Source organism: Homo sapiens, chromosome 3, assembly GCF_000001405.40.
Source record: "Homo sapiens chromosome 3, GRCh38.p14 Primary Assembly".
Lineage (NCBI taxonomy): Eukaryota > Metazoa > Chordata > Mammalia > Primates > Hominidae > Homo > Homo sapiens.
In genome coordinates, this window is record NC_000003.12 from 144069935 (window position 1) to 144646650 (window position 576716).

Here is a 576716-nt window from a genome sequence, read left to right on the forward strand (position 1 = left end):
TGTTGTGTAATCATTACTGCTATCCATCTCCAGAACACTTTCACCTTCCCAAACTAAAACTCTGCACCTATTAAACAATAACATCCCATTCCCCCTTCCACCAAGCCCCTTTGTAACCACCACTCTACTTTCTGGCTCTATAAATTTGACTATTGTAGGAACCTTGCAGAAGTGGAATGATACAATATTTGTTCTTTTGTGTCTGGCTTGTTTCACTTAGGAAAATATCTTCAAGGTTCATCTATATGGTAGCATGTGTCAGCATTTCCTTTTATTTTTAAGGCTAAATAATATTGCACTGTATGTATGTTCCATATTTTATCTGGTCACCTATTGACGAATATTTGCGTTGTTTTTACCTTTTGGCTATTGTGAATAATTCTGCTATGGACACTGGTGTACAAACACTTTTTAAAGTCCCTGATTTCAGTTACTTTGGGTTTATGCCCAGAGGTGAAATTGGTGCATCACATCGCTATTTTATGTGTAATTTTTGAGACACCACTGTACCCTTCTACAGAGGCTGCCCCATTTTACATTCCCACCAACATTGCACAAGGGTTAAAATTTTTTTAACATCCTTGCCAATACTACTTAGTATTATCTATTTTTTATGGTAATCATTTCAATGGATGTCAGGTAGTATTTCATTATGGTTTTGATTTGTAATTTCGTTAGTGATCTGTGATGTTAAATATTGTTTCATGTGCTTACTGGCCAATAAAAATTTCTCCAGAATTTTGGAGATATTTCTATTGTAGTCATTTGTCCATTTTTTAAATTTTTTTGTTGTTGTTTTTGAATGAAAATTACTTTTAACAGTTCTTTAAATAAATAATTTTCATTTTTTCTGACACCAAGGGTGGGGTGCTTTTCTGATAAAGTACAACATTTTCATGCTCCTTCATTATGGTACTTAACACAAGCTGGCTGGTACTATGATTAATTGTCTTCACTTGAATAACTGGAGGGCAGGAAAAAGTCATCTTATGGGTTCATACCTGATAAATCTGAGGTCCTTGGGAAGACAGGCAGGGTGTCAGAGTCCAAGGGAAGAAATTAGAGGTGTATGGGTATTTCAGAAAAGCTCTCTGGTATTTTAGGTATCTTTCTCTGTGTAATGAACTACCCAAACAGTGGTTTAAAACAACGACCATTTATTTTCTCATGATTCTTTGGGTTGGCACAGGGGTTCTTTTGCTGGTCTTCCCTGGCTAACTCAGGAAGTTGCAGTCATCTAGCAGCTGGGCTGAGGAGGAAGGTTCAAGATAGCCCCACCTATGGCCACATGTTGGGTCCTTGATGGCTATGTCTGAAGGCTGGGAGCATTCTCAGTCCCAGAATGATGGTCATTCATCATTCAGTAGTCTAGCCCCAGATTCTCTACATGATCTCTGGCTTCCAAGGTGATACAAACAGAAGCTTTAAAACTCTTAAGATCTAGGTCCAAAACTCAAATAGCACCAAAATTAAAGTAAGGCACAGAGCTAACTCAGCTTCTAATAGAGTGGAAGTATGTACAACCTCTTGATGAAAGGAGGGTACAGTCACATTTCTGAAAGGACATGGGAATGCCAGGGTTTGTTGCTGCCATTTTGGGACATAATCTACCACACCACATGGTTCTGATGTCTCCCTAGATATCAGGGGAACCAGCCCCCAGTATTTCAATGTAGGTCCTTTCTATTTTCCCTGAGTTTCGGCTGGTCTGAGAAATAAAGAGAAAGAGTACAAAGAGAGGACTTTTACAGCTGGGCCTCTGGGGATGACATCACATATAAGTCGGTCTGTGATGTCTGCCTGAGCTGCAAAACTAGCAGGTTTTTATTAAGGACTTTAAAAGGGGAGGGGGTTGTACAAACAGGAAGTAGGTCACAAAGATCACATGCTTTAGAGGGCAATAAAGATCACAAGGCAAAGGGCAAAGCAAAGATCACAAGGCAAAGGGCAAAATTAGAATTACTGATGAGGGTCTATGTTCGGCTCTGCATGTATTGTCTTGATAAACGTCTTAAACAACAGAAAACAGGGTTCAAGAGCAGAGAACCTGTCTGACCTCAAATTTACCAGGGTGGGATCTTTTCCCTACCCTAATAAGCCTGAGGGTACTGCAGGAGACCAGGGAGTATTTTAGTCCTTATCTCAACTGCATAAGACAGACACTCCCAGAGCAGATGTTTATAGACCTCCCCCCAGGAATGCATTCCTTCCCCAGGGTATTAATTATTAATATTCCTTGCTGGGAAAAGAATTCAGTGATATCTCTCCTACTTGCATGTCTGTTTATAGACTCTGCAAGAAGAAAAATATGACTCTATTCTGCCTGACCCCACAGACAGTCAGACCTTTGCTTGTCTTCCCTTGTTCCCTAAAATCACTGTTATTCTGTGCTTTTTCAAGGTGCACTGATTTCATATTGTTCAAACACACGTTTTACAATCAATTTGTACAATAGTGGTCCTGAGGTGACGTACATTCTCAGCTTAGGAAGATAATAGGATTAAGAGATTAAAGACAGGCATAAGAGATTATAAGAGTATTATTTGGGAACTGATAAATGTCCATGAAATCTTCACAATTTACCTTCAGAGATTGCAGTAAAGACAAGTGTAAGAAATTATAATAGTATTAATTTTGGGAACTGATAAATGTCCATGAAATCTTCACAATTTATGTTCCTCTGCCATGGCTCCAGCCGGTCTCTTTGTTTGGAGTCCCTGACTCCCCGCAACACCCTAGAACCGTGACCACTCTGCTTTGAGAGTCACCAGCATGAAAGCTCAACTCTAAACACTGTTCTACTGCATTTATCTCCCTCTTCTGCAACAACTGTCCTGGTTCTGTGCCTGCTCTTTACAATCTATAAGGAACAGACCTATGCAAATTGGAACTTATTGTGGGAATGCATGGAACCATGGCAACAGATTTGTAAACTTTGTATCAGGGCTTTGGGGATAGAGATAGCTCCAAAGAACGCCAGTTTTTAAGTTGGCTGTCTGTAATATAATTTATAAGCATATTTTTCATGGAAGAAGATAGGTAGATAGCTCCTGGACCAGAATTGGTAGAACATTCATTTTGAGTTGTTTTTACTGATTCACCCACAATCTTTCACTGATAGACTTGTGGCCCACAAAACACATTTATGAGACTGCTTCCTGGCTCAGGTGCAGATTGACTGAAAAACTGCACAAAGCAAACTTATTCACTCAAGGATTGCATTGCTTACCTTGACTTTATGACAAGCAGATCAGTGTGGATAAGGAGAAAGAACTCAAGATCATGTCCTATGTTTACTGCCAAGTTGTGGTGTGACCTTGGCAGGTTAGCTAAGGTACCCTGGGCTTCAGCATCCTCATTTCAAAATTTTCAATACATCTCTCTGGGTTGTGAAAACCAAATAAAACAACTTATGTGACAGCTGGTAGTTGCATTACATACTAGCACAAATATAGCAATTAGCATTCTGAGCAAGGAAACCAGGCATAAAAGTCCTGTTAATATATTATTGTACACTGAGCTCTGATACTGGCCTATAATACCCAAAAGCAATTTCCAGGTGGATTTTATGTTTGCACTCGGCCTCTACTCACCCTTATTAAGTCATGGCTGAAATTTGCTGCTGTGGTTGCTCAAACAAATCCAATTTGTTTGCACTGGTAAATACATAATTAAAAAGGAAATGAAAGAATGTAATTTGACTTACAAAATTTTATCTTAGAATTTGTCACAAGCACATTGTACTGCTATATGTCTTGTGTTTGTGCCCAGTTTCTTTCTTAGATTGGTTAGTTTTTGAGGAGAGAAACTGATTCCTTATGATCTTTGGTTCTCCTGTGTTTGCACCAGCCTCTTCTTAAAATTTGGTGATGATTAAAATCAATAGCTTACTTCATAAAATGTGGCATCATTCTCCAAATGCCATGAAAATTTATGCTTGAGCTGGGTAAGGACATGTTGAGTGAGATGAGTGTATGTGAAACCTCCTGAGGCTACTTTCATTATCAAATTTGGAGTCTAATTACCAGTCTATTTATGTTTAAAGTCCTGTATTTTTTCTGCATAATTCTAAAGTGTCGCTTTACTCACTAGTTTTTAAGGAAAGAAAATTGTGAGAAATTCAAAGCTTGTAAAGTTCCAGAGAAAATTACTCAAATTCTTCATGCCTGGGCTTGCATAATCATCTTGCTTTAGTAAGGAAAGACATATTATTGTAGCTTTTCTAATAAATAAATAAGTAAATAAATAAATGGACATGTGTGTACACATACATGTGTATGCATTATATGCCGTGGGGATGATGGAGAAATTCACTTGATTATGATTCTAAAATCTGTCCCAATTTTCTTTGAGGAAAGTGAGGAAAAAGGGGTGAGCAGGCATTAATATCAGAATGGAAAGAGCCATTTCTTAGTGAAAGGTCACTAGATTGTAGGTACAGGTTAGAATTATTCTTACTAGAACATACACTTTTTGTCCTCACTTCAGTTTTGTTTTTATTTAGGAAAAGCCATTGCTGTAGCTAAGACAATGACATTAATCTTTCCTCCTGTTGTAGCTTCTTTGGATGAACTAGCTTAGAAATGACAATCTTTGGAGCCTATGACTAATCATGAGGTGTGGCAATTAGATTTTATAGAAAGATGTTGTAAAGAATGAAATCAAAGATATGAAAACATAAAATTGTAAGGAGAATCCTATTACTATAGTAGGTTTCTTTATAAATCTGAGTACCTCACTTTTCCTGGTTTTAAACTTTATGAATATACCTGATTAGTGAAGGAACTGTGGATTTGTTTTTAGAGAAAAAACGTTGTGTTCAATTTTAAATATTAAAAAATGCTCATGATATAAAGTCAAGTTAATAGTAGGGGTTACTCTTGTGTAAGATAACAAGAGTACCTGGAAGAATTTATATCTTATTCCACCATTGCTGAGGTGAAAATCAAACTGGAACATCAGCAGTTTCTTCACGTATTAATGTGGTATAGTCAGCTTTGGTGTAAACGAAACTCTGCCATTTGCCAGCTGTCTGGTTTTGCAAGTCATTTAAATTTTCTGGGCCTCAATTTCCTCAGCTTTTTAAAAAAGGATAATAATTATCTGCTATGGTTTGAATGTTTTCCCTCTCCAAACCTCATGTGGAAACTTAATCCCCATGTAGCAGTATTGAGAGGTAGGATCTTTAAGAGGTGGTTGGGTCATGAGGGCTCTGGATTGGAATTGATTAATATACATTCATGGGTTAATGGATTAATGCATTATCATTGGAATGGGACTGGTGGCTTTATAAGAAAAGGAAGAGAGACTTGAGCTAGCACATTCAGCCCCCTTGCCATGTGATGCCCTGTGCCACCTCAGGACTCTGCAGAGTCCTCACAGCAAGCAGGTCCTCACCACATGTGGCCCCTTGACCTTGGACTTTCCAGCTTCTAGAACTGTAAGAAATGTATATTTTTCTTTATAAATTATCCAGTTTCAGATATTCTGTTATAAACAACGGAAAACAGACTAAGACACTATTCTATCCAAACTCAAGTGACATACTGACAGCATTTGTTCAAATCTTGGATTTGGGGACTCCTTGCTCTAGGTCCCATGTCTGTGAGGGGAAGTACTTGACTAGAATTAGAAAAAAAAAAAAAAAAAAAAAAAGCAAAAGAACTGTTTCTGTTAATGATGCAACATTTAAACCAGGAGAAACTTCTCCTAATCCACTTTATTCCTCAGGAGGTTGTCCAGACAGTAGCACTTCTCACACAGAACATTTGATTGTGGAATTTCCTTAAGGAAACCATTTCAAGGAGGAGAAAAAAATTAAGGGTTCTATTTTAGTCCTGCTGAATGCACATTAAAATTTGCCCTCTTTGATTTTGTCTGTATTCTGTACGTGACTTTACTTTCCTCAAAGCAAGAAATATAGGGAGATCAGAATCTTGCTTTATGAAACTTTAGAGTATTTAAGCTTTCTCTTTTGTATTGTGACTGCTTCAATAGCTGATAAGAATGCTTATTTCCAGAAAGACAAATAAATCTAACTCAAGAGATAAAAGGCGGATCTCTGATGGAAAATTGCCATTTGGTGGCTGAATTTTTCATTGATATAGCATAACTTATTTCAATCATTCACATTAGTGTAGTCTTTGAAATATCAAAATTTAATAATATCCCAAGAGATAATTTTTAGATACAATGTATGACTGGCAGAATGATTTATATGGTATATATAATTATATAAACAAATGCTAATTTTTCTAAAATGAAAATTTTCAGCTATTCTAAGAAAATCTCTCTACCCCGACCATCACCCTCTTTCTTGGTCTTTTCCTATAATGGTATTTCTACAAACTTAATCAAGTTGCATCCATTTCCTGAACAGAAAGTAACAGACTAGTGCAAGTAACTGTATGACTGTAGTCCTTATTGCATCACATATTGGCCTTAATTTACTTGCCTTTATCTCTCCTTAGGTTCCACCAAAAGTGTAGGCCTCATAGGGGCACAGAGTTTGGAATTTATAGGCTTGGGTTTATGTGGGAGGAACTAAAGGATGGCGTACCTTACAAAGATTACTATGCTTGGATCCAGTAGAACATCAAACCAAGCTGAATCCTTACTCACCTCTGGACATCATTTGATTATTTACTTAGGTACATGAAGTAGAAAGAATAGTTTATAATTTTTTTCCTCAGTATGATATTGGACTGACTCAGTAATTATTTTTTTCAGGATGTTTACATAAGTCTTAAAATATATAAAATATAAATGTTTGAATAAAAAATCACAAGCATTCTCTTATTTAGATTGGGATAGTTTGAGGGATATTCATAATGATCTATCCAAACCTTTTCTAATAGATGATAAGAAAGGTGCTGAAAGAGCTGCAGTAACTTGCACAAGGGCATGAAGTTAGCCAGTGACAGTGCTGAAATTCAAATCAGGAGGTCTGACTTCAGTGCTCTTCCCTATGAACCATTCCATCTTAGAGCTACGGTTTGAGTATTGTGGCATGAAAGTAGCTTCTTTTAATGGGAAAATTCACGTTATTTGAGTCTGGAATGTAAATTATCTTGTGTCCTTGGAAAAAGATATTATTCTGGAGTTAAAGAAATACAACAAAAGCTTGACTCTGATTTTTTCTAAAAAAGTCAGTTCCATTATTCATTCATAATCTATCTAATAAGCCTCATTTACATTTCTAGCAGTTCCAGGTCTGTGCTAGGTCTTCAAGAGTCAAATAAGACATTGTTGAGGACTTCAAGGAGCTCATAATTTAGCACTAACTACCTTTCTCCCCACATTGAGGTGGAGGAAAAGATATGAAAACTTCTGATTTTGTTTGTTTCCTAATAAGTGAAAAGAACATTAGCTTTATGAGAAATTTAGTACACAGATCAAAGTAGTTTATGTAAATGATTTACAAATCAATGTACTTACATTAGAGATGCAAATGCAAAAATTTTTACTAATGGGGATGTATAATCAAAAACATTCGATGACTATATAGTGAGAGAAATAGATTAGCCTATTGATTTTGAACATCTGTATGGAGAAACTATTTTTCTTCAACTGATTTTAATGTTATAAAGGATTGATTCTCAAAATGAGAGGAAAAAACTCTCAGCTTAGACTATGTCTTTTTTTTAATTTGAGAAAAGAGAGTATAGTTTGAAAAAAGTGGTATTTTGTCTGCTTGCTTTAATTCATTTTTGGAATGTGATACTTAAATCTGAATATTGCTATGGGATGCATTTTGTAATCAACCATTAGAAGATTCATATCTTTGCTCTATTTTTTGGTTCCTGGTAATGCTGGTCAAGTTCTTTAAATTCATTTAACCTCAGCTTTTTTTATCTATAAAGTAGTGGTGTTGCCTAGAAAGGGCAAATTATTAGTGTTCTTCTCTTGAAATAAGACATCTTAAGAGTTAAAACCATATCCTGATGTTAAACAATGGCTTCTAAGGATTAAAATTCCATAGGAACCTTTCAGTTCTCTATGACTGACTTTCACATTGCCTCAAGATATTAACTGTCACTGTTGCCATCATGATAAAATCTTCATATATTTGTTCCATAAAGAAGTACCCAAAGTCAATGCCGCCATTGTGGTAAGATGTAAAATTCTATTATAGATTTAAGAATGAGTTGAAAGATTGGTAAAGCAAGGAAGAGAAGGTAAGTCACAGCATGAAAATAAATTGATTGTACAACATCTTCACCTTCTCCATTGGGATTTGAAATGTTCATATTTTTAAAGAGCTCTCTGACAAGCAGGGCTGAATGGCATGTCAGTTAACATATTTGATGATAAATTATTTAGTCAGGGCAAAGATGAGAAAGGCTCTTTAAAGACTCCCGGAACATAATAAATTGGTTAGATAAGTGTGGAACAAACCTAGCCAGTTGAGAAAAATAATAGCAGGTGAAATTTGACGTAGGCAGGTGTGAAGTAGGGCACGTGGAAGAACATGATGTACATTTCTTAAACACACTGTATGTGTCTAATTGATTGTAAAACTCTTAGGCAAGTGAAATAACAGATATGGTGGATCAATTAAAATAGCAGCTTGCCTGGTACATAAAACCTTTGACAGAGTGAAAGAGCATTTTCTTATTTAAAGCACTATCTTAAATCTTAAAAAATATTATATTTATATTCTGTGTGGAATATAGTAAAGAAAAATGGAAAAATCCTTGGAAAATGGCAAGTGGAACTGGGGTAGGGGAGTGGGAAAGCACACAAATAAAATTTTTTGAATATCTAAACTGTGTCAGCCACTGATTACCATAGTGAATTGCATTACTGGTCCTAATTTTTGCCATTTTCTGTATCCAAGCCCTTTGTTCTATGACTTTTTGGTTTCTCCTACTATAGGAGGATATATTTCCATGCTTTTTTAATATTCAGAGTGCCATGTCGCTTGCTTTAGCTAACTAGATGTTAGCAGACATGATGTGAGCAGGTGCTTGAAATGGGCTTGTGCAGTTGGGCATGTTCTCTTGTGTTTCTGCAATTTGTGTGAGATCGTGCCTCAGCTAGCCAGTGGTCTGAGGAGGATGAATGCTCCTTGCAAAGCACTGAGGTTTTGCAGTTGTGGTGGTTAATTTTATGTGTCAGGTTGACTTGGCCACAGGGTGCCCCGATAGTTGGTCAAACATTCTGGGTGTGTCTGTGAGGGTGCTTTTGAATGAGATTAACATTTGATTCAGGAGTCTGAGTAAAGCAGATTTTCCTCCCTAATGTGGGTGACCCCCACCCAATCAGTTGAAGGCTTGAATAGAACAAAAAGGCTGACCCTCCTATGAGTAAGATAGGAACCCCCAACCCCACCCACCTAAGTGCTTGAACTGAGACACTAGTGTTTTTAGGCCTTTGGACTTGAAGTGAAACGTGGGCTCTTTTGAGGTCTCAAGCCAACCAGGTCTTGAACAAGAACTTAGATCATTATGTATCTCCTGGGTTTTCAGCTTGTTGACTGCAAATTCTGGTACTTTTCAGTCTTTATAATTGTGTAAGCTAATCCTTTATTATTAAATCTCTGTCTCTGTTTCTCTCTCTACACACACACACACACACACACACACCCACACCCACACACCCTGTTGGTTCTGTTTCTCTGGAGAAACTAATACAGTACTTTTTTGTTACATAGCAATTTGCTAAAATAACATTGATTTGATATAGTTACAATATTTGTATGTTGTTATATCACTTAATTTTCACAATTATCCCCTGTGTTATTTTTCTCCTGTGACATTTTTTCCCCTCTTTAACAGATGCAAAAACTCAGATTCTAAGTAATTAAATGCCTAGTCTAAGGTTGTAGGGTGATAACACAGGGTGGCACTAGGGTTTAAATCCTGCCCTGTCTAGTTCCAAAACCTGTGTTCTGTCCAAAATGCTACGTGCCTTCCCGAATGCATGAGAAATTACAGAGAGGAGATTAGAAAGTCAACTATGGTGCAATGGTTCCTTTTGAAGAATTGTTCTAAACTAGTTTTACTATCAAGCTGGATATCACTTGTTGGTGCTGCAGATGTGGGGCCAGTAGTCTAAGCTGATACAGTGATTGTTATAATTGGGTTAAAAAAATGTATAGATGCCTGAGCTACTTCCCATACAAATGTTATACAAGATAGATCTCTCCTTCGTCCCTATCACTATGTATTCTCTGTATCATAACATGGGTTACTTATGGTTTTATTATATTCAGGTGGCTCTGAGAGGGTTCTCATTAGGAATGAATGTCTCAGGTCACTTGGTGTAACTCAAACAGCTTCTTTTCAAGCAGCTGGGAAAGAAAAATACTAACCAATTACAGTGGAATCCTGGGATCTCGTATTTGATGGATTATCCACTATATTTTACTCCAGCCTAATTATAGTTAATGTCAGCATAAATAAGAGTCTCATAGACACAACCAATTTACTTACCTTTTCTTTATATTTTGGTGACATTTGACTTAAAAAATTAGTTTGCTTAATTCTAGATTGAATAAAAAAGTGTATCATTTCCCCTGTTAGACTTCTCTTATATTTGATATAGCTTTTGTTTTCAGGGGTTAAGGGATAAGATACTGCCAACATGTATTAAAACATTATATTAATACTGAAGTCTCAGTTCTAATGCTTAGTGATAGAGTTAGTTAATAGGGTAATCCTGTATTGTTGAAGCTCATGTTTTCTATCTTGACACTTACGTTTTCTCCTCAAAGATTTTCTCCATGTCCAAATGTATTTCCCTATCTTCTTTAAGTATACAGAAACCTTTTATGGAAGGAGACAGGTAGAATGTGCTTGATTCAACCAGGAATGTGAGAATAAATGTCTAAATGTTTTTATCTGGAACTATGTAGACTTGAAATAGTTAATTCTTGCATTGTGCCTCATGAAGCTTTGTGAGTTGTGATTTTTTTAGTATGAGAACTTCTGAAACAGACCTGGTTTTTAGAGATATTTATGTTTAAAAAGCCTTATTAAGGTTTAATAGCAACTTTTTTATTACCAATTTATTTTTGTATTTCCTTTTAACTGTTTTTATTTCTACTTATAAAAGTTACCTAGACTCAATTTTCTGCATATGGCTAGCCAGTTCTCCCATTACTTATTAAATAGGGAATCCTTTCTCCCTTGCTTTTTTTTTTGTCAGGTTTGTTGAAGATCAGATGGTTGTAGGTGTGCAGTCTTATTTCTGAGTTCTCTATTCTGTTTCATTGATCTATATGTCTGTTCCTGTGCCAGTATCATGCTGTTTTGGTTACTGCAGCCTTCTAGTATTGTTTGAAGTTGGGTAGCATGATGTCTCTAGCTTTATTCTTTTTGCTTAGGATTGTCTTAGATATTTGGGCTCTTTTTTTGGTTCCATATGAATTTTAAAATAGTTTCTTTCTAATTCTTGGAAGAATATCAATGGTGGTTTAGTGGGAATAGCATTGAATCTATAAATTACTTTGGGCAGTATGGCTATTTTCACAATATTGATTCTTCTTATCCATGAGCATGGAATATTTTTCCATTTGTTTGTATCTTCTCTGATTTCTTTGAGAACTGGTTTGTAGTTGTCCTTGAAGAGGTCTTCCATGTTCATTGTTAGATGTATTCCTAAGTATTTTATTCTTTTTTTAGCAGTTGTGAATGGGAGTTCATTCACGATTTGGCTCTTTGCTTGCCTGTTGTTGGTGTAAAGGAATACTAGCAGATTTTGCAAATGAATTTTGTATCCTGAGACTTTGCTGAAGTTGCTTATCAGTTTCAGAAGCTTTTGGGCTGAGACAATGCCCCTTCCTTACACCATATACAAAAATTAACACAAGATGGATTAAAGACTTAAATGTAAAACCTAAAACTATAAAAAAACCTAAAAGAAAATCTAGGCAATATGATTCAAGACATAAGCATGGACAAAGATTTCATGACAAAGACACCAAAAGCAATTACAACTAATGCAAAAATTGACAAATGGGATCAAATTAAACTAAAAAGCTTCTGCACAGCAAGAGAAACTATCATCAGAATGAAAAGACAACCTACAGAATTGGAGAAAATTTTTGAAATCTACCCATCTGACAAAGGTCTAATATCCAATCTACAAGAAAACTTAAACAAATTTATAAGAAAAAACCAAACAACCCCATTAAAAAGTAGGCAAAGGACATGAACAGACACTTCTCAAAAGAAGACATACATGTGGCCAACAAACATATTTTTAAAAGATCAATATCACTGATTATTAGAAAAATGCAAATCAAAACCACAATGAGGTACCATCTCATGCCAATCAATGGCTATTACTAAAATGTCAAAAAAAAAAAAAAAAACAGATGCTAGTGAGGTTGCAGAGAAAAAGGAACACTTCTACATTGTTATTGGGGGTGTAAATTAGTTTAACCATTGTGGAAGACAGTGTGGCAATTCCTCAAAGACCTAAAAGCAGAAATACTGTTTGACCCAGCAATCTCGTTACTGGGTATATACCCAAATGAATATAAATCACTGTATTATAAAGATACATGCATGCCTATGTTCATTCCAGCACTATTCACAATAGCGAAGACATGGAATCAATCCAAATGTCCATCAATGATAAACTGGGTAAAGAAAATGTGGTACATATACACCATAGAATACTGTGCAGCCACGTAAAGGAATGAGATCATGTCCTTTGCAGGGGACATGGATGGAGTTGGAAGCCATTATCCTTAGCAAACTAATGTCGGAACAGAAAACCAAACACCACATGTTTTCACTTATAACTGGGAGCTGAATGATGAGAACACATGGACACAGGGAGGGGAACCACACACACTAGGGCCTGTTGAAGGCCGGTGTGAGGAGAGGGAGAGCATCAGGAGGAATAACTAATGGACGCTGTTCTTAATACATAGGTGATGGGATGATCTGTGCAGCAAGCCATTGTGGCATAAGTTTACCTACATAACAAATGTGCACATCGTGTACATGTACCTCTGAACTTAAAAGGTAAAATAAAATTAATATGCTAAAAAATAAATAACTAAATTCATGTGTTATATTCTCTGTTAAAAAAAGTTATGTATGCTCATAGAAAAATGAAAGAGTATAAACAGTATAAAGATTCATTTGTTCATATATAGTCAAAATGTAGACTGAATAAGTGAAATTTTGATTATTTTGTTCTTACTTTTTTTCTATGGACATATAGATGCATGCATACTTTCTGACATATATCTATGTATATAATGTACACACACACACACACACACACACACACACACACACACACACACCCCTTATTGTGTTTCTGCCTGAAAACATTTCCAGAGTACTTTCCTATGTCTTTATATACATTTTGAAAACATTTATTAATCTTTAATTTTCCCTTCATAAAGGATGATGCTCAAACTTAGTTTTAAGTTATCAACTCCTTGCTGGACATTTCGACCTTGACAATCTTCTTCCACCCACTTTAATTTAATAGGTCCCAAACTGTTCTCACCTCCTTCTGGAATATTTTTATTTTACTATCCCAATCTCCCTGTTAATGGTACTGAAATTCTTTGGGTAATGTAGTTTAACAATTTTAGAATTATCTTGCATTTTTCTCACGCCTTTACCCTGTTTCCAATTGCTCATTATGCCCCAGTGGTATGATCTTGCCAATGCAATCATTTCATCTTTCTACACAATTGCCTTTGAACAAACCTATAAGATAGAGCCTGTATCAGAAAAGTACTTATTCTGTTACTGTGGACACCACTTCCACCTTCCATTGTCACCTCCCTAGTTTAGGCAACCATAATCCTCCTTGGGATTATGAAGATATTCTTTTAAACAGACTCCAACTTAAACCAAGGCGAGCTGAAAAGTCCGTGAGGAGCTATAGAATATCAGCAGTGAAGAAAGCTTTCATCTGAGAAAGAAAATGAGGCTTAGGGAGACTGAGTAATTTTCCCCAAATCAAGTAAGTATAAGTAGCACTAGAACCCAGGTGTCCTAACTCCTAGAGTTCTTTCAATTCCATTATATCTTCTCCAGAGCTTTCTTGGTGTGTGCCAAGTAAACACCCAAAGCTTTAGCTAGCAATTCAAATCCTTCCATAGCCTGACTCCCAGTTTACACTTCCAGCTGACCTCTCATTGTCCTTTGAACAAGGACTTAATTCTACCTGTATGGCTCCTGCCACTCTACCTGCCTGGAATGGCATCTTGGCCTCACCATCCCCTGCCCATGGCCACCTCTGTTGGTTGAAAGGCTTCTCATGAGGCAAAACCAAGATGTACCCTAGCTATTTCAATCAAGCTTTTCTTGAAGCTTCCTGTCGAGATGACATATGTTCTATCCTCTAAACTCCAAAGCACTGGAGTGTACTGTAGTTATCGCGTCATAATAATATATCTTTTCCATAAAAGTATAGATTTCAACATCCCTACTAAGTTCTAGGCTCCCTAAGGGCAGTGATAGCTAGTTCTTAATCCTTTTTTCATTCAAAGCAAGCAAAACACAGCCTTATGTGTAGTTCAGGATTGTGAAATATCTTTTAGATCAATGAAATTATCTTATCTAAGTCATTTTATCTGTTTAGATAAAGGTACTAATTATAAATATTATCACAAATAAAAAAGTCTAATTGTATGAAAATTATGACAAAATTACTAAGTTAACTAATTTTTGATATTCCATGTTAGGGTGTGCACACCACAGAGAAGGCATAACATTGGAGGTGAGAAGTAAATATTAGAATTTTTACTTATATTTATTTTTCTCTTTATATTTTAAAAGTTGATATTTCTTATGCAAAATGTATAGTGCATATAAGTTATTACTAAACAACTACATGTAGGTAGATAACTACAAATGAATAAATATGCATATATATTAGAATATGAAGTCAAAAATTGTATTGTTGGGTTGAGATACAATCAAGATGTACAGAGAGGAGTTCCATTTCTGGCAATGGTTAATTAAACTGTTCTGGACAACCCTCTTGTTGTCCCCAGATTATAACCTAAACTGTTATTGTTTTCCCAAAATAGCTTGCTGTAACTAAAATCAGAGAAGTTTTCTTGTTGTCTGGTATTCAAAATAAATATTATGTGTACTTGCCTAAATTGTGATATTGATTTCCATCTTTAAGAAAAAAAACAAACTCCATAATGATATGAAGCTTTGAGCTGATCTTTATCGTGGGTCTAATCATATTTTGCTGGTTTGTGCCAGATGAACCAGGAAATTGGGAAATGTATTGGCTCCTTTCCTGACCTGAAGGTGCTTCTTGTGAGTGGACGACATGGCTGCCTCAGCCAAATATAGGGCACTAAAATTTTATTTCTATACATAATCAGTTTCCAGATGCACACTGTTGTGAGCCAATATCATCACCCCCTATGCATCATAATTAGGGATAGTCAATAATTAGTGAGCAAAAACTGTCAAAAATCTACTTGTACATTCTTAAAAATTGTTTAAGGTGTTTTTTTCCTGGATAGAAATATATATGTAGATTTTTTCAACTGATGATTAATGTTACATTTTATGAGATAGATATTGAAGCAACCTGTTTATTTTATGTCATCTATTATAACAATGTAAATTTGCCTTTAACTTTGAATGAGCAATACATTCATATAGTTAAATACTTAAAATGTAGAAGAATTTACAGTGAAAAAAAAATCTTTCTTCCAACTCTGACCCCAGTTTTCAAGTTTCCTTTCCGACTAGGAATCAATATAATTAGTTTTTAAGGCATCCTTCATGAGATATTTTATGCAAATATGGGAAATGTTAGTATATATATTTTTGCTTTTCTTGAGCAAATAGTATCATATTATGTGCGTTTGTTTAGACTGTGCTTTTTTGAGATATTTTTACGTCACTACATATATGAGCAGCTCAGTCTTTCCTTTTTCTTTGCTTTTCCTCAGATTTATATTATTTATCTATATGAATTCAGTACACTATTTTTTAACCAATATTTTGTTGATGAACACTTAGACATCTATAGTCTTTTGTTTTAAAAAATAAATTTGCAGTAAATTATCTTGTTACCAGAGGTACATCTGCAGGATAATTTCTTAAAAGTTGCTTTCTTGGGTCAGACGGCAGGTACATTTGTGATACAGAAAGCCATAGGCAGTTTACCCTCCATTGTGGCCTCCCCTATTTCCAGTCCTATAAGCAACATATGTAGTTCCTGCTTTCTTGAAGTTTTGTCCCTAGAGGACATTACCAAACATTTGGATGTTTGCCAGTGTTACGTGTAAAAACTGGTATCGCAGCCTAGCTTTAATGCACATTGCTCTTCTTTTGACTGAGGTTGAGTCATTCTTATGTATTTAAGAATCATTTGTATTTTTTCCTTCAGGACCTGTCTCTTCATAAACTGCCCATTTTTAATTGAATTTTTTCCTAATTGTAGATGTCCTTTTTCTTCTCTTTTTTGTGTATATGAGTGTGTGTATATGAAATAAATCCTTTTTCTGTGTATGAATTGCAATTTTTTTCTAGTTTTATTTCTGTTTATTTCATCTGAAACAGTGCAATTTTAAGCCACCACCTTCCTAAATTTCAGTCAATCTAAAAATGAGAAATTCAACTAAAGGGAAGAAAAATTTGAAATAATTTTTTGAAAGATTTTTTTTCACTGTAAATTCTTCTACATATTGAAGAGAATGATACATTTTCATAAAGAGTAAGTTAAAAATGACATGGAGTTTATGAAATTTCTTATTTAACAGATGAGGACATTATGAAATAATATAAATCTGAGGAAAAGCGAAAAAAGAAAGACTGAGCTGCTCCTATATGTACTGATGTAAAAATATCTCAAAAATGCACAGTCTAAACGAACGCACATAATATGATACTATTTTCTCAAGAAAAGCAAAAATATATATACTAACATTTGCCCGTATTTGCATAAAATATCTCATGAAGGATGCCTTAAAAACTAATTATATTGATTCCTAGTCGGAAAGGAAACTTGAAAACTGGGGTCAGAGTTGGAAGAAAGATTTTTTTTCATTGTAAATTCTTCTACATATTGAAGAGAATGATAAATTTTCATAAAGAATAAGTTAAAAATGACATGGAGTTTATGAAATTTCTTATTTAACATATGAGGACATTATGGCTCAAAGATATTAAGTGTCATACACAGTCATACAAAGTGGTGAGATATTATGCAGCAGGCATTGTTAGTCACCAACACAAGGCCATTCCACTTAAATTTTTGGGTGTCCCCCTCTACCTCACTGACTCAGAGCTAATCTAGACTGGCTTCAGCCAATCATGCAACCCCAATCCCTTTGCCAGTGATCAGTTTAAGAAGGGGTATGTGAATTGATGTAGTAACTGACTAATGAAATGGGAGGCAAAGTCTGCTGAAGGGGTTCTTCTAAAGGATCTCTGGCTCATGAAAACAGAGACACAGGACAGACACCCTCCTTTTTTTGGTCTGCACATTCCTTTGGGATTTGATGCCTTAAACTGAGGCAGCCACCTTGTCACCATGAGGAGCACTAGACTGAAGGGAAACCAGGATGATAAGAGTGGCAGAGCAGAAAGGTGGAAATCGCTGGAGTTCTTGTTAATGTTACTGAGCTGCTGAATTAACCAATTTTGGAAACTTCCTGGCCTGGATGTCTAGTTATGTGAGATGATAATTCCTCATTATTTTGGCTAGTTGAGTTGATGTTTTCTATCACTTGGAGCTTAAAGCTTTCTGACACAACCCAGAACTTAAATCTCCCATTCCATGCCAAGTGAAGTTTTTAATATGCCATGGTCTTTGCACGTAAATATCAGATACTTATTTTGATGGTGAAATGTGTTGAAGCAGTATAAAAGCAGTATCAAATGTAGAAATACATATTTAAAAAGTTAAAGAAAATGCAAAGTACTTTTCCATGATCTCTCTTCAGGTTGACTAAGTCACTTGTTCTTTATTGTAATTATTTTTCAAATGTATAGAAAAGTTTTGCTTGTTTATCAGAGGTATTTGTGACATTGAAGTCAAAGATGGTCCTGATGTTTTAATTTGTGCTCACTTACAGTAAAAGAGCATGCCTGTGCATTTTTCATCATTCCCTTCTTCTTTTCTGAACCTCCTTGAATTCATTTATTAATTTCTAACAGGTGTGCGTGTGTGTGTGTGTGTGTGTGTGTATCTTTAGGGTTTTCTATATGTGAGATTATATCATCCACAAACAGAGATAATTTTACTTATTTCTTTCTAGTTTGAATGCATTTTATTTACTTATTTTGCCTAATTGTTGTAGCTTACATTTTCAGTCCAGTGTTGAATGGAAGTAGCAAAGCAAATATTCTTGCCTTTTCCCTGATCTTAAAGAAAATGCTTTCAGCATTTTATCATTGAGTATGTTCACTGTGGGTGTTTCATATATGGGTTTTTTGTTTACATGATATTCTTCTATTCCCAGTTTGTTTATTGTTTTTCTATCATAAAAAGGTGTTGAATTTTGTCAAATGCTTTTTTTTCTGCATCAATTGAGATGATGATTTTTTGCCTTCATTCTGTAATGTGGTATAGTACATTGATTGGTTTTCATATGGGGTATATAAAGTAAGACCTCTCTGTGTAGCACTCAAAGCCCTCCAAATCCAGCTCAACTTAACTCTCCAACCGTATTTCTCATATATCTCTTGATTCATTCTTTATGCCAGCACACCTGAGGTAATGCCCCTCCTCCTCTCAAGACCTCACCTATCCTTGCCATTGTGCTCTCCTCTCCTTGTTACTTTCTTTCCGGGCGGGGCACAGCTTTGAGCCTGTGCTTAAGTCCAAATCCCATCCCTCCTATCTCCAATTCCACCTCCTTTATGAAATCTTCTGTAATATCCCCTTTTTCTGCTCTCAACCCAGGAGAGGTATTGCTCCTTATTCCGGACTGCCATAGCATTTTGTTTTAGCCTCTTTAACACATTGATGCCTTGCATTTATCTTTATTGTTTTAATCTGCTTCTCTTCTGGCTACTTTCTTCTGATTTTTAAATATTTCTAATTTGCAAGTATGACTTTAAAATGGAAATATCCAAATAATCTTGAATTCCTTGACTAGACTCTAAGTTCCTTGAGAGACTATTCATATTTCTTTTAATGTTATAACTTTCCAGTAGTGCTAGGCACTTCCAGTGAGATTTGCCCACAAGGCATAGCAAATATTTGTAAAATAAATAAATATGTTGGATACATTGTCATTCATCTCCTCGAATACTACTTTTCTGCTTGTATGTCTATGTGTCAATTCAACTAGTCAATAAATCTCAAGAATGGTTCCTCAGAGTTCAGAAGCAAGGAGTCAATCATACTTCATAATTCCTCAAAAAGAAAAAGGTTTCAATAGTGTTGGGTAATGTTAGTTGGAGTAACTACAGCTACCATTCTTGTTAGCCATAGTGAAATCTGATCGTTAAAGTTGAAATTTTTTTCATAACCACTGCCCTACATCTGTCCTATTTGTTCCTGGGAGATTATAGCAGAACATATACCTACATATCTATAAAGTCACTGCGTCTTATTAGCTTTTAGGGTGGAAGGTAGGTTTACAATTATTTTGCTTTCAATGGACTGATCATAATGTGCTTAAAATGTACCTACTGTCATAGTAATATAATTAATTTCTATTATAGATTATATTACAATTTATATTCAATTCTAGATTCTAAGTTTCTTTTGGGCAAGAATATTTATTTTCCCTGTGTCAATTCAGGGACTCCAGGAAACAGAAGCTAAGAACAGAAGCAAGTGCTGGAGATTTACTGAGAGGTTACACTTGTGGAAGATGAAGTGTAGCAGGCACAAGAGTTGGCAGGAAAGCCTTCAGATCAGGATGTACTACTTCTATAGCAAGTACTATGACTTGAGAGTGGGTAGGAGCAGGGATTGAGTGTGAAGAGCCTTATGCTATGATACAGCTGCACGTCTTGCTCTCAAACTAATGAGAAGCTCTGGTGCAAAGATGTCCCGTAGAGAAGGTATATATTTTGCAGAAATGGCTGGGCCCTAGCACCGCCACCACACTTATTCATTGGCTGGAAACTTCCCGGTGAGAGCAGCTGTGGCTTGAAGACTGTAGTAGGTCAAAAAGGTACTGCATTAGGGTGCTGTCAGCTACCTGTACTTCTTGCAGCAAGTTCTTTCTTGAAGGAAAAGCCAAGCAGCTCCACTCATGGCTGCCACAGCAAGCATGATACAACATATGAACTTGTAAAGAGTAGAACTGTGTTTAATAAAATGAGTGTATACATTTAAAGCAGTTTTTTTTTCTGTGCTTCTATCAATGTACATGCTATGGCCCATTTATAGATGAGCATGTCTTTCCATGAATAAATATTGCCTTAGACCATTCCTGCTGCTATAACAAAATACCACAGACTGGGTATTATAAGCAGCAGAAATTTATTCCTCACTATTCTGGAGGCTGGAAAGCCCATGATCATGGTGTCAGCAGATTTGGTGTCTGGTGAGAGCCTGTTCTATGGATGGCGTTTTCTCCCAGTATCCTGACATGGTGGGAAAGGTGGGAGAGCAGAACGGGACAAAGGTTATGTCTTTGCATGGCAGAAGAGATGGAAGGGCCAGGCAGGTCTTTAAACCCTCTTCTAGAAGAGCACTGATGGCATTCATGGGCGTAGAGCCTTCATGACTTAATGGCCCCACCTCTTATTACCATCAAGTTGGCGTTTAAGTTTCAACATGAATTTTAAAGGGGCACAAACATTCAAACCATAGCAAGTATTGCTCAAAATCCAAAAATTACCATAGGCAGTGATACATTTTCCCCAAGATTTTCAAGTGCCTTTAAAGTTTGATTGCAAATCATTGACTTTGAATGACTGAATAATTTTCTTCATTCAGACTGCACCATTATGGAATTTGATTGAAGCTATTCCTAAATTGAAATATGAGCTGAAATGTACACTCTCTTACCTAAAGGCTGGTAATAATAGCTCCAACTTGCTGGCATGTATTGTATGACTGCTGTTTACACTTTATGTATGAGTGTATTCATTGAGCTTTCACCCTGAAAGGTGGGTAATGTTATCTAGATTTTATAGGAAAAAAGCTGAAGCTCAATATGGGGAAAACTCTCAAGTCAAGTCACATGTTTAGAAAGTGGCAAAACTTGTGATGGAACCAAATCTCTCTTACTCCTTAGCCTGTGGTTTTTCCATTGGCTGAGATGCCACATGGTTTTCACAAAACTAATTATATACACTGGATACAACTTAAGGTCCATGCAAGAAAGGAAAAGAGGAGAGTGAAGTTTTGTTGCACCTTTCTTTATTACTGTATAACTTCAAATATTCTAAAGTTGAAGGCAGCAATCTTTAATTTCTAGTACATAGGATTTAACTGAAGAATATTAGCAAGGTTTTATTACATATCATGCCAAGTAGAGTAATGTGTACACAAATATAATGAATGCATATTACAAATTGTTGTTAAAAGAACTAGTTATATCTTTTTCTTCTGTTTGGATTAACACTTTAAATATTTATGTTTTCCTTTAACAATTTACTATGTTTCTGCTCACCAGTGGGTCCTTAATATCAGTGGAAAAATTTACTAAGAATGTACAAACGTGTTGTAGATTGTACTTAATGGAATTTAAGGAAATTAAGGATGTTGTGTATAGAGGGGAACAACACACACTGGGGCCTTTCAGAGGGTAGAGGGTGGGAGAAGAGAGAGGATCGGGAAAAATGACTAATGACTACCAGGCTTAATACCTGGGTGATGAAATAATCTGTACAACAAACCCCTGGGACACAAGTTTACTTATGTAACAACACTGTACTTTTACTGCTGAACTTAAAATAAAAGGTTTAAAAAAAGAATGTTCTGTAGAGTATGTTGAATGGAACCACGTCAGGAAATCACTTTACATTTTTAATAATCTGTTAAAAATTATGTCTTTGGAACAGATATTAGCCTTTTTGTGACCAAGGCAGTTTTAAAAAGTTTTGTGACAAAGGCAGTTTAAAAAAGGGTTGATTACTAGTCAACTCTTAGTATTTTTTATTTTGAAATATTATTTGAATTTTTATTTGAAACATTAAACCATGACAGGCAAGTACATTGAATAATATAAGGAACATCTGATACCCACAACAGTGCTCTGTCATATTCAGAGCAATTTAAAAAAAATTTTAACTATTACAAATGATGCCACCATGTTCATTCCTTCTTGTTTCTTGTTCATAGATAGGAGGGTTTCTCAAGGAGATATATGAAGAATCAACCGCTGATTTGAAATGAGTGTGCGTATTTAATTTCACTAAATAATACCAAATTTTTCTTTAAAGTAATTTCATTATGCAGGGCATGAGTTACCTGTTTTCACATTTTTGTTACCACAAAATGGAATTATTAGACTTTCTCTTTCTAATATAACGGATGTGAAATAGCAAAACATTTTCTTACTTTCTTTTCCTGATTACCAAAGAGGTTGAACAAGTTTTACATTTTTATTGGCCACTCAAGTTTCCTCTTCTGTGAATTGCCTTCTGATGTCCTTTGCCTACTTTTTCATTTGCTTATTTGTCTTTTCGTTACCAATTTGAAGACATTTAAAAAATATAGATACTATGACTTTGTTATTTCTACCATAACAAATATTTTTCTAGTTTGTCATTGTCTAGGGACTTTGTTTACAGTTTCTTTTTGAAGGAACAGTTTCTACCTTTAGGTAACTGAATTTATCAATTTTCCTTTATAGTTTGTGTTTTTGTTGTGTTTAATAAATTCATTTTTTACTCTGGGACAACAAAAATAGCCTGCACTCTTTTCTAAATGTTTGAAAGTTACATTTCACATTGAAGGCTTTAATTCATCTAGGCTTTAATTCATCTAGGCTTTAATTCATCTAGGATTAATTTTTGAAGTGAAGGGACTGGGAATCTATTACTTTTTTGTACATGGATAAATATTTGTCCCAGCATCACATTTAATAAAGCTCTATCTTGCTACACTGCAGTGGTTAACTTTATGTGTCAACTTGACCAAGCCATGGCACTCAGATATTTAGTCACAGTATTCTAGAGGTTTCCATGAAGGTATTTGTTTTTTTGGATGTGATTAACATTTAAGTCATTAGAATATAATTAAAGCAGATTACTTTCCATAATGTGGGTGGGCCTCATCCAGTTAGCTGAAGGCCTGAATAGAAAGATTGACCTCCCCTGAAGAAGGGGCAATTCTGCCAACAGAATTCCATCAGACTTACACTGCAACTTTAACTCTTCCCTGGGTCTCAGGCCCACTGATTATCCTGAAGATTTTGACCTTGCCAGCCTTTACGTCTGTGTAAGCAAATTCTATATATACAGATAGATAGATAAATGATAGATAGATAGATAAATCTCTAATACACTCATTGATTTGTATGCTACATGATATGGTTTAGCTGTGTCCCCATCCAAATCTCATCTTGAATTGTAACTCCCACAATTCCCACGTCATGGGAGGAACCTGATGGGAGGTGATTGCATTATGGGGGCAGGTTTTTCCTGCGCTGTTCTCATGATAGCGAATGAGTCTCATGAGATCTGATGGTTTTAAAAACAGGAGTTTCCCTGCACAAGCTCTCTTCTCTTGTCTGCCACCATGTGAGATGGCCTTTCACCTTCCACTGTGATTGTGAGGCCTCCCCAGCCACATGGAACTGTAAGTCCAATAAATCTCTTTCTTTTGTAAATTGCCCAGTTTTGGGTATGTCTTTATCAGCAGCATGAAACTGGACTCATACACTACATATTTTCCTCATTGTCAGATATCAAGTTTCTGTGTATGCTTGAGTATTTTTATGCCTCTATTTTGTTTGATTTGTCTGTTTTTCTACTCCTATGCCAATACCTTTCCTACATCATTATTATTTAATATCTGGTAGGGTAAGTCTTGCCATTTGATTCTTCTTCAAAATTACTTGTTGACCTCTTGTGAATTTTATGATTAGCTTGACAATTTCATTAAAAATCCAGCTGAGATTTTTATTGAAATTGCTTTGAATCCACTGCTTAATTTGATGAAAATAAAGTCTTTATACTATTGAGTCTTTTTATCCATGAGCATGCTATATCCCTTATTAAGATTCAGATCTACTATTATATTATTAAGATAATCTATTACAATTTTTTTAGTCATCTTTAATAATTTTCTCCATCTTTTGTCACATATTCTTTGGCTTTTGGTTGCTGTTTTTTAAATTTGTTCCTATATATCATGTAATATTGTTATTATAACGCTTTTTAAATTAAAATCGAGTGGCTATCCATTCTCTATTTATTTATTTATTTAGTATGAGACCTGCTAATTTTAATTGGGAACATGGTTTTCTGGAACAACAACCACACTTCCTAGTTGAACTTGAAACAAGAAGGAGACATTTCTCTATGTTCCAAACAACAGGTCATGGTATGGAAGTGAATGTGTTCTGTGATACTGTGAGGAAGTGTCCCTAAACGGGGGGTGATGCTCTTCTTCCTCCATTCTTCCTTCTTATTGGCTGGAATAAGAACATGGTAACTGAAGCATTAGGCAAATGGTTTTAAGGTCCTCTTTAAATGCACTGTATACATTTTCTGGATCTTAGCTTCATGGAATGGAGCTTCGAGGTAGTTTTGCAAAAACTCAGTGTTCTGATTTTCAAAGAATTTATAGTTGTTTCCTTTTGCCAATAACCCAAAACGTTAAGGCCGAGATGAGCCTTCTCATTCATTTCTAAAAGTATGCTATTGAATTTTATGTACTATTATTATTTAGTATTTTTGAATTTATGTTCATAAGCAACACAGATATAAATTTTCTTTTATGGTACTCTTATTATGCACTTGTGGTATCTAGGTTATATTGACATTCCAAAATGAGTTAAGTAGCTTTCTCACTTTTTCAGGTAACTGAAATGATTTCTGTAAAATTAATAGTTACTTGAAGTTTTGGTAGAACTGCCTACGTTTGGTAAAATTGTCTTAGTCTAGTGTCTTTTTGTTGGGGAAATTTTCTCTCACTGATTCAATTTTTTTTTGAGACAGAGTCTCACTGTGTCCCCCAGGCTGGAGTGCAGGGACGTGTACTCTGCTCACTGCAACCTCCGCCGCCTGGGTTCACACCATTCTCCTGCCTCAGCCTCCTGAGTATCTGGGACTACAGGTGCCTGCTACCACGACCGGCTAATTTTTTGTATTTTTTAGTGGAGATGGGGTTTCATCGTGTTAGCCAGGATGGTCTCGATCTCCTGACCTCGTGATCTGCCCGCCTGGGCCTCCCAAAGTGCTGGGATTACAGGCATGAGCCACAGCGCCCAGCCTGATTCAATTTTTTTAATGGTTATTGTTTGATCTCAGCTTTCCTCACTGTGTCTAGCTCCCCTCCCTGACCCCTTACCCCTAGTCTATCTGTCCTGGCACTTCTGGATTTGCTGACCCCACTAACCTGAAGTACTGATCTCTGACTATAACTCAAGATGCAGTGCAACTGAGACATGATGCATGTTGCATGTTTGGAGCTGCCTCTTCACTGTGCCTGGAAAGGGAGAGGACCAAACAGGCCCCCTTTCTTCCCCTTTCACCCTGTATCATTAGTCTCACCAAGATTGGCACTCCAAGATGGGCTGGTATAAGTAATTTTCTTTACTGGAAGGCTAGTCTAGCTATTTTGGACTCTCCACTGGGTCTCAGGGAAATCCTGGTAAAGTCTGAGGGACTTTACAACATATTTCAGGGAAGGTTCCTGGTGAGACTTGCCTTTTCATATGACCTAACAGAGAGTGAGCCAGAGTTAGTCTTGGGCTTCGACTTTGAATCTCCCTGCTCTCACATTCTCCATTCCCATCCCCAGACATCCCTGTCCTTTTCTCCTCATCTGAAAACACTCTGTCTCAAAGGAAGAGGTCTGGGCCCCTGGATCATTTCTCTCTTCTCTCATTTGGTGAATCTTGCTGTCTTGAGTAAGGGAGAGGAGAGGTTTCCATCCCATGAATGGAGATGTAGCTTTCCTAGTTTAAGTTTTCCTTTTGATAGTTCCTCATTATGAGACTCTTAATTTACATACCTAATAAAAGAACCTTGTTCTCTAAAAGTAAGCTTTAATGTTGGTGAATGGTCATTTGTTTTTCATTTTTTTTCTGAAAATTTGGTCATTATCGAGGCCTTAGTTCTGCCCTATGAGGCACAAGTCAATATTACGCTGGTGAGAAGCGTTTGGTTTCTTCCTGCTCATCTCAGAAGCCAATTTGCCTTAACAAAAAGCTTCACTAACTTCCAGTAATGGTTCACTTCCACCCTGGAATGTTTGGCCTGTCTATATATTTGGAGTCAGCAATCCACTTATGACAGGAGAGAGAAGTAGGAGAAAGGGGAATTAGTAATTCCTTCCATCCTACATTTTTTTTTTTTGACTAAGAGTATCACCATTTTTCTCCACATTTCTGGAAAGCATGAGGAGTAATAATAATGATCATAATAGTGATAATGATAAATATGTATTAAACCCTTAATGATTCTTTGCCAAGAACTTTACATGCCTAACTTTATTTAACCCTTACAAAACCTTATAAATTAAAATTGTTATCTCCATTTTATAGATGAGAAAACTGGTTTAGATGAGTAAGAGGCTTATTCTTAGGTGCTGCAAATTCAATCCTAGGTTTAAATCTAGAGACCACATCCTTGGCCACCAAAACTTCTTCCCTATCCAAAAAACAACTTGTTATCCCTTTTGAGAGGAAAATTCACCTCCTAAAATTAAGATTTACTGGCTTCCTGGTGGAAAACACCTAACTAAGCAGCTGTGACTACATCCACCCTGAGTCTCTCTCTCCTTGGGAGTGATGGCTGCCACCACAGGCTGCTTTTGGTTGGGGGAGTCCTCTTTTCTCTGGAAAGTTTCACCCTGGGTTAGGCTGGCATGCAAAACAAAAAATATAATTTAGTCAATACTGAGGGAGAACATGAGAAAAGCAAACTAAGAAAAAACACAAAACACAGAAACCATCCAGCTGGCAGTTTTATGATCCACCCTTTGCTTGCTTTCCCCTGGGCTTGTGAGCCTGGCCCCCTTCTCCATCCTGCAGGGCGTTAACAAAGGAATAGGACATATTTCTGCTCACCTTATAGGTGCCTTTTAGGAAGTTGATTTTTCCAGTCCATGAAGTTCCTCTTCCTCCAGCAGTTGGCAAGATTTTCTGGTGATTAACAGAATGTTCTGTCCCTGCACGTATAGACACTTGTCCTGAGCCTGAAGGCCATGATATAAAAATGCCTCCAAAAAATCAAAGCAGAACTGTCGGGGGGGTGGGGACTGGGGTCTCTACTGACATACTCTGCTGTTCATTATCTGTGGTAAAGTAGTTGGCAGAGGAAGCTCACAGCAGCTTGTTTGTTTTACAAAGGAGGTTGTTCTATAGAGGGCTGAATGCAGCACCTGGCCACTGGCCACAACCCCAGTGGAGCCCAGTGTTCCCAGCAGGCCTGAGTGGATTTTGCTGGTTCACTCCTGCTGATCTTCTGTCTACTCATTTCATAGGGCCCACCCCTACTGAGTGTGGGGAAGACAGAGATCAAGAGGTAGGAAGGGGTGAGAAATGGAGTTTCTAATGGTGCCTCTGCCTATTTCAAGAAAAAAAACCGGCATCCTATAAATTATTTCTAACCTTACTCTTTTCTGTTCCTGATAGCTCTCGCTACCCTGACCTTCTTCCCAGAAAAGAAATTTAGCTGCAGTGTGAATCCTCTTTCTCAAGGCAATTGTCCCACATAAGCATCTATTGACCTATTTATTTTGGGTTCAGCTTTGGCCTTTAGAAATTTCTTGGTGGTGATTGTTATTTGAGGAGAAGATTTTGCTAAATTTGTGTAATTCCAGCATTTATCTGAGCAAAGCACTCATGATGCTGTGGAACTGCGTTTTACAGCTTCTAGTCTATAATCAAAAATTCCCATTTTGCAGTAGAGAATGAGGTTCACAAAGAATGAGTAATTTACAAAGTGGGATCTGCTGTTTGCTTTCAAAGTGAGGCCTCTTTGTTTGTTTCTTTTTCACCTTTACTATCCAGCATTTTTGGAGTTCTTTATTTAACAATGCATCAGTAGACTTTAAATGAATAGAAAAAATTTAGATTACCTTCCAAAAGTGTACATGGAAAAGAGAAGCAACGATGTGAGGTCAGGAATTCTGTATGTAGAGAACCATGTTTCCCAGGTCACAAATTATATACGTCTATTTTTTCTTTTTCTTGGGTTTCAAGAGCATCTTAAGATGCTCCAGATTTTTTCTCACATTTGATTCTTGGTTAGTTGTAATGACCCAGGTTGCTGAATGTCAGGAAGAACTTTGCTCAAGGAAGCTTTCTGTTCAAGGAATTTGAATGACATCTGGGGAGAATCTGGTTCCAACTTGCATTTTGGAGCCAACCTACAGCCTGAATGAAGGAAGCTAAAGAAAAAATTTTACTTATATTGCACTTCCCTGAGTTTTCAGATACTTTGTTATGCAGCATAATTGCAACAACAGCTGGCGAATATACCATCCTTCTCTCTTAGTTCTACTTTCTTATGAGAAGCAACACAATTTCTTCACCTTTGGCTCTGCCTCCATTTCACTGGATCACTTGGGTCACAAAAAGGAGTCTAATATCTCTTTCTCTCTAGGACTTCTGTCTTGAAGTTGCAGCTGGGAAACAACACAATGTATTTTAGGATGTAAAATATTGTGAGCCTGAGGATATAGGAAACTGAATGTTGTCTGTGTGTGATCTCAGATGTCAAGTTATAAAGCTAAAAATGTTGCCTTGTGCTCTGGGAAGAATGTAATCATTCCTTTTGATGGTGGAGTTGGCCTGTCTGGGGCAGCCACCGTGGGACGTCGGCTGCAGCAGGGGAGGCTCATCCAGGGCTGCTGGCTCTATGGAGCTGGCAGGGGCCAGGAATAGGCAGGAGCCCCACCCTCCTACTGGGCTGGTGAGGCAGGAGCCCAGTGCTCCTGGGAGCAGCTGCAGCCGCGGAACCACGGCTCTCGACCTGGGCATCCTGGTGCTCCTAGGGGCCTGAGAAGCCCTCCTGTCCCTGCAGACTCAGGAGTGCCTGCTCTTGCTCCCTGGCTTCACCCTGTTCCCAGTGCCCACTTTAATTTTGGAGCAAAGTTGAAGCCAAGCCTGGGTACTGTCTTGACCTGACCAGGTATATGCGTGTTTGGGGCAGCATTGACATGCCAGACCCCCTCCAAAACTTTGGCACTGATGAGCTCAGGGAGGGAGGCCAAGTAGGGCTGAGGGTGGCTCAGGGCAGGCCTGCAGGCACCCCTCGGTGCGAACAGCCTGGGTGCCATGAATTACATGTTGATGGCAGTGGGAGGCAGACAATTTCCTAGGCAGGAAGGGGCGGGTCCCCAGTGAAGCCCCACTTTCAAGCCAGGGACAGTCTGAAGCCTTCGACTGGGCTGCCAGTTCTGGGTAAGGTCGACAGCCCAGAGTGAGAACTCATGGTGCTTTTTCTGGGCCCACCCATGGCCACCCGTGGACCAATCAGTACTCACTTCTTCCCTTCTAAGCCCATTAAAAACTCCTGACTCAGCCAGACTCAGACAGATGTTAGGACTACCAGCTGCAGGAAGGAGCTACCCATTGCCAGTCTCCAGTCTGCTGAGGATGACCTGGCTGCAGAAAGGAGCGACCCACTTTGGGTCCTCTGAGAACTGTTCTGTTGCTGAATGAAGCTCCTCTCTGCTGTGCTTACCCTCCAGTTGTCCACATACCTCATTCTTCCTGGGCATGGGACAAGAACTTGGGACTCGCCAAATGGCAGGACTGAAAGAGCTGTAACACAAATAGGGCTGAAAAACGCCCCCTTGCTCACCACATTGCAGATGATGAGAGGAGAGAAGGCTGTGGCCTTACGGGAAGCCCAGATCTAGGAGCTCCCCAAGCCAGGGCTGTGATACCCTCTTTGGGGTTCTGTGGTTTCTGGCATCTCCAAACTTCTGGGCACCACTGTGTTCCCCTCATCTAGACGCAGGTGCCCACAGTGGAAGCCATGTGTGGTACATCTGGTCCAGCCACAGCTTTGCATGGAGTTGGCACCTGTGCTGATGCCTGGAGCTGCCTGCCCCACCACAGCAGCTGGCATGCCTGGTTGTGCAGAATGGACAGACCCTGTGCTTGTTCACCCACACACCCTTTGTCACTCCGTGTCTGGCTTGCCCTTGCAGTTGTGGGATCTGGGCTGGTAGCACAACCCGAGCACAACCTGCCAGGTTGAGTGGGCAGAATGAGCTCAGTGGGTGCAAGCAATTCTCAGGCAGAAGGCGCCACCAGCCACAGAGGATTCTGGCTGGCAAAGCGTCACCCCAAGGATCCTGTGACACTTTTACCATTGTTTCATGTTCTTTGGAAAAGCAGAAATAATCACTGGTACTTCTCAGGATGTATGATACAATAAATAGACAGATTAATATAGTGGCTCATTGTGGTTCCGTGGAGTGCTACCTTTGTGCCTCTCCAGAGGGCTAACCACTCCAGACATGGCAGGATCCATTTAACCGGATTCTGCTACAAAGAATCTTTGTGTGTGTGTGTGTGTGTGTGTGTGTATGTGTGTGTGTGTGTGTGTGTGTGTGTGTATGTGTGTGTGTATGTGTGGTTTTGAGTAGTTATTAAAATCAATGTGTGGCATTTTATAGTTTTCACTTTAGAATTTCTCTACTAGTAAGAATAAAAGAATGTGTTACAGATGACCTCGCCTAATCCATACATATCTACTGTGAATTACCTAAGGACCTAGAAACATTGTGTTGGAAAAATAGCAATTTAAAATAACTTTCATGATACCTTTGGCCAAGAAATTATGAGGAACAATTCCATTCTAAGCAGGTATTTGCATGACTGTGTTAGATTATGAAAATAGAAAGGCATGAAAACAGTAGAGTTTCAACAGGCATTACTCCTGATGGAAACCCCAAATTCAAAATTCATGCCTGCATCTGAGTCTTAACTCCATGTGCCCTGTGCTAGGAAGGGTCTCATCCTCCTCTTTCAATCTACATTCTCCTAGTATTTTTGCCTATCCAAAGTCCCATAATCTCCCATTTTTTCCTGACTCATTTTGGTGTTTTTCCTTAAAGCATGCAGATTCTACACCCACAAAGAGTTGCATTCTGATTCCAAGGTGTTTTTCAATCCATCTATACATATATGTATAATCTCAATCATAGAGATTAAAAGTATAATTATAGTAAGATACCTTCTCCTGTGCTGTGTGTGTATGTGTGTGTATATATATGTATATCTGTTTTAAATATCATAGACATGTACATATGTGGGTATATATAGTATATATCTATATATCTATAATATTTTAAACCTTTAAAACATATTTATATGTACTATTTAAAAATGATACTACAGGGCTTCTGTATATAACTACATAGCTTGTGCACAGTAAACTGTACTTAGCCCTGGATCCTCATACCAAGTGGGATGGGAGCTACTTGTCTATAGTACACACTTGAACACTGTGTTAGTAGTATTCTCTAATTATTTTATACATTATATATATAAGGCTTGTTTTCTTGACAGTACAAACTTTGAAAAAAATACCTTTTTTTCTTATAGCGACTAGAGTTAGACACATTATAACAGAAATGAAGTGAGCATGTCTTGATGTCTTTACTTTATTAAGCATCCCACCCTTTCACTCTACACCTGCACAGCCACTCTATTCAGGCGTCATGTTCTTCATCTCCTTCAGGAAGCCTGTTTTAAAGGAAGTTGGGAAGACAAACAGTACCGTCTTCGAAATTATTTGGCTGTGTCCCCCGCTAGATCTCATCTTGAATTATGACCCCCATAATCCCCACATGTCTAGGGAGAAACCTGGTGGGAGGTGATTGGATCATGAGTGTGGTTTCCCCCATACTGTTTTTGTGATAGTGAGTGAGTTCTCATGAGATCTGATGGTTTTTATAAGGGGCTCTTCCCCCTTCGCTCCTCATTTCTTCTCTCTCCAGCCACTCTGTGAAGAGGTGCCTTCTGCCATGTGAAACTGTGAATCAATTAAACCTCTTTCCTTTATAAATTACCCAGTCTCCAGCAGTTCTTTATAGCAGTATGAAAATGAACTAATACAGTGAATCATCAGAGTAATTATTACACGTTTTATTTCAGTAATCAAAAATAAAACTCTGTCATAACTTCATACAAGTAAAATGTGTGTGTATGTGTGTTCATACTTAGTTTTAAAATATAAAAGTCCAGAAAGACAAGGATGTAAATTATCTACTTTTATTAAAACTCAATTACTCCCACCCCTTCAACATCATCACTTATAGCAGGAATAATACGGACTAACAGGATGGTAGGGAAGTCCTGGGATCTACAGAACGGCTTTTCAGTTCTGCTTCTGCCACATATACAGGGAGGCAGATGATCACAGAGGACAAGCCCATGTGCTCTGTCTCTGGTCTTGCTGGGTTTGCATCCCCACTTTTCTACTGCTTCTCCTGTTCTTGTGAGATCTTGACTAGGCTATGAGACCTCTCATTGCTCCATGTCCTCACTGGGTAATATCTTTACCTTCCTTCTAGTGTTGCTGTGAGTACTGAATGAGTTCACATAACTAACAACCAAGATCAGTGCTTGGCATAGTATAAACACTCAACTCAGTGTTAAATATTTTCATTATTTCCCTTCTACGAGCTTCAGCTTCCAGATGTTAATATCTGTAAGATAAAAATAGATCAGATGAGGTAAGCATGGGACAGTGCTTTGTAATGCATAAGAACTATTCAAATAAGGGGCATTATTTCTTTTAAAATGCTGCTTTAAAACATAGTGCTGATTTCTTTGCTTTATCTTGTAAATTTCTCTCTAAATGCTGAGTTCTTTGCTTGTGCTATTCGATAGCAGAATCATGTTGGATATTACTTTAGATGCTATTGTTAACATTTAATCCTGATATCTCATAATATACCTATTTTAAGGATGTATTCTTTTATTAAATGAAGGTGAGAGTCATGGTGGTGGGAATTGTATAGTGGTGAGTAAAAGCTAACCTGCTTTTTGAAAGTTCAGTGGACAGCTTAATGCTCTCTGTTTATTCTACATATAGTGCAGACATTTACAGCTCAAGCCCTTAGGGGGGATTTCTGAGAGAACAGACTTTGCTTTAATATGGGAGTGGGTTTAGGAAAATTTTGACTCTGTCTCTGCTATAGAAGCCAGCAGAAAACTGCCATATGTCCAAGTGGTCCTCCACATTCTCCCATTTGCTAGAGTAGGGGTCCTCTTCCTTCTCAACACTCTCCCCAAGCCATCAGCCAGTTGTTCTTTAGTTGACTGAGTATCCAATTTACCTGGAGAGGTTTTTAAAACCTAGGTTACTGGGCCTACCCCTAGAGTTTCTAGTTCAGCAGGTGTGGGGTGGGGCCTGAGAGTTCACATTTCTAGTAAGTTTCCAGATGATGCTGACACTGCTGGTCCAGGGCCAACACTTTGATAACCACTGCCTTGGACAAATCACCAACTCCCTGTACCTACAACTCACCTCTTATTATCATTATTATTTTTGTTAGTCATTATTGCTTTTCCTGGATACCATTCCTTAGCATCCTTATCTATCAAAGCTCAATACTCTTTTTCCTCCGTAGCTTATTTCAAATGTACTTCATTTATAAAGCTTTCTCCAACCCACTCCCAATCACACATGCTCCATCCTTCCCTGAGCCCCCATTACTGCTGTGGTCATGGAATGTGCTCTCTGTATTACCCTACCAAACAACATGTTCCTTAATGACAATTGACTGAATTTTAATTTTTTTCTTTGATCCTTTCAAATTGGTTCTATAAGAGCATGCAGCAGATTTCTTAAGTGGGATTCAAGTATACAATTATAGTTATGGTACTGTTGGCTCTGTCTTCTGCCCTTATTTGTATAAAATCTGATATTGACTATGGTTAGACCCAGTATGTACATTTCCCAGATTTTTCCATACTGGGAGCCAGGCTCATATTTGATCTATTATATAAAAAGGGTGCTATTTGTTGAATGAGCTGTGAATCTCTTTCTTAGCTTCCTGTTTAATCTTTTTAAAAACAGTTTGTGACAGGAAAGGGAATGGCTTTTAAATAATCCAAATTTAATTAGAAATGTTGGATGCTAAAATTCAATTTATTTTTCCTTTTTATGAGAGAAGCTCTGTCTCATTCTGTCTGCAACTCATTCTACCCTTTCCTCAAACCCCTTTTTCTTTTTGCCATTTTTCTCTGTCAACAAGTAAATCCAGGGGCTGAATTCCCAGGCATTTTATTTCTCATGGTAGCAGGTGGCTTTGGGCAGTTACACAGACATCCAATTACCAGAGACGTCTAATAAGCTAATAATGACTGCCTGAGGCATTCACTCAGGAGGGGCTTTGGAGACTCTCTCAAAGCTCTTTCTGCTTGCCACCTGCCCAGACACGGAGCGAGTCTTGTATTCACACATTTTCCCCAAAGAAGGGTAAACATGGGGGTTTCCTTGGAGATGGCTTTTCCCAGAGTTTGAATACTTGGCTTTTCTCACCCTTGTCCAGAGAGGCAAATTGCCAGGATGTTATACAGGGTTAGTTTCTTGGTTATCTAATACAAGAAAAAATGTTATCCAGACTGTTACTGTGGGAAAGAATTAGAAATAATATTTTTCAAATGCTGCTTTAAAATTCTGTCATTCATATTGTTGTTAACTTCCTTAAGGCCAGCAAAATATACATTTTATTTAGAAGTCAGCTGCACAGTTTTTCAATAAAGAAAAAAATGCTTAAAATTGTTTCATAGTTTATTTGCAGAAAGATTAGCAACCTTTATAAATTAATCCTTCCCACAACAAGTCATCCCAAATAGCAGACCTTCTTCTTTGTTGTGTACACTTGAGTTGGTACACTGCACATCAGTAAACTTTGGCCATGAACTGTGGCCGCAGAAGACTTTCCCAGAATCTGGGAGCCCAATTGGCAGGGCCTGGCATGCCCTCTCAGTGTACTCAGGCTATTTCTACCTATATTTGTGCCAGATATTTTTCAACCAAGATCTTACTCTGTTTTTCAATGAGTTGGGGTTTGTATATGGAAATAAAATAAGAAAATTACATGATAAGAAGACTTAAAAAGTTGATTTATATACTATGTAGTGCTTGTTTACAAGGAAATAATGAAAAATATCTACACATAAAAGTGACTAATCAAATAATGACAAAACGAATTATTTGGGGGGAAAAAAGGGATTTGAAAGAATGCAATCTCACAGTGAAAAAAATAGCATGAGGTACATCATAGATCTGATCATTAAACTTTCCAGAATACACAATTAAATGTTGTAGGCTATATGATTCCCAATACAATGCTCAGATCAGGACTTGAAAGCATGATTATAACAGAAGACCAGGTAAAGAGGCTAAAAGAAAAAAATATATTTAAATAAGATTCCTACAGTTCAAAAAAACCAGCGTGAGTTATTTATCCAAGAAGAAGATATAAACTTCAACAAAAGCAATATGGAGGAGAAATGTTTAAAGACAAAGGTGACCAGTCACTGAGTCAATGTCTGGATACTTAGGTTTTTGGGTGACAAGGTAACCTAGAACCACATGATGTGTCTATTGGGAACAGGCTGGGGAGGTGGGAGTGGGGTTGTGTGGAAGGTAATGTAGCCCTCGTATGGGCAGTGTATGTGCTATGCTGGCTTATGTTTTTATTGCACATCAAGCCATTTCCTGGTGCACACTGTGATGCTCTGTTTAACTAGATGCCTTTTGGTCTTTCCAGAGTGGCAGCTTGTTCGGAACAGCCTTATGAGCTATGTTCCAGTTCTTTGCTTTGATGAGGTCACACCAAAGTTCTATCAGCAGTTTACTCATTAACTTGGAATAGAAACTGGTTTCCCTGGAAGCTAAGTGAACATAAAGAAGCAGCAACAGTCCTTTTTAGGGGGCAGATTAAATGTGAGATATTGTCGCTGGGATGCCAATTAAAGTTCTAGAAATAGTTCAGCTATAGGTACCTTGATTGGAATCAATGTCTTTATCATTTCCTCAGCTTTGCAGCTGTTTTTGTTTGTGATGTTTCCATTATGACCACTAAAAGAATAATAATAAACTCGAATATAAGGCTCCCTTCTCCATCCAATTTTTAAATTATTTAATGGGTATTTGCTAGAAAAATTCAGGAAATTTAGGACTAGGATTTACGAGCAGAGTAGGAATGAACTTTAATTAGAAGCAGCATTGGGTAAATGTAAGGACTCAGGACGTAGACAGTCCCAGGCTTCTAATCTGGCTTGAGACCTGTGTGACCTTGGGCAAGGTAACTAAACTTGATGGTCTTTACCTTCCTCATTTGTAAAGCTGAAATAATCACCTCTACCTCACAGAGTGGTTTCACAGATGAAATCTGGCATGAATGCCTGGCACATAACACAGAGCCTGGTCCATAAACAGCCTGCAGTCAATATTAGTTGCTTTGCCCCTTCCTTTATTTTCCAGTTGTATCAGTGGCAAAGCTAAATACTTTTTTTCAACTTTGGAAATTGAGACCTCTTTTAGTTGGTTCCTGTATCCCTTTGACATATACCATATACCCAACATTATGGACTTTTCTTTTTCCTTTTTTTTTTTTTTTTGAGCACATTCTTACTTTCTGACACTACAGGATTCTCCAGGTTTCATTTCCTGACCTAGTCCAAGAATCAGCAATTTCTTCCAGGAATCTTTGGTGTTAGAAACCAAAATCCAGGTTCTAGGTGTACTCACATGTATCATTGTTATTATTAATATTATTTATATACTTTATTCTTTATAAATGTTATAGATTTACAGCAAAATTGAAAAACTAGTCTAGAGAGAACCCATGTACCCCATAATTTCCCCTAGTAGTAGCATATTATATTAGTATGGTAGATTCATTACAATTAATGAAATGTATTAATATTAATATATTATTGACTAAAGTCCATACTTTACTCTGGTTTCCTTGGTTTTTACTTAATGTTCTTTCTCTGTTCTAGGATTCCATCCAGAATACCACATTACATGTAGTCGTCATTTGTCTTTAGGGTTCTATTGGCTATGACAGTTTCTCAGAATTTCATTGTTTTGATGAACTTAATAGTTTTGAGGACTACTGGTCAGGCATTTTTGTAGGACGCCCTTCTGTTGGAATTTGGTGTTTTTCTCATGATTAGGCTGTGGTTATGGGTTTTAGATAAGAATGTCCAGGGATGAAGTGCCATTCTTATCACACCATGCCAAGGGTCCATACTGTCAACATGATTTATGACTTGACCTTGATTATCTGGCTAAGATGTTATATGTGTGATTTCTTCAGTGTAAAATTAACCTCTTTTCCCCTTTTCCACATTGTACTCTTCGGAAGGAAGTCACAATGTGTAGCCCATACTTAAGTAGTTGTGTTCCCCTTTTTGAGGGTAAAGTGTCTATATAAGTTATTTAAAATTTATTGCATGGGGTCTTTAGTCAATTTTTTGTTTTCTTATATCTATTTTTACATGCTAGAAATGAAGTGCTTGTTTATACTGGGCAAATTTTAATTAAGCAAATATGTATTCCTTGTTAGATATTCAGAGCCGTGATAGTTGATAGGCATATTTTTAACCTAATGTTAAAATACTTACTTCTCAGTTATTAAATTGATGGTAATGTAGTAAGCCTGGTTCTGTTTCTTTTACTTGATCACCTGTTCCTTAAATATCACTATTTCAGCTTCAATATACCAGAAATATAACTACTAATTAAATTATTTTTCATTTTGAATATATCTCCTAACTTCTACATGGTGAAAATTTTCTGAGTTTTCTGATGATTGACCAGGAAAAATTAGACTGTGATCTTATTTTACATAATAATTGACCACTAAACACACAAAGCAAAGATAAACGTACAGTGAGGAGCACATTTCCCACAATAATTACTGGGTCGTTTCCTTATAAATAGCAGAGTTGTACAGCATCATGTTAAGTATGAGAATGCGTAGATGCTGAGAGGAGTTTAAAGTTAAAAGGAAAACAAATACTCCTGGGGTTTTAATCACTAATTACAGGTATATAAATAACCATTTCTTGGATTTGGAAGGCATTTGGTCTCCTGGATATGATCTAGTTTGGCATATGGGCTTGCCAGGGTTTTTTCTTCCTCCCTTTGTGATCTGCTTGAAACTGGAGAGGTCAGGCATGAAGACAGGTGGTGAAAATATTCAGGAGAAAAATACAAAAAGTTATTGTCTGGATTTGCCAGCAGTTCTATTTAATGACCTAAAGGAGTTGACCCAGAACTATATTTAGATTTTGCAAGATGGCATGCCACAACACACTGTTTATAGATACTCATTTTCTGAGAAACTATAAGTGTTTCATTGAAAAGATTTATACTGATTAGTTGCACCATCTGGTCCATGCAATATATAAGAAAATCTCAAATAGTGAGAAATACCCAATGAAAACAATTTCAACCCAGAGAGGAGTATAGCTGTTTTTTTCTCTTTTTGAACAAAGATTTCTATACATTTTGTAAGTCAGCAAAACTTTAATATATTTATGATAATAACCATGGATTATTTTGAGAAAAGTGCTATTTTGAAATCAATTTTGCATAACCTGAACAAACCTTATATGTTTATGTGCCAATGTTTGTACTCCTTGCTTTTTATATCATTGTTTTGTGTAATTTAGGATTTTGTCTATTTTGAAGGCCCTGCTGGCTCTGGGATTATTATTTATTTCCTACTATTTAAAGATAAATTAACAAACACCCAGATTCTAGTTCTGTCACCTATTTTGAGAGAGTCTAAATTCATGTAAAACATAATTAAGGGGCCGGGCGTGGTGTCTCACGCCTGTAATCCCAGAACTTTGGGAGGCTGAGGTGGGCGGATCACCTGAGGTTGGGAGTTCGAGACCAGCCTGACAAACATGGAGAAACCCTGTCTCTACTAAAAATACAAAATTAGCTGTGCGTGTTGGCACATGCCTGTAATCCTAGCTACTTGGGAGGCTGAAGCAGGAGACTCACTTTAAACTGTGAGGCGGAGGTTGCGGTGAGCCGAGATCACACTATTGCACTCCAGCCTGGGCAACAAGAGTGAAACTCTGTCTCAAAAAAAAAAAAACAAAAAACAAAAGACAATAACAACAACAATAACAACAAAAACATAATTAGGTTGGTTTCAAGGCACTTCCTGAGGAATCAGAAAAATCTCTTCATCTTGTACTTCAAAGGAGAGATGGTTGAATGTCTGTGAGTTAAAATTTCAACTCCTGGGCCGGGCGCGGTGGCTCATGCCTGTAATCCCAGCACTTTGGGAGGCCAAGGCGGGTGGATCACGAGGTCAGGAGATCGAGACCATCCTGGCTAACACGGTGAAACCCTGTCTGTACTAAAAATACAAAAAATTAGGCGGAGCTTGCAGTGAGTCGAGATCACGCCACTGCACTCCAGCCTGGGAGACAGAGCGAGACTCCGTCTCAAACAAAAAAAAAAAAAAAAAAAAAAAAGTTCCACTCCAATCAGAAAATAATGCAGTTCCTTTACTTCATAAAGTTCAATTTTTCCCTTAAGGTACTCGATGTTTTACATATATTACTTCATATTTTTTTGAATGTGGACCAGAGTTTAATTTTTCTTTTTTACATTATTTAGTAGAGCTTGAGGCACCGAGAAGTTTAAGTCAATGGGTTTGCCAGAGATCAAGTTTTTGAATTTTAATCCAGAGTTCATTCTACCAGGATCTCATACTAAGATTCTGAAATCTTTAGGATGACAGAGGTAGGGTAGTAATTTCCAGAAGACTCTTTGCTTCTCTCTTGATCTCTTCCTACACACTCTTCAACATGATCAACTCTGCAAAAGACAACAAAGAAAATCCGTTGATCAAGCAAGGCTAAGTTTTTTAGACCTTCTGTGGGTAAAGGAAAAAAATCACCTTAATCCTTAGCAGTATTTCAGAAGGAGAAGTCAGGGAGGATATTTACAGGGCTTTAGAGACTGGACTGAGTGATTTTATGGTGGTTCTTACAAGGCAAGAAACATGTTGGGATTGGACAGAGTGTGTGACACAATAACCATAATTATGGTTCAAGGCCCATTCTTATGCAGCCAAGAGGGGATTGAAGCATTTCTAGCCTGAGACTGCCTTTCCCAACAGTGTGCAGAATGAAACCGAAACTTCTCACATTGACGTAGAAAGTCTCTGCATAGTCTGGCCCCTCCTGTTCTCTCTGACTTCAACTTGAATTATTCTCCATATTGGTCCAGTACAGTGCTCTCGTAATAGAGGCCTTGCCTCTGTTCCTGCATTAAGGCCTCTGTATGATTCCCTCAAACTTTTCTGGTAGGTCTGTGCCCCCAGACTTGGATAGTTGTCTTCTTCTTGTAATTGTGATCCTATTTCAAAGATATTTCATCAGAGAGAACTTCCTCAACTACTGAATCCAAAGTAGCCCCCTTTGCCCCTACATATTATGTGATCGAATTCTACTTTCTTTATATGATTAGCCATTATTTGAAATTATTTTGTTCGCTTGCTTATTATTTTATTGCTGCCTTCCTTTTCATAGAGTGTAAGTAGGGATCTCTTTCTTGTTTAATGCTGTATCTGCAGTGCCTACAGCATTGCCTTATACAAAGTAAACATTTAAAAGTATTTGTCTCACTCTGTGGGAATTTAGCAGAACACTCTCATACCTTGCTGGTGTACACTTTGGCAATGTCTATTAATAATAGAAACGTTCATGCCCTTTGATGCAGCATTTCTACATCTAGGTATCCTGCAGATATACTTGCACATGTGAAAAATTAGGTATATACAATAATATTTCTTATTCAGAAAAGAGTTAACATGGCAAGCCTGAAGGTTGGTTCTTGGCTGGCATCTGGGATTTGGCTGGTAAATAGTTCCCTGCACTGACATGAAACTTTCCCTAAGTGATAAAGCTGTTTTACTCACTTGAGGACTGAACATCCGCGTTTCTTCTGGAAATGTGGAGTGCTTGTAGTTGGTAGGCAGGGTGTGTCTATATGACCAGTCCCCAGTGAAAACGTTGGTTTTGAGCCTCTAATGTGTTTTCTTGGACAAACTTTGCATGTTACTGCACTTTTTTTTTTCCTGCTGAAGTAAGGAACACACTCAGTGTGTCATCCCATGGGACAAAGACAACATAGGAAGCCTATGCATGAATTTCTCCAGATTCCTCTTGGATCTTTTCCCCTTGTTGCTCCTGCTACGTATCCATTGCTGTAATAAACCTTAGCAGTTAGTACAACTATATTCTGAGGCTGTGAGTCCTTCTAGTGAATCATGGAATTTGTGAACAGTCTTGGAGAGCCTGGAAACATTCATTGTCATTGTAATTTTTTCCCCTCCAAAACTTAAGACAAGCAAAATGTTCACCTACAGAGGACAAATTATGACACATACATTAAAAGGAATACTATATTATATTCCTATATGAGGCAAGCCTACACACTGATATGATAATATTAAACACATATCTTTATAAAGGAATTAAACAGGGTTCAAAGTGTTCTGTGTAATTTGGATGCTACTCATTGTGCACATTCACATATAAATATGTTTGCAAATGCATAGAAGATCACTAGAAATATGTTCAAGAGTCTGATAATAATGGTTACGTCTGAGGAGAGAAACTTGGTGGCTGAGAGAAACAAGGGCAAGAGAAGTTTTACTGTTTATGCTGCACTATTATGTTTGCTACTAGCCATGTGTGGCTATTTAAATTAAACTAATTCAAATTAAATTAAATAAAAAATTTCATTTTTCAATATCATTAGCTACCTTTCAAGGCATAATAAGCACATATGTGGATAGGGCTACCACATTGAAAAGCACAGCTATAGAACATTTCCTTCATTGCAGAATAATGTTTTAGACAGCACTGATCTACATGCTTTTTTACTGTTGACTATTTATCCTACGTACATGTTTTATTATTCAAAAATTGTTTTAAACAAAACAAAGTATTAGTTGAATGGATGAACAATAAATATTGACTAAATAGTCTCTGCTAACAGACTATTCTGAGAATCTCAACATGTGAGACCAAATCACCTGTTTTTATGGTGGAAATTTACATCTAGTTAAGATAGGTAAGATAAATAGCAGCTTAAATTCTCAGTACCTTTTTATAAAAGCAAATCTTCAGCTTAGGGGTTGGAGCCAATTCCAGATCTTGGAAGCCCTAGCAAATTTGCCAGAGAGAGTGCCAAGGAGCACAGAGTGGGAGTATTGTCTCCTCCTCTTCACCAGCTCCAGCAACGTATGCCGCAGGCATTTGGCTAGCTTTAACATACTGGTATGCAGAGTAAAACAGACCTCTTTGCTTCTTTGTCCCTCCTTTTTTCCCTCCCATAATAAATAGCTCTTATAACTTCTGTCCAGAAGAAATTATAACCAATTTTGTATGCTTGAGTTGGGAGATGTCAGTAATGGTATTATTAGTGTTTTTACAGTTCAGTTTGGTGTTTATTAAGTGCTAACCGAATAATAAAAGATCTTTGTTTTTGAGATCCTCATGGTTCAGTATGGAAGACGGGAAAAGGGAACAGATTGTGTTGACATAATAGCATTAAGTGGTGCCAATGTAAAGGTTTGCTCAAGGTGCAATGAAACATGGAGAAAGGCTACCTGACCCAGTTGTGAAGGATGTGTAAGACATTTTAGGCAGAGAGGATGAGAAGAGCGCTCCAGGTGGGGGCAGGTAATTATGGCAAAGAGAAGAGGTTGTGCAAGAGAATGGCTTGTTGGGAACACTGCAGTAGTTGAATATTAGAACCTAAAACTGCAGGTGGAAATGAGGGCAAGAAGTGAAAGAAAGGCAAAGGAGGCTTAAGTGGTGGGAGGCTTTGTGTTAAATGCTAAGAAGGCTGGATTTTATTTGGCAGGGTTTGGGAGCCTGAAAAGACTTTGATGAGAAGGGTATCATATTTGTGTATATTTTTCTCAATCCATGTTGAGGAAGGGATTTAGTGAGATAAAACCCAGGCAAGATGACCTGTTAGGGAATTGTTACAATCGAGAAAAAAGCTGGTAAGGGCATTTTTGAAATTATGCCTTCTATTAGTATTTTTCTCTTTCTTTTCCCACTTTTTTCTACTTCTCCACTTCAGTTTCTTGAGATTATCTTTCAAGTCAACTACTTGAACCCAGGTCCTTGTTGCAGGGTCTGCTAGTGGGAGAATCTACAGTAAGAAAAGAAGTGAGCAGTCAGTAGAGCCAAACACTGCCCAGAAGGCCAGTCAGGTAACAACTGAGAGTCTCCCCTGGCTTCCTCACTATGGAAGCCATGGGTTATTTTTATACAAGCAGTTTCAATGAAGCTGTGGGAGGAGAATCCAGATTGCTCAGATTGCAGGAAACTATGAATGGTTTTGACGGTGAGGAAGAAGAAAAATGGGTGTAGACACAGCTTCTAAAACATTTGGCAAGTGATATGATGATAGCCAGAATGGCAGACAAATCCAAGAGTAGAATTTTTCCAGAATAGGAGAGGATTCTATAATGGACATGACAGACAGCACTACAATCCTCCCCCTCACACAGTCGCTTCTCAAATAATCTTACCATGGATTAAAGGACACCAACATATTAGAAAAACGGCAGAGAGATGGAAAAAAGTAGATTATTGATAGTCATTTTAGCTTCCAAATCTAATCATGCTTGAAGTTTCTAGATTTTCCACTGTGCAGCCAGACTTTTGAGTTAAGTGAATAGATTCTCTATCTCACTTGAGTCAAATTGAGTTAGGCTTCTTTAACTTGCAAATTGTGAGTAGTACAAACCCTTCTCTAAACCTCATTGGAATACATTTTTGTTTTTACAAAGCGCACACACACACACACACACACACACACACGCACACACACACACACACATTCTATTAAACTGCTAAAAGGAGAAAAGAACCAGTACTGAGAAAGTGGTATAATACACAAATAAAGGTGGATAATTGATAAAACAAGGCTCTTTTGAGGATGGTAGATGATGAAAACAAGAACTTTAGTGGAATGACTACTCATAAGTATTTTTTTTACATTTTATTATGGAATGTTTAATATATGCAGAAAAGTTGAAGAATTGTGAAGGTAGCAATCGTGTATATGCCATCTAAATCCTACCATTAACACTTTGCTACATTTCATATTCTTGCTTTTTTTCATTTATCCATCTTTTCATCTGTCATCAAGGCATCTTCTTTTTGTACGTATTTCAAAATAGTTTGCAGATGTTAGTATACTTCATTACTAAATACTTCAGCATGCATATGATTACTTGATTTCCAAATTTGTTTAACATTATAAATATGTAATATATTGAAAAAATTACCTATGATATCTCTGTTATTCTAATGACATATCTTATTGATCTTTTAAAATTTCAGCACCGTTAATGTTTTTATGCTGTTATTATAATTTTAAAGGATGTTTTTCACTTTCCCTTATATCCAGAACATAGTCCTTTAGAAAATTTTTGAAAATGATAAATCTAGCTTATTCATGTTGCTTTTTAATACATTGCCTGATGGAGAAGTTAGAAATAATCATGCATAAGGTTTGACATATGTCTACTGTTGTCTTGAAAATCAGTTGTATACCACTGACTCTTACATTGCTACATTGCCCACAGCCTTATAAATGGCCACACCTGAGATTCAATTAATATCTTCTCTGATAGATGTTGATCCTAGAGGGGAAGGCATTATGAGCCTAGGCGTACTAAGAGCTTTAGCTTTGTAGCAGAGCCTGGAAAAATATTTTTTGAGAAAATATAGTTTATTTCATATAGGTAAATATTTTTATAAGAATCCACCTTGGACCTTGTCCTATTCTTTCATTGTATCTAAATGCATTGTTCTCTTTATAGTGTAAATCCTTGCTCTCTGAGTTTAATTTCTAGAGATCTGTATATTTCTTGGTCTGGTACCATATGCTAAATTTCTGCTGAGTCATCCTGGTTGCTAAACATAATCTATCATTGCCCCCTCCCTGTAATCCCTGCTTCCTGACCACACAGAATTCTTTGAACAGTGGCCGAAAGTGACTATGCCAGTGACATCCAGAGGAGCAGGATACAGGGTTATAATGTGGGGCAGAAAATAAATTACAAACGTAGATCATTCACTGTGCTCACATGTATGTGTTTTTTTTAGTTAAGTCATATGCATCATGTGTCTTAGTGTCCTCTTTTCTGTGATAAGGTTGAGCAAAATATTCCATTGATTGAAAATGCACAAACAATTTGCCTGAAAAAGGGTATAGAAAAGGCATTTCCAGAATCTGAGAGCTGACCTTGTCTTTCCTCTTGGCTCACTCCTGCAGCTGTGCTCTGGATCCCTGTTTCTCTTTTCTTGAAGCACAAGTAACATCTCATCCTTTAAATAAAGAAAAAACAAGTTCTTTGGTCCAATATTTTCCTCTGAGAATGATCTTGCCTCTTTACCTCCTTCCTTAACCACATATGCACACCTGCCATCTCTCCTTTATCTTTTTAACTCCTTAGATTACTGTGATATGACTTTAATTGTCACCTTCCAATGACAGAGTTATTTTTCACAAAGTCACTAAATTAATGGACAGTTTATAATCATAATCCTACTTAATTGTATCTAATTTTCTTTGCAACCTAAAGCTAATATTTATTGAGGGCTTATATGTCAGGCCTCAATCAAAATGCTAACCTCAAAACAACCTATAAAGTAAGTACTAATTTTATCCTTATCTGTTACACGAGAAAACTAAAGCAAAAGAGATTGAGAAAGTTCCTCAAGGTCACCCATTAGGTGCTGGAGCCAGGATCCCAAGCCATAAGTGACTGCTATGCTTTGAATGTGTCTTTTAGAATTCTTGTGTTGGAAATTTACTCTCCAATGCAACAGTGTTAGGAGGTGGGGTCTTTTGGGAGATATTTAGCTCATGAGGGCTCTGCCCTTATGAATGGATTAATGGCACTACAGACAGGGCTTGTGGGAGTGGGCTTTCTCCCTTTCGCTCTTCTGCAACACGAGGCTACAGTGTCTATTCCTGTTTGCCTTTGTGCCTTTTACCATGTGTGGATGCAGCAAGAAGGTCCTCGGTGGACATCAGATACCAGTGCCTTGATCTTAGACTTCTCCACCTCCAGAATTGGGAGAAATAAATTTCTCTCATTATAAGTTACCCTGTGTGTTGTATTCTGTTGTATCAGCGCACATAGACTAAGGCAGTGACCTGAGAGCTGCTGGATGTGGGATGCTATTGACCATTTTTCCCATTCTCTGACCAATAAACATCCTTTTTACTCCATTTTTCTTCTCTCAAATCTATCCAATTTTCTCTACCTTGCTGTCACTATCCTAGTTAGGAGGACACTTATCTTTCACCAGGATTACTTAAAATGCTTCCCAATCAGCCACTCTGCTTCCAGGCTTTCCCCATCCAGTCCATTTCTAGACCATGGTCAGGGTGACCTCCTTGAAGCTCAAATCTGATCACATCAATCTCTCTGCTTAAAATATTTCAATGCCTGCCTGATTTTCAGCTGAAAATAGAAGTCCCTTTATATCATCTCAGAGGAACTTCAAGATGTGAATCCTGTCAAATTTAACTCTTTGGTTTCATCTCTGGACATGCTTAGTTTGCCTTGTGGACTCTAATCTACCAGCCTTGCTCAAGCTACCTAGAGGCAGGATTTTAAATGTTCTCACCACAAAGAAATGATAAATATATGAGGTGATAGGCCCTTTTAAAAGTCTCTCTTTTTTGCTCTTATTGGAGAGCTCTTGTCCTCGGTGCTCTTTAGTCTGGTCTCCTTTAAGACATCCTTCCTGGGAATCCTTCTCTTGGCCCCTTAGAGCTGGGCTATGTGGTCCTTTGTGTGCCCTCATAGCTCCCTCCCTAAATGTCAAGCCTAGAGCTTACAATTCTGATTTTTAATTACTCATTGAATATTACCTTCTCCATTACAGTATGTCTTGTTGACTTAGCCCAGTGTCTGCTACATAGTAGGGCTTATTAAATAGTTGTTGAATGAATGAATGAATGTCAATTTTAGAAACTGAGTAAATCTAAAATACAGAGTAAATCTAAAATGCATGTTAGTTGGTTTCATGATGCTTCTGCCCAGAAGCATCCCTTTCCTCACTTATGAAATGGGAGTACCATAGTTCTAATATACTTTTATGCTAAATACATGATGTTAAAGTAGCACCAAGTTTCCTCTCAAAATCTGTAGAGAATTTTTATTATTAACTAATAAGGAAAAACTGGATTAAATGTTTCATGGAGATTTATATTCACTACCCACCCCCTCATTCTTACTTTACTTTTTAATCTCATTTTTTTTTGTGAAGTGGATTGGTTTAGGATGAAAGCTTAATGAACTGAAAGTATTTTTTTGTCTGTATAATAAAACTATGATCCCATAGTTTTCAATTGGTAATTCAAAGGGAATAATGACAGTAGTGTCAGAAAAGTAGAATCATACATTTTATGTATAGAACAATGTGTCAAAAATGAGGAACTTATACCAATGTGCTTATAAAGATAAATTATTCTATGAACTATTTTTACCTTGCTTAAAGAACTCTAGAAAACATAAGGAAGTTTATTTATTTATTTATTGGATTTATGCTTATAGCTCTTGATTCACTCCTTTCCTCTTCCAGCAGATTTTTTTACCCTGAAATTCACAAGTTTAAGGATGCTTTTCTTTTCTTTTTACATTGTTCACTTTTAACTATTCTAGGATTCTTAAAATAATTTTTGCCTTTTTTTGACTTTTGTAATTTGTAAATGGTTTCCTGAATGGTCACAAAAGCTTTATCATTAGGCTGTATTCATTTGGAAGTCACTATATGTATCAGTTAGAATATTGGATTATGTTGAGGTAGCAAACAACTCCAAATATCTGTGGCCTCAAATAACAGTTTCATTTTGAATTTAGTAATATGTATTGTGGGTCTACTAGGGGTGGGGCTCATCATAACACTTTAGGAGTCCAGGTTGACAGAGTAACTATCCATCTTGAATGTGGTCAGCCACCATGTCAGAAAGAATAAAGAAATCTTGAATGTCTCCTTCTGGTCATTAAATGCTCCAGAAACACTTCATTTGAGCTTGCAGCTCATTGAACAGGAACAGTTACATGGCTGCAGCCATGGGGATGCTTTAAGTTTCCGAGAAGATGGAAAACTGGATATACTTGGCAAGCTATGCTGACTACATCAATATGACCCTGATATCTTCATTTTCTTGATAACTTGACTTCCAACAGTTCTTTCTAATAACTTCTTAGTATTTTCAGGAGTAATCCTTATTAGTATCATGCTAGGATTCAAGACAGCCTGTATATCTTATCCTAACTCTGTCTAATGCTCCTATTCAAAGGCATGAGGTCATAGTGCTGTAGCATTACCATGTTCTGATTGTTGTCTGACTCCTGTGGTGTCACTGCCACACTGTCCTGCAGTTCTGACCTGGGACTTGTTTTTCTGTTCTGAGAATCAAACCATCACTTCTGCATTACACTCACTTCCTTTGCTCTCTCAAGGGCATCAGCATCCAAAGGAATGGTGATATAGCTTGACTGTGTCTCAACCCAAATCCCATCTTGAACTGTACTCCCATAATTCCCGCTTGTTGTGGTGGGAGATAATTTGAATCACGAGGGCAGATTCCCCCATACTGTTCTCATGGTAGTGAATAAGTCCCACAAGATCTGATGGTTTTATCAGGGGTTTCCGCTTTTGCATCTTCCTCATTTTCTCTTGCTGCCACCATGTAAGAAGTGCCTCTCACCTCCTGCCATGATTCTAAGGCCTCCCCAGCCATGTAGAACTGTAAGTTTAATTAAACCTCTTTTTCATCCCAGTCTCAGATATGTCTTTATCAGCGTATGAAAATGGTCTAATACAAATAGGAAGCAGTTATTTCCTGGGTCTAAATTTGGACCCTGGTAAAAAAGCTTTTGGATCACAGAATCATAAGATTGCTTATATTACTTTTAAAAATGTCTTTTGAACCTGGCTCCCCAAATCTTAGTATTCTATTAATAACTAGAAGGCAGCAAATGCTGTGGAGCACAAAAGGTATGATGCAATAATTAGAATAGGACTTTACCCCAGGAGGCGAAGGGCCATCTATAACATACAACACTCCCACAGTACACTGGGTCCATCTGGTTTCTTTCTTTCTTTTAAATTCACAAGTTGTGCTGTATCATCTGTGACCACCCTTTCATTAACAGGAATTGTAAGGGGGCTTTTTTGGTGTCATTGTCATGTGTGTGTGTGTGTGTATATATATATATATATATATATTTTTTTTTTTTTTTTTTTTTTTTGGCAGTCTTCAACATTGAGAGTGGAAACATGAATTTATAGTTTGTAATTTGGTTACCTAATCTCCAAATGTGAACGTCAATTGATGTATTACAGGTGTTTTTTCAATAGCATCCTTAACTAATAGGCCCTAGGTAAACCATGGCTTTAGACAGTTTTGTACACATGCTTGATTGCAGGCACAATGCTCAAAGGTGAAAAGAGGAAAACCAACTTTTCTAATTTTTTTCATGCTGCTTTGGGGTTCTTTCTTACAACACAATAGTCTTTTCAAGTTCTTCCCCCGCCCTGTTTTATAATCATGACTGAGTTTTTAAAATGTTTAATATCTCCCTGAGCTACATACTATTGTTCTACAAGTTCTTTGCTTTCATCAAATAGTCAATTATATTATCTGTGAATACAGGGAGGCAATGATAGAAAAAAGTGACTCCAGGAAGAGGCAGCTATGGGTAAAATCTTCACCAGGATTCTTTCCAAACAAAATCTTAAAATAAATTTGGAGTGTGGAGCAGAGTATAATAGTGACAGCAGGGTGCCTGCTGCCTACTGAAAGTTGAATTCTGTGTCAGGAATGATAATTACCAGCTCTGAGGCAGAAAAAAACCATCAACTCTGTCCTGATTACTAATTAATCAAGTGCTAAAGGCATTTAAACCAGTGACCCTGTTTCAGAGATCGAAGTTACAAAGTGATGCTTAAGATTTAAAGGAACACTGGGTCCATTTCCAACCCCCTCAAAAAAAATTAAACACAATATTAAAATAATTCTATTAGGTTTGTTTTGTTTTATTTTGCTTTTTAGTTATGTGTCTTGTCTTTATAGAAGCAGAATTCAACAGAGAGAGAGTGTGGCTATCTGAAGTCTTGGATTTGAACTACAGAGTGATATCCTTGGGAAGGTTCCTAGAGATTATAAAATCCCACCTCCACATTGATAAGCAAGTCAGATTTATTTTAATCAATGTTAAGTAGTCTTTTACATTGTTTAGCTTTCAAGTCAGATTTATTTTAATCAATGTTCAGTTGTCTTTTACATTGTTTAGGTTCTGTCTTTAGGTAATATATATTCTTTGGTAGAGTTTTAAAAATACAGAAAATAATAAAGAAATTTTTCATAATGCTACTACTGCCTTACATTTTAATATCTATCTTCCATATATTTTATTGTTTTATTGATAGATCAACTTATTAAATTAGTATACCTTCCTTTCATAATCTAATATTTTTATAAACATTTTTTGACATTAAATTTATTTTGTCACATGACTTATTACTGGGTAGTGTTTAATTAAATACATGCATAAAAACATATTTACTCAATTCCTACTATTGGATATTTAGATTGACTCCAATTCTTCACTTCTATAACATTGTAGTAAACATCTTTTTATATAAATATTGGTGTACAACTCTAATTCTTTAGGGTAAGTAGTTAGATATTGAGTCAAAGGAAATAAATATTTTTAAGGCTTTTGGCACATTGCTAAATTGCTGTTCAGAAAGATGTACCAGTTTATATGAATACCAGCTGCATATTTATATTTTTTATTTGTTTATATATTTTTTGAGATGGAGTCTCACTTTGTCACCTAGGCTGGAGTGCAGTGGTGCGATCTCGGCTCACTGCAACCTCCGCCCCCCAGGTTCAACTGATTCTCCTGCCTCAGACTCCTGAGTAGCTGGGATTACAGGCGCCCACCACTACACCCGGCTAACTTTTATATTTTTAGTAGAGACAGGGTTTCACCATGTTGGTCAGGCTGGTCTCGAACTCCTGACCTCAAGTGATCCATCTTCCTCAGCCTCCCAAAGTGCTGGGATTACAGGCATGAGCCACCGCGCCCGGCCGAGCTGCATATAAAAGCACTCCTTTCCCTAATCCTCAGCAATACTGAATATTAACCTTTTAACAAGTCTTGAGCAATGAATGAGTGAACATGGAAATTTTGTCTCAATTTACATTTATTTGCTTTCTATTAAGATTGAACATTTATGTAGACTTCCATGAATTCTTTTTAAAATTGTAAATAACTGTTTTTTCCCTATTTTCTCTTTGGCACGCTTGAATTTTTTTATTGATTAGTATGACATTCTCTATATGTTAAAGATATTAGTTCCTTCATCTTATATAATGCAAATTTGTGTTATATTTTGTTGTTTACACTGGAATTTCTTTTGTCATTTTTGATGCTTTGAAGTGAGAAATGACTTTCAATTATAATATTAAATATGTAACATAGAGAAAATAATTTAATTTTTCTTGGACTTAGTTGCCTCACTTGTAAAATATATATTAGGAGGGGGATAGAGATGGTTGGGAGGAAGAAACCAGATTGGATGGAGTATCTGTTGCAAGCTTTTCAGATCTAAACTTCTATGATTCCATTACTTTCCCATTCTGTCCTAATTGCTGAATATAATCAAGCCTTTTTATGGAAATGTTTTTGATCTTGTATGTTTTGGGCAAGCATTACCATTGCTTATTAAGTTACTGTGCTACAAATTCAGGGTTAATTTTCTTTTAATGAAGAAACTTCTGCATACCCCCAGGGCTTTTTCTGTTAAATTGTTGTAAACCATTTCCATTTAAAAAACACCAATGGCTTTAATGAGTTAGGCCTGCCACTTTCATGGAATAACAGCTAATGAATGACCTTGCAGACAGAAATGTGCAACACAATTAGGACTACCAAAGTTTTCTTCCCAACTCTGAGCCTATTTAACATTTTCATCATATGCATGGACACACACACAGCACCTCAGAAATATAAAATAATGTTCTTGTGGCTATACTGTTAATACAAGAGATACTGCAGTTTACACCTGAAGCCATCAGCAGTGACGTCTGGTTGTTAAGAGACACTTCAGTTTGTTGACAGGTGGTTCTTATGGTGGGGTATAGCTATTGAGTTTACAGATATCTGATTTCTAAATTTATGTAGTCTATGGAATAGTCTCTATTTTTATATTAATATTTTAGGGAGAATAGCCTGAGAAAGTCCCAAAGCATTTCCCTTGTATCAGAACAATAGGTTTCGCTTCATGGTATTGGCAGTGTTGAATAGGAAGATCTTGAACTTGTATGTGTGTATGGCCTACCTTGATAAATTACAGGAAACCTCTCCAAGGAGCTAAGTGATTTTCTTTTTTGCCCTTTTTTTGCATTATTTAATGAAAAATACTTATTGATCACAAACTCTAGAAACTGACATTTCCTGCAGAGAAAGTCTGTAAGGAACCCTGACTCCAGGCTGTTTCTCGTTAAGGTGCTGTGCTTCCTGTTTTGTTCATTATAGTTTTGAAAGATTCATATTATAGCCAATTTTCCCAGAAAAGTTTAGTTTATAATAACCTAGAATCAGCAATTTATTTCTAGTTAAAATGTTACTGCCTTCCACAGTCTCACTGGGAGAGGGTCTGGATCATTTCTCCTCAGGAAATCACTGCCTTGAGCTGAAATATACTGGAATCCTGCTACTTCCCTTAATTCCAGCCTTCCAACCCAGTATAGTTGTTTTGACTTTTTGCCTTCCATCACTGAGTACTTGAGGATGGTTCTTGCTGTTTTGGGGTATAAACTAGTGCATTGAGTATGATATTTTTGAAAGCTTTCTAATTTAGGTCTTCTTTTTTGGTAAATTCTCTTCTACCTTGTCCACCATTTGTGGCACAACCATCAAAGCTAAGTCTGATAAGGATTTCATACAAGGGAAGGAAGACAGGAAGAAAAAGTAAAGAAAAGCTCCTTATAGCAGCTTCAGTAGGATTGGGGAAGGAGGAAGAGTGAGAGGTAAGAGAGACAAGAGTGGACAGAGGAAGCCCCATTTCCTTTCTCTGGCTTGGCCTGTGCATGGTAATTATGCAAACCGAAGGGAATGCTGTGGACAGAGTTCTCCTTTGATTTTTTTTTTTTTTTTTGGATGCTATGAGAAGACTATCTTGCAGCCTGCCCTCCTGTTAACCTGGAACAAGTCACAACTGGGAAACTCCATGGCATAGCCTGAGAGGAAGATCTAAGTTTGGATCTCTGAGCTTCTGAGCTTCATTTGGCTGGTGTGTGATCTGAATAGAATCCAGACACTCTTACAAGGTCCTGTGGGAGGTGTGGAGGTTAGCTGGCTCTCTGGCTGCTCACCTTCCTATTGCAACAATAACAATAGTGATCAATACTTATATAGTGCTTACATGTGACAGATACCGCTTCAAGTATTTTATGTTGATTAATTAATCCTCGTAGCAACTCTGAGAGGTAGATACTGTTATTATTACCCCCTCCTGATTTTATAGACGAGGAAACCCAGTCACAGAGATTTTATTGTCTCATCCAAGGTCACTGTTAGTAAGTGGTGATGTAAAAACAGGCAGTTTGATGTCAGAATCTGAGAGATGGCCATTGTTAAGAGGGAAGTGACCTATAAACCAGGGCTGCAGGGCAAACTGCCTGGGCCAGATCTAGGATGCCTATAGCAGCGGCAAAGGTTAGCTAGAGAGGACTGTGAAATCTTGACTGAATGAAGAGGTAGAGAAGTGATGAACTATATTATTTAATAGCAAATGATAGAACACAAATCCATATAAGCTACCCTCTTCACCCGCTGCTCCAAGAGCATGTTAGTCTCCATCTATACCCACTGCCAACTTGAGAAGTAAGGGAGAGAAGGAGATGTTGAAGACCTCCATGGCAGCTTTTATCACAATAAGACTGCATGACCCAATTAATGGTTCAAATGATGGGTTTGGAGTGAGAATTTTCTGTTGGCTAAATTGTAGTTTTGTGTCTCTGCCACCCTGTGGGTGGGGCTCAGGAAGAAACCTGAATCTCTTACAGACAAGTTAAGGGAGCAACATTTTCTCTGGATATCTGGATGTTCCAGCAACAGTATCCAAAAGACTGGAAGTTATTTTCTTTTTCTGTGCACACTAAAGTACTAGAGTACAGTTTTGTCATCATCCATAGGGAGATGAAATTAACCTTTGATGTATTATTATTATTGTCCACAAACCAGAGTGAAGTATAACTCAACCAAAAGTATGTAAGTATTTTTTGTTTTGTTTTCTAGGTAAAAACAATTTCTACAAAGAAACTATTATTCCATGACTCCTGAATTATTTAAGATTACTGAACTGCATTTTTTTTTTTTTTTTGGTAAAGTAACAATTAGAACACAAGTCCCTTCAGCCCCACACAATTTATTCTGGTGGTTAATAGAGGAGCCAATTACCTTTTTATTTCCAGAAGGGTAGGGAATAGTCATGTCATATGGGAAAATTGCTTAATTTAAGAATTATATCTGTTTGCCCTTGACAAGGACTTTCTTGACTGTTCGGTATGGAGAAGGTCCAGGGAGTGGGTGGACAGTGCAGTTCAGACGTTCCCAAGCCTGTCTCAGCGGGATAGTGTGAATGCCTGGGGTGCTTCTCGGGTTGACAGAGGTCCTCAATCACACACCGGGATTCTCAAGCAGAATCTACCTGAACTACTTGAGGGCAGTTTGGGACCTAAACAAGCCTAGAATCAAAGTTTTGATGTTATGTGGCTTATGTTCTGGGAAATATGGGGGTTGGATAAAATCTTTCATAGACTTCCTAGAGGTTTCTGTCTTCTTAGGGTAGAACGTCCCAAACCTTAAGCATTTCAGGACTATCTTCATTATGACTACCTGTGGTATTATTTATTTAATATATATTTAAAAAATGGATTCACTATGTCAACATAAATACATTTGTTAAAGTATGCAGATGTGTATGATTATCATCAATGATTAAGAAAAAGAAATCTTTGCCATAAATAGGAGGTCATAATCAATATAAATACAGAAACCAAAGCAAAATAGTAGTATAAAAATCTATTTAACTGCTATTTCCTGCCTGCAAAAGGCTCTGAACTTGTAGCCTGGCCTTTTGTTTTTGTGAAGGGAGATCAGCAAGTGTCTAAAAAGTGTTAAAGGACTATTTAGTACCAATTTAGACTTTTTCCTTGATGTAAATATGTTTGAAAGACAATTGTAAAGGCAATGCATATTGCTTTTTATTTATTTTTTTATTATACTTTAAGTTCTAGGGTACATGTGCGCAATGTGCAGGTTTGTTACATATGTATACATGTGCTATGTTGGTTTGTTGCACCCATTAAGTTGTCATTTACATTAGGTATATCTCCTAATGCTATCCCTCCCCCAGGCCCCCCACCCCATGACAGGCCCCGGTGTGTGATGTTCCTCACCCTGCGTCCAAGTGTTCTCATTGTTCAATTCCCACCTATGACTGAGAACATGTGGTGTTTGGTTTTCTGTCCTTGTGATAATTTGCTCAGAATGATGGTATAAATCATGCTACTATAAAGGGACCTGCACACGTATGTTTATTGTGGCACTATTCACAATAGCAAAGACTTGGAACCAACCCAAATGTCCATCAATGATAGACTGGATTAAGAAAATGTGGCACATATACACCATGGAATACTATGCAGCCATAAAAAAGCATGAGTTCATGTCCTTTGTAGGGACGTGGATGAAGCTGCCAATGTGTATTACTTAAAATTGTCTGGGTAAATTTTTGTGAGAATGGAAATATTGATTTAGGAGAAACTACATATTTTTTCCCTAAGACAGCAGTTTTCCTCACCCAGTCAGGGGCTCTGGAACTTTGCTGGAACTACTGAAGTGATGGGAGAGCTTGGGAGCAAAAAAATGGGGGGGCCTTCAATTGGAATCCAGTCATGTAGTGGACCCTACTGCCTCCCAACCAATGTGATCCATAGTGTAGTATATCACAAACTCCCCAGCATTTTCTCTTTATTTTGAGATAGAAAACATGCAATTAAAGGGGAAAACAGACACTTCTCATTTGGGTGCTCCAACCACAGTACATTTCTTGACACATATAAGATGGTTGTCTTTGTGGACACTGAAAAAAATTGCTGATTGACTTTGAAAGGAGGTTAGTCAATATCTGGTACTGCAATGTGTGGCACTGAGAAAGTTAGAGACTGTATTAATTTCCTGTGGGTTCTATAAAAAATTGCCACAAATTTATTGGCTTAATATAACAGATATTTGTTTTCTCACAGCCCTGGAGTCCAATGTGGATACCCAGATTTCACTGGGCCAAAATCTAGGTATCCACTGGGCTGTGCTCCCTTCAGAGGCTCTAGGGGAGAATCCACTCCTTGACTCTTTCAGCTTTTGGTGGTTGTCAGCATCCCTTGGCTTGTGGCTGCATTACTCTAGTCTCTGCCTCTATGGTCATTGTAACCTCCCATATTGTGTGTGTATTCTCCTTCTGCCTCTGTCATGGTTAGTTGGGACTAAGTTGACACAGCTATAACAAATTTAAGCCACACACTAGATGACTTAAACAACAGTTATCTATGATAGTGTTGAGAAGTCTAAGATCAAGGTGCTAGCCGACCTGGTATCTGGTAAGAGCTCTCTTCCTTGTATGGAGATGGCTGTCCTCTCAATATATCCTCACGTGGCTTACAGAAAAATAATCTCTCTTGTGTTTCTTCTTCTGAGGACACTAATTCTGTTGGTGAGGGCTCCACACCATGATGTAATTACCTTCCAAAGGCCCCACCTCCTAATACCATCACCTTGGGGATTAGGATTTCAATATATACATTCAGAGGATCACAAAATTCAGTCCTTAACATTCTGTCTTGTAAGAATATTTGCGATTAGACTTAGGATCTACCAAATAACTCAGGATAATCTCATCTCGAAGTCCCTAACTTAATCATATTTTTAAGAACACTTTTAGCAAATACATTAACCTTTTCAGGTTCCAGGGATTAGGATGTGGATGTATTTTGAAGGGTTCATTCTTCAGCCTGCCACAGGCAGGGAGAGTTATCTTGTTAGAAAAGGGAGGTAAGGTTTGTAAAACTCCCTCTATGAACCAGACACTGCGTTGCATATTTTGTCTGTTAGCTTATTCACTCCTGGCAACAATTTCATGAGATATTGTCCACATTTCACAGATAAGAAAACTGTAACAGAGAGCTTAAAAACTTGTCCAAGATAACAGAACTAGCAAGTGGCAGATGCTTTAACAATCACAGTTTTTCAGCAGCCAAGTCACATTATATCGCCACCTCACTGATCTTATGTTACCAGGTGAACATACTCTGCTTTCCAGAGTGTATTGGATCTGGATGGGATCTGCTCAAGCTCCTTGTTTTCTGCTGAAGTCACCTTTAATATAAACTTGCCATGACAGGCCAGAGTGAAGGCACGCTTCTAGACAATGTCCTGTAGCCCTGACTGTACTGAATTCATGAGTGAATTTAGACATGTAAACTTTTTTAAATAAAATGCAAAGAAGCCGTAGTGACTACAGCACATCACATATCCTTATTTCATATCCAAACCGCTTCAGAGTTAATCAAGTGTTCAGTCGTTTTGTTGAATTAATCAACCACAATGATAAGCTGTTTATCTTGCCTATAGGAGGCAGAAACATTCAAACTGTTCACCTTCATGCACACTTTCTGTGTGTCTCTGTAAATTATTTTTAGTAGGTGCTGTAATTGCTGCTAAGATGGAGCTTCCTAAGGCTCTTAAACATGAACCTGTCCAACAGCTTTGCTTTGACAGAAGTTTTGCAAGGGTAATGAAACATTCAGGCAGGAACAAACTTGCCTAAGACACTTCATTCAAGGTCTAGTCTTGGGGAAATATTAACAATGACCTTCATGTGTCCCCCTTCAATCCAATTGAAATTAGAAAGCACATTACGATGAAATCTTTTTAGCACCATCTGGTTAAATGGGGTTTTCTAATTGTCTGTGTCATGGGCTAAGCCTAAAAAGGAAGAGTGGCAAGAAACTAATTCCCTACAGACAAAAGATGTGTTGATGCTATTTAAAACGCCTGTCAGGGCCTGGTTTCTGAATCCCAAACATAATGCTGCTTTACACGTAGAGTGGAGTAGAAGTAACCAAGAGATGCAGGGGGCTTTCTGTTGACACAAAACATGAATAAACAGATCTCAGGCAGGCTTTTCTAAGAGCATTCAGTATTTTGCCCCAAATGTAAACCTTTAACAGCTACATGTTTATTTTTGCAGAGGTGAGTCTAAAACACAAGCAGATTTTGGCGATCATTTGCATAGGAAGAAACAGACTTCACACTTGTGAGTCAGAGGTGTTTGCTTTGGAGGGTTGCATTTTCGCTTTCTATGCTGGGTGAAGTGAGGGTGTTGTCTTTCTGTGTCCCCTTCCTCCTATCTCCCAAACATCACCTACAGGCTTTCCCATGAGAATTCAACAGCTGTTCCTTTCCAATTCCTAAAGGTTTATGCTGTAGCTCTCCATTTATCTTGGACGTTCCCCCTGGGTTGAGCTTATTAACTTATTGCTTTGCCACTGCAGAATTTATTGCATAAAAGGGCTGGCTGCTGGCTGTGAGCTACGAGTAGTAAGTCCAGAGTTTAAGCCCTTATGAATTAGGGTACCAGATGCATAAGTAAGATAAACCTGTTCTCCTTCTAGCCCTTGGGATGAGATTTCTCCCTTCTGAACTCACCCTCCACAGAGTTAACAATTTAGATTAAATTAGTTCAGAACACAAGAAAGTAATTTTCATTTGTAAAGGGATTAGTTATTTTTCTTCTTCTTAGGCAAGAACAGCAATCTAAATACAAAGATATATTAAAATGGGATTTCATTTTTTTAAATGGCTTTCACTAATACAAATAATAACGTGAAAAGAAAGCTATTTGGGTAATGTTGAATAGCATCTGGCCATGGCATTTTAATAACTGTAGGTAATAAATTTAAGGTTTTAATTACCTATGCTAGTATTTTAATTGCTTTACTGAAGTATACCAATGTGGACTAATGATGCTTGTCAGGACCCTTCCTCCAGGAGGCTCACAGAGGTATTGATCTATCTGGTCCTAGGGTAATGTCCTAGGGCCACACAGAAGGGAACCAGAAAGGAAATAGTTTTTGGCTTAGAATAATTTATATTTCAAATGCATCTTAATCTGTAACAAATTTGGTTGAATGCTTTATACTGGGGAAACTCTTATTCCTGCTATAAAATTTAATCAAATGCATTTCATGGTAAATGAACTACTCAGGTTTAATGAATTTTTCTTTAAATGTGGAGTTAATATTCTATTTTCAAATTACTTTTGTCCAGTGAGTGTTTAAGTGAGTGATTACTCAAAAATTCTATGGAGTTGTTCGTAGACACTAGGAAAATGGAGATAAAATGTGAGTTCCTCATTTCCATTTGCTTAAAAAGTACAACTATTAAAAATAATCACTATGGAGATTCTAAAATGTTGGGACAATTCACACTTTTCTGTAGATCTGGTGACTTTTGAAGGAAATCGTGCGGTCTCTGCTTGCCACCTGCTCCTTTGGTCATAGATTAATAACATCTGACCAAGCATGAAGGCATGCTGGGGCCATCTGCCATTACACATAGCAGGATGTGTTTCAGCTTTCCCAAGTAGAATCCTGATTAACTACATGATGCCACTCTTAGTCGATGGTTATCCTATTGAGCTGCATGACCCAGTTATTTTGATAACAGGAATTTAGTACTCATCTTGGTCAAACCAGAACTACTTAATCTTTTTGGTGGTGGTTCAAGCAGTAGGCCATCTATATAATTTCCATGATAATTATGAGCTTTCTTTTCTATTTATGTAGTAATAGGATGTCAAATCAGACCTTTACGTTTGTCTCTATGCTTTGATGTGGTCTGCAAATTTGAGAAAAATAGATACCGAGAACCTCCACATTCTAAATGAATTGAATTCTCTTCCTTTCACGCCAACCCCTCACCTCCCACTGTCTTCCCCAAAAAGCACCCCCACCTTCACTGCCACAGTCATCATGACTGTGACCACTGTTCTCTCCACCAAGATTTCTTTATGCTCTGGCTTTTTATTGCCAAGGAGCCTTGAGACTATGGATGATAGAGAAGTATGCCCTACTTGCTAGGTATTCATGCTATAAAGGTTCTTATGAGGCAGAGACCCAACCTTTTCCCAGGCTCTTCTTTGGAATACGGAGGAGTCCCAGTGCTATCATTATTGACACTCCAAAGGAAGCCCACCCAGCTGCCTGAAAGTGGTGAGCTTAATGGAAATGACATCAGCCCAAGGACTAAGAGGACTTGAGCAAACTGTAACTAGCTGAGCCACGTGGGGCAAGCCATTTGACCTCAAAATGTTTTAGTTTTCTTTTAGTCAAAAATTAAGGACTAGAATCAATGCTTTTAAATTGTGTCATAAAATGTCACAGTTACGTAGAGCAAATGGCTAGTATTCACACCTCCCTTCCTTCTTTCTCCCACATGGAACGAGACTGATTGCTGGCAGTGCAGCAGCTATCTTGTGACTTTAAGGCAACTAGTGTGAGGATAAAGGCTGGCCCAATTCAGATTGTGGAATTGGCCCCAATGGCATCATTTAGGTGCCATCCCTCCCCTGGACTGCCTTTTCTCAGCTTCTTGCTGTGCAAAACAATAAACTCTTATACAGTGAATCTACTCTTAGTTGTTTACAGTTGCAAACAACTGAATGCTGTTCTAATGAAGGCAGCCTTAAACTAGCGCTGTTCAGACAGTTCTGAGATCAGTAACTATGCTTAGCTTACAATTACTATTTTGTAACCATCTGTTGTTAAAAATGCTGTCTCTGTTAGATACTTGAAGGTTTTTAATTTCTTTTAATTGGGGAATATTTTGCATCCCTGCGGATAATATTCCTTTAATGTTCTTTTATAAATTTCTTGTCTTCAGATGGCAAATCTGAGCACCATATTTATAATTTACCTTTTCCTTTTATATTGAAAATAAAAGGTGATTCAGAAATCAAAAATGAAGTATTAAATTGGGGAAACTACTCCATTATTGACAACTAGTATAGTTAATTGTGGTGATTTTTCAGACTAAAAGAGAGGTTTGTTCTCTTATGCCCTAAAAAACCTTGCTAATTTTTAGATAAGGAGACACTCATTTCTTTTTGCCTTTAATAAGGCAAATACAATTATTGCTTACAAAACTGGCTAGGCACGGTGGCTCATGCCTGTTGTATTAGGCTGTTTTTCCACTGCTATAAAGAAATACCTAAAACTGGGTAATTTATTTCAAAAAGTGGTTTAACTGGCTCATGGTTCTGCAGGCTTAATAGGAAGCATAGTGCTGGCATTGGCTTGTCTTCTAGACAGGCCACAGGAAGATTACAATGATGGTGGAAGGCAAAAGGGGGAGCACACATGTCACATGGCAAGAACAGGAACAAGAGAGAGAAAGAGAGAGTTGGGGAGATAAGGTGCCACACACTTTCCTTTTTTTTCTTTTTTTGAGACGGAGTCTCGCTCTGTTGCCCAGGCTAGAGTGCAGTGGCGCTATCTGGGCTCACTGCAAGCTCCGCCTCCCAGGTATAGGCCATTCTCCTGCCTCAGCCTCCCGAGTAGCTGGCACTACAGGCACCCACCACCAAACCCAGCTAACTGGGCTTTTTTTTTTTTTTTCAGTAGAGATAGGGTTTCACCGTGTTAGCCAGGATGGTCTCGATCTCCTGACCTTGTAATCCACCCACCTCGGCCTCCCAAAGTGCTGGGATTTCAGGTGTGAGGCGCCATGCCCGGCCAGTGCCACACACTTTCAAATGACCAGATCTCCTGTGAACTCAGAGAAGAGCTCACTTATCTCCAAGAGTATGGCCTAAGCCATTCGTGAGGAATCTGCCCCCATGATTCAAACACCTCCCACTAGGCCCCACCTGGTGGGGGACTACATTTCAACATAAGATTTGGGTGGGGACAAATATCCTATTTATATTGCCTGAAATCCCAGCACTTTGGGAGGCCAACGTGAGAAGATTGCTTAAGCCCAGGAGTTCGAGACCAGCCTGGGCAAGATGGCAAGATCCCATCTCTATTTAAATAAACAAACCCTGAATACTGAATGACTGGCAATTTTAACTTTGGAATAAAACTTGGATCTGAATTGCATTTTAATAAGTTGAATTAATAAGTAGATACTTAAAATCTTTAAAAAATTAAATTGAAATATTTTAACATTTTATGTATTTACATCTTGATAACTGTCTGTGGATTGCTAAAATAAATTGAAATTCAACTCTAGTCTTTAAGCAAACACAAAAAGCCTTTGGAACAGGATTCTGGCTTGAAATTTGAAAATGTTGAAGAAATGTTTGGTTGAAAGATGTAGTGGAAACATGTTACCTAGGTTACATGAATTTATGATCAAAAATATAAAATGGATCTTTTAAAGCATATAATCCACCCCCCTGCAATTTAAATATATCTGAAATCTGTTGCCAATTTGATGACTCCTGCTTTATAATGCCACTCATATTCTTTATATTGAAGGCAAAACATCTTTCCAAGAGAGTTAATATCCCTATTTGATAAACACAATAGTTTATTTATAACATGCCATTTCTATCATAGGTCACTGGAGACAGAAATCAGATTTTATTTGAAAGAGTTCAGAATGGTAATGAAAACCTTAGTTTAGATTTTTTACTAATATGTTAAATTTCTATAAAATAATTTACATTCCTACAACAAAAGAGGAAGTATAGAGTAATAAAAAGGATGTGGCCTTTATAATCAAACAATTTGTATAAGAATTCCTGTTCTCCCAAGTCTACCTGTGGAGGATAGTTGTTTGGCTAATCTAACACCCATTCCCAGCCTCCTTTTCTTTGTTCATGAGAAGTTGAGAAATTAAGATTCCAACTTCCCTAGCCTCCCTTCCAATGAGATTGTGTGACTCAGTACTGTCCAATAAACTGTAAGGGGATGCTGCCAGGACATTTCTAGGAAATCTTTTCATTAAAAAGAGAGAAAAACATGAGGAGAAAGTAATTCTCTTTTTGCCATCACCCTTACTCCCTTTTGTGTTGGATCTGCACATGGATAAAATGGCCGCAGTCATCTTAGGACCAAGAGGGTGAGGGCAAGATGATACCAGTGACCCTGACCTAGTGCCCCTACCTTGTTGAATCACTGGCCCAACCATGGGGTTACCAGCTTTCTGATTCCTTATTAGATTATTTAAAAAATACTTTCTTTGCTTGTAGCCATAAGCATTTCTTTCTGATGTATGACCTTTACTATCATTTGCAAACATTTTGACTTTTCTGAGCTTCAATTCCCTTTTCTGTACAATAGAAATGACAGTACTTAATTCACAGTTTGTAGCTATCATTGTGTAAGGATTTGTTGAATAATGTATTTGAGTAGACTAATACAGTAGAAGTTCACTGATAAACACAGTTTGATCATAAATACTTTGGATTGTTGTGTGTGTGTGTGTGTGTTTTTTTTTTTTTCAGGTTTTGGGATGTTTGCATTATACTGATTGAGCATCCCTAGTCTAAAAAGCTGAAATCTGAAATGTTCCAATGAGCATTTCATTTCAATGTCATGTCAGTGCTCAAAAAGTTTCCGATTTTAGAGTATTTCAGATTTCAGCTTTTCAGATTAGAGATACTCAACTTGTAGCTCTTTTTGGTTACATTAATGGAGCCGTGTTGCCTTAACCAACTTCAGAAAGATAGAATTTAATAACATTCTACTGGTTTAACAACACTACATGATATGTTTTAACTTATTTACTTCTCATTTAAATCTTCCAATAAATCTATAGGGAAGATATAATGCTCCATTTACAGATGAGGAAACTGAGGCTTAGAAACAGAAAATGTTCCAAGGTCAAACAGTTTGAATGTGTCAGAGCTGGTGATTGTGCCCTAATGATTACCTTCTAAGCCATGGGGGTTAGGAAAACCCTGAATAGGGAACATGAGAAAGCACCAAGCCAGAGAAGCAGCAGATTTCACCTGCAGCCAGAGAGGCCCAAGGTGAGTGCCACTGAGAGATACTGAGAGCTCTGTAATGTGCATGTATGTATCTATGAATGTGGGGCGGGGGGTGCAGAGGGGAGGACTTGGGAAGCAACTGTGACAGAGGACAAGAGCTGGCTTAGAAACAGGAGCCAAAGATCGAGTCCAGAAGAGCTGATAAAGTTAGTGGTGAACTCACACGCCTTCATGAGTCAAAATGGTAACATGAATTTGTGAATCTGGTGGAAGGAAGACAAAAAAGGATGGAAGGGACTGGCAACTGGAGAGAGGGTACATGCCCCCTGTAAACATATCATTAAAAATGTAAAACACCGTGCTAACAAAATAAGACATGTACATGGAGAGTACTTGATTCCTGGCCACTGGTTTGTAACCTGGAAAGTAATGCAGCAGAAAATAGAAGCCCATTTTGCAAATGACTTCTTAGTCCAAGCTTTTTTCTTTAAAACATGTTATCTGGCATGCATTTACTCTTTCATTTAACCATAGGTTTTAGCAATCAACATCATTTGGCATCTTTGGACCAGGTACTGTGCTAGGGTTGGGGTTATTAAGACTCCAGAATGGAACAAGACACAGTCCTGTCCTTAATAGAAAGAATATCATATTTATAAATTGTAGTAGTACATGAAAGGCCTGAAAATAGCTCTCTTGCAGAGTGCATTGGAGCACAAAGGACAAGGCAACTTATCTTCAAGGAGTGATTATGGGAGGCTGCCCAGAGAAGTGAGACTTTACTGAGTTTATACCAAAAAGAATAGGGGGAGGATTTTGCTTTTGCTTTATAGAGTGTGCGTGAAATGGAGGGCAGTGGTCAGAGAGGGGAAGATTAAGGAAAAGTAGCTCTGCTTTAGGCAATAGATGAGAATGATTTTATATATATATATATATGTGTATGTCAAAGTTTCTGGTTTAAATAATTCATTTCAGGCAGAAGGATCAGCATATGCAAAGGCCAAGAGACAACAGAATAAGGGAAGGTGTATTGCTTATCAATACATAAAGCCTTAAAGGAAGGCCAGATAATGAAAAGCTTTTATGACAAGAATTTAGGGTCTTTGGATTTCATCTTGCAGGCATTTGAAGGATTTTAATTGGAAAAATCAAGGGTAAATTAGCATACAGAAGGATAACTCTGGGCTCTCTGAGGAGGGTGGATGTGGAATGAGCAAGATTAGAGAGATGGGAGCCATACAGAGGCTTCTTTCATAGCATGGATAAAATATGATAAAGGATTTGACTGGGATATGAGAAAGGAGGGAACTGGTAGGAGAAATAGGACTTATGATACTAGGATGTGCTTGTTGCTTAGAAAATGCAGAAGAGAGAGAGAAGCCTAGAGTAGTGGCTCTCAAACTCTAGCAAGCAACAGAACCACCTGAAAGGCTCCTAGTAGTCCTTGGCTGGGAACTTGTTTGCATTTCCAAGAAACTCCTAGGGCATGCTGATGCTGACATTGCTGGTCTGGGAGACACACTTTGAGAACCACTGGTCCAGGTAACTTGCAGGACTTTGCCCTGGGTAGGTGACCATTTAAATCTACTCTTCCATAAACTTTAGAAGTTAGTGCAAGTATTGAATTGGCAGACCATCTTATTAACAAGTTATAAATAGTTTGTATCAAATAAGTGGTCAGATGAGAAGTTCATAATTTGCAAAGCCTCTGATTTGTTTTTTTTTTTTTTTTTTTTTGAGACCGACTCACCCTGTCACCCATGCTGGAATGCAGTGGTGCGATCAGGAATCACTGCAGCCTTGACCTCCTGGGCTCAAGAAATCCTCCCATTTATCAGTCACCCAAGTAGCTGGGACTAAAGGCACAAAGCCTCTGATTCTAAGAAAGACTGAAGTGAAAAGGTTTCTAAACACCAACAGTTTTATTTTCCATGAATGATAAAGTAATTGAGATAGGGAAACAGAGGGAATCTTATTAATTTAGATTTCTATAATTGGCAACGTAGAATAATTTGGAGAGATTATCAATGGAGTTTCTTTGTAGTAAATATTATAAGAACTTATAAGCAAGCAAATAACAGAAGGATTGAAATAATAATTCATACCATGTAGAAAGTAATTTTACTAGGAAATATAGAAAATGTTATTTTCTCAGATGAGCATCCAGAGATGAGCATTATCTTTGGCTGGAAGATAATAAATAAGCCTATTATTTCCTGAGGCTTTTTATAGATTCCTACTGTCTTCTGATTCCACTTTTCTATGGATTCATCCAGCCATTGCAAACATATTTGGGTGTTTGATGGTACAGCTGTGGCTGCTGCGAGCACATTTTAAAAATGTGGTCCTAGGACCTCCACCAAAGACTGCCTGAAGTCAGAATCTCAAGGGATGGAGCTTTGAATCTATATTATTAGCAGCCTCACCAAGTAATTCACACTCACACTGAAGTTTGACAACCCCTAGCATAGATATTTGGCTTTCAGGGATAAAAGGTTTTCTTCTCTCAAGAGAATAAATTTACATCACTTACATTTGTAGTGACCTAGCTTGCTGTGACTACACTTTTGTCTCTTAACAAGCAATTGTAATAGGTATTCATCTCAGTCCACAAAATGATGCATAACAAATCAAATCTCTCTCCACTTCCTTCCCTCCCTTTCTCTCTTCCTTCCCTCCCGTGCTGCCTTTCTGTCCAACTCAACTCAGTGTTTATTGTGAGCTCTCATAGCTTTAGAAAATTAGGTTTTAATTTTTTTGTGCTATGGAACCCTCTGGCAGTCTGGCAAAGTCCAGGGCCTCTTTTTGGAATACTTTTTTTAAATGCACAAAATACAATACATAGAAGTACAAAGAAAATGCATTAATTAAATCTTAGATATTGACTGAAAATTTTAAAATCTACTTCCAATAGTAAGAACTCCAGTTGTATTCGAGAAATGGATATATTTTTTAAAAATTATTAAAAATAAGACCCATGGGTATTCTAAAAATTGCCACAATTTTGTAGTGATGAGCATAAATAATATTCTGAGATATCAGCAACAACTCTGATGTCATGTATTGGGGAAAATTCAGCCAGATATAGGGCAAAATTCACCCCTGATATTTCATGTAGGTTCTTTTGTATTTTCCCTAAGCATTGGCTGGTTTGAGAAATAAAGGGACAGAGTACAAAAGAGAGATATTTTAAAGCTGAGCATCCAGGGGATACATCACATGATGGTAGGTTCCATGATGCCCCCTGAGCCGTAAAACCAGCAAGTTTTTATTAGTGATTTTCAAAAGGGAAGGGAGTGTACGAGTAGGGTGTGGGTCACAGAGATCATGTGCTTCACAAGGTAATAGAATGTCACAAGGCAAATGGAGGCAGGGTGAGATCACAGGACCACAGGACCTGGGCGAAATTAAAATTGCTAATGAAGTTTCAGGCACCATTGTCATTGATAACATCTTATCAGGAGACAGGGTTTGAGAGCAACCGGTCTGACCAAAATTTGTTAGGTGGGAATTTCCTCGCCCTAATAAGCCTGGGAGCGCTATGGGAGACTGGGTCTTATTTCATCCCTACAGTTTCAACCATAGAAGACAGCCACACCCAAGGGGGCCATTTTAGAGGCCCACCCTCAGGGGCGCATTCTTTTTCTCAGGGATGTTCCTTGATGAGAAAAAGAATTCAGCAATATTTCTCCCGTTTGCTTTTGAAAGAGGAGAAATATGGCTCTGTTCTGCCCAGCTCACTGGCAGTCAGAGTTTAAGGTTATCTCTCTTGTTCCCTGAACATTGCTGTTATCCTATTCTTTTTTCAAGGTGCCCAGATTTCATATTGTTCAAACACATATGTTCTTCAATTTGTGCAGTTAACACAATCATCACAGGGTCCTGAGGCGACATACATCCTCCTCAGTTTATGAGATGACAGGATTAAGAGATTAAAGTAAAGACAGGCATAGGAAATCACAAGGGTATTGACTGGGGAAGTGATAAGTGTCCATGAAATCTTCACAATTTATGTTCAGAGATTACAGTAAAGACAGGCATAAGAAATTATAAAAGTATTAATTTGGGGATCTAATAAATGTCCATGAAATCTTCAAAATTTATGTTCTTCCACCATAGCTTCAGCCAGTCCCTCCATTCGGGGTCCCTGACTTCCCGCAACAGTCACATAAAAGTGTGACTTCATTGGTGACAGATTTTGCCTAACTACTTGCTCTGCAGACTCATTTTGTAATCGAAAAAGATACCAAATATTATTCAGAAGTTAGTGGAAATGAAGATATTGTTTGTCCTCCTTCTAAGTTCTAGACACCAGGTTAAAGCGCTCTAGTAAGTTAGAAACTTAATCAGCTTGCTAAAGATCATCTCTACCTTCGTGCCTTTGCATATAGGTTCTAGGGGCTTACCTGGAGCTAGTGTTTGTGTTGGAGTGCTGCAGTTTTCCACTGTCATCTTTTCCTGCTGGTTGGTATTGGCTAAGATGTCCACAAGTCCCTCCTCAGATGTCAGTGTATGCAGGCTGCTGCTCTTTCCATCTTAATTCCTTTTCAGAAATCTCCGTTTGCTCCATTGGCTCCTTCTGTCTTCCTCTGTGGCACTCTGGGATCCAGCAAAGTCCTGCTGTTCTTAAGTCATGATGGGGCATGGAGACTGTTGTCAGACATTCTCATACCTAGGTACGTAGTGCCGCCATTTTTTCTCTGGGTAGTTATCACCTCCCCAGGGCTCTACCTGGAAGAATTCCTGCTACTCTGGGGTTGTACAAACCTATTTGAGTATTCTATGCACTCTCCCTCTTTCTTAGCATAGGAGAGGGGTTAGGGTGGGTGCTCAGGAAGAGGGCACCATTCTCACAGCTCACATAGCACCTACACCATTAACGCCTTCTCTGTGACTTTTCTTTCTCATCGCATCTTTGAATTAGAATCCCTTTCTAATCTTGTGGACAGATAGGGAAGAAAGAGTCTTTTCTTACTGAACAAATACTATTCTAAACATGGTATCCATGAGTTCTTTCTAACACCCTTTTCCTTTGAAACACTTTTGTTCTCCTCTTTCTGCTGTAACATGACTCCATGAGGTAATGGCCCTTATATTAGGGAGAAGACCCAAGAGTGAGCATCTCCAGTATGAGTTAGGGTACAGTTTTGTTACTGTAGCAAGGAGGTCCTAAATCATATGGCTTAAATGAAAGAGAAGTCTGTTTCTTCTTGTGTGTTGAAGGAAATGGCCAGCATGTAGGAGTGCCATTGTCCTATGTGGTCACTCAAGGCTTCAGGTTTTTTCTACAGTTTAGCTTCATTTATCCCTTTGGTGTCTTCTATGTGAAGCTTGGGTAGTCTCAGTGGGAAGTGAGGAAAGGGGAAGCATAGATTTCATTTTAAGTAAATGGAACAAGAGTTGCTCAGAACACTTTCACTCATATTCTATTCATGAGGACTCAGCTACAAGGTGACTCCTGAGTAAAAGAGAGGCTGGGCAATGTTGTCCTACCAGGGCAACTAAATGCCTAGTGAAACTCTCATATTTCGGAAAAAGGTTAGCGGGAATGGATTTTGGAGGAAAAACTAGCAGTCTGTCACAATTATTTTACATACCCCCCTCCCCCAGCTATTTTTGGCTAGCCACTTCTCTAGATGTTAACCTAAAGATTTGGCTTATATCGTAGAGTTTCCCTTAATGCTTGAGCGATATTATTCCAACCCTGTTTCCTCGAGGATGGAGGAGATGTCTAGGCGAGGACATCTGTGTGTCTTCTGCTGTGTTCACTGCTGAATTTAAGAAGCCTCTGGGCACATATGGAAACTGGTAAATGTCCTGACAAAGGACTGCAGGCAGGGAGAGGAGCTCTGCTGGGGAGTCCTCATCCTAAGGAAGGAAGCCTGCTGAGGTCAGCAGAGCCTGAGGATGAGGCCTTTCACACTGGAAGGGAGGAGTGCAGCTGGTACAGGGTGGTGTCGCTTAACCACTGATAGCACATTTGGGTCCTTGGGAGGAAATATAATATGTAACTAACACTCAAAAGACTATTACCAAACTTAGTAATATATTCGGACCAACAATGCTGCTTTTGAGGACCATTCCAGTGAATTTTTTTTTTTTTTTTTTGAGATGGAGTCTTGCTCTGTCGCTCAAGCTGGAATGCAGTGGTGCAATCTTGGCTCACTGCCACCTTTGCCTCCCAGGTCCAAGTGATCCTCCCACCTTAGCCTTCTGAGTAGATGGGTCTACTGGTGTGCACCACCACGCCTGGCTAATTTTTTGTATTTTTAGTAGAGACAGGGTTTCACCATGTTGGCCAGACTAGTCTTAAACTCCTGACCTCAGGTGATCCACCCACCTGGGCCTCTCAGAGTGCTGGGATTACAGGCGTGAGCCACCATGTCTGGCCTCATTCCAGTGATTTTTAACACACCTAGGAGAGCTGATTTCCTCCCATTGTGCTCTAATGATGACACAGCCTGACCCCTTGCAGACCCAAGAGTATATCTCTGCGGGACTGTGGAGCCTGAGAGTGCTCTAAGGGAGGGGGACCCTCCAGGTAGGAGCAACACAAAGTAGCCTTAAGTGCTTGGTGGAACTGGTATTAGCAATGGAGTGAGCATTATGCCTTGAAGAGTGCTGGTTCCAACTAACAAGGATATTTCTGTATCCACATGATGACTGCAGAGGTTCTGAGGAGCAAAGCAGAGCAGATTAACAGTAATGCTTGGGGAGCAGCTTAGACAGTGGTGAGTAGGCTTGTGGTTGAGCACATGTGAGATTCCTTCTGGACCCCCTGACACAGACAGTTTGCAGTGGGCTAGAGGTCTTGCTTAAGTTGGTGTGAGCTGGAACCAGGGCAATTGAGGTATATAACATAGAGAGCTGTATTGCTTAGGCAAGATGCAAATAATTCTCCTTTATTGTTAAAAAATACTTCTATTTAATAAACTCCATACCTCAAAACTCCGTAATTGAAACACATACATGCCTTTGATAAAGTTTAATTTATAAATTAGGAACAGTAAGATATTAACAATAACTAACAATAAAATAAGAACAATTAAGTAAAATAGTGTTACTTGAATACAAGCCCTGAGATACCATGATATTTGGTCTGATAACCCAGATGGCTACTAAGCATACATCGTGTGAATACACTAGACAAAGGAAAGATTTATGTCCCTGGCAGGATGGGGTAGGATGGTGTGAGATTTCATCTTGCAACTCAGAACAGCAAGCAATTTAAAACCATGAATTGTTTATTTCTGGAATTTTCCATGTAATATTTTCAGACCACAGTTGACTTCAGGTAACTGAAACCATGAAAAGTGAAGCTGTGGGAAAGCGAGAACTATGGTATTAGAAAATAGAAATAGTACTAAATTCTTGGGAGAAGCTATACTTGAATTTAGAAGCTCATTTTTATGTAAGAAACTAGGACTTGGGTGAATCCTCTGTTGGGTAAAACCTAAGCAAAAAATGTACTTAACAAACATTTATGTAGATTTTACCATGTGCCAGGAATTGTTCCAAGTACTTTACAAATTTTTACTCTGTTAGTTTTCATGATAAGCCTAAGAATTATGTTGCCTCATCCTCAGTTTGTAGATAGGGAAGTAAATCATGAAGAGACAAGTAACTTACTGCAGATCACACAGCAACACAATGGCAGAGCTGGGATTCAAACCCAGTCAGCCTGGTTCCCACTGCTTCTCCAAAGGTGCAGACTATGTAAGGAGTTCTGGGTAATGTCTCTCTCTCTCTCCGTCTGTCTCTCTCTGTGTGTATGTGTCTGTCTGTCTCTCTCTTCCTCTCTCTCTCTTGCTCTCTCTCCCTCCTTTCGTCCCTCTTCTTTTTCCTTACCTAGCTCCCCCATCACCCCCACTTCTCTGTCTCTCTCTCTCTCTGTGTCTGTCTGTCTCTCTCTTCTTCTCTCTCTTGCTCCCTCTCCCTCCTTTCCTTCCTCTTCTCTTTCCTTCACTAGCTCCCCCCTCATCCCTGCCTCTCTCTCTCTGTCTCTCTGTCTCTCTCTGTCTCTGTCTCTCTATCATTGCTGAGGTGCAGTGCTTCCATTGGTGATTTCTGCAGCCTGGTCACAATTACCCTGTGGCACTCCAAGAAGCCAGCACTGGCACAGCTGACACATCTTCAAGTCTGTGTCAGCACAGGACCCACCACAATCAAACATGACACAACTGAGGAGGGCCTCGGACTCTTGCCTTAGCAGAATCACCAGGCAGAGTCATAGAGATAGAGGCTTGCGTGGCTTTGCTGACACAGCTTGCTTGCCTCAAGAGGCTTCTGTGGGGGCCAGGGTGGAATGGAAGGGAGTTAAGATTCCCTCTCAGCAAGACATCAGGGGTTGTAACTTTCTCTCTGCACCTTGCAGAGGTTGTAATTTATGCTGGGGAAAGTGATGGAACTTCACGCATTAGATCTATGTCCTTGAATAACTTTCCTGATCCAAGATTTGAACAAAGTACAGAAGTGTTTAAGTTGTTGTTTAGACTTGCCAGAGAACAGAGAAGTGACTGGAACGAGTTGCCATAAAAGGAAAACTACTCATTTCCAAAGCCTTTGCTGAAATGACTGCTGTACTCAAATTTCAGATTTTCCCTGTAACGTACAAAACTAGGCAGATACTTTTGGTTCAAGCTGTGCTTGTTTTATCTTAATGACATAGGAGGATTCAACAGCAGAAAACCAGGGATATTTTATTTCTCAGATGTAACCTAGAATGGTATTTAGTGGGATAGTGAAATAGATTGAGAATAACTTGTGGGTGGAGAGCAAAACTTAAACAAAACAAAACAAAACAAACTTTGAAATGTTCCTTCTTGTGATTGTCATGATACACCAGCTTTCAATTCTCTTATTTTAGCCCTTGAACTCCTAGGTGCTGTGATTTGGTTGGAGTAGACAAAGGGGTACTTCATTAATGTGTAGTAATTTCCCAGCCAAAGCCCCATCTTGGGACAGACTGCTTGTCATCTGCCTAGTTGTTTCACTGAGATTCAAAAAAGGGAGCATCTTTTCTGTTATAAAAAGGCAATTCCATTTTTAAAGGCTGGATAATTGTATACAGTTTAAATCAACCCTGAAATAATACTGGAGCCTGATCAGATTCTGATGTTAAAATAGATATCTTGGGATGTTTCAACAGTTTGATGACAAAAGCTCACCTCCTGGGATTTATAGCCTGAGAGGCTTTCATTCAATTTGGAAACAAATTAAATGGAAATACTTGAGCAGAAAAGTGCAGCTGCAAACAACACGTGGGGCTCAACATTTACCATAAATATTTTAAGATCAAAATATATATTGATCAGCTGTGGATGAGTTTAATAAAAAAATGTATATTGAATTCTAACTAGATGCATGGTAGTGTTTTACAGTGTGAATGAGAGATAGTTCTGACCTCAAGAGGTTTACAAATTAGATCAATTTAAGAAAGCATCATGGTTTTTAATCTTTTTGGGATCATGACCCTGGATTGATTAGGTTTAGATTAAGCTGGAAGTGGCAGAAGCCCCCCTGCTAACTGTGACTGAAACAAGGTAGTAATTTATTTTCTTTTCTTTCAAACACAAGCAATTCCATAACTGGAATGTAACCTCCATGATCATCAAGGATGCATCTTGTGGGTGTTATTTCACTATTGTAAAATTGTACCTTTGTGTTAACACTGAAATTCTTGGAGATTTTCCCCCATTTGTTTCTCTTGCATATCAAGTTCATGATAAAGCCATTTAACAAGGCCCCTTGACTCAATCACTTTGGCTGCTTTTAATGACTAGCTCAAGGAGCTAGATGGCATCACCTTAGAATAAAGAAGGAGGAGCTTCAATACCAGAGTCGTCTGTGTTTAAAACGTCATCTCCACTATTATGCACTAACCTGAAAGAGGCAAAAGCCGGTAAACAGTTTAGTTGTGCATATGCCCCATTATCTAAGAGTAGATTCAGTGGTAATAATTGTTCATCAGACTAACATGTGATACGCCAGTGCTCTATGTTTACATTCAGGGAGGAAGAATGTAGATTCTACATGAAAAATGGTGACAAAATAGCTTAGTTATTTAAAATGATCTAAATTGAGCTTGGTTACTGTTGTAGAGGTTCAGCTTACCACCTGTCATAAGTTCTTGATTATTCATAACTTAAAGCTTAGGAGTTGTATCAGAATTAGAAAGTCAGAAAAATGCTGCACAACTTATGTACAAATGATGAGGTTGCTCAGTGCTGAGAAAACCTCCAACATGATAATACATCAACTGTCCAGTGAAAATGTGAATTTAATATATCCAATTCCATTTTATCTTTCTTTTTTGAATTATTGAACAGTAAGTGCTGAGAGTTAATTTAATTATACTCTTAATGACATACTATATATATATATATTGTACCATATAAGGCTTCAATCTTAATTTAATTTTATTTTCCCTCTGTTATCCCCAATCCCATTCTTCTCCCTTATATAAAATTTACTTTAATGTGTTTGATAAATATCCTTCAATAGGTCTAAATTCTTGTAAAATGTGTAGGGTTGTTTTGCATGTATCTGTATTTTAAATTTCTTTAAACATAACTCTGTAGATCTAGTTATACTCATGTTGCTGTACATCCATCTAGCTCTTCATTTCTAACTGTTGCCTTGGATTCCATGGCATGCAACAACACTACTTTACTGACCCCTTCCCTATTGAGCTTTAAGGTTGCCTCCAACTCCCCGATGTCCCCATCAATACTTTTGATAGTCACATTACCTGAGACAAGACATGGGAAATATAAGCAAAAATTGTCAGTACGAAAGTTTCAAGCCCCTCTGGGCTATTGATTTCTTTCTTTTTATTTTTTATTTCATTTTTATTTTTTTTGAGAAAGGGTCTCACTTAGTCACCCAGGCTGGAGTGCAGTGGCATGATCTTGGCTCACTGCAACCTCCACTTCTGGGCTCAAGCAGTTCTCCAGCCTCAGGTCCTGAGTAGCTGGGACTACAAGCGTGAGTCAAAAAATGCCTAGCTAATTTTTGTATTTTTTGTAGAGATGGGGTTTTGCCATATTTCCCAGGCTGGTCTTGAACTCCTGAGCTCAAAGCAATTTACCTGCCTCAGCCTCCTTAAGTGCTGAGATTACAAGTTTGAGCCACCATGCCCATCTGGGCTATTGGTTTCTATTCTTGTCATTTTCCATAGAAGCTGGTCAATGCTTTTAAGGCATTCTCAGAGTTGGAACTGTAAAACCTGCTAGAATGTCAACAAAGCTTGACAACAGTGGTCCTCAACTGTGGGTAATTTTGCTTGAGGTTAAGGGACATTAGGCAATATCTGGAAACATTTGGTTGTCATAACTGGGGAACATATAACTGAAAATTGGTGAATAGTAGAGACATAGCTAACATCCCACAATGTAGGACAGCCCTCCACAACAAATAATTATTTAGTCTAAAATGTCAATAGTGCTGAAGTTGAGAAACTTTGTTATGCAGAATTATTTTTAGCTCTGCAAGTATTCCCTTCATACATCCTTTGAGTTTTGGTCTGGTTTGCTTGCTTGCTCTGGCTTCCTTGCTATACTGTTATACTGATGTCTCTTTTCTTATTTGTCCTCCTTTATTTATTGGCTTTTGACTTGTGCTTTGTTTTGCTTCTCTAACTGTGGTTACCTGTTTTGATTAGGTTCATAATATTCTTGGCAACTTCCATCTGCATACCTGCAGATAGGTTTTACTTAAGGGGTTAATTTGATTTTCCATCTCAATTCTTCCTACCCCTCAATATAAGACCACAATATTTCTTGCTGTAAATTAATAACTTGACATTCTGATTCATACATGCTTTCATCTGTGGAAAAAATACTGCTTACCGAATAATCTCCCTTCTCTACTTCTGCTTTACTAACAGAATCTATATTTTATTCCGGGTGAAATAAGTATTATGTTGGTGCAAAAGTAGTTATGGTTTTGCACCATGAATTTTAAATCAGTATAACTAGGCTCAAACACATCCTTATTAATCAAAAATGACAATCGACACATTTTTACCAATGAGAAATAAGTTTGTTTATTCCAGTAGAATAAAAAATTCATGCTTTGGGATTTGACGAACTCTTGGAAAGCATTTTCTGCATCCTGCTGGTTGTGGAAGCAATGCCTCATGGTATGGAAAAGATACTGACCTTCAAATCTAGAGCAAACACCAAATTTCCAAGTTGATCAAGAAAATAGTGAAGAATTATTATTGATTTTAGAAGTCTATTTCAGGAAAAAAATATTTTCTTTTTTCTTAGATGCCATCTCTAAATGGTTTGCATTTTTTATGGAACTTAAGAAACATGTGGACTTTATTTAAGGAAGCCAAAAGCCAGTGTTGAGAGGACCTGTGCTATGTCTTTCATTAAAGGCTTGCTGAGTGATTGATGGGTTAACATTGTAAGACTTTAGTTAGCTGTCTCCATTCTGTCCTAGAAAAAGGTATTTCATATTGCTAAGGATGTATTATGGTGTTACTGTATTTATATCTGCTCTTTACACATTGAAAGGAGGTTGTGCCATTATAGCTAAGGTCATAGAGGGCTACTATAAAGGTGATAGTGATCTCTTCCTCAATTGTGATGTTCTTTTGTGAGACTGGCTGAACAATAGCATTGTCAGTATCCCTTTCATTCACAGGTTTCAAGGGTTGATATTTTGACTGTAAGACTAACCTCCTAAGGATGTTTCAGAAACTACAAAATAAAAGTGAGAATAATCCTTCTTAGAACACTGCAGTTGTTGAAGTAGAATGAACTTCATGGACGTGGAAATACCAATTTTACCACCTCAGAATAGAATATGTACTTAACCATGTAAAGATCTTGCCAGATCAAGGTATAGAGGTGTTACAGGAGCTGAAGGAGACTGGGATTCACTGTTCCTAGTCCTTGAAGGTTTCTAGGCTACAGTCTGAAGCCTGGGGGAGGCCCTTTCATTTCTCTGTGTACCCGAAGTACTAAGGCAGGCCCAATGCTTGGGGCATACTCTACAGAGATTGTTGTCTGAATAAATGAATACCGAGTCACTTGCATTTACTCAGGGGGGCTTTATGAAAGCCTGACCAGTGTCTAGCTTTGATTCTCTCTCTTCCTCTCTTTCTATTTATCTATCTGTCTTACAGCTACTGACATAATCTTGCTGAGGGCATGAAAGACATTAGTTAATTCCTGGGACATGGCTTGAAAATGGGAACCATCAGCACATAACCAGTAATTAAATGGATGACCTTAAATCTTTATTTGTTTGTTTTGTTTGAGACAGGGTCTCACTCTGTCACCCAGGCTGGAGTTCAGTGGCAAAATCTTGGCTCACTGCAGCCTCGACTTCCCAGGTTCAAGTGATCCTCCTGCCTCAGCCCCCAAAGTAGCTGCAACTACAGGCGTGCGCCACCACACTGGGCAATTTTTTGTATTTTTAGTAGAGTTGGGGTTTTGCCATGTTGCCCAGGCTGGTCTCAAATTTCTGAGCTCAAGTGATCTACCTTCCTTTGCCTCCAGAGTGCTAGCATTACAGGCATGATCCACTGTGCCCTGCACACCTTAAACCTTTAAGTCTCTTGAGACAAACTTATTCTTCAAGATTTTAATGAGATTGTTTTGAACTCCAAGCCTGTTGCTTTTCTCAACATCTCCAGAGATCTCGGAGCTTAGTTTTTCTTGAATCACTTTAGTTTTGAGTCCCCACTTCTGAACTGTCCCTTTTCTGCTGTAAATTTCACGTGCAGTCTGTTTGCACTCAACATCATCACGCTGAACATTATCTCCAGCCCTTTATTTTCCAAAGCAGAAGGAAGTATGCCTTAAGTAGCAGCCTTCCTGTGGGGAAACTGAGGTACAAAGTGATGAAATCATTTGCCCAAATTCACACACTAGTAAGTTAGAAGACTACAATGTGTGCCATGTTATCAGAGACCTTGCAGTCTGTGACAAGGCAAACTATGACCATGCAAACTGATGAAAAGTGCTGCAATGATGGAGAATGGAGGGTGGTGGCAAGTCACTCTCCCTGGCAGAGCAAGAACGCCTTCTGGCAGGGAAGATCATTTCACATTTGATTCAAGATTTGAAGGACAAACCGGTACTTAAATGTTGGCGGGTGGAGGTGGTACTGGAACATGGTGGTATCCTGAAGCACCAAATATGGAAAGAGGGAATGATAAATAGAAGGCCACTTAGATAAAAGTGTGCTATGCTGAGGAGTTTGGGTTTTATTCTATGGGCATCAGGAGACCATGGAAGGATTTTGAATGGGGGTGTGGCATGATTCGACTTGCAGGTTGTACTATTTTATGAGTCCCCTGCTCTGTGGTAGTATTCTTCCTTCTGCAGCCTGTTACTGATGCAAATATATAACCTGGTTCTATGCACTCAGGAACTGTTTAGCGCAAGGTGAATCACTGTGAAGTAAGCACTGTATCTAGCATGCCATCATTTCCTCCTCAATTATAAGGAAACCACTTTCTTCTCCTTCAGATCTCTGGGTGTTTGGCTATTCCAACCCACAGAAGACAGCTTCAGAGCATTGAGCCACATTCTTTCCAACTTTATCCCCAATCTTCCTTTGGAAACAGAATCACAGCTCATGGAAAAGAAAGATCACCTCATCCAAACCACAGGCCACTCATTATATGTGACCTGGTCTCAGTCAAGCCTCTATGACCTACCCAATCAAAATCTCTACTCTTCTTCATTAGAGATCTTAGGGACCCAAACCAGAAGCCACTTCCCTTCTTTGCAAGTATCTCAGGAATGAGGTTACCTGTTTCACACTATGGCTGTTGAAGGCATAAAGTGTGCTCAAGAGAGACTTTCACTGGTTCTGAGAAACAACGCTCTTTTAAATATGGTGAAAGTGCTCTCTTATAATTTTTTTAAGATGTCATAAAGTTTCTGCCAACTCTGCCGTTTCAAACCTCAACCTCAAATTCTAAACTGGAGCATCGAGCAGCAATTATCCTAAAATCCTCCTAATCATTTGGCCATAAGTAACCTTTCCCCAGACAGCCTAATAACAAGAGAGTTTTCCTTCAAAGGAAATGTTCCAAACTTTCATTTATAATATTTTTTCCCAGGGCAGTTGAAACTGCCTGTAATATTTACAAGGTTTATAAAATGGAAATAAAATTATCTTAGTAGTCTTAACATTCATACTGAATTTCTGAAGTCACAGTTCTCTTCCAAGATTGGTGTGAAGCAAAATGATATCGTAGGAAATATTTACTCATACCGTTTTCAAAATTTCTATCTCCCTTGATGTTTGCTTTGGGATTTTATATCTTTTGGTGACTGTACAGACATGCATTACCTCTCCCAGAGTCATTTTCATTTTGAAACTAATTGCTACTTCACAGGGTTCAGATTTACCCTGAGACCTGGATGAACACAAGCGGGTGGGTTTGGGTGAACTCTGCTCTTCTTTAATGAATATCCATAGGTATTCATTAATTAACCTAGGGAGTGATAAATAAATAGGGAAATAAAGTCCTGATCTGTGTTTGTGATTTACTTTTGGACTTCTATAGACATTCTCAATGGATGTGGGGGCCAGGGAGCCTGACATGAATAATCGTAGGATTCTATATGTATATGATTATTTGATTTCTGTTTACCTTTCCCATAGGACTGTTAGCTACATGAGGGTGAGGACTATGTCTGTTTTTTTCTCATTATATTTCCAAACACAGCATAGGGGACATATGTATAAATCAATATTTGTGGGGAGAATAAAATGGCCTAGAAACCACTTCACACACACAGACACCCCCCTGCCCCCCACAACACACATACACACACACATTGATCTAAAGGGAAGAGTAGAGTTCAGAGACCGAAAATCTGTGGCAAATTAATAATTTAGTTATCATCCATATAGTCTTAGATAGTTTAAAGGTTCTAAGACTTAGCTTCCTTATATGAAAATGAAGATAATAATACCTGTCCGCAGGCTCATAAGACTAATTAATATAAACACAACAATTGACACAGAGCTTGCCCATAGCAGGAGCTCAATAAACAATCAGCTCTCTTTATTGTCCTGTGGTGCTATCTTGGGACTGTCTTCAGATGAGACTGAGACACATCTGATAAACACTGGTTGGGTGGGATGCTCAGAAGGTTCTTCTCCATGGGAGCCTCAGTGGTGGAAGAATCTGGGTATGAGAAAAGGGACTTGACGGTATGGAGTAAAATCCTGGCAGGAAAGAACACATTACAATTTGTGTCCAGGTAGGAGTAGAAATTTTCCAGAGCATGTCTCCAAGAAATATTTTTTTTTTCTTTTCCAGTGGCTGGTGTCCAATATGAGCAGTAAAGGGCCAAGGGATGGAGAGATTTGGATAATGAGTGTTAATACAGCTTCTTTGAGGCTGGTCAGTTAGTTTGGAGGTATATAACCAGCTGGTGTTTTTACTGTCTATTTAATGAAGTATAAAGGAAAGAAAGCTGGATCTGCAACCAGAAGCCTCACTTGAAGTAAACTTAGTTCTCTCAGTTCTGTTACTTACCAGGTATATAAATACCTTTCCCCGCCTCCGAAGTTTAGCTTTCTTATATGGTTAGATGGTGATCATATATTACCCTAAAGAATGAGAATGATCTTAAAGATCAAATGAGATAAAGTGTGAAGTACCTGGCACATACTGGGCAGTGAGCATGTTGACTGAATTGAATTTTAGGGGCAGCAGGTCTCATAGAATTTTGCACTCTACCATCAGCTAGCTGTGTCCACTTAAGCAAGTCTTTAATAATTGTTGTCTTACTAGATTTTGCCTTGAAACAACTTATCAATCCTACAGATTTCTTAGATCAATTTCTACCTTGCCTAAGCGACCAAATGTTCTGTTTTTTTTTCATTTGGTTTTTAATTATTTGCTAATAGTGGTTACTGGTGTGACAGCAACTTCATTCCTGAGAAAGAATTTTGAAGGAATCCCTATGATGGTCCCAAAAAGGCAAGATCTCATTGGACTTATGCTAGATCAAACCAGTGAGGCCATTTCCTAAGTGATGTTTTTCAGAGGAACTCTGGCTTCGTTATATCTAGAACAACTTTGGGACTAGGTTTGGCCATTTATACTCTTTTTGGACAATTTCCTAATTTATAAAATAGAAGATGTTATGTTGGAGGAGATGAGTTAAAAACAATAGTAACTCAGTGCTAAGATCAATCAGTCCTGAAGATAACTTAGCTACTTTACTCTGAGTTAGACCCTCCAGCTTTAGCAAATGTTAAGCTTATAATAGAATAAGTAATGAGAAATTAATTAGCACCTTGTATTATTTTTCTCTATTGTATGTTCTTGCTAAAGAAACGAGAGGACTTAGTTGGGCTTCTTTCCAAGGTCTGAGCTCTCCTTGTCAATGGAGAATTAGCAGACTTTTTTGAAAACAAAGAAAACTAAAAAGTTTTAGTCATAGCAGAAATTACTTAAAGAGCAGGAGACAATTCTGATGGTGCTTTGTGTTTCCAATGTGGCAACTCTAACCAGCAGGTTGGTTTCACAAACATCCAGTAGGAAAGCAGGAGGGATGTTAGGTTACCCAACAAGGGTCTGCCAAACAGCACCCTGGGGGCCTTGAAGGGAATGCCTGCCTGCCTGTGAGTGCAGGGGGCTGGTCACCAGACTCAGTGAAGTTGCCTCTCATGAAGCTTGATGGAGATGCAGTGGAATTACAGGCCTTTGAAGGCGTTTCATAGGTCTAGTCTGTGAACATCCTCATCGTCAACATGGCGGACTGAGAATTAAATGCCTCATTCTTATCTTTGTGGGCTAAGGTCCTAGTGTAATGGATATAGAGGCGGGGGAACCAAGTAAATTTATAAAATTGGACACCTTGTTGACCATGGTCAGCAGATGCAGGATTTTAGTTAATATAGTAAAAGTAAGAAAATGTAGCATGTCTTTAAAATTAAGTGCTGTTGAGCAATTTCTATTAAATTGGTGCAAAAGTAATTGCAGTTCCTGCCATTACTTCCACTGGCCAAAAAACCCGCAATTACTTTTGCACCAACGTAATGCATGTTACTAGCCTGCCTCATCCTGGAATAAAGAACCACTCCCTCAGTAAGTCATTTACATGACTAAATGAGGCTGTTCATGAAATGATATTTTTTTGTTTAGTGTATGGCAAATTTTCTTAAAAACAAAAGCAAAACAAAGCATCAAATTAGCATATTAAAAATTTAGAAACAGTCTAAATATTCATTAGTGGAAATAAAGTGTGAAATTGTAATGCAATGAAATTCGATGCCAATATTTCTCAAACATTAGTGTGCATCTAAATCATACAGGGACCTTGTTAAAATGTAGATTTTGATGCTGTTGGTCTAGGGTCAGTTCTGAGATCCTGCATTTCTAGCCGACTCCCAGGGCCCCTGATGCTGCTGAGCCACAGGCACCACCTCCAGTAGAAAAGTATTATCCAACAGTTAACATGGACCAGAGCTACATTTGCCAAGATGAATACATCTCAAAAATATAATGGTGTGGTAAAGAAACAAATTGCAGAATGATATGTAGATTATAATACTATTCACATAACATTTAAATGATTCAAAAAATGTTGCATATTGTTTCCTGAAACTAGAATGAAATAAAAGCATAGTGAAATAAAGTACAGTGAAATGAAAGTATGAAAACAAGCACAAGAATGAGAAACATGAAGTTTATAATAGTGGCTAACTTTGGGTACGGGAGAGAGGAAAGTAACTGGAGAGATTACATAATGCTTTAAATGATCTGTTATGTTTATTTCTTAAACTTGGTGGTGAGTACAAAGGTGTTCAGAATATTATTTTCTATATTTTTGTATGTCAACATTAAGACTTAAAGGGGTATATTTGTGTGTGTGTGAGTTAATGCAGTAATCCAGTAGAGATTCTGTATGAAAATTTGGGCCTTTTCTTCCCCCTTATCACTTGTTTCTTAGTTGAACAATTGCAGCTTAATTTACTCTATGGAGATGTGGAAGATGGTTAAAATACAATCAACAGTGTTTTATTTGTAAAAAAGAATAAAAAATTTATTTAATCAGAAATATGGCATTTTCTAAAGTAATTTTAGCAGTTTTTTGTTTTTTCCATGATAGGTAATTCTACACATACTTAATTGCTAACATTTAAAATTTTCCAAAGAATAAATGTTGACATTCCGGTAAAAGAAGAGCTCATAACACATTGGAAGTGTGCTATTTTAAAAAAGCTCATACTGTATCATTAGTCACAGGTAACTTTGATGTACTTAAAATGAAACTATTTCTGTTTAAAATTAGTTTTAATTTTTTTTCTAAAGGAAATTAAAGAAGGACTAGATACTTTAATGAATAAAATGCATGGCGCAAATGGAAAGAAAAGGTAGGACCTACAAGATATAAATGGACAAAAGATACCAATAGAATTCTCACAAAGAAGGAATACAATTAATATACAAATATCTAGACTTAAGTTCAAGTTCACGAGGTTCAAAAAAGTGCATAATAAAACAGCTATAAATTATCAGTTTACCCTTTTACTTAGCAAAAAGCTTTTACTTTTTAAATTATAATATTCTGTGGAGAATTTGGCAATATAAGTACTTTAATTTGTTATTGGTGTTAGAGTAAATTGTAACAATTTGAAACACCATTTGGCAATACATGCCAAGAGTTCTAAAAATGCTCATATTGCCTAGTGAAGAATCTCTTTTAAGAATTTTATTGAAAGTCCAGAAAAATATATATAAATATTTTTCTTTCTAAATATCCTTCCTTTCTTTTCTTTTTCTTTCTTTCTTTCTTTCTTTCTTTCTTTCTTTCTTTCTTTCTTTCTTTCTTTCTTTCTGTCTGTCTGTCTCACTCTGTTACTCAGGCTGGAGTGCAGTGGCACAATCATGGCTCACTGCAACTTAGAACTCCTGGGCTCAAGCAATCCTCCTCTCTCAGATTCCTGAGTAGCTGGGACTGAAGGTGGGCAACACCTTGCCTGGTTAATTTTATATTTTTCTGTTTTTTTTTTTTTTTTTTTTTTTTTTTTTTGTAGAGATGGGGTCTCATTATGTTATGAACAGGATGGTCTTGAATTCTTGGGCTCCATCAGTCATCCTACCTTGGCCTCCCAAAGAGCTGGGATTACAGGCATGAGCCATCACATCTAGCCCGCATAAATATTTTCATCACAATATTGTTTAAATAGTGAAAATTTTGAAATAATTATATTGGTTTGGACACCAAAGGAAGAGGATGGGAAGATGGGATTATACATTTAAGAAATTTAATAGTCAAAATGTGTGTAAAAGATAAAGAAGAGAAACAGGAGTTTGGCAAGAACCTTCAGACTAAGATGCAGGCCTGACGCCAGTAAAAGTCAAGTAAAAAAGTAAATCATTTTAACAATTTGTCTTTTTTCAATATTTTTTCTTGTATTTCTGTATATTGTTTTATATTTTATAAACAATGTATAGTGGGAAATGTAAAGGAATTAACTTCAGTCTGTTAATATTAATTACCTAATGATTAGGATAGGAATGGGGAAGGGTGAGCTGAGTAAAAGGAAAAGGAAACAAAAATATTACAGCAAAAGAAATATCAAAGTAAAATCCCTCCAGATATTTAGTACTGAAATTTAGCAGAAATTCGCATTTAATTTTAAATTTCAGGATGTAATATTATTTACCTTTGGTAAACAAATTTTATATCACCTTACAAATTAAAATTAAATTATGGATTATTATATATATGTAAACTCTCAAAATTTAAGGAATTTCAATAATATTAACATGGGCTAATTTTTAACATAAGCCTTTTGGATGACTATACCCTGCCCTTCTTTCACTGCCCTGACTGACCTGCCTCTACTCTCAATAACACAGCTGCTAGGAATTCTGTGGCCTTCTCCAATGCCACAATCTCTCCCTGTAGGTTAGTGCTATTTAACTAAATGACAGCTTTAATATCAGCTACTACGGCAGCCTTTAAGCCATTCCTGATTAATTAGGACTCATACCACACATGTAGTTTAAAGCAATACTTTAGACTTAAACATAAAACCCAAAACTATAAATACCCTGGAAGAAAACCTAGGCAATGCCATTCAGGACATAGGAACAGGCAAAGATTTCATGACAGAGATGCCAAAAACAATTGCAACAAAAGCAAAAATTGACAAATGGGATCTAATTAAACTCAAGAGTTTCTGCGTACCAAAGGAAACTATCAGCAGACTAAACAGACAACCTATAGGATGAGAGAAAATTTTTGCAAGCTATACATCTGACAAAGGTCTAATATCTACCGTAAGGAAGTTAAAACAGATTTACAAGAAAAAAACAATAACCCATTAAAAAGTGTGCAAAGGACGTGAACAGATAGTTTCAAAGGAAGACATACATGTAGCCAACAATCATATGAAAAAAAGCTCAGCATCACTGATCATTAGAGAAATGCAAATAAAAATTACAATGAGATATTATCTCACACTAGTCAGATTGACTATTATTAAAAAGTCAAAACAATAACATGCTGGTGAGGTTGCAGAGAAAAAGGAAAGCTTTTACACATTGGTGGGAGTGTAAATTAGTTTAACCATTGGAAAGACAGTATGGCAATCCTCAAAGACCTAAAAGCAGAAATCTCATTTGACCCAGCAATGTCATTACTGGGTATATACCCAAAGGGATACAAATCATTCTATTATAAAGATACATGCACACCTATGTTCACTGCAGCACTATTTACAATAGCAAAGACATGGAATCAAACTAAATTGTCATCAGTGATAGACTGGATAAAGAAAATGTGATACATATACACCATGGAATACTATGCAGCCATAAACAAGAATGAAACCATGTCCTTCACAGAAACATGGATGGAGCTGGAGGCCATTATCCTTAGCAAACTAGTGGAGGAAGAGAAAACCAAATACCACTTGTTTTCACTTGAGAGCTTAATGATGAGAAAACATGGACACATAAAGGGGAACAACACACACTGGGGCCTATTGGAGGGTGGAGGGTAGGAAGAGGGAGAGGATCAGGAAAAATAACTAGTGGGTACTAGGCATAATACTTGTGTGATGAAATAATCTTTACAAAAACCCCATGACACAAGTTTACCTATATAACAAACCTGCACGTGTACCCCTGAACTTAAAATAAATAAAAATTTTTAAAAACCTCAAAACTAGTACTTCAAAATACAGCAACATGCACACAATCTATAAAATATACAGCAGTTGACACATTTAAGAGTAAAAAAAAAATCTGCTTAAACATCTTGATATGAAGTGAACAAATGATAAAAGCAGTTCTCTTTTCAAAACCAATCTGCCATTTCCAAAATGAATTATTCAGACTCTAGGGGTCTCTGTCCCATGGTGATATTTACTTGTATGCATTGGCTACAATCTTGGAATCCCGATAGGATTAAACTTTCTGGTTGGTTTAAGGTTGCTGTAACAGCCTGGAATTGATCTTTGGGCAACTTAATTGGTGTGATTTCTGCCTCCTAAATGAAGAGGCTCACTTATCCTCAACCCTAAATCTCTAAATCTGTTTATTTCTTATATGCAAATATAAGTCGCAAGTTGGCATAGAATTTTAACCACTGCTATTTATTTGATGAACCCTCACTACAATCATACTTATCTGGGCCAATTTTGTACTAATTACTGGACTGGGTTCTGACTTAGAATATTTTTCAAAGAAATTATAGGTGACCCATTTGCTTGAAATAGCTATATACTAGCTTGTTTCATAATATTTGGTTTGATTTCATTGTGATGTAAAGGAAATATTCTAGATTCCCTCAGAATGTTGTAGAAATACTGAAAATGGCCAATAGATAGATGTCTCTGGAATGAACCTTGATATTTCTTTATGTGAAATTTTATCAATAAAATTGCTGTTGACAAGTTAAATATGCTGAAACATCTTTGCTTTGATGTAAAACAAAGTTGATTTAAGTCAACATCATGATTATGAAAATTTGCGGGGAGGACTGTTGGCTTAAAACAAAACTAAATCCAATCAAACTCACACAAAGCAAACCAAACCATCCAAATAATGACATTCTTACTAATGGCCAATACATCTTATTTTGTCACTAAATATGAGACAATGTTTTATGCTTAATATTATTGGTTCTGAGGTTTCAGACCTGGGTTAAAGTTCTAACTTTGCCAATTACTAGTTGCGAAATATTGTGAAGCTATTTAAACTTCTTAGGCCTCAGTTTTCTCATCTGTAAAATGAGATGTTAGAAGGACTAAGTATAATAATATGCTTATAAAATAGTGACCAATTCAAAATAAGTGCTCCTTAAATATTGGGACTTATGAGTCATAAAATACTGACAGGCAGTGTGTACCAGTATCTCATTTATAAAAACCTGTGACCTGTGACTAGCATCTGGACTGACTGGTTGATGTCTGTGCCTATTTGGTGTCCTTGGTGTATTAGTAATTAAACATTTGTTAATATTATCCTTAGGTAGTTGTATGTCATGAGACTATTTCAATGCTAGGAAAAAAAGTGAACTGAGTAGCCTCTTCATTTTCTAACTTCTACTGCTTCAAATTCTGCTCCTCTTACTTTTTAGATATATCTTCAAAAAACAAATAAATAAATAAATAAGCCAAAACCAAAAACAAACAAAACCAGAAAATCAAATCCAAACCACAAAATACTTCCTTTGGAGACCAATGTATTGATATTTGTCTAAAGACAACTGTAAAATGTAACAAACAAACAAGAATAGCAAAACACTAAATATCTACTGTTGTTTTCAGAAAATCTTCCCTAAGCTGTTGAACTTTTAGGTACTGCATATATTTGGCTGTCAGGGCAGTGTCTTCCTTTGCATGTAATCTATTGGTTGAACTGTTTGTAGAGCAGACTTTCTTTCTTCCCTTCCATTGTTTTCCTACCTTTCTTCCTTCCCTCTGTTCTTCCTCCCTCCCTTCTTTCCTCCTCACACTTTCTCTTTCTCCGATTTTTTTTTTTTTTTGAGACGGAGTCTTGCTCTGTCGCCCAGGCTGGAGTGCAGTGGCGCGATCTCGGCTCACTGCAAGCTCTGCCTCCCGGGTTCACGCCATTCTCCTGCCTCAGCCTCCCAAGTAGCTGGGACTACAGGGGCCCGCCACCATGCCCGGCTAATTTTTTGTATTTTTAGTAGAGACGGGGTTTCACCTTGTTAGCCAGGATGGTCTCAATCTCCTGACCTCGTGATCTGCCCGCCTGGGCCTCCCAAAGTGCTGGGATTACAGGCGTGAGCCACCGCGCCTGCTCTCTTTCTCTGATTGTCCATGGAAGAGGTGACATAGTCTTTGCTGAGTTCTAAATTAGGAGACCTTGGTTCCAGTTCTAACTTGGCCGTTAACTTTCTGTGTGACTCTGGCCTCCCCACGTAGCTTGCCTGGTCCTCAGTTTTCTTTTGGCAGTATGGTGTGTGTAAATGATCACTATTGTGTTTTAATAATGATGTTATTTTGACTGAAGGTATAGGAATTCTTAAATCTAAACCATTTTCTCTCCTTAATAGCTCTACATTTGAAACAAACAGAAGGTAAACCAAGAATAAAATGGCAAACATAGATAAAATTAGCAATGGCTTTGGTCGCCAAATTTAGACAGTTCTTATGAGAATTTGGTTGACTCCTGAGAAAGACTCTTTTTTTTTCTCATTTTTGTTTTTTGTTTTGTTTTAACATGAAATAGGTCAAAGGAATTTTAAAACAGAACTGGCTTTGCCTATTTTTTCCACTAAGCATTGCCCTGCTTCTCTTACCCAACAGAGCTGAGGATAAGGAGTAAAAGAGAAATCCAACAAACACTCAGCAGCTGGGCCATCTGCCTCAGTGAGACAGCAGGAGAGAGAGAAGGAGGAAAGGAGGGAGGGGGACTGAGAGGAGAGAGACTAAGAATCTGACAACACTGGTACCATTGACCATTCAGAAATGATAGTGGGAAGGAACAATCTTAAAGTCTTTCATTACTGACCTCTACCTGGATCCAGTAATGACATTGGTACAGTGTGCAATGTAACCTCTTCTGCATGTGCCTGGTGCATGGTGGATGTCCAACATTTGTAGTGGTAATTGACAAACCTGGGGTGCTGTGTCATTTCAGCTGAAAAAAGTCATCTTTGGCTGTTTCCCTAATCAGGGAATTAGAAAATTGAAACCAAGGATTATATTGTAATAACCTGAGTTGAATAAGGCTTTGTTTGAAAGGAACTGATGACTTGGTTTGAGAATAACAGTAGCTGGAGAATCAATCAATTTTGGGACTCAGTCCTAGATCTCTCTGTAAATCAAATCTGGCGCAGTTTAGTGATTAAAAGCACAGGCTCTGAATTTGAATCTCAGCTCTGCTACTGACTAGTTATACAACCATGGAGAAGTCATTTGACTTTGTACCTCAGGGTTATTTTCAACTTTAAAATGAGAACAACTACTGTTACCTATCTGTGCAATAAATTATTTAACCTTGCCCAAAGGGAAGTCTGGACTTTGATCTTAGCTACTGGAGATTATCTCTAGGCCCTTGGAATGTCCTGCCTGTTAAGAGTGTCTTTGTTTACCTGGGGGCATTGACTATGCCAGAAAGTCTAACAATGTGATTTATGGTGAGGCTTTGAGTCATTTGGTATTAGCTTGACCTATAAAGGGGCTGGAAATTGAGATTGGTTGCATAGGTAGTTGACAATGGAGCCCAAAAAAAAGACTCTGGACACCAGAGCTCAGGTGAGCTTCCCCATCCAGCAATGCTCTCTGTGTATTGTCACATATGATTGCCAGGATTTACACTGTCCACAACACTGTGCCTCTCCCCTTGGCTGCTTTTAATCTCTATTCTTTAGCTATAATAAACTGTAACTGTAAGTATAAAAAGTTTCAGTGAGTTCCGTGGGTCCTTCTAGTGAATTAGTGATCCTAAGGGTAATCTTGAGGACTGGTGAATTCAACTGATGTCAGAGATGAGAGCAGTCTTGTGAACTGTTGTATTAGTCTATTCTCACACTGCTATGAAGAATTACCCGAGATTGGGTAATTTACAAAGGAAAGAGGTTTAATTGACCCACAGTTCCACATGGCTGGGGAGGCCTCAGGAAACTTACAATCATGGTAGAAGGCAAAGGAGAAGCACAGACCTTCTTCACAGAGTGGCAGGACAGAGTGAGCACAAGCAGGGGAAATGCCACACGCTTATAAAACCATCAGATTTGAATCATGGGGTGGTTTCTCCCATGCTGTTCTTGTGATAATGAGATTCAAATACCTCCACCTGGTCCTGCCCTTTACAGGTGGGGTTTATGGGTATTACAATTCAAGGTGAGATTTGGGTGGGGACACAGAGCTAAATCACATTAACTGTGTTCTAAATTCATGCTATCTTGTAGGAGTTGTAGAAGATTAACTTAGATAATATATGTTGGGGCACTGATAATAGTGCCTGGCTCAGAGTAAATCTTAAATAATTCAACTATTGTGATTGTTATTGTTAGTTGTATCTTCTGAAGTAAGACCATGCTGAGATTGAGGGGCCTGAGAATTCATTCAGCTAGCATTGCCAAATTTCTCAGATAGAAATACAGAAAATATTTATACTATAAAAATTTTGTTCATCTGAAATTCAGATTTCACTGGGCTTCCTGTATTTGATCTGGCAACCCTAAACATTGCCTAACTACTTTGTAGGTGAAGAGGCTAGTATCTGCAGAGGTTAAACATGCCTGTATCCACAGTTAGAATGTGGTTGGCCTAGAATAAGAATGAAGATCTTTTGATTCTCAGGCACTTAGAAAAAAGAAACAAAACACTAAAGTATGCCACAGAGGAGAATTCCCTTGGGTGGAAGACTAATAAGGGAATGTAAAATCTGGTGATATATAATGAAGGATTTTAACTTTGTACACCTACAGTCGCTCAATCAGGAAACCCTGGGAAGTCTGCTGAGTCTATCTAGGGAGTCATCACTTGACAGTGAAATTTAATTTTATATGCTAGGACAGGCCATTTGAAATCTATTCTGAGTAGAAATCTATTTCAGAAATCTATTCTGAGTAGATTTTATTTCTACCCAATGTCTTGATACCATAAATATTTTTCTTGCCTGTTTAAAAGAAATTGGTATTTTCTAGGTACCTGTCATATATAGAGAGTATTGCTGGTGATATTTCCCTACACTTGTTTAGTCCTTTACAGTTATAAAACATCTGTACTTCTCTCTCCACTATAACTTAGAGGAGTAGATCAAGAAGATAGTAGAATCTCTATTTTACATATGAGGAAACTGGGGCTCAAAGAACTTTTGGCATGCCCACAATTGCTGTTATGCTGAGCAGAAAGTATTAGATCTTCCAACTCCCAGTCCAGAGATTTTTTTCACTATACAGCAATTCATGATTCCAGACATATATAGGCTAGATTAGAAATGAATTACAGAGCCACTTCTTTTAATTAGGGCTCATTTGTTTGGTAATTCCACTGTTAATGCTGAGTGATGTAATGGGAAGGAGTAAGATTTCTACACCAGACTGACAAGATCTACTCCCACCTTCACCATGTAGGGGCTGAGCTACTGGGCAATTTAACCTCCATGAGCCTCAATTATAATAGCATATGTCTGAGGTGGCTGCTGTGTGCATGAAAATAAAACGATGACAGTAAACTGTCTCACATATGTAGAAGAAACTGTTCAGATGTTAATATCCTTTCCTTCGATATCACTTAAATAGTGTTTATTTAAGCAATAAAGTGAAGTATTCATCTTGATCACTACATTTTGATTTTGGAAGAGAAGATTGAGAATTTGTTCACCAATCAAATTTTTAGACAATATTTCTTCTAAATTGTTCCCACAGGTTGCTAGTTTTTAAATAGCATTTGGTTTTAAATTATACTTTTATAGTTTAAACATTCATGTTTAGCTTGAAGGTTCCATGTAAAGTTATTTTTCATGTGTGGCCTAAAGCTGACTGTTTTAAATGAAACTGTTTATTTTGCAGATAATTCAGTAACAATCCTGTTTGGACTTTCATACCCTGAATAGTATCAGGTTTTACAAACATATGAGTGAAACATGCTTATGTAAACAACAGAGGTGCTTTCATCCAAAACAAACATAGCCTTCCCAAGAATCATGAGGATCAACTGCAGACTTGTCTACACAACCTGCCTGACTAATGTCTGTAGCATATTTGGCCACAAAAATTGTTTGAATCATCAACATACGCATATATAAGCTGACTTCACAATGTGCTACAATCTAATTGTTGTGTTTGGGAAGGAATTGCAGGACCACTCTGACCTCATTAAAAGCAAAGCCAGTTGATTTAGATTCATGATTTTGAAAGACTTCAACTTGATTTTGGACATAAAAAACATTGAAGGATGAGAAAATGTTGATTTATCCTCTTAATTTTCTGTGATTTTATTAAATCCTTTGCCCTATCTCCCTGGAATATTTAAAAGGAGAAGCTTTTAGCTCTTTGCTGTTCTCTTAGAACATTGAGTGCAGATTGAATTCATTTGGGTAGTTTTTACTTCCCTGATACCCAGTCTTCACTTAGAACAAATAAATTACAACTTCTGGGAATGGGGCACGGGCCTCGGTATTGTTTTAAAGCTCTCCAAGTGCTTTCAATCAAGATTCAACATCTACCTCAGAATAAAAAAGACAAATCTTTTTGGTCAGAACAGTAGTTTCACCCAGCTGAATGTTATTGTCACCTGGGGGACTTTGAAGACACTGTCAGTGCTCAGAGCCCCCATCCTAAGGTCCTCTGATTTTGCTGGTCTGGAATTTTTCACTATTAGATAGCAGTTTCCCCTTAATTCATATCTACAGCTAAAACCACAGCTTTGATCCCCCAGAGCAAATGCAGTAAACTCCTTTCTTGCCTCTGCAAATGTCTGGATGGTGCTCAGATATACAGTTCACGGGTTTCATTGTATTTTATTGGATATTATTACTTTCCACTTCCATACATGTGCTCACATGATTAAAACAAAAGAAAAAGATGAGTAAGTATTTCCAAAAAGACAAATTGTGCAGATAAGAGGAAAAAATTTTTTAAAGGTCAGAAATGTTAAACCAACACCAACAAAAACTCAACAGTTCACTTGATTTTGAGTGTTTACAGTCAGAAACTATGCCACATTTCTTGTGCATTCTCTTGTTTAAACGTCACAATTTTGTGAGGTAAAGATGATTGTCAACCTCAGTTTTTAGATGTGAACACTAAAGTTATACTGAGATTTATTTATTTCCAAGGTCACATACCTATTAAGTGGCAAGGTGTCCAGTCTGAGATTTTACCCTACTCATAAGCTAACATGTTAGCTTCTCCCAGTTTTATGAATGCTGGCAAAATATATGAGACTCCTGGTCCCAAAGGTGTCAAAAGACAACAGGCAGCACGAGTTTCATGTTCCTATTGTTACTCCTGCCCCCAAAGTGTCAAAGAGGTAAATTAGAGGTAGATCCAGATGGATGCTGTGCATGCAATGGGGTTTGCATCATAGCTGAGCAACCCCAAGCTTAGGAAATTGCTAAGCTATAGTATGAATGTGTCCGCTCCAAACTTCAGGTGTTGTCACTATGATAGTATTGAAAATGGAAGTCTTTAAGAAGTGATTAGGCCATGTGTACTCCTTCCTCACGAATGGGATCAGGTACCCTTATAAAGGGGCTTGATGAAGAGCAATTGCTTCCTTTTGTCCTCTACCTCTCACTGTGGAGGATGCAGCAAGAAGATCCTCAGGTTCTGGTGCTTTGATCTTGGACTTTGCAGTCTCCAGAACTTTGAGAAATACATTTCCGTTCTTTACAAATGATCCAGTCTATGGTATTCTCTTATAGTAGCACAAATGGACTAAGAGAAACCCCAAGCTTAGGAAATTTCAAACTTTTAATGAGCTATGTACAAACTTATTCAACATTTGTCTTGGATGGAGGCATCATCTTAATTATACTAGACAGCAAATCAACATGCTCTCTTGGAATATCTCTGTTGTCCAGGATTATTCACTATAGAAATATCTTTGGCAGGATATTCCAAAATAAAGGCTATATGTGCTTCTGCTGGCAGGTTGTGCAGAAATATGAGCTATCCATGGAAAAAGTTTTCCAACATGGAGTCATAATTTGAGCTCAGATGGTTTGACTTTAGTCTCTGTGCTTTTAACCTCAGTACAGCCTCTCCTTGATAAACTAAAATGAGCACTCAGCAAAGACTGGAGGATGCGGCTCAAGGGGTGTATTTGCTCATTTTTACCCTACTATAAAGAACTACCTGAAACTGGGTAATTTATGAAGAAGAATGTTTAATTGACTCACAGTTCTGCATGGCTGGGGAGGCCTCAGGAAATTTACAACCATGGCAGAAGGCAAAGGGGAAGCAAGAAACTTCTTCACATGGCAGGAGGTGAGAGAGGAGAGAGAGGAAAGAGATAGGGGAAGTGCCACACTTCAAAACCATCAACTCTCATGAGAACTCACTCACTATCATGAGAACAGCAAGAGAAAAACCACCCCCATGATCCAGTCACCTCCCACCAGGTCCCTCCCTAAACATGTGGGATTGCATTTTGAGATGAGATTTGGATGGGGACACAAAGCCAAACCATATCAAGGGGATTGAGTGGGAAACTGAAATAAGTGTTAAAGTTAAGAGATAAATTAAGTAGTTACATGCCGTTTCCATTTTTCCTGTAATGATCACTGATATTTGATATGAATTACCTTTACCAGTAGATAGCCTCCATCTTATTTCTATTTAGCTTGAGTTTCTGGGGATAACTGAGATTCTTTACTCTCTATACTACTGCTGGCACCTCCAGAAGTCAATGAAGGTGTAGAAATAGAATATTTTTCATGTTAGAACATCATGCCAGGGGATGAGGTCTTGGAGCTTTCTCCAGGATAGAATGACTTTCTTCATAGCACCAACATTGTAAATAAGACATTATTATCAATACAGTATTAAACGATCACCAGATTGTGGGTCCACAATTATATTGTTTCTATGTGAAATATCATTTTAGGCAAGCAGCCTATGAATGAACTTTGGAATGCAATTCACTATAAATATAAATGATATTTTAGTAATATCAGTTATTATATATATATATATTTTTTAAAGGCAAATTTTACAGCCTAATTTGTTATTTAATGTAACATTATCAGGTGCAATATATTATCTAATAAATTATTCCATGAAAAAATTCAGCAAATCGCTGAGAGAAAACATCTTCGATACAACAAGGTTGAGTGTATTCTAATATCATGTGGATAAATTACTCAAATATATAATCTACGAGTAGGATAATAGAATATAAACTGAAATGGTGCATACATTAACATGACATGAATTATATTGTTTTTAGATATAGAGTGTCTGTTTCTTAATTTATAGATGGATACAGAGGTTCAGTGAGTGCTTTCCTGGCTTCCTACTATTATGAAAACAGCCAATAATTATCTTAATACTTCCTGAAATGATCTACAAGTAACTCAAATTGATGACAACTTGATTGGTGCCAAACGACTTGGCAAAGAGTCAGAGACTTCTTTGAACACGGCCATTTGTGCTGACCTGCTCTGTAACTCAATATAATGTGATCTGACTGATGCTGCATAATGTTAGGCATCTAGTACAAAATTGGGAAGCATTGCTCTCTCATTCTCATCAACATGAGAAAAAAATATGGCTCTGAACTATTTGTGTTGTAAGGGCTTAATTTTCTTCTAGCTATTTGCTGGTTTAACATGAGACCATTGAGCCTGGGACAACTGGCCTATGTAAATGAGCTAGATATGCCCAGAGGGACTGTTGATGCTTCGCCAACCAGAGGTAATGAACTGGCCGATAAGTGACAGAGAGTTGAAAACAGAGACAAGATTTTTTCGCAGTGTAATTTTCCTGTGAAGTGATAGCTTAGCAAAATCTACTCCTGTATTCTAAATATCACTGTTTTTTAAGGCTCTTTAGTCTCAACTCTTTCCATTCCTACCTGTTACTGAGGATGAAAATATAATCCACTTATTTACTTAAAATTATCCTTATGAGGCTGGGCATGGTGTCTCACACCTGTAACCCAAGCACTTTGGGATGCTGAGGCAGGAGGATTGCTTGAGGCCAGAAGTTCAAGACCAGCCTGTGCAACTGAACATTTTTAAAAATTAGCTTGGCATGGTGGGACACCTATAGTCCTAGCTACTCAGGAGGCTATGGCAGGAGAATAGCTTGAACCTAACCATTCACAGTTGCAGTGCACTAGAATCACACCACAGCACTTTAGCCTGGGCAACAGAGTGAGGGGTCTCTAAAAAAAAATCCCAATGACATTTATGGAAATAGATTATTTCCTTAAATATGCCAATCTAATAATCTTTGCCAAGGAGTAAACCGACATGGTGGTGGGATTTGGGACAGCATGGCATGACTTCTAGTTGTTATCATGGTGACATTTTTGTGAACTTTCCATTTCAATATGTATTACATGGATCAATTTTTTTCTATTTTGTTACAGTCTTCTTTTCATTACCACATGATGAACTTATTTTTCTGAAAAATATTTTGTTTTTAGCTGCTTAAAAAGATCATATTGGCCGGGAGCGGTGGCTCATGCCTGTAATTCCAGCACTTTGGGAGGCCGAGTCAAGTGGATCAACTAAGGTCAGGAGTTCAAGACCAGCCTGGCCAACATGGTGAAACCCTGTCTCTACTAAAAATACAAAAAACAAACAAACAAAAATAGCCAGGCATGGTGGCAGACACCTGTAATCCCAGCTACTCGCGAGGCTGAGGCAGGAGAATCTCTTGAACCCAGGAGGTGGAAGTTGCAGTGAGCTGAGATCATGCCATTGCACTCCAGCCTGGGCAACAAGAGCGAAACTCTGTCTCAAAAAAAAAAATTTCATGTCAATTTTGGGGTTAAATTTTAAGTAGAAGCTATTTCTTAAAACCTATTCATTAATATCACTTAATTATTAAACAAATATTAAACGTGAATCCACAATGAACCAAGTAGAAGGCTATATGTTGCAGACAAAGAGATTAATTATTAATAGTCTCAACAATAAGGAGTTTATAGCCTTGCCTATCAGAAGAAGCTTCGGTTCTTCTTGCTATGTAAATCACTTGGAATTCTAACTAGCTGGTGTAGGTATGAGTTTTCTAAAATTGGGGATACAACTAGATGAAATGTGTTAGATTAAATATGTTCATTTATTTCTGGTCTTTCCTGAAACCCTACTAAAATTACACCAAAGGAATTTTAGAAAGTTAGAAACCCACAGAAAAGAAAGAAAAATGAGAAGATTACAGCAGACTAAAAATATAAACCAATTTTTTTAAGTGCCGGAAAGGTAGTGGATAAGTCATAATTGACTTATCAGATTATGTAACTCTTACATCTAAGCCTGCTGATATGAGAGCAAAGAACCAAGCCAGTTTGTCCTATAGATACCTAAAAAGGCTGAGGAGTTGGTGATACCAGGTACCTCAGGATGAAGAACATAGGCTTGGACAGAAAGCAGGAAGATCAGCTAAAAGTCTTGAAAGTATCAGAACACCAGATCCCCCTCCCTGACTCCAAGTGATTTTCTTTCTCTAACCCATTAAGAAGACCGAAGTAAAGTTTTCTCTCTGCAGGTGCTGAATCAGACAAGTTCTGATCTTGAGAATACTGAACACACCTCTGATTTGGGGGGGTGGCTGTGATGAGCTATATTGAAACCACAGAATTTAAGTGAAAGGTACATACTATATTGTGAGATCCTTATACCATCTTTTCCCTGTTTGGTTCCTAGAATGATCTCAGCTGCATGATGTCTCTAGGAAGGAGATGGAAAATTGCTTTTTTGGGGGAAAACTAACTAGCCTAATAGAAAATTTCTACACACTAATTTTGCGATCCCCAATGAAATGCCTAGTTTTTTTTTTTTTTTTTTTTTTTTTGAGACAGAGTCTCGCTCTGTCACCCAGGCTGGAGTGCAGTGGCACGATCTTGGCTCACTGCAACCTCCACCTCCCAGGTTCAAGTGATTCTCCTGCATCAGCCTCCTGAGTAGCTGGGACTACAGGCATGCGCCACCATGCCTGGCTAATTTTTGTATTTTTAGTAGAGACAGGGTTTCACTATGTTGGCCAGGCTGGTCTTGAACTACTGACCTTGTGATCCGCCTGCCTCGGCCTCCCAAAGTGCTGGGATTGCAGGTGTGAGCCACCACACCCACCCCTAGGTTTTAATTTGATCATGTTATAGTAAAGCTCACCAGTTGTCAAACTCAACCATGTACTGTATATAGAGCTTCTAGTCATCACTTCAGTGCCTTGTTCTCAAAAGTTAAAGAATAGTTAAAAATCACATTTCAGAGAAACTTCCATAAGAAAGAAAGGCAGAAAAGTGGAAGAGAGGGAAAAGAGGGAGGAAGAGAGAGCAGGATAAAAAAGTCAGATGAAACAGGCAATTAGCTAGCAGGCAAAACCACATACACAGACACATAGACACCTGCACACACAGACATCCCTCCCACACATATGGTAATTAAAGTTCTCATAGAGATTGAATACATAAAATAAAAATGAGGGAACATAAAATAAAGAGCAGTCAGATAACAAGAGCTCTTAGACATTAAAAAAGAAAATGGTAACATAAATTAAAATAGAAGGCTGGAAGATAAATTGTAAAAGACCTTCCAAAAAGTAGAAGTTAAAAAATCATAAACTCAGAAGGCCCAACTTTCAACTGGAAATCTCCTTCTGGAATATTAGTTCCAGAAGGAGAGAACAGAGAAAGGAAAGGAGAAGAAATTATCAAATTATAAGAACATTTCCCAGTTTGAAGAGCCCACCAATATTCTGTCAAGAAACATTAAGTTCCTACTAATGTATGTCATCTGGATATTTCAGAATGTCATGGTCAAAGTGAATAACATTAAAAAAGATTCTAAAATGAAAAAAAGGTCACATATAAATGGATTATAAATCATAATGTCATTACAGTAATGTGAGAACCTAGAGCAGGGATTGGGAAGCTGTATTTGCCAATAAAGTTTTACTGGAGGACAGCCATGCTTATTTGTTTACAAGTTGTCTATGGTTGCTTTGGAGCCAAAACAGCAGAATTGAGTCGTTTCAACAATGAGCAGATGGCCCACAAATCCTAAAAGTTTGATATCTTCCTCTTTATAGAAAAAAATTGCCATTTCCTAAATAAGAAGATAACTGAGTGATGCTTTCAAAATTATGAGAAAATACGGTTTACAACTGATAATTTGTTACCACCCACACTAAAAATTAATTATGAATGTAAAATAATGGCCTTTTCAGACATGTAAAATTTTGAACACTTACCTCTTGAACATTGTTTCTCATAAAGCTACTAAAAGAGATGGAGAGGATTTGCAGGGAAATTGATTAAAACAAATTTCAAGATGAAATCTGTAGAGCAAACAATATAATTTGAGACTAGCAGATGGAAGGTTTAGTAGGGATATTCTGATGGATAAATAATATTGCTAGAATAGTTGAAAAATACATTTAGAGTTGAAGCCCTTGAGATGACTTAGTGGTAGGTACACACACATTTTAAATCAAATACAAAATAGAAGGCAAGTATACCATCAGAGAAGCAAAGGTTTATATAAGAGAGAAAATATGAGAGCATACTTAGTGGTTTAACTGGAAACAATATTACCTGGCCTCCCAAAAGATGGTATAACCATATTTGGAAGATGGGGATGAGGAAGTATGTACAGCTATGTGTGTGTTTGTGTATGGGGAACAGCACATACAGAAGCTAATCTTCCTCTTCTGTGTGAGAATTAGTTACTAGCAATTTAATTATGTTATTATGACATATAGATGTAAACACCCTAAGAAAAAACTAAAAGAGATGACGGTGTTGATATAGTTTGGATATTTGTTTATTCCATATCTCATGTTGAATCCCCAGTGTTGGAGGTGGGCTTAGTGGGAGGTATTTGTGTCATGGGAGCAGATCCCTCATGAATGGCTTAGTGCCTTCCCCATGGTAATGACTTGACATGACAGCTGATTATTAAAAGGAGCCTGGCACCTCCTCCTCTCTTCTCTTGCTCCTTTTCTCTCCACGTGGCATGCTGGCTCCCTTTGCCTTCCACCATCAGTAAAAGTTTCCTGAGGCCTCACTAGAAGCTGAGCAGATGCCAGCACCAAGTTTTCTGTGCAGCCTGCAGAACTGCCAGCCAAGTAAATATCTTTTCTTTATAAATCACCCAGCCTCAGGTATTCCTTCATAGCGATGCAAAATGGACTAACACTAATAAGAAGCAGTGATTGCTTCTCTTTTTTTCTTTCTTTTTTTTTTTTTTTTGAAATGGAGTTTTGCTCTTGATGCCCAGGCTGGAGTGCAATGGCACTATCTTGGCTCACTGCAACCTCCACCTCCCCGGTTCAAGTGATTCTCCTGCTTCAGCCTCCCAAGTAGCTGGGATTACAGTCACCTGCCACCACACCCGTTAATTTTTTTGTATTTTTAGTAGAGACGGGGTTTCACCATGTTGGCCAGGCTGGTCTCAAACTCCTGACCTCAGGTGATCCACCTGCCTCTGCCACTCAAAGTCCTGGGGATTACAGGCTTGAGCCACCGTGCCTGGCCCAGTGGTTGCTTCTTAGAAGTGAGAATCAGTTGTTGGCAGAATTGGGAGAGGGAAGAAATAAGGGAGAAGACAACTTTTTTTTCATTATAAATCTGGTATATTCTTTGTTTCTTAACCTGAGAACTTCTATGACTCTCATTAAAGTGTAAATTAAATCTTAATTTAAAAAGGGAGATCTAAAGGTTGGCCATTTACTAATTTGAGCCTATCTGAAAATTTTAAATTGTCAGCGTTCATGTACAAAATCAGATGTTCATGCATGCTAAAATTTTTTCAGGGTTAAGTGCTACCATTTTGCAGGTTTAAAATTTCTCCATTTTTATTACCCACAGCTATTTCAGAATGAAGGAATAAATCTAAATCACTGAGAATTTGAAAATGGTTCACCTTTCTAGAAACGGGTCAAATCTTAAAAGGAAAAGGAGTGAAAATATAATTTCTTTTTAGCAGTTCCAGCAATATATAATAAAGACAGTCATTGCAAGATTTTTAGAATGTAAAACTAACTTTAAGGTAGATGGTTTAATGCCAGAAGAAAGTTAATATTACATAATTATAAAAGATGAGGATAAATATAAAAATGACAGATACAAAAATCTGTTCATTAGACTGAAAGATTATATGTGTGATTTGGAAATTTCAACTACGTTCTTACAGAAAGGACTGAATGCACAGTAGCCATAATAACTGCTGCATCTTTTATGCAGGATTAATAATACACTCTCATTGGTAATCATGATTTATAATGCAGTGCATATTTTATAAAGGTTCAATCACTTATCTTCCCAAAGAAACTTTTTCTCTCAAGTGCACTGTTGGAACTAGAAACTAAAAGTTCACTAATGCTCTTACTAAAATTCACAGAAACATGGTAGTGCTCTTAGAACAACTAGAAACATAATTTACTTGAATGTCAAAGAAGAATAGAAATTTATGCATAAATTTCTGGAAATATAAGAAAACTATGAGAACTGTGAAATTTTCAAGACATTTTTTTGTTGAGACGAGGTCTCACTCTGTCACCCATGCTGGAATTCAAGACTTTTTATTCCCATCTTCAAGAAAATAATTAAAGTGATAAAGCATAAAAATATGCAAAATAGTGGACAAAGGTAGTTAAGAATCAACATCATACTGTAGAAAAGGCAGTTATTTTTGTAATCTGGTTGTTAGCAAATTCTCAGATTTTAGAGTTCCATTCTCCTGATTTTGTCTAATTTAAGGTTATTTTTGTAAAGTAGGTGTGGTACAACTGCCAATTGCTATTCTTGAATTTCTTAGTAAAATACAGGAGATGCTGTAGTCAAATACACACTCTTCATTTCTGATTTGAGCTTCTCCATCAAATTAACATGCACTCTCTTACCAAAACAAGCTAGATGGGAAATAGAAAATTGCAAGGCTACTACCATATCTTTCTTGCTCTTTTGCTTTAAAATTTAATTTTAAAAAGTTTATTTCAAATAATTCAATTGGAACTAGCTCCTCAAGGAGATTTTTGGGGTGATACTAGAAAGGGAGTTAAATACAGAAAGGAAAAAAAGCTCAGCAAATACTTACCACAACCCTTTGGCTCTTGTGGCTGCCTGACAATCATCTCTTCCCAGAAATAACCAGCTTACCATTGAACAGTTATTCTTTATGCAACCAGCATCACAGTGCTCTACTTTGCTTGGAAGGAATGATGGCATAATGTAGGGATTTATATAAATATTAAGCATTAGCTAATGGTTTCACCACGTGTTTGGAAAATTGAAAGGAGTATCAATGGGGGATAGTGGCAAGAAGATCTAGAATAAAAATCTAGATGAATCTCTCAAAATTAGCCCCCCAGTGCTCACCTCAGTCATTGTAAAGACTATTCTTAATAATCAAGTGGGTAGGATGTTTACTCTGATTTTGTAGTCATTTACCAAGGCTATCCTAGTGCTTTTTAAAGGAGTTCTTAAAGAAAGTGGTTATATTTGTGGGATATACTTCATCGTAGGCTCAAGAACACACACTTCTCGCCAATGCTGTCCCTATTTCTACTATTGAGACTCCCATTTACCAGAGAGCAGCTACTAACCTAGAGCATTCATACAGTTTTATACTTCTGTGACCATCCAGCTATCTGGTAGCAGATTGATTACAATGGAACTTCTTTTCTTCTAAAGAATGCATTTTTAATTGCCGTCGCCAATTGGCTTATTAAGGCAAAAATGATGGATATAACAGTACAATAGAAATATCAGTGTGGAAATTAGAAAACCTGGAGTCAAAGCTCAGCTTTACAATATTTATTTATTTACAATAAGCCCTCTCAGTCACAATGTTCTTCACTTTTACAATAAGAAAAATAATCCCTATCTCCAGTGTTGCTATGATCATTAAATGAGATTTTTTAAATGAAAATATTTACAAAATGTAAAGCAGCATAAGTAAGTGAGCAATTACTATTAATAATTAATGGACCTTTGAGTATATTTCAGCTTGTTTTTCAGAAAACCAATCAAAGAAAGACAGCATTTATTCTTTAATCCAATAAACATTTATTAAATTATTACTCTGTGTCTGGAAATATTTTAGGTAATAAAAATAAAACAGTAAACAAAACAAAATTTCTACTCTCATAAAGCTCATGCTAGTGGTCACATAGAAAATAAACAAAATGCAAGTAAATGTAAAAAATTAAGGTTACTTCAGAATTTTTTTAATGTTGGTAATACAGTAAATGAAAGTGATGTGGAATAGGGTCACTGGGAGAGTTCCTTTACTTTGCATCTGCAAGGAATGGCTGTTAGAATTAATAAGGAGCCAACAGTAGAAATGAAGAATTTGCCTATGAATGTAGTCAAGTAGGTATGTCAGATAAGAACATGGTGTTCAAAAGAGGAGTTTAGGCTCAGACATAAATTTGGGAGTTTTCAGCATCTGGAAGCTGTCTAAGGCCATTGAAAAGCATGAAATAAACTAATGAGAAAATGCTTTACAAAAATTAGAAATAATCTCATGTGTGAGTCATGGGAAATTCATGTATTTATAGATTAGATGGAAGAGAAGAAATTGCAAAAGAGAGTAAGATTAAATGGCTAGAGAGGTAGGGGGAAAAAACGCAAAGTATGAAGTCATGGGGCAAAAGAACAGAGTGTTTCTGGAACAAATAAGTGATCAGTTATGTTAAATACTGCTAAAATTTTCAGAATTATGAAGAAATAAATGTAATTTTTGGATTTGGCAATACACAGGATATTGGTGACCTCAAGAAAAGCAATTGTATGGAGTTTAAGTGGTGCAAGATAGATTAGCTGTCTGAGGAATCAGTGGGAGTTGAAGAAAGGTGGATTCCATGTCGAAAAGATTACAAAGACAGATCCAGTAGGTCCCATATCCATGAAACAGGAATTCCAAAAGGCAAGAACTAAGATGACAGAATAGGAAAAAATAAACGTGTAACAGATTAGTCGACTTCAAATACAAATTTGAATCTTCAGAATTATAGGACTCATTAAGTTGCAGATACTTTTTTCAACTTTTTATTATAAAAAAGTAAACCTAAATAAAGGAAGACAGAATAGGTTAATGAGTCCTCATGTACTATGTACCCCCATCATCCAGCTATAATTATTAGCCTTTAACCAATCTGATCTACATCTTAACCAATTTTCTTCTCCCAAATTGTTTTGAATTAAATTCCAGGTACCCTGTTATTTCCTCTGTATATATTTTAGTATTTATTTCTAAGACAAATAAAAACTTTAAAAAAGCATAACCATTATGATTTGCAAAAAATGAATTGATAATATTCCTTCTTATCGTCAAATATTAAGTCTATTGCTTGAATTTCTAATGGTCTCATCAATGTTATATATTTTTTTCAATATGTTTGAACCAAGATCCAAATATGGCCCTTGCATAGAAATTGGTTGATAAGTGTCTTAAGTGCCTTTTATAGGTTTCCTCTCTGTTTCTTTGTTTTTACAATTATTTGTTGGAGAAACTGTGCTTTTTAATTCTGGAGTTTTTCATTATGAAGTCTGTCAATTGCCTCCCTGACGTGTTGAATAAAAAGATCTTATAATCTTTGTATTTCTTAAAGGTTAATATGGACCTGAAGGCTTGACCAGAAAAAGATTGATGCATTTTTGTTTGTTTGTTTTGCCAATGCTGCTTCATAAATGCTCCTATTAGAAAGCATACAATGTCTGGGTTTTTGTCTTTTTGTGATATAAAATACAATTGATCATCAATGCCTAGATTCATTATGGTTTGAAAAATGGTGGTATTCTGATTCTATCACTCATTCGTTATTATCTAGAATCCTTCTCTAAAAGAAAATTTCCTTCATTGTTATCTGGTTACCTGGTGGTACAGTTATATAGGAAATGCAGAGTAGATGCATGAGTCTTTTCCCTATTTACTAGTTTTCAAAATTATGAGTTGGTTCACTAATATTCCATATACTTATTTTTACGTCATACAGACTTATAGATCTAAGCATTTATCTTATTTATCTTATTAATGCTCAAAATTTTTATCATTGATGTACATCGCCTCTTTGGGTTGACCCCTAAGTTCTTTTGAACCCTAGTAGTATTAGAGAGTTTCCTTGCCACATGGTATGGCAAAGTACACTGGATTACCTTATATAATTTCTTCTCCGGACCTGAAGCCAGCCATTTCTCCAGGGCCTCTGATTCCTTTCAGTGGATAATAGCATGTGGTGACCACCAGCTGGATGCTAAGAGCCCTAGAGCTTAAAGTATACATTTAAAAAAAAAAAAAAAGTAGGAACCAAAAAAAAAAAAAAAAAAAGAGTGTACACTATGAATGGGTTGGTCGTTTTCTTCCTGGCTTTTTTTCTTTTTATTCAGAGTTAGGAAATACTTTTATTTTTTAAAGGAAAATTCATCATAAATTTGCGCTGGTACTTTTTGACACAGGATTCTTTCAGTGAAGCTTTGCCGGCCGGAAATCTCCATGGCCGGCCTTGCCTCTGCCCGGTCTTCACTGAAGCCTGCTGGGCTCTCTCCACCTACTTGGTCCATCAGTCTGTGCTTGGCTCATCCTAGCAACCTGGATCCCGCACCCGCTATGGCACCGTGCTTGGCTGGAGGCTGGTCCGAGCGTCCGTGACTAGCTTCCACCTTCGGCGCCAGCTTTTGGACAAGGGGAACGCAGTGGCACCCAAAAACTCGGAGACATCAGCAACCACGGAGGCCCAAAGAGGTGTTACAGCTTCTGCTCAGGGAGTCCCAGCTAGGGAATGAAACAGTTCTGTCTCTTATTCCCGCCGCTTGCAACTTGGTGAACAGGGGCATGTTATAGCTTGTCCATTCTCTCCTCCCATGGCTTGGCAAACAGGGGCGTGTTACAGCTCTGGCTTGAGGAGTCCTGAGGTCTGAGCCCCCAGAAGGGTTGCAGCTCTTCACTCCCATGTGTGGCAAATGGGAGCAGGTTACAGCTCTTTGCATTCACACCGCAGGCAGCTCCGTGAGCTGGCCAGGAGCATGTTACAGCCCCTTTTTGCTTCCACTGTTGGATGGGTTCTGGATTCTTGTCCCATGACCAAGAACAATGAGGTATGCAGACACTGGAGAGTGAGAAAGGCAGAGAAGAATTTTACTGAGCAATACAAAAGCCCTTGACAGTGAGAGGGGACCTTAAGTGGGTAGCCCCCTGTGTGAGAAGGGGCCTGAAAGCAGGTAGCTCGTCTGTGTGGCTGAGTCAAGAGTTTTTATAGGTTTGAAATGAGGAGGCGCAGGTTGTAGGTAGCTTTGGAAGAGGCAACATTTGATTGGTTAAAAAACATTATTCAAAAAGAACCAATGAGGAAGGAGTGGGAAAAAAGTTCTCACTCCAATCACGGACTCTATCCGGAACTGCAGCTTGATTTTCAGGCTTTAATTTTTTTTTGGTTTGAAGGTTGGGTTTCACTGGGGACTCACCTCTGTCTGCCTAGGAATTTGTCTGTCTCCTGCCACTATCGCTTTCAATTCAAATGAAAGATTACGAGGGATTTTACTTAACCATTTCATTGTTACAATTGCATCTCCTTTTACTTATTCTGAGAATTCTCATTCTCAAAAACATAAGGGAATTATAGAATTAGAATATCACATAGTATTCATAATTTTTGCCCAAAAATATACCCACAACAGATTCAGACTAATAATACCAACAATTCACTTATAATTACTAAAAATGTTTTTAAAATTTATTTTAACTTTTGGGTATATCCTTCTAGGGAGCTACAATCAAATTACTGTTCCTTAAAATTACTTGGAACAACATTGTGCCATCAACTAAATGTACAGTAAGTTTACTTTAAAGCTTTTATTTTCATTTTTTAAGGATTGCTTTAAAATCATTTTATTTAGATTCATGTAAAATTTAAATAAACAAGATATATCCAAAGAAATTTAGATTCTATTCCTTCCTGTTTCTTTATATTCTTTTTCTCCTTTTAAAGGAAATTACTCTGTTTATTATGGTTATTTTTCTATTGTTTGCTTTTTAAGACAAAAAATAGGTATTTGTCTTCATATCTTTCCATTCTGTGCTAATTGATAGCATTCCATGTGCAATTTTCTTCACCTTGCTTTTTCTGTTTTTGCTTTTTTAACTTAACAATTTATCTTGGACATCATTCCGTATTAGTAAGCAGAAATATTTCTCATTTTATTTTATTTATTTATTTATGTTGAGATGGAATCTTGCTCTGTCCCCCAGGCTGGAGTGCAGTGGCACGATCTCGGTTCACTGCAACCTCCACCTACCGGGTTCAAGTGATCCTCCTACCTCAGCCTCCCGAGTACCTGGGACTACAGGCATGCACCACCATGCCCAGCCACTTTTTGTATTATTAGTAGAGACAGGGTTTCACCATGTTGGCCAGGCTAGTCTCGAACTCCTGACCTCAAGTGATCCGGCCTCCCAAAGTGCTGGCATTACAGGCGTGAAACACTGCACTTGGCCCTCATCCCATTTTAGACTTGCCTAACACTCTACTTTGTGGGTGTACCCATAGTTAATATAATTAGCTCAAATGAAGGACATTTGGGTTTCTACCAGGTCATAATCTAGCAATAAATAGCTTTGTGTAAATGACCTCATATTTTTGCCAGCATATCTTTGGGAAAATTCTTAGAAGTGAATTGCTGGTTAAAAGGTAATGTATAAATAATTTCACTAGATAGGAACAAATTACCTGCCATAGAAGTTATATATTATGTATTCATATGAACAATGTATGAGAGAGCCTGGTTTCCCATTGGCCTCATTGATAGATAATCTTGTCAAAGTTCAGATTTTAATAGCAGGCAAAACTAACAACCATGACACATCTAGAATATATCTTAGCAAAATTTGGGTTTTTAGGACAGAAAGAAAATCTGCACACATTTTTTGCAGGTGGGAAACTTTCTCCCTCTTGGACTTATCAATCTAAAATAGGTTACCTACCAGGGAGTTAGGAAACACACACACACACACACACACACACACACACACACACACACGACTACTAAAGATTCTCAGTAACATTAAATGCAAGACATATTGGAATAGTTTTTTTTCAAAGTTTTAAGGAGATTATTGCCACCAAAGCATTCTATAATCTATGTAATTATATTTATTAAAGCTTTATAAATAAATTTTAGACAGGCAATAATTTGGAAAGTAGACAAACCAAATAGCTTTCCTGAAAAAATTGCTGACAAATCTTCTCTAGCTACTTAATAAATGAAGCCAGATAAATATCTACATTATATAAGAAAATTGAGTAGCAGAAAATAATTATGAAATATGTGGTAAATGTTAATTTTAAAGAGAGAACACAATTAGAACACAAAAACCATGAGTCGAGTGTGGAATAAAAGAAACAAATACACATAAGCTAACTTTCTTATCCTGCTGATGGGAAATTCACGAGTTTCTTTTCCATTTTTTATTTTAATAGAGAAATAAAAGCTCAATTTAAAAAAGTTAATTTAACTTAAAGGTAAACATTGAAAATAACTGTGGGTACATCCACAATGTAGAGTGTTACGCAATTCTAAAAGGGAATGAGGGCTGGGCAGGGTGTCTCACACCTCTCATCTCAGCACTTTGGGAGTCCAAGGCAGGTGGATCACTTGAGAAAAAAATGTTGAGACAACTTGAGTCATATAGCAATATTAGAGAAGAGAAATAAAGCAAGAAAGCAAAAGAAAAAAGAAAAAAACCCAAACCCAAGTAAGAACAACAGCAACATCAACAAAAGAAAACTATGCTATTTGCATCCAACACACCTAAGACGAAGTGATTCACAGGGAAATATTAAAAATAAAGGAGTACACATCAGGAATAGTGAATATCTGTTATATTTTCTTGTTATCTATTTTTGAAAACTTTTCTATGCTTGGAGAATTTTCTACTTACATGTTTGGCCTCCTCAAAGTAGAAACTAAAATACTCCTTTTGTCAGTGTCTCTTGCAGTAAGGCAAAAACACGTGACTAGGCAAAATTGATTAAACTCATTGGTGCCAGACTGTGGCCCAGAAGTGAACAGTATTAGAAAGGAGGTTCCATGAAGAATCCATTTTATTAACCATGCTAACCAGTATAGTACTTAAGCAGTTTGCTGTCAGGGGTGGATTGCCTCCAAGACTGAATTCCTGGCACAGAATTATTATCAGTATTAGATGCAAATGAAGTCTTATCACTGGCAGTCCTGTAAATTCTACTCCAAAGTGCTCAGTATTGGTAGCAATGGCTATTCCCTCACTGGGCCAGTACTACGATGTGCCTGTGGGCATTAATTCTGGAATCTTAACCTTTAGCCTGTTCCTCCATCCCTCTCAAAATTTTTCCAGCTCTCCATATCTTTATAATAAACTCATTTTCTGCTCAAATCATCAAACTTAGCTTCTTTTGTTGCTGTCTGATTGATATCGACACTGATTCCCAAAATCATTTTAGAAAACAGAAGCTCAGGCAAATAGGAGGTATCTGAAATTGGTTATCTGATCTGATTCAGGCTGAAGGCTCTGAAATTCAACCAGTATAAAGCCTCTTGGCAAGCAATGTGAAACAGTCTTCTAATTCTCATCTGTGGTCACCTGCAATGAATACACAAGGCAAGTCTTTCAGGGAAACAGCACCACAGCCAGAGCCCTATGTAGGGACATAAGAAATTCAGACTATAGAGTGAGTGCTTACTTCTAAAGAGATTTAGGAACTTAAAAAGATTCACATACTCAAACTCTGAGGTTCTGGGTTCAATATATAGAAAGAAAACCATAGAATTGCTCTGTATTAAAAAAAAGTTAGCTCAATTGTGTCGTACAGCTGAAATACATAAAAATCAAATTCAAATTTTGATCCTGAAGCTGCCACTATTTCTCAGTTAAATTCACTGCCTTGTCAGGTCTCTTATGTGAAAGTTAGGACTTTGGAAAGAAATCTAGATTTAGGGACATATAAACTTGAAATGGATTGCTCACATATAGCGTGTTCATTTACCCCCTGTGTTTCCCAAAAGGGCCCTCAAAAAAGACTCTCTTCAATAATGCTTAGATGATAGCAGCCCCATCATCTTTGAAAAGTGCTCTACAACTGTTCTCTGTTCATTTGGGATGCTGGCAGGAGACGCTGCTGTTGAAATGGGATGTTTCATTTTTAAATGCAAGGACCAGGTACTGGAGTGGTCAGTTCCCCAGAGCAGCCCTTAAATGCAAAGGCATGGCCTGGCACGGTAGCTTACACCTGTAATCCCAGCACTTTGGGAGGCTGAGGCGGGCGGATCATGAGGTCAGGAGATCGAGACCATCCTGGCTAACACGCTGAAACCCCGTCTCTACTAAAAATACAAAAAATTAGCCGGGTGCGGTGGCGGGCGCCTGTAGATCCAGCTACTTGGGAGGCTGAGGCAGGAGAATGGTGTGAACCTGGGAGTTGGAGCCTGCGGTGAGCCGAGATCATGCCACTGCACTCCAGCCTGGGTGACCGAGCGAGACTCCATCTCAAAAAAAAAAAAAAAAAAAATGCAAAGGCATGACCTAAGTGTGGCAATTGGTAAAAGGGTAGGTGTGGTCATTATAATGGTTTAACCCACAGGTATTTATGGTTATGGGTAATTGGTCATTGCTTCTTAGGCTGTAAAAAGATGAGAAATCCACCAGGATCCTATTTGACTTTTCTAATTTAAAAAACAAAATCTGGTGAACTGAAGTCTGACTTGAGAGTCTTAGCTTTCTATTTAAATCTCAAACCTTCATCTATTTCCACATCTAGAGTTACTAAAAAGAGAGAAGGCTTTTTTGAGGAAAGATCAGGTGAAAAATCTCACAAACATGTACAGAAAACCACTTAAGTCTCTCCCAAAATGTTATGTGGCCATTTGCCAGAGTAACTAGGTGCTAGGGAAAGAGAACTAGTGAAAAAAAAATGTTGAAAATTGCTTTGAACAGACATAAATCCTTAGTCCTAGAACATAACCTTTGTTCATTAATCAAGTGCTTACGTAGTGCAATGAAAGGGATTTTTACCCAATTTGACTTCATGGGTAGGTCAGTGGCACTGTGAAACCATTTTATCTGGCTATATTCCAAGTTCCTTCTGTCTATTTAGTTAATATACTTAGCAAATGGTAGAATTTTTACCGTGAGTTTCTTCCTAAGCTTTTGAGTGAGAGATATTATGATACAAAAACAGCAATAACAGAAACATGTAGAAGTCTCTCTAGTTTCCCCTTTCACTAACTGAAAACCAAAAGCAAATTTTTTACCAAGTTATATCAGTAAGACAAAATACATGTCAAAAGACAGGAGATCAATTTCATGGAAACAGAAAGGCTTACTCCCTTATTGAAATTTGAGTTCCAGCAGTAAGCAGCTTCCAAGAAAAATCTCTGTAAAGGTAAAGGGAAAGTTACTGTAACTTGGATTTTGAAAGTAACGTATATTACAATTGAGAGTGAGGACTAAGCTCTGATTTTTTATCTTGCCCAAATTCCTGCCTAAGATGTCTAGAGAGCCATGCCCTAGAAACCATAAATTCTCATCAGATGGGTTTTATTTGGCCTTATATATTGTGACTTACTTTTCAGTCTAACTCTAGAATAACATTATGAGACAAGGAAAAAATATTTAACCCCAAAATATATTTCCTTGCCATACATCGAAATTGCCCTGCAAAGTCTCTTGTGGTAAAAATCCACATTCTATAGAGAATCCGCTTCTCCCTTTGTTTTCCGTCCTTTCTTTCCAGATCCAGGAGATAATCAACTAAGAGCCAGGCACCCTTTTAGGTCTGATAAGAAATATTTTAGAACCTGCTCTCTCTCTGAAGTCTCCTATCTGAGAGATTTCTCTGCACAATAAAACTTGGTCCTCTAAATCCTTTTTCTTAACCCGAACATTCATTTCCATTAATCCCAGGTCTTCAGATAAACTCAACCAATTGTCAACCAAAAAATGTTTAAATTTACCTATAGCCTGGAAGCCCCCGCTTTGAGTTGTCCCACGTTTCTGAACCAAATCAATGTATTTCTTAAATGTATTTGATTGATGTCTCATGCCTCCCTAAAATATATAAAACCATGCTGAACCCTGACCACCGTGGACACATGTTCTCAGGACCTCCTGAGGGCTGTGTCATGGGCCATGGTCGCTCATATTTGTCTCAGAATAAATCTCTTGAAATATTTTACAGAGTTTGACTCTTTCCTTCAACAAGAGTATAACTTAATTTACTATTGCTATGTACTGAATGTCCCTGAAAAGTTGTGTGTTGAAACTTAATTGCCAATGTCATAGTAATAAGAAGTGGAGCTTTTGGGAGGTAATGAAGTCATCACAGTGGAGGCTTCACAAATGGGATTAGGGTCTGTATAAAACTCACTTCAGGACATGGATTTGTTCTCTTCTGCTCTTTCCTGACATGTGAGGATACAGCATATGTCCCCTTTGGAGGATACAACAGGGTATCTTGGAAGCAGAAAGCAGCTCTCCCCAGGTACCAAATGTTCTGGTGCCTTGGTCTCAGAATTCTCAGCCTCAAGAACTGTGAGAAAATACTTGTATGTTCTTTATAAATTATTCAGGCCGTGGTATTATGTTAGAGCAGCACAAACAGGCTACTACATCTATTGTTTCTTTTTGGGTAAATTTCTAGAAAATCCTGTATTGAGGAAAAAGAAGCTGGCACCAGATCGGGACTTGCAGTGGTACATTTGAGCTTGAAGAAAAATCAACCAACTTTAGAAGCACATCTTAGAATGGGGGCAGTTTGACAGTAGAGGCAGGCTCAAAGAGTGTGTCAATCTTGTATGTGATTCAGGACAGTATTGTGAGAGCCAATTTGATTGCAACAAGCAATTTAGTTAGCACTGACATTCTATAATTAATTTGTCAATAAATTTTCCTTCATATGTTTTGCCATAAACAAAATAAACTGTGCAAATAAAGTCTCAGGAACAAGGGCCATGAGAGGTTCATAAGTGAGAGCAAGTCAGCTGGTGGCTCTCTGACAGCCAAAAAAAAAAAACTATTTTACTATATTCTAGAGAAATTGTTAACTTATTGTGGATATAAAGATTCATGAAACTTTTGCACCTCCATTCTTAGATAGGTTTTCTGCAGAAGTGCCATAAACTTTCAGCAATACTTCAGATAAAAACATCTAGCATTATGAGACACAGTCAGATTAGATAACTCCTTTTCTTAGGACTATTTTCTTATCACTTGTGCTGTTATATTATATGGCCTATTCATGAATATACATACAATTCAGCTTCTTCTGCTGATCCTTACTTTAATATGATTCCTTTTATTTTAGAGTTGCGATAATTAGAATATGGAACAGAATGAGAGTTATTATTAAGACATACCTTTAATTATTTAAAAATGTAAATATAAAGAACATTAGAAAAATAATAAAACACTCAAATTTCATTTAAGATTAAGTAAATTAATATTTCATTAATTGTTCCAGATTTTTAAAATATGACATATATATCCAATGCCATTTCTATATTCCTTCAGCCTACTCCCTCTCCTGAGAACACTAACCTGACATTTTGGGGTATTTACTTCCTATAATATGTGTCAATATACAATATGTTATATTATTATGTATACTTGAATATATGCATGCCTCCTTGCAAATATAAATCTAGAGTTGGATCCTACTTCCATCTTCCTCACCACAACAATTGTCCATAAATTTACCTATAAATTAGCAATAATATTTCTCCTATTTTTTTCCTGAGATTTATCTATAATATATGCATCTAGTTCACTCATTAATACTAAGGTATGGGATTTCATTATGTAAATAAACTATGGTTATTTATCTTTCTCTAACAACTAAGAAACAGATTATATTTCCCTTTTCCACTATTCCTAAGTGTTGTAGTATCAGCTTCAAACTTGTATCCTTGTGTATGTGTGATATTATCTCTACAGTGGACACCAAGAAATGGTATTGTCAGATAGTCTCCAAAGTAACTAAAATTCTACATGTTCACCAGAAGTGTGTAAAAGTTTCCTTTCTGCTATTTTTTCACTAATACTTGCTGATAACTGACATATACATTTTTTTCTAATTTGTTGTATAATAGCATTTTTTCATTTTAAATTTTGTTTTACTCCAGTGATAGGCAGGCCAATGGTTCCCTGACATTGTCCATATTCTAATTCCAGGAACCTGTAAATATGTTATCTTATATTGCAAAAGGGACCTTGCAGATATGATTAAAACTTTTCAAATAGGAAGATTATTCTGGATCGTCTAAGTGAAGCCAATAAAATCACGGGTCCTTATAAAATGGAAGACAGAGGCGGAAGAGTCAGAGGAGATGTGATGACAGAAGCAGATGTGAGAATGATTCAATTGCTTGTTTCAAACATGAAGAAGGGCCACAAACCAAGGAATGAGGGCAGCCTCTAAAAGCTAGAAAAGTCATTGTTTTTTATTGAATGGTGGACATCATGCATATCAAATTGTAGAGGTCAGATGATATGATATTCCTCCAGAGAGGATTAACTCCTATGTGAATCAGTTGAGGTGAAGGATGTTAACGTGATCAGAACGCTAGTCCTTGTCTTCTTGGCATGGTGGTTTCCAGAAAATTCTACTCTGCTTTTCTGAGCCCTTCATTTCCTCACTTGGCAGACCTTCAGCATCCTTGCCTGCATAGCTTCAGAACTTTGCAAATGTCTTGAGGAGAAAACCGTCAAGTCTCCAGCTGAAACCATTCCTATAAAATTTATAAAATTAATCAGGGAAGAAGAGAAGGGGAGAAATGAAAATCAACAAAGCTTACAGCATGTTTGGCATTAATCATTAGTTTATCTTGCTCTCTGATCTGCTTTCTCATAGTTGTACACTGCTTCTTGCCCCAGAATCACATAGGCCATGTCACTCCTTAACTGCTCTATAGGTAATAACTTGAACATGGTGAAATATTAGTTTTTCATTTGAGATATTCTTTTAGGTGGTATATACCAGTGAAATTACTGATGTCAGCTAGTCTGAAGGACCCCAAGAGAAGCTGACTCACCAAATAATGCAGTTTCTACATCCCGTTGATTTCATCCCCTTTACCACAACCAATCAATCACCCCAGTTTTCCAGCCCCTTTATGATCCTTTTAAAAACTCCAGCCCAGAACTCCTCAAGGAGATAGATTTGGGGGTCTCCTCCCATCTCCTCTCTCAGTGCCCTGTGATCATTAAACTCTGCTGCAAATCCTGCTGTCTCAGTGTATTGGTATGTTATGACTCAGTGGGCATATGAACATGTTAGTCATGAAACACAACTACAGAAACATTATGCCTTCAGTTTTATTTTTACGTCTTTTTAGACCACCAAAAATTTATGCTGGATTTTCTATTCTTAGAAGGATTTTTCTTTCTGTGTAAAAATACCAATTCTTAGCCGTTTGCCCTGTTTCCTAAATCAGCAATTGGACTAAGAAGAAAGTAGTGCATGCTGGGCACAGTGGATCATGCCTATACTCCCAGCGCTTTAGGAGGGTAAGGCAGGGGAATCACTTGAAGCTGGGAGTTTGAAACCAGCCTGGGCAACACAGTGAGAATTTGTCTTGAAAGAAAGACAGAAAGAAGGAAAGAAAGAAGTAGCTGCAAAATGTCAGCTCATGGCTCCACTGTCTCCAAACTCCAGACCCCTTGGATTTTATTGCCTCTGTTGTCCTCCAGTAACACCTCCAAACATGTAATTCTTGTTTTTATTCAGCTTTTCCTATTGTCTTCACAAGGAATATTAGTCTGCTACAAACTACTCTAGCTTACCTATAATTAGGTTATTGTCCTATTACATAAAATTCTTGTTTGTCATATCTCCTGAATCAACAGGTACTCCTGTTTGTCATGTCTCCTGAATCTTGCTTAGGTACATCTTTTTTTTCCATGTATTTTGTTAACTTTTATTGCAAACTAACTTTTAGCAAGGTTTGCTTTCTCTATTAGTCTTGTGTGGCGTGAGTTGAAATCAGGTCTCTCCTTAGGCACAGCCATTCAAGTATTATGGAATTTTTCTGGGGTCTCAAGTGGTATGGTTCCAATGCTACTTTTCAGTCCCTACATGAACATTAAAACCCAAGTCTCTAGATTAATAGTACTGATTCTTTCTCTCTGGGTACCTTCAGTGTTCTTTCATATGCACATAAGATTGTTTTTCAGAATCATCTTGATGTTTAACATCTGAGATTTCTCCCACTTCCCACCTTCTTCTCAGGTTAAATTATGTGTCAAAAACAAAATATGTTATATTTTATCTAGTTTTTCTAAATGTTGGAAGTTTTTAATGTAATAGTCTACCAGTTTGGTTTTTCTATGGATTATTAAAAAAAGGATTAGAAAAGCTAATTTGTTAAAAAAAAAAGTCTTTGTAATCCAGTAAACCATTTTAGGCAATTGAAAATAAGTATATTTGTTATACAAATTAGAAAATAATTTTATTTTTCATATTTATTGAATAGATTGTTAGAAATATTTTTGGTCTGATTTCAGTTATTTCATATGCTTGAAAGAAAGATGCCAAGATGCAAGAAACAAAGCAAGGTAAAACAAATATTCCATAATTATGATTTATCACCCATCCAAATCACTGAAGTTATACAAAGTTTTAGTTATACCAAGAACATAATTTTATTTATTAAGTGTACAGCCCTCGGTACCCAAGGTGATCTCTCATCTAAGTAACAATGAGGCCAGATTGCTTAGCTTCTGAGATTAGAGAAGATTGAGTGCATTCAGGGTGGTGTTGCCATAGACAGGAAAATAATTTTAAAATGATTTGAACTTCAACACTTGAAACAACTTGGCTAGTGTAGTGGTTTGAATATTTACTCCCTTCAAAACTCATGTTAACATTTGATCTCCAGTTGAGAGGAGGGGCCTTGAAGAGGTGATTGGGTCATGAGGGCTCTGTCTTCATGGATGGATCAATCCATTCCTGAATTAATGGACCAGTGGATTAATGAGTTAACATGATGACAGGACTGCTGGCCTTGTAAAAGTAAGAAGAGAGTCCTGAGCTAGCAGGTTCAATCCCCTCTGTCATGTGGTGCCCTACACTGACACCAAACTCTGCAGAGTCCTTATCAGCAAGAAGGCCTTCACCAGATGTGGCCCCCTGACCTTGGACTTAGTTTTCATAACTGTAAAAAAAAAATTTCTTTTCTTTATAAGTTACCCAGTTTCAGGTATTCTGTTATAAGCAATAACAAATGGACTAAGACAGCTGTTAAAATCTATTTTATCCTAAAATTTTTTCCAATGCTGCCTCTCGCTACCAATGAACAGAATAGAAACAGTCCTTTGCAAACATAGTAGTATTTGAATATATCATCTATTTTCATGCAGCTGTATCCTCCTTTGTCCTTTACTAAATTCAATGCTAAGATATCTTTTTTTTGTATATGATGAAATACTTAGTAATATTTGGAGGAAAATAGGCAGTTAAGACAGGAATAAGGTTTTTTGATTACAACAGGCATTTGAAAACCTTTATTGTTGCACAATGTTAAGCCATACCTAACAAACTATACTGAAATTGATGGGTAGATTTTACATTCCTTGATGAAATTGTCACCAAGTGGGCTTTTCCCTAAAAGTCAGAATTGAAGTCATTTTATGATCCAGTAGCAAACATCATTAGTAGAGATGGTGGAGACTTCCTGAGTGTTTAATGCATTCTGGGAAACCACCACAACTTGGCAAAGTCTCTCTGTGGTTGCTTTATAGTGCAGAACCTCACTCTGCGTAGTAAAAATAAAACCAAATTCATTTGGGCACAGTCTTTTTGTTGCTTTATTTAATTTTCACTTTGGCATATGGCCCTTAAAGCTTTAATAGGGCAGATGTGGCTTTGGAAGGGCTTACTAATCCAACTTGGTTAATGACTTTCATGGTAGAAACCAGCTCAGCAGTTTTTTCTCAGTCCACAGTTAGTACCTATTCTCTTTGATTTTTCCTTTGGTGGAAAACCTCTCCATGGGGCAACCTATTATCAGTAGACATTTTCCTGAATTTTGAGGTAACTACCTTCAAGTTTCTGGGTTGCAAAGATACAGGTAGAGGAAATGCTACTAAAACTGAGCTACTGATACCTAGAGAGAAAAATAAAGAATTGTGTTTGTATTTGCAACTTCTTTCACGATGCACAGCATGATGGCTCCAGATTGCTCTGTGGGATAGAGTTGATTATGTTAGGTTAGCATTCGAGAAAATCCTAAATGGATTAGCATTTTTGATGATCATTGGTGTTTCTGATGTCAGTGAGGGACCATAGAAAGAATATGGGCTGTGGAGCCAGGCAGTCCGTTCTTCAGGTCCTGAGGGCCTAGTCTAGATTTTTCTCAGTCCACTTTCTGATAGTAATATATATTACTACTTACCTCACAGGATTTTGTGGGGATTCAGTGGCAGGAAGTGGTGTTTCCTGAACTACAGTTATTTGCATACCATATGAGGATTTTTAAAAATCCTATATGTGGGTTTATTTGTATTATTATTTACATAATATTTTAACAATCAACACTCTTTCCCTCATGTTTTAAAAAATTTATGCTCTTTAGCCTTATTAAAAGCAATACTTGCAAAAATTTAATCCACAAGTTATATTGCTTCATTACACATTAAAATAAATGTAAAGTTATCTTTTGTGCATTATATTAATAAACAGCCGTGGTATTATGCTCAGATAATATTTAATACAATGGCCTTACTTATATTAGTCTCAATCTCCCACTAGACTGTAAGTTAGCTGATAGCAGGGGCTTTTATTCAATTTATTTACTCTGATGTCTTTGATACCTAGCACAATGTCTGGCACACAGAAGTCCTCAAATTGTCTGAAAATTACCCTGGGATTTATTTCTTGTTTACTTAGAAAAAGTGTCAGACTGGAGAAGGGATGACTTCTCCCCATAGGCATGCCTGCACCCAAACTCAGCATTCCACAACACTGGAGGCTTCCTTCCTCTGGCAGGAGGACCTATGCTTGAATCAAATTACCCATGAGCTCTAAGAGCTGAACAATTGGCTTTCCCAGGTTACTGCGGAAACCTCTAAAACTTCGCCTGGTTTGCCTGATTCCCAGTATTCTGATGATCACCACAATTTCACTTTGGCCAAACTCTTTCTTCTTTCCCTATCACCACTCTCTCTCTTCCTCTCTCTCTTTCTCAATCTCTCTCTCTCACACACACACACACACCCACACCCACACACAGACACACCACACACACACACACACACACACACACTCTGACTGGTTGTTTGCATGTTTGCCTTATAAAAAGGTTAATCAACAGAATGGCAGGGAGTCTCCTCTGGAACCATCATGCGTGGTGTGTCCAGCAGAGTGCCTTGGCCTGGACACATCTGCCTGTGTGAAGATGAAAGAATAGAGTCCCTATGGCTTTTTGTTTCTTGTAACCCCAGGCTTGGCTTATAAGTTTCCTCACTGAAACCTTTTCCTCAGTCCATTCTGTGTGAAGTTGTGGAAATCTTTTCAAGCCCTTCTTCATGACAGCTGGCACGCAAAAGGGAACGCACCCTGTATGACCAAAAGATGGCAGGATATATATGTAATCTCATGTTCTGTCAAACAAAACATTCTGAAACCAGAACATATTCCACTCAGTGCCCAGTCCCTGGCACATAGTAGTATATAATAAATATTTCTTGGCCCCATGATGAATGGATGCATGAATACTTATAGTTGGTGAAAGCATAAATGGCTGAAAAAACTTTACAAGTTTTTTCATGTTTAATAAAGTGCAGAAATATTAGAAGAGCAATAAACAACATAAGTTGGCTGGCATTTATAAGGTATGGTCTATTCTAGGCAATCACATTTTCTTAAAAAGTGAAGCTTATTCTTCAAAGCATATATTTGCTTTTTGAGTAAGCTCTCTTTAAAAAGTTGCCTTACTTATCTGAATTATATATTACACATAATTTAACCTTGTCCTGAATATTTATAAGTAAAAACAGGATTTTATAAACAATTAAAGGAGATATATATCTAGCAATTTCAGGGGTATTATTCTGAGTAATTTTTGCTTGGCTACAAAAATAACATATGTAACCAAAAGACACAGACACGAAATGTATAGAATGTGAATGGTGCTTGGTAGGATTCTCTCCCTATCTATTTCCACAATATTTATCTTCCATGGATACCTCCTTAAAGAAAGAAATTTGGAAAGATTATATACTATATTTAATCAAATATCTTTTCCAGTGTTTGTGTTAACATTGAATTTTATTTTTTCTTTTTAATTTTTGTGGTTACATAGTCAGTATATATAGTTATAAGGTACATATGATATTTTGATACAGGCATACAATGTGTAATAATCATAAGAGGGTAGTTGGGGTATCCATGACCTCAAGCATTTATTCTTTCTTTGTGTTACAAACAAACCAATTATGCTATTTTAGTTAATTAAAAGTGTACAATAATTATTTAATTATTTGGCAGTCATCCTGTTCTTCTACCAAATATTAGATCGTATTCATTCTATCTGACTATATTTTTGTACCTATTCGCCATCCCCGTTTCTATTGCCTCACCCCACCACTACCCTTCCAGCCTTTGGTAACCATCATTCTATTCTTCTGTCTCTATTTGTTCAATTATTTTAAATTTTTTAGCTCCCACAAATGAGTAAGAATATGCGAAGTTTGTCTTTCTGAACTTGGCTTACTTCACTTAACATAATTACCTCCAGTTCCATCCATGTTGTTGCAGAGGACAAGATCTTATTCTTTTTTAATGGCTGAACAGTACTCCACTGTGTATACGTACCACTGTTTCTTCATCTACTTATCTGTTGATTGAAACTAGGTTGCTTCTAAATATTGGCAATTGTGAATAGTGCTGCAATAAACATGCAAGGGCAGATATCTCTTTGATATACTGATTTCCTTTTTTTCTGGGTATAAACCTAGCAGTGGGGTTGCTGGATCCTATGGTAGCTCGATTTTTAGTTTTTTTGTTCCAAACTGTTGTCCATGGTGATTGTACTAATTTGCATTCCCACCAACAGTGTATAGGGGTTCCCTTTTCTCTTCATCCTCTCCAGCATTTGTTATTACCTGTCTTTTGGATAAAAGCCATTTTAACTAGGGTGAGATGATATCTTATTGTGGTTTTGATTTGCATTTCACTAATGATTGATGATGTTGAGCACATTTTCATATACCTGTTTTCCATATGTATATCTTCTTTTGAGAAATGTCTATTTAGATCTTTTACCAATTTTTAAATTGGATTATTTGTTTTATCCCTATTGAAGTGTTTGATCTCCTTGTATATTCTGGCTATTAATCTCTTCTCAGATGTGTAGTTTGCAAATATTTTCTCCCATATGGTGGGTTGTCTCTTTGCTTTGCTGATTGTTGCTTTGCTGTGCAGGAGCTTTTTAACTTGGTATGATTCCCTTTGTCCATTTTTTCCTTTGCTTGCCAGTGCTTGTGGGATATTACTCAAGAAATCTTTGCCTAGTTGAATGTCCTGAAGATTCCCAATGTTTTCTTTTAGGAATTTCACAGTTGGGGGACTTACATTTAAGTTTTTAATCCATTTTGATTTGATCTTTGTATATGGTGAGAGATAGGGGTCTATTTTCATTCTTCTGCATATAGATATACAGTTTTCCCTGGAACATTTATTTAAGCAACTGTCCTTTCCTTAATGTATGTTCTTGGCATCTTTGTCAAAAATGAGTTCACTGTAGATGTGTGAATTTACTTCTGGGTTCTTTGGTCCATTGGGCTATGTGTATGTTTTTAGGCCAGTATCATGCTGTTTTGCTTACTATGGCTCTGTAGTATAATTTGAAGTTAGGTGACATGATTCATCCACTTTTTTTGTTGTTGTTAGGGTAACTTTGTTCTGGGTCTTTGTGGTTCCATATAAATTTTAGGATAATTTTTTCTATTTATGGAAAGAATGTCATTGGTATTTTGATAAAGATTACATTGAATGTATAAATTTTTATGTGTAGTATAGAAATTTTAACAATATTAATTCTCTCAATTCTTGAACATGAAATATGATTCAGTTTTTCTGTGTGTCCTCTTGCATCAATGTTTTATAGTTTCATTGTGGAGATCTTTCACTTTTTTGCTAAAGTGTATTCCTAAATATTTTACTATTTTATTTTACTTGTGGTATTGTACTTGGTATGTTTTTATTTTATTTTTATTTTATTTTATTTATTGTATTTCTGGTATTGTATATGTTATATTTTTCATATTGTTTGCTGTTGCCATATAGAAATGCTAATAAATTGGTATGTTGGCTTTGTATTCTGTATCTTTAATGAATTTAACAGTTCTAATAGTTTAATTGTGGAGTCTTTATGTCTTTACAAATATAAGATTATACCATCTGCCAACAAGAATAGTTTGACTTCTTCCTTTACAATTTCTTTCTTTGTCTGGTTGTTCTAGCTAGAACATCCAGTATCAGTGGAAAACAGTAGTGAAAGTGGGAATCTTTGTCTTGTTCCAGCTCTTAGAAGAAAGGCTTTCAGATATTCCCCATTCAGTGATACTACTGTGGGTCTGTTGTACATGACTTTTATTGTGTTGAAGTATATTCTTTGTATAACCAGTTTTTTTGAAGGTTTTTTTAAATCATGAAAGAATGTTGAATTTTATCAAATGCTTTTTCAATGTCAGTTGAAATTATGTGTTGATCATTCTGTTGATATGATATATCACATTGATTGATTTGTGTATGCTGAACCTTCCTTGCATTCCTGAGATAACTTCCACTTGGGCATGATGAATAATTTTTTAATGTATTGTTGAATTCAATTTGCTAGCATTTTGCTGAGAATTTTTTTTTTTTTGAGAAGGAGTCTCACTCTTTCACCCAGACCAGAGTGCAGTGGCGCTATCTCGGCTCACTGCAAACTCTGCCTCCCGGGTTCACACCATTCTCCTGCCTCAGCCTCCCGAGTACCTGGGACTACAGGTGCCCACCACTGTGCCCGGATAATTTTTTGTATTTTTAATAGAGACGGGGTTTCACCATGTTAGCCAGGATGGTCTCAATCTCCTGACCTTGTGATCTGCCCACCTTGGCCTCTCAAAGTGCTGGGATTACAGGCATGAGCCACCGTGCCCAGCCTTGCTGAGAATTTTTGCATCAATGGTCATTAGGCATATTGGCCTATAGTTTTCTTTTTTGATGTGTCATTTTCTGGTTTTGATATCAGTGTAATTCTGGCCTCTTAAAATGAGTTTGAAAGTATTCCCTCCTCTTCTGTTTTTCAAAATAGTTTGAGTAGAATTGGTATTACTTTCTCTTTAAATGTTTGGTGAAATTCAGCAGTCAAGCCATTGTGCCCTGGATTTTCTTTGCGAAACTTTTTATTACAGCTTTGATCTCATTACTTATTATTGGTCTGCCCAGGTTTTGGATTTCTTCATGGTTCAATCTTGGTAGGCTGTATGTGTCTAGGAATGTATCTATTTTTTCTAGGTTTTCCAATTTACTGGCTTATAGTTGCTCATAGTAGCCACTAATGATCCTTTGAATTTCTGCAGTATCAGTTATAATGTCTCCTTGTTCATCTCTTATTTTACTTATTTCAGTGATATCTTCTTTTTTCTTAGTCTGGCTAAAGGTTTGTCAATTAAGTTTGTCTGGTTAAAGGTTTGTCAATTTTTCTTAGTCTGGTTGAAAGTTTGTCAGTTAAGTTTGCCTGGTTAAAGATTTGTCAATTTTTCTTAGTCTGGTTAAAGGTTTGTCAATTTTCCTTATCTTTTGATGAACCAACTTTTTGTCTCATTAATTTTTCGGGTTTTTTGTTCTAATTTCTACTCTGATCTTTATTGTTTCTTTACTTCTACTAATTTTTGGTTTGGTTTGCCTTTGCTTATCTAGTTATTTAAGATGCATCATAAGATTGTTTATTTGAAGTTTTTTTCCTTTTTTGAGGTAGATGTTTATTGCTATAAACTTTCCTCTTAGAACTGCTTTCACCATATCCTATATGTTTTGGTATGTTGTGTTTTCATTTCATTTTTTTGTGAGAATTTTTTAAATTTCCTTTTTAATTCCTTAATTGATCCATTGATCAGTCAGGAACATATTATTTAATTTCCATGTATTTGTATCATCTTCAAAATTCCTTGTTATTGATTTCTAGTTTTATTCCATTTTGATAAGAGAAGATGCTTGATATTATTTCAGTTTTTTCGAATGTTGTAAGACTTGTTTTTTGTCCTAACATATGGTCTATCTTTGAGAATAATCCATGTGCTGAGGAGAAGAATGTGCATTTTGCAGCCATGGATGAAATATTCAGTAAATATTCATTTGGTCTACAGTACAGATTAAGTCTGATAATTATTTGTGGATTTTCTGTCTGGATGATCTGTTCAATGTTAAAAGTAAGGTGACAGAGTTTCCAACTATTATTGTATTGGGGTTTATCTCTCTCTTTACCTCAACCAATATTTGCTTTATATATCCAAATGCTTCAGTGTTGGGTGCATACATATTTACCACTGTTGTATCCTTTTGTAGAATTTACCACTTTATCATCGTGCAATGACCTTCTTTGTGTCTTTATAATTTTTGTGTTGAAATCTATTTTGTCTGCTATAAGTATAGCTACACTTGCTCTTTTTTGGTGTCCATTTGCACGGAATGTCTTTTTCCATCTCTTTATTTTCAGTCTATGTGTGTCTTCATAGGTTTTAGTGTGTTTCTTGTAGGCAACATATTATCAATCTTATTTTTTCATTCATTCAGCCATTTCATGACTTTTGATTGAAGAGTTTAGTCCATTTACATTTAATGTTATGTTTGACAAATAAGGATTTACTCCTGACTTTTTGTTACTTGTTTTCTTGTTGCTTTGGGTTCTTTTCTTCCTTCTTTCCTTTCTTTCTCACTTCCTTTTAGTGAAGGTGATTTTCTCAGGAGGTATGTTTCAATTTCTTGCTTTGTATTGGTTGTATCTGTATTTGCAGCGTATTGGTTGCATGTTTCTTGTATTGCATTTGCAGGGTATTGTTTGCATGTTTCTTTTTTTTTTTTTGAGATGGAGTCTTGCTCTGTTGCCCAGGCTGGAGTGCAACACCATAGTCTTGGCTCACTGCAACCTCTGCCTCCCGAGTTCAAGTGATTCTCCTGCCTCAGCCTCCAGAGTAGCTGGGATTACAGATGTGAGCCACCACATCTGGCTAATTTTTGTATTTTGAGTAGTGATGGGGTTTCACTATGTTGGCTAGGCTGGTTTTGAACTTCTGACCTCATGATCTGCCCACCTTGGCTTCCCAAAGTGCTGGAATTACAGGCATGGGCGACCATGCCTAGCCTGGTTGCATGTTCCTTAATTTGAGGTTGCTATAAGGCCTGTGAATAGTATCTTATAACCTATTGTATTAAACTGATGACAACACTGATTACATAAACAAAGTAACTGATGAGTAAAGAGAAAACTAATGAAAATTCTACACTTTAACTTCATCCTCCTGCATTTTAACTTTTTGTTGTTTGTATTCATATCTTATTATACTATGTCTTGAAAACTTGTAGTTATTATTTTTCATAGGTTCATCTCTTAGTCTTTCTACTCAAAATATGAGTAGCTGACATACCATAATAATATGTGTAATATATTCTGTATTTTTTGTGTACTTTGTTTTGCCAGTGAGTTTTGTACCTTCAGATGATTTCCTCCTGCACATTAAAATCCTTTCTTTCATATTAAATCCCTTTAGCATTTCTTGTAGGACAGGTCTGGTGTTGATGAAATCCCTCAGTTTTTTTTAATGTATGGGAAAGTCTTTATTTCTCCTTAACATTTGAAGGATATTTTTGCTGAATATACAGCAGCACTTAAGCACTTTATTCCTTCAGCACTTTGTGTCATGCCACTGTCTCCTGGCCTGTAAGGTTTCCACTGAGAAACCTATGGCCAGATGCATTGGAACTCCATCGAATGTTATTTGTTTCTTTTTTTTTTGCTGCTTTTAGAATCCTTTATTCTTGAACTTTGGGAGTTGGATTATCACATGTCTTAAGGTAGTCTTCTCCGGGTTAAATCTACTTGGTTTTCTATAATCTTCTTGCACTTGAATACTGATATCTTTCTCTAGGTTTGGAAAGTTCTCTGTTATTTCCCTTTCAATAAACTTTCCACCCTAATCTCTCTGTCTCTCTCTCTGTCTCTCTCTTTCTCTCTATCTCCTCTTTCGAGCCAATAACTCTTAAATTTGTCCTTTTGAGGCTATTTTCTAGATCTTGTAGGTGTGCTTAATTTTTTTATTATTCTTTTTTCCTTTTTTCTCTGTGTATTTTCAAATAGCCTGTCTTTGAGCTCACTAATTGTTACTTCTGCTTGATCATTTCTGCTGTTTAAGATAATTATGCATTTTCAGTATGTCAATTCCATTTTTCAGCTCCAGAATTTCTGCTTGACCCTTTTCAATTATTTCATCTCTTTGTTAAATTTATTTAATAAGATTCTGAATTTCTTCTCTGTGTTATCTTGGATTTTATTGAGCTTTCTCAAAAAAGTTATTTCAAATTCTCTGTCTGAATTTATATCTCTGTCTTTGGGATTGGTCACTGCTGCCTTATTTAGTTCATTTGGTGATGTCATGTTTTCCTGAAAGATCTTGATGCTTGTGGATGTCCTTGGTGTCTGAGCATTGAAGAGTTAGATATTTATTACAGACTTCACAGTCTAGGTTTGTTTGTACTTCTCCTTCTTGGGAAGGCTTTCCAGATATTCAAAGAAACTTGGGTATTGTGATCTAGTATTTGGTCATTGCAGCCTTGCTGCCTTAGGAGGCACCCTAAGCCCAGTAAGGCTATGGATTTTGCAGACTGGCTGAAGCACCTCCTAGGTGGTCTTGGATAAGACCCAGGAGAATTCCCTGGATTACCAGGCAGACTCTTATTCTCTTCTCTTACTTTTCCACAGACAAATGGAGTCTCTCTTTCTGTGCTGAACTCTCTGGAGCTAGAGGAGGATTGATATAAGCACCCCTGTGGCTACCATGACTAATACTGCACTGGGTTAGGACTGAAGCCAGCACAGCAATGGGTTTCACCCAAAGCCCACTTTGACAACTGCCTGGCTACCACTTATGTTCACTCAAGGCCCAAGGGCTCTACAATCAGCTGAGTGTCCTCCACTTTAAGGCAAGTTCTTCTTGGCCTCGGGCAGGTCTGGAGATGTTGTCTAGGAGCCAGAGCCTAGAGTCCGAAACCTTAGTAATGTACCTGGTACTCTGTTCTACTGCAACTGAGCTGGTACCCAAGCCACAGAAAAGTCTTTCCTACTTTTTCCTCCTTTTATTCTAAGCAGAGGAGTCTCTACCCATGGCTACCACCCACCCTAGGCTCATGGTGTGTACTTCCTGGCTACCACTGATATTCACTCAAGTGCTCTTGGTCAAAGTCCAAGTGCTCTTCAGTCAGCTTATGGTGAATGCTACCACTCCTGAATCTCTCTCTTCAGGGCAGTTGGCTTCCCTCTGCCCGAGGGCAGGTCCAGGAATGCTGTCCTTGAGCCAAGGCCTGGAGTCAGGAACCCCAGGAGCCCACTTGTTACTCTACTCTACTGTGGCAGAGCTGGTACCTAGGCTTCAATACAAAGTCCCCTTTACTCTTCCCTCTCCTTTCCTGAAGTAGAAGTGGTCTCTCCCTATAGCCACCACAGCTGGGAATGTGCTGGGTCACACCTGAAGCCAGCATGGCTCTGAGTCCTACCGAAGGCCTACAGTGAGTATAGCTTGTATTCTTGACCTTCCATTTCAGCGTCTATCTGCAGAACAATACAATGCTGATTTTATTCCGATCTGAAATTCTTTTGGTAACTTTCACTGGGACTCCATTCAATCATGGATGTGTAGAAGATTCATGTGTATAGACTTGAATAGTTAATGTTTATGAAGCACATTCTATTGCCAGCTGTCTTCTAAACACTTAAACTTTACGTTGATTCACTCACTCACTTAATCTCCATTGCAACTATATGAAATAGTGACAACATTACCACCATTTTATAGATGAAAACTGAGGCTCAGAATGTTTTGGTACTTTCTCAAGATCTTACTGCTAGAAAAGATGTACAGTCTCCTCAATGGTTGGAACTTGCTTCATCCTTGCTACCTTAGTGTGGTGTATTTATAAATATCTTTGACTTTACTGTGTTGATCATTTTTGGTGACCTGCTTTTCTTCAAACTAGACATCTATCTTCCTCCATTCTCTTAAGTTATCATTGATGCACATTTTTTGTTTGGAGATAATTAAGTCTAATCATTACTGGAAAGCATAGTATAGTGTTGGAAACAGTTTTAATATTAATGTCAAACTTTACTATGGCTAGAAAATTATTTAGCAGATTTCTTACTGGCATGTCCTCCATAGAGCCTCTGCACATGTCACACCATTCTAACTATGGGGCCTCTCTTCTCTCGCTTCTCTCCATTCCCACGGCTTCACATACTCTACTCTGGCAACCTAGGGAAAAACAAAATTCCTTTCACTTTACGATGCAGGGAAGTTCACGTTTCTCTTTTTAATTTCCTCTTGTTTCAAGTCACACGTGAACTCTTAGTTTTCATGTCCAAAGAAGCTGTTCTAAATATTTTCCTAAATAAAAAACCACCTTCACTAATATATGTAAATATAACTATACTTATTTTTTAAATTTTAAATACTGATATTTTTCTTTTTTACTACATCTATTAATAGCAAAAAAGTAAAAAAGAACTTAAATGTGTGATTATAAGAAATTTAACAAATAAAAGACATTTCCATAGGACGAATTATGTGTTTAGTTATACAGGAAAATGTTCACTAAACAGTAAGTTAAGAAAACAGATTATAAAAGATTACACACAACACTATGTGCAGCTTGCTACCTTATTTTTAAACAAAAGATATCAGGACCCCTATTATATATACCAACTATTATTTGTCACACACTATAACTAAGTGATCTTCTCATGGCCTATTCTAATATGTAAGATCATTTGCTTTTACTCAAATACTGCTAGCCACTGTGATTCCCTAATACTACCTTTACAAATGGAAAATAATTACTAAGGGCTTTCTCTGTGCTTAATGTAGTTCTAGGTACTTCACAGGTATGAACTCACTTAAAGTCATTCACAACAACCCAGTAAGGCACATCTCACTACAGTCCTCACTTTATAGCTGAATAAACTGAAGTACAGATAAGTTAAATATCTTTTGAATTCATAAAGCAGCAGTAGCAAAGCCAGATTTGAACCCAGGAAGTCTGGTTCTGGATCCTACACTCCTATCTACTAAGCTTGAGTGTTTTTCTTCTTGCCTCTAGTTCTCAGATAACATTTTTTCCTACTTCAATTGGTTCTGCTTCAGTCAACCTTGGCCATTTCTAATGTGTGCTTCTCTGTTAGGGTGGATAGAATAGGAGTGCTTAGAATAAACATCTAACATCTTAAATGAATAACCTTAATTTTCTGCAAAATATTAAATCAGTCATTTCTAATCAAAGGAACATTTATAATAGCTTCACTGCCTCTCCCATATAGAAAGGAATTGAGCCTTTTCTTCATTTGTAAACCTCTTATTGTTTCATACAGGTATAGAGTTTTTTCCAATAACTGAGTGGCTGGAATTCTGGTTGTCAGAGGCTTGAGATGGTGATTATATACTTTTATATACTTTATGTTACTTGCTGGTCAGCCGCTTCATTGTCTGTGGAAGAGCACAGAGATAAGAGGGTTTAGTAAGCATCTGGTGCCTCCATTGATAAACTTGGAGAAACCCACACATGTAAATAATAGATTGTAGCTGAAATGTTCTTGTATTTATGCCTAATGAGTCTTGGGTTAAGAATGATGGGTAGGGGATTTCCATATAGCCTAGTGACACTGATAACAGGTTTGGCAATAGGCAAAGCATTTTCTTCCCTGATCTGGTTTAGTCAGGCCCTTGACTGGCCCTGGAACATCCTTGGCTCCCAGGATCCTCAGTGGGGAGAAGGTAACAGCCAAGCTGGCAGGAGAACAGTAGGTCTCACAGTACTTTATTGTAAGGTTATGTTTTCATCTTGTTGCAATCTCTGGTTGACTGGACAGGAGTTTCTTCTTCATGAGGGTATATCATAAATGAGTTACCACACAAATTCTCTGTAAAAACTGGCGGTTCTTCTTATCTGCCTTCAAATAGTTTAGTAATCAATTTCTCTAAAGTTTCCTGCTTAAGAATTATTTTTTTTTCATGAAGATCAAAGCCAGCTTCATAAGTGAAGGTGCTAAAAAGGGTGAAAATGACACTGATTTCCAGCAGATAAGATTAATACTTGTTGTTTCACCATGGTTTCCAAAACAAAACAAATGATAATCACTAAACATGAAGCTCCTGGGCAAGGAGTTTGCTGGCACATAAACTGATTTTCCTTGCAGATGTGGCTGTCTGCTTCCTGTGGCTGCAGTGGGAGGGAAGGTTTTGGAGGACAGTGTGAGATGATTGAGGAGCAAATGCCTTTGCCCTGAATTTTTTACCTAGTCTTTCCAGTTGTTTGACATAGAATTCTGCTCTCCTCCCCTCCTCCTGTTCTTCCAATTCTTATTTTATACAATTAAAGGTATCCTTTAAATAAGTACACATAAAAAATTGCAATGTAAGACCATCACATAATCTCCCTTTAAAAACCGTGGGTTCATTTTGACACGTAAGAATTGGCTTGTGCTACTGTGTGATACCATCTTTTGGGTGTTAGAGTACTGCCCTGTGGCCCTTTGACTGGGTTGCTTTTGTTATCACAGTATGTCAACCATGATTTGCCCTGTTGTGCAGTTGTGCTGTCAGTAGCTTTGTTTTGACAGTTTTAGTTATGTTTCTCCTTATAGCATATTGTCACACATACACTGGCAAGAAGAAATGTAGTTTGCTAAATAAAAATCCTCCAGGAAAAGGAGAGAAGTCTAATAGCTCTTTGGACAACTATAAATGATTTTTGAGTTAATGTGTTTCATGTCGGGACAAGACCCACTTCTAGATAATGTAAAAAATGTTTTAATATATAATTTATGAGAAACTAGGGGTTTTAAAGAAAAAATTAATGGATTATTTTATCCATTAAAATATTTTAATTTTGCACAGATTTATATGAAATATTGGTGAAAATAATGATGTGTTAAAACCTATCTCAATTATGGAATAAGAGTTTGCACATGCTGTGCTTTACCAAAAGAAATTATTTCTCTTTGTGTTTCTGTTTGCTTGTACTCTCAGAAGGCCTATGACTCTAGAAAGGTTAAGAACCATAGTGTGCTGCTGGTACAGACATACGCTGATTATCTGGCACACCAAAGAGCTAGGTTACCTTGGACACATCTGATGGCAAGCACAGGACAATTATACCCAGAAGGCTCTGTCACAGGGTATCTTGATGTCCAGTCAGTATTTCTCTTTTAATTCTATAGGAATCTGGAATATTTCCATGATTGGGACAGATGGAAAGGGGCCACATAATGGCCCAGAAGACAAAGACCCTCAGTTTGCCAGCTATTTAAGCATTTCTGTATCCATCTTTGATTGGGAGGGTCTGAACTAATTCTATCCCTCAAAACCAGCCCTTACAATTTCATATGCCCTCCTCTTTCATGATAGTCCCTGAGCCTAGAAAGTGGGTGCTTGTGTAGTTTTAGCAGAGTGTTGGCAACAAAAAGCAGATTGGGTTCAATGGGATCCAAATGAGGAACATTCGCAGGCTTTTTCAAATCATCTGTAGTTTTCAGAATACCATGATTCTGATTTTCTTGGAAGAAGTAAAGCAACAAGAGATAACTAACATTAATGATTTGACAATCAAAAGATAAGTTGTGTGTCAGAACAGAAAAAAGAAGCTGTTGTATTAGGGAACTCAAAAGGAAAGGTCAGGTCTGGATTCTAGTAATAGATATGTTATAATTTTACTTTGAAACATAATTTCTACTCTGTATTCCCCCCTTTTATATAATATAAAGATAAATTATATTCTCTTTTATATTCTTTTTATATTCTCTTTTATACAATATAAATACAAATTATATTCTCTTTTATAAAGAGAAATTATAGTAAGGCCAATCTATGTGCAAAATAAGTTTTAGTCTTATTATATTTGGCCAGATTATTTGCATAAAGTGCAGCAAGGAGATTGGCCATATACGCTCCTTTTAAGTTGGCTTTGCTAGAACTTAATTTTTTTTTATTATACTTTAAGTTCTAGGGTAAATGTGCACAACGTGTAGGTTTGTTACATACGTATACATGTGCCATGTTGGTGTGCTGCACCCCTTAACACGTCATTTACATTAGGTATTTCTCCTAATGCTATCCCTCCCCACTCCCTCCACCCCACGACGGGCCCCAGTGTGTGATGTGTTCCCTACCCTGTGTTGAAGTGTTCTCATTGTTCAGTTCCCACCTGTGAGTGAGAACGTGCGGTGTTTGGTTTTGCTAGAACTTAATTTTAAAATATGTTACTCCAGTCAAAGCCTTGGTAAAATAACCAGTGTCTCCAATTGTGTCCTTGTGTCCTGTTACAAAAGAAAAAATATTCTTACTGAACTGATGCAAATAATTATATTACCATAAAATAAGAATTCTCATGAATAGTTTCCAAATTTTGGAGAACTCAGGTAGAGAAAATGGTAAACTGCTCACAAAAGTGTACTTTACAATCAGAGTAGCAGCCTTTCAAATATGATGTTGTCCTTTCACCTTGAAACTGCCATCCACAAGTAAAGCAGCTCTTTGACAGTAAAGTGAGAGTTGTTTATCTGGCACTTCAAAATCCAGCAGCTCTTCACAATTCCAGAGTCAGTCCTGTCTTCCTCCTAGTGTGGATGAGGAAACAGTTGAGCTGTGGACATCGGTGCATTGACTTTTGATCATGCCGTGGAACCTGGGGTTCTCCAGGTATCCTGTCCTTATAGACCAATCATATCAACTGAAGAATAATGAGGGTCATAAATTTGGAAAGGAGAGCCTTATTTCTCATAAAGGGTTGTAGCCTGCAGGGTAGCCATTCTGACAAGTTGGGAAGTGTAGCCTCTGGCCAGAAGCCAGAAACTTGGCACTTCCTAGGTCATTTTTAAAATACAAATTTCAGCTGGTTAGCCCAAGAGAGCATGAAATTATTCAACTCTTGGTTGAACTATTCAACTCTTGCTCTTGACGATAGCAACAATAGCAGGTTTTAGTTTTTAAGCCTGTAAGTACATTTTCTTTATCTCTAATCTCAAAACTCCTAGCTTGAGTTTCTTCAAAATGAATTTTTTTAAATTTGAGGAGCACTTGAAATAAAAGCTTAGCCTTATGAGTAAAGTGTTTATTATCTGATATGTATATGGGTGTGTATATATATCTGTGTGTGTGTGTATATGTGTGTGTGTGTATATATATATCTTATATATATATGTGTGTGTATATATATATCTTATATATATATGTGTGTGTGTATATATATATATATAAAGATATATATATATATCTTTTTTTTTTGAGACTGATGCTCACTATATCTTCTAGGCTGGTCTCAAGCTCCTGGGCTCAAGTGATCCTCCTACTTCAGCTATCTGATATGTCTTAAGTCAGGAATCCGTTACGTGGCTTCCCAAATAGATCAATCTTCTAACAAATTCTAACAAGTCAAGATTTTCCTAATTGGCTTTCAACAAAAGATGAACCTTTGATTGTCTTTCAAACAAAAGATGAACCTTTATGCACTGTATTAGTCAAGGGTCTCTAGAGGAACAGAAATAATGGAATACATATTCTTTTATATATATATATAAACATACATATATAAACATAAATATAGATAAACATATATATATAAACATATATATATATATATAAAGTTTATTCATTATTAACTCACATGATCACAAGGTCCCACAGTAGGCCATCTGCAGGCTGAGGAGCAAGGAGAGCCAGTCCAAGTTCCAAAACTGAAGAAGTTGGAGTCCAATGTTTGAGGGCAGGAAGCATCCAGCATTGGAGAAAGATGTAGGTTGGGAGGCTAAGCCAGCCTCTCTATTCATATTTTTCTGCCTGCTTATATTCCAGCTACACTGGCAGCTGGTTAGATTGTGCCCACCCAGATGAAGGGTGGGTCTGCCTTTCCCAGCCCACTGACTCAAATGTAAATCTCCTTTAGCAACTCCCTCACAGACACACCAAGGATCAATGCTTTGTGTTCCTCAACCCAATCAAGTTGACATTCCGTATTAACCATCACAAGTCCACCCCTTGTCAACTTGATCCCACACACATCTCCTCAGATCATACATAATCTTCAAATAAACACAATAATAAGGTCATAATTACACCTAACATAACACAACTATCCTTCGTACAACCAGAAACACACCAATCCCCAACTCAAATACGATTACATAAAGTTAGCAATACTTAAATACTGATGTGAAGTCAATAAATTTTATGTCACATGATAAAGGAGCAATGAAATAAAATGAAGATATTTCCTTAGTACAAGTGAATACAAGCACAAACATGTTTTTAACAAAAGAAGAAAATACTCATGACAATTACAGTCCTCATTTCTGCAGCTGGTCATGTGGTTGTAACTGGTATTGATGACTACCTTCTTCTACTACCCATTCTGTATTCCCTTTGCCTTCAGCAAGCACCTCAGCAGGTCGTGTTTTTTTTCCTGGTTGGGTGACCCAAACCTTCATTCCTAAAGGGTCTTGGTCATTTGGGGTCCTGCCTGGATTGGGCTGTTGCACTTTCCCACTGACCTTAAATACAGGGCATGGTAATACTAAGCTAAGAGATGCTCTAATGGATCTCCTGGATTCCATGCATACTCTTCCTTACCTCTGTTGTGGAGTAGTAGACTTATTTCTTCTTGATAGCCTGGGTCAATCAACCCAGCCAACACCGTCACTCCCTTCTAAGTCTATTGACTTAAAGGTAGGAGGAACCTAAAGTGTCCAGGTGACAATCTTAACTTCCAGTCTAATGGAATCATTGTTCTACTGGACACACTCCCAGTGGAAGTGTTTCTCCCTCTGGAACTAAGACCTCTAGGCCAGCAGAACGTAATGTCACAGGAACAGGAAGCAAAACTTTTGCTAGTGGATCACTAGGGGTGATGGTGAGTGGTGCCACTTCCACTTCCATCCCTTGATTCCTGGACCCATGAATCCTGGCTATGGGAGAAACAGTACCATATATTGGACACTGATTCAGAGCCTACACAGTCTTCTGGAGAGCTTTGCCCCAGCCCTTCAATGTATGGTCACCTAATTGGCCTTGTAATTGTGACTTCAAAAGGCCATTCCACCGTTCTGTCAATCCAGCTGCTTCAGGATGATGGGGAACATGGTAAGACCAGTGAATTCCATGAGCATGAGCCGACTGCTACACTTCTTTAACCATAAAGTGAGTGCTTTGGTCAGGGGCAATGCTGTGTGGAATACCCTGATGGTGGATATAGTATTCCGTGAGTCCGTGGATGATAGTCTTGGCAGAAGTATTGTCTGAAGGATAGGCAAACCCATATCTGGAGTGCCTATTCAAGTGAGGACAAACCCCTGCCCTTTCTATGATCGAGAAGTCCGATATAATCAGCCTGCCACCAGGTTGCTGGCTGATCACCCCGAGGAATTGTGCCATATCGTGGGCTCAGTGTTGGTCTCTGCTGCTGGCAAATTGGGCACTCAGCAGTGGCCGTAGCCAGGTCAGCCTTGGTGAGTGGAAGTCCATGTTGCTGAGCCCATGTGTAATATTCATCCCTGCCACCATAGCCACTTTGTTTATGGGCCCATTGGCCAATGACAGGGGTGGCTGGGGAAAGAGGCTGAATGGTGTCCACAGAACAGGTCATCCTATCCGCTTGATTATTAAAATCCTTCTCTGCTGAGGTCATGTGTTGGTAAGCACACACATGGGATACAAATATCTTCACAGTTTTTGACTACTCAGAGAGGTTCATCCACATACCTCTTCCCCAAATTTCTTTGTCACCAGTTTTCCAATCATGCTTCTTCCAAGTCCCTGACCATCCAGCCAAACCATTGGCCACAGCCTATTAATCAGTATATAATCGCACATCTGGCCATTTCTCCTTCCATGCAAAGTGTACAACCAGGTGCACTGCTTGAAGTTCTGCCCACTGGGAAAATTTACCTTCACTGCTGTCCTTCAGGGATGTCCTAGAAAGGGGCTGTAGTGCTGCAGCTGTCCACTTTTTGTTGGTGTCTGCATATTGTACAAAGCCATCTGTGAACCAGGCCCTAGTCTTCTCTTCCTCTGTGAACTGATCATAGGGAACTCCCCATGAGGCCATGGGTGCGAAGAGAAGGCACCATGGCAGGAGTGGAGACCATGGGCATTTGAGCCACTTCCTCATGTAACTTACTTGTGCCCTGAGGATCTGCTTGAGCCTGATCCCGTGTGTACCACTTCCATTTGATGATGGAATGCTGCTGTGCAGGACCACTTTATGACTAGATGGATCAGACAGCACCCAGTTCATGATGGGCAGTTCAGGTCACATGGTGACTTGATGACCCATAGTCAAACATTCAGTTTCCACCAAAGCCCAGAAATGGGCCAAGAGCTGTTTCTCAGGAGCAAAGTACTTATCTTCTGAAGATGGCAAGGCTTTGCTCCAAAATCCTAGAGGCCTCTGCTGTGGTTCACCTGTGGGGGCCTACCAAAGGCTCAAAATAGCATCCCTATCTGCCACTAACACCTCAAGCACCATTGGATCTGTTGGGTCATATGGCCCAAGTGGCAGAGCAGCTTGCACAGCAGTTCTGGACCCCACTCAAAACTGGTAGCCTTTTGAGTCACTAGATAAATGGGCTGGAGTGACACACCCAAATGAGGAATGTGTTGCCTCCAAAATCCAAATAGGCCCACTAGGCGTTGTGCCTCTTTCTTGGTTGTAGGAGGGGTCAAACGCAGCAACTCGTCCTTCACGTTAGAAGGAATATCTCGACAGGTCCCACACCACTGGACCCCTGGAAATTTTACTGAGGTAGAAGGTCCCTGAATTTTAGTTGGATTCATTTCCCATCCTCTGGCATGCAAATGTCTCACCAATAAGTCCAGTGTGTTTGCTATTTCTTGCTCACTGGATCCAATCAACATAATGTCATCAATGTAATGGACCAGTGTGATACCTTGTGGAAGCAAAAAGTGATCAAGGTCTCTTCAAGTAAGATTATGACACAAAGCCAGAGACTTGATATACCCCTGGGGTAGAACAGTAAAGATCTATTGCTGGCTTTGCCAGCTGAAGGTAAATTGCTTCTGGTGGACCTTATGTATAGGAATGGAGAAAAAGGCATGTGTCAAGCAACAGCTGCATGCCAGGTACCAGGAGATGTGTTAATTTGCTCAAGCAATGAAACCACATCTGGTACAGGAGCTGCAATTGGAGTCACCATTTGGTTAAGCTCACAATAATTAACTGTCATTCTCCCAAGATCCATCTGTTTTCCTCACAGGCTATATGGGAGAGTTGAATCGGGATGGGGTGGGCATCACCACCCCTGTGTCTTTCAAGCCCTTGATGGTAGCACTAATCTCTGCAATCCCTTTAGAGATGTGATATTGTTTTTGAAGTACTATTTTTCTAGGTAGAGGCAGCTCTAATGGCTTCCATTTGTCCTTTCCTACCATAATAGCTCTCACCCTACCAGGTAGGGGGCCAATGTGGAGGTTCTGTCAGCTGCTAAGTATGTCTGTGCCAATTATGCATTCTGGCACTGGGGAAATGACCACGGGATTAGTCCAGGGACCCACTGGACCCACTGTAAGTTGGACATGAGCTAAAACTCCTTGAATTACCTAACTTCCATAAGCTCCTACTTTAACTGGAGGACCACGGTGATGTTTTGGGTCCCTTGGAGTCAACATCAGCGCAGAGCTAGTGTCCAGTAGTCCCCAGAAAGTCTGATCATTTTCCTTTCCTCAATGCACAGTTATCCTGGTAAAAGGATGGAGGTCTCCTTGGGGAAAGATGGGAGAAAGATTCACTACATAAATTGATGGTAATGTGGTGGGGTCCTTCGTCAAGGGGACCCAGCCTTTCCTTCATTCAAGGGGTTCTGGTTCTTTAAACTGTCTCAAGTCTGGAAATTGATTGAGGGGCCATGATTCTCTGTTTTTATAATTCAAATTAGTATTTTATTCATTTGACCTAGAAATTCTCTGCTTGTGTAAATTAAGTAGGAATGCAGTAGGCTTCTTATCAATTTCACTTCTAGGAACACAGTGATTAATTAGCCAGTGCCAGAGCTCTACATGTGTCAAACTATTCTGATTGCCACTTTGCCTCTGCTGTTCATTATGGCAGCTACGCCCACCTTGCCTTTCATGGTTGAATGCCGCCACTTGGATCCTGCCACCTTGGGATTCAATTATTCCCATTGTATTTAAATTTTGTAGCTGAGTGACTGTGGTTCCCACTGTTAAATCTGACATACAGAGAAGAGCAATTACAGGGCTCTTCAAAGATGCAGGTGCTGCCTTCACAAATGTATTTTGTAAGGCACTGGTCAAGGGTATATCTTCTGGACCCTCCCAGCTAGGATGAGTATGTCTAAAGTGATGAACCCACTCTACCATCCAATCTCCCTAAGCCTTTGGATCCCTTCCTCTGCATTAAACCAAGGGAGATCAGGCATTTCCAGCTCACTCACAGTGGGCCATCTTTTAATCCATATTTCAGCTTACCAAACAAATAAACTATTAGAACCTTTTTTAACTCCCCAAGCTGCAACATTAAATGTAGAGTCCCTACTCATTGGGCCCAAATCAATAAATTCAGCCTGATCCAACTCTTTGTTCCTTCCACCGTTATCCCACACCCTTAATATCCATCCCATGTCTGTTCTCCAGATTTATGTTTATATAAATTAGAAAACTCAAGCAGTTCTTTTCGAGTGTAGTGCACCTCCTCATGGGTCATGCTGTCAATGTCACCTCTAGGGACCTGCCAGGACTTTAGTTATAGGTCTAGAAGCAAACAGGGGTGTTTGGGTGGCTCTTAAGGAGAATCAACATTATCTTGCCCGGCAACTGCCTCAGGGGAGACCATCACTATTGCCTCAGGCAACACAGGGTTTATCTCCTCAGACAAAGATGGAAAGGTGGATGGCAGCGTGGGTTGGGGAGGGGCTGTTGCCACTACTCAGGTTGGGGAAACTGTTTCTTCTGGCAAGAAAGGTTCATCAGAGTTTACAAATTCAGTCTCCCCAGCTTCATCAGGGTCCTCCCACACATCCCCATTCCAAGTTGCAGGGTCCCATTCTTTTCCAATCAATGCTCTCACTTTAACAGTACACACCTGGTTAAGCTGTGCATGCACCTTTCCTTGCAGGTCAGCCACTTGCATGATTAGAGCTTGTGTCTGTTTTTCACAATTGCAGCTCTTTCTATACAGGAGATAAGACTCTCATTCAGGGCAATCTTAGCAGATTTGAGGATCAGTATCTGCTTCTGAAGCTGGGAGATAGAATCCCTGGGTTCATCATTTTCTTTCATCACTTTGTCCACTGAACTTAGGAGTAACCAACCAGCTTCTTTATGTTCCTTGTTTTTTCACATATGGTCAAAGTTATTAGGTATAGAGTCACTAAACTCTTTGCCTCTCACGAGTGATTAATCAGGAGTGGTTAAATGCATTTATTTTGCATAACTTTCTAAACAGTTCATGCCAAGGACTATCAGTGTTCTCCATATTATTAGGAGTAAAGTCCTTAGCATTTTTGGGCCTAATCATATTAAGCAGCCAACTCCAGAAACCCCCAAATCAATGAAAGAACTCCATCCTTAATATTCTGTTTCCCTAGAACCACTTCTGGTACCAAAATCTGTATTAGGGTTCTCTAGAGGGACAGAGCTAATGGAATATATATATATATATGATATATATATATATTATACATATTCCAAAAATGGAATATATATATATATATGTAAATGGGAGCTTATTAAGTATTAACTGATATGAGCACAAGGTCCCACAATAGGCCATCTGCAGGCTTAGGAGCAAGGAGAGCCAGTCCAAGTTCCAAAACTGAAGAACTTGGAGTCTGATGTTTGAGGGCAGGAAGCATCCAGCATGGGAGAAAGATGTAGCCTGGGAGGTTAGACCAGACTTTCTTTTCAAATTTTTCTGCCTGCTTATATTCTAGCCACGCTGGCAGCTGATTAGATTGTGCACACCCAGATGAAGGTTGGGTCTGCTTTTCCCAGCCCACTGACTCAAATGTTAATCTCCCTTGGCAACACCCTCACAGACACACCCAGGATGTATTATTCCATCCAATCAACTTGACACTCACTATTAACGGTCACTTGCACCCACCTCTTTGCTCATGTTGTTCCTTTTGCTGGAGATTCCTGATGTCCTTTTGAAATTTTCAAACTATTCATCCTTCCTGGCCAAATTCAAGTAACATTTCCTTATTTTTTCTCTAAGACACCACTACTTATCCTTTATTTTATCTTAAAAATGTGCTTATGTTCCTAGAGCTTATTTTGTTCTTATATTCTTGCTACCTGACTTTATGCCTGTATTTCTCAATGACTGTAAATTACTCAAGTGCAGGGAACGTTTTTTTCTTTACTTCAATTTCTTATGTAAAGAGTGAATGCTCAGTAATTGTAAACTTGATTAAAAGACCCTGAAATAGGTCCAGGTACATGGAGCACATGGTAGAGTCTATAAGCCTCTTGTTTTAGTGACGTTTCAGCTTATGGTGCCTCAACATTTTTGGCTGATGTATCAGTGAAGTGGATGAGCCTGAAAATATTTTTCTGCTTTCATGGTGGACTTCACTGTTATGTTTTGATTATTCTACTCAAGAGGAATTTGAGTATATTCACTATAAATGGCACCGATACAATAGAAAATTTAAAAACAACATCAATCAACTAACTTGAAAAGTAACATGAAACAAAAGGCCAGAATAACAAAAAATGAGCAGGGGAAAATTTAGCTAGAAAGCATAGCTTAGCTAAGGCAATCTTTTGCACATTTACTATATGGGAACATTGAAAACCTTTGCATACGGCATCTCTGACGTAGATAAACTAGAGGTTGCTAAGGCACTAGATGATTGATTAGCATATTTCATAAGCATTAATAGGATAAGTTGGATTTTTCAAGATCTGTATAGAAAATAAATATTGAGATTTCTACTAAATATCTCAAGCAGAGATATTCTGAGCTGTTGATACAACTTTCCAATCTAGGACCTCTTCTACCTGATTACCTGCTGCAGGGCTGATAGCATCAAATTTGAGTGGAAAGGAGACATTAAACAATAAGTTCATGATCCTTGGGAGCTAAGCAATCCATTGGCAGCCACCTTCAGGTGTATAAAAATTTCAGTAATATTTCCATGCAAAGACTGCCACCAGTAAGAACCAAGGGTCACTAAGAGGTGTAGCTTACAAGCAGCTGACAGATACACCATCCCCAAGCAAAGGTTTCTTCAACTTTATCCTATCCTAACTAGCTTAAGTAAAAGCAGGATGAAAGTGGGGGTTGTTTACAAAGAACCAGTGGAGTTCCATTGAACTGAAAGGCAGATGATGGATCCAGGTGGAAAGGTCAGAGACAGGGGTCCCTCTTCTTCTCTTGGCCTGTCTGCTTCACCTTATATTTAGTTGACAGACGCTTTTCTCTGCTTCTTTGTGCAAGGACTAGATATATCACCATGAGGCATGACTCCGCAGTCCTCAAATTTAGATGTCCTTAAAAGTTAAATGTCATAAGATAAGTGAGTAGAGTCACTGAATCTTAACTGTAACCTCATAGGAGGGAGGATCTGATTAATCCGGCTTAGGTCAGTATCCACCCTAATTGAACTAAGAGCGGCAAAAGGGACAGAGAGTTTTAGAAGTTTACTGCTGAAGAGGGTTTAGGGGAAAGGATAGAACCTGGACAGCCACTCACAAATGTCTCATTTAATGAATATAGCAGTGGTTCCCAACCTTTTTGGCACTAGGGACTAGTTTCGTGTAAGATAACTTTTTCATGGATCGGGCTAGGGTGGGTGGGAGGATATGGTTTCAGGACGATTCAAGCCCACTTAATTTGTTGTGCACTTTATTTCTATTATTTTTACCTTGTAACAGGTAATGAAATAATTATACAACTCACCTTAATGTAGGATCAGTGGGAATCCTGAGCATGTCTTCCTGCAACTAGACAGTCCCATCTGGGGCTGACAGGACACAGTGACACCCAAAGTGTGTTGCTTATGTCCAGGCTACTCATAATCTCATTTTGATTGCTGTCACTGCAGAAAACCCTGCTTCACAAAGATAGGATGTTGGAAATGGGAGCAGGCTTTTCAGTGCTTTTTGGCAATCTCAGGATATTCCACCTTGACTTTAATCCAGAATGTATTAAACACACTGTCTCAAACACACTTTTAAGGCCACTTTCATTTTTGATCCCAAGCAGTTGATCCTCTTCTAGCACAGATAAAGTCAACTTCCCTGGCATATTCATAAATAGGCCAAGGATCCAATCCTTGCCAATTAGGGAGTCTTGTGTGGTTAGGAAGTAATGCTCAAACTCTTTTGAAAGCTGAGATAGGTGATCACGCAGCAGCTGGGAGAAAGAAGGCCCCAACTCAGTCTCTTTCTGTATTACTTTTATGCTATGTTTCTCTTTACAAATGGAATGCTTTTAACAGCAGCAAAGTCACCTCTTGTGTCCTCGCTACTTAGGAATTTCTTTTGCCAGATACCCTAAATCATCTCTCTCAAGTTCAAAGTTCCATAAATCTCTAGGGAAGGGACAAAATGCCACCAGTCTATTGCTAAAATATAACAAGAGTCACCTTTGCTCCAGTTCCCAACAAGTTCCTCATCTCCAGGCTGAGACCATCTCAGCCTGACCCTTATTGTTCATATCACTATCAACAATTTTGTCAAAGCCATTCAACAAATCTCTAGGAGGTCCCAATCTGTCCCACATTTTCCTGTCTTCTTCTGAACACTCCAATCCAAATTGTTCCAACCTCTGCCTGTTACCCAGTTCCAAAGTCACTTCCACATTTTCGGGTATGTTTTCAGCAACGCCTCACTCTCCTGATATCAATTTATTGTATTAGTCAGTTTTCACACTGCTGATAAAGACATACCTGAGGCTGGGAAAAAGAGGTTTAATTGAACTTACAGTTCCACATGCCCAGGGAGGCCTCAGAATCATGGTGGAAGGTGAAAGGCACTTCTTAAACGGTGGTGGCAAGAGAAAATGAGGAAGATGCAAAAGCAGAAACCCCTGATAAAACCATCAGATCTCATGAGTCTTATTCACTACCATGAGAACAGCATGGTGGAAACCACTCCCATGATTCAAATTACCTCCCATTGGGTCCCTCCCACAACACATGGGCATTCTGGGAGTACAATTCAAGTGAGATTTGGGTGGGGACACAGAGCCAAACCATATCACTTTCAAAATCTCTGCTAATGTTTGAAACGTGTCAAACAATCCCAATGTTCACTCCTTGACCCCATAATTTCAGTTTGGCTTTGAATGCAGCCACTTTATCTGCCAACTTGAACACATCTGTCCTTCTCCTCTTAAGTGACAAATTGAGTTTGCTGAGGAGGTTGAATATGTCACACAAGCAAGTTTTGAGATTCATCTGTGTCACTGAAATGTGCTGCCAGTGGTGAATGTTTCTCCAAAAGAAGTATCGGCCCTCATAACTGAAAAACTCTGGCCAGTGATCTATCTTTAGAAAGTCTTCTCACTTCTGTGTATGAGAGAAGACGTGTATGCTGTGTCCATCTCCTCACAGAGCTGCAAGAACAGACACGAGTGAAGGGCATGTACCTTAATGTGGTTGATAATTTTAATCACATTCTGCAAAACATTGTTAACTTCACATGACGTTTTTGACTAGCCAGCATTTCTTTATGAATGACACAGTGCATAGACTCACAGTGACTTCTTTGACCCAACTAGTCTTTGACCTGGACAGAAAGCTGTCCAGTCATGGCAGCCGCTCTGTCCATGCATGTACTGACACAAAACAACCAATTCAGTTTTCCTGATATGTAATCATTCAAATACTTGAATAGTTTTGCAGCTGTGGTGTTGGTTGGCAACAAAAGTGCACATTACATATCTCTGTGCACATCCATCTGAAAAATATATTGTACAGAAGCAAGCATTGTTGCCTTGTTTTCAACATTTTAAATTATGTTTAAAATATAAATTGCATTCCTGAGTCAGCCTAATCTAATACTCGTCAACCTGGATTGTGCACCATGGTGACTCATTAATCCTCTCTAACAATTGTGCCTCAGTATCCTCTATTTTATCAATTCATCTAGTTATGGTGCTAGCTGAAAGAGAAACATGTGCCACATTTTGAACTGCAGACTGAAGCATCTCCTAAAAGTTCACGACAAATGTCCTTAGCAGCAAATGGGATCATCTCTTCACCAATAGTAAAGGGCTTCTTAGCTTTAGCAGTGCAGTTAGCCACTAAGAATGATACTCTCTGTGCAGGCACATTTAGTGAAGTGGTTGCCTTCAATAATTGTGTCTGTTCTTCATGTTCACATTGTTTTTTTTTTTTTTTAGAAATTCCAAAGGCTTGTCTTTATTTTATTTTATTTTATTTTATTTTATTTATTTATTTAGATGGAGTCTTGCTCTGTTGCCTGGCTGGAGTGAAGTGGCACAATCTTGGCTCACTGCAACCTCCGCCTCCAGGTTCAAGTGATTCTCCTGCCTCAGCCTCCCGAGTAGCTGGGACTACAGGTGCAAGCCACCACACTCAGCTAATTTTTGTATTTTTAGTAGAAACTGGGTTTCACATTATTGGCCAGGATGGTCTCGATCTCTTGACCTCATGATCCGCCCACCTCAGCCTTCCAAAGTGCTGGGATTACAGGTGTGAGCCACTGCACCCGGCCAAAGCTTGTCTTTTAATGCAGGGTTCTTGTTCTCTTTGTGAAGCAGTTTTGAAGGTTTCATGGCTTTGTTGGATAACCGGTTGCCACATATTATACAGAATGGGATTGAAGAATGTGAATCAACTGTTGCAATGAAACTGTAATTTAAGTGGAACCTTTGTTATTTTCTTTTAAATGCAGTTTTCTTTTTATTGGCAGTCTTAGAGTCTTCTACTGTCTCATCATTGAGTCTTTTCCGCTTTTCAAATAAGCTCTCCAGTGATGTTTATTTTTAACTCATTTTGGCTAGGGTTAGCTTGTGGGCTTACCAAAACCATGACTGAGACAAGTGTGCAGTATGGGAATGAGGCGCGGATGGAAGTGGTAAATAAAATAATGGGTGGGCCATGCATGGACTAAAATGTATCAGATTCTGACTTAAAGCCTGCCACTGGATGCAGCTGTACAACTGAAGTATATCAACTGATTTTCCATATAAAGCCTGCCACCAGATGCAACTTAATTGTCACTTGCCGCTCACTGCTAGGATTTTGATATGAGTCTGCAAGCAATTTATTTATTATTGTCTCTGTGCAGTCAAACCTCTCTACTAATGTTAATCTGTATTTTCAGTCACTCCACAGGGCTAGCAACACCTTCTCAGCTCCACCTCAGATCATCAGGCATTAGATTCTCATAAAGGGCATGCATCCTAGATCCCCTGCATGTGCAGTTTACAATAGGGTTCACATCCTTATGAGAATCCAATGTTGCGGCTAATCTGATGGGAGGTGGAGCTCTGGTGGTAATGCAAGCAATGGGGAGCAGCTATAGATACAGATGAAGCTTCGCTTGTTCACCTGCTGCTCACCTCCTGCTGTGTGACCTGGTTCCTAACAGGCCAGGGACTGGTACCAGTCTGTGGCCTGAGGGTTGGGGGCCCCTGGAATATAGGACCACGTTTGCAGTGTAGAGAACAACCAGGACATTCAGTAAATAGCTTTTATTTCTTAGGTTGTATAAATAAATATTTTGTACCTTAATAAAGGCTGTGCCTTGATCACAAATGACATTACATGGAAGTACTGAGTCTCAATCACTGTTGTAGAAGGCAAAAGAATGAAGTTCAAACACACTTGTTGAACCAAAGGAATGAATAATTGCTTCCATCACCATTTCTGCACTTCTATCTTGACAAAAGAAGTATCTGAAAACAGCAATTACTGATTTTAACAATAGTTGACATTTCTTGCTGTGCACATTAGTCAGTATTTACCCTTCAGGTATGACATTAATATAACCCACGCCTAACACTTTTTTAGATACAAATGATTATTGGTTCCCTTTGAGCCATCAAGAATGATGACAGTTGTGGAGACAGTAGCAAATGGCAGCAACTACCTCCTTTTTTCACCACTCCTATAGGGCTTCCCAACAGGACTGTTGTCTTCTTGGGTTACACTGGCTCCTGGTCTTTTCTTCTCCCCATGGGTGCTTGTTCTGGTTTTTAATACTCCTGTAGGGTCCTCATGGTTCCACAGTCATAACATCCACACTCTGATCCAGAACATGAAGGCATGCTTTATGCTTTACACATTTAAAGTGAAATGTAGACCTCTATGAAAATTATGTTTAAAATATAAATTGCATTCCTGAGTCAGACTAACCTATGGCAAACTCTTTTTAAATTTTACTCTGCAGTACATTTCTTTCTTCTTTTATTTTTTTAACTGATGATTTTTTTTTGCATTATGCTGTGAGGCTACTATGTGTTAACCCTGATGACAGTGATATCAAAATTATGATAGTGTATGCTCCAGTAATTTAACAGAATGAAACTTAGCATCATCCATTCTGAATCATTAATAGAAAGCTCGATGCTGGGTGAGCTTCAGTGAAGTAGGAAGGAAAGGCATAGACATCATGTGTAGAAAGGTTATGTCAAAGCAAACTATTATGACCGTTTGAGACTATAATAGTTATGTATCTTTCAATTTATGTTTCTATTGCTATAGAAAATATAGTGGACTTTTACTATTCTACTTTTTCTTCAATTTACAATCTAATTTCAAGTAGCTATATTACAGGAACTTTTTCATTCTTCTCTCATATCACTGAGCACATAGCAGGTGTTCAATAAATGCTTGTTGATTAATTGATATGAACAAATAAATACCATACTTGCAAAAAGTGTACTTGGGTTTTTAATAATGCTTATAAAGGCTCAATGTAGTATAGAATACCATACAACACCGTTTTTCTGCTTTCTTTTTATTCCTAAATAAATCAGATGGGGTTGATAATGTTAGGTGTTCATGTCACTGTGAGTCTGGTGTGAACTGGCAGTTAGAAGGCTAGCAGGGTGAGGAGGACATCTGCCTATAAGGGTGACCCGGCATGAGGCAGAACCTGAGCAGAGTAAGGGAGAGACCCATGTGACCTTGGTGGGGTGTCATTGTCTGAGCAAGTTGAGGAGGATGTTCACGTGGGGTAGGGGCTAAGATGAAGAGTTAGAGTCTGAGTAGGGTAAGGGGGACATGCAAACTGGCTTTTGAGTCCTTGGATGGGGAATAGGTGATGACAGAGATGGAAATCTGGCTACATACAGAGGAATTGGTTAAATAGATAAATAAATATATGAAAGACAATGGGAGTTAGTTTCTTACTATTGTAAAAAGGGTTGTAAATATAGCAAAGGAGAAGAGTAGATGAACCATGAAGATTGGGTTCAACACTACTGGTATGAACTCATGATTTTTAATATAAATAGATAAAGATAGATAAAAAATATAGTTGTGTATTTATAAACACTCTGAACGTGTGTTTTTGTATGTGTTATGTACATACACATATATATCCACTTGCTCTGTCCACTGAGAAGACTTTGGAGCAGCTATTCTCCACAAGAATGGACCCAAGGGTTCTTTGAGAAACACTGCTTTCAGGTCTGGAGCAGGGGAAGTTTGGTGGGTCTAGGTCATCTTGTGGCAAAATAAATAACTCAGACCTTCTTGGAGGTGTTTCCACTGGCTGAACCATGTTATCCTTGCATATTAAAATAACTATGATTTTAATAGATTATAACCCACTGATAAAACAAGAAAGCAGGAGTCCATGGTGATATAATTAACAAGATAATTATATCACAGGATATTTAAATAGTTTAGAAGTATATCATCACAAAATATTAGTTAGAAAGGAATTTCACAGTGGAGAAAGATGGGTGGTAGGTCTCATGTTAATCTAGTGATCAAAGTGAATGCCATTATCAATGAGACAAATTAAAATTATGTCCCAATTTTAATACCAGAAATGTATAAGATCAGGTAAATCCAGATTGGAGAACATTACAAAATAACTGGCCTATGATTGGCAAAGCATCAAGGTCCTCAAAGTCAAGGAGAAAGTGAAAACCTCTTGCAGCCTAAAGGGGACTAGAAATTCATAAAAGTAAACACAACACGTGAATCTGAATGCTTAGATCACTTTGCTATAAGGACACTACTAGGACAACTGGAGAAACTTACTGTTGTCTACAGATTAGAGAATTTTATTAGTGTTAATTTCCTGATGTTGATAGTTATATGATTATATAAAATAATGTCCTTTTTTTGCTGGAAACAGAAAATTTGGGATTGAGGGACAATGGGACATGATATCAGCAATTTATTCTCAAGTGGTTTAGGAAAATAAAAGATTTTGTGCTGTACTTCTACATTTTTTCTTAGTTTATGATTATTTTTAAAATATTACAAGAAATGCCTCTTGAATTCAGTGTAAGAAAGTGTGAACAAATTACTTAAAATAAATTTCAGAAGTTATTCCTATCATTTTATCTAATGATTAATTAATGCATCTACAAGTGTTGTCTTCATACAAATTTTATTAAGTTATCCTCTTGTATAAACCTAGAAAGAGCAAATTGGAAATGTTCCTCTTGAATATTTTTAGAACTGGCAAGAATATTTCTTCAGGTGATAGAGAATCAGAACTATCTGAAATTCTCTGGAAGCACATTTTTAAAAATGTTTACATCACATTTTGATTGGCCATATTTTAAATAAGAATTCTCATTAGTATTCTTATTTTCTGATCATAATTGATCCCACTCTTGATTAGTTAATATAATTCTTTTAAACATCAACTATTTTTCTGTGCTGTGATAACAAGTGATAGCTTCAGGATATATATATATATATATATATATATATAGGAATACAGGACTTTTAATTTATTACTAAATGGTCCTAAGATTCTTATTCTTTTCCTCCCTCCCTTTCCCACACCTTTGCCTCTCCTCGTCATCCCCCTTCTTTTCCTCTCCTACTCTCTTTTTCTCATTCAGGAATAAGAAAATGCTAATTATTGCTACAAATCTTCAATACTGTGCTAGAGGACTAACCCCAAATAATAATTTTGATGAGAAAAAAGAAAGAAGAATCGTTGGAAATGAAGAGTCATCTGTCATTATCTGTAGATGACAAGATGATGTAAATGGAAAAATCATGGAATTTAATGAACAAGTGTATAAGAGCAAGAGACTTAAACTATTACAAATAAAGGATTTAGTTTTATGAGAAGGGCCACTGTGAATGATGCCACTCTAGTTTTAGTCTCTTCTTATCCAGGTGGAAAAATTAATTTTATATTGAAAAGCCTGGTTGTTTTCATAAGAAGTCACCTTGTTTTCTTTAGAAATAAAGCTTCTATGGATTTATGTCATTATTTGGAAGAAGTGTCATTACAGAAAATAGAATTGGGCTGGGAGACAATCAATTTGCTGTTCCCCCAAACATCAATTTTCAGATATTCACTTCACTTTTCATCTTCTTATGCAAAATCGTAACACCAGCAGATTCACATATTCAAATACATAAAAATTTATATTCTATATTTGCAATGGAGTTCCATTCTTTTTTTATTTGTATGACCTTCTGACTTATTGAAATTATTATTATTGTCTTCATTACTTTCATGCATCATTGAATGCTTTTTGAACCATTGGTCCAAATTTTCAACTAGGAGTATTAGCTCAGCATGATACTTAAAATAGAAAATACTAAATTCACAATTATAAGAAATATGTTGCAAATGGTGACAAATTCATCAGCAGAGACAAAAATACATTATGTTAACTGAAGAATAGGCAAGAAGAATGGCCTGCAACAACTTTTCAGAAGGTGATGATTATTAAACATGTAACAAGGCTTCCATGCAAATCACATCATTTGATATTATAAGTTTCTGAAATGTTTGTTAACATAATCACTTCATTAATTTTTTCTTTTGAAGCTTCCATGTTCTTTGCAGGCCCGTTGAATAACCACTGTGGACCACCAGATGTCTGTAAATGTCACTTGAGGAAGCCCTGATCTATAATACATATTGAGAAAGGAGAATTGAGGCAGCATTTGGGTTAATTAAAATTACACTGAAGTGAAATAGCTAAGCTAAGAGAAGCCACTCACCACTGTCCTGTCTTCATGCATATACTTCTTTCTGCATATTATTATTATTATTATTTGAAACAGAATCTCACTCAGGGTAGAGTGCAGTGGCACAGTCTCGGCTCACTGCAACCTCTGCCTCCTGGGTTCAAGCGATTCTCGTGCCTCAGCCTCCTGAGTAGCATGGATTACAGGCACCTGCCACCATAACTGGCTAATTTTTGTATTTTTAGTAGAAACAGGGTTTCACCATGTTGGCTAGGCTGGTCTGGAGCTTCTAACTTCAAGTGTTCTGCCCACCTCAGTCTCCCAGCGTGATGGGATTATAGGTGTGGGCCACCATGCCGGTCCCATGTATTTCTGTCTGAGTAGATGCTCAGTGCCATTTCCTAGCACTGACCTTGGACTTGATACTTTCTTCTACATTATATTTAGGGCCTTTTTATATGGTGTCAAAGTGTGAAAACATCCATGATGATGATGGTGCTTTAGAAATCATTGGGTTGTTGGTCCTGACCCTCATGGGACTTTTTCCCAATAAAGTCCCTTAGATTTTGTCTGTTTCTCTATTTTCAAAAGGACACATTAATCCTCAGTTTAAGGGAAATTTTTTAAAAATATTTTCCAAAAAAATTAACTGTTAACTTTTTTGGTTATTATAAGAAAGGAATCTTTCTGAATTCATTTATTATGATATTTGATGCTTTTAGATAAAGAAAGCCAACAAAAAACTTCAAATTGCATAGAGACATATTCAAACATGGTGGAGTCCTTAGAACATTTATATAGGCATGTGGCTTTTGATTTCTGCATATTGAAGGCATTGGACACTTTAACAGTATATTTATTTGGGTATGAAAAAAATCACATAAAAATGTATGTATGTATATGAGTGGAGGGAGAGAAACAGGTAGAGACCTGAGAAACTCCTACTTCATGATACTCCAAGGAGGATTCTCTTTGCTCACCTTATGTTTTCTTGGCTTTGAAATGGAAATATCTGGTATTTCCAGCTTGGATGAAATCACACAATTCTAATGAGTTTTCTTGATACTTGCTCTAACCTGATTCAGGTCAGCTTATTGCTTCTTTCTTGTAGTCAAAAAGCAGAGGAACAGGAGGTAAACCTTCCCTTTTTCATTAATGTTTCAGTGAGTGATCTTAACTCAAGCACTTCTAATTAAAATGTAAAGATCATTAGCATGCCCCGTTAATAGAGGTTTTTCTTTCAACTCAGAATGCTCCGGATGGAGGTGCCAGGCACACTCCTACACCCACCGGTGCTGAACAATTGCTGCTCTTGGCAAGGTTTCAGAACAGCTGGGGGTTTCTGTCTGTTACCTGAGCTGCTGGTGACAACTGCAACTTATGTCAGGCTCAGGGGCAAGGAAACAGGAGGCAGGGCTGGAGGAGCCAGGAGGAGAAAAAAAAACTGCAAAGGCAGCTTTTCCCTTCTTACTGCTATCAGTCTCTCAGGGTTGGCATTGCTGAATGAGAAAGAGGGAGATATATGCTAATGCTAATAAGAAAGGCATTAAATAATATTTTAAAATTATTTACTCAAAAAGAAAAATAAATTGAGATGTATACTCATATGGTACAGATCATATTTTTCCTTTTGGGGTTGAAGAATTCAAATATCTATGTAATCCCCAATCATGCAAAACATTTCAATTTGTGATATCTTTTCCTGAAGATTCATATTACTTTTGATTGATATTTAAATTGAGATATTAACTGCTATTTGATGGTAAGAAATTTTAATTGTAATGGCTACATTATTTCATTTTGAATATGAGAATTTTGATTAGTTGAATCTTTAAAGGCCTATGATATATGTATGAGAATTAAATGGAGATTTAACCCAACAGCTTGTAATACTTATGGCTTATTTTATATGTATTGGGCTAATAAGACTAAATTGAAGAGATATAATAAAGAACAAGTTAAAACGTAGACAGCTAAGCCAATGTCCTATTACATGGCCTTAATCTTAGGGACATTAATGTGGGGATTTAAGATAAATCAGAAATAAGAATTATGTCCATTGTGTCCTAGTCACTCTAGTAATTATAGAAAACTTTTGTTAATTTCTTGTTTTTATTTGCTTCTCTATGCCATCATCTCAACTTCTAACCCATTTCAATTAAGTTACAATATAATTAGTGTTTCTATTAAAATATTTGGAGGTAATAGAATAAAAATAGTTTCTTCTATAATCAGAGTTATTGTGTTGCCTTCATTTGGGTTATTTGTGATTTCAAATTTAGTTAGACTCAGTGGCAAGTGCTCATCATATGCACATTTATTTTTATGCCTTTCATCTTCTTGATTAATCATGTTTGAACTATTTGAGGAAGATATTTGAGCGTTGACTTTATACTGTGATTTTATAGAAAACTCATCTTAGATTTAGAAGGTTCGAAGACTTTGAAAACTCAACTATACAGTGATGGGAAGTAGACGACTATTATACGCTAGCATACCTGCAAGAAGAAGGTGCTGGGTTTTAGTCTGCATCATAAATTTAATTTTCAATCCACACATGAATTGTTATAACTTAAAGCCATCAATAGATTCATCTACTTACTTTGGCAGAAAGACCGAGTGGTAGAAGTAGAGTTGAAGTCAAGGAAGAAACATTATGAATGACTGTCTTTTATAATAAATACAGATACTGCTCAGCTTTTCCTTTAGATAAAATTATTGGAATATATTGGGATAGGCCCAATTGTTACTTTTTTTTCCCTAATAGAGATTATTTGTTACCTATAAATCAATGGATTCAATAGTCATAGTTTTATAATAGTTTATGATTTTCATGTAAGCATTTACAAATAAAAAATAGATCATATGTTTCATTGTTAAAATGTCTCATATACAAATACTTACTCATTTAAAAATTATGTGAGCATCTAAAATGACCAAGGAATTAACTCTTAGATATTGAGAATTCACCCAGTAAGCCAAACGTAAATGTTCTGTGAAAGAAGAGTGATATGGTTTGGTTCTGTGTCCCTACCCAAATCTCATATTGTAGCCTCCATAATTCCCACATGTTGTAGGAGAGACCTGGTAGGAGATAACTGAATCATGGGGGGCAGATCTTTCCTGTGCTGTTTTTGTGGTAGTGAATAAGTCTCATGAGACCTGATGGTTTTATAAGAAGGAGTTTTCCCACACAAGTTCTTTTTGCCTGTGGCCATCCATGTAAGACGTCACTTGCTCCTCCTTGCTTTCCACCATGATTGTGAGGCCTTCCCAGTCATGTGGAACTGTAAGTTTATTAAACCTCTTTCCCTTGTAAATTGCCCAGTCTCAGGTATGTCTCTATCAGCAGTGTGAAAACGGACTAACACAAAAACCTTGGGAAAAACAAATTGTCAATACATTCCAAGTTGAGCTTATCAGAGCCCACAAAACTATAACCCATTAGAACAGTGATTTGGAAACTTGAGTGGGCATCAGAATCACCTGGACAGCTCATTGAATTCATATTGCTGCACTCCACCCTCAGAGTTTCTAACAAGTTCCCAGGTGATGCTTATGCCGCTGTATTGGGACCACATTTTTGAGAACCACTGCATTAGATGATGTCAATAAAAATGTTTTAAACAATTTCTTTGCCTTATTTTAGATTCCAATTGGGCTAAGATTTTAATTTTTTCCTGTGATGCTCACCAGAAAAAATGACCTTAACATTTTGTAATGTCACTACAAGATGCTGTCTACAATTATTTTCACACTTATTTGGGTTATAGATACATGTCAACCAACATGCATGACATATATCTGATACATATATTTTTATAATGATGTAGTATCTATATCTATATCTATCATCTATCTAAGTACATGTTTATCTCTATCATCTATCAAAATATTAATTTATGCTGGATTTGTTTGAATTCCATTAAACTCCTAAATAGCTTAGTAATTTTGAATTTGAAGTTGGGGATGGTGGTTTGGAAAAGGTTACAAGTTGGTGGAAAATCTCTAAGGATTTAATACCACAGTTCTCTCAAATTGACCTTAGTGACTCATCATTGTCTTTGCAGAGAAAATTAGTAAAAAAAAAAAATCATAGGAGATCTTAAAATATCAAATGTCTTAAACGATTCTATCATTTTATGAAAGTGCTTCATCAGTGAGATATTCTAATCTCTGAGATTAATGATATTGTAAAAATATAAAACTGCAAGTATATGTGAATAGTTACTTTGGATTGACTTATGTATATATTTTGTTTCCTTTCCTTTAGATTACATACTTTCTCATCTCCTCAATCCTAACAGAATTTTAAACATATAGTCAATAGCATAATCCTAATGTCTGTAAAACTCTGCCTGGCAACTAGGTTGATGGGAGCAGATGTTAGGCAAATAACTGTGGAGCATCTATGTGAACTGCCCGCTGTTCCTTGCTTGAGCTCATACAAGAACTTGTACTCTTTCTCCTTCTTCAGCTCCCACTTGCCTGCACTTGATGAGAGATTTAAAAATCAGGGAGCATTATAAGGGGCAGGCTTTTTAGTGGAGGTGTTCCCCTCCCTCCCCTCAGGAGTCTGAGTGACTGCTCTCAGTGGGTGGAGAATGCCCTGAATGTGGCCATACCACCTGCCTCTATTGCCTTACCTCCACATCTCCTGTTATCTTCAGACAAGTTAGGTAAATAGTTGAGGCTCCAAGTATTTTTTGGAAGGTTTCCTCTGATATTTTTCCAACACAGTTTTGACATTTGGGGTGTGGCAGATTAGCATGTATTTCTGAAAGTTTAGCAGTTATGTCTACTAATAAATTTTAAAATCTTTATTTGATTGGAAACTACAAGGGTATTATGGAAGTGGAATTATAGTTGTATACATAAAGTGTTGAAGTATATTAAGAGGTGGAGGTCATATTCACAGGGACTCCAAAAAAGAGTCAAAACAAAAGGTGACACATGAGCAGGTTGAAACATCCATGGGTAATTACATATAGCTATACATGTAAAACTTTCAAACAGTAACATTATGTAATTGTATATGAAGGCATTCAGTATATATTTCTCTGAAACTTTCTTTTTTGACTTAAAATTTTATCCTGAACATTTGTCCATTTTGGTACATACAGATGTACTTTGTTCATTTTAACAGTGATCTGATTATCTGTTTCATGGTTAAATTCTGATTGATTTAACCAATATCCTGTTAATGGACTTCTACCTCTCCGTTTTACTGCTCTAGCCAATGATATTGCAATGAAAATGTGTGTGTGTGTGTGTGTGTGTGTGTTTGTGAATATGTGTGTATACATGTAGGAGTGTTTTTATAAGATGGATCCTCAAAACTAAAATTTCTCCGTTGATATGTATGCATGCATATTTGAAATTTTGAGTTATTGTTCTAATTGTCCTTTAAAATCTTTTTACCAGTCTCACCAACATTGAAAGTGAATTTTTTACAACATCAAGAATAATTTTTTTCACTCCCTCAGCTGTTAATAAGATATTATGATAAATGATGACTGGTATAGAATAGCTATTCCAGTTTATATTCATCTGATCAATATTGAGGTTTTCATCTCATGTTTATTAGTTACTTGCTTTTCGTCCATAAATTTCCTCCTTGTACCTGTTGATTATAACAATTCTTTTCCTAAATAGTATTCTAACACTTGTATGGTTTTATTTTACGCATTCACATCACTAAACCCCTGGAATCTTGGTTTGAATAAGGGAGGAAGCAGGAATCTAAGTTTATTTATTTTCAAAAAAAATAGCAAATTCTTCAAATACTATTTATGGACTAAATAATTAGCGTAATGATTTGAATTGCTACTTTCACAACATAAAATATTATCTTATGCCTGGGAAGTATCTGAACAAGAAACTTCATTGTTGGCCAATCTTTTTCCTGCCATGTATTGTAAGGAATGCAAATAACCTACAGAAGAAACAGCATGTGCAAAGACCTAGAGGCATCAGTAATGTGCTTTGGAAAATTTGGAATTTTTAGCGTAGCTGGAACTTTAAGTTTAGGAAAAAGATTACAAACATTATTAGAAAGTCCATAACAAAATCAATGAAAAACATACCGTAATTAAAATACAACTCTGCAACAGAAGCATGACATTTATTTATTCTGATTTGTTTTAGATAATCTATACCAGGGACCTATTTCAGCCCTTTCTTATTTTTTATAGAAGGTCAATATGTTTAAGTACAGTGCTTTAAGAAGCCTTTCCCTTTTACTCATTATTATTATTAGCATTTTAAAGTAAGCAATGTTATCATTTATATTTCTATAGTTTCCATCTTTCTTCTGGGAAGAGGAAATGCTGAGGGAAAAAAATGCACTGAGAGCTCAGTATTTGCATCAACTCTTCCCAAATTTCTGTTTTAATTTTCTGCTGAGAAAACTCTTTTCAAACTTCTCTTTTCCTCTCTCTCTCTCTCTCTCTTTTTTTTTTTTTTTTTTTTTGTCCAAACAGAACCTAAACATAAGATTACGTGACAGTGGGAGGTAGGGCATACAAGCAGACAGACTGTGTATATTAGAGTTTTTGTTACTATTTTTTTCATCTTCAATGTTGATTTTTTTGTAAGGCAAATACAGTGTCCTCTGTGCTGAAACATATCCAAATGTTGCCTATTTTTATTAGATCTTTCAATTATGGTTATGAACTCTAATTCAAGGTAAATAAACACCCATAAATAAATCTAGGCACTTATAGTCAACTCATTTTCACAAAGGCCTCAAGAACATACACTGGGGGAAAGGACAATATATTAAATAAATGGTGCAGGAAAAATTGGTTATTCATCTGTAGAAGAACAAAAGTACATCCGTATCTTTCACCATATGCAAAAGTTAAGTGAAAATGGACTAAAGTCTTAAATCTAAGACCTGAAACTATGAAAATACTAGAAGAAAACACTGGGGAAGCACTCCAGGACATTAGTTTGGGCAGAGATTTCTTGCATAAGACCTCAAAAATACAGGCAACCAAAGCAAAAATGGACAAATGGGATCACAACAAGTTAAAAAGCTTTTGCACAAAAAAGGAAACAATCAACGAAATGAAGAGACAACTTACCGAATGGGATAAAATGTTTTCAAACTATTCATATGACAAGGGATTAATAACCAGAATACACAAGGAGCTTGAACTCCTCAATCAGAAAAAAACACAAATAATTCAATTAAAATAGGGGCGAAAGATCTAAGTAGACATTTCTCAAAAGAAGTTATACAAATGGCATATAGGTATATAAAAAATTATCAGCATCACTAATCATCAGAGAATACAAATGAAAACTACAATGAACTATCATCTTACTCCAGTTGAAATGACTTTTATCCAAAAGACAGACAATAAGAAATGCTGGTAAGGATGTGAAGCAAAGGAAACCCCTGTACATTGTTGGTGGGAATGTACATAGAACAGCCATTATGGAAAACAATATGGAGGGTCCTCACAAAAACTAAAAATAGAAATACCATGTGATCCAGCAATCCCACTGCTGGGTATATATCTAAAAGAAAGAAAATCAAGACATTGAAGCGATATCTATGTGCCCATGTTTATTGTAGTGCCATTTACAATAGCCAAGATATGGAATTCACCTAAGTGTCCGTTAACAGATAAGTGAATGAAGAAAATGTGATATATATACACACAATGGAATATTATCCAGCTATAAAAAGAATGAAATCCTATCATTTGCCACAATGTGGATGGAACTGGGGGATATTATGTTAAGTGAAATAAGCCAGACACAGAAAGACAAATATTGCATATTCTTACTCATATGTGGGAGCTAAATAAAAAGAGAAAAAAAATATCATGGAGACAGAGAGTAGAATGATGTTTACCAGAAGCTGGGAAGGAGGGAATAGAGAGAGACTGGTTAATGGGTACAAAAATATAGTTAGATAGAAGGAATAAGATTCAGTATTTGGTACCACAATAAGGTGACTATAGTTAACAATAATGTATGTGTATTTCAAAATAACCAGAAGAGTGGAATTGGAATGTTCCTAACACAAAGAAATAATACATGCTTGACATGATGGATACTGTAATTACCCTGATTTGATCATTACACATTGTATGCTTGTATCAAAATATTGCATTTGCCGTATAAATATGTACAACTATTATTTAATTAAAAAAAAACAAAAAACCCAATTACACTTTTATGTGGTTAGAATACTGTCTCTTTTTATTCTCTTTTCCCATTTCCTGCCTATCATGTATTCAGATAGCTGCAGGCAAGAAAAACATCTTCAAAAGTTATTTTGACTGAAATTAGCATCATTTTTAAGATTTAATCATTAAGATGTAATTAAAGTGCCATCATGTGTACTTTTAAATTGCTGATTGAAATCCACGTCTCAATGTAACCTTTTTCTAAACATCATACCTCTCTATACCAAACCCAAAAGCCCCACATTGTTTTAGATTTACTAATACAATCAACATACTATTCTACAACTCCAAAATATTCATTGAAAGCAATTTAATCCTTGTTGTTGTTGTTGTTGAATGGTTGCATGTTTAAGGGTATTTCTTTTCTAATATTGCGTGCAGATATTGTACTGAAACTATGAGAAAATAGGGCAAGGAGTGTAAGAGAATGCTGTTTATAATGATTTGTGGCACTCAGAGCCTTACATTGGGATATAATGCTAAATTGACTTTTGCAGAAATACACAACTTGTTGTGAAGCTTTGGACATTTTCCATAACCAGTGGTGCCAGATCCTGGAGGGGCTGGGCAGTCTGGGCAAAGACAAAGTAAACAAGTCAGTAGAAAAAACAATGATTAGAAAGACTGACCTCTGAACCATAACATCTCTGAGCTCCCAAAAAGGTCAACCTAAGTTTGGCAAATACTTCAATCCTCCTGGTGACATATAACCTTGGATGTTGATCACTCAAACTTTTATTGTTGTTTATATCTAGAAGCGCAAGTTCTGGGAGGATGCCAAAAGTTTTGTGGTTATGATGTGTGGGGTATATTAGTTGGCATTGCTGGCTTGGGAAATCTATTGTTCTGAAGTGGAAAACCTGCTTGTTTAACATTCTCTCTTCCCATTCTGGAAAAAAAAGTGTGACTAATTTTTTTCCAGAAACTATATATATATATATTTTTTTTTTTTTCTAGTAGACTTGGAAAGGAAATCAGAGAGTGGTTCTCTCAGTACTGAGGTGCCCAGACAAGACAATGGCACAGTTGAAATAAAAAACTGCAGAAAGACTGATGACAATCACTTACTTAAGCACCGAATACTGGAGTTGTAGCTTAGGTTGAAGGTTTGAAGGTGTCTGACACTGCCTTTTTTACCTTTATTTTTATTAAGAGAAGGCAAATAGGCTGTGATGTTTCTTTTTTTCTAAAGAAGTATTAGAACCTTGTTAATTATGGTAGAGTGAACATGGGCAGGAAAAGGAAAATATAATTTTAAGTATAATGGTGCATGCTGGAAACACAGATTGGCAAGCATATGGGATTCTGGCATCTGGACAGAAGCCTTCATTACCACCTGCTTCTCAGAGGTTACTTTGGCAATTTTTGCAGCAATTCCAGTGATTCACAGGTCTGGGCTAACAATTTTTAGCAAGCAGCTAAAGAGGGCACAGGAACATAGAGGCAGTTACTCAGAGCTTCTGTCCACACATTGGTTTCATCTTCCTGGGTATTATGTCACTTTAAGATAATCTATGTGCCACTATTTCATTGTGATAGCAGCAGATGTTACTTCATGCTAATATTTTTTACCTGCTTTATTCACCAGGTGACACTCAGTTTTACCTTGGGAATGAATTATCTCTTCTGGTTCCATGAGATGTGAGGAATATGTGAAAAGACTTGAGTTCTTGTGTGTTCTGAAGTGTGAAGACCTAACTGGTTACCTCCAGCTCTCCTTGACTTTCTCATTCTTCCTAATGTTCCTGGGAATTTTAGAAATTCCTGCATGTTTTCAATTCTGAATAGTGCCGCAATAAACATATGTGTGCATGTGTCTTTATAGCAGCATGATTTATAATCCTTTGGGTATATACCCAGTAATGGGATGGCTGGGTCAAATAGTATTTCTAGTTCTAGATCCTTGAGGAATCGCCACACTGTCTTCCACAATGGTTGAACTAGTTTACAGTCCCACCAACAGTGTAAAAGTGTTCCTATTTCTCCACATCCTCTCCAGCACCTGTTGTTCCCTGACTTTTTAATGATCGCCATTCTAACTGGTGTGAGATGGTATCTCATTGTGGTTTTGATTTGCATTTCTCTGATGGCCAGTGATGATGAGCATTTTTTCATGTGTCTTTTGGCTACATAAATGTCTTCTTTTGAGAAGTGTCTGTTCATATCCTTTGCCCACTTGTTGATAGGGCTGTTTGTTTTTTTCTTGTAAATTTGTTTGAGTTCTTTGTAGATTCTGGATATTAGCCCTTTGTCAGATGAGTAGATTGCAAAAATTTTCTCCCATTCTGTAGGTTGCCTGTTCACTCTGATGGTAGTTTCTTTTGCAACCCAAATGTCCAACAATGATAGACTGGATTAAGAAAATGTGGCACATATGCACCATGGAATACTATGCAGCCATAAAGAATGATGAGTTCGTGTCCTTTGTAGGGACATGGATGAAGCTGGAAACCATCATTCTCAGCAAACTATTGCAAGGACAAAAAAACCAAACACCGCATGTTCTCACTCATAGGTGGGAATTGAACAATGAGAACACATGGACACAGGAAGGGGAACATCACACACTGGAGCCTGTTGTGGGGTGGGGGGAGCGGGTAGAGATAGCATTAGGAGATATACCTAATGTAAATGATGAGTTAATGGGTGCAGCATACCAACATGGCACATGTATACATATGTAACAAACCTGCACATTGTGCACATGTACCCTAAAACTTAAAGTATAATAAAAAAGTTTTAAAAAAAGAAATTTATAAATGTGACTAAATCCAGCTAATGGATTGAAAAAAAGAATAAGGTTTCAAAAAAAAAAAAAAGAAAGATATTCCTGCATGTTTTCTAGTAACTAGGGTGGTGTCATATAATATTCTACTAAAAACTCATGTGAACAGTCATTTAACTCAGGACCACTATGGTTAATTATAAAGTAAAATATTGACTAGCATAATGCATTTTAGATTAAAACTTTATAACAAATTTTTATTATCAAATACTACTTGTTGAGTATTTATAATGGGTCAGATAATGGAATAAACATTTTAAATGTAAAAGATTGTTAATACAAAGATGTAAATGGAAGAGCTTGTGGGTGAGAATAAAAATGGTACAGTCCTCTCAGAAGGGCCATTTGTTGGTGTTATCAGCATCCTAAATGCATGTGTCCTGTAATGGCTCACCTCTTCCTTGTTGCTTTACTAGAACTACATTCTATCTATGCTGTAGAAATATTACCATATACACATAAGGCTGTATATGGTAATTGTAAGATTGTTTGTAATAAATAAAAATCAAAAGCAACCTAAATGTCAATTAATAGGAAAACTGTTATGTATGTTTTGGAAATGCCATACATTTCCAAAATATCATATGGATATGATATGGAATATCATAGAACGATTTTGAAATGTGAGACAGATCTCTAAGGACTGATGCGGAAAAATGTTCATGGCCAACTTTTTAAGTTTAAAAAACACACCCTTATTTTTGAAGTGTATGTAGAGCATATTCCTATGTTTTTGTTAAAGAAACCCTCATATATATATATATATATATATATATATATATATATATATATATATAAAATTAAATCTGTAAGTGCATGTAAGTCATGTATTATGAACTGAGTGAATATTTGTGTCTCTCCAAAATTTATATGTTGAAGACCTAACCCCCTTTGGGAGATAATTAGGGTTAGATGAGATCATGAGGATGGAGTCCCTTGATGGGATTAGGGCCCCTATAAGAAAAGGATGAGACTAGAGCTCTCTCTTTCTATCATATGAGGGAAGCAAGAAGGCAGCCTTCTGCAAGCCAGGAAGAGAGCCTTTATCAGAATTCAACCATGCTGGCACCCTGCCTTCAGAACTGTGAGAAATAAATGAGTGTTGTTTAAGCTACCCAGTCTATAGTTTTTTTTAATAGCAACCTGAGCTGATGAAGACAATATAGGATTCCGGATAGACTCTATTGCATGACTATCTGTAAGATGAGGTGGGAAGAGGGAGAAATTCTCCCTTTTCCAGCATACACTTCTTTATTGTTTGAATATTTGTCAAGTACACATTACTTTTATAGTTGAAGATTGGGAGGAGGGAAGGAGGGGAGGAAAGAAGGAAGGAAGAAAGGAAGAAAGAAAAAAGGAAAACTACCACTCTGAAGGCCCAAAGTCCACATTGCTTTTTCATGAATTATTCTGTTTACCATTTGCAGAATATTAAGTTACCAATTCTAAAGCCACTTCCTCCTTGGATGACCTTAAGGGGAAAAAAGAAAAAAGATACCCTCACATCCTCAGCTCCTCCTATAAAATAAATGGGCTTTACAGAAGAGACTATTATGTTTTGTGAAGTATTTTCAAATATATCGTTGAAGGAAACTTAAACAGAATATTAAGTTGGAATTGGATTGCATTCCCCTTTGAAGGATTAGGTTCTAAAGTCATGCCTTTCCTGTCTACTATGTCCTTTTTTGTTTTCTTCTACATTAGAACCTAGTTGGAGTCCTCTAACGTGCTTATTTTTCTATTAAGCAGAGCCATCAGAGTTCACCTGTTCCCTATTGTCTCAAAGTGTTTGCCCTTCATTTTTCCTTTAGACTATATATAGACTGTTTAATTTTGGTTTGGATCTTTAGAGAAATTCCAAGAGACACTCTTGGTTCTAAAACATATAGAGAGGCTGGGTCTTCAGAAGTTTTCTCGTGGTTTTGGTGAAGGCTATAAATGAATGATTTATTTATAGATAAATAAATCCATCCAAGATGGTTTGCAGATTGATCACATGAAAAGTTGAAAGAAAGAAAAACAAATCACAATATCAGACCTTAACTAACTCAAGTCCACAAATTGCAATTTTGAGGGGATCGTGTATAAAAATCTCTTTTAAGCAAAATTGCTCAAGTAATTCTTGTGTATCTTACTGAAGACTAATAGTTGGAAATAAATTATCTGGTATTGATCACAAAAGCCCATGAATGAGACCACAAAGGCAAATATTTCTGACTTTCTGGTGAAGCTCATATTGGCATGCAAGCTTTGTCCATAAAATGTGTCCCTTGCTTATGATAGGATGTAGGGGTTATGAGTAAGACAAATGCCAGATGTGGGGAAGGATGTTCAAGTGTTGCAATGGGAGAGAAAGTTTTGGCTTAAGAAAATCTATAGAGTACCCTTCTCTCAAACAGAGGTACCAATATTATCTGTTCTCATACTTTGGTGAGCATCATAAGACTAATCACATTTTATAAATTCTGTGAGTCAGATGTGCCCCTTTCTTTGGGCTCTCAGAGATCTCAGGCTGTTGCAGGGATTTCTGTTAGTGGTTTTGAACAGCTCTTAAACAAAAATCAGGTTCCCTGATTCTAAGTAATTTTTATCTGTAATGGATTATTAGAGCTACAAAGAAATGCTCAACAAAACCTCCTATCCTTAGGGATTTACAAATAGTGGAAGTGGTATAAGATGGTGAATGTCAGAAAAAGAAATTGTGGTTTATTTATTACAGTAAACCTCAAATTCATTTTCAGTTATCAAAAAACTACAGAGGAAGAGTCTATGTCATATAAACAGATATTTATTTTTCTATTTTAAAAAGTTGTTTTAGGGAAAATTCCAAACATACTCAAAAGTTGAGAGAATAATGCCATGAAGTTGAGTACCTGTTACCCAACTTCATTAATTAACAACACTCTGTCATTTGTTTCCATTTTTGCCCAATTTTTTTTTTTGGAGTATTTTAAGGAAACCCCAACATAATATTGCCTTACCCATAAATATTTCACTGTAAAAAAGACATTGAAAACAAAGATTAACCAAAAAATATGACTGTATATACATAACAAAGTTTCATCTACTGACTTATTATTTGAAACCTCAAATTGTTTTATATTTTATATGTTGCCTCTACTTTAAAGTGAACAACATAAGATTATCATAAGAACCATTAATAAAATAAGCTCTAAGATAATTTGTAAACTAATAGATGTTAAAGCCTCTTAAAAAGCAAAATTATACTCTATAAATGTTTACTTTTTAAACAGTTGTTTGTTTTTAAAAAAATAATACAGTCATGACACAACATACACATTTTTAAATTACTGCTGTTCATTAGCCAAGAAATAGTCAAGAACATTCAAAATAATTTTAAATATTTGCTTATACTATCCATAATCAAGAAAAATATAGAGTTATCCATAAGATAATTACATTCATTTATTTTTTGTAATTCTCTTACCCAGTAAAGTCCTCAAAAATATGAAAGGTGCTTATTGGGTTTCATCCACTGAATTGTAGTTCTAATTAATAATGCATTAACAATCAGTTCAGTACTGAAAACTCTGTTTCAAAGTAGATGCTGACTATTGTGTTTCTCATTCATCTACTCATTTAGTTTAGAGAAGACTGACAGACTCAGCAACCCACTTGCAAATATTGGTACTTTCTTGTTTTTTCCCATACTTAAATGCAGTTCTCAAATGCTGACTTGTTCCAAGTCTTCTAGCCTGCAGTGATGACTTTGACCATTTGGATTTAAATAAAGCTGCTTCAACTCCCATAATGAGACTAGGAAACCCTGTGAGAAATTCCTTTTCCATCTCAATATTTCAGGGGATCTTTGTGGGATTAAAATTCATTATTATGTCCTCTTGTTCTACTTCTCTGTGTCTACTGAGCTCCCAACTTTTGAGCATTCTGTTATTTTGCTGCCTACCATTATCCCATACTGGATACTGTCCAGATCGTTTCACCTTCCAAAGGACCATTCTCACAAGACTGCATGATCAGGCAACTTTTACTGGTGTTTTGGGAGTAATTCAAGAATAATTATTTTATAACTGCCATGATTGCCTTTGGCACATCCCTGTCCCCTGCACACCTACAGATGGCCAGCTCCACCCACAGATGGCCGTGGCATTCAGTTACTTTGCTGGGCATTTCCCTCTCCCTCTCTTGCCTAGATCCTTTATTGTGTCCCTGCCCTTGAAACTTAAATTTCTTACCTTCTCTGCTGAATCATTCAGTTCTCTTTGACTAACTTATCTGATTGAGAGACTGTGCCTGAGTGCTTCACCTTTCGTATTTGGAAAACAGTTTTTCTAAACCCACAGCATATCATAGGGAGAAAAACATGTCATTCTCCCAGGAGATGGGGACTCTAGTCAGGTGCAGCTCAGGTGCACCTTTACATGGCAGTTTTTGCCTTCTTGGCTACAGATATTCTCATCTTTATTTTTCTCTCTTCTCTCTCCCTTCTTTATTCATCTCTCTCTTTATCAAACCACTCATCCATATACACAGTATAACTATATGTTTGAGTAAGGGCAAACTCACATACACATAACCCTTCCTTGACTGTTCCTGAGCTCGCTTCTCCAGAAAGCACATAGGAAAATATGGTGTGGGCAAGTTAGGCTTCCTTGTAAATGTGGGAAAATTCTTGTATGGGTTGCTTCCCACATATGCCCCTCTGGATGATAAAGTAGATGGATTCTATGAAAATTGTTTCATTGCTGGGAAGCCAGTAAATTTTCAGAAGCCTTCACAGGATGATAGAGTCTGGAGACAGAGCAACAGAGAGAACCCAAAACAGACATCCCTTTACAACATGACCACTTTACTTTTGCTTTGTTTACATATTCTAAGACTGTAAGCTTATGTTTTTGTTAGCGAGCCAACTTAATTTTTTAATAGTCTTATCAAAATTTGATTCTACAGCATCCACTCATTGGCTTTGGGTCTATTCTCTGGAGTCTTACAAAATAAGTTTATTCATTCTTTCAAAGAACAGCCTTTCAAATATTTGAAAACAATTCTAATTTCCCCATAAAGTCATCTCTTCTCAGGCTAAATATCTTTTGTTTCTTCAACAATTCCTTCTATTTTGTATCTTCCAGACCCCTTACCTTCCCTATTGTATTACTTTGGAGTCATTCCATTTTGTCACTATACACTCTCAAAATGCCTTATCTAGCAGAATAACTTGTACAAAACAGATGGATAAATGCCGAGAGAATTTAATTTAACCAAACATCATACTATATCCAGTGCTGGGTCCATCTTTCATCTGGACATTACACTTTTATTAATACAACATAAGATTGCATTAGCTTTATTATAAATCACATTGACTTATAATGTAATATCTCCTGACATTTTTCTTATAATCTTACATTCCTTCGTTTGCATTTGGTTATCTGATTTCCTGAATCTAAATGCAAAAATTTAAGTTTATGCTTATATATTTCATTTTGTTGGCTTTATCCCATCTTTTCACCCTTTCAAAACCTCAGAATTTCAATCTCATTATCAAAAATATCAGCTTTTCCAACATTAATTGAGTCATATATAAATGCATTGGGTTTAGGTTTACCTTTTGTCTCTATCCAAGGGTTTGATTGTTAAGGTAAAAGTTCATTGCAGTTATGGACTTGTTACTCTTTCTTTGCTTCTGGCTCTGGCTGGCATTTTAGGACCACATGCCTTTTGGGAAGATTGCAGGATATGTATCAGATCTGATCATACACAAGCATCGTCAGCCACCATGTGGCATCCGTGGAGTTGTCCTCCCAGCTTCCCACCTCTGTGTGTCTTTTAAGCATCCACATACACAGATTCTCACTTCTTCTGTCACTCAGTACCCCGAAGAGCACGGCCACTGCCATCTGTTTCCAGGCACCAGGCCTGGATGTTGCTGTGGTTGAAGCCTATAATTTTCCCATGCTGTGGTCTCTCCCAGGCTCTCCTGCTACTGCTATTTCCCTGAATCACCCAGGGTGCCAAAGCTCTGAGTGTTCAGCAGCAAAGTAGAGGGAGAATATCGGCTTCTAATTTGAGTGTTTTGTGTACCCTCTCATTTGACAATATTTTTGTAAAAATTGCTTGTATTAGTTTTTGTTTTTCATTGTGATAATGCTGTCCCACAGACAATACCAACATATGTGTGTTTTACAAAAATCAGCATTTAATTTTGACGATGGATTTATGGATTGGCTATGGCTCTGCTGGACTCGGGTGGATGGACTGAGCTTGTAGGCTGCAGGTTGCATTCAGATTAATCCATAAATCATCTACTTCGGCTTCAACAGTTACTTGGGGTAAGTGCTTCTGACAAATGGCAGTTCAAGAGTACTGAGTGGAAACAGATAATACCCCTTAAGACTTCAGAATGCACTGCAACTTATGCTCACATACTATTAGCTCAAGCAAGTCACATGGCCAAGAAGTGTATACTCTAGTCATAGTCAGCCATGGCAAGGACAGGGAAAAATACATTTTGGAGACAAATCTTTCATTTTTATGTCTTTCCTTCACTTTCTTTTTATATGCTACATGAGTCTAGAGAAGGCAGGAGAAAATCCCTTTGATAAACACCATATTAGAATTACCTCTTTACTGTGAGATACAGAGCTTTGCATTGGCTCTATTTTTCCTCTACCTTTACGATTTTTTTTTTTTTTGAGATGGAGTCTTGCTTTATAGCCCAGGCTGGAATGAGTGGCACGATTTCAGCTCACTGCAATTTCCATCTCCCGGGTTCAAGTGATTCTAGTGCCCCAGCCTCCCGAGTAGCTGGGATTACAGGTGTGACCACCATGCCTGCCATATATATATATATGTGTGTGTGTGTGTATATATATATATATGTATATATATATGTGTGTATATATATATATGTATATATATATGTGTGTATATATATATATGTATATATATATGTGTATATATGTATATATATGTGTATATATATGTATATATGTATATATATATGTATATATGTATATATATGTATATATATATACGTGTATATATACATATATATATATATATATATATTTTTTTTTTTTAATAGAGATGAGGTTTCACCATGTTGGCCAGGCTGGTCTCAAGCTGCTGGTCGCAAGTGATCTGCCTGCCTCAGCCTCCCAAAGTACTCGGATTACAAGCATGAGCCACTGTGCCTGGCCTTTTTCCTCTTCCTTTAAAATGTTTTCTCTTCCTGAGAGCATCCTAGCAGAGACCACAGCAGGGCCACCTCACCAGTTTACCAGGGATGCCCAAACCAGTTTGAAACTAGCATTAGGCATATTTATGCTCAAGTTGAGGAGGTTTTGTGTCCCTTTGATACATTCCGAATCAATCTATTTATGGGAAGAGGTGAGACTCTATACAGTACAACTGTAAAGCAACTTCATTTTCTCTCTATCTGCCTCTTTTAACCTGCTCAGGGCAATAGTTCTTTTCCACTCTTTCCTCTAGGTTGCCAGCAGGTAGGGAGGAGAGGTAAGGGCTGAGAAAGTTTGTTTTTGGCTGGTACTAAGGAAATCTGGTATTTGTTTCTCTTGACCTTGGCAGGTATTTAAAGCTGAAATTTTGTCTTGCAGGAGCACCTGTGGGCATCTTTCCTCAACGCCCGGACTACAAATCTCTAACACGGTGAGAACCTCTCCTGCGAATGGTTGTTTACTTATGCCCTGTGTTCCTTCTGCCAAAATAGCCCTACTTCTGGCTTGGTGCCCAAGGAGCCAGCCCTTTAGTGGGTTCCACATTTGGATTTGGACACAAACACACACACACACACACACACACACACACACACGCACCGCTTTGATCTGCTGTCAGTGTTTTGTTGGAAATCAGAAAATAATACCCCCAGATGAGGGCCTTAGAAACAGCCTCAGAAGCAAAATATTTTCTCTGATCTCCTTCTGTTCATCTGCCTCTCAGTCCCATTCTCCCATGAAACGAGCTGTAGAAGCTAGAACCTGTCTTCCTCAAGGCTAGTCATAGAAACTAGAACTCCTTTTCCCCCAAATCAGTCATAAAACCTAAAAATATCACCCTAACTTCCCTTCTACGTTTCTGTGTAAAAACTGGCCATAAAGAAAATTATCTGACTTACCTTATTTGATTTTAGATCATAAGACCCTCATTCCAGAGAAAATGCTGCCCCATTCCCAGAAGGCCAAGAAGAATCTAGCCAGACAGGCCATCCTGGGTTTCCCCACTCAATCTGTTAGATCTTACTCTTTTTATCCAATCATATTTCTACATGGCTGTCCATACTTTGTTGTACCTAAGTATAAAAATGGACAATTTCCCCTGCAACTTTGGGACTTCATTTTGAAGGCTGCTGTACACACATTAATTATAATTTTTATGCCTTTTTTTTCCAATTAATCTGCCTTCATGAGTTGATTTTTCAGCAAACCTTTTGAGGGAAAAGGAGAAGCTTTCCCTTCACCCCTACAGTTCCCAGTTACTGCCTCTTTATTATTGTCACAGAGGGTTTTAGCTAGTACCATTTCAAAACTGAGACACCATTTTACTGTAAAACCTAAATTCCGAAGGGCTACTTTGAATAGTCCCCAGGAAGTGCCTCTTCTCATGTGACTGAGGCCAGAGAAAAAGATTCTACTCTCTTCCCCTCTTGTTCCCTCCACAAGGTGGGCAATGGTATAGGTAGAATGGAAAGGATATGTGAGGGAAACTGCTGCAGCATATTGATGATTTTCTCCACTGAGACTCTTCTGTATTCTTGTAATCCCTCAAAGTGTGTTTGGCTGGCAATTGCAGAGCATGTTTTTGGGCTCTCCTTTTTCAAGCCTTTCATAAATGGTCTAGTGCCCTTATATTTTTGGAATGTGGAGATACCTGCAATGTACTGTTGGCATCTCTTATTGTTAAATCTAGAATTTTAGGCTCTTTGAAGTGAGAGATCTGAATGTCTCACTCATTTCAAAAATGAGAAAGTCAAGTCTGAGAGAAGCAAAACAAATTTTCCAAGATCATGTACAGCTTTTTGCTATAAAAACCCTAAAGCTATGTACAATATGTGCTAATAACCTATATTTTCTCAAATTTACCAACTTTAAAATGGCATAATTAAAAATAGAAGGTCAAGGGTTACTGTAAAGGTTAAAAAAGTTAATGTGTGAAAAACTTTTAGCAGAACTTGGCACAGAGAGAACACTCTTCTACCTCTCCTTCTTTCTCCAAAGGTCTGTGTGGCCAATATTGAGAATACAAGCAAACAGAACTAAAAGTACCATCCATCACCAATCAATTTGGCAAAAATTATCTTTAAAGTTATAAGTCCTCATATTTTCAAAGAATGAGTTGTAGAAACCTTCCTTCCCTGCTGGTGGACGTCCAAATGGCAGCCTGATTTCTGCTCTGTCTATAACATCAAACAATTTAAGAAAAAGTTATATGTTCTAAAATAAGGGAAGGTTTTAAGGTAAAATTGACCATCCGTACAATGAAACATTATATGACCACTAAAAATGCATGGACAAATATAAAAAAATCATTAAATGAACAAAAGCAATTTTCAAAACTGTGGTATAGTATGGCATTAATTTTGAAAACAAAAAAAAAGAGATTTTGTATATTTTATTGCTGGAAGGATAAACCTAAGGTTATGAACTCCAGAGGTCATCTTCAGGTAGCAGGCTATTAGTGACTTTTATTTTTATTCTTATCTGTGCTTCTCAAACTTTGTACAATAAACATTTTTTTCTTAAAATGAAAAAAAGTATTGAGTGGAAGGTGATTGTGAAGTTGAAGAATAGTGCTAAACTTTAGCATGGCTCTTTCATCAGAATTATGCTCTGTTGGCCAGAGGAAGGCCTAACTCCACGGATGTGTGGAAGGCTATGCTCACTGTGTGATACTCTGCCCGGGAGCAATGGTGAAAATGTTGAGAATAAGAGATTCTTTTCAGCAGGAGCAGCTGTTCCGTCTGAGCATGAGCCTCCAGGGCTTCATAACATGCTCTGGAAACTGTTGTGTAAAGACAATAAATCTGACAAGAGAAATAAAGGAATGCTTTAAGTCAGTGAAACAGTTGGCAATGGTTGCTTATCTGGAGAGGTTGATGAGAAATAATAGACTCTCCACTCATTTTATTTTTCTTTAAAGATAGTAGGATAGAAAATGAGTTATGATGTTACAGGAAAATTGATGGGCGAGTGGACCAAGTCCATGCACTGTTTCCTTGATCTATAAGGGTAGAGAATGTCTCTCTCATGGGGGAGAACTTTCCCCTTGTTTTATTAGAAAAGCATGCAAACTATATAACCAGCAAATGTTCAAATATTCACATAATGGCTGTCAGATGAGTTCAGTGAGCTATCTAACAATTTAGCAAGTTTGGTACTTCACTTTACTGAAGGCAGGGATAAAATTTCTATATTATATTGAATTTAAACATTGCTCACACTAAGAAAATAATGAAGGATCAATGACAATTGAATTTCAAGGTATTTCTTTCAAACAAACAGTAGTTGAAAAGTTGAATTTGTAATTAAAATAAATATTCAAAACTCAGTACAAAAATTAAAGCTATTTACATACAGAAATAATTTATTTTTATTTGGCCTTTACATATGTGTGTGGGGGGATGTTCTTTTGGGGAGAAAAGGGAAGATGGTTATCTGCTGTTTCATATAATCCTATGGAAATAAAAAATGACACACTATATTTAAGCTCTGGTTATAATAAAATATAACTCTAGATATCACTTAGATGAATATGCTCTTCCAAATATGAAAACACTTGGCTCAAAAACTAGATTGTCAGATGGCTTCAATTGAGAGAAATCATGTCAGACATGTAATGTTTTATTAGGGTGTTTGGGGTAACCCCTGTGGTTATGACCTATGAATTGAGGTGATCACAGGTCTTGCAGACATGAAAGATTGGTATATTGGATCATTATGAGAGAGGTTTAGACTTCAGCTCTCTTGCAATATATTCTTATTTATAATGACTTAAATTGAGTAATTGTATCTACAGTATACAGATCTCTCATTTGTTAAAAGATTCATCACACAAAGGTTCCTGTTGAGTTCTGTTGCAAGAACCAATGTTTTACCAGTGCAGAGACAAGTGTATGCTCAATATTTTCTGTCTTGACCATGGCAATTAACTGCTGGTCTGTTGTCAAGTATAGGTCATAGCAGTGTCAGTATAAAGCAAGATTGTAACATGAATTCTACCCTGGAAAAAGCAATCCAAACAGGAAAAGGACATAGCAATGAGAAAGGCAGTGGAGAAATCCACATCTTTGCCAAGGGCAGTGTTTTTCTCAACCAGAGAAAAGATCCAGAACAATTGTCAAAGGAACACTATGGTTGGGAAGGAGAAAAGCAATAGAACAACTTGGCAGGCAATGATCACAATTGATTTGATGATATTTAAGTGGACACGTAACTATTAAAATGACACCTCATTCAGAAACTTATCGAGATTCAGGCTTAAAGGCCAGGAAACTGCAAAGCTGTGATAAAGCTTTCACTACCAATAATTGCCCTGCTTTCAGCTAAAAGGCTGAAAGTGCATCAACATTTCAGTTATTGGGTTTAATTTGTTAATATGCTTTCCAGACAAAAAGGCTTTTAAAGAATTCAGAACAATCTACAAGTTTTCTTCTTATAATACCTTGCTTTAACCAATTTCAGATATAGAAAATTGAAATAATGTCCCCCATTAAATTCTCATTAATATTATCCTGACTTAGGGCATTCTATTGTTTTGGACACTTGGCACAGGAAATAAATGTGTTGACCACTGACCTATTACAATGAGGGTCAGATATACTTAAAGTTGACAATACTTTAGTTCCTATAGATTTATGTTCACATTTAGGGTGATGAAATATTAATTAGACCCCCTTATCTCATGAAATGCTAGAGGAAAAATAGTAATTTTAAATGGTATTCATAGCTTCAACCGCGATGTAACTTATCAAAGACATCAATAATATATCAAAGAATTGAATATTAAAATAGTATTTTGTCCCTACAGAAAAGAAAACCTGTATTAAAAGCTTTGTAAATGTTTTAATTCTGCAAAAAAAAAATTCTTTGAGCCCTCAAGGAGAAAGAAGTTACAAAAAGACAAAGTATTTTTGATAACCATAGCCCATTTAAGGTCTATTAATGTACACCTGGTTAGTAATAAAATGTAAAAGTATTAATTTTGGTGAACTGCATGAGTTTTTGATATATCCTTAAGACTTTTTCCTTTGGTTATAAAAAGTGTGTTTGATAGTGGAAGAAAATTTTCTGCCACAATATATTCCTATCACTGAGACATAAATGGATGTTTTCAAGGTTTGAATTGAAAAATATGTTAATTCTCCAAGCTTTCAGATTTCAGGGAAGATTGTTATTGCCCAGAGAAGAACAAAGAAACTATTAGATTTTTTACACTCTTAAAAACTCAAAACTGTTCCATCATTCAGATAAAGTCAGGGACTTCATATTCTCTGATGGAATGTTTTCACAGATAGATTATTCGTTTTTTTTAAAAAGCCTTACCAGGTGCTATGTTTTATAGTATTGTATGTGTTTTGACATGTGGTTAAGCTAATAAAGGGAGTTAAGGTGAGATGTAAATTTTCTCATTAATTTTTAAAATATAATTTCAGCACATTATTTCTTTAAATTTGAACACTCCCAAGTGATTTACAATGTCCTGGCATATTAAGATTATTATGCTTTCAAAACATAATACATAGGCTGTGTAATAACATCAGATATGAAGGGCTTATTGACATTGATGTATCTGTGTTTCATAGTAAACAGTGGGTAAAATAATACCTGGAGGCTTGTAAATCTGTGTTTTTGTTCTCATGAGAAGCAGATTGTGAGGTGGAGAATTGTGTGCAGGAAGTTTAACAGGGAGTGAGTTCAAAAACAATACTTGTGGAAGAAGAAGGAAGCAGGATTGTCAGCATGAGAAAATGGGCTTCAAGGTAGATACATCAAAGCTCTCAGATGATTCCACAACTCTGCAGGAGGAAAGGAATGGATCTACCAGGGTTATCCTGAATTGGGACAATGGGACTGGTCCCTCGTATCCAGACATCAGCCAGGTAGAGGATGTAGGCCCAGAAGCGGAGGTGCAATTGTTCATGAAGTGGCTCTTTTCAGCCCAGGGCAAGCTCCAGAAGAAATCTAGGTTGGGAGCAATCTTTCTTGCAGGTTCTGGGGTAATTAGTGCTTCAGTCGTGAAGGGGGTGCTGGGGGCAGTGTGCTGCAAGGATAGTCTAACTCTTGTGTTATTTGGTGTGACTTACTTGGCAACAGAATGGGAACAGCTCCTTCAAGACAATGGGGTAAGCCTCTTTCACTCAGGGGAAGCTTACAAGAAGAAGGTTAGAAAATTAAGCTTCAGGCCCATTGCCATCCTTTTCTACTATCAGCTAACACTTCTGCTCTTCTAGGTGGCTTACTGGGTGGGGTAGTCTAGACCCTTATCTTTGAGTCCTTAGTTATGCTGCTTTTAGGCATGGTTGTTGCACTTGTTTATTTACTGTCAAAATTTCAGAAGAGAGTACAGAGACTATCCAGTGAATCTGTGTGGCCGAATATGTTTTTCTGACCCTATTATAGCAGCTTTAACCCCTTTGGATCATTTGAATTAATTACTCTTGCCAGTAAGGAGCTCTTTTCATTGCCTGCTGGTCTCTTGGCACATGATACTTGAAGTGACTGAGCAAAAGCTGTAGTTAAAACTTGAATGTCCTTTTACCGTGTTCCTGGTGAAAATGTTACTCCACTGGGAACCAGAAATTTTTTTCCCAATATATACCTTAGCTATGCTTTCATTAGGCTCTTCCATTGCTCTATCAGACTGACAGCTTCTAGGTGGTACCAGTAGGTCCCCTGATTTTACGTCTATTGCTACACCTCCTTTGCTACAGAACTGGTTCCTCTGATCTGAGGTGATATGTGTGAGTCCAGGGTCAATGAACCAAATATTTTAAGCTTTAGATAGTGATGCCAAATGAAGCCTTGAGGACAGAAGAGGCAAACCCATACCCAAAATATGTATTGATTCCAGTCAAGCTGGATGATTCATTGCCTTTTACAGAGTAGAATGTGGTCCGTGTAGTACAGTTGTTACTAAATGGCCGATTGGGATAAAGGGATGATGTCTTTTTGTGGACCCAGTTTGGGTCTCTGTTGCCAACATGTTGGACATTCAGGAGGGAAAATAGCTAGACAAGCCTTGGTGAGCTGGGCTCCATGCTGTTGGGCCTATCCATAACTTCCTTTCTTGCCACTCTGACTTACTGAACATATTTTTTTGAGCTATGTCTGTACACTTATCATCCCAGAGGCAGGCACTTTTCAGTTGACCAAACCATTCCGTCTGTTTTGTTATTTATTGCCTCTTCCAAGGAGGTTAATTTTGATGAGCACTAGCATGTAATACAAAAATATAAGGATCTTCACATAGGCTCATTCACATTCCTTTTTCCTAGAATTACTTGTCTTTGATACTTCAGTATTTCTCTTTTTCAGACTTCTGACCAACCAACTGAGCTGTTTGCCTCTTTCAGTGAATTTGTAAATATTCTGACCTTGGCACATTCATTTTTCAATAAAAGTAGATAATCACTAAATGCACTGTCCTAATTCTGTACTTTAGGAAGATTTACGCCACTGCTGTCTGGCTAGCCTGATGAGGACTGATGTGTAGTTACAGTTTATGAAAATACTCTACATGTCTACATGATGGTTCACCTATTGGGAATTGCTACAATCTCTAAATTGGTTCTTTTCCCATTACAGATATTTTTAGTATCATAGGGCACTCCAGATTGTGTGGTCCAATTGATAAAGCCACTGGTAGCATCACCTACAAGTCTTTTCCTGCTCCGAGCCCCATTAAAGGCTGGCAGCCTTCATTTCAACTGGTAAATGGATCAGAGGTGCTTCCAGGTGTAGATTATGTTGCCTCCAGAATGTGAAGATTTCTATCAGATGTTGTGGGGTTTTTTTTTGGTGGGAGTTGAAAGATGTTATAATTTATTCTTACTTTGTAAGAAACATCACAGAATATCCCAGAGCACAGGAAACAAAAACTTTATTAATGAGGCAGAGTTCTGCAACTTTGTACAGTCCATCTCCAATCTTCTGGACGATGTGTGTCTTACTAAGGCCACCAATTCAGTTGCTATTTCCTGCTCATTAGTCTAAGTAGCATGATGTCATCTATAGAGTAGACTAATAAGTTCTTTACAGTATTACAATGGTTCAGGTGTCTTTGGACTATATTATGTCAGATGAGAAAAGGATTAACATATTCCTGAAGCAAGCATATAAATATATACTGTTGTCACTATCACATGAATGTTTCTAATCTTCCATTCTTATAGCAATGAAAAAGAATATATTTATCAAATCAATGGTTGAGTATTATGTACCCAAGCATGCACTGATCCTCTCTAGAAAAGATTACATATTTGTCACAGCACCCTCCAGTTATTCTACAACTAGGTTGAGTTTTTGGTAGGGTGGGGTAGTGTCATTCAGGATCTATGTGGGCCAGATAATAGCCCAGAGAGTTATGAGAGGGATGAGCACACTGAATTTTTTAGGTCATTAAGTGTGGCACTAATCTTTCTCCCTAGAATGTGATAGTCTTCTTGATTTATAGTAGGAAGTTTCAGAGATTTCCACCTCGTATTTTTCATTATAAGAGTTTATCTCAATATCCAGAAACCAATATCGGGGTTCTGACAATTACTAAGTATGTATATTCCAATCATACTCTGTTGATCATTGAAGTCACCACTGGGTATGTTCATGAACACTATGGACCCAAAGGGAACTTACCTAGGGGCAGTGTCTCATTTGCTAAGTAGTCCCCATAAGTCTTATTATAACAGAGATTAGAAAAGTACCTAGTTGAGATTTAATCCTCACAAAAAAATTATTGAAAGAATGAATGGACTTCTTTTTATCTGCTTCATATTTCCATAATCGTCTGTATTATATGTTTATCATTTTGCTTCTCTGTTTGTCTATATGCACTGCTTGAGTGTAAGCTCCATGAAGATATAAAATTTATGTTATCATTATTGTATTCCAGCTTTTAAGAATAGTACCAATCACATGTTGGGCACTTAATATCTGGTAAATAAATAAATGAGTTGAACATATGGAATTCCATTATACACATAATTTTTGAATCCTAATTGTGATATTTTATTATAAGGCATCATAAAGTTTTAAAATAGCTGCATAATATTCAATTGTAAACATGTATAACAATTAAGGACTCTGTTTCCTTATTTCTATAGTTTTCTTTTGTTGATAGAGAAACTACTGTACTGAGAAATTTGCTGAGAATCTGAAACTACCAAAGGAATTAATGGCAGCCAGAAAAAAAATCATATTTTATTGGGACTAATGAACCATTTACTTAGAATTATAGGCTCAGAGAAAGGTAAAACTGGAAAGGAACATAACAGTTAGTACTTTCCCCTTCTCATTTTATATATGAAACCAATATGCATGATTGACTTTCCCAAGGAGAATCAATGAAGACTGCCTGAAAAGCTACATACATATTTCATAGATAAACTCAAAACCATGTGACTTCAAACTCAGCTACAAATTTATCCAATGACTAACAGTAGGATAATTCATGATAAATATTTTAGCCACACTCTATACAATTCAAGCCATTTGACTCCCAGGAATGCTGTCTTAATTAAAATTGTTTTGATTGGAAGCAAAAGAAATTAACTTGAGCTACCTTAAACACAAACAATATGAAAGAAAAGAGTTTATAAATGGAAAGAAACCAGGAATGTTGACTGGCTGTAGCTATTGTTTTGGGCTGCCCAGCAAGAATTCTTCCACTCTCCATTTTCAAGTTATAAGTTTTCTGTCTCACTCTTCCACTCAGGACTATGAGGTGGATACAGAATTCATTCTTGGCCAGTCAGTGACTATTCTCCTAAACACATTTATTGGTTCAGTGTCTATCAAATGATCTTAGCAGGTCAATCAGAATACTCATCTTAAACTGATAACCCAGATGTCAGAAAAGAGGTTCCGTTGTTGCTAAGGTTGCTCAGCTAGAAGGGTTTATATCTGGTACCATCAACAGCCATTTTCCCCATCAGACAGAAGGAGCCAGGCAGCAGAATAAAACCAGGCAGAGATGAAAGCAGAAACAGAGAGGGCATCTTTGCCATTACTAGGTTCTAAATTCTAGTCCTCCTAGGCATTGGTTCCTACTGTCCTTCAATTTCCTTCCTTCTTTCTTTCCTTCCTTCCTTCCTTCCTTCCTTCCTTCCTTCCTTCCTTCCTTCCCCCTCCCTCCCTCCCTTCCTTCCTTTCTCTCTCTCTCATTCTTTCTCTCTCTCTTTCTTTCTTTCTTCTTTCTCTCCTTCTCTCTCTCTTTCTCTCTCTCCTTCCTTCCTTCCTTCCTCTCTCTCTCTTTCTTTCTCTCTTTCTTTCTTTCTTCTCTCTTTCTCTCCTTCTCTCTCTCTCTTTCTCTCTTTCTCTCCTTCCTTCCTTCCTTCCTTCCCTCCTTCTTTCTTTTCTTGTCATTTTTTTTTATACAGAATCTCACACTGCCACTGAGACTTGAGTACATTCCATTAACACGGCTCACTGAAACCTTAACCTCCTGGGCTCAAGCAATCTTTCTGCCTCAGCCTCCCTAGTAGCTGGGACTACAGGTGTGTGCCACCATGCCCAGCTAATTTGTCATTTTTTTGGAGAGATGGGGTTTCACCATGTTGCCCAGTCTTATTCTCTATGTTTCTCTCAAATATATGAACCAACACTTTTTTTGCTTAAGCTAATTTTTGTTGTTTCAATTATTTGCAACCTAAAGAATTCTGACTGTGGTTAAATACAGTAAGGAAGGAAAAAAAGGAATACTAACTATTAAACTGAGGTAAGTTACAGAACCCAAGTGCTACTGCACTCCAGCCTGGTGACAGAGCGAGATTCTGTCAAAAAAAAAAAAAGAAAAAAAAAAAAAGATAACCCAAAAGTAAATAGGTATTTCAAGGATCTGAAATCTGCACATGGACAGCTTCAGAAATTTAAAGAGTATTGTATATTTCTCTCTGTATTCCTTTCAAGTATTTTCTTCAGTCTTTGTATGTTTTCATTCTTCTTTTTCAAGATATTGTTTACTTCCTTTCCCATGCACATGTCAGGTGGAGATGAGTGGTTCACTTCTCTTAAATTTATATCACCTTTGTACAAATTTTGGGGGAAGAGAGAATTAGGCCTAGCTGGGATCAGGGGCTTATCTAATTCCAATCATCTGTGACCAGGGTTGCAGGGTCTCATATTATAAGCGTGACTAGTGAAGTCCTTCCCTCATGGATGGAACTAGTTTCCAGAAGGAGAAATCTACTGTAGGCTGACAGCACCCAAACACTGACTGTAGCTATTTTATTCAGGTGTCCTTAGTCTCTCTTCTGAGTATAGATCTTGAATATTATAGGAAATTATGAATTGAAATTTTTCTTAATATTTTTCAGGTTTACCAACTTGGATACAGAAAGTTGGAGTATAAATATGAATCCTATTTTACTTAAATAGTATTCTAATCACTTTGTGTGCAGCAATGTCTTATGTCATTATGGAAAAAAAATTTGTTGATTCTTCAGTTCTTTTCATAAAGCGATGCTCAAAGTGGATTCTCTCTTGTAAATGAAAGAAAAATACACTAAAGTTTATCTATGTAGTGATTAAGCTAGTATATTTAGCCGGTATGATGGAAAATACTCTTCAAAATTCTTGACACTCAGTTTTTCATCCTGAAAACCATACCATTCTGAATAAACCAGGGAGCCTTTTACCTAAGGTTTCCTTCATGAACAATTCCTATTTTTTCTCTAAGCTACTCACTATTTTCTCTCTAAGCTACTCCAATCTTTGCTATCAGTAATGGGTTTAAGTGAAAACAGAAAGAAACATGTAAGCTGGGCCAGCAGTTTACAGAGTGTCACTATATTCTGTTTTCTGTTTTTCATTTTTCCTTTGGCCTAACATTTACTCTTACCTTATCCTAACTTCCAGTCCTTATCCCTGCAGTAAAAGTAAGATACCAAACATGACTGTGGACAATTTCTTTTTCCAAAAGAGAGTAAAACACCCTGATTTTGTCAAACAAAAGCCCTAAGCATTGAGCTGGCCAGTTATTTAGCTGCTCTAGTACTGGATTCATATGTGTGGAGAATATCAGTGCAGCTCCCTGTGAAGGGATGGGAATGAGTCTCCATGAGAGTAGAAGAGATGACAAATTTCTGTGCTAATTACTTTCCATTCGATTCTTACCCTACCTCACATCATTTTAAAAGAAAATCTTATGATGCTAACCCTGGTGTTGGAGCCACAGCTGAAGCTTGACAAGAACAGTGTGGTATTTTCTAACATGGATCAACATGGTTTGCAGAATAAAGAACATTTGTAAAACATACTGGAGTGTGTAGAGCACACCATCACATGGGGGCTAGGGGAGGGAAGTAGAAGTCTGGGGAGTTGGGGAAATGGAATCATCTAGCTGCTTAAGGTAAGGTCACAGGTGACATTTCTTGTACAAAATGTATCTCGTATTAAAGGAAGGAGAGAACAAAAATGTAATAGGGAGAAGAGATGCTGCTGGTAGGAATGGTTGCAGTTGGCCAGTCTGTTCTGTCTAAATTGTGGGACAGAGTAATGAATCCAATTGCAAGAATGAAGAAGTGTTGATTTTTCTTTCTAGGAAAACAGTCTCCCGTTTTTATGGCCATGATATATCACTGAATTTTCAAAGTGGAACTTAGATGACTATGGAAAGAAGAAAATAGGAAGATCAATGTTGGAAACCTACTTTGAGATGTTTCCTGTTCTGGTAGCATTCCACTTTATACATGTCATAGCAAATTATTTTCTCTCAAGATTTTCCTTTCAGTGTGAGATCACTCTCTTTACCCAGACTTTCTAGAATTTGACTGAAGCTGACTGGAATATACCAAATTATAGCCTTCTACGGTTTTTTTTCATTTTGTATTAGATTATTTTGCCTATCATTTCTGCCATTCCTAGGTATATTCCTTTTGTGTCTCATGAAATATTCTTCTAGTCACAAATTTTATTTTTGTTGAAATATTTGAATGTGAATTTTGTGAATTCTTGATAACTTACACTAAGGCTTTACCTATATACTTTTTCATGCTTCTATACTTTATTCAATCTCCCCTTTTAATAAGTCCCCAAATTGGATTATTAGTATTCTTTTCATGCTTTTCTTCACATAACACAGTAACCTTTCCTGGTATAATTTAAGCTAATATAATAACCACAAATATCAATGATATGAATGGATTTTACTCTTACCTGATAAACAGACATTGCTCAAAGGGTTTTATAGTTATTCCTTGGTGATTTCACTTAAGGATAATGGTTTAATTAATGACGCTTCATTATTAGTATTTATTTACATTTCCCATGTATTTTAAAAATTTTTTTCAGCTTGATTCTGAGAATTATGTTACACATCTTATGGTTAGAGAAACTGAGACAAGTTCATAATTAGTAAAGATTCTCGTTTCTCATAAAACTGCTAGTACGATTGCAGAGATATGGCTTTTCCAAGCCTATTCTATTGTGACCGAACTTTCTACTCACCTGAAGAGACCCCAGTGAGTACTCCACAACTTTTGGCATTGCTTTAAATCGATTGCCTTTATGAACAAGGTTGTCCTTACTTCTCATCCCTGTGGCATAATTAAAACAAACTGTGTACATACTTAATATTACTATATTATGTATTATGCATATATCATATATACTTCTGTTTACTATATTAAAACCAACTCAGAATTTTAAAAATGCTTTCATATTATTAACTGATTGAGAATTTAAAATCAAATGCATCTGCAACTAACTTATGTATTTGTGTGGAAAGACATCACCACAAGCAAAGGCTTTCCCATTTGCCATCCACACTCATCTGACCAGTCATTATGGTCTTGTTTTGTCATCTGGAATTTAAAGAGAACTGCTGCACCTGTAACTCTTCTAGGCAACCTAGTTGACAAAAGCCATAAGAGCTAAGGAACTCGGGCAGTTGTAAAGCAAGCAACTTCTTCCAGCCACCTCAGTAGTGCATCCCATTTCTTTTCCCTCACACTGACCTAAAATCAGTGAGCCTCCTGCTAGATCATTCTGGTAGTGCATACATTTCAAGGTCTCTGTTTCCTACAATGCAGAAGCCCTATAAAGCTACAGAGCCATTTCCCCCAGGGAGGCCTAGAGAAGGAGACCCAATCAGGGGGACCTAATATAAATAGCTGGAGTCCTAGGTTTGTTTATTTCCCGACTACCTCTCTGAATTTCTCCTTTAATATCCACTGACCTCAATAAGAACTTGCACAATTGGAATTTTGATAAGATCTCACCACTTCAAATCCTGCTGTAGGGAAAAAAAGAGTCCAGATCAATCGTGCTGGGGCAGTTTGGGGCTATAAATCGTACCAGACATGTCAGTTGTATCATCACCCATTATTCTGTTCCTGCTTTTGCCAGAAAACCTGGTTGTTTTCTAAGTGGCTTGCTTTATCATAAATATTCTGATTTTATGTAGGATTTTTGTTTGTGGCAATATTTTCTTTTCATGTAGGAAATAGTAACATAACAAAGATAACACTGTATTCTATGAGGGATGTTTTAGAAAAGATAACCTGTCTGTGTGTGCACATTCATGCAAATTTTCTTCCCTGGAGGAGCCATTCAAACATAGGATTTTGGATAGATTATTTTGTCATTTCCTTATTCTCTAGGATCATACTAATTATAATTTAAGCTTCTTCATGTTTGTTTACTTTTATATTTTTAATGTGATGTTTCTGGTTTTGAGGGGCATGGCATTGGATCATTAGAAATTATTGCAAAACTTCAGGAAGCAAATAATTTTTTTCTTTCTTTCTACCCTTAGAATATATTTACCTTTAAGTAGATTTAAGAGAGAGTTTTATTTATCTCTAGTAAATCAACTTTATCTTCTTAATCTAAGTCTATATTTTTTATCTATTTGATTCATCAATTTCTTTTAAAAAATTTTTATGTGTACATAGTAGGTGTATATGTTTATGGAGTACATGAGATATTTTGATACAGGCACAATTTTTTTGTGCCCATTAACCATGCCCACCTTCCCCACCCCTACTATCCTTCCCAGCCTCCAGTAACCATTCTTCTACTCTCTATGTCCATGAGTTCAATTGTTTTGAGTTTCAGATCCCACAAATAAGTGAGAACATGCAAAGTTTGTCCTTCTGTGCCTAGCTTGTTTCACCTAACACAATGACCTCTGGTTCCATCCATATTGTTGCAAATGACTGGATTTCATTATTTTTTTATGTCTAAATAGCACTCCGTTGTGTATACATACCACATTTCTTTATCCATTTGTCCATTGATGGACACTTAGGTTGCTTCCAAATCTTGGCTATTGTGAACAGTGCTGCAACAAACATGGGAGTGCAGATATCTCTTTGATATACTGATTTCCTTTATTTTTGGTATATACTTAGCAGTGGGATTGTTGAATTATATGGTAGTTCTATTTTTAGTTTTTCAAGGAACCTCCAAAGTGTTCTCCATAGTGGTTTTGCTAGTGTAGATTTCCACCAAGAGTGTATGAGAATTCGCTTTTCTCCACATCTTCAGCATCATTAGTTATTGTCTGTCTTCAGGATAAAAGTCATTTTAGATGAGTGAGATTTTATCTCATTTTAGTTTTGATTTGCATTTCTCTGGTGATCAGTAACATTGAGCACCTTTTCATATACCTGCTTGCCATTTGTGTGTCTTGTTTTGAGAAATGTCTGTCAGACCTTTTACCCATTTTTTTTTTCATTCAGTTGTTAGATTTTTTTTCCTACTGAGTTGTTTGAGCCTCTTACATATTCAGGTTATGATCCCCTTGTCAGATGCATAGTTTGCAAATATTTTCTCCCATTCTGTGGACTGTCTCTTTACTTCATTGATTGTTACTTTGCTATGCAGAAACTTTTAAGCTTGATATGATTCCCTTTGTCCATTTTTGCTGTGGTTGCCTGTGCTTGTGGGTTATTACACAAAAAAACTTTGCCAAGTCCAGTGTTCTAGGGAGTTTCTCCAATGTTTTCTTGTAGTAGTTTCATAGTTTCAGGTCTTAGATTTAAGTCTTTAATCCATTTTGATTTTACTTTTTGCATATGTTGAGAGATAGGGGTCTAGGTTCATTCTTCTGCATATGCATATCTATTTTTTCTCAGCACCATTTATTGAAAGGACTGCCCTTTCCCCAGTTTATGTTTATTTTATGGAAAATGAGTTCACTGTAGATTTATAGATCTGTTTCTGGGTTCTCTACTCTGTTCCATTTGTCTGTGTGCCTGTTTTTATGCTGGTATTGTTTCATTTTGGTTACCACAGCTCTGTAGTATAATTTGAAGTCAGGTAATTTGATTCCTTCAGTTTTGTTCTTTTTGCTGAGGACAGCTTTGGCTATTCTGGGTCTTTTGTGGTTCCATATAAATTTTCAGATTTTTTTTTTATTTCTAGAAAGAATGTCATTGGTATTTTGATAGAGACTACTTGGAATCTGTAGCTTGCTTTCGTTAGTATGGAAATTTTAACAATATTAAATCTTCCAATCCATGAACATAAAATAGCTTTCAATTTTTTGTATCCTTTAAAATTTCTTTCATCAATGTTTTATAGTTTTTAGCTTTCCATTTATGATTTTGTTCTATTCTGCTCTTTAGTCCATTTGCTAATTTCACTTTTGATAAATATACTTTAAAAATTTAACATTTCTAATTGTTCTCTTTTCTTGAGTACACTATCTTCTCAACTCTCTCTGAAGATATCAATTACCTTTTTCTTTTTTTTAAAGTATTCTGTTGTTATGTATCTTTGCAACTTTTCAGGGAGCAGTGTTCTTGTGTCTGCTGTTTTGTTTGCGCTTGTCTTTCATTGTGTTATTTTTCCTGAGCCACGTGGTGACTCTCAATCGCCTGTTTCTTTTTGTATTTGAGACCCTCTATTCCTCAGCTGATGGAAGCTCTTCTGATTCCCAGTGGTTGTCTACAGTGAATGTGGTGTTTGTCAGGTGAGAGCTATGATGTGTGGGTTTTACCCATAGCTTGCCTTCTGGTAGTTTAAAACTAAGTGTGATACTCTCATCCTTACTGCTTTGCTTTATGAACATGTGCTTTTGCTACCTGTTGCTCAACACAAATGTGGAAGGAGAGAGATGCCAAGCAGCACATTTACTTCTATACTTCCCATTTCCAATAATTGTCCTGCATCCCTCTTAAGAATCCCTGACAATAGTACCACAAAGTCTGAGATATCCTTGGGGCCAGCCTCACAGTCCCCATCTGCATGTGGTTGAGCCGTGGTTTCTTTCCCCAACTTTATCTTGTTTTCTATTTTTCACAGATTTATCCAAATTTCTGATTCACTATTGACAATATTTCTTGTTTAGTCATGCTATTATGGATTTTTGAAATATGAGCTTATTTAAGTATGTAGCTAGTTATATATTCAGAGGAAGTTGAATAGGCTCAGTCAGCAACTTTAATCGTTTCCTTCTCTTTTAGTATTACTGTAATGTTCAGAGATATAAAAGATTGTGGTTACAGATAGTATCCTTTGTCTATCCTTCTTCTTTTAAGGATTCTGGTCTATTTTGACTAATCTTTAATTAAGATTTATTTTAGGACACTAATGGAAATATAGTTCATTATAAAGAATTACTATTGAATTAAACAGAGCTGTTCTCCATTCAAATAAGAGTAACTTCTAATTTTCTTAAGAAACTTCTAATTTTCTTAAGGATTTCTTCAAATCCTCAAACAATATTTTAGAATGCAGCACAAGCAAATTTAAGAAGCCAAATCTCAGTTTCATTAACAATTGACAAAATACCCACAATTACTAGCAATAGGAGAAAAAATATAGGCTATAGTAATTTCTCACCTAATTGACCTAAATTGACCATCTCTTTGATAAGTGATTTTCCTCTTTGGAGTTAAGCAGTGAAACAGTTTTCCCTTTTATCTCATCCTGATAAAGCAGAGTGACATGCAATTTAGTAGAACCAGTTCTAAGTTACACTGGCACTATGGAAGGCTGGTGGGCTGGCTCCCGTGATGTTTCTGGTAGCTAGACTTACAGAAGATTAAAATGAACATGGCTCTAAAAATATTGTGCTGATACTTTCAGTTTCTCTAATGCTGTATTCAGAAATTCAGTCCATTCTTGGATCCAAATATTTTGTTGAGAGACAAGGTATTTTTGACTTTTTTGTATTAATCTTCAAAAAATCCAGTCCAGGTGGAAATACTTAAGAAATTAAGCAGGGAAATACAGCAACTTAATCCTTGGGTTTCCTGCCAGAAATAACATACTAATGCAAAGAAAAGATGATTAAGTAGAAGGAAATGCCTCTGTTAGTGAATGTCCTTAATCAAAGCTATTGGGATTATTAACTGTATTAATTTATCTCACAACTTGATAATTTTTGTTTCTGAGGTGATGAAGCACACTGTGATTTTCTTAGTTCTATGAGGTATATGAACACAATTAGCTGTATTAGTAGCTTCTTTCTTGACTCAAAACAACTGGCAAATTTCAAAGAAAGGAAAGTAGGGAAGGGGAAAATAATATTAATAGACCTTGGATGCTGAAGGACCATTCAGTCATTGTCAGGCCAAAGCATCACAGGAGGGACCTGCACTGGAGGTTATCAGTAGGGATCTGGCCACAGAGAACAGAATCCAGAAGAGAGAGCTTTGGCAGGCCTTACAAATAAAAGGTGGCTCTTTGAAAAATAGACAAAAAGGAATATACAGTCACTGTGGAGGAATCTGGACTCAAATATTTGATGAATATGATGACGATCCCACATAAAAGGAAACCAAAAAGACTAATTAGTTCCAAGATGATGGGAGCTGGTCCAATTCCATTCCAAGCTTGCATTTACAAAACAAGCGCAGTCATAAAATTATGACTTCTGCCTTCTACTTCCTTAAACCCAAAAAGAGCAGAAAAAGACAATATCACAAAAACTGTTTTATCATACTTTCACTTTCCTGATACATCATTCTTTTTATTCTATGTGTCCTGCAGCTTAGCTGGGCTGCAAGCAAAGCGTCTAGGAATTAAGACATCCTGGGCTGAAAAATTCAGGTTAAGTTTGAGCTGATTCTCTCCTTCCTCTCTCTCCTTCCTTCTTCCAAAAGTCTTCCCACTATGTGCTGATCCTCTGTCTTGCTACCAAAGATGTAAAAGAAATAGAGATTAAACAGAGTGAAAGGGAGAGACAGATACCAAGGGAAGACACAGTGAATGGGAAAGAAGGGGAAGGACAAAGAAGTGGAAAGTTAAGAAAGAGCAAAAAAAAGCAAGAGAAGAGGCAGTTGGTGAGCATAACATTTTGGTCTAATGAAATTAAATATTGGGCAAAAGCTTTAGAGGAAACATATTTATTAAAGAAAGGATAAATAAGTATTTGGTGAAGAGTGGGTAATATATATAATGAGAAAATCAGGTAAGATGAGGAGACTACAAAAGGAAAAAGCCTATTTTGAAACATTTTCCAATGTCGATCCCATTTTTGGGTCATTCCCACCTTTTACTGCAGAATGTACAACATCTCCAAACCATTTTCTTGAGTTTGTATGCCTTGTTCTTGATAAATGTTTGATGAATGAATGGAGCATTAGAAAAAGTTGATATTCTCTAAATTCAGGTTTAAAATTTAAGCCTCCAAAGTTAATATCTATGTCTTAGTCATATTAGTAGATGAGTGAAGGGATAGAAATGGGGAGAGAGGGAAGATGTGAAAAGTATCCAGAATGTTTCTGTGTCTACATGCAGATATTGAATCTCTTAGTGTATGAAATCTATGATAATATTAAAATGTTTATGAGTAACCCAGAGTTAGTTCTACATGCTTCCAAGTATTTCAGAGCTTTGAAATCCATTTGTTCTCTCATCAGTGGAGATAATATCTCCTCCTCATCTCAGAGATACACAAGAGTAGTTTGGAACAGATGAAAACCAATCCCAGCCTAATGATAAGCATGTGAGATGGATTATATCTGTCTTCTATGCTCCAAGATGGTTACTGATTAGACATAATCTTTGGAAATGAAAATGAAACGAAGATTTTAATATATATTGAAAAAAAGTAGATGAGCAGATCTCTGCTTGGACAGCAACTGTCTAAGCAATAAAGATTATAGCCTAACTCAGCAGTTTTTTAAGTGTGTTTTCTCCTTTTTTGGAATGATAATAATCACCAGTGCGATGTTTTTGACTTTTTTCCCTAGAGTAATGATGTAGTCGCTAATCATCCCATTAACTGAAATTACTTTTAGTATTGGCTGGAAGGTAGCAAGATGCTCAAATGGTTAAAAATAAATATTTTTTAAAAGAATAAATGAAGAAGAAAGGGGAAAATGTGAACAAGGAGCTGTTTGTAATAAGGAATACAGTAAAAATACATTCTGAGAGCGAGATTTTGAATTTTCTTCAAGGGAATAATAGATAGTTTTTGTTTTTTTTTTGTCTAAAACACTGCTCTGTTTAGCTTTCTTCATTTTGCCAAAATGCTTTGAGGGGATCACCTATTTGTTAGCCTCAGGAATCTTCTGCTTTTCATAGTAACATCCAATAACAGAGCAACGTCTAGACAACATATTATGCACAGAATGTTGAAAGTGAGGAGAATCAGTCTTGAGTGTACTCAGGTTAGGAGAGGAAACTGGATTTAGTTGCTAGGATAACAAACCACACAGGCCTCTGAGGGTCAGTGCATTCATGAGTGTGTTCATGTGATGCGAGTGGGTTTATGTGCTCAACTTGCACAGGATTAACCACACATCAATTCAGAGTATGACCTGAAGGTAAACATTGACATTGGCTTTTTTTGAATGTGTGAGATCATTCACTTCATCCATACTACATGTGTTCTGTTTCAAGTTAATTTGGTTTGCTGATGAAAGGTCATTGAAGTCAGAAATATATGTGCAACACGATTGGAAAGATCTGCTGCTGGATTTCTTTAAGACTAAAAATTACTGGAATGATGAAATTTGTTTCAAGTAACAACACAACTCTCACTTATATAGGCCACACAACATCTCACTTATATCCAAGTTGCTTAAATGACACATTCTACTGATCAAGGAATAGTCAATAAGCTAAAGGTAAGGGTTACAAAGTCTTCTGATCAACCAAAATATTATGGTCTTTGACAAAACAAAAAACTAACAGACAAAAAAACCTTCTTATATAGCATCTATTTATTCTTTAAGTTTACTTTTACCAGTTTTTTTTTAATCTGGTTTCTTAGATTACAGCAGATCAAAAGTAACCAATTAGAAAGAGAATGGTTTGTTATACTTTAACAGAGTCAAGAAAGATGCCCATATAGTAAAGGAAATATTACAACTTGGCCTGTATGGTGATTTGAAAAAAAAAAAAACTACTATTAGAGAAGGCCTGAAATTTTCTTTTTTTGTTGTGTCTCTGCGCGTTTTGGTATCAGGATGATGCTCGCCTCATAAAATGAGTTAGGGAGGAGTCCTTCTTTTTCTATTTTTGGAATAGTTTCAGAAGGAATGGTACCAGCTCCTCTTTGTACCTCTGGTAGAATTCGGCTGTGAATCCGTCTGGTCCTGGGGTTTTTTTGGTTGTTAGGCTATTTATTGCTGCCTCAATTTCAGAACTTGTTATTGGTCTATTCAGGGATTTGACTTCTTCCTTGTTTAGCCATGGGAGGTGTATGTGTCCAGGAATATATCCATTTCTTCTAGATTTTCTAGTTTATTTGCGTAGAGGTGTTTATAGTATTCTCTGATGGTAGTTTGTATTTTTGTGGGATCAGTGGTGATATCCCCTTTATCGTTTTTTATCGTGTCTATTTGATTTTTCTCTCTTTTCTTCTTCTTAGTCTGGCTAGTGGTCTATCTATTTTGTTAATTTTTTCAAAAAACCAGCTCCTGGATTCATCGATTTTTTGAAGGATTTTTTGTGTCTCTATCTCCTTCAGTTCTGCTCTGATCTTAGTTATTTCTTGTCTTCTGCTAGCTTTCGAATTTGTTTGCTCATGTTTCTCTAGTGTTTTAATTGTGATGTTAGGGTATCGATTTTCAATCTTTCCCACTTTCTCCTGTGGGTATTTAGTGCTGTAAATTTCCCTCTAAACACTGCTTTAGCTGTGTCCCAGAGATTCTGGTATGTTGTGTCTTTGTTCTCATTGGTTTCAAAGAACTTACTTATTTCTGCCTTAATTTCGTTATTTACCCAGTAGTCATTCAGGAGCAGGTTGTTCAGTTTCCATGTAGTTGTGCTGTTTTGAGTGCGAAAATCCTTAAAACAACATTGCTTTGCTTTCCAGGGATATATAGTGTAAAGGCATCTAACTCTACTCTCTTCAATGGCCTCTAACATGTCAATGTAGAAAAATTGATGACAAAGACCTTAAAAAATAAAAAGACAAGAAAATTTATGTTTTAGAAGGTAGGAAAGTGTGTAATATAAACATATTACACATTTAGCTATTTAAACAAATGGCTGAAAAAGCATTGGTGCTTATTGGGGTCAGACTCTGTATAAGAAATATGACAGATTACCTCTTAATGTTGAGTAAATAAGGATTTGCTACATATATGTATGACTTACTGTGTCTTTATGAAAATATATATCCTGAGGGAGGAGCTGTTTACATTAAATATTAAATTCATTCTCTTTACAACAATTTTTCTGCTTTCCAGAGCTAAGAATTTTGGAAATAATCTTTCTGGGTCGTATGCTTGGGAAGGTAAATTTGTCTTTAGAGCAGAGCCAATTACACCTTTGTATGTGGGTTTGCAGTTTCTAAAACACAAGCCAGGAAGTTCTATGAGGCAGAAGCCAAACTGGTGAGAATTTTCTGTATCACATTTCCCTTGACTTCCTTGCTCATATAATTTCTTTTCCAAATATGAAACTCAGTTGCACATTCCAAATTCTTCTCAAGGCAATAAACAATTGATCTTTGGCCAGTGACAAGGGAACAATGAAGTTAAAGTAATGGGACAAAGATAATGGGAAGAAGGTTGAAAAAGTTTCATGTAGCTATAAAATTGTTCAAGAATATAATCACTTTTTGGCTATCCCAGAACACAAAAACCCTTCCTGCCAGTTTGGTCTGGCTCTTTTGTACCTGGCTGGTCCTTTCTGAAAGGGCAAGATTTCTCTTAAGACATTGGAATGACTCCCTTTATTCCATGATCATATTTGTTAGTATTGCTCTTAGTTTTCCATGTCTAACTTCAAGAACACATTTCCAGAAAAATTTGATGAGTTCTCTTTTTTCTTAAATGAAAATATAATTTTTCTGCAAGTATTATGTTGGTCGATAAATAAAATAAAAAATCGATATGTACTTAAGAAAGAGTTTCATGGCACTATCATTCCCTGGGGTCTCTGGCCTACCTCCTCTACACAGGGCCTATGTGGGAAACACTATTGACAGATTCTCCAAACAGAGAAGGTGATTAGGTTGGGCAGTTCAAAATTCTTTAAACTGAATAACTAATTGCAGTTATCAAGCATTCTCATAATATATATCTGCTGAAAGGCAGACGTAACCTGAGCCAGGTTTCTATCTCTTCTAAGTTGTAAGTAATCACATGTATTTCACTATTGGCAATAGTTTATCTTTCATTAAAGGTCACATGTTGCGCTAATTTATTTGAAGAACCTTAATAGGCTTATTTTTTATTCATTCTGAAAGATCTTTGGTTTTAAGTAGCCACTTTGGTTTCAAGTAGCTTCAAAAGATAGACGTGTAAATTGTACCTCCACCTTTGCTCGTGTGTAGCATGCAAAATAATATTGCTTACTTTAACATGCTTAACAAAGAAATATTTTTGACTCAGACTTGGTTTGGTGATGATGCTTGATATCCAAATTCCTGCTTATGAAAATTAACTTTTAGCTTTTGAAGTTCTTGAGTGATGAGCACTTCTTGAAGTTATTACAATCTTCTGGAATTCTAAGGCTACTTAGGTTATATCTTTCTCCTCAATCCACTAGTGTAATAATGCAGGTGATGATATGAGACCCTAACATGCCTGCCCCTCAAAGCCTTTGCATCGAAGAGGTGGGGAATCATCTTATAATTTTATAGCTGATTATATTCTCCATGTAATAATCATGAGAGAGGCAGATATGAATGTGAATAAGTTGACCTTTTGGCTAGAACCCGTGATATTATAGCATTTTATTTTTTAATCTTTTTCCTATAAAATGACAACTTTCTGTGTTACTCAGACTAAAATGTAGATTTTATTCACTGAGTGAAAATAAGACCTAAGAAAGGGAGAACCTAAACTGAACCCCATAAATAATTGCACAGTTAAAATGGACCTCATAAAAGCTGGCAATATTTTGACATGGTGATAACTATTCATGCATACATCATGTCTCGTGATAACAAAACTAAATTTCAATAAAAACCTTATAATTTAAATACATTCGCCTTTCCACACACAATGTTACTGAAGTCTTATTGTATTTCATAACTAAGCTCCTAGACATTTCAAAGATGCTCAAGAAGCTTGTGTGTCTGGCCCAAGTCAAACGTTAGTGGAACCTGATTCATCAATTATTTAGGTATCTTTGAAGGATTCCTCTTGAAAGGAAACATTTTTGTAAACAGATGTTAATAATAGCACAATTTATTTAAGATGTTTTGGTAAAAACAACAAATAATATGATCCTGGGAATTGACAGGCTTGTATTGAACAGTGTGTTTACTTTGGAAAGCTCACAATGGATACACAAGCATTTAACACGACACTTTAGCATGTTTTCAATATTTGTTTATTTTATATTCTAAGCCATTTTACTGACTATCCTAGAAAGGCTTACGTGAAGTTTTAGCTTTTATTTATTTTCTCCTTTGGGGCAAAGCTTCCTGGTAAAACTAGCTGGAATAATTCTTCAACTAAAAGAAAGGAAGAATGTTGCATTCAAATATTATGCCATTCTGTCATCTGTTCCATCATTTCCATTGCTGTTGTTTGAGTTTGTTGTCTATGGCTGCTTAAAAGAAAAAGGAAAAAGAAAAAAGAGAGAAAGAAAAAAAAAGCAAAAAAAAAAAGAGTTTACTGTATGTTTCTGCCTGTAGCCTTAAACAGACATCTGGTTTACATTTTCTGTGTGTTTCAGAATGTTACTGGCTCTTGAAAACATGGCAGAAGAAATAAACCTGGAAAAAAAAATTAGAAAGGCTGTTTCAGAATGAGACTAAGGAGGAATAATGAGGCTGCAACAAGATCAGAAACTAGAATGACCTACTTCTTTCAAGGAGATAAGAAAGTCTAACTTTCCCCTCCCCAAAGGAACCTATGCATGTAAGCAACATGTTCTTCAGGGGCAGGGCCCACACATGTGCCATTCTCCTGCATCAGAATGAATCCATCAGGACAAACACCTTCTGTTTTGTCAGCCACTCCTATTCTGGTATGCTATTTTCTCACTGCCTTCTATAGTTAGCCCTAAGAAGAAGAGAGGACGATCTGGAGAAACCTGAGGCATATATAAGTTTAAGGAAAAACAAAACCAGAAAACGGTGTTTACTCTTTAAAAAAAATCTTCTTACCTTACTTAACCTCTTTACCTTTCTAATCATCCCCAAATCTAGTTAATGCTGTGATGTTGTGCTATTAGGAAGTAGTAGAAAAGCATTTCCAATTTAGAAGGCATAGGTCTGGGCGGGAAAAAGTCAGTGGAAAACAGTACTTTTGGAGAAAAAAGTGTGTTGACACTGGGTGAGGGCTGGAAGAATCAAACCATGACAAGGAGAAAACATGTAGCATCTGCTGTTTCTGAACAAAAATCTCTTTTTGCGAAGGACCTGATAATGCTCTAAATTGCTTTAATGAGTCATACTATTCATTTATCCCAAATTTTGAGCAGCACGCAACTCAGTAAAATCTCAACACAGGGCTACATTGCTTATTTATTTTCTTTCAAGAAGTGCTTCTACTCAGCAATGCACTCAAGTTCCCAAAGGTTAGCTATATTTGGCTTAGCATAATCTATATAATTTCAGCGCCACAATTAATGAGCAGTCTTTTGCAGTCTCCTCCAGGAATTTGAATGTAGACATAATAACTTGTCTGATATTTTTTAAATAATGACTTATTTTGTTCTGTTTCCTGACCTGAAAAACATGACTGGTCAAGAAAATAAGTTTTGTCCATCAGAGCTTTAAGTGATTTAGTCTGCCCACTTTGAGCCATAAATTGGTGGAGACAGAGAAATGAAACCGGTCCCTTTATATGCTGGGGCTCCTAAAATGATTCATTCTGATGAAAAGATCTTGAGTCCAGTAGGTCTGGTTTTCTTTTTTACAAGGCTTATGAATAATGCTTTAGAAACTGGTTAAGCAGTGCCTTCAGTTCCAGTTTGGACCATGTTATTTTAATTTTCTTTATATCTTTATAAGAACAATAAATACAAACCTTACTTTCATTATCTCATTTTGCACTATCAGGATTGTTCATTCTGTATTTGGGAATAGCATCTCTGTTTCCCCCCATATTCTGCCTTCTTCCTCTTCCTTGCTCCAGTTTCTTCTTATTTTTTGTTACGATGATGACTGAAAACCTCGGTTCATATTTCAATTCTACTACTTTCTATGTGTTCTCAGGCAAAGATATGCCTCCATTTCCTCATCTGTACAAAGGAAATAACAATAGGATCTCTTCTTAAAAGGTTATTATGGGGTTAAAGAATTTGACACACATATAGGACTTAGAATAACGTGTGACCCATTGTAAAGTTTGGCGGTTATCAGTGGGAATGTGTAGGTGGAAAGTATTCGTGGAGCTTTTAAATGATGGGGTTAAATGAAAGAGCCCTACCAATTTTATTTTTACAATACCAAAATTTTATTCATGGGAAGAGATTTTTAGGTGCTCTTATTGAGCTACTCAAGGCTTCTTTTGTGGAAGTACAGAATACAAGATGCTTTGGCCAAGGAAAATCCACCAGTAGCCAAATAAACAGTGTGCAATAACAATAAAAGGGGAAGTGGTGTGCTCATGAGTTGAAGACCAGCCAGTAATTTAGTACAATCTTTCTTGAGGCCAATTTGGCAAAATGTCTCAAAAGACTTCAAATTTGCATGCTTTTTGACATAGTAATTTCACCTTCGGGTATTTTTCCCGAGGACATAACTAAGGATGTGGGAAAGACTGTGCTCCAAGAATACTCACTAGAGCACTCTTTGAAAAAATAAAATTTGGGAATTACCTAACACTCAGTTGGTTGTGCTTTCAAACAACGAACCACTGTGCTGGGGGAAAACAAGCATATTTTTTAACATGGAAACATGATCATAATATCTTAGTAAATAACTACAACTTCAAATACATAACAGTTTAGTCTCATGTAGTATGATGGAGAGGGGAGTTTAAGGGATTGATTATTCCCCCAGTTGTTAGAGTGGTCCTCTTTGGGTGGGTAGAATTGGGTATGGTTTTAATTTTTTTCAATAATAGGTATTCATTATTTAATTATTTTTCCAATAATAGACAGATATTGTTTTTTCAGTTTTAACTGAGCTGTCAAATGTAAAGTGAAATGCTCAAAGAGATTTAATCTGACATTTGATTTTTAAAAGTTCTAAGAAACACTCTCTCTGAGTACACATTGTACGCATGTATTGGCTTTCAGAGACCTAAGTTTCATCCTTCGTTCTACAACTGACTGTTGAACAAAATTTTATTATAAAATTACAAGCAGTTCAATTCTTTGTTTTCTTAGCTGTGAGATAGCTAGAGTGATGATAAAGCCATAAGGCTGTATGGATCACATAAAATCATGGATTTGAAAGTAATTTGAAGATTGTAGAAGTATCGTTTGAAACTAATTAATCTGGAAGAGCAATTAACTCTGCTGAAGAGAGGGATAAATTATTATTGAACAGACAAAATAATGTGATTCCTTTGCAGTTCATCTTCTGCAGGACTATCACTTCCCAGGATTCTTCACAGAATACCTGATCAGTGCTTGAAATAGGTACTGAAGTGTCCAATTATTTAATAAACTGTTAACTGTTGGCTAACAGTAAAGTCAATGTTTAGTTTTTTTAAAATACAAAAATAATCAGGGCAAGGAAAAAGTCAAGAATTCTCTAAGTATAGGTTTAGCAACTTACTCATATACTATTGAAAAAAATATGTCATAAGAGAAAACTCTTATCAGTGAAACCTCCTACATGCCTTGACATGGAGCTGTAATTACATTATGAAAGATAACTGGCTAACTTCAGGGCAAACCCTCTGCCAGAATTAAAGATGATATAATAGATGCTTTATTAAAAAACTAAAATATAATTATTTTTTGCATTAAGAATAAGTGAAAATGTAGCTTAATAATAACAGCTAAAATATATTTACTACTTGCTTCTCAGTACTTCTATTTTCAAGTAAATTCTTCTATTCCCAAGTAAATTCTTCTATGTAACAAGAATTATGCCAAGTAACTTGCTTGTGTTATCTTAATCAGTGGTTCTCAAAGTCTGTTTTTTAGACCAGCAGCATCAGCATCACCTGGGAAACTGATAAAGACACAAATCCTAGGGCCCACCCACAGCCCTCCTGCATCAGAAACTCTAGAGGTGGGACCCAGTAATCAGTGGTTCAACTATCCCTTCAGGAAATCCTTATGTGTGCTCAGTTTGAAAACCACTGATCTAAATTAATCCTCATTATAATCTAATAAGGCTATTGTTACGATCCCTATTTGATGAAATTAAAGCTTATAGAGAAACTACCTCCACACAGTCCTAAGCTTAAACCATTTCTATTAGCACCAAAAGTTCAATACCCTCTACCCTTCCTTTAATTTGACACCTTTTTAAAACATCGGTTTTCCCTGGGCATGATAGGGATTGCGAAGGGGAAACTTGAGCTACCCATAGAGATCACCAAAATGGTGGCCATAGGTCATCTACTAGTGTTGCCAGAAGCAGATATCAAAAATATTGTTAAATATTTAAAGGTTTGATTTTATTTGGGGGGAAGGGCAGATTAGATTTTTTTTTTTTTTTTTTTTTTTTTGAGATGGAGTCTCACTCTGTCACCCAGGCTGAACTGCACTGGCACGATCTCAGCTCACTGCAACCTCTGCCTCCTGGGTTCAAACGATTGTCCTGCGTCAGCCTCCTGAGTAGCTGCGATTACAGACATGTGCCACCACACCTGGCTAATTTTTGCATTTTTGGTAGAGATGAGGTTTCACCATGTTGGTCAGGCTGGTCTCGAACTCATGACCTCGTGATCTGCGTGCTTTGGCCTCCCAACGTGCTGGGATTACAGGTTTGAGCCACCGTGCCTGGCCCAATATTTTTATTTGAAAAAGGCTTCATTGAGGAGGCTATATTCATTTCATGATGGGTGTCTTTCAGTTATTAGAAATGTAAAAAGCTTGAAATCGAATGGAAAAAAATCCTTTATCTTTTAGAATTAAAAAAAATCAGTTTCTCATCTCTCTCATGGTCCTTTTTACAAAGAACAACTCAGAATGCCTTTGGTATTTCTTGTGGCCCACCTAATAGCCATTTTTTTTCTTTCTCTTTCTTAACACAGCTTTGCTTTTATTCAGTTACTTTCTCTGTGCGGGCAGCTGTTTGAGGTATCACAAGCCTTAATTCCAGAGGTTAATCATGATTGATACAGCACTAACTATGGCCTAGGGTCACCTGGGGAACTCAGGCACATCTAGAACCCAAGCCCCATGCTATTTTAACTAAATTAGAATCTTTGGTGATTGGCACCCTAGTCAGGATTGAGCAGTCAGGATTGGCTGTACCAGTCATGGGGCCTCTTCCCTTACCAGTACTGTGGGTGTACTTGTGCTACAATGCCAGCAATGAGACATTAAGGCATATGTGGTAGAGGGCTTGTTGAATGATTTTTCTCAGTGACATTTCTTAAAAAGAAGTCCATAAGGAGAAATAGTTTGCTTCCTTAGGATGATATTACATTTGCATGTGGTACCTGCAATTGTCACAGTTGTCTTGAAACCATGAAGATGAGTTGATGTGCTATGGATGGCTTAGATGAAGGTTAAGAGTCTGCATTCTTGATGCTGTTGGCCTAGAACCACTTTATCTTCAGATTTATTTTAATGTGTAATAGTTAATACCCTTTGATTTTAAGGTATTTTCAATTTTGCTTTCTGTTACTTGCAGCCAGAAACATGCTCAACTCACCTGCCCTTCAAGTGTATACTAATGGTACCAATTCTGGTTTACTATATGGTTTTATTCAAAGCCTGGGCTGAGGCAACTGATGTTAGAAAGCAATTAGTGGCCAGGCATGGTAGCTCATGCCTGTAATCCTAGCATTTTGGGAGGCCAAGGTGGGTGAATCACTTGAGGTCAGGAGTTCAAAACTAACCTGGCCAACATCGTGAAACTCCGTCTCTACTAAAAATACTATTACTAATACTAATCATCATCATCATAATAATACAAAAAAAATAGCCAGGCATGGTGGTAGGCACCTGTAATCCCAGCTACTCAGGAGGCTGAGGCAGGAGAACTGCATGAACCCAGAGAGTGGAGGTTGCAATGAGCCGAGATTGTGCCACTGCCCTCCAGCCTAAGGAACAGAGCGAGACTTAGTCAAAAACAAAAACAAAAACAAAAACAAGCAAGCAAGCAATTAGGGCAGTTCTCAATTCAGGAGATGGGTGGCGATGGGGTAAATGTATAGTTAGAATCACCTAGGTAGATATTACAAACACACAAATATCCTATCTCAGCGCTTTGGGAAGGGAAGTATATTGGAATCATGAGGTTTGAGAATTGTAGACAAAAGGAGAACTGAGGAAATGTATTTTGAAAAAGCTCCCTAGGTGATTTAGATATATCTCCATAGATTCGCCATTCACTGAGAAATACTAATTTAAGAAGTCAAAATGTAATTTAAACTCCAAATTTCAACTCTTTATTAAGCTAGAACACAAGAAATATCTCGTATATGTTATAGCCTAGGAATAACTATATTGTGTTAAACTGACTTTTCCTTCTGTCAGTCTCCTTTACAGAACCGTGTAAAGGTTATCTTCAATGTGAATATTATCTTCGATATTCACAAATTTGTATGTACTTGGATATAAAGACATACTTTGCATAGCTTTCTCCCTCCTAAAATTTCTGGGATTTTTTGGAAGACTCAAAAATACCTTTACAAGTTCAGTACTCCTGTTGTTTGCTGTGGCACCCAGCAAGCCAGGTCTCCATCGCCAATGCCCTGATAGCAGGGTTGTCACCATTGCTGGGCTGGAGCTCAGTTCCAACTAACTAAGTTACTTCTGGTTCTACTAGAGTGTCACTGTGGCCCACTGCTATTCTTAATCTTTATAATACTGTTGCAGCTCCCCTAGCTTTCACAAATGTAGAGAAGAAGTTTCTGCTCTTTGTTATACTGTTAGGATTTGCCATATCTGAGTGTTTTGGTCACAAAATGCAGAATTCAGTGAAAGAGTCCTTTCAGCTCATATGTATAACACTTCCTTTTGTGTGTCCCTAGAGTTGTTGGCTGAGGACAGATTCTCATGGCCGGAAACCACCACTTCCCTTGGACATGCATGCGTTGGCTGGGTACTGGGAGCCATAATTCGTTTCCTCTTAGAGTAAGTTCTCTTTCAAAGCTCTCATGGCTCTTTCTACAGTCTGGCTTAGGTTGGGCCCTTCTGGCCCATTAGATTGGCTGGTATGTCTGAACATCTGTGGTGTTTGTGGTGGAATGCTTTTTTTGTTTTCCCTCCAGAAGGTTTTCTCATCCCCAATACACATCAGTAGATGCAATCATCCAAATGATAGTAGATGTAAATGTAGGAAATGTAGGATGAACGTATCTAACTTGGGGCACCCAAGACCATTACCGACTCTGTCCTGCCAAGATACCCCACACTCTTACATTTGTAGAATTAGAATATTGTATGCCCATTTCAATGTTGAATGTTTCATATATAGACACTCATGTACATTTTTTCATAAGGCTAGGAATATTTTTGTCATTTTTCTTTTAGCAAGCATTTTTGAATGTTAGCTTACAAGGTACTAGGGTATATGCTGGTGGTGCAAAGATGAATAAGGCACGGGCCATGCCCACAAAAAATTCAGTCTGTAATTAGGGAGGCAGTTAGAGTACTGTTTGAGAAACGTTGTGATAGAGCACTTGAACTTGCTTTTCCTATTGTTTGAAAACCAACTTTCCATTTTCTTTGAGGGGGGGAGGTGGGCAGGGGGAAAGCTCCTGTAGTTCACAGCTCAGCTGAATTTTCATTTCCCTGAAAAGTATTCCAGGAGAAACAAGCCACCACTACCTCTTGCCCTCCATTTTTTTTCCCTCCACATTTTAAACCTTGGATTATATCGTCTTGTTTTATTTTTCTAACAGGACTTGTGTCTGCAATTATCTTGTCTGCATATTTGTAGTATAAACAAATAAACTGTCTTGCGCACTGCTGAGCCCACAGTGTTTGTAAATGTGTTTTGAAGAAAATCATGAATAAAATAACACAGATACCTAGACACCTAGACCCCCCGCCCCCCAGAGGAATTAGAACAGCCTTGATAAAGCTGGAGATGTGGTTTAAACACTGAGATGGAAACAGAAGGGTCTAGGAGTACACGCAGGTAGATAACAGTATATAAAATGCTCTCTGGGGAATCAGGAGGTTCAGTGTTGCAGGCACTGGGACATACGGTGGCTAGCGAAGGGCAGGAGGCTGGCCAAGCATCCAGGAGATGTATTACCACGGAGTGAGGGCTTATGCATGAGCTGAAAGTGGCTACATTTATACTTTAGGAAAGCCAAAAGTTATTTCTCCAACTGAGATTCACAGCATATGGATCAGGAATTGCTTTCTGGGCTGGTTAGGGAAGGAATAAATAGAGATTTGACTCTTAGGGGCAGTTTCGTCTTGTTGCAGGCTGGCATCCAGTGCCACATTTTTGAAGATGTGCTTCATTACTAGCTTGTACTTTGCATCCTTCTCCTCTTTTATGCTGCTTTGGATCCACCCAGAAGCTTGAACATGAGGTTGTCACCATGTCTTACAACTTGATATTTTCACAAGGGTACAGTGCCTGCTTGTTCACCTTTTGGGGAGCAGGGCTGTAGGGGCAGGAAGAGTGCAGGTGAGGGGTTCTTCTTGAGAAATTGAAAACTATACCAGTTATATTTTTCTCTGGTTTGGTTCTTTTCCACCATCCACCGAACTCAAGCAGTGCAGGGGCTATACCCTATTCATCTTCATTCCACCCACATTTAAGAGTGCTTTGCAAATCAGCTCAATAAAGCCGTGTAAATAAATGTTGTGTTTAGAGTTAAGTTTTGCCTTCACCTGTGATAGACTTCTGCATCTGTGTTCTTCCAGGTGTTAGCTAGATTGATTGTCTTTCGTTTGTATAATAGTTGTAGTTTTATTGGATTTGTGCAAACTGCCTTGTCTCTAAAATGAAATCTTAAAAAAAAAAGTTGGTTGACATTTTATTTTCCTTTAGTTCTCTCCTAGATTTTCTCTCCTCAGCATAGGACAGGTGAAAGTAACACTGCCTTCAAAGACAGTCCTGGGGTTGAGTCATGATTCTTGCACATGCTTATGATGGAAAATGGCAAATAATTGCCCCACACTGAACCTTAGTTTTGTCTTCTATAAAATGAGACAATTAACCTGTTGTAGGGGGTTGTGAAGATTTTAAAAAGGTAATATATGAAGAAAGCTTTGCACCCTGTCACATGATAAGCATTCATTAATGTCAGTTTCTAAACTCGGCTTTCTTCCATGAAAATCAAGTTAAAATATCACCTGCAAGTAGTGTGCCAAGTAAAGACTTCATCCTATGGATAACTCTTGCTCTGTGCTTTGGGTATTTTTACTAGAAAGTCCCCCAAAGCTACTTTGATTTCTTTCTTGTTTCAACACTTTGGTGAGTTATGACCATGCCAAATGTCACTGCTGAGAAAGATGAGGCGCATAGAGAGCATAATACCCTCTGAATCTTAAGAACCAAATGTGAGCTGTTGCCTCCAACTTGGTATTTCTACATTGCACATGATCATTAGGTAGGAAAACAGGCATTTTGCTTAAGACTGCAGAAGTTGCAGTGTTTGCTTAATGATTACTACAGCTTGCTTTGTAATTATGATTGCATGGGCAATCCTGTACAATCCCGGGAACTTTTGGAAAGTAATGACAGTAATTTACAGCCATGTGGTTTTGTGTGGATGCTTAAGTACTTGGTCTGTGGCCTGCCTGCATGCTCCATTGACTGCTTGATGGACCCATTCCCCACCTGCGCTACTTCCCCGCCCTCTTTATGGAAACACTGGAAGTGAACACTGAGTTTGTATGAAAGACAAAGGAAAGAGAATGTGTGTTGGGAAAGGGAGACCGAATCTGTAAGACATTCTTTTCACTGTATTCTTACCTTTTCAATTGGCGAAAACAATTCACAGCTTTTATTTTTTTTTTAAAGAAAACTATAGAATATAAAATTAATGCAAGTTAGGCACTTTAGTGGATATCTAGAGTTTCAAATAAACTTGGAAAATTCCTGTAGACTTCAGGTAAACTCCTGTGAATGTTCCCTTTCAACTGTGTATTTTTAGATAATTGACAACTAATTTAAGTAAATTTCCATGGCTTATGGTTACTTATAAGTATGTTTTATTCATGATGACAAGCTCCTTCAAAAATAAAAGCACCGTTCTTGAGTCAAATTCAGATTTTTGAGGAAACACAGGAATGATAAAGGGAAAAGAGGAATTGAGCCTCCAATTTCTGTCTGTTGCTTTTGAAAATGTGCCACATCCTGAAAGAAAATTCTGCTTATGTGTGCCACAGTCTCCAAAAGGAAAATGAAGATGTTGGTTAAATTTTCAATAAGCCAGCCCTAAAGAATTTCCTTTGAAGTTGTTTTATATGCTTCTCCACTGAAAAACTTTAAGATAAGTTATAACTCTGCTTTGTGCTTTGAAAATAAATTCAGCACATTAATTGTATTTATGGGGGAAAGTAGTAAATGTCCCAGAATGAATACACAGCCATAATTTACTCAGATGGAACTGCTACTGCCCATAAACTTCTCCTCCTCGCCTCTTCTGGTTTATGACATCAGCCAGCCTTGCAAATGAATCACTGCTTTGTGCACCCTCATATCCTTGTGGTATGTAAATTTCCACTGAATGCTTATCAAATAGTATTATTACATATTACATATTTTCTTTGCTAATTTTCCAGAAGATTAAATGTAATCTGTATTTTGTAAGGACGGCCTCAGTTATCTGAGCTGCAAATCCATGTAGATTCAGAACTATCTGGGCACCACTGGAAGAATGAGATGGCTGCCAGGGATATCTTTGCATTAGGAATTGAGGGGCCTTATGGGAAAACTTCAACCTGGCAAGAGAGAATTGAGTATGTGGGCTTGGTCTAATACATAGCTATGTCTTTGCTGTCAGATAGGAGAGGTGACTAACGCATTAATTGTGTGTAATGCTAGTCCAATGATCACGTGTCCACTGTTGAGTTTTAGTGGGGATATTGCATCATAAATTAAACAATAAATAATTATATTTTTACACAAAATCTCTTCAACATGTTAGGAGCAAAAGGCATCTTTTCTTTGGGATTAGGATAATAGACATAGCAGTAAAGGATGAGGGAGAGAAACCCTCCACCTTGGCAAGGGAAACGTTTTGGCTTGGGAGAACTGAAGCTCCAGATAACTCATGTGAGGTGCAGTGAGGACTCCAGCACAACAGTGGTGGCAGAGGCTCTTAGCCACATCAGATCAGTATCAGGAGAAAACCAGGGGCTTGAAGGGATGAGAGGAACTCAGCCTTTGGTGTGATCTGCTGGCTTTCCTCCTTCCTGAATAACAGGTGAGGCTACTTCTTGTAACACTAGGAGCAGCTGAGGCCTGAAGAATTAGTGGCTACTGAGAGAAGGGACTGTAAGCCTTCTTGTGCTGGTCCTTAGAGACTTGGAAAGAGAGCAAGTGACTGCAAGTTCTGAAAGGTATCTTCACAAGGCTGGGGATCGAACGACAGAATAATGCTGGTTGTTACTAATCCTAACACTCTTTTTCTGTCTTCAGGCTTGTGTGGTCTGAGAAAATGGAAATAACTTCTTTGTGTACTTCAAAGTAATTGATTTTCCTCCTTATTCAATTAATGTTGTTGATATAAATATATTAGTGAGTAAAAAAGAAAAATCACCAATCCATTATAAAGCCTTCTCTATCCCATTTTGGGGAAATATTTGGTGATAACTTAATTATGTGCTACCAAATAATGTGCATGGTTTTCCAAAGAAATATCATGTGATTGACACATATTCTATATGATCCCCCAAATTTGCATGGATTCTGTCTTCTATGACAAAAGTGTCCACTTTTCTAATGCTTCCTGTGCCACCAGACCTAGAAGATATGGTAAGAAATAAGATCATGTGAATTTTCACCAGCAAAGACAAAATAAACCAAAACAGAAAATCAAAACCACAGATAAAAGAAAAAAAGAGAAACCACAAGAATCTTGTTCACATCTATTTGAAGAGGGTGGAGGCTACAATAACAACACATTTAAAATGCTTTTCAGGCACTTTTTCTGATTTCTCATTGTTTATGCTATTTGACTTCCCATGAGATTATCCTAATTTTTTCTGTCATAAGAATATCAAACAAGGTTGTTTCTGTTTTTGGTGTCACTTACCTGTTTTTTGCATTGAGTGACTCTGAGATATTTGCATCTAACCCACATTGTATTTTTAAATACATAAGATGTTATCTATCGGTTTGAATATTTTCCAAACAAAATTTTAATAAAAGAAAGATTTAAAAAGCAGAAGCCATGTAAACTGTTTTATAAAAGTTAAAAAAATAGCAAAGGAAACACATACACACAAACATGCCATCAAGTGCCACCACTAGCCAGTTCTTATCCCATTAACATAGTTCTTTAATAATTTAAAAATAAATGATGATAAAGGAAGCATAAAACCTGTGAGAAGAGGTTACAGTGAATCTACAGAGATTCCTAATATACATATTAGGAAAATGAATAAAAAATGCTCAATTCAAGAAGGTATAACAGCAAAATAAATTCAAGGAAGGTAGAAAGAAATTATTAAACCTAAAAGTTTAAGTTAAAGAAACAGAAAACTTTTTAGAAATGTTAAAAATCAGAACCTGGCCCTTTAAAAGTAATTGATTTATGACAAGTTTGATAGAAAAATTAGAGAATGAGCAATAGCTGCAGAAACTGAAGCAATTAAATATTATAAAATAATTATATGAAATGCTTTATGCAGGAAATTTGAAAACTTAAATTAAACAATTTAGTTAACATTAACTGAAAAACGTCAAAACATCCAGATAGACTAATACTATTGAAAATTATTGTTGATGCTAGTGCAAATTAATACTCCTAGAAAGGTCTAACAAAACTGTAAGGGCTATACCATTTCCATATTAGATAAAAATTTTCAGAAATAAAAATAATGAAAAATTCCAAACTCAACCAACTCAACCAATGAGTTTTGACTTATCTGGATACCAAATCCTAATGAAAATAATATAGAAAGGATACTATCTTTAGGTATTCAAATTGTTATTTTTTTTAATTTAGTTTGTACTTAAAAACTAATTACCCAGTTTGCAAGATACTATGAAATGCTAAATTTACCTGTTATACTTAAAATGTGATTTAGTTTTCAAAAACCTTATGTGCATACTTTTCCAAAATATGCCTGATTTGGAAACATGTTTTATTAAGGAAAAATATCTAGTGGGGGAAGGGGAACTTGAAAGCAAACAAGGATTGAGTTCAAATTACCATACTGAGAAATATATTACATAAAATTACAAAAAAATTTTTAATTATATGCAAGCATAGGATAACAAGAGAGTGCCATACACAAGCTATAAGTTTCTGAAAGAGAAAACATAAGATCAGATCTATGGACAAAAATATATAAGATAAAATACATCCAAAACACATATAAGAATATTGTTATGAGAATAGAATATGTAGCTATTTCGTTACTACGAACCATGAATAAGTTAATATAAAAATAGGATGATTGGGTACTTTTTTTGAGGGTAAATAATTAGAGATCGACATTTAGAGCTTTTGGATAATAATATCTCCCCCTCTGCTATTCCAGTTTTGCTAAGTAGAAATTGAAAGCAGTATTTAACCACTAAAGCAGAGGAAACGATCTGTGAAGTTTCATATATAAAATAGTATGGTATATAAAAACATACGATAATATTATAGGTAGTTTCTGAGTCTGAAGAGGCTCACAAAGCCTCTCTATCCAGAGGACTGGCACATCCTGCCTACCACCCAAGTCAAGCTCTTATTCATAGGATGGAAAGTGGACTATAGTAAACCACGTGCACAAGCAAACAGTAATTTTGAAATACAGACTCAATAAGCATTTGTGACAAAGCGACAAGATGAAAGAAGTATCACATTCAATTAAATAATGAATATCCAAGGAAGCAAAGTTGATAAAGAAAATAAAGTTTATAGTAAATATATGGATATTGTCAGTCTTTTCATTATACAGAAAAAAATTAAACTTTTGGCTTTGAATAAAATTTAAAAATAATTCTCAAGGAAGGAACATAGCTGAAAAGTAATGTGGTGATACAGAAGACAGAGGTGATGAGTTCTACATAAAATAAAGCCATGAGATCAAATATATGAAACAAAGGTTAAGAGACATAAGGAATGGATTCAGAAGTTTCAACAGCCATATGAAATAAAACTTTCAGAGGACACTAAACAATCAAAGAAATAATAAGAAAACTTAAGAGCTAAAGAAAGAAATTAGTGAAGTACTGTCTTCAAAGCTAAGATCCTCTACTCAACACCCTTGAAGAAGGAAAGCAGAGTGAAAATACCTTCAAATGGAAATCAGTTTATCACCTGTAATCCTTTTCTGAAATAATTACCTAAAGAAGGTATTCAGTAAATGTAATCATAAGTACAAAAAGGAGAAAGACTTCACATACAAAGTGATAAGAAATAAAATTTATACAATTAATTCTAAATCTGAGTACTCTTGATGCCTAATATAAAAATAAAATATCCCAAACAACTTGGGAGGCTTCAGAGAACAACACAGGTTTGAACTGGACAGATCCGCTTCTATGTGTATTTTTTGTCAATAAATACATTGGAAAAATCTTTTGGAGGTTCGCAACAATTTGAAAAACCTCAGATGAACCATATAGCCTTGAAAATATAAAAAAATTAAGAAAATGGTGTTTCATAAATGCATAAAATATATGTAAATACCAGTCTATTTTATCATTTACTACCATAAAATATACATAAATCTATTTAAAATATTAAAATGTATCAAAACTTATGCACACAAACTGCATAAAACTGTATATAATGCCATTCCCACTCAACAGAAATGTAAACAAACATAAAGGTGAAGTTTTAAGTCATAACTACATTAACATTATAGCACATACTCTACTACCTTAATTCCATAGCTACACCTGTTGGTTGGAATTGCATTGTGCTCAATTGTTGCAATTATCCACTCAAAATGGCGTGAGCCGCTAATCATTTCTGCTTGAGTATTTCATCTTTCTAGTAAATTGTGTACCACAGTAAGAAGTGATCTCTCACAGTTTTTGCATACTTTTCATTGTGTTTAGTGCAATACCATAAACCTTTAATAACATCACAGGCCCCATAAGAAGTGCCACTAGTGATGCTAGAGGTGCTCCCAAGAAGCAGAGAGAAGTCATGACATTACAAGAAAAAATGGAATACTTCAGTATGTACTATAGATTGAGGCATGCAGCTGTGGTTGCCTGCCATTTCAGAAAGACCATTTATCTTGCCAGCAGATAACATAAACTTATGGTATTGATACATACAGTACAGTACTGCACATGTGTTTTCTCTTCCTTATGATTTTCTTAAAACATTTTCTTTAGCTTACTTTATTGTAAGAATACAGTACATAATACATATAACATACAAAATACATGTTAATCAATTGTTTGCATTATTGGTAAGCCTTCTAATCAATTGTTTATGTTATTGGTAAGGCTTCTGGTCAATAGTAGGCTATTACTAGCCGTTACATTTTGGGCGAGTGAAAAGTTATATATGGATTTTAGATTGAACATGGAGTTGGTACCCCTATGTCTGCATTGTTTAAGGAGCAACTGTATTTTTAAATGTCTAAATCTTTAGATATAGAAAAATGACCAGTACATTTACAATTATTAGATTTAAAAAATTGATTAAAGAAAACTGATCATAACCAAAGTCAATGACAAACAGCTCAGTGTCTACTAAAAAACCTTGTGTTCTCCCTTTTATTACATAAAACTTTGCCAACATCTATATTTCTCATCTCGCCTCTCTGTGGTTTCAGTGATGGAAAGCTAATGGAAATGATGGGTGACGCTTTCGTGGTAAGAGAGTAAGTAAGAGTCCAATGTGCTGTCCCTAATGGTTTAATTCCACTTCTGCCTGGCTGCAAAAGACTCTGAGTATCTATGAATTGGCAGACCAACAAGACAGAAGAAATTTGGGTTTCTTAAATATCCTATGGAGTAAAGCTACTCAACAACCAGGAAATTCTGAGTTGTACTGTTACATGAGCAAGAAGTGAACTTTTATTGTATTAATTCCTTAAAACTTTGGATTATTTCCAAACCAAAGCTTTTTTTTTTTCCTGTGGCTTTGTAACCCTATCTGTGAAAGAAACTATCACCTTTAACTGGAACATTTCTGTTACAAACACTTTAAAATATGTAGCAGAGGGTTGAAAATTAATGAGTGGGCGGTGAGTAAACAGGTATTAGTCAATGAAAAGATGGATGAAGACTTATAGTATGTAGTATGGAAACATGTGACAAAACAGTTGCCTGCAATAATTCAAATGAAAGGCAAAGTGTCCACAGACCCAGGCCTCTAGCTCTATGGGAAGAGGTTGGAAAAGAGATTGTTAGTAAGGTGTGGTGGTTATCCCTTTTAAGGTATCATGAGAAAGAGGTGAGCTCAGGCAAAAATTGACTGGTTTGAGAACAGATACTAAATAAACAAACAAACAAAAAATACCTAGACAGCTAAAAATTTGGGGCCTTTTAGAGTTGGATGAGCTTATTGCTTTTTAACCCCATATATTAAGAGTTAACACTTTTTAAAAGGCACAGAGCAAGAGAAGCCTATTAAAACTTCACGGTTAAACAAATGAACTAAGATCTAAATTAATATAGTTTCCTTCCCTTCCAAACCTATTATTTAGATGACCTTTAGGGAACTGCCTTTTTGTTGAGAGAGAAAGGCCTAAAAAAAGAATAAAGAGATTAAATTTGTAAATTATGCCTCAGAAAAACATTTGAATGTAGTTATAGATACGTAAAATTGGCTAGATGCAACAATTCACAATATTTGAGGAGATTGTAAAACATCCTTAGGAACTCAAACTCACATCAAAAAGAGTTGTGCAGTGATACCTATACAGCATGTAATGAGATCATGTTCCACAATGTCTACTCTATCCATGGAGAATAATGAACAATGAAGAAACTTGTGCACAGTTGAGCTAGGGGGTCACATACAGTAATGGATAAGAGAAGAATCAGGTTCTAATCAAGGAAATACTACCAGGATATAGAGTTTTCAAAATGCTTGCCTACTGGCTAATGTGTAATAACTACTGTGTGTCATCTCCCTTTTCACCTGTCTCATAGTGGGAATTTTTACTTCAGAATAGAGTTGGTCAAACAACAAAAAGAAGACTCGGATGAGCAACTTAAAGAATGGAAGATAACTAAATTTACTGAGGTGATTAAAATTATTACAAAATTATAAGTACAAATGTATGCGAGGACTCTTGAAAATCTGCATAAAATGGCTAATTTCCTAAGGAAATGTAAATTACCAAAAATAATTCAAGAAGTAGTAGAATATCTGACTAAATCAATACTATTTAGAACATTTTTAAGAATACCTGACTAAATCAATACTATTTAGAACATTTTTACTAGTAGTCAAAATTCTACTCCTAATAACTGTATCAGTGCAACATGAATTTACTATCAAAGTCTATCAGATTTTCAAGGAAGATATAACTTCTATTTTTGAGAAAGTGTTCTAGAGCAGAGGTCCCCAACCCCTTGGAACCTATAGGTCTGTGGCTTGTTGGGAACTAGCAGGAGGTGAGCTGCAGGCAAGTGAGCATTACCTCCTGAGCATCGCCTCCTGTCAGATCAGCAACGGAATTAGATTCTCAGAGGAGCAGGAACCCTATTGTGAACTGCACATGCGGGGATCTAGGACGTGCGCTCCTTATGAGAATCTACCTAATGCCTGATCTGAGGGGGACAGTTGCATGCTGAAACCACCTCCGCTCCAGTTCGTGGAAAAGTTGTCTTCCACGAAACGTGTCCCTGGTGCCAAAAGGCTGGAGGCCATTGTTATAGAGCTTAGTAATATACAGAAAACTTTCCAACTCAATGAGGCTAGCATTACCCAAATTCCAAAGTCTAACGAGGTTCTCATCCTTCCCCCGTGTACACATAGAAATACTGTGAGACAATAGCACTAATGAATAATACTGGAACACCCTAAATATTAGCAGAACAAATTCAAAGTTATATTAAAGAAAAATTGAACATGACCAATTAGGTTGTATTTCAGGAATGTAAAGATAGTACATTATTTAAAAATATGTTAATCTCCTCTCCTGAAAGATTAATAAAGGAAAATAAATAATATTATCTTATTATGTGACAAATAAGATTAAATACTCATTCCAGATTAAAAAACAAAAACAACAAACATCAATCTCCTGGGAATAGAAAGAAATCTTTTTCATCTGGTGTAGAGTATAAATCTACAAAAAGTTAGAAAGAGGACAAAGATGCCTGCTATTAATTGCTAATATTTGAAATTATGTAACAATTTGTAATTAATGTAAAAAGTTAATTGTTGTTATTGAAAAGAGAGAAAAAACTGTCACTACTTACAGTGATTATGATCATTAGACTAGAAAATTCAAGAGAATCAACTGAAGCACTTAGATTAAAAATGCAATAAGTTTACTGAGTCAATTTACAACAATCATTCATTTTCTTATACACCAGTGACAACAACTGAAAGCTATAAGAAAATAAAATGCAGCTAAGAACAGCAAAATAACAATAATAAAAATTCTAAAATACCAAGAAACAAATCTTTTAAAATATATTTAAGAATACGATTTTCCAAATGAAACTTTACTGAGTTATATAAAAGGAAATCTTAATTAATAAGTAATATATACATAAGTAGAAAAATTAAAATAATATTGCAGAATTTTGAAAGGATATGGAAAGCTAGAAAAAAGTCTCTCTCATCCTAAGAACAAGAAAAAGCCAGAAAATCTACAAAATCATAATTTTTCTCAAAACCATGAGTTCAAGAATGAGACTCAAATGAGATTCAGGACAGCTAGCAAGCCAGAAATCTAAGGAAAGAAAGGCATCTCCAGGAAACATGAAGATGTCACCACTGTCTCACTTGTAGAACAAGGAAAACAGGTCCACCATAAAAAATAGGTAAGATGTTTTCAGCTAAGCTTTCAAAAAATTCCCACGCATTAAGTATGAGTTTGCATGCATTTGGAGGCTCTTCTTAGATTATTTCACAGGGTTTTCAAGAGGAACAGTACTTCTAGGGTAGGAGACTAGAGAAAGCTTACTTTAGCGGGGGCAGGTTTGTATAAAGGTAGTGGCTGCTGCTGTGAGAAAAGCATGAAGCAATTCATTGTCCTTTTCTCCTAGGGAACAAAAGCCTTAAGCCCCTAGAGAAGGGTGGCAAACAAAGATGACCCCAGGCACAAGTGAAATCTCACTGTTGTTTGGGAATAATAATGATTATTATTAATCCTCCCCCTTTAAGGGAGGGGCAGAAAAATGTCTTGGGCCTATAAATAGCCTATCACTAGGGAAAGAACAAGATCACTTAGAAAACCTCATCCTTAAGACCCAGAATATAAGTCAGAAAACAAACAAATGAAGACAATTTTTAAAATATTAGACTATACAGAGACACCAGGGATATGTGTACACAGAGGAAACAGCATCTTCCCACATGGTGAGAAGATGACTATCTGCAAGCCCAGAAGACAGGCCTTAGGGGAAAAACACCCTGTTAACACCTTGATCTTGACCTCTAGCCTGCAAATCTGTGAGAAAATACATTTTTGTTATTAAAGCCCATCTAGCCTATGGTATTTTGTTATGGCAGCCATAGCAAACTAATATAATTCATAATTCAAAATATATCATAGACCTAAATATAAAGCCTATACTGGAGAACTTCTAAAAGAAAATATAGTAGAAAATATATATGACTCTGAGTTAGGCAAAAATTTCTTAGAGAAGACACCAAAAGCATGATTCATAAAAGAACATATTGATAAATTGGACTTCACAAAGTTAAGAACCTGAGAGGTCTTTGATAGACACTGTTAAGAAAGTGCAAAGGTAAGCCACAGACTGGAGAAAATATACACATCTGATAGATAACTGTATCCAGAATATGGAAATAATTTTCAAAACCAAATTTAAAAAGCCAATGAAAATGGACAAATTATTTGAACAGATATTTTTCCCAAGGAGATATGTGAATGGCAAATAAACACATAAAACATGCTTAACATCATTAGCCACAAAGGGAATTGAAACCACAATGTGCTATCACTACACACTTATTAGAATAGCTAAAGCAACAAAACAAATCAAAAAACCAAATCAACAATTCCAAGAGTTGGCAAAGACGCAGAGCTACTAGAACTTTCATAAGCTGCTGGTGAGGATGCAAAATAATATAGTCCCTTTGAAAAACAGTTTAGCATTTTTAAAAAAGTTAAACATACATTTACCATATAATTTAGCATTCCCACTCCTAGATATTTACCTAAAATAAATAAAAACTTGTATTTACATGAAAATCTTATAGAGAATATTTTTAGCAGTTTTGTTTCTCATCCAAAGTGAAGACAACTCAAGTGTCTTTCAACTGGTAAGTGGCAAACTGTAATGTATCCACATAACAGAATACTACTCAGCAGTAAAAAAGGATCCATGTTCTAGTACCTTCATCCTCAATCAGATGAATCTCAAGTACCTTATGCTAAGTGAAAGACGCCAGCCTCTAAAGGCTACATAGTGTATGATTCCATTTATTTGACTCTATGGAGGAGGCAAAACTATGGAAACAGAAGGGAAGATCAGTAGTTGCCAGAGCCAGGGTTCTGGGGCAAGGGTTGACTATGAAATGACAGGAGGGATGTTTTCCGTGGTGATGGATCCATTCTGGATCTTGATTATTGTAGTGGTACCATGACTGCATACATTTGTCAAAACCTGTGCACTAACAACATAAATTTTACTTCTTGTAAATAATACCTCATTAACTTGGCTTCAAAAGATAGGATTTGAAGAAAGAATAAGATAATAATTGAGTTAGCTTGGAGAGGGGCAATTTTTTCCAAAGCGGGACACAAAGATAGCAACCATATAGAAAAAGGGCTGATTTGAATACATAAAATTTAAACTTCTGCATTACAAAATACACTAAATATAAAGTTAATATGTTTTATTATACTGGAAATATATTTACAACATATTCAACTGCCAACACGTTGCTATCCAGAATATCTACAGTTGCTATAAAATAGTAAGAAAAATAAAAATTATGCAGTTGAAAAATGTCACAAACATACATTTCAGTTCATCAAAATAGATAATAAAAACAAGCTAATATAGTTGATTAGAAAAAAGTAAATTAAAAATGAGATATCTTTACACATTAGATTGGCACAAGCTGTTGATGTTGCCAGGCAAGTAGTCTCTCTCATACACTCTGTAGGAGTGCAATATGGTGGAGCCTATTAGGAAAGCAATTTTACAATATCTATCAAAAGTTTAGCATTAACTATTAAAGTTTAGCATAATCTATTAAAAGTTTAGCATTTAACAAGTTCACTACCAAAATTTTACCTTATAGATGTTTTTATTTTTAACTTTTGTGGGTACATAGTAGCAGTATATAGTTATGGGATACTTGAGATATTTTGATACAGACATGCAGTGCATAATATCACATCATGGAAAATTGGGTATCCGTAACCTCAAGCATTTATCCTTTGTGTTACAAACACTCCAATTATACTCTTAGTTATTTTTAAATGTATGATTAAATTATTATTGACTACAGTCACTCTGTGTGCTATCAAATACTAGATCTTATTCATTCATTCAAAAGCTATGTTTTTGTATCAATTAATCATCCTCACCACCCTGCCCATTACCTTTCCCAGACTTGTAACCATCCCTCTGTTATCTATCTCCATGAGTTCAATCGTTTTGATTTTTGGATTCCACAAATAAGTGAGAATGTATAATGTTTGTCTTTCTGTGCCTGGCTTACTTAACATAATGACCTCTAGTTCCATCCACGTGGTTGCAAATGACAGAAACTCATCCTTTTTTTCTGGTTAAATAGTACTCCATTGCGCATATGTACCACATTTTCTTTATCCATGCATCTGTTGGTGGACACTTAGGTTGCTTCTAAATCTAAGCTATTGTGAACAGTACTGCAACAGACATGGGAGTGCAGATATCTCTTCAATATACTGATTTTTCTTTCTTTTACATATGTACCTAGCAATGGGATTGCTGGATCGTATAGCAGCTCTATTTTTAGTTTTTTGAGGAAACTTCAAACTGTTCTTCTTCATAGTTGCACTAATTTACATTCCCACCAACAGTATATGAAGGGTCCCTTTTCTCCATATCCTCACCAACCTTTGTTATTGCCCGTCTTTTGGATAAAAGCCATTTTAGCCTTACAGATTTTCTTCTAATATTGTACCATATGTTCAATAATAAATATTTTTTAAATGAACTAAACAACTGTCAACAGGGGAAATGTTAAGTAAATAAATATGTATAACTATTTTGTACAACCAGTTAAAATATAGAATAAAGGTATATGTATTTACATGGAAATTTTGGTGAATCACATTATTAAGGGAAAAATAAATTATATTTTAATATATAGATTTTCATCTCTTTCGTGTTAAAAATTAATCAAATGTGTGTGTATTATCATATAAATCAAACGATTTTTGTCAACTTAGTGGTTACCACCTCCTGTCGGGATAGGGTGAATGAAGAGGAATGTTGAGGTTTTGTCCTATAAATTTTTCTATTGCTTGAACTGTTACATTGAGAAATTACTTATAACCTATATAGTTGAAAAAAGAGAACAGAAAATGGGGAAAATAAATTGTAAAATATATATTGTGCTATGCTGCATAATGCCTGTGTTTTGAAATGCTTTTTTAAAAAATTTATAATTGTCCAAATATTTTGTTCAAATATTTTGGTCTGGTAGAGTTTGAGTTGTGATCACTGAAAGCATCACAACTTATTACTAACAATGTGTGCTTCAGTGTGTCATTATTTACAGCCTTTACATAGGAAATCGTTTGTCTCTACAGGAATTATTTCTGCTTCCTTCTCTTGGGACTCTTTACTAGGTAATGCAAACATTCTCATTGGGATATGTGATAAATATAATATTATGTAGCTAGTTCCTGATAATGCCTGTTTTACCACAGGGAAAATTCAGAGCCAGATTTGAGTGTATGGGTTTTCTTTTTCCATCAATGTGAAACCAAGAAGGAAATATGACATGCTCATATATAATAACTCTTTACAATATAGACAGCCCGTCACATAGGATTTGAAGCACTTTGCATGTCAGTGTTTTGTTTCTTCAGTGTCAGTCACTCAGCAGTTTAGGCTTCCATCTGATGGGAAGGTTTCACTATTAATCTCAATCACATCCTTACTCTGCTCAGAAATGTTCCACCATCAATCACTCATTACGTCTCCTTATTTTCTTGAAAGATGGTGTTATTACACAACTTGCCGCAGGCCATAGAAGAGATCAGATGTAATGCCTAGAGAGAAATACCAATTCCTACCAAACTTGTTGATACGAGCGCCAAACTATTTATAGTTTGCTCCCTCTAAGGAATCTCTGTCTTTTGCAGATCTAAGTTCAGATTTGCTACTTAAAGTATGGATGTGTCTTCTAATTCTAGAAAAATTGTCTGTATGTTTTATAAGGACCATTGAGGGTTGAGGGATTCTTCCTATTTAAGGAGTCAAAGAAACTGGGTACTGAACTCTGAAGTTGGATCTCAAGAGTGATAGATACCAGGGCTGTTCATAAATATTCAATTTCTTTCCTCTTCCCAGCATATGAAAGGGTTACATGATCTAATCCAATTGCAATTATATGTGACTAAACAACTCGTGTTAATCTTTGATATGTGAAGAAAGTGATGAGTATCTCTTCCAGGGGGCAGTTTTAAGGAGCTATTATGTACTTTGCTGTATTTCCCACCCCCAGCTCCCATAAGAGTTATGGGCACTGTTCCAGACAGTGGCTCCTTCATCAGCCTGTGTCCTAGAGTCAAAGCAGCATGAGGCAGAGCCACATGTGTGATGACATGTGACAGGGTGAGGAAAATCTTCACAAACTGATGTTGTAAGCCTTTGAAATTTTTGGATTGTTTATAGCATAAACTAGCCCATTGTAACTAATAACATTTTCCTAATGTCATTTTCCCCTGGTCTGAAATCCCAAAATTTCATAATGAACATTCTAAGCTCAAAAACTGTATAATTGCCTTTAACAATTTTTGTTTTATAAGTTGGTGTAATGTAACATTGATATTCTTAAAATTTGTGTGTTTAGAATCTTCTGTCTAAGATGACATTTAGTATTTCAGTTTTCTGACTAGGGGATTTTCATACTGAGAAATAAAATTAGTTATTATTTTATTCATGCATATTTCTCTTAAAAGTTAAACTGTGACTTTTTATTTTTTACCCACTCCTGGGAAACCTAACTAGGAATCACTGCAGGCATTATCTTTGTTATTCCTTCAATGAAAATTCTAATTGTTTCCCCATATCATGTTTGCTATTACTAAAAGTAATAACTATTATTCATTGAATGTCTGTGTTCTAAGCTTAATTTTTGGTTGTTTACACATGTTATTTAATTCAATCCTCATAACATCTATGCATGGTAGATGACAAACAGGCTCAGAGAGATTAAGTAACTGTAGTGTCCAGGAATGTTAGGAGAAGACAGCTAAAAATCTGAGAAAGAATGTTGAGGTAAAACAGAGACCAGGAGAGTGGTATTTAGAAATCCAGTGGAAGGAATCCATTTTAGGAAGTGCTCCAGTGTGCAAAATGTTGCTGATAGTTGCAGAAAGGTGAGGAATAAAAATTGACCAATGACAACATGGGAGCCATTTTGACCTTGACAAGAAAAGCCTTGGGGTAATGGTGGGACAAATCTGCCTGGAGAGAATAGGAGGGAGATGAATTAAAGATGGCAAGAGTAGACAGTTCTTTCAAGGAGTTTTGCTATAACCAAAAATAGAGAAATAGGACAGCAGCCGGAGAGAGAAATTATGCAGGGAATTTTTTATTTCAAAACATACACAGGAGAAATAATAACATAAGTGTATTTTCAAGAATGATCCAGCAGTATTTTGTAATTCTCACTGCAGAGATCTTTCACCTCCCTGCTTAGCTGTATTCCTAGGTATTTTATTCTTTGTGGCCTATTATGAATGGGATTGCATTCCTGATTTGGCTCTCAGCTTTGATGTTGTTAGTGTATAGAAATGCTACTTATTTTTGCCTATTAATTTTGTATCCTGAAACTTTGTTGAAGTTGTTTATCAGATCTAGGAGCTTTGGGGCAAAGACTATGGAGTTTTCTAGGTATAGAATCATATTGTCTGCAAAAGAGGTAGTTTGAATTCCTCTCTTCCTATTTTGATGGCTTTTATTTCTTTCTCTTGCCTGATTGCTCTGGGTAGGACTTCCAGTACTATGTTGAACAGGAGTGGTGAGAGTGGGCATTCTTGTCTTATTCCAGTTTTCAAAAGCGAATTCTTCCAGCTTTTGCCTATTTAGTATGATGTTGGCTGTGAGTTTGTTATAGATTGGCTCTTATTATTTTGAAGGAAGTTCTTTCAGTGCTAGTTTGTTGAGGGTTTTTAACATGAAGAGATGTTGTGAGAGCTGCAGGGGAAGTTATGTCTTCTGAAGGATCCCAGGGTTCAATTAGAGCTAGAAGATGAGGAACACACTGAGAGATGAGATTTAAGATAGACATAGGAATTTTTCTGATGACCTACTGTGAATCCTGGAGATCAGAGAGTAAGAATTTCAGGTCCTGGGGCAGGACGGGAGATGAGAGCACAATGCAGAGCCATTGGGAATTAGAGTCTGGCCTAAATGGGAATAACAGCATAATGAGATTAGACTTGGTGGGCATACCAAGGGGTAGCAATGGCTAGGAGAGGGACATTGCAATTTTGAACACACTGGCCTTCTTTTGACCCCTACAGGAGAAAGTTAGGAGGCCTTGACAGGCGTGTTCTTAGTGCATGGGACTCACTCAGCACTTCCGCTTGCTCTTGACCTTTGCTGAAAGGGAAACCCAAATGACTAAGTGTGTGGTAAAAAAAGGTTCAGATTCACTTTACACTTTGGAGAAATTAAAACATGAGAATAAATTCTTCTCTATCCCATTAGACTTACAAAAATTAGAAGTTAGATAATATTCGATATTTAAGAAAATGGGAAGAAATAGGACATTTCGTGTCCTCATGGTCAGAAGGCAAACTGTTGGAGACATTCTGAAGAGCAACCTGGCTGTAATTAGACAAATTAATATGCTTATACCCTACCCTACCAATCCAATTCCAGGGCATATCTGTCAGAGGAAAAGTTTGGCTGATCTATGAGTTTAGCTGGCCTGTGAAAAGATATTCACTATAGCAGTCACTTGTAGTAGTAAAAGTTGGAGGCACCCTAGACATTCAGTAGGGGTGAGAATAAAAAAATATTGTGTACGCACATGATGGAACGCAACATGTTTGTATCAGAAGAAATGAGCAAGATTTAGACACAGCACATGAATATGTTTTAAAGATGCAGTGCCGGGTGTGCAAAAAATGAACTGATATTTAGAATACAATTTGGTGTAAATTAAATGTCACCTATAAGAATACCATATATTTCAGGAGATGCGCATACAATAAAGATGTGAGTTAAATATATTACAGTGGTCCAAGGGGGAGAATGGGGCTGGAGGGAGGGATGAAAGTGAAAACAAGCACATTCAAATAAAATAGAAGAGGGATTTATAAAGATGATAATAGCCCAGGAAAGAAGGACTCTGGTTAACTCAACTATACACCTGAAGTTTTAAAAAGAAAAAGAAATTCTTAATGATCCACTTTTTGCTTATTAAACTAGTTTTAAATTATGCATTTTGTTAGCCAATAGATTAACTTAATAGATTTAAATAAAGAACAAAAATTTAAAAGTTAGCTGGTTGAAACTAAGCATTTCTTGTTACCGTTCTACTTCCACCTAAATTATTTTTGCATTAAGTGTTTATATCAACATCATAAAAGTGTAAGCAATGAGCTTCTGTAAAACAGTGAGCAATTCAAGAATGAGGACCATGTTAACCATCAGTGGATCTTTAATGCTAATGAAGGTACGTCCATAATAAGTTTTGCTGATCAAAATTAATTTTACACATAGAGGAAATAAGAGGCAAAGCAATCTTTATTAAATGGCAGAGAATTAAATCCTTTGAATGATGTTACAGAGGCTGCCAAGGTAGCATGAGCAATCACTAAGTTGTATGATTATTGGTTTCTTGGGCAAGAGGAGTGTGTCCCATGGAGTTCCTATCTGTAGTTAATACTGCAATCTTATACCGACTGTAAAACTTGAGTAGGGTCTGTTTAGTAATTTACATAGTAGTAGATTACATAGGCAAACGTGTATCATAGTGGTTTGCTGCACAGACCATCCTATCACCTAGGTATTAAGCCCGGCATCCATTAGCTATTCTTCCTGACACTCTCCCTTCCCCTACCTATCTCCAACATGCCCCAGTGTGTGTTGTTGCACCTATGCGTCCATGTGTTCTCATTGTTCTGCTCCCACTTATACGTGAGAACATGCAGTGTTTGGCTTTGTTCCTGCATTAGTTTGCTGAGGATAATGACTTCCAAGTCCATCCATGATCCTGCAAAGAACATGATCTCTTTCCTTTTTATGGCTGCATAGTGTTCCATAGTATATATGTACCACATTTTCTTTATCCAGTCTATCATTGATAGGTATTTAGGTTGATTCCATGTCTTTGCTGTTGTGAATAGAGTTGCAATGAACATACACATGCATGTATCTTTATAATAGTATGATTTATATTCCTTTGGGTATATACTCAGTAATGGAATTGCTGGGTCAAATGGTATTTCTACTTCTAAGTATTTGAGGAATGGCTACACTGTCTTCCACATGGTTGAACTAATTTACATTCCCACCAACCGTGTAGAAACGTTCCTTTTTCTCTGCAACTTTGCCAGCATCTGTTGTTTGCTGACTTTTTAATAGTAGCTATTCTGACTGGCATGAGATGATATCTCATTGTGGTTTTGATTTGCATTTCTCTAACGATCAGTGATGTTGAGCTTTTTTTCATATGTTTGTTGGTCACATAAATGTCTTCTTTTGAGAAGTGTCTGCTCATATCCTTTGCCCATTTTTAATGGGCTTGTTTGTTTTTTGCTTGTAAATTTGTTTAAGTTCCTTGTAGACTCTTGATATTAGACCGTTGTCAGATGGATAGATTGCAAAAAGTTTCTCCCATTCTGTAGGTTGTGTGTTCACTCTGATGATAGTTTCTTTTGCTGTGCAGAAACTCTTTAGTTTAATTGGATCCCATTTGTCAATTTTGGCTTTTGCTGAAATTGCTTTTGGCGTTTTTGTCATGAAATCTTTGTCCATGCCTATGTCCTTAATGGTATTATCTAGATTTTCTTCAAGGGTTTTTATAGCTTTGGGTTTTACATTTAAGTCTTCAATCCATCTTGAGTTAATTTTTGTATAAGTCATAAGGAAGGGGTCCAGTTTCAATTTTATGCATATGGCTAGCCAGGTCTTGCAGCACCGTTTATTAAATAGAGGGTCCTTTCTCCATTGGTTGTTTTGTCAGTTTGTCGAAGATCAGATGGTTGCAAGTGTGTGGTCTTATTTCTGAGTTCTGTATTCTGTTCCATTGGTCTATGTGTCTCTGTATCATGTACCATGTACTATGTACCAGGACCATGCTGTTTAGGTTACTGTAGCTTTGGAGTATAGTTTGAAGTCATGTAGCATGATGCCTCTAGCTTTGTTCTTTTTGCTTAGAATTGTCTTGGCTATTAGGGCTCTTTTTTGGTTCATATAAATTTTAAAATAGTTTTTTCTAATTCTGTGAAGAATGTCAATGGTAATTTAATGGGAATAGCAATTAATCTATAAACCACTTTGGGCAGTATGGCCATTTTCATGGTATTGATTCTTCCTATCCTGGAGCATGGAATGTTTTTTCATTTGTTGGTGTCTGCTCTGATTTTTTTGAGCAGTGGTTTGTAGTTCTCCTTGAAGAGGTCCTTCACTTCCCTTGTTAGCTGTATTGCTAGGTTTTTTTTTTTTTTTAACTATTTTTATGTCAAATGTGAAGATTTGGCTCTCTGCTTACCTGTTGTTGGTGTATAGGAATGCTAGCAATTTTTGCACATTAATTTTATATACTGAGCCTTTGCTGAAATTGCTTAAGCTTAAGAAGCTTTTGGGCTGAGGTGATGGGGTTTACTAGATATAGTATTATGTCACCTGCAAACAAAGATAATTTTACTTCCTCTTTCCTATTTGAATACCCTTGATTTTTTTCTCTTGCCTGATTGCCCTGGCCAGAACTTCCAACACTTTGTTGAACAGAAGTGATGGGAGAGTACATCCTTGTCTTCTGCCAGTTTTCAAGGGGAATGCTTCCAGCATTTGACCATTCAGTGTGATATTGATTTTGCCATTTTTATAGTTTTGTTCGCATATTGCATCTTTATTATTATCTCTGCTAACTACAGCTTAAAAATGCAGTACATCATATTTTGCAAATGGTGTGTCATTATTTCTCTTCTATTTTATTTATGATAGTTCTTTGAATGAATTTATTTTATCATGTTTTTCACATGTTCCTATGACAATTCAAATAATGTAGAGATCTCTGTTCCCATCCATACACTTCCATGCCACCAACTCAAAATATAACCAATATTAACAATTTGTTGCATAGTCTTCTATATTTTATATTTTTATATGAGTATTTACACAGATGTAGGTATTTTTCTTTTTAAAAATAAAATGTAATCATGTAATCATAAAAATAATTTATGCTTATTTTGAAAAACATACTAAGAAATAATCACTGTTAAAATTTTCTGTATTTTATTTTTTATCCTTAACCTTTTATGTTCTAGAAATGCTGAACAATAGAACAATAAGATACATGATATTGCATTTTTAAAATGGAATATCGTGAAATATTAAAAAGTCATGCAGATATTTCCTTTTTAATTATTTAAAACACAATTTTAGATAGTTATTTCATATATATACAAATACATGCATTTTTAACCAATTTCCTATCATCAGACATCTTATTCATCCTAGAATAACATTAAGTAACAAATGTGATAGAAGCATTTGTATTTTATTATTGCTTTTAATGAGAAGACCTCTAGTGCTTTATTATTGGTATACTATTAACTAGTGGGTTTAGATGTTCTTTATCATGCTCCATAATTACTTTCTATTTCCACTTTGCTAAGTTCTTGATGTCCAGTTTGTTAAAATAAAAGATTTATTTGAGAATTTTAAAATGTTATTTCTATTTGTGCTGAACTGATCAATTGCTTTATTTTAAAAAATGATTTGTTGTCTCTAATAGATTTTCTACTTGTAAACTTATTTGTATTTGAAAGTCTTACCAAGTTCAAATTCTTCTGCCACAACACATCATCTGAAGAATTTAGATTCCCATTAGATTATATTAAAAGTTAAAAATTTAACTGTTGGCATGAAATAGTGATTCAGCTATTAGACTTTGTATTTACCATGAACTGGAAAAGCCTACTGTGCTTCATTTGGAATAACCCCTCTCTGAACTGCAGTCAGAAAGTGCCACCAGGCAAAAACCTCATTCTTTTTTCTTCTCTCAGGAATAACATTCCTACCTTGTATGTTTTCTAATATCTGTAGGATTATTTGGTATAATTTTGTCTAAATTTTTAGTTGGTTTTGGTGGGAAGCAAGCTGATTTGAATTACTACCTTGTGGCCAGAGTGGAAATCTAACAGATATATTCCTTAAGTAAAATGTAGACAAACTTTATCACAATACTGTTCATTTCATTCATGTTTAGTGGATAGCTATTGTATTTGGGCACTTGTTAGGAGTTCTTGGTGCAGGTTCTATTATATTGTATACAAAATGAAAACATTCTCATAGTTCTAGATTATTCATTTTACTATTTTTATCAGAAAAGATCTTAAAAGAAAGATTACAGCTAATTTTTACATAAAGAAAAAACTCAGCATCAATTAAATATTAATATAAGTTGAAATAATCTGTTGTATACTCATCAATATTTAATCAAGATTAACCCAACTAATAGGTAGAGCTTAGGTAGTTATATAAGGGTGCATTTTTCAGCTCACTTATGCTAATGATGTCTTTGGGTTGGTGTTATTATTAATATTTAATCTTTTTTACATTAAAATGGAGACATTTATTGATTTGTTTTTAAGATAGTAAGCAGCATTAAAGAAAGTACAGCTTAAAATAGTTAAAATGACCCAAAAATTTTAATGACAATTTTACATTTATGGCTAAATGAAAATGAATAGTTTTTAATAATTAATTCACTTAAAAATGTTTGCTTAATAATTCATCAAAATTAAACAGATACAAGGCTAACTGGGATCTGGGAACCTTGTAAAATAAAGTAATGCCCCTTTATCCTTCTCGAAAAAGTTGTGATCCTAATAAAACAGTGGTTTTGTTCTTCCCACACAGGCCACCTTTCCATTCTGTCACTTCTCAGTGACAATGTGTCAATTCTCAGTATTACTGGTTTGTGTGAATTCAAATTTTGGTTCCACTAAAAATATTTTCAATAGACAGTCAGAGAAATATGACCTATTTACCTTCTACTTAGAGAGGGGAAATATGACCTATTTACCCTCTACTTAGAGAGGGTAAATATGACCTATTTATCATCTACTCAGAATCAGTATCGTAACATATTTTGGTGAGGTCAAATGTTCTCACATAATTATAAATATTAAAAGGTAAAATTTTTAATATTTCAACTTTAAGAGACATTACATTAAAGCCCTTCTATGGATAAGAATAACCAATCACACACAAAAAAAATCAAACACAAATAATTTATGCTTCAAAGACAATTCTTTTAGAGTACATTCTTTTTCCCTACATTAGAAGTTATAGATGATAGAGTCTTCTCTGAGAACCTGTACAGGGCCAATCATAAGAAAAACAGTTTTCTTAGGCTGGCATCTTTCCTGCAGTAAGACCACTTGTTTGTGATGAGAACAAATGTGGTTGACAAAAGTGACAGGTCCTGACTAATAACTAAAGCAAGGAAGTTTCATTTTAACTGACAACTCAGAATATTTATACTGCAGTTTCTTGTGAGATTTAATCATGAACTGACAAAAATTTAGCCTCTGCCAGTGTAACCTAAGGAATCTGACATTTGAAAGAATCTAACTGATAAGTTCAATATCTCACTATTTAAAATGATCCCCTATCTTAATTCAGATCCTGTGAATGTCAGTCTTTAGACCCCCTTGTCTTATTTTCCCCAACCAACTGCTTTCGTTAAATTTTGCTTTAACCTTATGCTTGCTGTTTTTATAAAGGGTGGTCTGAATGGAATTTTTGTGTTTTCTAATCACATAATTGAAGCGATGTGTTCTGATGTGCCTTCTGCGTGTTTTCATGTCATAAATTCCTGCTTGAGTTTAGTTCCAGGAAGTAACAAAGACTGTAGAGACAAATCTGTGTACTTTTGTTTGTTAGATAATGAAAAGAATGTGGTTCAACATGTTATTCTTTGTGTTCTAACTGGCAGAAAATTTGGGGCTCAGTTCAGTGTCCAACCAAACTGTCACCCATTGCAAGAAAAGAGTAATATCTACTTGCCTTTGGCCCATTTGTATGATTAAAACTATGTTGTATTCCTAATTGGTCTGCCACTGCAGTCTTCATTTTTGACATCATCTCATTTTTTTTTTTCTTAAATCAAGCTATCCATTTGTAAGCTACTAATTTCTTTCAGTCATTTTCCCCATAAACTTTTTGTAAAGCATCAGTGATTTCACCATTCTTCCACCCAAGATTCACTATAAATTTGGTGATTTCTCTTACTTCAACTTTAGTAAAATTCATAATGTTCTGATAAGAGCTTTTTTCAAATTGATGTCTTATTCTTGTTAGTACTCCAAACTAGATCCTGTTATAATATGGTAATATTAGCTGGGTGCGGTGGTTCACACCAGTAATCCCAGCACTTTGTAGGACCAAGGTGGGTGGATCACTTGAGCCCAGGAGTCCGAGACCAGCCTGGGTAACATTGCTAAACCCCATGTCTATAAAAAAATACAAAAATAAGCCAGGCCTGGTAGTGCATGTATGTAGTCCTAGCTACTTGGGAGGCCGAGGTGGGAGGATCACCTGAACCTGGATAGTTTAGGCTGCAGTGAGCCGTGATCATGCCACTGTACTGCAGCCCGGATGACAGTGAGAGAGACTTAGTCTCAAAGAAATGAAAATAGAAAAATAAAAACATGTTAATACAAGTTTATTTTGGTGCAAAAATATTTTGATGCAAACAATTTTGAAGTCCATGTATAGTTTTTTCATAATATACATTTTTCATGAACTTTTTGAAGACTCCTTGTGTATGTGTATGTGTATGTGTTTGTGTATGTGTGTGTGTGTGTGTATTTGATTCCAAATATTGGCTACCATAAATGCTGCAAGGAATCTGGAAGTGCAGATACCCTTTATATACTCACTTTATTTTCAGTGGAAATATACTCAGAAATGAGATTGTTAGGTCTTATGATAGTTTCATTTTTAATTTTTTCAAAAACATTCACACTGTTTTCCATAATGGTTATTCTAATTTACATTCTCACCAGCAATATATGCAATATATAAGGGCTTTCTTTTCTCCATCTCCTTGCCAAACTTGTTACTTTTTGTCATATTGATAGTTGCTATTTTAACAGGTGTGAAATGAAAATTCATTGTGGTTTTAAATTGTATTTCCCTAATTACTAATGATCTTGGGCATTTTTTCATATACCTGTTGGCTCTTTGTCTTTTGAGAAATTTGTCTTTAGATTCTTTGCCCATTTTTAAATCAGATTATTTGTTTTCTTATCATTGAGTTGTTTGCATTATTTGTATATTTTGGATATTAACTCCTTATCAGATGTTTGACTTGCAAATATTTTCTCTTACTCTGTAGGTTGTCTCTTCATTCTGTTTATTATTTCCTTTGCTGTGCAGAATTGTTTTTGTTTGAAGCAATCCCATTTTTTAAGTTTTATTTTTGTTGCCAATGTGTTTGGAGACATACCCCCAAAAATCATTACCCAGAACAATGTCAAGAATCTTTTCCCCTGTTTTCTTCTAGTAGTTTTACAGTTACAGGACTTACATATAGCTATCCAGTCATCTCAGCATCAGTTAAGTTTTTAACACATTTTGAGTTGATTTTTGTATATGGTGTTATATAAGGGTCAAATTTTATTTGTCTACATATAGCTATCCAGCCATCTCAGCATCATTTATTGAAGAAACTTTCTCATTGTGTGTTCTTCACCCCGTTGTCAAAGATCAATTAGCTGTAAATGCCTAGATTTATTTACAGGCTCTCTATTCCACCTGTTGGTCCACATGTGTGTTTTTTATGCCAGTAACATGCTGTTTTGGTTACTATTGCTTTGTGTACTATATTTTGAAGTCAGGTAGTGAGAAGCCTCTAGCTTTGTTCTTTTTATTAAAGATTGCATTAGCAATTCAGGGTATTTTGTGATTCCACACAAATTTTAGGATTTTTTTCTACTTTTGATATTGGTATTTTGATAGGGATTGCACTGAATCTGTAGATCACTTTGGGAATTATGAACATTTTAACGATATTAATTCTTCCAATACATGAACATAGGATATCTTTCAACTTGTTTGTATCCTCTTCAATTTATTTTATCAGTGTTTTGTATTTTGTATTGTAAAGATTTTCACCTTCTGGTAAAGTATATTCCTAAGTATTTTATTTTTTTGATAGCTATTGTAAATGGCATTGCTTTCTTAATTTCTAGTTCAGATAGTTCACTATTATTGGCATATAGAAATGCTACTGATTTGTGTGTTGATTTTTGTATTCTGAAAATTTACGAAATTCATTTATTCAAATAAGTTTTTATAGTCTATTAGGTTTTCCATATATAAGATCATGTTGTCTGACAATAGGGAAAATTTGACTTTTGTGTTTCCAGTTTAGATGCTCCTTATTTCTTTCTCTTGCCTAATTGACTAGGACCTCCAGTACTATGTTAAATAACATTGGTGAAAGTGGCCATCCTTGTCTTTTTCAACTTTTCCCCATTCAGTATTGAACTGTGAGTTTGTCAAATATCTCCTTTACTGTGTTGAGATGTGTTTCTTTTATACATAATTTGTTGAGAGTTTCTAGCATGAAGGGATATTAAATTTTATCAAATATTTTTATTTCTGTGTATTGAGATAGGTTTTTGTCCTTCACTCCATTGATGTGATGTATCATGTTCATTGATTTGCATGTGTTCAACCATCCTTATATCCCCAGGATGAACCCCACTTGATCATGGTAAACAATCTTTTCTGATGAGCTGTTGGATTCGGTTTTCTAGTATTTTGTTGAGGATTTTTGCACCTATGTTTATCAGGCATATTGGCCAGTATTTTTCATCTTCTATGTTTTATTCTGCTTTTGGTATCAGGGTAATGCTGGCCACATATAATGAGTTTAGAAGAATTCCCTCCACCTTAATTTTTGGAATAATTCAATAAAAATTGATGTTAGTTATTCTTTAAATGTTTTCTAAAATTCAATCATCGAGATCCTGGGTTTTTCTTTGATAGGAGATGTTTCATTACTTAATCTTATTGCTTTTTATTGATCCTTTCAGGTTTTGTTTTTCTTCATGATTCAAGAAGTATGAATCTGGTGGTTGTATGTTTACAGGAATTTATTTCTCATAGGTTTTTCAGTTTGTTTGTATATAGTTGTTACAAATAGTCTTTAGTGATTCTTAATATTTCTGTGGTATCAGTTGTAATGTTTCCATTTTAATCTTTGATTTTATTTGAGTCTTCTCATTTTTTCTTAATCTGGCTAAATGTCTGATGATTTTGTTAAACCCAACTTTTTGTTATATCTTTTTTGTATTATTGTAGTCTTTATTTTATTTATTTCTGCTCTGAACATTATTTCTTTACTTTTACTATTTCTATTTTACTATTTTATATTGCTTATTTCCTTAGGTTCAACATTAGGCTGTTTATTTGAGCTCTTTCTACTTCTTTTTTTTAAATTTAGCCATTTATTGCCATAAACTTTTCCCTTAGAACTGCTTATGCTGTATCCCATAGGTTTTGGTATGTTGTATTTCCATTTTTACTTGTCTTGAGATATTTAAAATATTTAAAACTTTTCTTCTCTTTTTTTTTAATGGCCTATTTGTTGTTTCAAAGCATGTTGCTTAATTTATATGTATTTTTACAGTTTACAAAGTTTCTTTTATTATTGATTTCTAATTTTAGGCCATTGTCAGAAAACGTACTTGATATAATTTTGATTTTAAAAATTTGTTACAACTTGTTTTGTAGCCTCACATATGGTCTGTCCTGAAGAATGTTCCCTGTGCTGTTGAAAAAAAAAGTGTATTCTTCAGATGTTGAAAAGACTTTTCTGTAGGTAACTGTTAGGACCATTTGATCCAGAGTGCAGTTTAACTCCAATGTTTCTTTGTTGATTTTCTATTTGGATGATCTGTATGTTGCTGAAAGTGGGATGTTAAAATCACTTACGATTATAATATCGCAGTCTATCTCTCCCTTTAGGTCTATTTCTATTTGCTTTATATGTTTAGGTGCTCCAGTGTTGAGTACATATATAATTGTTATACCTTCTTGCTGTATTACCTCCTTAATTATTATATTATGGCCTTCTTTGACTCTTCTAACAGTTTTTAGACGTCCTCACTTGGTCTAATTTTGTTTTTACAGGTGAAGTGAGTTTCTTGTAGACAGCATATAGTTGCATCTTGCTTTTCTTTTTTTTCATTCAGCCATTTTATGAATTTTACTGGACAATTTAATCCATTTACATTCAAGGTAATTATTTTTGGGTAAAAATTTATTCCTGTCATTTTGTGACTTGTTTTTTAGATCTTTTCTTTCCTTCCTTTCCTTCCTTCCTTCTCTCTCTCTTTCTCTTTCTTTCTTTCTTTGTTTCTTTCTTTCTTTGTGTCTTTCTCTCTTTCACCGTCTTTGTGGCTAAGTGATTCTCCAATAGTATGTTTTGATTTATTGCTTTTTACTTTTAGTGGATTTATTATAACTTTTGCCTTGTAGTTACCACGGGGATTACAAAAAGACCTTATAGTTAAAATAAGTTATTTTAATTTGGTAATGACCTAACTTTCATTACACAAGAAAAGATAAAAATTCTACACTTTAACTCCATTCCACTTCATTTTGTATATTTGATGTCACATTTTACATCTTTTCATATTGGCTATCCATTAACGAGTTAATATAATTGTATCTAATAGTTTTGCCTGTTAGGGTTCATACTAAGATATAAGTGGTTTATGCAGTACAATTACAGTATTAGAGTATTAAATTAAGTATAACTTGTTTGTGTACCTATTTTCCCAATGAGTTTTTAACTTTCGGATGTTTCCCTGTTACATATTAGAATCTTTTTCTTTTCATTAGTTTGAAAAACTTCCTTTAGCATTCCTTGTAGGACAAGTCTTGTTGAAATTAATTTCATCTGCTTCTGTCTCCTTGGGAAAGTATTGAACTTGCTTTTATCTCCAGAGGACAGCTTTTTTAGGTACAACATTCTTAATTGGCAGTATTTTTGTCTTTTTCTTCCCATTCAGTATGCTGAATATATTCTCCCACTCCCTCTTGCCTGCAGTGTTTCTTCTGAGAAGTCTGCTGCCAGGAGTATGGAAGTCCCTTATATGTTATTTGCTTCTTTTCTCTCACTGCTTTCAGAATCCTTTGTCTTTGACCTTTGAGCAATTCATTGCAATCTGTGATCAGGTAGTCTTATTTGGGTTGAATTTGTTTATTTTTTTAAACCTTTGTTTAAAAAGTTTAACCTTCCTGTACTTAAGAATTTATATCTTTCTCTTTGTTTGAAGGAAGTTTCTGTTATTGTTTCTTTGAATTAGTTTCGTACACCTTTGTTTTTCTGAACTCTCTTCTCTTTATTTTTGGAGACAGGTCTTACTGTGTTGCCTAATCTGGCCTTAAATTCCTGGGTTCAAGTGATTCATTTACCTCAGCCTCATGAGTAGCTGTCATTACATATGCATGCCACTATGGCTGAAATCTCTCTTGAACTCCAATAACCCATATATTTTCTCTTTTGATGTTGTTTTGTAGATCCCATAGGCTTTTTGTTTCTTTATTTTTTCTCTTATTTTCTAACAGTTTGTCTTCAAGCTCACTTATTCTAACTTCTGTTTGATCAGCTCTGCTGTTAATGCTCTCTCACATTTTTCATTTCATTCATCAAATATTTCAGGTCCAGGACTTATTATTATTATTTTGATGTGTTAAATTTCTCCAAGTTTCAGAATTCTTTCTGTATGTTTTCTTGAAATTTGTTGAGCTTCTTTAAAACAGCTATTTTGAATTTTTGTCTGATAGATTACACATCTCCATCACTTTATAGTCAGCCTCTGAAGGCTTATTCTGTCCATTTGGTAAGGTCATATTTCTCTGAATGTTCATGATGCTTTTGGATATGTAGTGTTGTTTGTGCATTGATCAATTAGGTATTTATTCCAGTCTTCACAGTCTAGCTTTGTTTGTGCCTGTCCTTCTTCAGAGGACCTTCTAGAGATTCTAAGCAGACTAGCTGTTATGTTCCCTGAGTTTGTGACCACTACAGCTGTCTCAGAGCTAGAGGAGGCTTTAAGCCCAGGAGTGACATGAGTCTCTGGGGATTCTGAGGTTGACATGGCTTTTTAGCTCATATAGACCTGAGAGAGACCTAAGGACAGTACCTTGGCTGTGTGAGAAAGCTGGTCTGGGACCTGACCAGTTGGTCCCAGTGTCCCAAATGGGCATGCATCTCAGTAGCACCCTGTATTAGTCCGATTTCATGCTGCTGATAACAACATACCCAAGACTGGGAAATTCATAAAAGAAAGAGATTTAGTGGACTTACAGTTCCATGTGGTTGGGGAAGCCTCACAATCATGGTGAAAGTCAAGGAGGGGAAAGTCATGTCTTACATGGATGGCAGCATGTGAAGAGAGAGAGAGAGCTTGTGCAGGGGAACTCCTCTTTATAAAACCATCAGATCTTGTGAGACTTATTCACTATCATGAGAACAGCATGGGAATGACTTATCCGCATGATTCAATTACCTCTCACTGGGTCCCTCCTACAACATGTGGGGATTCAAGATAAGATTTGGGTGGGGACACAGCCAAACCATATCATTCCACCCCAGCCTCTCCCATATCTTATGTCCTCACATTTCAAAACCAATCATGCCTTCCCAACAGTCCCCCAAAGTCTTAACTCAATTTCAGCATTAACTCAAAACTCCACAGTCCAAAGTCTCATCTGAGACAAGGAAAGTCCCTTCCATCTATGAACCTGTAAAATCAAAAGCAAGTAGTTACTTCCTAGATACAATGAAGGTACAGGCATTGGATAAATGCACCCACTGCAAATGGGAGAAATTGGCCAAAACGAAGGGGCTACAGGCCCCAAGTCAGTCCAAAATCCAGAGGGGGAGTCAAATTTTAAAGTTCCAAAATCATCTCCTTTTATTTCACGTCTCACATTCGGATCACAATGATGCAAGGGGTGGGCTCCCATGGTTTCAGGCAGCTCTACCCCTGTGATTTTGCAGGGTACAGCCTCCTTCCCAGCTGCTATCATGGGCTGGCATTGAGTTTCTGTAGCTTTTTCAGGTGCATGGTGCAAACTGTCGGTGGATCTACCATTCTGGGGTCTGAAGGACAATGGCTGTCTCCTCACAGCTCCACTAGGTGGTGCCCCAGCAGAGACTCCGTATGGGGGCTCTGACCTCGAATTTCTCTTCCACACTGCCCTAGCAGAGGTTCTCCATGAGAGCCCCACCCCTGCAGCAAACTCCTGCGCGAACATCGCAGCATCTCCATACATCCTCTGAAATCCAGAGAGAGGTTCCCAAACCTCAATTCTTGACCTCTGTGCACCTGTAGGCTCAACACCATGTGGAGCCTGCCAAGGCTTGGGGCTTGCACCCTCTGAAGCCACAGCCTGAGCTGTTTGTTGGCCCCTTTTAGCTATGGCTGGAGTGGCTGAGATGCAGGGCACCAAGTCCTTAGGCTACACACAGCAGGGGGACCCTGGGCCCAGCCCACAAAACCATCTTTTCCTCCTAGGCCTCCAGGCCTGTGATGGCAGGGGCTGCCATGAAGACCTCTGACATGCCCTAGAGACATTTTTCCCATTTTTCTTGGGGATTAATATTGGGCTTCTTGTTACTTACACAAATTTCTGCAGCTGGCATAAATTTCTCATCAGAAAAAGGAATTTTCTTTTCTATTGAATTGTCAAGTTGCAAATTATCCAATCTTTCATGCTCTGCTTCCCTTATAAAGCTGAATGCCTTTAACAGCACCAAGTCACATCTTGAATGCTTTGCTGCTTAGAAATTTCTTCTGCCAGATACCCTAAATCATCTCTCTCAAGTTCAAAGTCCCACAGATCTCTAGGGCACGGGCAAAATGCCACCAGTCTCTTTGGTAAAACATAGCAAGAGTTATCTTTGCTCCAGTTCCCAACAAGTTCCTCATCTCCATCTGAGACCACCTCAACCTGGATTTCATTGTCCATATCACTGTCAGCATTTTGGGGAAAGTCATTCAACAAGTCTCTAGGAAGTTCCAAACTTTCCCACATTTTCCTGTCTTCTTCTGAGCCCTCCAAACTGTTCCAACCCCTGCCTGTTACCCAGTTCCAAAGTTGCTTCCACTCTTTTGGGTATCTTTTCAGAAGCACCCCACTCTTCTGGTGCCAATTTACTGTATCAGTCCATTGTCACACTGCTGATAAACACATACCTGAGACTGGGAAATGTACAAAAGAAAGAGGTTTAATGGACTTACAGTTCCACGTGGCTGGGGAAGCCTCACAATCATGGTGAAAGGAAAGGAGGAACAAGTCATGCCTTACATGTATGGCAGCAGGCAAAGAGAGAGAGAGCTTGTATAGTGGAACTCCTCTTTTTTAAACCATCAGATCTTGTGAGACTTATTCACTATCATGAGAACAGCATGGGAAAGACTTACCCCATGATTCAATTACTTCCCACTGGATCCCTCCCACAACATGTAAGAGTTCAAGAAACCATATCACACCCTGCATGGTTCCTCAACTGCAGCAAGAAGGGCTGGAGCCAATACTGGGCCCCCTCAGGGTATACTATGAGACAGAAGCTGGTTAGTCTGTCTCATTTGTTTTGCGGGTAGACATCTCCCTACAGGTTCCTGTACATAAAGGATAGTTTCCTGACTGCAATGAGAATGGGGAGAGCTGAGAACTCGGCTCCCTCCGGATCTTCTGTGGGATGGAGGCTGGTGATCCTGTCTCACTGGTTCAGCAGGTACTTCTCTCTTCGCAGGTCCTTACATAAGAGTCCTCAACTACAGTGAGAGGGGCCAGAGCTGAGACTGGGCATCTTGGGATCTGTTGTGGAATGGACACTGGTGAGCCTACCTCATTAGCTCAAATGGGAGTGCCCCTTCAAGCATGTTTCTGCACAGGCAAGATAGGTCTCTGACTGTAGCATGAAGGGCTGGAGCTATGACTGGCCCCCCTTGAGAACTGCTCTGGGACAGAGGTTAATGAACCCATCCCCTCTCTCAAATGGGTACACATCTCTCAGTATGTCCCTGCACAGGTGGGGCAGGTCTCTGACTGCAGTAAGACTGGCCAGAGCTGAGATTGGATCCCCTAAGGATATGCTGTGGAATGGAGATATGTGAGCCTGTCACAGAGGTTCAGACCCTCAGGCATTGAGATATGGTCAAGTTTACCTATGGGTCCTTTGGCAAGCAGTTCTAAGCTAGGACCTCAACTGAGAGGTCTGGAGCCATGCTACAGGAAAACTTTCAGGCCTCTGCTGAGACAAATGTCAGTAGGCACCTGAAATTCTCCACTGAGGCACTAGTGTTTGTGATTACTGCTGGACCTCTTGGCAGATGGTTTTGATTATAGGCTTGAGGACAAATGGGGTTGTAGCCAAGCTATTTTAGAAATGGGACTGTTTCTGGGTTTGAGCCTGGAAGAATGATCAGTGGGTCTGCTAGTTGGATGCTGCTCTTGCATTCCAAATGTCCTTCATAGGTCTTGGGTGTCACTGGAATTTCACAACTTCCTACCTGAATCCTGAAACTCCCACAGAGAGACTTTTGTCTGTGGATGGGTACAGAATTCTTGTTGTGGGGAAATAACCAGGTTGCCTCCCATTTCAACTTGCTGGCATCATTCCAGCTTTATTCTTTATGCTCACGATTTTTCTGCTACTTGGGATCTTTTGTGAGCTTTTATGGTTTTATACAAATTAAAAAATGTTTTTTCTATTTCTGTGAAAAATGCTATGGGAATTTTGGTGGAGATTACTTTGACTCTATATATTGCTTTGGGTAGTATGGATTTCTTAATAATATTCTGATATCTTTCCATTTGTGTCATCTTCAGTTTCTTTCATCAGTGTTTTATAGTTTTCAGTGTGTAGACATTTTACCTCCTTGATTAAATTTTCTTTAGTATTTCATTTGTTTATTTGATGCTATTATAAATGGGTTTGTTTTTATATTTCTTTTTTGCATAGTTTGTTGTTATTGTACAGAAATGCTGCTGATTGTTGTATGTTGATTTTATATCTTATAACTTTACTAAAATAGTTTATTAGTTCTAACAATTTTGGGGAGAAATCTTTAGGGTTTTCTATGATTTCTAAACTCATTGCCATCTGGAAACAGGATGTTTTTACTACTTTCTTTTTAATTTGGATGTCTTTTGTTTCTTTTTCTTGTCTAATTGCTCTGGCTAGGACTTCTAGTACTATATTGGTAGAAGTGGTAAGAGGGAGCACCCTTGTAATAGTTCTTAAATGTTGTGGTGGTATAACTTTAGGACTATTAGTTTCAAGATCATGTCCTGTTTTAAACTGAGATATTCCTGCCTCTGCCACTAGACACAGGATTATTTTAGAGATAAGACATGCTTGGAGGTGCATCTTCTATATGTTTTAACTAGTAGGCTTGGCATCTCCTCAAAGTGATTCACATTTGGGAAGCTGAGAGAATGCAGCATCTGTCATGAATTAGAAAAGAAGTGGTCTTCTCAGTATATGCTGCTTATGAAACAAGCAAATGACTGGTCTACTGTATATTAGAGATCCTGGGCTCTAGCCTCACATCTGCTTCACTCACAGCTGATTGCCCTTTAGCAAATCACTCCAGCTTTCTGAGCTTCAACATGGTATTCTACTAAAATGAGGAGTTTGCTTTTCTAATGTGTTTGTTATCTCCCAAGTTGCATGATTCTATTTTAGGGGTCAGGCCTGCAGTATTTTAGATATTCACAAAGGCAGAAGCCGCTCATTTCTTGCTGAACTGAGAAACCATCTACAGTTGTCCCACAGTATCTGCAAGGGGAATTGGTGTCAGGGCCCCCTGCAGGTACCAAAATCCATTAATGACCAAGTTTCTTGTATAAAATGGTATAGTATTTGCATATAACCTATGCACATCCTCCTGTATACTTTAAATTATCTTTAGATTACTTATAATACTTAATAAAATGTAAATGTTATGTATGTTATCTAAATAGTTGTTACACTGTATTATTTTTATTTGTATTATTTCTAATGGTTGTATTGTTATTTTTAATTTTTTTTAAAAAAACTTTTGATCCACAGTTGGTTAAACCACAGAGGCAGAACCCACAGATACAGAGAGTTTGCTGCATTGTTAGTCACTTTTTTCTTTTTGGTGAATTAGGTTAAATAAGGTCCCTGTTTGTCTTTTGTCCTTATTTGAGGGCACACATTCTCAGAAAATCTGCAGTGCTTTAGGTTTAAGGGCTGGCAGTATTGAGACTTCCATTCACAGCCAGGTAGTTTTTGTGAGTTTATAACTTAGTTTGCTGAGACAAGTGACATGCATAATAGAATTGCCACATATTTGTATATGAGATCACTGTGTCTGCCAGCTGAGTTCAAAATGAAGAGAGCAAGACTGCATTTCACCACCTCTGCAAAACAGAGGGTGATTTTGTTGCTTTTAAAGTTTACTGTGTACTGACATACAAGTGTGAGATAGAGCAACATTTTATGCACAACCAGTAATATATCTGGGTTTAAAAAAACAAAACAAAAGGAATAACTGTCTTGTTCTTGATGGTGCCTGACAGATAAAGTGTTAGATATTTTGGAATGAATTAAGAAAGCTGTTTTCTTTTTCTGGTCTTTAATAACATTCTTTTTGCAGTAATCAAATGAAAGAATGAATTTAAACTAAAAGAACAAATTCCCAAACCAACTTTATTTTCATTTCCTGCCTTCAATGTCTAATCAACTCCACTTGCTTCTCTTTCTACCTCTTTCTAGTTTCTCCCCTCCAGTGAGTATATTTAAAAGGATACCATTTTCTTTTTGGGGAGAGGGAAGAATGATGAATGCAAGACTGGAGTCAGGGTGGTCAATTAAGAAATGACTGTGGTTACAATAACCCAGGTAAGAAGTGATGAGAACCTCAATGAGGACAGGGTCAGTAGGAATGAGGAGGGAGCAGTCTTGAGAAATACCAATGAAGCAGAAGGTCTAAACTAAGTGACTAGGAGAAATCCAGCAAGGTTTTTATCTTCTGACTTGAAGGATTAAGGATTTGTGGTAGCATCATCAACCTGCAGAGGACAGCAGGCTTGGGGAAAGATTGTGAAGTCTGTTAAGAAAACATGATTTGAGCGGCCTGAGGCCTCTTTAAGTTGTGATGTCAAAGAAATAGTCGAATACGTAGGTCTGTTGCTTAACAGAAATTTGCAATACTATGAGCTTGATAATATTTCTATTTTTAAAGCCAGGAGAGTGAGTCAAAGAGGTCATTTACTTAGGAAAGTAAATTTACAGTAGATGGCAGATTGGGCACTAAAAGTCATATGCATTTTGTCCTTTCTTTAAACAGCTGCAGTGAGTCTTTAAAACAAATGCCTAGAAAGCTGTCTGAGCATTCAAAGCTTTTTCTGTGAAAAATCTATATTAGAGTATCTTCCTGTCATCAAAGAAAACCATGCATGAGAAAAAGAAGAGTCTGGAAGAAGTTTCAATGTTAATATATAATGACATTTCACCTACGTCTCATCTATTCTCTTTCAAAATGTGGACTCCTTGCCCTAGAATCAGCACACATGCTAAAAACATAGGCTTTGGATGGGATCTGGGAGGCACGCAGACCTTGACAATTCTGGCGTCTGCTGATTCTACTTCCTATCAAATAAACCATGTTTGTTTGATGCTGTGGTTCCTGTGGTTATCACTCAGATAGGGGGCCAGAGAGTTTATAAGCAGAGGAACTGGACTCTTCTATTCTAGCACTGTTGGTGACCAGATGGCTTCACTTTCTTCTTTTTCTTTCCTCTCCAGACTCCTTCCTCATCAACTTTTTTATTTTTCTTTCTCCCAAAAGCAAATCTGCCTCAACCCCAGCACTGATTGCTAGTTTCCTCCTCGGCTAAAAGCTTTTAACCTGTTTACTCTTTGCTCCAGCTAACCCAGAGAAAGTGAGAACCCTGTGCCAGGTAATCCCTGATCTTGACCAAGAAGCTAACAGCTGTGAGAGGAAAATATCTTTGGGCGCCTTTAACCTGGAAACTGCTTGGGGCAAATATGCCTCCCATTCCATTCAAAATCATCAGCTATAGGCAGAGAGGGTCCAACAAAAAGTCCTTATTCCCACCCGAGAAAAATTCTATGCCCTCCCCTGGTTACACAAGGACTTGCATATCAGGACTGCCACGTGTTTAATAGAACATTAGATCACTGCCATTATACTTGAAGAGATGGTTACAGAAACTTTTAAAAAGTATTTTCCTTCCTTGATTCTTAGCTCTTTGCTCTAAATTTTACTTGTGCCATCGGCATAATCTCAACAACTGTTTTACATTTCAAGCCATTTCATTCCATTACCTAGAGTTGAGTGCTTTGAAGCTGCCATGAAATTTTTATAGACTAATTTTTTAAAGTACCACAAATGTGAATGAGAGGAACTATATGTTATAATATCAGAATGCAAAAATACCACTTTATATTTTCAGATTGCTTTGAATGTGATGATTCTGTGGGGCTTTACAGAATACACAGTAAATGTAGCATGATTAGAAAGTTTGCATCCCCAAGCTGGCACTTCCTGTTAGCCCTTACTAAGGGCTTTGGTAACTATATAAAACGGGATGCTCAGTAATGCATAAAATAAGTTTAAAATGCCTATTTTAAATTCAATAAGTTTAAGTACAGTTTTCCCTTGGTATATGTGAAGGATTGCTTCCAGGATTGCCCACATTTACAAAAATCCACACAAACTCAAGTCCCATAGTTGGTCTCGTGGAACCCATGTATATTCGGGTTTTGTATCTGTAACTACTGTATTTTCCGTCCATGTTCGATTGAAAAAAAGCCACATGTAAGTTGACCCATACAGTTCAAATGTGTTGTTCAAGGGTCAACTTAGGGAACATGTGAAGAGCATACCACTGATTGAGGTGAATAAAGACAAGCTTTATACCAATAATGCAAAATTTGTCAGGTGGCAATGAGTGAGGCAAGATAGGCAGAAAAATTCACTCCAATGCCCTTCTAGTAGTGTCTTTTCTTTCAAGATAATTATCAGGCTTTTGTTGATTTGCTTTGTTCTTAAATTTACTTCCTCTATGGGACTTTTCTGATAATGCTAGTCTTTTGCAGTAATTAGAGCTGTTACAAGACTTCACTCTTTATACTGCATTGTCCTGTTTGTCTGCGATTAACTGGGCTTTGGCAAATAATATCATTCAGTGATGTGGGTAGAAACGATCTGGCAGGAGCTAGTGGTGATATGGAAGATTTTATCTAGGACACTTCATCCCCAGTTCATTCTGCGACCCATCAAGTGCCATTTTCTTTCCACTTAACAAATACTGTTCTGTATTGTTCTAATCTTGTTATTTATTCCATTGGCCTTAATATGCCTATTCTTCTGTGAATTTCATGCATGGCATTAAAATGACTATGAATAAAAATTAACCTTCATTTTTACTATAAATCAGTTAATCCCGGAGTTGCAAATTACTTAAATACGTCTGTCTTAGTCTTTTAGCCCTTGTGCCCCACCTTTCTTTACTTTTTGGTTCAATGGGGTAAGATGTAAGAAGAAATTGTAAACTGTAATAAAAAGTAAAAAGGATGATGAGAAAACTTCTCTAATTTGGTGAGTCTCACAATTTATAATCGACAATGTCACTCAGAGGTGACAGATTGCTAAAGCCACCGCTACCGTCCCCCAACCCCCAAGATTTCTGATTCAATAGTCTGGAGTGAGCAGATAATTTGCATTTCTATCAAGGTCCCAGGTAAACTGATATTGCTGGTCTGCAGATCACATTTTGAGATCTGTTTAAGTCCAATGAAGCGTTGAATGAATTAAAATTACTCTTAATCTTTCATTTTCTATTCCATGAAATAAATCTTTTCTCTTTCCTTCCTGCCTTCTTTTTTCTTCTTTTCTTTCTTTCTTTCTTCTTTCTTTCCTCTTTCTTCTTTCTTTCTTTATCTCTGTCTTTCTCTTCTCTCTCTCTCTTTCTTTCTTTCTCTCCTTCCTTCCTCTCTTTCTTTCTTTCTCCTTCCTTCCTTCCTTTCTTCCTTCCTCCTCTCCTCTCCTCTCCTCTCCTCTCCTCTCCTCTCCTTTTTTTTCAAATGCTCACTCTGTTGCCCAGGCTGGAGTGCAGTGGCATGATCATGGCTCACTACAGCCTTGACCACCTGGGATCAAGCAATCCTCCCACCTCTGCCTCCCAAGTAGCTGGGACCACAAGTGTGCATCACCATGCCCAACAATTTTTTCTTTTATTTCTTGTAGAGACAGGGTATCCTTATATTGCCCAGGCTAGTCTTGAACTCCTGGGCTCAAATGATCCTCCAGCTTTGGCTTCTCAAAGTGCTGGGATTGCAGGCATGAGCCACTGCACCTGGCCATTTATCTTTTTCTACTCACTCAGTTCAATCACTTTAAATAAATAGTGGTGTCCTTTAGCAAGACATCAAAGCCTCATCAATTTTTGCCACCTTAGCTCTTCACAGATTCTTTCTCCATCCCTTCAACATGCATCCACCTACCCCTTTGGCTATATAGTTGGGCTTCCCCAATGTTTCTCAATCCTGCAGCGTCTTAATGATATCTTTGAGAATAATTATCCTGGGTTTACCCAGGAACTCTCTTTAGGTCAAAATCTAATGTTTTCACAAAATAGTGGATAAGACACTTGGCTATTTCCTGGTTCTTCCTCTTGACTATAACACATGGGTTGGGAATGACCAATGAACAAGATGAAGCCCCTGGGTGAACATACATCTTCTTTCCCAGGGAAAGGTTATTAATTTTTGATCTATCCCTTTAGTTACTTCATCCCCACACTCCCTGTTAGTCAAACAGCTAAATAGAAAGCAAATATATGGAAATAAAATGAAACAAACCTATGGCTCAGGGGCAGCAATCTTGCTGACATTTGGGCTCTTTCTCCACATTCTGCAGTTTATAGGAACTAAAAAACATTCCAAACTTACAATAATATAAGATGTAATAAATATTCCTGATTGCTGCCATTTACTGAAGGTTTTAATAAGTGCCAGTAGACTACTGTTTTTCCATGCATTCTCCTTTAAACTACAAAACAGCTCCACAAGGCAATTATTACATCTTTTCACTGAGAAAAGTGAACCTTAGAAATTTGAATAGTTTGCTCAAGATCCCTCAGTTAATATTTGGTAGCACTGACCTTTGTGCTCAGATCTATCTGATTTCAAAGTCTATCATGTTCTCAACTCTATCATGTGAAGGTCACCAGGACACTTGAAAAATATATAACCACTCTGATGAAAGGGAAGCATAATTTTGCTATGAGAAGCCAGCTGCAGCAAATGTTAAGTGACTAGTAACTAATGATAATAAAAGTAATAATCACAATAACATTTATTGTAGGCTAACTCTCTTTCAGGCCATATGCTTCACATGATTTTTCTTATTCAATCCTCTGAACAACAGTATGATATAGGTATTGTTACTATCATTCCATAGACGTGAAGACTCAGAAAGATTAAGTAAGTTACTCAGGGTTCTATGCCCCCTTACTCTCATACCCCAGTAAGTCAAAATGGTATATCATAGTCAGTTCAGATGGTCTGCTTTAACAAAATACATTACAAAATACATTAGGCTGGGCTATTTATAAACAACAGAAATTTATTTCTCACAGTTCTGTAGACTGGGAAGTCTGAGATAAAGGCTCCAGCAGATTTGGTATTTGGTGAGGAGGGCTTGCTCTCTGCTTCAAGATGGTGCTTTGTTGCTGTGTCATTGCATGGCAGAAGCAGTGAAAGGGCGAAAGGAACTAAAGCTGTGTCCTAAAATCCTATTATAAGGGCACTAATCTCATTCATAAGAGCCCCACCTTATAGCCTAATCATCTTCCAAAGAACCAACCTCTTAATCAGTTCTAGGTTTGGCTCTGGCATCAATCACATCAAAGCTTGCATTTGTACAGTGCTTTAGAGTTTCAATGGATTTTCAGTGCATTTTAATTAGTTTACTTTCTGACTCTATGCAAGTTTCATAGAGTCAGATGATCTGTGAAATTTGTAAAATAGGGTGGTGAGATAATAAGTTTTTTCAGGCTACTTTCCCGACATGCTCTAATTACGTGAGTCATTCTCATAAATTTTGTCCACAATTCTGCTTTCATTTCTAGATAAGCAGAAGATGAGAGACATTCTTTTCATGTTTTATAATAAACTTTTACTTACACAAATCTTACGTAAGCATTTAAGAGAATAAAACGTGCTCATATGAAAGCAAACAGTACAGAATTCTAAAAGGTAAACACTACCTTTGTATCCTGATTCTCATCTTCCCCATCTCATATCCAGAAGAAAGAACTCTTAGGTTTATTTAGATTCTTTAAAATATATTCTGTATAACAAAATCAATTTCCAAACCTTCTTTCCTGTAGACACCCAGACTTCCTCCTGAGGGGTAAGTAAAAACAAAAACAAAAACAAAAACAAAACAAAACAAAATTAGAATAATGGTATAATGCATTTTGTTGATGTGTTTGCCCATATTTGAAAGAAATAAGAAGACAACAAGACCTAATCAAGTCTAGTCCGTGGGAACATGTTAAATTTGTCAAAATTTGACTTCATTGTCTTCTACTAGTTTATGGAATTTCTTAGAGTCTTCTGAGAGTAAGGCTGTGTTAAGCACCTTATTAGCCAGGTAGCCCAGCACCACCCCATGGGAGCAGGGGAAGGCAGCAGCCATAGTGGCCCAGAGCACAGACCTTCCACCTGGACCATGTGGATTTAGATCTCAGTGCTGATCCTCACTACTTGTGTGCTTTTGAGCAAGTTACCTTTTTGCCTCAGTTTCCCCATTTGTAAGGTTGTTATGGGTATTACATAAATTAACATTCAAGAATTTCAAGTGCCTAGAAAACAGTAAGCACTGAATAAGGGTCTATTAAATAAAGAATGAAGAATCTCCTTCTGAAATAATTTCTGATAGATCATCTTGTTCACAGTTGTTCCTGAATGCCTAACATGAATCTAGGACAATTTTAGTTGCTCAATTAACTTTTTTATAAATGAACTATATTTGGATATTTTCAGAGTTAGGAATCAGAACTCCATGAATAAACTCATTTCATAGTTGGATAGTTCTAGATAACAGAAAATATTTTCTTCTAGTAAGTCAAAAGTTGCCACCCTTATTTCTACTCATTACTCCTAGTTCCAAATGCTGCAACACCTCACGACTACTGCAGACCATTAAATTGGTGGCAGCTGTTTATACATTTTGAAGTTTGCTTTCCATTCTTTCTCTTTTTAGGGCTAAACATTCCTGAAGAATTATATTATAATCTAGCATCCGGATACCTTGTCTCCTGGACTACCAACATTTTCTTCTCAGAACTTTCCTCCTTCTAGCTTTACTCTACTCACAAAATTTTTTAGCTATTTGAGAATCCTTAATATGGCTGAGTAGTGATTTTTTAAAATTTATCAAATGAAGCTTTATCTGACTGTGATTCATTTGTTAAAACTCATTTCTATGATAATTTGATGAATTAACTCAAGTTATTTACGCTTTATAGAAGTTTCATTTGGTATCAAGAAATAAACTGAATAAACAATTACAAAAATATGTTACTTTAGGCTTTTGATATATTTGATTTTTGTTTTCATTGTTCTGTAACTTGGTAAGCAAGACACAAGAGTAAAAAAAGCTTTGGGCTTTGGAGTCAGGCTGACTTGTTTTCACTTCTATCTGTGTTATCATGGACAGTGTGCTATTCATAAAGCATTTGGAAGAATTAGATGCAATAGTGGATGTGAGATCAATTAGCTCAGGTTTTGCCACATAGCAGGGCACTTAAGAATTTTAGTTGTCTTTCAAATGTGTCTCTAGTTTTTTGGATTCCATAGAACTTGGATCAGACCCCAATTATGTTTTTACCTTGCTAGTTGTTTGTTTCTCTCCTTCTAATCCTTATTATTACCGGAATTATATTTCTAAAATACAGATTTTGTCATATCACTGGCCATTGTAGAAACTTCTGGTGACATCTATTGCTTAAATGAGAAAGCCTTTCTTGCTGAACAAGACATCGTAATCTATTTCCCTAGCTTTACATCTGGCCATTTCCCCCTTTTCCTAGTCACATCGTGCAGGCAAGACTGACATGTGGCAGACATTTTTACATCTTTGGACCTTTGCACATGTAGTTATTTTTAACCTAGAATGCTTTCCACCTTCTGCTTTACAATAACCTGTTACCTTATTAAATCCTTCCTGTTCTTCTGTGTTCAATTCAGATGCCATCTTTTCAATAAAGACGTCCTTCCTGGATCTCCTAGACACAATCATTTGCCTTTTTTTACTGGCTTAACATTGCTTACACCTGTTTTATAATTCATTGTATTTTAGATATTTGTTCATGTGTAATTATAGTTGTAATCACATTTCAGGTAGTACCTTATAGTTGTAAAATATTTCCACTTGCATTTGATCTTTATAATCATTCTGCAAATCAGGACTCTCATTTCATGTATGAATCAAGTTGGAAACAATAGAGTCTCTGTTGAATAAGGTAGAATTTCAATAATGTATATAGCATTTATATAAACTTCCTGTGTGTGAGGCACGAGTTTAAATGCCTTGCAGGTATTAATTCCCTACTGTAGCTAGTAGTAATATCGTAAGTTAGATATTACTACTGTATTTCACTTATTTAAAGATATATCTTGTTCCAGTAACCTATTATTGCATATAAAACTCCCCCAAATGTAGTACCCTAAAATAACAAGCATTTATTCTTTCCATGAGGCTAGAGGGTGGTTCTGTTGATTTGGATAGGCTCGGGTGTTCATAGATGAGCTTGATCATATAACTGTGGTTAGCTATCTGTAGGCTGGGGAATAGGCCATCCTAGCAAGACCTTGGTTAGGATTAATTGGCTCTATTCCACATGGTCTCTCATCTTTCCAGCAAGCTAGCTGGCGTTTATCTTCCTGGAGGCAGCAGAGTTCTAATACTGCAAGCAGAACCGTGAAAGACCTCTTAAGCCTAGTTTTGGAATGGGTGAACAATGAAGCTTGCACATTGTATTGTCACAAAAAAGTCATGAAACAAGCAGAGATTCAAGCGTTGGAGAAGTAGATGTCTTGATGGGAGGAGCTGCACATCATCTGGCGAAATCTATGGATTCGGGGACAGGAAGAATTGGGGCCATGATTGCAATTCATCTACCACACACCTTTTTTCCTCCCATTGTAGCATCTCTAAAATTGGTCTTATGATTAATATTGTCTTGGAGTGGCTTCAGCCTGGATTTTCATCTAATTCTTCCAGAGGCAATTGGGATTTGCTTTTGCCAGTCACCTGTAGCATGATCAACCTCAATTTTCTTTTGAGGTTTTTCAGACCACACTAGCAGTGTTAATTTAGCCTGCAGAACTACATGGCTACTGGCTGTTGTTCATGTCATCAGGGAACATAAATTTTCCCTTTCGCCATTCTGGGCCAAAGTGGAGGCATGTAAGTTTTCTGGTAACATTTTCTGTGGGTCAGATCTTTTTCTCATTTTCCATGCATTGAGGACATCGTCCTTTGGTATATGTACTTTATGAAGGGTTTGCCCTTTATCTCCCCGTTTTTGGTGATTTTTCTTTTGCAGTAGTAGAAAAATAATGGTGTGTCTTACAATCAAAGGCGCCTTAGATAAAATATAGTATATCTTTACTTTAAAGAAGAGAAATTTGACCCAAGGTGAGTTTAATTAAACTGACAAAGACATAACAGACACAGCTATTAAGTACTAGAAGAAGAAGAATGTAAGTCCAAATAGTCTATAGCCACTGCCATTAGTGAATTTATGAAACTAAATATTTAGTCTTAAAAATTACATTATAACTTAGAAATATCCTTATATTATGCTTTTTTTAAATTTTTTATTTATTTAATTTTTTTTATTATTATACTTTAAGTTTTAGGGTACATGTGCACATTGTGCAGGTTAGTTACATACGTATACATGTGCCATGCTGGTGCGCTGCACCCACTAACTCGTCATCTAGCATTAGGTATATCTCCCAGTGCTATCCCTCCCCCCTCCGCCCACCTCACAACAGTCCCCAGAGTGTGATGTTCCCCTTCCTGTATCCATGTGATCTCATTGTTCAGTTCCCACCTATGAGTGAGAATATGCGGTGTTTGGTTTATTATGCTTTTTATCACCTGTTGTTTGGATAATCTTTTTTTCTGATAGTAGATGGGGATTACAGTATAAATAATTTAATATATAACACATACATATGGGATGTAAAGTAAATAATATGCTTCATCTTCCAAGAAAGACATACTATTAATGACCTAACTTAACGAAGTTAATAATATATGTGATTCAAATTGTGTGGTAAGGCCATTAAGAGAGACTTCCCTGCATTTTTTTTAACACTTCTATGATCATCCCAGTGTAGTTATCACTGTCTCCATCATTGTATAATGCTGAATTCCCCATTAGGCCTATCACTTTATCTTTTGACTAACAGCATTGTTTATCTACAAAATTATTCACTGTTAACTACAGAGGCCACATAATTATTTGACTCACCCAAACTCTTTAATTCAAATAATTAATATACAATGAGCAATCAATAACTATTACTTAGAAGGTAATTAATTAAACCCCCAATAACAAGAACATTTTTATATAGCTGTACAGTTTTCTGATGTAAACATTTTAATATTAAGTTTTTTAATTTTGCAAAGAAAGAACTATATTTTTGCCCTACGTTGTTTTTTTTCCACCTAGCTTTAGAGTTTAGGAATATTAAAGATTTTGTTTTTAATTCCATACATGTTGAGATAAGCTCTGAAATATTTTCCAATAAAGAAGCACAAGTTTTCCTTAAGCTGTAAAGCAACAGTGGGATATTAAATATTTAAAACCCCCACAAAGTTTTCTCTCTTAGCTGCCAACCCTCTCTAAAAAAAATGCATTAAAAGAATTCCCTCCAGTCTCCATAAGAGCCTCACATTTCATTAATAAAGGTAATACCTTTTCCTCTATGCTGTAAATAAATCTAAAATTTCTTCTTACTGAAAACTCCTCAGAGTAAACATATACAATTTTTTTTTTCTTATCAAGCTGTAAGGAGGCCCCCAAATAGATTTTTCCCACCTACAAATAACCAGGCAGTAGTTATTGGGAAGTGCCATATGTTTCTCGGTCTGGCACCTTGGTAAGTGGCTTTTTAATTTTCTTCCAGTTGGAGATGTGCCACGTCAAACTGTAATACTAATAAATAAGACAAATAGTTCAGCATCTTTTTAATTTCTTAAGTATATTTTTGGGCATATTTAACTCACCAGAATTGGGAGTTGACATATGTAATATCCATATTTCTTTTGGGTAAATAAAACAGTGATTTACTAATGAATAAACATTCTTCAATTATTTTTTGACGCTTAAGATTTTCTCTGAAATGCTGTATTTTAAAATTTTGGCCTCATTTTTTTTTCTGCTAGCCTTTTACTTGGTAGTTCTCTCTTCTTGCTTTTTGCACCGCGTTATGTTAGCTCAAAGAGACATTTCTTTCAGTCTCAAAGTGTGACTAAAACATAAAATATTAAGCTGCAACTTTTGATAATCACATAGTGACTATGGTAATATGTAAATGTTTCTCTTTCAGAGTCAACATTTCAGGTAATTTTGTTCCCTTTAAAATTCATTTTTCAGTCTAAATTCATTTATGTTCAGCATAAATCTTTAAAAGTTATTTTTGCTCAACGTATTATTGGTGGGTGATATAGTAACATTAAGAATAAAAGTAGTAAATAACATCACACTAGGAAATGTTTTAAATGATTTATTTGCCACAAAATAATACAGTTAAATCAAAGAAAATGTGTAATGCTTTTTAGTTTCAAAAACTAAATGAAAAGACTGCTTAATACATACGTACACAAACTGCATAAGGAGTAGATGTGTTGTATTGATTTGAAATTTACAGAACTACCATAGTGTAGAGAAATTCTGAAAGCTTTTCTGTTTTTTCTTAACCTGTTGAGAAGTGGAATGAAATTAAGCCTGGGTGGTAGCCTCCGAAGATGACTGCCATCACTTCTGTCTGTGTCTGTGCATGAAAACCACTCCTCCTTCCAAAGGTACTACCAGCTGAATTCTCCCTGCAATTCTGAGCTGGTTCTGCAACTGCTCCAATTAACAAAGTGTCGTGGAAGTAGCATTCCAGAGGCTTTAAGAGGACAGAGAGCTTCCTATTCCTTCCTTTTGCAGCATTCCCTTTTGTAACCCAGGTGCCTTGCTATGAGGAAACCCTAATAGTTGCATTGGATAGCTCCACATAGAAAAGAACTGGGTGCTCTGGCTGACAGCCCCAACTGAGCTCTCATCTGGTAGCCAGCATCAATTTTCAGCTATATGATTAAGACTATTTGGACCTTGCAGCCACCTCAGCATCCCACTTGTGTCACAGGAAGCATACACACACACACACACACACACACACACACCAAGCAACCCAAATGTATGGACATGTGACTGGTGTAAGCATGTGATTCTGAGTAAGGGAAAAGACAAGACTAGGTCAGATAATTGCAGTGATCTCTGAGGGATCAGGGAAACCAAGGGACAAGGGAGTGTGCAAAGCAAGTTTAGCATTCTCAACTCTTCACTTGTTTAGTTTCTCATAATGAATCTGAGGTGAAGTAATGTCCTTATCAAGTGCTCGGGATTAACGAGAAAGGACTAGATAATTATCTAAAAAGTCTGTCTTACTTTTAGCCAATCAATATGCAGCAAAGCTCTTCTTAATTTAATAATAAATATATATCCGAAGTACATCTGGAGTTGGTCAAGGGTCAGGTCTCCTTCATCCCATCCACTGACCCAATGTCTTCTCAAAGAGTGCTGATCTTGTCTTCTTTCCTCCTTTAGAACAAATTCTGTGCTATCAGTTTGTGTTCTTCCCCTCTACAACCCCCTTCTTGTTGTTCTCGAGAGAGCTCCTAATCCTCTCATTTGGAGAAGGTATTTTGAGGGAACCTCCCTTTAAGAGTGTATCCTCAAAGTCTGCTGTTTCCAAGACAATCCTACATTTCACTGCTGGTTTTAATGCCAGTTTTTCTTAGCGTTATTAAGGATGGTTACGCTAAAATGGTTCCAGTCTCTCTTTTCTGTTCTCAGTTGCTTTATAGAAGCCTATCTTGTTTTTCTTTGCACTTTGTATTCTGTATCTTAGGCAACCTCTCTTGCCCCCCACCCCACAAACCTTCACAAAAAAACAGCCTCAGATTCAAAATCAGTGTTTTATTTTTTTAAATTGAGTTTTATAAGAATAGTTTTGGGCCCTCAACTCTTTTGATGAAATTAGTCTACTTATGTAGATAAAAACAATTTTTCTCCCCCAGAAATGAAAAATGCCTTCGCTTTTGTTACTGAGAGACCAACAAGACCTTGTTAAATTTAAATTTAAATTCTGTGTAGTTCAGAACGACTCATCTGAGTGGCCTACAGATTTTCTGGATTAATGAATCTTTTCCTTTATTAATATCTCTTCACAGGCTGAGCATGGTGGCTCATGCCTAAAGTTTCAGTGTTTTGGGAGGCTGAGGCAGGAGGATTGCTTGAGGTCAGGGGTTTGAAACAGGCCTGGGCAACATAGCAAGAAATTTAAAAAATTAGCTGGATATGGTGTTGCATGCCTGTAGTCCCAGCTACGTGGGAGGCTGAGGTGAGAGGATTGCTTGAGCCCAATAGTTCGAGGTTCCAATGAGCTATTGATACAGGAGATAGAAACAAATTATTTAGGCAGATAATGAGGGCAAAAGATTCCTTAGCAGAACTTCCTTTCTAACAAACAGCAGCGCCCAAAATTATTTTTTTCTAACAAAATCATCTTGAAAGATTGAGCTGCAAACATAGATCAGGAAGCTGGAATCTCGCATGGGGAATGTTGGCAGCTGCATCAATAGAAAAGCATTACCTGGGGGCCAGGCATGTCTACCATGGAAGCTCCATTTTCCCTTTTTCATTAGCACATGTACAGTAAGACAAATGGGCAACATGGCGCAGCTCAGGCTGAAAACCCGCCTGCATAATAAAAGACTGTGGTGGCGGCTGCCAGAAATTCTCACCCTATGCAAATGACACACCTGTTTCTAACCAGTTTTTAATGCCCTGTGTAGATCAGACACTGCCTCCCCACCAGCTCATCTATTAAGCCCCCTGCATTTCATGGCAGATCCACAATTGTTTTTCCAGGACCCCTGTCTGTACCAGAGAGCTATTCTCTCTCTTTCACCTATTAGACTTCTGCTCTTAACCTCACTCTTTGTGTGTCCATGTCCTTGATCCTCGTGGCCATGAGACAATGAACTTCAGGTGTCACTCCAGACAGTGAGACTGGTTTACTATGATAGTGCCACTGCATTCCAGCCTGGGTGACAGAGAACTTGTCAAAAAAAAAAAAAGAGAGAGAAAATATCTCACCACAAATTTTTGGGATGCCAAAGCCTCTGAAAGAGAATATTCAGGGACAAGAGACTAGATATTAAGGTATTCTTTTCACATCATGGTAAAACTTCTCCTTGCCCAACCATGTGAGTGACTGCTTTGCTTATGTATCCCTGACTCCATGGTCTTTCCTGGCTTCTCACTGGTCTGGTTTCTGAACTTGGTGGCAGTGTGAGGCTGTTCATTTAGTTCTTTTGTTAACTGCTGCTACTGGCTACTTTAAATGATTTGGTGAAGTATACTTGTCCCTGAAGGTATTGAGACTGTAGGAAGTAATTTTTAAGAATTTTAAAGTTGATTAAAACACACACAGAGGCATGACTTAAAAACAACTATGAAACAAACAAAAAAAACTAAAATAAGGACATTATAGCAGGAAGAAAATACTTTTCTATAACAAAAGCAAGATGAAGTCAAAGCTCAAAAATCATTGAAGTCCATTAAGTCATCCAAAGTAGTTTATGCATTATTGGTATGAGACAAAAATGTAGACAGTTAATGGCAGGTACTGACGCCAACACAGTAACACCAGGATCAATATTAACTGTATGAAAGGTTTTGTAAATGGAATCTAATAGCAAATCAATCTATTTGAAACAAATTAAAACATATTATGAAATTATACACTCTAAAATAACCAATTATGACTTAGTTATTAGACTGTACTGATTTTTTGATAGGGTGTTCAGAAATATAGGGGTCATGTAAAAGTAATTGCTTAAAAATTCAGAGGAACTGTGAAGTATCACTCTTTTTCTGAAGAAAAAAAGAAATAAAATTACATTTCAAACACTTAAAAATAAAAGCAAAGCTGGCAGATAATAATTCAGGGCAATTTAAACATAGATTAAATCAATTTCTTAATTTGATAAAATGCCCAGCTCTCAAGCATGGAGAGAAGCTTATTTGAAGAACTGGGACCCTTGGGTATATAGAGGTCATTTCTGTATTAAAGAGGGCAATACATTATTTGCAAAATGCCACTCTTTGTACACATTTGTGATGAGTTTCTTGAAAATTAGTAATAGTCTTCAGAAATAGCTACTGTCAGTCTCTGTGGATTCTCACAATGTATATTGTACCATAAATACCACATTCATTACTAGTAAGATTAAAATGATATATTAGTAGGATGAAAATGGCTGATGACAGATGGTCTAACCCTATATTGGCATGCACCAATGGGGAAAAAAAGGTATTTTATTTAGACAAAGAAATACAATAAAGGATGATAGGAAAAATAATTTATTAAAAGTTTAAATAATCTTAGTTGCAGTTCATCTTATATCTCAAAAAACTCCAATTTTTTGGGAAGCAGAGCAAGATGACAGAATAGAAGTCTTCACCAATTTTCTCCCCACACTCCCACAAGGACACCAATTTAATAACTATCTACATAGAAAAATAACATTTATTAGAACCAAAAGTCAGGTATGAGGACTCATAGCACTTGATTTTAATTCTGTATCTCTGAAGGAGGTGCTGAAGAGGTAGATAAAACAGTCTTGAATTGCTGACACCACCCCTACCACCCCCTGACAAGGGTGGCAGGTTGCAGAGAGCATCTCTGGGCTCTGGGGGAGGTAAAACACAGCAATTGTGAGGCATTGAACTCAGCGCTATCCTATTAGGGCAGAAAGGAAAACCAGACCTAACTCAGCTGATGCCTGCCCATGGAGAGAGCATTTAAACCAGCCCTAGCCAGAGGGGAATCACCAGTGCCAGCAGGCTGAACTTTAGTTTCTACAAACCTTGTCGCCATGGGCTATAGTGATCTGTGCTCCAAATAACTTTGAAAGCCAGCATAGGCCATAAGGACTGCAACTCATAGGCAAGTCCTAGGGCTGAACTGAGCCCAGAGACAGTGGACTGGGATAGAGCGTGTGATCTGCTGAGGCACTAGGTAGGGTGGCTAAGAGAGTGCTGGCATCACCCCTCCTCTAACCCCAGGCTGTACAGCATGCAGCTCCCAAAGAGATCCCTTCTTTTCACTTGAGGAGAGGAGAAGAAAGACAGGGGAGAACTTTGTCTTACATCGTGGATACCAACATAGCTACAGCAGGATAGGGCACCAGTCGAGTCATGAGGCCCCTGTCCCAGGCCATAGCTTCTGGATGACATTTCTAGATACACTGTAGGCCAGAAAGGAACCCACTGCCTCAAAGGAAAGGACCCAGTCCTGGCAGCATTTATCATCTGTTAACTGAAGAGCCCTTGGACCCTGAATAACAAGTAGTGATACCCAGGTGCTACTTCAAGGGCCTTGAGCGAGCCTCTGAGAATTGCTGGATTTAGGAACCACCATGGCTACAGAGAAGTGTAGCTCCAAATGGGCTCTTAGTGTCCCCAAATCCAGGACTAGACTCTTAGATGGCATCTCTGGACCTGCCCTGGGCCAGAAGAGAGCCCACTCCCTGAAGGGTGAGTCCCAAGTCAGGAAACATTCACCACAAGCTGACTTAAGAGCCCTTGGGCCTTAAGGGAAAGTTGGTGGTAGTCTGGCAGCACTCTTCATAACCTGTAGTGGTGGAGGCTATGGGGTGAGTCTCCTCTACCTTTGGAGAGGGGAGGGAAGACTGGAAAGGACTGTGCTTTGTGGTATGCATGCCAGCTCAGTCACAGTAAAATAAAACACCAGGCAGATTTCTAAGGCTTTGGACCATAGTCCCTAACTCCCAGATGGCACCTCTGGACCCACCGGGGAGCTGGGGGCCCTCACCACCCTAAAGGGAAAGACACAGACCTGACTGGCTTTGCTACCTGCTCATTTTACATCCCCAGGGCCTTGAGCAAACAAAGGGAGTAGCCAGGGAGTGGTTATAGCAGGCATTGGGCAACACCCAGTATTGTGTCAGCTTCAGGTCTGACCCTGCACAGTCATAGTGGTGGTGGCAAAAGGGGTGATTCTGTCACTCCACCCACCCCTAGTTTAGGTCACAACACAGAGACACTTTGCTTGTTTGAGAGAAAGTAAGGGAAGAGAACGAGTCTCTGCCTGGTAATCTACACAATTTTCTCAGATTTTGTCCAAGATCATCAAGGCGTACCTCTATGAGTCTGCAAGAACCATGGCATTACTGGGCTAAGTGTGCCTCCTAAAGCAGATACAGCTTAGATCACAACCCTCAAATTCTTTTAAATATCTGGGAAGTCTTCCCAAGAAGAATTGGTACAAACAAGCTCAAACAGTGAAGACTGCAATTAATGCCTAACTCTTCTGTGCCCAGACACCAAAGAACATCTACTAGCATCAACACCATCCAGGAAAATGTGACTTCACCAAATGAACTGAATAAGTCATGAGGGACCGATCCTGGAGGAAAAAAACAAAAAATATGTGACTTTTCAGATGGAGAATTCAAAATAGCTGTGTTGAGGAAGCTCAAAGAAATTCAAGATAACAAAGAGAAGGATTTCAGAATTCTATCAGATAAATTTAATGAAGAGATTGAAATAATTAAAAAGAATCAATCAGAAATTCAGGGGCTGAAAAATGCAATTCACATACTGACGAATGCATCAGAGTCTTTTAACAGCAGAATTGATCAAGCAGAAGAAATAATTGGTGAGTTTGAAGCCAGGCTATTTGAAAATACACAGTCAGAGGAGAAAAAGGGAAAAAATTATTAAAAAAACAATGAAGCACACATACAGGATCTAGAAAATAGCCTCGAAAGGGCAAATCTAACAGTTATTGTCCTTAAAGAGGAGGTAGAGAAAGCAATAGGGGTGGAAAGTTTATTCAGAGGGATAAAAATAGAAAACCTCCCCAACTTAGAGAAAGATATCTATATATTCAAGTACAAGAAGATTGTAGAACACAAAGCAGATTTAACCCAAAGAAGACTACCTCAAGGCATTTAATAGTGAAACTCCCAAAGGTCAAAGATAAAGAAAGGATCCTAAAGCAGCAAGAGAAAAGAAACAAATAACATACAATGGAGCAGCTGACTTCTCTGTGGAAACCTTACGGGCCATGAGACAGTGGCATGACATATTTAAAGTGCTGAAGGAAAGAAACTTTTACCCTAGAATAGTATATTTGTTGAAAATATTCTTCAAACGTGAAGGAGAAATAAAGACTTTCCCAGACAAACAAAAGCTGAGGTATTTAATCAACACCAGACCTGTCTTACAAGTAATGCTAAAGGGAGTACTTCAGTCAGAAAGAAAAGGACTTTAATGAGAAGTGATCACCTGAAGGTATAAAACTCACTGGTAACAGTACACAGAAAAACCCAGAAAATTGTAACACTGTAATTGTGATGTGTAAACTACTTTTATTCCAAATGAAAAGACTAGCCAATGAACCAATATAAAATAATAACAATTGTCAAGACATTGACAGTACAATGAGATTTAAATAGAAACAACACAAAGTTAAAAAGTGGGGGAATAAAGTTAAGGCATAGAGTTTTTATTGATTTTCTTTTTCTTATTTATTTGATTGTTTATGTAAACTGTTACGTAGTTATCAAGTTGAAGTAATGGGTTATAAGATAGTATTTTCAAGCCTCATGGTAGCCTCAAGAAACATGCAACTAATACACAAAAAATAAAAAGCAAGAAACTAAATCATATCACCAGAGAAAATTACCTTCACTAAAGGAAGACATGAAGGAAAGAAAGAAGGAAAAGACCACAATCAGCAAGCAAATAACAAGGCTGGGCGTGGTGGCTCAGGCCTGTAATCCCAGCACTTTGGGAGGCTGAGGCAGGTGGATCACAAGGTCAGGAGATCGAAAACATCCTGGCTAACATGGTGAAACCCCGTCTCTACTAAAACTACAACAAATTAGCCAGGCATGGTGGTGGGTGCCTGTAGCCCCAGCTACTTGGGAGGCTGATCCCAGCTACTCAGGAGGCTGAAGCAGGAGAATGGCATGAACCCAGGAGGCGTAGCTTGCAGTGAGCTGAGATCGTGCCACTGCACTGCAGCCTGGGCGACAGAGCAAGACTACATAAAAAAAAAAAAAAAAAAAAAAAGCAAATAACAAAATGGCAGGATTAAGTCCTTATTTAGCAATAATAAGCTTGAATATAAGGGGGTGAAACTCTCCAATCAAAAGATATAAGAGTAGCTGAATGGATGAATAAACAAGACACATTGATCTGTATTTACAAGAAACATACTTCACCTATAGAAACACACATAGACTGAAAACAAAGAGATGGAAAAAGATAATCCATGCCAATGGAAACCACAAAAGGGCCGGAGTAGCTATACTTATGTCAGACAAAATAGATTTCAAGACAAAAACTGTAAGAAGAGACAAAGAAGTTCACTGTATAATGATAAAGAGATCAATTCAGCCATATATTGGCTCCCAGTAAATATATATGCACCCAACACTGGAGCACCCAGATATATAAAGCAAATATAATTAGAGCTAAAGTGACAGATATGTCCAAGACAATAATAACTGGGGACTTTAACAAAGAAACTTCAGGCTTAATCTGCACTATTGGCCAATGGGATCTAATAGATATTTACAGAACATTTCATCCAGCAGCTGCAGAATACACATTCTTTTTCTCAACACATGGATTATTCTCAAGGATAAACCATATGTTGGGTCACAAAACAAGTCTGAAATCATTGGAAAAAATTGAAATAATATCAACCATCTTTTCTGACCATGATGGAATAAAACTAGAAATTAATTACAAGAGGAATTTTGGAAAATATAAAAATACATGGAAATTAGGCAATATGCTCCTGAATGACCAGTAGATCAATGAAGAAATCAAGAAGAAAATTTTAAAATTTCTTGAAACACATGATAATGGAAATACATCCCACCAAAACCTACGGGAAACAGCAGAAGTAGTACTAAGAGGGAAACTTATAGGTACAAGTGCCTACATCAAAAAAGTAGAAAAACCAAATAAGCAATCAAATGATGCATCTTAAAGAACTAGAAAACCAAAAGCAAACCAAACCTAAAATTAGTAGAAGAAAAGAAATAATAAAGATCAAAGCAAAAATAAATACAATTGAAATGAAGAAAACAATACACAAAAATCAATGGAATGAAAAGTTGAATAAAAATTGACAAACCTTTAGCCAGACTAACTAAGAAAAGAGAGAAGATACAAATAAATAAAATCAGTAATAATAAAACAAGACGCAACTAGTACTGCACAAATTTAAAGGAACATTAGAGGCTACTATGAGAAACTATATGCCAATGAATTGGAAAATCTAGAATAGACAAATTCCTATACACATACAACCTATTGAGATTGAACCAGGAAGAAGTCCAAAACTTGCATAGACCAATAACAAATTAAGAGATCAAAGTATTCCAGTAAAGAAAAGCCTGCAGCCCAATGGCTTCACTGCTGAATTCTACAAAACCTTTAAGGAAGAGCAAACAGCAATCCTACTAAAACTATTACAAAAAACAGAGGAGGAGGGAATACTTTCAAATTCATTATATGAGGCCAATATTACCCTGATACTGAAATCAAAGACACATCAAAAAAGAAAAAAAGGAAAACTGTAGGCCAATATCTCTGATAAAAATTGATGCAAAAATCCTCAACAAAATCCTAGCAGACTGAATTTAACGATACATTAGAATGATCATTCAACATGACCAAGTGAGATGTATTCCTGGGATGCAAGGATGGTTCAACATATGCAAATCAAACAATGTAATACATTGTATCAACATAATTAAGGATAAAAGTCATATAATCATTTCATCTGATGCTGAAAAAGCATTTGATAAAAGTCAACATCACTTCATGATAAAAACGCTTGAGAAACTGATGTAGAAGTAACATAACTCAAAATAATAAAAACCATGTATAACAGACCTATAGCTAGTATCATACTGAATGGGGGAAAATTGAAAGCCTTTCCTACAAGATCTGAAACATGACAAGATGTCCACTTTCACAACTGTTATTCAGCATGGTACTGAAAGTCCTAGCTAGAAAAGTCAGACAAGAGAAAGAAATAAAAGTAATCCAAGCTGGAATGGAAGGAGTCAAATCATCCTTGTTTGCAGATAATATAACCTACTTTTGGAAAAATCTAAAGGCTCCACAGTTTGTTTGAACTGATAAACAAATTCAGTAAAGTTGCAGGATATGAAATCAATATACAAATATCAGTAGCATTTATATATGCCAATAGTGCAAAATCTGAAAATAAATAAAAAAGTAATCCCATTTACAATAGACACACATAAAATTAAATTCCTAAGAATTAACCAAAGAGGTGAAATATTTCTATAATGAAAACTACAGAACACTGATGAAAAATACAGGACACTAAAAAAATGGAAAAGCATTCCATGTTCATGGATTGGAAGAATCAATATTGTTAAAATGTCCATACTACCCAAAGCAATCTACAGATTCAATTCAATTCCTATCAAAATACCATTGATATTCTTTAAAGAAATAGAAAAAAGAATTCCGAAATGTATCTAGAACAACAAAAGACCCCCAAACAGCCTAATTTATCCTAAGCAAAAATAACTAAACTGGAGAAATCACATTACTTGACTTCAGATTATACTACAGAGCTATTGTAATTGAACCAGCATGATATTGGCATAAAAACAGACATGTTGATCAATGGAACAGAATAGGGAACCCAGAAACAAATCCACATATGTACAGTTAATTTATTTTTCACAAAGTTACCAAGAACAAAAACTGTGGGAAAGACAGTCTCTTCAATCAATAGTGCTGGGAAAACTGAATATCCATAAGCAGAAGAATGAAACGAGACCCCTATCTCTCACCATATACAAAAATTACGTCAAAGGGGATTAAAAACTTACATCTAAGACCTCAAAGTATGAAACTGTTATAAGAAAACATTGGGGAAAATCTCCAGGACATTGGTCTGGGCAAATATTTCTTGAGCAATACCCACAAGCACAGGCAACCAAAACCAAAGTGGACAAATGGGATCACATCATGTTAAGAAGCTTCTGCATAGCAAAGGAGACAATCAACAAAGTGAAGAGACAATTCACAGAATGGGGGTAAATATTTGTAAACTGTCTATCTGAGAAGGGAATAATAACTAGGATGTATGAGTGGCTCAAACAACTCTAATTTGTTGTTAGAACATCTAGGAAAAAATCTAATAATTCAATCAAAAATGAGCAAAAAATTTGAACAGACATTTCTCAAAAAAGACATACAAATGGAAAACAGGCATATGAAAAGGTACTCAATATCATTGATCATCAGAGAAATGCAAATCAGAACTGCAATGAGATATCATCTCATCCCAGTTAAAATGGCTTATATCCAAAAGACAGACAATAACAAATGATTGTGAGGATGTGGAGAAAAGAGAACCTTCATACATTGTGGGAATGTAAATTAGTACAACTACTAAGGATAACAGTTTGGTGGTTCCTCAAAATGCAAAAGATAGAGCTACTATATGATCCAGCATTCCCACTGGTGAGTATATATCTACAAGAAAGGAAATCAGTATATTGAAGAGATATCTGCACTCCCATGTTTGTTACAACACTATTCTCAATAGCTAAGATTTGGAAACAACCTAGTGTCCATTAACAGATAAACGGATAAAGAAAATGTGGTACATATACACAATGGAGTGCTGCTCAGCCAGAAAAAAAGAATGAGATCCTGTTATTTGCAACCACCGAGATGGAACGGAAGATCATTAGGCTACTTGAAATAAGCCAGGTACAGGCCGGGGACGGTGGCTCACACCTGTAATCCCAGCACTCTGGGAGGCCGAGGTGGGTGGATCACCTGAGGTCAGGCATTCAAGACCAGCCTGGCTAACATGGCGAAACCCCATCTCTACTAAAAATACACAAGTTAGCCAGGCATGGTGGTGCACACCTGTAATCCCAGCTACTCAGGAGGCTGGGGCAGGAGAATTGCTCCAACCCAGGAGGCAGAGGTTGCAGTGAGCCAAGATTGCACCACTGCACTCCAGCCTGGGCAACGGAGTGAGAGACCGTCTCAAAAAAAAAAAAAAAGAAAAGAAAAGAAATAAAGAAATAAGCCAGGTACAGAAATACAAACTTCACATTTTCTCACTGATTTGTGGGTTCTAAAAATCAAAACAATTGAACTCATGAACATAGGGAGTAGAAGGATGGTTACCAGAGGCTGGGAAGGACACAGCAGAAGTACAGAGAAATGTGCTAGGAATACGTTTTTGAAAAAGAAGACATTGTTATTGGAGTTCTGAATGTAACTTTAAGACAACTAATCAAATAAACAGTTAAAATCAGTGAAACTTAGAATTCATTCCGAGAAGCAAGACTTATAAAATATGCATAACAGAAGTTATCTTATTCATAATTTGGGAAAGTGTACATACCATGTTCTCCTTTGGAAGATTCACAATGTGAATTTAACTAAAGCATCTGCAAAGTCCTGTAACAAAGATAACATCTATCAGTGTTTTTGAAAACATATTATTTTTGTCCAAAATGTGTGTTCCTCAGTCCCGACAGGTTCATAAGACACTGTATAAAATTCTTTCAGTGAGACTAACTTTGTCAGAGTCCTTAAAAAAGAATTATTGTAGTAGGAATGATCAAAAGGAGAAGGAAAGGTACATTTAGTCTAATTGAAAGTACAGAGGAAAAACAAAAAAAAATAGTTATGGTCTATAACTATATAACTAAAATATGGTCTCAAGGATCCTAGCTGCCAGTAAGGGTCCCTCCTCAACAGAGATGGCTGAGAGGCCCTGCAGCATGTGGGACTTACTACTGGGCTTGGAGTCGAGGTGTCCCAGGTCAGCTTAATTTTGGGAAAAGCTGGTGAGAAGCTTGGTCCAAATCACCTGAAAAGAAAATCACTTGCATAGTTCACCTGAAGAACGGATCTCTATAATGGAAGCAAAACACAATGCTGGACAAAAATCAAATAAACAAAAGCAACAAACTGAAAAGGAAATGCGGAGTAAAAAAGAACTTAAAAATTAGAAAAATAAAAGAAAAAAGAGCAAGAAGAACCAGTAACCTCAGCCAAGCCAGGGACTTATATATGTGCTTGGAATTCCAAAGTAGAGGTTCCTTATGAGGAAGAACTAAGCCTAGTAACAAGGCTGAGGATAATCTATGTGGCTTTCTCATGCTTTGGTCTCAAGAACTCTTTACTCTTAAAGAAAATATTTTGAGGACCACAAAGAGGATTTTTTATTCATATGGGTTACAGTTATCAATATTTACCTTATTAGAAGTTAAAACCTCTAGGATGCTTCAAAAAAAAAAAAGAAATTATGGAGGAAAAAAAGTACAGTATCATGCAAGACAAGAATAGTAAAGAGGGGGACAATTAAAACTCATCAAATAAATGGGCTTACTGGAGAATGAACAAATTTGACAAGGGTCGCTACCAGAAATTAAAGACTTTTTCAAATTAACATATTCATTGAACTTAAATGCACCTTTGTGCACCTGTGTGTTTTAGGTTCTATGCTGAATACTAAGGATATCCAAATGAATTAATGCTGATCTGTTTACAAACTAGCAAGGGATAAATAAACTGACATTTATAATGATGATCCAAGAAGATAAGAGTGCAACAGAGGTATAAACCAAGTGTCTCAGGATCACAGTGAATATTTAATATGTTTGTATTATGTGGTTCAGAGTTATCCTGGAGGAATGTTATGACCAATATTCAAATCTTAAAGGCAGGAGTATGTCAAGCAAAGTTAAGAAGACTGACTTTTGTGATATAATCTTAGAGTTATTTGATATATTATCTGAGGGACAACTTTGAAGGCCAACTGGCAGAATATGAACATTAAATATTTTAATACGAAAGCTTTTCTTTCCTTTCTTTGCTGTGTTAGCTAAAACCCCAACATCTGGAGATTATACCTCCCTGCTCTTTTGAGTTTCCAATAATTTGGGATCTGGCATTATTGGGCCATCAACTCCTACTGTGAAAGAACTAGAAAAGCATAGACCTAAGAAGATAAAAGAAAGAAAGAACTACTTTCTCAAGAAAAGAAAGGGAAATAATTTTCTACATAGAAGTCCTAGGGAGGAGAGCTACACTAGGTGGACCCTGGTCTCCTGGGAGCTGTTTTTCAAGGAGCTTCCAAGATAGGAAAGGGACCCAAGGAAAACTAGTTGGATGAGCTGTGGGAAGAAAAGTTCTGGGGTATATTGTTCAAGTTCCCTACAGCTTAGTAGGACTGAGACATAACCTCCAGATTACTAGCCTTCACTAAAGCAAACACTTTACAGAGTTTGAGCCCTTCTTATTATTGTTCATTAAAAACTTCACTTAGCATATGGCACTTTACTTCCTGAATTTCTAGGATGAAGGATACCCATCCATACTATATTATTTAGCTATTGCTGTAATAGTGCTGCCTAACAAATCATCCCTAAACTTGATGATTTACAACAACCATTGCTTATTATTTTTCAGGAGTGTGTAGGTTGGCTGGGCTTCGGTTTTCTGCTGGTCTCCTTCATGGACTTGCAGTGGGTTGGTAGGTCAACTGAGGGATGGCTGATCTAGAGTGGCCTCAGCTTTGATAAATCAGATATTTTCCATGTGGTCTCTCATCTTCTAATGAGCTAACCCATGCTTGTATTCACAGCAATGTCAGGAAGCTGAAAAAGAGGAAGTGCACAAGGCGTTTTGAGGTCCAGACTCCTATTCTGTCACATTCTATTGGTTGAAGCAACTCAGAAGTTCGGCCCAGATTCAGTAAGTGGAGAAATAGATGCCACTTGATGGGAAGAGCTGCAAAATTAAGAGCTAGTTTAAAGGAGGGGGAAAACTGGGGCCATTTTTATTAGCACTCCACTACATAGACTTTTTGACTTGGCCCAGTTCCTATCTGCTTACTTCTCAGTCAGTTCAAGGGCACCAATAAATCGAAGGAAAATGGAGTGGTGGCCTGGCTTCCTAGTGATAAGTGGAGCATCATTCTTCTTGCACTTGGGTGAGATCAGTTGACTGAGCTCAGACCCCTTGACTCTGGACAGAGACTAGTGGCATCTTATTTTAAATTTTAAAAGCAGTAATCAACATTTAAAAGGGAAAGCAACCTAAACTGCAATGTGGTGCACACATAAGACAGAAATTTAGGACAAAGTAATGGCCACATTTGTAGGAAAATAAGTTTTAAAGCTAACGGCAGAATTTGGAAGTAGAGAGAGGAATAACAGAGAGCAAAACCTAAAAAAGAATTAGACACATTATCCTTTAGGCACAAACAAATTAAAAAGTTGGTTGAAAAGTAGATGAAGCTCATTACAGATTCTGTGCTGCAGCCTATGAGTGAAGGTGTTGCTCTGACAATGCATGCAACTTCAGCAAAACATTCTCTAGATTCAGCTGAGTGCTCTTTGTCCTCTTAGTGTTGCTGTCTTCCCTTCATCACTGAAATCCTTAAAAACCCCACACAGAATATTAAAGTGTTGGTGGTTGTATAGAGTAACTATGTAATATATTATTTCTATTCATGATTAATCAGAATGAATACCATAGGCTTCATCTGCATTTAATCAATATGTGCATGTGTTAGCAAGATTTCCGACTTTCTCTACTTTTTTTTAATAGTGATCAGGAAACCAAAAAGGTTTTTTTTTTTAACCTAATTTCTGATTAGGCAAATTATAAAGACCATAGAATGTTGTATTATGAGAAAAGACTAAAGAGACTAGAGTAATTGAGACTTTGAAGCATAAGGTTATTAATAAAGTTATTAAAAAATGAGATAGCTTATTATACAGAAAATGATAACCACTTGCAACTTGTTGGAAGTGAGAAAATTGGAAAGTGGATAAAAACTGTAGCATTAGGGAATCTGTATATAAGGAAGACCCTTCTGGTTGTGAGAATAAATCTACTATAAACATTTTTGAATGTGAGGGATAGTGAATCACAGTATTTCTAAAAATTTGAGATTTATTTCTTTTATTTTTTATTTTTTATTTTTTACTTTTCAGTACTGTTTCTTTCCATTTGGCCCATAATAAAAATGGCATACAAAATACCCTTCTGTGGAGTCTCACTGCTTATAAATTTGTTTTACATAATATTTTTGCATATCTTATTTCATATATTTTCCACATTTTCTTTCCTAGAATGTGAGGGATAGACTTTGTCATTCTTTGTGTATGTGTGTTTGAGTGTGTGCATGTTTAAGATGTGGAGATGTGAACATCAGCATCTTAATTATGTGTCCTACCTTATGTTAAATACGTAGTAATTAAATATGATGTTCTTTAAATGTAAAGTTTTGATCTAATTTGCTATTCAACTATAATATTGGATTGCAACAAAAATAGACTATTTATTTTTATTCATGGCTACCTGGAGAATTGTGGCATCTCTTTAGGATAATGTTACCATCCTGCAGAATATATTGGATATTTCCCGGTTGCCTATCAAACAAATTCCAGACTGTTCAGCCTGGGACTAAAAAGCTACTCCTTCTCTCCAGAACCTCCCCCTCCTAATCTTCCATGTACCTAGTTCCCTAGCATCTCTGTGACATTCTCTTCTTCACTTCCTGGAAACAGCCTGAAAACAGGGTAGATGATATAGAATGTTAGGAATTGGAGACCCTTAATCCATATGTGGACTTCCTCTTTTAAAATGATAAGAAATCCTCAATAAGAAAGAAAAAAATTGCCTACATGTTTGTAAGGGGCACTGATTTGGAAATAGTAGAGATGTCATTTCTCCAAGCAGCTTCTACTGTTCTTCTGGAGAAGTGGTCATCAGCTGGCAGCTGGGAAGCCACACTTTCTTTTGTCTAGACGTAAATCCTGGAGTGGTAGGTGACAAGGTGAAAGTCTTTGTGCTTGAAAAAGATAATGGCTGGTTTCCTTTCCTACACGAAAAGGATAACAGAGGCTAGTATTTCATTCTCTAATTTTTATATGTATTCTCCATTTTAAAAGTCTATTCTCTCCTATATTTCTAAATCCTGTCTAATTAGGCAGAAAAAATAACACCATACTTAGAGTGAGACAAACCTTGAGATGTATCTTGGTCCTACCATCTACCAGTGGACAGTCTTGGGCAAGTCAGATAGCTTTTCTTGAAGTCATTTTCTTTGCTCTAAAATGTAGCTAGTTAATTACCTACCTAGCATGGTGGTTGTGAAGACTGAATAGGGGACGGTGTGATCATTTAATCAGTGTGTGTCCATTGACTCAGTGTGTTTCTTACACATACTAGGTACTTAGCCAAAATATAATTGGAAAAATGTAAATGTTCTTTGCTTCACTTTCAAAAGAATTTCAGTTTTGTAAACACTCATTAATCTTCTTCATTTCTACCTGTACTTCAGGCCTCGACTTTAGTATATATTAGAGCACTTTTGGTATTAATAGATTAATGATTTAAGCATAGATTTAGTGACTTCTACATATTGAACTGGCTACTGTGTGGGTGGATATCAATATACAGGCAAAAATTACAGTAAGAACATATATTAAGTGCTAAGTGGACAGGTTTAGACTGTAATTACAGTTGAATCCCAGTAAAGAGACAGACTCTAAGAAGTAATGATAATCTAAGAAAAAAATAGATGCAAGGTGACTTAAGCAGAAGCTAGTTGAATGAGTTGGTGTACTAGGTGGCATAAAGAGTAAGCCTTTCCAGGTGGGGAATGGCATGAGTCAAAGCACAGATATCAACAGGTATGTGGTTTTGCTATGATAAGATTGTTTTTCTCGAGCCTAGGATGCATTTAGATGACAAGGATATGGAGAGCACTTGTATTTTTGATAGGAAGGGGAGATGCAGTTTGTAAAGAGCTTCAAAACCAAGCGAGATTTAACTTTGGTTCAAAAGCAGCAGGGAGGTGGTATGGACCTATGAACAAAAATGTGATATAAACAAGACCTTTTGTTTACTGGCCATGTGTAGAATAAATTGGATGAGGAAAACAAAGATTATTTAGCAGCTTTTGACACAATGCATGCTGTGATAGTGCAAGTCTGTACTTAGTTGTCCTGGGGATGAGCTGAGAAAGACCTTAAAAATTAGAAAGAGGCTGGGCTCATACCTGGATTTCTAGCACTTTGGGAGTCTGAGGTGGGAGAATCACTTGAGCCCAGGAATTCAAGGCCAGCCTTGGCAACACAGCGAGACCTTGTCTCTACAGAAAAATAAACAAAAATTAGCTGGGCATAGTGGCACACACCTGTGGTCCCAGCTACTCAGGAAGCTGAGATGGGAGGATCACTTGAGCCCCAGAGGCAGAGGCTGCAGTGAGCCCTGATCACACCACTGCACTCCAGCCTGGGTGACAGAGTGAGATTTTATCTCAAAAAAAAAAAAAAAATTGATGGTATGGATATGACTAGGAAATTTTCAGACAAACTACTGACAGGATTTAGAGACAAATTTTGGAGGGAGATAAGACAACTGGTGTTTATAAGTTGGAAGACAAAGTAATGGTGAAATTCTTATGTAAAGTTGGAAGAAGGGTCTGTGTTTCAGGAAGATCATGGGTTAGGCTTTGAGAATGCTGAGGTAGTAGAAGGACACCCACATGAAAATGTCCTATAGGCACTTGTAGATATTGAAATCAATATAAGTTTAAGGTAAGTTTCTTGCCACTATTCTGATCCCGAACTCAAACTCTAACCTCAACCCTAATTCTTACCATTGTACCAATATCATTCATTAGTGATGACAAGAAACAACTGGCACAAGAAAAAGAAAACAATAGAGAAAGCCTGTCTCTTAAGGCAAAGTAGATTGACTGCATTCTCTCTCTGCTTCTAGGCAGCTCTTTCATTAATGGATTGGATAATTACTACAATTTTGATGAAGGAAGAGTCTTCCTTGTGTCTCCTTTTCAGATATATTGAGTGATATTTCTTCATGTAGCCATGCATTTTGTAGGATCCAGGCATCCCAAATCTTTTAAAACCATAAATTTAAAAAGAGCACAGCTTTCCAGTTTCTGGTTCACTGAGGCCCTAAGTAGAAAAATCCATGTTATATCAAGATTCAAGATTTATTTTCCTTCTCTCTCTCTCTCTCACCCTGTTCCCTCCCTCTCCTTCTCCTTCCCCCTCCTTCCTCTCATGCTTCGTATTAACTGAGATGAGTCAATTGAAAATAAGTGAATAGTTGAATTAGTCAAAATCTAATCAAATGCATCATTACACTGTTCTAAACCTTCAATATATAGATTATTCAGCATATTCCTGAAGAATTCAAGGCAAACTGAGTCTTGAATTTTGTGTTGCCTACAGCAGCATCCAACAACTTTTTTTTTTAATTTTAATTTCATTTTATTTATTTATTTATTTTTGAGACGGAGTTTTGTTCTTGTCTCCCAGGCTGGAGTGCAATGGCACGATCTTGGCTCACTGCAACCTCTGCTTCCTGGGTTCAAGTGATTCTGCTGTCTCAGCCTCCTGAGTAGCTGGGATTACAGGCACCTGTCACCATGCCCAGCTAATTTTTTTTTCTTTGTATTTTTAGTAGAGATGGAGTTTCACCATGTTGGTCAAGCTGGTCTTGAACTCCTGACCTCAGGTGACCAACTCACCTTGGCCTCCCAAAGTGCTGGGATTACAGGTGTGAGCCACCACACCTGGCCCCAACAACTTTTATTTCTTCTTCATAACACAGTTATGTAGAAATACCAAGTTATCTGGTCTTCACCTTCATCCTTTAAAAATAAGTGCTGGGAAATGTGCCTTCATCACTTTTTGGTCTTTTTTTTTTTTTCCTTTTCAATAAATAGTCCATATCACAGATGCCATTTACTAATCATTAAATTTGTTTTGGAATATTGTCTTTGTTTTCTTAAAGCTCAACTCAACTCTGTCAAAGCCTATATGTGCTTTTTGAAGGATAAATATCTCCAGATTCCTGCTAAAGATGCTGCATATTGACGAAAATGTGGTAGGTAGCCTGAAGGCCATTATCCAGAGAATCCTCAAAGGGAATGTAATTAAAAAGGATTAGATGAGGCTGGTTCCTCTCCTGCTTCTAATGGGAAGGCTGTGAACCCCTCATGTTACGTTATTACAGTGGATTCCATCATTTCCCAATGCTACCGACTCCCTCCCGCAGGACACCTGCCCCACAGTCACTAAGCACAATATTTGTATAAATGGAAAAACGGATGCTTCAGTTCACTGATGGTCTCAGCAGAGGAGGGGAGAATGATGTAGCAAACAAGTAAGTCTCCAATTCCATTTCATGGGCAAATGAAATAGTCTCTGTTGTAGTAACTTATAGAGCATCACAGGTAACCTTTCTTTTTCCGAGAGAGAGAGTGAGAGACCAAGATAAAACTTTTATTCCATTTGCTGAACTGGGAAGCACATTGTGTGGTAACTCACTTACTCAGCTACTGCATTTGATTGTACTGACTCTTACTGTTCAGGACTTTAGTATATTATTTCTAGAAAACCATATGCAGAGATTGCTTCTATTTATGAATTCTTGATGGTTTCTGCTTCCTCATATGCTGTATTTCTCCTTCTGATTGATGGCAGTGGAATAATTCCAGGGTGAAAGTGATATAAGGCTAAGAGATCAACATTATTTCCATGGTGAATTGATTACTTTCCTCTGAGTTTATAGTACCTACCAGCATTGCAAATTAATATGGTTGATGCACTTAGTTATTCTGATTGTGTCTTCTATTGAAATGCAGACAGCTTTGACTTTAAATATTGCAGGTTTACAACTCATAATAAGATGGTAGGTCCTGTGAACAAGAAGAGGTATTTGTATCATGTCTGAATAGAAAATGTTTTTGAAATAGTTGTGGGTCACTACCTTGGATACTATATTCTGCAACATGAAATATATGCCTAGCAGCCATCTATTATTCATTAGATAAACATGCATTCAATTTTAACGTCTGACTTTAGGTTCATATGTAGGAGAAATGAACAAATGTGCCAATAACATGGGATAGTTATACATAATGTATATACACGTAACTAACAAATTATATATGCAAATATGTCAAACTACTATGTAGTTTTAATGTGATTTAAAAATTGTTCTTATGCATATGTTATAAATTTAGATGTAATTAAAACTTATAGGTTTGATTTTTTGTTTTTAGATGTGCAGCCTTCCTATTTTTGAAGGTGAGTTACTGAGAGAGGAATCATCAATTGTAAAGGTTTTGATTTTTGGAGGAAATGGGGTTGTTGCTACTTTGCCACTTATAACTTAACATACCTCCATATAAGACTTTAGAACTATGAAGACTTTTGGAGTTACCTCTTTTAACAACCTCAGATTCCAAGCGTGGTAGTGCATTTTGCACTGCTGTAATGGCATACCAGATGCAGAGTAATTTATAAAGAACAGAGGTTTATTTTGCCTCATGGTTCTGTAGACTATACAAGAGGTGTGGTGCCAGCTTCTGCTTCCAGTGAGGCCTCAGAAAGCGTACAATCATGGCAGGCAGAGAAGGGAGAGAAGACATATCATACAGCCAGAGAAAGAGTAGAAGAGATGTCAGGCTCTTATAAACAACGAGCTCTCATGTGAACTAACTGAATGAGAATTCACTCATCAGCAAGGGAATGACACCAGTTCATTCATGAGGGATTTACCCCATGAAACCAAACATCTGCCACTAGGCAGCACCTCCAACATTGGAGATCACATTTCAACATGAGATTTGGATGGGATAAACATCCAAATTATATTTCCAGGTCGCTAAACAGAGGTTCCAAGCATCAAGTGACACACAGCAGGTCAGGCCACTCTTCACTGGCAGTGCTGGCATTCTGACCCAGCTCATTGCTCTTCCTACCTTGTTATGTTTTATAGATGCTTTAACTGCCTGCAAAGTGGAGTCTCAATTTCCATATTCTGTAGCTATTTTTATTATGATTGTCTTCAGGATGTTTCATCCTAAGCTTGATCCCTTCACAAGAACAAAAGAAGATGTCATTATAAATACAAAGTGTCATTGTTGTGGAAAAAAAAAAAACATGTTTGCTTTAGGTTTATGGATATTAGTATGAACAAATGTTTGGTCAAACATATCTTTAATAAATATTGATCATCAAGATTGTGAAAAATAAAATTCTACATTAATCTTGCTGTGCAGTAAAAACCTTTGTTTCCTCAGTTGAATTCGGAGGACACATTCAAGTCAGGATCTGGAAGCTGTCTTGTTAAATGGCTAAAATCCTAGTGCTGCTCTGAGGCATCGTTAATACACATGAGGGTTTGTTAAAAACAAAATTTACTCTGGGTTATTTTTTGTAGGAGTGTGAAGAAATGACCTTCGATTCTTAATATAATTGATGTCACCTGGGTAAATATAATTGTAACAGAAATCCGTGTAGATATATTTAGGTAGAACCCGATCATTGGCAACTTTACTCGTACAGACATTACAGGTTGGAATTTATCACTTTCATATTACTTTGTTTTATGTCAAAAATGTAGAAACTGCTAGATACTATGTGGACATTTAAAAAAATGTTGATTAGCTGCTCTTTAAGTAATTTGCGTAGTCATCCTCCAAAGCTGAAAAGCTTGCTCCATAGCATAGAGCTGGCACCTTGAACACCACATAACACACATTTGAGTAAGTGGCACATTCACTGTTATCCAAAAGTATAAACAGCAGTTATAAATCTGCAATGTGCTTATTATCTGATACATTATTTTGGGTTTACCTTTCAGGATATTATATTTCTCAGGACTGTACAGGAAAGGTCTGGAGAAACTAATTTAACACAGTGAATTACTTAATGGTCAAAAATTAATGTTTGCTGCTTATAGGATTACATATGTTGGTTTTTGTTCTTTTTTGCTGTTCAGTTTTTACTTAACAAGCTACAGAATATCTTCTTATGCAATGAAATATTTGAATTCAAATCATTTTTTTTCTAAAATGTATCTCAAAAAAACAAGATATTTTGTTACAATCTTTGGAAACTGTGTTCCTCGTTTGTCTCTTTCTGATTTTTAGCTTCTTTCTCCTTTTATCTTCTGTGCTCTACTTAACTCAAAGAAGCCGCAGTTTGAAAAGTAAGATGTTATCTATTTGTTCTCATCAGCCATTTCGAGCTAAATATTAGCAAAGGCTACTCTGTCACCTCAGCCATGTCGGTCCTGTGGAATGATGGGACTTCAATCCCTAAATTTCTGCTGCTTCTGTCGTTAGCTTTCAGTAGGTTCAGGGAAACAAAGAAGGAGGGAAGAAGCGCTTTCCATGAGGTCCAGAACTCTGAGCACTTGCCTGCTTTGGACCCAGAGAGTGTATTGCTGGGAGTGCTGCTATCTGGGAGCTAGTGCTCATGGGTGATAACAGCTGCTGCACTTAGCTCTTTCTTGTCTTGGGAGTGATTTGTGTTCCTTGTGTTTCACTGGCCAGAAATGAGCAGAAGCTGTGTACAGAAGCAGCAGCAGAGAGCCCTCCATTTACAGCTCTCCATGTTCTTCTTCATTTCTGCAGTTAAAAGTCTCAGTTAATCAGATTGGAGCTTTCAAAGATGGTACATTATGTCTTCTCCTCATAATCAATTACAACCTCCAGAAAAATGCTCCATATTACTCTGACACTCCTTCTCCAAGAGTGAAAAATATGTATAAAACAGAAACTTTAATAATTATTAACATGAGCACAGTATTTAGAAGCATATGAAGAACTTTACATACTCAAAAAACATTGCAATAGGTATTATGATGGAGGCTAACATAATTGAAGTAATTTTTACCTTCCAAGTTCCACAGCTATAGAACTTGAATCTCTGTATATCTTCTGACTCCAAATTTCTGACCTGATTCCAAGGATTATACTTCTTCCTTTGTGAACTGTAAGTCACGTGTATCGTAAAGTACCTATGTGTTGCGGCTTTTATTAAATTAAATGTCCTTTTTTTGTATAATATTCAAATATTATATTAATGAAAGGGTATCTTATCAAGTTTCATTTTTTTTGTAGCTCTGCATTTTATTTTATTTGACTTTTTGTGTTTGGGGCATTAAAATGTTAACATCTTCTGCAGCATAACCTGTGCCTGGTTTTATAGCTCATATCAACTTTGGTTATCGTCATCTTTCTTGTTGATATGCTGAAATATATAATAAAATCCCATCTGCTTTTATAATTGCTCAAGATATATGCATTATTGGTGTCACTTGGATGAAGTGGAATTCACAAGAAACTGTCCTGATGTACATTATTGCTTTTGGAACTTGCTTTTGATATTTTATGAATACCCAATTCAATCTATCTTCTAGCTTGTATAGTGCTTGTGAATTTAAATATATTATATTTGATAGAAAGCTATATCAATTACATCAAAAACTTTTTTTTTTCACCAAGATGAAACATCAGGGAAGAGAGAAAAACAAAGAAATGTCTGTTCTGGTTTTTTCTTAGTAAATCATGTAAACTCCTCTGTCATTCTTTAGTTTAGGAGATAAGGAGTTAAATGTAAGTAGGAGAAACAGAACTAATGAGGTTTTTCAAATCAAAAGTAACGTTGTTTTGTTAAATCTCTTCTTGTTCCTTTAGTTAAAAAAATAATACATTTAAGGAAGTATTCCTCCATCTCTAGAACGGTAAGTTTGACAGATGTATGACATTTATGATTACTTTCAGGTAACTGAAACTTTTAAAGTCACTTTCTGTTGCTCATTAAATTAGCAGTTCAGAAATTAGAAGGACAGTCACATGTAGAAATGAACACTTTGGAACTGAATTATCACTAGATCTTCTCCTTTTCCTTGGCTGGATTTCTGCTGCAGGCTGATGGTTGGCAATGAGAGACAGAGAAAGATTGTCTCTATGTCAAATTATTTTGTTAAAAGTTTAAAACATGATTCTTATGCAATTATAAAGTCTGCACATTTCAAAACTGCGTGTAACTTATTAATGAGGGAGTCAACAGAATGATAAAGCTGGTTTAACAATATTGAGGAATAGACATGTTCATTTAAGGAAAGAAAGTTGAATTAAGTTTTCTAATTTCCTAAGCAGTTGTTGCCCTTGAATTGAACCATTTCAGGTTATATTTTTTCCTGGACAGAAATCTGTAAGTTAATTTCAAATTCCAGAGTTTGACCCGTAATCAGGAGAGATAGCTAAGTCAAATAAGGATTCATTCCTCCTCAGTAAACATTTTAGATAATGTTCCAGTGTAACACTGACAGGACATGCAGTCATTTTGTGCCCTGTTTTCTAAATTTTTTAGATGGAGTCTCGCTCTTGTTGCCCAGGCTGGAGTGTAGTGGCGCGATCTCGGCTCACTTAAACCTCCGCCTCCCAGGGTCAAGCGATTCTCCTGCCTAAGCCTCCCGAATAGCTGGGATTACAGGTGCCGGCCACCATGCCCGGCTAATTTTTTTTCTGTTTTAAGTAGAGACAGGGTTTTGCCGTGTTGGACAGGCTGGTCTCGAACTCCTAACCTCAGGTGATCCACCCGTCTCGGCCTTCCAAAGTGCTGGGATTACAGGCATAAGCTACCGCGCCCAGCCTCCAGGATTTTTATTTATTCCTCTTCTCCTTCTTTTGCTCTATTTGGTTTCTGACCCTGCAGGCTGAGGGAAAGAAGAGGAGGAAGAAGTTAGGAAATTTTTACTTGATTGGTAGTGTCAAAAGCTGGCATGCTCTCTGTGGACTTGGCAACTGTTCAAAGTTGACTCTTTGAAAGATTATTTTCTGGGTTTCCAGAGGCCCCCACTGCTTAGGTATGGTCACCCTTTCCCTGATGTGAGTGCTGCTTTTTCCTCTCGTTTACTGTTGGCTCCTAAGTTCTAGTGTTTCAGAAGTCTCTTCTACCCAGATTCTCTCTGTTGGAGTTTGAATGCCTTCCCAGATGGTATCTCTCAGGCTAGTTCTTTTCAGCAATTTTAAATACTTCCAAGTTGGATTTCTCTTTCATATGAGCCCACATCTGATCAACAGGAAACTCTTGTGCACTCTTTAACTATTCAAACTCTGGAATGATAGCCCAGGCCCAATACAGAAGCAACTCTCAGTCTCTCCACCACCGAAGCAGTTTTCCAGCCCGTCTCTGGTTAACCGAGCCTCCTAGATGGAAGGCAGGTACTAGTCCACTGGGTCACTTTACTGTAAGGTGTGTTCCCTTTGAATCTCATCCCTTTTGACTTAAAGAGGAGAGAGTCTTCTATCTCCCTTTCTGGATGTAGAAGGTTCCTGTAGAATTTCTTTTACTATGGAAATCTTTCTTAAGAATTCTCCCACAGCATTCGCTCCTGATTCTTTCAGATTCTCAATGTGGATATAAGTAAAACACACTTCTAAACTTATATTTTACTTGGCAATTTCCTTTGAAAATATATTTGTTGGTATGGCATTTTGTCTTGGCCTGTTGTCTAGTTATCCTAATGTCTCAGATGAAACTTCTACTCAATAGCCTGTGATACTGGTTTAAGGCGATGAGGAGGCTATTGGAAATACTACCTTGCAGGCATGCTGTAGTGAAAATTTTCCCAATGATTTTATCTGCTTATTTTTGAAGAACTATCTGCAAAACACAAACAAATGAGGTTGAATGAGGGGATGGGTGTGAGAAATGCAGGAGTGGAGATAAGGCACTGAGACAGGTAGTTGTAGAATATCTTGATCCATCTCCTGATCTCAGATGATATATGAAATTCACCTTTATGCCAACCCTATCCCCCCTTCCACACCCAAACCTTTTGTGTCTTTTCAAATTCCAGGCATTCTTAGCAGTTTGATTTGCTGTCAGAAAATACAGTATTCAGAGGGGAGAATTTGGTGTGCTGCATTATAATAGCCTGTAGATTTCTCTTTCCCTGGCTGATAATTTCCTTGAAGGGAGGAACTGTGTTATGCTCATTATTGTGTCTCCATCCCCTAGCAGCTAGCATGCAGACTGAGATTTCCTCTTGGGCTCCTGTTTCTAGAAAGGGTTTTGTTTGTTCGTTCTTTTTAGAAGAGTCGGGGTGGGAAAGATAGTGGGAAAGAAGAAAACCACATTTACCACTGTTTGTAACAGTCTTTCCTCCTTTGAAGTGGTTCCTCATTCATCTATGCCCTCTGAATGTGTGTGTGGGAGGAAGCTATAAAATTATTTGTAAAAATGTTGACAAATAATTGCATTGCATGAATATGTATGCCCTCATTTTATAAACTGCCTGCCTTAAATTGAAATGTTTTTAAGACTACAATTCCATGTTCATTACATGCCATATTTGTGTTTAGAGTTTATTTTTTCAATTGAATAAAATAACATCAGTTTTCACCAACCTGGGCTTGGGTGGTTTGATTTTCTATTTAGGGGAATTATCCTTCTTTTTAATATTTTCTTTAGTTCCCAATAAGTCTTTTGAAAGTGCCCTCTTCCTTTATTCCTTCATTTTTTGTACTAAACACAAAGAAAACAGCAACCGCTATTTAAAATGTAGACAATGTTATCCCTTGTGGCTATTGCCCTCTCTTCCAGAGATTAGAGTTTGCTGTAGTTCAGCAGCCCAACAGGATTTCCCTGGAAATAGGTTTTCATGTAAAGTATTAACTTATGGCATTATGTATAGCAAAAGAAGGCTCAAAATATTATAAAGAGAGAGAAGCTGCATTATTATTTTTAATAGGATTGGTGGAATAAATGGTCCTTAAAGAGCATACATCTGTTCTACTCAATGCTTTCTTTCTGAATTTACCATGAAATGTATTTTACTGATAAGAGCCAGCATTCTGATCCGTTATTTCTCTGAAAGCCTGGTTAAGAGGGTCTAAATACAAGAACTGCTACATAGTCTTTTGGTACTTTATTGAAAGTAAGAGTTTCCATTCTAAAATTGAAGGAAATAGAACATACATCCCACAAGTATGTTTTTATTGCCTGTCCTCCTCATTTGGATTATTAAATATTTAGCTTTAAATAAACACATTTTATGTAAATTTCTATTTAAACAACATAGCTGCTTGTTTTCTGTAGGATGAACAAATTAAAAACTTCTCTAACAAAACATTATGGAAAAATTAAAATGTGTAAGTGACAAAGTCATTGCAACCCTCAAAAATTGTATTTCTACTTATCTTCTAAACAGGAGATAAATTTGAGTAGAACTGAGTTTGCTACTGAGTATATGTTTCTCCCTGACTCGAACACATGTTTACCAAGGAGGGATTAGGTGTAGTTTTGTACTGGATAAAATTAAATGTTTGGTATCAAGTGGAAGGCCGCTTCCCCATGGGAATCTGAACGTGCTCTTCTGTAAGATGAAAGATGCAACTAGATTCCACCAGCTCTGATCTGTGCATATCAAAGCCTAAGGGCAATGCCAACTGGCTAAAGACAGGTATGCAGCCCTAATCTTGCATTTTGATTCATTTTCATTGCCTACCTATTAGTGTGTCTGAAAATAACAAGCTATCCTGCAACACAGTTGGTAATGATTTCTCTTCATGGACTGAGATAGTATTAGAGAGACCACAGTGAGAAACAGAGACTTCTAACCCACATGTACTCAGTGGCGCTTTCCTTGGACTCCATACATTCGGGTGAAAACTGACATTTTACATGGTTTTAAAGTCTTGACATTAAGTTTTATCTGAGGAGTTCTGAAATAGGGCCTAGTGAACCAGGGAGTATGTTTTAATACTACATGTACAGACTTGAGGCAGTTTGACTTGTGAATCTGCATTTTGAAGGCTGTATATAACTACCTCTCTCTCCCAAGTAATATTCACAGCTGAGAAACTAAATTCTGCAATATTGCATTCAGAGATTTTCTGAGGTTTTTATGCCCATGAAATCAACAATAGAAAATTCAAGAGGGACATCTCTAAATTGGAATACACACTAAAGCAATAAAAAATGTTACTACTTACTCTATGGAGATTGATAAGGAAAAAAAAAAAGAGAAAGAAAGCATTCTAGGTCTGAATTTTACATACACATAGATTCCACCAGCCCTGGTCTGTAACCATGAAAACCTGAAGACATTGTCAATAGGCTAAAGAGGAGTGTGTAGCCTGAGTCTTGCCTTTTGATTCCTTTTTCCTGCCTGCTAGTGTGTCTGAAAATATTGGGCTATCCTGCAACAAAGTTGGTGATGATTACTCTTCATGGAAATGCTCCTGGAATATCTGGGTGAGACAGCCCTAGTGAGACCACTGTACATATGGAGTTGATTTTACATATTTGAAAAAACATTTATAAACCTTACATTTCTAATCTATTTTATCTATTATTGTTGGTAACCAGTTTTGGTATTTTTCTGTGTAAAGTAGGTTTCGAAGAGTGAATCCTCCCACTTACAACATAACTCTAGGAGAAAAGAGTTTAACTTACAATGCTTTAAATTGCAATTATTGCTTATGAAGGAATAACTAAAAAATATGAGGTCATAATAGAAATATAATGGACTAATAAGAAAATAGGACTCGTCATATCTAAAAGGAATTGCAAGGCAATTATAAGTAGATTCTAGAAAAGTTATATATATATATAGACACACACACATACACAAAACACACATAATAAAAGAGGTAAAGATTGTTGACATGAAGAGATCTTCAACATGGATCAATGATAAGGTTATCAAGGATAACACACTGGATACTCTTAGGAAATTGCTCATCCCAGGAGGCAGAGGTTGCAGTGAGCCGAGATCATGCCACTGCACTCCAGCCTGGGCGACACAGTGAGACTCCATCTCAAAAAAAAAAAAAAAAAAAAAAGGTTCAGTAATAATGGCTTGGATTTGATCCCATTTTGGCTTCTCCTATTATTTTTCTATGTGCTCAATTCCCTTGTAGCCATTGAGAAGAGGCTCAGGAAAATTCCACAGCAGTATGGTTGGGAAAGTGCCCAGTAAATAATAGGTTTTGTCATATAGAGGTTCCATGTTTCTCATATATGTTATAATATCTTGACCAGGTAATATACTTTCCTATTTAACTTAATTATGAAAACAGTCATTGTCAAGTTTAGGTCTTTCCTGTACAATTCTAATGAGACAAAACAAAGTAGCATTTTTTCATTTTGTGTTCTGACCTGGTCTTCACCTGAAATTAAATATATATATATATATATATATATATATATATATATATATATATATACACACACACACACATATAAAATGTATATTCTACTTTTAATAGAAATACACAATTCAAAACCACATTTGTTCCTATGAAAATTCTCTACTACTTTAAACTGCCAAGATATCAAGATATTATTTTCTATTTTCCATCCCTTTTTTGAAGCTGTGTCTTTGTAATCCTAATGTCTTAAAAAATAACACACACATGCACACACACACATGTGCACACACACACACACAAATATACATAGACTTTATCCGACAGACATCTGAATTATATGAAACCTGTAGTCTATATAATGAAGTCAAACTTCTTTTGAGCTCGCATTTTTGTGAGCTACACATAACTGACTTTATTAATCATTATTTCTATGGAAATTCTTAATAAGAAAACAATAGGTAGTACTTTTTTTTAATTATCAAATTCCAAATTGTTAACTTTGGGTTTAGTGAGAAATAATTTAGTTCTGCCATCTTACTGACCTTGGAGTGGTGGAATATTTTGGAAGAGAAATATATGTGTCCATCATACCTAATATATATGATAAATTGTGTATATATGCATACATATATAATGTGTATGCTGAAGACATTTCTACGTAGTTTTAATATGTTAAGCTTCTGACTTTATTTGCATATTTTGAGTAGAATATATTTGGGTAAAATTTTGCATTAATTTTGTTTTATTCCTGAAGAAAAAAAAAAACGTTGTAAAGGATATGTTGGATGGTGCCTTAAAATGGGATAATTTGCACTCTGAGTTCCTACAGGAAAAGAAAAAATCTTCATGGAGTTTCTAGGCAGTAACTCTGTTTTGGGATGATATTGTTAAAACATTTTAATAGCTAAGAAATAAAAATATTCAGAAGATGTTAACATTTTAGAAGGTTTTGCTATGGTTTATGTATACTTTCTAATGGGAACGTTATAAATTATTTTGAATAATTTGTTCCAAAGCACTTTATTATATTAAAAAAGAACCTCCATAAAAAGATGTGCTTCTTCTTCTATTTCACTGAAAATAACTTTTTCCTCTTTTGCACTTAAATTCTCAGTTTTATATTGTCATAATGCTTTACTTTGTATTACCTCTTGAAGTGCTTCATGATCATATAATTGGGACTAAATAGAAAGTAAATGCACCTAAGCTGAATGGTTGCTGCTCACCAACTACATAATTATTGTCAGGGAGGTTAAAATGCAGAATGTCTGTCAACTTTAAAAGAAGTACACATGGAGGGCAGTGGTGGGTAAGATGGAAATCACAGCTGGAGGTAATGATTACTCTGAGTGTCTTGCTACAGCAAACATAGCATTTAGAAATTCATGAACATTCCTTTTAAATGTTGAAAACTCTTTGCAAAACAAACCATACATTAACTAAAGCACTGATGACTGCACTGCCTACACACTAAGCCACCCATAATTTTGGGAAAGGTTATTTCTATGCAACTTCAAAAGAAACAACTATGAATCTTTTATTTCAGAAATTGGCTTTGGTGACAAATAAGTTTGAGATACATAATACATATAGTTCTGCTTCTCTGACATTTAATATGCAGTGCCATGCCACATAATTTTCTTGTTTACTTTCTAAACTTAAGGGTAACATATATCCAAGATTATATATCCTTTCCAATATATATCCAATATATAAAAATGTGGTCGTACATTGCTAAATAAGGCACAGTTCATGAGTGATACTTTCTGGAGTCTCTCATTAAACATTAATCGCCCCAGACTCGCTGTTTTTAAATCAATTTGGGTTAGTAAGCCCCTGTTTATGGGAGAATAATTAACCCTCTAGTTTATTCAATAAGGAAGTAGGTTTTCTCACATCCATTCCTGTCCACATGCTCCTCTGCTGTTCTGGCTGCTACATGAGTAGCTTTCACTGTACACTCCATTGTCCCCCGTAACACAGGAAGGCATCCTCCTGAGTTAGCAGTAACTGAAGGATAAAGATGAACAAACCACAATTTCTTTCATTCTCCCAACTCCTGGTAAGTGGTCAATAAATGTTTTTAGATGAATGAATGAATGAATGAGTGAGTACCTTTATTTTTCAAAATGCTACCATGCAATGCTACTGGGCTTCACTAAGAAGTGGTGTGGATTTTTGGCCTTCTCTTCATTTACCAACTCCTTTTCAAGTAAGATCTTAAGACTTCTCTGTCTCAGAAATGAGAATCCATTGCAAATTGCTGTACCCCTTGTAGACACAAAAGCTCTGCAGAATCTTGGAAAACACCGCTTTTGCGTCCTAGAGTGAAGATCGCACCCTGCAGAGAGGTCTGAGCGTAATGGTTGCACTGAGATGATTGCTCTTTTCCTTAGGCTATTAATCATTTGTTTTATTCAAGTTTTATATCAATAAATACCTAAATAATGTCAATGTTTAATTGTTTACAATTCTGATAATGAGAAAGAAAATGAAAGGGAGGTGTAAAGGGAAAATAATTTGTACTGAGTGTGTCTATATCAAGTCACTATTATCCCTGGGAGTCATAGGGGTTATCGTTCCCTTTTCAAGAAAAATAATAAGATTACAGAAAGCAACTTGCATAAGCCCTCAGACTCATGACTCTCAGAGCCAGAATTGGAACCCAGGAGTGTCTAACTCTAAACAGTGTTCTTTCCGTAATACAACATTTCTCTAATGTCTTGAAAAAGTGAGATAAACAATAGTCATTTGGAGCCAAAGGGTAGTTATTGCATAAGACCTGAGTAGGAAACATGGGCATTTTGGATTTCAGCCTTCAAAGAATGAAAATCTTGGGGAAATGAAAGCAGAGAGGTGGTGCTGGCCAGAGAAGATCTTGCAAATTGAGCAGTTATGACTATTTTTCTGGTGTCAGATGATTTTTCACTGAAATCACTTGCAGAAGTCTTTGGAGTATTTTGGCTTCCTGATGTCAAGTTGGAATTGTAAAACTCGGTTATAAAATAACTACCATGGAGTTGTGATGATCAATTGAAATATGTTTGAGAGAGTAATATGAAAACTAAAAGAAACCACCGAAATACTGTTCAGATATACTTGCACTAGTTTGGAAGGCTGCAAATCAAAGTCCATTCAGGTTTAGTCTCTCGTAAGAATATATCTACTATATATTGATATATATCTAATATTTAATATTATATATCTAATTTAATATAATTTAATATTATATATCTAATATCTAATATTATATACATAATATATAACATACAAATGTATGTTAATATATTCTTGCAAGAGACTAAACCTGAATGGACTTTGTACATATATATATATTAGATTTTAGAAATCATCAGAGGTTTTTCCCAAATACTGCTCTAAGGAGACCTGGGATGCAAGTACATGTTATAGGTTGCATGGTCAAACATGTTTGGGAAGCATGGAGTTAAACAGTTTACAGAGAACCTTCAATGTGCCAATGTGCACTGTGAATCTCTCAAGGCTAGGAACCATTGTTTGCCAGAATTCTTTGACCCTGGACCCTTCATGCTTAAAGAATCACTGAAGAGATAAGTGGTTTCCAAAATCAACAGAACTTCATGTCACATATTCAAAACATTAAAATCTCAACTAACAAAGAGCTTATTTTCCCCTAGAAACACATCATGAGCTGATTAATATTTTACTGTATAAATATTGGGCCCCGTTTCACATGTATGTTGGCAAAACTCTTTCCAAACAGTCTTTTGTAATTTGCTGACTTATGATTACAAAATCCGTCTTCCCTTTTGCTGCTCAGAGTTGAGTTCCCACCTCCCTGCTGATTGCAATGCAAATGTTTAAGGTTATACTCACATATGCGAGAAATCCTTATTCTGATATGTTAGGGAACTGGAGAATAGAATCTCCAACTTTCGGATGAAAAATATTACCCTTTTTCTTTCCTCTGTAATAAGGTCTTATAAATGGCAACATCTTTTAAAAATTTCTCACAACGCAGTAGGTTTTTCTATACCAGCACACACGGCTAGCTAGCATCCACAGAACCTACTTTGAGAAATGCCATTCTATTCCAATGATACTACTTTTCAGAGGAGAAAAATAAAATGTAGAATATGTAAGTCATTTTCTCAAAGTAAACACAAGTGACATCTCTGTTGAGGAGTAGCTATCACTTCAGAGGGACCATAAGAACTCCCTTCAATTTGCATACTCTTTTACAAAGCAAAATTAATATTCAAATGATGTAAAGGAGAATATGGTCCTAGTTCTAAAGGATGAAACCATTACTCTGTCAGCCTATACCCAAACTGAAATTTTCCCAAATATGTATTTCTGAGCTGGAAAAAAAAAAGACTTGTCTGGAGGAATCCGGAAAGAAATGTTATTTTATACAGTTCCCCAAAAGTTCTACCACCATATAATACCATGTAAATGAAATTGAAATGAAAAACTAGATTAATTATATATTGAACTAACTCATGAAGGAATGTAAAGTGAGCACCCTCATGGTTTCTGAAGAATGTGTTTGTGGGTCAGCAATACTTACTAGTCCCCATAGGGCCTGCAAGAGTAGGCTCCATTTTGAACACTATGGTTCATTAGTCAGTCTGCTTTCCTTCTTACTGATTGATGGGGTATTGCAATAACAAATACATAGGGAAAGAGTTTAGATTTATTTTTATTGCGTGGATTGAAAACATACAACTTTTTGCATACTGCTAATGCCTTTTTAATTTTCTTGTGACAAAATTATGATATACCACACAAGCTTCACAGTTCTAGGATAATTCACAGCTGAAGATTTACTTTAGGAAACAAAACAGTAGTATGATGAGATGGAGGCTACTGAGAGAGATGGAGTTACTTCACTTAAAAATATTTAGTTGGTTTAAAATTTTTAATATGTAGATATTTCATACAGCAGAATTTTCAGAAAATGATATTTTTATTTATGGGACAATGTTGACCCCACATCTTTCCTCTGCTGCACAGATGAATGGTCAGTCTGCAAGATGCTTCAAAAATAATGAACACATATAAAAGACATATCCTTAAATTCGAACTCGAGCCTGCCCTCCTGTCCTTTTCTTTTATTGGTTGATTATTTATGTCCATTTCATTATCCCAATATCAATTCCCTCTACATCAGAAACTTTGTTTACACTGAGCTCTGAGGAGGATCTACCAGCTCAGTCGACTGCGACTCTGATGCTGTAACATCCAATGACATAGATATAAAATCTCCCACATATTCTCAACCTGACAACTCTAGGAAAGGACATTCTATTGATGTCTTCTGAAGGCAAGGGATAGATCTCTAATTTCAATGCTTACTGCTTGATGCTATGAGAATTTGCCAACCTCTCCACCAGTGTCTCTCCTCAAGTCAGTGGTTTCTCTTTGGTGTGGCCATTCTTTCAGCTGCCCAGAATCACACTGTGGCACCCCATTTTTCACTATTCCCTATCCCTATCCCATTTATCTCATGTGTTTGTTCATTCATCATCCATTTACTGAGGAGTTATTATGTTCTATAGTACTGTTTAAGACTGAGAGATTTTAGAGAGAAAAAGCAAATTTTGATCTTAATGAGTCCTGGCGACTGTCTGTGCTTCAGGTGATCCCATCCACAGTGAAAGTTCATCCAGTCTTGGTTCTGATTACCATAATTCAGCTGTTTGGTTTCCTATGCAGGATGTTAACCCTTTATATAACAATTTTTTTTTGCATAATTCACTACTTCAAGTACAGCTGTTTCTCACTCGTATGTGTCAAATAAATCAGCACCTAAAATGTTTCTCATGGATATAATCTTTCAGATAAAAAGGCAAGTATTATTTCATACACCTCTTTAATTATTCTAACCCGTCATGTTCAGAAATAGAAAATCTTGAGTTAGTATGTATTGAAATAAATAACACTGTTAAACTTATTCTTATGACCCATGCTTCATTAGCACAATGTTGTAAAATATCCCAAATGCTTTGCAAGTTGAGCTGCACAATAACTTAAAACATGGATTGGATTTTATAGATTAGTACATGACACTATCATTTGTCCAGATTTCTGTGAATACACAACAGTAATACCAACATTAGAATTAAACTTTAGAAATATATTTATTAGAGTAGAAACATTAACAAAATATTGATAGACACTGGCATTTAGGATTATATTAATCTGTTATCCAAACTCTTATAAGACTAAGTTAATTCAAAGACATACTCTAAATTATTTGATGTATATATTACTTTATAAATTATTTGATTTGTATATTAATTTATAAATCATAGCATATCAGTCACAGGACTGTAAACATCCTAACAGGTTACTATATGTATTTGCAGGGTCAGCTGAGTTGTCAATATGCTAATTAGCCACAATGAAATTCATACCTATATTCTTTTGACCCACTATTTCTTTGAAGTGCAGCTAAACATTTATTATCGTTGTCTTCAAATAGACCGTAAACATTGTCTCTCAGTTCTACTACATTTCACAAGATAACTCCTCATGCTTCTTTTTGGATTTTCCAAAGGAACATATTTTTACTGGGGTAAATGTTTTGTAATGTGTGAATCTTAAGTGTGTAATAATGAGTTCTGACAGATGTAACCATCATCCCAATAAAGACATAGAGCATTTCCATTACTTTCTCCACTAGTTGTGCTCCTGGCTCCCATAGGCAGCCACAGTTATGATTTCTATAGTTATAAATTATTTTTGCCTGTTCTTGAACTTCATATAGTGGAATCATAAAATATGCAGTCTTTCTTTTGCTTTATTTTATGTAATATCTGTTTGTGATATTCAAGCATGATATTGCATGTATCAAAATTTAATTTTTTTTAATTGCTGTAAAACATTTCATTGAATAAATATATCATGATTTGTATATCCATTCTCCTGTTGATGGATTTTTCCAGTTTTTGGCCATTATGGGTTTTTCTAGTTTTTGGCTATTATGACTAAAGCTGCTATAAAAGTTCTTTTACAAATCTTTTTGTATAAATATTTAGGACTGGAATTTTCAGGTTATGTGTTGAATATATATTTAACATTATAACAAATTTACAATTTTCCAAGTTGGTTGAATGATATTACACTCCGCTTGAATGTGTTAACATTTCACTTGTATCACATCGTTGTGAATATTTGGTGTTCATAGTGTGTAAAGTGGTTTATCATTGTGAATTTAATTTTCATTTTCCTAAGAATAAATATATTATCTGTTTATGTACTTATTGACTATTTACTTATATGCAAATATTGATATTGGAATATTTACACATGTGTAAATATTCTATATATATAAATATTTAATATTCAATGTTACATATAGGTAAATAGTCAATAAGTACATAAACAGATATGTTCCTCTTTAAGGAATGTTTATTATCTTTGTTTTTAAATAGACCTTAAAAGATAATATACGTTTAGCTGTACCCCAAAGGAATAGTGCATCAAAAGAATATAGGTATGAATTTCATTGTGCCTAATTAGCATATTGACATCTCTCTATATATTCTCTCTCTCATATATATGTATGTGTGTGTGCATATATATGTGTGTGTGTGTGTGTGTGTGTGTGTGTGTGTGTATGTATATATACATACACATAGCCAGAGAGAGACAGAGGGCCTCAATCTGTCGCCCAGATTGTAGTGCAGTGGCACAATCATGGCTCACTAACCTCCTCAGGCTCAGGTGATCCTCCCATCTCAGCCTCCTGAGTAGCTTGGACTACAGGCCTGAGCCACCACACCCAGCTAATTTTGATATTTTTGCCATGTTGCCCAGGCTGGTGTTGAATTCCTGGGCTCAAGCAATCCTCCCACCTTGGCCTTCCAAAGTGCTGAGATTACAGGCATGAGCCACTGTGCCTGGCTAGTTACATATTTTACTTTGTAAAATGTCTGTTCAAGTATTTTATGCATCTTTAAATTGTTTTCTTGTTCAGTTGCAAGTGTTCTTTAGTGTATTCTGGGTGCAAGTATTTTGCTGGTCACTTGTGCTGAGAGTATTTTCTCCCAATTTGCACTTTACTGTTCATTTTTGTGTCATTTGATAAACAGAAGTTTTTAATATGATGAAATCCAGATTATATTTTTCATTTATCTTTAGTGTTTTACATCCTTACTAAGAAAGTTTTGCCTATGTCAAGATTCTTTTAACTTTTATATTGCTCATTATGTCAATGATCAGCTTAACATCAGTTTGGAGAATGGTGTAACATTCTTTCCCTCATACATATATCTACTTGTTCTGCCAAAATTTATTTAAAAAGACTTTCCTTTTCTTCATTGAAATTCCTCTGTATTTTTTTAATAATAATTGACCGTATATATGAGTCAGTTTCTGAAATCTCGTTTCTGTTTCATTGATCTGTTTATTCCCATATCCATACTGCATTATCTTTATTACTGTAATTTTATAATATATATTGAAATCAGGTAGCAGCAGTTCTCCCATTTTATTATTTTTTAAATTAAAAAAATGTTTTTTGCTCATCTAAATCCTTTGAGTTCCATATAGTCAGCTTACAGATTAAAAAAAATCTTGTTGGAATTTTGCTTGCATTACATCTGTAGACCAATTTGAGAAAAAATGACATATTAAAATATCGAGTCCTCTGATCCATGAACCTGATAGAACTCTCCATACATTTCAGTATTTTAAAATTTGTCTCAGGAATGTTTTGGAGTTCTTGGTGCAGAAGAGATCTTCCCTGTAATTTGTTAAGTTTATTTTCATTATTTTATGATTTTGTTGATATTATTTTGTTAATTTCATTTTAAAATTATTATTAGCTTATAGAAATATAATTGGTTTTTGTTTATTGGCACTTTATAGTGTAACTGCTAAATTTGTTTATTAGTGCTGACAGATTTTTCTTTCATTATTTGAGATTTTTAGGTACTCATGTTATTTCTGAATAAAAACAGGATGGAGCTTTAGTACAATGTTGAATAGAAGTGGTGAGAGGAAATATCCTTTCCTTTTTCCCAGTCTTAGAGGTGGAGTGCCCAATTAAATGGATGTTCAATCTTTTTCAAACACTTTTTCTGCATATATAAAAGTGATAACATGGTTTTTCTTTTTTAATTAATCTGTTAATATGGTAAATTACCTATTGATTTTAGCATGCTAATTCACCTTGCCTTCCTGAGAGAAACCCCACCTTGTCATTGTGTACACTGTTTATTTAAATTGCTAAATTTTATTTCCTAATATTGCATTAAGATTTTCCATCTATATAAAAAAGTAGAGATTAATAATATTTTTCCTTGACTTGTTTTATGTCAGTCTTTGGTTTCAGGTTGATGCTTATTTCACAAAATGAGTTGAGAAGTGTTATTTCCTTCTCTATTGTTTGAAAAGGTTCAAGTAAGATTGTTATTTATTTTTCAAATATTTACTGTAATTCACCAGTGAAATTATCTTGGCTTGGAGTTTTTTATGGGAAGGTTTTAGTTACAAGTTCAATTTCCTTAGTGGAAATAGAGATATATGTGTGTACACACATATATATTTTATATTAGTTTTGCCAAGTTGTCCTTTCCAAAGAATTCATGCTTGCCACCTAAGTTTTAAAATTTCTTGGCATACTATTTTTATAAAGTTGTTTTATTTATAAAGAATTTTATTCTATAAAGTTCAAAGAATTTACATTAATGTCCCCTTTTTATATTTACTATTGACATTTTGTGTTTTTTTAATTTTGGTCAGTCTTATTAGGTGTTTGTCATTTGTATGACAAAAGCTATTAAAAAAAACAAAGTTTGTTTTTGTCTCATGTATTACTTTTTTATTGCTGCCATAATAAATTATTACAATCATAACAACTTAACCTCTCATTTATTTTCTCTGTGTTTCCATGGATCAGAAATCAGGGTACAGCATGACTAACCTGGTTCACAGCTTGGTTCCACAAGGCTCAAATCTGTGGGCTGACCGGACCGTGATCTGCTCCAGAGACTCTGGGAAAAAATTCACTCCCAAGCTCATTTAGCTTGTTGGCAGAATTTAGTTCCTTGTGATTATCTAGCTGAGATCCTCTATTTATTTACTGGCTGTTACTAGAAACCTCTCTAATCTCCAAAGTGTGCCTGCATTCCATGTCACATTGCACATCTCAAATCAGCAATGATGTGTGGAGTCCTTCTCAAGCTTCTAGTCTCTTTGGCTTCCACTTAGCCACATCTCTCTGACTCCAGTTGGAAAAAAATTTCTGTTTTTAAGGTCTCAAGAATTAAATTAGACCCACCTTGATAACCCAAGAAAATTTCGTCATTCTAAGGTCTATCATTGTCCTTATATCTGCAAAATCACTTTTATCATACAAGGTCATAGAGTCACAGATATCCAAGATTAGGGGATAGATACCTTTGGGGACATCATTCTGCCTACTATATTTAATTTTCTCTATTATTAGTGTTATACTTCATTGATTTCTGCTCTTCATTTTTTCTCATAATTTGCTTACATTTTATTAAGTTCTTAAGGTGGACTCTTAGATTTTTGATTTTGCCTACGTTTTTCACTACGAGCATTTAAAGCTAAAAAGTTTTCCTCTACTTTAGCAGCAATCCACAAATTTTGATGCTTATTTTTATTTTTCAGCTTGAAATTTTTCTAATTATTTTCTTAAATTTCTTTTTTGATTCATACTTTTAATGTTTGTTAATTTAAAAATATTTGACCTGCAGATCTGTAAATAACAAATATTTATTGTTATTTCTTGCTTATTTAATTTCATTTTGGCTAGACAAGTATCTAACATTTCTATCTTTTGAAATTTATTGTAGTATTTTTGCACAGCATATGATAAATCTGATGAAACTTTCATGTTCACTTGAAAGAATATTTATTCTACGGTGAATGGGAGTGATACTCTATAGATGTCAATTAGGTCCACATGGTTGATGGTGTTGTTCAATTCTTCTGTAGCCTTATCATTATTATATGACTACTTGTTTCAAAAGTAAATGAGAGAGGGTTTGTATATATTTGACTATTATTGTTTACTTGGATTTATAGTTTTCTTCCTTTAGTTTGGTCAAATTTTGTTTGTGTACTTTGCATTATAATTAAGCGCATCACTCTGGGGATTATTATGTGCTTCTGACAAATTATCTCATGTATAATTTTTTGTAAAATCTCTTTATTGAAATCTATATGGTTTGATATATCTATAACTCTACTATCTTTCTTATTGTTTGATGGTTTATAATTTTCATCTAACTTATCTCTGTCTGCACTCTGATAGATAGCAATATACTTGTCTCTTACTGTTTGTAGTCTGACAAATTTTGACATAATTAGTTTCTCCATCTAGATTTAATGTAACTATTGATATGATACATTTTAGTCTAGTTTCCATTGTTTCTCTGTTTCACTTATTGGATTAATTTTTCTGTTTCCGTTTCCTTTTTTATTATGTAAACATTGTTTTATCATTAGGTTTTTAATTGTCAGTTTTTTAGTTATACCAATTTGTACTTATTTTTCAATTGCTTGCTCTATGAAAAAATACTGTTTAATTGGATTTAATATTGTACCACATTATATAGGCTCAAGTAATCTTACAAAAGTACAATACCATTTATCTCTTTATCCTATAATTTGCTCCTATATGTGTCATAAAAAACATACAATGTAATGTTTTTATATTTTGCTTAAAAAATTTAATATCTTTTAAATAAACAAAAAATAGGGTTTTATATTTACTCACATACCATTTTCAGCAATCTTTATCTCTTCTTATTGCTTTCAGTTTCCATTTGTTATCATTTCTTTTCAGTCTGAAAAACTTAGATGTTTTTAGAGTTCTGGTCTGGTAGCTACTAAGTCTTTAGGTTTATTTTCAGGAAAAAAAAAATCTTCATGGCCTTTTATCCTAGGAGCAATGGGCTAGCTTAAAAGGATTTAAGCAAGGAAGTAAAATCATCATTTGATTTGTTTATGATCGTTCATCACAAGGATAAATAGTTGAGGACAGATTGAAAATGGGTGAACAAGATGCGGGGAGCCAGATTAAGATGCAATCACAGCAGGCTAGACTAGGCCAAAGGTGGAAGCAGTGGAGACGGAGCCTTTTAATTATGACTTTGGCTTATTAAATCGCCCTGAGGAGAAGACATAAACACAAAATCTAGGCTCCACTGTAAATTAACAAATTGACATTCTGGTTTATCAACATATTTCATATTGTTTTGATTAAACAAGTTTTAATAATATGTGAGTATACCAAGTAAAATAAATTTTCTATCACACAATAAATAACCCAAATCAGGAGGCAAAGTCTACTCACCTTTTCTAGTTTGTTTACATAAATAAGTATAAGCTTGTTATCTATAGCCATAGCATATTTGAATATCTTATGCATTGATAGAAAATTAAACATTTTCTTCAGTGCCTGTTGTTTGATTCTAGACCAGATAATAATTTATTCTCCAACTTACAATAGCTGATATCAATTCAAGAAATAACTCATTACTAGATATTACCATTGCCATTCACATGTAAGCTTGTTAATTAGTGGGTTACATGAATAACACATGAGTGTAAACTATAACAAGGAAAATTTGAAATATTCCTTCTCAATTTCTCCTTATTCCCTTAAAAATGAGGTGGGATGTCCTGAGAGAGACTCACAATTTTTTTACAGTGGGCCCCTTCCTCATAGTAGGTCTAGTCAACTGTGGCTGCTACTATCCCTAGAAAGTGTTTGAGAATATGCAGAGGTATTTGGTCACATTGCCTAGGGGATACTATCAATATTTGGTGAATGGGTAACAGGAATACTAATCATCCTGGAATGCATTGGGCTATTAAGAATTGTCCCACCCAAATACCAATAGTGCCTCTGTTGAGATATAGGACAAGAGTGATGTTGACCTCTTCTTTGAATTCCCCACTGTGCTTAGCATACTATCTTACACTATCGTTATTGGCTATTATAGTTTGTGTGATATTTTAAAAATAATAAATGCATAAATAAATGAACTATACAAAACATTTGGTAATATGCTGTGATACATCCAGGGATTTGTATCTCTGGCCCAGTAGGAATATAAAGTTTTTCTTTTGGTTGGCAATTCAATAATTTATATTCACAGCCAAACCTTCCACCCACTCCATGCCCTATTTAGAGTGAATTGTTTCTCTTCATTTTAAAGACGGCCTAGATCCTTTTTATATAAGCATGGTACTTGCATCATAAATTAATGCTGGCGTTGCTCAATGTAGCCAAGAATGCAATAGAATTACTAGAGTCTCTTTTTTCTTATGGAATTGCTATGCAGTCAGTTATACGACCTGATATTCCATTAGCCAAATTCTCAGTGTCTAAATTCATTATGTAGAATAAAAAGAAAGTTTAATCCTCTCTGTTAATCTTGTCCACATTTTATCTTATACTAAAACGGTAAAGTACTCTTGCATTTTTTTCAGATTCATGTTTCCCTTATGCAAAGTTTAACAAAATAATGTATATGGGACAATAAAACAGACTTTAAAAATGACTTAACACAAATTTATCTGTTTTCAGTCAACAACAAAATATTAAATGTCTACAAAAAAATATGTGTCTACCACATACTGGAAGTGTACATTCTAGTAAGAGAGTTTCTACCCACAAGACCTTAGAATTTAAATGGGAAAATGGGAAGTTAAGTGTTATGAAGTTATACATATTCTGTGACAAGAGTAGACTCCAGTTCATATGTGAGGTGTAAGGAAGGGAGTAGCCAGTTCTACCAGCAAGTGTGTGGATGTAGTAGGAGGGGAGGAGGCCATGTTGGGAAATACCATAATGAGATGGTGACACTTGAGCTGGAGCTTGAAACATGAGTGGATGTTAAATAGGCAGGCAAATAAAAAAATAGAAAGGAGTAATAGCTAAGCTAAACACAGAGGCAAGAAGGAGTGAGTCACTTTCATTCATCTGGAGCTCATTTATCAGATTTAGAGATCAGGAGATATGGCTGGAGAGACGGGTTGACAACGTCTTTTACACCATGCCATGTAGTTTGAAATATATACTGTAGGCTACACAGTGGTTCTTAAAGTGTGGTCTCAGTTTAGCGGCATTAACACCTGGGAACCACCTGGGAACCATCTGGGAACATCTTAGAAATACCCATGCTCAGGCCCACCCCCACCTACTGATTCAGACATTCTAAGAAAGGGGGCCCAATAATCGGTGATTCAACCAGGCTTTGAGGTGGTTTAATGCATACTAAGGTTTAAGAACTGCTAGGCTAAGAGAAGCCACAAAATGACATTAAGCTAATATGTTGTTTGTCTTTTAAAATATTATATTAGTAAAGTTTGATTAGAAGGAAAAAAGATGAGAGGGAGGGAGACCATTCAGGGACACATGATCAAGAGACCATGGAGACATGCCCAAGTGCAATACTAGTAAGAAGAGAGAGAGGAGGAGAAGTCACAAAGGACACATTAGGAGGTGGAATCTATGGGATTTGATTTTTTTTAAAGAGGAGATCCTAATAGTACTTTTGATTTCTTGGTAGTAGAAAGTGATACCATTCTTAAAGTGGAAAGTGTGGAAGGAGGTGAACTTAATTTTGGACATGTTGAGCTTAAATTTCCTGCGGTAAAGTTGGAATGCAAATAGATTGAATAGACAGTTGGGCATACAAGCATGGAGCATTAGAAAGAGGTCTGACTGAAAATAGAGATGAGGAAGTCTTTAGCTATTATAGGAAACTGATAACATATATGAAGGGACAGTATATTAGTTAAAAAGAGAGGATAAGCCAGTGTAATGCCTCAGGATCATTTATGGGCTAGACAGGAAGCATCTTTACATGCAACAGAGAATAAGTGATCCATTGTTTTGTGAGGCAAAAGGAGAACCAGAAGGGTGTGTGGTCAAGAAGACCAAAGGAGGAAGGTACTGGTCATCAGTGCTAAGTGAACTGTCATCTTTGGGAAGATGAAAGCCCAGAAGAATCTTTTGGTTTTGATATTAGGGAATCATTGTCAGCCTTAGTAAGAACAGTTTCTGGAATATAGGGAGGATAGTTTTTCTTGAATCCTTGGCCAGCAGTGATAGCAGACCCACCCCGCCCAGACCTTTTAGAAGAGGGTGCCAGTTTTTCTCTGCTTTTGCTTGACTTCAGCTTTCATGTGAAGTTGCCAGCTGAACAAAATAAAGTAGAGACAACTTATATTGTTAAAGAGAGAGGATATATTTCCTTTTATTTTTATTTTATTTATTTATTTATTTTTAAGACGGAGTTTCACTCTTGTTGCCCAGGCTGGAGTGCAATGGCAGGACCTCAGCTCACTGCAACTCTGCCTCCCGGGTTCAAGCAATTCTTCTGCCTCAGCCTCCCGAGTTGCTGGGATTACAGGTGTCCGCCCCCACACCCTGCTAATTTCCAGCTAATTTTTTGTATTTTTAGTAGAGACGGGGTTTCACCATGTTGGCCAGGCTGGTCTCGAACTCCTGACTTGAGGTTATCCACCCGCCTCGGCCTCCCAAAGTGCTGGGAATACAGGTGTGAGCCACCGTGCCCAACCTATGTTTCCTTTCAGAAAAGAGGAGGTGGAATGTAGCTACTAGGAAGAGGGATGAAGGGATGAGTAAGGCCGGCATCTTCAGCTGGCAGAGCTAAAAATACCACAGAGTTAACATAATACATGAAAACACCACAGTCCTTGAGTCACAATGAGGAAAGGTGTGAGGACCTGACAGCTGGGCCTAAAGTTGATAACAGGAAAAAGCAACACTTGGGTGCATCAGTGGCAGGTGCTCTGAAGTAAAACAAGAATAAGCATTTTCTATTTTTTAAAAATTTTATTCTAATGAACAAGGGTGAGACTTTGTGATTGCTTCCCTAACATGAGTTCAGAACTGTGGGATGAAGATTATATAGGTTCCCTATTCTTAGATGATGACTTGGTCTGTCACTCTGCAGGATGTTTAGGGTTAACTGTGGATTAAATCAGAATTTCACTGTAGTTCAAATCTGAAAACGCTGGTGACTGGAATACCTAAGTTTGTGGTGATCCTGCTCCTGGCCCATGGTGGCAGTGGTCATGAACTGGAGAAAATGGAGTCTCTCTCTCTCTTTTTTTTTTTCCTGACATCAACCAAGAAAATTTACTGAACTTTAATTTTTGAGGTAAAGATTCTAAAATACCCTCTACAATTTGCTGAATAAATTATAATTTTAATTGTAAGTGTCTTTTCACTTTAGAATGCATTCCACTGCCCTCAACCCCACATAAGGACAAGTCTCAAGTCAATAAAGAACCTGAGATGAAATAAAATATTCTGAGGCTGTCTCTGGCTTCTTATTTTTAGAACCGGATTGGAATGAAACTTGTCCCTGGAGTTTGGGAGAATTAGTTCATGATACCCAATAGCATTAAGCACTTAATTGGCTTCAGTTTAATTCTGGGTGTCTGGGACAGCTTCTACTTAATAATTTAGGCTCCATTATTTTAGAATTGAATTGGAATGACCTTTGAATATCTGGGGTATGTATTTCCTTGGAAATCCCTGTATCTCTGAGCTTCAAACACTCATGCTGGTCATACCATACCACTTGGCTCATATCTGACAATGAAGCATTATTTGCATTTTTGACATTCTCCTGCCATTTCCATTTCACTAGTTTTAGTGGGAATGTCCAAGCGCCAAATCTCATAGTTAATGCTTCCTCCTAGGAAATTACTTCTATAGTGACAAAAATCATATTAATTTAATGATAATAGAGTATTTGGATTGTAGAGAAGTATTGTGAAGAGAATCCAGAGGAAATCCCAGATTCTATCTTGCCAAGAAAATAGTAACAAAGAGGATATATTTATGGAAAACAGTTGCATATTTCTAAAATTACATGAAGGGTTATAAGCTAATGAAAACATATAATCACAATCTTAAAAAGATATATCTGGATTTTGAAGAATATAAATATTTATTAACTGATGTGAAGTGCATGTATATAAAAGCCCTTTATGTTTTGTAGTATATGTTATATTATATGATGTAAATGGGCTTTATAGATGAATAATTGAAATGATTGATAGAATTACTCAACAAATTAAATGATTACTACTGTTTATTTTGATAAGTAGTCTTTCAAAAATTTAATTTATCCAATAAATATTTATTATGTTCCTTCTATACAATAGATTTAACTATTTACTCTTACAGCTTTAGCTACAAACAAAACTGAGATGGTCCCAGCCTTCAATGAATATGCAGCTTAATGAGAATAATAGACATTAAGAAAGTAATTACAAAAACGATAGACGTCATGAGAAGCAAAAATATAGTGGAATGAGTGGCATTGGAGACCTATCTTAATTTCAAGTTCAGGGCCTCCTGGAGAAAGGAAAATTTAGAAGTTTATACTTGAAGAATGCCTAAAAGAACATTTAGAGTTGTCTTTATGTGTATATAAGGCCAGGAGGTAAGGGAGATTACTAGGAATGAACTACAAACTGAAATGAGTCCAACATGGCTGGGGCATAGATAACCAACTATAGAACAGTCGAAAATGCAGTTTTAGAATTAGTGGGGAGCCAGACATGGAGGGCCACGTAAGTTGTGTCAAAGAGATTTGATTTTATCTAAGGCCTATGGGAAGCAATTGTTGAGTTTTAAGCAGTGGATGTTTGTGATTATACTTGTGTTTTATGTGCTGTCTCTGGATAATAGCACAGAGAAGGACTGGAGAAGAACAAGAGTGGAAGTGTTGGTATTGGCTTATAGGCCATGACAGTGGTCCTGAAGGAAGACGTAGTACATGTCATAGCATATATTACATAGCAACATGGCTTGGATTAGGGAAATGACAGTGGTTATCTGGAAGTGTGGGCAGTTCCAAGAGATAATTCAGCAATAGAAGCAATGAGTCTTGGTGTTAATTGTGTGTTGGTATGTATGTGGTATGTGTGTTTATTGGATGGGATCATTGAGAATAAAGGAAGATTAGGTTTGTAGCTTAAGTTAAAGACAAAGGGTGGAGGGAAGAGGCAGGGTACACCAAGTTCCTGGAGGGCAAGAATAAGTATGGCAACCCCAAGCAGACTGTGACAAGATTCTGGACTCTTGCTCATCTGGGAGACATCAAATTTCAGACATGACAGGTGTATTAGTCCGTTTTCATGCTGCTGATAAAGACATACCTGAGACTAGGCAATTTACAAAAGAAAGAGGTTTAATTGTACTTACAGTTCCACATGGCTTGGGAAGCCTCACAGTCATGGCAGAAGGCAAGCAAGTTCCATCTTATATGGATGGCAGTAGGCAAAGAGAGAATGAGGAAGATGCAAAAGTGGAAACCCCTGATAAAACTATCAGATCTCGTGAGACTTATTCACTACTATGAGAATAGTATGGGAGAAACTGCCCCTATGATTAAATTATCTCCCACCAAGTCCCTCCCACAACACATAAGAATTATGGGAGAACAATTCAAAATGAGATTTGAGTGGACACACAGAGCCAAACCACATCATTCCTCCCTGGTCCCCTGCCAAATCTTATATCTTCATATTTCAAAACCAATCATGTCTTCCCAACACTCTCCCAAAGTCTTAACTCATTTCAGCATTAACTCAAAAGTCCACAGTCCAAAATCTCATCTGAGACAAGGCAAGTACCTTCTGCCTATAAGCCCATAAAATCAACAGCAAGCTACTTATTTCCTAGATACAATGGGGGTACAGATATTGAGTAAATACAGCCATTCCAAATGGGAGAAATTGGCCAAAACAAAGGGGTTGCAGGGCCCATGCAAGTCCAAAATCCAGCAGGGCAGTCAAATCTTAAAGCTCCAAAGTGATCTTCTTTGACTGCATGTCTCACATCCAGATCATAAGGATCCAAGAGGTGGATTCCCATAGTCTTGGGCAGCTCCACCCATGTGTCTTTGCAGGGTACAGCCTCCCTCCCAACTGCTTTCATGGGCTGATGTTGAGTGTTTGTGGCTTTTCCAGGTGCATGGCACAATCTGTTGGTGAATCTACCATCTTGGAGTCTGGAGGATTGTGGCCCTCTTCTCACAGCTCCACTAGATGATGCCCCAGTAGGGGCTTTGGGTGAGGGCTCTGAGCCTACCTTTCCCTTCTGCACTGCCCTAGCAGAGGTTCTCTATGAGAGCTCTGCCCTTGTTGCAAACTTCTGCCTGGGCATCCAGACGTTTTCACACATGTTCTGAAATCTAGACATAGGTTCCCAAACCTCAATTCTTGACTTCTGTGCTCAATACCATGTGAAAGTTGCCAAAGCTTGGGGCTTGCACCATCTGAAATGATGGCCCAAGCTCTATGTTGGCCCCTTTCAGCCATGGCTGGAGTGGCTGGGATGCAGGGCACCAAGTCTCTATGCTGCACACAGCTTGGGGACTCTGGGCCTGGCCCATGAAACCATTTTTTCCTCCTAGGCCTATGGACCTGTGATAGGAGGGGGCTGCTGTGAAGAACTCTGACATGCCCTGGAGGCCTTTTCCCTATGGTCTTTGGGATTATCATTTGGCTCCTCATTACTTATGCAAATTTCTGCAGCCAGCTTGAATTTCTCCTCAGAAAATGGGGTTTTCTTTTCTGTCTTATTGTCGGGCTACAAATTTTCCAAACTTTTATGCTCTGTTTCCCTTTTAAAACTGAATGCTTTTAACAGCACCCAAGCCACCTCTGGAATGCTTTGCTGCTTAGAAATTTCTTCCATCAGATACCCTAAATCATGTCTCTCAAGTTCAAAGTTCCACAAATCTCTAGGCCAGGGTCAAAATGCTGCCAGTCTCTTTGCTAAAACGTAACAACAGTCACCTTTGCTCCAGTTCCCAACAATTTTCTCATCTCCATCTGAGATCGCTTCAGCCTGGATCTTATTGTCCATATCACTATCAGCATTTTGGGGAAGCCATTCAACAAGTCTCTAGGAAGTTCCAAACTTTCCCACATTTTCCTGTCTTCTGAGCCATTCAAACTGTTCCAACCTCTGCCTATTACCCAGTTCCAAAGTCACTTCCACATTTTCAGGTATCTTCTCAGCAGTGCCCCACTCTACTCATACCAATTTACTGTATTAGTTCATTTTCATGCTGCTGATAAAGACATACATGAGACTTGGCAATTTACAAAAGAAAGAAGCTTAATTGGAGTTACAGTTCCATGTGGTTGGGGAAGCCTCACAATCATGGCAGAAGGCAAGGAGGAGCAAGTCACATCTTACATGGATGGCAGCAGGCAAAGAGAGAATGAGGAAGATGCAAAACCAGAAACCCCTGATAAAACCATCAAATCTCGTGAGACTTATTCACTACCATGAGAACAGTATGGTGGAAGCCATCCCCATGATTCAATTATCTCCCACTGGATCCCTCCCACAACATGTGGGAATTATGGGAATACAATTCAAGATCAGATTTGGGTGGGGACACAGAGCCAAACCATATCAACAAATAAGAAAGCCAGCATCTTGTGGAGACACGGTATCACAACTGCAGGGTTTCTGCTATGCAAATACAAATACTGATGAAAATAATACTGCTGCCCTTCTGCAAAACAATGGCTGAGTTGCCACAGCCAGGAAGAACATTTCCCACTGAGACAGACCAAAATATCTAGCAAACCAGTATAATCTGAGCAGACCATCTGAGAGAACACATTGAGAAAGTTTTGACAGATAACTCAGATGCCAGGGCTGAATGGGACAAAAGCTGAAAACCCAAACATGGTTGCCAAGTGCTAGGACATGTTCCAGACTCTGAAAAGTTCCTCAGGAAGGGGTGGCTCTGACCTGTGTAAGCTGCCGGACTTGGAGAGAGCAGGGCTATCTTTGCCATGGAACTGGGCTGAGTCTGATCTGTATACCCTGCTGTCTGTTATCCCCTTTCAGATTTTCTGCCTGAACATGCTTGTACACAATGCTGTCTCAGCTGCCCACCCAACCCCCTAGAGTGCTTTTGTCAGTGCTCATCACCATAGTGCTTTCACCAGAGCCCCAGTCATAACACTGAAGTGTTTTTACTGGCAGCTTCCCAGCAGAAAGTGTTTGCCTGTGATGCTGTCATTGTCCCTTTGAAGTGCCTTTGCCCACTGTTCCCCCAGATCCCCTCTGGAGCACTTTCCATCTTTTCCACCCCTGCCATCCCCACCAGAGCACTTTTCATCTGTGATGTATCCTATGGAGTACTTCCTGCCTGTGGCACCCCTACCAGAGTGCCTCCCAGCTACGGCACCCCAGCAGCCTTCCCTTGAGCAGTTGTGCCCACAGCTTCCCTGCCAGGCCTGATGGAGTCCTGTTGTCAGTGGTCTGGAAGCACCTTGGTCCTGCCAGCCCAGGTGGGGCTTGACCTTGAAGAACCAGAGGACAGAGCTGCAGACCTGGTCCCAGCCACCCAGGATTACAGCATGAAGCCCAGGAGTGTGGAGCTGAGCCTGGGCCCTCAGAAATAATCCAGAAATGAAGTCATTCAACTATACATGAATTGTGTGCCACAGTCAAATCCTCAAGGGCAATAAAGGTCATAAAAAGAAAAAGCTCCATTCAAAGAACAACAAATTCAAAAGAAAAAGGAACATTAATTGTCACAGGTGAGAAAGAACCAGCACAAGAACTCTCGTAACATTAAAAGTCAGAGTATTTTATTACCTTCAAATAATCACACTAAATTCCTAACAATGGTTGTTAACTAGATTGAAATAACTGAAATGTAAGACAGAATTCAGAACTGGATGGCAAGAAAGTTCATCAAGATATAAGAATTGATTGAAACCCAATCCAAGGAAAACAGTAAGATCATCCAGCAGTTGAGAGACAATATAAACATTTTAATAAAGAACCTAACTGACCTTCTTGAAATGAAAACTTTATGACAGGAATTTCAAAACATAATGGAAAGCATTAACAACAGAATGGACTAAGCTGAGGAAAGAATCTCAGAGCTTGAAGCCCACTCTTTAGAAGCAACACAGGCAGACAGAAATAAAGCAAATACAAATTTTTAAAAATGAACAAAATCTCAGAGAAATACGGGATTATGTCAGGAGACTAAATCTACAACATATTGCCATTCCTGAAAGAGAAGGAGAGAGAGCATGCAACTAGGATAACATATTTCAGGATACGGTTCACAAAATTTTTTCCAATCTTGCTACAGAGGCCACATGCAAATTCAAGAAATTCAGAAAACCCCTGTGAGATACTATGCATGACGATCATCCCCAAGACACGTAGTCGTCAGATTCTCCAAGGTCAGCATGAAAGAAAAAATCTTAAAGACAGCTAGAGAGAAGGGGCAGATCACTTACAATGGGAACTCCATCAGGCTAACACCAGACCTGTCAGCAGAAACTGTACAAACCAGAAGAGTTTGGAGGCCTATTATCAACATCCTTAAAAAAAGAAATTTCAACCAGGAATTCCATATATCGCCAAACTAAACTTTGTAAGACAAGGGAAAATGAAATTCTTTTAGGATAAGCAAATGCTGAAGGAATTTGTTACCAATAAACCTACCTTACAAGAGATTCTGAACGAAGTGCTAAACATATAAATGGAAGAAGGATACCTGCCACAACAAAAACAAACTGCAGCACATACCACATTGACACTGTAAAGCAACTATACAATCAAGTCTACATAACAACCAGCTAATTACACAATGACAGAATCAAATCCTCATATATCAATATTGACCCTGAAAGTCATTGGGTTAAATGCTCCACTTAAAAGGCATAGAGTTGAAAGTTTAATAAAGAAGCAAGGTCCAAGTATTTTCTGTCTTTAAGAGACCATCTCATAAGTAACGACACCCATTGGCTCAAAGTAAAGGGATGGAGAAAGATCTATCAAGCAAACAGAAAACAGAAAAGGACAGAAGTTGCCATTCTTATATTAGATAAAACAGACTTTAAACTAACAATGATTAAAAAGGACAAAGAAAGGCATTACATCAACCAACAGGCTGACTTAACTATTCTAAATATATATAAACACCCAACATTGGAGCACCCAGATTTATAAAACTAGTTCTTAGAGATCTGTGAAGGACTGAGATAACCACACAATATTACTGGAGGACTTAAACACCTCACTGAAAGCATTAGACAGATCACTGAGGCAGAATACTAACAAAAATATTCTGTATTTAAACTCAGCACTTGTACAATTGGACCTAATAGACATCTACAGAAAAATTCAACAACAACAGAATATATATTCTTAACTGCAAGTGACACATACTCTAAGATCATTAACATGCTTGGCCATAAAGCAAGTCTCAAAAAATTTAAAAAAATCAAAATCGTACCAAATACACTCATGGACCACAGTGCAGTAAAAATAGAAATAAGTACCAAGAAAATCCATCAAAACCATACAATAATGTGGAAGTTGAACAAGCTACTTCTGAATGACTTTTGGATAAAGAATGAAATTAAGAAAGACATCAAACAATTCTTTGAAACTAATGAAAACAGAGACACAATATACCAGAATCTTTGGGACACAATGAAACCAGTGTTAAAAGGAAAGTTTATAGTGCTAAATACCCACATCAAGAAGTTAGAAAGATCTCAAATTAACAGCCTAATGTCACACCTAGAGAAACTAGCAGAACAAAAGCAAACCAACCTCTAGGTTAGCAGAAGAAAATAAAAAAATATTGGCCTGAAGTCTTCTTTTTTTGTTGTATCTCTGCCAGATTTTGGTGTCAGGATTATGCTGGCCTCATAAAATGAATCAGTGGAGAGTCCCTCTTTTTCATTTTTTGGAATAGTTTCAGTAGAAATGGTACCAGCTCTTCTTTGTACCTCTGGTAGAATTCAGCTGTAAATCTGTCTGTTTCTGGGCTTTTTTTGGTTGGTAGTTATTTATTAGTGCCTTAATTTTGGAAGTTATTATTGGACTATTCAGAGATTCAATTTCTTCCTGGTTCAGTCTTGGAATGTGTATGTGCCCAGAAATTTATCCATTTCTTCTAGATTTTGTAGTTTATGTGCATAGATGTGTTTATAGTATTCTCTGATGGTTGTTTGTATTTCTGTGGGGTCAGTGGTGATATCCCCCTTATTTCTGATTTTGTCTATTTGATTCTTCTCTCTTTTTTTATTAGTCTAGTTAGCAGTCTATCTGTTTTATTATTTTTTTTTTCAAAAAAAAGACAGCCTCTAGATTTGCTTATTATTATTATTATTTGAAGAGCTTTTTGTGTCTCTATCTCCTTCAGTTCAGCTCTGATCTTGGTTATTTCTTGTCTTCTGCTAGCTTTGGGGTTAGTTTGCTCCTGGTTCTTTGGTTCTTTTAGTTGTGTTGTTAGGTTGTTAATTTGAGATGTTTTTCAGCTTTTTAACGTGGGCATTTAGTGCTATAAATTTCCCTCTTAACACAGCTTTACCTATGTCCCAGAGATTCTGGTACATTTTCTCTTTGTTCTCAGTAGTTTCAAAGAACTTCTTGATTTCTGCCTCGCTTTCATTATTTACCCCTGAGTCACTCAAGAACACGTCATTCAATTTCCATGTAGTTGTGTCTTTTGAGTGAATTTCTTAGTCTTGAGTTCTAATTTGATTGTGCTCTGATCTGAGAGACTGTTGGTTATGATCTCAGTTATTTTGCATTTGCTGAGGAGTATTTTACTTCCAATTATGTGATAAGTTTTGGAGTAATTGCCATCTGATCTTACACAAACCTAACAAAAACAAGCAATGGAAAAAGGATTCCCTATTTAATAAATGGTGCTTGGAGAACTGGCTGGCCATATGCAGAAAATTGAAACTGGACCCCTTCCTTACACCTTATACAAAATTAACTCCAGATGAATTAAAGACTTAAATGTAAAACCCAAAACTATAAAAACCCTAGAAGAAAATCTAGGCAGTGCCATTCAGGACATAGGCACAGGCAAAGATTTCATGACGAAAATGCCAAAAGCAATTATAACAAAAGAAAAAATTGATATATGGGATCTAATTAAACTAATGAGTTCCTGCACAGCCAAATAAACTATCATCACAGTGAACAGACAACTTACAGAATGGGAGAAAAGTTTTACAATCCATCCATCTGACAAAGGTCTAATGTCTAGTCTACAAGGAACTTAAAGAAATGTAGAAGAAACAAACAACTCCATTAAAAAGTGAGTAAAAAATGTAAACAGACATTCTCAAAAAAAAAAAAAAAAGACAATCATGCGGTCAACAAACATACAAAAAAGAGCTCAACATCACTGATCATTAGACATATGCAAATCAAAACCACAATGAGATTATCATGCCAGTCAGAATAGTGATTATTAAAAAGTCCAGAAACAACAGACACTGACGAAGTTGCAGAGAAAAAGAAACACTTTTACATGTTTGCAGGAGTGTAAGTTAGTTCCACCATTGTGGAAGAGAGTGTGGTCAGTCCTCAAAGATCTAGAGGCAGAAATTCCATTTAACCCAGCAGTCCCATTACTGGGCATATACCCAAAGGAATATAAATTATTCTACTGTAAATATACATGCATGTGTATGTTCATCGCAGCACTATTCACAATAGCAAAGACATGGAATCAACCCAGATGCCCATTAATGATATATTGGATAAATAAAATGTGGTACATATACACCATGGAATACTATGCAGCCATATAATGATTGAGATCATGTCCTTTGCAGCAACATGAATGGAGTTGGAGGCTATTATCCTAAGCAAATTAACACAAGGACAAACAAACAAATGCCATGTTTTCTCAATTATAAGTGGGAGCTAAAGATTGAATACACATGGACATGAAGATGGGAACAATTGATGGTAGGGACTGCTTGATATAGAAGGGTGGGAGGGAGGCATGGGTTAGAAGGCTACCTATCAGGTACTATGCTCGCTGCCTTCGTGATGGGATCATTCATACACCAAGTCTCGGTGACACGCAATTTATGCAAGTAACAAACCTGCACAAGTATCCCTTGAACCTAAAATGAAAGTTAAAGAAAAAGGAAAAAAAAAAGAACCCTTTAGGTGGAAGGCAGGGCTGTTTGCCAAATATTAAAGAATTACCGATAGATTCCAATGAGAATCACACTTTCTTTTATGCTATTGCATGACACAAAATATAAAAGTAAGTAAATTTAAAATACTTATCACTGTTTTATATTTATTTAAGTATTCTTATTTACAGTACAGTGCTCAAGAAACATTATTTGTATATGATTTATTTTGAAAGAAAGTGTTTACAGAATACCTTATATAAATTAAAATAATTTTATTGAAATTTTTAGCTAACTGAAGAATTGTATGTTTTTGCAATGAGATAAAAGGCCAATAACAAATGTTAAACATAGTTCAAATGATATTAAACTGCATGTTCCTACAAATGAGCCATGGGACTTTCTTACAGAGACTTCTCTATTCTCTTAGCATATTTCCTCTTTTATCTCTAGCTGGGGGCAGAGTGAGGTCTCTTCTTGCTGGTCTCCTTGCTCTTTTCTCCGGAGAACTCACCTATGCTCTTTCAACATCATCATTTTTACTTCCTAGATGCCATTCTCTTGTTCTGTTTCTTATCTTCTTCCAAGTTAATAACCTTCCATGCACTCAGTGCTTTTATGGCCTTTCCAGCTGGAGATTATTTTGTACTACAGACCACCCAACACCTCCAAAGCAGAACCCAATCTCTGATGCCTGCAGATCAATTTCCCTCCTGAGGCTTCTCTTTCATGGATTCAGTGGATTCAACCTATACCTCATGGGGTTCTCGGACTCCTCTTCTTATAGAGTTATTAAAGACAGGTAACATGTGCTGAGTATTTACTAAGTGACACTCTATGCTCAACATTTCACAGGCATGATATAATCCACTTCTCACACCAACACTATGCACCTGCTGCTGTGAATAACCCTATTTTATGGGTGAAGAAACTGAAGTGTGAAGTGGATAAACAACTTCTTCTGGTCAGACAGTTAATAAGTGACAAAATGGAAACACAAAACTAGATTTTTTTTCAGACTCTAAAGCTACTGAGTATGTGTTGTTAACTACTCTGCCCAAAGGATTCTTTACCACATGACTGGTCATTTATCAAGCTGTATTAGGGTTGTTTAGATATTTCAGGTCCAGTTCTGCCAAGTCCCACTCCCTTAGTTCCAGTTCAGGTCTTTAAACATCAAACAGGAATAAACATAACATCCTTGCTTCTATCTGCCTTACTTATACAATGATTCTTCTCTTTGATGCTTTCAACATATTGACGCCTAAATAATTATTTTAAATTATCACTTTTATTTTCAATATCTCAGCTATTTTTAAAAATTTTTGTGTCCCGTATAGGCTAAGTCTCAGATAACCTGCTACGTCTTCTGCCCCAATTTCTATGCACAGTCTCCATCTACAAAATTCCTTCTGCAAATTTTTTTCGTGTTGTGACTGCATGATCCCCAAATTTCAGTCTTCTCTTTGGCAGATACTAAGTGGATGGGCATCTTATCCAAGGATATCCAATCTACAGGTGGCTCTATCTAAAGAGTGACTTACCAAACCCAACTTCTCTCTCAGAAATTTGGCCATGTAAGAAAAGCCAACTCAGAGCAGGAAAGAGTAGCAGTAGAGATAGTCACAAAAATATTAATCAGAGCATGGCAATTGCTGGAGTTATGAGAAGGAAGCACATTTAACTCTTGTTACTGAGTCTATGATATAGTACTCTTGTTTCCTCAGAGCCCTGGGGCCTGAACCATACTCAGGTATGATAATCTGGTCACTGTGAGGCCAGGTCAACTTCAGTTTGTTTTGTTTTTTCTTTTTTGATGCTTCCTGGGTTATTTGGAGATCTTGCCATGCATTATCTTCATTTCTATGTTTACTCTGAAAAAACATACAGACAACAAAAGACAACTATGTTAGTTGAAGAATTTGAGTAAGGTTGTGTTTTTTTCCCTGAAAGATCACAACACAAGATCTTTGCTTTTTATTGCATTAATTCATATAATAATAATACAAGCTGAAAATCTGAAAAGCTTGGGTCTAGAACTGTACTGAATTTTCGATATTGTTAGATTTTGGAATATTTGCATATGCATAATGAGATATATTGGGGAGAAGATTAAAACCTAAACCACCAATTTATTTATACTTCAGATATACCATATACACGTAGCCAGAAGGTAATTTTATGTAATATTTTAAGTAATTTTGTGCATGAAACAAAGTTTGCGTGCATTGAACCATCAGAAAGTAAAGGCGTCACTGCCTCAGCCAGCCACAGGAACAATATCTGATTGTTTGGCCGCACCATCATTCCTGACTGTGAAATTATATGCTACCAATAAGCAATTATTTTCTCATACTTATTCACACATGAATACTTAACAGTAAAAATATATATATAATGTACCATTAATACAGTGAAAAAACAATGTGTTCGGGGTAACTAAGCAACACAGTCACCTCACCAGAATACCTATAGAAGCTCTTAAACAACATCAACAAACAATGGGAAGATTTTATTTTTTTTCTATTATGCTGTATTTTGATTAAAAGGTTAATATACACTGCATTTTATTTTTCTTTGGTGAAAACATACTATCAGAAGCAGTTGAGGAACCAGGAAATGGGTTCTCTAGGGATGAGAAAGCATTCTGCTTGATGGCTCTTGAAAATGTTTTCTCTACGCTCATTTGCTTCATTAACAATGGGTTTTTGTCTTAGAAGTTACTCTTTGGGCCCCGCGCGGTGGCTCACGCCTGTAATCCCAACACTTTGGGAGGCCAAGGCGGGTGGATCATGAGGTGAGGAGATTGGGACCATCCTGGCTAACACAGTGAAACCCCGTCTCTACTAAAAAAAATACAAAAAATTAGGCCGGCGAGGTTGCAGGCGCCTGTAGTCCCAGGTACTCGGGAGGCTGAGGCAGGAGAATGGAGTGAACCCGGGAGGCGGAGCTTGCAGTGAGCCGAGATCGCGCCACTGCACTCCAGCCTGGACGACAGAGCGAGACTCCGTCTCAAAAAAAAAAAAAGTTACTCTCTGATTTTCTAGACTGACAATTTCTTCTTCTCTTATGAGTGCATACTGTTCTAATCCTTTAATTAGCCCATCACATCCCACATTTTCACCATATCATAATCAGCACCACTTTTTCTGTAGAGTTAACATCCTCCTCATCATCACTGGTATCATGATCACCTTGATTCAGAACCATTTTGTCTATTTTCCCATTAGTCAATGAGTAAAAACCTGGAGCCTCATTATGTAGGTTAAAAGCTTTTTTGATATTCACTTCTTTCAGCTTACTAATGGATTTTGAAGATACTCATTTTGCATATATAAGAAGGTCAGACATCAATTTTTTTTTCTCACTTGACATATGGAATCCTTCAAAGCCACGACCATGTTCATCATTATCATGGAACATAGTCATATCACAGGCAAGAGGTTGTGTCAGGCACTCACAAATATGTCTTTGGTCACTGTGTTCCAAGCATTGGCAACAGCATATGTGGCATCTTTCATGCTAACTTCCTTTTGAAAACCTTCCACACTCATGCCTCTGTTCATTGTTGCTAGCATGCTATTCAAGAAAATGTTTGTATATTAGTCTTCATTGATCGAAAGATACTCTGTTAAAGTGGCTGAATTAATGAAGTTACTTTTGGGGGAAAGTATGTAGCATAAACATTATTTTCTATGAGAATTTCAGCTGGAGGATGAGCAGAACTGTTGCCACGGAAAAACAAAATCTTGCTGTTATTATGTAGCTCAGCTTCCCTGCAGTGAGTGTAAGCCACTTGTACAAAATATTGGTGAAATAAATCTGAAAATATGCTCCTGGTGGTCCATGCCTTTTTGGTAGTATAATAGTGAACTTAAGTAACTCCTTGAAAACAGCAAGGATGGAAGCTTTTGTCTATCACAGAAAGTTTACATTTATGTGTGCCTGCTGCATTAGCACATCCCAGTACAGCTTATCCTGTTCTTGGCATCCTTAATACTTAGGGGCTGTCTCATGAACTGCCATCATTGTCTTTCCATGGCAGTTACACCACAATTAGCACCGTTCCTGGCATGTTGTTTCATCAGCATTATAGAATTGTTCCGGCTTCAGATTTTTATCAGTGATAACCTTGGCAAACTTGTCAATAAATTTCTTTGCTGCTTTATGATTAGTGGATGCTTTATCACAACAACTCTTCAAAAATTTAATATCATGTCTTTTCTTAAATGTTCACCATAAGCTTCTTAAATACTAACAGTTCCCTTCAATGTTCAGTTCATTGTGATAAATCTTTACTTGGTTCTTGATCAATGTACCATTAAGTGGCGTGTGTTCATTACAATGCTAATGGATTCACTATTTCAATACATAATCAAGATCTTCTTTTTTAGTTTTATGCAGTCTTTCTCTACATTACCTTCTGTTCATCACTTTCAACATAGAACTTCAACAATGTATTCTTCTGTTTCTTCAGGTCATATATGCTGTCATTCCAACAGCATACTCTTCATAAGACATTTCGTACTCACACTGCTGTCTGATTTCTCAGACAGCAGAAACCAGCAGTGTCTGGTTTCTCAGGCAGCAGTGTGAGCATAACACATCCTGACTTTCTGTGTTACAGACAAATATAAATGTTTGCTCTTTTTCTTATTGCTGGTACCCACAGGGATACCTTCAGGTCTTTTTGACATTTCCAACACTATTTCTATACCACGAAGCAGAGAATAAACAACAACAACAACAAAAACACAGAAATAGCTTGGATCCATGTGGAGCATCATGGGAAACTTGCTGTTGGTGCGTCCAACATGCACCTGTGCCATTTTTTACCCTTTGTGGGCATGCTTGTGTGGGAGAATCTGGGCATACAGAGCAAAGAAATATCACAACTGAAGGAATCTGGGAAGTATTTTTTCTCTTGAAGATGTGGAGTGTATTAGTCAGGGTTCTCAAGAGGGACAGAACTAGTAGGATAGATGTATATATGAAGAGGAGTTTATTAAGGAGTATTGACTCACATGGTCACAAGGTGAGGTCCCACAATATGCCGTCTGCAACCTGAGGAGCAAGGATGCCAGTCCGAGTCCCAAAACTGAAGAACTTGGAGTCTGATGTTTGAGGGCAGGAAGCATCCAGCATGGGAGAAAGATGTAGGCCGGAAGACTAAACCAGTCTAGTCTTTTCATATTTTTCTGCCTGCTTTTATTCTGGCCATGCTGGCAGCTGATTAGATGGTGCCCACCCAGATTGAGGGTGGGTCTGCCTTTCCCAGTCCACTGACTCAAATGTTAATCTCCTTTGGCAACACCCTCACAGACACACCCAGGAACAATAATTTGCATCCTTCAATCCAATCAAGTTGACACTCCATATTAACCATCATATGAAGTAAACAGTGTTTTGTGCATTTTAACCATGACATGTCACATGAGGTCAGACATAAAATTTTCCACTTATGGCATCATGTCAGCTCTCAAAAAGTTTTAGATTTTGAAGAATTTTGGATTTTAGAATTTTTGATTAGGGATGCTTTACCTATAATAACTACTGACAATGACTACTAGTACCCCACCTATCAGGAACTGTGCTAAGTTCAAATATGTTGTCTCATTTAGTTCTCACAGTCTTTTCAAGTAGGTTGCATTAACCTTCAATAACAGATAAGGTAACGGAGGCACAATAAGATGCATTAATCAGCCCAAAACCATACACCTAGTGAACGGCAAAGCAAGGACTTAAGATCAGGTCTGTGTGATTCCAGAACCCACATCTCTGTGATGTTCTACCAATTCTTTACCTGATTTTAAGGACTCTACAATTTTCTGACATAGAACTTTCTGACTTATTATTCTGTTTTTATGAAACTGGCATTCTTGTTGTTTCACTGAAATTTAGTTTTATTTTATTCACTGTTGTTTTGTTTTGTGTTTTTTTAAGGAGATTTTGTTCCTTGAGACTAGATTACCTTTTGACTTCATCTAATTAAACCCTAACATTCCTTTAAGATTCAGCTCAATCCTTAATTATCTTTAAAATTCCTTTTTCCACCCCACTTATTCCACAGCAAGAACACACAATGTTACATTATTTAATCTCTCTTTCCACTGATTAACATTGCTTCATATAATAAGTTTTTTCTCCCTATAAGGCTAATTTGGTGTCTGGAATCATGTTTTATTTTTTATCACTATGAAATCACCTTTATAAGTTGAAGTCATGGTAGACTTTACCACATCACATATTTAATTTTTGTTTGATTAAAATTTATTTTAAATTTATTTATTATCAATATGTTAAATTTAAATTAATTAAGTACTATGTGTAAAATATATAATGTGTTTCATTTTACACTGAGAGATTTTTAGAATAAAGTACAACTTCGATCAATCTTAAAGTCATTTTAGTCACTTGACAAATAATTTTTCTTTATTTGCGGATTCAAACAATGTATGTCAGTTTAGTTTTATTTCTATGCTAGTTAAAATAGAAAAGATGATATTAAATGTCTCCGTTTTTGTTGCTCAGCTCTCATTCTGTCTGTCCTCCTGGTAACAAACTCACAGCTTTATTTAGCGAACAACACTCCTTTATTCTTAGTCCATAGAGTTCAGTGCAGAAATCACCCCTTTTGGCTCCTGGCCCTTTGGAACTGCATTGCTTTGTTTACTTTCACTCAGGAATAACAGGAATCCAATCTAAACAAATAAAATTCAAGGAGATCTTTTTCTGGAACTATTGAAAGAAAGGCATGACTCTTCTCTCCTGAACACGTTAGTAATCAGGAAGATGTGGGCCTGGGACTACTCGAGACAATAAGAGGAGCCTGAGAATAAACCCAATGGAGAAATAAGCAGAGATGGAGAGAAACCAAGTTTAGATGGCATTGAACAAGTCCTTGGATCAAACTGTACCACAACCTGCTCTCTTCTCTACAGACACCTGAGCCAATAGGTTTCCTTTTTTGGCATAAGCCCGTCTAAATTGAGATTTCTGTCATGTAAAATCACAGGAGTTCTAATCAATTTACCTTCTTTTACCAAATAAGAAATTACATTTTTCATTGTCCATCTCTTCCAAAAGAAACAGATAAACTCCATACATCCCACTTTCTCTATACTATGTGGTTAGCCACTGTTTGCCCCCATTGTACCAATACCAAGCGTAGTATAACTTTCATTATAAAAAGGAAAGGTCTGATAATAGGTAAAATAGACAAATAGCAAACTCTGATACTGCTAAGTATATATGCATCTTAAAGAATGTGCATTTTCTGTTATTTAAACCAGATCTCTATATTTTTTTTCTCCTATTCTTGTGCTTTGTGTTGGTATAGGAGGGTGGTATCTGCCCTAGTTTATAGGAATGTGAAGGTGAAGAGGCTTGCTAATTCACCTGAAGTTAACAGGAATGTATAGGCATGACTCTATACATAAGACATGACCTACATATTTCTAGACTGACTGGATAAGTCTTCAGGGCAAACAATCCCAAATTAAGCAATACACATCAATTGAGTTTTGAAATAGAAACGTCTCTAATTTCTCGTCATAAAAAAGTTAAAAGATTTCTAGCTCAAATGTCTTGCTATTTCATTTGGAAGTAAGCTGACACAGTAGTCCTTCTCACACAGACGTATTATCGACATGCATTACACTAGAATATTTATTAGCAGCATTCATTCAGCTGTAAATCACTGGGGAGGTCCAGGATTAGCAAGATATTAATGTTTAACAGTACAAGATTACCATTAATTTTATCTTTCCAAGTATTACAGTTTATAAAGACAGCCACATAATTTCAGTTTAAATGTCCCTTAAGTCATCATTTTATTATAACTGAATCTTGCTGTTAATCGAGACTTTATAGAAAAAAAATCAGAATTACAAAAGCCGTAGTCAGCTGTGATTATGTTGAATACTATGCCACTCAGGAAGTACTTTGGACTTGGTATTCTTATGGCAAGATCTAGACTGCTATAGATTAAATGCTTAGGTTCCTCCAAATTTTTATATTGAAAACCCTAATCCTGGCTGGGTGCGGTGGCTCATGCCTGTAATCCCAGCACTCTGGGAGACTGAGGTGAGCAGATAACCTGAGTTCAAGTGTTCAAGACTGGCCTGGCCAAAATGATGAAACCCCGCCTCTACTAAAAATACAAAAATTAGCCAGTCACGATGGCACGCACTTTTAGTTCCAGCTGCTTGGGAGGCTGAGGCACGAGAATTGCTTGAATCCAGGAGGCAGAAGTTGCAGTGAGAAGAGATCATGCCACTGCACTCCAACCTAGGTGACAGACGCGACAGAGTGAGACCCCGCCAAAAAAAAAAAAAAAAAAAAAAAAAAAGAAAACCCTAATTTGGAGGTTGGGACTTTGGAAGGTAATTAGAGTTAGACGAAGTGATGAGGGTGGAGCTCTCATGTTGGGATTAACGCCCTTATGAAAAGAGGACGAGTCACAAGGTCTCTCTATATGTATCATGTTAGGATACAGTAAGAAGGCAGCCATCTGTAAACTAGGAAGAGGGCCCTCACCATGAACTTGACCATGCTGGCAGCTGATCTCAGACTTCTACCCTTCAAAACTGAGAGAAATAAGCGTTTGCTGTTTAAGCTACCCAATCCATGGTAGTTTGGTATAGCAGCTCAAACTGACTGAGATATAGACCATACAAAGACAAATTATGTATCTATTAGAAGGTTTACAGCTCCAAATAAAAGAATACCCAATTGAAAGTGAATTAAATAAAAATTCTATTATCTGATATAAAAAGAAGTACAGAGTTGGTTGGTTTGGGTTTTAACTTCTGTCAAGGTGTTATTAAGGACCAGGGTGTTTTCCTGTTTTTTCCCTCTTTCATTCTTAGAGCTACAAAATAACCACTGAGCAACATGCATATCCTCACACAACACATACAAGAGCAGAAATAAGTCTTATGTATTGGTTATGAAAATCTTTCCCAGAAGCCTAGCACACCTGTGATGAGTTCCCTTGACCAGCACTGGCTTATACATTTAGTGGAATGCATAAGCTGGAATAATTTTTGGAGAATTTTTGAAGAATCGGATAAGTTCAGTGTCTAGAGAAGGTAGAGAGAAGAGAGAATTTGTATGTGAGCCTCTACTGTCTAAATTTTCAGACTGTCTTGCCATCTGATTGCTTTGCAGACCATGAGAAATAGCAGCTCTTTGCCAAATGAAATAGTATATTAGAATCCCAAGTTAAATAAAGATTGATGGGTTTGTCTTTGAGAAAGGTAGAAAGGAAACTTCCACTCAAATCCTTCTTTTTTTTTTAAGACTTATCTAGAATTTGGATTCTACCTAGACAGTGGGTCTACATGCCAAAGAAACCCTTTCTAGTTTGATCTGTTGTCAATAAATGCATCGTTTTGCATTATAATAGAAACCATCCTCTTAAATAAATGGGCCTGCTTGCTTTCACTGGTTGTTGTTGTAATTTTCCCTTTGGGCCCTGCTGTTGTCAAAGGCCTATGTGTGTTTTATAAATGGAGCTCTAGGCTATTGTGCTATGATAGAAATCTACCTTATTTAAGAATAGGAATTTTTTCTATATTCAAGACAATATAAACATAATTATGTTGTTTGGAATGCCCTATTTCTGACATGCTTCTTATCCTAACAGCTGCTTTGCTTTTAAGCTTAAAAAGCTAATATTCAAGTAAACACACACATACCGACACACTCTAAAACAAAAACAAAACTCTAAAAAATGCCAGACCAAAGCCTGTTTAAATTTATAATATTTAAATATTAATGATAGAGAAATCCCTTTTTCTACATTCATTGCTTAGCATTATTGAAGCATTGCTTCTGCTACTTTTAAATTTTAAATTCAATGCAATTAACATTTACTGAGTTTCTAAAATGTAAAAGTCATTATATTAAGTTCTGTAGGGACACAACTAAATAAATTTGCTTTTTGTAAGAAATTAATCATCCACAAATGATATAGATCAATATGTAAATAACTTTAATGCAAGGTATCAGCCATGTACCTGAAGTTTAAACAATGACTATGGTAACAAGCAGTTAAGCCTCTCTGGCAGGATCTGGGGAGGTTTTGTGAAGGAGTAATCTACAGGTTTGCCTTTTAGGATGGGCAAACAAAGGAAAGTAGGACTCTTGGTACTCCAAATTGTGAGATCTAAACAAGAAGGAATGCATATCATGAGGTAAGAAAATGAGTGTCAGATAGTCGGACTATAAAGTCAAGTTGGACTAAAGCACACAAGGGACCTGAAATATGGAATTGGGCTGGTTTGAAGGCAATACAAAACAGGATGGAAGCAACATTAAGCTACTGAATATTCCTGGCCATAGCCAAGGCACAATCGCTATGCTTTAGAACTCCCATACCTCTGTCTGCAAATCACTAATCTTTGTTGAACACTCTGTTCTAGTCAACAGTCTAAGTGCTGCAATTGTACTGACTCATATTATCCTTACAAAAACCCTATTAATCACTTACTACTATAAACTTACATTAAAAGTCAAGAAATGTAGACAAATAGAGATTCAGAAACTTGTCCAAGTTCTTACAACTTGTCTAAGGTCACACTCTTAATTACTACCTCTGTGGATGAGAAGAAAAATAGTTATTTCTTCTTAATAAACAGTATTTACATATTTTTATTAAAAGAAAAAAGATCATATGTCAAAGTGCATATTTCTTATGTTAAAATTATTTGTCTAATGATTTACTATAGCAAATTTTCAATATAAACTTCAATTCCTGTAATTCCCTCCACAAGAAGAAATCTCATAGAATAGTTAAAAATAGTGCATTAGTTATAAATCTTTCATCTGAAAGAAAAAGCTGGAAGCCATTCAGAATATTACAACATTTACAGTATTTATTATTTAAAACAAAAAGGAAAAGGCTTTATAATATTTGTTTAGTGGATCCATGGAACACTGGAATTGAAAGGGACTGAATTAATTATTACCTAGGCCAGAATTCAATCTGGCTGCCTTCAGATGTTATTTGGCCTGCAAAGTGATTTATTTTCTGCTTCAAATTAATTAAATTTTGTAATTTTTCTGAAAATTGAATAAATTCCATTTTTCTGAAATTGAATTAGTTGGCAATTAAAAAAGAATTAGAAATCCAATCGAAAAATATCAATTTCCAACATCTCATAAAAGATGAAACATGGTGCGATGGTGACCACCCATTCCTATGACAACAATCAACTAGAGCTGAGTAGAGACTGGTTCATTCAGATGGATTCTGTTCTACCTGATTAGTCAAAGATCATGTGTTGGTTTTCCATTAATACATAACCAATTACCATAAATATAATAACTTAAAACAATATCTATTTATTAGCTTACAGTTCCATAGGTCAAAAGTTTATAGTAATTTTTCTCTACTTCATGGGTGGCATCTCTGCTAAGGGTCTCACAGGGCCACAATAAAAATGTCAGTCATGCTGGGCTCTTACCTGAAGACTCTAGGGAAGAATCTGCTTCCGAGCTCACCCAGATTGTTGGCAGAATTCTGTTCCATGTCGTTGTAGAACTGAGGTTCCCATTTCCTAGTTGGCACTAAGTCAGGGATCATTCTCAGTAATTATGGGCCACTCTTAGCTCCTTTCCCTAGGTGCCTTTCATCTTCAGAGCCAACAGTGGAATATCTGTCATGTTAAATCCTTATTTATTTATTTATTTATTTATTTATTTATTTATTTTGAGATGGAGTCTCAAGCTGTCTCACAGGCTGGAGTGCAATGGCACAATCTCAGCTCACTGCAACCTCCGCCTCCCGGGTTCAAGTGATTCTCCTGCCTCAGCCTCCTGAGTAGCTCGGGTTACAGATGCCTGCCACCATGCCAAGCTAATTTTTGTATTTTTAGTAGAGACAGGGTCTCACCATGTTGGCCAGGCTGGTCTCGAACTCCTGACCTCAGATGATCCACCTGCCTAGGCCTCCCAAAGTGCTGGGATTACAGGTGTCAGCCACTATGCCCAGCTGAATCCTTGTATTTTGAATCTCTCTGAATTTCCCTTCTACAACCACCTAGGAAAAACTCTCTGCTTTTAAAGAGCTGATGTGATTAGTTTGGGGGTCATGTGGCTAATCTTAAAAGGACAACTGATTAGTAACCTTCATCTGCCAAATACTTTTGATCATGTAATATAATAAGATTATAGGAGCAACACCAGTGCTGACATTATGGGATGATTTTAGAATTCTGTATACAGTAAACAGCAATGGTCTTCTTGACTATTGTAAATACAAAAGTACCAAATGTACATGAGTATGTAGAGTCATGGAAACTTGTTACTGGAAGGAGATATATTGGTGCTGCTATGCTGTAACGCTATTGAATAGAACATGTGCGTGCATGCTTTGTAACACAAAAATCCCACATCCAGATACATGCTCAATAGAAATGTGCCCTCAATATGCAAACAAGGACTCACAGCAAATGTTCTATGATTGTGTAATATCCCTTATAGAAAATATAGAAAACCCCCCTATAAGGGATCCATTATAGAAAATAATCTCATTTTCTGAATACTGCAATTGACTTATGGACATTGTCAACATTGCAGTCTTTGGCCATCTTTTGAACATTTTTGAGGTCTTCCATTTATAGCTGACTGTATTTGCCTGAAGTGCATTAAGGAAGACCCTTGGAAAAAATTCTATAAATGAGATTTGAGAGTTAACACTATCATATAACAATTGTTTTTATTTATTTATTTTTTTAGGAAGTAGATGATACATTTCAACTTTGGGTATTGTCTATTATCTTAGCTAGGTATGTAAAAGTCTACGTGCTCCTTCCCAGAGGTAGGCTATGTGTTTGCCTAAGGGAGGAGAATATGTACCATCTGTAAGTTCTTTACAGAGAGTCCCTTTGTCTAGAAATTATGTTTGTTTGCTTTATTTCCCCTAAAGAACTGGGGAGACACATGTCTCTTTGTATCTCAAATAAAGACAAAAATAAAATATAATTGGATGCTACTTACAAGCCACTTATTTCAGTTCTGACAGAAGGAAGAATAAGGGTCAGAACACCTGCTCTTCTCTGTTGCTGAAGGGTTGACCTGGCAGTGGCTTGTTTTAGGACATCAGATAATATCCTTATGTGTTTTCTGTCCCCAGCAAGGTACATACTCAGGATCAAGGGCAGTTATGAAGATCAGAAATACCACCTTAGGTGAAAGATTTCAGCAGAAAGGAGAATATGTTGGCATTTTATGTATTAGGAAATAAAAGCAGAAGGAAACCATGAAGCTGTCTCTTGATATCCTAGAAGTTATACCTTATTGCAATTAAAATAAATCATAGGGTAATCTTGGACATATAATATAGATAGCCCTACATTCAGCTGGCCCTAAGACACATATACAGTCTGCTGTTTTTCCTTTTTCTCCTTTTACCTAGTATAAAATTTTCACTTCATAAGTTGTTTTACATCAAGAAAAACATCATTCGCATTTTATTTCTATTTAAACAATATTTGTTTTTCTGCTTTTCTAGAGCTTTTCCCAATTTAACAGACTTCTGTTGAAATTGCTATATATAATTGTACCTATCATTATTACCTTTGATAGTCATTAAAGTTATTAACAAATATTGTTAATTTTTTGTCTTCTCTCCTTCTGGGCACAGGGTAGGATTTTACTTTTCCATCAGTGAATACTTCACTATGTGCCCTTTTCTTTCTATGATGCCATCTGGGAATACAAGCTCCATCAGCCTGGGCCACAGAGTAAGTGAGACAGTTACGTAGAACAGCAGTCCAGCCAACTTACAATAGATGTAGCATAAAAAACATTCCTGTGTTGAGGTTTTTGAGTTTGTTATTGCAGCATATCCCAGCTATCCTGATTTCTTCATGGTCAGAACAGTTTTGAGACTCCTTCAAGCTTGTCAAAATCATTCGTGATTTCAATAGTCTTCACTAGTACATGCAATTTGCATGGACAGAACAGAGTTTTACAATGTTCAAATGTTAGGTTTTTGTTTGTTTTGAGGCAGGGTTTCACTCTGTCACCAAGGCGGGAGTACAGTATCACAATCATGGCTCACTGTAACCTTGACCTCTCTGGACTCAAGAAATCCTCCCACCTCAGCCTCCTGAGTAGCTGGGACCACAGGTGTGCACCACCACACCCAGTTAATTTTTGTATTTTTTGTAGAGACAGAAATTTGTCATATTTCCCAGGCTGGCCTTGAATTCCTGGGCTCAAGCTATCCTTGCGCCTTGGCCCCCAAAGTGGCAGGATTATAGGCATAAACCACCACACCTGGGCAAATATTGGTTTTTTACTGTTCAATTATGTGATACTTCTATTGTGCCAAATATTACATAACTGAACTTTAAGTTTTCTTCAATTTTTTTTCACATAGGAATGAAATTTGACTTTCAATAAAAATAATAATTTTCTACTTCATGAATACTCTTTATGAGTTGGTTGTTTTGGGGAAGACATACCTAGCAGTCTCTCCATCTTTTATGAACTTGTATTCTAAGTTATAATAAACACTAAAGGCACTCCAATTTTATACATGCCCTGTTGACAACATGCACTTATAGTCTGCAAACATATTTTGCTTGTTAATGTGTAACAAACTGACACATGAATTTGAATTGCTCTTGACATTCTTCCCCCCACCATATAAAACATGTTCACAAATCAGCTGATACATTTCAAAGTTTGTTAATGTTTTCATTTAGTGCCAGTTTTAGATTCTGAAAATGGTGTATGATGGTTCTCAGATGAGCTGTAAAATAATACCTACATGGAATTTGGCACACTAGAATGATTAATTTATTATAATTACTTTCACTTTATATAGACAACTGATTGTGGGTTTTGATTGATTAGACTAAAATGCAGATGTAGAACTTTCAATGTCTAAAAGACTTGTTTTTTTTCCCATAATCTATTGGAAAGGCTTGCAAAAGCCAGGAGAAGGCTGCTGCCTGGTTTTCAAGGAGCATATATTATATTGGCGAATTCACAAGAGTCCTTGAAACTGGTAAATAACCATTGAAAATCAGTTGATTTGTTTGTAATAAGCAAATTAACTCTTGCGTGGACCACAATATTGATGGAAGAACCGGCCCATTCTGGGAAAGAACAAACAAAAAGTAGATTTCTTTGTAAACACAGAATAGGGACAGTTTGCTGTATGATTTAAATGTGTAATGGCTTAAAGCTAATCCCAATTATTTTATTTACATAATGATAAAAATACTATTGCCAATTGGCCTTGCATACTAGAAAGCAGTTGACTTAATATTTTCTTTGAATGTTTGCCTTCATGCTTCTCTGTTTGCATAGCTTGTGCTACTACCAACTTTATTTTGATTGATATCTACATTTTAAAAATATGTTCATATCAGGCCTGCATGGTGGCTCACACCTGTAATTCCAGCACTTTTGGAAGCCAAGACAGGCAGATCATGAGGTCAAGAGATTGAGACCATCCAAGCCAACATGGTGAAAACCCATCTCTACTAAAAATACAAAAATTAGCTGGGCATGGTGGCACGCACCTATAGTCCCAACTACTCGGGAAGCTGAGGCAGGAGAATCACAAATGTATATATATATATGTATATATTTGTACAAATATATGTATATATTTGTACAAATATATGTATATATTTGTACAAATATATGTATATATTTGTACAAATATATGTATATATTTGTACAAATATATACATATATTTGTGTATATATTTATATATTTGTATAAATATATATATACACACACATATACACACACACATATATATATATGTGTATATGTGTGTGTGTATATATATATGTTCATGGTTATAATAGGACTTATGGGTCTAAAAAAAACTTCTGTTTGTTTTATGTAACATTGCTTATCTCTGCTTAATCTCCTCTGAGTGGATTTGACAGTGAGACTCCCCCAAGACATTTCCCTTATTTCCAGACTTCTGACTTCCACTTACTGATAATAGTAGGTGTTGCCTGGGTAATAAAGACAATGGTCATATGTTCAATTTTCTTGATAGCTTTTTTTTTTTTTAAATGTAAGCAAATTTCTAACAGTCCCATGAAACACATGCCAATTATAAAAAATCATCCATCTGTGAATATTTGTTTTATGTTTCTTTCATTTTTCCCCTTCATAATTTATTTTCACTTAGCACAGATGCTCTGTGAAGAATTATATGAATTCTTGGGGGTTTTGCAAAGAGGATGCTGTTTGAGGTCTACATCATCAAATGCTCATTGATTCCTGAAAATATCATCATCAACTCAATCAGTAAATGTCACTTAAAAACATACAGATAAGGCAATTTGACTTTGAGTTCCAGAGGAAAATGAACACCTATTAAAAAAATTACTATCTACCATGAATGAAGTATTTTGTTTTTAATCTAGACTTTTTATAAGATTGTCTGTCTTTCTAAGTTGTGATTATTCATTTTTTAAAAATGTGTAGTTTGATTCTAAATGAACACATTACTTTGAGTATGATATAAACTTTTGGAATTTACCAATGTATTATTTGCTTTTCAAATTATTCCTTTCATAACATCTAAAAAGAAGAGAACAAACAATGGTTCCTCCACATTCTTGGAATAGTTTATCTTGCAGAAGCTGTGATGTAATGTTGTACTTCTTTTTTCTTTGGCATTCTGGTATGATTATTCAACATTTTATATATGTTGGGCTTACAAAGAAATTTTTAGATGATCATACTGAGCTCTATATAAGACTTCCATTTTCTTTGAGCTTAAATATTAGGCAAATTCTCTTGTTGATTTTACCCTAAGATTAATATTTCTAAAGGATCCCATCTTTGCAAGGAATTAAAAGGTCAGAACAATAAATCAAATAACTGCTACTAAAGTTAAACATAACACATATTACTTTTCCAGCAATGTAAAAAGGTGGCCTTTTCCAGCTATTCTGATAGATTTATTTGAATGATCTCAAAAATTGATATTGAGGCTAAAATAGAATAATGCAAACATTGAAAATGCTGTATTCAAGACCAGTAGCACTCTGACTCATGTAACATGCATATTTTGAGTTTCTTCACTGTGTAAAGGCCAGAAAAGCAATACAGAACTGATCCCCAATGTACTACAGGTCACCTTGGTAGAGAAGCATGGGATATACAGAAATCAGATGACAAAAAAATCAACATGATAGTTCAATTACAATACAAGTCAAAGAGGGAAAACAACATATTTATATCTTTTATTTTTAGCAAATGAGAGAAACAAATAAAATTTACAGACATCAGAGTAGCAAAGACACTTTTTGAAGGTAGTTACGCTTAGGTAAAAGTCATAGGCTGGCAGCTGTGACTGTCATTATTTAGCTGTATCCTGACAATAGAACCTGCCTTTTATTTAGCATCATTATGGTTTTCTAAGCAGGGTTCCTTCAGTCAGCCAAAAAAGTCACATCTCGTTCAGTGAGTACTAACAAAAAATTTGTTTCTCCCCAGGGCATCTGGTGGGGTATTTCCAAGCTGGGCAGTGAATAACTATTTGTTTCATTGTTTTATAATGAAAGAGACCTTGGAAGCTTGTAATTTTGAGAACATTGAGTGAAGTATGTGTTTTGTTCATTTGTTTGAAGAAATACTATTTCAGGTTATAGGAAAGAGTTGACTGTGTATTTTTTTCATAGGTCACTAAAAAAATTGCTGGATGACAAAGAATAGCTGCCTAACAAGTTACATTTTGACAAAAGTGAATGGTAATAGGATGAAAGGGAAAACTGACGCAATAAGATTCATTAGACTGAGCCATATGAAATTGCTGATATAGACCATATTTAACCTCAAAATTAGCCATTTAAAATTGAGCAACCTAATAATTAGAACTCATTTTGTCTCATTTTTGTCTGAAGCCCTCAAGACTGGTAATAATGCAACAGATATCAATTCTCCCAGAAGTTTCCAAGAAAGGTGTTAGCTCTTTTAACCAGGATGGGCTAAGAGATGGCTAAATTGATTTTGCCTGCAGTGATCACCCACCTTCAACCTTAAAAGCATGGAGAAAGAAAATTAATGGAGAAGGCTTCCTTTAGAGAATGTGGGAGACAGTTGTGCGTTCTTTCTTCCAGGGGCAAGAGGAGAATGGATTCCTATTACACCTTAAGTCAAGTGGAAGGAGTCACAAGGCAGCCCCCATCTCAACCCACCTAGGCTGGAGGGAGCCTTCCTGGAAGCATTTTGAAAGGAAATTAATCCAAAACAATTCTTGGGTGACATAGTCTATCCAGGGCCTGAATTGTTGTGGGATCCAAGTCTTAGAATCAGTCAGGCACCGTGTGCATTACAGGTATATAGTAGGAGGCTGCAGCAAAGGAATCTAAAAGACTCCCATAAAAGCAGATAGTGAAAAAATTAGGTTGGGACATATGCCAGTCTCACAGGACAGGGACATTAATTCACAAGTTATTCAATACTGCTGTTTCTCTTTAATCTCTCTCCTTGAGTCCTATCTTAGAGAGGTCACATACTTGAATCTGTGGCTAATTATACAATGTAAAACACAAAAATAATGACACAGCATAAGCTGGGTTGCCTTGCCTAGGCTAAGGTTCTCTCTCATTACTTCTTGCTTTTGCTGTCACTCTCATTTTTGTTCTTATTTTCCTCTCTCACTATTACTCTTTTATTTTTCTATTTGTTTCTGAGCTACTTACTAGGTCACTGCTTCCTATAGGAAGTTTAGATTCCAAGGCATGGAACGAGATTGCCACTTCTCTGTTCAGGCTATTAGACTTCTACCAGCTCTCCCAGCCTTGCTTAGGTGTCTCCCCTTTCACCCTTACTCTAGGAATTCCTGTTCTCCCACTAAACGACTCACCCCACTCACTACCACTTCTCTTTTCCCCCAAGGGTCCTCTAGGGGAAAAGGAACTACTTATCTTCAGAAAGCTTTATATTGCCCAGGCTTATGTAAAACAAAATACTGATTAATTGTGATGACCTTTAGGAATGGCAGCAAGGGATATCCAGTAAACTTAATAAAGGTAATATTTAGACGGTTTCTCAATGTATGTGGATTCCATATCAGTGCAGTTCCACATAGTAAGCACAAAATATTTTTGCCTTTTCAGATCTGGTGGCAATACCTCACACAAGCCCTTTGACCTTTACTTCTGAATTATTTATTACTGTGACTGATTCTGCACATAATTTTGGATTCAGTCTTTCCCATGGTTCTTAGTTGTCACCGTTGCAACACATCTGAAAATGCTCTATGTTGAATTCTACTAAAAACAGATATAGAAAACACACTCACACACACACAGCAAATTGCCTAAAAATTCAAGAGAATGTGGTCTCATGGCTAAACACCTGGCTTATTGACGGGAAAAAGGCAAGGGAACAACCAACTACTTTTACGAATAAAAGGATTTTAACAGAATATATCTTTAGAACACCACTGCCTAATTTTTCTTCCACTAAATGATAATGCTGTCAACAATTCACTCATGTACATAGAAAAGACTCTTCATGGATGGAGACACCTGCTACTCCAAGAGCTGAGGGTATCTCTGTCTTGGCACTTCTGTAACCCATTCCCAACACTCAGGTCTGGATGCTATGCCTGAGGGATTATTGCCAGGACTGGATTCATTTAAAGTTTCTATAAGAAACCTGAAAGATGAAGTACCCTGTAAAATCTTCAAGTTCACAGATGACACTAAGCTTCTCTGGGTAATTAAATGTCAAGCTGATAAGAATAAACTGCAGAAAAATCTTTCCTGCTTGTGTGTGAGGTCAGGACACAGAAGATGAACAGCACTATGGGTGTGTGAATGTGGTAGAATAAGAAAAAAAACCATATTTATGTGATGATGACTCTTGAGCATCAGTGATGACACATAATAAGGATTTGTGAGTCATTATTATCTTCTCTTTCTGGAGAGCTCCACCTGAAGTCTATGGTGGCAAACATAGTTGCTATTATTCTGTGAATCATCAGAGATGCTGCTGCAAATGAAGCAGAAACATCAGTAGTAATTCAAATACCCATAGGTGCTATTTTGTTTAATTCTCAAAACAATACTGTAGGATAATTTCTAGTGCATTGTACACATGAGGAAAGTGAGAGTTACGAAGTGATTTATCCTTTCATCAAAGCATAGGACTCTGCAATTAGTTCTGGTTGCCGTACCTAAAGAAATGGAATTGAAAAGTGTTCATAAATGGACACATATAAGTAAGGACAAGAACCAAAGATAGGAGGAGATTTTTAGAAGAGTATATACTTTATCCTTTTTTAAAAAGAAGAAATCCTTGATCTGGAAAAATGATTTGAATACTGAATGCAATATGGCTTGAATAAAGTTCTAGAATTCTAGATTTAATTAGGAAATACCATGATGCTTAAAAATAATGTATTAGTTTGCAAGGGCTGCCTTAACAAAGTACCACAATCTCAGTGGCTTGATCAACAGAAATTTATTGTCTCACAGTTTTAGAGGCTAGAAGTTCTAAGTCAAGGTATCTGTAGGAGTGGTTCCTTTTGAAGGCGATGAGGAAAGGAGATGTTACCTCTTTGAATTACAGAGACACATATTCTCCTTGTGTCTCTTCACGTTTCCCCTCTATACATGTTTGTCTCTGTGTCCAGATTTCTCTTTCCTACAAGGACACCAGTCATACTGAACCAGGGCCCTCCCTAATGACCTTATCTAAACTAATTATATTTGCAATGACCCTATTTCCAAACAAGGCCATTCTGAGGTACTGGGGGTTGGGGCTTCAACATATGAAGTTTGAGGAGACACAATTCAACCCATAACGAATGACAAGAAAGCACAACAGAGTGGGTGATGCATTCATGAAAGTTATCAGTATGAGTAAGAACAAGACCTAAAGGTTTTATATGCAGGTGAAAAATAAAGCATTGAGAGAACAATGAGCCAACAAAGAGATGTGAATGTTAATGGGAGAAGAGTGTGTGTCGGTCTTAGCATTATAATCTTGTAGGGTTGTGGACAACCACAGAGATCACTGTGTTATTGCACAGTCAAGCAATATCTGGTAGAAAGTCTGTGCTCTTCTCTCCTTGCCTAACAACAACAAAACCAATTGATTTAGCCTAATATGATACTTGTATTGAAATTTATTTCTGCCGGTTATTTATGTTTTTATTTTTATTTATTGTTATTTTTGTAGAAATGGGGTCTCCTCGTGTTGCCCAGGTTGGTTTTGAACTGCTGAGCTCAAGCAAACCTCCCGTCTTGGCTTCTCAAAGTGCTGGGGTTAAAGGTGGGAGCTGTCTGCCTGAGCATTATGCCAGTTATTAATATTTTTATCCCAGAGAAAGATTAAACCTCAAATATTTAAAAATGTGGCTCACCACAAAACCTAAATAATCTCAACTCTTCGATTTTATAGTGAAAACTTCAGGCTTGGCTTTCTCTTTCAGATAAAATGAAAGCAAAAACAAGTTTACACTAGATACTTCAGACAAGTTTACACTAGATACTTTAGTAGTGATAGTTTCTAAAATGAGCTTCAATCACACTTCTCCATGAATTTGAAGAAATATTTCAATTAAATTTTATTTTATTCGGGGTGTAATCAGCCCCATACTGCAATGTCACATATTATATATGCTATGATGGCCTGAGAGATGTTTTAAGGTATGTAACATATCAAGGAAATTACAACTAATCTTTACTGTCTATAAGTAAGACATAAAGAGGTAGAGACAAAATAAATTTTTATACGTTTGTTACTGCATCCATCCTCTCCAGATGTACATTTAGTTAAAAATGACCCTGAATTTAGTCTTGATTATAATGATATCTTATGCATAGGCCTGCATTATGACTATTTTATTTAGGTTATTGACCATGAGTTTATGGCTCATAAGATGTCTCCACAATTATTTTCATTTTATGCTAATCTTCTGAGTCCATAGAAAAATACAACTGGTCAATTCCTTCTCTTACCCTTGAGTCTTCTGGCTTGTCTCTAGAATACCAAATGGCTGGGGGTTGATTGACAGCTTTGGCAATGTCAATGCAAACACCAGGCAAATCTAAGTAGTGGCAGAGAATTGATAAATACAGTACTGGTATCCACAGACTTCTTGTCAATGGCTTACCTAAATTGACTTCTGCTTTGTAGAGTGGGAAGAACATTGAAATTGTAGACACCAGTTTGCAATGCCCTTTAAAAGAGAAGTGATTACTTGAGACTAGGCACTGAATGGAATTTGTATTTGGCCTAAAATACATGAATCCCAGAGTGTGAAACAGAGAGAATTGCTGTGGACAAGAAGCAGTGGTACAGACTGCTCTACCAAAGGTCAGGGTAGAAAGGACTTTACCTTCATGTTAAGAGGATAGGAGAGCTTTCTTTTAGATAGTTAAAGGAGGAAATATAAGAATAAGACTTCTTTTTTTAACTTTCCATTTTTTTATTTTTTTGGGTACATAGTAGGTGCATATATTTACAGGGCACATGACATATTTAGATATAGGCAAGCAACGGGTAATAACCACATCATGAAAAATGGGGTATCCATTCCCACAAGCGTGTATCCTTTGTGTTAAAAACAATTCAATTGTACTCTTTTAGTTATTTAAAAATATACAATTCAATTATTATTAACTATAGTTACCACGTGGTGCTATCAAATACTAGGTTTTATTAATTTTTTTCTAACTATTATTTTTGTACCCAGTAGCCATTTCCATCTGCCCCCAAGCCCACTACCTTCTCACTAGTCTTCCCAGCCTCTGGTAACCATCCTTCTACTTTCTATCTCCATGAATTCAACTGTTTAACTCTTTACCTCTCACAAATAAGTGAGAACACATGAAGTTTGTCTTTCCATGCCTGGCTTATTTCAATTAACATAATGACCTCCAGCTCTATCCATGTTGCAAATGGCAGAATCTCATTCTTTTTTATGGCTGAATGGTACTCCATTGTGTATATGTACCACATTATCTTTATCCATTCATCTTTTTTTTTTTTTTTTTCAGATGGAGTCTCACTCTGTCGCCCAGGCTGGAGTGCAGTGGTACAATCTCGGCTCACTGCAAGCTCTGCCTCTTAGGTTCAGCCATTCTCCTGCCTCAGCCTCCTGAGTAGCTGGGATTACGGGCACCCTCCACCACGCCTGGCTAATTTCTTTTTGTATTTTTAGTAGAGATGGGGTTTCACCATGTTAGCCAGGATGGTCTCAATCTCCTGACCTTGTGATCCGCTCGCCTCGGCCTCCAAAAGTGCTGGGATTACAGGCGTGAGCCACCGTGCCTGGCCTATCCATTAATCTTTTGATGGACATTAGGTTGCTTTCAAATCTTGGCCACTGTGAAAAACACAGCAACAAACATAGTATGTCTTCAATATACCAATTTTCTTTCTTTGGGGTATATATCCAACATTGGGATTGCTGGATCATATGGTAACTCTACTTTTAGTTTTTATAAGGAATCTCTTAATTGTTCTCCATAGTGGTTGTACTCATTTACATTTGCACCAACAGGGTATCAGCATTCCCTTTGCTTCACATCATGGTCAGCATTTGTTACTGACTGTCGTTTGGATAAAAGCCATTTTAAATGGGGTGAGATATCTCATTGTTGTTTTCATTTGCATTTCTCTGATAATTAATGATGTTGAGTATCTTTTCTTATGCCTGTTGGCCATTTGTATGTCTTCTTTTGAGAAATGTCCAAACATTTTGCCAATTTTTAATTGGATTATTAGATTTTTTTCCTATTGAGTTGTTTGAGATCCTTATATATTCTATTTATTAATCTCTTGTCAGATGGATAGTTTGCAAATATTTTTTCCTCATTCTGTGGGTTATCTCTTCAGTGTTTTTGTTTCATACTCTGAATAAGCTATTTAACTTGATGTGATCCTGTTTGTCTATTTTTGCTTTGGTTGCCTATGCTTGTGGAGTATTATTCAAGAAATCTTTGCTGAGTCCAGTGTTCTAGAGAGTTTCCTTGATGTTTTCTTGTAGTATCTTCACAGTTTGAGGTCTTAGATTGAAGTTCTTAACACATTTTGATTTGATTTTTATGTATGATGAGACATAGGAGTCTTGTTTCATTGTTCTGCATATGGATATCCCGTTTTCCCAGCATCATTTATTAAAAAGACTGTATTTTCCCCAGTGCATCTTCCTGGCACTTTTGTCAAAAATGAATTCACCATAGGTGTGTAGATTTGTTTCTGGGTTCTGTATTCTGTTCTACTGGTCTATGTTTCTGTTTTTATGCAGTACCATGCAATTTTGGTTACTATGGTTTTGTAGTATAATTTGAAGTCAGGTAATATGATTTTTCCAGTTCTTCTGGCTATGATATCTTTAGCTTCTCTGGGTCTTTTGTGGTTCCCATTTAAATTTTAGCATTATTTTTCCAATTTCTATGAAGAATGTCATGGTATTTTGATGGGGATTGCATTAAATCTGTAAATTGCTTTGAGTAGTATGGACATTTTAACAATATTGATTCTTTAAATTTATGAACATGGAATATCTTTCCATTTCTTGTGTCCTCTTTAATTTCTTTCATGAATATTTTATAGTTTTCATTGTAGAGATCTTTCACTTCTTTGGTTAAGATAATCCTAGGTATTTAATTTTACATATGGCTATTGTAAATAGGATTACTTTTTAAATTTCTTTTTCAGATTGTTCACTGTTGGCATATATTGATTTTGTATCCTGCAAATTTACTGATTTGTTTGTTAGTTCTAATTAGTTTTTTGGTGGAGTCTTTAGATTTTTCTAAATATAAGATTATATCATCTGTAAGCAATGATAATTTGACCACCTCCATTCCAGTTTGGATGCCCTGTATTTCTTTCTCTTATCTGATTTATCTAGCTAGGACTTCCAATACTATGTTGAATGACAGTGGTGAAAGTGGGCATCCTTGTCATGTTCCAGGCCTTAGAGGAAAACTTTTCTGTTTTTCTCCATTCAGTATGATACTAATTATGCTCCTGTCATATATGGTATTTATTTTGTTGAGGTATGTTTCTTCTATAACCATTTTTTTAGGGTTCTGTCATAAAGCAATGCTAAATTTTATCAAATGTTTTTCCAGCATCAACTGAAATAATTGTGTGGGTTTTGTCCTTCATTCTCTTGATGTGATGTATGTATCATGTTGATTGATTTGCATATGTTGAACCATCCTTGCATTCCTGGGATAAATCTCACTTGGTCATGAGGAATGATCCTTTCAATGTATTGTTGCATTCAGTTTGCTAGTATTTTGCTGAGGATTTTTGCATCAATATTCATGAAGTTATTCACCTATAGTTTCCTTTTTTGAGGTGTCTTTTTCTGGTTTCTGTATCAGGGTAACACTGACCTCATAGAATATGTTTATAAGTACTTGTCCTATTTTTTTGGAATAGTTTGAGTAGGATTGTTATTAGTTCTTTAAATGTTTGGTAGAATTTAGCAGTGAAGCCATCAGGTCCCAGGCTTTTCTCTATTGGATGACTGTTTATTATGGTTTTGGTCTCATTACTTGTTATTGGTCTGGTCAGGTTTTGGATTTCTTCCTAGTTCAATATTGGTAGGCTGTGTGTGTCTAGGAATTTATCCATTTCCTCTAGGTTTTCCAATTTATTGGCAATATTAATGGTTTCTCATAGTAGCCTCTGGTAATTCTTTGAATTTCTGCAGTATCAGTTGTAATGTCTTCTTTTTCATCTCTGATTTTATTTATTTTGGTCATCTCTCCCTTTTTTTCTTTGTTAGTCTGGAAAAGAAATCAATTCTGTTTATTTTTACAAAAAAAACCCCAAACTTTTTGTTTCATTAAGCTTTCGTATTATTTTCTTCATTTCAAATTCATTTACTTCCTCTCTAATCTTTATTTTTTCCTCCACTAATTTTGGATTTGGTTTGCTCTTTTCTAGTTCTTTAAGATGAATTATTAGGTTATGTATATGAAGTTTTTCTTCTTTTGTGATGCTGGCAGTTATAGCTATACATTTTTCTCTTAGTACTGCTTTCACTGTATCCCATAGGTTTTGGTATGTTGTGTGTCTATTATCACATGTTTCAAGAAATGTTTCAATGTCTTTTTTTTTTTTTTTTTTTTTTTGGAGATGGAGTCTCTCTCTGTCTCCCAGGCTGGAGTGCAGTGGTGTGATCTTGGCTCTCTGCAACCTCTACCTCCCAGGTTCAAGCAATTTTCCTGCCTCAGCTTCCCAAGTAGCTGGAACTACAGGCATGCACTACCATGCCTGGCTAATTTTTTGTATTTTTAGTAGAGACCTGGTTTCACCATGTTGGCCAGGATGGTCTCGAACTCCTGACCTCAAGTTAGCTGCCTGCCTTGGCCTCCCAGATTGTTGGGATTACAGGTGTGAGCCAACACATTGGGCCTTCAGTTTCCTTCTTAATTTATTTATTGACCTACTGGATATTCAGAAGCATACTTTTCCATTTTTTCCCCCAAAATTTCTGTTATTGATTTCCAGTTCTATTCTATTGTGGTCAGAGAAGGTGCTTGATACTTTTTTCATTTTTTGAATGTCGTAAGACTTGTTTTGTGACCTAAAATATGGTCTATTCTTGAGAATAATTCATGAGCTGAGGAGAAGAATGTGTATATTGCAGCTGTTGGATTAAATGTGTATATATCTATTAGGTCCATTTGTTCTACAGTGTAGATTAAGCTTGATGTTTCTTTGTTGATTGTTTGTCTGGGAGATGTGCCCAATGCTGAAAGTGAAGTGTTGAAGTTTGCAGCTATTATTGTATTGGTGCCTATCTCTCTCTTTAGCTCTAACAACATTTGCTTTATTTATCTGGGTGCTCCAGTGTTGAGGGGATATACATATATTTACAATCATTATATCCTCTTGCTGAACTGACTCCTTTATCATTATATAATGATATATATATCATGATATTTTTATTATACCTTCTTTATCTCTTTTTACATTTTTTGTCTTGAAATCTATTTTATCTGATAAGTATAGCTACTCTCACTCTTTTATGGTTTCCATTGCCATGGAATATCCTTCTCCATCTCATTATTTTCAGTCTGTGTGTATCTTTATAGGAAGAAACACACTTCCAAGAAGTGTGTTATAAAAACAGATCATTAGGTCTTGTTTTTTCTTCCATTCAGCCATTCTGTGTCTTTTTATTGGACAACTCAGTCTATTTACATTTAATGTTATTATTGATAAGTAGAGACATACTCCTGCCATTTTATTATTTATTTTCATCTATCTAGTTGTCTTATCCATATTCAAAGACCCTTGTGATTACACTGACCATGTAAATATCATAGGATAACTTCCTCATTTTAAGTCAACTGATTAGTAAACTTATTTTCATCTGCCACCTTAATTCCCACTTGTCATGCAACTATCATATTCACAGATTATGGGGAGTTGGATGTGGACATCTTTGGAAAGCCATTATTCTGTTCACCACAGTGACTGTCTCTTTCCCCAAGCCTAGAAGTTTTATTCAGGAGAATCTGTATCCACTCTTCTTATCTTTCAAATACCAACATCTTGGTTTTATTTAGTATGACAATTGCCCATCTAATAAAATCCAGTGTCCTATTCTCCATGCCAGTACAGAGGCATAATGTGGCACTCTTCCAGCCAATGAGTTACAAGGGAAACACCATTGAATATTTCTTCCAGAAATTTTGCTTTCCTTGTAATAAGGGTCACCTCTTTCTCTCTGCAGTATTGCTTTAGAGTCTAGATGAAGTATAATCACCTTATGACTGAGAATGATAGGAATGAATACATCAAAATTTCTGCATTAAGGATAAGAAGTAAAAATAAGCAAAGAGCCTTGGTCACTGATGACATTGTTTAGTTGCTGTATTGTATCAATTTAAGGCTTGCCTGTGGTCTCCCTGTACTTGTGAAATAAATACTACATACTTAAGTCATTATAGTAGGATTTTTAGTTGCTGGTTGCCAAATGAAATCTTGCTTACTAGCCTACATGAGAGCAAGAACCTTCTCTATCTTGTTTACCCCTTTGCTTCTGAAGCCCAGGACAGAGGAGAACATACATTAGGTACTTAATTAATGTTGGTTAAAATTCTCTAGAGATGTTCACTTTTGATCTATATTTAAATGATAAGTCAAAATTAACTAGTTTAAGAAAGAAGGGCGTGAAAATCATCTCAAACAAAGAGTACATGTGTGTCCTAATGTGACAGTAAGCTTGTTGTATTCAGGGAACTAACAGAAAATGGTATGGGTGTGAAATAAGCAGGAAAGGGAGTAAGGCTGCTAGATTAGCACGGTGAGATCAGCGGGCAGTGAGATCATGCACTGAAGGTCATGTTATTTTTTTTTTCTAATTATAAGAGCATCGATCAGTGATGGACAAATTTTAGTTGAGGTTATCATATTTGTATGTTTGAAAGCTCATTTAGGATGCCGTGAGAAGAAAGGTGGATGGTTAGTTCAAGAGAGATTAGGAGGATATGAAAATCATCTAAATGAGAGATGATGAGAACCTTATGTGGTATGGTGATCCTGGAAATGGAGAGAAATAGATGGATTGGAGAGACATTAGAAGATGAGACAACAGGACTTGGCATTTGACTAGATGTTGGGGCAGGAGAGGAAAGAGGTTGTGTTAATTCTGGTCTCTGGCAGTATATGCGGGAGGATCTCTGACAGCAATATCCTGGCGTTTCTCTGCTGGAGATAACTTTCTCAGAATTCTTTGTTGAATGTTCCAAGTTAGTAAGTGCAGGGCTATGACATAAACTTGTAAATGTTTCAGAACCCAGGATGAGGTACAAGTGACGATGAGTGGCTAGAGATAAAGCTGCCCAGATACAGGGCTTGGCTGACAGCCAGGGCTATGAAAAGCTTTGTAATCCACCTAACAGAATTTTTTTTTTATTATCTGCTTATTGAGGGCACTGTTTTAGGAGCCGTGTACATGAAGATGAATACCCTGATTTCAATGACCTCAGAATCTAGTGAAGAGTTTCTCACATGATTCATGAATGGGTCACCCACAAGCTGAGCTAGAGACCTGCCCTAGATCTCAGGGCAGCCCAAGCAACCTCTTCAACTTAAACCAGTGTGAGGTGCACATGGAGTGTAATTTCTACATGTATTCTGTGGAAGATTTTGGAGTTCACTAGTCCTGGAGATGAGTTAGACAAATAAATATAATAGTAATAATAACAATATAATGATGTAGTAACAAAATATAAGGTAATAAAAAATATCAAGGAGATAGTTTAGGTGACATTTTAAAAGTAAGTACTCTTCATGAAGCTGGAAGAATTGATACCCGTAGTTTTAGGAGTTTCAAACCTGAAAATTCTTTTAGAGTTTGAACTGTAAGATTCCTCATTTGTTTTTTCTGTACCTAGTTACTTTTCCAGGCAAGATGACATGAGACATTTTCCATCATATTTCATCGGCTGATGAATTTTAAATATACAGTAGTCAGAGAGCAGATGACAATGTAATGATGTGTCTCTGTACCATTTCCCCCTCTGGGTAAGAAGTGAATATGGAGAGGTGATATAGCATCTCATTAAGTTGAACTTGGGCGGTTCCTGAAGTAATATCATGCTCTTTCAATTATTTACTTTCTTCTGCTTCTGCGAGTATAAGCTATAGTTACCTGGGAAGCTTCCAATGCTTTTAAGCAAAAAGTGATCATTTTATATCTCCTAAAACTATGTGTTTGCCTGTGAAATTATTTATCTCCACAGATTTGCTTGTCTATCAAATAGCATTATGTTTTAATTTTTTGTAGATAGGCGCTTTATTAAATCTATATGGTTCTATTGTTTTGCTCTTTGTTTTTAGTTCAAGAATTTGGAAGGTTAAATAAAAGGACTGTTGGTTAAATCCAGCTGTACTGCTCCAGTACAACTGTTCCACGAAATTTCAGTATATTCCAAGGAGTTTTAATTGTGATTTAGAGTTGAATGAAAATAAATAAGAGGATCTTCTGAAATGATTGTAACAACTGAACTTGAAACTTGGCCTAGAAACTCATTTGGTTTATTGAGTCACTAAAGATTATAGTGAATATGAAACTATTTAAAATGTAATTCAGTACACCTCATTACTGCATCAGATTTTGATTGAAATAACACCCAGATATGTTGACCTGTTCTCAAACTCCTTGAAATCTGTGGTGTCAGCCATTGAGAACAATGTCAAACTCCGTCACTACCTTTTTCTTTCTTTCTTTGTTTTTTGTTTGTTTGTTTTTGAGACGGAGTCTCGCTGTGTCGTCCAGGCTGGAGTGCATTGGTGCGATCTCGGCTTACTGCAACCTCCGCCTCCGGGGATCTAGCAATTCTCCTCCCTCAGCCTCCCGAGTAGCTGGGACTACAAGCGCACGCCGCCACGCCCGGCTAATTTTTTTGTATTTTAGTAGAGACGGGGTTTCACCGTGTTGTCCAGGCAGATCTCCAACTCCTGAGCTTAGGCAGTCCACCTGCCTCAGCCTCCCAAAGTGCTAGGATTACAGACGTGAGCCACTGCGCTCAGCCTGTCACTACCTTTTTTCAATGCACAGATATATTATGAATCTTGTGAGACCCATCATGCAGATTCAGCCTCGGCCTCAAAGCTCATGTCTAAGCTCTCTATCCTTCTTCGGAGTGCTTAAATCGCAAATGAAGCTTTTTTAGAATTTTAGCATTTAACACAAAAACCATTCTTCCATTTCATAAATGCACTATGTAGGCTGTTATCCACAAGCACTATGAAAGGGCTGCTAACCACGTCAGCCCACTGTTACAATCAAGCTTTTTGTGATAAGAGTGTTTTAAACCATCTTGACAAATGCGTATAATTATAATAGTTATCATACGGAACACTCAGTATCCTCCAAGGGATTTTAAGTAGATGATAGAATCTTCATTTTAAAATAGTTTATCAGCCAGTAGATTTCCATTCTTATGTACGAAAAGTGCATTTTAGATACATAAAACCACAATAAATGCTCTCTTAACTATGTCAACCATTTTAGTAATCAAGCCCCTTTCTTTCAAAAGTATTTAAGCTATCTCATTAAGTATACTTCTAGAGGATATAATGACATTCCTCCACATCAGCAAGGAGATATAGAAATGCCTTGCATTTATATTCTCTCTTATCAGACTCCAGAGTTTTAGTAGTTAGGTCACTGGGATAATTAGGCCGCCAGAGCTTCTCATCCCCTTTTGCCTACCTGTCAACTCTGATGGCTGGCAAAAGATAATTTGCCAAATTGAAAAAGTTGCTATGAGGCTGGAGGTAAGTGTAGGACAAAGTAAGCAAATTTACAGCCTGTCACTTTTAAAGGCTCTGAGGAATAATTTATGAGCTCTTGAAGCCAATGTCAGTTTCATGGCCCAGAAAACATGGACATTTCTTATATAAGTCCTGAAACATTTATCTGATAATTTTAAAATATGGGAAACTTTGACCAGGATGTTCCACTAAGGCTCTCAGGCAGTTTCAGTGTGAGATGGGCATGCAGTGTGCAGGCACTGTTCAGTTCTCAGCATGGGCATATTTCAAATTAACCATAGGTTATATGCCCAGTTTATCTTTTACCTAAATCTCAGAGCTTCAAGGTCCAAAACCATCTTTCATATATTTTGATTTTCCTGTTAGCATTTACTATAACAGGCAATAAATGTGAGATATCTGTTTTTTCTAGAATCAGACTTTATTTTGACTTGGTAAGTCAATATTTAACCCCATCCTCTACTCCGATATCTTTCATATATAGATCTGTAGTAGAGGATGGAATCAAATGTTGATTTAAATAGTCAAAATGAAGAAACAATGTTTTTATGTGTGTGCATATATGTGTGTGTATATATATATATATACACACACACTATATATATTTATATATAAAATTCTTTCATATATATGAGGAAATGGATATATAGGTTTAAATAATAAAAATGTTAAATTGCTTGATCATTTTTATTTGTAATAAAATACCTAAACACAGTGAGAGAAAGATGCCCTTAGAGTCTAAGGTCTAAGGCTGTCTTTTTGGTATTTCATTCTGATGCTCTCATGTTCAAAAATCAATGTTAAACTATTAAGCTTGCAATGTTGTAACCTTAGTAGTTTATAAGTTAAACTACTAAGCAGTTAAATTCTAATAGAATTTAAGTACTGTAAAGAGAGCTGCCCGCCTCACATTGACCCTTTTCTCTTCTGTGTTTGTGTCTTTCAAGGAGTGTGCTTATTTACTGAAAATAGTGGTGTCAGAGCCGTAAATCCATATGACTATTTTGCTTTTCACAATCTGAGAAAATGACAAAATCGACGCCAAATGAATTGAGTGGTACTGAGATGCTGATGGTGTTTGTAAAAACACAAACTTTTTATTGTTTTTAATAATCTGTGGGCAGATATTTGATGTCACCGCCACTGGAAGATTAATATATCTTCATTGAAAGCAGTTTTTATCCTATGTGAATGATCAAACTAAGAACGTTAGAAGCTTCATGTAAGCACCTTCTCTGTACTTTGGTGTGGTGTAAAGTCATGGAATGGGTTAGCATTTATTCTCAAGCTTTAGCAATGAAATATTCCATGCAGTTTTCTTTCTATATAAACCTATTTTTAAAATTCCAGTGTTCACCTTTAAAGTCTTATTGTGCTACTTGGTTCCTCTGGGTGGAACACACTTTGGTCTTTTTGTTTTATTGCACTGGGGATATCAGCAGACCACAACTCTCCCCAGTCCCAAAAGAAGGCTGCTTTTTGAGTATGTGGGGGCAGGTATTGGGGAAGTGAGCATTAAAATCCTCAACACAACTGTACTTGATATCACTGACATGTCTTAACTATTGTCAGTGTTACCATCCCTTTTAAGCACTATTGATTCCCCATTGGCAGGTTCCCTATCTCCTCTGTTTGTTTCTTGGTCCCTATACTCTGCTAAGCCTGTTTACTTCCATTAGATTCATTTAATAGAATTAAATACTCCTTGTAATATTAAAAATTCTAGCTGTCAGGGCTACCCTAGAATTGATAGTAAAGTGTCCCATGACCATATATATGCTTGGAAGGAAATAGACAACACAACAGTGGGAAATAGTGTGCCTCTGCGTGGTTGGCATCAGAGGCAGACTGTGATCAGAATTGAAAAGTGTGTCAGCATTTGTTCTCATTCGGTTGCTCAGCATAGTGCTTCTGACAGGCAATGCTTCATCATGGAAGCAGATTTGAAGAGGACTTGTGCAGTATGCTGTACTTCCATAAATCAAAGAACTGGGCTGCCCAAGTCCTCCTATTTGGGAATAAATTGAATTGAAAATGAAATGCCTAGTAATGAACACTTAGCTGAAAAGGTTAGCAACTGGGACAGAGAGTGGGAGATGAGAGAATGAGGACTGGGTGATTTATTAAATTGACACAATCCCTAATTTTGCAATTTAACACCATTTTCTTTGTTCTTCTCTCAGTAGAGATGAAGAACAGCTGGTCAGTACCACCTATGTAAGAATCTATCATTTTCTTGAATGCCATTAATAAATGTCCTCATAGCCTTAGAAAAGACCAATTCCTTTAATCTTTCAAAAATGCTAAATCAAAACTTCATTTATTTCACCAGCCCAGGAATTTAAAATGTTTTCTGAGGATGGTTTGCTTCTTAGGCTAAAGCTTAGAACAGAACTTTCTCAACTAAATGAGAAAACAATTTGTTGTCCAATGGGAATGGAAATGAAAAAGCCAGGAATTCCAACCAAGCTGTTAAGCCTAGTGGGAAATGAAGGAAGGCAATCCACTGGACCTCATTAGAAGAATAAGAATTCTAGTCAACCCAGACTTGTGGGGGATGGCTACTGAATAGCTATTCAGATCCAGAGCCACTGCGGGTGGATTATCATGTTGCCACCAAGCAACTGAGTTTGTGGATTTTTGTTTAATATTTCTATAGTATTAATATGAAACAGCTGTTAACATGATTTGGCTATGCTTTATCTGCTACAGCTTCTGTGATTCACTGAACAACTGTTTTTACATTTGCTACTACTAAAATGTCTAAAGGGTTTGTGATTGGCTGATAAAATTTGGTAGACTATTGATCAGATTATATGCTCTCTATCCTTTATTCAGGTAAAGGATCCATCCTTGTTTCCATCAGTAATGGGAAGATCATGTGGGACAAAAGATCACCAATATGAGGAGCTGCCTAGGGCTCTTTTTGCAGTGTGGGGCTGACAGCTAGTCAGACACTTTTTCAATCTATCTAATAGTGTTGGTATAGATGATTGAGAATAGGAAAGAATACTTTTCTCTGTTGCCTTTCTATCTAAACACATAATTAGGATTACAAATGCCTTTCTCCATGTCAATGGCCATTGCACAACCAAAAAATACTCAAATGCTAGAGACTGGGATCCTTGGTAAGATATGTTTATACATGAATCTCATCCTTCCATTTATGTAATTTTATTGTAATTTAATTTTTTAATTGGCAAGCAATAATTGTACATATTCATGAAGTACTTAATGATGTTTTGATACATATAATGTATAGGGATCAGATCAGGGTAATTAGAATATCCATCATCTCAAACATTTATTTCTTTTTATTAGGAACATTCAGTATCCTCCTTTGAGCTATTTGAAACTATGTATTAAATAATATATTATTATAAACTATAGTCATCCTACTGTGGTGTAGAACACTATAATTTATTCATCACATCTAGCTGTAACTTTGTATCTTGAACATATCTCTTTCTATCCTCCCTTCCCCCTACCCTTCCCAGTCCTTACTATCATCCGTTCTACTTTTTACATCTATGATAACATTTTTTTTTCTTAGTTTCCACATATGAGTGAGAACATTCAGTGTTTGACTTCCCATTCCTGGTTTATTTCACTTAACATAATGCTATCCATGTTGCCATGAATGACAGGATTTCATTTTTTTAATAGCTGAATAGAATTTCATTGTGTGTATATACCACATTTTCTTTATTCATTCATTTGTTGTTGGACAGCTAGGCTGATTCCATATCTTGGCTATTTGGAATAGTGCTGCCATAAACATGGGATGCAGGTGTCTCTTCAATACACTGATTCCTTTCATTTGGATAAATGCCCAGTACTGGGATTGCTGGATCACATGATAGTTCTATTTGTAGGTTTTTTTTTTTTTTTTTTTGAGGAACTCCCATACTGTTTTCCATAACAGCTGTACTAAGTTACATTCCCACCCACACTGTATGAGTTTCCTTTACTACATATCTTTGTAAGCATTTGTTACTTTTTGATAATAGCCATCCTAACTGGTGTGAGATGATACTTCATTGTGGTTTTGATTTGCATTTCCCTGATGTTGAGCATTTTAAAATATATTTATTGGCCATTCGTATGCCTTCTTTTTAAAAATGTTTGTTTAGATCATTTAGTTATTTTAATCAGATTTTTTAGTTGTTGTTGCTGTTGCAATATTTGATTATTGTGTATTCTGGACATTAATCCCCTATTCCATGAGTAGTTTGCAAATATTTTCTCCAGTTCCACAGGTTGTCTTTTCATCCTGTTGATTATTTCCTTTGCCGTGCAGAAACTTTGCAGTTTCGTTCTTTTTGTTTTTGTTGACTTTGCTTTTGAGGTCTTCTTATTTATAAAACCTTTTCTCAGAGCAATGTTCTGATGCTTTTCCCCTGTGTTTTCTTCTGGCAGTTTTATAGTTTTGGGTCTTACGTTTAGGTCTTTGTTTCATTTTGAATTGATTTTCGTGTAGAGTGAGTAATAAGTTTCATCCTTGAGCATATGGATATCCAGTTCTTCCAGCAACATTTATTGAAGAAACGGCCATTTCCCCAATGAGTGTTCTTGGCACCTTTTTATCAGAAATCAGTTGACTATAAATACATGGGTTAATTTCTGGTTTCTCAGTTTGGTGACATTGGTCTATCTGTCTCTTTTTAGCCTAGTACCAGGCAGTTTTTGTTATTACAGCTTTGTAGTATATTTTGAAGTCTGGTAGTGTTATGTCTCCAGCTTTGTTCTTTTTGGTCAGGACTTTGGCTATTCAGGGTTTTTTTGTGTGTGTGGTTCCATACCAACTTTTAAGATTTTTCTCCCTATTTCTGTGAAGAATGTTTGTATTTTGATAGGGATTACATTGAATCTATATATTGTTTTAGGTAATATTGCCATTTTAACAATATTAGTTCTTCAGGCTTGTAAGCATGTCTTTCTATTTGTATCTTTTCTCAATATCTTTCATCAGTGTTTTACAGTTTTCCTTGTAGAGGTCTTTCAGCTCCTTGGTTAAATTTATTCTGAGGTATTAATTTTTATGTAGTTATTGTATATGGAATTTCTTTGTTGATTTATTTCTTAGCTAGCTTGTTGTTTGTGTATAGAAAAGTTACTTTTTTGCATGCTGATTTTGTATTGTACAACTTTATGGGTTTTCAGTGTTTTCTGGTAGCATCATTAATTATATCATCTCTAACAGGGACAATTCAACTTCCTCCTTTCTAACAAGGATTTTCTTTATTTCATTATCTTGCTTAACTTCTCTGACAAGGACTACCGATGCTATGTTTAATAAGAACGATGAGAAGGGGCATCTTTCTCTTATTCCGATTCTTAGATGAAAAGCTTTCATTTGAGACTTATTAGGTGTCCTAACATGTGGTCATTCCTGGAGAATGTTCCATGTGCTAATGAAAAGAATGTGTATTCTATAGCTGTTGGGTGAAATATCCTATAAATGCATGTTAGGGCTATTTGGTCTATAGTGCATTTGTCTGCTTAATAATGTCCCATAATCTTTGGTCATTTGTATTCTTTCTTCTTTTCTTTTATTTACCTGCAAAAGATTTATCTTCAACTTCAATTTTTTCTTCTGCTTGGCCTAGTCTGTTGTTGAGTCCCTTGATTGTATTTTTTTTATTTCATTCATTGAATTATTTAGCTCTAAGATTTCTGTTTAGTTTTTTTTTTATGGCAAGTCTTTAATTTCTCATTCAAATTATGAATTGTTTTCCTGATTTCATGGAATTGTTTATCGGTATTCTCTTATATCTCATTGAGTTTCTTTAAGATTATCATCTTAAATTATTTTTCTGGCATTTCATATACTGCTTTATGATTGAGGTCTGTTACTAGAGAATTAGTGTTTTCCTTTGAAGGTGTCATGTTTCCTTGATTTTTCATGTTAAGGGTGTCCTACATTAATTTCTATGCATCTGTTGGAAAAATCCCCTCTTCCAATTTTATGGAGAGAATTTCATAGGGAAAGACTTACTCATCTAAATAGGTCTTGGGGTGTCTATTTGGTGGGATGCATTGGCTTTGCTTCCAGGTGGATGCAGTAGTGTAGTCTATCTCTCTCTCTGTGTATGTGTGTGTGTGTGTTTGTGTGTGTGTTTAAATCTGTAATACACATTAGTGGCATTTGAGAGTTTCTCAGTGGAATAGAGTGACAGAGTTTGTGGCAGTAGTGGTATGGCCTTGCTGGGGGTAGGCTCACTGGGTTATTTCTCAGGTCAGCGGCATGTGTGTGCACATGATAGGTTAGCCAACATAGGGTCTGGCTTGTGAGGTTGGGGCCACAGGGCTATTACTGTGGCCTGGAGCATAGGCACATGGTTGTTCAGCTGACCTAAGGGTGTATATATTGTGGGCAGCCCACAGGGCTACTTCTTAGGCTTGGAATGCCAGAATGAGGCTTCTTGGCTGGCTTGGGGGCATATTTGCTGGAAGGGCCAATGGGGCTCTTTTTCAGGCCCAGGATTAAGGTGCAAGACTGCTCATCTGGCCTGGGGGGGTGTGTCTGCCAAGTGTGGCCTACTAAGAAACAGAACTGTTGCTCAGGTCTGGGACATGGGCTCTTTGATGCTTGTCAGTCTTCTGGGCATCCCTGTCAAGGATGGCCTGCAGGGCTGTTTCTTACTCCCTGATTGCAGACACAGAGTTGTTGTGCAGGCCTATGCGTGGGCATATCTGTGGGGGCAGGGGTGCTTGAGGAGTGTTTCTTAGGTCCTGAGTATTGGCATGTAGCCCTTCTGCTGGCCTGGGGGTGTACCACTGCTCAGGTGTCTCTCCCACTTTGGGGAGGGTTTGCAGCGGTGTGATCAGGGTGGGACTGCCAGACTGTTCCTCTGGCTAGAAGTGCATTGGGTGGGTGAGGAGTGGGTCTGGCTTTCCTTCTGTGCAGGACCAGAGTCACAGCTGAAGCTGAGTCCAGGATTCACACAGCTGGGGCTGTGGGATTCAGCCATCCATGTGAGCTTGGTGGAATGGAGATGGAGCCCCAGTGCTGGAGAAGGGCAGTGGCTTTTGACCGCAGAGGAAGGCACACTCCAGAGGTGGCTCTGGTCTCAAGATTGCACTGGGCTGCAGCAACTTTGCTCACTGAGGATAGGTGTGGGGAGTGGATACCTTGTGCTCCTAATCTGGGCCAAAGCAGCTGCACGAGTTTCCAGCAACTCTCCAAACAGGGTTCAGAACTTGTGAAGACTATGGGATTCTCCTGTTGCAAAGACTATAGATGTTTATGGTGGCAATACTGGCTGGTGGGAATCTTCTGTTTACCTTATCCCCTGCAATGGGAAATTCCTCCTGACTCCAGGCAGATGTATCTAGGTCAGCGGATGGGGTTGCAGAAGCCAGAGATCTCCACACTGCCTCCTAGACTTCCAGCCACTACAGGTGTGTCTCCACTCCCCCACTACACTCCAGCACTTTCCCTTCAACACTCTAGTCAAATTTTAGCTGTTTATTAGTTGCTTTGGTCTTTTATTTGTTTGTTGTTGGGGAGGCAAATGCTAGGCAGCTGTAGTCAGCCATCTTGCTGATGTCATTCCTCATCTTCTCATTTTTATTATTATATTTATTTATTGCTTTCAGAGACAGGGTCTTGCTCTGTCATCCAGACTGGAGTGCAGTGACACAATCATCATTCACTGCAACCTCAAACTCCTGGGCTCAAGCCACCCTCCAATCTCTGCCTCCCAAAGTTCAGGGATTACAGATGTGAGCTGCCGTGCCTGGCCGCATTTTTAATAACTCTTGTGACTTCTGAGCACTTGACATATCATGAGTTTTATTCACTTTGTTACATTTCTCAATTTACTTCATGGAAATTGATTTATTTCAGTTTTCTCTATCTTCTGGGATCAATTTCAGTAATTTATGTATTTCTAAAAATATTCTACTTTACTTGAATTTTAAATGTTTGTATACAGAGTTTTGTAAAGTCTTCTACTATACTAATTTTGCCACTCATCTCCAATTTAATCAATTTATTAATTTTTAAATTTATTTTCCACTTGTTTTTCTTAAATTTTGCTTTTCAATTTATTCAATTGAAAGCTGAGCTCATCGATTTTCCTTTTATTTATGAGTGTTATTCCTAAACATTTATGAATTTGTGAAAAAGAATATGTTAAAATTACAGCCATTGTCCTGTAGTGTTCATAATATATTGCTAAATGAGAAAAGCAGGCTTAAGAGTTAAATGTTTAAAGTTATTAATTCTGTTATTTGCCATTAAAATGTCAGTCATTATTGAATATTAGTCTGATATTGCTCGCAATCTTCATGAGATGAACAGTGTACAATTGATATGCATGGGATTCCTTTAGCAATGATGTCAGATACCATCAAGCATGTGTTCCTGATTTGGGGTTATTCTGGGTCTGGGCCATCTCCCTTTAGCCACTCAGAGTTTAAGATCCAGCTCCCGTGTGATCCTAGCTGTGAGGCCTTTCAGAGACACTCCAGGCCCAGAAATTTGGTCCTGCCTTCATGCACATAGACTTTGATATCTATATATGTTTGAGTTCTTACCATATTGCCATTTTTCTTTGTTTATTTTTAATTATTGAAGCACACATTCTCATTGTTGAAGTGAAAAAATATAGAGATGTAAAAGAGAAAGCTGATCAACTGCCATCACCTGCTCGAAATAACCTGTTAATAGCTTGATGTGTATTATAATATACTTTTCTTTGTAATTATATACATTTGTATAAATCCATTAAAAATATAAATTCATATTTGCTTGTTTTTCAAAAATTGTATTGTGAGATATCATTTTGTAATCTGCTTTTCTTACTTAATAATACATCATGAACACCTCTCTGGGTCAAGATATTAAAGTAATCCATTTCTTTAAAATAACATTTTGAAAATTAATTTTTATAAAATATAGATAACAAAATTTACCATATTAATCATTAAGTGTATAGTTTAGTAGTATTAAATGTATTCACATAATTAATAGCCAATAATCTGCAACCAATCTCCAGAACTCTCATCTTACAAAATGGAAACCCTATACCCATTAAACAATAACTTCCCATTCCTACCCCTTATCTCCCAGTCCTTGGTAACCAGCATACTACCTTTTGTCTGTAGAGATTTTGAGTACTCTAAATACCTCATTTAAGTGGCATCATATGGTGTGTGTCTTTTGTGACTGGCTTATTTCACTTAGCATAATGTCCTCAAGGTTCATCTTTGTGGTGGTATGTGCCACAATTTCCTCCCTTTTTAAGGATGAGCATATGTACCACATTTTGTTTACCCACCTTTTGGCTATTGTGTATAATTCTGCTATGAACATGATTGTACAAAAATTTCTTTTAGACCTTACTTTCAGGGTTTTTTTTTTTTTTTTTTTTTTTTTTTGCTATATACTTAGAAGTGTAGTTACTGGATCATGGGCAATTCCAAATTTAATTTTTTAAGAAACTACCATACTGTCTTTCAAAGAAGCTGTGCAATTTTAGATTCCAACAAACAGTGTATGAAGTTTCTAATTCCTCTAGTAACCCTTTCTTTTGGACAAATTCATTATTATTTATCAACGTTGATTTGGTTAATTTCTTTGCATATTTCTTTCTACCAGTAGACTGTGAACTCTTACAGGGCATTTGTGAAGAGATAGTGCTATTCGATTTGGGCCTTGAAAGACAGTTGGGATTTTATCTGGTGGCGGATTGGTTGGAGGGCCTCACTCCTCTCTGCCAGTGCAGCTGACCTTGCACTGATTTCTACTGGCTCTGGAGACTCAGCCACATTCAGATGAGCTTTCCACCTTGTTATACTTCATTTGAGCCTTTTTTTTTTTTTTTTGAGACTGACATCAGACCACAACCAATCTCCCAGTTAAACTTTGAAAAAAAATCATTAAAACTACATTCCCCTCTCTAGAAAAATACACACATGCACTCAGTATTTTACCTTCAGATTTGGAGGTTTTACTGTCCCCTGAATCTCCAGCAGATGCTCCTTCAGTACTTCCTGGATTTAAAACACCTGCTCTAAGGTCTGACTCAGCCCTTTCACTTCGATAAGCAGGAATGAGTCTATTTAAGCTTCATTACTTATCCTTCCCTCATTACACTGCTCTTTCTCTCTCTTTATCTTTGTACTAATCTTGATCTTCCTCATATGTTGCCTCCTTTCTTTTTCACTGCTCATTGTTTATAAATTGCCAAACACACACTTTCATTTCTTCTTACATTGCTAGCATATGGTGCTCATTCTGTCTACTACCTAATAATGCTGAAGACATCCCCAGAAGTAGGTAGAAAACTTATATTACCAATTAAATCCAATAGAGAAGGTACAAGGGTCCAACTGTCTCATAGTGAGTGTCAATAAACTTTTATTTATACAATAGATTATTAAATGTGGCTAGGCAGCCTTGAATACTATTAGATATTTCTTGTTTTTATTTTGAAATTTTCTTTCCCTTGCTCCAGGCTTTAGGGGCTGCTTTCTGGCTTTAAAAATATTGCACTGGAATAGAACCAAGGATCAAATATCTGGGACATGATATCTTGAGTAAAACAGGTATGTTTTTTGTGACCCACTTATGACTAAACTATACTGTCATTGTGATATTGAATTCATTAAAAATAACATTTTCCCCTAAATAATTCATTAATATATTTACATTTTAAAAATCAGGAACAACAGGTATAAACAGTTTTAAAGTCTACACATTTTCAGCAGATTTTTTTTTTTTACAAGAGAAAACACTTTTTAAGTATCTCTGACATCTAGGTATATTTGATTGCCAGTTCACGTGTCAAATATGAAAAATAAGAAAAGAGAGACTTTCCAAAGTAGTGATATGTGACACGGTTAAAAATGTATTTGTGTGCCAATTCTCATGAGTTTTATCATTATCCTTACAATCTCCATTTGTTTCCAATTTATGTTCTAATCTTTTAAAATGCATTTTGTCAACACCTTTACATTTAAGGTTTAAACTCTCTTTAAGGGAGAAGCTAAGTGCAGAGTGCAGTGTACTTAACATTCATTTGCAGTTAACTTTTTGAAATGTTGTTTAATCTTTTTGATGTTTGGGAAACCTCAAGAGATTTTTTTGGTGCAATTTTACCATTTTTTACTTAGAAAATAAAATTGTGTTTTGTGATGGATAAATAAAATAAAACATAAATGATTTACATGATTCTGAGACTTTGGAATTTTGACTGGGTATATTTTCCCATTTTACTTATGACTTTCACAACTATTTTACTTGACAATTTAATGATGCCACAGACAGAGTAGGATAGGCTTATTCTTCAGTACCAAGCAAACATAATTGCAGGGTTTAACATCTGAAATTTATTCATTTCCCCATACAGATGGTAGACCAAATAGTTATTCAGTGCCCCCATCTCAGGTGGTGACTCAGAGGTCTAATCTCTTTGACCGTATGGCTCAGCCATCTCAACAGCTGGTCTCTATGCTTCCTATGAATGAGAAGAAGGTTCACACCTGCTCATTACTATTTGGCCATTCTCTGCTAACAGTGCATCGACCAGAACAAGTCATGTGGTCCTGCCTAAATGCAATAAGGAAAGAAATGTAGAGAACACGTGGAATGAAGTTTGCATTACTATCTCTGCTGCAAAAGCTCACTTTAAATGTGAGACTTAGCGATAGATGAAACTTGGGAGACGTCTCCATCAGTGATGGGTGCACCAAAATCTCACAAATCATCATTATAGAACTTACACATGTAACCAAATACCACCTGTTCCCCGAAATCCTATGGAAATAAAAAATAAACATAGGTGACTGACATATAAATAAAGGGATAAATAACCATCTTGCTCTGAAATTAAAAAACAAAAAAGGATTCTTCCAAAGTATAATTAAAAGGCAAAAAAAAGAGAAGACATGATAACTAATGCAATATGATATTTTGGATAGACTCGTGCAACAGAAAATGGACATTAGACTATGCAACCCTAAAAAGGAATGAAAATAAAAAGGGATAAAAGGAATGAGATCATGTCCTTTGCAGGGATATGGATGAAGCTGGAAGCCATCATCCTTAGCAAACTAACACAGGAACAGAAAACCACACACTACATGTTCTTACTCATAAGTGGCAGTTGAACGTTGAGAACATATAGACACAGAGAGGGGAACAACACACACCAGGTGGACACAGAGAGGGGAACAACACACACCAGGACATGTTGGGGGGTTGGGGGAGAGGGGAGGGAACTTAGAGGATGGGTCAATAGGTGCAGCAAACCATGATGGCCATGTATACCTATGGAATAAACCTGCACATTCTTCACATTCATCCCATTTTTTAGAAGAAATAAAAAAAATCATTAAAAAATCTGCATCTGTTTTCCAGATACTTGCAATTCAAAAAATAAAATTTCACAGAATCTGTGCAAAAAAAAAAGAAAATGGACATTAGATAAAAACTAAGGAATTATGAATAAAGTATGGACTTCAGTTAATAACAATTAAAAAATTATGAAGGTGAGGTTGTGAGTTAGGCCACGTATTCACTCACACTACTACTTGTTTTAAGTAAGCAGACAGTGTGAAGCATGTGCTTCATCATGTCTTTTGTAGTACACTGAGAAGACCTAATAACCTGGTTATAATGCTCTTCTACCTAACCATCATTCTCAAAAGTAATTCTGAGACACTCTTAACTTCAGATCACCATTATATAACAATTATACCATCTTGTTTAATTGTGAATGGTTGCTGCAGAATCACAGAATACAGCATTTGGGAGTAGACTTGGAACATAAGGGGATTTTCCTCCAGAATTAAACTATGCGAGAGCTGTGTGGCAGGTTTTAAGTCCTGCTCTTGAGTCAAAGTAGATATGGAATCTGGATTTTATCTGCAGATTAAATATTTCCTTTCCTACTCATGGCTGGAGCTTTGTTCAGAAATTTGATGATTTAAGACTTCAGATAAGCCAAAGTGAACTGATTTTCAAAACCAAGCTGTGCATCAGTTCTAGTTGGTAGCTGTGGGATTGAAAATGAAAATACAGAACTGAATATTTTAATTACAGATGATAATGCCCAAGGAACAAAATATATTTCATCATTACAACTACAATATACAGAACTTTATCCTTAATTTTTGTCTTTCCCTCATTGGAGATCAATAACAGTTTTCTGACCAGCAACAACCTGTGGGCCAAAATTAGAACAGCACGGAAATGGAGGAAATTATTCAGTGGAAATTATAGAACTGAAAGCTAAAAGGTAACTAGCTGCCTCTGTCACATTCCACAGTTTCATATCTGCAGAAAGTAGAGATAATTAATATTCTGAACTTGAACATGTACTTGCACTTTATTACTTATTTGGTTACAGATCTTTTTGTGTATATACTATTAGGCAGAACATTAGAGAGGAGAGGTTGGTGCCTCCAGACCAAAATATTTATAACAACTTTTGGTAGTAGCTATTATCATACTTATTTCATGAACGAGAAAATATAAGGTTCATAGAGAATAAATTACTTAGCTAAGATTATGCAGATTAAATGGCAACACTGAAATTTCCTTCATGAATGTCTCTGATACTAGTTGTCGTGCTTTACCAAGAATTAAATGATTTAGCTCAAGATTAACTACATGAATTAGTTTCCTGCTGATGTTGTAACAAGTGACCACAAACTGAGCGGTGTAAAATAACAGCAGTGTATTATCTTATAGTTCTAGAGGTCAGAAGGCCAAAACCAGTTTCAGTGAGATAAATTCAAGATGTCAGCAGGGCTTCTTCCATTCTAGAGGCTCTAGGGAAGAATCCATTCCCCTTTCTAGCTTCTGGAGACTCCTTGCATTTCTTGATTGGCAGCCCCATTCTCCATCTTCAAAGCCAGCAGTGTAACATCTTTCAATCTCTCTCTCTCTCACTGTTACCCTCTTGCCTCCATCTTACAGAGACAGTTGTGATTGCATTGGGTTTACCCATCTGAAAGTCTCTAACTTAATCACTTTCTCAAAGTCCTTTTTGCCATGTAAGGTAACACATTCACAGCTTTCAGAGATTAGGATGTGGATATCCTTGGGAGACTATTATACAGCCTACGATACTACAATATTTCCGTTGAAATGTTTATTTCAATAACATATTCTAAATTATTCTATTGTATCTTTTGGGGAAACAGAACATATTTACTTTTTATTTGGGAGTATTAAAACTCTACACAATATTACAAAAAATGAATAGCCCATATTTTTAATAAAAATAGTTAGACTTGGCACATATTTTCTATATCCATACAACAGAAAGAGAGGTGATGTATCTCAAAAGGGACAAAGGAGACAGAACAGAGCCTTATTAGAATAACATACAAGAATTATGATTGATCCAACTTAACAATGTAAATTTTGATTGTCCTGGAAAAGGTTAAACCTGAGGCTCAGCAAGATTGAGTAACTTATGTGTATTCTCTCTTCTACCTACATGGGATGAACATTTATTCCAGCCACATCCATGAAAAATAAATGGGATGTTTGACTTGACAAAGCAGTGTACCATCTGAGGAGGAGAAAAGATGGGATTTCAAATGACAATATAATGGTGTGGGCCCAGTCATTTACTAAGAAATTTAAAAGAAGGGATGTGGCTGTTCTGAGAATCTCTGAGAAATGGATGCAATGGATGCCCTGACGTGAATAATGGCACCATACATTTTGGTGGACTATGCGCTTTTATTTGTAGTTCTGCATGGGATTTTCTTGCCTTCCAACTTTATGGCTCTAACAAGTGGGTTACTACATCATAATCTGGAGCCATAATACCAATTTTCTCTATTATTTTAATTAAAAGGTAACATGAAATATCTACAGGACTGTTGTCATTTGAATTTCAGTGGCATTCTTTGCAATGAAGAATGAATCCCCAATATTCTCTGTTACATTGGAAAACCTTAACACTATCTTGAGACAAGACAAGATAAAGAAGCTGATGTGAAAGCCTTTAGAAAAGGACTGTCAAACTGAACTTTCTAGGAGGCTAGAGATATTCATTAATCTGTATTTCCCATTGCAGTAGTCACTAGCCATAGGTAGTTATTGAGTGTTTGAAATGTGGGTAGTGTGACAGAGGAACTGAATTTTTATAATATACTTAATTTTAATTAAATGTAAATAGTCAACATTTGGCTAGTGCCTATTATATTGGACAGAAAAAATTTAAAAGACACTTTACACAGGATCAAGTCTTTGAGAAGAATGTCTCTGCACAGATGTAAATCAATGTCAAACAAGATCATAGCAACTGGAGCATCAGGCAAGCTGGGAACCTAATACCACCCAAAGATAATCTCAGAGTCACTGGGGCAGCTGAGAGCTAAGGTAACAACACATCTGTACTTCATTATCTGTCTGGGAGACCCACCTCAACACACTTGGAAGCAATAAAATCACTTGTAAAGGTAGGGCTGTTGCAAGACTTGCATGGATCTTAGGCACTTTGGCTTTGTGGACCCCTTTCTCTATACAAAGTATTAAAAATTATATTTTATATTTATGTGTGTATAAAGATGAATATAATTTTGAACATGAAATGTTTCTACATTTCTTCTGATTTTAAAACAAAACATTTTCGTGGACCCCACGATGTTTTGTGGGCTACAGGGACTGCACATGCTCTGCATGGGTAAGTTGGCCTTACATAAAGGATAATTTAGTAACCATGATCCAAGCTAATTGGTTAGTATGTAAATCAAAAGACTTTGATAGATCTAAATTAAAATAAAGGTTTGATTATAATTTACTGGATCATTAATACATTATTTAAATGAAATTCTTACATTTCAGATGTTTCTTTCAATTTTTGATTGCTATATAAATAAAGACTTATGAAAAAGTTCTATTTTAAACATAGAATTTGAGAAAGAAAATTTCAAGCTTACTTTGCATATTATAAGGATAAGTGAGAATTGTCACTTCTGTCTAGAAGAATGGGGTATTTTGATTAGTTGATCAAAGCATGTTGGCCTTGGAGATATAGTCACTAAAAGGCTGAGATTGTTTGTGCCTTTCAGTATGGACTTGGAATCATATAAGAACCTGGGTTTGGGCATTTGCCATATCTGGTGTCAAATCTCCATCCTTGCTTAGTAGACAATATGCCCAGTGGCTGAACATGCATCCTTTAAAATGTCATTACCTGGTCCAGAATCTGGAATTTCTTTTGCTTCCTAGCTGTGTGAACTGGAGGCCAGTTGCTCAGTCTCTCTGAGACTCAGTTCCTTTACATGTAAAATAGGAACAATGGTTGTGAAGATTGTTCTGAAGATTAATGAGAGGATTCATGTAAGTTATTTGTGACATAGTGGGTACTCCATAAATATTAGTAATTATTAGAAATTGACTAAGATTTACATTGAGTAAGATTATTACATTGAATAAGATTTTTTTTTTAATCCTGAGCTTCAGTTTTCGCATCTCTAAATAAGAATCTATTCAATCAACAGATACTTATCTGGCTCCTGGAGCTATACAGCAAAAGACCTGTGGCTATAGCAGAGCGTAGAATTCAGGGAGTTAATAACACCTACCTGCAGAATGTATGTGAAAATTTAATGAGACAATGTATAATTGAAGTACTTGCTTGTTACACTTCCTGGCATACTTTATTCACTAAATAAATGTTAATTTCTTTCCTTTCTCCTTTTTAGTTGGTGGAAAAATCTTACCTCTTTCTTATAAAGTTTAAATATACACTTCAGGAGGCTGGCGTGGGCAGATCACTTGAGGTTAGGAGTTTGAGACCAGCCTGGCTAACACGGGGAAACCTCGTCTCTCCTAAAAATATAAAAATTAGTCAGGTGTGGTGCAGGCACTTGTAATCCCAGCTATTCAGGAGGCTGAGGCAGGAGAATCTCTTGAACCTGAGAGGTGGAGGTTGCAGTGAGCTGAGATCGCACCACTGCCCTCCAGCCTGGGCAACTTTCAATAATATAATAGCTTGGCTAATGGGAAAATCATTTGTTTTCTTATCACTTTAATATAAATGGTATGTGTTGATGGTATGTGATTTATTACAGCAATCACATACATAATGCCAAATTATTTTGAATTAGATTGGTGTTACAAAAAATAAAAATAAATGACAGAAATTCTTATCAAGTATCATAACTATATGTGTGATTATTCCTCGATATTGGGTTTCATTAAGAACCTTTAATGCCCAAGAATAGCTTTTGGCATTTCAGTTATTACAAACCATACAGCTGCTCAATAGCAAATGAAAGACAATCACAGATTGAAAGAGTCTCATCTAGGAGACATTTAAATGAAGAGTCATATTAATAATAAAAAGGGAATGTGCTTTGACTCATTGCTCCTCAACTTCTGCTACCTCTCTTCCACTCTCTGTCCTTTGAGAAAGGCTGAGGGTTGATCCAAGTAGGAATTACCTAATTATGGGGACAAAATTCCTTGTGGCTCAGAATTGCAACAGGGACTGAGCTCATAAAAGACAAATGCTAGGGCCAGAATGTGAGAAAAACATAACTCCAACCAGAGAGATTAGATCCAAATACAGGGGAGCCAGGGTACCCTTAGACAGGTACGTAATGATATGGAAGTACCCAATGTTTATGAGCAATCTGTTCTGATAGGTTGGGGCTCATGCTATATCAGTTGCTAAAAATCTCGAATAGTTACTTAAAATTTATATATTCCTAGGAAACAAATCATGCATTGTGCCAAATATCAAATGGATTTTGGAGGAGGGAAGCAGGACTGAGGTGACAATAGTGTTTAGAACTAACACGTTAAAAATCAGAGAAACCGGAATTGGTAAAATTGAGCTTAGAAGCAAATCAATGAAGGGAATAGACCTTACATTATGGCTTTGAATACCATGTATCATTTGAAATTGGTACTTTGTGGTCACCTTTGGAAAGGGAATGATTAGGTAGGTTGACCTAACCTAAAGTATACATGGCAAAATATTGTTAACATAAGTACTTCTAATTTATACTTAATTGTAAATGTTTCTATGTTTCTGGAATCTGGGGAATTATTTCTTAGATTGTTTCCACCATTAAAAAAATTTCAAACTAATTCTGTACATTTTATATGAAAACAGTACTGTGATTTGTATTGAGGCTTTAGGAAAGGTTGTATTACCATACAGAGGTTTCTTTTATTTCCAACCATGATTGAATTTAATTTATTAAATTGTATAAGCTTTCTGATCTTTTAGTAAATTCCTAAAATGTGCTTAGCTCATGTCAGCATTTTTCCTTGAGAACTTATGCATTTCTAATATCCTGGCACCTCCCAGGAAAGATGAATAGCTCTGTGTGGGATGAGATAATGATAGTAGGTTCAAACTTCAATCACCTTGAAAGGTTCTGGACATCTATTTGCAAACTAATGCTAGTATTTTAAAACACTTAATAATAACAACAACAACAACTGGAAGTATCTTGATGAATTCTAGTTATGCAGTATGCATTGCCGAATGACTCTAACTTCTGGGAGATTCGGGCATTTTTAAGAAATAGAAAAAAAAAGATAAAAGATAAAAACCAAAGTACTAGCCTTTACTACGAGTAATTTGTAAAACATGTGAAACTTGCTGCCTCTAAGTGCGATCCATAAACCTAATACTTATAAAAATAAATATAGTAATATGCTTTAAACTGACATATCCCTTTTATAAACCTGAATCACTAATGGTTAAAAGAAGTTCCAAATGCATTTCAAAAATAGTGAAAATAGTCTGTAGTAACCACTCTTAGATTTATAGGACAGCTTGTCTAAATCATTTCAAGTTGGTGTGTTTCCAACTATGTTCTTTTATTATCACTTTAGTCTCATTTACGTTTTAGAGACCTACTACTGATGATCCTTGGTAATTATGTACAATTGATGAGAAAGATATGCAAGCAGTCAGTCATTCAGGTCAGAGATATAAAAACCTCACTTCCAAAACATCACTGTGGGCTTCCTCTTTATTTCACCTTTGTGTTTCTTCTGCCTTTCATTTCTTACAGCAGTTAATACCACTGTTGAAACTAGCATTTTAAATATAGATGACCCTGGAATTATGAGAGCACTAGCATGTGCAGTTTATGAATGCCAATGGCACTGCATCCGAGCTGCCTGCCGGCCCCTATTTCTTGTGGATGCCTCAGCAGATCCAGTGCAGGTACTGAGGGGCGGACTGCCAGCAGTAGTGAGTCAGCTGGCTGGGTGTGCGATTGCACTTAGTGCAGGTATGGTTTTTGATACTGCTCTTCACTTCTGTACTTTCTTCAGTTTTTAAAATAAAATTCCTCTACTTCATGTCTTAGAAAAGGAGATATGATGCACTGAATGGCAAATCACACAAAAGTGAAGAAAAAGCTCACTTCAGATACAAAGGCTGGAATAAAGCTGAATGAACTAAATTCCAAGTTAAAATTGTCTCCTTTGGGTCTGAGTATAATTTGTTAGAACAAGGGAAAATGTTTGAAGAAAAAAATGTTAAATCAATTCAATCAATGGTGGCATGAAAAAGCATTGGCTGAATGATGAGGTGGGAACACGTGCAACTCTGTGAATGCCTGCTCAGAGAATACATATGCTGATAAAATTTAAAGTCTAAACCAAACAATGAATTTTAGGAAAGGTGCTTGACACAAAGGAATGAATGGCTTGATTACTTGCAAAAAAGAAATTGTTGGCCTAGCACCAACATTTAAGGGAAAGCTTGAAACATGGCTATAGAAGTAGCCAAGTCATTTTCAGAAAATTTTGTCTGGATAATTAAAAGGGAAGGCAGGTATTTGCAATTTATATTTAAAACTGATGAAACAAGACTTTTAAGAAAGCCAGCACACTAGCAATACTGCATTCCTAAGGAAAGAAGGGCCTACTTCTGGTTACAGAGCAGATATGTAGATTTTTTTTTTTTTTTACAGGAGTTAGCAATGAATGCTTTATTGAAAGCAAGAGCATTGGATTATGAAAAGAGTCTCAAGAGAGATGTCATTTTTGCTCTCTAATGTATCCTAAGTGCCTATACCAGTGCTCAACATGAAGTAGGTGCTCAATAAATACTCACTGAATAAATATTTTAAGAAGTCTCAGCTCGTCTGGTCTATACTAAAAAACAAACAAACAAACATAATGTAGCTTTTGTAGCATGTCAGGTGGCTATTTTGCATGTCTGTAAACTATGTATTTGTTTTTACTTTTGTGCATTAATTTTATAATCATTTTTTGGTATCTCTTGGTTTGTATAAAATGTCTTTTCAGAAATTAAACCTGAGTTCATAATACAGCATCTACAGGAACAAAAATGGAATCAACTTGTGAAAGCTGGACCCATACCTTTCCTTCGGGAATCAATTAAATTTGTCAATAGTTATTTACCTTTTCTCTTTATTCTCCTTCTTTTTTCCCAGGGACTTCCTAATAACCATCTTTGTATTTTACTATTTAAAACAATTTTCCATTCCAGTTTTCTCTATATCATTCAATTTGTTAGCTGAGACTTACTAAACATTCCCTCCCTAACAAAAACACACAGAATGCCCTAATGATATTTAGAATGCAGTAATAGTCCTGAATATGAACTAGCATATCCTGATATACAGAGTGAAATTACATATAACAAAAAACAATGTCACTCTCTCCTAATACCTTTGAAAGTCAAAGATGATACCTTCGACTCTCCAGAGATGTTTCAGTTTTACCTTTTCCTCCTCTTCTCCTCAAACCTCTCTGCTAGTACTGACATTGAAAATACATTTTTAAAGCTACTACTAAAACCTTGCATTTTTGGTTTCATTTAGTTTTATTATTACAACTGCATATGAATCTATTTTAAAACTGGAAAGCTGCAGTAATTCAGCTACCTGGTTAAATGTATTTTGTGCAATAGCCAAGAAACCTAACCATTTGTAGCATTTTCTAAGGGATAAATGAGTTTTGGATCATAGCCTATTTATAAATAGTGGTGCTGCCAGTCCACTAATAAGAATGGGGTTTGTACCAGGAATCACATAGAAAACATTAGGTGGAAAATTATAAACCAGATGACTTTTACTGTGCTGAATTTCATGGATAGAGAGGTCTTTATTGCTCCCTAGCCCTGTCACTGTTATTCTCAGTTAATTTTAATTTTAAAACATTTTGCCCATTTTCTTGATTCCTGAAACTATGGTGTGAAAGTGATATAATTATTTTGAAATGATTACATTTTCTTTAAAATATCAAGATGTTGACACACACAACAGGCTTCTTTCTTTTTCATCTCACTGAAACATGGCAGTCCTAACCTCTCTTGTTTTTCCTTCAATCACTTTCTTGAACAAAAGCAGAAAGGATTAAAGATCCCACTTTTTGCGTGTTCCATGTGTTTATGTGCTTAATGGTAGTCAACCATATAAATGATAACAGAAACTTCCTTTTGAGAGGTCTTTCATCTCTGAAAGCATCTTACTGTACCCATCATGGTTAATTTTCTTATTCGCATTAAGGCATAAACCTAGTGGAACAGCAGCGTCAGAGGACATTTGCACTTAATGACTATGCCGGGAATTCATAGTTCTGGGCTAAATAGTGCCTTCTCCACTTTGATGACTCAGGGTGGTTTGATTTTTAAAGCACTAATAACACTGATGGACAATGGGCAGTAGTTTCACTGTTTTGTTTATTTTCCTAAGGTAGTTCAAAGTGGATTTCACTGGTTTAGTAGTGATTCTTGCTAAGACCTGGAAGGTTTACCTGGCTATAAGGTCACCAGGAGCCAGAAGGTGATGTGGTTGTCAAAAGCAACTGCGTTTTGGAATAGGTTAATAGAGCAAGCACACAAGTAACTGCACTGGGCTCATCAGACTGTTGGATGGTTGGATCAGATGGCAGTCCACAGTAAAATAGGTGTTGGCAAACTGCAACGTCTGCAGAAGGTATTTAGGAATCTGGAATGCATGACACAACGGGAAGCATTTCTTCAGGGAGTTAATTTACTGTCTATAACCCCAAATCCCTGTGAAGTGGGGAGATAAACTGCACTCTTTTAAAAATATGCTTTGCCTGCTGATTTAGTTGCTCTTTAAAACAATCTGAATGTACCACTTGCACATTATACACTGCTGAGAAGGCTTTATAAGAGTTGACATGCTTGCTGGGCACGGTGGCTCACGCCTGTAATCCCAGCACTTTGGGAGGCCAAGATGGGTGGATCACCTGAGGTCAAGAATTTGAGACCAGCCTGACGAACATGGAAACCCTGTCTCTACTAAAACTACAAAATTAGCCAGGCATGGTGGCACATGCCTGTAATCCCAGCTACTCAAGAGGCTGAGGCAGGAGAATTGCTTAAACCTGGGAGGGCGAGGCTGCAGTGAGCTGAGATCGCGCCACTGCACTCCAGCCTGGTCAACAAGAGTGAAACTCCATCTCAAAAAAAAAAAAAAAAAAAAAAACGGCTGACATGCTCAACATTGTGACCTTCTTTACACACAGAAAAGCTCTTATCTGCTAAGTGTTACTTCCAAGCAACATTTTGACACTGCCATAGAAATTTTTCTCAAGGTCTGGAGGAATGGAAAGACCAATGTGGAGGCTTTTTTTGTTTGTTTTTTTTTCAGAAATACTAAACTTTACATGGAAAAGCATATGGAATTCTACTATCTGCATAAACTCCATGAATGCCTACAAGTACTGCTCAAACCAGAAGGTGTAGAGTAAGAGTTCCCACATTGAACAAGAGAGAAACTTTCAATATTTTTCTGTATCATGTTATAATTTATTGTATTTCTTGTGATTGCTATTATTTTTCTGTGATGTATATCAAGTTTCAACATTGCTGCGCTAGGGGAAAAAGTTGTATAATCTTTAGACAATGAAAACAATTTCTTTCAAGTTTTTAAAAAAATCCACTTCAAATCTTTTTTACTTCTTATTTTTATGGAGTTAAAATTTCACCTGACACAGTGATATATGGTGACTTGATATAAAGTACTCATAACATAGTTTCAATTATCCTTAAAAAGTCTATGTTTCTTGAATATTAAGGAGTGTTTTTACAGCATTTTATAAGTCAGAATGGCTTGATTGGACAGTGTAATTCTTGATACTATATTTGGTACATTTCTACTAATACATAGGACCTCATTTCTGATAAAAAAAATTTGAAAAAACAAGCCTAAGAATGTAGACATTACTTTTGGCTATACTTCTAATGAAATGGCATTTTCAGGTTATGGCTTGAATGTTATCTTTTTATAAGCATATTTTTGTTAGTTGGAAAAATATTCAGGCTATTGATGAATTAGCTTCAGAAAGATGAAGTTGGCAAATATTTTTGATAATTCAAAACACTTAGTGGAGCATCAAGTTAACATTTTCATGGCTTATAAAGGAAGCACCAGCAAGTGCAAAGTAAAATTATTTTACCTAATAATAATACAGAATGATATTTCTTTTGATTAAATATTAATCCTTTTTAATTTGATAGTTTAGAACAAGTGGGCAGGGATTTTTGCATTCCTTAGGAACTCAGGCCTGATGAAATAAATTTTCTTGTGCTGAAATGTAATCTAATTCTTTAACACCATATATAGTTGTGCTATATTTCCAAAAAGGCTAATGAAGCCAAACAGAATCCTCATTTTCCCACAATTTTCAGAATGAAATGGGAGAAAATAATATATGCCATAGTTAAAACAGTAAGTATAAAACATGTACCACAATATAAAAATATACCTAACTCAATAGGCTAACATAAAGGAGAAAAATAGCTTATGAATTATATTAAGCCACACATGTGCTAGTTATAAATATTAATATGTAAATATTGAAAGGAAACTTATCTTTGGGAATCCAAACATAATATTTATTTATTGGCATTGGAACACTGAAACAAACTGTAGTAAAGAAATTGGAAAAAACATTTATTCATGTATGTATATACACAGTGACCAATAACGGATCACTAAATTGATTTTTTCTTTGCTGTAGTTTTGGGATCACAGTGGGATAATGGGTTCACAATCAGTAACTGGGGTGTGGCCCTGAGTAATTCACCTAATAGCATTACCTTAGTAAATCCTTGTAGTTCAGGGTCTGATCACTCCAGTGCATCACCAGAAGTTGGTTAGTTACTAAGTGACTCTAGGAGACTAATATTACCAAATTCAAAACGGAAATGATCTGTTCACTAAGTAGCCTAGTCATTAAATTAACATGAGAAATACAATTGTCATAGATACCAGGGGAACTAGTTAGTGTTGCTGTAGAAAGCCACAAAGGAAACCAAATTAAAATCAGAATGTTGCTTGGTGAGCAATGAGTCAAAACAAGATGAACTTGTTGCATGATTGAAATAGCAGAAGTGCCAACTTATAATAATCTAATACATCTGCTGTCATCACTGGGACTTGGCTGCCATGGGAGCTACGTAGTTGAGCTTGACGTATTAATACTACCAACATTTTGCATAGTAGCCAGTTTGTAAACTGGAAGCCACTCTGCTTCCTAGGGTGGTTTTTTCTTTTGGTTTTATTGCATCTCCTATGAACTGATTTTATCAGATTAACTCATAAAATTTTGGAGGGTCTTGCTGATACTCAGGAGCACAGAACAGTGAAAAAGACACTGACACTGGGGTCAGACCACTGTGTGTTTGAATCCTGGTTCTGCAACTTATTATGTCAATTTTTTAATCTCCTCAAGGCCAAATGTTCACATTTATAAAATGGGAATGATAGTATTTATTAGGATTGAATATCATCAGTATCAGCTCAATAAACAGTAAACAGTGTTGTGTAGTGTTCATGAGTATTGGGTTTGGAATCAAACCTGTCGTTGGCCCAATATCTACCACTATTTTTCTTCTCTAAGCCTCATTTTATTTATCTGTAAAATGTAAATAAAAATTCTACTTATAGATTACTTTCAGGATTAAGTGAAATAAACATCATTTAACAGAGTTTCTGGCAGTTAATGTGGGCTCAATATATGATATCTGTCTATCTGTCATCTGTCTATCCATCTATCTATCTATCTACCTATCTATAATCTATCACTATTTGTATCAGTATTCCTTCCATTGCTTAGAATTAATACTCTATAGAGAATATGTCTGGAACCATGATTAACTAGAAAATAATATTCAAAACTTTTCCTAATTTAAGGGATCATCTTTGGTTTGAAGACTTTTCACTGTTCTTGTCATTCATTCAGATGGTAGCGAGTTTAGCGTTGATGGAATGATTACACTTGAAATTTATGAGTCCTTATGAAGAGATTCAATCACCTTTCTTTGTAGAGCACAGCATCAGAACTGCCTCTGAAAAAGTGGAGCCTCACTGTTTGTAGACTTCAGAATTGTCCCTCTCACTTCAGCAGCACTCATTCTGGATGAGAGAATCTTCCATCTTGTTTCCAGGACTATTTTTTTTCTTTGATTTAGAAAATGATGCTCTTTCACAACAAGATTCTGGCTGTAATTTCCCTAGATCAACCAGAAAACATTTCAAAAGAAAAAAATAGAAATTTTATGAAGGGAAAATGTATTCAGAGAAGAGTAGGTGACAGTGGCTATTCTTTTCATAAAACATGAGATGAGACACTGATGGAAATTAGGATGAGACAGAACTTATACAAGTGACATTACAAAAGTGATATAATTTGAAAATGTGATGAAATAAAAACTACAATGTCTAGTCATACTAGAAGTGAGACTGTTTGCTCTAGGCAACCATGCAAAAATACAAAAATGTTGAAAGAGTGAAACATTTTCTAAGTTTGTCTGTCATGAGACCATAAGGTATGTCATAGTTATCTAGAAGACACTGCAGGAGAGCAGCAGAAAATAGCTGCCAAGTGGCCACTGTGAAGTTTCCCTGGACAATAATTATTTCAGGTGATTTAAGTGATATGAAGCTAGATTCTAACCTAGAATTAAACAGATGTGAGTATCTAAGAATTTTTTCTTGTAGTGATTAAAAACAATTATGCATAAAATTCAAAAGTCATATATATCTATCTGAAAAGTCTTATGTCTTAAAATTCAAAAATCATATATATATATATATCTTAACATACATATCTTAATATATATCTTAAACACAACAAGTCACAAACAAGTCCCAAACAAGTCCTGATTCCTCATTCTCCACCACAATCTTGCTTTTCCCACTATCTTTCAATCTCAGTGGCTCAGGCCAAAATTCTACATTTATCTTTGACTGTTTCTTTTTTTCTCTCATCACAGATTAAGTCTCTTAGGAATCCCATTTATATATCCTTTCAAAGTATATCCAGACTCCAACCACTTCTCACTCCCTCCTCTGCTACCACACTGGAGTAAGCCACCATTAGTTATTACTTGAATCATTGCCAGAGTCTCACAAATATTCTCCTTGCTCCTGTCTTTGCTCTCTACATTTTTTACTACACAGAATAGTGATTCTTTAAAATCTATGTCAGATCATGTCAGTATTCTATGCAAAATGGTGTGATGAGTCCCCATTCTAATCAAGTAAAAAACAAAGTCCTGAAAATTACCTTAAAGGTCTTCTATGGTTAAAATTCCCATTTTTTCTCTGCTTCATATCCTGTTACCTTTTCTCTTGTTCACTCCAATCCAACAACACTGAGGTTTCCTCCTCTAGAATCTACAAATCTGTCTGACTACTCTAAAATGGAGTTCAGGTTGCCACCTAAAGAAAAGCATGGCTGAGCTAGATTTATTAATATAGAATATAAACATACATTATTCTAGAAAATGAAAGCAAAGACATATAAAACTATAAATATTAAGGGTCTTTGTAAAATTATAAATAATGACAGAGCTCTACCTCTAGAGAGTTTAGCTGGAATATTTGAAGAGGGTAATTATAGAATATTTAAAAATGAATACATTAAAACAGAAGAAATATGCTCATAAAAACATTCTGATGTTCTTGTTAATATAAAACATAGCATATGTTTTATTAATAATATTTGGATAAATTATAGATTCATAATATATCAAAAATGTATACATTGTAGAGATATCTAACTCTGTGGTTGTGATACTGTATAAATTATTCATTCTAACTCCTAATTGTCCATTGGAATTATTTTCTGGACGGATAGATGGATGGATGATTATATTAATTCAGCGTTATACTTTTCATGATCATAGGTGTTGCATTTATATAAATACGATGATGAGTAGATATGTATAAGATGTTTTCACTATTTTATATGACATCTTTCTTTTTTAACAAAATGTAAACAGCTTTCTTTTACTAGATTGACTAATTTGTAATTCTCAATGTATATACCAAACAGAATATACCATTATAAGGAAGAGAATAAAAACCACCTTAAATCTCAACACCCTGTGGAAACCACCATGAGTGGTTTGGTGATTCTCCTTTCAAATATATAAACAAACATGCAGACACCCACATACTGACACGTATGAATATTTACACATGCACTATCATACCTCATACACTGCCTTTATCACACCTTTTATTCTTTTACTTAATACATCTTTCCTTCTCTTTTCCAAATTCCCCTTACCTCATCTATGCAATATCAATAACTTTTTGCACATTTTCCCACACTCTTCTCTATGTTTATTTAACAACTGAATCACAAAACACACAGTCATATATAAGACTTATTTGTCATTGTTATGCAAAAATGATCTCATATTACTTCTCTTCTCTGGCTTTAAAAAATTAACACATGCTCACATAAATTCTTTTAAGTGCATTAGTAGAGCCTTAATTCATTCCTTAAAAATTCCAAATGATATTTCAAGTATACTTGTACCATAATAATTCACCAAATCCCTTATCATTCTATACAATTTTTACCAGCAGTTGCTTCTTACTTCTATAAATGATTCCACAACTGATATATTTATACATATGTATTTATCAGCTGGTGCTTTTATTTGTATGAGATGGAGTCACAGGAGCATAAATGGTGGCTTTGGATTTATTAAGCTAGAAGATAGTGTAATGCAGACCACTGCCATAATGACAATGCAAAGGCTCCATATGCTTCCAAAGTATCATTTATCATCATGATGGAAAAAAAAATTGAGGCTAGGCAAGGATTCTGAGAATATATCACCAAGCACCACTTTTAAATAAAATATTAGAAAAGAACTCTTCAAACCAAATGAATCAGAACAGGAATATCAAATAGCAGAAGATTAAGTGAAAAAGAGAACAAGGTAAGCAAAGAATCTTGCAATATGTATAGTTAATTGTAAAAAAAACTTAGACTAAATGTGAATGAGGAAGTTAAGAGATAAAGATTGCCATGGAAGGGAGGTACTGCAAGGAGAAAACTGAAACTAAAAGTCAAAACAGCAGATGCTGGTGAGGCTGTGGAGAAACAGTAATGCTTTTACACTGTTGGTGGGAATGTAAATTAGTTCAGCCATGTGGAAGACAGTGTGGTGATTCCCCAAAGACCTAGAACTAGAAATACCATTTGACCTAGCAATCCAATTACTGGGTACATACCCAAAGAAATACAAATAATTCTATTATAAAGATATATGCATGCATATGTTTGTTGTATTACTATTCATACAACAAATGTATGGGCAAAGAATCAACTCAAATGCCCATCAATGAGAGACTGGATAAAGAAAATGTGGTATATATACACCATAGAATACTATGCAGCCATAAAAAGGAATGGGATCTTGTCCTTTGCAGGGACATGGATGGTACTGGAAGCCATTATCCTCAGCAAACTAATTCAGGAACAGAAAACGAAACACCGCATGTTCTCACCTATAAGTAGGAGCTGAACAATGAGAACACATGAACACAGGGAGGGGAACAACATACACTGGGGCCTGTTGGGGTTGGGAGTGTAGGGGAAGGGAGAGGATCAGGATAAATAGCTAATGCATGTGGGGCTTAATACTTAGGTGATGGGTTGATCTGTACAGCATACCACCATGGCACACGTTTACCTATGTAACAAACCTGCATGTCCTGTACATGTATCCCAGAATGTAAAATAAAATAAAGTAAGATATTAAAAAATACCGAAAAAAGTCAGTCCTAAATTATCTCAGCAACACTTGGGACAGGAGGAGGAGGGGGACTATGTATTCTGAAATTTTCAGGAGGCTGTCCCTTCAGAAAGCAGAGCCTCTTGAAGGGGGAAATACATGAATTTGGGGAAAGGAAAGGTAACTATATACACAAATATCCAAGTTAACAAGGGATAAAACAGCATAAGTAATTACAAAAACAGATGAAGTAATAAAGCAAAATAAATTGCACATGTTAATGGGACAAAACAATAAAATGAAATAAGTAAGTTTCTACATTAAATGTGAGCATGCTCAATGATTCTAAAAAACAGTGATAGCAAGACTAGAGTAAAACTTCACACCTAGCTATTTTCTGTTTTTAAGAAACACTTAAAATTGCACATTGAAAGAGGTTGAAAATGAAGATATGATCAAAGAGAGACAAGACAAGGAAAGCAAAATGAAAGTGGCAGTATAAATAATATAAAGAGTTGAATTTTAGGTTAATAGCAATAAAGAATATTGAGGTGCAGAATTTAATAAAGAGCTCCAAGTTAAGAAAGAAATATTATAATAAAAAATTCTTAGGCACTGAAATAAATAGCAGCTGAATATATTCAAAGCCAATGCTACTAGTAATGCAATAAAAAACCTTTAAAGATTAAAAGATTTTAGTATATTTCTTTTAAGATTAGATAGATATCATGAGCAAAAAATAGATAAAATATAAGGTAACTGAATAATATATTCAATAAATTTCATTATATATTTGTATGCATAGGCAATATCAATAAAGAGATATACAGAGACACTTATGGACTACAAATGATGGACATAATCTATATCTAAATTTTAGATATGATCATAATTAAGAAATAGAAATAAATTATTAAAAGGTGAGCTTTTGAAAACAAAAAAAAACTTACCTAATTTAAAATTAAGAAATACTCTTATAAGTAATATCCAGTTATTGTGGAAATGAAATTAAAGTGGCAAGCAATGTAAGAGTAATGCAAATGAGAATACAGATGTTCCTGCCTATCCGTGTGTTCTGTATGCATGGATTCAGCCAGTCTCATATTGAAAATATTTTTTAATTGCACCTCTACTGAATACGTACAGAATTTTTCTTGTCGTGATTCCCCAAACAATACAGTATAACAACTATTTACATAACTTTCACATTGTATTAAGTATTATAAGTAATCTAGAAGTGATTCAAAGTATATGGGAGGATGTGCATACTATATGCAAATACTATATCATTTTTATATCAGTGATTTGTGAATTCACAGATTTTGGTATCTGAGGAAGGTCCTGAAACCAATCCTCCATGGATACTAAGTGACGACTGTATTAAAATACTCCACTATTATTGTGTTGCCATCTATCTCATTTCTTAGGTGTAGCAGTGATTGTTTTATAAATTTGGGAGCTCCCATGTTAGATGCATGCATATTTAGGACTGTGATATTTTTCTTTTGGATAGTCTTTTATCATTATATAATGTCCCTCTTTCTCTTTTTAAACTTCTGTTGTTTTTAAGTTTGTTTTGTCTAATGTAAGAATAGCTACTCCTGCTTGCTTTTGGTGTCCATTTGCATGGAATATCTTTTTCCACCCCTTTACCTTAAGTTTACGTGAGTCCTTGTGTTAGGTGAGTCTCCTGAAGACAGCAGAAACTTGGTTGGTGAATTCTTATTCATTCTGCCATTCCGTATCTTTTAAGTGGAGCATTTAGGCCATTTACATTCAATGTTAGTATTGAGATGTGAGGTACTATTCTATTCATTGTCCTATTTGTTGTCTGAATATCTTTTTTTAATTGTGTTATTATTATATAGGTCCTATGAGATTTATGCTTTATGGAGGTTCTATTTTGGTGTATCTTGAGGATTTGTTTCAAGACTTAGAGCCCATTTTAGCAGTTCTTGTGGTTCTGGCTTGGTAGTGGCAAATTTTCTCAGCATTTGTTTGTCTGGAAGACTGTATCTTTCCTTCATTTATGAAGCTTAGTTTCACTGGATACAAAATTCTTGGCTGAATTTTGTTTAAGGAGGCTAAAAACAGGACCCCAGTCCCTTCTAGCTTGGTTACTGCTGATAAATCTGCTGCTGTTACTCTGATAGGTTTTTTTTTTTTTAATAGGTTACCTGATGCTTTTGCCTCACAGCTCTTAAGATTCTTTCCTCTGTCTTGACTTTAGATAACCTGATGACTATGTGCCTCGGTGATGATCTTTTTGTGATCAATTTCCCAGGTGTTCCTTGAGCTTCTTATATTTGGGTGTCTAGATCTCTGGCAAGGCCAGGGAGGTTATCCTAGATTATTCCCTCAAATATATTTTCCAAACTTAGATTTCTCTTCTTCCTTGGGAAAACCAATTATTCTTAGGTTTGGACACTTAACATAGTCCCAAACTTCTTAGAGGCTTTGTTCATTTTTTTAAATTCTTTTTTTCTTTGTTTTTCACGGATTGGGTTAATTTGAACATCTTGTCTTTGAGCTCTGAAGTTCTTTCTTCTGCTTGTTTGATTTTATTGCTGAGATTTTCCAGTGCATTTTGCATTTATCTAAGTGTGTCCTTGATTTCCAGAAGTTGTGATTGTCTTTTATTTCTGCTATTTCACTGAAGATTTTTTCTTTCCTATTCTGTATCAAGTTTTTGATTTTTTAAAGTTGGAATTCTCCTTTCTCGGTGCCTCCTTGCTTAGCTTACTAATAGACTTTCTGAATTATTTTTTGGGCAATTAAGAGTTTTGTCTTAGTTTGGATACATTGCTTGTGAGCTGGTGTGATCTTTTGGAGATGTTAAAGAACCTTATTTTGTCATATTACCAGAATTGTTTTTCTGGTTCCTTCTCACTTGGGTAGACTATATCAGAGGGAAGATGTGGGGCTCCAGGGCTGCTTTTCAGATTTGTTTCACAGGGTGTTCCCTTGAAATGGAGTTCTCCCCCTTCCCCTAGGGATGGGGCTTCCTGAGAGCCAAAGTGCAGTGATGATTGTTTTTGCTCTTCTGGGTCTAACCACCCAGCAGATCTACTGGGCTCCAGGCTGCTACTGGGGAATGTCTGCAAAGAGTCTTGTGATGTGATCTATCTTCAGGTGTTTCAGCTGTGGATACCAGCTTCTGTGGAGGAAACAGAAGAGTGAAGCAGACTCTTTGAGGGTCCTTGGTTGTATTTTTGTTTAGTGAGCTGGTTTTGTGTTGGTCGGCCTCCAGCCAGGAGGTGATGCTTTCAAGAGCACATTGGCTGTGGTACTATAGGAAGGAAGCAAACTTGCCTGGTTAAGTATTGAGGTTTCTCAGGTGGTGGACAGGGCCATAGAGCTCCCAAGAGATTGTGTCCTTTGTCTTAGGCAACCTGGGCGGGCAGAGAAAGACCACCAGGTGGGGGCAGGGATAGGCATGTCTGAGCACAGCCTCTCCTTGGGCAGGGCTTACTGCAGCTGATATGGGGCATGGGGGTGTGGTTCTCAGGCCAATGGAGGTATTTTCCCAGGGGGATTACGGCTGCCTCTGCTGAGTCACACAGGTCACCAGGGAAGTAGGGGAAAGCCTGCAGTCACATGCCACACTCCACTCCCATGCAGCCCACAGTCCTAAAGGCTGGTCTCACTCCCACCATGCCCCACCAACAGCACAGAGTCTATTTCTGGTGACCAGGGCTGAGAAGTTGCCTCAGACCACCAGCCTCCCCGCTGAGACTCAGTTTTTCAGCATCTCAGGGAGCCTGCAGCAGTGATCCAGTTCCTTCAGAGGGTCTGTGGATTCTCTCAGCTTTCCTGGTATGTTGCTGTGGTACTTCTTGGAGTAAAAGTTCACAATGCGAGTCGCCACACGCTGCTCTGCCTGTGTGAGTGGGAGCTGCAAGCTAGTCCTGCCTCCTACCTGCCATCTTTATTCAGTATCTCACAAGTAAGAAAATTAAATCAGCAGTCAAACTTTTTAAACAACAACAAAAAAAGCCCCGGACCAGATGGCTTCATTTGTGAATTTTATGAACATTTCAAAAACAATTAACACCAACCCTTTTAAAGCTCCTCCAAAAAATTGAACAACAAAGACTTCCATACTCATTTTATGAAGCCATCATTACCCTGATACTAAAGCCAGACAGAAAGGCTAAATGAAAAAGAAAACTATAGGCTAATATTCCTGATGAACATAGGTATAACAGTCCTCAACAAAAGACTATGAAATTGTATTTACTAGTACATTGAAAGAATCGTACACCATGACCAAGGGGAATTTATTTCTGGGATGAAGGAGGGTTCAGGATAGGCAAGCTAATTAATGTGATATACCACACTTACAAAATGAAGGGTAAAAAGTCACATGACTATCTAAGTAAAGGCAAAAAAGCATTTGAAAAAATTGAGCACACTTTTATGAGAAAAACTCTCAACAAACTAGGTAAAGAAGTAATTTACCTCAATATAATAAGCAATATATAAAAGGTCCTACACCTAACATTATATCTGATGGTGAAAAATTGAAAGCCTTTTCTCAAAGATTATAAACAAGGCAAGGATGCCCAGTCTCATTACTTTTATTCAACATAGTACTGGAAGTCTTAGCTAGAGTGATAAGGTTAACTTTGTGTCCCCACCCAAATCTCATCTTGAATTGTAATTCCCATAATCCCTACATGTGGAGGGAGGGTCCCAGTGGGAGGTGATTGGATCATGAGGGGGGTTTCCCCCATGCTGTTCTCATGATAGTGAGTGAGTTCTCACGAGATCTGATGGTTTTATAAGACAGGTTTCCCTGCTCTTGCTCTCTCTCTCACCTACTGCCATGTAAGACGTGCCTGCTTATCCTTCTGTGATGATGGTAAGTTTCCTGAGACCCCCGGCCATATGGAACTGTGAGTCAATTAAACTACTTTCCTTTACAAGTTACCCAGTCTCAGGCGTTCTGACAGCAATGTGAAAATGGAATAATACATAGAGTAATTAGGAAAGAAAGAGAAATAAAAGGCATCCAAATCAGAAAAGAGGAAATAAAATTCTCTCTGCAGTTGAAATGATCTTATATGGAGAAACCTCTAAGGACCCCACAAAAAATTGTTTAAATGAGTACACAAATTCAGTAAAGTTTCAGGATACAAAATTGACAAACAAAAATAAGTTGTGTTTCTATACACTAACAACAAACTATTCAACAAACAAAATGGGTATTCTTCATTTTCTTAAAACAATCCCATTTACAACAGCAACAAAAATAATGAAACACTTAAAACTTAATCAAGGAAGTGAATTAGTGTTAGATATTACTATTTTTTCTTTAATTTCATTGTTACGTATATAAAAATATGGCTGTATTTTATTATTTATGGACACAGGCAGTTTTTTGTTTATTATTACAGACAATTCTGTAACAATACTAATTCTAAACAGATTTTTGTATAGAGGTACAATCTAGGCTAGATAGTAAGACATGGAATTATTAAGCTAAAGGGTGTGGCCACTGAAAATGTAAGTATATACTATAAAATTGTTATGTTAAAATGTTGTATAAATTTACATTTCCACAAAGCATGTGCTTTAGAACTATTTCTTCATTTGATGTTTACATTTTTGCCAATTGGATTAGTGGGAAAGGTATTTCATTATTGGCTTACTTTACATTTTTGATATGACAGTACAAGTAAACATTTTTACATAGCTCTATTAGTTATTTGTATTTTGCCATCTGGTAATTGGCTAAAAATTAATTCTTTGTTCCTTTTCTTATTTTGATTTTGTCTTTTCCTTTTAATTTTTAATAAAGATTGACAATATTCTGGTTATTGATAATTTACACATATTGAAAATATGTTCTCCCAGTCTTTCATTTCATTAGATTTTAACTTTCTTTATAGCACTTTTTTTGGTTGTTCAGAACTTTTTAACATTTAAATAATCAAGCTGATAATTGCTTTATTATTTATTCTAAAGTAGGTCTTGTTTTAAGAAGGACTTCTCTTCTTAAAGGGAATAATATATGTTATATTATTTCTTATTTTTCTACATTTTCTTTTAGTTCTTTTTATTTAGTTTAATCATTATCCCTTTAATACAGCCGAAAATTGTTTTGTACATTTCTATTCATGCATTTTTTTAATAGAAAAGAAAACATGTTCACATATATGAACACAGTAAATTAGAAACATTTTCAATGGGAAAAATCCTGAGAATCCTAAAGTGTTCAAGATAACAGATTATTTAAAGGATTTTATATGACTTTTAAAAAGCATCTCTTTTGAATGTTAATTTGAATATTTGAATAATTGAGAAAAAACTGATTGAGTTTAAGATTTCAGGGAATATAGCGAATCTAAATAATCAGTTTTTGATTTTGCTGTTATTAACACTACTAACCAACAGAACCAAAATTAGAAAATTACAAAAGCAAAAATAGTGTAGTACCCCATTCTAGTGATTAACGTCAATAGTGATGTCATATTGATAGTATGTTCCTTCATAGGATATAATGAAAATGATACAAACCTCTGTGGTCTTTCTTTCCAAAACGGTATGTTTGTCTAATTGTGAAAAAACACTCAAAACCAAAATAAATAAATAAATACAATCCAGGCAAAGAAGCAGGCAAAGCCCACATGAGAGACATTCTACAAAATATCTGACTAGTACCTATCTCTTCAAAACTAAGGAAGTCTGAGAAGCTTTCACAGACAAGAAGAACCTAAGGACACATGATGACTAAATGTAATGCAGTGCCCTAGATGAGATCCTGGAAGAGAAAAGGGACACGAAATTAAAAACTACAGAACTCTGAATAAAGCATGTACTTCATTAATAATGAAGTGCCAATATTGCTTCACTAATGTAATGTAATGCAGAGGAAACTTGGTACACTATTTATGTGTTAACTTCAACAGTTTTCTGTAAATCTAAAAAGAAAAACATGGCTTAGCTTATGGAATTAGCTTATGTTAAGATAATTTTACAGAAGAAACTATGACTTTTCTTTAATATCGTTAAGATTACATGACCAGTTTTCTATGGTGATGTTGGCTGTGTGGTTCAGTGGATAAACATATAGCAGCAGACATTAATTGTGTTTCGTTATAAAAGCTTGGTAAATATAAGCACTGCTTTCAGGAGAAGCAAGGAAGAGAAATAATTGTATTGCTTTCTTGAACAAAATAAGTAAATGTTCCTATTTCTAAATCAGATTAGGGTTTCTGTTTTGTCTTCTTTTTTTCAATTTTCTGCCTCTAATTAAATAAAAAGTACAAAAAGAAAGCAGAAGAATTTTTAAGAGATATTACTGGGGCAGAGAGACCTTTTTTAAAAAGACGCAATCTTAGAAGCTGTCTTTTTTTGCATCTGGTATACTGTCAAGTTGATGATATGAATTCCTCAAGGAATATAATAGATTTTCATATAGTTTATGCAGGTATGAGATAAATGATTTTTAGTGATACAACATTGAAAAAGTGAATATCAGATACTCTACATAGTTGTTCTCTGACATATATTTAAAACTCAGTGCTCCCAAGGTAGTTTAACAAGCTGTGTGCTGTCCAGAAAGATGTGAACAATGTGAGCATTTTTTTCAGAGAAACTGTAATCCAGTTATTAATTGGATAGCTGAATGAGGATGAGAGGATTATAGCTTTCATCTTGTGGCTTATCAAAACCAGTATCTGCATCTTGCCCGCTTTTTAAATTTTAATTAGAATTGACAGCAGAAGTCAAATCCTTTAGGCAATATGAAAATAGTATATCATACATTCAAGTTAATGCATTTTAAAATTTATTATTGAGGTAGTCTTTATCCCAGTGATAGACAGGGGCTTGGAGATCATCTACAACACTACTGAGAACTCTTTAACACCACGTTAGGCATACCCATCTACCACAATGAAAACATTGAAGTGATATTCGCATTTTGCTTTTATCTCCTGGAATTTCATAACATATGAGGAGCATGTGGTCATATGAGATCAAGGAAGATAAATGCTAATCTGCATTTTTCTTAAATGGGCAAAATAAGTCACTTTTCTTTTCTTTTCTTTTTTTTTTTTTTTTTTTTTTTGAGACGGAGTCTCACTCTGTTTCCCAGGCTGGAGTGCAGTGGCACAATCTTGCCTCACTGCAACCTCCGACCCCCCTGGTTCAAGTGATTCTCCTGCCTCAGCCTCCCAAGTAGCTGGAATTACAGGTGCCCACCACCATGCCCGGCTAATTTTTGTATTTTTAGTAGAAACGGGGTTTCACCACGTTGGCCAGGCTGGTCTCGAACTCCTGGCCTCAAGTGATCCACTTGCCTCAGCCTCCCAAAGTGCTGGGATTGCAGGCGTGAGCCACCGAGCCTGACCAAGTCACTTTTCTAATGTATTCTACATCTAAATATGTTCTACAGTCTCTTGTTGCTGTCTTTGCAGAGTTCAAGTTTATATTTCCACTGAAGCTAATGACTAATACAATGCTTTAGAATTTGTGGGGTTCTGATCTTTTCTTGTTTAGAACTATTTTCAAATAAACACATTTCTTTTTATTTCTTTTTTAAATGTGCAAAATCACAACTGATGTTTGCCTCTGTATCTTCTATTGAAGTTCAGTATTCTCTATTTGGTATTTTTCATGACTTAGAAAATGTAATTATTTCCATGTCACAAAAATAAAACTATTTATAATTATGATAACCTTTACAAGTGATTTTTCCCAAAGGATAATTGACTTTAATATTTAAAATATAAGTTTGGCATATACCTCTAATTGTGTGTGGAGACAAACTCATTTCTTCTTCTATTTACAGGTACATAAATGCATATGATACTCTGATCTCATTATAGGATTAATAACCTTCTTTCATTTAGAGTATTTTTATTGTCTCCATATCTAGCATCTAAACTAAAATTTTATGGTTTTCTATAGAAGCAGCTCAATTCTTGTTTATACAGTGTAAAACTTAGCAGCTATCAGTGCGTTTATCATCCATGAAGCTCATTTCACATCTCATCTATTATATGAATAAAATGTGAAGATAATTATGTTTTTCTAAAATGACATTGTTAGGACTGATCCCCCCAGTCAAATTAAATTCCACTATTTCAAGTAAGTTTACAGATTATTTTTATCTTACTATTGATTCTTGAACAGAAATACCAATAAATTAGTGAAGAAAGACCATATATCTAACGGTAGCTCCCAAAACACAGACCGTGACCTCCAAGCTACAAGTGAAAATATCAGTAATGGGAACTAAAAGGAAATGGAATGAAACTCCTTTAGCCTTTTCTGTTTGGTAAGGAAGGGTCCACATTCTGTGAGGCCTGAAACTGATATAATTTGAGGTAGAGGTTTTCTAAGAAAAAAATATATAACTACAAACTCATAATGAGGTTCCAAAGTAAGTATTTAGAATCAACAATTACTAGAGCTTTGGAGATAGAGATTAATTTCATCCAAGATATTTCAAGGTTATTTATCAGAGTTGCTTCCAATGTTGTTTACCCTATTTACCTAGAACCTTCCACAATTTCCAGAAACTCCCTGCGCTCTCAGCAGTTAGATAGGAGGGCTCCATAGTTTAAGCATCATTAGCTTCAGGGTAAATCTGCACTTGCCTGTTCTGATGATGATTATCTGTGTCTCTGCCTGCTGTGTTTCTAAACCTGCTTCCTCTGCTGTTCTGGGCTACCACCCAAAATGGGGGCCCGCTTGATTAGCTTTATTTTTTTTGACTGTCTCTATCTTTTCCATTAAAAAAAAAGGCTTTTTGCAATAATATGACATACTTAAACCTGTTTGTTTATGGCAGGTGAGAATATCTGTTTAAATATAATTCTTAAGAAATTTTTCTCCTCTTGTGAGTACAGATAAATATGAGGATGTACTCTTTATACTTTGGGAAAAGAGTATTTGCAGTTGACAACCTGATCTACCTGAATGGTCAGAGGTAAAACTGTTACCCTAAGGATAAACAGAGTTCAGGCACTCAAACTGGGTCTAAGTTTTCTAAAGAGGCCATTTTTTTAATGAAGCATCATAAGCAAAAATGATTTCATCAATGTTTCTGTGAGATCCAATGCCCATAGACCCAGAGCATTGTGACCAGCCTTCAACGTGGGGGACGGGAATTCCAAGGATGATCTCATTATACTGCATTTCACTGATTTCAAACTGGTCACACATGTGCAGGTAGCTGAGCCAATTTACATTTAAAAGATTTTCACTACAGCTCTTCGGTACTAGCTAGTGCATGAGCACAATCGTGTAAACACAATTTATGTTTTCCTAATCTTTTCCAGAATTATTATTCAAATGCTGACTAACCTATTGTTATTAAGGCTTCAGCCAACTATGAAGAGTTAGTTGATAATAATCTAATATATAAATCTTTCTCCATTTTTCCATAGACTCTTGAGTCAAAGATTTTAGACTCTAAAGGTATAAACTGCTAATGATATAATGAAACATAGATAAAACTATATACAAATGTCCCAAATAAAAGTAAATGGCAATTTGTAGGCAGGAGCACAGGGGGTGAGGTCAATCCATTCTTTGGAGTTGTATAGATAATACAACAGTTGAACATTATATTACAATCACAAATGGGTTAAATTTGGCTTTTGTAATGCAAGGTTTTGAGAGATCTAAGAATTGGAGCATTTTTTAAAATATGGGAAAGAAAATATATAAACACCAAATCAAGGCATTTTGCATTGTACTACTCATCTTTTGAATTAAAAGACTCAAAAATAGTATAATTTTGCCTGCTACTGTTTTCCTACATAAATTCAATTATAAAATGAAACATTTTCAACTCATTAATCTTTCTAGCAATAAACTATTCTATAGATAAAATCTAAAGTTGATATTAAGAACTGTTGGGGATATGGGGAATAAAAGAGAAGGACTATTACATTTGTTGAAACAAGTTTGTTCTGGGCATTGTGCTAAGAATTGTAAGTTATTCCATTTGATCTAATGAGTAATAGAAACAAGCAAATCAAAGTGGAAATGAGAATTTCAAGTTGGTGTAATTAGTGTTATGAAAGATGTTTCACAGACTAATGTGGGAACATATTTTTTTTTGAAATTGCAGTCCATAAAAGCTTCTTGTGCCCAGGCATGGTGGCTCATGCCTGAAATCCCAAGACTTTGGAAGGCCAAGGCAAGATAATCACTTGAGCACAGGAGTTCAAGACCAGCCTGGGTAACATAGTGAGACCCTGTTCCTTAAAAAAAAAAAAAAAAAAATAGCTGACTGTGGTGGCACATGCTTGTAGTCACAGCTACTTGGGTGACTGAGGTGGGAGGATCACTTGATCCAGGGAAGTCAAGCTTGCAGTGAGCCATAATCATGCCACTGCACTACACCCAAGGTAACAGAGCAGAGTGTGACTCTCTGACTTTAAAAAAAAAAGAAAAGCTTCTTGAGGAAGTGACAGGCTGATATGTAACCCATCTCTTGAAGGGTAGATACAAGGTGAACAGGTGAAGAAGAAGAAGGAAAATGTTTCCCAGGCAGATGGAAGAGTATATGAAAAGTTCAAAATTTGAACGAAAGTATATTTTCAGTAGATATTTAGGATAGTTGAATCACAAGGAGTGAAGGTGATAGAGAGGAGGATAGAAAGGTAAGTGTGAGATGAGGCTAAAATTTTATTTTATAATCAGAACAATGGGAAGCCATTGATCAGTTTTGAGAAATTAATATGATCAGAGTTCCAGTTTAAGAAGTACCTTAAGGTTACAGAGAAGGAAAGACTAAAAGCACTGCTAGAATGTCTGTATATTACATTACAATATTTTAGAGTAATCAATGTAATATTATATATATACCAGTTAGTTTAGGCTTCAGATCTGGGCCTGGGTATCTAACATACATCATGATTGCACAGCCAAAGAAGGTGGTCAACTAGCCTCAAATCAAACACAGCCACATCCCAGGGGCTACCACTGAAAGCCTTTCTCTAGTCCTATCTCCAACAACAACCAATTCTTTGATAAATAGCATACTGAATGTTAAAAATAGTGTTTATTGATATAACTAGACACCTGTCAATTAGCAAGATGAATGCTAGAAAAAGAATATCATTTATTAAGTTAAATATTTTAAAGACACGTAGAGTGACTAAAATTTATACACCTTCAAACTTTACCTGACAGGATGTAAGAATTAAGGATGGTGTCTGAGGTTTGAACCTTGATTGTTTCTCCACTCAGGCATTAGTTTAGAGGATTTCTGATTGTGTGGTGCCAACTAAAGGCAATAATTGAGTTTATGGTTTTGCTAAAGACTATCTGTCTAATAAATGTCTATATATTTGTCAGAATTTGGCCTGATACTTGCTTTTATTAAAAGTTAATAGCGGGGTAATAGGAGAATAGTTAATCCTTGATACCTGAAATTTCTTTGACAGCTATTACTATCTACCAGAAAGAACCTAAGCATTATGCAGAAACAATTTGGCAATGTGGGACTTTTTTTGTCAATTGCATGTCCACATCAGACAATATCATCTCTTCTTTTACAGGAAGGATGGTGATAGCATGGAAAAGCAAGTTGTAAATGGTGGCTAAATTGATTTAAAAATGTAAGAGGTAGACTCAATAGAATATATTAATTATTAATAAGATGAAGAGATTATAGATTGAGGAAGAGGAAAGAAAGAAAATTACTGTCTTATTTTCTGATACTAGCAACTGTGTTGGAAAAGTTTACATTTACTAAGACAGAAAACAAAAGTAGGAAAGCAGGTGTAGGGAAACATGGTGAGTTCAGTTTTGTAAATATTGAATTTAAAGTGCCTGAAATATTCAAGCGGAGTTAGTAGAAGTCAGTTAGATATGCAAGTCTGAAACCATACAGGATCTGTGAATTTGTGAATCACAAATCTGTGATTCGTAAATGTGCAATGGGACCCAACCTTCCTAGTAAAAGGAATCAAAGTAACAGGTAACTTAAATAATGGTAATCACCTAGCCAATGAACTTGTTCTATTTTTCAGTCCCAGATTTCTCCCAGGTAGCAATGTTGACTGGAAGAATTAAAGACATAAGCTGATAGGCAACTATATGCTTATAAGCACTAGTTAAAAACAAATGTTGTTAGAAACAATACATATGCAGTTTCCAGGAGCTCCGAAGTATTCTGGGCTAACTTAATTCATTTTTATATAGCTTAACTTGACTCCTCCTGAGACTTTCTCCCAAAGTGAACCTAATTAGACCTTGAGTTTCTTTGCTTTTCATATATATCACATTGATGTGGTGCATTTTTTTTTTTGTCCATTACATATTATTAGCCTAAACAATAGTCTCCATTTCAAAGGGAATCCAGGGTGAGGTGAATGTACAGGTAAGTCTCACTTGCACACTTTCACTTCTTACCTCATCTCTTTCCTGTGGTAAAAATACATATTCTATAAATTCCCCATTTCTATTATGTTTATTTATCTATAAAAGCCCCTCTCCCTTTACTAAAGTACAATTGACTAATAAAAATTGTATATATTTTCGGCATACAACATGGCATTTTTGTATAGGTATATACTGTGAGATAATTGAATCAGTCTAATTAACATATCCATCACTTCACATACAGTTTTAGTCCATTCAGGCTGCTATAACAAAATACCTTAAATTGGGTAATTGATAAGCAACAGAGATTTATTGCTTATAGCTCTGGAGGCTGGAAAGTCTAAGATCAAGGCTCTGGCAGATTTCATGTTTAGTGAGGGCTCAATCTCTGCTTCACAAATGGTGCATTTTTGCTGTGTCCTCACATGACAGAAGGAACAAACAAGCTGCCTTGGGCCTTTCTCATAAGGGCACCAATCCCTTTCATGAGGGCTCTGCCTCCTGACTGAATCACCTCCCAAAAGGCCCTACTTCTTCATGCTATCAAATTGGAATCTGGGTTTCAACATATGAACTCTGGGGGAACACATACATTTGGATCACAGCACATACTTATCATTTTCTATGGTGAGAATTTTTAATTATATTCTTTTAATATTTTTCAAGTATATAATAAATTATTATTGACTATAACCATCATGCTGTACAATAGATCTCCAGAAATTACTCCTCCTATTTAACTGAAACTTGGTATCCTTTGACCAACAGCTCCCTGCCATCCAGCCCCTGACAACTACCATTCTATTTTCTGCTTCTATGAGTGTGAACTTGTTAAGATTCCACGTATAACTGGGATCATGCGGTATTTGTCTTTCTGTGCTTAACTTATTGCATTTAGCATTATGCCCTCTAGTTTCATCCATGTTGTCACACATGATATAATTTCCTTCTCTATAAAGGATACATGGATAGTATTCCATTATGTATATGTGATATTTTCTTTATCCATTTATCCACTGATGAATACTTAGGTTGATTCTATACTTTGGCGATTGTGGGTAATGCTGCAATTATCATTGAAATACAAATATCTCTTCAACCTATCAATTTTATTTCCTTTGAATATGAAAATCCTGATGACATATTTATTTCTTAGAATACACTGACTTTAAATGTTGTATTTCTACTCACTATTTCTAATACATTTTTATAAGTGTGTATTATATGCTATACCTTCAGATTAGTATTCCTTTCTCAACATAGTTGTTCAGTCAGAATGAAGAGTCAGAAGAGAAAATGTCCGTGAAAAAGACTTAAAAAAACAAGCAAACAAACAATATGGTTTGACTGTGTCCCCACCCAAATCTCAACTTGAATTGTATCTCCCAGAATTTCCATGTATTGTGGGAGGGTCCCAGGGCGAGCTAACTGAATCATGGGGGCTGGTCTTTCCTGTGATAGTCTTGTGATAGTGAATAAGTTCAAGAGATCTGACGGGTTTATCAGGAGTTTCTGCCTCTGGTTCTTCTATAGTTTCTCTTGCCACTGCCAGGTAAGAAGTGCCTTTTACCTCCCGCCATGATTCTGAGGCCTCCCCAGCCATGTGGAACTGTGAGTCCAATTAAACATCTTTTTATTCCCAGCATAGGGTATGTCTTTATCAGCAGCGTGAAAACAGACTAATACAAACTGAACCAAAAAAGCCAGATTTAGAACAGAAGCCCCCAAAAGGGCAAATCTTATAAGAGTTAGAGATGAGGCCGGGCGCGGTGGCTCAAGCCTGTAAATCCCAGCACTTTGGGAGGCCAAGGCGGGCAGATCACGAGGTCAGGAGATGGAGACCATCCTGGCTAACACGGTGAAACCCCGTCTCTACTAAAAATACAAAACATTTGCTGGGCGTGGTGGTGGTCGCCTATAGTCCCAGCTACTCGGGAGGCTGAGGCAGGAGAATGGCGTGAACCTGGGAGGTGGAGCTTGCAGTGAGCCGAGATCACGCCACTGCACTCCTGCCTGGGCTACAGAGCCAGACTCCGTCTCAAAAAAAAAAAAAGAGTTAGAGATGCAGTGACTGAATAAAAGAAAATCCAGGAGAGTGTGCATTAAAAAAGAACAGGTGTTTCAGGATAAAAGGTGTGATCAACAATGCCAATTGCTCCCAAAGGTGGTAAATATCCACTGTGTTTAGCTATAGTGAGGTTAGTGCTGATATTTTTATAACAATATCAGGAAAGCAGTATGGAAATAAGTCAGAAAGCAATTATCTGGGGGGCTGGTAAATGTTGAAAATCTGGAAAACATGAGTGAATGTTTAAAAACAATTATTTTGGAATGTATAGCTTGGTAGGGAGAAAAGGGTTAGGGTGGTTTTTAAAAGACTCCATAATACTGACAGTGATTACTTTTTGATATAGAAGGAACATGCTTAAATTTCAGTTTAGTAATTCAAATGAGATAAAATATGCAGAGAGAAAGAGGATGAAGGTTAATAATTATAGGTAATAATCAATTGATCAAATTACCTGAGAAAGAGAAATTCATGGGTCCCAGAGAACAAAGCTGAGAGATCAGGTATGGAGAGGAGAGAGGCTTTCCCCACTGTCTCAAGACAAAAGGAGGAAAAGGCATATATATAGTGTGTGTGTGTATGTGTGTGTGTGTGTGTATGTGTGTGTGTGTGTGTGTATGTGTATGTGTGTGTATAGATAGACAGATGGCAAAAGTTTTTGAATGCTTATTATGTGCAACCACATTTCCAAATCTTCACATGTACTAGATCAGTGGTTCTGAAACTGTGTTCTTTGTTGCTGTGCTACAGTGTCAGCATCACCTAGGAAATTGTTAGAAAGGCCATTCGGCAAAATTCTAAGAATGAGGCTGTCTGCTATAACAAGATTGCTGGGTGACTGTGATACTCGTGCAAGTCTAAGACCACTGCTCTAGTACATTTAACCATGCAATGCATTAGATATTAGGATTGTGTACATTTCACAGACAAAAAAGCTGAGGCACAGAAATTTTATGTAGTTTTCCAAAAATAACCAGCTGTCTGGATTTAAAGCCTATACTCTTAAGTTCTATCTTATGTTGCATCTAAGAGTTTGTAAAATTGGTGATAGGAGACTAAGAAATTTTCTGTTCAACGATTTCAATGTTTAGTTGTTGATTTCCCTGCAACTCAAGAAACAGCATTACTTACTGAGATTGAGAGTGGTAAATGATGGGATTAGTATAAATGCTGAAGGCTTGACATAGTTTCTGTAGAAAATTAGATACATACTTGAGTGGAGCAAAAGGAAGAATTGTTGATTACCATTAAAGGTCAATTGATATTAAATACCCATGAATCTATAAAGGCAACAATCTGCAAGGTTGTTAGTTTTCTCCAGTATTATTTAGGAATGAAGAAGTGAAACAGATTAATCTATCCAGAATTCCCTCAGCAAGAGTCATACAAAGATAGAGAGGCAAGAAAGTAAAAAACAACAACAACAACAAAAAAACAGAAACAAAAACAAAAAGAAGTACAAGAATGGTTATAATGACAGAGAATGCCATCTAAATTGGATGAGAAAGGAAGTAAAAACACTCATTTTTCCAGGTGATGTCACCCACATCTGTGATTTCCATTATAGATAACCCCAAAGTCTAGCTCTCCAGTTCAGACTGTGTCTTTGAACTGGAGACCTATATACTCAACTGCTTATTCAAAATCACCACTCAGATATCTCAAGAATGCCTCAAACTCAAACGCAGTACAGCATATCTTTTTACCCACTAAACTTGGTCTTCTTCCAGAGTCTCCCACTTCACTGAGTGTCACCACTATCCATGCAGTTGTTTAGGACAGATGAGTTGTATGTTGCACCCTCTTGTCTTCATGTACAATGCATGGCCAAGTTTAGCTAATGTTTATCCCCTAAATCCTTGTCAAATTTGTTCTTCTGATCTCCTTTTGCACTACTGTCCCTTGATCTCTTGTGTGAAGTGTAGACCAGTCTCCAGAAACTCATCCGCACCCTGATCTCAGTTTCACACTCTAACCAAAGTAACTTTTTAGCTCAACAATGTATGTTTCAACTAGTCTTTTCTTGGACTTTTTGGATAAGGGTAAGAGTCTTTCATATGGCTAGGTTAATTTGGTATTTTTCAAACTGACTTTGACATGGTTAAACTTTCTTACAACACACACTCGCAAAACTATTGTCAAGTATCTTGTAGAACTTAACATTGTTGAGCTTTTATGGTTATGTATTATTATTTGTTAAATATCTATACCCATTTCCAGCTAGGATTTATTTATTTACTCACTAATTTTTTTTTCTTCAAGGTTTTGGAGACCTAGCACTGAACAATATAGGCTAGGCCACTTGCTCTCATGGAACTTACATTCTTGCTCACGGATATGGACAATAATTATATAAACAACTGAAGGAATATTATAGATTCTGATGGTAATTTCCTTAGTAAAATCAATTAGGTAAGGTAGGATGACAGATTGAGAATGTACTACCTTTGATATTATGACCAATGGTATACCTTTGAGGAGATGAAATTTGAGCTGAGAACTGAATGACGAGGACAGACCAGGCATACTAATATCTGTGAGGTCAAGGTCTAGATAGAGAGGCAAGAAAGTTAAAGAAATTGGTACAAGACTGGTTGTAATAATGGAGAATCAGCTTGTTCACATGACCATGCTAATACCTGGCATATAGTACCCACTGGTGATAAAATTATATTTCAGAATAAATGAAAAATAGATGTATGGATGAATGTATGATTTTTCCAGATGGCAGAACTAAAGCTTCTAAAAATCAAGAGTGAAAGCTATTTTATGGTTATAAATTTGAAAGCGTTGCAGTAAGAAGAAGTAAGTACATATTCAGAAAATGTGTGGATAAGAATATTTTTCATCTTTCCAAAGAAGTTTACCGAATTATCTCTCTTAAAAAATATTCAACAAAAGAAATATAATCTGCTTTTCTTTTTAATGCCCATAAAATAGTAATTTGATAAGGCAAGCTTTTCATTTTGTGAAGTAATTTGTTCATTATATATTTGGCTTAAAGATAGAATTACATAATAAAATGAGAGCTAGATCAGAAATTAACATTTTATAACTCATTCGCTGACAAGATTGTACTTTTATATAAAACAATATAGTCTTTAGTGGAGAGAAATCATAATAAGAACAGATGGTACCACTTTTAGATGAACCCTAAAGCCCTTTTTAGACTCCTAAAATAATATTTCAAAAATAACTCAAACAAATTTCTCGCCCTGTAAGTCTCTATTATTTGTGTATCCTACAGAGGGAAAATATCATGAACACACTAATTATAAAATCACAAACTAATTACACATTTCCTGTTGTTTATTTCTTGTCTAAATATACTTAGGTTCACCCAAACTGTTCCTTTTCAGAGAAAAACAGGAAAATTCTGGGCAGGACCTCTAGGGTCTTTTGCTTTTGTTTTTGACCTTTTCTGGTTGTTGTTTGTTAGTTTTGTTTTCTTTCCTTAAATCAGTAAGGAGAAAAAAAATGGATCTTCCAGGGATCAATGTGTTTAGGCCTGAGAAAGCTCACTGGTTGCTTTACATTAATCATATCTTCAAATCTGAGACTAATAGTCAACCTTTTCATTCATTGTTAGTTCTTTCTCTAGGAGTGCGGACACATTAGCTTGGCAAGAGCTGTACTCTGATTACGATATATAATAATAAATAATGATTATACATAGGCTAATTATATCTGTAAATTTGTTTGTCATGGAAATATTTTGGGGATTCTATTTTTTTTTTTTTTGAGATTGTATCTGACTGTTTTAATGGAGAAGTGGAGGACTATGCCTATATTTTTTCTCACTTAACTTACTCTAATTCCCAGTGGTCTTTCTTCTACCTTCTGATGTAATGAGAGCTACACCTGAGACTCAGTGGGAACGACAAAGAAGCTGTAAGGAAGGAAACGACACTAAAAAGACAAAACGCTTTGTTATTTATTTAAGAAATCATTTCATTGTTTTCCACTTCCAACCTCAAGGTTAGATGGAGTTAGAGAAAAATTTCTTTTGTTTCTTGTCTTTATTTTGGAAGATCTACTTTCTTTTTCTTTCTTTTTTTTTTTTTTTTTTTTTTTTGAAGAAGAGACTAAGTATTTTTCAAGAGCGTATAGATAGACGGGAACAAAGCAACAGCATTGGGATAGAGAGTCAAAGCAGGCAGAGGCATATGGATGTGATCATGGTAGTAAGGTGGTTTAGGAGTCACTTGGATCTGATGGATAGAATAACAGAAGTAAGCTTTTGTGGAGTGAAACCTATATTCCACTTAATATCACACTTGTTGCAAGGCTCCTATGACATTAGTCCTAATATTATTCTCTTTGATTAGATGAGGAATTCTGATCATAGAGAACTTAAGTAACTTGTTTAAATCTAGTAAAGAGTATAATTACTTTAATCCTATAATTTTGTCATTATATTACCTCTTAATATGAAACGAAATAAAATATGAAGTAGATTGTAAAAAGGCACAAACCTTTTCTTTTTTTTTCGAGACAGATTCTCGCTCTGTCACCCAGGCTGGAGTGCAGTGGTGCGATCTCGGCTCACTGCAAGCTCCGCCTCCAGGGTTCACGCCATTCTCCTGCCTCAGCCTCCCGAGTAGCTGGGACTACAGGTGCCCGCCACCACGCCCAGCGATCTTTTTGTATTTTTGGTAGAGATGGGGTTTCACCCTGTTAGCTAGGATGGTCTCTATCTCCTGACCTCGTGATCCGCCCGCCTCAGCCTCCCAAAGTGCTGGGATTACAGGTGTGAGCCACAGGGCCAGGCCTTTTTTTTTTTTTTTTTTTTTTTTAAAACACATGCTACCCCTTGGTTACTCTAATATCTGGTTTAGATTCACTCATTGAATCAGATAGTTCCTTAATTATTTGGCTATTTAATAATAAATGCCAATATCTCCATATTCTATTTGCTATGTCCCTAAGACATTGGGAATATAGCAGTGTTTAGCAGAAGAATTTGTGCATACCTGAAGCCCATATTCAAATTCATGCATATAAGATCTATTTAATTATTTTATTTAAAGTTCTAAAGAGTTAGTACTTGGTACTATTTGTAGGCATAGATAAAACTTTATCTATAAGCATAGAAAACATTCACAGTGTCTGGGCACGGTGGCTCACGCCTGTAATCCCAGCACTTCGGGAGGCTGAGGCAGGTGGATCACTAGGTCAGGAGATTGAGACCAGCTTGGCCAACATAGTGAAACCCCGTCTCTACTAAAAATACAAAAATAAGCTGGGCATGGTGGGCCAAGCCTGTAATCCCAGCTTCTCTGGAGGCTGAGGCATGAGAGTCGCTCAAACCCAGGAGGACGAGATGAGATTGTGCCACTGCACTCCAGCCTGGGCTACAGAGCAAGACTTGGTCTCAAAAAAAAAAAAAAAAAAAAAAAAGGGAAAGAAAACATTCACAGTAGACACAAATTGAGGTAGTTGCCAGGCTCACAGTGATTGTTTTTCCTGTGGCCATATTTATGCCACCCACTCTCTTCCCACCCCCAAACCTTTCTGCTTAGGGGGAATCTGTTCATTTCTTTCTACTCTCTGCTGTGGTAGGTATTCTTAAAGAGATTTCGACAACTTGCTTCTCTGGCCACAGCAGACAGAATTAACTCATAGTAACTCAATTTCCTGATGATACTAATTCATCCATGGAGTGAGCATTTTGACTCAAGATTGCTAATCAAAGGATTTTGTCTGGATTTTTAAAACTGTAACTAGCAAAGAGAAGTCCTTTTTTCTCTGTTCTCTCAAAAACCAGGATGAGAGAATAGGGGCTGCTGCTGATTCTGGTTCCAGCAGGCATAATCAGCCTGAAAGAAAAAATTTGTCACACAGAGAAAAGCAGAGATGTGATGAGCTGAAGTCGATAGGAAGTCCTAATAGCATTTGAGTCCCAGATTCTAACTCTACCTCTACAGCCTTACGGAGATTCAAACTAATACAGTTACTTACTTCATCCTCATTCCTTCCTTTAAGTAACTAACCCTAGATAGATTTCTGTATAAGCTGTGGGTTTAGTTGCAGATAATAGATACCAACTCTGGCTATTATAAGAAGGCAGTTTGAAAGTATATTAACCTTACTGAATTTTCAGGCTGGCCAGAGAGCCCTGCTTAGAAACTGCTTATCCAGTATCAGTACTCAAAGTCACACAACATAACTGGTCTGTTGACGACAACTGGGCCACCACTCTTGAGTACAAACATTGTGAGCTTGTAGTTGATAGTATCTGAACTCAAACACCGCTGTCTCTGGAAATTAGATGTCACTGTCACCTTTCTTCCCAAAATAGATTCTTCACAGTGTATGCTGTTTTGGCACCATTAACTTTGAATTCGGTGTTTGGCAGAAGTGCTTCTGATGATGGAAGTTATGTGCCTTTATCCTTACTATAAAGGAGGCTGGGAAAACAGATGGACTTTTATGGTTAGATTTAAGAAAATCCCTAAATAGCAGAAAAAAAAAGTTTAAAGATGTTTAATCACTGAAAAGAATGACAGATATCTACTATAACTTATCTTACTTACATCTAAATACGTCCTCAGTCATATAGCTCATGGTTTGAAGTGTGCCTCTCAAAAAGATGTGTTGAAGTCTTAACCTCTGAAATCTGTGAATGTAACTTTATTTAGAAATAGGGTTGATATTGTTTGGCTGTATTCCCATCCAAATCTCATCTTGAATTGTAGCTCCCATAATTCCCACGTGTTTTGGGAGGGACCCAGTGAGAGACAATTGAATCATGGGGGCGGTTTCCCCTATACTGTTCTCGTGGTAGTGAATAAGTCTTCTAAGATCTGATGATTTCAAAGGGGTTTTCCCCTTTGCTTGACTCTCATTCTCTCTTGTCTGCTGCCATGTAAGACATACTTTTCACCTTCCACCATGACTGTAAATCCTCCCTAGCCATGTGGAACTGTGAGACCATTAAACCTCTGTCTCTTTATAAATTACCCAGGCTCAGGTATGTCTTCATCAGCGTGATAACAGACTAATAAAGGGTCTCTGCAAATATAATTGAGTTAAATGATGTCTTATTGGGTTAGGATGGGCCCTAAATTCAATATGATAAGTGTACTTACAAGAAGAGAAAAACTTGGACATAGAGACATGAACACAGGGGAAAAGCCTTTTTGAAGATGGAGGCAGAGATTGGAGTGATGCATCTCCAGGCTAAGGGACACCAAGGATTGCTGGTAACACCAGAAGCTATAAGAGGCAGGAAATGATCCTCCCCTAGAGCATTCAGAGACAGTGTGGCCCTGCTGACACCCTGATTTCAGATTTCTAGCCTCCCTAAATGTGAGATAATAAAATTCTGTTGTTATAAGTCACAAAGTTTGTGGGTATGCTTTTTTGGCAGCCCTGGAAAACTCATGCACAGCTTCCTTCAGGAAGTGACATCTAAGCCAACCTCTGGAGAAGGAGTATATTGGAAGTGGATTCTGAGACAGTTTAGTGGGCAGAAAGTTTATTAGAGAGAACCATCAGGATCTACATTTGCGAAAGGAAGGGGAAGAAACAGTATTCAGCAGAGGGAGAAGTCAAACTGTGATGCCAGCCTCAGGGGACCCCATGGGGAGCTCTGTAGCTACAATGGTCCATTCAAGTTGTTCAAAGATGCTCCACTCAGTAAGTCACTGGATGTGGGTCTCTCCAAAAAGGGCATGCTCTTGGGCAAGGTGGTTGGATCCCTGAAGCTGAGGTAGTCCTTGAAGGGGCTTACAATTGAAGCTGGGACATCACATCTTTCCTGAGAGAGGATTTGGGTGACATCTTTGTGTCACCATGAGCCAACAAATAAGTTAAGGGAGTGTGAAGTAAAAACAGAGTGGCAACCAAGGTGATGACATGTATGAAAGCACTGAGGTGAGATAGTGATTAAAATATTCTTGAAAATGAAAGGAAAGTAATGCAGATGGTAAAAAAAGGAGAGTAGTTCAAAGTAAGAACAGTGAAAGAGAGCAGAGGTCAGGTTATAGGAAGCCTAAGTATACTCTACCTTTATTCTAAGAACAATGGGAAGCCACAAAGGTGATTAGATAAGGCTGGAGGTGACATGATCAGATTTACATTCTAAAATATCAACAATGGCTACAATGTGTACACTAATGGCATACTCCCACAGGAAAACAGGAGGGTTTCATTTTAGTAGTCTCCCCGAAAGAGACAAAAGTCCTTAGACTGGGGTGGTGTGTTTGTGGTGGAGATACGTGGAAGAGTTGAGAGTTTTTTAGGATGTACCTGAACTTATACAGAGAGGGAAGCAGACCTATTAAGGATGACTTCCAGTTCCTTGCTAAGATGAAAAAGCTTGGAGGAAACCAGTTGAGCACAGCCAAAGCACGAGTTTGGTTTTGGGCATAAAGGGTTGAGTGCTAGGTGGTGTCAATGAAGGACAGCTGGTTATGAGTCACATATTTGTGTGTGAGGCATCTGCACACTCAAATAAGGTACCTGGCCTGGAGATAAATGTGAGAGATTTAAACTGATTCCAAGGGGTGACTGAAGGCATTAGAGAGGGAGGGAATGAAGAGGAAAAGGGTGTGGCCTGAAGTGTGAAACTCTGATGTTTAAAAATGAAGAAAGAGGCTGGGTGCAGTGGTTCCCGCCTGTAATCCCAGCACTTTGTGAGGCTGAGGCGGGCAGATCACTTGAGGTCAGGAATGCGAGACCAGCCTGGACAAGATGATGAAACCCTGTCTTTACTAAAAATACAAAAATTAGCCAGGTGTGGTGGCATGTGCCTGTAATCCCAGCTACTCAGGAGGCTGAGGAAGGAGAATCGCTTGAACTCTGGAGGCAGGAGTTGCATTGAGCTGAGATTGCACCGCTGCACTCCAGCCTGGGAGACAGAGTGGGCCTCCATCTCAAAAAAAAAAAAAAAAAAGAAAAGAAAAAAAGGAAGAAAGAATGGTAAACAGGAAGGATTAGACAGGTAAGAGAGCCACAAAGTCTGAAAGTGGACATCTTTGTAATTTTGTTAGAAATATTGTTTTATATTTTTTGCAGCTGCAGTATCAACAGGGAAAATATTCATCCTTTCGTTTTTTTCCTGATCAAAAAGACATAATTGTCTGAAATGAGAAACATGGATAACTATCTTAAGATGAGTGAATTCTCTCCTAATCAATATACTCATAAAATTAAAAAAAAATGACCTAATAATAGTAGACGTAGACTGACAAAAGTGAAGAAGCATTTCTAAGTTTTCTACTATCAGAGGATTGACCTAATTAGCATCTGAGAAAGCCAAAGTGTTCCTTTGACTATTTGACAGGTCATTCTGTTATTCTAGTGTATATTTTAAAAGTTAAGCATGGGATAGATTTAATTCCACTACCCCTTCCAGACTTTTTGGTTAAGATTTTAAACATGGACCTTGCTGGAAGGTGAAGGACTAATCTGAGGAATTTAAGGAATAATATGTGTTATTTATACAGAAGAACATGCAGAGCTGTCTTGGGTTGTAGCATTAGAAGGGCTAATTAGGTGTCTTCATGCAGTATAGGGATATGGACCAGCTAAATCTTTGTAGACTAAAAACATTATTATGCAAGAGAGATGTTGCTTGCCTGCCTACCATGGAAATGAAAATGTTCCTTCTTAGTTAATCAATACAAGCTAAAGTATAGAGGAGCTTTTTTTGTTTGTTTTGTTTCATTTTCTGTGTTGTTCAGAATAGTATTACTAGTGAATATTATATCAGTATAACGGTGGATGAGGTCCAAGTATTGTAATTATGGACTAACAATTAAGGTATCTTTGACAGTGCTTTAGGTAACAGCAGTGCTTAACAATCAAGCTAAATGCATCTACAGTGGGAGAGAAGTGCATAAATGTTTATAAATGCACATAGTCTCCTGTGTGATCATAGTAAAGAATAAAAGTCAACATACAATGATTTACCACAATGGGCCAGTATTTATCTTTAAATGAAGCAACATATCACTACAGACATCTGTGTTTTTAAATAAATTCTTCTCATATAATTGGTTTTATTTTGTAAATAATAACCGACTCTGATATTTACACTGCACTAGCTATGTGTGCCCTCTGTAAGCCAAGTTCCTAAGTTTCCTCATCTTTTTAGATGCCTACCTCCTTGTGTTGTTATGAAGAGACTCACTCTGTTGCCCAGGCTGGAGTGCGGGGGTGCGATCTTGGCTCACTGCAACCTCCGCCTCCCGGGTTCAAGCAATTATCCTGCATCAGCCTCCCGAGTAGCTGGGATTACAGGCGCGTGCCACCATGCCCGGCTAATTTTTGTATTTTTAGTAGAGATGGGGGTTTCACCGTGTTGGCTAGGCTGGTCTCGAATTCCCAACCTCAGGTAATCTGCCCACCTGGCCCTCTAGAAGTGCTGGGATTACAGGTGTGAGCCACAGCGCCCAGCCTGTTATAAAGATAGAAAGACTATACACGGAAAGTGCTTAGCAAGCTGCCTGGTGCATGCTAAGCATGAATGCATATTGGAGCAGTATTATGATAACTTATGTGACTGGAAGACTTACTAAATGTCCAAGAGATAATATTAAAGGGCTTATAGAGATTTTTATCCAGGGATAGGGTAAAATCAGAAGGGGTTTGTATAGTTAATTGACAGAAAACAATGTTCTGATTTTACTGAACCTTAATGATGTAACATACTGGTTACATGAACAAAATTATACGTAAAACATTATTGGGACATTATTTATAACATGAAAAAATTGAAAACAATTGAAACATTGATTTGTAAAAGAATTTTTTAAATTATCATACATAAATTCCACTGAAAATATAAAGCCATAGAAAAATGATTTACATATACCGATATGGGAAAATTCCCAAAACATGTTAAGAAAGAAAAAAAAAGCAATTTAGAGAACTCTGTATACAATGTGGTTAAAATTTTGTCAAAAACCTGTATGTATATATAAACATATGTTTGTGTACATGCACGTATGTGTGTAAATGACTAAAAACAGTGATTGAAAGACATACGCTGCATTGTAAATAGTTGGTATCTCTGGGGAAGAAAATTGGATTAAAGTTGGCATAGGAGCATTTAGGGGACTTCTATTTTACATCTATTATCAGTTTGAACTTTAGAAAAGCAGAAACCTATATATGTGTTTTTTTTCAATATAAACAAATACAACTTAAAAGATAGGGAAATAGATACAGTATATGTATAAGTTACAAATGAAACAAAAGAGCTAAGGAATACATTAAAAGTGTTCAACCATACTTATATTTACATAAATAGAACAGAAAATTTTATTACATTCTATTTTATGTTAACTTGGAAAAGATCAAAAGAAATAACACCCATTGTTGAGTGGTGCAAAAATGCAAATAATGCTGGTAATATATACACAAAAAAAGAACAGCAATTCTGTGTGTGTATGTGTTTGACAGAGAAAAACAGGAGGAGAGAGAGAAGATAGAAAAGAGTAGTAACAATAAACAAAAACCTTTATTAACTTTCTACTTTTAGTATATGAGCAGCATTTCCTACAAAAATGTTCATTATAGAGTTTTTGTAACAGTAAATCATCAGGAATATTGCTTATTCGACAATAGCAGATTGAGTACATTATGACACATTTAAGCAATTAAATGACATGCCACATTTAAAATGCTGTAGAAGAAAATGTTTATATACAAAGAGATGTAGAGAGTTTCATTTTTTTTTTGTATAGCATACAGGTTACAAAATTATATGTCCTGTATGAAACTGTTTATTTAAAATCTATAAGAGTTAAGTGCAAATATATTATCATAAGTATAGTCAGGAAAATTATGAAACAAATGAGTAATTATGCAGAATGGGTCCTACCAGTTATCAAAACATATTATTAAAGTAATTTATAAATCTTTTAAAACATTATCTGTGGATAATGTAATTACAAGTTTATTTTTTCTTTTTCGTGCTTATCTGCAGTCATATTTTTCTAGTTACTATTTATTGTTCTGTAATTTAAAAAATAATAAAAGTTGATATTGAAAATATCTCAAGTCAAGTAACAGAATGACTTTTCGCAGGTTGATTTTAATACCTCACAATATTCTTCCATATTTAGAAAAGCTAAAGGGTAAGTAAGGTTCAGTTCTTTCCATTTCTGTGTGCTTAAATGTCATTTTGATTTGGTTGGGAGTTACACTTCCTTTCAGCACATTCTTCCTCCATCTTTTTGTTTTGTTTTGACTCTTGGAGTAAATAAAAAGAGGAATGTAGCATAATATACAGCATTTGCCCATTTGCAACAGAGTCTTCTACCCCAGGACAGCAGTTGCCAGACTTTAAAGTTCATGGAATCACCTGGAGAGCTTATGGAAACACAGTGTCTTGGGCTCCGCCCCTAGAGTTCCTGATTTAATGATTCAGTGTGGGGCCTTAAAATATTCATTTCTAAGAAGTTCCCAGATGCTGCTGATGACACTAGTCTGAGCCCACACCTTGAGAACCACTGTGCCTGGGCAAAAACCTGTATTTTCTGAGTTGGAACAGCCAGCTTCATTGACAAGCTTTGCCTTCTTCAGGAGAATTATGAATAGATAAAATGGAATCTAACCAAACCTGTAACATTCCCTCCATGTTCTTTCTCCTTGCTGCTTCTTAGGAAAAAGGTTAATTGGATAATGGGGAAATTGAATCTTTCTTTACAATAAGTCCTGTAAGATTTACTTATCTTTAGTTATTTCTCCAGCTTGAAAATTTAAATTATATGAAGCTTTACACAGGGCCTGTCTATAAAATGTACTGATTTTGGGCTACCTGAATTTTATTTACCATTTGTTTTAATTCTCTAATACATCTGTGTTCCTTGTTTGCTAGTTTCTTTTCTAAATTTTGATTTATAAAAAGGGTTTTGGAATCATATTCATATGTAAGATTGGCCTATAATTTTCTTTTCTTGTACAGTCTAGTTTTTGCTATCAAGGTTATATTAACCAAAACAAAAAAGATGAGCAGGGGCACAATATTTCTATCTCTGTTCTCTAGAACAAGGTTAGGACCTATCTGTTTAGTGGAACTTGCCTGTAAAATCATCTTAGCCTAATGTGCTTTTGGAGGGCTTTTGTTTGTTTGTTTCACTTTATTGTGGTTTTTTGTTTTGTTTGAAATATTTTTAATGGCTACATATTTTTTGTCTTTCTTCCAGTGAATTTTGTTGCAATGTACACTATAAAATCATAAAGGTAGATCTCAGTAAACTTTCACAGCAGTAACACAGCTATGTCACTACCACAAATCAAGAGGGAATAGCACCCCACAAGCACACCTTATATCTCCTCCTTGTAAGTGCCTCCAGTATCCTAACGTCTACCAACTTCTTAAGTGAAGAGAAATAAAGGCTAATAAATAACAATATAAAATGAGGCGAATTTATTTGCATGCCTGGCAAGGCATTATTCAAGTACAAGTTCAGTTTCTCTTTATTTAGAAATTGAAAGAGCTTGATGTAGATCAAAAAAGGAGAAATATTATAAAATTAGGCAGCTTTTTGAGTTCAGGTATTGGCTGGTTTTAAGGTGGATGGTAGACTCTTCCTTGTGAGAGGCCACTATCAAGTTTCACTTCACTGCTAACTGAAAGCCTGGTTTTAATCAAATCAAGACTGGGTTGTGTAAAATTCCAGAGAGCATAAGGTGTTCAGGATACACAATTGTGTGTGCATGCTCAAAGTTGAGCAAAAATTTTCTTTAAAACAAAATAGATTAGTTTGAACTCTATAATAGTGAAATCACGCAGCGTGTGCTGTTCTGTGTTTGGCTTCTTTTGCTCAGTATTACATTTATGAGACTCATATTTGTAACTGCATGAATGAGCATACATTCATTCTCATTATTTTATAGTATTCTCTCATGTGAATATATTATACTTTCTTCATTTATGTTATTGTTAATGAATATTTGGATTGTTTCAGTGTTTTTTTCTTACAAGTAGTCCGCTGTGAACTTCCTTCTACTGTTTTTGTATACATACATTCAAATACACACACAAAGACTTGGGCATATGTCTAGAAGTAGAATTTGTTGAGTCATAGGGAGGGCATATGGGAGCTTTAGTGCACACTGCCAGTTTTCCCTAGCAGTCAAACAAATTTACAATCCCACCAGCAGGAAATTAGCTCCAGTTGCTTCACATTTTTGTTGATACTTAGTGTTGTCAGTCGTTTAATCTTAGCCATCTCAGTGAATGCATAGTGGTATCGCATTGAGGTTTCAACTTGCATTTTCCTCATCACTAGTGAAACTGAATATATTTTTATATGTTTATCGACCATGTAGATATCTTCTTGTGAATTTCTTGTTCAAGTATTTTCCCTATTTTTCTATTATTTTTTTCTTTGTCAAAGAATTGTAAGAATATCTATCATCTACACATACACACACAAATACATATGCATACACACATGTATAGCTTCAGTTTGTGGTCTTTATGGATATATGTATACAAATATCTTCTATTGTGTGGCTTGCCTTTTCACTTTTGTTTTCTATGGCTTGTATTTTTATGTTCCTAATGATGCCTTCTGTTAAACAGAAATTCATGAGAAATAAATGTTTAGCAAATTTAAATTGTTCTGGATTAATTCACATTTTTTCTCTTTCTTCTTGTGTCTGTATTGATAGTTATAATTTACCAGGATATGATCTCTTTAATTAAAAATTGTCATAAAGTTGCTCTTTCTACTACTTTATAATTCTTTAAAAAACAAAAATAACTCTACTCAGGCCAGATGTGGTAGCTCATGCCTTTAATCCCAGCACTTTGGGAGGCCGAGGCAGGCAGATCACCTGAGGTCGGGAGTTCAAGACCAGCCTGACCAACACGGAGAAACTCTGTCTCTACTAAAAATACAAAATTAGCTGGGCTTGGTGGCGCATGTCTGTAATCCCAGCTACTGTGGAGGCTGAGGCAGGAGAATCGCTTGAACCCAGGAGGCAGAGGTTGTGGTGAGCCGAGATCCCGCCATTGCACTCCAGCCTAGGCAACGAGAGTGAAACTCTGTCTTAAAACAAACAAATAAACAAAACAACAAAACAAACTCTACTCAGTTTATAGCCATGAACTCTTTTCTTGTTCCTAACTCTATTTCATTTGGCCCATTGTATCTTTTTCACTTGATAAATATTGTCACAGTTTTGTCTATTTTCATAACAAGTTCAGATCCTTAATATATTTCCATCATTGTAGCATCTTGATTAATCAAGAGAGACTTCATTCTACATCACTAATATATTTAAAACTCTTCTAAGTTTTATCGAGAATACGGAAGACTTGGAATTCTTTACTTGGACAGTATATTTGTATGAGTCTAAAAACATTAGTCAAAAAATTCTATAGGAAACAGGATATAGAATATTTAAATACCAAATATTATGCCCTGGTTTTCATTTTTGGTTATATGGTGAATTTACAGACATTTTCTGAAATTCATCCATTCTATTATGTTTTTAATCAAGCTTTCCATCTCATTTTATGTGTGGGGCTGAGAAATATGCTAATGCAGACAAGAAATTATGTTGTATGAGATTACTTATGTCTTATGACTTATGAAATAGCTGAATAAACATGTTGGAGGAATTTAGGTCATGATTCCCACAATAATTTTACTTTATTCTAAGAAAAAGTGGTTATGAAAGTATCAAAAGTGAAGTTCTTTTTTGCTTCAGTCATAAAGCCACACAGGGTCCCTGGCTTCTAGTGGAGGCGTGTTTTTCACTTAGACGTGAAATGGAGGTTGCTTTTTCCCACTCAGACCCAAAGCAGAATAGAAATCCCTTCCCACCACAGCAGGTCAGCTCCAAGTAGAGATTGAGAAAGAGAAAAAGACAGCATTATACAGAAATAAAACAAGGCTATTTCTGGAAAATATGTTATTGGTGACAGGCATTCTCCAGAACATATTTTTTAAAAAAGAGAAAGAGAAACTCTTCAGGTCTTTTAATAACAGAGACCCTTGGAAGACAACCCCCTCTTTCTCCACCCTTCCCTGCAAAAAAGTCATTCATTAAGGACACACATGCAAACTTTTAGCAATAAGAAGAGGAAACTAATTTTTGTAATTATTATAAAAACTCAGCTATGAGTAATTACCTACTCCTAGTCAGAGAATGTTGGAGTGTTAAAACTCTTGAATACAGAAAAAGATCAGCAATTTAAGTAGAACCAGATAAGAGGGTAAAGGGAAGACAATACAGAAGGAGCAGATAAGGAACATGGCTAAGGCAGGTGAGGTTGCCAGCATACATGCTCCTGCACCCACAGCAGGCAATGCTGTTTGAATAGGGCATTTCTTTCCTGCTAATCTCAAGCATGACTCAACAATCCTCCTTGGCTATATACTCGAAATTGCCATTTTTAATCTACCTACAAGTGTTGGCCCATGAGAAGCAACTACTTTACTTTCATGGGGTTAAAGGCTTTTGTGAGTGTATTAGAGAATTAAAAATAACAGTTAATAGTAAATTTATATTGCATGTGTAGTTTGTTTGTGTGCCTCTTTGAAGCAAACTCTATTATTCTTATTCCATTGAACACACTCAGTAACTGTCAATTAATCTCTGTTCTTATAAAGTCTTGCATTATATAGCCTCTTCAGGGATTGTTATAGATGGAGGGAGCCCTGTTGACGACTGGGTAAAGATTTTGGTTTCTACACTCTGTACAGTATATTGCCTTAATAAGGTTTATTTCTGATATATGACATAATGCATGAACTCTCTAGCATTTGTTTGCTTTCTTTGTTTCAGAATGACTTATTTCCAGTCCTCCTATGCTGTGATTATGTTTTAATTCTTCTCCTAAATTCTCCTTTCTTGATTGATTTTAGCATGCATGTATCTAAAGCACAACCATCAGCCTCAGTATCTTACGAAGATTACTCTATGATAGGTGTGGGGAGCTTACGATGTGGGCCTCAGGCAGCATGTGATTTGAGTTGGTCATGGGCATTCACCTGGAGCAGAATTGAGCTCTGGAAAAGTGATTGTGACCAGTAGAAGAGGATGCATGTAGCCTGATCACTTAAGGCACTGATTCTCAACCACGGAGATCCCTTAAAAAACAAATTCTGCTCCAACCCACATCCTGATTTTATGGGTCTTGAATAAGTCAGAGACCAAGGCATGTATTAAAAGCTTCCTAGGCATTTAATATGCATCCAAGGTAGGAAAAAAACACAGTTTTGTAGGGTAAAGTTTTGTTTAAGGGAAAGAGGCATAATAGGTAGCTGAGTGCATTTATCAGGTGTTGTTTTTAAGAGTAGGCTTAGTGGTGGCCCAGAGGACCAGACTAGTCAGCTTTGTCACACAGCCAACAAATGCTCCAGGGTCACTTTGCTTCAAAAGCCCTTTATCAGATTAGCTCTGTTTCTCTACAATGGACAGATAGCTCCCCAGAGCCACTCCAACTTCTTATCATGGCAGAGTCATATTTTCTAGTAAAGGCCATCCTTAAGCTATCTTTTGGTATGGTATTTCCAAGTGTATTACTCTTTTCCCTATCCCTCCCACCAGCTTTTTCATCTTTGGAAACAGAGCCACCTTAATTGTGAGGTATGTGATATTGCTATATTCCTTTAGATCTCTTACATAAACTTAGATGAAACCACAGAACAAAACATCATTTTTTATGGCAGGTGTATTCATAGAAAAGAGGGAAGGAATATGTTTAAACATTTGGATCTACTTTCCCAACACAAATAACAATTTGGATATAGCAGAAAGAGCTGTGAAAAAAAATTAATAAGTATGAACATGGTTGTTGAACTGTCAATTGTTCAATGAAATATTTGTGTTCATATTGAAAACTACCCACACATTTATCTATTCAGATTACTTAGTAAAATTTTATTAAATACTTTCATTTTTTAACCTTTCGGTTGAGGTATATAAGAAGAATTCAATTTACTCTTGCCTTGGAAAATGATAAACCTTATCAAATGTAATATTTTGTTAAGATTTAAAAATTTAGGTTAAGAATTCAAAATAAATTTAGACAATGTATTCATGCTGCAATCTGTTTTCGCCTCACAGGAAATGTCTGCTACAGAGACAAACTGAAGTTTGTGTATATCGTGCTGATTCAGAAGAGAATGAAGGCATTTGTCAAGAGATAATGTCAGACTAATCAGACATGTTCCAATCGATTAATGCATTTGGAGGATTTCCAAATATTTGCTGATCTAAGGACGGTGAGGTGAGGCTAATCCATAATTTGTCAATTCCACTGAAAAACTATCAAAAACACATTTATACATAACTAGGTATGCTTCTTTGCATTAGAAAATAGATCAATAATTAGATCTTAAGACAAAGGTCCCCTTGTGATAATGTAAGAATTTAACTGTGATTTGTTGCTATTGTAACTGGATAATTAATTTTAATTTTCAAAGGCCCGAGCTTGTGAGAAAATGATTTAGAATTGATATCTGACCTCCAGCTATTGAATGAATTATAATTTTGATTATTGAAAATATATTTGTGGAGACTACTAACAGTAGAAGAAATAAAGAGACTCCTAATAAGTATATGAGTTTTAAGTTCAATTTTAGAAGTGCTTTTATGCTCTATTACTATGAGTTAAATTCCATGGTAACTCAGCAAGCAGTATGTTAGTTTAACCATGAAGCACTTATAATAGGCATTGCACATAATTGTCTATTCACCTTTGAAAAGGTGCAGCCTTTTCAAAAACACAGAGGAATTGGGGTATATGTGGAAAAATATAAATTATTAAGGGATTGATTTTAATTGTTTCTTATAAGTAACATCTTAGGCAGGGATATGTGTCTTTGGGGAAACAAATGGTTTTAATGTGACATTTGTATTTGTTACAGATAACTAAATTTCATGACAGGAGAATTATGCCTATAAAATGTGTATTTCCAAAACATGATCAGTTGAGACTGTTGTTTTATTACATTTCTCCTTATGTCTTTTTGGCTGAGGTTATTAATGTTACTACTATTCTCTCAGACACATGGGTTTGAAATGCATTCACCTTTGACTCATCTTTATTTTCTCCTGTTTTTTCTCTCTCCCTTACTGCAAACCATCTACCCAGTATCTATCTATCTAATTCATGGTTCTTTGTATCACATTTATCTTCTCAGAAACCATTAATGCTTCCCCATTGCATACTGAGTTTTAAGTTAAATCTTTTTTTTTGCTATTAATGACAGCAATATTACTAATAAAATTCACATTTTCAAAAATTGTATTATAAAACCAATTGTTTCAATATGTATGTGTTAAGAGAGGGTAAGGAAAGGAGTAAATAATACCAGACCACAATAACCAAATTATATTTTATTCAAAAATTTCTTTGATGAAATTATTATTCAAACTAGGTATGGCAGTATTATATGAAAGCGACAAATAATAAACAAAACCAATAAAAATAAACCAAAACATCCCTGGGAAGATACTGAAGAGCATGTAAGATCAGACAAGAATCAATAAACTTTGTACTGTCAAAATGAATTCTAGTGATGTTTACAACTTCCAGCAGGAAATAGAAGAAAGAACACCAGCTGAGCATCCATTTATTGCAAGCCAAGCAGGTGTGGGTTCCTACTCTGTTTACTCAATAGCATTTTCCCACTGAGCAAGGTGCTTCTTCCCAGTCACAATAACATTATTTCCAACAGCTGCTGGAGTAGTGACACTCTTTCCCCTTAATTATTCAATCATATTCTCTCTAATTCATATCACATAAACTCACACAACAGGAGACATGCCTAAACAAATTCTGTAGGAGGCAGGCTAGGTCCTCACGACATAGCCTTAATCTACTTAACCAGTTCACACTCTCCTATTTCCTCAATATATAGTATGGCATAGTGATTAGGAATATTGGCTTGACAGTCCCTCCACCTCAATTCATAATCCTAACTCTCATACTTGTTAACTGTGTTCTTGAAGGTAAGTTATATGAACACTTTGTACCTTAATGTCTTCATCAATAAAATGGTGATAATTTAATACTGCTACTCCCATAACTTTATTGGAATATTGGACCACAGTCATTAGACCTACCTGTGTATACTATTGGCTGTGCCTGGCACCTAATTCTCAAACATCAAAGAGAGCTATTGTTACCCTCCTGCATCTCAATGGCTATTTCGTAAACATAGGCTCTTTACCTCTGTTATTCCCTCTGATAAACATGCCATTTCATTCTTCTTAGCCTGCTAAAATCTCAACTACTCCTGTGGATCTATTTCCAATATGTATCTTTATAATCCTTTTGATCTGTTCAAATTAATGAAATTTCACTTCCCTTTCTACTTCATGGTGGGCCTCTTTCCTCTGAGACTTGAGTTCAAGAGCATTCAAGTGAATATATATGTGTATATATATGTGTGTGTGTGTGTATGTGTGTGTATATGTATGTATATATATATATATATATATATATATATATATATATATCCCCCTTTTCCAACCTTCCAGCCTATAATAACCAGTTATTAATCTATTGGTTTAAAATGCAGCAAAATTCCATATTCTATTTTTGGATTTTCCAGGTATATGATGGGAAACAAATCTGAGAAAAGAAGGATGGTAGATGCTTTCCCATTGTGACCTGTGATCATTTTGGTAAGAACACTTTACTCAATTAAGAGGCGATCAAGTGATTCCAGGCCTGCTGCTAAATAATTATGAGATGATATTTGGAAATATGTATTTCTCCTTTACCTCCTGAAGCCACAGGTATGTGCCTGAGGTTCTCAACAAATGGCTGATTATCTCTCAGAATATTCAGTTGTCTGGTAGCTGGCACTAATAGCTCAGAATAAGCTATATTTAACTTCAGGATCCATCTGGACTCTTGGCCACTAGTGGTAGGTAATACTAGTTGCCGAATTCAGTTTCTCTGAGCCTGTGAAAACTGCCTGATTTTATTTCAAATTCATTTTGCATCCTGTGGGATGGATTTGAGATCAGGGCAAAATATTCAACCTTATTTTTGTTAATCTTGCCCCAAATATGATCCAGATTAACCTTTCTTAACACAAATTTGCATTTTTTACAAATATCATTTTTAGTGAAATTAAAATCTATGATTATTAACGTTAATATTGTGCAAGTAGCATTTGTAATATAAAGTTTTCAAAAAAGGAAGATAATTTTATTTACTGGAGACTTATTTTGCCATTTTCAACTTGGAAGCCCAGGACTCAAACAAAAGTATTGTTTGAAAACTGTTGGGGTTGATTATTACTTATGCCGGAAGTTTCAAAAAAAATTTTTAGAAAAAAAGAAAGCTGTCTTGTTCTAATAATTTGAAATTTTAACAGTTAAATTATTGCTAAATTTGCATAAGATTTGCTCTGTAAGACAATACTTTTTATAATTGTTAACATGTAGTTGTTTTACTTATTTGTGCATACTAGGTTAATATATACATAGTCATATTAATATATGTTTGTATGTATACATACTTAAATATAAATTTTATTTTTTAAATGCACGATTTAAGATTTTGTCATAAATTGTTATAAATTGTTTTGTGGAGTTTATGCATTTTGTAAATTTGATGGTGGCAGATGGTGTACATGTGAGTTAATTGAATAGATCTTTCATAGTCTGGCACTTTTTATGCTTTTAGAATTTGGAGAAGTTAGTCTTTACTGATGAATAGAGAGCTATCGTACTTTAGAAACTATTGAGCAAACATAAAATTTTAAGAACAACTTATTTTTATCCTATGGATTTTCCTATTATATTTAAACTTGCTCTTTTAGTTTGTTTTTAGAGCTCTCCTCAAGAAACATACTCTTTGTTTTTAACGCTCAATCCTTTTTTATTCTTTGTAGAAACTAGTGGTCTCCTATTAAGTAAATAGATGTGGGTCTCATTAGAGGGATCCATTCTAAAACAGAAGAGGACAACACTCAGGGAGGGCTGCAATGAGACAGAGAATCCTGAGATTGTTCCTCATGTGCAGATCTTCACCTGGGGCTGCAGAAGACTGTACAGCTATAGACAAAATAATGATAAGGTACAGATGTCGTGGAAAGCCAGAACATAGGAGTGAATCCATCCTACAGTCTGAAGGCGGAAACAAAGCCATAAATGGGGTTGGGGGAGAAACCCTGTGGTAAGAATCTGTAGAGATGAGGAAAAAATTGTAGGATTTAAGGTAGGTTAGGAACTGGCAGTTCAGAGCAATGCCAGGGTATTAGAAACTCACTCTCGTGTCATCTAAGTTTCCCAATATAGGATTGAGTGGACCTCATCATATTAGCCACATTCAAGGAATATATGTATGTTATAGAAGTCAATGGTTACATTAAAATATTAAGTTTGAACACAAGTTCTAATTTATTTTTATCATTATTTCTTAATAGCAATTAATTCTTTGGGGCTTCAATTACTGACTGTATTCCAAACGGTTACCAACAGTTCACTTCTTTTATTGCAGAACTTACACCATTTCCAAATAACCAATGTAAATTTTTACCTCGGATATTATTTTGTTACCCGCAAACAACAAATGTGAATTTAGATTTATCATCTTCGTCGGGGACTGAATTTCCCCTGTAATATTGTTTTTTGTTGATTTGTTTGTTTTGTAGTGGCATCCCCTGCCCCTATGTACCTATGTTTGATTTATCTTTTATTTCCTTCTTTTATACTTAAACCTTAAGGTGGATTGGAAAGTTGATATCAGTGACACAAAGTTTAGTTGATTGGGTACTTTACATTTCTACTTGACTTTGTACATTTCTGATTTATATGAACAACAAGCAACTCAGACTAAGCCTCCTTCATTGCCCTAAGAGGTCTACTATATTTCTAGTGATTTTACCTAGGGGATCTATACATGTACTAACAGTAGAAATTAGAGGTGCAACACTACTGGCCAGAATATAGCAACATCCTAAGTACATTAATAATGTGTAAAGTGCCCAGCATGTAAGGCACAAATAAAAATAGGGAATGTCATTTTATTAAATTATCAGAAGTTATGGGTCACATTCAAACAGAAATATTCTAAGAAATTCAATTCTAAGAAATTCAACTTACTTTTAATGTCAATGTTTCTGAAATTGGTAAACATCATTGACGTCAAAAAGCCTTCTATGCATGAAATAAATTATACTTGTCATTTCTGAGCTTATGGTAACATGGTCAAGAATTAAAGGTATATTCATCTGACTTCTGTTTCATCAGGCTGCTATTTGAGAAGGGTTATTTGCCTTAGTACCATCAGCAGTGGTTGAATTTTATATTTGGTTCTGCATTTGTCATTTAAAATGTCCACAAAAAGATAACCCCCTTAAGGAGCATTAGAACTAGAAGTTACTGTGAACCTAGACGATCGCCTGTTTTTTGCCATCTAGCATAATGAAGGTCGTAGTATTGCCAAAGTTTTTCGAATTCACTGTAGTTTTTTCAAAACTAGATAAAAACTCTGACCAATTTTTGAGTCCTGGGGGACTATCACTTCAGCCATAAACACAAACAAGTTAACTAGAATTTAACGAAATAGTAAATGGAGAAAAAAATTCTAGAATTACCTGATTTGTTTCTAAATTATACTGTTGCTCCTAAAAATGTTAAGAAATTAGGGTCGTGAGCACTGTTGGTCACTATGATGATATGCTTACCCACTGATGGTCAAAATTTATCAGAAGAATTTTTAGATTTGGACTATGTCATGGCTTAGATGCTGATACTGATGAATAAAGTGACATGCAATTTTATGGATAAATGAATGTTACTGTTAAGTAGTTTTTAAATATGTACATTTTAATATAATGTATTTCCTCAAAATGCTATTCTCAATTTGATGATATGCCTTGAAAATCAATACTGTTTTAGGAAGAAGGAAATGTGGTAAATTAATGGTGTCATTAGAAGAACGGAGGTTGCCATAGAACCTCATTTGCTTTACTCTTAGGATGTAACTTTTAAATTTATTCTTATTTGAATTTTCTTATCTTCCATACTGAACAGGAAGCTTATTGAATGAACAAACCATGAGTACAATTAGCATATACCTAAATTGATTTGCAGTGAAAAGGTGCTTCATAAATTCTTGTTTGCCTGAAGAAATTAGGAGGCAAAGGAGCATCAAAACAAAAGGGAAAATAAGAATTAAAGTGAGATGCTGTATCAGAGGCCAAGTAAAGATGCTGGTCTGCCTAATCTGACTTTCTGACACTGAGAGGCAAACCTCCAAAATTTCCACCTATCTACATACATTCATTCACTCACTCACCCAGTCTCTATACATTAGGAAGTCATTGCTTTATGTTAACCCTTGGTTTTGAAAAAGAATGCAAAATTAAATGAAGAATAAACTCTGTTTAAAAGGGAGGGTTTGTTTGACAGGCATATGTATAAACACTGGAAATTATGAGAGTACAGAGGGTTTCCAATTTTCCACATACAGAAAGAGTACTAAAAAATGGTGGTGTGTTCAGAGTAATGGCAAACTTAATTTAATTTCATGCCTTCAAGCAATATTACTTTATTTATTGAGAATTTTAACACAAAGCAATCATTTGTATATCACGGATACCCAGAAAGAATAAATATTGTGGTTCTAATTCCTACACTTTGATTTATTAGTCTTTAGTTTATTTGAATGTCATGTCACAGAGTACAGCTAATAAAAGCATGAACATTTGTCTTTGAGCAAGTTTGATCTGAGGTGAGTAACATTAAACAATAGCCTATTGACAAGCAATTAAACACCACTTCTTTTCTTAGGAGTGTTTTGAATTACATTTGTTCTAACTAGTGGCAGCATCTTTTGTGTTTAGAATTCCAATATAATCTTAGATGAGAAGAATCTTTTAATTAGATTTTCAATAGAATCGGCCAAGACCCACTGCTCACCATCTTGACTCTTTGTCTTCATTGATTTGGACCAAAACAAAACAAAGATAAATAGCAAAATTCATTATCAATGTTTATTTCAACTGTCTATTGTCATTTCCTCAGGGTATACAACACAGTTTTCCGCAGACAGAATGCTGTGTTTCTTACTTTTAGCTTTAGAGCTGTATATTCAACAATTCTGTGTCATGGAAGAACCTAGCTGAGGCAAAAAAAAGAAAAAGGTAATTTTCTTCTTCCATTTACACGTAAAATGTTTATTTGAAGAATAAGAAATAAGCAAAGAGACAGGAGAAGGAAATTGTGTTTCTTTCAGCAAGTAAAAAGAAAGGCAAAACCCAAAATAAATAATATGTAATTATTTTTTATCTGACTATTTTTTGGCATTTGTTTCTGCATTTCTAAATAATGGAACTATAATACATTTTCACTATTGGTCAATTTTAGGTATCATTTACTTACTACCTATAATAAAAGTTAAAATTGTAGCTATGAAAGGACCCCTTTAATGCTAAAAATATCACAGGAAATATTTGCATTACCTAAGTCAATACGTAAGTCAGCCAGGAAGAACATTTACAAGACAAAGTTGATCATGATACTCTCTTGTAAGTGAAGATGCTATTATTTTATAACCTAGATGTGAGGATCTGAAAGTTGTTAAATAAAGGCTCCATATGAGCTCTTGTACTCTGTAAAATGTCCTCTTAAGTTAGCTTTAGCTAAACTAACATACTGCCAGGGAACAGTGTTAATGTGTTTAATTACCAAGCTCTTTCCAAGAAAGCCTTGTCACTTGTTCACTGGTCTTATTGCCACTTTCTGTCTTCACTCTACTTCTACCTTTCCACAAACACATCAGTACAGATATTTGCATGTTTTGCACTTCTCCACAGTTTGTACTAGTTTCTAGAAGAAATTTTTTACTGTCAATTAAGGCAATGCTTTATTCACATGTGGCTGCCACTAGAGAAATGTCTTAAATTAACAAAGAAATAAATCCATTAAAAAAAATGTTTCTCTGTTGCCTGTGCCTTTTGTGAAACCCCAATTCACATGCTCACTAACTTTTAAAATCATATAAAATTTTAAGAGCAAAAGAATTTTATTACAGTGTGATGCAGGGTTAACCGTTTTGAAATGATACTTATACTGCCTAAATTATACCTGGTCATCCAAGTAGAAACTAACAATGATTGGGTAATAAACAGATGGAAACCAGGTTGCTAAGGAAAAGGAACAGGAAATGAACTCCCTAATTAGATAACAAAGGTTTTGTCTACATAATGCCAAAATAACTAATTTAATATTTTGAATCAGTTAGATTGGGTTTTATCATGTAAGCAAAACAGAGAACTGATTCCCTGATGCTTTCGTTCTATCTTCAGTTGTTTGTGGCATTATAGAGACAACACTTACGTATGTTTCAAGCTACTTTACCTTTGTATTTCAGGCCACATTTCCTAGGGAGACTGTCTAAGGGAAAATGATTTTCTCTTTAGTTATGAGACAAAGCCTATACCTACAAATTAGTTTGATCACTTTGGTTGAGTTTACTAGTAAAGAGCCCTCCTAAATAGTTTACATGATATGTGTCTACACGTGTGTATCTGATTTGCCAAAATTGAAATATTTTGTACATGGCAAATACGTTCTTTAAATGTGTAAGCAAATAGGTTTATTTTAGTCAACAATTGATGACAGGATAGAAAAATAACCAGAAATGTGGATCCAGCTCTTATCATAGAAAATTTGTACTCCTGTAGATTCCATGACATCCTCACCTCCTGGTTTATCTTTGACCTTTCTTTTGGAATTTCTAAGGGTAGGCATTGAAGTCTTCCATTAGTCCTTGAAAACTCAGTCATTACTCCTTTAAGTATTGTCTCCCCTTTATTATCTCTCTCTCTCTCTCCTTCTGGGACTCCGATTAGTTACATACTAGGCCTCCCGACATGTTCTCCCAGTCTCTTAGCCTCTTTCTCATATTTTCTATCTCCTTATCCCTCTATGCTACATTCTGATTAATTTCCTCAGATGTATCTTCGAGGTAATTAGTTTTTTTTTCATCCATATTGGTTGAATCTACCATTAAATCTATTTATTCAGGATTATTTATAATTTTTAGTTTTTATTTTTATCTAATTAATAAGTGTGAATTAAAAAATCAAATGATTCTACAAACTATGCAATTCTTAGAACCTCTCTCCTTTTATTTCTTCATCCTGAGAAATAATTTTTTTGTTCTTTTATCTGATTATTTTGGCGTTTGTCTCAGCATTTCTAAATAATAGGACTATAATACATTTTTATTATTGGTCAGTTTTAGGTATCATTTACTGACTTCCTATAATAACAGTTAAAATTTAGTTATTAAAGTATCATTTTAATGTGGAAACTCATAAACTTCAGTTGTGGGCACTATTCTGAAATTATTTAAATGATTACTTCCTCTCAATTTTCTCTGTTCTCTCTTTTTAGAACTTCCATCTGGAAGTTATATCTCCAGCATTCATTTTCTAATACTTTTTACACTTATTATTTTTTGCTTTACTTTCTGGAACATTTTCTTGACTCTATCTTTTAGCACTTCTCCAAAGTTTTTCATTACTGCTATTATATTTTTAATTACTGAGATCTTTTTATTCCCTTAAGTATTCCTTTTTATAGCACTGTGTTCTTACTTTATGGTTTGCCATCTTTCCTTTTTTCTTTAAGGATACTAATTGTTGTATTAAAGAGTTTTATTTCCATGTATCCTCTCTACAGCCTGCAAAGCACTTGTTCTTATACGTTTTCTTTCATCTCTATATCTCTTGTTAGAGGTTTCCCCTAGATGTGTGCTCATTTGTTGTTGTCTGCACATGATTAAGAGTAGTGGAATCCTCTGAGGCCTGTTGACAATAAGCCTCATTGTAGGATGATGTGGCTGGAGCTTTCATTTGGCAAACTTCTGATATCAGAATCTTAGGTCTTTCATTTGAGGCTGTCATATTTCCACATTTGTCTGGAGAGTAAAGACCTAATTGACAGCATTCTTAGAGCCAGTTAGGGTAAGAGAGGTAGAGTTTTTGGTGGGGGAGTTAGAAGGGGCTTCTTCACTTTGTTGCTTATTTCCTTTGCTGTGCAGAAGCTTTTTAACTCAATGCGATCCCATTTATCCTTTTTTCTTTGGCTGCCTATGCTTGTGGGTATTGCTCAAGAAATTTTTGCCCAATGTCTTGAATATTTTCTCCATTGTTTTCTTGTAATAATTTCATAGTCTGAGGTCTTAGATTTAAGTCTTTAACTCATTTTTGATTTGACTTTTGTATATGGTAAGAAATAGGGGTCTAGCTTCATTCTTTTAAATGTGGATGTCCCGTTTTCCCAGCACCATTTATTGAAAATACTGTTCTTTCTCCAGTATATGTTCCTGGCAACTTTGTCAGAAAGGAGTTCACTGTAGATGTATGGATTTGTTTCTGGGATCTCTGTTCTATTTCATTGGTCTATGTGTGTATTTTATGCCAGTAACAAGCTGTTTTAGTTATAATAGATAGCTCTGTATTAAAATTTGAAGCCAGGTAATATGATTCCTCCAGTTTTGTTCTTTTTCCAGCTTTGGTTATTCTGAGTCTTTTGTGGCTCCATATAAAATTTAAGATTGTTTATGTCTGTGAAGGATGCCGTTGGTATTTTGACAGGGATTGAATTGAATCTATAGATTGCCTTTAGTAGTACGGACATTTTAACAATATTGAATCTTCCAATTCATGAACATGGAATATCTTTCCAGTTTTTGTGTGTCCTCTTCAGTTTCCTGAATTAATGTTTTATAGTTTTTATTGTAGATATATTTCGCTTCTTGGGTTAGGTTTATTCCTAGGTTTTTTTTCATCTGTAGCTATTGCAAATGAGATTAAATGGCACATATACACTATGGAATACTATGCAGCCATAAAAAAGAATGAGTTCATATCCTTTTCAGGGACATGGATGGAGCTGGAAACCATCATTCTCAGCAAACTAACACAGGAACAGAAAACCAAACATCGCATGTTCTCACTCATGAGAGTTGAACAAGGAGAACACATGGACACAGGGAAGGTAACATCACACACCAGGGCCTGTTGGGGGGTGGGGGCAAGGTGGGGGAAACCATTAGGACAAATACCTAATGCATGTGGGGCTTAAAACCTAGATTACAGGTTGACAGGTGACAGGTTGACAGGTGAAACAAACCACCATGGCACACATATACCTATGTAACAAACCTACACATTCTGCGCATGTATCCCAGAACTTAGAGTAAAGTAAAAAAAAAAAAAAAAAGATTTAAAAATTATCTAGCATTGTAGGTTGCTTTCAAGTCGGAGGATCAATCATGATATCTAACCAGTTAATTATTTTCTTACCTTTGCTGTTTTCTCTTAAAGATATGAGATGTAAAGATGCCAGTTTTCCTTTCTCTTATTGTTTTCTCCCCTTTCCAGGAATATTATCCATATCAATAAGCTTTCCAAGTATATATGTTCATAAGGACTTCCAGTTATGTGTCTGTAGCTCGGATCTTGTAATTCAGCTCCAGTCCATCTCTTCCAGGGTGTCCAGGACATTTTTATTTAGTCCTCTTAATAACATCAAACAGGAGAAGATTTTGTGTTGATGCTATTGTTTATTGTCTTGTATTTATTTTTTATTTTTCCCAGAAAGAGTTCCTCTTTCTGCGTTCCTTGTCTCGGATAATCTACCCAGTTTCAAAAACCAGACTCACTGTAGGCCTAGTGAATTTTACTTTTTCCTTCAATATCCACATTCAATTAATCACTAAATCCTGATGATTCTACCTTCTTATTAGCCCTCCTTTCTTTTGCTTATCTCTCCATTTCTTTAGCCACATTTTGAAAAGCCAATTAAATTTTATTAACTGCCTTTCCTTTTCTTATCTAAATTTTCACCATCTCTTCCTTCATGAAGCTGACAGGTGCAAACTTTATAAAGTACGTACTTAGTATTCTTTTTTTTTAAATTATTAAAGGCTTTCCTGTGGCTTCCAATTACCTTCAAAGAAAACCCTGCCTTTTTTTTTAGAATGGTACTCAAAATACTCTTTAATGTGGCTTTGACATTTTAGTCTCATATTCTTAAAATATAGATGTTCTAAGTTCTAGTGATAGTAAACCATCTACATTTTTTCATATCCGCATCTTTGTTCACACATTTGCATGCTTCTGTATGCCCCCCTACCCATACAACTCTTGGCATTCCTTGACAAGGTTCTTCCTCTTCTTTCTGCTGCTACTGAACTGTGTTATGTTCCTCTATTGATTCAGCTATTGCACTGTAATTGTTTGCTTAAAATTTTTCCTCATCTATTCAAATACAAACTACTTGGACTATACCTTTTTTTTCCTTTATTTTTTTTCTCATGAAGTTCCTGACACATAGCAGGCACTCAATAAATTTTGAATTTATGAATGAATGAATTTATTAGAAAGTTTGGAACAGAACTATGTCTCCAGACTTTTCATTTTGCTTTTAACTGTGTAATGTGAACCAAATTTAATAAAAAAGAATCACTTTTTTATAGAAATGCTTTCCATGTCCTAAAAATTACAAAGCTCTTTTGGAAAGTTCTGATCTCACAATATCATAACCTCATGGCTGGAAGGGAGCCTAGATAGGGCATTTAACCCTCCCTTCTAACCAGACTGGGAGTTACTGCTCAATTTTTCTGACATGTGTTTTTCCAGATTGTATTTGGATAACTTCAGGCATTGTGAAAATGAGGAAACCATGGAGCTTGTTCTTTCTATCTTTGTAAAATGATGACCATGCAAAAGGTCTCTTTTTACACTAAATCTGAATCTCTCTCTACAAGTTTCACACACTGACCTTAGGAAAACCCCAAAGGCAAAACACAACACATTTATGACCTCTTCCATAAAACAATCTTCAAGAATTTGAAGACAGGTTATGTTCCTTACCAAGTCTTCTCTATCTCAGCTTAAAATATACAAAATGCTTTCAATTTCCTTCATAGCATCTCCTTATGCTTTTCCCCACTACCTCTCTTTTTGAATCTACAAGGACACTCTATTAAATGGAACTCAAGCTTCTTGGCTGATTTAAATGGAATTAACTGGATTCTCACATTACTATTTCTAAATTAGGTTTTATTATGATAAAAGCTCATTCTCTCTATATTTATCATTATTGTTATTTTTATCCTATAAAACTAATTACCTTATTATTATATAAATTAAAACAACATAGAGTTGTAAACATAATGTATGTGCTTCATAATTCTAGCTTCTGGGCATTACCATTGTTAATAGTTTTGTATATGATCATATACCACATGACAACAATTTTGTCAAAGAAGGACTGCATATACTATGGTGATCTCATAAGATTATAATGGAGCTGAAAAATTTCCATCACCTAGTGAGGTCGTGGTCATCATAATATTGTAGCGAAATGCATTATTTACATATTTGTGGTGATGCTACTGTAAGCAAACCTACTGTATAGCCAGTTATAAAGTCCTGGCACATGCAATTATGTACATTACATTATACTTGATAATGATAATAAATCACTAAGATAATGGTTTATGTATTTACTATACTATCTGTTATTATTTTAGAGTGCATGCCTACTTATAAAAATGTTAACTGTAAAACATCCTCAGGTAGGTCCTTTTAGGAGGTCTTGTTATCATAGGAGATGACGGTTCCATTTGTGTTATTGCCCCTGAAGACAATCAGGACAAGATGTGGAGGTGGAAGACAGTGATGTTAATGCTCCTGACACCTGGTAGGCTTAGTATAACTTCTATGTGTATGTCTTAGTTCTTAAAAAAATAGTTTAAAAGGCAAAAATAGAATTAAAAAGTATAAAAATAGGAAAAAACTTATAGGATAAGAATATAAAGAAAAAATATTCTTATATAGCTAGCTGTACAATATGTTTGTGTTTTAAGCTATGTGTTATTACAGAAAAGTCAAAAAGTTTGGAAACGTAAAAACTCTATAAAGCAAAAAGTTACAATAAGCCAATATTAATTTATTATTGAAGAAAGACAAACTTTTTAATAAACTTAGTGTATCCTATGTGTACAGTGTTGATTAAGTTTACAGTAGTGTAATGTCCCAGGCTTTTACATTCTCTCACCTCTCAATCATTGGCTCACCCAGGGCAACTTCCAGTCCTGCAAGCTCTGTTCATGGTAAGCATGCTATACAGGTGTATCATTTTTAATCTTTTATCTGGTATTTTACTGTATCTTTTCTATGATTAGATATGTGTAGATACACAGATACTTACCATTGTGTTATAATTGCCTACAGTATTCAGTATAGTAGTATTCTGTACAGGTTTATACCCTAGGAACAGTGGGCTATACTATATAGCCTAGCTGTGCAGTAGGCTGCATTATCTCAGTTTGTGTAAATACACTGCCTGATGTTTGCACAAAGAAAAAATATCCTAATGATGCATTTCTCAGAATATATCCCCATTGTCAAGTCATGCATGACTATATGATTTGTCCAGACACTTCATAGTATATATGTATTTAGTTATGAATACTATATATAGAGTTTGTATTTTACCAAAATATTACAAAAATTGGATCACTCTATAGCATTCTGTAACTTGTTATTTTCACTTAACATTATGTTTAAACTTTTGTTATATATTTTGGTTACCTTTGCATAACAGTATATGTACCACTAGTCAATTCTTTTTAAAAGCTGCATAATATACTACTCTTAAAGTGCATTGTCACTTATTTAGCTAATTTATTGATGCTATTTTCAATTATTAAAATCATAAACAATCCAATAAAAGTTATTGGGCATTTTCAATCTGCACAACATTGTGCCAACCACTGGAGCTAAGATGAATACAATAATCTCTGTCACTAGGGAGTTTCTGATCTACTGGAATAGAGCAATGAATTAATCAATATAATGCAATATAAATGCTGTCTCAGAAATATGCACATAGACACAAAGGACACAGACACTTGGAGAATTCAGGTAAAAGTTGGTATATTTATGTTGCATATTGAAACATTAAGTAAACAGTCACCACGGAGGAAAGCTATTTCAGGTTGCTGGTTTGCATGTTTAAATTCATACTGTTATGCAAAACTACCGTGTCTTTGCAGAACTGCAAGTAGTTCAATGTGTTATCTATGGCAGAATCATGTAGAAGATGACACTGGTGAAGTAGGTGAGGGCTAGCTGATGAGGTGCCTGTTGTGTCTCAGGCCAACAGATACTTTGGTTCTTATAGGCAACAGGGAGCCAGGTTAAATAAGGGAAGAAAACAAGGGAAGGTATAAAATGCAGCATTGCCAGCTGGAAATAACTCTTCTTAAAGAAAATTCTGTAAGCAGTAATGTTTTGCCTGGTTTCCCTTACTTGGGCATAGCAGATGACATCAGTGCCCTGAGTATATCACCTTTGTTATTATTAGTTTAGAGTGTCTGTGTATCAGTTAAAGTGTAGGATCACCTCCTAACTAAATTATTTTTACTTGAATTCTTGCTTCAGTGTCTCTTTCTAAAGGGACCTCAAACTAAGGTACTGGTCAATAAAATCTTGGTCAAAATAGTCTAGGTTATTTGCCAATTTAGTTACCTACTTATTAATTCATAGAAACACCAAACAAAGTATTTTGTTTGTTTGTTTGTTTTTGCTCCAGGCTTGAAAGAAAAGGTCAAGTGTGGTGGCTCATACCTGTAATCCCAACATGTTGGGGGGCAGAGGCGAGAGGACCACTTGAGACCAGGAGTTTGAGACCAGCCTGGGCAACATAGCAAGGACCTGTGCCTACAAAGAAACAAAATAAATAAATGAATAAAAAGACTATTCAAATGATGGATAGTTTGGTTTTAAAATATGAAAAGAACCCATAGAAACTCAAATGAAGAAAGAGAATCTCAGGAAACAAAGTTTAGCTTGGCAATAATTGAACCAAAATCACTGGGGATCCATTCTTTCTCTTTTATTTTGTAGATGAGTTATCTTGCATATATTTCTGCATATTGCTTTACTTTTCTTTGCTGCAGCCTCACTTCCAACATGAAAATCTTAGAATTGGCACCCTTATAATATTGGTTTCCACATAGTATGTGGTTAAAATGTCATGAACTCTGACATTAATTATCTGTTGTATCTCCAGAGACTAAATCAGTTTATTTGATTCTGTTTTTTAAAATTAATTTGTTTGTACAGTTTATGGAGGTATAATTGACATTCTATAAATGGCTAATATCTCATAGTACAATTTGGTAAAACATAATCTATTTGTACCCCAGTAAAACCACCACCATAATGGAGATAATGAATATGTGCATTATCCTCAAAGCTTTCCTCATGCCCTTTTATAACCTCTTGCTTCCAGCTCTCACCTCTCTGGATTCGTCTCTGGCAATCTTTATCTGCTCTCACGATGCATGACTGAATTTTATATAAGTGAAATCATATGTTTGCCTAATTTCTTTCATTCATTTAACTATTTTAACATTCACCCATATAAATGTGTATATCATTATTTAATGCCTTTTTAACTGCTGAGAAATACTGTATTTTATAGATATACCTCAATTTGTTTATCCATTCACATTTAGGCAATTGGACATTTGGGACATTTAGGTTGTTTCTAGTTTCGAGTCTTTAAAGATGATGTTAATGATGTTACTGTGAGCATTTATGTACAAGTCCATGTATAAACATATGTGTTTTAATTTGATAAACACCTAAAAATGGGATGACAGAGTCAAATGGTAGGCTTATGTTTAACTTCTTAAGAAACTACCACATTTTTGTTCAAAAGCAACTATCAGATTTTACATTCCTGCCTGCAGTAAATGAGAGTTCTAGTTTTTTGATGTTTACAATACTTGGTAAGGTCAGTCTTAAAATTTTAGTCACTCTTACTGGTGTGTGTACTAGTATTTCTGTGTGTTTTTTAACTTGTGATGTTCAGAAACTGTTTCTATGGTGATTTACTATGTGTACATCTTTATTAAAATGGATCTGTTCACAGTCTTGGCCAATTTTTTTAAAATAGGGTTGCTTGTTTTCTTATTAATGAGTTTTGTTTCATTCTATAATGTTTAACATTGAGATATAAGTCACGTGAAATATAATTCACCATTTTGAAGTGTATATGTCAGTGGTTTTTAGTATAACTACACAATATTGTACAACAATTATGACTATTTTATTCCAGAACATTTTCATTAATCCATAAAGAAATCACATACCTATTAACAATCATGCCTAATCTTTTCCTCCACTCGTCTCTGGCAACCCATCAATCTACTCTGTTTCCCTAGATCTGTATATTCTGAAAATTTCATATAAATGAATTCATGCAATAGTGATAATTTCTGATATGGCTTCTTTCCATTTAGCATGTTTTCAAGGTTCATCCAAATTGTGGCATGTGACAGGTTTTTATTACTTTTTATGGCTGAAAAATTTTTCTATAGAGTTTTGAGAATTTTTATATAGCCTGGATACACATTATCAGATTCATTATGTGTAAATATGTTTGTAATTATTCCTGTCTGTTGCTTGTTTTTTAATGTTTCTTACAGTGTCTTTAATTGTTATTATTATTACTATTATTATTATTACTTTGAGATGGAGTCTCACTCTGTCTCCCAGGCTGGAGTGCGGTGGCACAATCTCGACTCACTGCAACCTCCGCCTCCCGGGTTCAAGCAATTCTCCTGCCTCAGCCTCCCGAGTAGCTGGGACTACAGGCATGTGCCACCACGCCCGGCTAATTTTTTTTTTTTTTTTTTTTTTTGAGACGGAGTCTCGCTCTGTCGCCCAGGCCGGACTGCGGACTGCAGTGGCGCAATCTCGGCTCACTGCAAGCTCCGCTTCCCGGGTTCACGCCATTCTCCTGCCTCAGCCTCCCGAGTAGCTGGGACTACAGGCGCCCGCCACCGCGCCCGGCTAATTTTTTGTATTTTTAGTAGAGACGGGGTCTCACCTTGTTAGCCAGGATGGTCTCGATCTCCTGACCTCATGATCCACCCGCCTCGGCCTTCCAAAGTGCTGGGATTACAGGCGTGAGCCACCGCGCCCGGCCTAATTTTTGTATTTTTATTAGAGACAGTGTTTCACCATGTTGGCCAGGCTAGTCTCCAACTCCTGACCTTGAGTGATCTGCTTGCCTCAGCCTCTCAAAATGCTGGGATTACCGGCATGAGCCACTGTGCCCAGCCTAATTGTTAATTTTGATGAGGCTGAATTTATTTTTTATTTTGTGAATTATACTTTTGGTGGAGTATCTACTAACTCTTTGCCCCTAACACAGAGTCACAATCATTTCATTCTATGCTGTCTTCTAGAATTTTTATAATTTCAAGATTTACTTTTAGATCTATAAATCATTTTACATTAATATTTTTATATGTGTGAGGATGGAATAAAGATTTTTTTCTTTTCTGGCTATAAATATTCAACTGTCCTACCCCTGTTTTTTGAAAAGTCTGCTACTTCCTAACTGATATACTTTGACTATATATACGTAAATCTACTGTTTCACTTTCTAATATCTTTTATTGATCCACTTGTCTACCTTACCACTAATACTATACAATCTGGATTATTTACTGTAGCTTTACAATAAGTCTACAAATCAGGTAGAGTAAGTTCCCCGCCACCCCCAAAATTTTTTTTCAAAGATACTTTGGCTATACCATGACCTTTACATTTCCATGTACATTTTAGAATTTGCTTATTTTCTAGAGAAAAGCCCAATAACTTTGAGATTGCGTTAAATCTCTATATTAATTTGAGAAGGACTGATATCTAAGCCCCATTAACCACATATTAATCTAGGAACATTATATAGTTCTTCATTTACTTAGGTCTTCTTTCACTTTAGTAATAGATTTTATGTACAATTTTTACTCATTTTAGTTAGATATATCCATAAATAATTCATTTTCCTTGAAGTTGTTGTAAATACTATTTCAAATTTTAACTTCTGATTGCCATTACTATTAGTAGTATATAGAAATACAAGTAATTTTTGCATATTGATTTTTTTATTCCAGAACCTTGCTTAATTCATTCTTCTAGTCACTTTTTTGAAGATCACATTAGATTTTCTACATATACAACCATGCCATTTGTGAATAGAGTTTACTTTTGGTAGGATTTTAAACTATAAATCCAGTACAAATTACTTAATATAGATAGGCTATTCTACCACTTCCTCATAAGTAAGCTTTGTTATTTTATCTTTCAGGCCATCTGTTTATTCCATATGTTGTCAACTTACTGGCATAGGGTAGTACATCATATTCCCTTATCTTTTTATATGTGTAGCATCTTTGAGGATATAACCTCTCTGATTCCTGATATTGGCAATTTGTGTTTTTTAATCCTCTCTTTTTAAATTTTCAGTTTGGCTAGAGTTTATCAATTTTATATTTTCAAAGAACCATATATGCTTTTATTATTTTCTCCATTATTTTTTCTGTTTTCTATTTCATTTATTTTCACTCAGACTTATTGTTTGCTCTCCTCTGCTTACTTTAGGTTTAATTTTCTCTTATCACTTTTTAGTTTCAGATATAAGATGAGTCATCGATTTGAATCATTTCTTCTCTTTTAATATATATTGCCATAAATATTACTCTAAGAACTATTTAAGATTCATCCCATAATTTAGATGTGTTTTCTTTTCATTTTCTTTTTTTTTTTTTTTTTTTTTTTGAGACGGAGTCTCGCTCTGTTGCCCAGGCTGGAGTGCAGTGGCACCATCTCGGCTCACTGCAAGCTCCGCCTCCTGGGTTCACGTCATTCTCCTGCCTCAGCCTCCCAAATAGCTGGGACTACAGGCGCCCGTCACCACGCCTGTATTGGCTTTACTTCTTTGTCAAAGATTGGTTAATTATATTTATGTGTACCTATTTCTGTTCTATCGATCTATTTGTCTATTCTTTTGCCAATATCACACTTTCTTACTTACTGGGACTTCATTATGAGGCTTGAAATTACATAGCATAGGTACTCTGATTTCCTCTTTTTTAGTATTGTATTAGCTATTCTGCATCTTTTGCCTCACCATATAAACTTTAGAATCAGTTTGTTGGTGTTCACAAAATAATTTGCTGAGGTTTTGACTGAGATTTTGTTGAGTCTGTAGATCAAGTTGGGAGGAACTGACAAGTTGACAATATTTAGTCTTTCTATCCATGAACATGGACTCTCTTTATTTATTTAGTTCTTCTTAGATATATTTTGTCAGATTTTTATAGTTTTTCTCATATAGATCTTGTACATATGTTGCTTGATTTATTTCTATTCATTTTTGGGTGCTAATATGAGTGATACTGTATTTTACAATTCAAGTCTCATTTTTCATTGATGGTGCATAAAAAAGTAATTGTCTTTTGTACATTAACCGTTTATTCTGAAACCTAATTGCTTATTAGTTTCAGGTTTTTTTTCTTGTCAGTTTCTTTGGATATTCTCCATAGGTAAATATGTCACCTGAAAACAAAGACAGTTTAATTTCTCCTTTTCCAATTTATCTACCTTTTCTTTTCTTTTTCATTGCATTAGCTTAAACTTCCTGTATAATGTTGAAAAGCTGTGGGGACAGAGAACAGTCTTGCTTTTTCCCTGATCTTAATGTAAGAGATTTGTGTTTCTCACCATTATATATGATGTTAGCTATAGGTTTTTTATAGATGTTCCTTAACAAGTTGAGGAAGTCCTCTCCTAATTTGTTGTTTTTTAAATCTTGAATGTTGAATTTTTTCAACTGCTTTTTCTTCATTTATTAATATGAATATATGACTGTTCCTTTTTAGCTTGTTGGTGTGATGGATAACATTAACTGATTTTTAAATGTTGAACCAGCCTTGCATCCCTGAAATAAATCCCACTTGTTTGTGGTGTATTATTCTTTCTATAAGAATATTCTCAACAAAATGTTAAGTATGTTTGTTAGATTCACTTTGCTAATATTTTGTTTAGGATATTTAAAATATACTTAAAGCAAAAAAAAAAAAAAGCTAACCAGCTAGCTAGATATAAACAGATGTAGGTATCAACAAAGCCAGAGCTCTAAAAATATTTCTGTTACCACCTCTCAGAAACTGTAAACATCTTTAGCTTGTAGAGTTTGAGAATTTCATCTGTTCTGGTCTAGGGAAATATTTGCTTACTGAATAATTCAGTTTTACTGATCTTTTCTATATGACTATGACTCAGGATTATCATCCTAAATTGAGATCCACTAGAATTGTCAACTCTTTGCATCAGAATACTTATTAACAATTTATGGAAATTTCCATGATTTGTCTATGCATGCTCCCAAAGTGCAGTTTTCTGTTCTTAAGTGTTTATTTTTCTACAATGTTTTAAAGTATTTCAGCAGCTACTTGAAATCTTGCAAATGACCTCTTTTTCTACTTTTGCAGTCATGTTGTACTGTATTATATTTTCTCTGATAGTCCTTCTTTTCTGCCAGTGTTGTGTTTGGAGTGCCTCTAAGTTTTACTTAGCAATCTATATGTCCTCATTATCAAGACTGAACTCATTAATGTTATCTTTCTGTTACCTGATGCTAATCAATTTTATAATGTAATTATTTCTAGATGTTTTCCTATTCATTTAATAGTGTCTGTCCAAGATATCAAATATCTGAATGAATTACTGAACATTATAAATGTAAGCTTTTACAAGGTTTCAAATATTCTGTGTCTTAAAAGTTTAGAAAACTTTCGCTTAAAAATTTGGATGCATTTGTGACAAATATGAAGAAAAACATTGTTTTCATGTGGCCCAGTTTGGAAATCTTCAGTTTGTTCTTTTTCTTGCATATATGCATGTTATGTTTATGTTTTTATCATGAGAGTTGTATAAGAAAAATATTTGAAAAGACTGGCATGCACTGATAACTCATAATTCAAAATTCATTTTTAAAGAATTAATGACATATTTTATGTTAATATAATAATAAATGGCAAATAAATATATTCTGGCTACTCGATTGAATAAATGTGGGGGTAGTGGTCTATTTTTAACATTAGATCATTGAATATAGTGAGAACATACCTATAGCACTATGTAATTATTCAGGTTACATTCACTGTTTAACTGCTCTTAATGTGTACTGTAGGTGGGCGTTTTAAGCACATAGATGAATTGTAGAGTAAGAACCATTATGTTCATGTCATGTATAAAGTGGTATATGTGATTGCAAGATATTAAACCATGAAATGAGTTAACCATTGTTTCCTTGGAAACAATGATGAATAAAATAACTCATTACACTGAATTAACCTGAGGTAATAGAGCTCATGAATTATATCCCACCTACATGTCTCTCTTTCTCCTAGGTCTTTTCAGTATATTATCTCTGAAGTTGTCTACCTTCCCCACAGATTCTTATAACTCAGGGTTAATTACATGCTTTCAAATTGTAGAGTACCCATCTCTTAATTCTATATTAACTACTTTGTTAATTTCATCATTGATTACCCCCCAATTTGTTTTTGTTTTCTTGATATTATAAATATGTGATGATTTTTTCTTAAAAATTAAAATATTAAATGTAATAAAACCACCAATGGGATTATATTTAATCATTGGCGCTCAACTATTTTTGCTCTTTATACATTATTTTGGCCAGGTGAAGTTAAGAGAATGTGTTAAAAGTAAGTATGGTAGAATCCCAAAAATAACTCACTAATGATGTCACAGAAAAATTCTCAACTAGGAATCAACAGACTTGTTTTAATTTTGCTTATCTCTCTCTTGCTGGTAATCTCTTCCAGATTAAGTTTTATTATCTGTATTGGGATAATAAAACCTATTTTACTTACCTCAACTAAATTGTTAAGTGGAATGAAGTCATGTATCTAAAAGTACTTTGAAAGCTGTGATCTGACATAAAAATTATAATATGGAAAAGGCAGCATTGCCAATATCAGTTTGTTTATAAGTTTACTATGTAAAATAAGTAGGCACATGCATTAAATAACATTTACTGAATGCTTTCTTTTTACATAATTTAACTCCATATAGCATAGGTATTATTACTACCCTCATTTGGCAGATGAGGAAACTAAGGCACTGACATTAAATAATTTACCTAGGGTTACAAAGCTAAAACTGGGATTAAACCTAGATTGTACAGCTTTAGAAATTATGTTCTTAACCATTATGCTATATTGCTGTTGTGATAGGATGACTGATGAGATGTGGCAACAAAACCAAGTTCAAAAGTTAAAAATAGTAGGTTAAAGGTTCTATAGAAGAGAATAATATACATTGGTTAATATTGTATCAGAATATTTGCCATTCTGTCTTCACTTTCTACGTCTTCATATATGACTGTTCTGAAGTTCATTTTCTTTTTACTTCACATTTCCCAGTCACATCCTGAATCAGGAAAAAATAATTCTGCATATTTGAAACATGAGGAATGTATAAAGGGATTATCTAAACAGGAAATAGAAAAGATGAGATGCAGCAGTTGATGGGGAGGAAGCCCTGAAATTGGCAGCAGTAAGAGGCAGCAGAAGCCCCTAGGCTCCAGGGAATAAGTTAAGTTGTTACCAGAGCCCAACTATGCTCACACAGTAGAAGCTGGAATCATCTAAGGCCTATCTGGGGGAGGCTGGAGCCAGAGACTCTGATGCTGTGGAAGAACCCACCTAACCACAGGAGGGAGATAAAGACCCTGGCCTCTCTCTGCATCCCTTCTACCCTTCACTTCCTTTTTAGTCTTCCTTTGGCCAAAACCAGCTGCAAGCCAGCTGTCATTGGAACCTGGGAAAGGCAGCCTGCAAGCATCAGTCCCACTCCCACCTCGACACATACCCCCACCTCTGAGTTACAGTGCAGAGCAGGCTAAGAGTAAAAAGATAGTCCTCCAGCGTCGGAAGATTTCCCTTCAATTTTCTTTGTTTTTTTTCTCCTTGACGATTCATTCCCAGTATATCGCCTTCATCAGAGAATGAGTTATAATGGCAGTTTCAAACTCTTTAATGTCACTGAATTGTTTTTTCCTCTACTGACAAGAAAAGTTAGACTTGGCTGCTGTGACCGTTTCAGGGATGAATATAATATAGGAAATGTCGATAAAAATTTTTAAAGCAACCACTTTATGGGATGGTGGTCCCTGCATAATAAATACGGTGAACAGCCTGATCTTTGGGGTACAAACATGGATTGGTTTGATTGTTTTTTTTAATAACTGCTGCAAACCATGTCCAGTAGAAACCGTTTTTTCCTCTAAATATCTGGCTTTAATTTTTTATCTCTACCCGATTCCAAAATTATTCAGTAACTTTCCACTATTAAACAGTCACATTCCAAGCTGATTAATTTTTCTCCAGCTATCTTGAAAATGTTCAAGCCTATAGAATGCATAAAGAATACAGTGATTGCCATACATCTTTTCTTTGTATTTGTTAATTATATATGTATACTGATATTATTTATATATAAATGTACACAGTTTCCTCTTTCTATTTGTGTGTGTTTAACTGCCTATGAGCTAAGTACTATTGCTATCACCATTTTGCAGCTGAGGAAACTGAGGCACACAGAGGTTAAATAACTTACCTGAGATTATAAAGCTAAAGCTGGGATTACACCTAGACTTTCTAACTCCAGAAATTGTGTTCTTAACCATTATATTATATTGGTATTTTCATGGAATGACTGATAAGATTTGGCAACAAAGCCAAGCTCAAAAGTTAAAAATTATATATATTTATGTTTTCCCCATATTACATATTTTCTGGCTTTATTGAGGTATGATTGAAAAATAAAGATTGTATTAAAGTATACAATGCGTTGATATACGAGATAAATGTACATTTTGAAATGATTACCACAATCAAATTAATTAACATATTAATCACTCCATATAGTTACCTTTTTGTGTGTGGCGAGAAAACTTAAGATCTATTATCTTAGCAAATTTCAAGTACACAATTATGTGTACACATATACATTATTGTTAACTACGTATATAAGCTATTTAAAAGTAAGTTGTAGGCATTATGGCAATGTTTTTCTAAAAAATATAAAATACATCTCTTAAGAATAACAATACCAGAAAGGTGTAATACCTCACTTCTGTAGTCCCAGCGCTTTGGAAGGCCAAGTTGGAAGCATCCCTTGAGGCCAGGAGTTCAAGATGAGCCTAGGCAACACAGTGAAACCCCATCTCTACCAAGAAAAAAAAAATTAAAATTAGTTCAAGATGAGCCTAGGCAACACAGTGAAAATCCATCTCTACCAAGGAAAAAAAAATTAAAAACAAAGATTTAGAATTAAAATTTTAAAATATAAATTATAAAATTTTGTAAACATTTTATAAAATTAACTGAGCCTGCTGTCATGTATCTGTAGTCCCAGCTACTTGGAAGGCTGAAGCAGGAAGAGCTCTTGAACCCTGAAGGGTGAATTTGCAGTGAGTTATGAACATGCCACTGCACTCCAACCTGGGTAACAGAGCAAGACACTGTCTCTCAAAAAATAAGATAAAATAAAAAATACCACATACCATTACCACTCTTGGAAAATAAACAATAATATTTTTGGAAATGTTTATAGAAAATTTTGGGAAATTTTTGGAAATGTGGAAAATTAAAAATCTTTTCATAATACTGTCTTATATATAAGTCATATTTAAGTTCTCTCAATTGGCCATGTAATTTATTTTGGATGTATAGTCAGATATTATGTCCAAAATTGTATGCATTTTTTTCTGCCTAGTTCACCAGCCATTTCAATATATGGTTGGATTCACTTATTTCTATTTATACTCCATTTGAGAATTTTCTTTGTCATTCTTTAGATTTAATTATTTTTAAATTTTTAATATAGAGTTCAAATATCAAAATACTCAAAAAAATCACTGCCATTCCTATTCTTCTAGCTCATTTTTATGAACTCTGTAAACACCATCCCGTCTTTAGCTTATGGTTTACTTTTCCAGTGTTTATGTATGTATAGATATAAATACACACACACACACATATATATAGAATATCTCCATTTTTGCCACCAAAGTGGAACTACTTTTATATCTTTTCATAGAGATTTTTCTTATTCCCCTTGAACCAACAGTTCCCAGTCTTTTTGGCATCAGGGACTGGTTTCTTGGAAGACAATTTTTCCACGGAGTGGGATGGAGTAGGATGGGATGGGCCTGCGCAACCTAGAGCCCTCTCATGCACAGTTCACAATAGGGTTCACGCTCCTATGGGAATACTACAAGGTCCGTGGCCTGGGGATTGGGAACCCCTGCCTTAAACAACAAAAATGTATTTTGTCATAGTTCTGGGGGCTAGAAGCTGGGAATCAAGGTATCAGCAGGACCTTGCTTCCTCTGAAGGCTCTAGAGAGGAATACTTCCTTACTTTTTCTTTAGCTTCTGTTGCCAGCAATCGCTGGCATCCCTTGCTTTGTAGCTGCATCACTCCAGTCCTTTCATCTGTCTTCACATAGTCTTCTTCCTAGTGTTCCTCTGCATGTCTGTCTTCTTACAAGGAAACCATTCATGTTGGATTTAGGGCCCAACCTAATCCATTAGGACTCCTCTTAACTAACTATATCTGCAGAGACCTGATTCCCAAATAAGACCACATTTTGAGGATCCAGCAGGGCGTGACTTTTTTGGTGACGCTATTCAGTCTACACCCTTTTTACTCTCTGGTCCAGTGAAATTATATTCTTGCAATGTACAAAATGCATTCACCTCCATCCAAAGTCTTAACCCATTCTAGCCTCAGCTTCTAATCCAAAATCTCATCCATGTACAACTAACTAAAAAATGTCCAGGCCGGGCACCGTGGCTCACGCCTGTAATCCTAGCACTTTGCGAGGCTGAGGCAGGCGGATCACGATGTCAGGAGATCGAGACCACGGTGAAGCCCCGTCTCTACTAAAAATACAAAACATTAGCCTGGCGCGGTGGCGGGTGCCTGTAGTCCCAGCTACTGGGGAGGCTGAGGCGGGACAATGGTGTGAACCCGAAGGCGGAGCTTGCAGTGAGCCGAGATTGCGCCACGGCACTCCAGCCTGGGCGACAGAGGGCGACTCCCTCTCAAAGAAAAAAAGTCCAAAATCTCATCTTCTAAATCATCTAAGTCAGGTATGAGTGAGACTCTTGTAGAAAACAAGTTATCTGACTCCAAAATACAAAGATGGGACAGGCATAAGGTATCCCTTTCATTTTTCTCAGCAGTAGGCTTTAATAGCCAACTCTAGAAAATAAAGAAGAGCCTACATAATCTCTCACATGAATCTATTCTCACATGAATCTATTCTCACATGAGTCTATAACCCTGAAAAGGGGTCCCCTAAAATAACAATATGAAAGCTTACCACTGTTTAAAAATTGAGGGACTTCGGCCGGCCGCAGTGGCTCACGCCTGTAATCCCAGCCCTTTGGGAGGCCGAGGTGGGCGGATCATGAGTTCAGGAGATCGAGACCATCCTGGCTAACACGGTGAAACCCTGTCTCTACTAAAAATACAGAAAAATTAGCCGGGCTTGGTGGTGGGCGGCTGTAGTCCCAGCTACTCTGGAGGCTGGGGCAGGAGAATGGTGTGAACCCGGGAGGCAGAGCTTGCAGTAAGCGGAGATCGTGCCACTGCACTCCAGCCTGAGCGACAGAGCGAGACTCCGCCTCAAAAAACAAACAAACAAACAAAAATTTAAGGGACTTCATTTCCAACAGTTTCCATCAACAGTCTGTTTTCATGCAGTAATCTACTACTACCTTTGTTGGAAATGAAGACTTGACGTAAATCATTAACCTAGTTGGCTGTTTTGTTGTTCAGGTTATTTGAAATTTACAAATTATAATAAAATGAAAGTTAACAGGCAATCCCTTATATCTCTAATTTTTATCTTTCTTCACTGGTGTCTTACTGTTTAAACAACCACTATCAGTACCTGTTTCTAATTAATTTTCTTGATAAACCCATGATTTGGTGTTACTTACCACAGTCTAGTTAACTTGATGTGTATAGACATCACTTCCAAACTATGTTTGAGGATTCTCCTGCCAAAGAAGGTAACCAGTGTGGGACTGTATTCAAATCTACATTTAATTTGTTTTAAACGTTGTTATTGAAGAAAAATAAAGAGAAGAAAATAACTGCTACACATTTATGTCAAAAATGACTCCATATTGATCGAGAAATTAAAATCCAATAAGGTTTTACTTGTGATTCTGTTTTCATGAATGAAACACTGACTCTAAAACAGCCAGGAGAGAGAAGAGGCCACACATGTCTTAAAATGTTTTTTTTTTCTAATTCACACTTAATACTTCATTCATATTTGGGCTGTGAGCAAGCCAGCTCCTCCTCTGCCAATTCAATATAGCTTGTGTGCCAGCTGCCAGAGAGCTGAGTCCAACTCCCTGTGCCACTGTGGCTAAGGCTCATTGTACTAAAGTTGTGGCTGTATTTAAATGGATCACCAGGAAATACTGGTTGCTTGGTTCTCTCTGCAGTCTTTCTGTGTCTTCAATGCTAGGCCACCCAAGTACTTCCTTGGAGAGCTTTGCCGTTTCCCCCTTGAAATTCCACCCAGAACACTTTAAAAGACCACTCAGTACTGACTACAGTATTGTGGCGTGGCAAAAAAAGAAGTTGTGTCTGATTCACACATAAGTAGGGACTAATGCCACTCTGAAAAAACAGGTTTGAAATTTGAAAAGCATAGGCAAAAACCTGCAAACCTAAACCCAACAAGGAAGCTGAACAATGGCTGGCAACAAGTTCAAAGGAATCGAAGTATGCTCCCATTAAACATTTATTTCCTTTTTGAGCCTTTAGGTTTATCTTGGGAAAACGATTTAAATGTCAAGAATTCAGGTTATTTGGAAGGTTAAGGATTTAATATATATTTTTTGTTTTCTAAAGTGTTTACGATAGTTTTGGTGGCTTAACTTCTTTAAGCCACTTTAAAAAGCTCAAACAAGAGTAATAATTATTTTAAGAAAATTAAATTTGGGTATCCTTCAGCTTAATTATGGAGCTTTGATTTTTTTCTCCTTTTTCTCCTATCTATCTATCTATCTATCTATCTATCTATCTATCTATCTATCTATCTATCTGTCTATCTGGCTCTCTATCTAGCTATCTGTCTATCTATATCCCTCTATCTAATAGAAACTTAGAAAATTGTCAGATGTGAACCAGATGTGTTGGCTCATGCCTGTAATTCCAGCATTTTGGAAGCCCAAGGTGGGCAAATCACTTAAGCTCAGGAGTTCCAGACCAGCCTGGGCAACTTGGCAAAACTGTGTCTCTACAAAAAAATAAATAAATAAATAAGAAAGAAAAATGAAAAGAAAACTAGCTAGGCATGGTTTTGCGTTTCTGTAGTCCCAGCTACTCGGGAGGCTGAAGTGGCAGGATCACTTGACCAAGGTGGTAGATGTTGCTGTGAACCAAGATTGTATCACTGCGCTCCAACCAGGGCAATAGAGTGAGACCTTGTATCGAAAAAAAAAAAATTCAGATGTATTGCTGATAAGGCTAAATGGTACAATAAGCTTGAATTTGAGGCAAACAGGGTCTTTTTATTCCACTTTCCCTCTGAGTTGAACTTACTTACCCAGTCTCCAATTGGAAAACTGACAATTGCAAGCCTCCTCTGCAGGTTCTTCTAGTCTGCCCTGGAGGGCTAACCACAAGACAGAGATAACTCCAGGTGGGCCATTTCAACAACAAAGCACCAAAGAGGAAGAGACATAAAGCATCTGCAAACAGACTTATCCAACCCAACCATTTAACCTCCCCAGTGGAGGGCAGGGTCCCACAGTCTCACTTTGGCAGGGTGCATGCGATCCTCCAAAAGGTGGATCTTATAAAAGAATGTGTACCTTTCCTTATTGTGGAGTTTTCCCAGGAAGGCCGGTTCCCAGCCAAAGGCTATGTGTTCCAGTCCACCTCTTGCCTCCAGGTGTAACCATATGACTATTTTTTCACTAATGGAATATTAATAGAAAATATGTATGTCAGTGCTGAACCATGATGCACCTTATTCTCCATCTCTTTCCTTTTCTCATTGGGTACTTAGATGTAGACATTTTCAAGACCCTAACAAATGGTGGAGCCATTCATGGGAGGGGTCTACATTCTTAAGCCACTTTATGAAAGACAACTAGATCTAACGGCATGGGACTCTTATGTGAGTGAAAAAGAAATCTCTATTGTGCTAAGCTAAGCCATTAAAAGTTGAAGATTTGTTACAGCAGTTAGCATTACCTTAATTTACACAGTTACTGTTCTTCTCTAAGGTAGAAGAGAGAGAGAAGGGGGTCCAAAAAATGGCTGAAGTTTTCTTTCTAATATTTCTAGTGGGATAGAAGTTCTTATCAAATAGGCTGAAGTAGATACTAAGAGAAAGAAAAAATATATAGCTTCCCTTATAGTAAGTCCCCAGATGCCAAAGGGACTAAGTTAATTTAGCAGTTGAAGTTCAGCCCCTTGGAAGACAGGTAGACAAGTAAGCAGGTTGCCACATAAATCTTCCTGATAGTTGCCTTAAGAGAGTAGTTTAAGGGAATTCCAGAAGCTCTAAGACCATTTTTAAGGCTTCTCAGGGTAAAGCAACAAGATGAGTTGAAAAATAAAAAATCTTTCCAGGGATTGATTAAGTTATTTTGGTGCTAAGCTGTTGCCAATTGTTTTTGAAAGAAGGTAGAGCATATTTTATATACAAACCTACAAAGGGTAGGCTTTGAAATGGGATAATATTGGAATTGGAGAAGTTTTCTTCCTGATGTAGTCAAGGTATTAATAATCCTTTTAGACTTCCAGCTCTTCTGATTTTATAAGGAAAAAATACTTGGAACAATTTTCTATTTGTCCTGGGTATCATGAAAAGTAACTTCTCAGATACGCAAATGATGGCTTCAGAGAAACTTGGCATCTGAGTTGTGTGACAATTTCAAGACACACACACAAAAAATTTGATAGCATTTTTCAATATATTTATATCATATTAATTGATTTATTAAGTTATTAACTAACAAATATACAGTGAATACCTACTATTTCAAACCCTCTTATAGGTGCTGAAGATACTGAATAAAGAAGACAAAAATCCCCATGCCAATAGAGGTAAACTCTGCTGGGAAAATAGATGAAAAGAATTAGATACATTCCAGAATACGCCAGAAGGTTGTTAACAATATGAACACAAAGCAGGCCTCCAGCTTCATAAATGTATGGAATATCTTGATTTATGTCACAGAGGGAACTATTTCATTTAAAATGCAAACTCTTAGATATTGCAGTCATTCTGGGCAGCCTGCTTTTAATGCCAGAACTTCAAGTGTCTTTTGTGGTTGTCTAATATAGAGAGGAAATTAGAGTTGGTACTTTTTCTTTCTTTCTTTTTTGCTTATTTTTTTAAAATGGGTTTTAAATTTCTTGCTTGAAGGAGCACTTATCTAGCAATAGCAAATGATTTCTTTATCATATAGTCTTTTGAAATGTAAATGCAGAAAATGAAGGTCTCTTTGCTAAGAAGTCCAGGAATGACTCATTTATATTCTCTTGAATTGCTTTTATACCTAAAGAGTTTCTAGCATAGTCATCTGGCATCTGTCATTAACAAAGAGGAGTGACAATATTCAGGCTTCTGCTGCTGCTTGCTAGCTGTGTGATCTTAGGAAATTTCCTGAAACTCTCTGAGTCATTTCCTTACCCAAAATACAGGAAGAATAATACTCAGCTCCTTGGGTTACTATAAGAATTAAATGAAATAATGTATTTCCTGGCTTAGCATTCCTTTGGAATACGGTAGCTTCTACTATTATTACTACCATTTTTATTATCATACTTACTTCACAGTTCTGAAAGCATGGCAAGTCATGCATGAAGTCCTGTTGATTCTCTATTTTTCAGAATCATAAATTAATGTTCATGTCATTGATTCAAGGTCCAGTGCTCACAGAATAACAACAAATTTTTGTCAGGTGACAAATCAATTACTGATTGGCTTGGAACAGATTTTCTCAAGTGTTTCACTAAACTTCTACTTGCAGAAGAAAATAACATTCTTACTAAGTATAGTTGTGCTTGGAACTTCACAGAAAGAAAGTCTTTATATAAGATCATCAAAGTGTCTATATTACAATTCACTTAGTACCATTGGCCATATTTATAAGTTGATTGGATATGAATTGGCTGCTATTTTCTAGAGTTTGTCATTAGACCAACTGTCTCACAGTCTGGTTATCTCCATCATACAGATACCTCCAAGAAATTATTCTATGTTCACCCAAATTTTAAAACAAAAATATAAGTAGTAATAGTAATAAACCCTACAAATGTGATTGTATTGTCTGCACTATATATCACTCTCAATCTTTGTAGATACTACATTCTGATTTAACAGTGGAATGTTTCTTTTAGCTGATATATAGAGTAATAGGTATAGAAAACTCTAACACTGACTTTTTCCTACCTTTCTGTTTCTGTGAATCAATGGGATTGTTTTCTTTTTCTCTTTTCTGGTGTCTCCCTCAACATTAGAAAAAGCTTGTCAGTTGTAAAATTGTAGCATGTAGAAGATGGAAAGGATTTTAGGAGCCCTACATATTTGTTTTCTTATTTTAAAAATAAGAAACATGAGGCTCAGAGCAGTAAAGGGACTTGCTCAAAGTCATAAAGTGTGTGGTAAGGTGTTAATAATAGTTATAATAGTTAACATTTATTGATCATTCACTAGGTGTATTGCTTAATCCATTATAGGTATTGTCTTACTTAAACCTTCCAAACATGCTTGTTGCTTGTCTATCTTGTTCACTCCTATATTCCCAGCACCTGGAAGAGTTCCTTGCACAGAGTAGGTACTCAATAAGTACTTGTTGAAAAGATAAATGAGTGACAATGTTAACAATGAGAGAACATCATATCCCCATTTTACAGATAATGACACTGAGGCTTAAAAAGGTTAAGTAATTAGTATGAGATTATATAGCTAATAATTGGCAGTATAGAGTCACATCAAGTGTAAGTGACTCTGGGATCCTAGTTCTTAACCTCCTTGAAGGGCTACCTCTGGGTTTGTGGCCTAGGTAGGGCTACAATTTGTAAAAACATGCATTATGAACATTTATTTGTACATTATTGGATTTAATTTCCTAGGGCACCCAAGTTGTAATGAGTTTTCCTCACTTTTTTGAATGAGGTAGGAAGTGAGAAATGAAATGACCTTATCCCATTACTAAAATACCCACCAGGTGATGCAAACAATTCATTTGAAATATTCTGTTTTGTATGAAAATAGTCAAAAGATAAATTTGACCACTGATGCTATTATGTTTGAATAAAATGATAGAAGCAGGAATGTGTTTTATACCACTGGGAATTCGGCAATTGGGAAAACATAATTTATAATATAAAGCTCAAGTTCCTGACATTGTAGGCTTCCAATAATCAGATTTCAAACCGCTCAGCTGATTTCACAAACTTTTTATACTGGTCTGCCTGTTTCTCACGAAGTGTCATAATTCATTTCTGCCCTCCCCTAGGGTTCACACCTTCACTGGAATGTTCTCATCACTCTTTATCTTTTTGTCTTTTCTCATGTTCTAGCAGGCTTGTTCAATTATTCCCTTCTTTAAAAAGCCTTCCTGAAATGCCTTCAGCCACAGGCAGCTGTCCCTCTTTTGAACAATCATGACACTAATCATTTCACATTTAATCACAGTCTCATATGGAGTTGTCTTTTACTTTCCAGGCTTGACTGCTGCTCTGTACAAATGGATGGCAAAGTCTGCAAGAGAATGCATTGCGTTTTGCACTCTCCATCATCAGAGCACAGTACCTTACATATGGTGATGGCTCAATTGATATCTGCTGAGAAGGCAAGAGAATTGGATAAAAAACATTATAATACTGTTACAAGAAATATTTTTCTGCTTGCTTTGTTTTATAAATTATAAATCTTCAGCATGACAAGCTTTGAAATGTAGGCTTCCACCTTATAAAGAACAGGAAAATGAATTTAATATCTGTTTCCTTTTCATCTTTACTGTTAGATAATAATTTATGTGGTTTAGTGCTTAGAACTTGAAACTGAGTTCTATCTTTTATGCATTCTGTCGACCTGACTAATTTGTGGCTCTCTCCCGATTTATGTCTCAATTTCCCACTCTGTTTTCATAAACAACAATAAATGTGTCCTTAGAGGAGATCTGTGAAATATAATTTGTGTTTTGGGAGGCCTTTGGGACATTTGTGTGAAAGTGTGTAAAATGCAAATTATCATTGTGGATTCTTATACCTTCATTTGCATGTGTTGTTTCTAGTGCAATTCTGAAGGCTGGGAATGTTTTCATCACTTTATCCGAAAAGATTCAACCAAATTGTTTCCTCATAAGGAGGTTGATCCATTTGCGTCATGCAAATCAGTTTTTCATTTTCTGGTCAATTCTTAAAATTGACTGTAGCCAAAATGTTAATTATCAACATAGTAAACCATGGGCAACCCAGAACACTGTCACTTGCACAAGCAACAAAGTGGAAAATTCTCAGTGCCCTGAACCTTTTTACAGCCCCTGTGAGTGACAATCGCTAGCATTTTGGTTAAATCTCAGGCTTTCTGTAAGAAATCACAGCAGGCGATTGCTTTTAAGAAAGAAGTCCTGAGGCTCTCAGCTCAACTAGTCAGGTAAAATCTCTTCCCTCAGAGCCTCAGGCCTGCCAATTAGTATCTGACATGGCTGCCAAGGAAACGCCGATGCTCAGAGTCCTGATTATTGCCCTCCTCTGAGCAAGAACCCAGTGAAAAAAATGTTTGGCAATTAGCTCAAGCCAAAGAGGCTCAAAACTTGTCTTCCTTTTTCACTAAAGACCAGGATGATAATGAAGGAAGCTTCAGTAATTAGCGCACAACAGGTAAGATATTTCTCTTCACTTTAAGTCCTTCTTTATATGAGAGTAAGGTCAAATGAAAACTTGTCATGGAAAAGATAATAGTATGAAAAGTTAAGGGACTTGCACCTTAATAGGCCTGGGGGGTACATAGCGATACTAGGAACTGCCTTTTCATGAATTTCTGGGAATTTAGTGACATGGTACTAATCCTATATTTCAGAACTGGGTTCCTGTGTGGCTGTTTAAAGAATGGGAAAAACCAATGTCTATTGAGTGTTATTCACTGTGCTATATTCTTTTCATGCATAGACAATCTTTAAAATTTCCCAATGAAATAGGTACTATCCAGTATCATTTTACTGGCTGGGAAATGGGCAAGGAATTACTGATAATTATACTTAATGGTTTTTCTTTTTACCTTTTAAAAAACTTAAGCATGCATTTAAAGAACTGTAAAAATGATGCAGGAGTTTTCTCGACCGCTTTATTGGACTTGCGACTGGGGGCCCTGAATACTGGGCCTGCTGTGTTCAACCTCTTGCAATGTCTTGCAGGAGGGAGCCCGTGAGTGAGCGAGTCCCGAATTCAGCCAGCCACTTTGGGTGCTGGCAGGAGCAGGCTTTGTGTGGACCCCATGGCCAGATCAGGTATGAGTGATGAAGTGAGGGATCCAGCCAGCTGCTTTGGGTGGCAGGAGCATGCTCCATGCAGACCTTGCAGTGGCACCCAAGGCGGGGTGCCTGCAAGCACCGAAGCCCCAGAGGCCACGTTACAATGCTATCTTATCTCTGCTGTTCATGGACAGCAGTGTGTTATCAGCTCAGTGGGCCCCTTGCCTTGTGGTGTGGGGTGGCTGCTCTCCGCCAGACAGGACAAAGGGCCAGTGGGACAGCCCTTTTTGGGTACCTGCACTCAATGAGTCCTGAACTCTTGTCCGATGGTCCAACAAAAATTAGGTCACATGGACCACTTGATGGATGGTGGAGGTGGAGAATTTTATTTAGTGATGCAAATGGCTCTCAGCAGAGAGGGGAGATGGAGAGGATGGGCAGATAATCTTCCCTGAATTCTGGCCATCTCGGGCCGGCTCCTCTGAAGTCCAGCCATCCCTCTGAAATCAAGTCACCTCTCTCCAGTCAAGCCACTTCTCCCTCTCTACTGACTGAGTCTGGAGTGTTTATAGACACAGGATGGATGGCAAGGCAGGCCATAGGTAGTTTTCGAAAAGGCAACATTCAATTAGTAAAAAGACATTATTCAACAACAACCAATTGGGAGAGAGCAGACAAACAGGGATAGTAGGTCTCACTTTGGGCCACGGGTTTTAGGCTTTTCAGCTCAAAGGTGGGGTTTTGCTGGAGACCTACCTCTGTCTGCCTAGAATTTCTCTGCCTCCTGCATCTATCGGAAATAATGACTAAACTTTGACAAAACTGTTAGAGAAATTTTGGAGGTGGTAGCAAATTGATCAATTATATGAGACAGACTTTAAATTTTATGTCAGGGCACATGAAGATAAGCCAAAAAATAGTGAGGATGAAAAGGGAATTAAACATGAAAAGAGAAAAGTTTCCATGGATTTATCAAACAGAAGTACTAGAAGTCACAATAAGCTATTTTCAACATGGAAGTGCCTAAAGTAGCAAGTTTTGTAAAGTAGAAAATATACCAGGAAAAGTTGTTAAGTACTTTGTATTAGTCAGGGTTCTGCTAGAGGGACAGAACTAAGAGGGACAGAAATAAACTGAAAATTTATTAAGTATTAACTCACACAAACACAAGGTCCCACAATAGGCTATCTGCAAGCTGAAGAGCAAGGAGAGTCAGTCCGATTCCCAAAACTGAAGAACTTGGAGTCCGATGTTTGAGGGCAGGAAGCATACAGCATGGAAGAAAGATGTAGGCTGGGAGGCTAGCCCCATCTCTCATTTTCACTTTTTTCTGCAGGCTTTATCTTTGCTGTAAGCTGATTAGATTGTGCCCACCCAGCTTAAGGGTGGGTCTGCCTTTCCCAGCCCACTGACTCAAATGTTAATCTCTTTTGGGCAACTCCCACAGAGACAAACCCAGGATAAATACTTTGTATCCCTCAACCCAGTCAAGTGACACTCAGTATTAACCATCACAAGTCTACCCCTTGTCAGCTTGAACCCATACATATCTCCTGAGATCACACATAATCTTCAAATAAAGACAATAATGAGGTCATAATTTTGCCTAACATAATACAATTATTCTTCGTACAACCAGAAATGCACCAATCCCCAACCCAAATACTATTACATAAAGTTAACAATACTTAAATGCTGATATGAAGTCAATAAATCTTATGTCACATGATAAAGGAAAAGGAAATAAAATGAAGATATTTTCTTAGTACAAGTGTATATATGACAAATATCTTTTTGAACAAAAGAAGGAGGAAATATTCATGACAATTGCAGTCCTCATTTCTGCAGCTGGTCATGTGGTCATAGCTGGTTTTGATGACTGCCTTTTTCCACTACCCATTCTGTATCCCCTTTGCCTTCATCAAGCATCTCAGCAGGTCACAGTTTTTTTCTTGGTGGAGTCACCTAAACCTTCATACCTGAAGGGTCTGGACCATTTGTAGTCCTGCCTGGATTGCGCTGTTGTAGTTTCCCATTGACCTTAATCACAGGGCATGGTAATACTAAGAGACACCCTAGTAGATCCCCTGTATTCCACGCATACTCTTCCTTACCTCTGTTATGGAAGAGTATACTGATTTCATCCTGATAGTCCAGGTCAATCACCCCAGCCAACATTGTTAAGTCCCTTCTTAGCCTGTTGACTTAAAGGTAGGAGGAGCTCAAAGTGTCCAGGTAGCAATCTTAAGTATCAGTTTAATTGAATTGTTGCTGTTTCCTCGTGGCAGTGTTCCTCCCTCTGGAACTAAGAACTCTAGGCCATCAGAACATAATGTCACAGGAACAGGAAGCACAAATTTTGCTAGTGGGTCACTAGGGGTGATGGTGAGTGGTGCCACTTCCACTTCCACCCCTTGATTCCTGGACCCGTGCATCCTGGCTATGGGAGTAATAGTACCATTTATTGGTTACTGATTCAGAGCATACACACCCTTCTGGAGAACATTGCCCCAGCCCTGCAAAGTATTGTCACCTAGTTGGCATTGTAATTGTGACTTCAAAAAGCCATTCCACAGTTATATCACTCCAGTTGCTTCAGGATGATGGATAAAATAGTAAGACCAGTGAATTTCATGAGCATGAACCCACTGCTGCATTTCTTTAGCCATAAAGTGAGTCCCTTGGTCAGAGGCAATGTTATGTGGAATACCATGATGGTGGATAAGGCGTTCTGTGAGTCCATAGATAGCAGTCTTGGCAGAATAATTGTGTGCAGGATAGGCAAACCTATATCCAGAGTAAGTGTCTATTCCAGTGAGGAAAAACCTCTGCTCTTTCCATGATGGAAGAGGTCCAATACAATCAACCTGCCACCAGGTGGCTGGCTGATTACCCCGAAGAATGGTGCCATATGGAGGGCTTAGTGTTGGTCTCTGCTGCTGGCAAGTTGGTCACTCAGCAATGGCCATAGCCAGGTCAGCCTTGGTGAGTGGAAGTCCATGTTGCTGAGCCCATGCGTAACCTCCATCCTTGCCACCATGGCCACTTTGTTCATGGGCCCATTGGGGGATGACAGGGTTGTCTGGGGAAGGAGGCTGAGTGGTTTCCACAGAGCGGGTCATCCTATCCACGTGATTATTAAAATCCTTCTCTGCTGACGTCACCCATTGGCAAGCACTCACATGGGATACAAATATCAGATCTCATGAGACTTATTCAGTATAATAATTATAGCACAGGAAAGACCAGCCCTTATGATTCAATTACCTCCCCCTGGGTCCCTCCCACAACACATGGGAAGCCTGGGAGATACAATTTGAGATTTGGGTAGGGACACAGCCAAACCATATCATTCTGTTCCTGGTCCCTTCAAACATGTTCTCACATTTCAAATTCACCCAACAGTCCCCCAAAGTCTTAACCTATTTCAGCATTAACCCAAAAGTACACAGTCCAAAGTCTCATCTCAAACCAGGCAAGTCCTTTCTGACTATGAGCCTGTAAAATCAAAAGCAAGCTAGTTACTTCCTAGGTACAATGCTGGTACAGGTATTGGGTAAATACAGCTGTTCCAAATGGGACAAATTGGCCAAAACAAAGGAGTTACAGGGCTCACACAAGTCCAAAATACATCAGGAAAGGCACATTTTAAAGTTCCAAAATGATCTCTTTTGACTCCATGTCTCACATCCAGGTCACACTGATGCCAGAGGTGGGTTCCTATGGTTTTGAGCAGCTCCACCCCTGTGGCTTTGCAGGGTGTAGCCTCCCTCCCGGCTGCTTTCATGGGCTGGTGTTTAGTGTCTGCGGCTTTTCCAAGCACATGGTGCAAGCTGTCAGTAGATCCATCATTCTGAGGTCTGGAGGAGAGTGGCCCTCCTCTCACAGATCCACTAGGCAGTGGCCCAGTAGAGACTCTGTGTAGGGGGGCTCCAACCCCACAACCCCACATTTTCCTTCTGCACTGCCCTAGCAGAGATTCTCCATGAGGGCCCCATCCCTGCAGCAAACTTTTGCCTGGGCATGCAGGCATTTCCATACATCTTCTGAAATCTAGGCGGAGGTTCCCAAACCTCAATTCTTGACTTCTGTGAACCGGCAGACTCAACACCACATGGAAGCTGCCAAGGCTTGGGGCTTCCAACATCTGAAGCCACAGTCTGAGCTGTACATTGGACCCTTTCAGCCATGGCTGGAGTGGCTGGGACACAAGGCACCAAGTCCCTAGGCTGCACATAGCATGCAGACACTGGGCAAGGCCCATGAAACCACTTTTTCTTCCTGGACCTCTGGGCCTGTGATGGGAGGGGCTGACATGAAGGTCTCAGGCATGCCCTGGAGACATTTTTCCCATGGTCTTGGGGATTAACATTAGCCTTCTTACTACTTATGCAAATTTCTGCAGCCGGCTTGAATTTATACCCAGAAAATGAGTTTTTCTATTCTACTGCATTATCGGGCTGCAAATTTTCTGAACCTTTATGTTCTGTTTCTCTTTTAAAATGGAATGCTTTTATCAGCACCCAAGTCACCTCTTGAATGCTTTACTGCTTAGAAATTTCTTCCACCAGATACCCTAAATCATCTCTCTCAGGTTCAAAATTTCACAGATCTCTAGGGATGGGGCAAAATGCCACCAGCCCCTTTGCTCCAATTCCCAACAAGTTCCTCATCTCCATCTGAGACCACCTCAGCCTGGACCTTATTGTTCAGATCACTATCAGGATTTTTGTCTAAGTCATTCAACAAGTCTCTAGAAGGTTTCAGACTTTCCCACATTTTCCTGTCTTCTTCTGAGCCCTCTGAACTGTTCATCTTCTGCCTGTTACCCAGTTTCAAAGTTGCTTCCACATTTTCAGGTACCTTTTTCAGCCAAGCCCCCCTCCTAGTACCAAAATCTGTATTAGTCAGGGTTATCTTAGAGGGACAGAATTAATAGGATATATATATCATACACACACACACACACACACACACACACACACACGTATGTATATATACACACATATATATTAAGGGGAGTTTTTTTAAGTATTAAATTACATGATTACAAGGTCTCATAATAGGTTGTCTGTAAGCTGAGGAACAAGGACAGCCAGTCCGATTCCCAAAACTGAAGAACTTGGAGTCTGTTGTTTGAAAGCAGGAAGCATCCAGCATGGGAGGAAGATGTAGGCTGGAAGTCTAGGCCTGTCTTTCATTTTTGTGTTTTTCTGCCTGCTTTATCTTTGCTGAAAGCTGATTAGCTTGTGCCTACCAGATTTAGGATGGACCTGCCTTTCCCAGCCCACTAACTCTAATGTTAATCTCTTTTGGGCAACACCCACACAGACACACCCAGGATTAATATAATACTTTGTATCTCTCAATTCAATCAAGTTGACAGTATTAACCATCACATTCTTCAAATACACACACACACATGCACACACACAGACACACAAAATACACACACAGAGAGATACACTTAAAACTGTCATATTGCAAAAGGTTGACATTAGTATTTTGGTAGTAAGTTTTGACATCCACCAATATAGCATATATTATTCCACTGACAATGAACACAGTGAAAGGGAAAACTGTAGAGAGTCTTATTTCATCTATGCCTTCCCACTTGTATATTAGTGAATAAACTGAGGAACAGAGAGGGGATAATTAGTCTAAGTCACACAAGTGGTTATCAGCAGGGCTGGGATGAGAATGCAGTTCTTTTGGCTTTCAGTGTAAATTTTCTGTAGCTCAATCCTGTTTCTGAACTTCTTCACAGGTGCCCACAGTTGTTAAATGTATCCAATTTTTCTTCTTTTTAGGTTAACTGTGAAGCAAAACCCCAGCTTAGACTTCTTTCACTGATGTTGAGACATGTATATAAGATCTGTTTATAATTCTAAGAGTTTTACAATGGGGGAACAGAAAATAAGAAATATGATAAAATATTGAAGAAATAACAAAGGCTAAGAAAAACTCAAAAAATTTTTATAGTATTCACATATTTTTAGTTGTACATAAAATCAAGCCACACCTGTCCAACTTCTTTCTTAACGCTCTCTCTTTTTTAGATTTTTCTTATTAAATTTATTTAAATTTCTGGAGATGGAGCTTGCACAATTCCCCTCCTCTTTTTTTTTTTAACTTTTATTTGAGGTTAAGAGGTACATGTGCAAGTTTGTTATATAGATAAATTGTATGTCACAAGGATTTGGTGTCAAGAGTATTTCACCACCTAGGAAATAAGCACAGTACCCAATAGGTAGTTTGTTGATCTTCATCCTCCTCCCCGCCTCCACTCTCTGTCCTGCATTAGTTTGCTAAGGATAATGGCCTCCAGCTTCATCAATATTGCTGCAAAGGAGGTGATCTCATTCTTTTTATGGCTGTGAAGTATTCCATGGTATACATGTACCACATTTTCTTTATCCAGTCTACCATTGATGGGCATTTAGGATGACCCCATGTATTTGCTATTGTGAATAGTACTGTAATGAACATATGCTTGCATGTATCTTTATGGTAGAATGATTTATATTCCTTTGGGTATATACCGAATAATGGGATTGCTGGGTTGAATGGTAATTCTATTTTGAGTTCTGTGAGAAATTACCAAACTGCTTTCTACAATGGCTGAACTAATTTACATACCTATCAGCAGTGTATAAGCATTCCCTTTTCCCTACAATCTCACCAGTATCTTATTTTTTGACTTTTTAATAATAGCCATTCTGACTGATGTGAGATTAAAACTCATTGTGGTTTTAATCTGCATTTCTCTAATGATTAGTCCACTACACTATGGTCCTCCATGATTTCTCTTTTGATTCCCATTTAAAGCAATTACTTTTTATTTATCCACAACCATTTTCTGCATCTCAACCTCAACCCTGATTCATCATTTGTTTGCTTTCGACTTTTGGATTATTTCTCCTTTTTGGTTTCTGAAATTAGGCATCTTTAATTACTGCTGCAGTCTCATAGCTTCCATCTAATTAATGTTGCAAAATTCCACTCTGTATTCTGAGCAATTTCCCAAGTAAACATTAATAGGTGTATGTTTTACATATTAATCAGGAGAAGTGGAATAAAAAAGCTGGTCTAATGTTAAGATAGTTAAGTTTTTCTAGTTCTACTAATTGCTATCTGACGTTATACATGCAGTATTTCTTTTGGCATGCATACTGTCTAAAGTAACTTTTCAGAACTATCATTCTATAATACTTTATGTTGTAGGTCAGTGGTAGACAACTATGATATAAAATACAGTTAATTTTGGGAGAAAAAAATGAATAGATTAATATGTAAATTATCCACTTTTTTTACTAGTTCTTAGGAATATTTGGTTCAGCTTAAGTCAAGTTTATAGATATTTATCTCCAAATTGATAAAAAAAAAATCCATCTTGACCTGTGGCCTCAAATTATACTTCAGATTCTTGGACTGTCTCACAACTAGTGACAACTACAAATGGCCAACCCTTACAACTATGTGTGTAAATTAGTGTAAAAATTGACTATTGGAAAACAAATTCTACTAATAAGTCAATTGCCAAATATTTTTGCAGAAATGCAACAATGTTTGATTTTTTAGATTGATAATTAAATTTTTGAGTGAATGAAATCTGTTGTGTATCTCCTTTGTTCTGGGCCTGTGCTGTGCACTATAGGAGGCAGATACAGGGCATGAGGGAGAAAGATAAGCAGTCCAAAGTCACTGTTTTTAGGGGAAGACTTTAAGGAGATTTCTATAAAATTTCAAATGCATCTCCTATGCATTTAAAAACTGTTGGAACCAGAGATATGGTGTTTCCTATAGAGTATTGGTTTGAAAAATGAGAAAATAGGGAAAAGAATGAGGTTTTCTTGAGTTCTGGCCAGTAAAATTTTCAGGTGAAGTGAGTATAACTAAGCCAAAAAACATTCAGGAGCAGTATCGGAAGATGCTCAGGGGCAAGTGACCACCAGTAGTAGACATACATTAAGTTAGAACAACAGAGTAGCAGGAGAGAGGAATTCAGCAGGATTCTCTTGGAAGTTTTCAGAAGTGGCTTAAAGAGAAAAAGAATCAGTTTTATCTTCTGCTGCAGAGTAAAAAGCTAGCTTCTATCAGTACAATATTACTCATAACTTCTATATTCCCTTATCTCTCCTCTCTCCTGCTTAGACTCTAGTAGTGTCAATACAGCAACTAGCAAAGGTCGAGAAAGAAGAGAAGCCACAATTTCCCCTCCTTCTCACTGGCTACCACCTTGTATTAGAACGTAGTTAGCTGAGGGAAAATTATTTACTGCAAAGAAGAATTCCAATAATTATTACAATTAGACTGTAATTAATAAATCACAACTATGCAGCTTTACATACAGTAAGAATATCTTACCCAGAGAAGCAAAGAAGTTATGGGCCTTCCAGAGTTTTTACCTTGGGATGGGACAGATTGCTTCTACTGAAAAAAGTTTGAAAAGTTGGTGGAAATAAAATTAATTTGTTTGTTGTCACAAACCATGCCATGTTTGTTCAACATAATGGACACATATGTTATCTTAATTTTACACATATAACTTCTAATTTTTAAATTAAATTTCTTGTTGAATGGACTTGACTTTCTTTCTAAAGATTTCCTTCAGGAAATCCTCTGGTTTCTGTACTGATATGGATCAATTGCTTTCTGCTTAGGTAATTTTCTGAGCTCTCTTTGAAATGAACCACTCGGTTAGGTCCACCATTTCTTTCTTATCTCTGTATTTCTCTTCTGCTTTGTGAAGAAGTCATGTGGGGGCACAAAATTTTCCAAGACCTTACCAATTTTTCAATGATTGTTTACCTATTCACATTGTCACTGTCCAGCTGAATATAGAATTTAAACTCAAAATTACCTTCTTTCAGAATTTTAAATTATTTTATCTGATGCTGTAAAAGGGTATATACATGGGTATATATAGGTGTACACATTTGTGTATATACATGCACATGTATACACCCACATATATACATATATGCACATGTATACTCTCACATACAAGTACATACATGTGTGTATGTATGCCTGTGGGTATATGTATATACTTACATATATGTGTGTACACATGTATACACATATTTGCATACATATATACACATATATACCCATATATACACACACATATATATGTACAGCTATGTACAACATAGTGACATTTTGTTCAATGATGGACTGCATATATGATGGGAGCCTCTAAGATTATAACATTGTATTTTTACTATCCCATTTTTATGTTTAGATATGTTTGCATAGACAAATACTTACCATTTGTGTTACAGTTGCTTATGTTATTTTGTACAATAACATGCTGTGTTAACCAAAGCAATAGACTATGCCATATAACTTAGGTGTGTAATAGGATATATTATCTAGGTTTGTGTGAGTACACTAAGTGATGTTCACACAACAATGAAATTGCCTAAGAACAATTTCTCAGAATGTGTCCCCATCATAAGGCAAGGGATAAATATATGTATCTAATTCCCTTTGAAAGTGAACTTTGAAAGCTCTTTTAACATTTTCCCATGTGAAATTTCAGAAGGATGCTTTCCATATGGGTATTCATTCATTCATCATGCATGGTACTCTAAGTACTATTTCACACATTGGTCTTGTTTTCATATCTAACCATATCAAACCTCAGGTATGTCTGGGGTTCTGTGAGCAAGAAGGTTTCCCACATAGAATTCTTCTTTGACTAGGTTTTGTACTGCAACTTTCTCCATTTTAATAGATGCATCAGTTTAAACATAGTTACTTTTCATCTTCAGACATTTGTCTAAATTGTTTGTCACTAATGGCATATCCTCAATTTGCGTCTGTGTCTTAGGTTTAGTTCCACCTTTATTTCCTTAACTCCTTTCACTTAGTTCAGGGAAAAATAAGAGAAAAAGTCATGTACTCATACTCAGTTTGTCATTTTGGTCCAAAAGTCTCAGAGCAGTTTTATTATTATTTTTAACTCTTCTCTGAACTTTTTCACAATTTGGACTGAAGAGATCAATATCACAGTGTATAGAAGATATGCCCTGACAATACATTTTTTAAAATTGCTGGATCAGTGTGGATCAGTGTTTTTTAATTTTTTTTAATAGAAGAATATGTAGTTTTGAAATAGTATTTTTATTCCTTTGTTTCTTGCAGCTTAGTGGTCTTGTGATTTATAATAAAGCTAGACCCTGAAATTTTGGCCTGGTAGAAGTTAACCAAAGGGATGATTACTACCAGCCTGACAAAAATTATTGAAAAGCTTATTTAGTCCAGTTATGAAGAAAGATGAACAAAAATAGTTCAAATTTTCCCTCTCTGTTATAAACTAATGGCATGTAATTAAATTTCAGCTCCACTTGAAACTTAACAGTGTCTATTCTTTAGAGTACCATGCCTAAATTGCACATATTGGAAATTTTCTATCAGCCAATCTGCTTCCTAGGATCACATGCAGATAATAATTTTAAGATATTGAAGCAAATAAAAAAGTGATGCCACTGCTTTCAAAGATTGCAGACATCCAAACAATGATCTATCCTTTTTATAATTTCTAAATAGTTTTCATTGGAGGTTATGATGTTTAAAAACTCCATATATCTTCTTAATGATCAAATCACATTGGGCCAAGTCCCATTCTCTCCCTTGAACTCTACAATTTGATTTTTCCATTTCATGTTGGACAACACATTTAATAAATCTAAAATTGTGCTTCTGATATTTCATCCCTGTAAATCCTCTTCCTGTGGCCTTCCCTATTGCAGTAAATGGTAATCTCATTCTTTCTTTTATTTTGCCCCCAAATTTTAGAATGCTTCTTGCCTTATTTTGCCTTACATCTCATGCACCATCCAGTAACAAATCTCTTTAGTTTAACCTTTAAGTTACACACAGAGTTCAAACATCTTACCACATTCATTGCCAGCTCCCTTATCCAAACCATGGTTTTCTTCTCCCCGGACTATTCCAATAGTTTTCCCAGTGGTCTTCCTACTCTGTTTTTGGCCCATCTCATTCCCTCCTCAGCAAGCAGTGAGGGTGATCCTGCTAAACTCTAAGTCAGATCATATCACTTCTTGGCTCACAACCCTCCAATGGTGACTATTTCGCTTTACAAAAGGAAAGATGAAATGACTGCAATGACTTATAAGCCAACATGATCTGGTTGTTCTCACTTATTTCTCTGACTTTATCTCTTATACCTCTGCCTTGTTTATTTTGCTCTAGTCATCTGACCTCCACACTTTGCATTAAGAAAGCCTGGTATGCTCATAGCTTTGGGACTTCGCCACTTACTGTTGCACCTCCCCATATACATCTTTTTCAAATACATCTCATTTACTCTCATTCTTCAGGTTCTTACATAAACATTACCTACTGAATAAGACCTTCCATGGGCACTCAGTTCGAAATTCAACTCGCATCTAATGCTTTCTATTTATCTTGTTTGTCCCTCATTTTTTTCCTATTTTACTTATCTTGTTTTTTGTTTGTTTCATCTAGAAGGATTTAATCTTCATCAAGGTAGGAATTTTGTTATGTTTTGGTGATTTTCGAATCTCCAGCATCTAGAAGAATAATTGGGACATAGTGGTACTCAATAAACATTTATGGAAAAAGAAAGAAATGAAGGGAGGAAGGCAGGGGGAAAAATGTAAGAACTTTATATTGGATTTCATCCTAAATTGAGTATGAAGGGAGGCAATTTAATCTAGTTCTTAAAAGCCACCTTTAGTTTACTTCCAAAAGAGAGTACCTTTTGTGGGAAATTGCATGTTTTTTAACAGTCTTTATTTTGGATTGGAGACAGTAAGAATAGCATATTCTACAATTGTTACATGTGAGTAAAATCTAGAAATCATGTCTACTTGCCTGTACCTGAATTGAATATTGGCAAATCTATGAAAGGAATTTAGCACCTACCAGGCTACTCAGCATAAGTTGTGAAAAAAATGTATATTTTCAAAGGAAAGAAAAAAAAGTTTCAGTTAAGAATCATTGTAGAACTTTTCAGGACCACAAAAAGGAAAATATCATTTGATTTTGAATGGGGCCATGTTTTGATATTGATATATACATTCTTTAAAAATGCCTTCAAAATTTTCCAGTTCCTTCTCAATCCTGTTTTCCTCAGCTCTAACTCTCCTAATTACTTCCAACACATGGTTCATTCCTGACAATGGGCATGAATATCTTTGTTGAGGTTGAGGAAATTATAGACAGAAATATTATTTAGACTGCCGCCAAAATGTCTTACAACATCAAGTAAATGCCCAGCCTGCAACCCTTTAACAGACTCAGGATATTCTGAGAGGATTTGCCAACTAGATTTGCTAGGTTTCTTATTACTTAATAAGAAAAGGCTGTTCTTGGGAACCTGGCATGCCCACCTGATTACTACCATTGAACAAAACAGCACCATCAGAAGTCATATGTATGTTTTGGTTTTAAATGACAGGCTTTGCTATCTTAATCTTTATGAAATTAAAAGTAATGAAAATGACGACCAATCTCAAACATGCCTATATTCTAACACGAGCAAAGCTTTATCATTTTTCCATCTGATTTATATGTATCACTATATCTCTTAAAAATTTTGTTACACTTTTTTTCTTCTTTTCTTAAGTATAAAAACTAAACAGACTTTGCTTCTTCCACATTTTCCATTTGAATCAAAGTCATGGCTGGCATTTCATCACTTGTCTTAAATGCCTCATACTCTCCTCACAGGCATTTGATTGCAAGAGTGCTCAAACTGACATAAACATTCAGACTTCAGGGAGAAAAGCTTGAGAACTGAGAACAGAAGATTGGATTATTAGTGCTTTCTTTCAGCCTTGACAGTGCCACTTTTGATGAAGGTTGGAAAATTCCTGGCTAAACTTCTTTGTGACTCATTTTGATTAAGCCAGAGCATTTTCATAGTGAAATGTTTATACATCAACTAGAGACAGAAAAACTGCTCTTTAAACTGTAAACTTAAATAGAAAATGATAGTAGCAAGAATGTTCACTCACAATTCTAGGAGATAAAGCAAATATTTGAGGGTGTGATTTTCTTGCTCTTACAGTCACTTAAAAAATAAAGAAACTCAAATTCTCATTGAAATAATAGCAATTCATGTGAGGTTTTTTGCCCTGCTGTAGAAAGCTAGAATTAGAGGCAAATGTACTTGTCTCTTAGAAATTTGGAAACCAGAACTGCTAGTGGATTTAATGAGGGTATTTCTACTAATTTGAGCCAGAATTATGACAAGTGCTTTTTAATTTAAGTTACTCAGCAGGACTGCTGTATCATACTGACGATGTGAAGGGCTTATGTTCCAGTCATAAAAATTGGCTAAAATCTTTAAGTTGCCAAATAACTCAGCCTCAGAGGGACCATGCTGCTTTGAAAGATAGCCATGTGGGGATTTTGAAGTGTCAAAAATGAATGAGAAGTAACTTAAAGAAGCTAGCTGGTTTGGTATATGTACCATTTTATCCTTATTTTTATCTAGTTACTAGACAATTTGATTGGCATTCCTAAAGTGCAAAATGCTTTCAATAATGAGATTTTAAAATTAGCTGCTGAGTATGTTTACAGCCTTTTGATAGTGTCAGCGTATGACAAAGGTGAGTTCTGAGAGGATGAGCCAAGTTTTGAAGCCCAGGGGACTCAGAGCCTGGGCTATTACCCTTTGGCTTTCCCATTATTTTTCTGCACGAATCCCCCGTTGACCTTGAATGAGACACACCTGAAATGTACTGAGGAGAAAGAGATGAGAACTGGTCAGCTGAATACTAATTTGCTCTCTGCCACTTATTACCTCCGGCTTTTTGGCTATTACCACTAACGCTCAATTGTGATGCTCTCTTTCTTGAATCAGTGCTCTCCATGTGGAGGCCCTATGAATGAATTCCTTAATTTTTCAACATCAGTGCAAAAGAGATGAAGAGAGGCAGATAATTATTTGAAGCTTCTACAGGGCAATGTACTATGCAGTATGTCTATTAACTAGAGATTGCAACCAGAAGAGTAAATGATACCCATGCTTATATACATAGTTATCATTATTTATGAATATAGACTTGGGCTGCAGTAGCAGTTTAATGGATTCAGAGACATTTATTAAATTGGTTTCATGTATTTTTCTGGCCATGAGCTTAAATAATTATATTTCTTACAGGATTTGCACAAACTGAAAATGATTTGCAGTTGTATTAATGGAAAGAAGTAAATTGAAGACATCCAGATGAAGATTTTAGCTTAAGAAAGTGTTTGATGTTTATACTCTAAGAGTTTAGGGTGCAATTGAGTGCACCCTAATGAGTTAAGAGTTAAGTTCTTTGTGTGCTTTTTGTTTGGTTTGGCTTCTTAGAATTGATTTTTAAATTTTTAAAGGAAATACTACTATGGTAATATTTTTGTGTTCTTTGCTGATCATTTTAGTAAATACTTTTGTAAAAAACTAAAGTGTACAAATATTCATGCAAGTTAATATCAGACAGCCATGTTAAATAATTGGAAAATTTTGGTTTTATATTTTCACTGTTTTTAAACACTAATGTTGGTTGTGGCATGATTATGATGTTTAATTACCTCATGATATCAATCACTATTGTACCTATTACTTAAATTATTATACCACTAATGCAGACACCCTCACTTAAATAACTATAACAGTATCTAATAGATTGTCTCAAATGGATGTCAGATGATCTGAAGAGACAGAACATGGCTATATAAATCTTAGGTGAGGTAGTGTGTGTGTTTGTCTGTGTGTGTGTGCGTGTGTGTATTTACGGGTATCTGTTGGTTTGTGTGTTTTTAAGAAGTAGGAAATTTTGTAAGTTTTGGAAGAAGTTGGAACACTCTATTTTGTCAATTCACTTCGGTAATCCCACAAGATCAAGGTGGAAGTCAATAAATCTTATCTCTGAGAGAAGAAATAGTAATGGTATTTTACAGCTAGGACACTGGAGCATTCTGGGATTAGCAAAACAAGGAAAGACTGGAGAAAAAGATATTGCAAGGATCTGTCTGTCCCAAGAAATCAGGAAGCTCATCTTGGGGAAGAGAGAATAAAATGCTTGGTGAAGAGGAACATTTTTGAATGCAATCTACATGGCACCATTCAAAGATCCATTATATCTTCGCCTGAAAGAAAGAATGGGATTTATGTCTTTTTTATCATCCCTCTAATCTGTAAAATGAGATTTATCTTATTTAATGCAGAAGCTTTCACAATCTGAGACAACTAGTCTTTTTCTATGTGGGCAAGAACACAGAGAGAAAAGCAACAAGATTGTTGTGGTGCAAGCTACACAGATGATAGAAGGGATGGAATTGGGAGAATAATAAATATAGAGTAGACCCAGACTCTTTCAGGAGAAAGGAGGATACCTGAGAGCCTTGAAGTTCGGGTGCTGTCACTGGATAATAATTTAGAGTCAATGTGAAATGAACTAATATCTCTAATTTTAATGATCTTTCTCTCTAATGCTTCCTGTTCCTTACCTCCTTAACGAAACATAATTTTAGTTGTTGTAACTTGAGGAGTAAAAGGTTAAAATTATTATTGCTGCTTTTCCAAATTTTCAGTGAACATTTCAAAATTTCCAACTGAGTATGTAAATATCAATTGACAAAAAGCATTTTTTGCTGCTGAAATGATACAAATTTACATATAATTTTAAATTTTTCTTGCTTCATTGCACTGACTTAGAACCTTCACTAAAATGGTTAAAAATAATGAGAATGGGAAACCATGTTTTATTTCATATTTAAGTGAAATTACTTTAACATTTCATTATTAATTTTTTAAAATATGCCTTTTATTAAAGTCAAGAAAATTCTCACCTATTCTTAATTTTAATGGATGTTGGAGTTTTTGCATCTAATATTTCTGCATCGAGTGAAATAATATTATGATTTTTCTCAGTTTTTGTATTGACATAGATAAATTCATTGATAGAGTTTTCTAATGTTAAGCAATTTCAAATTCCCATAATTCTATTTGTCAGAATTAAATATAAATAAGTATATTTTTTAGGTAATAAACTATAAGAAGTTTTTACATTTGTATTCATAAGTAGAGTTGGCTTATAATTTTCCATTCACATGGAAAGCTGTTTTCATACAGTTTGAATCTTTCATACTAGCCATGTAAACTGGATTGGGTAGAATTCTTTATTTTTTTCTATATTTGGGAAATATTATATCTAAGCAATGTTTATTTAAAGCAGTTAGCTGGAATTTTTTTAAATGTTGAAGATCTTTTTCTTTTAACTGAAATGGTTAAATGTAGGCAATTATCAGAATTAATATTAAATGTTTATAACAGAATTTATTTCTTCTATAGTTTGTGAACATTTTAAAAATTATCATTCTTTTTGGCTTTATTCTTCCTTTTTTTGTTTTGTATTTTTAATTGATATATCATGGTTATAAATATTTTTGGCATACCTGTGATTATTTTGATGCAAGTATACAATGTGTTACAATGTGTAATGATCAATTCATGATAATTAGGATATCTATAATTTCAAATATGTATCTTTTCTTCGTATGGGGAACATTACAATTCTTCCAGCTATTTTCAAATATACAATAAATTATTGTTAACTGTCATTTTCTTACTGTACTATTGAATACTACAACTTATTCCTTCTAACTGTATTTCCCTGTTTCTTGGCTTCTATTAAATAAATTGGATGTCCTATACTATCTTGTAAATATTCTATCCAATAGGTTGAAAGTTACATATTTTAATCAGTATATTTAATTGTAGGTTTTGATTAAAACACAAAAATGAAATATGTAATATAATTGCAAAGAAAGGTGCTAGTATAATAATGCAGACGTTTAAAGGAATTGTCTAAAATATTGTTTCAGAACTTAAAAAAGAAAGCCTATGCTGAGATTTTTCAAGGCAAATGAGAAGAGGATTTATGAAGAAAATTTATTTGGCTAGGGTGCTGTGACTTCCACACCCACCACCAAGAGAGAAGGGATAGGGATTTAGCTCTTAGCTTACATCCAGTGAAAGGGCTTCACCAAGACCATTACATCTTGATCTCTTCCCTCTGCTTTACTAGGCAGAGGTAGTCCTCTGCCTTCTGTTTGGGAAAAGTAGAGCATGAGACAGGTGGGGGAGTCAGAGATCCAGTGGAAGAGGGAAGTCAAGTCCTTCTGGCAGTGAGTTAGGTCTGTGCTTTCAGTGCATTGGGGGAGGAGACATGAGCTTCCTTTGAATGAGATATAGGCTATGTGTGAGTGGACCTGGTGGAAGTGTTGTCATCAATGCTATCAGGTCTGATGGGAAGCATTAAGTCTCTCAAAAAGTGATTAAAATCAAGTCACTGGGTTCCTAGGGGCTTCCATGTCAAGGGCACTAGAAGTCAACAGTCCCCGAAGACTGGCGTCTCTATGGAAGCCACAGTTTCTTTATTCTCTTATATTGTCGCTTTTATACCACATTATTTTTATATTTGACAATCCCTATTCTCTATTACTTTCCATATTTCTTTGGGAATCTTGGCAGATTCCTTCTCCCACATATAATTCAAAATAATGTTAGCAAGTTCAAAAAAATCTCACTGAAACATTGATTGAAGTTTTCTTAGATTGTATATTAACTTTTGGTATATTTACATTTTTACTTAGTGTTAGCACACAGGCTGTCTTTCCATTCATTTAGGTCTTGTTTTATGTGCTTCATATACATTTTTTTTTCTTATGGCTGCCTCACTTTTTTCATTTGTTGTAATTGAATTTATTTCCACATTCTGTTTAGCTACTGTTGTTCTTGCAATAGGATTTTCCACATGCAGCAATTTGGTAATGCATGCCCCAGGGAGGCAATTTTTAGAAAAAGTCTCTCAGGAAATTTAAGTTCAGATGTTCTTGGGGCACAGCCAAGAACAGGTGTGAGCCTCCTTTGAACAAGATGAATGAGGCATATGCTAAGCCATTGTAAGACCACAGGGCAACCTGTCATTTATTTCCTTCTCAAAGATTTACTGAATACTTATTATTATGTGCCAGGGACTTCTCTAGAAACTGAGATACTGTAAGTACCCACGTTATATCTAGATATTGGAATACAGACAACAAGAACTACTAGAAAGAAAATCTTGGCTTTATTTAGCCTATATTTTAGCAAAAGAGACCAATAATAGATGGTCTAAGTAAATTATGTACTGTGTCATATGGTGTTGAAGACTAAGGAGATAAAGAAAGCAGGGAAAGGAGATAGGAAGTAGTGGGATGGGCTGAAGTTCCAGGTAGAATGCATCATCTACTGAAGAGAAGAGCATCAAGAGACGGGTAAGTAAGAGAGGTGATAGAGAGTGAGACAGGTCATACAATGAGTTTTAGATCCTAGCAATAATTTTTACTTTAAGTCCAAATAAGATGGAAAGCCATAGGAGAGTTTTCAACAGAGTAGTGAAATGATATGACCTTGGTTTAACTGCATTCTTTTGGTTCTGGGTTGAGGATAGATAAAAGAATAAGTAGCACCGACTCAGGTAAAAGATGAGAGTGGTGGAAAGTGGTAAGTTCTGGATCTTCTTTGAAGGTAGAGTGGGAAAGATTGGCTGACTGGATTAGTGTGGGGTGTAAAAGAAACATAGAAGTCAAGAATGACATCAATGCTTTCAATCTAAAAATCTAGAAACATGGAGTTGCCATTAACTTAGGTGGTGAATACTGTGGAAGAAGCCAATTTGGGTCAGGAGCTCAGTTTTAGACATCCTATTTAAGGAATACCTGTTAGAAATCAAGTAGAGATAGTGATTTGGTGGTTGTTGAGTATGAAAGGTAGGGACCACAAAAGATGTCACAAATGTGGGAGCTATGAGAACACCGATGGTATTCAAAGCCATGAAATTGGAAAAGATCACCTAGCACGTAAGCACTGATAGCACAGAGAAGAGAATCAAAGACTGAGCCTTGGAGCATTCTAACATTTAGCAGTGAGGAGGAAGAGGATGACTCAGTGAGAAGAGTCAGGTGCAGGGACCAGAAAGGTAGAAAAAAAAAAAAAAACAGCCAAATACGTTGTGATTTAAGCTAAGTGAGGTAACTGCATCAAAAGGGGAGTTTTGCTGTAAATAATAAGAGAGAAATGGGACAGTAACTGGAGGAGGAAGAGGATAATGAAAGTCTTTTTGGAGACAGGTGAAATTACAACATGCTTTTGTCTGCTTCAAACAGTGAACCACAGGAGAAGAAAAGAATAAGTGGAGTGATGTATTGGAATGACCGAGAAAGAATGAGACGTAATTTACAAGTGAAAGGAATGGCCTTGACTAGGAGTGAAGATACACACAAAGAATATGGACATAGTTGCAAGCAGGTGGGCAGATATTACAATAGGAGCTTGTAGAATTATTCTCTCAATTGCTTCAATTTTTTATTGAGAAAAGAACCAAGGTCATTAACTGAAAACAAAAATGGTGAAAGGTGTGCTGGAGATTTGCAGATAGAGAAAAATGACTGCAACAGTGACTTAGGAGTCAGACTGTTTCAGCTCCAATCTGTGAATACTGTATGAAATATCACTGATTGTCCACCCTTGAAATTATCTTCTCCTTCCTGTATTATGGTTTTGCAAATTTTAGCTTAACACATTATCTTCTGGAACATCTAGGCATTCTTTGTAGCTAGGTATGTCTCTTTTTCCAAGTGTAGCCAATGAGAATTAGGAAGAAGTGTTGTTTATAATTTCTGGGAAATTGTCTGACTAAGGAGAAGCTGTATGCTTTCTCTTTTCCTGCTTACTGTTGTACTATTGCTTGGATTGCAGATGTAATCCTTGATTGCCAGATATTTGAGTATACTAATTGGAGCACGAACTAAGAGATCTAGGTTTCTTAGAAAGCAGAGGCCTAGACAAACTTAGGTGCTAATTTATTATTCAGGGGAGTAAGAGTAAAAGGGAAAGTGAGGAGGAAAATCAAATATAAATTTGTTTCTGATTCATCCACAGCTTAAGAAGAAAACACAGCTGGACCTACAATCGGGGAAAATCCATAACAGGCAAGACAAGAGCAATTTCTCTGCCAGCTTCTTGCTACCTGCTGTCTCTAATTGGCCAAACTTCTCACGGTGGAGTGCTCTCTCCTCCCCATGTCTAAGTTGTCTTGTCTGGCCCCTCCAGGCAGGCACTGGGAAGCCATAGCCTCAGTATGACAGGTTGAGTCACACATGGCAGTACAGCTGATGAGTGCCTGCTCCTCTGGGCATGATGGACACTCTGCCAGTGTGTGGCCCTTATCCCAAGGCAGGCAGAGACAAGCAATAGTGGGAGAAGATAAGAAGATGGTGATGACCAGGGCTCTGCAATTGTGGGGACTTTGTGACTTGTTGCTGAGACCACTCTGTCCAGGAGCTAGGGCACAGAGCTATGGGCTCTTGTTCTTATTCTGGGGCTATCATCTAGGGAGATCATGAGGAAATTGTGTGTCTCCATTCCTTCATCTGTTTCAAGACAACATTTTATGAGGTTAGTAAAAATGACTGGAAATAATGTTCTGTCATTCTATTAATTCAAAGAAGTTTGAGCACCTTCTGTGTTTACTTCCTCTCAGTTATATATTTATCTAACAGTGTATTGCTAAGAAATACTTCAGAACATATTCATGTAATAGCTGGATTCTAGATTCTAGATTCTAATTTCTAGATTCTAATTCTAATCTAGATTCTAGATTCTAAACATGGAATATTCTTACTGCAATGGCAGTGAGTTGGGCAAATAATAAATAGTGCAAGTTCCTAAAACAAAGTGCTGCAGCACTGACAGAGAGACCATGATATTCTGTTGATTAAATTGACTTCAGTTTGGTCATCAAATAGGGCAAGAAACTTTTAAAATATCCTGTTTTGTAATTAGTCAAAAAACATGACATGAAAAGCCTTCCTCTCTTGATCTTTATTCATGCTCTACGGTATTTTGAAAACTAAAAATAAATAGCCAAACCAGTGGATTCTACACAGTTGAAGGTAGAAAAGGGAAGGAGGCAGTCTCACTTCTCCCCATAAAAAAAATGGTATGTGCCAAATGAGCAGCAAAGAGAATAAGAGGAATGGCTCAGGTCACCCAGGGCTGGGCTGAGAAAAAGAGGAGTAGAGCTTGAATGGGTCTTTCAGAAAGGACACATGTCAGATAAGGTGGTGGGTTGATAGTGGCATTACAGAACTATTTAAAATCCTTTCAGTAGGGGGAAGAAGAAATCAATTAATCTGAGTCATGTGGTTTGGATGTTAAAGCCTGATATCCTGTCAGTGTTGCTATAGGCTCCCTGGAGAGATATTTTGGCTCTTGGCAAAGTGCTGTTGTTGACCTTACTGCCTGTAACATTCAAAGGCTTAGAACAAAAACTGACCAGAAAGAAAGTGAAAGGCTAACCAAGAGATTTGTAGGTCAGAACATAGCAAGTGTCTGTTATTCATGTTAATGGAATGGAAATATGACATAGATAATAAATAGTCATTGCTTTAGTTAGGACTAAGTTTGGTCACAAATGACAATAAACTCAAAATAAAAGGGGGTTAGTCACAATAGAAGTCTATTTTCCTCTCACATATATGTCCAGAGGGGAAGCCCAGGGGTGATATGAATATGATGGTCCATGATGTTATGGGAGCAGGCTTCATCTGTCTTGCTGCTTGCCATGCGTGGTCTCCATACCCAAGGATCACATGGTCTCACATGGCTGTTTCAACTCTAGCCATAAAAACTAGTTCTGACAATAAGAAAGAGAGCAAGAAAGGGATGGGCCATATCCCTGACCTTTAAAGATATTTCCAAGAAGATGTGACCTATTTATGTGTACATACCATTTCCAGAACTTCGTTATCTACACACACTTAGCTGAATGGTCAGACAGAAAGTGTAATTTTTGCGTGATGCTGCCAGATGCCCAGCTAAGATTTGGGGTTCCTATTACTGAGAAAGAAGGGAACACAATCTTGAAAGGACAACCAGCAGCCTCTGTCCCAATCATCTGAGACACTAGCATTTGGTTTTCCAAACAATTTTATAATTTTGAGCAATATATTTGCATTGTAATTTTTAAAACTTAATATCAATTTTTTTTATTTTGTTGTTCATTTAACCCACTTACTGAGCAGTACAGAATTAAAATTATAATTTCATATAGATATTGACATTTCATTTCTTCTGTGAGCCTAAAAATCATGGATTTTCCATTCTTTCAGCAGTAGTCTCTCATTGTAGTGATGCCTAAGTTATGATTTTGAATGCGCAAAAGAAATAAAATTTATTTACCACTAGAGTCCTGCGTATTTCTAAATTACTGTCTTCTATTTTCTTAAGCATTTGTTTGCTCACTCAGTGAACATCTGTATATGTATGGTAATATGGGCTAGAGAAAGAAGGTAAGTAAGACATACTCCCTGCCTCAAGAATTCCATTTTCTTCAACAAGCATGAGATGCCTACAGTGTGCCAGGCACTGTGTTCACAGAGTACACAACAAGACCCTGATCTTTGAGGAGCTCTCCAGTGATGAGGAAGGCAGCTGCAAACAAATCCATAGAATTCCACAGGATAATCTTGGGTGCAATGGGATATATATGTATAGGGAGTCAAGAGTCAAATGGGGGAAATAACCTATTATGCAAATAAGTGCAGCTTATTAAATACCCTAATAAAGTTATATGCTAAAGAAGAAGTATCCAATATTTTTAAAACATGATTTTTCTTTTTAAAAAATGTAGAGTTATCTTTTACTTTTACTTCTACCTCAGCTAGTTTTACAATTTTGATTTGTGGCCATTTTTTTTTTCTTGTTGACAATCCTTCATCCCTACTTTCATAAGTACAGCAGAGACCTCATTACATTTTGAGGAACTGTCCTCCCACTTTCAGACCATGGGGAGGGGTGAGCTTGACCTGCTCCCCGTGCTAATTCTGAATTGGGCATGTGCCGCAGACTTTGATGAGTAAAGCCCATCCTCTTGACAAATGAGCCTGGTTGTGGGAATAAGCGCATCACCAGAGCCAAGCCAATGAGACTTAATTAAGGAACTTCATTGCACAATGTAGAAGGAGCAGCCACTGTTCTGCTAAACTAAGAGGCTCAGAAAAATTAAATCTGACTCTGCTGGGTGGTCACCTTCTGAAAAGAAGCTGACTAAGAGGGATGTGAACCAGCCACAGGCCGAGGAGAGTCAGAGACTGAATAGAAGCATGATTGAATTCCTGGACCTAGCCATGTTCAAAGCCAGTTCTAGCCCTATATTTTCACTTTTATTTCACAGGAAACTATTTTGGGAGGCTTAAGCCAATATCAATTGGGTTTCTGCATTTGCATATAAAAGAGTTCTGAAAAATACATAGAGTTGAAGAGAACATAATGAATGAAGTGGCCAACACCTGATATAGGGTTTAAGTGTTTATAATCATTCCTACTTCCACCCTCTACATAAAGGCTTCCCCAGCAATGTTCCTTGTAAATAGGCTTTTCTACAAAACTAATGATTTCATGAGAAATAGCTTGTTGAAGAGCATTGCTAATTATATCAATCTCTTGGGGCTACATTTTATTAAAATCACTGAGAAATCTTTCAGTAAGGAAACCGGCAATGGTGTTTAAAAACAGTGTCCCTCAATTTTATTTATTCATGGATACCACATTTCCTAATAAGCTCCTATTTTGAAGAATATATTAATAGTTTTTAAAATCTTGCTATTCAATATCACCTGGAGGAAGATTGTAGGTCACAGGTTAGTGATAATATTTAAATGCTTTGTGGTCTTTGAGTTTGGTTCCCAGATTGAGAAAATGGAAAAGAAATCTCTCATCATCACCTAGACAACCCCTTTCTTCATAAAGCCTAAGACTTGTTAATATATTTTGTTGAACTTTTGGAATGAATGTCATAGCTGTTCAGATTTTTGACATATTAAAGATGACTACTATTCTGGATGATGAACATGTGGCTACATAAAGTCAGCTGGAAAGGTGCAGTTCATCACAGAATTGTCAAAGATTCCAGTCAGATTTTGGCTTAACTGTAATATCAGAGTGCCAAGCCACATTTGGAAAAGTAGCATCATTTCTTTTATTATTATTAGAGCAATTCCTACATTTAAAAACAATTTAACTTTTAATTTATTTCAGAAAAAGACTGACATAAGGTAGATAGAAGGGTATTTCGGAATTAAAACATTTATTCTCATTTATATTCTTTTTAGCAATTTCCTAAATATATGTAGCACTGAAAAAAGAAAGAAAACATAATAATTGTAATTAACTGTATCAGAAATCATATGATATGTGTTCTTTCATTTGACAGTGAATTATATATGAGATTTCAAATACAGTACAATATGAGATTTGCACTAAAAATCATCATGATAAAAAGATTACAATTGATATAGTATTTTCTTATAGCTCAATCATTACCAAATTCCTGGTCAAAGTCCTTTCGAATCAGAGGTGTAATAAGTTATCAATTTTTAACTTCTTTTGGAAGCCATAGGAGCTCTATTATCAGTTTTTGAAATCAGTGTGGTACTCATATCCTTTCATTACTTTTCCTCATTATTGAGGTCTACCCTGAGCTCTCTAAATAAACCTGAAATATCTTCCACCTGTTACATTCTCTGCGCCCTCCATTTCAGCTCTACATTATTCCAGTGGCACTCTCATCATTGTGTAATATGCTAAATAACTTGTTTATTTTTACTTTTATAACTTTTTCCTAGAATACAAGTAATACAATGGCTTGGACATTTGTTTGTTTTGTTCACAGCTATGTTCCCACTGTCTAGAACAGTTCCTAACTCACAAGCGTTAAGGAACACTTGAGGCATGAATGAATGAGTGAACAGAAAGCATTATATACATCTCTGTTCAACATTTCTTGTTCTCACAATTTCTAGAATAATCTGACACAACCATTATCTTGTACATCAATGCAATTATGCTTGTGGAATAATTTGAGGGGCCCATGAAGAGCTCCACCTGAAATTTCTTCTTCAGCAATGCTTAAACTATTAGTGATCTCCCCCTTCTTCTTTTCTTCTCTCTCTTTCTCCTCCTTCTTCTCTTTGTTTTTAATTAAACAATCATTTTTTTTCAGGGAGGTGAGGCATTGTCTGGTAAAATTAAAATACACTTTGGAAAGGTAACAAACTCTATGCCTCCCTGGATTACTGGTATAATGTTCTAAATGGCCTTCCGGCTTCTACTTTTAACCCTCTATAATCTTAGCCCAAAACCAGAACAATCCTTTTAATATTGCAATAGATTGTGGATCTCCTGTGCTCACAAATCTCCCACAGCTCCTCACTTCCCTCATTTTAAAAGTCTGAGTCTATGCCATGCTCTATGCAGCCCTGTGTGATCTGGCTCCTGTTACCTCTGACTTCATCTCCTGCTACATTTCTCCCTGTTCGCTGTGGGCCTCTTGCTGTCATTCAGACACTTTTTAGTATGTTAGTTTTGTCTGCTCTCCCCCTGCTCTTGCCCAGGTACCTTCATGGCTAATTCCTTGCTTCTTTCAAGATTTTATTTACATGCTTCATTTTCAGAGATCTACCCATGCTACCCTTTTTAAACCCCCATATGCTACTATGTAAGGCCCTTACTTTGTTCTACTTTTAAAATATTTTCTAAAGCATATGTCAACTTTGAACATAATATATAATTTACTTGTTTCTGATATTTATCATTTGCTTTTGGTCTCCCCCTACCAAGGTGTGGATTCTGTGAGGGTGGAGATCTTTGTTAGTTGGGGTACAAATGTACTCTAAGTACCTAGAACAGCACTGAATACATAATACCTATTCAAATCACATTTGTAGAATGAAGAGATATATAAAATTTCATCTACAAAGGACAGGAAAATATTAACAAAGCACAGAAGCCTCAGATGCTTTACAAAGATGGGCAAAGGGTTAAAAAAATGTGTAAAGGATCTACATTGTTTCTAACCTATCAGCAGACTCTGAGGCCAATCTGGCTAGAAATTAATTTAGATCCTGAGCTTGTGATATGATCATCTGATCATTTACCAACTTTATTTTACCAAATTCTGAGCTTGTGATATGATCATTTGATCATTTACCAACTTGATTTTACCAAATTCTCTATCAACTAGAAAGAAAATACACTGTAGCAGGCTTTGTCTCAGTCAAACTGCTATACCAAGGCATGTTTAGGATCGTGCCAGAGTGAAATATGCTTGTTCCTAATGGGAACTCATTTAACTCCACTGTCTTGAAAACCCTCAAATGTCATTCAGCTACTGCTGTGTGCAGATGACCTTCCTTTTAAAGTGCACCTGTAAGACAACTGAAAGAGTTTATCAGAAGCATTGCTGTATCAGCACAATGCTATTAACTGCTGATAAGCCTGACAATAATTTGAGTCATGGACAGACCTGCACCAGGGACTTAGAGAGAAAGGCCAAAGACCTTAATTGACATAATTGAGCCCCACATTCTCACAGAAACTTCTATAGTAGACAGTATTTTGCTCAGGTTTTTACTGATTAGAGATAACAAAATTAAATTGAAAACTTATATTTTCTAGAGAAACTTTTGGGAGCTACTAGTGGCAAATGTACTTGGGCCTCTCTAAAAGACCCTCCTGAAACCATTAAAGATATTAATATTTGTTTTGAAGTTATTAAAGGAGTCCCCTGGAAAAGAAACTATTAGCAGTGTTTATTTCTGGAAATAGGGAGGTTTGCAGTTAGAGAAAGACTTTTTATTTTATACGCATATTGTACTGTTGGAATTTTTGGTAGGAAATTGGATTACTTTTTAAAAAGTTGTCAACCTATTTTATAGTGAAGTCAGTATCTGTATGTGCATGTTGAAATCCATGAAAACATTATTAAAATGGTAAAAAAAAAAAAAAAGCAAACAAAACACCCCACTAGACCAGAAGCTTTTGTATTATGCAATCTTGGGTTATGATCCCTAAGAGGCGGGTCATAATATATCCTGTACTTTGTAGATACAGACAATTCTCATCCTAAAAATGGCCTTTGTCCCAAAGGTAATTTACACTTCAGTGGCTTGGAACATGAAATGGATTTTTCCCCTGTAGAATCAATTTTGCACAGGTGGTCTAATTCCTTTACAAATCTCTAAGTAACTCAAGAAAAAACATTCATATGTCTATGAAGAAAAATGCTAATAAATCTGAAGGTCTTAGCACATATTAGCCATGTTTCAGTGGAAGAAAAGTATTTCTAGGTTCCAGTATGGAAGGCTAGGACAACACCTCCCTCTCTATATTGCCATAATCAAGATGGGCAAGGGAGGTCATCTCTTTTCTCTCGCTCTCACTGATGGCAATAGGAACGTTTCCAAGACCTCCAGCTTCCTTGAGGTGATGCTTTCCGACCAGAGCAGATAGCTCAAGAATCAGGGCAGAGAATCTGGAATAGTATGAGAGAATAAGAGGTAGGACTCATTCCTGAGATTTTAAGAGGAAGGAGACCAGAGAGGTAGGCCAGGGACTCAGCATGAAACAATGGCGGGGTGGAGCTAACCTTTCTTGAACCTTCATTTCCTTGATACTCACTACTGCTCAGTGAGCCTTGTGTGTGGCTGGGAGCACCTCTAGAAGTAGGTAGAGAGGGAGAAACAGCAGTCCTAGCAGCTCTATGAGAAGGAAAACAGGTTTCTCTTGCCCTTTCCTCCCACCTTTCTTACTAAGATGAGATTGATACCAGGATGTTAGGGAAAAGCAAGGATGATAGGAATAAGGGGACTGAGAATAGGAAGCGTGTGGGAGGAAATAGCTGAACAGGTTTCCTTTTTCTTTTTTCTCATTTAATTCTGCCAGTTTCAGCTGCCAGCTTAAAATTTATAAAGAGCTTAACCCAATGCTGGAAAGTGAGAGGAAGGAAGAGAGTGAAAAGCAAGGGCTTGGGACGCTGGTGAAGAGGAGAAACAAGGAAGAGACCCAGCTCCCACTGCTTGAACAAGCGTGGGAGAAAGTCATTTTCTCTTCTTTCATCAGCCATGTCCTCTGCCATAAGACCCCAATGCTAACACCTTTACAGTCTTCCCAGATTTATAAGACAAAAAGCTAGAGAAAGAAACAAAGAAGGATATGAATACTTTTATAATTATTGTAATTCACATTTATTTAGCACTATTTAGCACATATTTTTCTAAGCCCTTTATGTGTGTTAACTGATCTAAACGCCATAATGACCACGTAGTAGTATAGGTATTTATTATTACTTTCTTTAATGGTTGAGGAAACTGAGGTGCAGAGAGATTGCACACTTTGCCCAGAGTTATACAGGTGACTTAGCAGATACAGATGCTCATTTGTATTCACTAATTCAAGAGGGTTAGAGGAAAATCAAGGACTGCTTCTATTCCATGTCTGTGTGTGTGAGTGGTGTCATCAGAGGTCTAAGACATAAAAAGACAGTTCCACTGTAGAACTTTTTACATGCAAGAAGAATTGTGCCAGAACAGAAGTACCTAATTCTAAGTTGATATGGTGTAACTTTTCATAGGATTTTTTTAAAGGCAGAAAACATCATGGAAAAAACTGAATTGTTCAAAAAATTGTTCAAAAAATTGTAAGTAGAGTGAACAAATGAGCCTGGGAAAATAGGATCTGGCAAATGTTCCAACAGGCTTTTATCCTTAGCATAGAGCAATAATCTTGGAAATGAGGGAAGCCCCATTGCTTGAATGATGTACCACTTGAGAATGATCAGGTGAGATAATGGCTTTTCTCTATTTCATATTGTTTGAGCCTTGGAGGAAGCACATTCCCTATATTATAAGAATTGAGTTGTATTGATTCACATTTTACTCATTTATTTTAGATCATGTTACTCTTAAATCACTGAGAGACTACCAAATTCTGCTTAAATATTTTCTAATGTATTTTCTATCTTAAATCACTTAAAAAAATCAGCATTAAAAACTAGAAGAGTAATTTTAACCTTCAGATTACCTCTGCAGTTCACAATTTTAGGCTTGGATTGAAATTTCCTAGAATAATAGAAAACAGAATTGGGGTTTAATGAGTTTATGTAAATTACATGTGAATGTGAGTTATCACATTAAAAAAATTACCATCAATTGCCTGATGGAATAAATTAAAAATAAAAACAAAATATTTACAAAGCAAACCACTATATTAGGAATTAGATGATGCCCACTGTGGTATATCTTTCTGGAGCATCTGTTTTCATTGGGAAAATGTTAATACTAACAATGATGATTTCAATAATACCATTTATTGAGCATAAACCTCCAAGGGCAAAACTGTATGAAATACTGCCATTGCTTTCTTTTCTGCTTTGTCTCAAAGATGAGAGCTGTGGACAAAACCATCTACTAATTTATCTGCTACTTACTCAAATAGCTGTTATTTCACATTCTAAGATACTAGTTAATATTAGGGAAACAATTTAAGGAAAGTTAGTATTAACAATTATTGTTTATGCTTTTGCTGTATGCAAATTATGTTTGAAATATTCACAAAAAGAGGTGAAAATAGTACTGACTCTGTAAATTTCTGATCACAATAGGAATCTGAGCATGCAGTTGATACTTAGACAATGTAAATTACCTATAAGCAAAGAGGATTCACACCAAACCTATGGGAGTGATTGGTTCAATCCTTACAACATCCCTAAAAGTTTCTTGTCCCCATTTTGTAGAGGCAAAAGAAAAACAAATATAGATAGGCAAAAGCGGGAAATTTAAAAATGTAACTACATTATATCATTGACATTTTAATTCAGTGCTGGTTACTGGGCATGAGGGAGGGAGCCTTAACTACCTTTCTGGCTCAGAAGAGTATTTGAGTGAAAATAATTCTGAACATAATTGCCCAAAAGCATAGACAAAAATCTGGGAACATGAAGTCTCAGGACATATCAGCAAGGTGAGGCTAAAAACTAAGAAAATCCAAAAAAAAAAAATTACCTGTTGGTTATGGCCGTCCAAATGAAGTTATTTCAGAGGCACCGGGAAAATTGCCAGATCTACTTTCCCAACCCCTCTGCAAAAGAACTTGCTTGCTCATTGACACCTGAAGCTCTTAGTAAAGCATGAAATCTTTCTTTCATCCAATGCATAGTTATTGATCATCTATGGAGTGACCGGCACATTTTTATTTTCATTTAATCTTTGTACTCATGTGAGAAATTATGATAAAACAGAATCTCTTCGTTGCTTCCCAGGAAGTAGACTCTGAGAAGATTCGTGTACAAAAAATATAGTAGGATGTATTCTGGAAATAAGCACCTAAGGACGGGAAGAACCCTGAACAGATTGAAAAACTGGATATAATTTAATATTAACAAAGGCCTCTCAAAACCCTACATAAAGCTCTCAAACTGGAATGAATGTTGAAAGTTGTTCCTAGTTGTGGCAAAGGGGCTGTACATTTATAATCTTGTGTTGACTAGTAATTAGAAACAAGCCACCTTGGGAAGGGGCTGAGATATCGGACAATGTGATGCTTTTCAGATAACACAATTTCTGAAGAGGGCTGAAAGCTGAAGCAGCATGGCATGTGAATTAGTCCGTTTTCATGCTATAAAGAAATACCTGAGACTGGGTAATTTATAAAGGAAAGGGGTTTAATTGATTCCCAGTTCTGCATGGCTGGGAGGCCTCAGGGAACTTACAATCATAGCGCAAGGGGAAGCAAACACGTTTTTCTTCACTAGGCGGCAGGAGAGAGAAGTGTGAACAGTGAAGGGGGATGAGTTTTTATTAGATAATGCTCACTGTGGTGTATCTTTCTGGAGCATTTGTTTCATTGGGAAAATGTTAATACTATATGTTAATACTTATAAAATCATCAGATCTCCTTAGAACTCATTAGCTATCACAAGAACAGCATAGGGGAAACCACTCCATGTTCCAATCACCGACCACTGGATTCCTCCCTCAACACGTGGGGATTATGGGGATTACAATTTGAGATAAGTTTTGTGTAGGGTCACAGAGCAAACCGTATCAGCATGTAAGTTTTCACCTCTGAAAGAGGAATCAAGACAGCACTGAGCCTTGTCAGACACATTCACTATTGGAGGTTGTGCCTAAGTTGCCAAAGTCTTGGGAAAGTTTACCTGTGAACTCAAATTGGTGTTCAAATATAAACAAGCGGTGTCAGACACAATTAACAGGTTTATTTGGAGAAGAAAGAAAGAGCAAAATGACTCTGTCAGTAGAAGGAGGGAACATTGGCTAATGTGTGAGTGAAAGAAGGAAAGCAGAAAAGAAAGGAAGAAAGAAACCTAAAATGGGTTATTTTGTTATTCACCATGAGAATGGTCTTTTTTATGTTAGATGAAAGCATTTTCCCTGGTCTAGGAAAATTCTAGGTGGTTCCAAACTTCCTGAAGATTGGCCTTGTAGTATTGAGAACACCAAATACGGAATGCCATAGAACCACGTTCACTGTTTCTGTTGAGTTACAGGACATCCTGCAAGTTGTCCAGGCTTCTGACTTATAACTTGGATGCACAGATTGGGGTATACATTAAGGCCAAGTGGATTTCCTCCAGGGTTCTACCCTTCCAAAGGGTGAAAAGAAGTTTTTTGAGAAAGCACTCTTTGTGAAGACTTTTAAAGTCTCTTATTTCTTAAAATTAGAGTTTGACATGAGAAGTATATAACCCAAAGATAAGTGTGATGTTATCACACTTCTCCATATTTGTGACTGGCAAACCTTCTGGAGACTGGCAGTATTTAACAACTCTATTTTTATTAATTCTCATAGTTCCAGAAAAATCTTCATTACAAACTCTATCCAAGTAATATTGAAATTTTATATTAATTACCTATTTGTAGATTATAAAAATTGGAGAGTATTTAAATTCAGAACATCAAGAAATGCCTTTATAGTCTTGAATAAAGACATGTTATTTACAGATGTAAACCATGACATTAATTCTCTTAATTGGAAAAAAAAATTCCCAAGACCACTTTTTTCAGGCTGAAAAAGGAATTGCAAATTTGCAAAACCAATGTTCCTGCCTGTAAAGATAAAACCTCAAAATAATGATATGGTGATAACTTTCTCATCATTTGGTAAGTTCAGCTGGAGTCAGAAGCAGAATGTTTATACCTTCAGAATTTACAAAGAAGCTGTAAGTGCTAACTCATGCTCACATAATACTACTTAACAAATTCTTATGTGATAAACCCAGTAAGGGCAAAAAAAAGAAAAAAAGAAAGTGGAGAGAACACTAAATGTCTTTGTTTCACACTTAGCAAATTTAACTGTCCTCTCCAAATTAGCACCAGATTTTTCCTCGGCAACACCAAAGAAGGTATTCTGCCCTACATTTTAGCACATACAGTAGGAAGGAAAAAATGACAAATACTTCAAAAATGCTAAAATGGTTCCATTTTATTTATGGTATTTCTTGTCCTTTGAAAAAGTAGATATACATATATATATATATATATATATATATATATATATACACACACACACACACATATACACACACATACACACACACATATATATATGAATTCCTTATATATTCTTCTAATTTATTTAATTTTTTTTCTGATAGAGGATAAAATAATGAGCTTACTCCCAGTGTTAACAAAAGTGGCATTGGATTATTGTTTGTACGTGATACTGAATAGTGTATAAGGGACATTCTTCATGTTGACAGTTCCCCTGCTCATTGGTTGGAATAATGTTAACTCTCTTGGTTTATTGGTAGTCCAAATACCAGCAGTTTAAATCCATTTTATATGTAGACTAGTTTACAATGGTTTAAATTAATCGAGGCTGAAAATTCTTAAAACTGTGGCTAAAATTCCATTTTGATTCCATTTGACTCAGAAACCTGTCTCATCAAAAAACTAGGCAAAGACCTCTGGTGCCTCAGCCCATTCCACCCATAGCAAATAGGCTGGGTCACCTCCTCATGGGAACCACAGTATTAAACCCAGATCATGTAGTAAAAGTAGACCATGACTGTTTCTTTCCAGTGTTCTTCTAGCCACAATAAGCTGCTACTATTTCATATGAAAACAGAAAAATCCCTTGCTCAGCTGGAGAGGACCTACAAACACAGTCAAAGGGCCACAGCTCATTGCTCTGAGAGACACTCCTTTATCCACCAAAAAATGACTGCACCTGCAGGTCAGCTGAATCCACTGAAGCATCTTTAGTTCCTTGATCACTGACAAGTTGCAGGACTCATCTACCAAAAATGACTTCACCTGCAGGTCAGCTGAGTCCACTTCAGCATCTTTAGTTCCTTGATCACTGACAAGTTGCGGGACTCATCTACCTTCTCTTCTACACCCATCCTTATATTTTTGGGCTTATTCTTTTGCAATTCAATACTCATAATAATCCTGGGTATTATAGTAACCTATAAAATGAACCATATAAAACTCTGTATTCTTAGTTCTCCCACAAACACATTGATCTGCACCTTTATGCCATTTCTCCAATCCGCTCTAATAGTTAGATCTTGCACTGGGCCATCACCTGCACATAACATCCTGCCTTTCACCTTTCTCACCAGTTTTTCCAAATCTCTTATTCTTCATTATTTTGGGACCCCCTGGTTCCTTTCCCTTATATAATTTCTCTCTCTCCCTTAAACCCTTCCAATATTCACATCACTCCTTGTACTTCACTATGTGCCAGTATAATCAACTAACAGCTGATAGGATTCCCTCAGTCTCTTGTCACTAAAGCCTCATGTTTACCTACCCCTGTACTCATTCATTTCACCTCTATCTTGTTACAACTGAAGAGTCCTAAGCCAGTCCCTTCATCTGATCTATGGCTCCTGTTCCATTCTGCTTTCCGAGGAACACTGATCTATTGTTTATGTCCCCTCTCTCGGGACAAATTTTCCTTCTCTGTTTCTCATTTTCTATCAGATTTAAACAACCTCAGGTGTCTTCTATCTGAAAAATGTAGTCTTTCTAGCTCATATTCTCTTTAATCTACACTTGATTTTTATCTCCCATCTTCACAGGATAATTTAATAAAAGAGATGTTACACTTACTGGCTTATTTTATTATCCTGCACCTTTTCTCTGAAACTTTTCCCATCCTAGTCACTGACACATCCCTTTAGTAAATATAATGTGCTGTTTTCATAGCTTGGACCCACTAACGACATTTAACACACCTCATCACTTCCTCTTATAACATTCCTTTTCCGCGGCACTTAGGGCAATATACTTGCCTTTTTGGTCTGTTGTTCTGGCTCTTCCTTCTCAGTCTCTGCGCAGGTGCCAACAATGTTACTTTTATCTTAAATGTGCTAGGCCCTCTTGTCATCTCATTTTTCCTTAAAAAGTGAGCTTTGTGACTGTCATGGCTTCAAAAGCAAAATGAGTTGTGATATCTCCCAAATCTACACATGTATTGGAGATTTACCTCCTTAGCTCCAGACCTGTGTAGTCATCTACTTTTTGGGCATTTCTAATTGCATATAATATTGGTAGTTTCAAATTAATTCACTCAAAACTGAACTCACTTTGTACTGTGCAAAACCTGATCTTCTGGCATATGTATTTATGACAGAGGGTTGTCATCCACCCAGGTGCCCAAGCCAGAAATTTGAGAATTGTCCAAGACTCTTAGCACTCCTTGACCATCCTTCTCAGAACAAATCAGTTAGGAAGATGTGAGGATTCTACTTCCCAAATATCTATCAAGCCTGTTCACTAGCCCTAATTCAATATGAAATTGCTGTCTCATGAGAACATAACGGTGATCCTTTGTGCCCTCAGTCAATTTCCCACACTATAAATATATCTTTCCAAAATCTAAATGTGTGATTGTGTCACTACCTTGCTTAAAACACTGAGAGTGTTCAAACTCTTGTCCATGGTGTCCTATGCCTTGTTCTCACATTGCACCTATCTCCCCAGCCCCATCCTCCATACTTCAACCATATTGAACTGTTTCCTTTATCTAAAGTTTTTAGTCTCTTTAAGATGCAGTTCTTTGCCTGCTGTTCTCACTTTCTCTTCCTTTACTTCTTCTCCAGCTTCTTCACCTAGCTAACTTCTATTTGATGATTCAAATATAACTTTCTCTAGGAAGGCTTTCCTGGTCACTGTTAACATCTTCCCCCTACCTTACCTCCCATTTGATTCTCTTTCCCATTATTTTTGTGATAGTTGAAAGCTGTACTTTCCCACATACACCACACTACATTATAATTTCTCCTCATCTTCAACTTCTTTATATTGAAAATCACTCAAAACCATACAGTTATATGGAAATTACATTACCTGCTCCTGAATGACTTCTGGGTAAATAATGAAATTAAGACAGATATCAAGAAATGTTTTGAAACTAATGAGAACAAATATGCCACATACTAGATTCTCTAGGACAAACCAACAGCAGTGTTAGAATGAAAGTTGACAGTACTCAATGCCCACGTTAAAAAATTAGAAAGATCTCAAATTAACAACCTAACATCACATTTAGTGGAGCTAGAAAAACAAGAGAAAATCAACCCCAAGGGTAGCAGAATACAATAAATAACCAAAATAAGAGCTTTACTGAAGGAAATTGAGATGTGAAAAATTATGCAAAAGATCAATGAATCTAGGAGCTGTTTCTCTGAAAGAATTAATAAGACAGATATACTGCTAGCTAGGCTAATAAAGGAAAAAGAGATGAGATCCAAATAAACACAATCAGAAATGACAAAGGGGACATTATCAATGACCCAGAGAAATACAAAAATGCCCCAGAGACTATTATGAACACCTCTATGCACACACATCAGAAAACTCAGAAGAAATTGATAAATTCCTGGAAATATACACCATCCCAAGATTGAACCAGAAAGAGACTGAATCCCTGAATGAATCAATAATGAGTCCCAAAATTGAGTCAGTAATAAGTAGTCTACCAACCAGAAAAGGCCCCAAACCAGAAAGATTCACAGTCAAATTCTACCATATGTGTAAGAAAGAGCTAGTACCATTTTTACTGAAATTATTCTGAAAAATCAGGGAGGAGAGATTCCTCTGTAACTCACTCTATGAGGCCAACATCATCCTGATACCAAAACCTGGCAGAAATACAACAAAAAAAGAAAACCTCAGGCCAATATCCTTGATGAACATAGATGCAAAAATTCTCAACATAATATGAGCAAACTGAGTCCAGCAGCACAACAAAAAGCAAATCCAACACAATCAAGTAGACTTTATCCCTAGGATATAAGGTTGGTTCAAAATACCCAAACCAATACAGTGATTCACTATACACACAGAACTAAAAGCAAAAGCCACATGCTCATCTCAATAGATGCAGAAAAGGCTTTTGATAACATTCAACATCCCTTCATGTTAAAAACCTTCAACAAACTAGGCATTGAAGGAAGATACCTCAAAATAATAAGAACCATCTATGTAAACCCTACAACCAACATCATACTAAATGGGCACAAGCTAGAAGCATTCTCCTTGAAAACCAGTACAAGACAAGGATGACTTCACTAACCAATCATATTCAACACAGTAGTGAAAGTCCTAGCCAGAGCAACAGGTCAAAAGAGGGAAATAAAATACTTCAAAATAGGAAGAGAGGATGTCAAACCATCCCTGTTTACAGACAATATAATTCTATACCTAAATAACCCCATAGCCTCTGTCCCAAAGCTCCTTGACCTGGTACAGAACTTCAGCAATGTTTCAGCATACAAAATCAATGTACAAAAATTAGTAGCATTTCTATACAAAAATAACATTCAATTTGAGAGTTAATTCAATCTTATTCACAATATCCGCAAAAAGAATAAAATACCCAGGAATACAGCTAACCATGGAGGTGAAATACATTTACAATGAGAAATACAAAACACTGCTCAAAGAAATCAGAGATGCCACAAACAAATGGAAAAACATTCCTTGCCAATGGACAGGAAGAATAAATATTATTAAAATGGCCATAATGCTCAAAGCAATTTAAAGTTTCAATGCTATTCATATCAAACAACCAATGACATTTTTGACAGAATTTTTAAAAGCTATCTTAAAATGCATGTAAAACCAAAAAAGAGCCCTAATAACCAAGGCAATCTTAAGTAAAAGGAACAAGTCTAGATTATAACACTACCTGATTTCAAACTATACTATAAGGCTACAGTAATCAAAACAGCGTGGTACTGATGTTTGTACTGGTACTGGTACAAAAACAGACAACTAGACCAATGGAACAGAATGAAGAGCTCAGAAGTAATGCTACACACCTACACCCATCTTATCTTAAACAAAATTGACAAAATAAGCAATGGGGAAAGGACTCCTTATTTAATAAATGGTGCTGGGATAACTGGCTAGCTGTATGCAGAAGACTGAAATCAAACTCCTTCTTTACATCATATACAAAAACCAACTCCAGATAGAGTAAAGATTTAAATATAAAACCTAAAATTATAAAAACCCTGGAAGATAACCTAGGAATTCCCTTTCTGGACCCAGGACCTGGAGAAGATTTTATGAGAGAGATGCCAAAAGCAATTGCAGCAAAAATAAAAACTGACTATTGGGATCTAATTAAACTAAAGTGGCTGGGCATGGTGGCTCATGACTGTAATCCAAGCACTTTGGGAGGCAGAGATGGGCAGATCACCTGAGGTCAGGAGTTCAAGACCAGCCTGGCCAACGTGGTGAAACCCCATCTCTACTAAAAATACAAAAATTAGCCCAGTGAGGTAGCACATGCCTGTAATTCCAGCTACCTGGAAGTCTGAGGCTGGAGAATTGCTTGAACTTGGGAGGCGGAGATTACAGTGAGCCAAGATCACACCACTGCACTCCAGCCTGGGCAACAGAGTGAGAATCTATCTCCAAAAAAAAAAAAAAAAAAAAAAATAGAATAAAATAAAATGTTTCTGCAGAGCAAAATAAACTATCAACAGAATAAAGAGACAACCCACAGATTGGGAGAAAAGATTTGCAAACTATGCATCCGACAAAGGTCTAATATCCAGAATCTATAAGGAATTCACACAAATTTAGAAGCAAAATAAACCAACCCCATTAAAAAGTGGACAAAGGACATGAACAGACAATTTTCAAAAGAACACATACACATGGCCAACAAACATATGAAAAAATGCTCAACCTCACTAATCATTACAGAATTGCAAATCAAAACCACGGTGAGATACCATCTCACACCAGTAGTCAGAATGGCTATTATTAAAAAGTCAAAATATAATACACTGGTAAGGTTGCAGAGAAAAGGGAATGCTTATACACTGCTGGTGGAAATGCAAATTGGTTTAGCCATTGTAAAAAGTAGTTTGATGATTTCACAAAGAACTTAAAACAGAATTACCATTCAATCCAGCAATACCATTATTGAGTATACACCCAAAGGAATATAAATAATTCTACCATAAAGACACATGCATGTGTATGTTCATCACAGCACCATTCACAATACCAAAGACATGGAGTCAATCTAAATGCCCATTAATGGTAGACTGGATTAAAAATAAATGTATTACATATACATAATGGAATACTGTGTAGCCATAAAAAAGAATGAGATCATGTCCTTTGAAGCAGCATGGATGGAGCTGGAGGCCATTATCCTAAACAAACTAACACAGGAACAGAAAACCAAATACTGCATGTTCTCACTTACTAGTGCATGCTAAACTTTGAGTACCTATGGACACAAAGAAGGAAATAGCCACTAGGGCCTACTTGAGGGTGAAGGGTTGGAGGAGGATGAGGATCAAAAACTATCTATTGGGTACTATGCTTATTACCTGGGTGACAAAATAATGTGTTCCTCAAACCTCCACAAGACAGAATTTGTTTATATAACAAACCTGCCAGTATTCAAACGAGGGGTACTTATATAACATGCACCCCTGAACCTAAAGTAAACGTTAAAAAAAAAAGACAACTCCACTAGGGCAGTGATTTTTGTCAGACTTGATCACCATTATTTTTCTAATCATAGCATCAGACTATGTAATAAAATTTCTGTTGCATAAGTACATAATTGAATATGTAAAAATTACTGAATAGTATATTTTAGGTTATAATATAGAAATCTTTAAAGCTAAGTGCATGTAGCAGCTGTCTAGGATCTTACAGTTGAAATGGGGAGAGGAAACCATACTCTCCACCTATCCCAATAAGAATAATTTGAGGAAAGTTCTAGAATGGAGGGGGTTTGAAATCAAGGCTTATTTAAGGCTTTGAAGCCAAGTTAATGAGGTTGAGTCTGAAGTAGCAGGGTATTCTTCAGGTAACTCTAGATATGTAATGAATCAACTTGAAAAAGAGTAACTAAATCAAATGAACTTGTTTTGGAAAAATTATAGGCCAGCATCATTCCCTTTCCATCTCTCAAAATTATTTGTTTTATTTTTCTTTCATTTATAGTATCCACTTTTGTTGACAATCAACTATAAATCTTGCGATATATAATTACATCTCTATGGAGGTATCAACATATTGGGTAGGTTATGGTCAATCTGATTTCAATAATACAAAGGACTTAAAGAGACATTAAATAAGTCAACAACTCTAACCCTTTGAAAATGGTGGTCATATAATATTTATATTACTCAGCTTAAATATTGGTGAAAGCTTAACTGTCTCTGTGCTTTAAAAATGTTTTGATATTGACATAATATATCTATTACTAAAGGTAATTCATGCGATAATTTTATTTTACCTTCTTTCCAAATATTATCATGTAAGTTATCTTTCCAAAGTACATCACTTAACCCTATATTAATACTTTCTTCAGTTTCAAGCTATAAGTTTATAAAATGCAATACTAATAATAGGTATCTGGTAAGGATATTATAATAATTAAATGAATTAAGCAGTGCTTTTCATCCTTATTTTACTTCCTTTTATTGAATGAAGAACACCCTTCACAATTCCTATACCCTACTAAGGTAAAATGATGAGGTGACTCATGATAGTTCTAGACTAAGGGTTTCAGCCTGGGGTCTCTGATTGTCCCAGGACCCTCCTGGCTATCATGAGGTGGTACTGGAATTATTCACTTTAGAACCTGAAACCCACTGGAGACACACATTTGGGAAGGTTTGAGATACTGCATGTAAAATTTTAAAATTAAGTAATGAGTGTTCAAGTCATTATGAGGACTTTACAATAACCTTGTGAATGCAAAGCAGGGCACATCCTATCACCATTTTGCAAATGAGGGTTGCAAGGCTTTGGCAGATGTGTGGCACAGAAAGAAGGTTCTTTTCAGGACATGGACTATTTTAAGCAGGACTAAGTCTCAGAACTTCCCCTCCTCAGCCTTTACCCAAAGCAAGCCAAGAGAGACATATAAGAATTACATGGGAGGAGCAAATGAAAGTTTATACATGAAATTTCAATACACATTCCCAGTTGAGAGTTACTTCTGCCATTTAGAATGTCTCCTATCCCTTCTGATGGTTGTAGACACTATGTTACAAAATGTAGAGATGCAAAGGACCTTGATTCTATAGGAATGTTTGTCAATGACATTTATTCTTGGTATAGTGATATACTGGAAACTGTGAATAATGTTAAATGTGTTAAGCACATAGACTGAAATTGTTAGTGATAAAATATGATCATATGATTTCCAGAAGCATTTACTTATAATTTGGTCATGTTGTTTTATTCTCTTTCTCCTCTGGAGAAAAATATTTTAAAGTTGATCCAGCATTTTTCTTAATTCAGAAGGTGATACAAATTGTATCACATCAATTTCTTAGGTTTCTTGAACGAAAGCATATCAAAGTACACAAAATCCCAGATGATTTGTTCCAAGGACAATAATTCACCTGTGTTCATATATACATACCCCAAAAGAAAACACAAAAGAAAATAGCATGGTAAACATTCAGTAAATTATAAATTACTAAGATATTTAGCAAAAATTGAGAAGACTTAACAAAAATTAGTTGAATTATGACTTAGCTACCATACACTCAGGTTTAAAAATTGTACAGGTTTAAAAAAAATACTCCCAGGACTTCATTTTTAAAAATATTTCATGGTATTACATAAAACCTGATCATTTTACGAAGGTATTAGTTGAATAGTTCTTTCTGTTGACTATGTGTATTTTTCATATTTCCATTAAGGTAATCAGAATTACATAAATAATAAATCATTATTTTGCTAAATAAAATTAGATACGGCCAAACAGTCAATGAAAGACTGAAAAACAACAAACAAACAAGAATAAAATGGATAAATAAATTAATAAGATATACTAGGGTGGCACACATTTATGGAAATGAAATAAAATGCCTTTCTCACATAGTAATTTACCAAAATATTCCTTCTGCTTATTTTAAAAACTGTAACTTTAGAAGAAAGTTGTAATATGATTTGTTTTTAATAAAAGACTTTAAATGTATAAAATGCTCAAATACATATTTCTGATTTATACAGAAGAGGGAATAAACGTGGGGTTTGGAGCTTGGTGTATTTCTGGATTCCTTCATTGCGTTTACATTTAAGCAGCTAAACAGTTGTTTGGTGATAAAGAACAAGTCTTGATAGTGAATATGAATGCTTACTAAAATGAAATGCACAGTGATTACAATAAAATTAGGCTCCCCAAAGAGATAATCACATAAAGCTCAGACGCAGAAAACCTTTAACACTATTTATAAAGGAAACAGCTGGCGGTCCCCAGATGTTCCACAACTTCCCTCTAGAAGAGAATACCAGGCATAACCCAGTGGACCATTATTAGAAAACACGATTTGAGTTTTTTTCCCCTTGAATGGCTATTGATTGGAATAATGCAGAAATATATTCTACACAGTTTAACTCAATTAAAAACTCTCTTGTGTACCAAATATGTGCACAGTTCTGTGTTTTATAATGGGGGAAATGTAAAAATGAATAAGACATTATGTCGAAACTAATTTTTTTGTTGTTGAATTTGCAAGGTACTCAAGCAGGCTGTGTATAAGCAGTAGAGAAAAAAGAAAGACCAAGTATTGTCTGCTTTTTAGAAGTTTAAATAAAACCACATGCCCTGGTTGATTATCTCATCATAACCAATGGCTGATTTAGTTTAGATTCCTGATATAAAATGAAATATATGTGAATATTAAACACCCCAGGAATATTTAATATTTTATTTACTTCCAAGCAAAAATTACCTTTTATGGTTTTGTACTTTAAATAAACTATTTTCATTCACATAGTACCTCAAACTTGGTTATATTGATAAGAAATATTAAAAACATGATAGTTTTAAAAGTATTGATTTATTTTCTGAATAATTCTAAGTACTTTGCAGTAGAATTGAATAAATATTATTTTTCTAAATAGTCTAATTCAAGATCATTTTCCAAGTTTTAGTCTTCCTCTGTTAGTCATATATAGTGCCAGTAGTGTGCATATTAGCTAATACTTACACATTATTAGGCCTGAAAATATGAAAAGGATGCATAATCCTCAACATTTTTCTACTAGTTTTCAGGTAGGGACTTCTTATCAAAATATCTGTGTAGGTATTGATCACGATTAAGGGAAGTTTTTCATGAAAATACTTATTGTCAGAGCTCCCACTCATTAAGTTTCTATAATAAAACTGTAATTACTCACTGGTGGATTATGAATTATATAATGTGACATTTATTTAAGAATAAACTTTGGTCAGTGTATTTACAAGTATATATCTGTCTATATCTACATCTGATTCTAAGTCTATAATAGTATCTCCAACTGCCTAAGATGATGTCAAAGGAGAGGGAGAACTGAAAATATTATGTGTGAGGTGGAACTTAGAGAATGTTCAAAGGCAAATTATTCTACTACTGTGCAAACTCATTTTCAAGGCAGTGGCCCAAAATATTTAAAAGCTGGAAGTCATCTGTATCAACAAATGAGGAGAATATAAAATCAACCTGGGGTGGAGAGTTTGATTGCTGGTTCTGAGAGCTCTAGATAAAAAAAAACAAAAAACAACAACAAAAAAAAACAAGCCACTCCAAGATGAAGCAGTTCCACCATGAATGCTAAGTCTAAGACATGCACCTACAACTTGTTTATTTGCTTACCTGTCCACGAATCTAGCTTCCAGACTGTCCTCACCATCTGTGGAAGTTTCCTAATTTCATCAACACTAAGCAAGTCAATGCACACGTAAGGGATCAAGTCCCTTTTATAAAAAGGAAGGTAATAAACACCTTGTAAGGATGTTGCAGTCTCCAGCTCTTATTTCCCCCAACTAACTTTTCTTTAGTTTGGGTAAAACAACCTGCAAGCCAGAATGTGGAGAAACCTAAATTTCGGTTTCAAAAGTCAAATTCAAGACATGGTTACAGATAGAAAAGATTAGAGATAGAAAAGTGTACAACTTCTTCTGCCCTGACACAGCTGCTCAGAAAGTTCCTGAAAGCTCCTCATTCTTTCATTCTACATATTTGAGAACTCTAAGCCATCAGGGGACAGAAAGGAGATGAGACATGGCCAGTGAGCTTTAGGACTTCCCAGTCTAGCTTAGAACTGAGGGCTGGAGGCAGAAGCTACAGATATTTATCCCAAAGGAGAAGATTCACAGTCCTTGTCTATAGTCTCAAATTGACAATAGCAGGCACATATAAAAACATGTCTCTCTTTTTATATTATATATATTATACATAACATAATAATATATATTATGTATGTAAATATATATCTTTGTAGTCATAGGTCTCTCTATTAGCACTTTCCTTAAAAACTTGAGTACACATATACACACAATCATATTGAATTTTCTCTTTATCTGATTTCTGATTAATATTTATAGTACACAGAGACTCGAGGTATATACTTTTGTACTCATATCTTCTTGCTTCTGAAAACTTAAAGGCAGGAGTATTCAGAGAACTGATGTCACTGTGGGCTCTACAGAAAAATATTTTCTCTTTCAAGAGGTAAAAGTATCTGACTTAAATACAAATAAGCTGAGAAAAACATTCATAAGCTGTTTTTTTTTCTATATATACTTCCTAAAGTTTGTTTTAGTGAATCAAATTCATTGCTGCAGACTTGCAGTGATGTGGGGACACTGTTTCTTTTGTAAATACTAACTAGCCTACCTCCATGTGTTTTATAAGGGAAGCTAATTCTTATTTTAAAATTAAAGTGATGATACAATGAACCCAAAAGAAAACAAAAGAAAGGCTTCACAAAACCTCAGATGTACCATATACACAGAAAATTTTAGTGTTACATTACCATGATTTGCATTTAAAGCCTCATATACCCTATCTTTATTTGTAGACCCATATTGCCAATTCATAAAGGTACATTGGAAAGAACATAGAAAAAGCTATTTAGGAAGAAAAAATCACTCATAGGTAAATTGTAATTACTATTCTGACTTTTGGGCAGTGAAGTCTTTTTCCAGGCACAGGAGGAGATCACCAGTGTGAACTCATTGTCCTTGTGAATTGGAGAGGATGGTGTTGTTTGGATGAGTTACTGAAGGGAAGTTTGTGAGAGGACAGATACCTGGTGCCTGGGTCGTGCTGGGTAAGCTCACGTTTTGTTTATAAAGCAGCCTCCCCGAAAAAAAAGAACTTCCATTTCCAGTTGTCTAGCAGAGGCTAAAATCATACTTCTCTTTAAGTAGTACGTGATTTATATATTAACCTAAGTAATTTCCCTCTTTTCTATTTATTGCAAAAGTGATTCCAATAGGCACTTCATGGACTAGCTCACCTTTCTTCAGTTTTGTTTACTTACTTCAAATTAAGTGTGTAACAATGTGAATTCTTTTTTTTTTTTTTTTTTTTGAGATAAGGTTTCACTCTGTTGCCCAGACTGGAGTGCAGTGGTGCGATCTCGGCTCACCGCAACCTCCTCCTCCCAGGTTCAAGCGATTCTCCTGCCTCAGCCTCCCGAGTAGCTGGGAACAATGTGGATTCTTTAAAGGCCAGTTCTCAGCAAGATGAGGAGAGTTTAGATCCTAAATACATTTGCAGTACCTGAGACATTTGTTCTCCCTTTTATTGCTGAAATTCAGACTAGACCCGAGGCCTTGTTTCTATGGATGCAGCAGTTGTTGTCAGAGTTATTTCAACTGCAAACAGACTTTTCAATTCTCATGCCTTTGTGCAAGCTTCATAGTTTTAAGCCTTATCTTGGGCTTTTCTTCTTTTTTCTTTGATCTTATGCCAGGAAAATCTTAAAAGGCAAAGTGAATTTGTGGCGTTTGCTCATTTTTAACTTTGCAATTCCAAGACAGAAATATCAGAAGCTTCAAAAACCTTTACCCTGGCTAAAGTGGCAGTCACCAACTGCAGAAGCACATGCAATATGAACTTACTTTCCGTATGATTGCATATGAGTGTGCGCATTTCTGATGTCATGTCTATATTTCTACTGATGGAAACTTTAAAACTGGAAGATAATGTGGAGGAAGAGAAAGAAATATTATACCAGTTAGAAACTACTTTTAAAAGACAAGAGTTGCAAATTTTAGCTCGTGCAAATTTTTGAAGGAGGCAAGTGCTGATGATGCCTTTTTTGGTGTAAAGTTTCTATAGAAGTAGACAAAATATATTTTACATAAAGGAAACCCTTCTGCAACTTCTTTTGATAATGTTTTAAAATTATTACTGAGGGTGTTAGGAATAACAAAGAATATCAGTTGGATATAGCATTCCCAATTTAACATGACAAGTGTAGCTGGGAATGAAGTAAGTTGGAAGTAGCACTGTTTTTTTGTTTGTTTATTTTTGTTTTGTTTTTGTACATGCCATTTGGATTTTTCTCCTTTTCTGCCTTTCAGAGATGGTAAAGGGGTTAGGTAGTATACTTAGTCATAAGGAGATTTTGTAAGTTGAAACTTAAATAAATTTAGTGCTTTCAGTCTTTTGGAAGAATAAGTCAAACCTGAGTTCTGAGTTGGGCAAAGAAAAAGAGCAGGATGCTGTCAGGCATGGTATCAGATTTCACATTCTTACTTAATTTGTGACTTGCCCAGCCTGAGACTAGGCAGCCACCTGCTTCTGTGAGAATCTGTAGGATTCTAAGAAACTTCTCATTGGCCTCATACTTGTCAATTCTCACTGGAGAATAGTCCAATTCTGGCCCTCACTTCTTTAGCGATCTTATTCAGAGAAGAAAAATAAAATAAGGATTATAAAATGCAGTCTCTTAAGGAAGAAGAAAAATAAGAGGATGTTTTAGTTTCAAGAAAAGTAATTTGAATAGAGACTTGATTGAGTTATTTCTACAGAGCTCAGTGAGCAGATATTCTTAGGTTCAAGACAACCGGAACTGGTTTTAAAGTGCAGCACAGGAGCTTTGAATGAGAATGATCTAACCGCAAGGATAACACACAGGCAGAAACCAAGCTTTGGAATAATTGCCCCAGTAGAGGAGATAATGTGATATTCATTTATTTAAAAAGGTCACTTGCTGACTCTTTAAGATCTTTTGAACCTGTCTCTCTATTACAGCTTGGGGTTAATCTCTGGACATTTTTCATTTGTTGATTTTCTTCTGTAGAATGCAGAAGTTCTGTTAGCCACTTGCACTATAATCCAAGTCATGATGTTAAAAACTAAAAAGGCTAAATTAACTATATTTTAGTGTATTTCCTTAGTGAATTTCACCTAGCCCATGTTTTCTTGTCTCCTACAGCAGAATTAAATATTCTCAAGCACTGGCATAATGCATGTTACACCTGTGATGAGGATGAACAAAAATTGAGAGATATTAGAAGGCTGTACCAATGCAATAACATTCTATAAAACATTGGTACAATTTGTGTACTTGTGTATGCTAAATGTCATATAAGACCATAAGACCTACTTTGGGTTATGAATTTTATTTCACGACTTTTAAGGCTCCCAGAAAAAGCCAAAGCTGCCCAAACTGCCAACATTTAGTCAAATCCAGGGGCAGTAAACGGGGGTGGCAATTTCTTTGTATGATCAAATGTGGTCATAGAAATCCTCAAGTCTGGTTCCCCAATCTTACACATGAGGAAAGTTGGAGCTCAAGATAGTGAGGTAAATGGCCTATTATCACAGTGATATTTAGTGGTAGAAAGGTGACAAGTGTCCATCTTCCTAAATTCAGAGTATTGTCTTTTGTACTATCTCTCAGTTTCCCTCAAAGAACAAGGCACAATAATTTAAGAACATGTTTCTTTATGTAGGATAACATAAAGAGCTTTCACGGATTAAAGGTACAAAGTATGTCCTAAATGAATAATTTTCACCGAGAAAAAAAATCAGTTGAATTATATTAGATTTGGAGAAGGAAAAGATATTTTATCTTTTTTTAAAAATTGTTTTCCTGTAAATTTCCCTTTCAAGGAATACAGACAAGTGACAGAGATAGGCTTGTTTATGAGACCTGAAGCCAGTCCTCAGAATGTCATTGCATTGGGTTGGCCTTAAAACACCTTTCAATTTTTGTTCATCCTCTTCACAGGTGTAACATGCATTTATTGTATTGTTTGAGAATACTTAATTATGCTGTAGAAGACAAGAAGACATGGGCTGGATGAAACTCATAAAATGTGTTAAGTATAAATAAGTAATAGATAGAGCACCAAGAGATAATGTATAATCATGAGTCACTGTGAATTATACATGAGGCACCTGAACACTAAATATTCGTGATATAAAAAACATATAAGAAACACTTTTCTGGGTACAGTAAGTATACATGAGCACTCAATATGGAAGAGATCTTAATTTAGTCACCCGTTGGTGACATCATTTTGGTTGCATGTGTCTTCTACCAAGGAAACACAAATAAAACCCATGGCTATTTATTAGGTTAATTGGTAAGCTACAGCTATGGCCAGACATACTTGTCCCTTTGTCTTGCCAATGTGTATCATTGGTCCAGGGCACCTATAATTCATGGACAGTTTTACTCAATATCTCAACTCTGATTTTCTTAACCACAACAGTGGGGTGATTGGGAGGCTGATCTAGCAGAGAAAGGGGACAGAAAATATGAGCATAATGTTCAGTGTTCAAGATTCAAGTAGTATGCTTGCACCCTATCTTAACCGTGTTGACTTACTTTATCTCCTTTTTCTTACATCATCTTTTGCTTCTTATCATGTGTTTTAAATTTCTTTAATAAGCCATGTGATTTGAATATTTTAATTTGGTCTGTTAACTACTCTGTTCCTTTATTTCAAGAATGATACATTAGTTTCTGTTGCTGCTGTATCAAATTACCACACATTTTAGAGCTTTAAAACAATACAAAATTGTTATCTTACAGTTCTAAAAGTCAGAGCCCCAAAATGGATCTCACTGGCCTAAAAGTGAGATGCCAACAGGTCTGTGTTATTTTCTGGCAGCTTTAGGGAAACATCTCTTTTCTTGCTTTGTCCATCTTCTACAGCCTGCTCCCCTTCCTTGGCTAGTAGCCACCTCCATTTCCAAAGCCATTAATAGCAGATTAGGTCTTTCTCAGAACACTCTCTCTGGTTCTGACCTTTCTGTCTCCATCTTCCCCATTTAATCACCCTCGTGATTACATTGAGCCCACTTGTGTAATAGGATATAATCTCTTTAAAACAAGAAACTAGCAACCTCAATTCTATCTGTAAGCTTAATTCTCCCTTGCCATGTAACCATATATGATATCTGGTCGTGGATTTGAATATGGACATTTTTGGAGGCCATTATTCATTCTGTCTACTACAGATAGCTTCCTGGGTGGTGTATCTGGAAGCTACCATTGCATCAAGACAATTTTTTCACCTTATTATTGGTCTTATTAATTTAACAATCTTTCATTCATTTAATATTGAATTGTTACCACGTGCATTGCTGGGCTAAGGAATCCACTTCTCAAGGCCATGCTTCCTTAGCCTCCAAACAAAACCAGAATGCTTATAGCCTTATTGTGGCCTTTTCACTCATACTCCAGCTGATCGCAGAGCTATAGGTGAAAAATTAAACTCCCATATTAATTGGAGTTATTCACTCAAAACACGAATGATTAACTATCCTGGTTTGCCTGTGAATGAGAGGTTTCTCATAATGACCTTCAGTACTAAAACCAAGACAGTCCTGAGTAAACTGGAGCATCAAACCTCTCTTTACCCTTCCTGCCCATCCATCCAGTGGCTGCTATCAGCCCCTGGAATTAGAGACAATTTTACTGTGGTTGTCAGTGTTGGTCAATAAATCAAAAAAACATGGCTCAGAGGCTTAAATATTTATGGGCCTGTGAGCATATCACGTAGTCTTTAGCTGTTCCTATATTTGCTGAGCAGAAGAAAAATGTGTTTGAACAGATTATTACAAAATTTTCTTGTCATTCTAAAACAATATGATGTTTTTATTTTTGGTGAAATTATTACTAAGCACTGAAGTCAGTTACAAACAAGTTTAATGTTAGGGCTGTTGTTCTCCTGTTAACAGATTTCTGACTAGCCGTGGACAGAGTAGCCATATAAGGGCCCCCTTTGGGTTTTGACTATTTACACAGAAAGTACTTTGGCTTTTTATAGAGTCTTTCCAGATCCAAGCAAATATTTAAAATTTGGGGCATGTAAAGCTTTTAAAAAGAGTGAGCAAGCATATAATTAGGCTTGAGTTTTTTTCATGGCCCAAGGCAAGGCTTATTCCAAGATGTTCCAAAGTTCTGTAAGTATTTATAACATGTTTGCATGTGCATTTGTGGCAACATGGCTGTTTTCTAAACACTTTTTTTTTTTGCTATATCACAAATGGAAATATAAATCCCCGATTCAACAGAGTATTCTAGAAAGCAGATACATTTAGATATAACAAAGAGATAGTAAACCTACATTCTTTAGCTGTACATGTATAAAGAAGGGGTTTTAAGAAAACAATTGATCATTAATGTTTGCACAGTGTGAAATTATACTATGTAGAGTTTGAGATGGAGGTGAAAAAGAGTATTTAAATACAGCTGAGGGGAGTCCTATTACATCCTTTGGGAATGCACATCCTTCAGGAAGGGAGTTCAAGAAATTAAGTAAAACTCTGTGGCTACTTATAGTTGTTAGGAAGAATAGCCCTTTGTTTGTGTTACCTGTTTAACTCCTGCCTACTGTGTACATCCTAATTCCTGGGACTCCCCACCCCCATCCCCCCAGCCAAAACCATGTATCCCAAACAGCTCCCAGAGGAGACACAGACGTCTGCTTTCTTTTAGGATATCCCATTATCAGCTAACTTAAATTCCTATGGCAAGGAATTCAAAAGGGTGGCTTATCACTAAACAATGTATATGTCCTCCTTAAGCTTGCCTACACTGCTGTGTATGTGTGAGAATCCCTGACCATCCCTATAAACAGAGGCAGGAAGTCTGGGCTAAGAGCCAAAAGGTTATTTACAATTTTTGTTTTGTTTACCTTTTCCCCATATAATACCAATAGGAGAATAGGCAAAAATGAAGATGGAAAGACCCATGAAGCACTCGAGTTTGGATTGTAAGAAGGAATTCACTATTCTAGCCCTGTTGCCTAGGGCTCATCTCTCTTGCCTGTAGTGGGGAGAGTTGGAAAATATAAATGGAACTTTCTGCCGTTTGTTCCCCTGTTGCTTATTCATTTCTTCTGAACTTCAGTAATTATGAGCTGGCCTTCACAGTGACTTGCTTTATATTTACTTACTTATTTTAAACCTCGTTCTTTGTTTTTGATTGTCTCCTGCTTATGGTGTGGCAACATGTGGGAAAATGGGCCTTTAGAAGTTAGACAAAATTGCCATATCAAAAAAGGAAATGGATAGATGTTTCCAGATAAGACTGGGACCTTCACAACACACAGCATAATCAAATAGATGCAGGAACAAGCACACTTGATCCACAGATAAAAATTGCCAATAAGCCTGGGGTTTTGACATGTGTGGTCAGAATGAGTTTCATCAATGGGTGTCAAATTTAAGACCCCTTGAGGACTGAGAGCCTCATACATCTCCTGTATACTTACTTAGTCCCCACGTTGGGCCCTCTATCTTTAGCACTCAGATATTCTGCTTTACTTTATCTATGTTGGCCTCGTCCTATCATCTTATTTTGTTTTTGTTTAAGACATTAAACAAATCCATTCCATTTGTTTTGTGTTATATAGAATTGAATATTTGCAACTAATATAGCAAATGCACATTATGCTTCACTAGAAAATATGTATGAAGTATATGATCATTTTTTTCTATAATGTAAATGTGTGGAGCATACTTCCTGTCTTTATTTATTAATGATCTTATTTTACAAGTTTTCTCTGATTTTGTTAAAGTAGTAGTTGGATTATATAAATATTTCTAGTATTGTTAAACAAAAAGGCTTAAAATTATGAAAAGAACACATATTTTACTATCTTTTTATTATGTTTAGATGAATAATTGCAGTCTCTTCTCATTCATTCAACACATATTTTTTGAGGGCCTAAAATCACAATCTACTGTTAAAGACAGTAAATGGTAACAAAGACATGTATACCACAAAATGTAGTACACATTGTAACACAAGTGGGAAGATTCAATTTTAGAAAAATGTGTTGGTTACGGTGAGGGAGTCGAGAGGTACACTGCAGAAGGCCTTCTAAGAAGGTAGCATTTGGCCTGAAAAGAAGAGTCAGCCACACCAAGAGAGGGGAAAAGAACATTTTAATTTTAAATTCAAACAGCTGGAAGCATAAATATTTAAGTCGGTGTGGTCTAATAACTGTCATGGCTAAATAAGATGCTGAATATTTGCATCTAACGTTCTCTGTATCCTTCACTAACCCAAACATCATTTGGAGTTTGTCTAGGCAGAGTTCAGATTCAGTCTTGTTGTCAGATGAGACTTAGCACGTTGCCTTCTAAATCAGATGACTGCTTTCAAATCTGGGTCCTGCCTATTAACTGTCTCTTGAACAGGTAAATCATGGGAGAACATTTCACTGGTAGTGTTGCCAAGGAAACAAGCCTATCTTCACTTTTAAGAAATATGTTTGTAACAGGGACAACTGTCCAACCCACATGACTGTGGTGCTCATTTATGGTGATGGAGTGAGGGTAAGAACAGTGGGATGAGGGAATGGTATGGGGAGGAAGAAACAATCACCTCTTTTCATACAGAATATGAAGTCTATTATATTTTATTTAGAGATTCAAAAAGGAAAGCCATCGCCAAAATCTAGTGCCAAAATATGCCTGATTATGTGGCCATCCCTATGCAAAATTTAAAATAGAAATGAGGGAGTTTAGTTCAGAAGGCTTAATTGATTAATTAAGTAATTAATTTTCAATGAACTATAGATTTCTCATTGTGAGCAAATAACAGTGGTGTCGTATTTTGTTCATATTTGATTGACAAACCATATTAAAACTTGCCTGAGTAAAAATCTTAATACACCAGGCTTTATACCATTAAAGTCTGGAAGGCTAAAGATGATACTTTTGGCCTTTATTCCAATTACTCTAACTTCAATTTCATCAAATAGAACTATATATAGCTTAGAATGGCAAATGCAATTACTTCTATTTGAACATAGGTTTCTGACACTCCATATGCTTACAGAGGGTGGCCAGCCTTGACAACACTGACCCTGTAGTCAGTGGTCCTGTGGTCTCATGTTGTTTCCTTGGCAACCAGGAATAATTGAACTTTGTGTTTTGCAGAGAAGTTTGCAAAGGAATCTGAATCTGATATCTGGAGATTAAATTCTAATAGAAGGCTCTGTCAATAAATTTTTTATCTGCTGAGAACTGGTATAGAACTAACACTGTTATGGGTACAATGGGAGAACCAAATAATTACAAATGGGAGAACCAAAGAATTACACAAACTCTTTCTGGGCTAGAAAGAACAGATACAAAAATCAGAAATTTATTTTTAAGAGTATGTGTCTAAAGCCTAAAGACCTCTCAAAATCTCACATTCTCAGTCTCAAATAACCAAACGTTTACTTACCTTATTTTTTCTTTCAAGTTCCATAATTTCTCCACTGATATAGGAACAGGGGTAATAAATGATAGCCATTTTAAGGTTACATATGAGGAAAATGTGTGTAGGGAGCATCTAGCTTTAAAAGTGGACTTTAGAACTCTGAAATCACATAGAAGGAAAACTCATGGAGGCTATTGCAACCAGGTTGTATGAACTGAGGGCATTTTAAGATCTACTGAGTAATACCACGTTATGAAGTACTTATGGTTCTCCCACAAAACTACCACTGATGTTAAAAATAAAGCAAGCATTGGTGTCACCGCAATGAGAAAGCTAGGGTGACTCATTTCTAACATAGCTATCTAAAGACTGGGTTCTTGTCGATGTCCTACTAAGGAAAGTCATTTAAATATGGGCAGCAGCAAATCCCAGCCACAGAATTTTGCAATAGTTTTGAGCTTTGAAACTTACAATTTGGTTTGGGGTCCAGGAGGAGAAACTCATGGAACTGTTACAGAGTAATACAATTTAAGTATGATAAAACATCAACTTTAATATAATTGCCTCAAAATGTATTATTTTCCAGAATAAAGATTTTAGAAGCATATTTCAAATACCTTGTTTTTCAAATTAATATCTAGTTACATTGAATATCTACTGAAATATGCATGTACTTGCTACAGGTTATTTTTTACATAGAAATTTATATTTATCCAGTTAGTTCTGTAACCCAAATATCTGTGGATTAGATAGCCACTATCAACCAAATGATGAGATCTCACTTTCTTTTCTTGGCCCCTACCTGACCCTTCCTTGGACAAAGGCAGCTTTCCTGTAGAATATTTGGTTTAAATGGGGTCTGTCTCCCTCCTGATCTGGAGTAGGGTGTGCTGCAATCTGTTCTTCCCTGACACCGGGCTCTTCCTGATCACTCCATGGTTTCTGCCTAGAACTACAGAATTAGCAATGTCCCTTCAACAATACTTTTGCCATTACATAAACTTCTAATACTGGGTTTTAATGCATAATGTGATTAATGGATGTTTTGAGCATAACCACAGGGAATTACAACAATGTGGGGAGAGTAGACCTGGAAATGAGATGTTAAGATGATATTTCTAGATTCTAAGAATAGAAGATGAAAGAAGCTCAAACCCCATCTTTTGGTTTCCCTCTAGGGAATACCCCAGTTCCTGACTTTGATTTCTTTTCTTGTAGTCATCCTAAGAGAGCCCACTTTCTTCTATTCACAGTGAAAATGTGTGCCTCTTTAGGAACATCCCACTGGCTATACACTTCCCCAGGACATTCCTGCCAGGGCATTATCCTTCCACCAGGATAATACTTCATGGCTGTCTATTTGCAATATCTGAGTCATGTAACTGGAATAATAGCATGCAGGTTTTTAGTAATAGTTTGAGGAAAAGAGGGGGAGTTGGATGAGTTGCCTCACAGCAAACAGGTGTTTAAAATGGGTGTCAGGGCCAGGCGTGGTGGCTCATGCCTGTAATCCCAGCAATTTGGGCAGCCTAGACAGGCCCCTACTTGAGCTCAGGAGTTTGAGACCAACCCAGGCAACATGCCTAAACCCCGTCTCTAGAAAAAATACAGAAAATTAGAGGGGAGTGGTGGCCAGTGGCTGTAGTCCTAGCTAAGCAGGAGGCTGAAATGGGAGAATTGCCTGAGGCCAGGGAGATCGAGGTTCCAGTGAGCAGTGATGGCACCATTGTACTCCAGCCTAGGCAAGAGAGAGATACCCTGTTTCAAAAAAACAAAATTAAATTAAATGGCTTTCAGGGCCCCTGGTTTCCTCTCCCACTCCCATCCAACTTTGATATTCTGTTATTCTCTCCTGCTAGTAAATTACTCTTAGACAAAAAACACACTCATATATGCACAAACACTCAAACACATGCATTCTTAAAAAATATGTATCTCAAAGAAAAAATGGTATCAGTTTAAGATGAAATCAGCTTAAGATCAATCATAACTTTCACTGTGGGAGCAGACAGTGTTAAAAGTTGCATTGCCTTTAGGATGATGGCCCTTAACACGGTTGTTTCTTTGTCCTCTTTTCTCTCATTTTTAGCTTCCAGACTCTGCCTGTGGAGAAAATTTCTTATAAGGCACAGCAAATTCATATTTAAAGAAACAAAATAGCAGCTTTTCTCTCTTTAACATAAATTTAATGTGGAGACCCTTCCTTATGTTTCAAATGCTGATTATGGGAAACATTGTTTATTCCAGATGAGGTAGTGTGATGTTATTTCATCCATCAGAGAGACAGCAGGCCCCTTTCAGAGCTCTAGGATCTGAATTTGCCTGACATGGGAAACTTTTATCTGACTGATATTGACTTTGCTCCCTCTCTGAGACTATCTCAGGAATTTATGAACAAGTATTGATTTATTTTATGATCGCAGTTTGGTGTTTGAAACCAGAAGGTTCCTGGCTGGCTTCCTTGGACTACCTGGTATTTTCCATATGAAGTCATTTAGAGGACTTCAAATTGATCTAAACCATAAAGAAACTCCCCAAAAGGAAAATTCTCCAGAGCCATAAATAAAATGTACACAATATTTGGAACACTTTTGGATTCTCTTTGACTTTTTTAATTTAACTTTTTTTTTTTTTTTTTTTTGAGATGGTGTCTTAATCTGTCACCCAGGCTGGAGTGCAGTGGTGCGATCTTGGCTCACTGCAACCTCCGTCTCCCGGTTTCAAGCAATTCTCCTGTCTCAGCATCCTAAGTAGCTGGGACTACAGGCACATGCCACCACGTCTGGCTAATTTTTTTTTCTCTTTTTAGTAGAGACGGGGTTTCGCCATGTTAGCCAGGATGGTCTTGATCTCCTGACCTCGTTATTCACCTGCCTCAGCCTCCCAAAGTGTGGGGATTAGAGGCGTGAGCCACCGCACCAGGCCTGATATATGTTTTGTATGTAACCACGAGATCGCCCAACCTTGCTATGCCTGTGGCTACAAATAGGACGTATATAAATTTATACCACATTACAATGGCTCCATACTCAACATTCCTCAAGCAAGATATTTAGTCCTTCAGAATAAACCCTACTTACATCAGGAAATCCCGCCCCCACAGCAAAAAAAAAAAAAAAAAAAAAAAAAAAAAAAAAATGTGTCCCTTATGCCAGTGAGTCAGATGTAATTATCACACAAATACCTGCCAAATCTATCTTTTCTTATCTGGCTGCTCCTTCTAAGTAAGCTCAGTTACCTGCAAAGCTGTTACAAGGAAACTTATTGCACTCCCTACTGAAGGTGACCCACCATAAGCATCTTTGTTTCTGCCATGGGCTGCCATCTCCTACTAATCTCCAGTTCTTCGTGTAGAAAGGAGCTGTTGAGATCAGTGCAACAGAGGGAGAATGTCCTATTTCGCCACATCGCGGCAGTGACTCACAATGACCCTCCTGGAAACAATTTCTTAAAATTTTATCAGTGTCCTAGAATTTCATGATATTTTATAAATATATCACTATTAGGGCCAGATGCGGTGGCTCGCACCTGTAATCCGAGCACTTTGGAGGCTGAGGTGGGCGGATCACGAGGTCAGGAGATAGAGACCATTCTGGTTAACACTGTGAAACGCTGTCACTACTAAAAATACAAAACATTAGCCGGGCATAGTGGCAGGCGCCTGTAGTCCCAGCTACTGGGGAGGCTGAGGCAGGAGAATGGCGTGAACCCGGGAGGCGGAGCTTGCAGTGAGCCGAGATCGCGCCACTGCACTCCAGACTGGGAGACAGAGCAAGACTCCATCTCAAAATCAATCAATCTATCTATCTATCTATCTATCTATCTATCTATCTATCTATCTATCATCTATCTATCTATCTAGTTTCTGGATTTAACCTCTCTGACCTAATGGTTCACAGGAATAAATACTGTCATCGGTTTAATCACTGTTGTTCTCTTCTCTGCTTTTGTTTCCACTTTGTTTCTCCTGAATGCGAAAAAGAAAAGTGACCACACACTTCACAAGCCAGTGGTGTGCATATATATGTGTGTATGCACTCCTGAGCCAGAACAGCCACACTAGCAGCATCTAAGCACCTCAGCTCAACCAGTTGAAATTACTGCACGGTTTAACCATTATCCTGGGGATTTGCGAGAAGCAGTACTGTGTCTAATAAATACTGGCCATAAACCGAAGTAAGATTGATGGTTCTAATCTGCCTCTTTGCTTGCCTTTTCTTGGCTATGTTTGGTAATTTTGATCTTATCCACTTCTCTCTGTTCTTTTCCTTCAGCTTCTTGGTTGCAGGCATTGGAAAACTCTGCCTTTCTTCCTTCCCATAATCTGCTCTTATTTACACTTACTGAGGTCCCTCACTATTATCCTATCTATCCTCCTCTCCAGAGATTTTAAGATGGCTCAGGATGGATCATTCTATTTGATCTTTGGATATTTGCTCTATTTCTCTTTAGTCTTCCTGAAATTCTGAAAGGTTGCTAATCATGCTCCCAGGATTATGGTCCAGAGTGGCTGTCATGTTGTCTACATAAAGCAACTATATTGAAAGCCACCTCTGGGTTTTTATACTTTCAAGTTTTAGCAAGGGTAAACACTTGCCAACTTTAGCTTTCTGGGTTCATTTTCTAGGCATAGGCATAATGAGGACCCTGACTATTGAATTCTACCTGTGAGAGTTGCAGGTACCAGGATGAAATCACTTTTTTCCAGATCCAAACAACCCAGAGCTGGAAGGGCACAAAAGAGGAGGGTTCATGCTTGCATATCTGGAATAAAGACTGCTTCAAGGACTTTCTAAAATAAGCCACAAGAATTTCTTTCTTTAGGACTGCAGCAATTCAGATAAGATGCTCTTGAAAGAACACCTGCCCACTAATGGCATCTCTGCCAATGAACTGATGCCAATTATTGCTTTCAGTCTCTAAAACCAAGAACTCTGTTTCCAAGCAGCTTATGAGAATTTCTCCTTTGCCAATAAAACATTCCCTTTACCCTCCCCTTTTCAGATGTATATGTGACTTGCCATAGCTGTGCATATGGGGTTATAATCCATTTTTCTAATTCCTGAATAAATTAAACATATTTGGAGATACTTCTCTCTGATTTTTTGATTGGCATACCCTAGAACAAAAATAAGCTATTTCTATATTAGATAAGTAGATTACTGCTTTTGTATTTTTACAACTATGAGCTTATATTTGCAAGAAAGGTATAATAGTTATGTTTATATAACATGGATCAAAGATTAAATGAAGCTAAGATGCACTTGAGAGACTAGAATCCACTGAGTAGCAGAAAAGTCTATTTATATTTTTCTTCTTTAGATATCTCAAAACTACAAAAAGTTTATGCCTCTTTGCTCAAACCTAGTAGTCAATATCATACGAAAGGATTTTGTTGATATAATTCATATCGCTGAATTATGACATTAATCCTTTAAGTGCATATAGACTAAGTATAAAATCAAGGGATTAAAAGATCAGCTATATGAGATTTACACATAAATATAATACAAACTCATAAAGTGTATAAAATCAAAATATTAATTACATAAACCAAATCTATTTGATACCCAAGAGAATGGAGTAAATAAAAAGATACATAAAACAACATGATGGTATATAAATTTTATCCTAGATATTTTATTGGGAATGAAAAAGAAAGATATATAGCCTAAAATGCAGATTTTGGTAGCATGATTTGAACAAGTAGAAAGGAAAGAAAAAGATAATTAAAAGCCAGAGCAGATGACCATGCTACTGGGGCAACATTGAAGCCGAGTACCATGCTCGAGCCCTTGAGACAGGCAGAGATGTGGGTGCAGTAAATGGTGAATGCTGAAGGTCTAAGGAATGGTGACTCAGGAAGTGAAAGTCAAGAGGAGAATCGTAGGGTCAAGAAGGTATTTACATAGGACCAGATGTATATTAAAATACTTTTGTAAGTTGACTCTCAACAACAACAAACTAAAGTATATAAATCTTATGTATACAATATGCAAGGAAAAAATCAGATAAATGTTTAAAGATAAAATATGTTTATTAAGGTTCCTATAATCACAAATGTTATAAATAGATAAATTCTCCATCAGTCTATTGTTTGGTTAAATAAGTCATGACACCGTTAAACACTGAAATAACAAGTAGCAATCAAAATGGTATAGGTTCTATCTTCACTAACATGGACACATGTTCACAATATATATATGTGATGAAGGCAGACACAAAAGGCACTGAAAGCACAACCTAGCAAATAGGTAGAACTAAATTACACATACACACATAGGCACACATGCACATACACACGTAGAAAAACCCGGAGAAATAGATTTTCATAATGGGTATCTGAGATAGTGGGATGAAAGGTAATTACTTTTTTCTTTTGGTTATGTTTTGTAAGTTACTGCTTACATTGACAAAGTATTGATTTTATCACCAGAAGATAATTCAACTAAGAGAAAAAGAAGGATGTGTCAATGTAAAGCCACTGGTTAGAATGAAAGATGGGAATGTAAGCATATGGTCAGAGCGTTTGAAATTTTCCAAGATACTGCATCATGGGGAGCAAATAATCTGTTCATTTGCTATAATTTTCCCTCCCTTGGGAGCACTAGAGCTATTAAAATGGTTGAGAAGAATGTAAGCCTGAATTGTTAAAAAAAAAAAGAAAAAAAAGAAAAAAAAAAGCTCAGGGGCACTTCATGAAACACCATGAAATAGAAGTAATTACAGGTTTCATAGAATTTGTGCTGAAAATGACCTTAGAGTTTCTTTCCTCATTTTACACACAGGGATGCTGAGACCCAAAGAAGGTACTTAATATACTAACAATAATGCAAGTAATAGAAGCAGAGACAAGACCAAAACTTGGAATTTATTTATTTTTAAAATTTTCAAATATGAAATCTTTACACAATGTCATGGTTATTAGAAGTGCCAAGATGCAGAAATGAAACAAGACAAAAAAATTCTAAAAAAATCCAAAAGCCTAGAAAATAATATTTTATATATATATATATATATATATATATATATACACACACACACACACATATATATATAAAATGTATAGTTAATAAATCAAATGATGTATTCTGAGTTGGAGGCAGAAATACCTATATCAATCATAGCATCTGCTGTGGGCCAGGGTCTGTGCTCTGTTCTGGGAATACGATGCCTACCATACTTAAAGTACCTTTTGTGTATGTGCTAAGTGAGAATTAAAAATACCTTTTAAAAACAAATGAAAAATACAGCACACTACAGCACATTCGTTCTTTGTTTTTTGAAACAGAGTCTTGCTCTGTCACCCAGGCAGGAGTGCAGCTTGGAATGTGACCCTCATAGCAATTCTGAGAAATTTATAAAGGCGTACTTTGTTTTGTTTGTGGTTCTTGATTCTTTGGTTATCTTCTTTTAATAGGGACATCAAGAGTGTCACCTCAAACCCCCAATATCTGTTAGTGAATAAAAAGGTGATGATGGAGAAAATGTTTTATAAATTGAAAAATGCAGTCTCAAGTGGTCTAATATTGTTACCAAGTAATCCCCAAAAGTTTTTAAATTGGTATCTAGGGATCAAGAAACTGCTTCACTCTATTTGCTGTGCTTTCTTATCTTTCCAAATTTTACCCTTCCATAAAGACACCTTTCAAATGCTTGATTTCTCTTTTATAGTCTCTGCTCCATAGTAAGACAGCAAACAGGAGGGCTCAAGCCATGCTTCTTGAGAATGCAATGACTGTTGATGTACTATGAAGAACCTTGCTTCCTTTAAAATTACGTGAGAGATTAGTGTCAATTCTAGGCTTTTGGATTAATGCAGCTGGACTATGTCTTTTCTCCGGCTGTGTGCCTCTCATTACAGCCTTCTCCAGTTCTCTATACTTAGAGAGGACATGTGATGGGAAATGACTCCTTTCTAGATCATGTTACTTTTGGATATGATATAAAAATATGAGATCACTGTCAAATAAATAGTTCAAAATAAATAGTTATCTGTTGTCGCAGAACTGTGTACAGCTTCCTTCTTGCCTTGTGAGTGGAGAATTAAGAGTCATACAAGTCTGACCTCAAAATCTCACTACCTTTGGCTCCCATACACACATACATGCATGCACTCCCTTTCATATAATTAATTTGTTTCAAATATCTATTTTCCAGACTCATTGCTAAAGCTATGAAATATTTAATTCATTTTGTTTTTATCAGCTTCCAAAATTATGTCTACATAATCATTGTATGAATGCTATCTCAACCACTGGAATATAGGATACTTTCTCTTCTATCCTTTCTAAAAAATAATCTAAGGCAGCAGTGAATTAAAATAAGGTAAAATAAATGAAGACAGACTGTCTTGCTCTGTTTTTGGAGGAAAAAACAGAAATGAAGTCTGTAATGTCTACTTGTTAATTGTCACCACATTGATCAAATTGAACTCTTTTAGTTTTTTGGAGTTATTATTATACATAATACCCCAGAAATTCCCATGTAATTTGCACTGTTGAAAAACTAGCTTGTTCCAGGAGTAGCATAGACAGTTGCTGAGGAACTTTCTTTACCTTTCAATGCAACTTCTATATCTGAAGTCCTCAGCAGATGCTGTAGATTCCTTAGGCTTCCAGCTGTGCCTAGAGAGAATGTCATTGAGTGTCCATGCAGAGTCTAAACATCAACTGGTTTCTGCATAGATCATTTTGACCTTTTAGATATCATTCCAATCCAAGGAAACCTCAAGTCTGCTGTCTAAAGTGTACAGGAAACATAGTCTTATTTCTAATGTCCTAAGCAATTAATAACCAGATAAAATTTTATTTTTACCCTGAATAAAATTTGAGGATGGTGGAATAGTTAAAGTAGATTCAAAAAATCTTATCCTTTTTGCAATTATGGTCTTTAGAATCTCTAATGTTACCTGTTTAGATTTGTTTAAAACACCACTTATTAGTGTGCTTCTTCCTTCAATTGATTTATATAGCATTTAAACTAAAAGCCCACATGTATTTATAGCCTGCACTATTCTTTTGAGCAGAAATATGTAAGTATGAAGGGCTTACATCTGTATGAAGAAAGTCAAAATATAGTGAAAGTCCCCTGATTATCATGTTACTATTCTTGTTCCATTTTAAGTAATCTCTAAAAATTGGTTAAATTAAGACTATATTTTATAGTTTATTTTTAGGGATACAGTTAGATTATTTTTAAGACTGAAGTTTGAGATAAGATATGAGTTTATTAAAATGTATTTTTCTATATAAAAGCCTGATTATGTAAATGTATGTGCATATTCTCAACAGTTGTGTTATGTTAGATAAGATACTCAAGTTACTTATCTTACTTAACTCCTCCCTATTAAAAAATAGGATGATCTTAAACGTATCTTAAAGAGGTTAATGGAATTACATGAGTAGAACACTGTCTGCATACAGTGAGCATTCAACAAATGTTAATTACTATTTTTATATTTCCACATATGTTCATCTGGGTTTTAATCTCTGGAAAATTAATATTATTTATTTGTTTCAATAGTTTTTGGGCAACAGGTGGTTTTTGGTTACATGGATAAGTTCTAGGGGTAATTAGTGAGATTGTGGTGTATCCATCAAACAGAGCAGTGTACACTGTACCCAGTGTGTAGTCTTTTATCCCTTGCCCCCTGCCCCCATGCCTCCCACCTCTCCAAAGTCCGTTATGTCATTCTATGCCTTTCTGTCCTCATACCTTAGCTCCCACTTATAAATGAGAATATGCGACGTTTGGTTTTCCATTCCTAAGTTACTTCACTTAGAATAATGAATCATTCTATGAAGACAATATCATCCTAATTCCAAAACCAGTAAGTGACATAGCCAAAAAAAGAAAACTACAGACCAATATCTGTACACAAATGCAAAATCTCAACACAATATCTGTACACTCAAATCCAATATCTGTACACAAATGCAAAAATCCCCAACAAAATACTACCTAACTGAATCCAACAGCATATCAAAAAAGATAATACACGATGATGAAGTGGGTTTTATACCAAGGATGCAGGGATGGCTTAACATATTCAAGTCAATAAATGTGATACATCACATAAACAGAATTAAAAGCAAAAATAATATGGTCATCTCAATAGGTGCAGAAAAAGCTTTTGACAAAATCCAGCATTACTTTATGATTAGAACCTTCAGCAAAATTGGCATAAAAGGGACATGACTCAAGGTAATAAATGGCATGTATGACACACCCACAGCCAACATTATACTAAATAGGGAAAAGTTGAAAGCATTCCCCCTGAGAACTGGAACAAGATATGATTGCCCAGTTTCACCTCTTCTATTCATCATAGTACTGGAAGTCCTACCTGAGCAATCAGACAAGATAAAAAAAAATCAAGGGCATCCAAATTGGTAAAGAGGAAGTCCAGCTGTCACTGTTTGCTGATGATGTGATCGTATACCTAGAAAACGGCAAAGACTCATCCAAAAAGCTCCTAGATCTGTTAAATGAATTCAGTAAAGTTTCAAGATGCAAAATTAGTACACACCAATCACTAGCACTGCTATACACCAATGACCAACCTGAGAATCAAATCAAGAACTCAATCACTTTTATAACAGCTGAAAAAAAAGCAAAAAACAAAAACACAAAAAAACCTTAAAAATATAGCAAACCAAGGAGGTGAAAGATCTTTACAAGAAAAACTACAAAACACTGCTGAAAGAAATCATAGATGACACAAACAAATGAAAACACATCCCATGCTCATGGATGGGTAGAATGAATACAGCGAAAATGACAATACTGCCAAAAACAATCTACAGATTGAATGCAATTCCATCAAAGTACCATCATCATTCTTCATAGAAGTAGAAAAAAGATACCAAATTTCATGCCAAACTTAAAAAGACCCTGCATAGCCAAAGCAAGACTAAGCAAAACGAACAAATCTGGAGGCATCACATTACCTGACTTTAAACTATACTACAAGGCGGCTATAGCTACCAAAACAACATGGCACTGGTATACAAATAAGCCCATAAGTTCCATAGACCAATGGAACAGAATAGGGAACAAAGAACTAAAGACAACTGCTTGTAGCCAACTGATCTTCAACAAAGTAAACAAAAACAGAAAGCAGGGAAAGGGCACCCTATTCAAAAATAATGCTGGGATAACTGGGAAGCCACATGTAGAAGGATGAAACTGGAACTTCATATCTCACCTTATGCAAAAAACAATTCAATATGGATCAAAGACTTAAACCTAAGATCTGAAACCATAAAAGTTCTAGAAGATAACATCAGTAAAACTCTTCTAGATGTTGCCTTGGGAAAAGAGTTCATGACCAAGAACCCAAAAGCAAATTAAAGAACCCAAAAGCAGTGAAAACAAAAATAAATACATTGGACCTAATTAAACTGAAAAGCTTCTGCACAACAAAATAAATAATCAGCAGAGTAAACAGACAACCCAGAGAATGGGAGAAAATATTCACAAACTATTCATCTGACAAGTAACTAATATCCAGAATCTGCAAGGAACTCAAACAAATCAGCAAGAAAAAAAACAAAAAATTCTCATCAAAAAGTGGGTAAAGGACATGAATAGACAACTATCTAAAGAAGACATACAAATGGTCAACAAACATGAAAAAATGCTCAACATCACTGATTATCATGGAAATACAAATTAAAACCACAATGAGATACCACCCGTATCAATCTGTTCTAACACTGCCATAAATATACTACCTGAGGCCAGGTGAGGTGCAGTGGCTCATGCCTGTATTCCCAACACTTTGGGATGTGAAGGCTGGTGAATCACTTGGGGTCAGGAGCTCAAGACCTGCCTGACCAACAGGGTGAAATCCCATCTCTACTAAAAGAAACACCCACAAAAAAAAGATAGCCAAGCATGGTGGCATGTGCCTCTGTATAGCCAGCTACTTGGGAGGCTGAAGCAGGAGAATTGCTTGAACCAGGAGGTGGAGGTTGCAGTGGGCCAAGATCATGCCACTGCACTCCAGCCTGGGCAACAGAGTGAGACTCCCTCTCAAAAAAAAAAAAAAAAAAAAGATACTACCTGAGACTGGGTGATTTATAAAGAAAAGATGTTTAACTGACTCACAGTTCCACATGGCTGGGGAGGCCTCACGAAACGTAAGATCATGGTGGAAGGTGAAGGGGAAGCAAGGCATGTCTTCATAAGGTGACAGGACAAAGAGAGGGCACGCAGTGGAAACTGCCACTTTTAAAACCATCGGAGGCTGGGCGCGGTGGCTCACGCCTGTAATCCCAGCACTTTGGGAGGCCGAGGTGGGCGGATCACGAGGTCAGGAGATGGAGACCATCCTAGCTAACACGGTGAAACCCCGTCTCTACTAAAAACACAAAAAAGTTAGCCGGGCGTACTGGCGGGCGCCTGTAGTCCCAGCTACTCGGGAGGCTGAGGCAGGTGAATGGCCTGAACCCAGGAGGCAGAGCTTGCAGTGAGCCGAGATCGTGCCACTGCACTCCAGCCTGGGCAACAGAGTGAGACTCCATCTCAAAAAAAAAAAAAAAAAAAAAAAAAAATTCAGAATTCTCCCTCACTATTATGAGAACTGCATGGCGGACACTGCCCCCACGATTCAACAACCTCCCACTAGGTCTCTGCCTAGACAATTGGGGATTACAGTTTGAGGTGAGATTTAGGTGGGGAAACAGAGCCAAACCATATCATTGCCTTACTGCTGCAAAAATGGCCATAATTAGGGAATAAAAAAATAACAGATGTTGGCATGATGTGATGAAAAGGGAATACTTTTATACTGCTGGTGCTAATGTAAACTACTACAACCACTATGGAAAACTGTGTGAAGATTCTATAAAGAACTAAATGTAGGACTACCATTTTATCCAGCAATCCCACCATTGGGCATCTACCCAGAAGAAAAGAAGTCATTATATGGAAAAGACACTTGCACATGCATGTTTACAGCAACACAATTTGCAATTGTAAAACTATGAAACCACCCTAAATGCCCAGTGACCGAGTGGATAAAGAAAATGTGGTATATAGGCACCATGGAATACTACTCAGCCAAAAAGAGGAATGAAATAATGTCATTAGCAGCAGGCTGATGGAATTGGAGAACATAATTCTATGGTAAATTAATATTTTTAAAGTAAAATATATGCAGTGTTTAGCTTAGAAATGTGCCTAAATATACATATGTAAACGTTATTGAAAAATAGTACTTCATTTTTAACATCTGAAGAAAGAGTATGCATACAAATTCATTGGTGTAGAAACTCATTTAGTAGAACAGTGAAACACAGAGGGCCATTATTACTGAATACAGAATTATAGTTACGTGGAGAAAATGTCCATTTAACTCAATTGTAATATATTTTTATAATTTTGAGAAATCAGCAAAACCATGAAGATGACAAAAAAGATGAACTTTATGTGAACTGTGTTAACTGGTTGTTTTCTAGATCCTTGATGAAAGGCCTCTGATTCTATATTTATCCCACTGAGTTTACAGAAAAGGAAGATAATTTAGAAATAATGTGCGGCTTAAATGACAGTTCTGTGATAATAGGAGAGCAACACTTAGGATTAAAAACAAGAGAAAAATATTTCTAGATCATTATGTGTTATTTGACCCATGTTGTGAAATCCATTTTAAAATTCCATTTCCTGAGATACTAACATAACATAATCCTTACATAGCAAAGGATGTTTGTGTGTGCAAAAGAAGAAGCTGGTTTTACATTAAACTTTACCTTAAAAAGGTATCTCTATCCTTGAATTAAGCTGGATTAAGGTCTGATTAAAGATTCTAATTTAGTAAGGTAGAGCTACAGGTAGGTTTTCCTCACTAATATGATTAAGTCTTAACACAGCAAAACTCAAAGGTAAAGATGAAATATCAACAAACATTATTCCTACCACCTTTCCTTCATAGACCACATGGGTATAAAAGAAACTGGAGTGTCCTGAGCCAAAGCCAAGAGTAATTATTTCTCACTAATCCAACCAGGATCCTATACATTCTGATGGCAGAAAGTTGGGGACAGTCATCAGGCCCCTATGTGAACTTTGTTCTTCCTTTTGCAGGCAAAGGAGAAGTGGAAAACAGTATCTTAAACAGAGAGGGTCGTCCTGGGGCACAAGGCTGGCCCTGAGAGTTGAAGACAAGGCCTTTGTTGTTACTATGTCAATTGAATTTAATCCTAATATCTATGGAGACCATCCAGGAATCTTGAGGGTGGGCTCCCCAAACAAACCACCTAAACAAACCTTCTAAAATATAGTGCCAAAAGCCAATTACACCCTTGAATTTAAACCACAACATTGGCTTCTAACTGAATCTGTTGTACTGCAACCAAGTTGTCACTATTTTTTTTAATTATTAAAATGTACAGGTTTCAAATAATTTCCAGAAAAATCTGATGACCAAAGAGAAAAAGTTTTATTTAAAAATGGCATTTGCTCTAATGACCCCAAGTCTCTGGGAATCAACTATCTAGGGAGAACCCTTGACTAGACACTACCCTATAGGCTGATGTGAAGATTGAATAAAACAAAAATTCAGAGTAATTTATACATTACAAAATGATATAAATTTATAATTAATCTTATTATTTATAAAGTTAACATTATTTTATCATCTATTTAGGGGCTTATAATGATTTATTTATTTACACAGCATAAATAAATATAAATTATACATATTATGCATTACATTCATTGTATATATAATACAGATAAATAACATAAATGTTTATTTAAGACATCACATGTGTATTCAAGCTCTGGCAATTGAGCAGTGTTTTCTCTATCTCAGATTTTATAAAACTAATTGTAGAAGATCAGGTAATTTAAGACATTTCCACACTGTATTCCTACTAAAGTGGCTTGTATTTTCTTAAAAATTTGCCTCACAGTATAATCTTTAAATAAACAATCAATATGCTTAGCTTTCTTGTAGGTTCTGTTGTACAAATGAGAATGACATGATGCTTGACTTGAAGGAAAGAGGAGATGAAAACTTCCATTTCCTTACCAACAAGCATTTCCCAAGTACCTGTAATGTATGAAGTCTCTGTATTAGGGTTTTTGAGGAGATAATAAGTAATCTATTTTTCCACTCTCCAGAGAGAGACTGGATATGATCATGTGGAGGAAAAGAATAAATAATTCTTGTTTTAGTGGAGGAAAATAATAACTAATTCTCAGAAGAAAGCCTGAAAGTTCCCATCAAAGTGGAAGGGAAGGAGGATCTGTAAACAGGGAAATCTGAAGACACTTCTTTAGGAGGTGGCATCTGATCTGAGCCTTGAAGCAGGATAACAATAGTTAAAGAGTAATGTGGAGGAACAAGTCTAGAGACTCAGGTAAGGTTTAAACTATGTAATATGTTATAAGGCAGGTGAGAATTTTAAGTTTTATTTCTCTTTCTTTAAACTAGGGATAGGGGCATATGGGGTGGGAATACAATATTTTAAAATAGAGACAAGACATAACCCAATTTTTGTTTCTCGAAGAGATACGCAGCTTGTAGCATGAATTGAAGGGTATTATGGAGGCTAGAAGAAAGAAATAAATTCATGGTATTATGCAGGAAAAGGTAAGAGCTATACTGGAAAAACAAGACAATCAGGCATTTAGATAAGAAAAAGATCCACATGGGTGAAAGTAATAGAGGAAGTCTTCTGGGAAAGGCAGAATTTGCAACGATTCTGGAAGGACTCATTTATTTATTCAAGAAATATTATAATGGTAACATCTTAGAAGCCCTCAAGTAGATTACAATCTTGTAGATGGAGACAGGCAACTAGATAACATGGAATTTAATATAACAAAGACTTTGGTGTTAGAACTAAAGTGTATTGGAGTAATGGGGACATTTATGAGATGCACACAGACCATTCTTAAGAGAAAGGGGTATCTTCTTGGAAGCTTAACCTGGAAGATCAATGTGTTATTTAAAGTGGAGAAGAGAGGGGTGAATACTTGCACAGGTGACGTTTGAGAAAAAGTCTGAGATGAGGATGTTCATGTCTCCCAGAGAATTAGAATAGTTTCCTAGGACTGAAACTTAGAGCAAGCCCAGGACAAAAGGTATTGTGTGAGGAGATAAGTTTGAATAAATAAGGCCCTCACAATTTATGTTAGGGAAAGATGGGTTTTAAGCAGCAACCTAAAAGTAAACATTTAGGTAAATGTAAAAAGTAAACATTTTTGAAAGTTTACTTGAGCAGTGGTGTAGAGAATGGATTGGCTAGAATAAGACAGAATCAGGAAAACCAGGCATAAGACTGTTCCCTCAACTCATGGGAGATTGTTCTGGTGTCAAAAAGGACAATTGTACAGGGAATGGAGAAAGTAAATGGATGTTGAGGATGTGGCTTCAACTGGACTTGGTACTTGCTTGGCTGGGAGAAGCAAGACGGAGAACAATGCAGGAGTCAGGAATGCCAACTGAGTTGCTAGCTTGGGCAGATGGGCAGATAGTGCTACTATTTAATGACACAGAAAACTACAGGGAAGCAATAGGTATTGAGAGAATATTTCGGCATAAAGAATATGTGGGCATATTAAATCTGAAGCTGACATTAAGCTGTTCAAAAGGAAAATTGAAAATGCAAAGTTTAAATTCAGAAGACAAATGAGATTGAAGAGACAATTCTGTAAATTATCAGCAAATACATACAGCTATCCGTAGCCAGAGAGTCTAAAAATTCTCTGAAACACTTTAAGCAAAACTTTATATCCACGAGTCCATTCATATATATATATGGAGAAAATCCACAGCTTTCTCTAGATTTTTGAAAAATGTGACCAAGAAAAATGTTAATCATTAATTATTTAGAGTAAAGCTACGACACTGGATCATATGACCCAAAGTTAGCATGCAAATTTAGAGAAAGACCTAATATACTGTTTGAAGGAACAGAAGCATTTAGGAAGTGAACAAAAGTAAAGGAGTCCCCAAGAGAAAACAAATTGTACTGGAGTAAAGAACAGTGTCTGGAGTTCTAATGATAGATGTGGGACCCCATGAAGACCTTGACCATAAACAGTACATAGGATCAAGTAGGTCGGGGCAGCCGAGTGCACTTTGGGCATGAAGTGTCTTAAACAAATTTCAGGGTGGACGTTTGCCCTGAGACCTCAGTGTTCCAATGCATAAAAGAAAAGTAACTGATTTTCAGTTTTTAGCTTTTTCTTATGAAGAGAGGGGTGATGATTTTCAAGCTGTACATATCAGACCTAAAACAAGAAGTCCCTGTCAATCTTTTTTTTTTTGACAAAGGTACGAAGCAACTCATTACAGAAAGCAAAGCATTTTCAACAAAGTATGTTAAAACAATTGGACATCCTGCAAAAAATAATAAATAAATAAACCTCTTACTATACTTCATACCTTATAACAACATTAAATCAAAATATATATTAGAGCTAAATATAAAATATAATGTTAATCTTTTTGAGGAAAATACAGGAAAAAATCTTCCAGATATTGATGAGCAGAGTTAGTTATCACACCAAGAGCATGATCCATAAATAAAGAGTAAGAGTAGAACTTGTTAAATTGGACTTCATAAAAATTAAAACTTTTACTCTGTGAAAGACATTATTAAGAGGATGTAAAGACGGCCATGGTGTGGTGGCTCACGCTTGTAGTCCCAGCACTTTGGTAGGCTGAGTCAAATGGATTGCTTGGGTTCAGGAGTTTGAGAGCAGCCTGGACAACATGGCGAAACCCCACCTCTACCAAAAATACAAAAATTAGCTGGGAGTGGTGGCGCACAGCACCTGCGGTCCCAGCTACTCAGGAGGCTGAGGTGAGAGGAACGCTTGATCCCAGGAGGTGGAGGTTGCAGCGAGTCAAGATCGTGCCACTGCACTCCAGCCTGGGTGACAGAGTGACACACCGCCTCAAAAATAAATAAATAAATAAATAAATATGTACAGACAGAGAAAACTTTCTCCTTTTTTTTTTTTTTTTTTTTTTGCAAATCACTTTTATTTATTTGACAAATTTCTTTGGCTGAGAATTATGAAGATTAGGAAGTGATTTCTCTGAGCTACTCCGGAGTTGCACCTTTTGGACAGAAGCCGAGCAATAACCCAGGGGTAGGTAGTAACTTTTTAGGGTTAGAGGGTTCTCTCAGACCCAGAATAAAAGCTCTAAGCACATTTTGATTTTCAATATATAACTACAAAACAAGCTATGGCAAACAGAAGTTACTTACAATTAAAGCAAACACATAGAACAAATATCAAATTCACCATGCGCTAAAGAATGAGCAAATTCTTTAAAAATGCCAACAACATGAAAGAGAATTATTGAATTTAATAAGCAGAATAACCAACACCTTATAGCACTATGCCAATAAAACAAACCAAAGGAAATTTAAAATAAATACATATTTCAGTGAGAATAAAGGAAGTATTACATTTAGAAAATGAGAATAAATTATTTTTAAAAATAAATGTCACTTAAAAGGAAATATAATTGTAGTTAAATAGCATTAATACACAGACTAAATAAGAGAATGGTTACAGTTAAAGTAAAAATTTATCAACTGGAAGATTCAGCAAAGGCAAAAAAATGATGCAAATTAAAAGCAGAAATTATAAGAGAGTTGGAAGTGATATAAAAAGGTTTTAATGTGAATTAACAGAAGTTATCAATAAAAAAGAGAGAGAATGGAGCAGAAAAGTGAGAAAAAATAATTGAAGAAACTTTGCTAGGTAAAATGGTAGCTGTGTTTTTGTTCTTTCTGAAATCTCCAAACTGCTTTCCACAGTGATTGAATTACATTCCCACCAACAGTGTATAACTTGCCCTTTCTGTACAGCCTTGCCAGCATCTGTCATTTTTTGCCTTTTTAATAATAGCCATTCTTACTGGTGTGAGATGTGATCTTACCGGGTTTTAATTGACATTTCTCTGGTGGTTAGTGATGATGAGCATTTTTTCCTATGTTTGTTGGCCACTTGCATGTCTTCTTTTGAGAAGTGTCTATTCATGTCCTTTGTCCATTGTTTAATGGGCTTATTTGCTTTTTGCTTGCTGATTTGTTTAAATTTCTTACAGATTCTGGATATTAGACCTTTGTCGGATGCAGAGTTTGTGAATATTTTCTCCCATTTTGTTAACTGTCTGTTTACTCTGTTGATATAGTTTCTTTTGCTGTGTAGAAGTTCTTTAGTTTAATCAGGTACCGCTATCAATTTTTGTTTTCGTTGCAATTGCTTTTGGGGACTTAGCTAGCCATCCCATTACTGGGAATCCCAAAAGAAAATAAATAATTCTACCCAAAAGACACGCATATGTTCATTGCAGCACTATTCACAACAGCAAAGACATGGAATCAACTTAGGTGCCCATCAATGGTGGATTGGATAAAGAAAATATGGTATATACACACCATGAAATACTACATAGCCATAAAATAAAACAAAACCATGCCTTTCTCAAGAGCAAGGATGTAGCTGAAGGCCATTATTCTAAGTGAATTAATGCAGGAAAAGAAAACCAAATATCACATAATATTACTTACTGGAGCTAAACATTGAGTACACATGGACACAAAGATGGAAACAAGAGACACTGGGAACTACTAAAGGGGGAAGGGGCTAGGTTGGAAAACTACCTATTAGGTACTGTGCTTGCTACCTAGGAGATGAGAGCCATGCTCCACACCTTAGCATCATGCAATATACCCACGTAACAAAAACCTACACATGTCCCTCCGAAATCTAAAATAAAAGTGGAAAAGTAAACATCGCCAGAAAAAAAATATTAGTAATCAGATTTAAAGTTCCCATAGACCTAGCACCAAAGACGATTAACAAAATAATATCAATTTTGTCTGAAATTTCAGGACACCAAATTTCTGGAAAGAAAAACAAGTTAATTCATAGAAAAAACACAATTATGTTAGATCAGTTCTTATCAGCCAGTTTTATTTTTTACATTGAATATACTAATACGGTAGTATATTCAAAATTTTGTGACGCTAGTTTGAAACTGACTTAATATTTAAAATATTTGAGAAAATAGCATTTTATACTTAAGAAATCAGAATCACTGTATTATTTTATCAGATACTTTTATAACATTTTCATATTATTTCTGAACTTTTTTTTCTCTTTTTATAACCTAATATTTCTAGAAGTTATTGTATACCAAGTATTGTGCCAGTATCTTTATACATGTGATAACATATAATCCTCAACATTTAAAAAAAAAAAGAAAGCAAAACTCAGAAATATGTCCATTATCATCTCAACTTTAAGGCTAATGTATTATCCATACTTAGGGGTGACATGCAGAGAAGTTAGATATAGTGTTCGATGTCATATAGATACGGAGTGGTAGAGGCAGGATTTAAATATAAGTTGTTTGAGCTCAAAGCATGCACTCTTACTCATTAAGTCACACTTGAAAAGTTAAAAAAGAATCCTGGCTGGGCGTGATGCCTCAGGACTATAATCCCAGCACTTTGGGAGGCTGAGGTGGGTGGATCACCTGAGGTCAGGAGTTCAAGTCCAGCCTGGCCAACATGGTGAAACCCCCGTCTCTACTAAAAACACAAAAATTAGCCAGATGTGGCAGTGCGGGCCTGTAATCCCAGCTACTTGGAAGACTGAGACACGAGAATCGCTTGAACCTGGAGGGCGGAGGTTGCAATGAGCCGAGATTGCACCACTGCACTCCAGCCTGGGTAACAGAGCGAGACTCTGTCTTAAGATAAAAATGAATGAATAAATAAATAAATAAATAAATAAATAAATCATGATGATGCCAGAAAAACTAGATATCCATATGGGTAGAAATAAACTTTAATCTTCATTTCACACCATACACAAAATTTAATTTGAGCTGGATTCAGACCAAAACTATAAAGCTTCTAGCAAAAAACACAAAATATATTTGTGACTTTGAGTAGGCAAGATTTTTTTGAGATGGTACAACAAACACTATGCTTGAAAGAAAATACATGTTAGAAAAATGTTAAATTGAATTTCATTAAGACTAAGACCTCTGTCCTTCCAAAGTTACCATTCAGACAATGAAAGGGCAAGTTATATTAGATTGGGAGAAATATTTGCATATGTGTATGTGACAAAAAGTTGTATTTTAAAAATATATAAATGACTTTTATAAAGCAATTAGAAAAAAGACAAACAGCCCAATTAAAAGTGGGAAAAAGACTTGACTGAGCGTTAACAATATGAAAAATATGAATGGCCAAAATTACTCAGAGGTTTCTCACCATCATCATTAAAATGGCAAACACAAATGAAACTACAGTGTGATGATATTTCACACTCACTTGAGTTTCTAAAATTGAAAAGACTAAAAAAATCAGTGAAGATGCACAGCAATTGGTATTCTGAAGCATTGCTCAGAGTATAAAATTGTAAGTTATTTTAAAAAAACTAGTTAACAGCTTTTCTTTTTTTTATACAATTAAACACATACCCATCCCATAATATGTCAGTATTCTTTCTAAGTATTTACTTAAGAGAAATAAAGACATATACCCTTAGAAAGTTACACATGTATTCTTATAGCAGCTTGATTCATAATAGCCAATAACTGGAAACAACCCAAATGTTCATCAACAGGAAAGTGGATGAAAATATCATGATATATCTATACAATGGAATACTTCTCAGCAAAGAAAAAACAAACTACTGATATAAGGAATAATATAGATTAATCTCAGAAACATAGGTTGACTTAAATAATACACAAATAGTACACACTATAATTTTATTCATATGAAGTTCAACAACAGACAAAACTAATCTACGGTGACCAAAACTAAAATAGCGATTGCTTATGCATTGTGTGGGGACTGGAATAGGGTACAAGAAAACTTTCAGCAGTGATAAAAATGCTCTACATTTTGTTTGAGATGGTGGTGACATAGATGTTTGCATTTCTTAAAACATTAAATGGTACGTCTAAGATCTTATTTATCTGTTTGTAAATTTTACTTCAACATAAAAAATACCCTTCTACCTCCCTCAAAATAAATCAATTTCACACTAATATGATTTCACTGTGGAGATAATGGGTAGGGAAAATAGTAGATTAAGTGGTTCATCTTTTATGGAAAAATATAATTCGTTCTGATTAATTCTGGGCATTGTAAGAAAAAAAATCTAGCATATATCTGTATAATAAGACCTAAGGGTTTTACAAGATTAGACATCATATATCTAATATACAATTAAAATTTAAAAATTGAAGCGAGAGAATACTTTAAAAACTACCATAAGCAAGAAAGGATCAGATAGAGAGTTAAGAAAACAAGGTAAGTTAAATACTGTAAATAAACAAGAAAAAAATAAGTTCAAATATATTAGAATTGCAATAATATCAATGGGTAATATTTTTCTATTTAAAGATGTAGAATAATAACTCTTTAATAAAAATCAAAACAGATGTAAGACATTGTTTTTTAAGCATATTATTTTAGCAAGAATATAAAAATATGGTAGTATTTACTATTGTGCTGGTGGGAAGAAATGTGTTCTCATGCACTCTTAAAGGTAAGAGTAAATTGGAACAATCTATTTGGAGCATCAACTTGGCAGGATATATCAAAATAAGAATTATCTGTAGCATTTCACTCAACTTATTATGTTATTAATCTTATGTAGAAGCATGCAGACATACACGTGCACAAAGATTTATCTACAGGGATATTTATTACAAATTTTAAAAATAGTTGTAAATTTGAAATCACTTCAAGCCAAAAAAAGAATGGATAGGGCAAATGATAATCCATATATGCTATGGTATACATTTAGCTATTACAGTAAAAAAGGAAATCTATACTTGCACAGAAAGTCATAAACACATATGTGTGGTATCATTGAAGTAAATACATGTGAATGCACACACACACACACACATACACTCATATGAAAAAGACAATAAAGATACATACCAAACTATTAACAGTGGCTTCTTCTTCAGAGAGAATGTTTGGAGTTTTGGCTACAAAGATTTTCATATTTTACTCTATATGTATCTAGATTTTTTCACTAAAGTGAGAATATATTTACATTCCTTATATAATTATGTTCATGTATTACTTACATTTAAAGTAGAAAAAGATACCAAGATGGGAATGAATGTTTAGCAAGTAGATCACATCTTAGTAGAATACAGCATCGAACTGTGAGATGGGTGGACCCACCTCAGTCTCCAACAAACTTCAGGGATTCCACCTCTATCTTTTGAAATGTTAAAAATAAAACACATAGACTCATGTCTAAAAGCAATATCTTGGGAAGGAGAAACGTTTATTTTTTATGTGATGATGCCACTTTGATCAAAGCTGAAATTTAAAGGAAACAGTTTTTTTTTTTTTTTTTCAGTTGTGGCAGAAAGGTCTTGAAGAGTTAGGAAGGATTAGATAAATGGGGAATATACAAAAGTGGTTCCTAATATTTTCTATACATCCTCAAGATTTGTGCAGGGAATGCTTTGTGCTAGATTTCCAGGACTCATTTTCTAAAATTATACTCCAGGAGCTAGTATTTAAAATACATTAGCTGTTTACAAGCATGCTTATTACAAGTAAAAGAACCATCTATTCATATTCTGAATAAAAAAGAGATGGCAAGATGCAGAGATTTTCAAAGGTAAAGAATATGTTTCTAGTTTCTGTGTAAGAAATTACAATGTGTTTTCATCAAATACTATACATATTTAAGCCCTCATTCTCAGATACTAATTCTTATAATTCAGTTAAGTGTGAATAATTCATTATGTTTCTAAAATTAACTATGAAACACATGATAAATTAAATTCAATAAATAAGAAAAAAAGGGATTAGAGTTGAAATGCATTTTGGCATTTTTTATTTATTATTTTTTTTTTACAAAATTTAAAAGCGCTTTATCTAAAGCAATGTACGTGCAGACACAACCGCAAAGAATTTTAAAGGGGAATTTAGCACTCATTGAAAACTTACTAAAACTCATTACATATATTTGTGTGCTGATTCTGTGCTAGCCTTTTAGGACCACGTGCAGGCCTTTGAACTGAATTTTCCTTTAGGGAGTTTGCATCTTAGTTCAGAGCAATGATATTAATAATAATACACAAAGACAGGTGATAGGCTGCTATAATTGCTACAAAAGAATATTGAACAGTAAAGAGGATCAGAGCATGAAGTGACTGAGAAGGAAGATGGATGTATCTTATACAGGCTAGCAGAAACATGAATGAAATTAGTGAGACAGGGCTGTCCTAGGGATATATTATTTTGGGCAGGCAGAAAAAGCAGCAAATACAAGATCCCGAGTTGAGAATGTGCCTGGAGTACTGAAGAAACATCAAAGATTTCAGTGTGGTTGCAGCTCAGTGAGTGAATGCGGGAGTAGTTGAAATTCAGGTCAGAGAAGTTGTCAGATGGCAAATCATACACAGTATTTTAGGGACTGATAAAGAGTTTGGATTTTGTTCTACTGTGATGTAAAGCCATTGGAGACTTTTTCAGCAGTTGTCGGCATAACCTAATTTGCACTTTTGCTACTCTGCCAAGAACAGGTCTAGGTCAAGATTGAAGTGGATAGTATAATAGATGGGACCAAGATTAGGTATCCTACATCCCTTTGTGCTGGAAAAGATCCTTGTTTTTCTACCTGTTGTTACTATAAAATTATTAGTAGTATCTCCATTCACTCTGAGAGAGAGTGCAGTACATTTTATGGTCGTCTATCTAAGAGGGTAACAAGGAAGGTTTTGTGAAGTGGTCAGTGGGGAAATTTTAAAGACAGAGTCAGCAGCACTACCAGTAGATGAGATGTAAGATGAAGAGAAAAAAGGAATCAAGAATGATGACAATGTTTGAGGACCGAGAAACATGATGTAATGGTGGTACTATTGAGGAAGAAGTGCCAGAGGAGGAGCCGTTGGGATATTAAAAAAAGCTTTTGGGGTATCTAAGCCTAGAACCAATTCCTGAAACTAGAATTTGTTTGCAAATAACTTAATAAGAAAATATTTCCAGGAGAGACTAAAGGAGTGGGGAAGTATAAAAAGGAGGGGAAGAAAGCTGAGCAAGAATGCCATGATAGATAAAATCCCAGACTGCACCTGATTCATAAGGAATTCTAGAGCATAAATTCATCTCAGAGCTTTTCCTCCCTTAAGTCAATTTGGGTATGAGCTAACAATCAGGGAAGCCAATTTAAATTCCGAAGCACTCCAGTTCTTTGTGACTTCTAAGCAGCTCTAGTAGGCCAAGGGCTATCTTCTTTAGAAGATGCTATGGACTCAACTGTGTTCCTTTCAAAATTCATATGTTGAACCCCTAACTCCAAGTTTAATGGCATTTGCAGATGGTATTTGGAAAATAATTAGGGTCAGATTAAATAAGGCTTAGAAAATAATTAGGTTAGATCTCATGAGGGTGAGATTTGGGGCCTCATAAGGTTAATGGCCTTATAAGAAGAGGAAGAAAAAATGTTGTCTCTTCACCAGGTGAGGACGCAGGAAGAAGCTGGCCATCTACAAGGAAGGAAGAGGACCTTTACCATGAACCGAATCAGCTGGCCTCTTCATTCCAGACTTCTTAGCTTCCACAACTATGAGAAAATAAATGTTTGTTGTTTAAACCACTTAGTCTGTGGTATTTTTTAACAGCATCCCTAGCTAAGACAGACTATTACAGGTACAAGCTCAAAGAATGTTGAAGCTGAGGAATGGGAATAGGAAACAGGTTAAGGAATCCCAGGGGCTTTGGGTTGGATCACCAACTATAGTGGCCAGAAAACTACAGAAGTAGAAATTAAAGTCAATAATTCACTTGAGCATACACTGAGGCATATTAGATAATCAGACTAAATGAATAGGAAGCTAGATATGTAAGATTTAGGAGATAGGAGAGGAATAAAGATAGAAACGTTTTAATCAAACTGATGGCATTTACAGATTGGATTGACTGTGTGAATGCAGGTAAAGAAGAGAAGCATAGTACTGTGTGAGGCACCGTGTGAAGCACATGTAAGTGTGACATAAATCTGTACCCTTAAGCAATCATAATCTTATTTGAAAAAATCATAGGCAAAGACAATATGGCTTTCAAGAGTTGACATCTGTGGTAGATCTTCTTAGGGCTGTTAATTTAATTTCTTTATATATTATAGAGACTGTCTTTACCTATTTCTTGACCTCTGCCCTCCACCCCTCTGCATGGCAAAAGTCAGCATCTTTTCTTCTCTCTTAAACAAAGAAACGTCATAAATATCATACCAATTTTCAGGATAGATGGTTTTAGGCCAAAGATCTGCAGATACATGATGCTGTGAGATCTCTGAATATCCCATGGGTTTTCAAGTTACTTCAAATTAGTTATAAAATTATCATAGATAATGAATTTGAAAAATTATGAATAAAACAAAACTCAAACAAGATCTTATGCCTTTGAAGACAGGGTAATATTTACTAAGTCAAACAAATAGTCAGAGACTGTTAATAGTCCAGAAGAGTTGAGATTTGCTGTTGAAAGGATGAACTCTTAAATGGTTCACAATACCCCTCCATTTTTTAAATAGAAATTTTATAACAATTATAACCCTTCGGTTTGAAGGAGACAAAACCTCTTTAGGCCAATCTCCAATGCTCCCATCATCCCTACAAGGAGTCAAGCAATTTTTGGCTGAATCATAATTGTAGGAAACTCAAAATTTCCTGCAGTCACACTTTCCATATCAAAGTGATAGAAAATTCTTTCTTTCAGAGGGATGGTGTGTCCTTTCCTTTCCCTGGCAGATGAGCCTGCACTTCAGAGCCCTCTTCTGTTTTCTGTTTTTTCTATTTACCTTTACTTTCTTTTCATCACAGTCAGTCAGATAGGAATTAAACATGTAGAAGCATAATGGCTGGTAATATAGCTCACTATAACCCTGTCTAAGCACTTTACATGTATTTACCATATTAATCCTCAACACAACTCTAGTAGATTGATATTCATTTACAAATAAAAAATGAGGCACAGATATGCTAAGAAATTTTCCCAAGGTCATTGAGTTAGTAGGTGGTGGATGCAGTATTTAAACCTTAGCAAACTGGCCCTAGAATTCAAGCATTTCAAGCATACAACACTATGATACACACCATTTTTTTTTTATTTTTTATTTTTGGAGACAGAGTCTCACTCTGTCACCCAGCCTGGAATGTAGTGGCATGATCTGTAAGCTCTGCCTCCCAGGTTCATGTGATTCTCCTGCTTCAGCCTCCTGAGTAGCTGGGACTATAGGCGCCCGCCACCACGCTCAGCTAATTTTTTTTGTATTTTTATTATAGACTGGGTTTCACCGGGCGGATCACGAGGTCAGGAGATCGATACACTACTTCTTAAGGTAGAGTACTAGTGCTGTCTTTGAAATTCACTCCCCTACACTAAACTATCTAAGGCCCTGCCTCACAATAGCTAAGGCCACTTGTGGTGGTCATTTATGGGCTAGGCTTCAAAAGCGCTAGAGCTATTGTCTTTCAGGACACAGAAAATATATGATGTGGCTTATAGTCTCCATCCTAGAAACTGATGAAATTCTATTAATCTCCCCCCCACTAATTTGATTTGGTGTGTTCCTTTCATGGAAGACCCAGCTCATCATAAATCTGACAGGCCTTGTGCTCATGCTGCATTGCTTTTATTATTATTGTATTACAGGGTTTCAGTAACTCCGATTTAGGATTACAGACATAACTGCCAGAAAAATTTACAGCAAGCTGCCATCTCCACATTTTTATGGCTTGGCTTCTTGCACAGTTTCTTTTAAAAATCTTAACACTTATCCCTTGACTTCAGTTAAAAATACAATGTGTACTCTTTCTATCTGTAAGAACTGCTTGTATTCTAGGATAACTAAAGCAATTCTTGTTTTTATTTTTGCTTTGTTTTTATATCTTCAGCATGGAATTGGGAAATATTCTTAATAAAAACATTTCTTAGGTTAGTCAATAACAATTAAACATGACTCTTAATTTGTTGGTATTTCAATATTGCATCATTAAAGTCACACTTTGAGGACATGCAATGTCACCTCAAATAAAACTCAAGTATAATCTGGATCCTTGTAATGTAACTCCTAATTAGTTTTGAGAAAAGGCAAAGCTTGTTCATTATTATGCTAGGAGAACACCTAGTTTTTTAAAAGGACAAAGATAATTATTAATTATATGATTAGAATTTTATTTTTAGGCAAGAAGTATGAGGTGCAAGGTAATTATCTAAATTAATTAATTTTAAATTATAAAAGATGAGAAAAACTAGGCTTTTTTCATATGCCACTCAGAGTATTAAGCGGCTTATTTGTATTACCTCATTAAAATGTCCCAACAGGCTTGTAAGATAATTAAATGTTTTAAAGCAGTACAAAATACAATACATTGTCTTGTATTTCTGGAATACAGTTTACACTCTATCATGTGTTAAATTCTTACCTACCATACACTTTGCTTTGAATTTATCTATTTTGATCCTGAATCTATCTTTTCTGCTCATGTAAGTGCTTTTACATTTAATTTGCCTAAAGTTTATCTTTTAACAAAGCAGAGATCATCTATTTTAAGCTTACTATATAGTATAATGCTATTTATTACTGAATTTGTTATATATGTTTATTATACTGTTAGACATTACCAGATATTTACTTAATTTCTATTGTTTCATTTTTAAAAACTCATACAGTCCTAATTTTAGATGGCATGGTAATATGTCCAGTTAAAAATTAACATTCCAAAAGCTACTGGTGGCTAAATTGTTATAAAAGCAAATGGGCTCCCTGCCCTCCATGCATAGAAGTCAACAGTATGGCACCAGCTTTTGAGAAAAGAATGACTTTGTTGCAAGGCCAACCAGCAAAGAGATAGGAAGGATATAAGGCTTTTGCTGCAACTGTAAAAGTGTTTAACCTCTATTGGGCCAACTGTTGTTACACAGACCAAAGATACAGACACACACACAGAAAAAAAAAAGACCAGACTAGATTGAGCACTCCAGGGGTTACAGCTTTTAAGTATCGATCTTGCCCTTAGTCTTTAGGACACTAATCCGAGTCTGGGACTCGAGTCTGTCCAAGATCTCCCTAGGGTAGGATTTGAACCTATGGTCCTAGACAAAAACGGGAATCCAACCCACAATCCTAAACAAAAGACAATTTAAGGTGTAAGCACATATTAACAAAGTACTCACCCAAAAGACATCTGATCCAGAAGCAATTCTTTCCTCAAAAGACAAAGTAGTGTTGGAGGAGGACCCCAAGTGGAGAAACAGGGACAGCCAACTGAGGCTCCAGACAAACAGACAAACCAATCTTGGTGATGCCACTTGGATGCAAAGAGTCTCAGGACCCCACTGAGGCGCTATAGTGCCTTGGGCAGGCTTTTGTCCCACCTTGGGTACCAGAATTGTTATTCAGCAAATGGGCTCACTTTCCAGTGCACAGAGAAGCCAGTAAAATGGCACTGGCTCTTGACAAAAAAAAGGCTTTATTGCAAAGGCCGCAAGCAAGGCAATAGAAGACGCAGCTCAAATCTGTCTTCCCTGTTTGGGATCTAGGTCAAGTTTTAAGAGATCAGCAGAGGGCCAGGGAAAGAATTTAGGAATATTGACTTGGAGGGATCTGATTGGAGGGCTGCAAATTTGACCATTTATTGCAAGGTATGTTGAGGCGGATTTTAACCCTGGATCTTCCTGGCCGATAGACTTCTCACTTCTGAAAGTGTCCCAGTGGTCTGGTTCGGGTTATGTCCCAGTCTTCTTGGTTTTGCAGGGAGAATTGTTGGTTCTGGACGTTGTTGGAGGTCAAAGCTTTTTCTATTGTTCATGCCTGGGCTACATGACTTGCAGTTTTGGCTCTTTTCTGCCTTCAAGGGAACTTAGCATTCTGTTATAAATAAGGAAGGCCCAGTTTGGACTGCTCCTTCAGTTACAATATGACGTTACCTCAACAAGTGAGGTGCGGGAGGTTCTCTTCTGGTGAGTTTCTGGGAAATTTATTATTTTTCTGGGTGAACAAAAGTCTTCTTGTTCGGAGTGTGGATGTCATACCTAGAATTGAAACAACCATTTTGTAACCATGAGGAAGGAAATTGCAAAGTAAAATGGTGGAGGATAGAATTAGAGGAAACCGATTACCTCACTACCGAATTCCTCCAAATCCAGTATCAGCCCTGAACTGCCTTCCTACAGAATTCTTGCTATGTGAAAAACAAACCCTAATTAATACAGTATGTTTGAGTTTCCATGTATGTTTGAGTTTCTGTAGGCAGGAAAGAGCCAAAACTGCAAGTCATGCAGTCCAGGCTTGCACAATAGAAAAAGCTTTGACCTCTAACAACACCCAGAAGCAACAATTCTCCCTGCAAAACCAAAAAGACTAGGACAAAATTGTACACTGAATATATAGCAGAAACACATTTATGACACGATTACATTATACAGAAAATGTTGACTAAAAGAATAACCATTTAAAAATTTGAAGAGTGAAATGAATTTTAATTAATTCAGTAAAAGTACCAGATGTAGAAAATGAACAAATTTATATTAAAATGAATAAAGAAAACATTGTCCTTAAATATAGTAACCAAAAATAGGTGCCATTAAAGTTGTGGTAGCCATAATTTTATACATATTTCACACAGACACACACACACACACACACACACACACACACTCTACATATGTTTATAGGTTGTTATAGAGGTGATCATGTTATACACGCTCTTTTAAAAATTTTTGAATACTTTTTTGTTCTCTTCTTCATCACCTCTAAGCAACTAGTGTTAATCATCTGATGTATTCTTCTGATTGTTTCTTTATCCTCATACAGTCACTTATATATTTGTACACATACATCATCGTTTTGTGAATATGAAATTGTTATATCTATTACTTTATATTTAAAATTTTACACTTGGCAATGGATTATGAAATCTCATCAAATCAGTTTGAAAAATAACAACTCATTCTTTTTACTTGCAGCATAATAATCCGTGGTATAGATAGACATCAATTTATACTATTTCCATCTTTGGAGGACATTCAACTTTTTTTCCCTTAATGACATTTTTAATAGAAATTTTTATTAAGACAAATATAGATTCATCTGTGGTTATAAAAACTAATACATAGAAATATCATATCTTCTTCATACAGTTTTCCCAATGAAAATACTTTATAAAACTATAGTCTAGTATTATAGTCAGGATATTAATGAAAAAATAACTCATCTATGTTATTCAAATTTCCTTTGTTTTACTTGTCCCCATTTATGTGTGTACACATGCATGTATGTATTTATTTCAATAAAATTTTATCATATATGTAGTTTTGTGCATCCACCACCACCATGATCAAGATACAGAACTGTTCCATCATGACAGGGATCCCTCTCGTCCTTTTATAACCTCATCTACCTCCCCTCATACCTATTCTAGTCTTAAAGCCTTTGAAACTGCGAACCTGTTTCTAGTCTTTTCTAAAATTTTATCTTTTAAAAACTGGTATATAAATGGAATCATATGATGATTTATATGAAACCCTTTAGGATTAGTTGTTTTCATTCAGCATAATTCTTTGGAGATTCATCCAAGTGGTTCCACGTATCAGTACTATGTTCCCTTTAATTGCTGAATAGTATTCAATAGTATTTATGCTCCAGAATTTGTTTAACCAGTCCCCTGTTTAAAGATATCTTGGCTGATTCTAGTATTTGGCTATTGAAAGCTTCTATGAACATTCATGTACATGTTTTTGTGTTAACGTGAATTTTGGTTTACTTGGAATAAGTGCCCAGGAATGCAATTGCTGGTTCATATGGTAATAACTTGGTTAGTTTTACAAAGACTGCCAAAATATCTTACAGAGTGGCTGTACCATTTTACACTCTTAACATATTGTAGGCGTGTCCACTTTTTTGCATAGTCAACATCATTTGGTATCATCACTAATTTTTATTTTAACCATACTGATAAGTGTGGTTAAGTGATATCTCACTGTGATTTTAATATGCATTTCCCCAATATTGTTGAACATCTTTTCATGTGCTTATTTGCCATCTATGTATCCTCCTCCATGAAATGATCAATGTCTTTGCCCATTTTCTAATTGCATTGTGTGTTTGTGTTGATCTTTGAAAGTTCCTTAGTTATTCTAGGTACTAGTTCTTTGTCACATATGTGGTATATTAGTCAGTTTGGGTTGTCTTAACAAAATACTACACACTGGGTGGTTTTAATTACAGAGGGTAATTTTATCACAGTTCCAGAGGCTGAGAAGTCCAATAGCAAGGTGCAAGCAGCATTAGTGTCTGGCTAGAGCTCCGTCCATGGGCTGTAGACAACCATCTTCTTGTGTTCTCACATAGCACAGATAGAAAGGGCTCTTTTGTGTTTCTTCTTAGGACACTGAACCTATAGGATGAGAACTCATTTAAATGAGCTTTATGACCTCATTTAATTTTAATTACTTTGTTAGAGACCCCCATCTCCAAACACCAAAACCCTGATAGTGGGGGGTAGCATATTCAGTCTGTAACATGTGACTTGTAAATAATTTCCCCCAGTATGAAGGTTGTCTTTATATCCTCTTAAAAAAGGCTTTCAGCTGGACACGGTGCCTCATGCCTGTCATCCCAGGCAGGAAAATCACTTCATCCAGGGAGTCAGAGGTTGCATTGAGCCGAGATCATGCCAATGTACTACAGCCTGGCGACAGAGCGAGACTGTCTCAAAAAAAAAAAAAAAAAAGGCTTTCATAGACCAATTTTTTTTTAACATTTTGATGAGGTACAGTTTATCACATTTTAATGAATTGTGCTTTGTTTGGTTATGTCTAAGAACATTTTGCTTACCTGTAGATTCTGAAAAATTTCCCCTTTTTTTAACAGTTCTATATTTTAAAATTTATGTATGTGTATGATTTTTAATTAAATAATTAAATATTACATAAGGTATAAGACTTAGATCAAAGTTTGTTTTCTTTCCCTATGGATAATTGCTTTAACACCATTTATTGAAAATCCTTTTTCCATTTTTTTTTTCATATTTGTTAAAAATCAGTTAAGCATATTTTTGTGGGTCTATTTTTGTGTTCTTTTTTTTTTTTCCATAGATGTATGTGTCTATACTTTCACACAATCTTGATTTCTGTAGTTATATTGTAAGTCTTGAAATTCGGTAAACTGATTCCCCTTTTTTTAAATTTTTCTTTTTCAAAATTATTTTGCTATTATAGATCCTTTTTCATTTCATATACATTTTAGAATAATCTTGTCCATAGCTACAAAAAATCTCTCTGGTATTTTGATAGAGTTGTGTTGAAATTATAGATAAATTTGGGAGAACTGATATTTTATTTAGGTTGAGTTTTCCAATATATGCTCATGGCATGTCTCTTATTTATATCATCGTTGATTTATTTCATCAGCATTTCACCATTTTCAGCATAGAGCTCCTGTATGTACCTGATTAACTGTATAACAATGTATCTCATTTCCTTTGGAGCCATTATAAATGGTGTTGTGTTTTAATTTTGTTTTCTCTATGAGCATTGTTAGTATATAGAAACATAATTGATTTTGTGTGTCTTCTGATGATATGTTTACTAAAAATAAACCTGGCAGTTTTTTAAGATGATTACTATTTTTAATATAACTTCTGAAAAGTATACACTTTTATTTTTAACAACTTGTTTACAATTAATCTTTTTGAAAGAAGCTTGTTTATATTTAAGGTTTAGGAATAAACCTCAGAGTGGTCATGTTGCTTTGGACAAGGTATTTGCAAACCCCAGTCACCTAATAGATGATATTTAGTTAATAAATTTTGCTTTTATTATCATTGCCATTTTAGGTTCATTGATACTTACGTGCATTGGGAGGTTCAATTTTCTATAGTGTTTTTAAGCAGAAATTTGGTCCTGAATAAAGCAAGTCTTTTGAAGAGAAATAGTCACCTTTGTATACAGACAGTTAAACAAATATCTGGATTTAATTAGCAAAATAGGATTTTGATAAAAATGTATTTTAGCCTTGGTTTTCTAAACTGTATCCTGGATTAGTTAATACTTAATTATTTTTATAATTTTCTGGATAGATATAACCAAAATCTATAAAAGGAAATTAAACATGTCCAACAGATATGTCAACTTGTGATTGGTGGGGTGTTTTGATGCATTGTTCCACTCATTAAAATTTGTTTAGTTGATCAAGTGAGCATCATTTAAAGCTACTTTTAAATGTGCTTAAATACCTGCACATTTATAGAAAAAAACCCCACAAGATTTAAATATAGAAGCAATTTTACATGAGGTAATTTACAAATGATTAGCAATCTCCTGAAAGGAAAAGCATAAAAGTGAGTGCAAACCAACACATGCTAACACATGAAAATCATCATTTTGGTGATTTTTCTTGGGAGTTAAATTCCAAGCTGTTTTGTGAGTTCTTCCTTTTCTTCCTGAACTAGAAAGATGAAATGGTGGATTGGTTTATGTATAGCAGATTTGCAAGAACATTTTTTTTTGGAAATCAAGTTAGGATTTTTCAGATAGTGTAGAATTGTCATCGAGCAAGGACTTACAAGCTTTGCTTTTATTGCTTTCATGGTGTAGCTTTTTTCTGCATCTGAATTTTGCATGTGTATGGCATGACTAAGCAAATGTTGGAAATGTTTGAGAATATAGTGAATGTAGGAAATGCAATTGAGTCTCAAAGAATGTGAGCTTCTAGGTCCCTATGACTCATTGAATTTTGTTAAGCAGTTTGCATAAACTGTAAAGTAGCACTTCCATTTTTCTTTCGATTCCAGGCTGACCTCCTTATACTCCATTACTAGTTTCCCTCCAAGGGTGCATGAGTTATTTCCTTCTGCCAGAGGAAAGATTGGCAATGTAAATTTCAACTAAATCTGATAGCCTGCTGTGTAGGTATTATACAAATGCCATAATCATGACATTCCCGAAATTTCTTTCTTATCCTTCTTTTTTATTGAAATAAATCAGTTTGCCAGGAACTTCTGCTCACTGGTCTTAAAACATGTTTATTCTTTCTTACCTGTGATAGCATTGCATAGAGATTTACATTGACCTAATAGTCATTCTCAAAACACAGTAATACTTTTATAAATTTTTCCATTACAGAAATAAAAACAACAAAATCAACATGACATTCAGAAGTCTAGGTGGAGACAAAGAAGAAGCAGAGGTTTGCAAAACCATTCTATGTTTCAGTCCATACAATGAAATATGTACATAAATTGGTCTTAGGTGTTAGTCATTTTTTCTAAATTACTTCAGAATTTAGTGATCTTTTAAAATAGGTTCTGCTTGAATGATTCTAGTGACAGGGCTTGCTGCTTAATATCAACCTATTCCACACTATTAGATAAACACCATTACCAGAATTATCCAATTATCTTCTTTTCTATAGTCCTAGTTCTAACCTTTTTCTGAGAAACAGAACAAGTTTAGTCTTTCTTACATATTAAAGGAATTTACTGTTATGGATATAATTAGTGATTTCTTATCTAGCTTGAACTTCCTCCTTGAAACCTTTTCCATACAGCGTCATTTCATCTCTCTTTATTAGAGCCATTGTATTACATTTATGCTTGGTTTTGCTATGAGTACCTCTTTTTCATTCAATAATCATTCATTTATCCAGTACCTACTATGTGTCAGATACTGGGTTAAACCTTTGGGAAAATTTTTGTTTTACTTTAACAAATATTTACATATTATTTTCTGTGTTCTAGAATTTTTTCAAAGTGACTTACAAATATTAACACATTTAGATCTCTTATCAAATTCTGTGACTTCAGCATATTATTATCCTCATTTTATATATGAGAAAACTAAGATACAAGGAGATTAATTAACCTGCCCTATGGTCACACTATTAGGAAGTGGTGGAAACAGGTTTTTAATGCAGGGAGTTTACATTCATAGTTCACCAAGGTATGCTGTCTCTCATACACTGAGCTTCCTCTCACACAAAGGTCCTTCATGAATGTAGAAGCATATTGGATCCATAGGACGCAGCTTACTTGGGGGAAGGCCGAATGAAAGACGGAAAACCAGTGGGTCCTTGGAAAATTCACTGATCTCCTAATCAAGCTTCACCTGAAGCACCTGCTCTAGATAAGCCAGTCTGTTACTTTTACCTAAGTTCAATCTTACTAATATAATAAAACTGCAATAATGAAGAAAGTATATATATCACTTTGTCTAGAAATGACTTTAGGAGAACTCCTCATGGCCACAATTCTATACTTCCTGGAATTCTACTTAAGATTGCATTGCCATTTTATCATGCTTAATAGTGTTAATTTTAGCATTTATTAAAGCACTCAGATTTTTGTGAGGGATGCATTGACAAATGAGATTTTTCCCTCATTCTGTTGCCGTATGATTAATTTTTAAAAATCTAGATAATAATACAAGATCATTTCTGTTAAATTATATATTGGTGTGGGCTATTTAGGATAATGAGTTTATTATATTAGTTATATCTTACAACTGTGTACCATAAGGTTTTTCACTACCAAATGTTACTTACATGAAATGCTGTAATCATTAATATACTTTATCCCAAATATTCGTTACTATGAATAAATTTCTTTCCGCATAAACATATATGCAATAGTTTTAAAAATCAAGGGAAAACAATCTTGGCAAAATATACTTTGGTCCGTCCATTTCATCCATTTGGAAATATTCTGAATTCTAGACAACTGCCAACATTGCACAGTTGGAGTTACCAGATATAGCAATAGCTTTATAGGTTTGAGAAAGTTGAAGTAGTTCATCAAAATTACGTGAACTTATTCTGTAATGATGTGTGATAATTAAGCTTTGTGCAGATCAATTTTTGATGTATAAAACACAAATGCCCACAAAGCTTACTTCACAGGATTGAAGTATAATAGAAATCACTGAATGGAGAAGTATTATGTGATTGTACTTTGCAAACAATAAAGTGCTGATTCATGAAAGACAGCATTCTCAAGTTATAAGTTTTCTACTTCAAAATTAAAGGCACCCTATACAAAATGGATTACTGTTTAATAATATAAATTTACAAAATTTCAACATATAAAATTTGATATTAGATTCATATGTGTGTATATTTGTAACATGATTATAAAATATTTATCTATCTCATATATGTCTCATATATATAAAATAGATGTCTCATACACAAATACAAACTTAAAATATTAATTATGGATACTTTCATTGAATGTTCATATGCTGTCCCCTGTAGTAAATTCTCTTCATGATGATCTTATTCTCAGGTAAACTCTGAAGGTGATTTTTCTTTTTATCTATCTCCTTTTAATAGATGGAGAATCTAAGGGCCTCAAGAGAATAAGTCAGTTTTTCAAAATCTTAACGTTATTCGTTAGTTGACAAACTGAAATCAAACTCAGGTCTGTTTGACTTCAGTAGCCATTCCTCAATCACTTTGTGCCTCTTCCCTGTTGAAATAAATGCTCTATTATACAGGAAGCCAGACAGCACTCTGTCTGCTCAGCCATTGCTGGAAATTCTGGTAGAGAAAGTCAGTGAGGCCCAGTTTATGATTTATAGAGTAGGGTGGTCTTTTTAATGCCACTTATATAACTGTCTTGAGCGAGAGTTTCCTGAATCAGATATTGAGAGGAGGACTTTAATAGGGCAAAGCCTGCAGCAAAAAGTGGTCAGAAAGTGGAAGAAGTAGAAATAGGAAAACGGAAGTATCTATTACCTAAGCATGGATATGAATTCAGACAGTACTAGCATTAGCTTAATCTTGCAGAGTGGCCCTGGCATGTGAAACACACATTCAAGTGCATTTCAATTTGAGGCAAGGAAGTAGGATTTTCGTATTTGTGCACAAGTAATTTACCATCTAAAGGCTGCCTAGAGACGTAGAGTCAAAGTCACAGGCAAGTGCCAAGCTCAGAAGCAAATCACATAAAAGGGGAGAGGATGGGCTCAAGGAAATGTTAAAATTGATTGAAGAGGCGGGTCTGGCAAGTAATAAATATCTCCATTTCTCCAGATGAGCTCATTAGGATGAAGTCTTGTTTTGTAGAGATGAGGCTAGTTTTGAACTCCTGGACTAAAGCAATCCTCCTGCCTCACTGAGGCATAAGCCGCTGCCCCTAGCCTATGTCCTCTTAAAATGGAATTGCCTATATTGGTGCCAAAAGTAAAGACATTATATAATCTGCAAATAAAAAAATATGAAAATTTTATATTTTCTAAACTCTTCCAAACGTAATTGAAACTTGAGTTATAAGATTCTCAGAGCTCAAGGAATGTTGTTAAACAGATTAAACAGACCATAGCAGAAAAGCATGACATCCCACAATATCACCAGTATCTGGCTTAATGTTTAGATGTCAGTACAGTTAAACTTAATATATTACTCAAGGACAGACTTTTCAAAGACTTATATTGGATCCAAAATCGTAGAATAACAGCCAATACCTTTAGACATTCACCTGTCTCTGGACTGGGTCACATATTTCATTATCTGTCAGGGGAAAAAGTAATCTAAACTTTAAAGCTTTTTTGAGGGTAAAATTCAGACAAATTTCAACTCTTCATGTAATACAGTTACTCATGCATCATCAGTGGATGATGAGATCATTGGGAGAAAGGTTATTGTCAAACAATATTCATACAGTGCCAAATATAATTTTAAAAAAACATACATGTGTTAAAAGAATTAAATCAAACATGACAAAATATAAACAACTGGTGAATTAAGCTGAAGACAAATAGGCATGTATTTAATTATTCTTTCTGCTGGTTTGATAACTTTTAAAATTAAAAGTTGAGGCAAAAAGCCCTTTCTCTTATACCAGCTAAATTAATTATAAATTTTAAATCTTTGATTTCTTTTAGATAAAATATTTGCATGATCTGTGATCCTTCATGGACTAAAGGTTATTCATGTGGTGGCTACAATTTTTTATTATAATAAATTTGCCATAAGGTATTGTCATTTTGACTAGAAAGTATAAATATTTTCATTAGGTAGAAGTTTTTTGTTTGCTTGATTTTTTAAAGGAAATATTAATCACAATGAAGAATTGGTTCATTGCTTTATACTGCACATTCCTTCTCATTGTTTCTCTTCAGGAAGCTTATGTATTATTAAATTCTGGTATTCTGAGTGACATTCTCCAACTATGCCCCATAGGACTAAAATGCTTATGTGCATGATCCTTACACCACTAACCAAGATGTTATATCAGGGAAAGTTCTGACACTATGAAAAATTAAATAATAAAATAATTCTACAGCTTTGAACAAATGGAAACACTGTGATTAAGTAAGAATACTGTGTTATCTGAAAGAAGCATTCTTAGATAATGTGGCTGATCTTTCAGATACTGCTGTGCATTCTTTTTTCTGTGAACTATTTCAAATACAAAATAGCATATAAAAATGAGACAAAATATGCATATCTATTATCTAGCCAATATTTCCAGTTGGCATGTTCTTTGAAGATTTAAGGAATAAACTATACAACACAGATACAGTTGAAGCCCCTGTATGCAACTTTTTAGTTCCCCTCCCATTCCTGGTGAATCAGTCCCAAACTATGCAATTGCCATTTCTATGTAAACATTATAATATTTCTGTGATGTTGATAAACAATCTATAGTATTGTTTCATGTATATTTAAATTGTGTTATCAACATGATGTCGTAGATATTCTTCCTTTTTCTTTCTCATTATGATATATATTATACGTTAGGTAAATATGTAGAATTGACATATGGCATATGTTATGCAAGTGTGTGTATGTATAGAAACACATATATATACACACACTTTTCATTGAATTGGCCATACTGTATCGCATTGTGTGATTAGATCAGAAATCATTTATCTATTTTTATTGAAGAATGGTTAGCTAGTTTCTATTTTCTTTATTGCAAATCATGTCTCATGTCCATTATTATAGATGTTATCTTCTCCACAAATACCTATTTCTTTACAGTATATAGAAAGAAGTCTTGGAATTGCTAGATCAAATGGAATTCAGAGTTTATTTTTATTAGATACCTTAAACTGTTGTCCAAAAGATTGCAATTATTATCTTTCTCTATCCAGTCATGAGGTTTTTCCATTTCTTCCACTTACCATTGATAGAGATGGTCAGATATTTAATTATTTCCAAACTGATGAGCACAAAAATGTATCTTATGGAATTTTGTTTGCCTTTCTCTGATTACTATGGAGATTGTTCATTGTTTCTTGGTCACTTGGGCTTTCAATTTAATTAGTTGCCAATGTATAGTCTTTGCCCACATTCTAATGTGCTGTACTATTTTAAACTGATATGTTGGTGTTCTTATAAATTATGCATGCTAATCCTTTGTCACTTTTATAATTTGAATATATATTTACCATCAGCAGTTTGCCATTCTTGTTTTAGTAACTTTTAATTATAGGGATTTATCAATTATGGCATATATATTTATAACACTTTTAATAAACCCTTCCTGCAATGACATCTAAAAAGGCTTCACATTTCTTCTAAAATTTAAATACAAGACAAGAATTACCTTTGTTCTTATTCAAATGATCTTAGCCATTCTTAGCCTTTGTATTTTTTATAAGTTATCAAATCAGCTTCTGAGTTTCAATAAGACATTTGAGATTTTGATGACTTTTTTAATTTATAAAATAATTTGAGGCAAATGACCTTTAAACAAAACTATGTTTTCTGATTCATGAATATATCTTTCTCTTTATTAATTTTTTAATTTTGTCCTTCACTGATGTTTTTAAAATTTCTCAAAAATTTCTGTATTATTGAGTACAATCAGATAATTTATATATTTTATATTTTGTTTCTCCAAATTCAGTGACGATTTATTTTTTATTTTTAGTTGGGTATTGTATTAGTTTGTTCTCATGCTCCTAATAAAGATATACCCAAGATTGGCTAATTTATAAAGGAAAGAGGTTTAATTGACTCATGGTTCAGCATGGCTGGGGAGGCTTCAGGAAACTTACAATCATGGCAGAAGGCACTTCTTCAAAGGGCATCAGGAGAGAGAATAAGCACCGAGCAAAGGGGCAAGCTCCTTATAAAACCATCAGATCTCACGAGAACTTACTCACTATTATGAGAACAGCTTGAGGAAAACTGCCCCCATGATTCAATTATCTCCACCTGGTTCTGCCATTGATATGTGGGGACTACTACAATTCTGGGTGAGATTTGGGTTGGGACACAGCGAAACCATATCATTCCTCCCCTGGACCCTCCCAAACCTCATGTCCTCACAATTCAAAATACAATCATGCCCTTCCAACACTCCCCGAAAATCTTAACTCGTTTCAGCATTAACCCCAAAGCCCAAGTCCAAAGTCTCATCTGAAACAAGGCAAGTCTCTTCGACCTATGAGCCTATAAGATCAAAAGCAAGTTAGTCACTTCCTAGATACAATAGGGGAATGGGCATTGGGTAACTACACCCATTCCAAACAAGAGAAATTGGCCAAAACCAAAGGGCTACAGGCCTCATGCAAGTACAAAATCCAATAGGGCAGTCATTAAACCTTAAAGGTCCAAAATGATCTTCTTTGACTTCATGTCTCACATTCTTGTCATGATGATGCAAGAGGTGGGCTCCCACAGCCTTGGCCAGCTCCATCCCTGTGGCTTTGCAGGGTACAGCACCACTCTTGACTGCCTTCATGGGCTGGCATTGGGTATCTGTGGTGTTTCCAGGTGCATGGTGCAAGATGTTGATAGATGTACCATTCTGGGGTCGGGAGGGCAGTAGCTCTCTTTTCACAGCACCACTAGCCCCAGTGGGGACTCTTTGTGGGGGCCCCAACCCCACATTTCCCTTCAGGACTACCCTAGCAGAGGTTCCCCATGAGGGCCACGCCATTGCAGCAAACTTTTGCCTGGACATCCAGGCATTTCCATACCTTCTCTGAAATCTAGGCAGAGGTTCTGTAACATCAATTCTTGACTTCTGTGCACCTGCAGGCTTAACCCATGTGGAAGCTGCCAAGGCTTGGAGCTTGCACCCTCTGAAGCAATGGCCTGAGATGTACGTTGGCTCCTTTTAGCCACAGCTGGAGCTGAAGCAGTGGAACACAGGGCACCATGTTCTGAGGTTGCATAGAGCAGTGGGGCACTGGGTCCAGCCCAGGAAACCATTTTTCCCTCCTAGACCTCTGGGCCTGTGATGGAAGGGACTGACATGAAGGTCTCTGACATGCCCTGGAGTCATTTTTCCCATTGTCTTGGTGATTAATATTTCTGCAGCAGGCTTGAATTTCTCCTCAGAAAATTGGTTTTTCTTTTCTGTCACATTGTCAGGCTACAAATTTTCCAAACTTTATGCTCTGTTTCCTCTTGAATGCTTTGCTGCTTAGAAATTTCTTCCACCAGATACCCTAAGTCATCTCTCTCAAGTTCAAAGTTCCACAGTTCCCTGTGGCAGGGGCAAAATGCTGCCAGTCTCTTTGCTCAAACATAGCAAAAATCACCTTTATTCCAGTTCCCAACAAATTCCTCATCTCCATCTGAGACCAACTCAGCCTGGGCCTCATTGTCCATATCACTATCAGCATTTTGGTCAAAGCCATTTAATAAGTCTCTAAGAACTGCCAAGGTTTCCCATACTTTCCTGTCTTCTTCTGAGCCCTCCAAACTGTTCCAACCGTTGCCTGGTACCCAGTTCCAAAGTTGCTTCCACATTTTGGGGTATCTTTAAAGCAGTACCCCACTCTCTACAGTACCAATTTACTCATTCTGCTAATAAAGACATGCCCAAATGCCCAAGACTTGGTAATTTATAAAGGAAAGAGGTTTGATTAACTCAATTTAGCATGTCTGGGGAGGCCTGAGAAAACTTACAATCATGGCAGTAGACACTTCTTCACAGGGCATCAGGAGGGAGAATGAGTGCCAAGTGAAGTGGGAAACCCCTTATAAACCACCAGGTCTCATGAGAACTCACTATCATGAGAACAGCATGAGGGAAACTGCCCCCATGATTTAATTATCTGCACCTGGTCCCTCCCTTGCCACATGGGGATTGTTACAATTCAAGGTGAGATTTGGGTGGGGACACAGAGCCAAACCATATTAGTTATTATGGATATGCAGAAATTATGTTGTTTTCTGTATTCATATTCTAACCAAAATCTTGGCTGAAATTTCAATTGTTGGTATATAAACTTGTGTAATCTTTGAGATTTTCTTTGCACTCAGCCAATAAAAACTAATGAATATGACTTTCTTTCCATTTCTTATGGCCCACTTTTTTTATTTATGTATTTATTTATTTATTTATTTTTCACCATACTGCCTTGACTAATCAGTATGAAGCTAGTAATCTTGGAGATAGGAGAATCACTAGTTATTATTGTTACCATTGAAAGGTGTATGCCTATTGTTTTCCCACTAGAGTGACGTCTGCAACTGGTTGATCAGGCTAAGATAGCTTGTTAGTGCTATTTATTTTGTAATCAGTTAGTATTCTTAAACATGTTTCAGACTCTATTGTGATGATCATATAATTTTCATCTTTAACCTGTCACTGTGGCATATTAAACTGATATAATTTCCTGATACTCAAGTGTATTTGACTTGCTTTCAAGAATACCATTCAGGTTGGGTGCAGTGGCTCATGCCTGTAATCCCACCACTTTGGGAGGCCAAGGTGGGTGGATCACTTGAGGTCAGGAGTTCAAGATAAGCCTGGCCAATATGGTGAAATCCCTTCTCTACTAAAAATACAAAAAAAAAATAGCCAGACGTAGTGGTGTATGCCTGTAATCCTAGCTACTCAGGACTCTGAGGCAGGAGAATCAATTAAACCTGGGAGGCAGAGGTTGCAGTGAGCCAAGATTGCGCCACTGCACTCCAGCCTGGGTGACAGCCTGGGTGACAGAGACTCCATCCCCCAACAGCTGAAAAAAAAAAGAATCCCATTTAGCCATGGTGTATCTTCTTTTTTGCACTTTTGTAATTAATGTGCTAATTTCTTTTTAATTTTAAAAAGTTTAGGATATTTGTGTGTATTGTTACATGCATTGTTTAGTTTTAGGTATAAAACTACTATTAGTTTTATGAAATGATTTAACTGTAAATTATACATTTATTATTTCATATTTTCATCAAAATATATTATTTTTAATTATAATGTTATTGTTATATTACCTTTTATATTATACAGTCTCTTGCTTTATCTTTATTGCTTTTTTGTTAATTATATTTTGGTTGATATTAATATTGTCATGCTTTTGTGTTATATGTGTTTGTACTATATTTTGAATAAGAGCTTCATTTTAAATGTATCTTTTTAATACCATGTATGTCTTGATTTAAAATATACAATCTAAATACTTGTGCCATTGGCTGAAATATTGTATTTATTTCTAAAACTGTATTTTGTTTTGTGTTTGTTTACTGGGTACCACATTTTTTTTTTCTTCATAGACTCCTTTTCTAGCTTCTGTGAAATTGATCAAGGATTCTACCATTTCTTTTATGTTCTCTTCTTTCTTTCCTATTTTCTTTCCTTCCTCTCTTCTTTTGTCGTCCACTCATTTACAAGCTATACATTTTGTGTCTATTATTTTGTAATTCTTCAAATATACACCATAGAAGTAATGAAACTTTTCCATTAAATCTAAATTTATTTTGCATGCATATTTCAACCTAAACATGACAAGGTTTTTATTGCACTCTAAGCAACCAATTCATGTCCTGTTTTGTATTCTAGGATCTTTTTATTACTGCTTTGAAATGAAGTTTGACAGTTTTTTAAAGCACATTTTTTTTGCTTTTCTAGTAAACAATTGAAGCTTTTAGCAACATACTCAATTAATTTCCATTCTCTTTTGTCTTATACATTCTTTCCAGTTTCTTATTTCATCTGGATGAAATACGTCCATTAAGAATTTTTTTTTAGTGAGAATTCTTATGTTACAGCAATACTATCTCTTGCAATGTCAAAATGTATTATTACTTTATCTCCACACTTGAGTGATCATTTGGCAGGTTATAATATTGGATGGATTCACTATTCCCAAACAATCAAAAGATGTTACTTCATTGTCTTTTAGCATCATTTAACAGTTTTGTTAATAAACGTATTCCCTCATAATAGTTATTTATTGTAGACTATTTTATTTCTAGTAATTATAAAATGCTTTTTTAAAATGATGAATTTATTAAAATAATTTTCTTTTTCATTCCTGATGTTGTGCAGTTTACTCTGCTGTGTCTGGATGTGAGTTTATTTTTTTCCTGCTCAATGCTAGCAACACACTTTCTTTTTTTTTATTTTGTTTTAATACTTGGATATTTTATTCCAGCAATCCTACTTTAATCTCAATAATCAGCTAGAGATAATCATGTTAGCAACAGTATCAAAATAGTAGTATAAACGTTGAGCAATAAGAGAATATTGCTCAATATTATAGAAAAAAGGGTAAAATTTTACATAATCATTAGTCTATGATTTTAGACACTATTTAATGCCATAAAATTCTTTTATAAATATTGTTTGAAAAAATAGGCTATAAAATATATAAACCAACATTACTAAAATTTGTTATGTGCATGTGTGTAGATATGGATAGGTATGTACATGATCTCATTTAGTGTATATAATTTTTTTCTTTTTTCTTTTATTATTTGTTTAAATTATACTTTAAGTTGTAGGCTACATGTTCACAATGTGCAGGTTTGTTACTTATGTATACATGTGCCATGTTGGTGTGCTGCATCCATTAACTCGTCATTTACATTAGGTATATCTCCTAATGCTTTCCCTCCCCCCTCCCCCCACCCCACAACAGGCCCTAGTGTGTGATGTTCCCCGTCCTGTGTCCAAGATAAAAAAACATGAGTTCATATCCTTTGTAGGGACATGGATGAAGCTGGAAACCATCATTCTCAGCAAACTATCGCAAGAACAAAAAACCAAACACCACACGTTCTCACTCATAGGTGGGAATTGAACAATGCAACACACTTTCAAACTAAAGACTTAGTTCAATTGACTTCTGCAAATCGTATTTGAAGATGTACGATGGAGGCTCTTTAAACTATTGCTGTGTGGTGAATCCTTCCCTATCTTCAAGTTCAGCAATGTTTCAAGAAACTGCAGTTTTTCTAGTAATAGTTTCTTAAATTTAACTACCTTTTTTATTTCCAAGTTTTTTGTTAGCTATTTTTCATACCACTTGTTCTTGTTTCATTTCTGCTAATTATGTGACCCAATTTTATGAACCAGTTTTTCATTATTGTTCATGCATTTTACAAATATTGATATAAATTATTTTGTCACCTATTCCATAAAATTAATTGCATCTGGAATAAATATATGTTCAGTATTGTTTGGATATCTTTCTTAGATTTCTCTGTGTGATTTGTAATTATGTTGGCTAGCCTGTTGCAATTGCTTAATCTATTAATTAAGTCATTTATTTTATCTCTGCCTGTTTTGTTTACCCATCTCTTATGAGTTGATTTCATTTGTCTCCACTTAAGGCTTTTGTCCAGGATCAGATAAAATGACTTTTAGATCTATTGTCTCCAAAATCACAGCCCTGATCATTGCTCAGCATTTCTATTCCATTTATGGCCTGTTGGAGATTTTTGTTTTGTTTTTGGGCATGGCAAATTGGTTTTGGGTTTCTATTATTGAGTCTCATCTCTCAACGTGTATTTGTAATACAGATGGTGAGTTAAAACATGGGCTTACTTTGCCATTTTAAGTGGAAATATCTATGACTGTTTACGTGCATTTTCAAACATGTTTAAATGTCACCATAGAATGTCCTTGTCTCTTTTGTTGCCAATATTAGGTCTTATTGGATCTTTGTCCATGTACTCATTATTTAGCAATATTTTGGGAAAACTTCAAGTGTCATATGTCTTCTATGTTAAAAGTTTTCAACACAGAAAATGTGTGTATCTTGTATATTTGGAATTATAGTTTCTCCAATTCTTTTACTATAGAGAGTAAAGTAAGATGTGACCTAAAATATGAAATTTAAGATATCACTGAAAGAAATAGTTAACTTAAGTATCATATGTAAATTTATATAAGAAAATGTGGGTATTTGATGCAGGAGAGTGATGGGGTGCAATATGGAATTCTGAGAGGAACACTGGACTCTAGGCTAGAAGATAAGAATCTACTACGGGATTTGTCAGCAAATAGGTGTAAGAGTTTGAAAGGATATGGTAACTTCTCTGAGCCTTGATTTTTTTCATTTGTAAAATTAAAGTTTTGGGATACAAAATTTCTAAGATATTTTCCATCTCTAATATTATATGATCCTGATATTCTAACTGATATTATGTGTCTGAGATTATGTCTAAAGTTTGGAAGTTGCTTTAACCAAAGTATAAACATTTTTTATAGAGACCAGAACTATAAAGAGAATAGATTCCAAATGAGAAATTTAGATGTATAAAAAAACTGGCAATCATGCACAGGTAGAAAATAAATCATAACATAAAAGAAAATAACAGTAGTTTTACAATAGTTCGATTTCTAAGGAGTTCAATTTTTTCTGGAAAATAATATTTCATCTGGGCAATTGAAAAGTGCAAAATTGTGTTTTCAATTCTCAAGTTTGAAAATTAATCCATTGCATAGTTCCTATTTTAGCCTTGAACAAAAAAGAGTGTATGGAATTCATATAAGGAGAGAAACTAAGCCAGCATATATCATGGTATCTTCCACTTAGCAACTTGTTTTTTACAGATATAGAAGGAGGTCGCAAATATGTACTCATTTTGATAAAAAGGCAAAGGACACCATTGCAATAACTAGATTTTCTTATTACCACAGAAATATTACTATTTTAGAATTTTATAACATTATTCAATAATAGTTTTTTGTTGACTTAATGCCCAGGTATACACAAAATATTTTATTCTATAGGTGAAGCCTTGAAACAGACACCCTTAAATTACAGTTACCATGTTTTGAAAGGATCAGGAAGACTCAAAGATTTTGGCTTGAGTTTAACTGAAGGCAAGGATCAAGTGAAAATTATGTTTTTATCTTTAGTACTTATTATAATATTTGGCTCCTCTTACTTATGTGTGGTTTGCTGTATTGATTCTAAAGAAGTTCAAACTTTGAGAATGCAATGTGGGTTTTGAAATGTTCTTCAATCTAACCAATAAAGCCACATATATCGAAGCTTTTCTAGACTTCTTAAAATTTTGCATAACATCTAGAATCTCCTAAGTATATCTTCTGGTTTTGAGAAATCAAACTATTTCCCATATGTTAGATGGATGATTTTTACATGTGCTGTATATTGTATGTCACCCAGAGAGACACTTAAAGCAGAGTACCATAATCAAATAAATAATTTGTGTAGCAAAAGAAAATCACATTAAATGGGATAAATAGCTTTATATTAGATCAGGTTTTTCTCTCAAATGATTTTGTAGCTTAACAAAAACCTTTTTTTTTGGAGGTTTTTGGTTGTGGAATTGCAGATAAGGGATGGTATATCTACATAATACTAAAAGTACAGAGAACCTGCGGACGGAATGAGAAGTGTGACGGAGTGAGAAGTGTGTTTCAAAAGATACAGTTGTAGTGTGCAGAAATATACTATAATTCAACAACTCCTGAGGATATTAATTGTTTACCTGATATAGTTACACATTTGCCATGCCCTTTACAGACATAACAACATTGTAAAGATGGCTGGTTGGGTGGAGTTAGTGGGGCAATTTGTATCCAAGAAATAATTTGTGTAATAGGGAAGCTAATAAACTAGAAAGAAGCATACACCTAGAACCTTGACTTATTTAGAGACAGACAATTAGGATAAAAAGCAATAGATCTGAACAAAATAAACAGTAAAAAAAGATTAAAACTGATGAGCTATTAAAACTTTAGAGTACTCTGTGTGGTTTGTGCTGTCATGTTGCCCATATATGAAGTGACATGAGAGAAAATTCAAATAAGAGAAGAGGGAGGTTTGCTCCTTCAAGAGGGAGAGAAGAGACATTTGCTAAGTAAATAAAGTAAAGTAACAAACTAAAAATAAACAAATAAAGGCAACTGACACATAAACATGCTTAATTAACAAAAGGAAGAAATTTGTTAAATGTATACAAACACAGTGAAAGTTTCTGACATACATTCATTTAGTGGTTTTATGCTTACGATTTTGAGTTTTTCATCATGCAGTAGGGTTAATAACAGAAGACTCACCATATTTCACAGTCACCTAATTTTCTGAAGCTTATTTTCTTTTGAAATAATAGCTAACTTACAGACATGCATGAAAACATTCTGTAATCTGAAATAAAAACTAGTAATAATAATAAAAAGCAGTGTTAGTTAAGTTGCACTATACAATGCACAGTGATGTAGGGTCTCTTGGTCTGGTTCAGGTTTTAGTTCTTCACCTAAGCAGCTTCTGACCTTAGACAACTCAGTCTCTAATGACCTCGGTTTCTGGCATGGTAGAACAGAGACAATGTCAGTAATAGTGAGTACCTTCCATTCATCAACAGGGAAACAATATATTTAAAATGATCACCCCTGTGACAGGCACAAAGTTCTCAATCATGTAACTTTCCATGGTGACGAGATGATGACTGTGCTGGTGGAAGTCATGTGGTGTGGTGTGGTGCCATTCAAGTCCTGAGAGAAGTTCAGACTTAGAGTCTCAGGAGCAGATCCTGAGACAACTTTTCAGCAAATGAACTATGTTATATAGAGGAAAAATCCCCACATTTAAAGTGTAAATATTATTTATCTTTTTTTCTGAATTGGTTTTGAGATATTCCATCTATTACACCTCAACTAGTTTTTTGGGCTTGACTTATTATGTAATCATAAGTAGCTGTGTTATGTCTACTGTGTAGTTGTCCTGTGCTTCTACACCAAATTCAGTATTCATCTCTAAAATCAGTAATGAGTAAAGTTTACTGGTAAAAAGTGAGTATGAAATAGTGATTATAACAATATATTTTACTATCTGTTTTGAGTAAGATTTTAAGATTTATTGAAAATAGTTTTTAAAAAAGGTTTGAGATGCTATTATTTCTTATGTGCAAATTAAGGATTTGGTGCCATTTGGCTGTGTGCAGTATGTTGCCTAATTTTTTTCCTTCTACACAATGTGTTTTCAAGCTCTTCAGAACATTTTTTATATGTGAAGCTGTTTTCATTCACTTTTCAGATGGGTATTTCTGATTTTTACCACCTTGCTTAAAAAGGGTGATTTTCTGAATCCATAGGTTACTCTTTTCTTTCTTATAAAACAATATTTTATAATGTAGAAGTGTTTTACTGTACTAGTTGTCTTCTAGTTTATTTATAGTCTTATTATTTATGTCATATTTTCATATGTTATAGTTTAAATATATTTATCTTATTTTCTATAAATGGACACATTGCTCCAGAATTAATGTAAAGTAGATAAGTGGCCTCACATAAATCAGAGAAGATTTCATACAAAAATATTTTATGAAAGGTAACAATTATGTTTAGCTCATATTTCAGCACAGCTGTCTAAGCCACTTTTTGTAAGGTACAAGAGTTATAAAGAGAAAAGTTTTTATGACCTTGATTAATAGTAAATAATTTGACTATGAATGTAAGCTTACAAATCTTGAACAAACTCATACTTTTAATTTGAAATCATCCAGTCTCTTTTTTTCATCTGAAGACAATAGTAAATTACAACCTCATTTTCACAGTTGAACTGAATCAGATCTACAAAACTGCTGTCTATTTCTCTTAGTAAAATAAGATATTTATTTTATTCACATTTTCAATCCTAGAACTATATTGTGTAAAAAATTATTTCTAAATAAAGCGTATTCTATTGTTCTTAAAGCTATGACACCATTTTAAAAATCAAAAAATTGGCATTTTGTTGAAAAGATTTCAGTAGTAATTCAGTAATCTAGTTTGTATGTAAATATTGTAAAGATGTTTAGATGGAAAATGTTTATATGGAATGTTTATGGAACATTTGGATTGTTTAAGATTTACTGGAGTCTTATTGTATTGTCTAACTTCCTTTTGACAAAAATATACAACGCTATGTTGTCAGCAAGGATTTGGGGATGAATTATAATCAGAGTGGAAAACGGCAGCCCCTAACTAGGCACAAAACTATTGAAGGGGTGAAGGAACTATCCAGACTGACTGAGTGCATATTCAGTAGCAGGTAGATGCACTTCTGGAAGTAGAGATTTATCATTTTCTCAGTTTTGAGACTAGAAAAGAAGCACTGCTAATAAAATTCCCAAGTATAGCTGAATGAGGACAACCCCACACGTGGAGGAAATCACAGCAAATTTTGGGAATCCCAGTCTACTCGTGGTAGAGTGATGCCCCTATTGACTTTGATGGAGAAAACACTTGGAAGGATGACTCCAGAAACAGCTAATAAGAAAATCATAGGGCAGATTCCTTCGCCGGAGTAAATGGAAGTAGCAGCAGTGAGAAGCCTTTAGGAATTTGATGACAAATAGATTTGAAGTCCCAGATCTATGGGTTACCCTAATGAAGTGTTACTTATAGAACATTCTTGTAAAAATTAGATCAGTTTAAGGTATGAACCCATGGAACTATGACTGAACGATTCCAGTTAAAGATTAGTGAGAAATGTATTTTTACACAAGTGTATTATTACTTGACAATATAAATGACTTTATTCATTAATCATTGTAATGTAAGTTGTCATAATGAAAATATTTTTTCATGCCAATAATTTTCACTAGTAATTTTGTGTGTGTCATATGCCAATAGCTCTTCGTTTGTGATACATGATATATATGCTTTAAAATTATCAAACATTTGAAAAATGCGTATTGGTAAGCCCCAACACAGAAACATTCAATAAAATCTCAGAAGGTTGATGCCCAGGAATTTGCATTTTTTGGCCCTTCTAGGGTTTTTTTTTTTTTTTTTTTTTTACTTCTTTCCTTAATTTTTTAAATAGTGACAGAGTTTCATTCTGGCACCCAGGCTGGGGTGCAGTGGCATAATCATAGCTCACAGTAGCCTCAAACCAAATTCAAGCACTCCTCCCACTTCAGCCTCTGAAGTATTTAGGACTACAGGTGCACACCACCACACACAGCTAAATTTCTAATTTTTTGTAGAGATAGAGTCTCACTATATTTCTGGTCTCTAACTCCTAGCCTCAAGTCATCCAAGGTGTTGGGATTACAGGCATAAGCCGCTGTACCAAGGCTCTAGATTGTTTTTATGTACTAATATTTAAGAATTGCTTGTTTCAAATACAGATATAATTATGTATGTATAACCATGTATAACTGAGAAAATCAGCAGTAGTCTACCAAATCACAGGTTCAAATATTTTAAGTGGTAGAAAATCTTCTTGTAAATTTAATCTATAAATCTAAACCTGTGAAACCATAGGAAACACCACATATGACTATCATAAATAAGGCTTTGCATTAATATTTGTACTTGTCTATTTTACAGGAACTTTTGAAGGATATCACAAATTTTAAGAACTGGTACACAACCAGAGGGCCTCAAAGTACACAATAAATTTAATTTGTGGTTTAGTGTATTATGTCAAAACAGAAAGCTGAACGATAAAAAATTCCAGCATGCATAATGTTTAATGCATCCCAATAAAGCATGGAGAATCCAGAGAAACATATTTCACAAACAAAAAAGGGTTTAGTTCTCCATCTAAAAGTAAAGCATATGTACATATTTATTGGATAATAGTGCATGTCTTTCAATTGTTCTTACTAATTTTTATTTGAAAATCAACTTCGATAGGGAATTGTAGTAAATCTTTTCTGTATTTTCATTATAGTCACAACTGAAATTTAAGTGCCAAGAGCTTTTTAATTAACAGCAAAATACTTCGTGTAGTAAATGAAAATGTCTCTGTGGTGTTAGCAAAGTTTATAAGCCCTGTTTTAAATATAAAGGAAACTAAAGTGAAAAGAAGTTAAATGTTTTTTCAGGGGTCGTCTATGAAGTCAGTGGCAGACAGAATTAAATTCAAGAGGGAATGATACATTATGTTTATTAAATTGAGAAACCCAAGTACATCTTGTTCCTAGCAGAATATTTGAATTATTATTTCTATTTTAGCTCTACAGTAATGTTTGTATGTATGTGTGTGTGTACAAGTCCATACATTCCAATTGTCCACATTTATTGTTACAAGGATTTGTTTTAAGTGCAGATTTTTATTGAATGACAAGTACACTTAATGAAACAGGAGGAATTTTATTTAACATAGCAATACTTCAACTGGACTTATGGGCTCAGAAGAGAGGTTGGTTTTACTGACTTTCTTTTAAAGAACTAGTTCCTGGTTAAAAACATTGGAGGTCTTTGATAAAAGACTGTAATAGTTAAGTAAATTTTTACTTTGGAACATATTGGGGAACAAATTTTGATTATAGATGAATAAATCATCTGATTTATTTGAAAAAATACATTATGCTTAAATTAGAGGAAAAAACATTGTAAACGATCCTTTTATCCTTATTATATTTTTAAACTGATAGAACATTTCAATGATACTTTAAACTATGTGTTTCAGACTTACAGCTCAATTCAATGAAAGATTATTGAGGCCTATGGAGGAGACAGTGATAAAGGTACGGATCCCTCAGCAAAGATCTTAGATTCTTTCCTCTATTTGCTCCTTTTCCTTCCTCCCTCTCTTCCTTTAATTTTTTTTCCTTTCTTCTGATATTTTACAGTGTCTGAGATAACATTTTCATTAGAATTTCCAAAAGAATAATCAGAGCACTTATAGGAACCAAATAGAGATCAAAATTTTAGACTGCAGAGTGAGATAGAGAATAATCTATGGTTTTTCCAATTGTCATCTTGTCTTAGTCATTTCAGGGTGCTATAAAAAAATATACCATAGATTGGGTGGCTTAGCAATAGAAATTTATTTCTCACAGTTCTGGAAGGTGTAAAGTCCAAGATCAGGGTGTCAGCGTGGTCCAGTTCTGATGAGGGCCCTCTTGTTAGTTTGCAGATGGCCACTTTGTATTGGCCATCTGATGGAGAGCAGAGAGCTCTGGTCTCTTCATTTTCTGATAAGAGCACTCATGACATTTATGAGCACTCCAGCGTAATGACATAATTACCTGTAACAAGCCCACCTCCAAATATCATAACATTGGAAATTTAGGCTTCAACATATGAATTTCCAAGGGACACATTTGGTTGACTGCACACCTCTACCACTAAGTCCCATCCTTAGAATGCACTGCAGGGAGAGAAGAGAGACAACATACAGTCTCCATTCAGCTGCAAGGAGATTTCTAAGAAGCTTCAAGCCCTGCCTTGAACCTCAGTATAGAGACACTGGGACATGTTTGGGAGACTCAGTCCTGTCATGGGCTCTATGTCAAGTATTCTTATCATCTTGACTCAAGAATGAGAGCAGAAGGTGCTCAATTTGTGGGCAATCATCTCTGAAAGAACTCAAAATAGTTTAGGTCACATATACTTAATTAACCAATTCTAAATTTCACAATGAGAAGTCATCCCTTTGTGGTGGGAAGTGAGGAGTGGTTAGGAAGTTGGGGGGAAGCTTTTACTAAAATTCTCAGAAGGAAGAAAGCAATGGCTACTTTATAACTGTCTGCACTGATTGGTCATTCCAAGCCCTTCTGTCCCTTACTTCCCTAGGGAACATCCCCTGATACCTCACATCTTGTCAGCACAGTGCATTTTAAAGAGGTTAAATAATTTTTATATCGAAAACAGTGCTTCTCAGCCCTCTTTTCACTTTAAAATCACCCTGGCATAATTTTGAAAAAATTAAGATTTTAGGGCCACAACCTCTGAAGCAATCAGTCTAGGGTAGGATCCATGCCTTGATGATTTTGTAAAGGGCCCCAGGTGGTATAACCATACAGGCTGGTTTGAACACTACTGCTCCTATCTGCATGAAGATTGTGGACAAAAACATTTAAACTAAACAATGTATAGAATATGACATTTAGACTGTTTGAGGGGGTAGCTCTGGCATAGGGAAGTGAGACAGAAAGCAAGGAACGCATGGAAGAAAGTAAAAGGCTGGTCAGTAATTGGTGAGAATGAAGATCTCGAGGATGGCTGTTGAAAAAAGCATTAGAAAGGAGATGGGAGACAGTGTTTTATGAAAATTACTAGTGCCACTGCAAGATTTTGAAAATGCTTTATCTCAGATAATTTTTATAAAGTGAAAATTAATTAAGTTCTCATAAATGAACTGAGGTTAAAAAATACCTTTCTGAGCTCCTAGGAAATTGCAGAGTTAGTAAAACTTACTCCTTTATTCCCGTATGGATTTGAATGAGCCTTTGGAGTCTCTTCATAGGACCTTGGGTGTGGTTGAAACAGTTTTGTGATATATGAGATTAGAGGGGCAGCTCAAGGCTCTTCCTTCCCCACTCAGCTTCCCTCTGACACCTTGGAGACACCAGTTCACATAGCTCACAGCTCCCACCACATATCTTCCTGAGTTAGAGAGCAATTGTGGGGTCAAATAAAGAACCAAAACGTGGTTTAAAGGCTTTGTAGTTATGCAACATTAGATGATGGTTGCCACGTAGAAATACAGGTCCAGGGGTGCCAGATCTTCCAATTTTTCCATAAGAACCAGAAATCAGAATGTTTACATGAAAATCATTAATATGTAAAACCATGTGAGGACAAAACCAAAGAAGCCCGTGTGTTAGAACGGGCCTGAAGGCCTCCTCCAGGCTGAGGCCTTTGGGTAAGACAGACAAGAAAGGTGAGGCTGTGGCTGCAGTATTCTATTACAGTACTTCTTTGCATTTCTCCTGTTTTCCACTTAGCCTTCTCTACTTTCTCTTATAAACCACTGAGCTATATCTGGATGTGCTATTTCCTTACTACAATATAAGATCCATGATGGCAGGCATTGCCTCCTTCTTTTAGCAGAATTCTCTACACCTGAAGGTCACAAGTAAGTACACGTTGGATATAGATTATCATGTTTAATCTCTAAAATGCCATGATGCTTGGGCTATTATTATTCTTATTCTAAAACAGCAGAACTAAAGGTTAGACATTATTTAATCTCTTCAAATTTAGCCAATGTGTGGTAAAACTGAGAAGCTGTGTGACTTCAGTGGCTGTGCTTTAAGCCACTACAGAAATGCATTCTGCATGTCTTTCCCAGATCAATTCTTCTATATTTAACATCATGGAGAAACATGAAGTAACATACCAGGATAAATACAGTACTCTGAATTTGCTACCTGATTTCTAGTCTTCATGGACTACAGTTGAGTGTAAAAATAAATGTTAAAATCTTTGACACAGTCATTTTATTCATTGCAATATTCTGTATTATCTTTATTAACAAGTAAACTGGTTAAGAAGAGCAGTATTTCCAACACCAATATCTTAGGGTGTTAGAATTTGAAGCCTGGTATTTGACTCAAAGTCCAATAATGCATGTTTTTTACCCACTCTGTACTTAAATCATCTTTAAACTAAGGTATTATGTGGCAACATGGCCTGTCTTTGACTCCAGAGAGATCCTTGCTCCCTCCTCACAAAAGGCAGTTAATAAAAAAATAGGGAATATTGTTAAAACAGTATTTCCTTCCTTGTTACTTTTAGGTACAAAATTTTAAACTCAAGAGGATGAGCTCTTGACCATTGTATAAATTTTATGTTTTGAATTAAGAAAAATATAAATATTATTATTGGAAAGACATATTGAAAAATATCTTAATATGCAAGAAAAAGAAAATGCAGAACTAGTTATGATGTAATTCAACAATATTTTTTCCTGAAATTTATATTTGATGTCCAAACTTTTATGAATTCAGGAAGAAGCTTCAAAAATATTTTATTCAATAATATATCATTATAATATGTAATTTATTATCATCAACCTTTGCTTGTATTGCAAGTTTATAGTTCCTTTTGCTTTCTCTTGAGTAGTTTGACTTTGAAGGTATTTGTCCTCTCTAGCCAAATATAAGAAGGACATACAATATAGATCTTTCACATACTAAAACGTCTTGTCCTGATTCTCTACAAATTTTTTTAAATTTTTTTCAGAATTTCAACCTTTATTTTAGATTTAGGGGGTATATGTACAGGTTGGTTACAAGGGTATATTGGTATATTGGGTGATGCTGAGGTTTGGGATAGAAATGAATCCATCACTCAGGTAGTGAGCATAGTACCCAATAGTTAGTTTTTCAACCCTTCCCCTTTCCCCACTCCTCCTTCTAGTAGTTTCCAGTGTTTATTGCTGCCATCTTTATGTCCATGAGTACCCAATGTTTAGCTCCCACTTATAAATGAGAACAAGTGGTATTTGGTTTTCGGTTTCTGCATTGACTTGCATAGGATAATGGCCTCCAGCTGCATCCATGTTGCTGCAAAGGACATAATGTCATTCTTTTTATGGCTGTATAGTATTCCATGGTGTATATGTACCACAGTTTCTTTATCCAGTCCACCACTGATGGGAATCTAGGTTGATTCCATGTCTTTGCGATTGTGAACAGTGGTGCAATGAACATATGAGTGCATGTGTCTTTTTGGTAGCCGTATTTACTTTCCTTTGGGTAATGAGATTTCAGGGACCCAGTAATGAGATTGCCGGGTTCAATGGTAGTTCTGTTTTAAATTCTTTGAGAAATCTTTAAACTGCTTTCCACAGTGGATGAGCGAAATTACATTTCCACCAACAGTGTATAAATGTACCCTTTTCACCACAGCCTTGGCAGCATCTGTTGATTTTCGACTTTCTTATAATAGCCACCTGGCTGGTGTGAAATGGTATCTCATTGTGGTTTTGATTTGCCTTTCTCTGATGATTAGTGATGATGAGAATTTTTTCATATATTTGTTGGCTACTTTTATGTCTTTTTTTGTGAAGTCTCTGTTCATATCTTTTGCCTATTTTTAATGGGATTATTTAGTTTTTGTTTGTTGAATTAAGTTCCTTATAGATTCTGCAGATTAGACCTTTATCTAATGTATGGCTTACCAATATTTTCTCCCATTCTGTAGGTTATCTGTTTACTCTGTTAATAGTTTCTTTTGCTGTGCAGAAGCTCTTCAGTTTAATTAGGTCCCACTTGTCAATTTTCATTTTTGTTGCAATTGGTTTTGAGGACTTAGTCACGAATTATTTCACAAAGCAGATGGGCAGAATGGTGTTTTCTAGGTTTTCTTCTAGGAATCCTATAGTTTGAAGTCTTACATTTAGATTTTTAATCCATCTTGAGTTAATTTTTTTATGTGGTAAAAGGAAGGGGTTCAGTTTTATTCTTTTTTAAATATACTTTAAGTTCTAGGGTATATGTGCACAGCGTGCAGGTTTGTTACATATGTATACATGTGCCATGTTGGTGTGCTGCACCAATTAACTTGTCATTTACATTAGGTATATCTCCTAATGCTATCCCTTGCCCCTCCCCCCACCCCACAACAGGCCCCGGTGTGTGATGTTCCCCTTCCTGTGTCCAAGTGTTCTCATTGTTCAATTCCCACCTATGAGTGAGAACATGCGGTGTTTGGTTTTTTGTCCTTGCGATAGTTTGCTGAGAATGATGGTTTCCAGCTTCATTCATGTACCTACAAAGGACATGAACTCATCCTTTTTTATGGCTGCATAGTATTCCATGGTGTCTACGTGCCACATTTCCTTAATCCAGTCTATCATTGATGGACATTTGGGTTGGTTCCAAGTCTTTGCTATTGTGAATAGTGCTGCAATAAACATACGTGTGCATGTGTCTTTATGGCAGCATGACTTACAATCCTTTGGGTATATACCCAGTAATGGGATGGCTGGGTCAAATGGTATTTCTAGTTCTAGTTCCTTGAGGAATCACCACACTGTTTTCCACAATGGTTGAACTAGTTTACAGTCCCACCAACAGTGTAAAAGTGTTCCTATTTCTCCACATCCTCTCCAGCACCTGTTGTTTCCTGACTTTTTAATGATCACCATTCCAACTGGTGTGAGATGGTATCTCATTGTGGTTTTGATTTGCATTTCTCTGATGGCCAGTGATGATGAGCATTTTTTCATGTGTCTGTTGGCTGCATAAATGTCTTCTTTTGAGAAGTGTTTGTTCCTATCCTTTGACCACTTTTTGATGGGGTTGTTTTTTTCTTGTACATTTGTTTGAGTTCATTGTAGATTCTGGACATTAGCCCTTTGTCAGATGAGTAGATTGCAAAAAATTTTTCCCACTCTGTAGGTTGCCTATTCACTCTGATGGTATTTTCTTTTGCTGTGTGAAGCTTTTTAGTTTAATTAGATCCCATTTGTCAATTTTGGTTTTGGTTGCCATTGCTTTTGGTGTTTTAGACATGAAGTCCTTGCCCATGCCTATGTCCTGAATGGTATTGCCTAGGTTTTCTTCTAGGGTTTTTATGGTTTCAGGTCTAACATTTAAGACTTTAATCCATCTTGAATTAATTTTTGTATAAGGTGTAAGGAAGGGATCCAGTTTCAGCTTTCTACATATGACTAGCCAGTTTTCCCAGCACCATATATTAAATAGGGAATCCTTTCCCCATTGCTTGTTTTTTGAGGTTTGTCAAATATCAGATAGTTGTAGATGTGTGGTACTATTTCTGAGGGCTCTATTCTGTTCCATTGGTCTATATCTCTGTTTTGGTACCAGTACCATGCTGTTTTGGTTACTGTAGTCTTGTAGTATAGTTTGAAGTCAGGTAGTGTGATGTCTCCAGCTTTGTTCTTTTGGCTTAGGATTGTCTTGGCAATGTGGGCTCTTTTTTGGTTCCATATGAACTTTAAAGTAGTTTTTTCCAATTCTGTGAAGAACGTCATTGGTAGCTTGATGGGGATGACATTGAGTCTATAAATCACCTTGGGCAGTATGGCCATTTTCACAATATTGATTCTCCCTATCCATGAGCATGGAATGTTCTTCCATTTGTTTGTGTCCTCTTTTATTTCATTGAGCAGTGGTTTGTAGTTCTCCTTGAGGAGGTCCTTCACATCCCTTGTAAGTAGGATTCCTAGGTATTTTATTCTCTTTGAAGCAATTGTGAATGGGAGTTCACTCATGATTTGGCTCTCTGTTTGTCTGTTATTGGTGTATAAGAATGCTTGTCATTTTTGTACATTGATTTTGTATCCTGAGACTTTGCTGAAGTTGCTTATCAGCTTAAGGAGATTTTGGGCTGAGACAATGGGGTTTTCTAAATATACCATCATGTCATCTGCAAACAGGGACAATTTAACTTCCTCTTTTCCTAATTGAATACCCTTTATTTCTTTCTCCTGCCTGATTGCCCTGGCCAGAAATTCCAACACTATGTTGAATAGGAGTGGTGAGAGAGGGCATCCCTGTCTTGTGCCAGTTTTCAAAGGGAATGCTTCCAGTTTTGCCCATTCAGTATGATATTGCCTGTGGGTTTGTCATAAATAGCTCTTATTTTGAGATACATCCCATCAATACCTAATTTATTGAGAGTTTTTAGCATGAAGAGCTGTTGAATTTTGTCAAAGGCCTTTTCTGCATCTATTGAGATAATCATGTGGTTTTTGCCTTTGGTTCTGTTTATATGCTGGATTATGTTTATTGCTTTGTGTATGTTGAACCAGCCTTGCATCCTAGGGATGAAGCCTACTTGATCATGGTGGATAAGCTTTTTGATGTGCTGCTGGATTGGGTTTGTCAGTATTTTATTGAGGATTTTTGCATCGATGTTTATCAGGGATATTGGTCTAAAATCCTCTTTTTTTGTTGTGTTTCTTCCAGACTTTGGTATCAGGATGATGCTGGCCTCATAAAATGAGTTAGGGAGGATTCCCTCTTTTTCTATTGATTGGAATAGTTTCAGAAGGAATTGTACCAACTCCTCCTTGTAGCTCTGGTAGAATTCGGCTCTGAATCCATCTGGTCCTGGACTGTTTTTGGTTGGTAAGCTATTAATTATTGCCTCAATTTCAGACCCTCTTATTGGTCTATTCAGGGATTCAAGTTCTTCTTGGTTTAGTCTTGGGAGAGTGTATGTGTTGAGGAATTTATCCATTTCTTCTAGATTTTCTAGTCTATTTGCATAGAGGTGTTTATAGTATTCTCTGATGGTAGTTTGTATTTCTGTGGGATTGGTGGTGATATCCCCTTTACCATTTTTTATTGCATCTATTTGATTCTTCTCTGTTTTCTTCTTTCATTAGTCTTGCTAGCAGTCTATCAATTTTATTGATCTTTTCAAAAAGCCACCTCCTGGATTCATTGATTTTTTGAAGCGTTTTTTGTGTCTCTATTTCCTTCAGTTCTTCTCTGATCTTAGTTATTTCTTGCCTTCTGCTAGCTTTTGAGTGTGTTTGCTCTTGCTTCCCTAGTTCTTTTAATTGTGATATTAGCATGTCAATTTTAGATCTTTCCTGCTTTCTCTTGTAGGCAGTTAGTGCTATAAATTTCCCTCTACATGCTGCATTAGATGTGTCCCAGAGATTCTAGTATGTTGTGTCTTTGTTCTCATTGGTTTCAAAGAACATCTTTATTTCTGCCTTCATTTCATTATGTACCCAGTAGTCATTCAGGAGCAGGTTGTTCAGTTTCCATGTAGTTGAGTGGTTTTGAGTGAGTTATTAATCCTGAGTTCTAGTTTGATCGCACTGTGATCTGAGAGACAGTTTCTTGTAATTTATGTTCTTTTACATTTGCTGAGGAGTGCTTTACTTCCAACTATGTGGTCAATTTTGGAATAAGTGCGATGTGGTGCTGAGAAGAATGTATATCCTGTTGATTTGGGGTGGAGAGTTCTGTAGATGTGTATTAGGTCTCCTTGGTGCAGAGCTGAGTTCAATTCCTGGGGATCCTTTTTAACTTTCTGTCTCGTTGATCTGTCTAATGTTGAAAGTGGGGTGTTAAAGTCTCCCATTATTATTGTGTGGGAGTCTAAGTCTCTTTGTAGGCCTCTAAGGACTTGCTTTATGAATATAAGTGCTCCCGTATTGGGTTCATATATATTTATGATAGTTAGCTCTTCTTGTTGAATTGATCCCTTTACCATTATGTAATTGCCTTCTCTGTCTCTTTTGATATTTGTTGGTTTAAAAGTCTGTTTTATCAGAGACTAGGATTGCAACTCCTGCCTTTTTTTGTTTTCTGTTTGCTTGGTAGATCTTCCTCCATTCCTTTATTTTGAGCCTATGTGTGTCTCTGCATGTGAGATGGGTCTCCTGAATACAGCACACTGTATTCAGAGTCAAGGGTCTTGACTCTTTATTCAATTTGCCAGTCTGTGTCTTTTAATTGTAGCATTTAGCCCATGTACATTTAAGGTTAATATTGTTATGTGTGAATTTGATCCTGTCATTATAATGTTAGCTGGTTATTTTTCTCGTTAGTTAATGCAGTTTCTTCCCAGCATCGATGGTTTTTACAATTTGGCATGTTTTTGCAGTGGCTGGTACCGGTTGTTCCTTTACATGTTTAGTGCTTCCTTCAGGAGCTCTTGTAGGGCAGGCCTGGTGGTGACAAAATCTCTCAGCATTTGCTTGTCTATAAAGGATTTTATTTCTCCTTCATTTATGAAGGCTAGTTTGGCTGGACATGAAATTCTGGGTTGAAAATTCTTTTCTTTAAGAATGTTGAATATTGGCCCCCACTGTCTTCTGGCTTGTAGAGTTTCTGACGAGAGATCTGCTGTTAGTCTGATGGGCTTCCATTTGTGGGTAACCCGACATTTCTCTCTGGCTGTCCTTAACATTTTCTCCTTCATTTCAACTTTGCTGAACCTGACAATTACGTGTCTTGGAGTTGCTCTTCTCGAGGAGTATCTTTGTGGCGTTCTCTGTATTTCTTGAATTTGAGTATTGGCCTGCCTTGCTAGGTTGGGGAAGTTCTCCTGGATAATATCCAATCCTGCAGAGTGTTTTCCAACTTAGTTCCATTCTCCCTGTCACTTTCAGGTACACCAATCAGACATAGATTTGGTCTTTTCACATAGTCCCATATTTCTTGGAGGATTGGTTCATTTCTTTTTACTCTTTTTTCTCTAAACTTCTCTTCTTGCTTCATTTCATTCATTTGATCTTCAATCACTGATATCCTTTCTTCCAGTTGATCGAATTGGCTACTGAAGCTTGTGCCTTCATCATGTAGTTCTCGTGCCATGGTTTTCAGCTCCATCAGGTCATTTAAGGACTTCTCTACACTGGTTATTCTAGTCAGCCATTCATCTAATCTTTTTGCAAGGTTTTTATCTTCTTTGCCATTGGTTCGAACTTCCTCCTTTAGCTTGGAGAAGTTTGATCGCCTGAAGCCTTCTTCTCTCAACTTGTCAAAGTCATTCTCCGTCCAGCTTTGTTCCATTGCTGGTGAGGACCTGCATTCTTTTGGAGGGGGAGAGGCGCTCTGATCTTTAGAATTTTCAGTTCTTCTGCTCTGTTTTTTCCCCATCTTTGTGGTTTTATCTACCTTTGGTCTTTGATGATGGTGATGTACAGATGGGGTTTTGGTGTGGATGTCCTTTCTGTTTGTTAGTTTTCCTTCTATCAGTCAGGACCCTCAGCTGAAGGCCTGTTGGAGTTTGCGAGAGGTCCACTCCAGACCCTGTTTGCCTGGGTATCAGCAGCAGAGGCTGCAGAACAGCGAATATTGCTGAACAGCAAATGTTGCTGCCTGATCATTCCTCTGGAAGCTTCATCTCAGAGGGGTACCCGGCCATGTGAGGTGTCAGTCTGCCCCTCCTGGGGGGTCCCTCCCAGTTAGGCTACTCGGGGGTCAAGGACCCACTGGAGGAGGCAGTCTATCCATTCTCAGATCTCAAACTCTGTGCTGGGAGAGCCACTACTCTCTTCAAAGCTGTCAGACAGGGACATTTAAGTCTGCAGAGGTTTCTGCTGCCTTTTGTTTGGCTATGCCCTGCCCCCAGAGGTGGAGTCTACAGAGGCAGGCAGGCCTCCTTGAGCTGCAGTGGACTCCACCCAGTTTGAGCTTTTGGGCCACTTTGTTTACCTACTCAAGCCTTAGCAATGACAGGCACCCCTCCCCCAGCCTCGCTGTCACCTTGCAGTTCAATCTCAGACTGCTGGGCTAGCAATAAGTGAGGCTCCGTGGGCATGGGACTCTCCGAGCCAGGCCTGGGATATAATCTCCTGGTATGCCGTTTGCTAAGACCATTGGAAAAGTGCAGTATTAGGGTGGGAGTGACCTGATTTTCCAGGTGCCATCTGTCACAGCTTCTCTTGGCTAGGAAAGGGAATTCCCTGACCACTTGTGCTTCCTGGGTGAGGCGATGCCTTGCCTTGCTTTAGCTCATGGCTCACGCTCGGTGGGCTGCACCCACTGTCTTGCACCCACTGTCCGACAAGCCCTAGTGAGATGAACCTGGTACCTCAGTTGGAAATGCAGAAATCACCCGTCTTCTGCATCATTCATGCTGGGAGCTGTAGACTGGAGCTGTTCCTATTCAGCCACCTTGGAACTGCCACAAATTTTGTTTTAATGACAGAAATCTTGAAACTAGAAATCAAATTATTGAATCTCAAAAATGCTGTTATTCTTTTGATTCTAAAATGATGGACGATTTTAGTATTGCACACTTTTTTGTTTCCTAGTGTATAATCTAAATAAATAATGCATTTATGTGAATGTCCAAATAAATTTCTAATTTAAAGAAATGAAAAGATTGCTTAACATGTATGAAGTCTGTTTTTTTCTGATTCCTTTACCCTGATTCCTTAAAGTAATAATGATATTATCAATTTGAATCATAATCTGAAAAGAAGGTACTGAACTGTCAGATAATTAAACAACAACAGAAAAAGGAACAAACTGGGAGAAAATGGCCAGTTGATTCTGTAGATGTGTTTTGGTAAGAAAGTGTCAGCAAGAAAAAAAAGTGAAGAGTTTAAACAATGTCAGTAGATTTGAAAAATGATGTCCAAATGCATGTTTCCTTACAATAAGCAATTTTCTACAAAGATGTTATTGATAAGGCTAGTTAATAACAAAGCAACTTGCTGAATGTTTATTTGAATTAATTTAAGAAATATATTCTTATGCTTTACATGATCTGCTGTTTAAAGTCAGCCAAAGAAGGCAGACATTGAGTACCTAAGAATTATTAATCCTTGACCACAATGTGATATTTAGAATTGAAAAATAAATAATAACCGAACAGCAGACCTGAAGGTTCCTCCCAAGAGAAAGAAACACATCAGTCAAAAAGCTGTAAGGGATTAGAATACCTTTTTTAAAGGGTGCTGTTATCACTGGTCTTGTGGCCACTTATGAATACTGAGTTTAATGGTAGGTGAGACTGGATTCTTTATGTAACTGTGACTGTGCTATTATTATTATCCATCATGCAAAAAAGCTGAAAGGAGCAAATACTACTTTAAAGTTAGCTTTATCTCAAAGATAACAATATCAGAGATGGATTGAAAATATCTGCTCTCTTTATCATCCTATTGGTTCCCTGCTACATACAGATGTCATTGAAAAATGATGTCCAAATGCATGTTTCCTTACAATAAGCAATTTCCTGCAAATGTGTCATTGATAAGGTTAGTTAATAATATAGCAACTTGCTGAAAGTTTATTTGAATTAATTTAAAAATTATATTCTAATGCTTTACATGATCTGCTGTACGGCTATTTGAGGCAGGCATTATTTTGAATAAGAGAAAGGTGTCAAGGTTAATCAGAGAAAAAGGTAAAAATAGTCAGTTCAGGGAGAGACTCAATAATAAATTTTAAAAAGAAAGGAAAAGAGGAAGAAAGGGAGAAGGGAAGAAAGAAAAAACAGAAAGATGACAGAAAGATAAAAGAGAAAAATTTAACAAAAAGAAAGAAAGAAAGAGAAAGAAAGGGAAAGAAAGAGAGATAAAGAAGACAGGAAAAAGAAAGAATGAGAAAGAAAGAAAGAAAGAAAGAAAGAAAGAAAGAAAGAAAGAAAGAAAGACCAACCACAGTAAAGACAGAAAGAAAGGAAAAAGAAAGAGAGAAAGAAAGACAGAGATACCAGGGCTATATAATACAGTTGACCTTTGATCAGCACAGGTTAGAACTGCACAACTCTGCTTATATGAAGATTTTTTTTCAACCAAATGTGGATCAAAAATATAATATTCTCACGATGTGAAACCCAGTATAGTGAGACCGACTTTTTATATATATGGATTCTTCAGGGCTGACTGTGGAACTTGAATATGCGTGGATATTGTTATAGGTGGATATTGGTATAGGTGGATATTGGTATAGGTGGGTATGTTGGGGTGGGGGTCCTGGCACCAATCCCCTGCATATAGAGGTGAACCACTGTACTATGTATTATTGGAGTCACAAAAATGGAGTCAAGAACAGCTGAACTGGACAAACAGCTAAACTCCCAGTGTAAACTGCTTGTGTGCCACTCTCCAGTTACCTTGGTAAGAGGACATTCACCTACTGAGAATGTATTTATAATATGAAAAACTCTTGTGAGATGATGTAAAAAGTATAACTAGAGGGAATAAACCATTTGGCTTAGTTTATGCCAACTTGGGAAAGATTAAAGGAAGAATTGAAGGAAGATTGTGCAGCAGATCAAAGTAGACATTGAAGAAGAGGGAAGAGAAGGTAACAAGAAGCACATGAGCATACTGGCCTCTTGAGGTCTGTGAAGGATTAAGAGAAACCAACAAGATGTGGTGAAGCACCCAGAGATAGCAATAAGGGATGCACTCACTGTAGGCCTCACATTGAGAAAGGAGTGGTTATAAGATCTTGTGAAACGTAGCCACATGACTACTGAAAACCAAGACTTTGACAGGGAGGGAACTAGTGGTGGTGGAGTGGTGGAATAAATATGCTGGCAGCACCCTCCGCCTGCCCTCCAATCTCTAGCCAGAACCTCCCATAGACGGAACACAATATGAAGCCAGAAGACTTGTAGCCCACTGGTTAACTTCACAGTAGTCAGCCTCTGGGGGTCAGAGTAAGCTGGAAAAGGGTGGAGAACAGGTTTGGAGGGGCAAATGGAGGCTGTCCAACACAGGTGGACATCCTCCTTTACCTGAAAGCCATGATATTTACTTTGAAGTTTGATTTTTTAAAAAATTCCAGTATTTGTTCAGGGTTTCCTCATGCCTGTGATTCTTAGAGACAAAAATATTTTATAACATTCTTAAGATATATATTTTCTTTGAGAATGAGAAAAGCAGGAGTTGCTCAGTAGGATCTGAAATTGAGTCATATGATGAGGAACTCAGTTATATCTCTATTTATTTATTTATTTTAGAATAAATAATCAAATTTAATTAATTCTTGCATTCATTAACTATAAACTTTTTTGTGTGTCCTGGCTATATTGCTTAATTTTAATTACTATATCTTAGGTTGAACTTTTGGGTCCATTATATGTTAATTTCATTGAAAGCAACAGAGTGAAAGTGATGGAATGACAGTTTTTCACTATCTGCAACAATATCTGCAAATATTTTTTATCTGAAACATCGGATTTATGGTTCAATAATTTTTTATTTTCCTAATTTGAAGTGTTTATTTTTAAACTAATCAAGGTTTAATCTAAGGTTATAGTTTTAACCTTAGATTAAAAACATTTTGATATATGTAATGATAGGTAAATTTTAAATTACAGGTTTATTTAGCATGCTTTATGTGCCTGGTTATGGAATGTATATATTTCACTACATTGGCTCTCTGTGTGTAGTTTTAAAATCTTACTATTAGTTAACATGACCAGGTAAAAGGAAAATATTTGCTCTGTTACTGCTTAAAGTTATCATTAGTCCCTAATGAATGTGTGAAACTGCTGAACACACAAAAAATATTTTCAGAATATAACTGGTGAGTTGTTTATGCATCGCTGTGTAGGTGTATACATATAGCATTGTTACAATTCTGTAGTTTGGAACCAAGTGCAGAAAACGAATGTCATATAGTAGAAAGAATATGGAATTGATGTCAGAAGACCTAGATTGTCCCATATTCACTGCTTTCCACTATAGATATGCTGATGCCCAACAGTTTCTTATTTTTTGAGATGAGAATAGTAATAATAGCTATCACCACTGGGTTTTCATATTTGCTGAGATGGCATTCATTCTTGTTTTTCATTTAATATCCATGAAAATCAAATTTGAATTATATCTCAATTTTTGTTATCTCAATTGTTTTAGACTTGTCTAAATTATTTTATTTGAACTCTTTTTTTGAAATGTGCTTTTTAGTTCCTATAGTATTCACTATTTTATGTTGGAAGTACTGGTAACAGTCAGTGTTTTGAGTATAATGCAGATAACCCATAAAATTTGTTCTATATTATTACAGAAAGTCTTTTAAAATACAGCATATATTAGTACAGGTGTCTTAGTCAGTTCAGGCAGCTATAACAAACTGACTGGGTGGCTTATAAATAAAAATTTATTTCTCACAGTTCTGGAGGCTAAAAGTCCAAGATCAGGATATCAGCATGGTTGAGTAGCAGTGCTGGTCCTCTTCTGGGTTACAGAGTGCCAACTTATTGTTGTATATTCACATGACAGAAAGAAAGTAAGCAAGCCCTCAGGGGTGCCCTTTATAAACGTACTAATCCTATTAAGGAAGGCTCCACTCTCATCATCGTATTACTTCCCAAAGGCCACACCTCCCAAAAACATCACAATTTTGAGTTGGGTTTCAACTATGAATTTGGGTGGGAGGAGCACAGTTAATTAACTATAGGCTTAACACAGCTCAAATATTAATGTTAACCTCTCCACCAAGTGGACAAGTACAACATATTGACCTGTTTTGATTTGTACTCAATAGTAAAGGTAACAACAAAGGATAACAAAAACATCTCTTATAAATGTCAAATGGTATCCAGTTTAGTGAGAAGTATATTAATACTAAGGAAACTGTCCCTTTTATTCAGTTAATATCAACTTTCATTTTTCAACTGGGATCATTCCTCATGTCTCCTAGTTCTTTTACTTAAGATGGGGAGATCTTCACTGCTGAAAATACTGAAATCATGCATATGTTTGGTGCATCCCCAGATGATTCAGTTTCTTGTTCTTCTCTGAGGCTGCTGTGGCTCAGCTGCCTGCCGCCTGCTGCTGTAACCTTCTGCCTCAAGTCTTGGTCCGCCTTCCTTACCTCAAGGTGTTAAACACCTACAAGTTCATACATTGACAGTTTCTCTTCAGTAGAATCAGTAACTTTGAAACGGTATTAAAGCACAAGAAACTTTTAAGAAAATGAATAGCTGTTCTTCTAACTTCATCAATCCAAGACTCATAGGTATTTTGGAACGAACTGGAAATTCCTTAGTTGAGCCAATGAGGCTCATTCTTTTTGGATCCCTGAGACCCTTTCACCTTATCTCCTGTTCCTTCTGAAACATGTCATTTTTTTTCAGTTCTAGAAACTATGTGTTTTCTCTACATTTTGTGTCATTGTGCCATCCTTCTTACTACATATGTCTTCCTTTTTCTTTTCTTGTGTGGAATATTTCCCTGTTTTATTTTTTCATTGTCTGTTGTTGCCTCCCACACTCAATTCATAATTGCCTTGGCAATGTTATACATATATATAAATTATATATATATATATATATATATATATATATATATATATATCTGTATAATACCTGTGTAATTATATTTTCCCCTTTATGGAATTCCTCACAGTTGGATGTTATACCTTCTACGTTAATTCCCTAATTTTCTTTGCTTTCACATTTGCCATCCACATTTTTTGACTGCCAAGGATATCTCTGAGCTTTGTCTTTCAGCTGTCCTATTGAATTGCTAATTCATGCTGTCATACTTTTGTATTTCCAAGCTTTCTTTTTTTGCTCCTTTTATGAAATTTTTGTTCCAGTTACATAGATACAATGTATTCTTCTATCACCCTAGGGCTATTAATTATAATTATTGGTTTAACATTTTCTTCTTCTTCCAGCATTATGTGCCTGCATGTTCCCAATTATTACTATATTTTGGTTGATTGTTTTTGTGCTTTCTTTTTCTTTTCCATTGTGTATTTTGGTGTTTAATAAAATATGCTTAGAGCCTTGAAAAATCTATATTTCTTTTCCATTTGTTCATTTAATACTATATTGAAATGTAAATATTTAAAACTGAGGAACTAAAATGCTGATGGGAATGTTTCTTTGTGTAACTGGGCTATACTACAAGTTACGTGAACACCTCATGTGGATGACAAAACATCAGAATCTACAGGTTGTTTATTTGGGGTTGCTCAGTTTCCCTAGAAAGTAAACATCCAAACTTTTGCCTGGATAATAGAAGACTGGTTATAGTTATTTGATATCTAATTTGTGAGATATGGTTTGAGAGTTTCACCACTCAGCAAAGTCTAATAACCTATTCCCTAAAAACATGATAAAGAAAACATATTATTTCAAATCCTAAAATTATGACTGCAACATAAGAATTAATATATATGTATATATTTTTTGAAGACAACTAGGCTGGAGTGCTGCCTAGGTCCTGAATGCAATGTCACCTAGGCTGGAGTACGGTGCCAAAATCATAGCTCACTGCAACCTCATACTCCTGGGCTCAAGCAATCCTCCTGCCTCAGCCTCCCAAAGTGCTGCATTTACAGGCTTATGCCACTGCACCCCACAACATTATTTTTAAACCATTTTACTTCTTAAAAGTAGAAATTTCAGGAACTGACAGAGGAACTAAATAAGTGGCAAATCTTCCTTACAAGAGCAAGCATAAAACTGGGAACTGGATAACCACAAATTGAGAAGTGCTTATTTGTAAGCTCTAGGTAAGAACAATGGAAGTGGGAGTTTCTTGCCTGGTGCAGTTCCCAGCTCCATGGATAAGGTGGTTTTATCAGGACAGGGCTGACCATGAATATCAGCAGATTTGCTTCATGAGGTAACTGAATTGCTTTGGAGTGGAGGGAAAACATTAATCCCTAGCAAGAAGAACAAATTTGATAGGAAAACGTGGGGATAGCCACAGCTCAGCTAGTTTGAAGTTGCTGTACCATTTGAGGCAAGTGGAGGACCAGATAGAAACTTTACGGGGAGATCCTGGAAGTGAAGAAGCCACATCTTTGTCTGACTGTGAAACTATGAAAATGTGTAATGGAGGACCAGAGTCTCTGGAAGAACGTAAAATCTGAGGCTGACATTAAAATTTCCTAAACTTTGAATGTAGTCCCCAACCCACACACACACAGTAATCTTCAGAAGGAAGTGTGGTGGGCTCAAGTGATTAAGCCCAATCTTTGCCCAATCATTAGGAAACATTTTAGGTATATTGAAAATATTCTAAATCTCAACAATGATGATTATTGCACATTACAAATCTATTGAAAATCATTTTACCAGGTGCATTTACAGAATAGTTTCAATATATATTATGTAAGTTATACTTCAATAAATCTGTTTAAAAGAGGCTTCAAAATGAAATCTTCTTTTAATATTTTACCAATGAAAAATTCACTCAAGCATTTTCACCTTTTATACATACAGGGTGATTATTCCAAATAGAAAATAATTCCCAAGCTCTTGTCCTCTAAGTATCTTTTTCTTTTTCACTCAGTTACTTGCGGAACTATTTTTCTAAAAAGGTAACTATTTTTCTAAAAAGAAGTTTATAAAAACAAAGATTAATATTTTTTCATGTTAGAGCAGAGTTACTGTTAGAAAATGCAAAAATTTACAATTTTTCTTTCTGATATACTGATTTTTTTTCTCCTCAGAAAAACTACATCTATGAGAGCTCCAGAATGTGTTAGCTACTTTCTCATGCCTAAGATGCTTGCTGTTAACTATTTCCACATGTAAATTTGCAGTCTTCCAGTCTGTACTAGGCTCCAGGAGTTCTCAGGACTCCCTTTGTTCCTGATTTTATTATTGCAGCTAAAGAATCTGTGAATTCCATTTGGGGCAACTAGTTCCCTGTTCTGGCTTTAGAATATTCTTCTGTAAGATGCTTCCATGCTATTGGCAATCTTTCCTCATCTTTCCAACCCTTTTCGGGGGGCTTACATGATCAAAGAGTTATGTTTCACAGCTCCTTGTGGTTCACTTCCCCTCAGTCCGACTCTTTATCAAGTGTCAATGTGCCCTACAAAATGGATCTAGGGGAGAGAAATGGATGGATTCCATTGATACTACTCATATCTCACCCCTGTTCCTAAGCTCCTCTCCTTTCAAACCTTCATATCTGCTCTTCCTGAGAGTCCTAAATGTCTCATGTCACCAGTTGTCCAGGAATTTTTAGGGTAGGCATTACTCTATCAGAACTCTAAGACCTTTTTCTGGCACCTTACTTTGACATGACCGAATATTATACAAGATATCAGTAGAACATGAGTGATTGATTATGCAGGAAACTGATGATTAGAACTGGAGTTTAAGCTGGAATTAGGGTTAGGGTTAGAGAAGAAAATAGCTATGCTTTGTAAGACAGGAAGGAGGACTCCATAGGTACATTTCTTGTATTGTGAAAGGAAGGAAGATGACAAATTAGGCTTACAGATCTAGTGGTTGAAACTTTAAGAAATTCCATTCAGATGGTTTCTATCAAATAATAGTTGACGTTGTTAAGCTCTTTCAATGTAGGAAATATTGGGCTAAACAATTGTACATGTACTTGGTTATTTTTATGGCAAAGAGCCAAGATACATATTGATATTTCATTTTATACTATCATATATTTATGAAAATACCGTTTTCTTGTTATTGTTACCTTGAATTGTTTATTTCTTATTACTTTTTGCTATTGCTCATATACTCTTTTTCTTTTTTCTTTCAATTCTGAAACGTCCTTTGTTATTTAAATCCTTTAAGTAATAAAGAGTCTCCCAATTTTATATCCTATAATAAAATTTTGGGGGGATTTAGACTTACTTTTTTCAGGGCCAGTCCACAAATATTTTCCCACCTTTTCTGCTTAATTATTTAATACTACATAGCAAAACTCATACTTGATACTTTATTATTTATATTCTATATTTATTTTAACATAGTTATATAATTTATATTCAGTAGTTACTTTGATTTCTCCATGGTATTTTGTGGGAAGCAAACAGTTTTGCACTTTGTCCTTCAAACTTATTTCATTATACGATCTTTTTACCATGCTTTTTTTTTTTTGACATCTTTGTGAATTCCTGCCTCATGTATGAAAGAACACCAAGAATAAACGCCTTATTGTGAAGAGAGTAGCAGTACAAAGCTTAGTGAAGGAGCCACTCTTGGGAGACACTTCACTGACTTTTAATAATGAACTTAAGTGTCAAAAGGTAGAAACATCCTTTTGACGCCATTAAGGCCGTATCTCAATAGGCATAAAATCAATGGAAGTGTCTCTCATTGTCACTTCCACTGTAATCATAATGGCTCACAAGGAGAAAATAGAAAGAGAATCAGTGCTCATACTTTATCTGCTAAGCTTTTAGATTCTAAGGTTTTTAATGGAAATAATTTAATGTACAATTATCTAAGTTTTATTATTTATCATGAAAAATCTAAGATATGCTGAATTTTAAATGTTATGTGCCGATGGGTGCTTCATTGATCCATACATTTCTTTAGTGTCACGTTCTAGAATAAAAGAAGAAAGATAAACGCCATGCCTATGTATAAACAGCTGTCAAGTTCTGTTGACGTTATGTTGACAAAATGAGATGTGTCGAAGAATTGTTACTTACATTACTGCCTGCAATGCCCCTGGATTCTGCTTTAGTAAGGTCTCTTGATGTCCCTAATTAATTACATGGCATACTTTCTGTCAAACTTTTTCATGTATAAAATAAACTTTCTATTCAACAAGAAAAAATAATGAGTTTCTTTTTTTGTGAACTGGTAAAAAGTTTGTTTATCGACTTCTATTTTAAGATGACACTAATGGTGTTACTGTTTAAATACTGCAGCCATAAAACTGAGGCCCAAATATATTTCTTCAACTGTCATTGTCAAATGACAATGTTAAATCTTGCTGTGTGTATATATACCTTCCTCTTTGACATAGTGTACTTTATATCATCTATGCATCTGGATAATATTTTCTAGACTGTATTTTTTTCTTTATTTTTCCTCCTTGACTATATATAGAACATAATGCTAATGTATTTTTTCATGGATTCTGTAAAAATAATACCTATGTCAGTGTTTTAAAATATAAACATTATAAAGTAAAAAGTTATTATTTTTGGTACAAAAACATGCAACATAAAATTTAGTATATAGACATTTTATATATATAAATAATTTTACTAAATATTTTAGCTAATTATGTTAATATAAGGTAGTTCCCAGAGACATGTGATTTGTAATGGAAATTAGAAAATATTTTCTAAACCTTTGTGAAAATGGATTGGGGCAGTTAGACCCATCCCTGGTGATGGAAAGTCAAGTGGATGGTACCAACAGTCCAATTCATTCAATTAGTTTTCTAATTTGCAAAACTAAGGTTAAAACCTCAAGCCAGGCCAGGCGCAGTGGCTTGCGCTTGTAATCCCAGCACTTTGGGAGGCAGAGGAGGGCAGATCACGAGGTCAAGAGATCGAGACCATCCTGGCCAACATGGTGAAACACCATCTCTACTAAAAACACAAAAATTAGCTGGGCATGGTGGCACCTGCCTATAGTCCCAGGTACTCAGGAGGCTGAGGCAGGAGAATTGCTTGAACCAGGGAGGCAGAGTTTGCAGTGAGCAGAGATTGTGCCACTGCACTCTAGCCTGGCAACAGAGCGAGACTCTGTCTCAAACAACAACAACAACAACAACAACAACAACAAAAACCTCAAGCCAGTCACCTCATGAGGGAACAACATCATAACCTACCTTCTTCTCAATATTATCAGGTTACCTGCCCTGTACTCACCTATTGATGATCTAACTGCCCAGAATGAGATCTATCATAGTCAGGACATCTTCACCTTTGTACAACCTGGAGAAACAAAGCGAGGTGGTGTTTGAGTCTCTCCTTCCCCCTTTATATCCTCTTCCGGTCCTCAGCATGCAAAAGTGTAGGAAAGAAGTGAATAAATCAGATTCCTAGTACAAATATTCTGTTTTTCCTCTTGATTTATTGCTAACATAACTTATGCTAAAATGTTTTCACATCAGAAAAATATAAGTAACCTTGATTAGAGCTTTGTAATTCAAGCCTAAGACATTTCTCCTATCCCAATTCCTCACCACTAGCAATAAATAAACAGTTAAAATGTATGAGGAAGGTTGGATAATGTATGAGGAAGGTTGGATGATGTTTGAGGATAGCTCACAAGGATATTGCCAAACTCTGAATATATAATTCACATATGAATTGTTCTGGCCTTTAAGAAATTTATTGCAAAAATGATGACAATTATTCTGAGTGTAATAGGCAGAATAATAGGCCTTCCAATAATGTCCATGTCTTAGTCTTCGTAACTTGTAAATCTGTTACATTCCATGGCAAAGGGGAAATATATTTGAAGACAGAATTAAAATTGTAAATCAGCTGATCTTAAAATAGTGAGGTTATCCTGGATTATTCAGATGTGCCCAATGTAACTACAAAGGTTTCTAAAATACGAAGGGGAAAGAAGAGAGCCAGAGAAATGGAAACTTAAGAAGGAAGTGACCCAATATGGTTGGTTTTGAAGAACAAAGGGGAACAAAAGCCAAAAAATGTGAGCAGCCTCTGGAAAATGGGTAAGATAAGGAAGGGATTTTTTCCCGAGAGCTGCCAAAAAGGAATGCAGCTCAGTTAACACTATGACTTTAGCTTAGAGAGATCCATGTCAGTCTTCTGATCAAGGTACAGGCAGCCTCAGTGTCTGGTGGGGGCCTGTTCCTCATAGGTGGTGCCTTCTGTGTGTATTCACATGGTACAAGGTGTGTGTATATGATATGGTTTGGGTGTATCCCCAGCTTGCACTGTGCACCTGGGGAAAAGCTGCAGACACTCAAGGCCAGACCATGATAGCAGACAGGAGTTAGGCTATACCCTGCAAAGCCACAGTGGCAGAGCTACCCAAAACCATGGGAACATACCTCTAGCATCAGTGTGACCTGGATGTGAGACCTGGAGTCAAAGGAGATCATTCTGAAGCTTTAAAATTTGACTACCCCACTGTATTTCAGACTTGCATGGGCCCTGTAACCCCTTTGTTTTGGCCAATCTCTCCCATTTGAATGGCTGTATTTACCCAATGCCTGTACCCCCATTGCATCTAGGAAGTAACTAGCTTGCTTTTGATTTTACACGCTCATAGGTGGAAGGGACTTGCCCTTTTTCAAATGAGATTTTGGACTGTGGACTTTTGAATTAATGCTGAAATGAGTTAAGACTTTGGGGGACTGTTGGGAAGGCATGATTTGTTTTGAAATGTGAGGACATGAGATTTGGAGGGGCCAGAGGCAGAATTACATGGTTTGGCTGTGTTCCCAGCCAAATGTATCTCCCAGAATTCCCCTTTAATGCGGAAGGGACCCAGGGGGAGGTAATTGAATCATGGGGGTTGGTCTCTTCCATGCTATTCTCATGATAATGAATATGTCTCATGAGATCTGATGGGTTTATCAGGGGTTTCTGCTTTTGCTTCTCCCTCATTCTCTCTTGCTGTTGCCGTGTAAGAAGTGCCTTTTGCCCCCTGCCATGATTCTGAAGCCTCCCCAGCCATGCAGAACTATATACCAATTAAACCTCTTTTTCTTCCCAGTCTCAGGTATGTCTTTATCAGCAGCATGAAAACCGACTAATACAGTACCCTTTCTTCAACCTCCTTTATAAAGACACTAATCCCATTCATGAAGCCTCCATCCTCATGACTTTTTCATTTCCCCAAAGGCTCTGCCCCTCAATAACCTCTTGTTGGGTATTAGATTCTAACATAGAAGTTTCAGGTGGACCACCGACATTCAGACAATAGCAAGCCCCTACTCTCATCATGTGTAAATGGCGGCTGAATGCAGAAACTGGGCACCTCATCTGACCTGGCAATAAGGAGATGATAGTTCCCCATACCCTGCTGGAGCAGTGTCAGAGGACGCTACTACCAAAGAAGGTTTAAATAAGGTTCAGTGTCTGATAATATAATACTCAAAATATCCAGATTTTAATAATAATGAACCATACCAGTCTCTGAGATATTATCAACATGGATGAATAGACAGTCAATAAATGCCAACACCAAGATAGCAGTGATCTTAGTATTATCCAACAACGAGTTTGAACCAGTCATAATGAAAGTACTTAAATAAGCAATTATGAACTTATACTTCCAAATATTTTTGAGGCCACTACATAACTGGAAAACAATATTTAAAAAGAGGCAAACTAAACACAAATATTATGAATATAATGTACAAATTCTTATCCAAATATGAGCAAATAGAACTTAGCAGTATATTAAAAGAATTAGACATCAAGGTCAAGTGAGATTTATTCCAGGGATGTAAGGCTAATTTAATATTTAAAAATTCATTATAGTAATTCACTATGTTAATAGACTAAGAAGAAAAATCACATGATCATATTAATTGTGAAAAAAAACTACTTGACAAAATTCAACACTCATTTATGAGATCTCTCCACACAGTAGGAATAGAGGGAAATTTCCTAACCTTCATAATGAGCATCTAAAATCTACAGATAATACATTACTAAATGGTGAATAGCTGAATTCCTTTCTCTTAAGAGAAAAAAACAAGACAAAAATGGTCCCTCTCATCATTCTTATTCAGCATAATACTGGAAGTTCTAACCAGTGAGGGCAACAAAAAGAAATATACATCGGAAATGAAGAAATCTATATTTGCAGAAGACATAATTGTCTACATAAAGTAGCCGAAGAAATTGATGAAATAACTGGAACTTTATTAGTCAGCGAGCTCAGCAAAGTCACAGGAGACTTGTATGCTGATAATTCACAAAATGTTAGTGAAAGAATGCAAATTTAAAATGTTACAACAAAAACAAGAACAGCAAATACTGTTGATAAAAGAGAGAAAGTAGATGACACTTGCAGTGCTGGTAGAAATGTAAAATGATACACCCACTCTGGAAGACATTTTGGCAGTTTCTGATGAAACTAAACATGCAATTACCATATGACCCAGCAATTGCAGTCCTGGAAATTTATCCCAGAAAAATGAAAACTTATATTTATACTACAATCTGGGCACATACGTTCATAACAGTTTTATTTGTAATAACTTGAAACTAGAATCGGCCCAGATGTCCTTCAGTAGGTGGATGGAAAAACAAACTGTGGTTCCTGCACACCATGGAATAGCACACTGCAATGAACAGGAAGGGACTGTTAATATACAGTAACCTGGATGAATTGCTACAGAATAATGCTGAATGAAAAACAGCCAACTCCAAAAGGTTACACTCCAGTTATACACCATTCTTAAAGTGACAAAATTATACAAATAAAGAACAGATTAATGGTTTCTCAGGGATGAGGAAAGAGTGGTGGAGGGTGGTTAGGAGGGAAGTGGATATGAGTATAAATGGTCAACTTGAGGGCTTTTGTGGTAATCTGTACCAATGTCAACATCCAGGATGTTTTATTTCATCATTGTTTTGCAAGATACTACCACTGGGGGAAACTAGATATTATGAAAAGCATAGGGGGGCCACTCTATATAATTTCTTATAACTCTATGTGAATCTGTGATTATCTCACAATAAAATATTTAATTAACACATTCTAAGAAAATCACAAACAATACAGCTAAAAGATTGCTGACTATTTTGAAGTGACTTTAGAATTTTGTATATATATTTTAAGGTAAATTATTTGGAATCTTTTTGGCAATTCCTATTTTAGTGTACATTTCCATGGATCATATTTTTTTGGGGTTTTTTATTTTTTCTTTTGTTATTTTTTATCAGTGATTTCATGTTTCATGTAATCAAATGTTCATGTTTTGAGTGTATATTTGGTTTTGGAAACAGTTTTGAATAATTAAATCTCATGTCTAGTGAATGAAGCAGGCATTCAGCCTAGGGTAACAACTCTTTTGGTTAAAAACAAGATGCAATTATAAAGTAATTTGATTTTATTTGTGATATTCAAACTGTCTCTGGAGCCAATTTCCAACAAGGTGTTATACTTTTAGCTGTGGTAGCATATGGATATGTGGAATTTTATTCCTTCTGGAATTTGATTTAAACAGTATTTAGTAAAGTGATTTAAATACCTCCTTATCTATTGGATATCAGCAAGGAAATAAACCATGCACTAATGATTAAACAGCTTCTGTACACTTGTTACACAGTTCTGCATGCTTTTTTATTCAGTTACTAGCAAGATGCTGCACTGGCACAGCCTTACGCAAGATAAACTCCAAAGGAACAACTGAGAGAAAACAACAAAATGGAAAAAAACCTTAGAACCCACTGGATGATTTGAAGAATCATTATTATAAATCAGTGAGTGTGAAGCCATTGAGATGAGGATTTGCTTTTGCTGGAAGCAGTGCTATTACATCTGTGGGATAATTAAGTTGGAAAGGAACTTTAAGAGATCTTTTCTTTATCCACTGGCATTGGCTTAGGGGTAATTAGTTGCAATTTAGGGATCCTCAGGAATAAAACCTTGTAAGCAAGAAGTCCTACTCTGAGAAGGAAGCATAGAGTAAAGTAGAAATTGTAGGGGCTAATTAATACAGTTTCCTTTCCAGTATTTCTTTTTCCAAATCTTTGAGCTTCTTCTATAATCTAAGCAATGCCCTCTCTAAATGCCACTTCTTCTTTAGGGGTTAAATGCTCATATCTGGGAATTAAAAAATAGATGCAAGAGTGTCTAGTCTCAATTTTTGCACTTAAATAACTCAGTTGTAAATATTTTACTTCTCCCTTAAAAGAAAGGTTATTTTCTCTAGATGACAAAAATATCGTTCCTTAGAACTAAAATTAGGGGTTCCTCTTGCCATTTAATAAACAGGTATACAAGAAAGCTACTATATTGTCTAGATTAATTGACTCCAATTCATACACAATTGAGGGAAGAAAATTAAATCTGAAAGCTAGTTCTGCCAATGATTCTTATTCTTCAGCAAAGAAAGTTTGATTCATCTCATTAGGAAGGTTGACCAGCTGAGATACCAAATGAGGGAGAAGAAAATGTAGAATGGAGAATGAATATGAAAGTGACAAATAAAAACTATAGCCTTGAGACCAGTTACAGAAACAAGGACTGTAGAAGCTGTGGAACTTTTTTACTTTGTGCATTATGTACATTTTTAATATATTAAGCATTTTATTATTTTCCTTTTCCTTATTAACTTAAATTGCAAAAGCTGTCCATGGTTAGCTTTATGATTTTGTCTTTATGCTGTAGACTATTTAGATGTCTTGTGACTATGTTAGTGGGGCAATTAACATTTCTAGAAATGAATTCATGGACTCGGTGCAGTTTTGGGAGAGTGCATCTTTGTATGAAGTCTAGTGGCTTTATGTTATTGAAAAATAAGATATGGTTTTATTGTTATTATATAGAAGATTACACATTGGTAGGCAGATCTATAAGGATACTATGTGTTCAAGAGTTTGGACTGTGCTGGAAAGCATTAGGTGCCTCTCATTTCCACACTTGCTCTCAGTACCTTGCTCTGTCTTGCCATGTCAGAGGTCTGTAAACTACATTTCCCAGATGCCCTTGCCAGCTGGTTTACTGCTCTGTTCTGTCAATGATCTGCAGGAAAAGAACTCCACTTTTCTATGATTCCTACTTTCAGTCTGGCAGTGGTGCTGTAGCAAGGATATGGCGGTGACGTTATTAACAGCAATAGCAGTAGTGGTGATGGAAACCCTGGTGGCAGTAGTGATGATGACAGCACTCTGGTGGCAGGAATGGTGGCAATCAAGAAAGCAGCAGCAGCCAGTGAATGCAGGCTTCTGGATTCTTTCTTAGTCACCCAAGTCTCCAAGAGAGCTGACTTAGTGTTACAGTGACTTGGGCTCTGGGTAGCACCATCCTATTGCTCTTTCCAGAAATGTGAAACCTTCCGCAATAATTAATTTGTATTTAACTTTACTTAGTTCCTTCTTGCCTCCAATCATTTCAAACTTGGAAAAAAAAAAAACAAATAAAAAAACACGGAACACACAACTCAAGCTGTTTCATTTTTTTTTTCTGTTTGTATGCTGTCTTAACTTACATAGCAAAGAGAGAAATTCTTGTGCATGTGTAGCTGAGGATAGACACAAGAATGCTCATTGCAGCCCTGTTAACATTACCAAAGACCTGTGGATAGCTCAAATGCCTGTTATCAGAGGTGTGATAAAAACTCAATGAGTATTATAGAGCTATCAAATAAATAAATATATCCACATGCAGCAATGTGGGTGAATCACAGCAATATGGCTTGTATAATACCTTTATTAAATATAATTCACAAATTCTAAAATTCACTGTTTTAAAATATACACTTCAGTATTTTAAAATATATTCACAGAGATGTATTATACAATCATTACTCCTACTTTAGAACATTGACATCACCCCTCAAATAAATCCTATATCCTTTAATAGTTATTCCTGATTCCACATCCCAACTCCAGCCTGAGACAATCACTAACCTACTTTCAGCTTCTATACATATGCCTATTTTGGACATTTTATATGAATCACGTTATACAACATATGTTCTTTTGTGACTAGCTTCTTTCTCTTAGCATAATGTTTTCAATGTTTATCCATATTGTAGCATGTATCAGCACATTATTCCTTTTTATTGCCATGTAATCTATTGTATGGATGTGTCATATTTTATCTGTTCATCTGTCCTATGGATGATTGGGTTATTTCTACTTTTTTGTCTATAATGAATAATGCTGGTTTGAACACTCATGTATATGTTTTAGTGTAGATGTAAGTTTTAATTTATCTTGGATGTAAAATTATTTATGAAATAGCTGAGTCATCTGTTATGTCTACATTTAACATTTTGAGGAATTGACAAACTTTTTTCCTCAGTGGCTGCACCTTTCACAATTATCATGCAATGTATAAGATTTTCAATTTCTTTGTATCTTACCAAGCCTTGTCAGTCTTTTTAATTTTGGCCATCCTCTTATGGGTATGAATGGGTATCTCATTATGGTTTTGATTTGCATAATCCTAATAGCTAATGATGTAAACCATCTTTTAATGAGTTCATTGGCCATTGTTACACCATCTTCGAAAAATGTTTGTTCAAGACTTTTGCTTATTTTAAAATTGTCATTTGGCTTTTAATTATTGAATTGTGAGAGTTCATTAAATAATCTAGATACAAGTCCCTTATCAGATATAAGATATATGGCTTGCAATCATTTTTTTCCCATTATGTGGTTGGTCTTTTCACTTTCTTAATGGTGTCATTTGAAGCATAAAAATGTTTAATATTGATGAAGTCCAATTCATCTATTTTTTGTGTGTGTGGTTTGTTCCACTGATGTGGAACATCTCCTAATCTAAAGTTTCAGAGAGTTACTTCTATGTTTTCTTCTAATAGTTCTATATTGATATCTCTCACACTTACATCTGTGATTCATATTACATTAATTTTAGTGTATGATGTTGGGGTTGAACTTCATTCATTTGCCTGTGCATGTTTAGTTGTCCCAGCACCTTTTGTTGAAAAACTATTCCCCATTTAATTGCCTTGGTACCATTGTTGAAAACAATTGACAATAAATATAAAAGATTGTTTCTGACTGTTAATTCTATATACAGTTAATAGATATGTATAGACATATGTACTGTTGATTCTATATACACTTACTATGTATATATATGTATTTATCTCAAATTATTTATTAATTTATTTGTTCTTTATCCTTTGATGCATTATTCAGGTGTGTGTTATTTAGTATCAACACGTTTGTGAATTTGCCAAAGTTCTTCTACAACTAATTTCTAATTTAATCTAAAAAACTGTTTTTAAAAAATTATGCTTTAAAATGCTTTAAAATTTTAAATGCTTTAAAATTTGTTGAGGCTTGTTTTGTGGCCTAAAATGTAACATATATTGGAAAACATTCCCTTTGCAATTGAAAAGTATATATTCTACCAAAGAGTCCACCCAACAACAGCAGAATATATACTTTTAGGGGGATATATGTCTTTTAGGGGGAGGACGCATACAGTGTATTTTATGTCTTACACTTTATAAAAATATTTTATCGGATTGTTCTATCCATTCTTAAACTTGGGGATATTGAAGTCTTCCACTGTCGTTTTTATATCCTGCATTTCTCACTTCAATTCTGTCAGTTTTTGCATTTTAATTTCAGACTCTTTTTAATCCTCAAAAAGTGCATATATGTCTCTAATTAGTACGCTTTCTTTATGGGCCCTCTGAGGCACTGATTATTTTTCAACATTCCTTCTGTTACTGATATTGGATAACTTTGATTGATCTATCTTTATGTTGCTTGATTTCTTTGATTTCTTTTCTACCAGCTTAAATCTGTTACAGAGCACCTCGAGTGAATTTTTAAATTTCAATTATTATAATTTTTAACTTCAGAATATTTTGTTTGTTTTTATAATTTCTCTCTCTTTATTGATCGTCTCTATTTGGTGAGAAATCATCCTCAGTCTTTTCTTCAGTTCTTCAGATGTATTTTCCTTTGGTTCTTTAAACATATTTGTAGTAACTGGTTTAAAAGCTTTGTCTAGCATGTTTAAAATCTGGACTTCCTTAGGAACAGTTTCAATTTTTTTTTTTCTGTGCATGGATGTTTTTAGTTTCTGTGTTTGTCTTTTAACTTCTTATTGAAAACTGGACATTTAAAATGTATATATTGGTAATAGTATTGTTCTTCTTAAAGTTTGCAGTTGTTGATGTTGTTTCGCTGGGTTTTTTTAGGGACTTTTAAAGATCAATTTTGTAAAGTTGTTGGTTTTTTTGTTTGTTTGTTTGTTTGTTTGTCTTTTGCAATTACTGAAGTCTCATTGGTTAGCTTAATGGTCAGCTAAGGGTTGGACAGAGATTTTCTTTTATAACTTGAACCTCAAGATTTCTTTCGTGAGGCGTGTGTGTGTGTGTGTGTCTGTGTGTGTGTGCCGGGACTTTCATTCAACTGTATGGCAGTTTACAACTCTGCCTTAAGCTTCACTTAGTGCTTTTGCAGAGCCTCAATATTAGCCAGAGATGAAAGCTTAGGGCCTTCTCAGGATTCTCCTGTGTATGTACACAACTCTGCTCCTATATAGAACCTCATATAGTCTCAGGAAAATGTTGGAGCTTTTCAAGACTCCTAAAGTATTCTTACTCCTCATATTTATTTTCAAGTTTTCATGCCACCTTCCTATTTACTTCAATTGGCATTGCCCCTTTAGGCAGCTACAATGGTAAACAATTGCTGCTGATTGTTTTTGACAAATGCCCTGGGTGATCTCTGAATCAAATCAAATGAACACAAGCTCTGTAAATGGGGTTTTTCTAGGGAGCACTCATTTCAGGTGTAATAGTAAAAATTCCTTATGGACAGGGTTTTCGAAAGCTCCAAACACATTCTTCCTCCAGCATCTACTAGACTACTGTTTTCCACAGCTACAAAAGTTTTAAGACTGCTGTTTTCAAGACTACCAAATTTGTGGAGTGAGGATACTGTTCAATTCCAATGCTAATTCAAATGCCATCGATCTCATCCCTTTTTAGTAAGATTCAGGCCTTTTTCTTGAAAAAAAAAAAAACTTTGCAGACTGTTTTAAAGTTTTGGTTAATCTCCAGAGTTCTGAAAATATTAATTTTGAAAAATTTGCTAGTGTTTCCATTCCTTTATGGAGGCATAGATTTTTAGAGGCCCCCACTTCATCATTATGAGGTGCATATCATCTGGAATACATATATAAGTTACCAAAGATAAGTCTTACAAGTCAATATAAAACATAATACTCTTTTTAAATTAAAAAAATTAAGATTAAAAAAACACTGGAATATACACTTTGTATAAAGAAATGCAAGAAACAATACAAATAGGATTTGGAATAATGGTAATCTTGGACGGGAAAGACATTGAGATGAAATGATGCTCATGCATGAATGAGAGTGTATCATAAAAAAAGATTATGATAAAATTCCCTGAGTTCCAGCTGAAAAATGGAGTAATAAGTACTGTGTTAGCTTATGACCATTTCAAAATTAATGTTAAATAAAACAAAAATCCAAATGCTAAACTTCAGTTTTGCTAGACCTACAGTTTACTTACATGTATTATCCATATACTCAGGCACCGGGAATGATGTACACACTCTTGATAAATAGCCTAGAACATTCAGCATCATATTTTATCAACTACTTTTTAGTATGTGTTGGATTTGGGGTCATAAATTAAATTGAAAGGGCATATGTGTTTCCTGTTTTCTGGATTTAGCTCTGTAATGGAAATTAAGAAACAATCTGTTAAGATTTTAAAGAAAATTTATCTTCTATTTTTATAAACCTATTTTTTCTTTGAATATTGAAACTCTCTGTAACTGAGATTTTTATGATTACCTCTTCTGGGTTACATGAACTACTTAGGCAATTGTGATGTTAGAAAGGTAGCCAACTAAGAAAGAAAAATGTAACGCTTGCTTTAATGAATCTACAATCTGATTCCAAGTGGTCCTAGTCTTCAATAGGACTGCATTAAAAATACTGCATTAAAGATTTTTACTTTGCTAAAGCAAGCTATTTGACTTTATATTTTGAAGCATCATCATCGTCTATTCAAAACATGCTGTGCTGTAAGTACAGCTTTGCAGCAGATATTTATGCTTTGATTTGCTATATCTAACCACTTAACAGGGCTTCACTTATGGACTTGGCCTGGGAATTTATTACAACATAGTAGTTTTGGAAAGATTAAATTTAGCAGAAAACACTTAAGTCTTTAAACTCTACTTCCTGAGATTTCTTTATTTTCATATTTTCACTATGGCTTAATTTCTCCTTAACTTATTTACTTTAGGCTGCCTCATTTCTCCTTATTGATTTGATATGGAGATAAAAGCCTATAGAGCTAACACTTAGTGGAGGCAAAAAAAAAATTGAAAAAATAAGAAAGTATATAAGGTTTTTGTTTTTTTATTTTTACTCAGATTTGAAGACTTGAATAAAAGAATGATACGAAAGGCAAATAAATTTCCATAAATCTTCCCAGGTTGGTGATCCAAGAAATCAGTAGGAATTTATACTCTTTCACTAGCACACTGATAAGTGTTTATACCAAAATTTATTGTGAATATTGTCCAGCAAGAATAACAGAAAGAAAGCACTAAAGGAGTTGGGAAATATTATAAGACCCATGTGCTGTTATGTCTTTTAATTTTCCACCTCATTAACATCTTAGATGGGGATATGCTGAATATGCAGAAGTTGTACTCCTTTATTATTAAATACTTCACTGCAAGCTATGTTTTTACATTGGCCTCAGGGTGTGTGTGTGTGTGTGTGTGTGTGTGTGTGTAAATGTTTTACAGTGAACCACATCATTTATTTTTTAGAATAAAATGTAACTATATTTCATGGTATACCATACTAGAAAATGTCTGCTTTTAAACTTCATGTGGTATGCTGAAAATAAAGAAAAACAAACCCAGGGTATATGAGGAAAGAATTGCTTCCATTCCTAGCTCTCACACTGAGTATCTGGAATCATGGAAACGCCATTTAGATTTTATGTTTTAGAATCATTAAAAATTAATTATTAGAAAATATTGTTTCCAAGGTCATGGTTATTTTCTGTTTTTTTCTCAACTCCTTATTTTATCATAATTTTTCAAAGTCTTGTGTTGTTTTGTGATAATCTATTTGCTTTCTGCCTGACTGAGTAGAATGTGAATTCCTGGAGAATAAACTCTGTAATTTGTTTATCTTTCTGTCACATATATTAATAGATTGTAAGGTCACTTTCAGCTTTATACCTACATGACGTTGTATCTTATTATTTTTCTTAATTATTTAAATACATAATTTATACTTTAATATGTATTTAACAAATTAATATATATATTAACATGGCAGAATAAGACCATATGTCCTCTGAAATTATAATATGCTTTCTAAATATGTTTTGCTCAATTTGTATATATATATGCAGTTACCTTCTTTTACATAAAATTATTCTTGTACACACGTGTCTTTTTGTTGCTTTTCTCTTTAAAATGTAAGTCAATTGTACACCCTGAAACTTCAGTAAGCAAAGAATAAATCACTTAATATTTAGTCAAGAGCTTAAAGTTACATGAGGAGAACTGAGTATATATACTTACATTTTAATTACAAAATATGAAATATATGGCAATTGACTATTTACAAAATACTACATTAAAAATTCTTACTTTGCTAATGCAAGCTATTTGGCTTTATATTTTGAACTCATAATCATTTTTTCCTCCTGTCTCATCATCAGTACATTTTAAAAAATTATTGTTTTTCTTTTTATCTACATCTCTGTGTGTATTAGTTTCTCTGTCTCCTATTTGTTTTAGAATGATGGCACTAGCAAAATTCAGGCTGAAGAGTGGGCTATACTGGCTTGAGATTAGAGATTATGTGCATTCCAGCGTGGAGTGTCAGAGCCTTGCGTGATGAAGGAAACAGCCACACTGAAATGCAGCCAACCCATGGTAAGCGAGCCAGAACTGGATAAGAATGTCCTCTTTGGAAATATAGACAGTGAAAGATATTAGAGGCTAAGGAAGGTAAGAAGATGTCCATGCTGAAAGACATCTGACATGTGGTGTCTGAGTCCAAGAAGACTGAAGCAGTGTCTTTACAAAAGAGCAGAACAGTGTGTAGTATCAGCTGCAGCAGTGAGAGGAGAGCTGCCTGTGCATGGGAGAGCTGCCTGTGCATGGGAGAACTGCCTGTGCATGGGAGAGCTGCCTCATGCATGGGAGAGCTGCCTGGAACAAGGCATTGAAGTCTGAGCAGAAGGAGGGTGTGGTAGGTAGTGAAGGTGACTTGTCATTGAGACTCAGCCCATGGGGTCACTGCCTCTGTGTTTGAGAGGAGGAGAAGAAGTCATAATAGGAATAAAAAATTATTCACATACATGGAAATTGAACACATAAGTAATTTATGAAGAATAATTGGAGCCAATTTTCTTATTGCTAATGAAGGTAGTTATAAACATGGAAAGGAATTAAATTAGCATGAACTCAGTGGTGTTGAAGTGGAACTAAAAGTATGTGAAGAAACTCAGGAATTTCAGTAGATACAGATGTAGGATGAAATATAAGTTTTGCTCAATTTGTATATATCAATTTGTAATATATGCAGTTACCTTCTTTTACCTAAATTTGTGGAGTGAGGGGACTGTTCAATTCCAATGCTAAATCAAATGCCATTGATCATCTCTCAGATGAAATATAGATATACATATACTATACATATACAACTAAATATAGATGTGTATGTGTATATGTGTTTATTTGTATATATGTATATACATCTACATTTCATCTATATATAAATCCATATATAATAATATATACATATCTATACATAATCTCTATATGTATGTATTTGAAATATACATATGCATTGATATGTATATAATGTATACATATGCATTTATAGGACCTCTATATATGACTATAATTGACTAATGGATAAATAAAATGTCATATATACATAGAATATAATATTCTTTGGCAATAGAAAGAAATGAAGTACTGAAACATGCTACATACAAGGTTCAACATTTATAAACCTTGAAAACATTTTGCTAAATGAAAAGTAAGAAAAGGGCATCCAAAGTGGCAGGATACTAAATCAACATACAAAATTGATTGTGGTGATGGTTGCACAACTTTGTGAATATCCTAAAAACTGTTGAATTGCACTTTAAATTGGGGAGTTGTATGGCAGTGAATTGTATCTCAATAAAGCTGTTATTAGAACCAAACAACAAAAAATAAAGAATAAGTAAATATTGATAGTATCAGATCATAACCCATTCAATAAGATAGGAATAAATAAAATCAGAATGCATACTGTGGTAATTAATTCAGAGAAAGTTTGATAAGTATATTAATTTTCTATGCTATGTAACAAATTATCACAAACGCAGCATCTTAAAACAGCTTGCATTTATTATCTTACTGCTTCAGGAATACAGTGTGACTGGGATTCTCTGCAAGTCTGCAATCAGGGTGTTAACCAGAGTCCTTTGCAAAGCTGCAAACAAAGAATTGGCTAGGGCTGGGTTCTCATCTGGAGACTTGAATGGGAAAGGTTCTGCTTCTAAATGCACTCATTGTTAGAAGAATTTATTTCCTTATGACTGTAGAACTCAAGCTGGCTTCCCCAAGGTCAGCAATAGAGATGCTAATTCTAGAGTAAACTGGCTAGCAAGATGGAGTCTTATACATTAACAAAACAAATTATGATTGTGACATCCTATTGTCTTTGCCATATTTTACTATTTAGCAATAAGCCACAGTTCCATCCCATACTAAAAGAGAGAGGATTGAAAGTGGGAATCAATAGGGATCACCTTACGGTGAGTTTGCTACAGTGAGGAATGGGATATTTAAATAGCACTAAGTTTAATCCCATAAATAACTTATTAATTACAAAAATAAAAAGAGTAACATTACAGTGAGAAAAGGCTGGCACACACTACATTAATCAAGTCATCAAAGTGAATCTAACTTGTAATGCAACAAACTGAAATTTCGTGGCATCCTATAGAATACAATGAAAAGAACACAGCATCACTTCTTTTTTTTTCTGCCAAATATGTATAACCTGAGTTTAGTCATGAGAAAACATCAGACAAGCCCACACTGTAGGGTATTCTACAAAATATCTGACCTGTAGTCTTCAAAAGTGTCAACATCATTAATATCAAAGTAATCAATACAAACTAAAGATAACAAAAGAAACCTAACTGTAACACATAATTCTGAGCTGAGGCTGAATAATATTCTATTGTATGTTTATAACATATTTTATGCTTTATGCAATCATTGATAGACATTTAGGTTACTTTCATATCTTAGCTATTGTGAATAATGCTGTAATGAACATGAGAATGCATATCGCTCCAAGATTTCAGTTCCTTTGTATATACACTTAGAACTGGGATTGCTAGATCATATGATTTTTCCAGTTTCAATTTCTTGAGGAACCTCCATAGAGTTTCCCATAATGACTGCACCAATTTACATTTTGACTGACAGTGTACAAGTGTTCTGTTTCCTCTATATCCTCACAAATACTTGTCTTTTGTAGTCTGTTTATTTGTTTGTTTGTTTATTAATAGTCACCTGAAAATGTGGGTGGTGATATCTCACCATGACTTTGATTTGAATTTCTCCGATGATTAGCAATATTGAGCACTTTTTCACATCCTGTTGGCCATTTGTATGTCTTCTTTTGAAAAAC

The 576716-nt window shown here is 36.2% G+C and overlaps 2 long non-coding RNA genes and 1 pseudogene across 5 annotated transcripts, besides 11 other annotated features; 2 read left to right on the top strand and 1 right to left on the bottom strand.

Moving 5' to 3' along the window:
- Positions 58583–58642: an enhancer, noted in NCBI's record as "active region_20664". NCBI's record gives its function as "activates an Ori minimal core promoter by ATAC-STARR-seq in GM12878 lymphoblastoid cells {active_cell/tissue: GM12878}" and the evidence as "EXISTENCE:reporter gene assay evidence [ECO:0000049][PMID:35858748]".
- Positions 58723–58822: an enhancer, noted in NCBI's record as "active region_20665". NCBI's record gives its function as "activates an Ori minimal core promoter by ATAC-STARR-seq in GM12878 lymphoblastoid cells {active_cell/tissue: GM12878}" and the evidence as "EXISTENCE:reporter gene assay evidence [ECO:0000049][PMID:35858748]".
- Positions 67368–67881: an enhancer, noted in NCBI's record as "OCT4-NANOG hESC enhancer chr3:143856144-143856657 (GRCh37/hg19 assembly coordinates)". NCBI's record gives its function as "activates a minimal SCP1, AML or CMV promoter by ChIP-STARR-seq in naive H9 embryonic stem cells {active_cell/tissue: H9 hESC(naive)}" and the evidence as "EXISTENCE:reporter gene assay evidence [ECO:0000049][PMID:30033119]".
- Positions 116971–117086, bottom strand: RNA5SP144 (RNA, 5S ribosomal pseudogene 144; annotated as a pseudogene).
- LOC105374140 (uncharacterized) lies at positions 148060–415016 on the top strand. Of its 4 annotated transcripts, XR_007096124.1 has the most exons (8): positions 148060–167994; positions 169282–169333; positions 234786–234870; positions 346167–346257; positions 398152–398314; positions 400647–411774; positions 412155–412186; positions 413671–415016. It is a non-coding gene; the product is annotated as an uncharacterized LOC105374140 (long non-coding RNA). The 4 variants fall into 4 exon arrangements; XR_001740941.2 differs by lacking the exons at positions 234786–234870; positions 346167–346257; positions 412155–412186; positions 413671–415016 and adding an exon at positions 200313–200415 and having other exon boundaries at positions 400647–402439; XR_924558.4 differs by lacking the exons at positions 148060–167994; positions 169282–169333; positions 234786–234870; positions 412155–412186; positions 413671–415016 and adding an exon at positions 280363–280524 and having other exon boundaries at positions 400647–402439.
- Positions 200248–200327: an enhancer, noted in NCBI's record as "active region_20666". NCBI's record gives its function as "activates an Ori minimal core promoter by ATAC-STARR-seq in GM12878 lymphoblastoid cells {active_cell/tissue: GM12878}" and the evidence as "EXISTENCE:reporter gene assay evidence [ECO:0000049][PMID:35858748]".
- Positions 200378–200527: an enhancer, noted in NCBI's record as "active region_20667". NCBI's record gives its function as "activates an Ori minimal core promoter by ATAC-STARR-seq in GM12878 lymphoblastoid cells {active_cell/tissue: GM12878}" and the evidence as "EXISTENCE:reporter gene assay evidence [ECO:0000049][PMID:35858748]".
- Positions 359735–359814: an enhancer, noted in NCBI's record as "active region_20668". NCBI's record gives its function as "activates an Ori minimal core promoter by ATAC-STARR-seq in GM12878 lymphoblastoid cells {active_cell/tissue: GM12878}" and the evidence as "EXISTENCE:reporter gene assay evidence [ECO:0000049][PMID:35858748]".
- Positions 359825–359904: an enhancer, noted in NCBI's record as "active region_20669". NCBI's record gives its function as "activates an Ori minimal core promoter by ATAC-STARR-seq in GM12878 lymphoblastoid cells {active_cell/tissue: GM12878}" and the evidence as "EXISTENCE:reporter gene assay evidence [ECO:0000049][PMID:35858748]".
- Positions 364056–364135: an enhancer, noted in NCBI's record as "active region_20670". NCBI's record gives its function as "activates an Ori minimal core promoter by ATAC-STARR-seq in GM12878 lymphoblastoid cells {active_cell/tissue: GM12878}" and the evidence as "EXISTENCE:reporter gene assay evidence [ECO:0000049][PMID:35858748]".
- Positions 367506–368705: an enhancer, noted in NCBI's record as "P300/CBP strongly-dependent group 1 enhancer chr3:144156282-144157481 (GRCh37/hg19 assembly coordinates)". NCBI's record gives its function as "activates an origin of replication core promoter dependent on BRD2, BRD4, P300/CBP, MED14 and CDK7 cofactors, with strong dependence on P300/CBP, by STARR-seq in HCT116 cells {active_cell/tissue: HCT116}" and the evidence as "EXISTENCE:reporter gene assay evidence [ECO:0000049][PMID:35650434]".
- Positions 367767–368398: an enhancer, noted in NCBI's record as "H3K27ac-H3K4me1 hESC enhancer chr3:144156543-144157174 (GRCh37/hg19 assembly coordinates)". NCBI's record gives its function as "activates a minimal SCP1, AML or CMV promoter by ChIP-STARR-seq in naive and primed H9 embryonic stem cells {active_cell/tissue: H9 hESC(naive and primed)}" and the evidence as "EXISTENCE:reporter gene assay evidence [ECO:0000049][PMID:30033119]".
- Positions 368101–368390: an enhancer, noted in NCBI's record as "active region_20671". NCBI's record gives its function as "activates an Ori minimal core promoter by ATAC-STARR-seq in GM12878 lymphoblastoid cells {active_cell/tissue: GM12878}" and the evidence as "EXISTENCE:reporter gene assay evidence [ECO:0000049][PMID:35858748]".
- A 36500-nt stretch (positions 415017–451516) lies between the features above and the next one.
- On the top strand, positions 451517–455774 carry LOC124909444 (uncharacterized). Its single transcript, XR_007096125.1, has 2 exons — positions 451517–452833; positions 453467–455774. It is a non-coding gene; the product is annotated as an uncharacterized LOC124909444 (long non-coding RNA).
- Positions 455775–576716: the final 120942 nt, after the last annotated feature.